Source organism: Megascapheus bottae, chromosome 7 (assembly GCF_031878675.1).
Source record: "Megascapheus bottae isolate mThoBot1 chromosome 7, mThoBot2.hap1, whole genome shotgun sequence".
NCBI lineage: Eukaryota > Metazoa > Chordata > Mammalia > Rodentia > Geomyidae > Megascapheus > Megascapheus bottae.
The window spans coordinates 33,561,381-34,138,096 of NC_143515.1; the positions used below are offsets into that span (position 1 = coordinate 33,561,381).

Below are 576,716 nucleotides of genomic sequence, written 5' to 3' on the forward strand. Positions count from 1 at the left end.
ATTAACTAGGATTACAGACATGAGCCACCTGCTCCTAGCTCAAATATTTACTCTTTTAAATTTATTTTATTATTATATTAAAATTATCTTTAAGGGGCCAGAGTTTGTCCTAGTAGTAGAGTGCTTATCTAGCATGCACGAAGACCCAGGTTCAATTCCTCAGTACCACATACACAGAAAAAGCTGAAAGTGGTGCTATGGCTCAAGTGGTAGAGTGTTAACCTTGAGAAAGCCCAAGGAAAATGCTCAGGCTCTGAGTTCAAGCCCCAGGAGTAGAAGAAAAATTATCTTTAAGTAGTTCTACCAAGGAGTTTCCACTCAACAGTTTATGAATACACTGTCACTCCTTTTGTCATTTTCCACCATCCCTCCCAACTTCCCCTCTTCTCTCAATTTTTATAATTTTGTAGGATATACATTGAAATTTATGATTGCTTTCCACCTTCTTCCTCTCTTTGGATATTTATTCTTAAGAAATGGAAACACAAGCTATATATTGTTTCATACTTTTTCCCTACTCACCAGTGTAATTTAAAGACAGTTTTATATATGATCTTTTCTTTCTTTTAAAGATTGCATAATAATACATATTATGGCTGCAACATAAGTTATTTAGTCTTGTTCTCACAGATCTGTTTTAGTTGATGACAACACTATTCTTTCAGTCACTTTTATTCCGAACCTTAAAGTAATGCCAATTTCCTCCTTCCTGGTATCCAGTAAAATCCTGACAATTCCTCTTTTATTCTTACCTGTCCATTCTTGTTCATTCTCAAGTCTACTTCACTGGTTCAGGCTTGACTATCTCCTACAATGTCTATCTCCAAATTCTCTCCGCACATCTTGTGTGCTTAAAATTTCCTTAATCTCTGAAGTGCTGATCGAGTTACTCTCCACTTCTTAAAAAAATCTCTAATGGCTTTCCATTTATGGCGTTAGTAAAAATGTAATCCACTTACCAACAATTTTTATTTTTAAATTGTATTCTGGTGGATATTATGATATACAGATAACTGGACCAGAACCTCCAGATGTCAGACTTTTGTAGTAAAAAAATGTAAATTTCTAGGAACTTCTGATCTTGTTGGTAGTTGGATCAGTAGAATCATGAGGATAAAGTATAAACTTATTTGCCTATAGCTCACGTTTTCTCCAGTCTCATTTTTTAATCATTACTTGTTTACATGGTAGTGCAAATTAAATTCTTGCTTGCTGTCTGGGTGTAACTCGTAGTCACATCTTTTAACCTTCCAAACAAGCCCTGTATCAATGAACCATTCACAACTAGCCCTGATCTCTGGACTCAAACCTGTAAGCTGTGTTTCAGCCACATTCTACCTTATACATACTTCGGAATTCTTGAGCTTTCCCGCCTGCTTCAATACACTGTAAGATCTCTGTCATCTAGTTAATCCTTTTTTTTTTTTTTAATTGCGTGTCCATTCCTTCTCAATAAAGGCGGTCATCAAGGATTTGCAGGTCTAATGCTATTGACTGACTTGATCATCTCTGTATACAACGGTGTCATTAAGCGCTCCTGATTTATTGTGCGCTTTCAACAGGTATTTATGGATTCAATGAATAAATGAACGGAACCTAACTAGCAGCGTGCAGGGAACTACAAATCCCAGCGAACCTTGCTCAGGGCGTCGCGAGCGTGATGACGCAAGGGGGCGTGCCAAGCTCGAGGGAGGGGTCATCCTGCGGGTTGCTGGAGGCTTGGGCGGCTGTGGAGCCCTGAGTGAGAGGAGTGTGAGGGTGCGAAAGGTGATCCTGACTGAGGGAGGGGACGCGCTGCCGGGCGCCCCCATCCTATGGAGCGGAGTAAGATGGCGGAGGCGGAGAGCCTGGAGACCGCGGCAGAGCACGAACGAATCCTGCGAGAGATCGAGAGCACCGACACGGCCTGCATCGGGCCCACGCTCAGGTACCCGGGGTACCCGGGCCCTGGACGGGCGGGCACGGAGGGGACCGGGCGGACTGCTTTGGACCTCAGTGTGTGGCGGCCCCCGCCCGGCCGGCGCCGGCCACTCCCTGAGGAGAGAGACCCGCTGGCGACCCGCATCCTGCCCGGGGCGGGTCTCTGCGCAGCCTGACGTTGGGGTCCTCGCCTCACCGCCCGCGCTTCACCCCCCTGGTCACTTAGGAGACTCCCGCTGCCTCCTTCGGGGAGGCTGCCTCGTTCTCCCGCCGAGGCTAGCCCAGAGCCTGGGAGGCAGATGGTGGCAGATCTTGCCCCTGGGGACATCCGCCTTCTCTGTCCGATTCAAAACCCGTTCTGCTGTGGCCCCAAGTCCTGCTGTTCTGACAGAACAGAATTTCACTCCCCGGTCTGGGGCTCGAAATTCAACTCTTGCCTCCAGACACTTAACTACTTCTCGAGAACGAGTCCTTGAAAATCTTAGGGCCTGAAAGGAAGTTTCCTTCCGCCAGTGCCTCGTTCCTATGAACTGGTGCTCCAGAACCCCGTCAGGAGATCGACCCCTCCTCAAGGTGCAACCCCATTGTATTCTCGTCGCCGAGTACAGCTTTCCCTCCTCACACTCCCTAGTTACTATTGCTTTCAATGTACACCTATTTTATATGGAGATGTACAAATGAACTCCGTCCTCCCTCAATTTGCTTACATAGCATTTCTTATGTATATGTCACACACATACATATTCAGCACGACACTGTGTTACAGGATTTACAAATACAGCAGATCTATTAGGTTGGAACTATCATTGCAGTCCTCTTATTTTACAGATGAGTTATAGAGAAGTGAAGTGACTTGTCCATGGTCAGAGTAAAGGGGGCTTCAAGATTCCTACGCAGGCATTCTAGATCCAATCATCTCTGTTCCCACCCCCTTTTTTCTCTTTCTTTTCTTTCCTTCCCCCCCAGTGCTGCAGATTCAACCTGATGTCTTGCAGTATATTAGCCAGCACCCTACCGCTTAGCTGCATCTCCATCCTACACATCGACAGCTGTTATTCTGCCTCAGTTGAAGGTTTCATGTACTGTACTTCCTGTTATACTTACTCAGCAGGCCTAGTTTTGAGCCACTTTTCTTTTTCTTTTTTTTTTTTTTGAGCCACTTTTCTTTTCTTTTGGTTTTCCTGGTGCCTATTCCACCCTCTTCTTTAGTACATTCTGATTTCCATGTAGTCAGTACATGGAAAATTATCTTACTTTCCTTGTATAGTTTTGGGCCATTGCTCTGGTTTCACAAAGACTAAACTACTTACTGCAAACTTTTTTAGAGGGAGAGTTAGCTGAGTCAAAAAAGAGTGAGGGAAGGAACAGGCTGGAGGATATTCCACAGCTTCTGCACAGCTTCCTTCTTTTGGGGCAAGTGGTTAGTTGTTTTCTTAGTGCCACCCCTGGGAATAACTATCCTTAGTAGTCGAACTTTTCCTGTGCCTCCCATCTGCAGGATGGGAACTGGGGGGCATGCTAAGCGAGGGCTGTACCACTGAACTATATACCCATACTCTGTTTAAAGTGACTTTTAGCCCCCCTTTTTGGATTAGTCCTTCTATACACTTGCTGCTTTTTTTCATTGTGTTATGACCATCATATTCCTCTCTTTTCCCATTATTGGGGTTTGAACTCAGGGTCTTGGCACTGCCTGTTGGCTTTTTTACTTTACAACTTGAGCTATTCCTCCACAGCACCACTTTGAGCTTTTTTCTATGTACGTGATACTGAGGAATCGAACCCGGGTCTTAGTGCATGCTAGGCAAGCACGCTACCACTAGGCCAAAGCCCTGCCCAAGGTCAGTGATTATTATATCATAGACTAGAGCTATAATAAGGGTTTGTTACTAATGTTCTCCCAAGTACATTATTAGTGGCTACTAATACTTGGTTTTCACAAAATCAACTGTTAGTAGAGTAACTGAGGTTGTAGTGTTCTGTTAAGAAGTTTGCTGAGCTGCCTTGGTAATCTACCTAAGCTCTCATTGGAGCAGTTGGCATTATTAGAGTTTTTAGGAAAGTTTCTCATATTCTTGTTTCATATGAGAAATGACTTTAATTTAATGTTATCTACTTACTTTACTGTAATTTATTTTATTTTTTGCCAGTCCTGGGCTTGAGCTCAGGGCCCGAGCCCTGAATTTTTTTCTCAAGGCTAGAGCCCTATCACTAGAGCTATAGCACCAATTCCAGCTTTTTCTATGTATGTGGTACCAAGGAATTGAACCCGGGTATTCCTGCATGCTAGGCAAGCACTCCCATTACTAGGCCAAACTCTCTGCTCTGTTATTTATTTATTTATTTATTGGTCACTAGGCTAAACTCCTGGCCCTTTATTTTGTTTTTTTTTTTGCCAAGCAGTCCTGGCTTGAACTCACAGGGCCTGAGCACTGTCTTTGGGCTTCTCAAGGCTAAAGACCTACCACTTGAGCCACAGTGCCACTTCCTGCTTTTTCTATATGTGTAGTACTGAGGAATCGAACCCTGCTCTTCTTGCATGCTAGGCAAGCACTCTATTACTAGGCCAAACTCCCGACCCTGTAATTAATTAATTAATTAATTAATTTGTGGGTCATGGGGCTTGAACTCAGCCTGGGCGCTCTCCCTGAACTCTTCAGTTCAAGGTCCCACTTCTGGGCCTGGGTGTTGTCCCAGAGCTCTTCATCTCAAGGCTGCCACCCTACCCTAGAGCCAAGCCCCACTTCCCATTTTCTAGAGGTTAATTGGAGATAAGAATCTCAGGTCCTTTTGTGCCTGGGCTGGATTTGAACCTTGATCCTCAGATCTCAGTCTCCTGAGTAGCTAGAATTACAGGTGTGAGCCACGGAACCAGGCTTCTTTTTAAATGTGTACCAACTGAATTTTGACCTTTAATTTTATTGTATCTTGCTGGTGTGTGTGTGTGTGTGTGTGTGTGTGTGAGACTAAGGTTTGAATTCAGGGCTGCGTATTTGCTATAGCTCTATCATGTAAATCACATAGGCAGTCCATGGTTTTTCTAGAGTTTTGACTGAAATCTTCTGGTATTTTCCCTCAAACCTTTATCATTATTATCACTAAGTTCTTTTCTGTTGGAACATAGGATTTAGTGTAGATGAATGACATAAGGTAGTGTTTTGTTTCATTTTTTAGTCTGTCCTAGCGTTTAGACTTGTTTGCTCTCTCACTTCAGCTACACCAACAAACTTGCTTAATAAAAAATTTTTTTTTTAAATGTTGGTTTTGGGGGACTTTAACTCGGGGCCTGGGTGTTGTTGCTGAGCTCTTTTGCTCAATGCTACTACCCTGCCACTCTGAACCCCATCACCATTTCTGATTTTAGTAGTTGATTGGAGATAAGAGTCTTGCAGGGACTTTTCTGCCTGGTTTGGCTTTGAACCATGATCTTCAGATCTAAGCCTCCAGAGCAACTAAGATTTTAGGTGTGAGCCACTGGTGCCTAGCCACACTTGCTTTTTTCCCTCCCCCCCTCCCCCAGGTTCTTGTTGGAGACAGTCTCAGGGACTTTACTGCCCTTGCTGGGTTTCAGCTTCAGTCCTCCAGATCTCAACCTTCCCAGTAGCTAGGATTACAGGCATGTGCCCAGTTTAAGGGATCTTTTGTCCTAAGAAGGCCATTCCCCAACCCCCTCACCCCCTCTCTGTTAGAAGAATCACTGCCAGCTTTAGTTTATTTTTCTCACTCCCTGTATCTTTACTAGAGGATTTTGATTTATGATATCTTTTCTTTGGGAGGTAACTGAATCTTAGCTCAGAATCAACAAGTTTGGTCACATAAATATCTCATGATACAAGTAGTACTTATTGTCTTTGTTTTTAGCTTCCCTGCCCATAGTCATGGGGAATGATCTCATTTTTTTTCCTTATCCTTTCCAGAGACAACAGCATGCAAAGACTTGATGTCTAGAGCCCAGGCTTACCTCTGCATGCCCCTCCATTGTCATTATCTCCTGTTTTTCCATGACCATCACTTAATTACTTTTCTTCCATAATCTCCCACAACTCTACCTTTTCACCTCTACCTCTCTTCAGAGTATGTCTTTCCTATTTATCTTTCCAGATAGTATTTTTATTGTACCAGATTTTTTTAATGGCACCAGATTATATACTGAGATAGATTTTTAAAAGAGAAACTAAAGAGCAGAGATTAATAGTAAGTTAAGATGTAAATATAAGATTAGGTATCTATCCCTCAAACTCCAACTCTTAAAAAAAAAATCTATTTGGCTGTTACCTAACCGAACTCTTCATTGTCAACTATTATTTTCGTATCATTGCTTGCTTTCTTTTCTTGCTATAATACCAAATTATTCTTCTAGTCTTACTCTTTTATTTTATGTGAGGAGTCATGGTAGCTTGACTTAAAAAAAATTAGTTATTACCAAGGTGGTATACAGAGGGTTTACAATTACATGAGTCAGGGAATGAGTATATTTCCTTTAATACAGTGCCTTCTGTTCTCTCACTGTCTCCCAACTTGCCTTTTTTTATTCAGGAACTATTCTTTTTTTTCTCTGGTACTAGAAGTTTGAATTCAGACCTGAAGCTTACTCACTTTTCATATACTACTCCTGTACTACTTGAGCCATGCCTACTTCGTGCTCTACTACTTGCTCCATACACCTAGCCTGGCTTAAATTTTAGATAGAGTCTCCTGAACTTCTTTGCCCAGGCTGGCCTCCAACCTTGATTCTCTGATCTTTGCCTTCTGAGTAGCTATGCTTATGGGCATGAGCCATTATTTCTATTGTAGTATTGAACCATACATAATGCAAATGGTAATAGATTCTCATATATCATAAAGGAATGCCTCTTTTTTCACTGTAATTCTGAAAGACTTATTTTCATACTTATAGAGATTGCTTAATAGATGCTTTTGAGAAAGCAGCTATCTTTTCCTTATCTTTATTAAAAATTATTTTGTTAGCTGCAAGTCCATCTTTTTCTCTTTTGTTTCCTTTATCTTTCTCTTTGACTTCCTTTTCCCTTTTCTTCTGGGTTTGAACTCAGGGTCTTGCCCATGGTACGCAAATGGTCTACTTTCTGAGCTTCTTGCTTGTCTTCCATTTTAGTAAGTTCTACTTGTGTAGAAAAATTCATGGTATGTTTGTGTTTGTCCTGTTTGTAAAGCAGTATAGATTACTGCTTTGTAGTAAAAATAAGTTTTGATTGCAAATAACTCATTAACAATAACTATATTTTCAATTTTTCCTTTCCCTCCCTCTCTCCTTCCTTCCTCCCTCCCTCACTCTTTCCCTCTTTCCCTCCTTCCCTTCTTTTTTTTCCATCCTTTCTTCCTCCTTCCTAGCATTGTATATTACTTGAACCATATCTCTACTTCAGAGTTTTGAGTTGTTAATTGTAGATAGAAGTGCTCAGATTTGTCTATCTGTGCTGGCTTCAAATCAGGATTTCACATCTCTGCCTCCTAAGTAGCTGGATTATAGGCATGAGCTACTTGCTTCTGGCTTTTTTTTTCTTTGAGACAAATTTTTACTTCCTATGTGGCTTCAGGCTGGCCTAGAAGTTCTGAGTGCTGTTTAAATATGTTTAAATATGTCAAATCCCATCTGTATTTTAATTTTGTAATATTTACTCAGAAGTTATTTTCTCACTTTTCTTTCTGTATAATAGCAATTAACATTCTGTCTAATTACCAATTAAGAATTTTTAAAACATTTTTTATTAACATTGATTTTTATATCATATTTCAAATGTCATGTTTAACAAGTATTCAAGAAGGGATTTTCCATATATAATCACTGGGACATAGATTTTAGAACATAATTAAAATTAACCTGAGGATTTGTATGTCATAGATACATATCAGTCTATATAATATAACAACTCTGTCTATAGCGTGTATATCCCATGATATATTTTTATGTCTGTGTAGTTATGTTTATGTCTCCAAGACCATGTCCATAACTTTGGGTACACAAATATTGAATCATCGCTCTTGTACTGTTTGAATCTAATAGCCGCATATTAAGGATACCATGTGCTTTTTGTTCCTTTGGTCTTGACTTATCTCACTCAACATGATTTGCTTTAATTTCTTCCACTTCCCATTGAATGCCATTATTTTATCTTGTCTGTTGGCTATGTAGAAGTCCATTGTGTGTGTGTGTGTGTGTGTGTGTGTGTGTGTGTGTGTGTGTGTATGTCTCACATTTTTTGCATCCATTCATCTGCAGTAGGGCATCTGGGTTATTTCCATTGCATGGCTATTGTAAATAGTGCAGAGATGAACATAGCTGGGCAGGTATCCTTATCATATCCTGGGTTATGATGTTCAGGATAGATGCCCAGGAGTGGTATGGCGGGATCATAGGGAGGGTCTATTTTCAGTTCTTTAAGAAATCTCCGAACTGCCTTCCAGAGTGTCTGAACTAGTTTACAATCCCACCAGCAATGCAGTAGGGTTCCTCTTTCTCCACAGCCCCACCAGCATTTGTTGTTGTCTGAGTTCAGAATGTTAGCCATTCTAATTAGGATAAGGTGGTATCTTAGGGTTGTTTTTATTTGCATTTCCATTTTTTATTTGCATGACCATTGATAATGAGCATTTTCTCCTGTTTTTTTTTTTTTTGTCATTTTAACCTGTTCGTTGGATGTCTCTCTTTAGTTCCCTTGCCCATTTAGTGAATGGTTTAGTTTCTTGAGGAGTGGATTAGTTTCTTGAGTTCCCTGTAGATACTGGATGTTAAGCATTTGTCTGATGTATTATTGGCAAATATATTTTCTCAGTTGGTTGGCTGTCTTTCTACTTTAGTAGCTGTGCTTTTATCTGTATTTTATTTTTAGGTAGTCCCACTTGTTGAGTCTCTCCCATTTGTTGTGACCCTGGGACGCTGCTCAGGAAGTTTTTGCCTGTGCCTATGAGTTCCAGTATCTCTCCTATTCTATCATGTAGCACTTTCAAGGTTTCAGGTCTGATATTGAGGTCTTAAATCCATTTTGAGTTAATGCTTGTGCATGGCGATAGGCTGGGATCAATTTTTAGTTTTCTGCATGTGGCTGCCCAGTTTTGCCAGCACCAATAATTGGATAGGCTGTGTTCGTTCCACTGTATATCTCTGGCTCCTTTGTCAAAAATAAATTGATTATAGGTATGTGGTTTTGTTTCTGGACCTTCTGTTCTCTTCCATTAAGCTGGTCTATTTTTGTGCCAATACCATGCTGTTTTTCTTGTGATGGCTCTATAGTAGAGTTTGAAGTCTGGTATTATAATACCACCTGCATTGCTCTTTTGCCCAGAATTGTTTTGGCTATTCTAGGTCTTTTCTTATTTCATATGAACCTTTGGATTACATCGTCTATTTCAGTAAAGAATGTCTTTGGGATTTTGATGGGGATTGCAATGAACTTGTATATTGATTTTGGCAGTATGGCCATTTTTACTATATTGGTTCTCACTACCTATGAGCATGGGATGTCTTTTTATTTCCTGGTATCCTCTTTAATTTCTTTCCTTAGGCTTTTATAGTTTTCATTGAATAATTCCTTTAGATCTTTGGTTAAGTTAATTCCTAAATACTTTGTTCTTTTGGGGGCTATTGCAAATGGGATCATTTTCTTGATTTCTCCTGTTTGTGTATTGTTGGTGTACAGAAAGGCTAATGACTTTTGCAGGTTGATTTTGTATGCTGCCACTTTGCTAAAGTGGTTTATTAGTTCCAGGAGTTTGGGAGTGGAGTTTATTGGTTCAGGTATAGGATCATGTCATCTGTGAATAGGGATAGTTTGATTTCTTCTTTCCCTATGTGGATCCCTTTGATGTTTTTCTCTTGCCTTATTGCTCTGGCTCAGGGTTCACTATATTGAAGAGAAGTGGCGAGAGTGGGCATCCTTGTCTAGTTCCTGATTTTAAGGTAAATGGTTCTAGTCTTTCTCCATTTAGGTTTTTTTTTTTTTTTTTTTTTTCCTTTTTGCCAGTCCTGGGCTTGAGCTCAGGGCTTGAGCACTGTTCTTGGGCTTTTTCAAGGCTAGAGCTCTACCACTTGAGCCTCAGCACCACTTTTTCTATGTATGTGGTACTGAGTAATCGAACCTGTGTCTTTGCGCATGCTAGGCAAGTACTCTACCACTAGGCCAAACTTGAGGCCCTCCATTTAGTATTATACTAGCTATAGGTTTGTCATATAAATTATTTTAAAGAATCTCCCTCCTACGCCCATTTTTTCTAGTGCTTTCAACATGAATTGATGTTGTATTTTGTCAAATGCCTTTTCAGCATCCAGAGAAATTATCATATGATTCTTAACCTTAGCTCTATTGATATGATGTATTACATTAATTGAATTGCCCATGTTAAACTAGCCTTGCATCTGTGGGATGAAACCTACTTGATGGTAGTGTATAATTTTTTTTTAACTTTTTTTTGTTTTTGTTTTTGCCAGTCCTGGGGCTTGAACTCAGAGCCTGAGCACTGTCCTGGGGCTTTTTCAAGGCTAGAGCTCTACCACTTGAGCCACAGCACCATTTCCAGCTCTTTTTTTTTCTATGTATGTGGTACTGAGTAATTGAACCCAGGTCTTTGTGCATGCTAGTCAAGCGCTCTACTTCTAGGCCAAACTCCTGGCCCTTTTTTAAACTTTAAAAGTGAAGTACTTTGCCATTTAAACAATAGGTTTATATTCATATATTTTGGAATCTACCCACTTAACATGTGAATATACTAAAACTTTTAGTATATTCAGAGAGTTGTGCAACAATTACCACAGTCTAATTTTAGGTAATTTTCATCATTCCTAAAAGAAACCCTTTAAAAATCACTGTACTGTTTTCTCATCTTTTCTTTATGAATTTGCCTAATCTAGACCTATGGACATTTGATGTAAATGGAATCATACCATATACTTTTGTAAGTTAGTATAATGTTTTCACTGTTCATCTAGTAATATATATCAGTACTTAAAAATTATTCTTTTTATCTTTTTCTTTACTGAATACTATTCCATTGTGTAGATATACATATGGCATAATTTCTTTATGTTTTAGCTGATGCATTTGTATAGTGTTTCTGTGTTAGGGTTGTTAAGAACAATGCTGAAACAAACTGAAATACTAAATAAAAAAATACTAAAAGAACAAACTAACATGCTAAAAACGTTAAAACAAACCTTTTTTGTTGTGGAATAGTTTCATTTTTCTTCAGTGTATACCTAGGAGTGCAATTTCTAGATTCATGTTTACTGTTCTTTGGACCTACCAGACTTTTTTCTAGAGTCTATACCACTTCACCTTCCCATAGGCAATATATGAAGAGTTTCAGTTTCTCCATATCTTTGGCTACAGTTCTTATAATCTTTGTTATTTTAGCTGTTCTACGGAGTATAAAGTTGAATCCTAGAGAGGATGAACTTAATTTTTTTGATGCTGGAAATCTAACCCATCATACTAGGCAAGCATTCTATTGCTAATCAATATCTCTAGCTTTTATCTCATATTTGAACATTTTTTAAAATTTTGAGAGACTGGTCTCAAACACAAGATCCTGCTTAGTTTAGCCCCTCTGCTGAGATTACAGGTGTTTGCCACCATATGAGGCCCTCATGTCATCTTTTTAATTGCTGTATCTTATATTTCATATTTCCTACTGACAAAGCACAATTTAACAATTCTAATGGTAGAATTGTTTTTTTTTTTTGTGGTAAGGTCTTATTCTTTAGCCTCAGCTGGCCTAAACTCATGTTCTGCCTGCCTCCAGGAGTGTTGAGATTACAAGCATCTGCCATTGGCCAAGATCTTGTAGTTTTGAGTTGTGTTTTCTTAATTACCATTCTTCTCTTGTGGTTATTGGTTGTTTATCTTCCTGAATGTTCAGATCCTTTGCCTATTTTTTTTTTTTTTTTTTTTTGGTCAGTTGTCCTTTTGTTTTTGAGTTGAAGGTGTTGTTTCCTTTTCTGAGTATCTTCTAGGTCTCTTCTCAGATATTATTTTGTAAATACTTTGTCCCATTCTTTGTCTTTTCACTGGCTTGATGCTTACTTGAACTTTACTTTAGGGTCTGATTTAGGCTATACTACTTGAGTCATGTTTCCAGTTGGAAGGACTGATTCTTGTCTCTTATCTTAAGGAACTACTTTGTGTCGTGCTGTTTACTCTTCAGATTAATGTAAAATATATTAATGGTAGAATCTTATCTATTCATCTTTGTTGAAACACTATGTCAATATTGCAAGAATTTTGGAAACTAGAGTAAAAAAATGCTTCCAATCCTTATACAAAGTGCTACTGTTTTGGTACATTTCCTTTTGGACTTTTGTCTTACATATTTTGTTATTACAAAGCTGCAGTTTCTGTGTAGGAACAGTTCCCTGATCCTTTGTTTTTACTTAAATTGTAAAAAAGGAAGCAAACTAGAGGATTAATTTTCCTGTTACCTGTTATATTTAATGTCATTTGATAATAAAGAACAAGGATTTGGCTCTGCTGTATTCTACATCTGTACCTTTTGCTGTATCAGTTTATTTTTTGGCCTCTGCCCCGCTATACTTTCCCTTCCTTGTTAACTCAGTTTTATAAAAATCTGTTTGCCACAGTCCTTGGTGCATGACACTCTCTCCTTACTGGTTTATGGCCCTCTTTAATCAATTATTTATTTATTTATTTATTTCTGTGGGTCTTGGAACTTGAACTTAGTCTGGCGCTATCCTTGAGCTCGTCACCTCAAGGCTATCACCCTACCTTGAGCCAAGCCTCACTTCCCGTTTTCTAGAGGTTAATTGGAGATAAGAGTCTCAGGTCCTTTTGTGCCCTGGCTGGCTTTGAACCTTGATCCTCAGATCTCAGCCTCCTGAGTAGCTAGGGTTACAGGTTTGAGCCACTGTGCCTGGCTTTTAATCAATTCTTTTATAAATAAACAATCATTCAAGAAAGTGGAAGCATTTTCTCATCTATAAAATGGGCCACTGCCTAAACTGTGGAAAGAGTAGTAAAAGACAAAAGAGGGAGATAAAACATCAATCTAGAAACCAGATTTACATAAGCATCATCTATCTTTTACTCTTGAATTTGCCATTTGGACATTTCAAATTTTGTTTCCGAGTTAGTTTAGCAGTTCTTATTCTATTTTTTTTTCTGTTTGCCCATATCTAAAGGCTATAGTAGTCATCAGTAGCTGTAGGAATACACAGTGGGTGAATGATAATGGAGGAGGAGATAGGAAACAGATTTATGATGTCTTTCAGGTCATGGTATTATGCCTTTGGCATTCACTGAGAGGAAAGCCATTATCTCTGCCTGTTGAGTTTTAAACAATAGATCACGTTAATTACCATATGATAATGCTTATTTGTGTATATTTCCTTATGTGTAAGTATTTTTTTTAGTTAGTATGCTATAAACATTTTTGCATAGCTTCCCATATTATATCGCTGTATCACTTTTAGTGGCTTTATTTATGAATAAATTTATTCCCTGGCATCCTATAGGGAAGTATATAGACAAGTCATCAGTATAAGATTTATGTTCTAGTGGGACACTCTCAGATTAAATAAATATATATCTGAGGTAATGCTGTTTCATAATTACAGATCATAATGTCAGAGTTGTTGCTTTCAATTAGACCGTTGCCATTCTGACAAAAGTTTTAATAAAGAGAAGCAAGAAACCATAAGGCTGTTTGTTTTTTGTTTTTTAATACCCTTTATAAAGACCATAGCAAGGTAGCCATGCACTGTTGGCTTACATCTGTAATCCTAGTCACTCAGATGGCTGAGTCTGAGGATCTGGTTTAAGTCCATGAGATTCTTTATGTCCAATAAACTGCTCAGAAAAAGCCAAAAGTGTAGCTGGCACAAGTAGATTGCTAGACTTGAGCACAAGGAGGCTAGGATAGTGTCCAGCCCCAAGTTCAAGCCCCAGGACTGGCTAAAATAAAAGAAACATAATTCCAGAAGAATAAGGGTTAGCTAAGATCTAGGTTATATATGTTAAGGAAGAGACTTTGACATACTGGTACTTAGGTTAAATAAGGACCATTCTGGCTGCTGTGTGGGGACAGAATGATAAAGGAAACAGGGTAGCAGTAATGAGAAGCAAGAAATGTATATGGTATATAGTAAGGTGGTACTAATAAAGTATGGGAAGAAGTTGGATTTAGATTTAGATTTAGATTTGTGTGTGTGTGTGTGTGTGTGTGTGTGTGTGTGTGTGTGTGTGTGTGTGCTTGTCTTGGGGCTTGATTTCTGTGCCTTGGAGCTGTCCCTTAGCTGTTTTGCTTAAGATTGGTGCTCTACCACTTAAGCCATAGCTTCACTTCTTGCTTTTTTTTTTTTTTTGCCAGTCCTGGGCTTGAGCTCGGGGCCTGAGCACTGTCCTTGGACTTTCTCAAGACTATCACTCTACCACTTGAGCCTCAGCACCATTTCTGGCTTTTTTCTATGTATGTGGTACCAAGGAATTGAACCCCGGTCTTCATGCATGCTAGGCAAGCATGCTACCACTAGGCCAAACTCCCGGCCCAACTTCTTGCTTTTTTGATGGGTAATTGGAGATAAGAGCCTCATGGTTTTTCCTGCTGGGGCTTGCTTCTCACTTCAGTCTTCAGATCTCAGCTTTTTGAATAGCTAGGATTACAGGTGTAAGCCATGATTGCCTGGCTAAAGTGACCTTTTTTTTTGGGTCAGTCATGGGGCTTGAACTCTGGGCCTAGGGGCTGTCTCTGAGCTCCTTAGCTCAAGGCCAGCACTCTATCACTTTGAGCCATAGAGCCACTTCTGTGATGCTATTAAAACAGAGCTACTTCATATGGAAACAGATTCTTAGTAAATAAGGGACGCCAGCATTACATTTAAAGTGTAATGATATTGATCAGCAACTGAATCTTATGCCTTCAAATTTTGAGGTTTGAAGCCAGCCAGGGCAGTACAAATTGGAGCAATTCTTTTTTTTTTTTTTTTTATTGTGGTAAAGTATAGAGGGGTTACAGTTACATTCGCCAGATCGTAGGTGCATTACTTCTCACACATTAAATCGGAGCAATTCTTAATCTTCCTGCAAAAAATTGGAAGTGGAGATATGGCTCAAATTGTAGAACACGCGAAAATGCTAAGCATGAATGTAAATCACTGGCTTCTACCCCAGTACTGGCAAGAAGAAGAAAGAGGAAGAGGAGGAGGCGGAGGAGGAGGGGATGGGAGCGGTGGAGTGGGGATGAGAAGGAGGGAGCAGTCAGAGGATTTTTATCTGGAACTTGTAAGTTTGGCTCTAGGCTGTCTAGCAGAGAGTGCAAACAACAAAAAAAGAGAGACATGCTCAATTACTTTTTGTTTTGGTTATTGTGATATTGGGAAATGAAACAGCAGTTACTTTAAGTTATTTTTGATTGTGAGTTTTTAAGACCAAAGCACTGTTTTTCCCATGTGTCTTGACAATGAAGGCCATAAGTGTCATTTCATTTCCATATACTAAATGCAACAATATGTGATGAATTGTTTCTTGTCTTCTGCTTTAGTTAAAGCGTATGGTATCACTGATGTTTAATTTAGTAAAAGTAATTCTCCAGTGAGCCAAAATAAAAGTGGTTCAGAAATATAGCTTTGTGCTGCTCTTGGCCTAATGAAAATAAAGATTTCATAATACTTAGAATGGAAGTCAGAAATCCATTATTCTTCTATCTCTCTTTTTAGGATCATTGATAACTCTGAGACTCTTAAAAAAGATCATTGCCTTAGAAGAAGGGCATATGTTATAAGTTCTTATCTGAAAGAACGTTTGTCTCATGTGTACATAATTAATTCTTCCTAAGGACAATTTTTAGTAGTTAAGCCTCTTGCTAAATATTATCAGTGAGTTCAAGGTTGTGTTTTTGTGGCCTCTCCTCCTGATTGCATCAGTTGCCTGTATTTGTTAAGTATAGAACAGTATATCCTTTAGGAGTAAACTGATTTTGGGCAGGACTAATATCTTTTTTTGGAAGTGGAAGAACCTGAATAAACTGCTTTATATCTTCTTAAAAAAGGAGAGGGAGTGCTTGTTTTGGCAGCACATATACTAATATTGGGACGATACAGAGGAGATTAACATGGCGCCTGTGTAAGGATGACACACAAATTCATGAAGCGTTCCGCATTTTTGGACATATACTCTATAGACATGTTTTATTATGTAGATTAATATGTATCTATGACATACAAACCCTCAGCTTAATTTAATTATGTTCTAAAATCTATGTGCCAGTGATTGTATATAGAGATTCCCTTCTTGAATACTTGCTTGTTAAACATGACATTTGGTTCCATAGCAAAGATATGGAACCAACCTAGATTCCCCTCAGTAGATGATTGGATCAGAAAGATGTGGTACTTATATACAATGGAATCCTATGCTCCCATCAAAAAGAATGACATCATCCCATTTGTAAGGAAATGGAAAGACTTGGAAAGAATCATATTAAGTGAAGTAAGCTAGACCCAAAGGAACATAGGCTCAATGGTTTCCCTCATTTGTAATAATTAGTACACATCTAGGACTCTCCTAGCAGAGGATTACAATATCATGAAACCTAGATACATAAGGTCAAATAAGATGAGACTAAATGAAAGGAACTCTAGGATATGGAAACAAGAGCTTTATCTTGTGTGATTGTTGTTTTTTATGTACTATGTTATTTCTCTTCTCTTTTGTTGCCCTTTGGTTAATCTCATATTGTTACATCTGACTTTGTTACCTGGTATATGTATGTAAGTTTGATTATTTGAAATAGGAAAGGGAAAACAAGATGATTGGGATGGGGTGGGGGGAGGAAAATTGGGAAAAAACTTGAGAAGGGGTATCAGTGTGTAAGAAGTAATGCACCTACTATGTGGCCAATGCAACTGTAACCCCTCTATACATCACAATAAAAAAAAGTCAGTGCTAATAAAATCTTAAAATAAAAAAAGGAGAGGGAGAGTACCAATGATAGAGCCAAGCAATAGCAATTTCAGATATATTCCACCATTGATATAAATGACATTCAAGCTACAATTATTTTGTTTGCAACATTTTAAAATTTGATTTTAAGCCAATCCATCGTTACCATTTAAAACATTGGCAATTAATGTATAAATCATAGCTGTTAAGCTATGTAACATAAAAATATGTAAGCTGGAAAAATGAATACCTTATTAAAAAATAAAAAAAATGAGTACCTTGTTAAATGTGTTTTTTACGTAAAGCAGCTAGAACATACCCTATTCCGGAGTTGTCATTTAAAAAAAAACTGCAATATGTTAACTCCCAAGAAAAAGTGATCAACAAATTAAACATATAATATATGTTTGCATAGCTCTAATTTAGAGCTTTAAAATATATATCACCCATGAAAAACCTAAGTAAGCAAGAAGCATCCCAGACCTGGGACCCATGTCTCATGCTTGCATGTGGTTTGAAGTCAGCTTGGAAAGAAAAGCTCTATGAGAATTTTCTGGTGTGGCTGAAGTGGTAGAGTGCTTAGCCTTGAGCGGAAAAAGCCAAGGGACAGTCCCTAAGTTTAACCTTCAGTATTGGACCACTCTCCTACTGCAAAAACAAACACCCCCCCCCCAAAAAAAAGGAAGAAAATAAACATCCCACTACTAAGTAGATTACCTTAGTGTAATCTACAATGTATACAAGGCTGTTGTTAAAACAACTGCCCTGACAGTCTTGAAGATTACCCCGTTTACATGTATCTTGCTCTGTATTGGAACATGTCTTCATTTACTATTATGGATTCTTAGCCATATTAATCATTCGAAACCACCAAAGCAAAAACAATGATAAATTTCTTTTTCAACAGTTTTAGCAGTTGAGTATTTAGATGCTTCTAGTGTGCAGAATTCTAGTTAATTTCTTTATATTGTTCATTAGATAAATAATGAAGGTGATTGCCCAAGGTGATGATTTGAATAAAAATATAAGCTCTCCTGCTTTTCATGGCTTTTGATTAAAAAACTACAGGAACACAGGCTTTCAGTGTTGACCTTATTTTCATTGGTTTGAAACATGACAAACTCTGTGACTCAATATTTCTGTGTTACTATGATATTAAATAGTAGCCCAGCAACTTCTTTGTTTCACATCCGAGCTAAGTCTTTTTCTTTCTATTGTTCTGCATGTCTCTATTTTTAAAACTTGAGCCTTTATGTTTTCTCCTTTATTAATTGTGTCTTTGCTTGTTTCCTTACATTTTTGCATGCCTTTGTATCTCCCTTCTACTTCCTGTAATTTGGAACTTAAAAATACACATTGTTCAGTGAAACATCCAAATATGGAAGTATTATCACAATGCAACCAATTTTTATTTCCTGGGGAAGCTGTGGTACTAGTACCTAATAAAATTCTAAAGGTATTAGCATGGAATGTAATCTTATTAAGCCATAGGAAGAAGTAAAAACAATACACACTGGACTTCAATGAACTGTCAGACATTTTTGGTATACAGTTGGATTTCTGGAAAGGCATATTTATGGAACACAATAAAATGAAGGAAAATAGTAATGGCCATCTTTTGTTTCTAATGAAATGAAGGAATCCTTGACATTTGTGGGGAAGAACTGTATGATAAAAATCTTCCACGTGACAGGAAGTAACATAAAAACACTTGAAATCCAAAGAAAAAAATAGGTTATTAAAGGTATTTTACGCCAGGTGCTGTTGGCTCTTGCCTGTAACCTTTGTTACTAAGGAATCTGGAATCCGGAAGATTGTAATTCAAAGCTAGCTTAGACAAGCAAGCTGAGCAAGTATGAGTTCCTGATTTCAAACTCCAGTACCAGCAAAGAAAAAAAAATTAAAGAAAGCATTTTTTTTCTCCCTGGGTCAGTCATGGGGCTTGAACTCTGGGCCTGGGCATTGTCTTTGAGCTCTTCAGCTCAAGGTTACCACCCAACTCCTGGGCTTTGTTCCTGAGCTCTTTAGCTCAAGGCTACTACCCTGTCCCTTGAGCCACAGCACCACTTCTGGTTTTCTAGTGGTTAATTGGAAATAAGAGTCTCATGGATGTAAGTGCTCAGGCCAGCTTTGAAATGGGGTCCTCAGACCTCAGCCTCCAGAATAGCTAGGATTTACAGGTATGAGCTGCGGTGTTTGGCTGAAGAAAGCATTTTTAAGGATAAATGTGGATCTGACATAATAAATTTGTTTTGACTTTGAAAATTAACCTTTTTGTTTTAAGGTAATAAATTCACTCTAAGAAATAATATAGAGATACCCTGTACCATTTATCCAATTTCTCCCCACAGTAACATTTTGCAGAACTGTAGTAACAATGTCAGCACCAACATACTGACATTGGGCTTCGACAGTTAAGATACTGAACTAGTTTTTTTTTCCTTTCTCCTTTCCTTTCCCTTTTCCTTCAAGATTTTTTTATTAGTGTACATTAGTTGTACATTTATTAAGGAAGGATATTGACATATTATTTCATTTTACTTTTATGTATTTTTGAAGTACTGTTGTTATGTAGCCTAGACTGGCCTTGAGATTATTATTTTTTAATGTGTGTGTATGTGTGTGTAAGTGGAGTTTGGATTTCTTTCCTGGTTGGTGCTCTACCACTTGACCACTACTCATGCTCTCTTTATTTACTATTTATTTTGGAGATAGTGTCTCTACTACTTGGCCAGCTCTTGTTTTGCATTGATCATTTTTGAGATAGGGTCTTGCAGGGTTGGATGGACTGTGATCCTCCTGTCTCTTTCACTATGTCTCAGGGAATCCAGCTTCTGGCATTTTGAGTAGTTTTTTGGAAATAAAAGTCTCCTAGATTTCTCTGCCCAGGCTGGCATTGTATTGCAATTCTCAGATCTTAGCCTCCTGAATACCAAGTAGTATAGGCATGAGTCACTGGTGCCTGGCTTTTTGCATTTTTAAAATGTTATTATATAATCTTGGTGAACAGTTTTATTTTTGCTGCCTGGTAACTTTTGACAAACTAGGTTCAGGGAGGTAAATTCTCATTTGTTTCAAGTTAGTTTTAAGTTCTAATAATTCGTTGATAGGAAGATAAAAGCAATTTCTCAAGTTATTCAAGGGAGAATCTTTGAAGGTTTTTATTTCTTTGTAGCAGATTCCTGGAAAGGCTTTGAAATTCTTTCGGTACTCCTTGTTTTTCTTAGCTTGAGGTCTAAGACCATGCACACACACACACACACACACACACACAATGATGTGAAGTGTAGCTTTTATGGCTTACACCTGTAATCCTAGCTACTCAGGAGGCTGAGATCTGAGGAGAGGAGTGAGGTTCAAAGTTAGCCTGGGCAAGAAAGTCTATGCAACTCTTAACTCCATTGATCATCAGAAAAGCCAGAAGTGTGGCTATAGTTCAAGTGGTAGAGTAGTTTTCAGCAAAAAAGCTCAGGAGGGGCCAGGAGTTTGGCCTAGTGGTAGAGTGCTTGCCTAGCATGCACGAAGGCCAGGGTTAGATTCCTCGGTACCACATACATAGAAAAAAAGCCAGAAGTGGTGCTGAGGCTCAAGTGGTAGAGCTCTAGCCTTGAGAAAGCTCAAGGACAATGCTCAGGCCCTGAATTCAAGCCCAGGACTGGCCAAAAAAAAAAAAGCCAACAAAAAAGCTCAGGAACAGTATCTAAGCCAGGAATTCCGGCCTGGACCACCATTAAAGGGGGCGGGGGAGAAGGAGAGGGAGTGGGAAAGGGAAAGGGAGAAAAAGAGGGAGACCAGATTGTTGAATACCCGATTCCAAATATGAGTACTTTTTGGTAACTGTATTTCTGGTGATTTTATACTTTTGCTTATCAAATCAAATTTTCAGAGATAATTTCATTCAAGACAGTATGTGTCAGTAAAGTCATGTAGTCATAAATAGACCACTTGCTTCTTTGCTTCTCTCTCTCTGGTTTAGTCCCTTTTTTTTTTTATTGTATTTTTGATCTCTGACATATAGCATAAAAATTGGCAGCCAGACCTATCCACTAAATGTTCAAGTAAATAAAGATTAAGTTCCCTTAGAAGTGTTTGAAGAGAATAAGTCTGCAGAAAAAATTCTTTGTAAAATTTTTTTATTTTATTGTTGGGGTAATGAAAGGAGTGGTTACAGTTACATTGGTCAGGTAATGGGTGCATTGTTTCTCGAACATGGATAGCCCTTCTCATGTTTTTGTTCCCCTTTCCCTGCCCCCACCCCCTCCCAATCATCTGCAGAGAAATTCTTTTAAAAATATTTATTTTTATTGTTGGGATAATGTATAGAGGGGTTGCAGTTACATTCTTCAGATAGTAGTTATATTACTTTCTCACACATTGATAACACTTCTCATGTTTTTGTCCCCATCTTCCTTCCCCCACCCCCCCAATCATCTTGTTTTCCTATTTTTCATTTCAAAATTGAATCAGAATAATGTCGTTTGTTTTGTTTATCTTGGTTAGCTTATTTTCAATGAGTAAATTTGTGTCTTCTTGACTGATTCTTGTTTAGTTTTCTTGGTTCTGTGCTTCTCTCTCTATTCTTCCTTCATTCTTACCTCTTGTCCTTCCTTCCTCTTTGCCTTCCATCTTTCCTTCCTCCCTTTCTCCCTCTCTTTTCCTCTCCTTCCCTGTGTGTGTGTGTGTGTGTGTGTGTGTGTGTGTGTGTGTGTGTCTGTCTGTCTGTCTGTCTGTCTTCTGTCTACCTCTGTCTCTCCATCTCTATCAGCAACTATGATCTATCTAAGCAAGAGAGAAGTAGGATAAAATCAAGTTGTATATCTTTGCAGTATTTATTTATTTACTTTTGCTCATCCTAGGGTTTGAACTCAGGCTTGCTTACTGTTCCTGAGCCTTTTTGCACAAGTCTAATGCTTTACCACTTAAACCACAGCTCCACTTCTGGCTTTTTGTTGAATAATTGGAGATAAGTATCCCATTGATTTTCCTGACCAGGTTAGATTTGAACTACATCAAATTTTAGTTTTCTGCATGAACCACCAGAATAATTTAGCAATTTTTACTTTATAGAATCTTCAAACAGATGAGGAGTATGTTTAAAATTGATTCTGTTATTCAGTATTATAAATTCATAATATTATATAATTGACCCAGCAAATAGTTGTTGAATGTCTACTTTATGACAGTTGTTATCTGATATTATTATTATTATTATTATTGTGTGTGTTAAGAATCTTTTTTTGGTTGGGATAATGTATAGAGGGGTTACAGTTACATTCATCAGGTAGTAGGTGCATTACTTCTCACACATATTTTTGTCCCTAATTCCCTCCTTCAAGCATCTGGTTTTCTCCCTTCCCTTTCCTATTTCAAATAAACAAATAAATGTATATACAATATACCAGATAACAAAGTCAGATACTGTAACAATATGAGATTAACCATAAGGGCAAAAAACAAAAGAGAAGAGAAATAGCATAGCATTAATTTTTGCTTTCCCATTTTCTCACATCCATAATCAAGCTGGGATCTGGCTGTTTATAGCTGTAATCCTAGCTATTAAGGAGGCTTACATCTGAGGATCCTGGTTCAATTCAAGCTTGGACAGAAAAGTATGTGGGCCTCTTATCTCCAGTTACCCAGCCAAAAGCCAAAAGTGGAGGGATGACACAAGTAGTAGAGTGCCAGCCCTGATCAAAAATGCTAAACAAGAATATCAGATCAAATTCAAGCCCTGCTATTGGCATATACACAAAAAAGTCCATGGTCAGATTAGCAGCATCTTGTTTGAGAATAAATAGCCTGCTGTTTTTTTTTTTTTTTTTATCAACATAAAGCTGGAATACCAGAGCTCTACCACTTTATCAGTAGTTCCTTAAAAAGTTGAGGTTATGGGATATGTGCATAATGGTAGGCTCCTGTCAGTCTAATCTCTATGATTCATGTAGTTAGATGTCCTAAAGATTTCTAATCCAATGTGGAGTTCAGATTTGTGCAAAATTAGGCTGATTCTTTTCTGTATCTTGGGCTAGAGGTTGAATTATGGGTCTTGAGCATGCTAGGGCAAGCACCCCACCAGTCTCAGGTTAACTCTTAAGTGTAACTGTTTTGTACAGTTGTTCAGGTTGCATATCTATACTGTATCTCAAATAATGCCACTAATAACACAATATGGATTTCTATATTTCTTAGGACAATTATCCAACAGATTGCAGTTCAAGATTACATTTTTCAGCAGGGGGAAAATGTACTATATGTTTTCCCTCTCTCTTGTGCTTTTTATTTCTCCTTCATTTTCCTTATTTTAATTCTGATGGTGTCTTTTTCCTCCCCTGGAGAAATGAGCTTTAAAGTGAATTTGCTGAAAAATGTTTTGGGCTATTATGTTTGATGTGTTTAGTTTCATTTGTTCACTATTAAGAAATTCTGAAACCTTAATAGGGATGGTCTTGCCATGTTTAACGGACAATGCTAGGCTCCAGTTAATAGCTCCATTGTGTGTTGAATAAACCTCACATTTTTGCCAAAGATTTGAGTGTTAGTTGTGTTTCTATCATTGTGTAGTCAGCTGGGATTCCAAGTGTGTTTATTATTGTTCAGAGTTTCCAGAAAGTTGCCCTAGGTAGTGCTAGGCTTTTGATTTCATTCACTATTTGGAGATACTTTCTATAAATGGGTTTGGAAATTCTGTTGCTTCTTTTCTGTGTCATCATATGGGTGGGATTATTTTTTTATTTCTGATATTTTGAGTATTTTCCAGGTCTTTCTCACAGTAGCATCTTTTTTGGCAGGGACATTACTTTCATTTGGTGGGGATATTACCTACATTTGTTTAACTTACATTTATACAGGGCTAGCAAAGTAGAGGAGTTTAAATTGGCCTTTAAATCACTAGATTACTTTTATTTGTTGCATTCTTTCCCGCATAAGCTGGGATCAAGCTGGAGTGTATGCTAGGCAATGCTCTAGCACTAGGCCACATCCCAAGACCAGTGTTTAAATTTATTTTGAAAGATGGTTTTCGGGGTTCGGCATGGGGGCTCATGCCTGTAATCCCAACTATTCTGGAAGTAAACATAGAAGGATTGAGGTTCCAGGATGCCTCCAAAAAGCAAACAATGGCCAACTTGGGGTGTGTGGCTCAAGTGTTGTAGTGGGAAAGACGTACTTTCAATGGACTGTTTTAGTGGAGGGCTTATTAATGCAGACTGCTGGCTCCCATTCTTAGAGTTCTGATTCAGTAAGTCTGGGAGGGAGCCTGAGAAATACACATTTTTTTAATGTAGTTTCAGGTGATACTTCTGCACTGCCTTGGGCACTACATTTTGAGAACCAGGGCTCCAGGATGAAATTAGTGTATTCTACTTCTGTACTGTATATGTAGCATCTAGCATGAAAGGAAAGTAGGCTTAGATTTTAAGAAAACTTCAGAATCTTAGAATTGTTTTCTTTTGATGAAAAGAAACTTCATTTATTACAGTAAATACTTTGGTAACACTGATTCTAGTCGGCAGACTGTGGAGTTTGATTATCTGGATTTGATTTCTGCTCTGATACTTATTTGATGTCTGACTTCGGGTAAGTTATTTGCCTTTCTGGTGTTCAGTTTTATGATCTGTGAAATGGTGTGAAAAGCACCGTTGTGAGAAAATGTCTATTCTGTAGTCAGTGCTTTCATTACAATACATTTCAAACAATACTGAACTTAGATCAAATGGCCATCTAATAATAATTCCAGAAAATAAATCCAATATTGTAAAATTATATTACTGTCAACTTTTTCTTGCTAGTTTATTCATGTATTTCATAACTATATGTTAAAAATGTATGTTTTTTTCTTTTGTTTGTGTGGGTCCTAGGGCTTGAACTCATTCATGTCCTAAGCTCTGTCTTTGAGCTTCTTTTATCAAGGCTAGCACTCTGCCACTTGAGACACAGCTATATTTCTTGCTTTTTTGGTGATGAATTGGAGCTATGAGTCTCATGGACTTTTCTGCCTGAGTTGGCTTTGAATCATGATCTTCAGATCTCAGCCTCCTTAGTAGCTAGAATTACAGACATGAATCACTAGCATTGCCTGGTACAAAATAAATGTTACAGAAGTGTTACATTGTCTTTAAGAGTAGTTACTGTATTGTTTTGTCTGTGTTCTTTATTTTTTATGGCTCTACTTTTAAGATTAGAAGTAAAATTTTATATTTTATAAAATACCTTAATTATGATTTGCTGAAATAATGGCTTTTTTGGATTTATTGGGACTCAAGGCACCAAATATTTGAATATGGCAAAGTAAAAAAAAATGCAGGTACTTTGTATATGCTTTTTTTTTTCTAAGCATGTTATAAGCTGGTTTAGTATCTTATAAATACATATTTGATCAGTAACTAAAATGCCTTTTGCTTTTCCAGCATGCTGTAGGTCAGAGCTTAATTTTTTCAAGAAAATTAAAAAAAAATTGTGTACTAAAGTTTGAGTTTGGATAAGATCACTAGGAGTTTGTAACAAATGAAGAATTGTAGATAAATGAATTGTAGAAATTAGGTATAATTATATTTCTTTGTTCTATACAATTAAAGAGAATTTGCATCATTTGTCTGTCCTTTCTGTATTGGTAAGTTTTGGGATTGTAAAATGGCTACATTAATGATCCTTATAGATGTCCTTTTCCATTACCTTTTTAGTTTATAAACATTTAAATATCTATTTGTGGCAATTACTAGGCTAGTCTCAACATATAAAGGCAAAAGTAATAGAACATAGTTTATTGGGAGTATCTTTGGGAGTACATTCAAATTCTTAAATCGAGAAGTCATTGTTAAGTAATTTTTCCCTTCTGTCAGATGTTTCCTAAAAAAATCTTACATGTTTAAGATACTAGATGTAGAGGAAGTGAAATTTGTTGTATCATCCTTTTTCATGAGTTTTTTTTTTTTTTTTGTGGGTCATGCAGTGGTGCTTGAACTCTGGGCCTGGTCGTTGTCCCTGAGCCCTTCAGCATAAGACTAGCATTCTACTACTGAAACCACAGGGCCACTTCCTTTTTTCTTGTGATTAATTGGAGATAAGAGTTTCACGGACTTTTCGAGTCCAAGCTGGCTTTGAACGGTGATCCTCGGATCTCAGCCTCCTGAGGAGTTAGGCATGAGCCACCAGGGCCTGGAGTTAGATTTTTTCTCTTGGGAGTGGGGGTAGGGGTGAAACAAAATTCCCCATCTGTGGATAATTATTGAAGCTGGCTGACTGGGGCATAGTAACAGATCCCATGAATCTTTACTTTAGTGAAATACTGTTTTGGCAAATAATTTTGTATGTTTATTATAAAAAGAGGGTTATTTTGCTCATAGTTCTGGCCTATGTCTGGTGATAGCCCTCTTGCTGACAGTCCAACAGGGCATCACACATCCAGAGACAGAGAGAGCACTGGTTCTCTGTCTTTATAAAACCAGCAGGGAGTTGGGAGTTTGGCCTAGTGGTAGAGTGCTTGCCTAGCATGCACAAGACCCAGGTTCGATTCCCCAGTACTACATACATACAGAAAGCTGAAGGTGGTGCTGTGGCTCAAGTGGTAGAGCCCTAGCCTTGAGAAAGCCCTGAGTTCAAGCCCTAGGACTGGAAAAAAAAAAATAAAACTATTGGCCAGGAGTTTGGCCTAGTGGTTAAAGTGCTTGCCTAGCATGCACAAAGACCCGGGTTCGATTCCTTGGTACCACATATATAGAAAAAGCCAGAAGTGGTGCTGAGGCTCAAGTGGTAGAGTTCTAGCCTTGAGAAAGTCCAAGGACAGTGCTCAGGCCCTGAGCTCAAGCCTAGGACTGGCAAAAAAAAAAAAAAATTAGTATAACACAGTACGTTAGCAGAGTGAAGTAGAAAAACCTACATGACCATCTCAGTTGATGCAGTAAAGATGTGGGGCAAAATCCATCACCTTTCATGATAAAAAATAAATAAATAAAACCACCAGTATCCAGGCATGAGGGTGTCGTCACCCTAATGACCTCATCTAATTGTAATTAGCTCCCAAATGTACCACCTGTAAATCCGACAGTTGGTTTACGCTTACAGTTATTTTTTGAGTAGTTATACAAAATGATTTCACTCCAACAATTTAGATTATGAGTACAATGTACCTTGATTAATGTCACCCTTACAAAATTCTCTTCCATCTTTCCCAATCCCATCCATACTTTTGAACCATGTGGTTCCATTTTCACTTTTCTGCTTTTATATGGGAATATAATGATTGTATTTGCTCACCCTTCCTCTCCATTTGTTTCCCTTTCCCCCAAGACATGTTTCAGGTTCTTGCTATTATTTTTCTTGGTTGTTCACAGGAGTTACAGGTTTTGACAGATACCTTCATCCACTTAAATATTTCTAGAGAATCAATTTTTTGTAACTATTCTTTTTGATTTGACATTAGATTCAATCTCATGGCTCAGAAAGAGTACTTTAAGTTGTGGATTGAATGAATATTGAGATGGGAGAGTAATATTACAAGCCAATGTAGAAATGTAGAATGTTTATTCTTAAGCATGCTTTCTTTTCCTTTTTAACACACAGAATATATTAAAATTTATTCTGTGGTTTTTAGGTAATAAAACCTAAAGGCAAAATACTTGGTATTATGAATCCCCCATCATATATATGGTTATCATCTGGAAACAAATAGATGATGAAGGGTGAATTGTAGAAACATGTTTAGTGAAGGAATGAGGGCTTTTTACTTGATGGTCTTATCTATAGATCATAGGTAAGTGGAACCAAGTCCCAGTAACCTGTAACCATACCAACTCAGTAGGCTGAGATCTGAGAATCTTGGCTCCAAGCCAGATGGGCAGACAAATCTGAAACACTTAAAGCAAAAAGCTGCAAGTGAAAGTGTGGCTGAAATGATTGGCACCAGTCTTGATGAGTAGGGGAAGCTTAAGGACAGCACCTAGGCCCCGAGTTCTAGCCTCAGTGTTGGCACAAAAAAAGGAAAAAAAAAAAAAGAAAGAAAAGAAAAGAAAAAAAAAGAATAAGAAAAGAGAAAAGGTAAGTGAATAGTTTTAAGAGACTGACAAGGCTAGGCATGTGGTTCAAGTTGTAGAGTGTCTACCTAGCAAGCACATGCTCTGAGGTTAAACTCTAGTACCAGTCACACAGTAGCAACAATATAGTCCAGAGAACAGATAATAAAGGCAAGGGAAGATGGTTGTATCCTTGAAGCTTATTTCATACTTTGCATTTCCTATAAAAGTAAATAGGTCTGAGAAGCATAATGAATCATTTGAAATGAAAATTGTAGTTATTTGTGGAGGTGTTTGGATTTAAGCTAGATTCTATAACCCAAATCTGGTGTTTTTTTTTTTCTCCTTAACTCTGGCTATTGTCAAAATATATTGTTTTGGATATGCCTTCTTTGGCTTCAATTTTGCAGGACTTTTTTTTTTTCCTCTCCTCCCCTCCCCTCCATCGCTTCTCTCTCTCTCTCTCTCTCTCTCTCTCTCTCTCTCTCTCTCTCTCTCTCTTCTCTCTCTCTCTCTCTCTTCTCTCTCTCTCTCTCTCTCTCTCTCTCTCTCTTTCTCCTCTCTCTCTCTCTCTCTCTCTTTCTCTCTCTCTCTTTCTCTCTTTCTCTCTCTTTCTTTCTTTCTTTCTTCTTTCTTTCTTTCTTTCTTTCTTTCTTTCTTTCTTTCTTTCTTTCTTTCTTTCTTTCTCTTTCTAAGTAGTTGTAGAAAGAAGTTCCAATTCCTTAAGTCAGATTTTGAGCTTGTCTAGCTTTTTCTTAGTTAATTGGAGATAATATCTTTTGGATTTACTTGTCTGTCAGAGCTGGATCAGAATCTTGGTTTTTAAATTTCAAGCCTCCTCTTACTAGTTAAAATAATAGGTGTGAGCTCTCTATTGGATTTAATTTATTATTATTATTTTTTTTGCCAGTCCTGGGGCTTGAATGGAGGGCATGAGCACTGTCCCCGAGTTTTCTCAAGACTAGCACTCTTACCACTTTATCCACAGCACCATTTCTGGCTTTTTCTGTGTATGTGGTGCCTAGGAATCAAATTCATGGCTTTGTGCATGGTAGGCAAGCACTCTACCACTAGGCCAAACTCCTGTCTCCTAATTTCTTTTTCATTTTTACATGTTGTTTTTACAAGACCCAAATTTTAGACCACTTCATCTTTTCTCTGCATTTATATTCTATATGGAGACCTCTTTACATGACCTCTTTTTCATATTGAACTAAAAAGAGTTCTGCTTGTCTGGAGTACCTTTTTTTTCTGAGAGCATCCTCTAGTGAAGAACAAGCAGAGGGCATGCTTTGTAAACAGCTCTTGTTTTGCCTCTTCAGATAACCTTTCCTGTCGAGACTCTAGGAGAAATCAGTTTCTCCTTTAATTTGGATTTCACTCCTCCCATTCTTTTTATATATAGTCAGTCTGCTTTGAGGTTGAGTGCCATGTCTGTGACTCATGCCTTTAATTTCAGTTACTTGAGAGATAGAAGTGGGAGTGTTGAGGCCTCAGTTTGTCCAGGGCAAAAGTGTTAGTCTTTATTAGAAAATTAAAATGCAGTAAAAAAAAAAAGCTGGGAACATGGCTCAAGTGTTAAAGCCACTGGCCCTGAGTTCAAAACCCTAGTATTGCCCCAAATGGAAGTCTCCTTCCTACTTAGACATCCTCTTAGAAGTCTAATTTACCTTAGGCCTTCCTGCCAGAGAAGTACTACAGCCTGATATATTTTTGTGTGGCATTAACGCTGGCCCTTTGGGAAATGCACTTTGTAGTATAACCTTGTTCCCTCTGGGTCAATTGTCTCCTCTTTTACCAGTGCTCCCCCGTGGCCTAAGTGCAATTGGTATGTTTGCAGATTGAGTTGGTTATTTTCTCTGTTGACAGGGATGAGTGGAGAGGCCCAAATCATGACTTCTTGTGCCTTGCAAGTGTAAGGCCTTGAGTTCATTCTCCATTATTGCCCTTTCCCAAAACCTTAGGTAAGGAAGTATACTAATTTTCTGAGGCTGCTGTAAGAAAGGACTAAAAAAAATGTAGTAGCTTAAAACAGTATACATTATTTAAAAAGTTATAATCCTGAAGTTTGGTCCCTGTGTCATTTGGCTAACATTAAGGTGTTAGCAAATCTGTAATCCTTTCTGGATAGCCTAGGAGATAATCCATTGCCTTGTTATTTCCACCTTTTTGGAACTCTTGGCCATCTCTCTCTGTGTTTTTAAGTGACTACACAGCATCTCTGATACTTCTTCTGTCCAGTTCTTTCACTGTTGCTTCTTTTGACTTGCTCTTCCACTTTAAAGAAACCTTTGTGACTATATTTGGTCTCATGTGGATAAACCAGGATAATTGCCCCAACTCACAGCTGATTAGCAATTTTAATTCCTGCATCATTAATTTCTTTGTGACCTAATGTATTTCATAGGTTTTTCTGATTAATATGAGCATTTTAGGGGAATCATTATGCTGTTTACAGCAGGAAAGGATAGTTATTATAATATTCCCCTTTTTAAAAATTTTATTTATTTATTTATTTATTTTGCCAGTCCTGGGCCTTGAACTCAGGGCCTGAGCACTGTCCTTGGGCTTTCTCAAGGCCACAGCTCTACCACTTGAGCCACAGCACACAGCATCATTTTTGGCTTTTTTTATGTATATGTTGTACTGAGGAATCGAACCTGGGTCTTCATGCATGCTAGGCAAGCACTGTACCACTAGGCCAAACTCCCAGCCCCAAATATTCCCCTTTTGAAAAACTTTTTTTGGTACTTTCCACTGGGGCTTCAACTCAGCATCTGTGTTGTAAGCTTTTGTGTTCTACTACTTGAGGTACTGCTACACTTTTGGCTTTTTGGTGGCTAAATGGAAATGAGTCTTATGGACTTTCCTTCCCTGGGATGGCTTTGAACCATGATCCTCAGATCTCAGCCTCTTGAGTAGATTATAGCCATGTTCCACAAATGCCCTGAAAACCTTTAATTTTTTTTTTTTTTTTGGCCATTCCTGAGGCTTGAACTCTGGGCTCTGTCTCTGAGCTTCTTTTGCTCAAGGCTAGCACTCTACCACTTTGAGCCACAACACCACTTCCATCAAATGTAATTTTTTTTTTTTTTTGGACAGTCCTGGGCTTAAGCTCAGGACCTGAGCACTATCCTTGGATTTTTCTCAAGGCTAGAACTCTACCACTTGAGTCTCAGCACCACTTTTGGCCTTTTTTTCCATGTATGTGGTACTGAGGAATCGAACCCGGGTCTTTGTGCATACTAGGCAAGCACTCTACCACTAGGCCAAACTCCTGGCTCCCTGTCAAATGTATTTTTAATTCAGAATATTTGGCTAGTGTTGTTCTCAATTTTGTCATATCTGCAGAGCTAAGTGGCTTATTAAAATCATTTAGAATATCTTGGCAAGATAATGTGTATCTATATTTATTTCATGCTTGGAGGCTGAGGCAGAAGGATTATAATTTTGAGGACAGCCTGGACTATAAAGTGAGACCCTGTTCCAACACACACACACACACACACACTTCAGCTATTCGATCTTGCTCATAGTAATAATCTAGCCTAATTTTCTAGCAGTTTTGGGTTAAAATGGACCACTTTTGTTCCTTTCTCTATTACTTAAAAATGAGATATCACCTGTTTGCTTACTTTCATTTGCTGTGGAAAATTAAGTCCAGAGGAAGCTGAAACTGTAGCCTTTATGGGACTGCTGTAGGTCTAGAAACTACTGAGAGATCTTTTAATAAGTCAGTTATTGAACTTTATTTTTTTTTTCTGGGCCTGGTTACTATCCCTGAGCTCTTCAGCTCAAGGCTACCGCCCTTCCCTTGAGCCACAGAGCCACTTCTGGTTTTCTAGTGGTTAATTAGAGTTAAGAGACTCATGGTCTTTAGTGCCCAGGCTGGCTTTGAACCTTGATCCTCAGATCTCAGTCTCCTGAGTAGCTGGGATTACAGGTGTGAGCCGCTGCGCCCAGTGAATTATTGGACTTTTAACACAAAGCCTTTCTTTGCTTTTTAAATTTATCTTCTATAAAAAACATAGATGCTAAATACACAAGTTTTTTTAAAAAATTTTTTTTCTGATTAACTCCCCTTTGCCACTTAAGGTATAGGAAATCTGCATTTGTAGTTTCTGTCTTAATTTTATTTTTCTTGGTGTGTGTGTATGTGTGTGTGTGTATTCAGTATTGTAAAGTTAAAAAATATTGCAATAAGAATTTGTACTGCTTCCTTAGGGTGGGTGCTTTTTGAGCTAGGGGCTGGGAATCCCTTTTTCAGAGAAATCTATCTACTGTTTGTCAGGTGAGAGCTTTCTGGTAGCCAGATGGGAATTCCTCTTCTCTACCTATACTTCCCTTCTCAACTTTTTCATGGTCGCCTGCATTTGGAAATGACACAGAAAGAAGAAAGATAGAAAGAAATCTAAAGCTGGGTGTGTTAGCTCACGCCTGTAATCCTAGCTACTCAGGAAACTGAAATCTGAAGATCCAGGTTCAAAGCCAGCCTGGACATTAAAGAACACGAGACTCTTAATGTCCAATTAATCACTAAAAAATGGGAAATGGGGTTATGGCTCAGGGGTGGAGTGGTAGCCTTGAGCTGAAGAGCTCAGGGACAGTGCCTAGTCCCAGAGTTCAAGCCCCATGACCTACCAAAAAAAAAATAATAAAAGAAAAAAAGAAAAAAAACACCAAATCTAGCATTTATTGCTTAGAGCTATATATATCATATCATGCATGTTCACTCATTTAATCATAGTGATTTTATGATACTAGTAACAATAAGTAGATGTGAAGATGAACGTGTGTATTTCCATTATTTATTTATTTTTTTTGTACTGAGGCTTGAACTCATGGCTTCACACTTTCTAGGCAGATGCTCTACTACTTGAGTCATACCTACAGCCTGAATATCTATTGAAATTTTAATCTTTTTTTAAAAGAAAAATCTTATTTTTAGCTTTTTTATTAGATAATTTATTAACACTGATTTTTACATTATATTTCAAATGACATGTTTAACAAACAAGTGAAAAATCTTATTTAAAATTTTTTTTATTGTTGGAATAATGTATAGAGGGTAGTAAGTGCATTACTTCTCACACATTGATACCCCTTCTTATGTTTTTGTCCTCATTTCCCTCCCCTTGCCCTCTTCCAATCATCTTGTTTTCCCCCTTCCCTTTTCTATTTCAAATAAACAAATAAATGTATATACAATGTACTAGGTAACAAAGTCAGATACTGTACCAATATGAGAATAACCAAAGGGCCCTCTCCCCCCCAAAAGAAGAGAAATAACATAGTACAATAAGAACCACAATCATACAAGATACAACTCTTGTTTCCATAGTCTCATCCTATATGACCTATGTACCTAGGTTTTGAGTTATTGTAATCCTCTGCTAGGAGAGTCCTAGATGTGTGCTAATTATTACAAATGAGGGAAACCATTGAGCCTATGTTCGAAAAGGAAAATCTTATTTTTCATGTCACTGTGATGATAATAAATTTGAATTAGAAATCTTAGGTGAAATATAATGTTTTCACTATTTTGTAGTTGGATAAGTACTTAGGTGATAGTTGAGGCTTATCAACACTGCTTCTTAGGTGTTGGACAAAGATTTAATTCCTAAAAGATTGAGAATACAGAACATATGCATACAGAACACATCTTTTTCACCCTTTTGATTACTTTAGTAAAGAAATAGTGGGAAAAGACAGGGTAAACAGCCAAAGTACAGCTGAATTCTACATCAGCATTCTCCTGGGAGATAGTGCCAAACATGGCACCACACCCGGAATCAGCCAGGCAGAAGCTATGAAAGAACATCAATTAAGAATGCAGCGGGGGAGGGGGTGGAAGTTCTGACTCACCCCCGGATCTGGAGAAAAAGGCCTACATTAGGTTCTAAAGAGAAAGTTAAGGCAATCAATATGGTCATAGAATGCTCAAGGATCTGTTAGAGGTAGCATTAGAAATGAGATGTCAATGCCTAGGTAATTTTCTAGTTTCACATTCAGGTTAAATGAGTACACTTCTAATTTATTTTTACCTGTATTTGTAGTAGGTCCTTTTCCTTTCCCTTTCCCATTTCCCTCCGTCTCTCAACAGAATCTTTGCTTTTGTAGGTCACAAGCTTGTGATCCTCCTGTATCAGCCTCCCAAGTACTGGGACAGCATTCAGCACAGGAGCTGAGGTTTGAACGCAGAGAGCTTTTATTCTTTGTCAAAATATGTCAAAATAATTGTGCTATGTCAGATAATAACAGATGATGTGAGCATTATTACTTTTTGTTGTTGTTGTTGTTGGTTGTGGGGCTTGAACGCTAGTCCTGGGTGCTGTCCTGAGCTATTCAGCTCAAGGCCCTACTCTTGAGCCACAACGCCACTTCCGGTTTTAGTGCTTAATTGGAGATAAGAGTCTCATGGACTTTAGTGTCCAGGCTGGCTTTGAACTGCGATCCTCAGATTTCAGCCTCCTGAGTAGTTGGGATTACAGGCTTGAGTTAATGCTTTTTTTTTTTTTTTTTTTTTTTTTTGCCGGTCCTGGGCTTGGGCTCAGGGTCTGAGCACTGTCGTTGGACTTTCTCAAGGCTAGAGCTCTACCACTTGAGCCTCAGCACCACTTCTGGCTTTTTTTTCTATGTATGTGGTACCAAGGAATTGAACCCAGGTCTTCATGCATGCTAGGCAGGCATTCTACCACTAGGCCAAACTCCTGGCCCTTTTTTTTTTTTTTTTTTTTTTTGGTCTTTTGAGATTGGGTCTTATATGGATCAGGATGACCTTGTATTCTTGATTCTCCGATCTCAGCCTTTCATGTGTTATAGCATAGCAGAGTGGAGGTAGCTTTTTAAAGACTCTGACTTTCTGATAATATATAATATATTTACTGTTGTTGAGGGATTATTTTGAATTACATAAGGTTTCTTGGTGACCAGATTGCATCATAGTCTGTCTGGCCATTTTTCCTAAATTCCTAACACGTGTAAGTATAGATTACTGTTTACTTACCTTGGTGGCATGATGTCATTTTCAGTTCCCTCATTCATGAACTAATTCAGGCTTTTATTTTTCTACTTGATCAACAGCCTTCTTACTGGTGTTTGCTTCATTCACTGCAGTTTTCATTAGCAAAGATTACTACATGGGAGATGCCTAACCTGATATACACTGCCTTAGCTGAATCCATTTTCCATACCGTTGCTGTGACTTTTTACAAAATTTCCTTGTTCTTTTTTTTTCCCCCCTCTTTTGTGCTGGCCCTGCATGTCAGAAGGTGATGGGGCTGACAAGTTTACCTCTCTTTTCCATGGAAACATTTTGATTTTTTTTTTTGTCTGAGACGGGGCAAGTTTGATATCTAATGCTTTCAAGCATTGGCTGGCACTCTACTACCTGAGTCACACCTCCAATCCCAACATCCTGTTTTCCTAATCCTGGCTTCCAGAGCTCTTCATAAAATCGTTACCAAAGTGTCAGTCACGCTATTATAGTTGTTCCCATTCATCACCTCTAGTAGTTTTTCAGTTTTTTTGGAAGCAGGGATAGTATTTTATTTATTACTGTAGTGTTTGGAATCTTAGTGCTAATAGATATTTGCATGATGGTGTATTCTTACTACTCATTTAATTTCATGTTATTCTTATTAATGGTTATTCTTTCACTATCTGCATACTGGCTTTGTTAATACATAAAGCATTTCTTGTTTTGCCAGATGTCTTACTTTATTAAAAAAAAAAAAGTTCAGGGCTGTGAGTTTGGCCTAGTGGTCGAGTGCTTACCTGGCATGCACGAAGACCCAGGTTCGATTCCTCAGTACCACATACATAGAAAAAAAGCCAGACGTGGTGCTGAAGCTCAAGTGGTAGAGCTCTAGCCTTGAGAAAGTCCAAGGACAGTGCTCAGGCCCTGAGCTCAAGCCCAGGACTGGCAAAAAAAAAAAAAAAAAATTTCCAACATGTGACAAAAGGGGTCTTATTTAATTTCATGCCTGAGATGACTGTGGTTCCTATTGGTTCTGTGACTGATAAGATGGATCTTTTTTCCTTTTTCTGTTATTAGATAGAATGCCTAAAAGCTAAATGTTGTACACTTTTGAAAATCGTGATTTCTTGTTTTGCATTTGTAGATTACCTTTAAAGCCTGACTTTATCTTAGGTTGGGGCTCTTTGTAGTGATTTTTCTATTATTTAAAATTTCATTTAATACAGTATTTGTTCTTATAAGCTACTTCAAAATCTTAAACAGATGGAACCAATAGGTATTGTCATTCATTGAGCTATGTGCTATTTTTTTTCTTTTCTTTTTTTTGTAATTGGTTGTGGGACTTGAACTCTGGGCCTGGGTGTTGTCCCTGAGCTCTTCAGCTCAAGGCTGCCACCCTACCCCTGGAACCACAGTACCACTTCCGATTTTCTAGTGGTTAATTGGAGATAAGAGTCTCATGGACTTTAGGGCCCAGGCTAGCTTTGAACGGTGATCCTCAGATCTCAGCCTCCTGAGTAGCTGGCATTACAGGCGTGAGCCACCTCTCCCAGCTATGATTACTTTTATGTTGGCTTTTTGAAAGTCTCTCTAGGCAGTCTCAGCTGGCTTGGAACTTTAAAATCCTCCTTTGTCAGCCTCCCAAATATTGGAATTACAGCAATGATTCTTAGCCCCAGTGACTATTTGTTGAATCCTTGCTTGAGGTTGTCCTATGGAATATGTTAAGATAAATAATATTGAATTTGTTCCGGGAGGTTGAATTTGTTACTGTAGGGAAGAAACACTGCTATAAGATGATGAGAGGCAAAGATACTATTCCAGAAGTAAGAAAATGTAAAAAAGATTGGAGGACTGAATTTTGTATATTTAAAGTAGAGATGATTACAATACTTTGTTGTATCTTCCATTGTGACCATATTCTTTTTTTAAAATATTTTTTGTTGTATTTAATAAAAGGGTTACATGATATTTGCCAGATAGAAGGTGCCTTAATTCACATACATTGATACCCTTCCACATGTCTTGGTCCCCATTACCCTCCCCCCCATCCCCCTCTTGGTGTTCCCTTTTCCCCCCTTCCCTGTCCAATTTCAAGTAACCAAATACAAACGTATCCAATATATCAGATAACAAAGTGAGATATTGTGACAATATGAGATAACAAAGGAACAGCAAAAGAGATGAGAGATAACATAGCACCTTAAGGACAGCAATCATTCATTGTATGGCTTTTGTTTCAATATCCTAGAGGTCCATTCAATTAGATTCATACTATATGGCCTTATGTATCAAGTTTTTGCTCTATTGCAAATCTTTGCTATTAGAGCCCAAGGTTTCTACTGGTTATGATGAATGAGGGAAACCATTGAGCCTAAGTTCCTTTGAGTCTGGTTTACTTCGCTTAATATGATTTTTTCTAAGTCTTTCCATTTCCTAACAAATGGGGCGATGTCCTTTTTTCTGACAGCAGCATAGAATTCCATTGTGTACAAATACCACATCTTGTGGATCCATTCATCAACTGAGGGACATCTAAGTTGGTTCCATATCTTTGCTATGATGAATAATGCTGCGATGAACATTGATGTGCTAGTGGATTTAGTATGTCCTTGTTTCTGGACCAGTGGGTAAATGCTAAGTAGTGGAATTGCTGGGTCATAGGGAAGCTCTATGTTTAGCCTTTTGAGGCACTGCCATACTGCTTTCCATAGTGGTTGAACGAGTTTGCACTCCCACCAACAGTGTAGTAGTGACCCCTCCTGGCCACATCCCCTCCAGCATCTTGTTGTTATTAGTTTTCCTGATCCTGGCCATTCTAACTGGAGTGAGGTAGAATCTTAGAGTTGTTTTGATTTGCATTTCTTTTATGACCAGAGATGTTGAGCATTTCTTCATGTGTCTATAGGCCATTTTTGTTTCTTCTTCAGAGGAGACTCTCTTTAAGTCTTTGGCCCATTTTTTAATGGGATGGTTGTTATTTTGGAGATTAGTTTTGGAGTGATTTAATTTTTTGAGCTGTTGATATGTTTTAGATATGAGGCCTTTGTCAGTTGTATGGTTGGTGAAGATCTTTTCCCACTCTGTAGGCTTCCTAACTAATTTACTAGCTATGTCCTTTGCCATACAAAAGCTCTGCAGTTTAATGCAGTCCCACTTATCCAGCCTTTCTCTGATTTGTTGTGATTCTTGGTCTTTATTACGAAAGTTTCGACTTGTGCCAAGGAGGCCTAGTGTATCTCCTACTCCTTCTAGTAAAGTTTTCAGTGTATCAGCTTTTACCTCCAGGTCTTTGATCCATTTGGAGTTAATTCTAGTGCAGGGTGACAAAGAAGGATCCAACTTTAGTTTTCTGCAGGTGCTTAACCAGTTCTGCCAGCACAACTTGTTGAAGAGGCTGTCTTTCTTCCATTCTATTTTTTTGGCTCCCTTGTCAATGTGACCATATTCTTTTTTTTATTTTTGCCAGTCCTGGGCTTGAGCTGAGGGCCTGAGCACTGTCCTTGGACTTTCTCAAGGCTAGAACTCTACCACTTGAGCCTCAGCACCACTTCTGGCTTTTTCTATATATGTGGTACCAAGGAATTGAACCTCGGTCTTCGTGCATGCTAGGCAAGCACTTTAACCACTAGGCCAAACTCCCGGCCCCACCATATTCTTTACAATTTTTTTTTTCTAGTCCTGGGGCTTGAACTCATGGCCTGGTCACTGTCCTTGGGCACATTTTGCTCAAGGCTAGCGTTCTGCCACTTGAGCATTCTACCACTAGGCTACACTCCCAGCCGGCCATATCTTCTTGATGGATTGCTCTTTTGACATTATGATATTTAATTTCTTGCATTTTTTTAGTTTTAAAAATTGCATTCTGGTAATCTTTGCAATTTAGTTGGAGACAGTTCATTTTTATTTGTTGTAATTACTAATAAAGAATGTCAATTTTTATTTTTCTTCATTTGGCATGAACTCAGGGTCTGGAGGGTGTCCTTGAATTCTTTTGCTTAAGGCTTGTACTCTACCACTTACTTGAGCCACAGCTCTACTTCTGTCTGGCTTTTTTTGTTTAATTGGAACTAACAGTCTCATAGGCTTTCCAACTTGGGGTGTCTTGGGATCTGATACTTATATCTCAGCTTCCGATTACAAGCGTGAGCCATGGGCATCTGGCTAGATTTTTTTTTTTTTTTGATCGGTCGTGGTACTTCAACTCAGGGCCTGGGTGCTGTGCCTGAGCTCTTCGAAACTAGTGTTCTACCACTGAGCCACAGAGCCACTTCTGGTTTTCTGGTGGTTAATTGGAGATAAGAGTCTCATGGACTTTTGTTCCTGGGCTGGCTTTGAACCATGATTTTCAGGCCTCAGCCTCCTGAGTAGCTAGGATTACAGACATGAGTGGCCAGCGCCCAACCTGGCTAGAATATTTATAAATTATTTGATGTTTTATTGTACTCATGAATGAGTGGAATACTTTGTGCAGTCAATATATTAGCCATAGAAGTACATTTTAAACACTTTCAGAGGCCATTTCTTGTGTTTTGCTGCCCCCTAGTGAATTTTGTGTTCACGAGCAAGTTGTCATGCAAATGCTGTAACGGGAATTTTGAGTATTAAATCTTCTTCTGTCAGTAGTGGTAGTTGGGAGGAGATACTACCATGAAGCTGCACTTCCCAGTCCCCTTTATTTTTCTTTAAGTGTCTCTGTTTTTCCCTACTTCTCTTTCTTGTTTTTGGAGGTTGTGCCAAAGGCACAATCACCACTTTTCAGCCTCTCTTTTGTTTATTTGTTTCTGGTAATGGGACTTGAACTCAAAGCTTGTGTGCTGTCCATTGAGGCTTCTTGCTCAAGTCTGACATTCTATCACTTGAGTCTCAGCTTCACTTCTAGCTTTTTAGTGATGAATTGGAAATAAGAGTTTCACAGATTTACCTGCGTGGACTGGTTTCACACCATGATGTTTAAGATCTAGCCTCCTCAGAGCTATTACAGAGCAACTGGCATCTAGGTGAAAAGAAACAATGTATCTTTTCTTCTTTTGCTATTCATTGTTACTATAGAGAAGTCTAATGTCTTCTGAAGACTTCCTTTTCTCTTAAGGGCCTATTTCTTTTTTTTGACTGTTGATTCTTCTTTTCCTTAACTCAGATAAATTAATTATTCTAAGGATGTCAGCATACATCTCTGACTCACTACAGCCTATATTATCCTGTTTATCACTTTTGTACCACCAGGGCCTTATACTGAAATACCTTTTTCATTTACCCTCTCCCATCTTTTAAGCTTTTGCTATTATAAATTTAAATTTTACATGTAATTTACTTCCTACAAAATTACTATTATTATTATTATTATTAATTAATTGGTCATGGAGCTTGAACTTCGGGCCTGAGTGCTATCCCTGAACTCTTAGACTTAAGGCTAGTGCTCTACCTCTTGAGCCACAGTGCTATTTCCTTTATTATTTTTTGAAGTCAGCATTCACTTGTGTTTTCCCTTTCACTTGGTTTACATTTCATCCTTCATGTTTGTATGTATTTCTGCTCTGTTTTTGCTTAAGAAACTCCCTTTATTTTTAATTTGTGTATAGTCTTGCTGGCCAAGTCTCTATTTTTCTAATATGAACAATGTTTTTATTTCACTTATTTTTAAATTATGGCAAAATAAGTACAACATTGATTTACCCTTAATTTAAAAAAAATGCCAATCCTGGGGTTTGAACTCAGTTCATTTCCTCCTCCCTCCGCCACCTCCCCAGCAGTTTGGTTTGTGTAGGTATCATTTTCTTTACATTTGTCTGTTTGGGGTTTGTAAGATTGGAATTGTGTGGAATGATAAGATTTGGGGGAATTCTTGGCTGTACTGTCATGTCCATAAATATTGCTTCTTGTCCTAGCATACAAAGTTTTCCTCTTTGAGAGGAGGCACAAATTCAATACCTTTATTAAAAAAATAATACATTATTTGCTCTTTTTACTTTCATTTTCACAGGGAAATACAGGGAAGAGTTTCCCTGTGTGGGGAGATATTGTTTTAGTGGTGAATGTCATTTATGCTTTGTATTCTTTGTGTGTATGCGCGTGTGCCTCTCTGTCTTACTGCATTTTGAACTCAGGATTTCACACTTTCCCTTTGGCTTGACTTGATTTCGCTGGCTCTCTATCACTTGAACCTTACCTCCCTTAGGTTTTTTTTTTTTTCCTTACCAGTTTTGAACTGGGATTCTTTTGATCTCAAACTCCTGAGTAGGTAGGAGCCACAGGCATGAGCTTTGTATATTCTCTCTCGCTCTCTCCCTCTCTTCCTCTCTCCCTCTCCCCCTTCTCCTATTTTCTAATGTGTCATTATCAACAAATATAGCCAGATGTGTTAATTTTCCCTTACTTGGAGAAAATACCCTTGAAAACAACTTAAAAGAGGGTCCGTTTAGGTTCTTGGTTTCAGACATTTCAGTTTGTAATGACAGGGATGCTGTGGTGATGTGGAAGAGGAGCTGACATCACAGTGGTTAGGAAAGGGTTGGTGAGGGGGAGAGAGAGGAAGAAGAGGAGGAGAATGTCTATATTAAGGACTTTTTCCTTTTTTCTTGTATTCCATCTGGGGGTAGCCTGTTCAAAGCTGCCTATATTCAGATCAGGTCTTCCTCTGTCAGTTAATCCTGTCTGGAAATGCCTTCAGAGATCATTCAGAGGTGTGTTTTCAATAATGTAGGTACTTCTTAATGCAACCAAGTTGACAAGATTATCATACCACCTTAGGAAATCTAACATTTTTTTAAGAGTTTAAAAATATTGTGGGGTGGAGTTGTAGCTCAGTGAAAGAATGCTTGCCTAGACCAAAACCTACATATCCACATCTTATCTATACATCCATATCTGTGTGTATATTTATATAAAAAAGTTTAGAGAAGTGCTTGGTTAGGTCTCTTGACTTTGTCTCATAATACTTTTAATTTCTCTGTACTTTACATCCTTTCATCCTCTTTATGCTTTAATTGATGTATTTTCTGTTGATTTGTTCTCATTAATTCTCTCATCCAACAATTTAATGGAGTTCTTAAATTAGTTTTCCAAATTTGTATTGTTTAGCTCTAGTTTTTCTTCTGAGTTTTTACACAGCATGAATTTTAAGCCTCTCATGGAATTCTCTATTGTTGTATCCTATTTTTCTCATCTCTTATTTTTCTATTCTGTCAACAATAACTATTTAAAAATAATTTTCTCTGCAGTTTAATGATTATATAATATATATATCTTGGTTTTTAAATTACGTATTTCTTTGTTTTGGTATGCCTGGTAGTTGGACATAAGAATGATATTAGAGTTGCAAGATGGCATTTTACTTTTTATTTATTTTATTGGTGCTACTGGGATTTGAACTCAGGGGTCCTTTTCTTGGTAGGTTCTGTGCTCTGCCACTGAGCCATACTTCGAGCATTGATTTTTTTTTCTGGGGGGTGTGTTTGTTTTTAAGATAGGGTCTCACTTCCTGCATAGGTGTGTGCACTCAACTGTGATCTGCCTATTTTAGGCAGCCTGGAATGACATGCTCCTGACACCAAGCATCCCTAACTCCTTTCTGTGGAAATGTTAAAGGCTGGCCTGTGATCCTCCTAAGCCTCAGCCTCCACATAGTTTGAGATGACTGGTATGTTCTAGCTATGTGTTAAGAAAGGGTCTTAAGAATTTTTCTGCTTGGACTGGCAGATCCAGATCAAACCTTCATCCTCCTATTCTCTGTTTCCCAAGTAGCTAGGATTACAGGTGCGAACTACTGTTGCATAATGGCATTTTCTTTCTTAAGTGATGGTTTACCTTTTTGTAGTTTATTTGTAAGGTAGGTAGTATGGCTGTGATCTCTTTAATCTAGTCAGAGATGAGCAGGCTAAGATTAGGATTTGGCTTTGGCAAAGCTTTGGCAGGCTCTTCGCTGCTTTGTGGTATGGTTTTCCAGGCATTCCAAAGAGCATGAAAGAATGTTTAGGACACCTTCTATTTAATTCTAAATTTTGTTATTTATTTTCCCTTAAGAGTCCCCAAAATGGTTCTGCTTTTTGGGACTATTTGTTTATCTTCTTAGTTTGTAGTTTAAGAATTAAGCAAATGTGGGGCCGGGAGTTTGGCCTAGTGGTTAAAGTGCTTGCCTAGCATGCACGAAGACCCGGGTTTGATTCCTTGGTACCACATACATAGAAAAAAGCCAGAAGTGGTGCTGAGGCTTAAGTGGTAGAGCTCTAACCTTGAGAAAGTCCAAGGACAGTGCTCAGGCCCTGAGCTCAAGCCCAGGACTGGCCAAAAAAAAAAAAAAAAAAGAATTAAGCAAATGTGTTGAGGGAAAATTACAAATATTTTCTTCTGCAGGATTTTAATCTCTTATGTCTCTAATTTAAATGACTTACGTTCCATGAAACTGTCAAAAGCAGATTTCTCTCCCTTTTACTCATTGCCTTCTGTGTCCCTTTACTGAGGACTTAAGCCTTTTTTTTTCTGCACAAATTTGGCAAATTCTTTGAGATGGAAAAAGTGACAGAAGAAGCTTGGCTCACCCATTTTTGTTGTTTCCTTCTTCTCTAGTGCTTTGTTCCCTTCATTTTTGGTTGCCCATGTAGCTCTTTAAATTAACTGAGAAAGAACATCACTAATAGGTATGCAATCAGTTTAAATTGGAGTACAAGAAAAGGAGGAAGACTTGGAGAAGTTTCCAAAGATTTCAAGAAGAAAAGAATGGAAACCTTAATATACAGTCTGGTCTATGAATGAATAATATATATATATATATCTATGCAAGCTAAAATAATTTAAATGCTATTTATAGTTGTCACAGTCAACGTATGAACAATCCATAAAAAAGAATTAGGATTATGGTACAGTATAGATACTCTAGAACCCTGTCAGTATACAATTTATTTATGCAGTTAGGGAAGGCAGGAAAAGAAATAAAGAGAAAGGGATAGCTAGTGCCTAATTTTATGTATTTGGGAATCAAGGTATCCTGTTAATATACATGAAATAAAGGAATTTCAAAAGTGGTCTTTAGAAAAATTATAAGTGTTATAAATGTATTAGAAGGAGAGTAGGCAAAAGGATAAGAATGATTTGGTATGATGAGGTATAATAAAATTAAACTTGATTGATTTTGTAGTAGGAAGTAGGCAATACCTAAAATTGATACAACAGAAAATAACCATAGCCATATTTATTAACGACATGGGCTTACCTCCAGAAAATTAAAAATAGAAGTAATAAAGTGATTTTCCCTGGACTCCAGGTATCAGTGGGTTGGGGCAGCTGATGCATACAGATGGAACTTTCTAGTGTTACAGCTCTCATATGGGTGCCTTAGGTACTGGAGCTCTCAATGTATGCTAATAAGTGTTAGAACTCTCCGCCAAGGGAAACTCTGGACCTAAAGTCTTGGGAGTGTTCTGGAACTTTACTTGTGACCAGAGCCCATAGATTTCCTTCTTTGTCTTATTTGAGCTTTAGCCCACTACCCTTTCTTTATAATAGTTTAAATTTATAATCTTACTACTTGTCTTTTACTCGTTCTCTTCTTTATCCATTAATTTCTCTTTTGGTACTCTTCTTAACTGAGTTAGGATAACTGATTTTTTTTTTTTTAAAGATTCAGTTGTACTCTTAGTTTTGGATTATTAGGTATACTTGTATTACTTGTATCTGGATTCATTGTTTCTTTTTTAGTGGTTGTTGTAGGTTTTATAGTATTTATTTTTAATTTATCAAATGGCATCATACCTTTTTCATGATCCTTACAACAATATAGTTTTGTTTTCCCCATTGATCTTTGATTCATTATTGACATGCATTTTGCTTCTAAACATTATGAACAGTTCTTTTTTTTGGTTATCTTTTAAAGAAATTAAAAACTGATAAAATATTGTATTAACTCATATTTTTACTCCTTTTTATGTGCTTATTATTATTATTTTTTGAGTGCAGATCTAGGTTTTGAACGGATACCATATTCTTTTGATAATAGAATTTCCTTTGACATTTTTTATAGTACAGATTTGCTGGAATCAATTCTCTTAAAATTTCATCTTTAAAAATTCTCTATTGCCCTTTGATGTTGAGGGATATGTTTTCTGGATATAGATTCTAGGCTTATAGTTTTTCTTTAGCATTTTTTTCCCCCAATCTGGGCCTGGAATCTGTCACTGAACTTCTTTGGCTCAAAGCCAGCTCAAGGCCACTTGATCCACAGCATCAACTCCTGGCTTTTTGTGATTATATAGTACTGTACTGAGGAATAAAATACAGGAATAGTGCCAGTCAAGCACTCTATCAGTAAGCCACATTCCCAGCCTTCTTCAGCATTTTCAAGTCATATTTCCATTGTCTTCTTACTTGCATAGTTTGAATAAGAAGTCTTTACTCATTCTTGTTTCTTATGTTTACTTTTGCTCTTAAGATTTAATTTTTTGGGGGGGAGGGTAAAGGGTACCAAGACATGTGAAAGGGTATCAATGTATGTGAATTAATGCACCTTCTATATGGCAAATATCATGTAACCCTTTTATTAACTACAATAAAAAAATAAAGATAAAAAAAAGATTTAATTTTTTGTCTTTTGCTGACTTTTGGTAACTCCAATCAGACATTTCTGACAAATCTTTCTTCCACATTGAACATTTTTTATGTCACTTATATTTAGATTTAAGCACTAATTTTTATGACTAAAACATTTACTTTTAATTGTGACTTATTGCAAATTTTCTTATTAATTACAACATGGGCTCCATTAAAAGAAATTTTTGTCTTTTTTTTGTAAGTTTACAGTATGTACTTCTCAAATTAACCATGACAGGAAATATCCTACGTAGCATTCTATCTAATTAGATTAGGCCACTTATTTTATTTCATTATTTAGCAGTCAAGTTGTACTTGCCTTTAATTTTCTACCTTGATTATAACATTAAAAAGTGTTTTCCTTATTTTTCTCTGATTAAATAAGTGATCAAGTTTCTTTATACAGTGGAGAACTAAAGGATGGTAGTAATATATCATAACTTTAGGAAATGGTTTTCAATATGACTGCTGAGGATAGTGATTTATTGCAGTCTTTGTTTCTTCACTGAAGAGTGGGATTACTATATTATATATTAGATCATCAGGATGTTGAGGTTAGAGTTGACGTCTGTAGGGTATCATATTCTCTGAAGAGAATTGTATGACCTAAACAATATTGATCTGGTTGTAATGAGTAGTGAAAATATGCACTAGGCAAAATGTATATGGCTAACTACTATTTTTTGAAAGTTTTAGCAAAGTTTGAATGTAACAAAATTAAAAATAGGGAGAAACAGAAAAAAAGAAACATTTCTTACCTCACATGCAGGAAATGGGAGTTAAAGACTCCACAAATTTTAATTATGCAATCAAAAGGAGTTCAATTTATTTTCTAGTAGTTATGCATTATGTTTTCTTATATTGAACCAATTGAGTTCAATTTTATTGAACTAATGTTAGTGACTTCAATTTCCCGCCCTAGAAATTTATCTCTTAAAATGTTAAGCTTTTTCATGTTTATATTTATATTATATTGTTGAATTATTTATGGAAGTAGGTAGTACATATATTATTGAGTTATAGTTCCTTAACCTTAAAAATTTGTTTTCTTCTCAGTTATAGTATCTAATAAACTGAGCATTTTATTTTCTTATAGTTAACTCATTCTCCCATATAAAGTAAAAACCTAGTATGGTAAGAAAATAACAGATTGCTCTTTGATCAGATTTTAAGTCCCAAGTCATTCTTTTCTCAGTGTTTCTTTTGTTGCTTGAGTTTTGTTTATACTCATCCTATTAAATTTTTTTTCCAAATGTGTTAGGAATGGAGGAGACTGATGACAAAATCATTGTCCTGAAATATCTCAAAAGACCAGAGAAATGGACTACAGTAACATATAAAAATACAATTATTTTACAACTGTTTTCAAGTAGGTTCATACAGATAAGCTCTTCCTTCCAGGTTTTATTATGTCAGAATCTTCTAAAATGAATCAATTTAGTATCACTTGAATATATGTTTGAACAGAGAAGATATAAGGTGACACACAAGGTGAAAGTTAGCTCTTAAACTGAGATGTTGGCCTCTAAACAATCCTATCAATGAATGTTTAGGGTTGTATAGTAAAGTAGACCTTGTCATGCCAGGGCAGTTTGTTGGGTGTGTCATAGAGATCATGGGATGCTAACATTTGAAAGTGATTTCTTGATGGCGCATCTGTGACCTCTGATTTATGAATTGTCTTAAAATTTCTTTTCAAGGGAAAGAACATATGAGGAGGGTAAACAAAATATTTTGTTTATAATTTGCTGTAAAGATGATTTATTACAGTTTAATATTAACCAGCCCTGTAGGCATAAAATTTATCTCACTTGGTTCTGACTGGTGTTTCTTTCTGACACATGGAGTGAATCAACTGTCCTTCCAACTTGAAAGAGCAGAGTTCACTGACGCAATTCCTTTGTTCTGGGGAATTGTTTCCATTGTGCCTTCAAAAGAGAGGGACATTAAAAGCTTTGGCTCATGGCAAACTCTTTCCAAGTTGAGCTCAGTTGGGGGGCTGAAAATTGGCTTAAGAAAGTGAGATTGGTGACTTCTATTTCCTGGACTTTAAGGAAAAAGGCTGGACATTAACAACTTTTCAAGACTAATTTTGAGATTATGTGACTGACATATATCTTTTTCCCCTAAAAAAAATGGAACCCAGAAAAATCTGTTTTTGTATGTTCATGCTTTCCAGGATTCTCTTTTCTTAGATTGTAGAGTTGTTTCTTTGGTCTTCTACTCTTCTACATAATGAATTTTCTTCTGTAAAAATCATCCTGAATGGTCAAATGACCAAGTCATTGTTCCAAAAGGTCTCAAAAGACTGGAAAAATGAAGTATAATTAAAATATCTAGTAAATGGTAGATTCACAATATCAACTGGATGCACATAACAACATAAAGAAGAGAAGATGTTATGTGACTTAAAGTTCAATAATAGGGCTATTGAGAATAACTAAGAAGGCTGGACATGGTGACTAACACTTGGGAGATAGAGATCAGGAGGACTATGATTCAAGGCCACCTGGACAAAAAAGTTATTGAGACCTCATTGTAACAGAATAAGCCAGGTGTGATGGTATGGGCCAATAATCCTAGTTGTAAGGGAGTAGCAGGTAGAAGATTACTTCAGAGATTGATGTGGCCCAGAATTGGAGATTCTACCTGAAAGGTAGTATGAAAGCAAAAATGGTTGGAAGCATAGCTCAGTGGTAGATGCTTGCCTGGTGGTGAGCGTGAGGAGCATTAATGTTAGGTTGCATTTAATGGAAGGCAAACCAACAAGATTAAAGGAAATGGGCCTTGTAGTTTTACTTTGCTTGATTTAAAAATTGCTAGATTTTTTAAAAATGTCTTCAATGTGCCAGTCGTGAATACTTTCCTTCTATTGTTTCTTTAAATATTCACATGGTAACTACATGAAGTAGCTGCTGTTTTGATCTCCATTGTACTCATGTGGAATTTAAAGTATAGAAAAATAACTTGCCCAAAGCCATACAATTAATAAACTGCTGAAACAATACTCAAATCCAGGAAATACAAGAATCCAGAGACTTTGAAGCATTGGTCATGACTACTGTGCTACAGTGCCTGTTTTGTTACAATTAAGAATGGGTTACTGGAACATGTCCAAAGGGTAAAAACTTGAATTGAAAAGCTGTTTATATGTGAAATGGTTAAAACACTTGAAATTGTTTAGTCTGGAGAATGGAAAGAAGAATGGATCAAGGACTCCATCCTTGTGGTCCTTTGAGAGCAAAAGTAAGATAAACGATGAAAATTATAAGAAAGCAAATGTTGCCTTTAAGAAACTGCAAAACTGTTGTAATGGATTGGTTGCCTTGTGAACTTTTTACTACAGATGTTTAGGTAGAAGCCGGGCTGATATTTGATGGGAAAAGATGGGAAAAATGGTCACGTCTGTGAACTTGGACTGGATGGATCGATTGCAGGAGGTTCCTTGTTTTTTAAATATACATTTTCATATTAAAAAAGTTCCCTAAAATGGGTTGTTCCATATGCTCTCAAACATTATATCTGTGGAAGGATGAGATAGTATGATTTCTAATGGAAACATGGTACTTAGTTGTATGTGGGTTCCCCTCCCCCACCCCCATCATCTCAAAAAATGAAGGGCTGTAAATAGTTTTATAGTGCTGATAGGGAATTATTTGCATATAAGAAAGTGGTCTACTTTTCCAGTTTACAAAATGGATTTCATAGAATCAGACTGGAGGCCCATTACAGTAATCACCTGGACTCTTTTTTTCCCCAAGTGATAATCCACTATTAAATCCATTAAATACATCATGAGATCACATGAGGATTTTAGAATAATGAAAAGACACTGAATTTTTTTTTTTTTTTGGCAGTTATGGGGCTTGAACTCAGGGCCTGAACACTGTTCTTGGACTTTTCTCAAGGCTAGAGCTTCTAGCATTTGAGCCACAGCACCACTTCTAGCTTTTTTCTATATACATGGTACCGAGGAATCGAACGTGGGTCTTTGTGCATGCTAGGCAAGCATTCTACTGCTAGGCAAAACTTCTGGCCCAAAGACACTGAATTTTAAAAGATAAATTTTTGGGTCTATAGAAGATATAGTGTAAGAAGAAATGCTTCCACATATTTTACATTTATTTTATTAGGATTATTGTTAAAAAGTAGATTATAAGTTAATCAACCTTCCTGAGTATGTTTTATGAGCCAAAAACCATTTTACATGATTTTTAATGTATGAAGAGATTTTTTTTTTTTTGGCCAGTCTTGGGCCTTGAACTCAGGGCGTAGGCACTGTCCATGAACATTCTCAAGGCTAGAGCTCTACCACTTGAGCCACAGCACCATTTCTGGCTTTTTTTCTATGTATGTGGTACCAAGGAATCAAACCCAGGTCTTTGTGAATGCTAGGGAAGCACTCTACATTTAGGCTAAACTCCCTGCCCATGTGAAGAGATTTTTTAAGAAGATTTCATTTTCATATTCATGTTGAACTTTTTCTAAACTTCTATTCAATATTGTAGTACTATGTTTTTTAAAAATTGAGTAAAGCCTTTTGCATATAAAATTAAAAATAAATGTATTTCTTGGTTTATAGAAGTAATAGATATTTAAGTGGCATATGAAATAGCATAAATATGGAAAGAAAAAAGTCAATAATCTCACCATATAGGCATTGTCATTTGTATTATTTTGGAGTTTTTCTTGCTTTCCTTTTTTGTCCACATACAGCTGTGAATAAAAATATTTGGACATACTTACCTCCATATTGAATGTGCATTTTCTTTTATATCTTGTTTGCTTTACCTTGCTTTCCTTCCTGTTCTCTCTTTGTCTTGACTGCCTTTTCCTTCCTGTCATCTTTTTACTTTCATTTTATCATCCTTTCTAATAATTGTGGCAACCTAGGAAAGGAAATATGCATGTGTACAGGCAATATTGGAAAGGTTGCTCCATGTGAAAAGTGATAATAGTTCTCCAGTGGATTATGTTTGAGGAATAGTGAGTAATATCTTGTCTGCTGGTCGCCTGAGGGCTTGGCACTGATTTTAAAAGTACTTTCTTTTTTGTGTCATTTAAAAATGAGTTACTTTATCTGGTTTGGTCTCTAGCAAGATTGCCCAGATTAAATTTCTGGATGGACAACTGGTTAGTTTTGTTGTTTTTTGGGGATGGTTAGTAATCTAAGTTAACTTTGTTTATTCATGTTCTTGAGCTCTTATTACAAATTCAAACACTTCAGAACATTTTTCAGAGTCATAATCAGGTATAAATCTAGCTTTCCCACATGATCTGTAGTAGACTTTTCCTCCAAACTATAACTGTTTCATGGAGTATTTAATTCAGGTCAAAATAAACCAATGACAATTTACTAAGTAACAGAACATTGAGGTTTGTCCTTTGTTCACCTTCTTATGACTGTACAGTCTAGTGGTTCAGGGTTGGCAGGGGACTGTAATTGTATGAGCTCTTGGCTACTTTTACCTTCTACCAAATTTAAGTCTTTAACAAACTCCACCCTTCTTTCTCCCTTACAAGCAAACAAAACTTTGCCAACAATTTTTTTGTTTTCTTTAGAGTTAATTTGGTAATTTGGAGCATTTAACCATCATGTTTGGGAGATATCTGTTTCTATTGTTCTAGACTGATTGTCCCTGGTTTAGTCATCAGTAGTGATGAAGGAAAAGCAAAAAATAGCTCCAGGTTTCACTGGACCAGAAAAAATTTCCACCTGGAAGCAATTTTTTTTTGCAAAAGCCCTGAGGGGCTGCCTCGTTTCTCCTTCAAGTGGCAGTGAGGGCCAGAAACACCAGTTTTGTGTAGACCAGCTTTCTTCTTGTAGATTCCAGAGAAGGGTGGAGAGTAGCTAGGGAAGGAACAGATCCTTCTCTAACACTTACAACCTTTTCTATTTAGAATGTCAGCTGAAGTAGAAATTGAAAGGTAAATTTACTTTTCAGTGAAAATGTTTATTATTAACTTGAGTGCCTGTCTTGGGGGAAAGTTGACATGTTGAGATATTTTGGGGGCACTCTTCGCTTAGGCCCTTTGTTACATTATAATGTTGCCTATATGTATACAGGTATTATTACGTGTATAAAAAACCTCTCAAGGAACTCATAGTCCTATATGGCAGATTGATAAGGTATGTATTCATAGTAGTCAATGTTGTGCCCTTTCAATGATATGAGCAAATAAACATGTCAAGGCAAAAGGATTTCAGCCTTCCCCCAGTGAGTGTCCTCAATGGTATTTATTCATCCTTATTCCCATTATCACATTGTAACTGCAGGACAATACTAGGTCTTTCACAAGAACTTTAAGGCAACAGGATGATAGTACTTTTGGTAAAATTTACCTCATATTGCGCATAGTTTTGTAGGGTGAAAGCCAGCTCAAGTTTGTACAAGGTTAAAATGAGGGTCATGTTGTGAATGATGATACTATGGCTGTTAAGGAGTCACTTGTCCTATATCCTGATCCCATTATCACTCCTCAGTAAGAAGGCTGGATGTTTCAACACATTTTATTTTATTTTTTTGTAGTCGAGCTTGAACTAAGGGTCTTAAGAGTTTGTTTGATATTTTTGCTCATAGCTGGTACTCTGGAGACATACCTCCATTTTTGCCTCTCTCTCCCTCCCCCCCTCTTTTTAATTTTCCTGATTAATTGGAGATAAGAGTCTCTGGGATTTACTTCCCATCCATTTTCAAACTTCAGTCTTCACCTACTGAGTAACTAGGATTGTAGGTATAAGCCATACAGCTCTTGTTTAATTATTTCATAAATACTGATTTTAAAATATATTCCTTAAGTTGGACTACTGCATTCTTCATTAGATTTTTATTGCATACAATATCAGTCTCTTTTGAGGAATGAGGGCTAATATTGGCACACTAACAAATAGGAGCAAACTAGTAGTTTTCAATTTTAATCTTCAAGGAATGAATTTATTGTTTGGTTTAGTAGAAATGCTACTTTGGCTTATATAACTAGTTTCTCAGGTTCTGCCTCATAAGGAGAGGGACATTTCAAGTCGTAGTAGTTGTGTTTAGGAGGGAGATTTGACAGAATAGTTGAGTTCTGAGCTGAATCTTAAAGGGTAAGTAGGAATTTGCCAGATAAAGAGGCACTAGAGAAATTCCAGGCAGGGGGACTATATGCTACACTCAAAGAACTTCAAGTAGATTCATAGACTGAATGTGGGGAACAGAGGGAATAGAGGAGTCCACTGGAGATTTTGGACTTAATCCTGAGGCCAGACTTAATCTATAGCTGTATGTATGTATGTATGTATGTATGTATGTATGTATGTATGTATGTATGTATGTATGTATGTGTATGTTTTGTAATCAAGGTTTCATTAAAAATATTATTGTCCAAGAAGAATTGTTAGGGAAATAAGAGGTGGGGGATGAAAATAGTTTAGATGAGAGAGAGGGGCACTCATGTCTTACCCGTCCTGAGACAATAGTAACAGGGGAGGTTAGGGAAAGAGAAAAGTGTGGAGGACACATTATGACATTAGAATTAGTATGTCTTAGTGATTGAGTAGTTATGATAGGTGTGATGTGGAGCAAGGAGTCAATGTTTACTTACACATTTCTTATTGATACTGGGGAGAAAGTGACATATTTATTTCAGATTTATGAGGGAAGTGTGAGTTTTGAAGTTTGGGTTTAGAAATCCAGTTAATTCAGTTGACACCCATAGTGCTTCATTTGTGATGTCATCATTGTCTTGCTCCTCTTCTTCCTCCTTCTGTTCTTTCCTTCTGCTTTCTCTCTCCCTCTTCCCCCCTTCCTTCCTCTTCTTTTTTTATTTTTATTTTTTGGTCTTAGTACTAACACTTGAACTAAGGTCCAGGGTGCTTTCTTTTACCTTTTTCACCTGTCATTCTTCCACTTGAGCCTCAGCTTTCCTTCAGCTTTTTGGTAGTTAATTGGAGATAAGAGACTCATGAACTTCCCTGCCCAGGCTGGCTTTGAACTGTAGTCCTCACTCATACCTCTGCTTTTATAGTTATATTGTATTTCCCCTAAATTCAGGGGGGTATTAAGTATTGAATATTAAAAGCACGCATACATATTTATTTAAACTTTTTCACATTCTTTTTAAGTCCTAGTAAGCCTTATTTTGCTGTTTGTGTTTCTCTTTGTTGTTTGCTTTGTGTACTGGTTCCACATACACATAAAAATCTATAATGGGCTATATTCTCAGTAGACAAAATGTTTTATTACATACATTAATATGTACCTATGACATATAGACCCTCAGCTTAATTATGTTCTAAAATGTAAGTGCCAGGGCTGGGAGTTTGGCCTAGTGGTAGAGTGCTTGCCTAGCGTGCATGAAGACCCAGGTTCGATTCCTCGGTACCCCACATACATAGCAAAAAGCTGGAAGTGGTGCTGAAGCTCAATTGGTAGAGTGCTAGCCTTGAGAAAGTCCAAGGACAGTGCTCAGGCCCTGAGCTCAAGCCCAGGACTGCCAGTGATTGTATATAGAGATTCCTTCTTGAATATTTGTTTGTTAAACATGACATTTGAAATATGATGTAAAAATCAATGTTAATAAATTCTTTAATTAAAAAATGTTTTGGGTAAGTTCCAATGTAAAGAAATGTTATTTCTACGACATCTTAGAATTACGGGTTAAAAGATGATTGGCACTTGTTTGTTAAACTTGTCATTTGAAATATGATGTAAAAATCAATGTTAATAAATTCTTTAATAAAAAATGGAAAAAAATAAAAAAATAAAAAGATGATTGGGAGGGGGTGGGGGAGGAAATGGGGACAAAAACATGAGAGGGGGGTATCAATGTGTGAGAAGTAATGCACCTACTACCTGATGAATGTAACTGTAACCCTTGTATACATTATCCCAGCAATTAAAAGATTTACATGTTAAAGTGATTTCTTTAGAGACCTGCCTTCATTCACTCAGTTATATGTTAGCACTGGGGTTGGTACCACTTTCAAAATCAATTCTTATTTTGAGTTTTTTTTAATTGGACCATATAGATAATGTTAATAGCACAAATACTGGCTAATGTTCTTGTGTTTTAAGTAATTGTGAGGATTTCCATCTTCCCTTAACCAGAATCTATACTAGAAGCAAGTTTCTTTGCATACTTTCAGAGAGCTGTCTTTTTTTTTTTTTTAGTTAACTTTATTTTTGTTTTCTCTAGATATTTGGGTTTATTTATGTGTAGGCCTCAAATTTAGCTTTGGGCTGTAGGTTGTCTTTCTGTCTCTGTATGACTATAAAATAGAAGCAATAAAGTTTCAGGCACAATCTCTTTATTACTGTCTGAAGATTTAAAGAGTTTTTTTTCTACTTAACCATGTGATAAAGTTCTATGAACTACATTTACATTTTTTAAGGAATTTGATAGTGGAAAGGTTTTTATAGTATCTGGTCATCTGCATTCATGGAACTTTATGCTACTTTGTTCTCTGCCACTTTCTGTGTGTGTGTGTGTGTGTGTGTGTGTGTGTGTGTGTGTGTGTGTGTGTGTGCGCGCGCGCGCGCGCGCGCTCCAGTCCTGGAGCTTGAACTCAGGGACTGGACACTTTTTCATTTGTAGGTCATATCTGAGAGCATTACCCTCAGCTCTGCTTCTGATGTTTTGTTGGTTAAGCCTCATGGATGAAAGTCCATGCCTTAGCTGGCTTTGAATCATATTCCTCACCCTTTCCTGAGTAGCCAGGATTACAGGCATGAGCCATTGGTGCCTGGCTTTCAATCGCTTGTTAGGGAAGAAATAATTCAGATACCCTCATTTTGGGTTGTGGGGCTTGAACTCAGAACCTAGCTATTTTTGCTTGAGGCTACTTACTACTTGGAACTACCGCACCACTTCTGGTTTTCTACTGGCTAATTGGAGAGAAAAGTCTTATGGACTTACCTGCCCAGGCCAGCTTTCAACTGCAATCCTTAGATCTTGCCTCCTGAGAAGCTAGGATTGCAGTAATGAGCCATTAGCACCCAGTTTTAAAGAGTTTTATATTGTAGTTTTTTTTTTTTTTTTGCCAGTCCTGGGCTTGAGCTCAGGACTGAGCACTGTCCTTGGACTTTCTCAAGGCTAGAGCTCTACCACTTGAACCTCAGCACCAGTTCCAGCTTTTTTCTATATATGTGGTACCAAGGAATCGAACCCAGGTCTTCGTGCATGCTAGGCAAGCACTCTACCACTAGGCCAAACTCTGGCCCCATATTGTAGTTTTTTTTAGCTCTGAGATGTCAGTGAACAATTCTATTAAGAATTTAATATGATTTTGGTAGGACTGTTTCCTTTTCAGAAAATTTAAAAAATGTATGTACATGTGTATATATGTTATAGGTGTCCATACTATGTAATAAAATAGATACTTCTATGTATGTATACATGTATACATAGATATAGTGTACCCAACATGCAACATATCTTTTAAATCTTTTTAGAGTTTTATGTCGTATTTTTGGGGAGTTGGGCTGGACTGTTTTGTTGAGTCTACATTAAACTTACATATATAAACAGATCAGAATAATTTGATATTTCTACCATACTGATGTTACAGTTGATTTTCTCCATTAACAGCTTTATGATTTATGTTATTGGAACCATAATAGTAATTTTAAATGTGGAGGTTCTACGGTATTTCAGCCATTAATATGCAGTCTCTTAATATTTACTTATTTTTTAGAGTGATTGCTTAAATAAATGCTTAGCAAATTTTGTAAAATGTCTTGAGTAATTTTGCCAGCATATTTAGAATCAGACTCATTATGGTGATGATAGACATTAAATACACTAGCATTTTCAGTTAGCTCCAATATTGCATGCTGTTAAACTAGACACATTGAATTCTATACAGTGAAGCTGTGCTATATATATATATATATAATATATATATATATATATATATATAGGCACATTATAACTCTGTCTACCCCAACTACAACCCTATTTGGACTCAGACTCTTTGAGCCTCAACCTCCCAAATGCTATAGCTTCATCTCAGTTTCCATCTCTTCTATGTTTTCTATTCTTAGGTTCTTCTCCTTGTGCTGGTGGAGATCTCCCTCATAGCATTCTTTTGGTTGCATATGCTTTCTTAATGAAGTCATTTGGACATGTTGGGATTTGAATGTGTTACAATACAAAGAGATTTAGGTATAATTTTCAGCTTAGAATTCATTACCTAACATGTTTCTTCTGTTACTGATGATATTCAATGATCTATTCTACTACTACCACTACTATTAATTTTGGTTTGGTACTGGGTGTTGAATTCAAGGTCTAAGTTTCTTGCTTAGTTTAATTATTATTTTTTTATTAAAGAATTTATTAACATTGATTTTATATCATATTTCAAATGACATGTTTAACAAACAAGTGTTCAAGAAGGGAATCTCTATATACAATCATTGGCACTTAGTTTTTAGAACATAATCAAAAAGCTTAATTATTTTTTATTAAAATTTTTTTTTCTGGATCATGGGACTTGAACTCCAGGCCTGGGTGCTGTCCCTGAGCTCTTTAGCATAAGACTACCGCCCTACCTCTAGGCCTGGGCGTTGTCCCTGAGCTCTGAAGTTCTAGGCTACTGCTCTACTCCTGAACCACAGCCACACTTCCCATTTTTTACTGATTAATTGGAGATAGGAGTTTCACTGTCTTTAGTGCCTGGGCTGTCTTTGAACTGTGATCCTCAGATCACAGCCTCTTGAGTAGCTAGGATTACAGGCGTGAGCTACTGGCTTATTTTTTATTTTTGCCACTCCTTCCTTTCCTCTTTCCCAGTTTCCCCCTTTTGTCCCCACCCGCATGCTTCCTTAGCATTTTTTGGTCAAGGTCTTTCACTTGATACATACTTCCACTTACATCAATCAATTTGCTGGAGATAAACTCTGATTTGGTTCTCCCAGACTGGCTTTGAACGGAGACCCTCAGATTACAGCTTTTGAATAGCTGAAGCTAGTTATTATAGGTGTAAGCCACTAGTATCTGTTTTTTTTTTTAAATTTTTATTTTTTTTTTAATGCTGGTTCTGGAGCTTGAACTCAAGGCTGAGTAATCATAGTCCCTGAGCTTCTTTGGCTTAAGGTTAACACGTTCCCACTTGAACCACAGTTCCACTAATGGCTTTTTGGGGGACGGGGCGGGAAGGGAGGTAGTTTAATGGAGATCAGAGTCTCACCAGGCTAGCTTCGAACCTCAATCTTCAATGAATAGCTAGGATCTCAGACTCTTAAGTAGTTAGGAGTACAGGCATGAGTCACTGGTGCCCAGCATCTACATGTATATGTACCCTAAACATCCACATTAGAATACACTAAGATCTAAATGAAAATGATAGTCTTACTGAGGTAAACTCGTTTTGACCTCTTGTAGTTTCTCTTTCAACATCATTTGCAAATCTGTTTTTCTACTTTATTTTTAACTTTTGGAAAAACAGAAATTCTAATGATGCTTTCATGAAGTTTAATGAGAAGAAAATGTTTGAGGACTAAAACCATGACAAGTTAAAAAGACATATATATAAAAGACCAGAATAAATGCTGGAATTTTTTTCTTAGAATAATCAAAACCAAAACCAAAGTGTTCTTTTTGTCTTGAAGTTCTCCTTGGATTTAAGAACAAATATGTTTTATATCATGCATTACTTCTTTGTATTCACCTTTGAAACACTGGGCAGTTGACATCAATTTGTTATCCTGCTTTCTGTGTCTCTCTGGGTCTCTCCCTTGTACATGGCCTCCTTTCCATTGAGGCTCTGTGATAGCAACTATAAATTAAATAAGCAAGGCATAGTATTTGCCCCAAAGGAGACTAATGTTATACTATAGAGGGACTGACAAATAAATGGGCTACCAGGACATAGCTTAATTCTGTGAAGACGATAATCACAAAGTACAAGTGTATTCTTGTGATTACAGAAGGTTCCCAGAAGACTCAGGCTTAGACTTTAAGGGTGAATGGGAGTTACCATTAATTGAGCTACAAGGAAAAAGGGAAGAAAAATCTAGACCTGAGGTCCAGATTCCTTGCCAATGTGTTAAGATTAACTTACTGTTGGTAGTTTCTTTTTGATTTGCCTGCTACCTCTGAAAACTGAAGTGTCCTGTCATGAGAAATACTTACTTTTGCAAATAGCAGACTATTGGAGGAAAGTGGCTTACTCTATAGGAAAATAACTATTGTGTAGTATGACACCTGGAGAGAGGTTTGCTTCACCAAAGTGTTCTTCATCTTTATTTTATTTTTGCTGTCCTCAGATTATTGACATTATCTCTTTCTTTCCTTCCTCCCTCCCTCCCTCCCTCCCTCCCTCCCTCCCTCCCTTCTCTCTCTCTCTCTCTCTCTCTCTCTCTCTCTCTCTCTCTCTCTCTCTCTCTCTCTCTCTCTCTCTCTTTCTTTCTTTCCCAGTTTGGGGCTTGAACTCAAGGCCTGGGCACTGTCTGGACATTTTTTTGCTCAAGGCTAGTTCAAGGCCACTTGAACCACAGCACCACTTCCAGCTTTTTCTGAGTATGTGGTACTGAGAATTTGAACCCAGAGCTTTGTGCATGCTAGGTGAGCACTCTCCCACTAGTCTACACTCCCAGGCCCTAGACCCATTATTTAGTATCATATTTTAATTGATAAAAATTGAAAATCAGTCCCTCGCTCTTCCCCCACCCCGACCCCCTGCTAATCTTTAGGAATAAAGGACATTTTCCTTGACATTTACTAACAGTTTCTCCTTTCCCTTTCATTGGTGAGAATTGTATCAGATGCCTTTGCATTAATTGGACACTGACAAGGAAACTGGAATTACCATGATTGGTTTGCACACTGATTAGTGTTAACTTAAGCAGTAGTATGGTGCAGAATTAGAGTGCAGAATCAAGAACAAGAGGTAATAGCTGTTGTACAGGCACAAGTCATTGGCGTCCAATTTATCTTGAAGTAGAAGTTTGTGTCTAGTACTCTTTTAAACCGCTTAGTTTTGTTTCTGGCTTCACATTGCATTACCTTTTTAAAATTATGTTTTCTTTGGGAGTGAAGCCTAGCTGTATCAGTAACAAGCAATGTAATTTTGATTAAGGCATTTAACCTTTCTTGGCCTCAGTTTACTTGAGTGTACAATGAGTGCTTTGTATTCCATCTCTAAGACCTCTTTCAACTCTTAACATGTTGGGGGTCTATGTGATTTGCTTTTCCTGCTCTAATAGGAGACAGATTGATGTTCTCTAGAGGACACTTTCGAGCTGTGTGAACTTGGCAAGTTATTTCATCTTCTTGGATTTCAGGTTTCTTATTCATAAAATGAGTGATGTCTAATTTATAAGATGGATACAAGTTAAGATGATGCTATTATTCCCCTACTCCCTGTTTGTTTTTTGTAGCCAAGGCTGGCATGGAACTCTCAGTCCTCCTATATTAGCCTCCCAAGTGTTGGGATTACAGATGTATGTCACTGGGCTTGGCTCCTCTCTCCTTGTCTAAGAAGATTTGAGTTGATGTAACTGCTAAGTAAATTATATCTATTGAAATATAAGGGTTCTGCATAGAATGGTATTTATTGAATCAATTCCCTCAGTATTTTACCCCCATTTTCATACATTTATATATTGTTCTTTATCCATATTTGTTCCCTCATGTACCCTACCCTCTTTTTGCCCTCTTCACTCCTGCTTTGTACCTTAGGTTTAAATTCCTTTACTCATGCCTAAGCACTAGATATGTCAAGCAAAAATGGTATTTGTGAAAGAACAATTGGTATTTGACTTTCTCATTCTGACTTATTTTGCCTAACTTGATGATCTCTACTTCCATTTATTTTCCACAAATGAAATTTTTTGAAGCTGAACAATACTCTTTGTGAATAATACTCCTTCCTTTCCCCTTCCCTATTTTGCCAGTATTGGGGTTTGAACTCAAGGCCTGGACTATGCCACTTAGCTTATTTCACTCAAGCCTTGTGCTCTCCCACTTGAGCCACAGCTTTACTACTTCTGGTATTTTGGTGGTTAATTGGTGATAAATGTCTCACAGACTCTTCTGCCTGGACTAGCTTCAACTCTGAATCTCAGATCTCAGCTTTCTGAGTAGCTAGGATTACAAGCCCAAGTTACTGGCACCTAGCTATGTCACATTTTCTTTATTCATTCATGAGTTGATTGGTACATAGGTTGATTCTCTGTATTGGTTATTGTGAATAGTTCTAGAAACACAGGTGTGTAGGTATTTCTAATGTATGTTAATTGCTTTCCTTCTGCTATATGCCCAGGAGTGGTATTGTAAACTTGTATGATAGTTCTGTTTAGTTTTTGAAGGAACCAAATACTGCTTTCCTAGTTAGATATTAATTTATCCACATGTTCACCAGAATTTGCTTGTTTTCTTGATGTTTGCCTTCTAATTGGACTAAGATGGAATCTCAGCAGGTTTTTTGGGGGGGAGGGGTGGCATGGGGTGGGATGTGTTTAGTCATAAGGCTTAGGGCCTGACTCGTCTGTGAGCTTTTATGCTCAAGGCTAGCCTTCTACCACTTGAACTCCACCTCCATTTTCAGCTTTTGGTGGTAAATTGGAGATAAAGCCTCATGGACTTTCTTGTCCTGGCTGGTTTCCAACTGCAATCCTCATATCTAGCTTCCTGAGTAGCTTGGATTACAAATAGCCCACCAGTGCCCAGCCTTAATGTGTTTAATTTGTATTTTTTAATAGCTAAGGATGATGAACATCTTTCATGTATTTCTTAGCTATTCTTTTTTTTGCAACTTGAAAAATTTGGTTTTATTTAAAAGTATTCAATAATTTCAAAAAGTCTTTTTCCTCCTTAATTTTTTCATATATTTTTTTATTGTAATTAATAGAAGGGTTACATGATATTCGCCAGATAGTTGGTGCATTAATTCCCATACATTGATACCCTTTGACATGTCTTGGTCCCCATTTCCCTCCCCCCCACCCCCCCCATCTTGTTTTCCCCCGTTCCCTGTCCAATTTCAAATAACCAAATACAAATATATCCGATATATCAGGTAACAAAGTGAGGTAGTGTAACAATATGAGATAACCAAGGGGCAGCAAAAGTGATGAGAGATAACATAGTACCTTAAGAACAACAATCATTCATTATGTGGCTTATGTTTACATCATATTTTAAATGACAAGTTTAACAAACAAGTGTTCAAGGAGGGAATCTCTATTTACAATCACTGGGACTTAGTATTTAGAACTTAGTCAAAATTAGGCTAAGGGTTTGTATGTCATAGAAACATATTGGTTTATGAAATAAAACATTATGTCTATAGAGTCATAGGTTTTTATGTCTATATAGTTATGTTTGTATTTCCATTACCATGTCCATAGCTTTGGGTATGCAGTTATTGAGTCCTCGCTCTTGTACACTTTGGATTTAATAGCCGCATATTAAGGATACCATGCACCTTTTGTTCCTTAGGTCTTGACTTGTCTCACTCAACATGATTCGCTTTAGATTCATCCACTTCCCTGTGAATGCCATTATTTTATCTTGTCTGTTGGCTATGGAGAATTCCATTGTGTATATATACCACATTTTCAGTATCCATTCATCTGCAGTAGGGCATCTGGATTGTTTCCATTGCCTGGCTATTGTGAATAGTGCAGAGATGAACATAGCTGAGCAGGTGTCTTTATAATATCCTGGGTCATGCTGTTCAGGATAGATGCCCAGAAGTGGTATGGCGGGATCATAGGGAAGGTCTATTTTCAGTTCTTTAAGGAACCTCCACACTGCTTTCCAGAGTGGCTGAACTAGTCTACATTCCCACCAGCAGTGTAGTAGGGTTCCCTTTTCTCTACAACCCCACCAACAACTGTCATTGTCTGAGTTCAAAATCTTGGCCATTCTTGTTGGGGTAAGGTGGTATCTTAGGGTTGTTTTTATTTGCATTTCCTTTATGACCATAGATGATGAACATTTTCTCATATGTTTTTCTGCCATTTTAATCTCTTCTTCTGATAGGTCTCTCTTTAGTTCTCTTAGCTATTCTTAATATTCAGCTTATTCACTCATTTATTGGATTGTTCTTTGAGTGTTAAATTTTTGAGGTTCTTTATGAATTCTGGATATTCCTTATGTAATGAAAATTTTCTCCCATTGAATCTGGAAATGGTTTCCTTTGCTATGCAGCAAATTTTTAATTTGATGCAGTCCCATTGTGCATTTATTTTCTATTTTTTTTTAGCCATTGGAGTTCTACTCAGAAAAATGTTACCTATGCTTCTATCTTCAAGAGTTTTCCCACCGTGGTTTCAAAGTTTTAGATGTATGATCCATTTGAAATTGAATTTTGATTTGAGAAATAGGAGGTCAAGTTGCAGTGTTCCACGTGTAGATACCCCTGGGCCTGGGTGCTGTTCCTGAGCTTTTAAGCTCAAGTGTAGCACTCTACCACTTCCAGTTTTCTGGTGGTTAATTGGAGAGTCTCTTATACCTTCCTGAACTGGCTTTGAATTGTGATTCTCAGAGCTCAGCCTCCAGTGTAGCTAGGATTACAGGACAGTCTCACTATATAGCTCTTGCTGCCTCAGCCTCCTGAATATTGAGATTACAGGTATTGGTCAGTATGCCCAACTAAAATCTCTGTATGAATACACACATGAGATGTAGAAGTGGATGAGAGATATAACACTATTATAATATATTGAAGCATGCATCCTATATGGACACTAGGATAAATATTTTGGTCTTTGAAGAAATCTCTTGTTGATTTGGATGTTTTTGGGTATAAGACCCCTTACACCAATGCCTAATTTTCAGCCAAAATGTAGATATTGAAAATTATTAATTTCTAAGCATTTTTCTTATTTGCTTCTTCCTTCTTGTGATGGTCATAAATATAGTTTGCTCCATATGTAGTCTTTTTTAGTTCTTATATATCTGGACATATCAGAACTTATTTTGAAGATCCTGGGTTTAGTGGGTTTGAGAATTAAAAAAACAAAATATTTTATGTATTAGCTATAGGTCTTTGAACCTATAGCGGGTATAACATTTTTTGGATTAAAAAAAGTTTTAGTAAGGATTTATTTTAGAACAACAGGGTTAAATTAGAAAGAAATAGCAAGAGAGAAACATTACTTGCTCCTCCATGCAGGAAATGGAGTTAAGGATTTCTAGTACTTAGATTTTTCAGCAGTTTTTGCTGTATCACATTTAACTTCTTTGCCATGTTAGAAGTTGACCATCACTAGGTGGCAGTCTTTCTCTATTTTAAACTTGTGCTCTGAAGGAAATCCCAGCAAGCTTCCTTTAAGACAAAGTTGACTGTAGTGTTAGGTTAGCTTCAGTTAGATCTTGGATTTTCCGCAAGTGTTTTGCCATTGAGCTACATCCCAGCCCACTTGTTTATTTATTTATTTTTGGGGTCATGGGGCTTGAACTCTGGGCGCCATCCCTGAGCTCTTCAACTCAAGGCTACCGCCCTACCCCTTGAGCCACAGCCCCACTCCCTTTTTCTAGTGATTAATTAGAGATAAGAGGCTCATATTCTTTAGTGCCTGGGTGGCTTTGAACCTCGATCTTCAGATCCCAGCCTCCTCAGTAGCTAGGATTACAGGCATGAGCCACCTTGCCCCACACACTTGTTTATTTTTATAAACCTTTTTTTTTTCTTTCTAAAATGGAAGAGCTGTTGGGTAGCCATGAATTAGGTTGAGCTGTACTTGCAATGCTGGTTCAAAGTGAACTGTTAGGTAGTGGTCAGTCTTCATTTGCCTGTTCCTGAGATAGGTAATGTGAAATAAATGTTAAATTAGTGTTTTTTTTTTTAATGTTCGATAACCATCTGGACATCATGGGCACTTCCTTATACATAAAATAATTCCACACAGAATCTAGGTATTATGGATTTCTTCAATCAGACCTATATACTACTAAATGTAGTTTTTATTTCCTATTTTAAATGAGTGTTTTAGATCTTATTCCTACTGTTCTCAGAATACTCGCAAGGATTACTGAAACATTTCATGTTACTGAATATTATAATTAAAGATGAAATTAAATTCATTCTAAACAGAAACAGGTGAGGATACTGTTATGGGGATTAAAATTTCATTAATGCATTTAAACTACCTCCTAGTTATACTATTTTGAAAAAAATGTATGATCTTTACATTATTGACTGAACTTGAAATTGTAGAAACTTAATGCTAAGCTAATACTTCAGAGACTTCATAATTGATTGCTTCCTATTTTGTAAATGAGAAAGCTCTGAGGGTCAGAGAGATTAACTGAATCGGCCAAAGACTCATAGGTAATTACACTGCTAAAACCAGGGCCACACAATCAGGCAGCTACAGTTCATGTTTCCTTTCTTTGATTTTTTGATTGCTGTTTTGTTTAAATTAGGAAGCTCATTGTTTATGGAGGCATTATTAAAGTAAAGTTAGAAATTTTTGGTAGTTTTTTCTTTCTAACTTACTATTTGTGATTTTAATATAGAGGGAAACAAAATGAAGAAACTGGACTTGCTAGCATTCTTGGAAGTATTTTTGAGACCCGGTGGGCACAGTGAATATCTGGACTCAGGAGGATAGAGGTTTGAGGCTAGGTCAGGCAAAACATTTGAAAGATAGCTCAACCAATAACACTCTCAGTTACATAGCAGCAGACAGAGATATAGTGTTGTCCAGGTCTATCTTGAGCATACATGCAGAAGTAAAAAGGAACTGACGCATATGGCCCAAGTAGTAGAGTGCCTGCCTAGTAAACACAAGGCCTTGAGTTCAAGCCCAGTGTGCCTCCCCCACAAAAGACAAGAGAACCCTCAAACAAACAAATAAGAAGGTATTGTTGAGTCAGAATGTATTGAAATTCAGAGGTTGTTTAGTATTTTAGAGCAACAACTTCTATCATAGTTTTCAGCTTTCCTCTGTTCTTCAATGGACATGGAGTTTGAATGGCTTTGTATAGAAAACTTTCTTTTCCTTTCCACTTAAATGAGGCAAGTTACAGTTTGTTTGAGATTTGTTGAAATGTCAACTGTAGATTTTACTTTGTTATTCCAAATGATTCCTTCAGGCCAGAATAGTCATTTGGGGAATGTTTTCATAATTTCCAGAAAAAGAAATGAATTTAGATTGCTAGGCATCCAGAATTCTTACTGGAAGCCAATCTTGTAGGTGTTCGGTGTGAGTTGAGTTTGGGCAGTGACACTGACTTGGTGAAGAGAGTATGCTTTCTGATATACAGGATTCAGAGGAATAATCTGGTGCCCACAAATGATGATAGCAATGAAAAACATTAGCAATGGAAAAATGTGTATTTGTTGAGTACACAGAGACTGAAGATGTTTCGAGATAATGTTTAATCTTTGGTTGGTGGATGTTTACTTGTCTGCCCACTACCTGACTGGTACTATTCTAGACATGGCAGAGTTCTTGCACTTGACCTTATATTCTACTTGGGGTAGGTTGTATAGAGGGATACATAATAAACTATGGAGGGCGATGATAATAGCTGATTCACAAATAGAGGAGATAAGTATTACTAGCATAAGAACAGAAAAACAAATGATTGAGGCAGTAAATAACTTTTTTTTTTTTTTTTTTTTTTGCCGGTCCTGGGCTTGAGCTCAGGGCCTGAGCACTGTCCTTGGACTTTCTCAAGGCTAGAGCTCTACCACTTTAGCTTCAGCACCACTTCCAGCTTTTTTCTATGTATGTGGTACCGAGGAATTGAACTGGGTCTTCGTGCATGCTAGGCAAGCACTCTGCCACTAGGCCAAACTCCCGGCCCAGTAGATAACTTTCACAAAGCTAGTGTGGTTATATCATAAAGGATGTTGAGCATTAAAGATAAGACTAGATGATCTAGGTCATTACAAGCTTTGGTAAATATTTAAGATTTTATTCTTTTTTGCAATGGGAAGCCAATAGGTGGAGGAGAGAGCATGGAAGGTATGTGAATCATTGCTTTCAAAAGCTCATTTTAAATTCTTTGCCTGTGTCATTTGGGGCAGAGGATGAGAGATATGCGGAAGTGCAGAATGGAGACTGTTGAGATGCTTTGCATTGGTCTTGTATGGTGATGTTATGGATTTGGAGTAGTATTTTTTTTAATAGCTGGATTCAATTCCCTGGAACCACATACACAGGAAAAAACTGGAAATAACACTGTGGCTCAAGTGACAGAGTGCTAGCCTTGAGCAAAAAGTGCCCAGGCCTGAGTTCAAGCCCCAGGATTGGCAAACAAACAATCCAAAAACTCCAAACAAAACAAAAACAAATTACCATCAGCTATGTGTATAAGTTACAATAATGGATTTTGTGTTTCAGTACAGGTTCTATCTTCAAGAAACCTCATTATGTGTACATTTTAATCTCTGAAAAAAACAACAACCCTGAAATCAGCAATACTTCTAGTCTCAAGTATTTTGGATAAGCGATATTCAAGCTGCAGTAGGTTTGTCTAGTATCTAATTTTGATTTGTAGCTATATCTCTACAAATCCTGCCCGGTTTTGTATCCTGCCAGCTTGACTGTATAGTTTTTCTACAACTGTGTTTAATTTCTTGGCTATAGTAATGGAGTGATTGGACAGTTGCGTTTAACAAACTTGGATTTTTTCTATATTAGCAAAATTGATTAAGAAAGGGATAAGGAAAGTATAAATTTAAGCCTTTACTTTTATAATGAGAATTTTTGTAATAAATGTTGTCGAATATTTTAAAGTGAATGACAGAGCAAAAATCTGGATTTAAAAATACTCTTATTGGGGCTGAGGCTATAGCTCACGTACTTTGAATGTTCAAGACCCTAGTTCATTCCTCTGACCGCAAGAAAAAAAACAAGTGGAAACTACTTCCACTAAAAATATTCATTTAGCATTGAGAAAAATGTTAATATTTTGAGGTTTATATCTAATTTCCTTAAAAGTTGGCTTCTTGGTTTCTAATTCTCTGTCTCTCTTGAAATACATGTGGTATAATCTTCATGCCATTTCTTTAAAGGTCCGTCTATGATGGTGAAGAACATGGACGATTCATGGAGAAGCTTGAAACTCGCATACGCAATCATGATCGTGAAATTGAGAAAATGTGCAACTTTCACTACCAGGGCTTTGTGGATTCTATTACTGAGCTGTTAAAAGTGAGAGGAGAAGCTCAGAAACTCAAAGTAAGGAGACCGACCAGTTACTTATTTCTCTTTGCTATTCTGGGGTTCTGAGTAGCATGAACAGATAGGAATTACATTGTAGATCACATTGGTAATAAACATTTTGTGTGTGTGTGTGTGTATGTGTGTGTGTAATAAGAAGACTTTATATGAACACTTAGATCATTGAGATTATAACATTTAGCTAAAAAGGGTACCTTTTTTCATGGGTGCAAGTGGCTCATGCTTATAATCCTAAGTACTCAGGAGACTGAGTTCTGAAGATTGAAATTCGAAGCTAACCCATCTGTGAGACTCTTATCTTCAAATAAGATTTAAAAAGCCCAAAGTAGAGCAGTGGTTAAAGTAACAGAGCACTATCCTTGAGCAACAAAGCTCAAGGAGGACAGTACTGGCCCAGGCCTGAGTTCAAGCCCTAGGACTGGCTTACATACAAGGAGAAAAAGGAAAAAAAAAAAAAAAAGAGTACCCTTTCAAGTTAGAGTTTAATTGAGATGCCTATTTATGGCTGTGGTCAGTGACTTTTCCTATCATCTATTAACTTGCTTGGTAAAGGCTGTCTCTGTAGGATGACAAAATTTCAGATATTATAGTAGACTTATTTGTAGCATGTCACCTAGCTTAAGGGAGAAAAAGATCTCTGGTAGTTGTGGAGTGTCTTCTATTGTGAAGATTCTTTCTTGACATGACAGATTCTGTTTTAGGAAGAAGGCTAGTTACAATGGATTGGTCCCCTGCCTAGTAATTCACTTATCTTGGATTACTGACTTTGTTTATTGATCTTAACTCTTAACTAAGCTCACTAAATTCAGCTGTGAAAAATAATTTCTGTTTAGACTTTTTTGAGTTTCTGTGTAAATAGTTCTCATATGATCTATCTATGTCTATATTTTGAGTTTTTTGATGAAATTATTTCTCATATGATCTATAAATAATAAGAGGTACTATTTTTTTCTAGTCCCTATACTTACATTTTTTGCTTGGAACTTGAATTAAAATGCAAACTTGATGTTTTTGAGAGATGGTATTTGATTTGATAGTAAATATAAAATTCATCTAAAATAATATATTGGTAAGAAAAATAAACAATTTTATCTTGGGTCCAAATAGGCTGAATTGTATTTTAAAGCTATAGTAGTTAAAAAGATTGATAGCTGGGTGCTCTTGGCTCATGCTTATAATCTTAGCTACTCAAGAGACTAAAATCTAGCCAGGTGTGGTAGCTCATGTCTGTAATCTTAACTATTCAGGAGGCTGAGATCTGAGGATCGTGGTTCAAAGCCAGACCGGCACTAAAGAACGTGAGACTCCTATCTCCAATTAACCAGAAAATCGGAAGTGGCACGGTGGCGCAAGGGGTAGGGCAGTAGCCTTGAGCTGAAGCCCAGAGTTCAGGCCCCACGACTGACAAAAGAGAGAGAAGAGAGAGAGAGAGAGAGAGAGGGGGGGGGGGGGGGAGGGAGAGAGAGGGACAGAGAGAGAGAGAGACAGAGAGAGAGAGACAGAGAGAGAGACAGAGAGAGAGAGATAGAGACAGACAGACAGACACACACACAAACACACACATCTGAGGATCATGATTCAAAGCCAGCTGTGGCAGGATGGTGAGAGTCTATTTAACCAACAAAAAGGTGCAAGTAGGGCTGTGGCTCAAGTGGTAGAATGCTAGTCTTGAGCCAGAACAGCTAAGAGCAGTATCCAAGTCTCTGGGTTCATGCTTGAGTAACATCGTGTTTGTGCATACACATGCACATGCACAGACACACAAATACACCAAAAAATAAGTCATCTGTCAAACATGACCTAAATGGATGGGAGACTACCACATTTCTTAATTTATTTTCTTTGGTGTGAATTTTTATGGGAATATTAGTATGTTGTGTTTGAGTTTTGGGGTGTTGTAGTAGTCCCCACTGGAAGCTGTTGTGTTAATAGATAATATGCCTTTATTATCTTATAAAGTCTCCTAAATGCTATAGTATAATGCTAAAACATTGAATCTTAAGAACTTTTTCAACAGTTTACAAACATCTCAAGAAATAGAATATTGCCAATGTTATTGTCTGTCTTTTGTATCTCTTAGTTATTACTTCTTCCTTGAGGTAACAACTCTTTTGAGTTTTTGCTGTTACATTATTTGTCCTTATCTATCCATCTCAACTTCCCTTATCTTCTGATGCCTTTTTTTGGTTGTGGTACTTGAACTTAGTCCTGGGCATTGTCACTAGGCCTCTTTGTGCTCAAATCTAGCGCTGTACCACTTAAGCCTATGTGCCACTTCCAGTTTTCTGGTGGTTAGTTGGAGTTAAAGAATCTCATGGACTTTTCTGCTTGGGCTAGCTTTGAACTGTGATTCTCGATCTCAGCCTCTTGAGTAGCTAGGATTACAAGTGTGAGCCACCTGTGCCCGGTGGGCTATTCTTTTTGATGTGCCTTGGACAACCTATGTCCCATACGTCTCCCACAGTTTCTTTAGTCCCTGGTCCATAGTGGGCTACATGATATTATAGTGTTCCTGGGGAGGAATATCTCCTTAGCCAGGTAGTTCTCAAAATTGACTATAATGTTTACTGATTGCTGGTATCACTTGCTGATATCAGTAACTGTGTACTCAGGTACTCTTTTTCCTTCCTCCCTCCCTCTCTCCATCCCTTCCTCCTTCCTTTCTTCCCTTCCTCCTTTCCTCTTTCCTTCCTTCCTTCTTTTCTGTCTTAAAGTTCAGATTGCTCAGGTTGCAAAAACAAAAAAACAAAAAACAAAAAAAACTTTAGACTGGTCAAGAAGGAATCCCTGAACTACCTGCTACTATTTAGAATGTTAGTTTCTTTAAGCACCAGGGGCTTAATGCCTTAATTTCACACCTATTAGGGCTCTGCTCTAGGGGGATCCATTTGAAAAAAATCTGTGAAATTTATTTTTTTGAATTCTAGAAAAGACATTCAAATATGGAAAAGGTTAAGTAGTAACCAGTTTCAATACTATTTTAACATAACAATGAAAAGAAACTGGATTCTCTAAGAAACTCATTATTTCTGTTTACGCACAGCATATGTATGTTTATATATATGAATATATGCATGTATATGTATATACATATGCATTAAGTTTTCTGAGTCAAAAGAAGTTCTTTGCTTGAAGTCGATGTAGTGTAATTTTCATTTTAATATACTGAAATAGCTATTGACTAGAATTGAAATAGGTATCTTTCTTTTTCTTTCATTTTATTTTTTTTATTATCGAGGTAATACAGAGGGGTTACAGTTACATTCATTAAGTCGTAGGTGCATTACTTCTTGTTAGCCTTTCTTACTAGAGTATGATTAGGTTTTGAGGGAATTCTGTTGTTGTTGTTTCCTGTTCCTAGGATTTGAATTTTGGGTTTGGGTACTGTTCCTAAGCTTTTGTTCTCATTGCTACCATTTAAGTCACAATTTTACATTTGAGTTTTTGTGGCTAATTGAAGAGATAAGAATTTCATGGCCTTGGAATTATGGCCTAGTGAGACAGTGCTTATCTAGCATGCACAAAGCACTGGGTTTGATTCCTTTGTACTACAAACACAGAAAAAGCTGGAAGTGGTGCTGTGGCTCAAATGGCAGAGCACTAGCCTTGAGCAAAAAAGTGTTCAGGAACAGTACCCAGGCCCTGAGTTCAACTCCAGGACTGGCAAAAAAAAAAAAAAATCATGGATTTTCCTGATCAGCCTGGCTTTGAACTGTGATCCTCAGATTTCAGCCTCCTGAGTAGCTAGGATTATGGGCATGAGCTACCAGCACCTGGCCAGGGATATATTTTAGACCATAGTTTGCATGCATTTCGTTTAGTGGGCTTTGATTTTTTTTGGGGGGGGGGGGTGGTTCGTGGGGCTTGAACTCTGGGCCTAGGCGCTGTCCCTGAGCTCATCAGCTCAAGGCTACTGCCCTATCCCTGGGGCTGGGCATTGTTCCTGAGCTGTTCAGCTTAAGGCGCCCTACCCCTTGAACCACAGCCCCACTTCTCATTTTCTAGTGCTTAATCGGAGATAAGAGTCTTACATTCTTTAATGCCCAGGCTGGCATTGAACCTTGATCCTCAGATCTCAGTCTTCGGAGTAGCTAGGATCACAGGCATGAGCCACTGCACCTGGCTAGATATTTATAATCAAAACAGGAATTAAATAGAATAGAAAATAAAATAAAAGTATCACATATAGTATGGCTAAAACACTGTATTAAAATGTTTGTGTGTGTGTGTGTGTGTGTGTGTGTGTGTGCATGCATGTGCACGCGTGTGTGCAATCCCTATACTTACATACTGGTTTGTAATGTAAAATGTATTGTACAATGAATTTGAGAATAGTGAGAAATGATACATCAATAAGGAAAACAAGGCCTCTTTAGTAGAAACACTGATGCTGAATTTAGTAGTATAAATTTATGTAGGATTTAATTTTAGATTTCTAGTATAATAAAGAAAAGTCTTATTTTACTATTAAATAACAATTTGATAGTTATTTTACTATTAAAATAACTATTTGATAGTGCTCTGACTCAAAAGTCCACATATTTTTTCTTATGTTGAGTGGTTTTCTGGTAGTAGCCATTTATTGATTTGAAACTAAGCTTCATTTTTAGAGATTCATCTTTCTTCCAGCTCCTTGAGATATTTAGGGCAGCCATTGTTCAGACAAATTAATTGTAGTATATAGAATCTCAAACTGAGTTTTTCTCCCTCACTGAACTAAAATTCCCCCTCCTCTCACTTTTCATATGGTTTACCTTTGGCTTTTTTCCTCAAATCTATTCACATCTAATCATGTTTCAGCTTGTCAATAGCTTTTGTAAAACATGACATCTGGTATAATTGTCATAGTTGGATCTTAACCTTCATACCATCTTCAGGTCAAATCCATCTTGCTTTCTTTCTGTTTTTGTAAATAAAGTTTTACCGGGACACAGCTTTACCTACTCTTACATATTGTTATTATTGCTATAGTGGCAGTGTTGAATAGTTATGGCAGAGACTGTGTGGCCTGTAAAATCTAAAATGTGTACTATCTAACCTTTTATGAGAACAGATTGCTGACCTCTTTTTAAAGAAAATGCTTCTATTAATGCCTTAGATCTCGTTTTGGGCAGCTATATCACACTCTTAATTCTTATTGAGTCTGCAGTCTAATAAAACAACAAAGTGTTTCACATATGGTGTTATTAAGTAAATAATAAAAAAGGTAATATGAGTGTTTCTTTCTTTTCTTTCTGATACTTTATAAAGGCATTCTGGAGGAGGTCAGATTTCATTTTTTTCTTTGAAAGTAGTAGTGCCTGTGGTAGTTTCTGAAAATGTAGTCTAGGTAGTTAGAGCAACATTTTAAGAAAGTATGTTTTTTGAAAAACTAATTCCTTGAAATGAGTTTTGAATGAAAAGGTGTTAAGTTAAATAACTTTGGAAAACACCCCATATGATAGCTCTTCTTGGATGTTATACTTTCGTGCATGTTATACTGTGTGTGTGCACACATATGTTAATAACATCAGCGAACATTTCTTGATACTCTAAAGGACATCATAGGAAATACTGGGCTGAGTTTGGGAATGCAGTAAAAATATGAAGAATAGCTGTTATTAGTTGCAGATTAGACTGCCTCTATTACATAAGTTTGGTAGCTTAATATTGCTTACATTTTGATTGTGTCTCAGATGATGGATGAAAAAACTACTGTTCTATGTACTTATTTTTTTTTGCTTCAGTGGACACATCAAAAGTAGATGCTTGCCTAGCATGCATGAAGACCTGGGTTCGATTCCTTGGTACCACATACATAGAAAAAGCTGGGAGTGGTTCTGTGGCTCAAGTGGTAGAGTTCTAGTCTTGAAAAAGCCCAAGGACAGTGCTCAGGCCCTGAGTTCAAGACCTGGGACTAGAAAAAAAAGTTGATGCTGTTAACTTTGTGTGCTTGTACCTTTGAACTATGAACTATAGATCATTTAAAGGCTTATTCATAGATTTTTTAACTTCAGTGGCAAAATTAATGGAAATATGAAAATGTTGGGAGCTGTTAAAGATTAATGATCAGCAAGAATTAAGATCAAACAGTTTCTAAAATTAGTGTAGAACACAGAGTGAACACTGGACTTGAATTAAAAAGTTGAATTCCCATCTAGTCATTTCAGGAATACACTGATGAAATGAAGAAATGTCCAGATAAAATATGTTCTTTCTAGACAGCTCTGTATGGATTTTTCCCTCCCTCCCTCCTTCCCTCCCTTCTTCCTTCCTCACTCCCTTCCTTCTTTCTCCCTCCCTTCTTTCATTCTTTCCAAAGTTAAAGTGTGTTTGTTGGTCATTGTAGTATCTTAGGTTGTAACCTTCCAAACTAAACATAATCTTTCTGTGATTTTTTTCTTCTTCTTAGCAGTACTCAAAAGGTCAAATATCTAGTAGTAGGTAGAGTTAAAACTCAAGAGAATGCTATGGGACTAATGTGTGGTAGAATCTTGAAAGTATTAGCTACCTAATGATCTTGATATTTACCCAAATATTTTCTAAATGTTTGTTTTTTCATGAGTTTCAAATTGTTTTCTCTCCACAGAACCAAGTGACGGATACTAATAGAAAACTACAGCATGAGGGAAAGGAAGTAAGACCAGTTTACTTTTTGAAAAAAAAAATCTTTTCTGTTTTGTGCCATTCTTTTTTGATGACTGTTCTCCATTCATATGTTGGAAACTCCAGGATGCTACTATTGCTTCTTGGTGATGTTTATTTGAATTACACAGCCATTTCAAAGTGTAAAGAGAGAAGATGTAGCTTACTTTAGCTGAGTTGTAAACTTATCTAATGGTCATAATATTGCTAGTGCTGTTCTCTCGGCTTTGGATGTTTGTTCCCCAATAGTTATTCTACTTGAAATCTTTCTTCCCATATTATTTTCTAAATGAAACCTTCTCTAACCACCTTATTTGAAATGGTGGTCTCACCCTCATTTCCTATTTTTGTTTTACCTCTTCCCACTGTTTTTCTCCATTGTACTCATCATAGTCTTGAAACATGTTTTACTTTTTGTTGTTGTTGTTGTTGTTGTTGTTATTTGTGGGGCTTGAACTCTGGGCCTGGGCGCTGTCACTGAGCTCTTCAGCTCAAAGCTAGTGCTCTACCACTTGAACACCACTTCGGTTTTCTGGTGGTTAATTGGAGATAAGAATCTCATGGATTTTAGTACCTGGGCTGGCTTTGAACCGCAATCCTCAGTTCTTAGCCTCCTGGGAAGTGAGGATTACAGGCATGAGCCACCAGCACCCGGCTTTACATGGGAATTTTTCCCCCGTCCATTAGATGTTAAGCCCCATACAGTTAGAAAGTTCTGTTACTTTTATTCACTTGGGCATTTGTTTCATCTTCTTGAAGTGATTGACACATAATGCTGCTCAAAAACACTTGTTTGAAGAATGAATCATTGATTTTATTAATTGATGTGCTCATTCTTTAAACCTTCAGCAATGTGCAATATTGTTTTATGTCTATTTGCTTACTTAATCCTTAGGACTGAGTAATGACAAACTCAGGATAAAGTACTGTCACAACTTTATTGATGAGGAAGCAGGAATAGAGAGATGAGTTACTGAAGCCAACATAATAATTGATAAAGCTGTGACTAAACTCTACATTTTCTGGTTCATAGTCTGTTTCATAGTCTTTTTTGCATGATAGCTAACTAGATATTTTTAGAAGCAGTTTTGAGATAAATGGTGTAAGAGGATATGTAACTTTTTCTATTTTTGGCATCACACATTCTAAATTCAGAGAGTATATTTTCTACTAGTTATATTGTAACATGACTTTAGATAGAATCCTTTAAATTTGGAACTAGTGGAAGGAAAAATGCCATATTTTTCACTAAACTAATCTCTTAGAAAAACTACATCTTTGGGGCCGGGAGTTTGTCCTAGTGGTAGAGTGCTTGTCTAGCATGCACGAAAACCCAGGTTCAATTCCTCGGTACCATATACAAAGAAAAAGTTAGAAGTGGTACTGTGGCTCAAGAGGAAGACAGCTAGCCTTGAGAAGGCCAACGACAGTACTCAGGCTCTGAGTCCCAGCCCCAGAACTGTCAAAAAAAACCCCTCAAAAAACACACAAAAAAACCCCTACATCTTCTAGGTGTGTTACTTTTTTTTTTTGTTAAACAACAGCCTACTAGGTCATTTTCATGTGCTTTTGAAGCTCACTGCTGAAAGAAATATGAGATCTTCACAGAAGACTGGAGAAACCATAAATCATAAGGAGTCTGACTAGGATTTGGAGAAAACATGCAAAATATTTTCTCCTGGATGGCTTCTGTATTTTAGGATATCATTTTACCGACTTCTTTCTAGCAGAGTCTATATCTTGGGGAGAAGTGGGATATTGTGCAGGAATATTTTACTGGTTGGGAAAGGCAGTTCCTTAGTCTCCTTGGCAGGTCTTACTATGGGACTGTCTGGGATTTTCTGATGAATTGAACACAATGTGGAAAAATGTGACTGAAAGCTTTTTATTTACAGCTGTTGGCATAATTCAGTTTTTTTCCCTCTTGCCAAGCTGGTAATAGCGATGGAAGAGCTGAAGCAGTGTCGACTACAACAGAGAAATATTTCTGCCACTGTTGATAAATTAATGCTGTGTCTTCCAGGTGAGGAACTGGAAATGGAATAGAGCTTTTGTCACAATACCTTTAGCTTTAATTAGTCTTTCACCTTCTCTAATATAATGCCTGTATGTTCTTTTCTTTCTTTTTTTTCAAGTCCTAGAGATGTACAGCAAACTGAGAGAACAGATGAAAACAAAAAGGTAAGTTTTTTGTTGCATAGCTTTTATTTAAAATTCTTGTTAATTAGAATACTTTTCTTCCTTCCTTCCTTCCCTTCCCTTCCCTTCCCTTCCTTCCTTCCTTCCTTCCTTCCTTCCTTCCTTCCTTCCTTCCTTCCTTCCTTTCTTTCTTTCCTTCCTTCCTTCCTTCCTTCTTCCTTTCTTTGCCAGTCCTGGCCTTGAGCTCAGGGCCTGAGCAGCACTGTCCTTGGACTTTCTCAAGGTTAGAGCTTTACCACTTGAGTCTTAGCACCACTTCTGGCTTTTTTTTTCATATATATATATATATATATATATATATATATATATGTGGTACTGAGGAATCGAACCCAGGTCTTTGTGCATGCTAGGCAAGCACTCTACCACTAGGCCAAACTCCTGGTCCAATTAGAATATTTTAAAGAACATCTTCTCTAGGTCTTTAGTTGTCTGGACTTACATGCATTAATGGTATGTTACAGTCACCAAAAAATTATATTCATAGTTTGATTTTTAGAAAGCCCAATGTTTTAAGGAGAAACACTCTTTAATGATAAATGATTTGGGAGACATGATGTAGTTTCATGTGCTTACAGAAAAAATAATTCTGGCTTTGTTCAGGAGTGAATTAGACAGGATTCTGTAAAAACCATTCAAGTACTTCATATACATCTATGGAAAGAGATCAGTGAAACCTACTGACATAGTTCTAAGAAATAGGGGAGGCTGATTTAAGCCAATTAAAAAAAAAGGAGGAGAAAGATGAGGGAGAGTAATAGGTTCAGTTGTTCAGAATACATTGTGTGCATTGTGGAAATACCACAATGAAGGAGACTATCTTGTACAACTAATATATGCCAATACATTTTTTTAAACCAATCAAGAGGATACTATTTGTATATATGAGTATTTATTTGTCTTTTTGTGGAAGTGTTTATTTTAAGGAACCGACTTGCACAATTAGGGAGGCCTGCAAGTCTAAAACCTGTAAGTAGGCAGATAAACTGTTGTTAACATCATACCTTGAACCTACAAGCTGGCAGTTTTCTGGCAGAGTGCCCTCTTCCTACCCCATGCCTTGCTTAAGTGTTACTCTTGTCTACACTATTACTTCACAGAAACATCTAGAAAAGTGACTAAAAGTCTGAGTATAATATCCTACCCAACTTGACAAATAAGATTAACCATCATACAGGGCAAGGTTGGGGTTCAGTTCTGAGAAGTCTTCTATGTAGTATTTTCTTCCATAGGAATTTGTTGTGCCCTTTTCGATATTACTTCAAAAGAGAATCTATATTCCCACCCTCTGCACTGAGCACTGTGCAAGATGAAGTGATGCTTTATTTTGGTAAATGGTTGTTTGCAGTTCATTTGATAACTTGTGACCCCCTATTTTAAATTCTGTGAGGCCCACCTTCTTTCCAAGGGCAATTAGATTTAATGAATAAGACTTAATCCCTCTATAATCTGCTATAAATAACTCAGTAGTTCCTAAGAACTCTTCCCTTTGGCTAACAGTCATGATTCTCTGTCTGTCTGGTCTGAGCTCCTCTAAGTGTTCATCTTATCTCTGTCAGTGTTTCCCTCCCTCCCTCCCTCCCTCCCTCCCTCCCTCCCTCCCTCCCTCCCTCCCTCCCTCCCTCCCATCCCACCTTCTCTCCCTTTCTTCTATCCCTCCTTCCTTCCTACCTGTCCACTAGACAGTTTATTTCCTCCTCTGGTATAGTTCTCTGCAAATCTCAGGGAAACTATTTTTCAGATTTTTGTAGGTTATCCCTACCCCCATTGTTGCCACAACCAACCATCTTAAACTGCTATCATACTTTTTTGGGGTTCTGTTTTTTTCATATATTTAATATTGTAATTAATAGAAGGGTTACATGATATTTGCCAGATAGGTGGTGCATTAATTCCCATACATTGATACCCTTTCACATGTCTTGGTCCCCATTTGCCTCCCCCCACCCCCACCCCTCATCTTGTTTCCCCCCTTCCCTATCCAATTTCAAATAACCAAATACAAATATATCCGATATATCAGGTGACAAAGTGAGATAGTGTAACAATATGAGATAACCAAGGGACAGCAAAAGAGATGAGAGGTAATATAGTACATTAAGGACAACAATCACTCATTATATGGCTTATGTTTCTATATCCTAGAGATCCTTTCATTTAGCGACATACTATATGGCCTGTTGTTTCAAGGTTTTGCTCTATTGCAAATCTCTGCTAGGAGAGCCCAAGGTTTCTACTGATTATGACAAATGAGGGAAACCATTGAGCCTAAGTTCCTTTGAGTCTGGCTTACTTCACTTAATATGATTTTTTCTAAGTCTTTCCATTTCCTAACAAATGGGTACATGTCGTTTTTTCTGACAGCAGCATGGAATTCCATTGTGTACAAATACCACATCTTGTTGATCCACTCATCAACTGAGGGACATCTGGGTTGGTTCCATATCTTTGCTATGGTAAATAGTGCTGTGATGAACATCGTTGTGCTAGTGGATTTAGTATGTCCTTGTTTCTGGACGATTGCCAACTAGTGGAATTCCAGCAAAATTTTAAATAATCTCATTGATGTTATAGTTTGAACATAGCTATGCTAGGAGAGAAGAGATAGTGGGGTAATAAGGTGGTGCTCTTTGTTGCCAGGAATCACTGAGTTTTATACTAATTAGCCTTGAAAAATGTGGATCTCTTTGACAGACCAGATGTTTTCTACATGAGCCAAGTGTCTCATCAGAGCCTGTGCCTGTGTCTGCAGGCAATATCCTTAGATTTTTCTCATTCTATAAACAATATTTGAAAATTTGACTAAACCCTCAAATGTGTTTATCTTTTTGGCTTAACTTCTGGCTTTCTATCTGTTCTAAAGTTTCTCTCTAGAGGAATTGTATTTTATTATACATAACTCTTTATACCTAGTTTGAGTATAAACACCATTGTGTTTACACTGAACCATGTGAATTGTACTGTTTTTGAGCCTGTAAAATTTTAATAAAAATAGCTATTTCAGTTTTAAGTATATTTGTGTTTTCATTACTAAATTTAGGAGAAATAAACCTTTCTTCTCTGTATAAATTTGCAGTAAGATTTTGATTCTTGGTACACACGAGAGTAGACATAAAAATGAATGAAACCAGTCTTTAGTCTTTAATGTTTGTAGTACTAGGAGTATTGGAGCAAGAAGAACTTAAGTATCTGCTATGAAAATTATTCTAAGTATAAAATAGACATATAAATCTATTTAATTTATAGGGATAGAACTGAGTTTTTCCTTTATTAAGTATATCATGTGAAATGTGGAAATTAGTGAATTAAAAGCATGAAGAGGGAAACTAGTTGACTGTGACTCACACCGGTAATTTTAGCTACTTAGGAGCTTGAGACTTGGAGGATCTCAATTTGAACCAGGGAGAAAATCCTTTAGACTCTGTCTCCAAAAACCCCAGAAAAAGAACAGTGTTGGAGATGTGGCTAGAGTGTTATTTGAGAAAGGAAGCTGAACAAGTGCTGTGCTTTGAATTAAAACTCTGGTACAGAAAAAAAATGAAAAAGCATAAAGAAATAATTGTCACTCACAATGTTTCTATCTAAAGAAAAAAAGCTTAACATTAGTGTATTTTTCAGTGATTCTGTACTTTCTTTTAGTTATTCTGTACTTTTGCGTACATTCTATGTTACTCATATATGTATAATTTATGCATGTATACCTATTATTATTATTATTATTATTATTATTATTATTATTGCTGGTCCTCGGCTTTGAACTCAGGGCCTGAGTATTGTCCTTGGTCTTTCTCAAGGACAGAGCTCTATCACTTGAACCACAGCACCACTTCCACCTTTTGCTATGTATGTGGTACCAAGGAATCGAACCTGGGTCTTCGTGCATGCTAGGCAAGCACTCTACCAGTAGACCAAACTCCCAGCTGCCAGTATATCTATTTATAATTTCTAGAAATGTCAGATATTGTGGTTATATTTGTAAGATCTTTTTTATTTCTTCAATTAGTGTGCCATTATACTGCCCACCAGGCTTATGTGTGGAGTTGATGGAGCAAGTTCCCATTTCATTTCTAAAACCTATTTGATATCTTGTTCTTAGATAAGGTGTGAGATAGAAAACTAATAAGAAAAAATACCATTCTTGATCTTGGTCAAAAGGCTGAAAGTGATAAATTTATTTTTTCTTTCTTACTCTCTTTCTTCCCCTTCCTTTCCTTTTTTACTTGCCCTTCTTCCACTCTCTATCTTCTTTCTTCCTCCCTCTTCCTCCCCCTCTTTTTTCCTTTGTCTCCTTCCTTCTCCACTCTCCTGCCTCCCATCCTCTCCCCCCTTCTTTCCTCTCCATCCCCTTTTCTCTTTCCCTCTTCTCTTTTCCTTTCTTCTTCTTCCTCTCCATTTTCCTCCCACCTTCCTTCCCATCAAGTCTCTCCCTCCCCTCTGTGGCCCTCCCTTCTGTCCCCTTGTGTTTTCCTCTCTCCCTCCTTCCCCCCATTTCTCTTTGTCATTATGTAGTGTAGACTAACCTCAAACTTATTCTGTAGCCTGGATTGGCATTGAGCTCATATTCTCCTGATTTGGCCTGAATGCTGGGGTTATAGATGTGTACCACTGTGCCTGGACTTTCACTTTATGCCAGATTTTGTTAACCCTCCTCTATGTAGTTTCTTGCGAGTGAGGGGAAATTGGAGGTATCCTCACATATGTGCATAGTCTCTTAGCTACAAATGTCCAGAGAACTTAACATGTCTTTCAATAGGTGTCTTATTTTTATGAATTTCCCTACTACATTTCTGTTTGGTTCTTTAGACTCTCTTTTGTGCCAACATAGGCTGTCACATTTTTCATGTTTAGTTTTTAAAATGAGTTTTGCAACTTTTACTACCAGTGCCAGTGATATGTATCTTCCCCACCCCTGGTTCTCCCAGTCATCATCCCTGATACTGAGACTATTGTTTTTCTTGATTAGCTATTACCAATAACCAGGAGAAAGAATTCTTAGAGAGGTGTTGGTGGGAGAATGAAAACAGTACACCTAGAGTGGAATCGGTTTCTTGGAAATGGTAATTTGGGATACAGGTTTGCTTTAGGTTTTTTGTTTGTTTTTGTTTGTGGTGGTTTAAGGAAACTGGATCATGAAGTTATTGGGATAAAGAAAGGGTAGAAAGCAAATTCAACTGATCAACAGGCTTTCTTTGGGGATGAAGCCTGGGAAGGATGACCAAGTGTCCTTTCAGCATGGCTGAAGGAGAAATGGCACCCCCATTACAGCGAGGGTTCTTTAAATATTAGAAAGAAAGTGAAGTTAGGGAGTGGGCAGATGGAAGTCGGGTAAGATGGAGGCGAGGTTGCTGAGCAGTGTTATTATTTTGACTGAGAAGTTTCAAGATCTTCAGGGTGTTGGTCAGTTGTATCAAAATCAGATGTGACGTTGGTGTCAGACTCTCTTCTAAGACCAAGGAGAAAAGGGAAGAGACAATGGTTCTTCAGGGTCAGCAGCAAGGACAATTCTAAGATATGGCTGTCCAGTGGGCGGTAGGCATATTAGGTTAGTCTTTTTTCCATCAGATGGGGATTTAAAATATTTACCAATCTCTTCCCTCTGACGTATTTCATTTTATAATAAGAATTTTGACATTTAGATGATTTGTTTACATTCATTAGATATTAAAATTTGTTGTTACATATTCTGGATTTTTTTGCATTCTTGATATGCAGTCTTTTCTTTTTCGGTTAATCCTTGGTAGTCTTTTAAAGTGTATTTTTTAAAAAATAACTTATGGCTTTCCCATTGATGTTTTCATGAAAACTAGATTTATCTTAATGTATACTGACAATTCAGGCTGAAAGTTTTTCTGAGTCACATAGCTGTGACATTGAGAATCACTATGTTCAGCTAATGGTGATCCATTTCTTCTCTAGACATTATCCTGCACTGAAAACTCTGGAACACCTAGAGCATACCTATCTGCCTCAAGTAAGCCACTATCGATTCTGCAAGGTGATGCTGGACAATATCCCCAAGCTACGAGAAGAGATAAAGGATGTTTCTATGTCTGATCTCAAAGACTTCCTGGAGAGCATCCGCAAGCATTCAGACAAAATTGGAGAGACTGCAATGAAGCAAGTAGGTCTTGGGTTTATGATAAGTTGGCCAGTGGCTTTGCAAATATTTAGTTAAATACAGACATATCCTTGCCAAGTACCTTAATTATTTCTTCTTTTTTAATTTTTTTTTTGATTGATCATGGGGCTTGAACTTGGGGCCTGAGCGCTGTCCCTTGCTCAAGGCTACCTCCCTACCCCTGGGCCTGGGCCTTGTCTGTGATCTCTTCAGCTTAAGGCTACTGCCCTACCCCTTGAGCCACAGCCCCATTTCCCTCCCACCTACTTTTTCCCCCCTAGGGGTTAATTGGGTATAAGAGTTTCATGGACTTTAGTGCCCAGGGTGGTTTTGAACTGTGATCCTCAGATCTTAAGCCTCCAGAGTTGCTAGGATTATAGGCGTAAGGTGCCATGTTCAGCTTGGTGCCGTAATTATTTCTTATCATTTGTGGGATGTTCATCATCTTTATGGGAATACATGATTTAGTTTTTTTTTTTTTTATCTTACGAGAGCAATGGACTACTATTGACTAGTATATTGTTTTGCACTGTGTGTGTTCCATAAATTCTGACTAGTTATTATGATTTATATTGGAGGTTGAAGGAAATTTAACTTAAAGCATTCATATTTGCCTTGACTTGGAAATAGTTATCTATGATTTTGAAGCTTGGAGTATTGTAATTTTCTTATTCTAGTTACTGACAAATCATGTTACATGTGTTTTTGCGTGATTATTTACTATGTAAGTATAATGTTTTGTTTATAAATGAATATTCCTAATATTAACATATCAATGACAAAAGTCACTTGGGACATGTTGTGAATTATGATTACAGATAGAGACTTCTTTATAATTTATAGATTAACAAATACGTTAAAATACTAGTTTTTCTTTAAATATCCCATGTCTAAGTCACTAAAGCCATAAAGAGTGTTTGGCTTTCTTTTCATCATGAATAAAGGACAAATAATGATTTGGAATAGTACATTCTCTTTTAAAATTTAAGTCATATTGGTTTTATTAAAACTTTTCAAGGTATCTGATGATGTAGCCTACAATAATAAATAGGCAATTTAGTTTATGGAGAGGGGTTTTCGTTTTTATAAATACCAATGTTCTTGATTTGTAGTTCTTATCATTCTGTGAAGAATGATGCAATAAATTGTATTTGGAATCCTGTTTTAGTTTTCAACCACCCTAGATCATTGTAGTTCAGATATCTGATCCTTTGAAAGAGATTTGCCAAGGGGGAAAAACAAGATGAGGGGTGGGGGTGGAGGAGGGAAATGGGGACCAAGACATGAGAAAGGGTATCAATGTTTGTGAAGTAATGCACCTTCTATCTGGTGAATATAATGTAAACCTTCTATTAATTACAATTACAATAAATTATATGGAAAAAACTAAAGAGATTTGCCAAATACCTGCTTCTAATGCAATGGAGATATTTTTCTCTCTTTTAAAGTGTTAAGTTTAAAAGTAGTTGTTGAAAACCTGACAGAAATAATCATAGCATGTTATTTTTTATTATTTATCTATTTATTATTTTTTGTTGGTCGTGGGGCTTGAACTCTGGGTCTGGGGATTGTCCTTGAGCTCTTCAGCTCAGGGACAGGTAGACTAGCGCTTTATCATTTGAGCCAGAGTACCACTTCCATTTTTCTGGTGGTTAATTGGTGGTAAGAGTCTCACAGACTTTCATGCCCGGTCTGGCTTTGTACCATGATCCTTAGATCTCAGCCTCCTGAGTAGCTTGGATTACAGGTGTGAGCCACCGGTGCCTGGCTGCTCTCAGCCTTTTTAAAGTCTCCTGATAAATGTTTTTAAAGTCTCCTGATGATGTATGTTGTTTCACTTCACTTCTGATGTCTGCTTCATGTTTACTAGATTGAGGTGTGTACCAAGCTTTTCATCTTAGAGTATGCTGATACATTGTGGTATGAGGAATTCATTTTATTGGTAGGCTGTAATTTCTTTCAGCACCCCTAGATCTGTGCCACGTGTTTAGAGTATTATGAAGCTCAGCTTGAGGCTTGGATCCACAGTGTTCCTCAAAGCCTCATGGTGTGCTTCTGACCTAGGTGATAACTCTTAATGGCCCTACAGAAACCCAATTGAGAATTCCAAGGACTGTTCTGCTTTCAGCATGTGGTATAATCTTGTCATCTGCCAGATGTTTTCTTTGCTGAGCTTGAAAACACCATCCAAATAATGCTAAGACAACTGATATGTGAGGAAATAAAAATAAAAGAAAAAAAGGAAACATTCAGCATGTTCAGAAGAGCTTAGAGTAATGGACCTCAAGATCATATATTCAAGGGGAGTCTTGCTAAGTTATATTTTCTCTTTTAAATCTTTGTAAATTTTAGCAGTTATCCCTTATATATTAAAATTAATTACATCTAATTTTTTTTGTACATACATAATGTAAAAAAGATTCATGAACTTACTAACAACTACCACAGAGTATTGTATTTTCTTCCAAGCCTCCTTTATGCTACCCTTTGTGGTCAATCCTTCCCTCTGTCATAAAAATTCTCTCTCCCTACAACCACTGATTTTTGTATTCCATTCTTATTTTGCAACTTTTTAATCTTGCAGAATGTTTATTTATTTAATTTATTTTTTATTTTAATGTATAGAGGGGTTACAGTTATATTCACCAGATAGAAGGTACATTACTTCTCACACATTGAGACTCCTTCTCATGTTTTTTGTCTCCATTTCCCCCCCTCAATTTCCCCCTCCTATTTCAAATAAACAAATAAACATATATATATATATATAATATATCAGGTAACAAAGTCAGATACTGTAACAATATGAGATTAACCAAAGGGCAACACAAGAGAAGAGAAAAAATAAACCAGTACATTAAGAATAACAGTCACTCATAATTAAGCTCTTGTTTTTCATGTCCTGGAGGTCCATTAATTTAGCTTCATCTTATATGGCCTTTTTTTTTTTTTTGCCAGTCCTGGGCTTGAGCTCAGGGCCTGAGCACTGTCCTTGGACTTTCTCAAGGCTAGAGCTCTACCACTTGAGCCTCAGCACCACTTCCGGCTTTTTTCTGTGTATGTGGTACCGAGGAATTGAACCCGGGTCTTCATGCATGCTAGGCAAGCACTTTAACTACTAGGCCAAACTCCCGGCCCCTTATATGGCCTTTTGTGTCTAGGGTTTGAGCTATTGTAATCCTCTGCTAGGAGAGTCCTAGGTTTGTACTAATTATTACAAATGAGGGAAACCATTATTTTGCATTTTTGAGTTATCAAGTTAGTTGAATAATATGAGGTAATGGAATTATTTAATATTGTAATTATATTGGGGATTATACATCTCTATGCCCCTCTTGAAACTCATGGAAGTGTACACTAACATTAAGTTCTATGGCATGTAAATTAATGTTACTAAAGGGCTATGTTTGAATATGAAGATTTGTGAATATTTTATCTTTGTTGCTTGAAGTCTTCTCAAGGATTTATGCAGGAGTGGTACATTCATATCTGGAAGAAACACTTCACCATTAAAAAAATAATTAAAGAAGCATGTCCAGTTAGGTATCAACAGCTCATTCCTATAATCTTAGGATCACTGTTCAAAGCCAGGCAGGGAAGTCCATGAGACTTATCACCAATTATCCAGCAAAAAGATGGGAGTAGAAGTTTGGCTTAAGGTGTAGAATGCTAGCCTTCAGTTCAGAAGCTAAGGGACAGTGTCCAGGCCCTGAGTTCAAGCCCCAGTAAAGGTACATGCGTGTGTACATACACATGTACATGTACACATACACTCAAAATAATATTCAGATAATAACTATATAGTGTTTTCAAGATGACTTACTTAGATGTTATTCTTTTATACTAATGGATTTTGGTTTATTCTTTGATAATCATAAAGAGTAACAAATCCCAACTGAATCACATTAATCAGATAATAAGGAATACAAGAACTTTAATTCTTATTGTTTTGTTTTTGTTTTTAAACCCCTTTGTTTAGGATATCACCAGAGAAATGAATAACTTAAATAGAAAACTTTGAATTTTTGTAATTCAAACGTGACCGATAGCCACCAAAATTGTTCACTTTTTCTAGGTCTATGTGGTCTTTAGGATTGGAGTCTGAGTCAGACTGTTTGGATAGATTCTTTCTCTTTTTCCTTCCCTCCCTCTTTTTCCTTCCCTCCCTCCCTCCCACCCTCCCTCCCTCCCTCCCTCCCTCCCTTCCTCCCTCCCTGCCTCCCTTCCTTCCTTCCTTCCTTCCTTCCTTCCTTCCTTCCTTCCTTCCTTCCTTCCTTCCTTCCTTCCTTCTTTCCTTCCTTCCTTCCTTCCTTTTTTCTTTCTTTATGTTCTTTATTGGAAGAAGGTGAATGGATAAAGTAGGAGTGTATTTAGATGATTAAGACCTAGGAAGAATGGCAAATGTTCAGGTAATTAGATTGAAAATTTTTGCCCATAGATTATATTTTTTTGTGAGATGGCAACCAAACAAGGCATTCTCAAGTTTGTACTTTGGGCTGCAAATTTTCAAGTGGCCATATCTTATTTGTTTTGACTGCTCGCAAAAAAGTTGTTTTGTTGATATGTTTAGGTTCTTTTACCTTCCTGACATACTTTTCTAATTGCATATTTGTACTAAATTTAGAACAGCTCTTGTTATTACAATTGTGTGCATGTGTATATACAAGCAGAAGTGAAAATTCTCTTCAGATTTAGACCTTCAAAAACCCTTGTCAGATTGTGTATTTGAATTCAGTACTCAGCTAAACTTTTGAGGCTTTGATTTATTATTTTTATGTATTTGAAGATTTTTGAAAATCAGAAATCCAAGTGGCCAGTTATAGGAGATGGTCATTTTTCAGTACCAGTCAGAAGTTAAAGAGATTAGGAGGAAAGTAGAGAATTTGAGAGCCCTTCTATTTTATAATAGTCTTGGAATGCTGATGGTTAAGATATCTTGTGCGCTGTGGCCATAAAGAAAGTGAACTTTAACTTGCCTTCAGAATACTAGATGTCAAAGAGAATCTGGGGTTGGGGTTTGGAATAGGGAAGCTTGTAGCTAGAACAGATTCCAGGAATTATGGACCTAAAGGTAATAATCATTTACTGACAGTCTCTAGAAGACGTGTATCAAAATTGGTGTCATTTTGTATTCCTACAGTGTAGCACTTTGTCTTGTACAAAATAGGTGTCGAGGAAATTTTTAAATTAATGCTGTATGTATGTATGTATGTATGTATGTATGTATGTATGTATGTATGTATATATGTATTTTGTGCTGATACTGTGAGGCTTAAACTCAGAGCCTGGGCATTGCCCCTTAGATTTTTTCCAAGACTAGCAGTCTTAATATTAGGCATATTATTCTTGGTTGTCTAACAAATCATCCCTAAACTTAACGGTTTAGTAAATTATCACTATTTCTTGTGATTCTGTAGATCAGCACTACAAGGCTGGCTGTAGCTAGCGAGTTCATCTGTTGGCCTCAGCTGGAATCACTCCAAGTTAGTGGCTGGCACTAAGTTGCCAGATGTGTGATAGGCTGTCCTGGTTCCTTGCATGGCTTCTTGCCTTCGAATAGGCTAGCCTGTGCTTCGATTGTAGCAGCCCGATTGAGAGAACTTAACCTTCCAGACTCCTTTTAGCTTATGCTGTAGAAGTTGACAATTTATCCAGTTTTTTTTAAGCCCATGTAAGTTCCCGATTGAGAGAACTTAACCTTCCAGACTCCTTTTAGTTTATACTGTAGAAGTTGACAATTTATCCAGTTTTTTTTAAAGCCCATGTAAATTATAAAACCAATCTAGACTGAATAAGATGGAAAAATCAGTTTTCTTCCTTTTGTTCAGAGAAGTAACAATGTTTACTATGCAAACAGTCATGGCACAGGACTGTGATATCCATTGGTGACCAATGTTACAATACTTGGTCATATACTTTGAAAAGGATAAATTTACCCCTATTTTTTGGTTATTTCCATATAGTATCATTGCTAATATTATGTGCTAACCCAAGAAATATTTGAGGAATATTTAAAACCATTTGTTCATTTTATACAAGTTGACTATAATTGGACAATCTTACCTTTTTATATCTTTTAATGCTGGTATTGTGACTTAAACTCAGGGCTTTGTGCTGTTGCTTGGCTTGCTTGCTCATGGCCAGTGCTCTACCACATGGCCTTGGGTTTTTGCTGGCTAAATGGAGATTGAGTTTTGTAGACTTTTTTGACTAGGCTGGCTTTGAACTGAGATCCTCTGATCTCAGCTTTTTGAATAGGTAGGATTATAGGTGTGAGATACAAGTGCCCAGAAATTGTACCTGTTTTTTTTTTTTGTACTGAGTACATATAATTTAAAATACATTGGAGTAAGCTGAAAGAAATTACTGAATGTATTACTATCAAACATTCTGCACTAGTAGACAGTACATTGTGTCTTGAATTTCATATGTGATACATGAATATATATGGAGAATAAGGATATTTGTGTAATTCCTAAATCAAACCTTAGTAAAGTTCAGTTAAGTTGAACAATAAATATAAGTGCTGGTGGATTTTTTTGGAGGGGGGGTAACCTTGGAGGTTAGACATAACACTCCTTGCAAATATCAGTCTAACTAATATGGAATACTACTGGTATTGATAGGTCTGTGTCCACATTGACAGGTCTGATTTAGTATAATGCTCTAATATACTGGACTGAACCTTAGAATCCTTTTCAAAGCAAAGTTCTAGACTAGCTTTAACAGATCATAAGCAGCACATTAGATAAAATCCATTTTTTTTTTTGCTGGTTATGAGAGACTAATTTTACTTGTGGAAGAGGTAAGATGTTCATGCATTTTAGAGTAGATACTTTAGGAAAGTGTGTGTGTGTGTTTAGGTGCTGTGTATGAACAGTTTTTTTTTTTTTTTTGCCAGTCCTGGGCTTGAGCTCAGGGCCTGAGCACTGTCCTTGGACTTTCTCAAGGCTAGAGCTCTACCACTTGAGCCTCAGCACCACTTCCGGCTTTTTGCTATGTATGTGGTACCGAGGAATCGAACCCGGGTCTTCATGCATGCTAGGCAAGCACTTTAACCACTAGGCCAAACTCCCGGCCCATGTATGGACAGTTTATACAAAGGAATTAGGCAGATTCTGGATTACTATCTATATTTTAGTAAGCCTTCTTTTAAAAAGTTATCAGTGTCAAAGTTCCTTTGGTTTCTATGTCTAAGGAATAAGTTTATAGTTAGGCAAAATGGCTGATGCCTATAATCCTGGATACTCAAGAGGCTGAGATTGAGAATTGCAGTTCAAAGCAAGCCCAGCAGGAAAGTCTGTGACACTCTTATCTCTAACTAACCACCTAAAAGCTAGAAGTAGAGCTGTGGCTCAAGTGGTAAAGAGCTAGCCTTTAACTCAGAAGCAAAGGGATAGTGCTCAGGCCCTGATTTGAAGCCCCAGAACTAGCATGCTCACGTGTGTATGAACATGCTCATACACCACACATCCACACACACATCTACACAAATATTTTCATATAATGTCTACTTGTGCTTATGATGGGGAAGAAAAAGAAGTATTTATTCCCAGTGGTTTGTTTTAATCCTCTCTACAAAAACCACAGTTGCAGTGTTGTGTTATTTACGAATTTGCTAATCTGAGTTATTGGTTGTTTCCTACATGATGGACCTATTATATGACACATTTTAGCTTTTATTAAGTTTACTACTTGAAAAACCTTGCTAACTTTTAGTGTACTCATAGGTACTTCTTTTATGGATATGTCTTTTTTATTTTCATTGACCAAAAAGAATGCTTCTTCCATGCAGTTAGTAGGATTAACAGATGGTCCAGCTGAACCCCAGAGTATCTTGCCTTCTTTTCTGTTTGACCCCATAACTTCTCCCCTGGTTGGCAATGTGCTGGTGTTGACAGTTCTAGTTCAGCCAAAGGTGAAAGATAATTGCTTGTGGAGTAGTGGCTAGGATGGTATGTGTTTTTGCAGCAAGCATCTCCACCCCCGCCCCCAGGCAAAACTTTGGATCTGGTGCATATTTCAAAGCATGTGTTAAACTTTATGTGATACTGATTAAAATGGAGGGCTCCAGGGTGAATTGGCAGAGCCCCACAATTGCATCCGCCAAATGACATACAGAGAAATGTCTTGCTACAAGTGGAAGGCTTGAAATCTGTCTGTTTTAGCAATATGTAAACCTGCACAAGAAAAGGTAGCTGTGGCCATGACTAGGTAGCCTGTGGTGCATCCTGGATTTAGTAGTTCCTTGGTTTCTATGCTATTTTCCTTTTCCTTTATCCTTACAGAAAACCAATGGCAGTTTACATTACTGTTTCTTTCAGCTCCCCATTCCCACTGGACGTTTGTTTAAAAGCCTAAGTTGAACCAAAGGCACAGAGGCTTAGTTATATGGGTCATTGAAATGAGGTCTGTGAGATTCATTTCTTGAAGGATGAATTCTCTTTTCCAAACTGATATGTTTGTATCCAAGGCTTTAGACTCAGGATCTCCCCAGAATGTCCTTTTAGAAATAAGTTTGTATTTATATCGTAAGCATAGATCAGCACTGCTCCTGAAAGCAACATAGGCAATATTATTGTCTCAGATCACATTTCCTTAGGCCTTTTGCTCTTTTTTCTTGTATCACAGAGTTAAAACAGAAAAACCATCATTTCTTTTTGTCTTTTCAATTGTATTTTATTTTCGGGATGATGTATGGAGGGGTTATAGTTACATTTGTCAGGTAGTGGGTACATTATTTCTTGAACATTGATGCCCCTTCTCATCTTTTTCTCCCAGTTTCCCTCCTCCCACACCCTCCCAGTCATCTTGATTTTGCTTATCCTAATTCTATATGGCCTTATCCACATAGCTATTGAGCTATTGTGGTCCTCTGCTAGGAGACTCCTGGATGTGTACTATTTATTGCAAATCAGAACAGGTAATTTGGAGGGGTTAAAAAAGCAGAGATAGTAAGCTATTTAGAATAGCAAGAAAGGTAGATAGGTTAAGGTGGATTATCGGGACACTCCCAATAATCCTGGTACTTGGACCTTGTGGGAGAAGGTGGAGAATTCAAGGCCAACCTGGGCTACATATTGAAACTGTCTCAAAAACGTCAGCTGGGCACTAGTGGCCCAGATACTCAGGAGGCTGAGCCCTGAGATTCGTGGTTCAATGCCAGTCCTGGCAGAAAACCCGGAAAACTCTTTATCTTCAGTTAAACACCAAAAAGCCAAAAATGGAATTGTAGCTCAAGTGGTAGAGTGCAAGCCTTGAGCATAAATATAATAGTCTCTGAGTTCAAGCCTCAGGACCAGTACAAATAACAACAAAACGACAACAACAAATAAAACAAAAAATATTCTCTTGGGGGTGGTGTTGTGGCTCAGGAGCCCTGGTGTTTATCCTTGTAAGAAGAAAAAAAGAAAAAAAAGAAAAAGAAAGGCTGAAGAAATTGGTGGAAAGAAGAGTAAATAGACAGGTAAGCCAGACTTACAAGATGAGCCATGTATACAGATTAGGAATTTTGAAATATACTAGTAGAAACTAAATATCAACTTATAGTGATTTCTTTTTCTCTCCAGTCTTAGGTTGTGCATTTAAGGATTGGAGCTCTGGCTCAGCTTCCTTTCCATCACAAGGATGGTGTTCTACCACTTAAGCCATGTCTCAATTTTGTCATAACTATAGTATTTATGGATTTAAATTATGCTAGCAAATGTTAACATATTTCCCCAAATTCTCTGCTCCAAGATGTCTGTCTGCAGATACTAAAAAATGATTGGATTCTGTATATTGTCCTTTGTGTTTTGGAATCCTACAGTGGCTCACTGTAGGATTTGCTCATGGAGATTATAACTGATGTAAGGAGTTTTAACATGAATAACTTCAGAGGCAAGGAAAACCATAGTAAATATTTTTGGGAGAACAAATGCATTTTATTGTTCAGAACTTGCTATTATAATTTCTCTTTAAAAAATTGGAAGACTTAAACATATGGAAATGTTCTAGACTATCAGTATCTATTTTGCTTTTAAGTGTTTTCTATGACTTTTCTTTTAAAACTAAAATTGCTTCTTTTCTTCTATCTTCTTTTCCTTCTCTTCTTTTTATTCTTTTAGTTCTTTTGAAATGGGAACAAGGGACATGAAGGGAACTGAAAAAGAAATGCTAGCTCTTTGCATTCCATTTTAGAGCTTTTGTTTAATATTGTACAATTTCTTCTTCATTTCTCTCTGGTATTAAAGCTCAGTGTTTCAATCACAAAGGTACTTATTCCTAAAGCATGTTTTTGACTTAACTTTTTGAAGTGTGGTTTGAGGTTGAGAGTAGATAATCTGTTTTTCTCTCTTTTTGTATGTGGATTGGGTCAAACAGGACTTGTCCTGAGGATATTAGCATTGACTTCATGTGAAGAAGCTTGAAACCTAAGATTCCACTTGGTTTCCTCCCATGGGCTTCCGTAGAATGTTTTGTTCAGAGAGAAGCACATCTGGAATGTAGCCGGCCATTAATCCTAGTGAATGCTACTTCTTCTGAAGATCATTTTAGGATTTCAAGAGGGTCACTTAATAACTTGGAGCTTATTAATTGAAGCTTAATTAATTAATTAATGGTGCAGGGAAAGATTCTATATCTTTGTGGCAGTGAAAATTGTAAAAGAAATGAAAATAGATTTTGGCATTTGTCCTATATGTTAAGGGTTGCCCTTCTTTACTAATACTTTTAGTTTGGATGCAATTTTAGAGAAATATCAGTATGAATTACCTTTTTTTTTTAAATTTTGCCAGTCAGGGGCTTGGATTCAGGGCCTGAGCATCATCCTTAGGCTTTCTCAAGGCCAGAGCTCTACCACTTGAGCCACAGCACCACTTCTGGCTTTTTTCCACCATGTATGTGGTGTTATCAAGGAATCAAACATAGGTCTTAGTGCATGCTAAGCAAGCACTCTACCACTAAGACATGCTCCTGGCCCCATGGATGAATTATCTTAATGATTTATATTTCATTTATTCTTTCAACCTACAAAATGCCTACTAAACATACATTGCAAAAAGTTACTCTGTCAGAGGGTGGTATTTGCTTTGGAAAAATAAAGGAATGGTTAGTGTTTGATGTGCCTTAGGTAAGATATTCATTTAGTCCTTTAGTATTCTTTAGCAAGATATTTAAGAATTAAATTGATGACATTTCTGAGATGATCCTTTAGCAGGCACTGAAACGAATCATCCTATTACAGTTTAGGTTATCTTTGGGGGGAACATCTAATGCTTGTATCTCTCTCTTGGATAGACTATTATGGTTATAAGTAAGCTTATAGGCATTAAACTACATATTGATCTTTGGTGTTTTTCATCCTGTGTTGAACTATTGCAATGCAAAATATAGCAGTAGGTTACCAAATAATACTGTATTAAAAAAAGTATTTGAAGTTTTAAGGTTTAACTGGATTTCATGCATTATTGGTGTATTAAGTAAAAAACATTTGAGCTCCTATTTTTGTTTCAGTTGAGCTTTTTGATAGGGTAAGTCACTTTTTAGGTAGACTCATATAGCAGATATGTTTGTATATAGTTATATTTCAGGTATGTTACATCTTAGATCATTTAGTCTTTTGGTCAACACTTCAGTTTTGATTTCTTTACTCTGAAATAGTTCTTTTGTTTTAAATTAGTTTTTAACCCCATTAAATTTTATTTTTTTCAATACCAGAGTTTGAACTTAGAAGCTCATGCTTCTTGAATTGCTTACTCACAACTAGTGCTTTGTCATTTGAACTTCATCTCAAGCATGGCTTTTTGATGGTTAAAGATAAGAGTCCCATGGACTTTTCTTCCTAAGCTACCTTTGAACTGCAGTTCTCTGAGCTCAGTCTCCAGAGTAGGTAGGATTATAGGAGTGAGCTATTGTGCCTGGCTTCCCTCCATCTTTTAAAATTAGACTCAGTTAATATGTGGGATTTCATTTACATATACCCATATATGCATGCAACAGATCTTGATCAGATTCATCTTCTCTGTCATTCTCCCTTTCCCACTCCTTGAAACAGTTTTTGAGATGGATTTGATGGGCCTTGTGGAAGTGTTTTCAGATGTTGTCCTTATTTTGTTTATGTGTATTATCTTTGTAATTCTTAAATTCTGTCATAGATCTCTCGTTCAATGTTTAGTGAGAAGATTAGAATCCATAGAGTATTTAGTTCCTATATAGTTGCATAATATTGAATCCCTAACCAGGGCTATTGTCTTTGTATTTCATGAATTTGAAGTTTACAGGAGAGTGGCCAAGAAAAGAAATGAATAGAAAAGAGGGGAGAGCCATGCATAGATAAGCTAGAACTCACATTCATGAGCTGGAACCTAGGAGGATGGATTGAAATCATATCAGTTCTTGTTGTTTCTGACCTTGATGTAACTTTCTGTAGGAAATTGAGGTTTAGTCACTTTGATAAATAGAGTTTTTTTGATTATGCATTTTTATTGTAATTAATAGAAGGGTTACAGTTATATTCACCAGATGGAAGGTGTATCACTCCACAGACATTGATAACTTCTCATGTTTTTGTTCCCATTTCCCCCCCTCCATCCCTCCTCTCATCTTGTTTCCTCCCCTTCCCTTTCCTATTTCAAATAAACAAATAAACATATATACAATACACCAGATAACAAAGTAAAATACTGTAACAATATGATAATGCCAAGGGACAAACAAAGAGATGAGAAATAACATAGTACATTAAGAAGAACAATCATACATTATATGGCTCTTGTTTCCATATCTTAGAGATCCTTTCATTTAGCCTGATCCTATATGGCCTTATGTATCTAGATTTAGCCTGTGTAATCCTCTGCTAGGAGAGTCCTAGGTTTGTACTAATTATTACAAATGAGGGAAACCATTGCGCCTATGTTCCTTTGAGTCTGGCTTACTTCACTTAATATGATTTTTCCTAAGTCTTTCCATTTCCTTACAAATGGGGTGATATCATTCTTTCTGACAGCAGCATAGAATTCCATTCTGTATAAATACCACATCTTGTTGATCTAGTCATCTACTGAGAGGCATCTGGGTTGGTTCCATATCTTTGCTATGGTAAATAGTGCTACAATGAACATCGTTGTGCTAGTGGATTTAGTATGTCCTTGTTTCTGGATGATTGGGTAAATGCCAAGGAGTGGAATTGCTGGGTCATAGGGGAGTTCTACGTTTAGTCTTTTGAGGAACTGCCATATTGCTTTCTATAGTGGTTGAACGAGTTTGCACTCCCACCAACAGTGTAGTAGTGATCCCTCCTGGCCACATCCCCTCCAGCATCTGTTGTTATTAGATTTCTTGATCCTGGCCATTCTAACTGGAGTGAGGTGGAATCTTAAAGTTGTTTTGATTTGCATTTCTTTTATGGCCAGAGATGTTGAGCATTTCTTCATGTGTCTATAGGCCATTTTTGTTTCTTCTTCAGAGAAAACTATCTTTAAGTCTTTGGCCCATCTTTTAATGGGATGGTTGTTTCTTTGGGGATTAGTTTTGGAGTGATTCAATTTTTTGAGCTCTTGATATATTTTAGATATGAGGCCTTTGCCCATTGTATGGTTAGTGAAGATCTTCTCCCACTCTGTAGGCTTTCTAGTTATTTTGCTACCTGTGTCCTTTGCCATACAGAAGCTCTGCAGTTTAATGCAGTCCCACTTATCCAGCCTTTCTCTGATTTGTTGTGTTTCTTGGTCCATATTAAGAAAGTTTCCAACTGTGCCAAGGAGACCTAGTGTATTTCCTATTCCTTCTTGTAAAGTTTTCAGTGTATCTGCTTTTACCTCAAGTTCTTTGATCCATTTGGAGTTAATCCTGGTGCAGAGTGACATAGAAGGATCCAACTTTAGTTTTCTGCAGGTGCTTAACCAGTTCTGCCAGTACCACTTGTTGAAGAGGCTGTCTTTCTTCCATTCTATTTTTTTTTTTTTTTTGGCTCCCTTATCAAAGATTAGGTGACCATACGTCCGTGGGTTGATTTCTGGGTCTTCATTTCCATTCCATTGGTCCTCAGGCCTGTTCTTGTGCCAGTACCAAGCTGTTTTGGTTACTATAGCTCTGTAATAGAGTCTAAAGTTTGGTATTGAAATTCTTCCTGCATTGTTCTTTGTTCTAAGAATGGTTTTTGCTATATGAGGAAATACCTGAGACTCTTATCTCCACTTAACCTGTAGAAAAGGGGAAGTGAGGTTTAGCTTTAGGGTAGGGTGGTAGCTGTGAGGTGAAGAGCCCAGGGACAGTACCCAAGCAGCCCCATGACCTTCCCACCCCCCCAAAAAAAAGAGTCTCATGGACTTTCCTGTCTTGTCTGGCTTTGAACTGTGATCCTCAGATCTCAGCTGCCTGAATAGCTAGATGAACCATAGGTGCCTGGCTTGGACTGTGGACCTGGGAGCTGTTCCTGAGCTCTTCAGCTCAAGGCTACTGCCCTACCCCTTGAGCCTCAGCACCACTTCCGGTTTTCTAGTGATTAATTGAAAATAAGAGTCTCACGTTCTTTAGTGCTCTGGCTGGTTTTGAACCCCGATCCTCAGATCTCGGCCTCCTGAGTAGCTAGGATTACAGGTGTGAGCCACTGTGCCAGGCTTAAAATAGCATCTACCACCTGGGTTTGTATATTTTATTACCTTACCATTGCAATCAATTTTGTATATGCCATGTTTGTTAAGGCATAAAATTCTGTGGGTGGTTTTCTGTCATGAGTCTTCAGACTAAGGCTACCTAAGGATTTCCCCTCCACAAACTGCAGACTTCATGTATGATGGAACTTAAAAGGAAAATTCTTGGCTGAGCCTGGATATTGAGAACCAGCTAAGTGGTTTTCTCCGTCTGGAGAAAGTTGGAAAAAGGGAGTTAGTAAGCTCTACAAATGTAGTTGTTGATAGAAATGCTGACAGACTGGTCCTGCTTAGTGCCACTGCCATGAGAAAAGTCAGTCATTATTAAATGTATAATAAGAGCTGCTGCTTATGTACAAGTTATATGTTGTAGACCTTGTCACATATAAATAAACCTCTTCAAAAAATCTTAAGTGATTTCCATAAAAAACACTATTCTGTTCTCCTTCTTAAGCCAAATTCTTGTTGTTTATGGCTTCCTGTACCCAATGGTTTCTGATTGTCTCGAAAAGCAAAACATGTCCTGCGTAGATTAGCTGCTGAAATGCCTTTTAGGCATTGTTTATGAGTCTACACTCTTTTATTTTCAGAGAGAAAGGGAATGCTTTAATGTCTTCCATATTCTGCAAATCTGACCCATGCCACAATTCAAAGCTGTGTGTGTTTTTGTTCGAAGGTACTTCTGGTTGTACTTAGAGAAGAAAAACTGCCTAAGAATGTTGTAGTGAGCATTTGGGTGGTAGTGGCAAACTGCTGTAAAGGGAATTTTAGTGTTGGGTGGAAGTGCTGTTGTTTTTTTGATTGAAGAAAGGAGTTACCAAAGGTGTTGTTACAGTCTGTAGTAGAATACCCATTTTTTCATTGCTTTCTGCTAGTGAATTTCTTGTTTGGCTCATTCTTTGGGACCAGTATTCTCTTTGGGCAAGATGATACATTACCACGTCTGACTGGGCTGCTAAGTAGTACATGGAATGTGTCAGTCTCGGGGTTAGAATATAGGGAAACTGACTCTGCTTACCATAAAATGGGACTATTTCTGGAGACTGAGAAAAAGGAATTGGAGTTGCATGTCAAAGTTCATCATTTAAAAAATATTTTATTTAAAAAATATTCAGATGTATGGAAAAATTGGAAGAATTATGCAAACAACATCCACATTTACTCACCACTGAGAGTGTATAATTAAAATCTTATATTTGCTTTATTTTATATCTACTCATCGATTACTTATCAACCAATTACATCTTTTTTATGTGTTTCAAAGTAAATTTGAGGCATCTGTATACTTTACCTCTAAACACTCCAGCATGTATACATTTGAGCTTAGTATTTGTTTGATTGTCTTTTTTCTTTTAAGGTTGAATTTAAATAGTGAAATACTGAGTAGTGAATACTGAAGTGAGTTTTTGGCAAATATATGCCCCTGTTTAACCTAAATGTAAGACATAGAATATTGTCACAACCTGGAACACTGTTTCATGTTCCTTCTCACTTCTCTCTCCAGGAGCAATCAATGTTCTGATTGTTTTTCCCCTACCATAGATTAGTTTTAGTTTTGCCTATTATTGAATTTCAAACAAATGGAATCAAGTAACATATATATTTTTTCTATAAGACCTCTTTCATTAGCAAAATGGTTTTGAGGTATATGTTGTACCTCAAAATGTTTCAACAGTTTATTTTTCATCAATGAACAATACTTTCTTTTATGAACTTTGCAGTTTTAAAAATTACTTCTCTTATAGACAGATACCTAGAATGTTTCAGGTTTTGGGTTCTTAGAAATATTTCTACTTGACATCCTTATGCAAATCTTTTTGTGGACATATGTTTCTCTTCCCTCCTCCCTTTCCCATTCTCCTCCCTCCCTCCCCCTCCCCTTTATTCCCTCACTTCCTTTCTATTCCCTTCCCCTCCCCCTCCTTTCCCCCTTCATTTCTCCCCCCTTCTCTCCCTTTCCCTCACTTTTTATTTATAAATAAAAGTCCTCCACTACCACCACCTCCTCTTCCTCTTCCTCCTCCTCCTCCTCCTCCTCCTCCTCCTCCTCCTCCTCCTCCTCCTCCTCCTCCTTTTTCTTTTGTGAGTATACCTAGCTGTGAAATTCTGGATCAGAATCCCATGAAATATATTTTTACAAAGTAGGTCTACCATCTTATACTTCAACATTACATGAAAGTTGCAGTTGCTTTTCTTTCTTGCAAATATCTTTTGTTGACAGTCTTGTAGTCATTCTGGTGACTGCACAGTGCTACTTTGATTGTGGTTAATATTTTTTTTCTTTTGTGTGGAAAAGTGAATAAGAGATGGAGGGACATAAAAACAAATTGCAATGGCCAACTTAGTATCCTCCTGTGAGACATGGGAAAGGAAAATATAAAGGAAGCAAAAGAAAATCAAAATCAGAAGATGGAATGATAAAACAAGTGACAAAGGAGCAAGTGAGTTCCTGAGAGACAGCAGGACTGAAGTCACTCAGGGATTTCAAAATATTTGTGGTTTTCCTAGAAAGTAAAATGTAGTTGACTTGCCCATCGAAATCTGAAAGCATCATTATTGTTTTGAGGTCCATGAGACAGATGACTTTTCAGCATTTAAAATTTTCGTATATTCTATAAAGGTAGTATAGGAATGGTAGAATCACTCAGAACTTCACTGCCTACAGATAGACAGATTTTGGAGAAAATATTTCAGATTTTATTTATGTATCAACAAAAATGATAATTCATACATGCCTATCACTATCTGTATATTTTCAAAAATAGAATTGAACCATACAAATTATAACCTCTTTACATGGTAGGTATAATTAATGTCAGCCACTTTTGGAACATCTGTAACATGCCAAGCTCTGTAGCAAGGTATGGACAACAGAGAATCCAAAATGACAAAAATATTCTGGTGACTTCTAGGTACAGTAAGAGCTTCTTACAACTGAGTAAGATGCTAAAAGCTTTCTAAGTACATGTTCTTAATCGCATATATAGGAACTGTATGGTGGCTAGTTCTAAGTTTCTTACATCAGACATAGTATGACTGTAGTTGGCTTGCATTTTATCAGTATACCTGGCCAGCAAGATTATTCCGTTTTAGTGGAATTAGGTAATTTAAGAAGGGAAGCAAATTAGTTACAGTTGGGAATAGATGACTGTTTCTCTGGATTTCAAATGATGTTCCACAGAACTCTAGAATTGCAGAATTGCTTACAGGGTATGTTGGGAAAACAAGAGAAATAATTATGTAGAATATGTCTTTTCTACTTTGTTACCAGGTCTAGTGGATATATGTTTATTTGTTTATTTGAAATAGGGAAGGGATACGGGGACAAAAACATGTATCAATGTGAGAGGGGATATCAGTGTGTGAGAAGTAATGCACCTACTACCTGATGAATGTAACTGTAACCCTTCTGTACATTATCCTAACAATAAAAAAGAATGTTTTTGCTAGTGTTTACATGAAATCTCATAATACGATATGAGGCCTAGTATATAAAAGAATACCTTGGAAAAACAGCTTCATGACTCTGTATATGCATTTTCTTCTTATGGGTTTTTTTTCCAGTAAGATTTAAAAGACCATAATCAAGCTGGGTGCCCTAGCTATCAGGCTAACATCTGATATTCCTAGTTTGCAGCCAGCCTAGGTAGACACATCTTAGAGATTCTTATCATCAGTTAACCAGGGAAAAGCTGGAACAGAAGATGTGGTTCAAGTGCCAGCTTTGAGAGAAGGAGCTCAGGAAAAGCATGAACCCTTAAATTCAAACTCTGTCACATCTCCAAAAATGAAATAAATAAGTAAATAAAATTTAAAAGGCCATAACCAAATAAAGCCATATATTACTACTTAGTAACTATTATCAGACAACTTCATTGTTTTCCAATTATTTATGAATTCAGTTGTTCTGCTTTCACCTGTATTTTTCCTTCCTCTTTTATGGTCATTCTGATAATATCTAAGCCTGTCATATTTCTTTAAAAATTCATTTAAAATAATTCTTTAAATATTCATTTTCTTTAAGAATCTTCTTGGAGAGTTTGCTTACAGAAGGGATAGCAATTATAAAAGATGAAAAGAAAAAGTAAAGATTATATAAAAATTGGCTAGTAGTTTGTACATTTTTAGTGTACTACAGTGTTAATTGTATCTGCCTTAAATTGTGATTCTTAACTTCTAGGCTTTTGTTTCTTTTTTTTTTTTTTGATATTTATTTATTTATTTAACTTTGTTTTAAAGGGTTACATGATATTTGCCAGATAGAAGTTGCATTAATTCACATACATTGATACCCTTTCACAAGTCTTGGTACCCATCACCCTCCCCCCCCCACCCTCCATCCCCCTAGGCTTTTGTTTCTTAAATGGAATTAATAATATTCTTATATCCATTTGTAAAAAAAGGAATCTCAAGGAGATCTTAAGAGCAGATGGTTAGAGCCATTGTGTTTCTTACCCAGCTGGGAAGAATACTATTTTCAAATGTTATTTTCATTGTGTTTAATATGGTTCAAGGTCCTTTTTCTAGTACTTTTTTATTTGGCCATGTGTTTTACCCAGCTTGTGCTTGCAAAGGGAACCCTGGTCAAGACTTTGATTCTAGGAATTAACCAGCGATTGTGACTGGCAAAATTAAAAGCCTTCTCAGATAGATTGTATTAGTTGTTTTGTTTTTTTTTTGAGTGTGTGTGTGTGTGTGTGTGTGTGTGTGTGAATGGGTGTACACGTGTGTTTGAGTGGGTGTACACGTGTGTGTGCATGCATGGGTGCTTTATGCTCTGGGTAGAAGTAACTTCATTAATGGAAATTAGAGCTTCTTTGTATTCTGTGGCTAGTAGAAAGAACTTAGAAGAGTTGTCATTTTACATGATGTATTCTGGCAACAAATGCGTGTGTGTGTGTGTGTGTGTGTGTGTGTGTGTGTGTGTGTGCGCGCGCGCGTGCTGATCCTGAGGCTTGAACTTAGGGTCTGGGTGGTATCGTTGAGCTTTTTGTTCAAGACTAGTGTTCTACCACTTGAACCACAGCTCCATTTCTAGCTATTTTGATGCTTAACTGGAGATAAGGGACTCACAGATTTTCCTGTCAGAGCTGGCTTTAGAAGATCTCAGCCTCCTGAATAGTTTGGCTTATACGCATGCCCTCTCTCCCTCCTTCCCCCCACCACATATATTTAAACAAAATAAGTCTAGGACATCATTAAGAAATTCATGCGCATGTGTTTGGGAGACTTTTTACATCTGTGCTCATCTAGTTTTTCTGAATACTTGACGTGTAAGGCTATTTATTTTTTGTTGTTTAATGATTAAAATTTGCTTTAATAGCATTTTATATACTTGCTCAATAGTAACGAATTAGCTGAGGTGCTAACACTTTGCATTAGACAGATGCTTCCATTCCTTACTCAGCAATTATCCTATTATTTCTATTAGAATTTTAGGAGTAGATTATCACATGGATAAGAACTGGTATTTGATATTGCTTTCTTGTCAAGCAATTAATTTACTTAATATTAATTGAAAGGTTATATTGTATCAGATTCTGTGTTTGAGATTCTATAATGGATTTGTAAGCCACAAGCCCAAACTCTCTGAGGTTGCAAAATTCTGTTCCTAGAACAGTGAATACCTTTCTAGTAGTTAATTTGAAGCTCAAGTGAATGCTGTATTTGTGGAAGTATGTTGAGAAATGAAAGCAAAAAGGCATACAGTGACCAGATCATGATATGACTTACAATGTAAATTAAAGGAATTGGAATTTCATTCATAAATGTAACACAGATGGTTTTAAGGAAGGCATTGACTTATTACAATTGTGTGTGTTAAGAGCTTGTGCATTGAAGATGGAAGATGGAAGAATAAGTTTAAGGAGGCATAGCCCACAGTGAGAATCGTTAACCCCTAGGTAAAGATAGAGAACAATTTTTGCCATTAGTTTTTGCTTTGGTTCCTTCGGCCCCCCCTCCCCATGATTGTATTTTTCTTAATCTAAGATAGGAAGTGATGGGATAAAATGGGGAGGGAATGAGTTATATTTCAAGAGGATGATTAGCAACAATATTAACAAAGATTGGAGTATATTTGTCCTACACTTCCAAATATGTTTCTGAATTATTAATTATTTTATTTTGTACACAACTTAAAGTACAATAATTCCTACCTTCATTTATAAATGAGAACACTGACTAAAGGATAAAAGTGCTTATCCTTGGGACCAGGAGTTTGGCCTAGTGGTAGAGTGCTTGCCTAGCATGCATGATGACCAGGGTTCAAGTCCTTGGTACCACATACATAAAAAGAGCTGAAGTGGTGCTGTGGCTAAAGTGGTAGACTTCTAGCCTTGAGAAAGCCCAAGGACAGTGCTCAGGCCCTGAGTTCAAGCTCCAGGACTGGCAAAAAAAAATGCTTGTCCTTTATTAATAGCTAATAAATTGCGGGACCAGGATTTCTATGCTCAGAGCATTTATTGAAAGTAACAAGAACAACAACTACAACATTTCTTGACATAGTATTATAACAGAAAAGTTGCAGATACCCTGAAATGTTAATGTTTTTACCACATTTGTCCAGTCTTTTTAAAACTGTTATTATAAAGGTAATATACAGAGGAGTTACAGTTACATAGGACAGTTAATGAGTATATTTCTTTTTGGACAGTGTTACCCCTTCCCTTGCTCCAATCAATTTTTTCATTTGTAATTATTTTTATATATACATGTATGTATATATATAAATACACACATATTCCCCCCCAATATTCTTGGAGCTAGTTGTAGACATGCTATCCCTTTTTAAAAAATACATTATTTATTGAAACAAAAGCCATATAACGAATGATTGCTGTCCTTAAGGTGCTATGTTATCTCTCTCTCTTTTGCTGTTCCTTTGTTATCTCATATTGTCACAATATCTCACTTTGTTATCTGATATATTGGATACATTTGTATTTGGTTACTTGAAATTGGACAGGGAAGGGGGGAAAACCAAGAGGGGGTTGGGGGGTAGGTTAATGGGGACCAAGACATGTGGAAGGGTATCAATGTATGTGAATTAATGCACCTTCTATCTGGCAAATATCATGTAACCCTTTTATTAAATACAATAAAAATAGTAAAAAATACATTATTTTGTATAATCACATTGTTAGTGTCAGGAAATTATTCATATGGTACTCTTCCCCACTATATAAACATTATTAAAAGTTTTGTAAGAGAAATAAAAAAACACTTGTTTTGATCCAAGAGCCCATCCAGGATAGTTTGTTCAGAGTCATTACTCTTAGTTGTAATCCCGTGTAGCGTCCTTGCTAATACTACTGTAATTGTCTCTAGCCAGGCATTGACTATATCCTGTTTCTCTTTGCACTCTTCCATTGCTGTTTCTATCAGTCGCAAAGATTTAATAATTTTATTTTTTTCTGTCTTTTTTGAGTACTTGAGTTATAAATGCATACTTTACTTTCTTCCTGTTATGTCTTATCCATTAATTTACAACTTTATTGGGTCCCAGTCTCAAAACAAAAAAAGAAAAGAAATATAATGCTGTCATTTAAATGCCATGAAATTGCTAATTCAAAAATGGTTATTTCTGCCAAATTTTCTTTCTTCTCTCACTTCTAAAAAACACACTCTTGAAAAATTATAGCTGAGACACCATTTCCTTTGTTTAACATACAGACATGTACGTATACAAACACATGCATACACATTCATATAGACACGGACAGATGGAGACACACACACACACACACACACACACACACACACACACACACACTCTTGGTTTTCTTAATGTAGGACCCAGTAAGTGCAGATCTTTTCAACCTTTGAAGTCATACACGACATACTATACATTTACACGTATTTCTAGAAAGAGAGTCCATGTATTTTAGTGTGGTTTCAAAGTGGTTGATAACTCACAATAATTTCATTGTTAATATGTTGCATCCAGAGGTATTTTCTGTGACTCATGAAATTCTAAAAAAATAGCAGATCCCTGCAAATTTTAAGAGTACACTTGTTAAGAATTCATATTGTATTTCAGTTAACTTGTGTGCACTCTAGCTAGTGTATCTATGCTCTGTGGTTGTGTATATTTTAGCTATCAGTCTGTTCCAATTTTTTAATAAGCAGCCCTGTCTCCTCCTTTTGTGACCTCTTCCAGGGAATGAATACCAGTCCAGGCACATTGTTTCACTACAGGGAAGTGAAATCAGATTATATACTAGCAGCAGCAATATCTGTGCCTACAGATATTGAAACAGAAATTGGTAATTGTCACAGATGTTCAGCAAGCTACATTTCATGACCAGCTTTGAAAAAAAAATCGAGAAAGTGTGAACAGCTGTTGGTGCATTGCATTTGCATTTCTGAAGTTTTAAGTGAAGATAAAACATTAGCAGCTGGGCTAGATTCCTGCATTTGACCTAGTGCCTCAGGGTGTGCAATACATTGATGTCATCAGGCTGTCAGGGTCCTAGAGAGAACTGTGGGGAGAAGGAGAATCTGAGATGAAAACAAATTTGTTATTCTTTTAGGTTTTTCTTCTTTCTTTTTCTTTAAAAACATATCAGTAGTCCTTCTGGAATCTAGCAATTATCATGGTCATTAACAAAGCCTTTGATTAGGATTGTGATGGTTGATTGTCCTGTGACAAGGTATGTCTAAAAATATTAAAGCAGCTAAGCCTCTCATGTTTTGATTTTATTAAAATGTTTTGGTTATATATCTTTAACAGATTTCAATTCCACCTTTCATTGGGTTTCTAATTCCTACTCCATTGCCACTGTTGTGCTTTTTCAAGAGATCCAAATGCTTGATGATAGATCTAAGCTTTATTAGTGACAATAAAGTTCTAATCTGGTAATATTTATGAACAAATTATATTCTGCCCCTCCCCTATTCTGTAGGAAATAAGCAGACAAACAATACAGTATTCTTTGACTTTTAGGTTCTCTGAAGCTCAGTGTAGAGTATTTTAGAGAATGTTTAGTTGAAAGCACTAAATAGATCCACAAGTGTAAGGAGTAAACTTGATGGTGTGTGTGTGTGTGAAGCTGTAGAGCATAGAGAGAAGAACATGAGAAAGGAGCAGTCTTCAGGGTTTTGAACAGCTCTGTTGTATAAGCTTGTTGCTACTTATTCTTTATTGTCCTGCTCTTATTTTCCTCTTCTCTTTTGACTGAAGAAAAGGGAAATTGACAACAATTTAGGTCACATACTAAATATGGATTCTGACACACGGAGGTATAGTCCAAGAAGTAGCAAATTTTAGTTCACTAATATTATAAAGGTAAATTAGTCCAGGGATGTAACTCAGTGCTAGACTGCTTGCCTAACTTTTATGCTGCCCTGGTTTTTCTTCTCAGCGAATTAATATTTTATCTCCAATAGATTTTGGAAGCCCCTTGAAGACCTTTTGATCTAATAGTGTATATATTTTCACATTGTGGTACTAAGCTTTAACAGAATTTTTGATCAGACTGTTATAGTCACCTGAGTTTTTCCTGGGTGACTTACTTGGGTGCAAAACATCATTGTTATGCTGTCATGTGAGTTTACTACAACCTTTTTTTTTTTTAAAGGGATCCTTTCCTTACTTGACACCAAACCAATTATGCATCATTAGTGTGGTGCTGTCTTTTGTAGCTGAGTATCTTGTGATATGAGTCGCTTCACAGGAATAGGGTTGACATCTGAATAGGAAGGGACGATTTCTCTTGCCTTCTTTAGTTAAAGCTATTGTCTCTGTGTAAGAAATGGTATTTTGTGGTTCCCTCTCCACTTTCAACCACTAGGTCCATTAATCTTACTGAAGAGTTCAGATTTTATATGCAGTCTGTGCAGGTAGCCAGATGCCATATGCTGTTAATTTCTGATGCTATGAAGGCCAAATCATACAGCTGGAAATGATTGAAAAGAAAAGCATGTTCTTTTGTTTAACAAGACAAAGCCTATTGTGTATTCTGCTTCTGATGCTTAAAAGATGTATTTTTTTTTTAAATCGTAGTAGGTAAGGCTAAAAGTTTTGAACTCTTCACTTTAGAAATTACTTTTCCAGACAAAAGAGCAAAACAATGTTTGTTAAAATTGTTCTTTGGAACATGACTGATAGTGTTTACAACATTTCTATGACATTTTGATCCAGTGGGGAGTACTTGCAGAGGCATTTAAAGTGCTTTTCACTAAATCAGATGCTTTATAGTATTTGAACCTTTTAAAAAATCATTTGAAAGGTTGAAATTCTGAGTTGAGAAGCAGCAAATGGCCAGACCATTCTTGAAAGACTAAGAATGAGTTATCATAAGCAAAACATTTTTTCCTCTCCAAATGGGAAAAGATGCTTCTTTTTTGAAGTAGAACAAGATACACAGATATTGGTTCAGCTATTCCTATTCACGACATGCTCCCTGAAAAGGACTGCTTCTCAGAGTTAACTAAAAAAAATACATTTTTTTCTTTTTGGCACAGGTCCTAGGTGCCGTTTGTGAGCTTCTTTTGCTCCAGGCTATCACTATACCTGTTGAGCCACAGCCCTACTTTTAGCTTTCTTTGAATTGTTAGTTGGAGATAAGTATCCCAGGGACTTTCCTGACCTAGTTGGTTTCAAATCCTGATCTTCAGATCTCAGCCTCTTGAGTAGCTAGCATTACATGCATGAACCACCAGTGCCTGGCTCCAAAAGTTAATTTGAAAAAAGTTCTGGTGGATGCTAGACCTAAAAGGTAAACATATGGGTAAACACGTATAGGATTATGGATACATACATACAAATAAATGTAAAAAAAAGTTCTGCAGAGAAATTTACAGCTTAATTCAGATTTTGGGAGGTATTAGTAGAACCTGGAGGAAAGCAACACATAAGTACATTGAGCCAACAATAGGATATACGTAGAACAATTTGTGTTTTGCATATATTTTTAATCCTGAAGTAAAGTTTATAGGTAATATAATCTGTACAACTCTAGAAATTACATGGTATCTTAATTTCAATTTTAGGAGAATCAAAGGAATGTAACTGATTATAACATAATAATAAATATGATTCTGTCAGATACTTAATAGTCACTTTGAATGTTGGAGCTAACATGGAGATTCATATCAGCCTGTTGCATGCATTGTACTTTAAATACCATAAATAGTATTATCATTGATACCTAATTTTCTGAGTCAATAAACTCTTTTTTTAGAGTTCTTAAACCAACCACAAAATACAGTTTTTTCCTCAACTCATATGGTTATCACATTTCTGAAAATTCAGTTACCAAGGCTTCAGTTACACATGATCAACTTTGTCAGGCCTTAATGATCCTCCTTGGTTATTGTGGAAAGGTCAGCTATATCCAACCTCTGTGCCCATTCACCTCAGTTCTCACACAGCAATGTATCATACATAGTATATCATCATACAGAGAAATTATTATTATTATTATTATTATTATTATTATTATTCTCTGGTCCTGGTGCTCTAACTCTGGGCTTGGGCGCTGTGCCTGAGCTCCATTTTACTCAAGGCTGGTACTCTAGCACCTGAGCAGCACCACCACTTCAGTTTTTTTTTGTGATTACTGGAGATAAGAGGTTCATGGACTTTCCTGCGCAGGCTGGCTTCAAACCACAATTCTCATATCTCAGCCTCCTGAGTAGCTAGGTGCCTGGCTGAGAAGATATTATTTTAAATGAGAGAGAAAGAGACTATGGTTACAGAATTTCTGCTAGACTATATTGCTATAACTATTCCATTTTGTTATTATTAGTTTTTATTGTTAACTAAGTATTGTTATGAATTTATCAGCTAAGCTTTATCATAGGTATGTATCAGCAGAAAGGTTATATGCAGTCAAGTGATACATGTCAAACAAATTACCTCCCTTTGTAAGTTCTTCTTCCTTTTTTGTGTTTGGTGAGAAATTATCTTTATTACTCAATTATCTATGAATAATAACATTTTTGTGAGGGATGCTGGACAGTGTATCTCCCACTTGTGGTTTGAACATTGAGAGCATTCCTTGGCTACTTTCATTGATTAGAACATTTGGCCTCCATATTCTTCTTGAGATGCAGGTAAATATATCCCCATGACTTACAACTATTTTTTCATATTTGATTAATGAAGCCTTCTTCCCTCCTTCCTGTCTCTTCTATAGCATATTGTTAGAATCAAAAGATTTATAATAGGCTTTTTTTAGTGCATTGTTACATTTACAGAATGTAGCTTCCATATAGTGCCTCATCTCTACTTCTAGACACTTTCTCCTGTTACTTACTAAGTAGCATTAGTTTGACACTTTTTTTCCTTTTACAGTTGATGAGCCAGTATTGATTTGTTATTACTAGTTGGAGTTTATACATTTGTTGTTACTTTTAGTGTGGTTTAAATTATAAAAATAGTGATGTGTTCTCCCATCATAGTATCTTGGCCTAAAAATCCTCTATGTTCCATTTATTCATGATTTCATCTCTCTCCTGAGTTCCTGATAATCACTTTATTTTAGAGCATTTTTCAGGTTGTCTTATGATTTCCTATTTTTTTTTTAAGGGGGAAAAGGAGAAAACAAAAATAACTTTACATAGTACATTAGAAACAACAACCACAAAGATAAACTTTTTGTTTCCATATCCTGGAGTTCATTTCCCTTAGCATCATCCTATACAGTCATGGGCACATGCTATTGTACTATTGTGATCCTCTGCTAGGAAAATCCTAGACATAAACTAATTATTACAAATTAGGGAAACCATGTAGCCTATGTGTTTTTAATCTGGCTTACTTCACTTAATATGATTTTCTTTTTGATCCACATGTTATTTAGAAATGTATTCTTTAACCCCCAAGTATTTTAAGAGTTTCCAAGCTGTCTTCTTCCCTCCCCCCTTTCTCTCTCTTTCCTTTCTTGCTCTCTTTTTCTTTCCCCTCCCTCCTTCCCTCCTTCTCTTCTTCCCTCCTTCCCTCCTTCTCTCCTCCCTCCCTCCCTTCCTTCCTGTCATGGGGCTTGAACTCTGGTCCTGGGCACTGTCCCTGAGCTCTTCAGCTCAAGGCCAGTACTCTATGACTTTGAATCAAAGCACCACTTCCTTACCAACTGTATTTCTGTTACTGGTTTCTAAACTACATTGTGCTGTTTCTTTTCTAGTCACATCTTTCCCCATCTCTAAGTTCGAGCAATCACTGATCTGTAATCACTGTAGTTTTTGTTTCTTTGAGAACACTGTATAAGTGGTTTAATATGTATGTATGCTTTTGAGGCTTTCATTCAGTGAAATGCTTTTGCTATTCATCCAAATTATTGTGTGTCAATAGTACCCTCCTCCTCCCTCCCAGTTACTATTGTCTTACACTTACACTTGCTAGTCTGGCAGTTTGCCACTGAGCCATGCCTTGAACCTAATAGTTTATTCATTTTTGTTGTTATTATCAAGCGTTTTTCCATGAATGGATATACCACAAGTTGTTTATTCAATCAGTTATTGAAGTACATTGGAATTTGGGCAGTTCTAACTTACAGAGTTGTTGGAAACAATTGTATATTACGTTTTTGCATGAAAAGAAATGTCAGTTTATCTTACATAAGTATCATGGAGTGGAGTCTTTATCTCTTTGTCATTAATAGAACACTGTTTACATTTTCAGTGTTCTCAAAGATGATTCTTGTCTAGATTTTATGTCTGTATTTAATGTGAGAGAAATTTGTAGTATAGTATGAAACATAGCTACTTCAAGTATAGTGTTTATTTCACTTTATCTGGAATTCGACTTCTTAATTGAAATATTAGAGAGATTGAGCTATTCTTTCTTGTATATAAGTTAAGTAACTAGTGTGTGAATAGAATGAATTTGTATGATGTTGCCATAGTTACAACTGAGGACTTTCTATGATAGGATAATTACTGAGCAAATAGATTCTTAGAGACAGTTTGTTTTTCTCATATATTTTTTATTGCAATTAATAGAAGGGTTACATTATATTCACCAGATAGAAGGTGTATTACTTCACAAACATTGATACCCTTTCTCATGTCTTGGTCCCAATTTCCCTCCCCTCACCCCCGCCCCTCATCTTGTTTCCCCCCTTCCCTATCCTATTTCAAATAACCAAATAAGCATATATACAATATATCAGATAACAAGGTGAAACACTGTAACAATATGAGATAACCAAGGGACAGCAAAAGAGATGAGAGATAATATAGTACATTAAGGACAACAATCACTCATTATATGGCTTTTGTTTCTATATCCTGGAGGTCCTTTCATTTAGCCTGATCCTATATGGCCTTATGTATCTAGGTTTTGTTCTATTGTAAATCTCTGCTAGGAGAGCCCAAGGTTTCTACTGATTATGACAAATGATGGAAACCATTGAGCCTATGTTCCTTTGAGTCTGGCTTACTTCACTTAATATGATTTTTTCCAAGTCTTTCCATTTCCTTACAAATGGGGTGATATCATTCTTTCTGACAGCAGCATAGAATTTCATTGTGTATAAATACCACATCTTGTTGATCCACTCATCAACTGGGGGCATTTGGGTTGGTTCCATATCTTTGCTATGGTAAATAGTGCTACAATGAACATCGTTGTGCTAGTGGATTTAGTATGTCCTTGTTTCTGGATGATTGGGTAAATGCCAAGGAGTGGAATTGCTGGGTCATAGGGGAGTTCTACGTTTAGTCTTTTGAGGAACTGCCATATTGCTTTCTATAGTGGTTGAACGAGTTTGCACTCCCACCAACAGTGTAGTAGTGATCCCTCCTGGCCACATCCCCTCCAGCATCTGTTGTTATTAGATTTCTTGATCCTGGCCATTCTAACTGGAGTGAGGTGGAATCTTAAAGTTGTTTTGATTTGCAATTTTTTTATGGCCAGAGATGTTGAGCATTTCTTCATGTGTCTATAGGCCATTTTTGTTTCTTCTTCAGAGAAGACTGTCTTTAAGTCTTTGGCCCATCTTTTAATGGGATGGCTGTTTCTTTGGGGATTAGTTTTGGAGTGATTCAATTTTTTGAGCTCTTGATATATTTTAGATATGAGGCCTTTGTCCATTGTATGGTTAGTGAAGATCTTCTCCTACTCTTAAGGCTTTCTAATTAATGTGCTAGCTATGTCCTTTGCCATACAGAAGCTCTGCAGTTTAATGCAGTCCCACTTATCCAGCCTTTCTCTGATTTGTTGTGTTTCTTGGTCCATATTAAGAAAGTTTCCAACTGTGCCAAGGAGACCTAGTGTATTTCCTATTCCTTCTTGTAAAGTTTTCAGTGTATCTGCTTTTACCTCAAGTTCTTTGATCCATTTGGAGTTAATCCTGGTGCAGAGTGACATAGAAGGATCCAACTTTAGTTTTCTGCAGGTGCTTAATCAGTTCTGCCAGCACCACTTGTTGAAGAAGCTGTCTTTCTTCCATTCTATTTTTTTTGGCTCCCTTATCAAAGATTAGGTGGCCATAGGTCTGTGGGTTAATATCTGGGTCCTCAGTTTAGAGACAAGTTTTATTAGGAGGCATGGAAGCTGTCTTTCTTCCATTCTATTTTTTTTGGCTCCCTTATCAAAGATTAGGTGGCCATAGGTCTGTGGGTTAATATCTGGGTCCTCTGTTTAGAGACAAGTTTTATTAGGAGGCATGGAATCAGATAGTATGTTTCACCTGCTAATTAATGAAATTCCAAAGACTTCTGAGTGCTTTTAAAATTAACTGCTGAAATAAAAAGGGCAAATTATCTTAGCAATGAAAAAGAAAGGGGTATCAATGTGTGAGAAGTATTGCGGGTATTGCACATGGTGAATGTAACTATAACCCTTCTATACATTACCCTGCAATAAAAAAAAGACTCCCTCCTCTCCCCTTCTCCCCCTCTTTTGTCCTCTTCCCTACCCTCCCCCCTCCATTTCTCTGTCCCTTCATCCCTCTGTCTCTCCTTCCCTCCCTACCTCTTTTTTTTGGGGGGGGGGGCTATACTGTGGTTTGAATGCAAGGACCTTGTGTTAGCACTCTGCCATTTAACTAGAGTGCTTTCTTAACACTGATCTATAAATTCTTCTAGAATAAAATATGTAGTATTTTCCCCTATACTCAAGATAATTAAGTTAATTCAGGCTTAATTTTACATTTTTGATTAAATTATGCTTTTAAAAATTAGGATAGTACTGGAAGTGTCTCATCTCCATTTGAATCAATAGAGTACCAGCCTTAAGCGAAGTTCAAGTGTGAGGCCCTGAGTTCAAGCACCAGTACTGGCAGAGAAAAATATACACTAAATGAGGATAGTACTGTTTATCTGTATATTGCATTTGAATACTCAATCCTTCGTTCTTACTATTAAAAATAACTGGCTTAATAAAGGAAGACAGTGGGATGATTAGAGACACTCCTGTGAGTTTACACTGATTTCTTTTTTAGTTTTTTGTTTTTGTCAGTTGTGGGGCTTGAACTCTGAGCCTGGGTCCTGTCCGTGAGCTCTTCAGCTCAAGGCCCACCCCTTGAACCACAGTGCCCTCTGGTTTTCTAATGGTTAATTGGAGTCTCAGTCTTTAGTGCCCGGGCTGGCTTTGAACCGTGTTCTTCAGATCTCAGCTTCCTGAGTAAGTAGGATTACAGGCACAAGATACCACACCCAGTGTCTTTATTTCTTTATTTTGGGTTTTATCAGGACTGCTAGATGTGGAATAGACCTGTTCTGTTTTTAGGTTGTTGTACACTAAGGCTTTTTAAGAGTTTAATAATAATTGAAAAAAAATGTCTGAAGACCAGGCACTGATGGCCCATGCCTATAGTCTTAGCTACCCAGGAACGTGATATCTGAAGACTGAGGATCAGAACCAGTCTGGGAAAACAAGTCCAAGAGATTTATTTCTAGTTAAAGAGTAAATGTCTGAACAAAAGTTATGGCTTAAGAGGTGGAACACCAGCAGTGAGTAACAAGGCCAATTCAAAGTAAAAGGCCCTGAGTTGAAGCTCCAATGCCAGCACAAAATAAAGTAAAAAAAAAATACTTTAGGTTCATTGGCATGTGCAGAACAAATGTGACTCAAACAAAAAAGTGATTCTTTTAAGAATTTTATTTATTGATGTGGTCATGAAATATTACACCATTTAAAAGAGACAGCTAAGTGAGATTTTTAGTATGTGGAGAAGTTGACAGCTTTTGAGCCCTGAACAAAATTTTGGCTTTTTGTAAGATAAAACAAGGTATCTTCTTGAAATGATTATTTATAAATTATTTGCAATCTTATTTCACTTCTAGTTCAGGAGCTGTTTGCCAGCATTGTGGTAAAAACAATAGTGAAATTTTGAAAGACGAAAGAAGAAGAAGAAGAAGAAAAGGAAGAGGAAGAGGAGGAGGAGGAGGCCTTGTTTGTAGTGTTTGTACTTGCATAACAGGATAAAGAACTCTTATTATTGTATAGGCTTGGGGAAAATAGCTGTGACTGCAGTTTTTTAACTTCCCTACGGTGAAATATTATAGATTGGAATAAAAATAGTAGGGATTCAGTGTGAATTGAGCTGTGGATAGACAGAAAGGAATTTGCCCATTCATGATATATAGTGAATATGCAATCAGTAGTCACTTGATTGAAATACAGAGATCCCATGAAGAGAGACTTCTTGCATGACTTCATTGCTTAGGGTATAATAAATTACTGCATTATTTTCACACTGTGTATATTTATTTGTTTACTAATTTATTAGAAATTTCTATCTGCTTCTAAAAACAACTTGAAATTCCCTCTGGGAAAAACATAAACCAACAGAAACTAGAGTTAAAAGGAACAATGATATAATAACTGAAAATGAGATTATGAGGCATACATAAAGAGAAAAAGAAATGAATAGTAGGAAAATGACAATATGGGTTGCAGGAGTTTCATGGCTGTTTGATAAAAGGAAATATGATTTATTATTCCATTAACGATTTATGAGAAAGCAAAGATGAGTCTTGAATTGCTGTTTATTTGTGCTGTTAAATGTGTGTTTTAATTAAGGAAAAGAGGTACACAATATTTAAGGTGCAGAATAATAAAATCAGTTCCTTTGGAAAATAATGACGCTTGTCAGATATGGTGATACACAGCTTCAATCGCTAGCTCTCAGGAGGCATAAGCAAGAAAATGTTGAATTTGAGGTAGTCTTCATTGTGAGGTCCTAGATCCCCCTCCCTTTAAAAAACTTGCAAAAAATAAAGTAAAAAAATGTCCATTTATGGTTAAGTATTTGATTTTCTTATTTTTCTTGTCAGCTGGCAGTATAACATTCAAATGACCAATTTTGTTATAAAAGCAAACAGAGGCCTGTGTTGACTGTGTTACAGTATTAGGACAGTAACAAGGCAATTAAATGCATGGTAAAGGCAATTCGAACATTGCATTTGTACCTAAGTCTTTGTTTTTTTTTTCTAGGTCCATTAAATATTTCCTAGAGTAAGGGCTTAGCCATGGAACTAATATAAGTATCAATTATTTTAACAACCAGAAATATTTCATGTACTTACTATCAAGAAACTTCCTTTGTATTTTGAGCTTTTATGATTTTACATTATTTAGGTGATTTTTCTCTTTTTAATTAATTATTCATTTGCTGATTTTGCTTTTACTATAATAGAGTTATCTTTAATACCTTCCTTTTCTTACGCTTTCCTTTTATTCCAATTAATTTAGAATAGTTTGGTCCTTTAAAGATCAAAGGCAGCTGGGCACTGGTGGCTCATACCTGTAAACCTAGCTACTCAAGAGACTGAGATCTGAGGATCATGGTTTGAAGCCATTTGGGGCAGGAAGGACCATAAGACTCTTATTTCCAGTTAATCACCAGAAAACCAGATGTGTCGCTGTAGCTAAAGTGGTAGAGCACTAAACTTGAGGGAAAGCATTCAGGAACAGTGCCCCAGGTCCCCAGTTAAAGCCCCACCACTGACCAAAAATAAAAAAGATTAAAGGCATGGCTATATTGTTGTTTTTTTTGTTTTTTTTGTTTTTTTTGTTTTTTTTGTTTTTTTTTTTTTTTTTTTGCCAGTCCTGGGCTTGAGCTCAGGGCCTGAGCACTGTCCTTGGACTTTCTCAAGTCTAGAGCTCTACCACTTGAGCCTCAGCACCACTTCTGGCTCTTTTCTATGTATGTGGTACTAAGGAATCAAACCTGGGTCTTCGTGCATGCTAGACAAGCACTCTACCACTAGGCCAAATTCATGGTCTATATTGTTCTTTTGAAGATGTTTTTCTTTTACCTTTATACTAGTTTTATGGAGAAAGACCTGGATGGATGTGTTCTTTTTAAATTTTCCAATAACTATTACTTTAGCTATATAGATATATTTCAATTAGAGTAATATTTATTGTACAGTATCTGAGGAAAAGTATATATAAATTATAGAGGTGATCACTGACACTGTTTTATTGAGTGCTATTGTGGTTCTTGTAACACACACACACACACACACTCAGTGGCCTCAAATTTGTGGACTGATGCACTCTGCCAACCTGATAGTTAATATTTACAAAGTGATTTATTTTTCTTAAACATGAAATTCTTGTGGCAGATTCTCCAAGCCTAGTCAATGACTTGACCACAAACTCATTAGAGACCTAGTCTTTAGTCAACTTCCTGCTCTGTTGTTTGTCAGTGCTACCACCAGGTCTAAGAAAACTTCACAAGTTCCATTTGTGCTAACTATAGTGTAGGTTAGTAGGAGAAGAGATTCCTTGTATCCTCCAAAGAGAATGGTCTCATGTTGAGTGGTTGTGTTAATATGGTTAGTAGTGGATAAAATAATATTGCTGATTTATTATTAATTAAAAAACAAAATCAAATGACAGACAATAAACTATTTACATAGTTGTGAGTTTGCACACACCATCTGATAATAGTTTTTTTCTGGGTGGCATTTATATGCATTTTTAGACAGCTCTGTTATCAATGAGAATTTCTGCCTTTCACACGCAGTAACTATGTTGTTAGCAGATTGGTGTTGTTCTTTTGTAAATAACCTCTTTCTTAGTGCTTTTGGTCGCAAGCTTGAACTTTGGGCCTGGGCCCTGTCCCTGAGCTCTTCAGCTAAAGGCTAGCACTCTACCGCTTTAGCCACAGCGCCACTTTCAGTTTTCTGGTGGTTAAATGGAGATAAGAGTCTTATTGGCTTTTGTGCCCCAACTGGCTTTGAACTGAAATCCTCAGATCTCAGCTTCTTGAGTAGCTACGGTTACAGGCATGAGCTAGTGGTCCCCTGCTTGGTTTATATTGTTTGACTAGTGTGTTTATTTATTTAGTTTTTGTGAACTGTCCTTTATTGTCTGTTGCATTGATATATGGTAGTTTTCTCTTCTTTGATTAGTTCCTTAAACAATAGCTTGATTAATCTTTGCAAAAATTGACTTTGAAACAGCAAAAGAAATGTTTCAAGTCACTTAATAAGTCCTTTCTCAGGATAAAATCCAGACTTGTGCCTCTCTTGCTTTTATCTCTCATAATTCTGAAGTTACCTTCTCCTTTCTATTTTTTTTTTTACTTTAGATTGTGTTAGATGCATTTTTGTTTCACAGCCATGTCTGAATTTTTTTCATTTTATGTGGGGTTTATCCTTTATGTCTCACCTGGCTAACTCTTGATGACTTCAGCATAAATATAATTTCTTTGGCTTGCCTTTTCTTTTTCTTTTCTTTTCTTTTTTTTCCTTCCTTCCTTCCCTTCCCTTGCCTTCCCTTCCCTTCCCTTCCTTCCCTCCCTCCCTCCCTCCCTGTCCTCCTCCTCCTCCTCCTCCTCCTCCACCTTCTTCTTCTGATTCTTCTTCTGATTCTTCTTCTTCTTCTTTTTTAGTGGGTCATGGGGTTTAAACTCTGGTCCAGGGCATTGTCCCTGAGCTCTTCAGGTTGAGACTCAAGGGTACTACCCTACTCCTTGAGCCACAGCCCCACTTCCCATTTTCTAGTGGTTAGTTGGAGATAAGAGTCTCATGTTCTTTAGTGCCTGTCTGTCTTTGGATCACTGATCCTTAGATCTCAGTCTCCTGAGTAGCTAGGATTACAGGTGTGAGCACCATGCCCAGCTTGACCTGCTTTTTCTAAGATATTTTCTGTATATCACTTCCTAATTCCAGGTTAAACACTTTCCTGTGTACCTATCTGGGTACTGTTTTAATTGCCTATATCATCCACTGGACTGTGATCTCTCAGAATGTAAGGATGAGTGCCTAGCTTATGGTGGGAGCTTCAGAAGTAATTGCTGATAAAAAATGAATAAATAAAGAATGAAAAATGAATGTAAATGATAGAGGCTCACTGATATGTGCCTTTAGGTATGATTCAAATAATCTCCTCTCACTAGACTAGAATTCTCTTTACTTCTTTATGTCTAGAATCTACCTGTCGCGCTTGGAAGGGATCTGGAAGAAATGCATACTGATTATTAAAGAGGTAGAAAGAAAAGCTAATGAGGTAAAGATAACAAAATTAAAAGGATATGAGCAACCTGAACGTTAGCAGGATAGTTTAATAATTAAGTATATTCATGCTCATTTAATTGTCAAACAATACTGATAACTGTTGGAAATCTTGGAATAAGTGCTAAGTCAGGCAATGGGAAGTGGAAGATGGTCTTCATGTTCTTGGGAAAATGTATTCCACTTTGTTAGTCAAAAAATATCATAAAGTAAATTGGATTTCTGCCGGGGCCAACCGGCAGCAAACCAGGGTTCGCAGATTGGGGTTCCTGAAATAGGGGACAAGGACTAGGAAGAAAAAGAAGAGAGACAGACACACCAGGTCCGGGATGTCCTCAGTCCAGGCAAAAACTGCCTGGACTGCGTTTATTTTCCACTCCCCCTTCTCCCCTCCTCCAGACCCCGGGAACCTCCAGGTGTTACATTCATATGGTAATTCTCAGGTCATTTACATAGAATAGGGCCAGAAAGCAATAAGACAATAAAGCCAAGGTACAGTTTGATTCCACTCTGGCTCCCAACAGATTTCTGATGTTTATTTTTTCAGACACGAAAATACAGTTTATGATAATGTCTCAGATACCCTGGAGATTTAAGACAAAAATTCTCTAAAAGAGCTAGTCGGCCGGGCATGGTGGCTCATGCCTGTAATCCCAGCTGCTCAGGAGGCTGAGGTCTGAGGATTGAGGTTCAAAGCCAGCCCAGGCACTAAAGACTGAGACTCTTATTCCAATTAATCACTAGAAAAGGGAAATTGGGGCTGTGGCTCAAGGGGTAGGGCGGGTAGCCTTGAGCTGAAGAGCTCAGGGACAGCATCCAAGCTTTGAGTTCAAGCCCTTGCCCCCCACCCCCCTAAAAAAAAGAGCTATTCAGAATTGAATATTGTTGGTAGTGAGTTATTTTCTAACTAATCTCTAGATATCCTCAGCAATTTCCTCTCAAGATTTAAGAAATGTTATTCTTAATCTATGAAGAAAATACTAATGTCAAAACCTGAGATGTTAATAATCAATATATGAGGGCTATTTTTGGTGTAACATGAGCCTAACAATTTTGACTTGAATGAGCAATGTATAACCCATATAATCAACAGAAAGTAAGGTTTTGCTTTCTGTGCAGCTGCAGGAGACATATTTAATTAATACTGAAGCAATTATCTTGACAAGAAAATCAAACTCAATTAGATCTCAATTAGAACACTAACATTTCCTCAAGTATTATATGGTTGCCAGATGGTTATATTTCTTTTGATAGCCCCCTACCTTTCTTTAAAGGGTTACTTTCCTGCTACTGTGTTTATTATTTGTAATCACTCATTTTTTTCTACTTTTGGAGAAAAATAAACATTTTATACATTGTATTTTGCTTAGCAGTATTTTTTTGTGGAATTTGGAAAAGTAAAACATTGACTCATTCATAAAATTAATAAGTTTCAAAGTAGAAAGCATATCTCCCTTACTAAAGGTAGGAAATATTATAATTATATCTATGTACCATTGCATTTTATGCATATGTGTGCTACATAGATACTTTTAGGCTTATTGAATGTATGCCTTCTAATCAGAAACTTACTTAATGTTAATTTGTTAACTAGGAAATGATTGTAGCAGCTATTAAATCAGTTGTGTTTTAAGAGGTTTTCCTCTCAAGCACTTTCAGGTTAATTAATGTTATTTCAATTTCGACCACTTCACCTCAGTCTTAATTTCCTGTATTTTGTTTTTTCACAAATAAAGATGGAAACAGTATTAAATTATAGATTAGGACTGCAGGCTTTGTGCTTGAATTTGAGTGTTTGGTCTGTTGCTTCTTATCAGTAAGGCTGCTACTTCTTATCAGTAAGACTTGGAGTATGGGATTTAGCTTCCATAATCTGTTGTTTGAAGGTAATAAACCTACCTCAAATGGTAGTTGATGGATTAAAACAGTTAAAAGCATAGATGGTACTTGATGTAATTCCTTGCACAAAAATGCTAAAAATTGGCTATTTTTCTTAGTTAATTGAGCTATCCATCCTTCCAATCAACACTTGGGTACGATTCATTTTAGGATTTTTTTTTTTTTTGCCAATCCTGGGCTTGGGCTAAGGGCCTGAGCACTGTCCTTGGACTTTCTCAAGGCTAGAGCTCTACCACTTGAGCCTCAGCCTCAGCACCACTTCTGGCTTTTTTTCTATGTATGTGGTACCAAGGAATCGAACCTGGGTTTGCGTGCATGCTAGGCAAGCACTGTACCACTAGGGCAAACTCCTGGTCCTAGTATTAGGATTTTATTGCTTGGCATTCGTATGTTATTTTTCAGGAGAGATGAAATAGCCTCCTAAATTATTTCTTTAGTTCTATTTTGTTTACCTTTTTCTCTACTCTCCAAATACTCAGTATCAGCTGTTGGCATTGTGTCTGTGTGTGTGTGTGTGTGTGTGTGTGTGTAAAAGGTCATAGGATTAATTCAGTTGTTAAATAATATAGGATTTGTTGGCTACATACTGTGTTACCTTTTTTTCCCCCCTGACTTTTTATTTAGGAGTAATTATAAGTTCACTGAAAAGATAATACCGAGAAGTCCTATATGACTTGCACATAGTTTCCCCAATGATTGTATATTCCATACTTACCAGATAATAGCAAAGCCAGAAAATTGATAGAGGAACATTGTATGTGCTTAGTTCTGATTAGGTATATTTATTACTACCTGAGTCTATTATAAACATACAAAACTACTGCATAACCATTGAGTACTTTTTAAAAAAATTATTTTATTGTTGGGGTGACATACAGAGGGATTTCAGTTGCATTCATCAAGTAGTGGGTATATTACTTTTTGAACATTGTTACCCTTTCTCGTGTTTTTCTCCCACTTTTCCCTCCCTCCATCACCTCCCATTCATCTTGTTTTTCCCTTACCTTCCCATTTTCAAATACACAAATAATCATATATATAATATATCAAGTACCAAAGTCAGATACAGGAACAACATGAAATAAACCTTAAGGGGAAAAGAAGAAAAAAGAAATAGCTTCACATAGTACCTTAAGAACAGCAATCACAAAGATAAACCTCATGTTTCCATATCTGGGAGTTCATTTCCCTTAGCCTCATCCTATATGGATATGTATGTACATGGCTTTTGAGCTGTTATGATCCTCTATTAGGAGGATCCTAAATGTATACTAATTGTTACAAATGAGAGAAACCATGGGTCCTATGTTTCTTTGGGTCTGGCGTACTTCACTCTTTGGAGTACTTTCACACCATTCTTTATAGTCACACTCACTTTTCTGTCTCCTGTCCTCTCAAATCCTGGGTACTCTTTAATTTTTGTGATGACATTTGGAGTCTTTTTTTTTTTTTTTTTTTGAGTTGATCATGGGGCTTGAACTCTGGGCCTGGGCACTGTCCTTGAGCTTCTCAGCTCAAGGCTATTGCCCTACCCCTGGAACCACAGCACCACTTCTGGTTTTCTGGTGGTTAGGGATAAGAATCTCATAGACTTATTAGTGCCTGGATTGGCTTTGAACCTCAGTCCTCAGATCTCAGCTTCCTGAGTTGCTAGGATTACAGGTATAATCCACTGTAGCCAGCTGGAGATTGGGTTTTTATAAAGGAATAATCCATATTTCTTTATTGCTGATTAGTATTTCAAAACTTAACAGTAAAAAAGCAATCAGTCCACTTAGAAAATAAGTAGTAGATGTGATCAGGCAGTTACAAAGAGAGTAGATAGGTATCATGGTGCTTATGTATTATCTATCAGAATGCCTACTAAAAAAAAGCAATGGCAAACCCAAATACTGTAGGGGATAAGTAGAAACAAGATCTTCCATAGAATGTTGATGTAAGTGTAAAGTGGTACATCTGCTTTGTAAAACAGTTTTGTAATTTCATAAGACATTAGACATACATTCAACATACAACCCAGCTTTGCATCTTGGGACAGAGGTTCTAGATAACTCAAAACATGTTCATACAAAAACCTGCATGTCTTTATTTCTAATAGTCAAAAACTACAACTAAAGCATTCCTTAATTGATGACAGGTAAATGAATTTGTGATAAATTTCTAACAGAAAACACTAAGAAGTAGAAAGAAAGCTTGGAAGAATGTAATAAATAGACTACTGTTACTGGATTTTGTGCTTAATTTTGCTGGAGTTTTTTTCTCCTATCGCTGTATATTTTAAAATGTATTTTTAACCATGTTGTATATATTTTTCTTATTTTACAGATTCACATATAAGTATTTTTCAAATTATATATCCTTTTAAGCATCACACTTGATGAAAAATTTTATTCATCTAGAGAATCGTGTTACTTTTATGTTATTTTAAAAATGTTGTTTATTAATTTTTATTTTATTTATTGATTCTGGTACTGTGGATGAACCCAGGTCACTGCACATGCTGGACAAGCACTCTACCACTGAGTAAACTTTATTTTTATTATCTTTAGGTAATTGTACAGAGGAGGTGCCATTTAACAAAGCAATTACAATAAATGTGCCAAACCATGAAACCTATATTTCTTTGGTTCTGGTTTACTTCACTTAATATAATTTTTTTCCAAGTACTTTCCATTTCCTTACAAAGGTGCAATATCATTTTTTTCTGATGGAAGCATAGAATTCCATCATGTACATATACCATATTTTCTTTATCCATTGATCCACTGTGGGGTAGTTGGGTTAATTCCATATCTTGGGTATAGTGAACAGTGCTGCAATGAATATGGTTGTGCTGGTAGTTTTCATATGTCATTATTTGTGGTCTACTGGATAAATGCCCAGGCGTGGAATTACTGGTTTATAGGGAAGGTCTAGAATGTGCCTATAAATTAACAAGAAACACACTGGATAGTAAAAGACAACAAATTACATTTGGTCATGATGAATTATACAGGACTCTAAACATTGACATAGTGAGACCAAAGGAGAATCTTCTCAGGAGGGGTCACAAAGGCTCAGTAGCTATGTATATATAAAAAGATACTTACTGAAATGAACTCCAGTAAATGGTAATGAAGTTTTTTGCTATTTTGCTTCCCCCCTCCTTTATTGTTGTTTTTGATTTCCTTACCTTTTGTCTTTTTTTATTAAAGAATTTATTACATGGATTTTTACGTCATATTTCAAATTTCTTGACAACCTGTATTAGTATTTTCTTCAGTTCCTTAAATTTTCATGGGTTGTTTTTTTCTGCATTTATCAAATCATTATTTAAGATTAAACAGTTTTACACATGTTTATCCACTAGATATATTTCTCTTTTGTGAATTGTGTGTTCATCTCCCTTGCTCATTATTTTATTCCATTGGGAGGTTTTCCTTATTAGTTTTTAAAATGTTGTCATTTGTTCTCACTGTCATGAATCTTACAGTCTCAAAATCTGTCTTAATTTTATTTTTTTGGCCAGTTGTGGGCTTGGGCTCAGGGCCTGAGCACTGTCCTTGGGTTTTCTCAAGGCTAGTGTTCCACCATTTGAGCCACAGCACCACTTCTGGCTTTTTGTTATGTATGTGATACCAAGGAATTGAACCTGGGTCTTCATGTATGCTAGGCAAGCACTCTACCACTAGGCAGATCTCCCAGCCCTGTCTTAATTTTTTTCATGTTCAAATATTTATACTAATTTTCATATACTGTCATTATATTGTAAAGCTAATATATTTTAATAGTTATGAAATAATTTAAGTATAATGCATCTGGAATTTTGTGTATGCTGTGACATAGCAGTCCAAATTGCTTTCCATATTAACATTACTATGTAGTGTATAACTGGTATATTTTGTTATGAATTTTTGAATCCTGAAGTACATGCGTGTTTGTGTATTTTCTTTGACAGGCTTGGTGCCAGAATTACATATCATATTTGAATAGGAAGTAGAGGGATGCCTGTATAGCAATGAATATAAAACTCTAGATAACTTTTTATTCATTCATTTAAATTTTACTTTGTTTTACCCATACAGTATACATACACACTTCTATAGAACTGTTAAAGATCACTTACTGTGGCATAATACATGTTTCTACACTGATAAAATCCTTTATAAACTGACTTTTGTAGGCTGTTCCGATTAGTAGAGGTAATGCAAAGTCATGATGAATGGTATTATGTAGATTGCTATTTTAGTGTATCACGTTGGGATTATTTAGTTCAGTGATTTGATAAGAAACCAGTATTTTTCCTTTAGGGTTGACTACTGTAGTGTTACATTATTATTCATGTTGCTCTTCCCTCTGGAGATTTGCCGTTGGGCATTCGAAAATTTTTTCCAGGGGAAAAATGTAGTTAGTGTGCTTTAGATTGGCCATTTCTCCAGCTGTAATTGTTTAATTAACCACCTCAGGAATTCTTCTCTTTTTTCTTTAGTTTGAAAAGATGATTCTATACTTCTTAACCTCACAGCACCATTATTTCAAAAATGTAAACTGCTTAATTTACTTACTTAGAAAAAAACATGCTGACTATACTATTGTAGTTTATATAGGATGGATAAGAAAAGAAGTCTCCAAGACATGTTTAGCATGAATAGGAATAAATTACACTGGGGTCTAATGTTGTATATTCTGTTTACTCTGGGAATTAAACAGCTATGTAAATGAGTGTGCTGAGGATTATGCAGTGCAAGGGAGTTTGCTACTCTTTAGCTGCAGCTGATTTTTCCCTCTGGTGCAGTGTATGCCTATTGTTACCAGATCCTACCCTGACCCCAAGAAGTTCTAGAAACTTGGCTTTTTATGTGAATTCCCTTAACTTCTAAGTGTTGGCTGATAGGTATTTGTGATCACACACTTCAGAAACCTAGTAGCCATGTAGGAATGACAGTCCTGGGGAGTGATGCATGATTAGATTAGACTTCAGTCTTGGATGTAGAATGGTGTGTGTCAAGATGGAATAAGTTCTGTCTATCCTAAGAAATGATGGGTAACTGGCTCTAGTCCTGAATGTTTCCTTCTATATTTGTTGGTTCCTTAAGGCTTGGCCAGATGTATTAATACTTATTACATTCCAAAGCTTGTAATCTGTTAAGTTAATAAAATGGAATGTATATTATAGTAGAAGAAATAGAGTAATTCTGAATCCCACAAGATGTATATCTAACTGAGATTTGGGTGATCAAAGAATGGTTCCATAAAAAGTGGTGTATTAGCTGAGACAAAGAAGTTTGATGTAGGTCAAATGTTGGTGTGGGTGTGGTTTGTAGGCAGATGACAAAGTTACAAAGCCTGAAGGCAAGAGAGGATGGTGTAAAACATTTTTGACACAGTTCTATTTATCATTGCCATCTTAGTTTTTATACGTTGTCAGCTTTTATACAATGTGAATTAATATGAATTGAATAAAAAGGCCAAAAATAAGACAACTGGTTGAATTATGCAGTACAATGATAGATGAATGTGTGAGAAGAGAAGATTGCTACAGTTGTATAATAGAGTCCTTTGTGCTTAATATTGACTTTCCCAATTGTCTTTGTAATGAAGATGTTACAGTGTTACCATGTTTTTATTTGTAGCAAATGAATTGATGAATAACAGAATCAAGAATTTGAAGGATCTTTACAGCTTTAAATCTGTGTCCATCTAATCAAATCAACTTTTTCTTGAGTTAATATGGAATTTTGCTCTTAAATTTCAAATAATTCTAAGTACAGAAAGAAGACAGTTTATTAGCAATGCATGTGGGAGGGAAGAGGCAGAGGCAATGTGTTCATTTTAAATGTCAAGACTGCAGAGAAATTTAGGTCTTAGTATCTGTGTGAGGATATTATAGTCCCATTTTGATCTATTTGAAATATACCTAGAATGTTACCTAGGGTGTTACAGTATTCGTAGTATTTCCCTTCATGAAAGAAAATAGTACTAGTAGATAGTTAACAAAACATTATTGCACATGACTAATGTTTTTAAGTTGGGAAAGAAAGCAGCATTAAGAGATAATGTAGGTTCATATTTTAAAAGGTTTGAACATGGAAAATTGGTTTGAATTATAATGCTTTGGCCCTAAGAGAATAACCTTATATTAGGTGATATATAGAGGCTTTCAGGATAAGGAGATACTAGGATTCAGGAAAAAAGTAGAGTGAACATTTTTGAGCATATATTATATATGCATACTTTTTTCTTGGCTTATTTTTTTTGTCAGGGTCTTGCTATATAATTCACACCATTCTTAATTTGCAAACACTGGGATTATAGGCTTGCTACTATGCTCTACTGACAATGTATACTTTAATTATAAGTTTTTCCATTTTAGTTTTTTGAGCTACTAGTTCATGTCAAAGAACCACTGATGTATAAAAACAAACATTGCTTGTAGGTTTGGGAGTTGAAAGTCTGGGATCAGGGACCCTACATAGTGAGGACTCTTTTTTAGTTCTAGATTATCATGTTCTCACTGTACTCTCACATGGCCAAAGGAGAGGAAAGATCAATCTGTGGTTCCTATAAGAGCACTGATTCTGTTCATGAGTTCATGCTCATGAATTTAATCACCTCCAGAGGCCTCTCTTGCTAATTCCATCATATTACTGGTGAGGATTTATAATTTCAGAGGAACTCAGATAGTTCATAATAACCTGTGTATTGTCTTATATGATCCCTATAATACCTGGCTCATTAATTTTTTAAAATTTGGTGATACTAGTGTCTTATGCTTGCTAATCAAGTACTTTGCCATTTGAGCCACCCTCAGCCTTTCTTCAGCTATAGTGTCATACTTCTGCCTGTGACAACTTTTAAATTGAGATCTTTTTAATCTATGTCGCATTAGTACTTCAGATTACAGGCATAAGCTACCATGCCTGTATTCTTTCTTGGGAAGGGATCTTGGTAACTTTTTGTCTGGGCTGGCCTCAAACTATGTTGCTCCTGTTCTCTGCCTCTGTGTAGCTGGAATTGCAGATGTGAGCCACTGTATGTAGACCCTAAAGATTATTTTTGAGGTAATTAAGTTGTCTATAAAATAATAACCTTTTATTATGTAATTCTTATTTACTTATTTTTTTTTTGTGTCATGGGGCTTGAACTCTGGGCCAGGGTGCTTTCCTTGAGTTCTTCAGCTCAAGGCTACCACCCTACCCCTTGAGCCACAGCCTCACTTCCCCTTTTCTAGAGATTAATTGAAGGTAAGAGTCTCACAGTCTTTAGTGCCCAGGCTGGCCTTGAACCTTGATCTTCAGATCTCAGCCTCCAGAGTAGCTAGGATTACAAGCATGAGCCACCATGTCCCGCCTTATAATGTAATTCTTAAAATTTGCTAATTCTTTAGTTTGCCTAAAACTACATTTAAAAAGTTAGTCTTTCACTTCAAATAATTTATATATTTTGCTTTTACAAAATTAGTTAACAACAACAAAGATACCTATGAAAATTTATAGACCATAAAAATAGCAGAGCCCCAAATGAGAAATAAAAGAACCTCAACTATTGGTATATTAAATTTTAGTGTTTCTTGACAGCAAGTTTTCATCTTTGGTATTTCCTGAATATAAGGATCTAATAATGTACTAGGGCACAGTAAATTATCTTCTCTTCAAAAGGAGAGTTTTCATGGAAAAGAGAGGCTTTTTTTTTAACACAAATTATGCATAATAGTTGACTCACTTTTGAAGAAACAGCTAATACTTTCCATCAACAACTCATGTAAGGGCTGCCATTTTCAACTTTATTATTTCTTTAAATATAGAAATGCAATAGTTTTTACTCAAGGTTAACTCCATGTAAAAAGCTTTGCCATCCCAGGAATGCTTTCTGTGGATGGAACATTGGTTGCATACAAGTCTGTGCAGCATAGCTTACTAAATTACAAAGGCCTTGCAATAGTGGCAAGTATTTCTCCAGCGGGGTAATAGTCACTGATGTGACAGCAGGAGAGGACAACTGCTGAAATGCAGAGTATTTTTAATTCATACATTTAAAGGGTCTTAGGCTCAATTAGAGAAGGAATTTGACTTGTATTTTGCTCTGATTCTTGGTAATCTGAGAAGCAGAGATGAAGAGAGGAACAATTTTGTATCATAAAATTGAATAGCAGTCAAAACAGCTAAAGAAAGACAAGTTACTGGTTCTCCATTTTTGCTTACCAGAGGTCTGTGCATAAATTCTGAATCCGTTGTTTGTCTTCATAATAACTCTGAAAGTTGTTTGCCTATCCTCATCTATAGATTCTTGTATCACATTTATCTGTTGCTGCTCTTCTGTACATCTTCATCTAGTCTACCTTCTGCAGTATACTATTCAACCAGCCTCATTAAATAAGAGACTTGCATCTGAGTACCAACATCAATCTAATGAGTCATAGACCCCAACCATCTTAAATTTTCTTTTACTTAAGTAGTGATTGGGTTACTTAATTGGGGGAAATTCTTCCTTCTTACACTTGGCAATATTTAATTATACTTGTAAAATATGAAGTTACATGCCCCAAATATTAGAAGATCATGATTTTTTTTTTATGCTGGTCGTGGGGCTTGAACTCTGGGCCTGGGCATTGTGCCTGAGCTCTTCAGCTCAAGGCTAGTGCTCTACCACTTGAGCCACAGTGCCACTTCTGATTTTCTGGTGGCTAATTGGAGATAAGAGTCTATGGATTTTCCTGCCCATGCTGGCTTCGAACATTGATCCTCAGATCTCAGCCTCCTCAGTAGCTAGGATTACAGGTGTGAACCACCAATGCGAGGCTAAAGGTCATTATTTTTGTTCTATTTAATTGATTGTATTGTAGAAGATAAACTGTTTTTTTTGTTTTGTTTTGTTTTTTTTTGTTTGTTTTTTGCCAGCTCTGGGGCATGAACTCAGAGCCTGAGTGCTATCATTGGGCTTTTTCAAGGCTAGAGCTCTACCACTTGAGCCACAGCACCACTTTTGGCTTTTTCTATGTATGTGGTACAGAGGAGTCGAACCTGGGTCTTCATGCATGTTAGGCAAGTACTCTACCACTAGGCCATACTCCCAGCCCCAAGATAAACTATTATATACAGAATAAAACTGCCATGGTAATATCTACATAGGAAATGAGCATCACAGGCAGTGTCTAGCCAAGGAGATCAGAAGGAAATCAGATTACTGTTGTTAGAGGTATCAGGCAGAAGCAGATGAATTCACAACATCTTATAGCTTGAAGGGGGTTGCAGAATTGTTTGAACTGATAACCCATCTAAAGGTTGACTAGTCTACAGAAGATAATTTTGAATTACAATCTTCCATCTTTGTGTGAAATGATGAATTCTAAATTCTATTCATGGTGGCCAGGTAGTATTCATTCTCTTCTTGTAAGTCTAGACAGTTGAACATTGCAAAAGTCATTCATTTCTATTGCTGAATTGTTCATTTATGGCCTTCAAGTGGTCTTATATTTCATTTCTTTATATTCTTTATGTAAAACTGTGGTTTGGAATTCTCAAGTTCTTTTTTATTAGATTTGGTAAATTTTTCTGGGAGGTGGAAGAAACCATTGCTTTATGTGTTTTGATTTATGTATTAGTCCTGACTTGGGATAGGAAGGGCTACTGTTAAGTTCTGAATGAGGGTGTATTCAGAAGGGAGGGGCCATTAGTAGAAAGAAACTTTGAAGGATAGTCAAATTACATAAGTTTAGTGTCTTTAAACCATGGAAAAGTAACAGTAAAACACACACACACACAGAAAATTAAATTGAAAATCATTGTTAGTGTAAATGATGACCAAATGTGAATTGGAGGTAAGTGTATTCCTGAAGATAGGTTTGTAATGGATCTGCTATGGTGGTCTTGTAACCATGGAAGGAGAATAGAAATATTCCTCTGATACTTATGCTGAAAAATTCTGTAAAATACTAACATTCTCAAGGGAATGCATGACATTTGGGATCTTGAACCAAGTGTGTAGGAATTTGGAGGTAATTGGTGTAGCCTGGAGCCTATCTTGGCATATGCTAGCAAATTTTGGAAACAAAGTTCTTTTTCCAGATGTGCTACATGGGAGAATTTCTTGTGAGCTCCTGGAATAAAGACAATGGGGAAAACAAGAAACTGATGTTTCCTTGTCATCTTCACCAACAGGAGAAGGGCCAGAGAGCTAGAGGCTGGTGGTAAATTTTGTGTGAAGGACAACTGAATGGTTGTCTTTAAGGATTTTGGACATGTATCTGAGTATGTAATTGTAGTCAAATAAAAAAAGACTGTTTCAGTTTCATTTGGAATTTCATAAGTGCTCAACTGTTAAATCGCATTTTAAAAGAAAATCTTTTTATGTTTCTTTTTATTTAAAGGAGAAAATTTCCTTATGTTCTTGAATAAGGGGAAAGGTATGGAAACAGACAGACCACCAGGCTTCTAACCACCCATTAGGATAAGGAGAATCTGGCAATTAACATTGTATGGACTCTGTAGCCAATGATCTGTTTCAAATCTCAACTTGGTCACATAGTTTGTGTAACAAGACACCTTACCTACTGGAGTCCATTATTTTTCTTCTTTTGTAGAGGTGATAGAAAATTAAATAAGGCAACATGTGTAAAGTACTTAGAACTTGTGATGCCTGGTGAATGGTAGATACTGAATAAAGGTTTTAACAGTAAAATACAGTAAAATGGTATTTAAAAAATTTTACCCCTAGGGAAATTAAAGTGGCTTTTCATATTTTGATTCTTTATTTCAGTTTCATTTTTAAAGACTAAGAACCAATATTAAATTCTCATATAGTATTTAGTTTATTGTATTTTGGGCTATAAAAGAAACCAAGACAGACATGATAAGCGTTAGCACATACTGTAAGGACAGTGTTGAGGTTGACTCGTAGATATCTGGCTGGAACTGACTAGGAGATTATTCATTCATCCATATGGAGATCATAGGAAAACTGTATATATAATTTTGTGTTGTCACTATTTGAGTTGGAGTTGGAATTCATGATATGTGTCTCTTTCTCTTCTAACCTGACGGGAAGAAAGTCTCTTTAGTAACTCTGGGAATGGAGTTTTGCCCAGTGTTTTTCAATTTTCCTTCTTTTTTTATGGCAGTACTATAGTTCGAAATCAGTATTTTACATTTGTTCATAATCTATAGCTGAATCACTCCTCGTGCCCCTCCCCTTTTTTGCTGGCTATTTTTAAGGCAGTCTCTTTCCTCCTTGTACCTGTACCACAAAATGCCTATTTGGGCTTCCTGGAATTACAGACTACTGCATCCATCTTTTCTTCTGGGGTTGAGTTGAAACCTCCATTTTCCCAGTACTTCCCTTCTACATCACTTAGATTGACAGGCTTATGCCATTGTTCTCAATTATGGGTTGAGAAAAGGAGTATTGTGAATTTTTTTGTTAGGCTTGGCCTTAAATTTGAATCTTCCCATTCTCTGCCTCCCAACCAGGTAGGATTACAGAAGTAAAATAAATTTCAAAAATGTTTAAGCAAAACTTTATTATTATTATTAAGGTATTATACAGCGAGATTGCCATGTCATAAGTCAGATAGTGAGTACATTTCCTTTTTGTCACCCCATCCTTCACTTTCCCCCATTTCCCCCTCCCTTTCCTGCTCATAAGTTACATAGTTCATGTTTCACATTGTATATACTGAATAACATGATTGTATTTGTTCATCCTTCCTTTCTCCTTTTTTTGTGCACCTACTCCCATTGCCCAACCTCCAAAAAAAAAAAAACCCACACAAAGTAAAACCAGACACTATCTCTACTACCATTACCACCACCACTGATAACAAAAAAGCTATGTTTCCATTTCCTAGAATTCCTTTTGATAAATAGTATTGAATTTTTTGATAGTTAAAAAAGTAAAAGTTGTAATCATGTAAGCAGTAACCATGTAAGCAATCTTTAAATTAATTAGTTAGTTAGTTTAAGCTAGTCTTGGGGGATGAACTTAGAACCTTGGGCACATTGTCATTGAGCTTTTTTTTTGTTTTGGCTCAAGACTAGTGCTCTACCATTTGAGCCATAGTTCCTCAGCCATTTCTTTGGTGGTTAATTGGACTTTCGTGCCCAGGCTGGCTTTGAAATTTGATCTTCAGATCTCAGCTTCCAGGCATAGCTTGGTGTGAACCATTGGCACCAGCTAATTTTATTTATTTTAAGTTTTTTTTTAAAGTTTATATTAGTGATTCAGAGGGAGTTTCATTGTTACATTTCAACACATATTTATAATATGTTCTAATCAATCTTACCTCCTCTAAGATAATTTCAATTTATTAACTTGACAGAAGTTCTTTTAGCTTTTATTATTTGACTTTTTAAAAATTAGTGTTTTTAAAGAAAAGATATGAGAAACAATCCTTTTGTGTTTGCTTTGATATTTTTCAGTGTAACAAAGTCCACTAACAAGTTTTTTATTTTTTATGAATGTCATAGCTGGGTAAAGATTGGTTGTATTTGTAAAATAAAATGCCATTCATTTTTTCCATCTGTCTACTGGGCAGACACTTTTGTTTTGAGTCTTAAATCCTTTCTGCTACCAGTGTCTACCAGTGTCATGTACTAGTAGACACTGAGTAAATAGTTGTTACGTGAATGCTTCTTTCTTTCTTTTTTTCTTCTTTCTTTTTTCTTTTTTTCAACATCTTTGATTCTTAGTACAGTCCTTAAATTCTTAGATTAGATTTTGCATTCTTTCCACATTATACATTATACATTTCTCAGTTTTTCTTCTCGAATTTTGTGGTGCTGAACTCAAGGTCTGGTCACTGCCTCTGAGCTTTTGTACTCAAGATTAGCACTCTTCCACTTGATCCACAGCTTCACTTTTGGCTCTTTGGTGACTAATTGGTGATCAGAGTCTCACAGACTTTCTTGTCTTAGCTGGCTTTGAATCAAGATTCTCAGGTTTGAGCAACCCATACATAGCCATCTTTCCATTCTTTAAGGACATTATAGGGATACATTTCATAGTCAGTTGGCTCTTGGATATTAATATAGATTGTTTGCATTTTCATTATAAAATGAATATATTATTTTAGAAAATTTAGGAAATGGTATATAATTTTATTACCCAAAGGTATCTCCTCACATTATTTTGTATTTTCTTTTTTTTTGGTTGGTCATTGGGCCTGAACTCTGGGCTGGGCACTGTTCCTAAGCTCTTCAGCTCAAGGCTACTGCCCTTGAGCCTCAATGCCACTTCTGGTTTTCTAGTGGTTAATTGGAGATAAGAATCTCAAGGTCTTTAGTGCTGGGGCTGGCTTTGAATCATGATCCTCAGATCTCAGCCTCCTTGAGTAGGTAGGATTATAGGCAGGAGCCCCCACTCCTGGCTTTATTTTGTATTTTCTTTAAATAACACTTTTTAAATAATGGATTACACAGTATCTGTATGGCTTTGTGTGCGCTTTAAAAAAATGTATTTTATTGTCAGGGTAATGCATAGAGGGGTTACAGTTAGATTCGTCCACTAGTGGATGCATTTCCTCCTCCTCCTCCTCCTCCTCCTCCTCCTCCTCCTCCTCCTCCTCCTCCTCCTCCTTCCTCCTTCCTCCTTCCTCCTTCCTCCCTCCTTCCTCCTTCCTCCTTTCTCCTTCCTCCATCTTTCTTCTTTCTTCTGGCTTAAACTCAGCCTGGGCACTGTCTCTGAGCTCTTCAGTGCAAGGCTACTGCCCTACCCTTGAGCCAAGCCCCACTTCCCATTTTCTAGGTTAATTGAAGATAAGAGTCTCCAGTCCTTTTGTTCCCCAGGCTGGCTTTGAATCTTGATCCTTAGATCTCAGCCTCCTGAGAAGCTGCCCACACCTGCCCCCACCTGTGCCCGGTGCATTACTTTGTGAACTTTGATACCCCTTCTCATGTTTTTGTCCCCTTTTCCCTCCCCCTCTCCCTCCCAGTCATCTTGCTTTTGCCCTTCCCCTCCCTATTTCAAATAAGCAAATAAACATATAAACAATATACAAGGTAAAAAATCAGATACAGTAACCACATGAGATTAACCATAAGGGGAAAAAAGAGAAAAGATACTTAACAGAGTACATTAAGAACAACAGTCACAAAGACACGCCTCTTGTTTCTATATCCTAGAGTTCATTTTGTTTAGTCTCATTGTGGTCCTCTTCTAGGAGAATCCTAAATGTGTATTAATCGTTACAAATGAGGGAAACTATGGAGCCTATGTTCCTTTGAGTCAGGCTTACTTCACATAATATGATTTTTTCCAGGTCTTTCCATTTCCTTACAAATGGGGCAATGTCATTCTTTCTGATGGCAGCATAGAATTCCTTTGTGTACAAGTAACACATCTTTTTGATCCAGTCATCTACTGAGGAGCATCTGAGTTGGTTCCATATCTTAGCTATGCAATGAACATTGTTGTGCTAGTAGCTTTAGTATGTCCTTGTTTCTGGACATTTGGGTAAATGCCAAGGAGTGGAATTGTTGGATCCATAGGGGAGCTCTGTGTTTAGTCTTTTGAGGAATTGCCATACTGCTTTCCATAGTGGTTGAATGAGTTTACCCTTCTACCAAAAGTGTAGTAGCTATCCCTTCTGGCCACATCCCTGTCAGAATCTATTGTTATTAGATTTCTTGATAATGGCCATTCTAACTGGAGAAAATTCATTTGCTCCCTGTCCCCCCTGTCCTGGGGCCCTGAGCACTGACCTTGGGCTTTTCTCAAGGCCAGCACTGTACCACTTGAGCCACAGCAGCACTTCCGGCTTTTGTATGTATGTGGTACTGAGGAATTGAACCCTGGTCTTCGTTTTGTGCATGTTAGGCAAGCACTCTACCACTAGGCTAAACTCCCAGCCTGTACAGTTTTTTTTTTCTATATTCTGTATTTCTTTTTATTACTAAATATTTATTTGAGACCATTTTGAGTTGATCATTTTATCATATGTATATGTCAGAGTTTATTTACTACTGGATACTTACATGATTTTTCAATCTAAATACCAAACCAAATGGGAACTCTTTTTAAAGGGCTAGTACATATTATGAAGTTTAAGGACAAAATATCTGTAATATCCATACTAGGTTATTTTTAACATAATTTTTAATTTAAGTTTTTGTGTTTATTTAAAATACCTTCTATTAATTAAATTTTTTTGATTCAAGCATTGCATGGTGTCTGTATGGTTTTAACAAACCTGTCAGCTCCCTGAGAATTGGACTTATGGGCATGCTCCACCTGGCTTATAATAAGATTTTTTAATTTTTAAATGATTGTTTAACTTCTTTTTCCATATTTAATCTTTGATCTGTTTAGCTGCATAATACAGTTAGTGTTTTTTTTATTAGCCTTAATTAGGAGGAGGAGGAAAAAAGGGGAAGAAAGAGGAGGGGAAGTTGCTATAGTGTAAAACCTAAGTTCATGGCATGAAATTTCAGCATATTATGCAGAATGGCATGTGATTTAAATTATATCATTTGTTAATTTCTCGAGTTTTCCAGTAAAATTTTTGGATTGTACTTGACCTTTAGTAAATGAAACCAGGGAAAATGAACCTGCAGATTAGGGGACTTTGCATTTTATTCTCTGATTTGTCTTAGGATTTATTGGAGTCATTTTAACCTTTTAGATTTTGTGTGTGTGTGTGTGTGTATGTGTGTGTGTGTGTGTGTGTGTGTGTGTGACTTATGAGTAATTGTACAAAGGATTGCATTTAACAAAGCAGTTTTTAGTTTTTCAACCACCATTTGTGGAGGTTACCTGGCAAGAATCGAGAGCTGCCAACAGAATCAGCTGTGCTGGAAATACTTATTAAATATTTTGAAAGTATGAGGAATTAGATGATTTTTTTAGATCTTTTAGCAGTAGTATAAACTTAGCTAGTCTTCAACCACAATTGAATTTGCATTGTATTTGCATTTTTTCCTTCTTTTTGCTTGACTTACTTTTTTCTCTGCTTTAAGCAGTATTTAAAATACCAGGCACCAAAATGCTTTCTTCTGTGATTTCATATCCTCCCATAATTGTGAGAGTATAAACCATTTCAGGGATAAATAGAAGGATGACAGGATTCCAACCTGTTTTTTATCTTTGGTCTTTTGAGAATGCTTTAATTGTCTAAGTTACTTACCTGTTTGCTTACTTCTTTTTTTTTTTTTTTTTTTTTGCCAGTCCTGGGCTTGAGTTCAAGGCCTGAGCACTGTCCTTGGACTTTCTCAAGGTAGAGTGCTAGGTAAGCACTCTACCACTAGGCCAAACTCCCGGCCCCTTTTTTGTCTTTTGTTAAAACGACCTGTTCTAGGGTAACATCTGTACACAGTTAATTATCAGTTCACACGATATGCTTTTGGGCCATATGTTTTTGCTTTACTCATCAACAGAAGTAAAAGTTAAGAACATATTTTTTCTACATGCAATTTTCACTTATGGATGTTTGGAATACTTTGCTACCCACATCTTTTGGGTTTTGATGTATTTGTTGGCATGAGAGCACTGTGACCATTACAGTATCCTACCAATTTCTTTTAACATGGCCCTAGAGGCTGCATTATTGGGACTATACTTATGTGAAACATTAAATTGTTGTTGTTTTTATTTTTCAGATTACAACCATATTTTTTAAAAATTAAAATCAGTTGTGACAATAGGCCAGAACATTTCTTAAACATTTGCGTGCAACTATTATTTCTATTTTTAATCTTATTGAGACTAGCTTCCAACCATGATGATAAGTTAATATATATCCATTTCTATCCATAAATGTTAAAAGATTCAGTGGAGAAAATATATATTAATCCTTTGTCACTCAGAAAGAGACATTAATTGGTTTCATTAATAAGTGTTCACACTGTTATCATAAAATAGTTAATGCATTCAGGCACATAATATCTAAGAAATTGCAACAAGTACCTTTGTACTACTGCATGACTTGAGAGACATCAATTGCTTTGAGACCCTCCAAGGACCTCCATTCTATTCCAACTTCATCATATCTCTGCTTTTCTCCCTTACCAGAAACATCTTTTTTATGTGCATATTGATCCATAATATATTATTTAATCTTTCTTGTTTTGATCTTGATAAAAATGGTAACATATTTATGGATGACATTTTACAGCTTGCATCCTACAAGTAACTGGCTTTGTATTGCATTTTCATTGTACTGAAGTTGTACTTATTCACTGAAGTGAAGATGGCTGTTTGGGGATGACCTAGAAAAAAGGAGAGAAGGTAATGTAAGTTTTATGGCCTGAAAGTATAGTATGGTTTGAGATGTACTGTCATACGTATAATAGCTATGCTTATATACATACATTATTTTTTTCATTATGTTCTTTTATTTTTGTTATTTTTTTCCTTTTTTTTTTTTTTTGCCACTCCTGGGCTTGAGCTCAGGGCCTGAGCACTGTCCTTGGACTTTCTCAAGGCTAGAGCTCTACCACTTGAGCCTCAGCACCACTTCCAGCTTTTTTTTTTATGCATGTGGTGCCAAGGAATCGAACCCAGGTCTTCGTGCATGCTAGGCAAGCACTTTAACCACTAGGCCAAACTCCCAGCCCCCATATATTTTTTATTGTAATTAATAGAAGGGTTATATTATATCTACCTGATAGAAGGTGTATTACTTCACAAACATTGATACCCTTTCTCATGTCTTGGTCCGCCCCTCATCTTGTTTTTCCCCCTTCCCTGTCCTATTTCAAATGACCAAATAAACATATATACAATATATCAGATAACAAGGTAAAATACTGTAATAATATGGGATAACTAAGGGACAGCAAAAGAGATGAGAGATAACGTAGTACATCAAGGACAACAATCACTTGTTATATGGCTTTTGTTTCTATATCCTGGAGGTCCTTTCATTTACCATCATACTGTATGGCCTTATGTATCTAGGTTTTGCTCTATTGTAAATCTCTGCTAGGAGAGCCCAAGGTTTCTACTCATTATGACAAATGATGGAAACCACTGAGTCTAGGTTCCTTTGAGTCTGGCTTACTTCACTTAATATGATTTTTTTCCAAGTCTTTCCATGTCCTTAAAATGGGGCGATGTCGTTCTTTCTGACAGCAGCATATCTTTGCTATGGTAACTAGTGCTGCAATGAACATCATTGTGCTAGTGGATTTAGATGTCCTTGTTTCTGGACGAGTGGGTAAATGCCAAGTAGTGGAATTGCTGGGTTATAGGGGAGCTCTGTTCAGTCTTTTGAGGGATTTGCCATACTGCTCTCCATAGTGATTGAATGAGTTTGCACTCCTACCAACAGTGTACTAATGATCCCTCCTGGCTACATTCCCGCCAGCATCTATTGTTGTTAGGTTTCTTGATCCTGGCCATTCTAACTGGAGTGAGGTGGAATCTTAGAGTTGTTTTGATTTGCATTTCTTTTATGACCAGAGATGTTGAGCATTTCTTCATATGTCTATAGGCCATTCTTATTTCTTCTTCAGAGAAGACTCTCTTTTAAGTCTTTGGCCCATCTTTTAATGGGATGGTTATTTCTTTGGGGATTAGTTTTGGAGTGATTCGATTTTTTGAGCTCTTGATATATTTTAGATATGAGGCCTTTGTCCATTGTATGGTTAGTGAAGATCTTCTCCTACTCTGTAGGCTTTGTAGTTAGTTTGGTAACTGTGTCCTTTGCCATACAGAAGCTCTGCAGTTTAATGCAGTCCTACTTATCCAGACTTTCTCTGATTTGTTGTGTTTCTGGGTCCTTATTAAGAAAGTTTCGACCTGTGTCAAGGAGACCTAGTGTATCTCCTATTCCTTCTTTACATACATAACTACCACCTACCTCTTTTATTTTTCTTCCTTCCCCCCCCTGCCCCCCCAGTCCTGGGGCTTGAGCTCAGGACCTGAGCACTGTTCTTGGTTTTTCTCAAGGCCAGAACTCTACCGCTTGAACCACAGCACCATTTCTGGCTTTTTCTATGTATGTGGTACTGAGGAATTGAACCCAGGTTTTTGTGCATGCTAGGCAAGCACTCTACCACTAGGCCAAACTGCTGGTCCCTTATTTTTGTTGCAGCTTTGTTATTAGGTTTTATATCTTGTAAGATGATTTTTAATCTCTAAATGATCTAATGATTTTGCTTGATAATTATATGAGTTTTTTGAACAGTTATATTAGAATTTTTTTTTGGTTAGGATTTTATGGTGTATTTTTGCTCATGTGTTTATTCTTAGCTTTTGAGCAAGCTTTATGATATATTTTTAACTAAAAAGGTAAGACTGGACTTAAAAATGACTATATTCACAAAGTATTTGTTCCATCGACACTTTGTGTCGCTGAAGTATTTGAATTACTATTACTCATCTTTAAGTATGCATTTTTTGATTCTTCTGATTCCTCATTTCGTTTTTATTTCTTATTTTTGGACTAATTTAAAAAGTGATTTCATCCCCTATCCACTTACCCCTTAATCATTTTGAGCGTTTTATATATTTTCTGTTGTTTTAGTGGTTATCCTAGAACTTAAAATGCTCTTTAACTGGTGAAATTCTAGTGTTAAATAAAACTATTAAGCTTCCTTGTTGATAAGGACCTTACAACACCTAAATTCAGTTATGTTTATCTGATTCATTAAGGGCAAAAAGCAAATGGGGAATGTAAACTGAGCTGAGTCCTATTTTAAGGACATTAGAGAAAGCTCACATAAAGACTTTTGCATACATGCATGCCTGCCTCCCCTCCCCTCCCTCCCTCCCTTTCCCTCCCCCCACTTTCTCTTTCTTAAACCAAGGCACACTCCTACCTCTAACAAGTTTGCTTTTCTGTTAGTGAATGGGGAAACACTGACTTCTGCCTCCTGTTGAATAGGGCGCATATATATATATATAATATATATGTGTGTGTATATATTAAAAGAATATAAAAGAATGAATTTCCCTTCTTTTCATCTGGAGTATTGTGATGATTATCATCATTTTAAAGCCATTATTTGAAAAATTTATATTAAAACTCTTGTTCTTTTTAAAGTTTAGTTTTGAGCACAGTTTAGAATCATCCTTTTTTTTAAGTTGGTCGTGGGGCTTGAACTCTGGGCCTTGGCATTGTCCTTGAGCTCAGCTCAAGGCTAGTTTTTAAGTTGGTCGAGGGGCTTGAACTCTGGGCCTCGGCATTGTCCTTGAGCTCTTCAGCTCAAGGCTAGTTGATTTTACCACTTGAGCTACAGCACCACTTCTGGTTTTCTGGTGGTTATTTGGAGATCAGAGTCCCACAGACTTTTGTGCCCTGGCGGGCTTTGAATGTTGATCCTCAGATCTCAGCCTCCTGAGTAGGATTACAAATGTGAGCCACCAGTGACCAGCAATCATACTATTTTTTTTTATCGTTTTTAGTACTTTTACTTTGAAAATATTCTCTAGTAATTTTTTAGCCAATCACTAAAATTCTTTTAAGCCCTTTCACTGAATCTTGGTGTATAGCAGCTGCTCAATAATTACATAGAGGCTTGGGCCCATTATGTGCTTGATGAAGAGGTAGTTTCATTGTAAAGAAAAATCATGGAGTAGAAATAAAAAATGTTTTTGAAGGATTTACACAGTATCACATGATAGCTGTATCACAGTTTATTTATCAACTCTCTTACTATTAAATGTTCACTTAGATTATTTATTTATGCAATGATAGTTTTAAAGGAGCAATTTTAGATTTACCAAAAGTTTTAGAAACAGTAAGGAGAGCTCTTGTATATACCTTATGCAGCCTTCTGGTGTTTACATCTTATATTTACATTTGCTGAAATTCAAAAACCACTATTGGCACAGTATTATTAACTAAACTTTAATCATGCTTTGAAGTTCACCTTTTTTTCCATCAATGTCCTTTTTCTGTTCCAGGATCCAATTCAGGTTATAAGTTACTTAGCTGTCATATCTCTTCATTCTTCTCTGGTCTGTGACAGTTTCTAATAGCTCCTTGCTTTTCATGATTTTGACAATCTTGAGAGGTGTTAGTGCATGCCCCAATCACATTGTAATAAGCAGATTGTGATAGTCACATAACACCACTGGTGGTGCCACTTGAAATCATAGTGTTTGCTAGGATCCTTCACTAAAGAGTTTCCCCATTTTTCTTCTCTTCTTTGAAATCAGGTGAATAAGTGTAGCTTGAACTTATGATAGTGGCCTGGGACAAAGTGAAGGTGCTAATAAGCATTACCTTTTGGGAATAGTATTTTATATAAATTATTTGTCATAATAATCTTCCACAAGAATGCCTTGTATCTCCTAACTTCACCCCATCTTCCAGTCATTCATTGATTTAATTTTTTGTTTATATTAATATAAACTCAGATTTATACTATACTTTGGTTTTTAATGTAATATTTCAGTATTTATTTTGTTGCTCAAATTGTTCTAGTTTAAGTCATTTAAAGTTCCATTAGTATATTCCTATCTTTTTATTTATTTATTTCTGCTACCACTGGAAGGTGAGAATCACTGCTTTTGTGGAGACTTTTCTACATTCCCGTCCTCACATTAGCATAAAAATATTGGTATTCAAGATTTCACTAGTTTCACTTTTCCCCCCCCTTTCTCCCAATGATGTTTCTGTTCTTCTTTTTCTTTTGTGTGCTGGTCTTGGGCTTGAACCCTGGCCTTGGGCATTGTCTCTGAGTTTTTTATGCTCAAGGCTAGAGTTCAGTTACTTGAGCCACAGTTCAACTTCTTGGGTTTTGTTAGTTCATTGAAGGTAAAAGTCTCACAGGCTTTTCTGCTACAAATGGCATTGAATGGCAATCCTCAGACTTCAGCCTCCTTTTCCTCTTCTTCTTTCTCCTCTTATTATTTTTCTCCCGTTCTCTTCTTTCTTCCTTCTCCTTCTTCCTCTTCTTCCTCCTTTTTTCTAAACTGCATTTTCTACCCACAAAGTTACACTATTATTAAGTATAATATTTGGCATATTTCATACATTAAATTTTGATATTATTAGACTGTAAGAATGGGAATGTATTATATTTGCATTTGTGGAAAGTGATTACTTTCTAATTTTTTTGCCCGATTCATCGCTTATCTAGAATATTTTGGACTAGAGATAGGTAAAAGTTTTTACTAATATTCAGGGAGCTTTTTATGTCTACAGCATAGACCTGTTCAAATCTCTGTATGTATATTTACTGCTTATAGTATGTATATATATGTAGATAGATAGTATGTATAATATATATTATGGTTGTATATATAAATCTTAAAAAATTCATACCTTAAAAGCTTGGTAAATGTCCTAAGTAGAACATATAAAAGACTTCATTTAAAGACTTAGCAGAATGTAAAATAGTTTGAAATTTGTGTAGGTTGAAAATGAGAGTAATTATTATGGACATCTGGAAAAGAAATTATATTAATACAAGTATATTTGAGAAATCTTTAGCTGTCTCTCTGATTCATCTCACTAGTGGCCTGTAGAGGGCATTACATGTATAAATATAGCCTTTTCATTTCATATTTTAGCTAGTCTTTTAGTTATTTTATTTTAAGTCATATAAGATAAAATAGGTTCTGAGCTGTTACTTAAATATTTGTTGATATGTCATAAATGTCAAAATTGTTATTTTTATGGATGTTAGGTTGAGAAAAAGACACTTCTAAAACTAAAACTAAAATTAATTGTAATGAAATTTTTTGTTTGAAAAATTTAAATCAGATTTTAAAAATTGTTTTATTGTCAGGGTGATGTATAGAGGAGTTACAGTTAAATTCAATCAAATGTCATTTTCTTCTAATGGAAGAGAATAGGTTGAGAAGAATTTCCAGAAAATTTAAATACACTTTCCTGAGAGTTGTTTTCTTGGAGTGGATTAGTTAATGAAGCTGTCCTTAATTTATTTGTGCTAGTCTTATCTTTCCTGGGGTGCTGCCATTGTACTGTACAAATGAAGATTAGAAATTTGTAATTACAACTTTTATAAGTTGAATTTTGCTTCCAAATTTTGTAGATTTACAGAAAAAAGAGATGCTTGTATTTTGTATGCATTTGACTGAGTAATTAAGTAAGGGAGCCATAATTGTTTATTTTTATTTTTATTTTCAAGTTCTAGGGCTTGAATTCAGAGCCTGGGCTTTTTTGTGCTCAATGCTAGCATTCTAGCACTTGAGCCACAGCTCCACTTCTGGCATTTTCTGAGTAATTTATTGGAGACAAGTGTCTCAGGGATTTTCCTGCCTGGGCTTGCTTTGACCCTCAATCTTCAGATCTTAGCCTCCTGAGTAGCTAGGATTACAGGCCTGAGCCACCTATACCTGGCTCATAGTTGTTTTTAATGGTGTTTGTCATTAAGGAGGAAGGGCTGAATAAGTGGGTAATTTATTCTGAAGAAACAGTGGACAGGTTGGCTTTTATAGAAAATGATTAAGAATCCTTCCTCAAGAATGATTTCTTTTTTTCTGTAATGACACATGATAAATTCCAAGTCAGATGTAGGGGAACTCCAGTTAACCTCTAGAAAGTGGGGCTTGGCTCAAGGGTAGGGCAGTAGCCTTGAGCTGAAAAGCTCAAGCACAACACCCAGGCCCAGGAGCAGAGCAACAGCCTTGAGCTGAAGAGTAAACGTGAAAATTCCAAAGTATTTTTGAGGGACCTGAAACCAGTGTTTATTCACAGGTTTCCATTTTTTTTATTTTTTTTCCTGGTGATTTAAGATTATGAATAACAGTACTCTCAGGGGGAAACCTCTAGGCATCTCTAAGATTTATTTCAATAACACTGATTCCGGATTTGGTATTATACTTCTTGTGGTAGTTAGAGCCACTAAATCATTTGGGGAATCTAGATCTGTGTGACAGAAACTTCCATCAACCTCAAGTGACTAGAGACTAATAAATATAAGATTTTTTTCCCCTGACACAGTTAATAATCATCTAGAAACAATTTTGATGCAGTATATAAATGGGAAAAAAACCCACCTCATACTAACTGACTGAGATTCCAGTCTTCATATTAAGGGTGGTGACATAAAGGAAAAATGTGGTGGGTGGGAGATGCTCTTGAAAAATTGTTAACTTGGATAAAGGAAATATCAATATCTCTGTGGTCTTGCAGGAAAAAAAAATAAAAAAATAAAAAAAAACAAACATTTTTTTGCAGAAGATAGGGTTTGAGCTAAGCTATAAAGTGACCTTCTTGGCTGGCTGGCTCAACCTCCAGGTTCCTAGGGAGAGTCCATTAGCATTTCTTCACTGCTTGTCAGTGGGCAGCAGAACACTTAGCAGTGGGAAGTAAGGAAATGATGGTTGAAGGGAGGAATGACTGTTATTTCTCACCAACAGATAGGTACACATCTCTTACTGAAATGATTCAGCACTTTAAAAGTTGAGAGCTGTGAGACCTAGTGGGTTGCACGTGGGGAGCAGAGGACCCAGGAGGGTCATCTCAGTTGGAATACTTTTGGGATTGTTCTATTCCCTCTTGCTCTCAATCACAAGTGAATGTATATTATTATTATTATTCCTTCCTCCTCCCCCTCCCCCTCCCTCCCCCCTTCTTCTTCTCCACTCCTAATCCTAACCCCCAAAGTTTCTTTACTATTTTTAAGAGTATTTTAGACTGTATCAGGTAAATATTCGTCCTTTGGGGGGCCAGAGGAAAGGAGGGGAGAAGATAGAAGGTGTTCCATCTGCCCCAGCAATGTCTAAGGTGATTTCATCTTTTAAAACCGAGGCTATTCTGTTCCACTTTCTCTCCCTGGAGGGGGCGGGACAGACAGGTCTCTTGTCTGGATCTTTTCCTTTTAATGATTTCCATGAAAAGGCTTTTACCCAGGCTCTGACATGACTGTCAGAACACACATTTAAATTCGAGACTGCTTAAAAGGCTCTTGATATTCCCAGGTGGAAAGAAAGTGCTTTAGAAAATCCATCTGTTCTTATACAAGTGGACTTGGACTTTTCGTTTTTCTCCTGCCACTACTCCTGCCCTTCTTCTTTCCCTTCCCTTCCCTCCCCCCCACATCTTTTTCTTGGAGAAAGTCTGACCCCAACATGATTTATATGGTCACCTCTTCTAAATCTGTCACTTTTCTACATTGATAGACCTCATTAGTTTAGTATACTGAATAGAGAAGAAATATTAATTTTAGTGGTGGGTGGGCAGATGGGGGGGTGATTACTGGAATTTGAACTCAGGGCTTTCCAGGTAGTCACTCTACATCTGAACCATGCCTCCAGTTTTCTTTTGCAGTGGTTATTTACTTTTGAGATAGTTTTCACATTTAGACTGAGTGTCTATCCTGGGCTGCGGTACACTTATTTTGTGCTTCCTATTGTGGATGGGATGATAGTGAGTGCTACCAGGCCACAATGCTTTCATTGAGATGGAGTCTTGTAAACTTTGGGCTATGCTAGCTTGCAACTGCAGTCTTCCTGATCTCAGCCTCCCTGGTACCATTGGACCCTAAGCTCCTAGTTGAGGAGTCTCTTATGTGTGTTCTGGCTGACCTTGAACTTGATACTCCTGATCATGGCCTTCCAAACTACCAGAATTATAAGGATGAGTCGTTGGTGCTGGCTAAATGATTAATTTTGATCTAAGGCTGCTGTTCATTGTCATCAAGCTGCTTCTTTTGAATCTGGGGCTGATTTCTCTGTATGTGTCTTGGATATGTTAACAGAAACAAGTAATTGGTATGATAAACTGGTGATATGTACAATAGAATTACATGTAGTATTTATGATTAAGTACAAAAAAGTACATTTTGGCCTAAGTTAATGAAGTATTAGTGGGAAATAAATTTCATGTGGGAATGCTGTATTTTTATAAGCAGTTGGTTATAGCAAATGGTTCTGAAGTAAATCAAATACTTGATACTTTTTTTTTTTTTTGCCAGTCCTGGGCTTGAGCTCAGGGCCTGAGCACTGTCCTTGTATATGGTACCAAGGAATCGAACCCGGATCTTCATGCATGGTAGGCAAGCACTAGGCCAAACTCCTGGCCCCTTGATACATTTTTAATTAATTGATAGGCATGTGAAATAGAATTGTGAACATGGCTGATCTGTTCTTGTGGTGAGAGAATATATCTATTAACCATTAACTACTGTGTTCACTATTGCTTTCACTTTTCTTATACAACAAAGAAGGGACATAGCAGTAAAACCCATAATAAGAAAATAGTTGTTGCTACTGAGAAACTCATTACTGGTAAGAGTACTACAGTCATCCTGATTTTATACACTGTAGTCATTCTGAACTCACCAAGACATTCATGGCTACTCAAAAATACTTATCATTACACAAATCCTAATTACCTTCTGAGGAGCAACTGTTACAATCTTTCCTCATGTTATTCAGTCTCTCATGTTTACCTTTTTTGTGCTTTTCAGTGGATAATCTTTTACCCCACTAAGAGAAGCAACTGAGGCCATTTAGAATTAAAAAAATTCAAATTTCTTTTTTTTAAAATATCATTTCCTAGGTTGTCACCCTTCCTTTCCTAAGGCCTCTTTATGAGATTAATAGCTACAAACATTTTTGATCATGATTTTCTAAAACTTTAATTCACTAGTAATGCCCTTTCTTTTTTAAAAAAATTGTATTTTATTGTTAGGATAATGTATAGAGGGGTTACAGCTTTCATTTGTCAGGTAATGGGTACATTACTTCTCGAATCTTGATGCCCCTCATGTTTTTGTCCCTCTTTCCCTCCCCAGCTCCTTCCCTTGTTTTTCCCCTCCCTTGTTTTTGCCCTTCCCTTCCTTATTTCAAGTAAACAAAAAGTGTATATACAATATACCAGGTAACAAAGTCAGATAGAGTAACTACATGAGAGTAACCATAAGTAGAAACAAAAGGGAAAAGAAATAACTTCACATAGTACATTTGGTCTTATACTTGAAAATAAGGAAACAATAGAAAAAATGTTCTCCTTGCTATACTTTCCTCTCAAATGAAACTCTCGCTTTAGAGCAATAGTTATTTTAGGTTGCTTTGTAATTCTTTATAGTTCTTTACCAGATCATTTCTTTGATGTTTTCCAGTTCAGTTCATTATTTATTGAGGACTGTATGTTCTAAACACAAAGGCAAACCAGGTAGAGTCTGTCTGTTTTAATAGTTCATATATATATGTATATATATTATTATTATTATTTTTTTTTTGCCAGTCCTGGGCTTCAGCTCAGGGTCTGAGTGCTGTCCTTGGACTTTCTCAAGGCTAGAGCTCTACCACTTGAGCCTCAGCACTTCTTCCAGCTCTTTCCTATGTATGTGGTACTGAGGAATCGAACCAATGTCTTTGTGTATGCTAGGCAAGCACTCTACCAGTAGGCCAAACTCCAGGCCAATATTTTAGTTTTTGAAGGTTAGGTCAAGTTATAACTGATATGATAGATACTGTTTTGTTGTTGGCAGTTTGTGTCCACTCAAATTCAATTTTGAAGTTCTAATACCCAAGCTGATGTCTTAGGAGGGTGGGGCTTTTGGGAGATGATTAGGTTTTGGGAGTAGACTTCTCATGAACAGGATTAATCATGTTAGAAGAGCCCTAAGAGAGAACCCTGTTCTCTCCAATCACGTGAAGTCACAGAGAAGTTGTCTGAAGCAGACAATATTCCATCATTAGAAGTGAATCTTCTAGCAATTCTCCAGAATTCTGAGACATAGACTATTGATAAGTTGCCTGCTCTATGAAATTTTGATACAGTCATCTAAACAGTCTTAACACACATGCCTTAGTAGGCATATGAACTTGGTGTTATGTGACTCTGTACTGCCATTCACAGTCTGCTCTTCATGTGTCCTTCTTGTCTTTTCACTCTTTTTTTTTTCTTTTTTTTTGGTGGGTCATGAGGCTTGGGCCTGGGCTCTGTCCCTGAGCTCTTTATGTCAAGGCTACCGCCCTACCCCTTGAGCCACAGTGCCATTTCCAGTTTTCTAATGGGTAATTGGAGGTAAGAGTCTCATGTTCTTTAGTGCTAGGACTGGTTTTGAACTGACATCATCAGATCTCAGACTCCTGAGTAGCTAGGATTATAGGTGTGAGCCACTGGCCTGGCTAATAATACCTGTTTCAAAAGATATTAAAACATTTTTTTGTGTGTGTGAATTCATACTTATTGTTTTTTTTCTTAAAAGGGAAACATTTTTGTTGTTTATAAAAGTAATTACAGCTGAGTGCTTGTAATCCTGGTTATTCAGGAGGCTGAGATCTGAAGGTCTCTGTTCAAATTTAGGCCTGGCAGAAAAAGTTCATGAAAGTTTATCTCCAGTTAACCACAAAAAGCAGTAAGTAGAGCTGTTACTCAACTGGTAGAGTGCTACTCTTGAGCAAAAATGCTCAAGGAAAGCACCCAGGTTCTGAGTTTAAACCCCAGTACCTGTCACGTACACAAAAAGTCATTATGGAACCCAAAGTCACCCAGACTTTCTTCAATGTTATAGAAATTGTGTTTTACTTATCGGTTTATGGTCCACTCAGAGTTATTTTATTTGTGAATTGTATTAAGGTCGGTGTCCCTATTTTATTGCATGTGACTAGTTGTTCTAGTACTATTTGTTGAAGTTCCTCTTCTTTCATATCTGAATTGTTTTTATTTTCTCGTCAAAGATGAATTGACTCTGTGTTCTTGGGTCTGATGCTGGACCCAAGACCCAAATTTGTCAATACCATATAGCTTTAAAGTAAGTCTTGAAGTTGTTATTGTCAGTCTTTTGAAATGGTTTTCTTTTCTCTTTAGTATTTACTTTAACTATTCTTTATGTTTTATGACTCCTTCTTTAGGTCTGATAATTTACTATAATATCTTACAGAACTCAGGGATACACTATTTCCAACAGCTTATTGCAAAGAATTCAACTTGAGAATAGGTGAATGGAAGATAGGCATAAATCAAGATCAGAAGGTGGAGTTGAATGAAAGTGTTTTCATGCCACCCTTCAACACCTTCCTGTATTCATCAATCTGAAAGCTTTCCAATCTTTTTTGTTTAGTTGAGTTTTTATGGAGGTTTCATTTCATAGGCATCACTGACCTTTCTCTGCCTCTCTGTCTTCCTCAGATGTCACAGAATGGTGCTGAAGATTGAAATCTTGTAACCATGTGGTTGATTTCTTTGATAACCATCCTCTGTCCTTTAAGAGTCACCCCACTGACAAACATTTCTTGTATAGCTGAAAGAAACTTATTACAAATAACAAAGAATACACTGTGCTGGGAACTGGGTACAAAACCACAATAACAAAATATATTCCTTTTACCTCTATTTTCAGGAAATTAGGAGGATTTTAAAACCCTGCACTAGGTATTGGAGATGAAGATCAAATAGCTATTCTTGTTATAACACAATGCACTGTTGTTACTAAACTGGTTCTAGAGTCTAGGATAATGATTTTTTTTTTCTCCCTTTGGTGATGAGCCAGGTTGGTTTTAAAGCAACCACCAATAAGCATTCTTGGACAGTGGTGTTTACTGAGTTCTTTTAGGGGCTAGTCTAATATCCTGGTGTATTCTTCCTTCCCCACCCCCTCTACCCCCCTAGTCCTGGGCTTGGGCTCAGGGCCTGAGCACTGTCAGTGGGTTTTCTTAAGGCTACAGTTGTACCACTTGAGCCATAGCTTCACTTCTGGCTTTTCTTCTATGTGTGTGGTTCCAAGGAATCAAACCTGGGCCTTCGTGCATGCCAGGCAAGCATTCTACCAGTGAGCCAAACTCCCGGCTCCATCCTGGTGTGCTCTTGTCACAAGTTCCAACCCATAATGCAGGGCCTATTAAGGACATGTATCCCTTATGGAACTGACTTTCATTCCTATTTTTTTAAAATCCTTTATCCCTGTCAAAAATGTTCATTAGCTGCTATACAAGAAAGAGTAACTATAAATGTTCTCTTTTCTCTCTGCATGCTACCTTCTTTTCTGGATGCTTCATTGTCTTGTTAGTTGTCTTGTGCCATTAAATAGATGACTTTCATGTTTAGATTATAGAGATAAGAAAAATTTTTCTAATCATTGTCAGAATTGACATACATATTGAATTGATTATATTCATATCTGTGTAATAAAATTTTACTGTATATGTCAGTTATATGTTGATTTTTAAGCTTATTAATATTTTCCATGTTGCTAAATATTATTTCAATATACCCTTTTAAAGTTAATTGATAAGTATTTCTTTATATTTATGTCATACCTTTGCTTATGCTTTTTCCTAATTTGTGAAATTGTGAGTTTCCCTTTTATGTTCTTTATATTTCTAGATTCAAAATTGTTTACAGATGGTATTTTACACATTTATGTAAGCCTGGTCATTCTTTCTGGGCTAGATATCTGCTATGATAACAAAATTAAAATTTTGCTAGAATAATGAATAGGAACCCTTAATATCACGTGAAACACCTGGATTTTAAGTTCAAACTGGAAACAGAAGCTTGCCTGAGTGTATAGTTTTACACCTAGTAATAAGAGAACATATGTCCATCTGATCTTAGGAAGATTTTATAAGTTTCAAATGGGTCTCTGGCCCTGAGCCATTCTTACTGTCATTTTTTATTAACTCTGTTCTCTCTTTTCTTCTTCTAGAAAGCTTGTATTTTGTAACATTATTTTTAAGGAATATGATGACATTCAAAATAATATTGTAAGCAGTGTCTTTAAATTATGTGTTCATTAAAACTCGTAAAACATCCTAACAAGAGACAGTAGGCAGACCAGAGGGTGCCATTCAGACCACAGAGTGCATCTGTCTTCTATCTCTGTTTCATAATTAGCTTACAGTGATTTTCCCAGTACAGCAAATTAATTTTTTTTCTTTACAGAGCAAGCTTTACTAACTTATTTGGTGAATAGGGCATGCATGCCACTTAAACTTCACATTTAGGCAACTAAATTGGAGGGCTCTTTTTTTTTTTTTTTTTTTTTTTTGGTGCTAGTTCTGTGGCTTGAACCTAGGGCTTGAACATTATCTATCCCTGAGCTCTTTTGCTCAAGGCTATACCACTTTGCGCCTTACCTCAAAGTGCTATTTTTGGCATTTTAGTGGCTAAAAGAGTCTCACAGACTTTCCTGTTTGGACTGTTTTTGAACTGTGATCTTCAGATTTCAGTCTCCTGGTAGCTTGGCCATCATTGCCCAACTCAAACTGGAAATTTTTAAAAAAATTTTTAAATAATTTTTTATTGTGATTAATAGAAGGGTTACATTATATTCACCAGATAGAAGGTGCATTACTTCACATTGATACCCTTTCTTATGTCTTGGTCCCCATTTCCTTCCCCCTGCTTATCTTGATTTCCCCCTTCCCTATTCAATTTCAAATAACAAATTAAATATATATAAAATATATCAGATAACAAGGTGAAATATTGTAACAATATGAGATAACCAAGGGATGGCAAAAGAGATGAGCGATAACATAGTACATTAATGACAACAGTCACTCATTATATGGCTTTTGTTTCCTTATCCCGGAGGTCCTTACATTTTGTGTCATACTATTTGGCCTAATGTCTCTAGATTTTGTTCTATTGTAAATCTCTGCTAGGAGAGCCCAGGGTTTCTACTGATTATGACAAATGAGGGAGACTATTGGGCCTATGTTCCTTTGAGTCTGGCTTACTTCACTTAATATGATTTTTTCTAAGTCTCATACTGGAAATTTTAAGAACCTTGTTTTTATGTAACCTTTTTGCTTATTCCTTTTATGAGATATTTTACCAGCCTTTTTTATACATTTTCAGAGATAAGATTTTAGTTGTATTGTTTAATCTTTTATAGATTGGCTACGTTGCAGCTTTTTAAAAAAATCTTTTATTTTTATTTTTTTACCAGTTTTGGGCTTGAGCTCAGGGCCTGAGCACTGTCCTTAGACTTTCTCAAGGCTAGAACTCTACCACTTGAGCCTTAGCACCACTTCTGGCTTTTTCTATGTATGTGGTACTGGGGAATTGAACTCGGGTCTTCATCCATGCTAGGCAAGCACTGTACCACTAGGCCAAAGTCCTGGCTCTATGTTCCAACTTTTGCCATACTTTTTTTTTTATAAGATACCTTTTTAGGAGTAGGTAGTTGAGTATTTTTTTTTTTCTGTTTAGGAGTAGGTAGTTGAGTATTTTTTTTTCTGTTTATCAACCATGGTTCTTCAAATTTGAGTTTTGTAGATAATTTTAGCCATTTTATTGACTAAATCTGATTTATTTATATTTTTGGAAGTGAGCCATTTTGTTTACTTTTATAAGTTATATAATAGTTGTTCTGTTACTTTTTTTCCATTGGTTGGGCTAAAGTTCAAATATACTATATCATTTCAGGTTTCAGAGTCCAGAGTGCTGACCATTATACTATGGAACCTCATTTCAGTGTTATTTTCATATACTCATAGAATGAACCTCATCAAACTTGTCCTTATCTTTCTCTTCTCTTTCCCATTCTTAAAACAGGTTATATATATTTCATTGTTCTATTTTCATTCATGCATATAGAATGCTTCCATCATATTGAGCCCTTCACCCTGTCACTTTTTAAAGGAATGAGTAGTACAGAGATGATCTCCCTCTTCCGATACTGTCTGGTGTCATCTGGGAAAAATACACCTTCCTTGTTAATAGAAGCTATTGATAAAATCAGGAAACATTATATTTTGGGAACAAGATGTCTACTTTATGCTAGTTAGAGAATTAGACAGTCACAAATAAAGTAGAAGTGAAAGATTATTTTTGGCCCTCTTTCTCCTCCTCTTCCCTCTTCCTTCCCCTTTCTATGTCTTTACTCCCTTTCACCTCTTCCCCTCTATTCCTTTCCCTACCTCTCATCCTTTCTCCTTTTTCCATTCTGTTCTGTCTTTCTTTCCTTTCAGGGAATCTTGCAATGGATTGCATCTTGTCTGGCACTTTCTACGTAGTCCAGGCTGGCTTCAGACTCACCATCTTCCTGTCAGCATTTTGCATAGTGCTGCAATTATAGGTGTGTACCATACCATGCCTGTCTTTGAACATTTGTTAAAAATTTTCTGTGTAGATAATCTAAGTTATGGAATCCATTTTTACAATGCTTTCTTTGTTATATATGAATTGAGATGGGATTTAAGCACAGTGTCATAACTTACATTATTTTCTTATTAATAGTTCTATTTTTTCCTAGTCTTGGAGATTAAACTCAGGGCCTGGATACTGAGTGTCCTTGGACACTTTTGCTCAAGGCTAGTGTTCTGCTACTTGAGGCAGAGCACCACTTCTGGCCTTTTCTGAGTATGCGGGAATGAGGAATTGAGCCTAGGGCTTCATGCATGCTTAGCAAGCACCCTACCACTAAGCTATGCTCCTGGCCCTAATATTTCCAATTCTACATAGATTGGTTCTCCATCTAGTTTTTTTTAAAGATATGCTTCATGTTAGAATGTAGACATAAGGTTTGAATTTCAGTAACTTTTCTACTTATATTTATAAAACTATGTGGCATCTGTAGTACTTTTCCTGGATTGACCATGTTACCAGTAGCTTATACAATGGATGAATGGGCCATTATCCAAGTCTTCTTTGTATGGAATCTTCTTTCTCTATCAGAAGTTGTCTTATACACATCTTTGGTCTCATTTGTAACTTACACGACCAATGACATATACAACTTTACTGGAAGTTGAAGATCATATCCCATTTACTGGGAGAAGTGCTTTTCTAACAAACTGCATTAAAGGTATTTATTTCCTCTGCCAAAAATTGGTTTCTATCATCAGTCTCCCCTCTTCAGTGGGCAGTTTGGAGTATTGCCGTTCACTTTGATGTGGCTTTTGAATTTCTTCACTCCATTGGACTTCTTACAGGAGCCTTTATTTGAAACAGAATGTTTAAATCCAAAGAGCATTCTGGTACATCATTTTTTTTTTCAGTCAATGTCATGTGAAGTAAGTTATGTCAGATCTGCCATACCTTTTTTTTTTTTTTTGGTGTACCCACATTAAAAAATGAGAAAAGGTAGATTCAGTGTACATGCTTGTAACAACATTTTTGTTTTACAATTTTCCTTAATTTTGTTAGGGGAATACTAATTTTCAGGTACATAAAGATCACAGTAGATCATTTGGAGCCAGAGAAGTTAACATACAGAAATGAATATCTTGGTCCTTGATAAAACACAAAAGGATTTTTTTCTATTTAAAATAAGATTAAACAAATAGAATATGTGCCTGTTTTGAATGTTTTAGTATATGCTACTGGATATTTTGCCTTCTACAAAGAAACATAGAGTGCTTTGTAACCACTGTTGAAAATGATGGAAGAGAGAGAAAAAAGTTGCTTTTCAACTTGAACTACTTGTACTGGAAATGTGGAAATTAATTATTATAGGAACTGTCAAGTGTGTATTTGCATTCTTATCAGAATGTGTTATGGCACTTAAAAATTCCTCATGTCTTCCTTTTCCACTGTTCTTTTTAGTGCTACTTTCTTATTTTGTTATAGCAATTTCATTGTTAACTTCTCTATGAAGATATTAGTCATAATAGAAAGTTCTGAATTTGAGGCCAATTTCTAATCATTGTGATTATTTCAGGAAGAAAACCCTACTTCTTTCAAAGGGAAGTATTATATAAGATTGTGATCTTCAGTAACACTGTTAGGATTAAAAACATCTCTTTGGGGCTATTCATAGTGGTTTTGGGTGTTTTTTTTTTTCCATTAGGATTTACCTTTAGGCTTGGGGTTAATGAAGGGAGAGGGCTGAAAGGAGATGTGGGCACAGAGGATGAAGATGTGAGGATGTAGTGTTTAAATTAGGCCAGCCAACTAAAAAGAGAACATGAGGTATTCAGGCAGGAGAGAGAACTTTATTCTGAACAGCAGGGCCCCAGCCTATACTGAGGATTTGCTTGTGGCCAAAGGGGCACTTGGCCCCTACTTATAGGGAAGGGGTGACCAGGTAATGGAAGGTGGGGCCATACTGGATGTTTTGTAACCTCACCAGATGTGGATGTGACCTCAGATTCTGGGAACCATTCCATGGACCAAAGACGCCATCCAGGATGTGACTTAAGAGAAAAGGGAGGTAACTGCCTCCAGGTGTGCCAGTTACCTGGTTTACTAGTGGCTGGGTATATGTGGGAGGCTTCCAGGAAAAGGCAGCTATGTGTGCATCCAGGAGGAACAATGGGGAAGGGGCTATTTTCCCCTGGCACACCTACCACTTTCATCTTCACTCTCACAAATAAGAGTGGTATGTTTGGAAGTGATGAGAAGGTTTGAACAGCCCTTGACTTGGATAAGTGACTGTTCTTAGGATACTTGAGAGTGTTGGAGAGTCTGAGCATTTGGGATTCTTTTGTAGAAAATGCATTCTAGAAAATTATGTTTCCAATATGCAGTGGCACAGACCAAACATTGCCATTCCCAAAGGGAGTAATGGGAGAGGAGCAATGAAGGACCCAGGTCTTGCATTATGCACATGTGTGAAACCATTATTACCTGGATAATGACAATGTCTGCTGCCAAGCTGAACAGTCGCCAGCCACCCTTAGACTACAGTGGCCTTTCACTGCTTGGACAGCTAAACTCAGGAAACATTTCCTTAGGTAACCCTGTGTAAATAGGATGATCTCACAGTTCTTTCTCTTTTAGGGTAAGTCATTTAAATGAGTTTATAATTTTATACCTGTTATAACTGGGGTCAGGCATAGTCTTAAGACATAGTCTTAAGGCATCTTTTCTATTGTTTCAATGCACAGTGCTTGGCTTCTTTAATGGCCCTAATTAGTTTAATAGCGACATCTTCTTTTGCGACAACTTGTGTTCTAAGGTGAGAAAACAGAGAAACTATATTTTGAGAGGTCAAATCTTGGAGTCTTTATTAAAAAGCTGGTGGCTGCATGGTGGACTCTTGTCTCAAAGTCCAGCAGCCAGAAACTACACTTACACTATTAGGAAACTGAACCATGAAGGCCAGAGAGGAAAGAAAGAACAAAAACAATACAAGCAAATCAATTCATCTCCAAGGGAGATCTGAATTGGGATGCCATGGTGAGTGGTGAAGATCTCAGGAGTCAGGAGACAGGATAGGAACACAGAGAGGAGACAGGTGGCCTGGCATAATGGTGTGTGAGCTGGTCTGGGCCTAAATAGGGTCAGTTCAGGCAGTAGGGTCACAGGAAACTCCCAGACCCAGGCATTGGACTGACATGCTTAGTAACCTATCAGCCAAGTGCTCACTCCTGACTTTAGAGATTCAGGGGGTGATCCCATCACCTGGGAGGTAGGGGCTTCACCTTTCCCCATTATGAAGTCAAGATGCTAGACCCTATCATCCACTTTGTGGCCAAGATGGTTGAACCCAAAGTGCCTAGCCTATTTCATTTGTTCCCATCTGAAATCCCATAGCTTGTCTTTGGGTGTTTATATTTCTTTTCATGTTCTGCAGAGCTCCCACCAGAATTTTCTCATTATAGCCCACTTAAAGCATTTAAAGTTTTTTCAAGACTTTCTTTTCTAAACATTTCCAAATCTTCCCCACAAATAAGTTCCAAAGGCTTAAGGATCACCTGATCAGATTTAGTAAGAGCAAGAATCTACTCTGGGCACCAATTTACTGTATTAGTTACTTTTCCCATTGCCATGTCAGAATGCCTCACACAGTGTAAAGGAGGAATTTGGCTCATGGTTTAACAGGTGCCAGATATCATGATGGGATGGCATCCTAGAACAAAGTTGCTCACTCTGGCTAGGAAGCAATAAAAGAAAATTCAGGAAGGGGCTTTGTTATGATCATCCAAGGACTTGCACCTAGTGACCATTTTTCTTTAACTAGGTTTTGCTTCCTGTTTTTTAACCACCTCCTAAGAATGATATGGTATTGTGAATTCATCAAAGAATCCATTCATTAGATTAGAGTTCTATAATCTGTTCATCTCTGGGTACTTCAAGAAGTGTGATGTACTAATCTCTTTGCTTTAGTCCAGTCAAGTTAACAATCAAGATTAATCATCACAGTAAATGATACCATGCATCTTTTTATATGCTTGTTGGCCACTAGTATATGTATTCTTTGCAGAAGTTTTGTTCAGATACTTTGTTATTTTTATCCACCTATATTTTTTGCACTGAGGTGTTTCATTGTGATATCTCCATACAACATATAATGTACTTTGATCATATATTTATCCCCTTCTCTAATTCTATTTTTGTTATTGGTCAGTCGTGGGGCCTGGACTCTGAGCCTCGGCCCTGGCCCTCAGCTCTTCAGCTCAAGGCTACCACCTTACCCCTTGAACCTCACTTCCTGTTTTCTAGAGGTTAATTGGAGATAAGAGTCTCATGTTCTTTAGTACCAGGCTGGCTTTGAACTGCGATCCTCAAATCTCAGCCTCCTGAGTAGCTAGGATTACAGATGTGAGGCTACCGCACCAACTCTCCTTCTCTAATCTTAACCGCTTTCTTACAAGCCCTGCCCTTTAAAATTTCTCTTGCTTTCTTTGATTTCTTATTTATTCGATAGGATATAGGATCTCACTCTATCCAGGTTGGCCTGGACCATGTTCCTCTTACACATCCTACAAAGCTGAAATGACAGACACATGATATCACATTCAACATTTTATTGGCTGAAATGAGTTCTCCAAAGCATTTCCCAGATTGCCTTCCCTCCCGCCCTCCTTCCTTTTCTCCTCCTCCTCCTCCTCCTCTTCCTCCTCCTCCTCCTCCTTCTAATTCTTCTTCTTCTAATTCTTCCTTTTTCTCTTCTTCCTCTTCTTCTTCCTCTTGCTGAGGCTTAAGTGGTAGAGCAGTGGCCTTGAGAAAGTCCAAGAACAGTGCTCAGGCCCTGAGCTGAAGCCCAGGACAGGCAAAAAAAAAAAAAAAAAACCATAAACGTGCACATACATATGCAAAGTAATATGCTTCTATATGCTTCTGTGGACAATAATATGCAACTCTTGTTTAGTATGTTCCTTTATCTTCATTTTTAGTTACTATATTTGGAGTCACTATCAGATTGGTTCGAATCTAATGCTTGAGTTAGTTGCCAGGACAAGTTTTCAGAACAAGCTCTTAGTTCTGAAAAATTTCTGCATATGCAGTTCCTTTACTTTACAAATTATATCTTCAAGATACAGTTTGAAGTCTTCATATCTTGATTTTTTCCACTTAATTTTGTAATTATCCACTAGGATTCACAAAATAATATGCCACAATTCTTTCATTGTATTATGCAGGGTATTATTTTAGCTATGGGTTCTCTGAAGGGACTGTACTGGTGATATGAGTTAGTTTATTCAGCAGTGAGAGCTTGTCAAACAGGAACAAAGATCAGAAGAGGTGAAAAGAAAAGAGTATATGAATCAATACAAAGACACAAGCTATGGTAGTCTGGATCCTAATTCTGTGGAAGTTCTCCAAAGCCCTTTGCAATGACAATGGGAGGATGAAGAGGGTATTCAGTCATCTCTAAGATCTAATTTAATGGTTGTTTCACTTCTGGGTTATGCTTCTTGAGTTATTTCTTGTGAGAGTCAGTATTGTGGTATTAGAAAACTTCTGGGCCAGGAAGCTTGCCTAGCATGCACGAAGACCTGGATTCGATTCCTCACTACCACATAAATAGAAAAAAGCCAGAAGTGTTGCTGAGGTTGAAGTCATAGAGCTCTAGCCTTGAGAATGTCCAAGGAGAGTGTTCATGCCCTGAGCTCAAGCCCAGGACTGGCAAAAACAAGAAAAAAAGGGATTGCTAATGATAGCCAAAATAGATGAGGATAAGAGGCTCCTCATGCAATGTTCTATAGATCCATACTAGGCAAAATGTATATAAGTTAAATTTGAATGACAATGTATAGTACTATTGGATGACCTTAATAATTATGTATCTAAGTATTTCTAGGTCTCAGATACTTTCAATGTATATTGTTTAACAAAATTTCTACCTAATTTTCAGATGGAATGTTCTTTTTTCTTGGATTGTTTTTCTTTCATTTTTGCTAGTCCTGGGGCTTGAACTTGGTGCCTGGGCACTGTGCTTTGCTTTCTCAAGGCTAGTGCTCTGCCACTTGAGCCATAGCATCACTTTCGGCTTTTTCTGTATGGTACCAAGGAATTGAACCCAGGCTTTGTGCTTGCTAGGCGAGCACTCTACCATTAGGCCACACTCCTAGTCAGGAAAGTTTCTTTCTTTGATGTTGTTGTTGAAGTTAAAATACTTCATATGCACACTATCTTATTTAATCCTTATGGCACTTCTGGATTTGATTTAATTAATGTTTTGTAATGGATATGAATATTGCAGAGAGAAGAAAGTAACTTGATCCATGTTATGGTATCACTGAGCTAAAGAATTTAGATTTTAAGGGCTATCTTATTTCAGAAAACTCCCACGCATTACAGCATTTTATGTTATAGTAGTTATTATATTAGGTCTGCAGCCTATAAATCTAAAGCTTCAATTTATTTTAGATTCTAAAGGTCATTTGTATCTAACTCTTTCAGTCCACTAGAGGTCAGTGTTGGGTTTATAAACAGAGGACACTTGGTTTGGGATTCTCATTTGAACTGAGTTGAATCCTTGGGAATTATATTCTATAACAAACATTTGTTCAATGATAGGTGTAGAATGCCTAATAGACTATCTTTTGACAGTTTTAATAGTGCCAACTGTGACTTTTAGATTAGTAATTCAAAATAACTAGTGTTTACGGCCATGCTTACAGTGAGACCTTTAGTCCCCTACTGCAACTTTTTTTTTTTGGTTTGTCTTGGGGCTTGAACTCAGAGCCTGGGTGCTGTCCCTGAGCCTCTCTTCTCAAGGCAGACTTTTCTTCCTGGGCTCGCATCAAACCACAATCCTGAGTTATCAGCCTCTTGAATAGTTAGGTAGCCTGAGACCCTGGTGCCTCACCTACTGCTTATTTTAATAGGTATCACCAAAGTAATATCTCTTGCCAGGTACCCCTTTCTTTTCTAGGTGTCCGATGTAATTTTTACATGGATTACTTTAGTCATCAGTTGGCTTTGTATAATATGTATCTAAATTAACTATGTATGGGTCACTGTGTCTAGGGGGAATATCCAGAATGGTAAAAAGATTTCCTATTCTCAAAGAGAGAACTATTTAATCCTTCACTGTCATTTTATTTATTTTTTTGACCTTTTATTTTTAAATTTTTAATTAATTAATTTTTTAATGTAATATATAGAGGGGTCATAGTTACATTCGCCAGATAGTAGGTGCATTACTTCTCACACATTGATGCCCCTTCTTCATTGTCATTTTAGCCTGAATATCCAACAGATTTACTCAGTTGTCTATACATCTCTATTAGAAAAAAATCATTCATTTTGTGAGAGCACCTTTTGGTATGTGCTCTTTATGAACCTTCCCTGCTGTCTCTCAAAACAGATCTTATCTGTTTATCCTTGTGCAATCAGAAACACTATTGTTTTTCTTAACATACCCAGTGTATGGCACATTGTCTGCTACCAAGAAGATATTTGATACATGTTTGACTAAAAGTAGTAGCATAATGTACATATGAGGTAGGCAGTAAGGAAAGTAATAAACTTTAAGTTGATTTTTGGATGAAAGAGTTTCAGGGAGGAAGAAACTGATGTATGTAGGAATGAGGTAAGTAAGGATACGAAAGTGGAAATATACTTAGTATCTTAGGAGGTAGTGTCTGGTTTCAGTGTACCAGTCAGTACATTCGGATGCAATTAAAAACACTAGATTTTTAGCAAAGGATTCACTGCATCACTCTTCTGACATTGTCCAATTTACTTTTCCTCCTCTGAATTAATGGGGAAATGAGATGCTAAGTAAAAATTAAGAAAATGGGGCCAGGAGCATGGCCTAGTGGTAGAGTGTTTGCCTAGCTTGCATGAAGCTCTGAGTTCAATTTCTCAGTACCACATGTACAGAAAAAGCTGGAAGTGGTACTGTGGCTCAAGTGGTCGAATACTAGCCTTGAGGAAAGCCCAAGGACAGTGCTCAGGTCCTGAGTCCAAGCTCCAGGACTGGCAAAAAAAGAAAAAAATTAAGAAAATGTAGATCAAAAATTATTTTCATGGTATATGCTTCAGATTTGTATCACTTGAAATTTAAGTGGAAATACCAGTGTCTCCTTTTCCTTTTTTTTTTAACTTTTGATACATTGGTAGTATTTTAGTGATTGTGAATGAGAAATAATTAAATGGATTTTAATGAAACTGGATTCTACTTATGAAATGTTTTGGTTTTGGTGTACCAAGAGAAAATAAATAGGAGAGAATAAGTAATCTTGCCCTAGTTGAGGGTTTACATTTTGAAATAAGAAAGCTTGAGATGTTCTCCCTTCCTTTTTGCCTTTCCAGAGACCTCAACCCTTGTTTGTGTTGTTTAGATCAAATATAAGTGTGGAAGAACAGCTTACTTTTGAGAGGAATAGAAAGAATTTTCTATTGAGCTTGGGATCATAAAATCTTGAAGGTTACAGTCATTTTCTGGACAAACTTAAAGTAACTGGCTTTGGATGCCTGTTCTATCTCAGTTTGTTACTGAAGCTGTGTATATAATGTAAGTCAAACCAAAATATCAATAGATAATATGCAGAGAAACAAGTTTGTCCATTGATTCAAATCTCTGGAATGTAGATTCTTTTCATTTTCTTGGCAGAAACTAGCTCACATAGTTCAAGTTTTTCTCTGTCTTGTTCTAATTTGTTCATTTGACCAGAGCCTGAACTAACTTCTTATACTTAAGATTAATCTGGAATGTTTTAATCTCATTCAGAAGATTTGAAAGCACTGTTTTTTCTCCTCCCGTACTAATTTTTACTTGTCACCAAAGAGGCAATATATTGATTAAGAAATTCTGAGAGGCTACATGGTCAGGTTTTATGTTTTGGCATTAAAGTGAGGGTGGACGGGCATTGGGTATGTTTTTGGAACTTGGTAAGTTGAACCAAATTTAGCAAATTCATTTAAAATAGTATGACTCCAGCTTTGATTCTGTTAATGTACATTTCTAAAGTATGACTACATGATATGCAGTGCTTCCCATTGATTTGAACAAGATTCCTTATTTTGGGAAACATTTTTGTCATGCTTTTAGGGACTGTTGGTGTAGTAGAAGGATCAGTGATCTGGAATTCAGATCAAACTTTGAGCTTCTGACTTACCAATCACTGGCCTTGTGACCTCAAACAAATCTTTTGTCTTTTAGCCTCAGTTTCCTGAGTGGTGACTAAGGTCACTCCCGCTGTGACACTGTGTAGTTTAATGCGTCTATTGTTATCTGTATATGGCCATGTTTTCTTCCTTTTTATATTTACTAAAAGTATGGTATAACTTCAGTTAGTTTTATAAAGCAGGAAGGATGATTACACTTCCCTTTCTGTGTAAATTCTGAAGAAGAAACCCTTTAAAAGTTCTTTAGATCATGGTAAGTTGTAAGATCCTACTGAAAAAGTACTGAAAGTACTGAAAAAAATACTGTCAAGATAGTTCATCCTCATGATTACATTTTTACTGGACTCTTACAACCATGTAACTTTTTAAAAGAAACATCTGTGCTTAAATGTTACAAAAATTAATTTCAAGCTTCATTCCTGTGCCCTTGGTCCTTTGACCATATGGTTTCAGAGTGGTGTTTTCTTGTAAGAGATATCTATTAGACATTTGTACTAATCTTTTGAGTACTCAGAGTAAAATGAACAGATTTCTTTTTGTGGTGATACATTAGAAAGGTTTTATGATAAGATCAACTGATTATCTTTTTTCTGTGTTAACTTGGATGAGTTAAGATAGGATAACTTCACAACTAAAATGTATATATTAGTATGTTTTCTGTTTAAAATTTTATATATTAATGAATTTTGTTGTATTTAAGATAATTTCTTCAAAGTAGAAGTTTATTGAAAACTTAATTCTCTCCCTCTCTCCCTCCCATCCTCCCTCCCTCATCTTCTCCCTCCTTTTTCTATATCCTAGGCTCAACAACAAAGGAACTTGGATAACATTGTCTTGCAGCAACCCAGGATAGGTAGTAAGAGAAAATCTAAGAAAGATGCATACACAATCTTTGATGTAGAAATGGAAAGCACTAGCCCCAAATCTGAACAGGATTCAGGAATTCTTGATGTAGAAGATGAGGAAGATGATGAAGAGGTAATTAACATTTGATCTGGGGAAATGAGGCTTTTGGAGTTTATAGTATGTTTGATATGTCAGTTCATATAATAATTATCTTCTGGATATAAAATACAATGTGAATTCAGTTCAAATTCAAGAATTGTTTCTTGTCAATTGAAAGTCACCTAAAGTACATGAAGGTAAGTTAGATTCTAATTCTGTTCAGAATTTTAATTTTAAACATATATTAAGCCTAATCTTATTTGTAGATTTACTACATACAGTTTTGACCAAATATAGTCAATCCTGACTTACTGTCTGTTGTGTTTAAATCCTTGTGGCACCTATGTTTCCTTGCCTTCAATTTGTGAAAATGTCTTTCCATAAGCAAATGGAAATGATATTCACAAAACAAGGTAAGAACAATTGGGCTTAATTTCACTGATAAAGTGAAAATTTTAGAACTGTTGAAAGGTGGCATGTCTTTAGTGAAGTACTAAGTACTTCACTACAGTGCAGTACTAAGTTCTATGAATCTTGAAAATTCAGTCTTAGTATAATAGAACCATATAACCCTGATACCAAGGGTTCTATTGTTTTAAGAAGATTGTTTTAAAAAGATTTAAAGTTTTAAAAAGATTAAGGTTCTTGTTTGATTCTTTCCCCTTCCTTCCTTCCTTCCTTCCTTCCTTCCTTCCTTCCTTCCTTCCTTCCTTCCTTCCTTCCTTCCTTCCTTCCTTCCTTTTCTTTGTTTGTTTCTTTCTTTCTTTCTCTCTCTTTCTCCTCTCCTCTTCCTCTTCCTCTTCCTCTTCCTCTTCCTCTTTCTCTTTCTCTTTCTCTTCTCTTCTCTTTCGTTTCCAGGGCTGGAGCTTGAATTCAAGGCCTGGGCAGTGTCCTTGAGCTTTCTCAAAGCTAATGCTACCACTTGAGCCACTGCACCACTTTGGGCTTTTTCTATGTGGTACCAAGGATCGAACCCAGGGCTTTGTGCATGCTAGGCAAGCACTCTTCCATTTGGCCACACTCCTGTCCCAGTATTTGTTATTGGCAGTATATATTTTTTTAAAAAATTTTAAAGATTGTCTTTTTATTATATTTAAGTAGTTGTACAAAGGGGTTGTCATTCAACATGTCCATTTATGAGTACAATACAGCTTGAGCAATATCACTACTTACATTGTTCTTCATATAATGTTTTGAAAAATGAATTTATTGTGACATATTGTTAAAATATTGTTTTGTTTAAATATTCAAGTTATTGTTGAAATATATTTCTTTGTGAGTATGAGTGTTTGGAAGCAGGAGCCAAATTTTATTTTCTTTTAAAAAATTGTCAAAAAGTTTTCATTTACTTTACAAATGATGTTGACATGTATAAGAAACCTTTGCTTTTATACTCAGTAACTTGTTCTGATTTGTGCTTGTCTTTTCATTGTGTATTATATCTCTGGATAAAATTAAACTCATAACTTTTTTCCCATCTTTGTCTTTTTTTTTTCTGGTGCTAGTCCTTGGTCTTGAACTCAGGGCCTGGTCTCTGTCCCTGAGCTTTTGTGCTCAAGGCCTGAGTTCTACCACTTAAGTTATAGCTCTACTTCCAGCCTTTTTATGGTTAGCTGGTAATAAGCCTCATGGGTTTTCGTGCCTTGGCTGACTGCGAACCATGATTCTCATATCTTAGCTTCTCATATCTCAGGCATATGCGACTGGCACCTGGTTCCTTGTCCCTTTTTATACCCCTTCTATCATTTTTCCACACTTTAGAACAAAACCTTTCCCCGAAGAGCAGAAAGATCTTGATTTTCCTGATTATTTTGTAGTGATTATTCGCTTCGTCATTAATGATTAATATGTTTTGGATATAGATCTACCTTGGAGACCTGACTGTCTAGTATTAGACTCATCACTGATGACCAGTCACAGCCATAGTCTCAAGAAAGACATTTTTACATACCTACTAAGCACATTAAATTTGTGCTATGACTTGGAGAACCAGAAGTTAAACATAGCCTGAGTCCCATGATAATACATATACGAAAAGATGACTAGACGATAATGTTAATAGGCCAGGCACTGGTGGATTATGCCTATAATTCTAGTTATTCAGGAAGCTAGGATGGGAGGATTGTGTTTAGAAGCCAGCCTGAGGAGAAAGGAAAGTCTGGGAGACTCTTATCTTCAATTAAATATCTCCAAATAAGCCACTGTGGCTCAAGTCGTAGAGCACTAGCTCTACAACAGGCCCTGAGTTTAAGCTCCAGGATCAGCACCAAAAGCAAATAAATGAAAAGAATGAAATATACACAATTTTCACATGATATATAGGATATTCTTCTTTGCTTTATTCTATGAAGTCCAGAGAGGAGGATGAAGAAAAGCTGGAAAAAATGTCAGGGTTCTTCATAATGAAGTATTTTAAGAATGTACTTGGAAGTTAATAATTTTAAATGGTCTTATATCCAAAATCAGACAATTCATATCAGAGATTTGCTGATTGAGCTCTTACAATAGGAATTCAGCACTTTACTGTCATCTAATGGCATCCCATCTAAAAAAAAATCCTACCTTATATTTATTTACTTCACAGTTTGAATCTTCTTCAAGTGCACATTCTTAATCTCAAACCTCACGTAGAGAATTATTTATTTAGATGTCTCCAAACTGGTTTCTTGGCATAATTCTTGCATGGTGTGAATAAATTCTTCAGATAAGGTCTTTCGTGACCCACTGTGACGTTCTGACCTTCATTCTTGTCATTCTTCAACAGACCTTGTTGAGAACAGCTCGTTTGGGGAGTATTAGGAGTTTAAAGTTCTCAGTAGGCTAACTGTAGCATAAAAGCCCGTACAGCAGTGGTTTTTAACTATATGCATTATATGTTTTTTTGAGAATTTCATAAAACATATAGACTCCTTTCCCCGTAAAATATGTGAATGTAAAATTCATTTGTGAAGCATTGTTCATGAATGTTCAATAGTAACTCATGCAATTTGTTTAAGAGACAGCTTCAGAATGCATGTTGTAGAACAATGCTTTTTGAAATGAAATGTGTATAGGAATAACCTGGAAATCATATTAGTGTTTAGATTTTGCTTCTGTACGTTAGGAATGAGTCTGAAAATCTATATTTTTAACAGGTTCCATGTATGGGTAGCATACTTGTTCTCTGAAGCACACTTTGAATTGGTAGACTACATAGGACTGTTAGGAAACTTTCATAACACATAAATAAAACCAGCTTATGATATGTTTTGTTTGTTTGTTTTGCCAATTGTGGGGATTGAACTCAGGGCCTATATGCTGTCCTTGAGCTCTTTTGCTCAAGACTAGAGCTCTACCACTTTGAGCCGTAGCACTACTTCCTCATGATATATTTGATATAAAATGATCCTAATGATTGCTGAGCAGTATTGCAAATTATTTATTAGTAAAAAAATTCATTTGGGTTAAGCTAATTAAAGGGTCACATTTAAGATTTGTATTTGTTCAAGTAATTATATTTAATATTTAACCATTTTTAAAGAATAGTGCACCAAAATTCAGTATATTTTACTGAAAATGTGTGTGCTTTAGGGAATTAGTTTTAATTTCTTTAAGACATTATGGTATATGTAGCCATGAATAATGTCTTCTAAAGATCCTGATTGGACTTAATTTTTTTTCTATTAAGAATGTATGTATACCTCCAAATTTAATAGCAATATCAATTTTGAGATACAAACACTTAAGTCCTCAGGCTGACATTATTTGTGAATAGGTGGACCCTCATATTTCTACTGAGGGTAGGGTTGTTGTGAGGATTGTGGAAAATAATGTATATAATACTTTTATTACTTCTGATACCTATGGTACTGAGTATATAATTACTATTATGACATTATAATTTATTTTATTAAAAAGACAAATTATATTTTGACAGTTTTGATAAAGTATGTATATGTAACATTGATGAGTACTAACTAATATAAAAAACCAAAAAGTCCACTGAAATAAAGTAATACTATGTAAGAAATAGGTTGAAAAAGCAAGGACTTTGAATTTTTTGATTTTTAGGTTACTTTAAGACTTCTGTGTTCTTACAGTATTTTTCTAGTACCATATTATTAATTTACCTCATATTCTTATTTTTTTGTTCTTTTTTTGTACTGCTGAGACAATTCTTTATTGTTTATTTATTTGTCTATTGTTGTGCTCTCCAGTGGTTCTTGGAGAGCATATGTATAACACTACAAGTTGCTTTGTGATATTGGACAAGGACTAAAAAAAAAAATGCATCTTCCAGCTCACATTGAGATGTTTTTCTACTCAAAGTAGAGTTCAATTTCAGAAAGAAGAAAATAGATCTCTCTGACTTCAAGCTCCTTGCCCTCCCTCCAGCAGAAGATAACAGTAGTTTTTCATTTCTTTCTTTTTCTTTTTAAATTTCAAATCCACCTCTGTAGCTGCCACTCAGAGTTAGGTGGAGTAAACAGGCTGTTGGAGTATCATTCATTCATCCCCTTCTGTTGTCCTAGTACCTGACACATAATCTCAGAATTGCATTTCCATTCTCTTCCAGCTCTGATTCCTTGGCTTTCCAGCACCCACCTTGCTGTACCCCCTCTTCAGAGATCTGTACCTCAGTAACATGATGTTGTCTCTTCCTAGTATAGCATCCCCCTGTTCGTTCGTTCTTTCTTTCTTTCTTTCTTTCTTTCTTTCTTTCTTTCTTTCTTTCTTTCTTTCTTTCTTTCTTTCTTTCCCTTCCTTCCTTCCTTCCTTCCTTCCTTCCTTCCTTCCTTCCTTCCTTCCTTCCTTCCTTCCTTCCTTTCTTTCTTTCTTTCTTTCTTTCTTTCTCTTTCTTTTGTCAGTCCTGGGCTTGAGCGCAGGGCCTGAGCCCTGTCCTCGGACTTTCTCAAGGTTCGAGCTCTACCACTTGAGCCTTAGCTCCACTTCTGGCTTTTTTCTCTGTATATGGTACTGAGGAATCGAACCTGGGTCTTCATGTGTGCTAGGCAAGCAGTTTACCACTAGGCCAAACTCCCGTCCCCTTCCCCCCCATACTTTTTAGTTCTGGCAATATCATCTCTTCCTATTTGTTTTTTCATCCCTAGCAGTAGTAGCTTTACTTGGCATTTCCAATGTCCATCTTAATTCAGTATCCTACTTTATATCTTCTAATACCGATGTGACAATTTTCTGAATTAAAAATTCTATTTGAAATACTCTGCATTGTTTCTATCATCCTGAATGGACCCTGATTAATAACATGCTACCTGTAGCCAGAAGTGAATTCATGTTCTAAACCAGTGTCTAAATTTTTTTTTAATTGTAGTTCTCTTTTTTCCCCCTCTCCTTTTTCTTTTGGCAATACTAGGGATTGACTTAGAGCCCTGCTCATGCTAGGCAAGTGCTCTGCCACTGAACTATACCCTCAGCTCCCTATTTGCTTCTTAATTTTTTAATTTTGTTAAAGGATAGAGTTTAAAGTATCAAATAATACAATGTGCCCTTTGTAGTGATATGCTGTCCAATGTTTAACAACCACCTCTCCAGATGGAGGAAGATGGCCTTCACTGAATGTTTGTGGATTTGAAAGTTGTAAAAACTTCATCACTTAGTAGTGATGTCACTAAAGAAAGGGCTGGGGAGACGTGCTCCACTAATTTCTGTGAGTCAATGCCAGATCATCATCCCTCCTCACTTTCAGGTCAAACACTATTGTCTCCAGTATTTCTGACATTGGCTTCCATGTTTCATATTCTTATTTTTATCTCATAAATTGCTTATAAATAATTGAGAATCAGTGGCTCTCATGCCATGTACATGTTAGGGTAGAATGTGTGTTAAATGAATGTTGTTGAATGAATAAATGGTTCATATCAGTATAGCCCTTCGAATTTTGATTCCTCTTTTGAAATGCACAATTAACAGAAAAGAATTGCTAACTTAAATACCAATAACATGTAACAGAAAACTTTTAGTGGTGTTTTGATTATGATACTGTTCTAATTTTGAGATAATTGTATTAATGTGCTAGTGTTCTAATAATAACATACTTGCAGACCCAGAGGATTAAACAACAGAAATTAAAATTTCACAGGAAGGACCAGAAGTCAAAGATCAAGATTCTGACATGGTTGAGTTTTCCTGAGATGTAGCTAAATTTTACAGGTGACTGCCTTCTAGCCATCTCCTTACACAGCTTTTATCTTTGTGTATACAAAGATACTGTCTTTTATAAGGACATTAGTCTTTTGGATTACAGTTCTACCGTCATGATCTCATTTAATCCTAACTACCTCCTTAAAAGCCCTGTTTCCAACTATGGTCACAATGAGGGATGAAAATTTTGGGAAGAACACCATTTAGCTCACATAAAGTATTAAAATTTGTAGTTAGAAGTACAAGTTCTGTATGCTTTGTGCTTTTGCACAAAATCATATGAATTTGCTTTTTTCTTCTCACATATAAAATAATGATACTAATTTAAAAACAGTAAAACTGTGGCTGTTTGATTTGAATTTTGAGGTGTTTATTGTAAAACTTTCTATTGTCAGGTAGGTAATAGGAAGTAAGCAATAGTGAAACAAGTTAGCAAGTTAAAGTGAAATAAAGGATACCATTAGAAAATCTGAGATGAATGGATTATGAGGATGAACTGTTTATTTTGTCTCACAGTTTTAGAGGTTTTATTCCATGTCAAACTGGCTCCATTAGTTTTGGTCCTGTGGGAGGCAGGATATAATGGTGGGGAGTGAATGGTAGAGCATACTGTATTTACCTCCTGAGAGAATGTGGTAGAAGAAGGGAGAAAAAGGGAAGGAGGGATGGGAAAAGGAAGAGGAAGAGACAGAGCAAGAGGAAGTAGAGGAGGAGGAAAGAGGAAGAGGAAAAAGAAAAAGATAGGGAAGAAGAGAGGGGCAAAAGTCCTAATGTTCCTTTTAAGAACATATCTCTATGACTGAATTTCCTCTTTCTTGGCCTCAACTTCTCCTAAATGTTCTACCATGAAATAGTGTCATTGATGAGGTTTCTAGGAGATAGAGCAATTATCAACATTTAAAAGACAATAAAATGTACATAAAAGTCTAGGTTTCCAGTTTAGTCTATTTCTTTGCATGTAAGTATTAGACTGACCCTTAGTATCAAGATGGCCACCGAAAGTGTGTTTTCTCAATAAGCTGCATCACTGTTGCATCCACATACTGGTAATTTGCCATTTAGCTTTACCTTTATGTCGTTTTTGAGGGAAATATATTGTTTATATTGGGTCCTAATCCAAAAATGGCACAAAAGGAAGGTAAACTGACAGTCCTTCAGAATGTATAGTAGCTCTAGATACATCATTTACAAATATGTTGAGAGTTCAACTTAAAAGTGTGTCCATGTCTTTCTTTCTTGCCTGCCCACCCGCCTGCCCTCCTTTCCCTCCCTCCCTCCCTCCCTCCCTCCCTCCCTCCCTCCCTCCCTCCCTCCCTTCCTTCCCTCCCTCCCTCCCTCCCTCCCTCCCTCCCTCCCTCCCTCCCTCCCTCCCTCCCTCTCTCCCTCCTTCCTTCCTTCCTTTTTTTTTTTTTTTTTGCCAGTCCTGCGGCTTGAACTCAGGCCTGAGCACTGTCCTTGGGCTTTCCCCAGGCTAGCTTACATTGATTTATGGTCTTCTAAATTAATTTTATTGTGGTGGTATTATAAAAATAGTGTTATTTTGAAATTATTTGCCTCAATTATAAGCTTCTAAACATTTTTCATTTTTTTCTTTATGTTTTCATTGTTTACTAAAACTCTTTCTCCCTGTGCTAAATGATTAATAAGTTCAATCTTGGAATGTACTCCTTTGCCCTCTTCTTCTTGTCTAAAATATCCTATACTACTTTTCTCAGAAAAATCAACTTCATTTTACCTTAAAAAATTTTTGGCTGGGAATGTAGCTCAGTGGAAGAGCAATGGTCTAGCACACAGAAATACCTGGATTGGATCCCTGGCACTGCAGAAAATTATATTTCTTTCTTTTGAAAAATTTGAGGTCTTTAGAAAAGTTACTTATATGGTACCCAAATGCCTATTATTTAAATGTTTTTGTTTCTTTTAAAATTTATATGGAAAGAATCAGGAATACACACAGCTTCTGGTTATGAATGATTGCAGCTATTTCCTCTCCTCAAACGGAGCCATTTCAAAGGAAATGTCATCAAATTTGAACTTTATTATACTCTTGAGAATTGTGCCTTTTTAGTGGCACCATAATAAAAATGGGTGGCACTGAGGGAATTTGACATTGACAAAACTATCAGTATAGAAGGAAAATGTAAATTTTCCTGTTGTCTCTGCATTTATAGATTTTTTTCCATTAATTTTTTTCTTGCAAATGACTACGGACAGGTATCATAAGTTGCTTTTACTTTTTAGTGTATATTTAGTCTGCTTAGGATTATTTTTAGGGTTCTTATATCCTTAATGGTTTCATTTTTTGAAAATATAAGATGTGAACAAAGCAACACAGCAACACTATGTAAGAATATGTAGTGTGAAATCCTATTCTCATCCTTATCCTTCCTTGCTGTTGCTACTGTCTTTCTAAGTAATCATTTTTATTATTATTATTTTCATTTTTATTATTTTGTGTCTGTCTGTCTGTCTGTCTGTCTGTCTGTTTCTCCCTCCCTCCCTCCCTTCCTCCCTTCCTCACTTCCTCCCTCCCTCCCTCCCTCAGTTCCTGACTCATGATTCTTTTAAAAAATATGATTAATAGAATAATGCATGTATCATTTTTTTACTTGTTTTCTAACCTGAGAATTCATTCCCATTCATCTCATAGAAATCCTTATTATATTTTTACTACCAAATAGGACTTCATTATTTAGAGTATCATAGTTTATTCAGCAAATCTGTATATGGGTATATAGTGATTGCCACATCACCTACCAATTCTACTCATATATACCAGTTCTAAGTATATATTGTCAAAACTAGAAGCAACCCAAATATCTTCAGTGGGTAAAGGGATAAATGAACTTCAGTCTATCTGTAATTGATATGTCACTCAGAAATAAAAAGGAGTGAATACAGTTACATGAAATAAATAGTGTAGACAAACCTGAAATGAATTATGTATAATGAAAGAAGCCAGAATTAAAGGGTACATATTGCATGGGTACATAATTCTCCTAAAAAGACAAAAGTCCAGAGACAGAAAATGAACCAGTGTTTGCCAAAGGCCAGGCATCTGGTAACAATTTAACTACAAAGAGGCATGAGGGAATTTTGGAGGGGTGGTAGAGCTATTTCTTTTTATCTCATGATGATGAGTATAGTACTATATGCATTTATAAGAGTTTAAAATATTGTTCATAAGCTGCGCGCAGTGGCTCAGGCCTGTAATCCTAGCCACTCAGGAGGCTGAGATCTGAGATCTTGGTTCAAAGCCAGCCTGGGCACTAAAGTCTGTGGGACTCTTACCTCTAGTTAACTACTAGAAAACCAGAAGTGGTGCTGTGGATCCAGGGTAGGGTGGTAGCCTTGAGCTGAAGAGCTCAGGAACAGCGCCCATGCCCAGAGTTCAAGTCCAGTGACCAACCAATATATATGTATATTATATAATATATATAATTTCTCAAGAAAAGGTTGAATTTTACCATAAGTAAACCTTTATTAAATAAAAAATTCAGCCAGAGCTGGAGGATTGATTTCCTATATAGTTAGAGATGTATCCTGAGGGTAGGTTTCCAGAACAGGGATTGTTAAGGGATACATGTGTGAATAGTTTTACTATGTTAGTGTCAAATTTCTCTCCCCAAATGTTGTATCATTCTGTTTTGCCCATCACTAACCCAACAATGTATGAGGTGCATAATTTCTTTTTATTTCTGACAGCATTTTAAAGCTTTTAACACCCTCCTAAGCCCAAATAGTTTTCATTTCTATTACTATAAGTAAATTTGGATTTCTATTACTATAAGTAAATTTGGATTTCTATTACTATAAGTAAATTTGGATTGTAAGCTTTTATATTTACTATCATATTCAGTACATTTTCTTTTTGCCTCACAGTTTAGAGTGTTTTAGACTTAAGCCATGTTAAAGACTAATTAGACAATGATTCTGCCAGTGTCAACTTTTGTTTGTTTATTTTTTTATTTTGTCATTTGTGGGGTTTGAACTCAGTCTGGGTGCTGTCCTTGAGCTCTTCAGCTCATGGCCAGTGCTCTACCACTTTGAGCCACAGCAACATTTCCAGTTTTCTGGTGGTTGTTTGTAGATAAGAGTCTAAGGGACTTTCTTGGGCTGGCTTTGAACTGTGATCCTCGGATCCTAGCCTCCTAAATAGTTAGGTGTGAACCATCAGCACCTGGCTCTGTGTTAAGTTTTAAGGGTATAACTTTGGAGGAACTATCCTTTTATTTTGGCCATACATTTATTTATTTTTTTAGAGCAGTGCCCTAGGAAGAAGTAATGATTTCTACCACCCTGTATACCCCCTCCGATCTTTTTCTGCATAGTGGTAAAACTGAAGTAAAATAAATAGTAATCTCTTAAAAGAAGTTCTAATAATTTATGGCAAATTTTCTAGTGTTTAAGATAGCTCAGTGCATTCTTATGTTGTTACAGGCTTTGAATATCTTCATAGTTTTGCTATAGAATCAAAGACCTTCAGTTTGTTGGTATGTGTGTGATATTTAGTCTACCTGTATGAAAGCTTATGTGTGAATGAATTTTATTCTTCTTTTCTCTGAATTTTTGGAAGCAAAGTATTCAGAAAAGAACCTTGGTGAAAAATGTTTGCCAGGTATTTCCTGTCTTCCAGACATAATTTGAGCAGTCTCAATTGTTCCTCTGAATGCAAAGGCCATCCCTCTTCAGGTAATCATTTCTTGTTTTCTCTCTGCTGAAAAATACCTGGTATTTTTCAAATCCAACTAATGCTCAGAAATGAGCACTATATCCCTACATTTATTTATTAATACCAAGAAACTGTTTTCTGTAAAATTCTAATCAGAAGTATTTCCATGGTGGAGAATGGCTGAAATAATTAGTGAGAAACATATCTAAATTCCTTTCAAGCCTCTTGTATTCATTTTGAATGATCCCTCTACTTTGAAAGATTTCTTAAGGGAATAATTAATGTGTTATATCTATTAGAGAGAGATAAAATATATTTGTGCATGTATGTAGCTTTAGGATAGATTTGTAAACAACTGGGCTAGATTGTTCTAATGTATTTGTGTTTTCATATAATGTGTGTATCAGAACACATGGCAATTTGTCATAGTACATTTGGTATTCTTGAGTGTTGGGAAGCAAGCAAATTTTTCTTGTATTTTCTTCCCCTTTTGTAACATTATGCTTACCCATCAGTAAAAGCAAGTACATGTATCAGGTCACTACCCAAGTTTTTTTCAGTCTTCCTTCCTTTTTTTTTTTTTGCCAGTCCTGGGCTTAAGCTCAGGGCCTGAGCACTGTCCTTGGATTTTTCTCAAGGCTAGAGCTCTACCACTTGAGCCTCAGCACCACTTCCGGCTTTTTCTAAATATGTGGTACCAAGGAATCGAACCCGGGTCTTCGTGCATGCTAGGCAAGCACTCTACCACTAGGCCAAACTCCCGGCCCCTCAGTCTTCCTTCTTTAGTGAATCTTTTAAGATAAATAGTAGAAATAGCTACTAAATTTTGACTCTGTTTGGACAAAGAATATGGTAATATTAAACATACAGGCTAAAACATGAATGGTGTCATTTATTTTAAAACCAAAATATCCCTAGTATTGTAATTTATAATAATATTTTTATCCTTAACAGAGAGGAACTTTTTGTCTTCTGTTTCAAGCTTTATTTAAAAAGTAAAAGGTACTGTAAAAATTAGGTTCTGAAGTCTTAGGAATTTTTATAATCAGAAATGTTTGTGTTTCTGACTACCTAAGATTCTTAGGTCTACTTGGAATCTTTAAATCCTTTTTTTTTTAAAGTGGTGTGTCTAAGCTTATTGAGAAGCTATATTTATGAATACCTAATCTAGCCAATATTCAAAAGTCAATTTCTGGGGGCTGGGAGTTTAGCCTAGTAGTAGAGTGCTTGAATGCATAAAGACCCAGGTTCAATTCCTTGGTACCACATACACAGAAAAAAAGCCAGAAGTGGTGCTGTGGCTCAAGTGATAGAGATCTAGCCTCAAGAAAGTCCAAGGACAGTGCTCATGCCCTGAGCTTAGGCCCAGGACTGGCAGAAAAAAAAAAAAAAGCTAATTTCTGAACACCAAGCCCACATTAATTATTTACCCCATGACTACCACGAATCTTTAAATCTTTAGTAAATAGTGTAGTGGTTGTAGTGGTGCTTACAACCACTTCTCAGGTGTCTTTTATTAATCCTAATTATACATTTGTGTTTTTTTTTCTTACTTTATAGTCTCTTCTGTCTCCAGTCTCATTTTGGTCACATATATAGAAGCTTCATGTGGTACTTACATAATTTCTGTTTAACAATACCCCATGAACAAAATTAAGAAGTATTGCTTTGAGGAGTTGTTTATATTTGTCATACAGCTATAACCAAGATATTGAAAAGGACAGATTACCATATTATTGGGATCTTGTGGCTGCACAGTCCTTAATGTGTTCATCAGTGTAGTAGTGGAAGAATATAATTCTTATGCCTCTTCTCCACCCTCTCCCTTCCCGCTAGTGTTGGAGTTTGACTTCAGGGTCTGGGCCCAAGGCTGGCACTTTATCACTTGAGTCATAGCTTTACTTCTTGCCTTTTTGTAGTTAGCTGGAGTTAGAATCTCAGAGATTTTCCTGTACTGGTTGGCTTTGAAAGTGATCTTAAGCTCACAACTTCCTAAAGTAATTGGAAATATAGAAAGAGTCACCTGCCCCTAACCTCTTTATTTTTATTGTAATATATAGAGAGGTTACAGGTGTATTCACCAGATAGTATAGGTGCATTATTTCTTACACATTGATACCCCTTCTCATGTTTTTGTCTCCATTTCTCTCCCTCCACCCTCTCCTAATCATCTTGTTTACTTTAGTTCTTTTAATAGGTTATAAATTTATATATAAAATATTCATGTCATTTATAAGTATTTATGTTATAAATATATGTTATTTTATATTTATTATATATTTATAAAGTAATTTATATATTACTTTAATATATATTATATTGTGCATATAATATAAGTGTAACACACATAAACTCTCCTAACATATAAAATAGCATTCTGTGGCACAGATCTTAATTGTAGAATCTTGACTCTTACATCCTACTGAAAGTGCCAAGCTTTTGGGCAGGCAAAAGGCCCTAATGGTTTCCATTCAGAAACTATATAGGGAATTAGTTAGCTGCTGTCCTTGGTGATGAAATTATTTCATGTGTATTCTTAAGGAAAACAACTAGTTAAAAAACTAAGATAATCTTGCATGTACTGCTTATAGCCACTGTTGGTATCTTCACTCATCTATTTGAACTTCTAGAAAAATACAGACTCTAGTATCTTAATGTCTTGAGTTCCTGACTGCCAGGCAGAGGAAATGTTTAACTATTTTAATCATGTTGCTGTATCTGGGAAAGAAAGCCCTTATGAGAGGAAATGACAAGGTCCTACCACAAAGTTATCTCTTATCAGTTATAGCCTCAGTCGATAATGATTTGTCAAATTTGGACATGGGTAAAATGCAGAGAGCTGTGTTATTTACTTTGGAAAGGAAAAATTAGATGAAGCTGATAAAAGGAGTCATGGCCTTTGTTAGGAGACAGAAACCATTAGAGACAGTCATTGTTAGCTTAGGAAAGTGTCCTTGGACCCCTCCCTTGAGACCAAAGCCTGTTTGAATCATTCTTTGCCACTGGTGGGGAGGGAGTGACAAAGGGGGTGGAAATTGGAAGACAGCCTTGACAGCATTTAAAACAGAGGGCAAAATGAGAACCTTTAAAAACCTATTGCTGTGAGTCAGGGGAGGGGAGGGGAGGGGGACCGCCTTTTGTTCTGAACTCTTCCCCACCCCCCAGTATTTAGATTTTGGGAACTTGGTCTTCTTTCTTTGTGAAAACGTGCAGCATTCCTTCACGTACAGTGTGTGCTGCTCTTCTCTCTGCCTTCCTGTAGATGTAAGTGATTCTTTTTCATTAGTGGAAGCAGAGAAAACACATCTAGCTGGAAGCAACATGAGTCAGTGCATACTTTGCATACCTTTATCCTCACAGAACTTTTCTGGGTCCCTTGTGGGGTGTTCATTCCTAGTGCTTCTCACAGAGGGGAGCGGAGAGGAAGAATGATTTCTAAATATTAGGCTGTTAGGGACTAGAAGTTAAGATTGTGAGCTGAAGCCACATCTTACTCCTTTGTTTTTTTGCCTAAATTTCTTTGTAGTACTTTCAAAGCAGTGAACATGTCCTTGGGAGAACTTAATTAGATGATAGTTCCAGAAGCTAAGAAATAGCAGAGTCAATATTTACCAGAGTGTTGTACTCAGTTTGTAACTGATATGATGATGTCAAGGAGTTTCATAGAGAGAAATTTGTGTATAAATGTTTGTTGGTGATGACAGGAAAGACCTTTGTGGATGCTCTCTTTCCATATATACATACATACATATATATATATATATATAGAGAGAGAGAGAGAGAGAGAGAGAGATCGATATAGATGGATGTATATATGTACATATATACATATATATCTTTTTTGCAAAGTTTACATAAACTAATCATAATCCGATAGTAACCAAATATTTTTCTTTGGTAAGGGCCTATTAGTTTGTTACAGATTTCTAGAGAAATGTCCCTTAATGTGGTTGTTTGTTCTAAGGATGGGGGTGATGTGAAGCACCAAGACTCAGTTTAAAGAATGGCCAGTGGGGCTGGGAGTTTGGCTTAATGGTAGAGTGCTTGCCTAGTATGCATGAAGAGCCGGGTTTGATTCCTCAGTACCACATACATAGAAAAAAGCTGGAAGTGGTGGTGTGGCTTCAGTGGTAGAGCTCTAGTCCTGAGAAGCCCAAAGACAGTGCTCAGGCCTTGAGTTCAAGCCTCAGGACTGGCAAAAAAAAAAAAAAATAATAATGGCCAACAGTAGTTTCCCTTGTGAGAAACTCTTGACATTAACACAAAGTAAAAGAAGAATATATAAAAAAAAAATTAGGATTTCTTTTTATGATCAAAATTGGGAAGATTTCTAAAGCCAATTTGTAAATAAAAATTAGTGACTTAATCCTAAAGAACAGAATTTTCAGTTCCTATACAGAGCGAATCTTTTATAAAAATCGCATTTTCTTCTTATTTATGTTTATATGTATATTTAGTTTTAAGTAGCTTAAATATATTTTATGTAGCTTTTAAAATGTAACCTAAATGCTGTAGTTTTATGGGGTTGAAATATATTTAAAATGATACAGCATATGGAACTTAAATGCTACACACACATACACACACACACACACATACACGGTTATGGGCTTGAACTCTGTTCCTGGGCGCTGTCTCTGAGCTCTTCAGCTCAAGAGTAGCTCTTTACCACTTGAGCCACTCTGCACCACTTCTGGCTTTCTGGTGATTAATTGGAGATAAGATTCTCATGGACTTCTGTGCCCAGGCTAGCTTTGAACCTCGATCCTCAAATCTTAGCCTCCTGACTAACTAGGATTCCTGGTGTGAGCCACCAGCACCCTGTGATATATTTATGGAGCTTAAATACTATATTTAAAATAATTTAAAAATTGTTAGTATAATTTTGTATGTTTTTCTTTTGAATCATGCTTTGCTTAGCTGTAGGCTCAGGTTTTCTTACAAGGTAAAAAAATGCCCCGTTTGTTTAATAAGATAAAATAGACTGTGGTTTTCTGGTAAGATAAGTTTTCTTCAAATGTTCACTTTGCTATAACAAAGGGATAGTCATGAAGATGCTTTAATGTGGTAAGTTTAAATAAGAGTGCCTAAAATGATCAGAAGTCGACTCTTTTAAGTATAATTATTTTTCAGTCATAATGTAAGATCTTGAGCTATTTACTATGTCTTTACATAAAAGTTTATGTTGCGGGCTGGGAGTTTAGCCTAGTGGTAGAGTGCTTGCCTAGCATGCACAAAGACCCAGGTTCGATTCCTTGGTAGCACATATATAGAAAAAAACTGAAAGTAGTGCTGAGGCTCACATGGTAGAGCTCTGGCCTTGAAATAATCCAAGGACAGTGTTCAGACCCTGAGCTCAAGCCCAGGATTGGCAAAAAAAAAAGAAAAAAAAAGTTTATGTTGCTTTGCTTACCTACAGAGTATCTGATTCTGAGATGTTTAAATATAGAAATGTAGTGTGTGTCCTCATGAGTATGAAGCGTATAAGTAGAACAATAAATAAATTGGAACTTTTGAACAGTACTGTAATAATATTGAAGGGAAAAATGAGTAAATATAGTGCTATTGAATTGTAAAATTGGAAAATCATCTTGGTTAGAGAAGCTATGACCTAAAAGAAATGATGATGACCTTATGAAATAAGGCAAACCAACCTTGGAATTAGGAATAAGTGTAACACCATTTAAATGTGCCTCCTGGTTATGTTCTGATGAATCATGCTAGTGTTACCATAAAAAATTGAGCTCTTTCTCTTGATTATTTCTTTGTGTATTTTTCTGTTTATTTATTTAGTTTTATTTGTTCTGTGCAATGTGTTTTTTCAGTATCTCTTTTTATTCTTGTTGAAACTTTATTTACGTAGTTAACAGATAATTTTTTTTGTGAATGTGAGCCAGTCATTTTTTAGTTGAGGAAATCCAGAAGTAGAATGTGACATATTTATTAGTAGGTTGCATAACAGATTAGTTTAAGCTTCAAGACTTGACTCCAGGTCTTCCCTGATTTTTTTCCCTTTTTCTATTTAGTTTAACCAACATATATTATTTACTTTATAATCATCTGGAATTATTTTTAGGTATGACTTTTTTTTAACTCTTTTCTAAAAAGTATCTGCCTTCTAGTATTATTCTGTATGTTGATTGTATAGTGACTTAATTGTTTACTAATTTTTGTGACTTTCAGAACTTGGCTGTTAAGCCATCTAATTCATCTTGTTTGCAAGTTTTGGTGTTCAGAATCAAACTTACTGATCATTGAAACTTACTTTTATGTGTACATACATAAATTTCCCATTTCTGTATTTCCATTTAGAACTGACACTCATGTAAAAAAATACTTCAGTAGGAAGAATGAATACATTTGTTCTTAATAGTTGAAATTAAACTTTTTTTTTTTATAATTTTGTGTTTGCAGGTACCTGGGGCCCAAGATTTGGTAGACTTCTCTCCTGTTTATCGATGTCTACATATATATTCTGTCTTGGTAAGTCTTTACTTGGTTTTGCTTATAAAATATGTGTATTGAATTTGGTTTCATGTATTTGGTAGTGGTTCTGTTTATTATACTAAGTACAAGGAATGAAAACTGGTAATGTTTAAGAAATATAATTTAAGAAAATAATATATTTTGCTATTGCTTACTGAAGCTCTAAACATTTTAAAAATACTTATTTACTTATTTATTGTTATATGAAGTGATAAATAGAGCAGTTACAGCTACATAAGTCAGGTAATGAGTACATTTCTTTTTGGACACTGTCATCCCTTCCCTTCTCTCTTCCAGTGAATATTGTTTTTATACTTACCCTGTAATATGCTGTAGCTAGTGACATTTCTATCACTCATCAAGTGATTAGTAAGTTATCACTAAGCATAGTAACATTCAGATTCATGTTTTAAATCTAATAATGTAGTTACTTAAATTGTTACTCCTATTATACATTAAAATAATATTTGTGAACATTATTTACCTTCTCATTCCTGATTTAATTATTCCTTTTTCATATAAAGCACATGGTAAAAAATGTGAAGTATTTTCTCACTTATTTCAAAGGAGAAAATTCTGCTTTGGGAAATGATCCCTTTCTCCATCTTGATAGCACATCTTCATTTAGATACATAAGTATAAACAGTGAATAAAACAGTTGAACTGCTGTATTAACACACAGTAGAGAACTGAAGTCCATTCAATTTCAATAAAGCTTATATGTTTTTAAACGTGTTCAAGTTTAATGAACATCCATATTTTATTTCTGCATATATTTAAGGTGTTACTTAGTCATTATAGAACACAGGTCTGGGACTTAAGTGGTCTGAATTATTTTGTGATAGAATTTGATTAGTTCTTCCACCTTCTGATGTTTCCCTATCCCCACCTCAAGTTTTTCATTCTATTCCTACCTTTTTTTTTTTTTTTTGCTTTCCCTTCTTCTCTGCCCCTCTGCTCTCATTATAATTCCCCTCAGTTTGATTTTATAAGAAGATGAAGTCAGATATCAATTGAATTTAATAAAGGCTTTTAAAATAATATCTCATGTACAGAGAATTAGGTCATATTTATCTTAGATTTTGATACCTTTATTATTTTTATATGATTCCCTTTCATATTTTATTTTGTTATGTTTTGCTCATTAGTTGTCTATATATAGCTGGTATAATTCTGCTTCAGGTATAGTATTTAATATGGTTATTATATGGTTATGGATAAGGCTTGTGTTCTTGAGAAAAGTGTAACGAATTTTATACATGTATACATTCTTAATTTACTCAAGTAGTGTTGTGCTGTGGGTGTACTTCTATTTTATATTATTTATTTATTATCGTTTATTTTTTCTGTCTGTCCTGGGGCTTGAACTCATGTCTTGAACACTGTTCTTGGGCTTTTCTCAAGGCTAGCGCTCTATCACTTGAGCCACACTACCACTTTAGGCTTTTCTATGGATGTGGTACTGAGAAATCAAACCTAGGTCTTCATGCATGCTAGGCAAGCACTCTACCACTAGGCCAAACTCCTGGCCCATATATTAATTTTTGTTCAGCATTATTTAAAATATTTATTCCTATAGTATGTATATCTAGTTCATTTTCTTTTACTAATGCATGACAGTATCATATTTGCGTTTTAATTGTATATTGGCACATAAATTGCCTTTGTTATCCTGCTAGCATTAGTATTTCCTTATTGATGTGTGTATTTTTGTGGTATATACTCCTATGACTAGAATTGTTGGATTATAAGATTTTTAATGCTTCTTTGATTTTTAATATTTGGTAACGATGGATATTGAATGGAATCTCTGTTTTAAGTTTTATTTCTTAGATTACAGGTAAAATTTGAATCTTATTTGCTAATCATTTAATGTCTACTTTTACTTTTTAATCTTAATTTTTTCATTTTGAAGAATATATACGATTATACTACTGTCTACTTTTAAATCTTAGTGTTTGTATTGGTTATCTTTTTGTTTTTACTTATTCCTTTGGCTGGAAAGAGAAATTTTAGAAATTTCCTATGCCTTGTAGATATTGACAGTTTATAGAGTATTGTAAGTGTCTGTTTCTACCTTGTCACAAAGTTCTAAATTACATTTAGATTTATTTGATTCTAGTGTCATTAAGTCCATTAAATTTATCGTTCATACATTTTGAATTGTATTTAAAAATCCTTTCTATTCCAAGGCCACAGAATATTGTCCTTACTATTTTTCACATTTTACTGAGCTAAATCTTACCATTCATTTGCATTTTCAATATATACTTTTTTGTGCACAAAATAGATTGGAGAGGCAAGGATGCTTAATTCAGTCAAGGATTTATACTTTAAAATGATTACAGTACAATGGGAGAGACATTATATTCTTTGAATGATTGTAACATCCAAGCACTGTATCTTATCCCCAGGTGTATGCTCATTTTTATAAGCTTTGTATAAGTTTTATGATGTAAAAATACACTTGTTTCAAGTGAGAAGTCTATAATAGTGATTCATAAGAGTATTATGTTTGATAATCTAAATAATTTAAGTGCATATTTAGTGGTTTTATGATGTTAGACTAACCTAGGTTCTCATACATGAAATGGGGTAGTTACCTACTTGTGTAGTTATGATGTTTTTCAGGTAGCACCTAACTTAGTCTTTGGCAAGTAAGTGTCCTTTAGGTCAGAGTTACATTATCTCTTGTTAGTGTTTTGACATGGTAATAGTATGACATTTACTAGTCTAGTTTCCTAGTAACATATAAACAAATACATTTTAATTTGTGTAATAGATATGTAGTGCTAAGCTATTTGTAATTCTTTGGCAAAGTAATGGTCCAGAAAAGAGGAACCTTAAGTTGTCATTTGAAAATAAATTTTATATACTAGCATTATATAATATTGAAATATTTTATATTTATAAATTTTCTATAACAATTTGTAATATAATAATTTGTAATTTCTATAATTTGCTATATTATTTGTGTGACAAAACAAGTCTTTCTTCACATTCATGGTGTTCTCTAGTTTTGAAAAAATGTGCACTTCATGGCAGAACTTTGACTCTTTTTTCTGGAATATAAGTTCCTATTTTAGACACTACTATTGGAGATTTACAGGGACTTTGCCAACTATGCTAAAGAATAGACCAGAATTTGTATAACATCTAGTGTTGACTTCGTGGTAAGGAGCTGTAATTTTTCACTTGTGTATTTGTTTCCCTGTTCTCAAATCACTAATTTTTATTACCATATGATAAAGGGTTTCTTCTTATGATACTATAATAGTATCTTTGAATGACTTAGTATAAAATTTTATTTTCTAATATAGTTAGTATCAATGTTCAACCTTAAGCAAAAAGGTTTAGGAACAGAACAATGGAGAGAGAAAAGAAAATAAAAAGTCTTTCTCATTTATTTCCATCCAAATCCTTATCTCTGCTTTTTCTCTCTCAGCTTCTTATAATTTTTTCATCAATCCAGTATATTTATCTACTTTTATATTAGTACTATGAATCTGTATCTCATTGGACCCTCTGACTTGTCTTTGTTGTTCCTTTTTTCCCTTTAATTCTTAATCTTATTATATTCCTTTACAGTATATTGTCTGTTCTGGTCTTACTCTAGGTTCTCCTTGGTGTCTTTTACTATTTTCAGGGTTTTACCCATGTCCCCCTTTTCTTTGTTTCTTGTCTTACTCTGGTCTCTGTGGGCTCAGCATCTTGGTGTCTTTTACTATTTTCAGAGTTTTACCCATTTCCCCCTTCTCTTTGTTTCTTATCTTACTTAAAAGGTAGAAGTGAAAAGAACTATATTTTCATTCCTTAGCTTTCCAGTTTCATCCTAGCCCACTGGGGTTGGGCTATCGCTCAGTGGTAGAGCATGTACTTAGCATTCATGAGACTCTTTAGGCTCAATCTGTTTTTTGCTTCCCTACTCCTGCTCAGTTTGCTTCTAAATTTCCAATGGTCTCAAGCTGTAATAGCATCATCTATCTAGTGAACAGCCAGAAACCCCAACTGTTGTTTTTTTTCTTGCTATCATATTTTTTTAAAGCTTGAAAATGATTTCTCATGAATTAGTTGGGTTCATCTTATCTTCCCGTATCCTAAAACTGAACTTCAGATTTTCGTCAGAATTATAAGAAGTGTCTTAAGTGTTTCCTTAATTTTTACCTGAAACACTTAACTGTTTTCACTAATAGTGTGTCTAATATCCAAATCAGATCGCTTAAAATTAACATGCAAATCAGATCCCTTAAAATTCTCTATAAATAGGTCATTTGTAAAGTAAAACATATAAGTCTAAAAGACCTTCCATGTTTACTGCTTTTTCTACTTTGCTTTTTTGGGGGTGGGGCATCATGGGGCTTGAACTCAGCCTGATTTCTGTCCTTGGGCTTTTTCAAGGCTAGCACTCTACCTCTTGAGCTACAACACCACTTCTGGATTTTCCTATGTACGTGGTACCAAGGAATCAAACCCTGGTCTTCATGCATGCTAGGCGAGCACTCTACCACTAGGCCAAACTGTTGGCCCCTGTACTTTGCTTTTATATAGAGAAATATGACTGGTTCTTTAAATATACAGTGCTCATTTGTACCTCTTTTTCTTTCTTCATGCTAACCATACTTTTTCTATCTTTTAATTTAGTGGTATCTCTCTCTCTCTCTCTCTCTCTCTCTCTCTCTCTCTCTCTCTCTCTCTCTCTCTCTCTGTCTCTCTCTGTCTCTCGCGCGCTCTCTCTCTCTTGCTCTTTCTCGCTCTCTCTCTTGCTCTCTCTATGCTGTGTCCTCCAGAAAATTTTCCTGCATTCAAGGTTGAGCTCAGTGATTTCCTTCTCCTTCATGCTAGCTTAGAACACAGTGTATATCTGTATTAGTGTATACTGTCATATCACCATACTCTTAAATACGTTCTTTTCTGTCATAGATTGTAAGCTCTTTTAGGGCAGGCATATTTATTTTCCTTCATTTTTTTTTACCTTGACACTTATCACTTAGTATTAATAGCATGTAATACTGAATAAATATTTGTTTTTGATTTTGAGAGATAACTACCCTTCTTTGACCTGCAGTGAATTGTAATCTCAGGCTCTGTTATACAATATCAGGGCAGGGACTTATACAAGGGAAAACAGATCTATTGGTGTCCAACGGAAGGATCATAACATAAGTAACAAAAAGTTCTAATATTTGTCATTTACAATAGTGTTTATCTGAACTTTTGGCCTGGAGCATAACAAGGCACACTTTGAATAAACATGGCAATATTTATTATTTTTAGTGAAACCGACCTTCCATTCACCCCCCTTTTATGGCTGTGCTGCTTATAAATTCCCAAAGGATTATTTGAAAAATCCTACTTATATCTGCCAGCCTTATCAGTAGGGCAGGAGTTCACGTATTGTAACAGGAGGTCAGATTTCGGTCATGGTCTTATAGATGGGGCCAAGCACCTGTAAATTCTTCCTTTGGTGACTAAAGTGAAGTACAATATCAAACAGTCAGTGAGACTTTTCTAGGAAGTGCTGAACTTTGACAGGAAGGGCAAACTTTGGAGGGTGGGGTGGGGGGAAGAAAGTGAACAGGGTCAGATAGTGGTTAATTGACTTGGTCCTTGATATTAATAATGCAATGGAAGTATGCAGGGCAAAGGTAGATGCATTTTATAGAATTGTTTTAAACAATTTTGTGATTTAAGTCATCATGTACAATAATAGGAAGGTAAGAAGGAGCAGAAAGTAAAATGCCATCCTTAAAGAAAAAGCTCATCCTTTAAGGAAAAACAGTATGAACTAAATATTTTACTATTAGTGATAGCTCTGACTAACAGTAACTGTGATAGCTCTGACTAACAGTAACTGAAGTTCTTCTGCAATATCTAGTTATTGTATAAGTATTACAGACAACTTTCTAGTGAATACAAAAATGAATCTGTCTTGCATATTTTTAAAACTTAGTGATGTCTACCATTTTTATAGTCTCCAATCCTAGAACCCAGCTCGCTTTGGTAAAGCCTTTGCATGTACTTAATTTCTTCATGCACTGGAATATCCTTCTCAATGTGCTTTTACGTTCATGGCTTATTTATTTTTGAGTATACATCCCATAATAAGCAATGTAGGTAGACTACACTAGAAGACTACACTGGAAGCTTCTAGGTTTTTGATTCTGTTCTTGTAGTACCTTGGTAATGAACTATCTATATCATCTTCATATCATCTCATTAACAGTTTAAATTCCTACATTATAAATGTTGGCAAAATGTATGTGTTTGTGGGTTTTTTAACATGTTTTTATTTTTTTACATGTATTTTAACTAGAAAAAAGTGTTCTAAAAAGTATTCTGACATTTTGGGTCTAGGGTTAGCAATTATGCTGGTGTGTGTGTGTGTGTGTGTGTATTTAAAGTAAGGCACAAATGACCATTACTACATGACTCACAAAGGCCTAGTTTTATTGACTGTTTCTCTGATTACTAAAAGCAACTATAAAAATAGTCCATGATATAAGCATTGTTGTACAGGGACTTACTCTAACAATCACTTACTCTAACAATCACTATTATTTCTTTAAAAAAAAATGTCTTAGGCAAGGAGCTTCTGAGAATTGTGTGAAAAGTTGCTATGGACTTCTTACCCAGACAAAATAGGCATATGTGCAAATAATTTTTTTCTTCTTTAAGCTCAGGGCCTGAGCACTGTCCTTGGATTGTCTCAAGGCTAGAATTCTACCACTTGAGCCTCAGCACCACTTCTGGCTTTTTTCTATGTATATGGTACCGAGGAATCGAACTTGGTTTTCGTGCATGCTAGGCAAGCACTCTACCACTAGGCCAAACTCCTGGCCCTGCAAGTAATTTTTGTACAAGTAAATTTTTTGTTTGTTTGCTGTCAGGGAATCATTATGTACCCCCCTGTGGCCTGGAACCTGTGATCTTCCTTAGTGCTGGATTACAGATTTATGCCACTACACAACATTTCTACATTCAATATTTGATTAGAATTTCAGAGGCTTTCTCCTGTGCCTGAATCTTATCTACAGATGGAGAATGAACTTCCTCTAACGGGAAGGGCAGGCTGAGTTACATTTCAAGTGTCTCTTTGAGTACTCCCTGCAATCAGTGTCCTAACAATTTTCTTCCTACCACTTTGCCTATTTCTTAGATTTGGAAACCTTAGTAAAATCTAAATGCAAAAGCATATTTCAAAGTGACCGTATTTCTGTGTCATCAATCTTTATTCTCATTTCCATTATTATTCCAGTGTGTGTGTGTGTGTGTGTGTGTGTGTGTGTGTGTGTGTGTGATAAGCTGATGACCTCTTTTTCTATTAGGACTAAGTTAATCTTCAAGCCAAGCTAAACAAGTTTTATCCCTTGAATTCTTTACTTAGAAAGGTTCAGAACAGATATTTAGAAATATTTAGGGGAACTGCTAGTAATCAATTAAATTTAGATCTTTGTAATCAATTAAATTTAGAATACTGTACTTACTTGCTTTTTAGGAACTTCACTGTAACTAGAAGTGGACCAGCTGCAGAGCTAATATCTAACCAGTATCTATTCATAATCCTTAATGGCCACTGCAGCAGCCTATGATGGAGTAAGCTGGGTAGAAGTCTTTCTGGACCATGTTTTTCCCACTCTTAATCTGAGGATTTCTACTAGTATGGGCTGTAGTGGCAGCTGGGAGAAACTACAAAAACCATGGTCATGTAATTATAGATAGCAAGGAAAGGATTTTGCAGAGAGGAAAAAGAAACAAAAGTAAATCATTCTAAGTAGCGTATTTTTTAAAGTGTTAAAGGGCAGTTATTAGATCATTTACTATACCTCTGGTGGAAATTCAGGCCAGTAAGAAATATTTACTTGGAAAATTCTAGGTGTTTAGAAATGATGAACAATCATTTTATTTTTTATTTCCAAAAATAGGGGAGGGGAAGAGACAGACAGACAGATGACAGACAGACAGACAGATGGACAGAGACAATATTGTGCCAGTGGTTGTGGAATTTGAAATTGTGAATTCAGGGTCTAGAACTCTAGCATTGCCAGAGGCATCTAACTCAGTGACCCAAATGTTCTGGAAAAGTTTTCTGGAGATGTATTTCTTAGGACTGCTAGACTTAACATTAATCTGTAAAATGTAAATACATAAAATAGAATTCTAGCTGAAACACTACTATCTTACAACATTTGGGTTTTACAGTAGTGATTAATGTATTCTGAGATTTATTTATTTATTTCATTATTTATTTGCCAGTCCTGGGGCTTGAACTCAGGGTCTGGGCACTTTCCTTGGGCTTTCCAAAGCTAGTGCTCTACCACTTGAGCCACTTCTGGCTTCTTCTATGTATGTGGTAGTAAGGAATTGAACCCAGGTCTTCGTGCATGCCAGGCAAGCATTCTACCACTAGGCCAAACTCCCGGCCCCCTGAGATTTTTTTAAAGGTTAAAATTTACTCCAGCAGCCAACATGACATGTCTTACTGATACATTGATAAATGCAAAGATGATCAGATCACCCTCTGTTCTCAAAAAGTTTATACTTTAGTGAAACTTTTTTTTTTTAAGAACTGCTTTGTAAGAGAGCTGGAGAAATAGTATTATAAAAAAATTCATCAAATTTGGTTGAAATACATGGATTTTATTTAGGAAATAAGAGAACATTAAATTTTTAATGGAAAAGCTTTCCTGGGAATAGTAATTTGAATTCATTAGGTACTGTTTTCAAATCTCTTGGGATAGCATTGGTTTTCAGGTATTAATATACTTACAATTTACTTTTAAGAACGTCAGGTGAATGATATTTAAAAGCTGGCATTTATATACTCCCTTTTGTTTCTTTTAATTTTTAATATTTTAAATAGGATATGATTATATATATAATTGGAAACTTTTTAGAAAAAAGTTACTGTTGCTAAATTAGGCATGCCAACTTAAGTCTGTATGGATTTTTTTGGTTATTTTTATAATTACCATAATATTTTAATTTGAGAATGAATTTTATTTCCTTCTTCAGAATATTAATGTACTTTTCCATGGTAGCTAAGACAAATAAAAATTATACCTTTAAGGAGTCAGCATGACTGTTAGAAACAAAGCTTTCTGGTTTGTTTCTTCGGTGATCTTGATTACTGAGCAACAACAATATATTCGAACTATTTTCTTTAGAGATATACTTTTTAATGTGGAAAGTTTTTGTTTTGAAAAATTTAGTGACTTTAGTCTATTTCTGACACTTACCAGGTTGTCTCATCACTCTCCTGCTATATCTCACTGTCTCCTAGCGTCACTGACCCACTAGTGCCTGGTGGGGTTAGATAGGCATAAACACTGCATAGATCATAGAGAAAAAGCTGAGGGTGAGGTACTTTGTGCACTGCATTGATAAGGACACAGGAAAAGCCATTTATAGTGATAACTTTCCTGCAGTATAGGCTAATGGGCCCTGGTTTGTGGTGGCTGTAATCTAACTTCTTATAATTGTCGTATTGCTCTTTTAACCTGGTGACCTTCTTATCCATGGGCATATGTATCATTTGGCTTTGAAAAAAAAAGAAGCAAAAAGCAGGCAAGCAGTGAGTTATTTTAAAAAATTCAAAGTTGACATGTTTACATATATTTTTAAAAATTCTTTATTTGAGATTATTGAACTTTTCAATAATTTTAAACACAGATCTCACCTAATCAGCTTTAGTACCACAATAGCAGCATAATGACTTCTTTTCAAGCTGTGACAAAGTAAACAAGAAATTTGTTTTACATATAACAGAGTAATTTGGAAATTGTAGAGAAAGTACTTAAAATCTATAGTGTCTCATTGTTTTAGAAAACATGAAGTTTGTCTTTAAAAAAATTTATTGTAATGTATAGAGGGATTACAGTTACATTTGTCAGATAGTAGGTACATTAATTCTCATACATTGATACCCCTTCTCATGTTTTTTCCCCATTTCCCTCCCCCACCCCCTCCCAATCATCTTGTTTCCCCCTCTTCCCTTTCTTATTTCAAATAATCAAACATATATACAATATACCATAGTAACAATATGAGATTAACCAAAGGGCAACAAAAGAGAAGAGAGGGGTCAGGAGTTTGGCCTTGGGGCTGTGAGTTTGGCCTAGTGCTAGAGTGCTTGCCTAGCATGCACAAAGACCCACATTGGATTCCTTGGTACCACATACATAGAAAAAAGCCGGAAATGGTGCTGAGGCTCAAGTGGTAGAGCTCTAGCCTTGAGAAAGTCCAAGGACAGTGCTCAGGCCCTGAGCTCAAGCCCAGGACTGGCAAAAAAAAAAAAAAAAGAAGAGAAATAACATAGTACATTGAGAACAATAATCACACAAGGTAAAGCTCTTGTTTCCGTATCCTAGAGATCCTTTCGTTTAGTTTCATCCAGTATGACCTTATGAATCTAGGTTTTGCAATATTGTAATCCTCTGCTAGGAGAGTCCTAGATGTGTACTGATTATTACAAGTGCGGGAAGACATTGAGCCTATGTTCCTTTGAGTCTGGCTTACTTCACTTAATATGATTTTTTCCAAGTCTTTCCATTTCCTTACAAATGGGGTGATGTCATGTTCTGTCTGATGGCTGCATAGACTTTCATTGTGTATAAGTACCACATCTTCTTGATTCAATCATGTACTGAGAGGCATCTGGGTTGGTTCCATATCTTTGCTAGTAAATAGTACTGCAATGAACATCATTGTGCTAGTGGCTTTAGTATGTCCTTGTTTCTGGACGAGTGGGTAAATGCCAAGGAGTGGAATTGCTGGGTTATAGGAGAGCTCTATGTTCAGTCTTTTGAGGAATTGCCATACTGCTCTCCAGAGTGGTTGAACGAGTTTACATTCCCACCAACAGTGTAGTAGTGATTCCTCTTGACTGCATCCCCTCCAGCATCTGTTGTTATTAGAATTCTTAATCATGGCCATTCTAACTGGAGTGAGGTGGAATTGCAAAGTTGTTTTGATTTGCATTTCTTTTATGGCCAGAGATGTTGAGTATTTCTTCATGTGTCTATAGGCCATTCTTTTTTTTTTGTCTTTTATTGACACTGATTTTTACATCATATTTCAAATGACGTATTGAATAAACAAGTATTCAAGAAGGGAATCTCTATATACAATCACTGGCACTGAGATTTTAGAACTATAGGCCATTCTTATTTCCTTTTCAGAGAAGTCTCTCTTTAAGTCTTTGGCCCATCTTTTAGTGGGATGGTTGTTTCTTTGAAGATTTGTTTTGGAGCGATTCAGTTTTTTTTTAGCTATTGATATATTTTAGGTATGAAGCCTTTATCTGTTGTATGATTAGTGAAGATCTTCTCCTACTCTGTGGGATTTCCATTTAACTTGCTAGCTATGTCCTTTGCCATACAGAAGCTCTGCAGTTTGTCCCATTTGTCCAAACTTTCTTTAATTTGTTGCATTTCTGGGTCTTTATTAAGAAAGTTTCGACCTGTGCCAAGGAGGCCTAGTGTATCTCCTATTCCTTGTAAAGTTTTCAGGGTATCTGCTTTTACCTTGAGGTCTTTGATCCATTTGGAATTAATCCTGGTGCAGGGTGACATTGAAGGATCCAACTTTAGTTTTCTGTAGGTGATTAACGAGTTCTGCCAGCATCACTTGTTGAAGAGATTGTCTTTCTTCCATTCTATTTTTTGCCTCCCTTATCCTAGATTAGGTGGCTATAGGTCTGTGGGTTGATTTATGGGTCTTCACTTCTATTTCATTGGTCCTCAGGCCTGTTCTTGTGCCAGTAGCAAGCTGTTTTGGTTACTATAGCTCTGTAATAGAGTCTAAAGGTTGCTATTGATATTCCTCTTGCACTGTTCTTTCTGCTAAGAATTGTTTTTGCTATATGGGGTCTTTTATTATTCCATATGAAGTTTTGGATTGCTTCTTCTATTTCCTTAAATAATGACATTGGGATATTTATGGGCATTTCATTGAATTTGTAGATAGCCCTTCGCAAAATTGCCATTTTCATGATATTAATTCTTCCAATCCAGGAGCATGGGAGTTTTTCAACTTCCTCAGTTCTGCTTCAGTTTCCCTTTTCAGGTTTTTAGTTTTCATCATAAAGGTCCTTTACATTCTTAGTTAAGTTAATGCCTAAGTACTGTGTTTTCTTTTAGGTTATTGCAAAAGGAGTTGCTTTCCTTATTTCTGCCTCACTCCTTTCGTTGTTGCCATACAAGAAAGCAGCTGATTTTTGAGGGTTAATTTTATACCCTGCTTTAAATACAGAATCATGTCATCTGCAAGGAAGGAAAGTATCACTTCCTCTTTCCCTATTTGGATCCCCTTATGCTTGCTTCTTGCCTTACTAATCTGACTAGGAATTCTAATACTATATTAAAGAATAGTGGAGAGAGTGGGTATCCTTATATCCTTGAGATCTCTTCCTAATATCTTTCTCTTTTTATATTACACATTTTTCTTCTTCTCACCTACTTTGGTTATAAATTTCAAATCCTCCTTCCAAAACTAGGATCTAAACTCAGAGCCACGGTGCTCTCATTTCTTTGCTTAAAGCTGATATCCTACCACTTGAACCATATCACCCCTTTCTCCAGATTTGTTTATCTTAAAAATTTTTTTTAGTTTTATGTTGCATAGATAAGATGCCTAGTGTGCAGTGTATTGTCCTAATAATTTTTAGTATCATAGGTGGGACATAAGTGACTGAGGCCAAAGCCTTGTGATTTAAACAACAAAAAATCTTGTAGGGAGCAAAATATCCTTTTATTTTATGAGAGAATTTGTTCATTTAGATAGTTACATGAGTAACATGTACAAGAAGCATTTATGATTGCTTGTAGCAGGTGTAATAAAGAGGTTCTCCCTCTTCTTCTAAACTTAATAATTAAATTTTGGGTGGGGGTCTTGAGTACAGGCTTTGAGGTCAAAGCCTAGTACCACAAAAATAAAACAGCCTCTAAAACTTATGAATAGAATGTTTTTATTTTAAATTCTGGAACTTGAAAATGTGACTTTGAGACTGTGGTAGATTTGCTACTTTTTCAGATATTATTAATACATATTTTTGATGCATGATTGGTTAAATGCATAGAAGAGAACCCACAATCAGATTGTCTTATAAATCCTTTGTGAGGAATTTCCTGAGAATAAAGATGTCTTAGCTATCTACAGAATAGGTTTCATCTTCAGAAAACTTAATATTTTCTTAAGAAATTATTTGTCTTCTTCCCAGATCATGTTCATGGGTTTTTGTGCAGCCAAAGACTTGAAAGTAGAAATATTTCCCATATCAGAAATAAAAAAGAAATTTAGCTACTATCTTTGGACAATAGCAAGCTGATTGATACTTTTAGGGCCACATTCAGAAGTAGTATTGCAGGATTGTATGATCCTATTTAAAAAAAATTTTTTTTGTCAGTCCTGGGCTTGAGCTCAGGGCCTGAACACTGTCCTTGGACTTTCTCAAGGCTAGAGCTCTACCACTTGAGCCTCAGCACCACTTCCGGCTTTTTTCTGTGTATGTGGTACCGAGGAATCGAACCCCGGTCTTCATGCATGTTAGGCAAGCACTCTACCACTAGGCCAAACTCCTGGCCCCCTATTTTAAATTTTTAAAGAAATCTCCATACTGATTTCCATAGGTGTTTCACTAAGACATTGCAACCAGCAATGTATTCTTCCCTATCCTTACAGCATGTTACTTGTTTTCTTGATGGTAGCCATCGTAACTAGGGTGATATGGAATCTCAGTGTAACTTTAGTTTGGGATTTTCTGATAGCTAAAGATAAATAACCACTTTTTCATATGTTTATTGGCCATTTGTACTTTTTTAATTTCAAAAGAGTCTATTCTATTCCTATTAAATTTATTTATTCGGTTATTTATACTTTTGGTACTTAATTTTTAAATTTGTTAATATAGTCTAGATAATAATCCTGTCATGTCAATATCTAGCAAAGATCATATGGTTCATCTTTTTTTAAATCTTCCTTTCAAATTTGCTGTGAATCTAATAAAGTTTTAAGCCAGCATAGTAGCATGCATTTATGATTTGAGCTCCTAGAGACTGAGGTAGGAATGTATATATAATGTCTCTCTGGGCAATAGATGGAGACTCCTATCTGTAAGTAAATCATAAAGAGAATGAGGGGGGATATCACAATTGAGGATCCAGATGAACATCCTATGCTTCAGAGAGAGTACCATCCAATGTACACTATTAGAGAAAATTCCAAATGGTATTGTATTATAAAAACGTAGTTTTTTTTGTTAATGCTAGTTAGATGAGGCAAAGAAAATTTAAGGAGCTATTTTATAGTAAAGGAAGCTAAAGAGTCATGACAACTAAATGTAGTTTATTTTCTTAGAACATCAATTTACAAGTATTTTCTGTGAAGACCCTGGCAGTACTATTTTTGGCTTTTCCCATTGTTGGTTCTCTTTTTTATTTTTATTTCTTTATTGTAAAGGTGATGAACAGGTGTGTTACAGTTACATGAGTAAGATAATGAGTATATTTCTTTGTGAACACTGTTACTCCCTCCCTCATTTTCTCCCGCTTTCTCCTACCAACCTCCCTTTACCTTCAAGTTGTAAAGTTCATTTCCAGCATAGTGTCTAGTATCATTGTTGAATTGGTTAATCCTTTGTCCTGCTGTTTCTCTTCCCCTTCCGCAGATCAGATAAACAAGATAAAAGGTATAGAAAACTCAAAACAAAAAGAAAAACGTAAATAGCACATAATAAAAGCTCATTTCCAATTTTTGGAGTTCATTTTGGTACACTTTCTTATATATTGGCATATGCATCTAGTGATTGTGCTATTGTGATCTTCTGCTAAGACCGTTTTAGACATATTCTAGTTATTACAAATGAAGGAAATGATGCAACCTGTTTCTTGGGGCCTGGCTTGCTTCACTGAATATTATTTTTTCCAGGTCTTTTCATTTCCTTACGATTGGGGTAATGCCATTCTTTCTGATGAAAGCATGGAATTCCATTATGTATATATGCCACATCTTCTCTACCCATTCATTTACCGAGGGACATCTGAGTTGGTTCCATATCTTAGCTATGGTAAAGAAGTGCTGGTAGCTTTACTGTGGTATTGCTTGTCATCATTTTAGTAAATGCCTAGCAATGGGGTTGCTGGCTGATAGAGGAGCTCTTTTGAGAAACTTCCATACTGCTTTCCAGAGTGTTGAACAAGTTTACACTTCCACCAACAGTGTAATACTATTCCCTTTTGACCGCATCCCTGCCAGCATCTCTTATTAGATTTCTTGATAATAGCCATTCTAACTGGAATGAGGTAGAATCTTAGTGTGGTTTTGATTTGCATTTCTTCTATGGCCAGAGACGTTGAACCTTTCTTCATGTGCCTGTTGGCCATTTTTATTTCCTCCTCAAAGAAGTCTCTCTTTAAGTCTTTAGCACACTTGTTAATAGGGTGGTCATTTCTTTGAGGATTTGTTTTTGGGGGATTTAATTTTTTGAACACTAAGTATATTTTAGATATGAGGCCATTTTTGTTTAGCTAGTGAGGAACTCCTCCCAATCTGTGGGCTTTCTACTTACCTTGCTCATTATGTCCTTCGCCATACAGAAGCAATGTAATGCAGTCCTATTTATCCAATCTTTCTTTGATATTTTGTGTTTCTGGGTCTTTATTAAGAAAGCTTCAACTGATGCCAAGGAACTATAGTGTTTCTCCTATTCCTTCCTGTGGTATTTTCAGAGTATCTGCTTTTACCTTGAGGCCTTTGATCCATTTGGAGCTGATTCTGGTGATATGTACAAATCCAGCTTCAATGTTCTACATGTGTGTAGTCAATTCTACTAGTACCATTTTTTTTTTTTGCCACTACCATTTTTTGAAGGGGGTATCTTTTTTCCATGTAGTGCCTTTACCCTTGTCATCCCCTAAGTAATATAGAATAGCAACTCTTTGTTATATTGTGTATCATAATTAGTGATACTTAAAGTATGTGGCAGTATATGTACAGGTCATTTGCAAATACTGTGTAAATGTAAGGAAGGAGAGCATCATGAAGCTTGATGCTTATGTGAATACTAAGGCACATCTCTGCAGGAGATGATATATGTGTGGTACATCAAAATCAACAATAGTTGACTCTAGGTAAAGGGTACGTGGGTCTTTCGGCATTATTATTACTACTTCTAGTTTTAATTATAGGTTTCTGTAAACTGAAATTTTCAAACAGAAGATTAAGAGTACATATTTAACCCAGTCTGGTGGCTCATGCCTATAATCTTAGCTGCTTAGGAGGCTGAGATCTGAGGATCATGGTTTAAAGCCAAACCAGGCAGGAAACTGTGAGTCTCTTATCTCTAATTATCTCTGTCTAGAAAACCAGAAGTAGAGCTGTGACTCAAGTGGTTAGAGAACTAGTCTTGAATAAGTCAGGTCCAGAGTTCAAGTCCCAGGACCTGTGTGTGCACACACAAACACTCAAGTATTTAAAATTAATTAGTATATACATGGTAATGAAGACAAAAAAATCTTAAAAATTGTATTCCCTTTAGATATTCTTGATAGATACCTACAAACAAGAGAAATTAAGCAAAATATGTTGAAAGTGAGTATCTGTGATTGATGTAACAAGGGAAGCCAAGCAGACATCATCATCTTTGCCCTAATCTGAATGCATTTAGTTACCAAGAAGCTGTAGTCTAGGGGCCAGAGGTTTTAGTGAAGTCTAAAAATGATTTTGAGAGCCACATTTTCCAGACTGTGAAACACAGGGTACCTTGTTTAGTCAGCACAAGTTTAGGTCAAATGTGGTTATGAAAAACAGATGAATTCTGGTGATCAAGTTGTACTTTGACAAATATCCCATTGTTTGAACATGCAGTAATTTCTGAAAAATGTGAAGCAGCTTGGACTGCAGAGATTGAGTTCTTTCTTCTTAACTCCCTTGCCTACTCACAAAGGTCTTGTCATTGTGGGGAGTAGAAATAACAGGGCAAAGTATGTTAGACATTCCCCTCCCCCTTCTTTTTGTTCCTTTTCTTACTGGCAAATCAAGTTCTGGGCAGGCTGCTTTGTCAGCTGGATGTCTTGTACTATTCCTGGCTTTGGAGACGACTCTAATGCTGCAGTTTTTGGATAGTGGTATGTTCTAGTGAATTACTTTGAGTTTATCTCATTGATTGAAAATGGTACTTAAAGTTAGGAAGGCATTGTTGTATTTCCCTGACTCCTCTGGCCATGGCTCTTTTAGTCAATGCCTATTCTTACCACTAGAGGCTCATTCATAGACTTCCTGTTCTGGTAACCTAAGTTATGCAGTAATAAGACACTTAACACAGAGGATTGTATCATATAGACTCAACACCTACTTGTTTGATTGATGACTGTTTTCATTATCTGCTTGTATTGTATTAATTTTGTTGCTCCGGAATTTTATGCCCTTTTATTCATTTCTCTTGTTAATATTTATTATATACATAAGATTATATAGAGCATATGGAACCTTCTTGATCCACTGGGCAGAATTTCTGTTACGATAAAGGCATTTTGAATTGACATATACTGTAAGATAACAGATTTCAAATACACATAGTAAAAATGAGTAACATATTTCATTAATTTTTATATGTTAATATTTTTCTGTATTAGATTAAATAAAATACTATTAAATTTAATATCACCATTTATAAAATTTTTGTTGCAATTATGAGAAATCTTAACATTGTACATGTATTGCTGATTATCAGATAAGAATTGGTATATGTGAGTCTTGGATATTTACTTATCATTTTCATGGCGAAGGAATTTCCCAGTCACTCACTGCTAAAATGTTAACCTTTTTAAAATTAATTAATTAATTAATTAATTTAGGTTGTGGTGCTTGAATTCAAGACTTGGGTGCTGTCCCTGCGTCGCTTTGGGCTCAGGCTAGCACTCTACCACTTGAGCTCTAGTCCCACTTCAATATTTTGAGATGAGTCTCACAGGGACTTTTGTTTCTGGCTGGCTTTGAACCACAGTCATTAGTTCTCAGCCTCCTGCTTAGCTAGGATTAGTGGTGCTTAGCTTGTTTAACATTTTTTATGAAAGAATATTGGTTATCATTATTGATCTATCTTTTGTTTTTCTTTTTAATTTTGACAGAAAAACTGTCATTTTTAGGAACTTGATAAAACACATACATTTCTGAAACTTTGTGAATATTTCTGAGCATTGGATTTATTAATAACAAAATGATATTTGTAAAAGTGATGAATATTATTCAGAAATCTTGATGGTGGTTTTTTTTTTTTTTTTTGCCAGTCCTGGGCTTGAGCTCAGGGCCTGATCACTGTCCTTGGACTTTCTCAAGGCTAGAGCTCTACCACTTGAGCCTCAGCACCACTTCTGGCTTTTTTTCTATATGTGGTACCGAGGAATCGAACGCGGGTCTTCGTGCATGCTAGGCAAGCACTTTAACCACTAGGCCAAACTCCCGGCCCCGGTGGTATTTTTTTTATCAGTTTTGTTACCATGTAAGTTATTAAAGTCTTAAGGAAATTCTGCATGGATTTTGTTGTATATTTTAACTGTTAGGGCTACTGAGAAATTAAGCCATGTAAATTGTATTATACAATGAATTGTGGAATACGAAAGAAGTAACTCATGTTCAGTTTTGATCACTTAATCATTTGGTGAACAAAATAAATAGAAAAAATTTTAATATATGCTTGCAATATACCCCTATGTGTGTTGCATGCCTGTGGGCTAAGGGTTGGACTCAGCACCTAGATGTTGTCCCTTACCGTTTTTTTCCCTCAGTGCTGATGCTCTTCCATTTGGGTGACAGACTCACGTCTAGCATTTTGGTGGTTAATTGCAGATAAGAATATCATGGACTTTTCTTGCCTAGGCTGGCTTTGAACCACAGTACTCAGATCTCAGCTTCCTGAGTAGCTAGTATTAAGGCATGATCCACCTGTCCTCTGCACAAAGACTTCCTTTTCTGAGGAGACTATATGGAGGATAAAAATTACCTTCATCTAGAGATGATGATTTTTTAATGCCATGAGAAAGTAGTCATGATGTATTTCAGTGCCTTTCAAATCGTTTTGTTTTCTAGATATCTGAAGCTAAGTCTTCATTGTGTATGTTACAACATTTGCACACTAATGTTAGCTTTTAGAAATAGTGGTGATAATCTTAATATGTTTTGAAATTATAGTCCCATAATTTAGATTAATTTATTATTTTTTTAATGTGGCTAATATACAATTCTGCTGGCATATGTGAATTTGGGAATGTTCACTAATTGCTTTAACTTTCTGCTGTGGAGTACTTTCAGAATCAGAAAGTTTCAGTAACTTGAAGACCTAAGAGGGAACTTTTTCCCTCAGTGAACGTTAGAAGGATAGAGGATTGAAACCGACTTGCAATAGAGATGCTTACACAAGAGGTGGAAGCATGATTTTTAGCTAAGAACAGACATTCCTGGTCAACGCTGGTTCTTTTTTTGTTGTTGTTGTTGTTGTGAGACGGATTCAAATTTAGTACCTGATGCTTTGTTTAGGTCCCTGGTGCTTTACTAATTGATAAATGCCTCCAACCCCGAGGCAAGTTCTATCTTAGGAAACCAAAGTGGTATTTTTTTCTTCTTCCTCCCTCTCCTCTTCTCCCTTTTAGCTTTTAGATAAAAGATGTCACACCATGGAAGCAGGTTGAACTTCTACTTTGATCTTCCTGTCTTAGTGCCAGGGACCACAAGTGTGCACCACCATGCTCAGGTTTTTTTTTTTTTAATTTTTTTATTGTTGGTATAATGTATAGAGTTACATTTGTCAGGAAGTACATGCATTACTTCTTGCACATTGATACCCCTTCTCATGTTTTTGTCCCAATTCCCCCCCCCATTGTCTTGTTTTCCCTGTTTTTCTTTCGTATTTCAAATAAACAAATAAGCATATATACAATATACCAGGTAACAAAGTCAAATATAGTAACAACATGAGATTAACTATAAGGGCAAAAAAAAGAGAAGAAAAATAATATAGTATATTAAGAACGTGGGGCTTGGACCCTGGGCATTGTCCCTGAGCTATTCAGCTCCAGGCTACCTTCCTACCCCTTGAGCCACAGTGCCACTTTCAATTTTCTAGTGGTTAATGGAGATAAGAGTCTCACATTCTTAAGTCCCCGGACTGGCTTTGAACCTCGAGCCTTAGATCTGAGCCTCCCTGAGTAGCTAGGATTACAGGCATGAGCCACCATGCCTGGTATTTTTGAAAAATTATCTAGCTTTCACATGTTTTACAGCTTAAAGATCAGCCAAGTTTTTTTTTTTAAATCATACACTGAGGAGAAAAAGAAGTATGAGGCATATTTTTAAGAACAGTTGAATATGCCTAGGAGATGGGATGACTATCAAATATAAACAAATTTTCTTCATAATTGATATGGGCATCTATAAAAATTCCACAGCAAAAATCATGCTAAATGTTCTACTTAAAGAAAGATTCTGAATGAAATCAGGAAAAATACAAAGAAAAATGCTAGAACAAAGATGTGTATTACCATCTGCCTTGATCACTTTTCCTAAGTCTTAGGTAGAAAGAATAAAAAAGAAAAAAGAAAAAGAGTAAGCAAATTAAAAATATAGTACAACATACACGTATAATACATATAATTTCTGTAAATCAGTTTATACTAATTGAGAAAGTATGATTGAAAATAACCCTTTTAATTGGTTATAAATACATTAGCCTAAAAGTGTATGATGAAAAATTTTGAATTCTGTTAAAGGACATAAAAGTGAGACAATTGTTTTTAGAAATCTGATAAGAGAGAGTACTAGAGTAGGTGAGGCCAGTGGGATGCATTGTATACTTGTGGAAACATCACGTGTGTATATTCCCTTCTTGTATGCTACTAAAAGGATGATTCAAAAACCTTAAGAAAAAATAGATTATCTGGATGTTGTGCTTTTCTCAATTTTTTTTTATAAATTGACCTTGTAAGATCACAAAATTTAAATAGCAATTCCTGTAAGAAGATTATGGTAATTTTTTATTTATTCTGATTCATCTAACGTTGCTTACTGTTGAACAGGAGGTTTGACTGTGATGGTCCAATCCCCAAAGAAGCTTTCTGATATTTTATAAGGAAACATTTGTGAGGCTGTTTCTTTGGGCATTGATTTTTGCTTGGGCTAGCCTTTGATCATGCTCCTCCTTCTTTTGCCTCCTGTATAGCTGATATCACAGTTAAGAACCACCACATCTATTTTTTCTTTTCTTTTGGCCATTCCTGGGGCATGATCTCAGGGCCTGAGCACTGTCCTTGGGCTTTTGCAAGGCTAGAGCTCTACCAGTTGAGCCATAACACCATTTCCAGCTTTTTCTTTGTATATGTGGTACCAAGGAATAGAACCTGGGTCTTTGTGCATGCGAGGCAAGCACTCTACCACTAGGCCAAACTCCTGGCCCTGCCACCACATCTATTTTATACTTTGCCATAGCATCTTAATTTTTGCTTCCCTATGTCTGCTTCTCTAGTAGCTGCAAGTGTGTGCATGTACATCTATACCTGGCCACTGTCTGCTTTTTAAAGCTGAAGATAAAATGTTTCCAATTTCCATCCTATTATTTCAAATAATAAAGCACAATTATTTGTTTCACATGAAAAAAATATAAATGTATGTTTGTATGTATATTTTGGTAGTCCTGGGGCTTGAACCTGGGGCCTGGGCACTGTCCTTGAACACTTTTTGTTCGAGGATAATGTTCTGCTATGTGAGCCATAGCACCACTTCTGGCTTATTCTGTGTATTTAGTACTGAGGAATTGAACCCAGGGCTTTGTGCGTGCTAGGTGAACATTCTAACACTAGACTAGGCTCCCACCCCCAGTATAATTTTTTACTTCAATATCTAGCCCTTTCTTTAAAAAATCTTTGACAGGAACAAAATGAAAAAAAAATAATCAAAGTGACAATCCTTTTGAAGAAAGATAGTTTTATCTTTCTTACCCATTTGACAGTTTAGGTATTTTTTATTCAAATATTGCAAAATGTGGAGTGCTTTCTACTTTTCTATGACACTTTTACACATATTTTATCTCATTTAAACCTTATAATCTTTACTTGCAATAGACAGGTTTTAGAGGGATTTATATTACTTTAATGGTTGAGAGGATGAACACTCACTAAGATTAATTGATCTGTCCAGTGAATTATAAAGCTAATGGTTGACAAAAGTTGGATCCAAGCCTGAACATTAGAATCATATTTGAAACCTACTTTTACTTTACTCTGTTACTGATGTTGCTTTTAAAGCACAAATGTTTTACAGTAATTAAATGAACTTTTCCCATACTGGTATATTCTAATTCTATTTCTAAAAACTACATAATCTTGTTTTGCATTGATTGTGAAGAAAGTTGCTTATTAAAATTTTAATTCAAGTAATGTTCTCACAGTTTCTGGAAAAACTATGTTAAAAATAGCCGTAGTGGCCTACCTTCTCATATTGGCAAAGACTTGGAAATCAGACGTAAGGACCTGGAGAAAGACATTCCAATAAACCACATTGGTTTTGGCTTAGAAAAATGACTGGGTAGAGAGAGATGCTGACCAAAATCTATTTAATAGTTTGCTCTGAAAGTTGAGAGTTTTGCCTCATGAGAAACTCTAATAATGTGTTAGTGTCGTAATGTAAAGCCCTTTTGGGTTTGTCAAGGTTATTTTTAATGAGAAATTACCCTTTTCTCTTTGCTCTTCAACTCTAGACCTGGCTTGGGAAAATCAGGAGGGGAGGGGCAGGTGCTAATACTGCTATTTTAAAAGGATCACTGCCAGCCCCAAGTTAGACAGTGCCATACTCATTTTGGACTAGTCTTGGATCATCCATTTTTGAGTTGCCCAATAGCCCTTTATAATGCCAGGTTAATGGTGCAGTTTGTTCCAGGATAAGACTTCATTTGGTCCTCCCATTGAGAAAAGAGCAAAAATTTCCCTTCCTTTTAGGCATAGCTTTATTACCTTTTAAGGGAGACCTTCGGATATTTGGCTATTAGAAAAGACCTTTTGTGGAAAGTTTCCATGAGTATGTCTTTTGATGCCTGAAGTCATCCCATATACAACAGCATTGCATATTTGGTATTTTCTAAGTGAAGGATGCCATGAGCCAGTACCATGTCTGTAGTAGTGGTAGATAATCTCAGGGTTAACAAAGCATTGGTTTATAGTCAGTCATCTGTTGCTACCAGGACAGTGAGTTCTTTACCAGGTGCCAGCACTGTTAACTCCGTCCATGCCAATTTTAAGGCATTGCACAGGAAGCCTTTTTTTTGGGGGGGGGGGGTCACAGAGCTTGAACTTGGCCTGGATGCTATCCCTTAGCTCTTCAGCTCAAGGTTACCACCCTACCCTTGGGCCAAGCCCCATTTCCCATTTTCTAGAGGGTAATTGGAGAGTCTCAGGTCCTTTTATACCAGGGCTGGCTTTGAACCTTGATCCTCCTATCTCAGCCTCCGGAGTAACTAGGATTATAGGCATGAGCTACTGTGCCCAGTTAGGAGATACTTTTATACCTCCCACTTACCATCTTCAGGTAAACACTTTCCTCTCCCTGTTTTCTTTTTTGTTTGTCTGTTTGTTTTAGGCTAGAGCTCTACCACTTGAGCTGCAGCATATCCCTTCCGGCATTTTCTGTATATGTAGTAGCAAGGAATCAAACCTGGGTCTTTGTGCATGCTAGGCAAGCATTCTACCACTAGGTCAAATTCCCAGCAACCCCCCCCCCTTTTTTTTAATCTTGGTGACTGGTTGTTTCTATACAAACCATTTTGCTGCAGGTACCTTCCATTGTTCAAATCTCTTTGTATCCTGAAGTAATGAGATTGGACAGTGGACTTGGTGATAAAGATGCTTCTATTATTTTTTTGTTTCTTTAAGAAAAGGTAACTAATGCTGAGTGTGATGGCTCACATCTGTAATCCTAGCTACTCAGGAGGCTGAAATCTGAGGATTAAGGTTCAAAGCCAGCCCTGGCACTAAAGAACTCAAGACTCTTAATCTCTAGAAAATGGGAAGTGGGAATGTGGCTCAGGGGTAAGGCAGTAGCCTTGAGCTGAAGAGCTCAGAGACAGCTCTCATGCCCAGAGTTCAAGCCCCATGACCAGAGAGAGAGAGAGAGAGAGAGAGAGGGAGAGGGAGAGGGAGAGGGAGAGGGAGAGGGAGAGGGAGAGGGAGAGGGAGAGGGAGAGGGAGAGGGAGAGGGAGAGGGAGAGGGAGAGGGAGAGGGAGAGGGGGAGGGAGGGAGGGAGGGGGAGAGAGAGAGGGGGGGGGGAGGGGGGAAGCTAAGGCACTACCTTAATGTATGTTCTAAATATCACTGTTCACTATTTTATGCTAGTTGTTGAAAGTGATGATGATAGTACTGTTACCATTTTTTAAACTTTATTGTCAGAGTGATATGCAGAGGGGTTAGAGTTACATACTTAAGGTATTGAGTACATTTCTTGTTGGACATGGTTACCCACTCCCATGATCCTTTCCCTCTTTCCCTCTCCCTACCCCCAACCCAAGGTGAAGAGTTCATTTCCAACATAAAGTCTTGTGTATATCAATGTTGCATGTTACCCTTTCTTGAATGTGCAACTATGTGTAACCACAAGCTAGCTACCAAACTATGTGACTTATATAAGTTATCTTATTTAATTCTCAGAACTACTTGACAGGCATATATAAACATGCCTTTTTATTATTATTGTTTTATTTTTATTATTATTATTTTGCCAGTCCTGGGCTTGAGCTCAGGGCCTGAACACTGTCCCTGGGCTTTCTCAAGGCAAGAGCTGTACCACTTGAGCCACAGTACCACTTCTGGCTTTTTTCTATGTATGTGGTACCAAGGAATTGAACCAGGGTTTTTGTGCATGCTAGGCAATCACTCTACTACTAGGCCAATCTCCCAGGCCCAACATGCCTACTTTGACAGTCTGTAGTTGTGGAGACTTAGGTTGCTTAAGGTCACATAGGGTAAGCTAGGATTGTAACCCACAGTATAAATGCAGATGAAAATAATAAACCACTTGAGAGACAGAAGAAAGAGAATCTTGAATTCAAGGCTAGTCTGGGTAGTGGTGAGACCCTATTAAAAAAATGAAACAAAAGAGAAAAGCCAGAGAACTGTAAGAACTCTAATGATATTTGCTTAGCATGTGTAAGGCCCTGGGTTTTATCCCTAGTAACTACCCCCTTCTCACCGCCTATCCCCCCAAGAGTATGAATTTCACATGCAATTTTATTTTTCTTGCTTACAAGCCAGCTATTTCCTTTTTGTGTACATGTACATGTTTCATTTTTTAAAATAAAGATTTTTGTGTGTGATGTGTTTTAAATATGTTGTTGCATGCATTGTTATTTTGCTCCTTTGTATGGGAATAACATTTTATTTTTGTTGGTTGTCAATAGTATAAGCTCTTACTTTAAGAACCTATACTTCAAATGTGAAGTAACTTCAAAGCAAGCAGAATAAAAGGAAGAACAATAGTACAATTTATAGCTGAAAGCCCTAGAGAAAATCAGTTAAAGAAATATATTTTTCTTGGGCTGGGAGTTTGGCCTAGTGGTAGACTGCATGCCAAACATGCATGAAGGCCCAGGTTTTATTCCTCGGTACCACATACATAGTAAAAAGCCAAAGTGGTGCTGAGGCTCAAGTGGTAGAGCACTAGCCTTGAGAAAGTCCAAGGACAGTGCTCAGGCCCTGAGCTCAAGCCCAGAACTGGCAAAAAAAAAAAAGAAAGAAATATATTTTTCTTTTGGAAGATTTATAAAATGGACAAGCAGAATGATTGGCAAAGAAAAGAAAAAATGCTAGGAATAAAACTAGATATTATTACAGACTATACCGATATCAGAAGTATAAGAATTTTTTTAATTCTATAAAATATTCATCAAGTTTTTGAAAAACCAACTATAACAATTCATCTAAATATGAAGCTGATAATTTAAATAGCCTGATGACCAAAAGAGAAATGAAAATAATTTTCTAAGTTATTATTTAGAAAATATAATTAGGAAATATGTTTAGAAAATATAATTATTATGATTTTTCTAACTATCTTACTCTCCAGGCTCTGATAGTTTTACTGAATATTTTAGCAAATATCAGTTCTATATAATCTCTTACATAAAATAGAAGTAATGAGAATATTACCTAATTTCTTTTATGAAGCTAGTAGAACCCTGACCACAAAATGTCAGTGTAAAGAGTGAAGCACAGACTAATATTTCTCATAAATGATATAAAATTTTCTAGCAAAATATTAAGTGTTCAGTAATATTTAAGGAGAACATGTGGCCAAATAGTTATTTTATTTTACTTTTTAATTTTTTTATTGTAATTAGTAAAAGGGTTACATGATATTTGCCAGATAGAAGGTGCATTAATTCACATACATTGATACCCTTTCACATGTCTTGGTATCCATTTCCCTCCCCCCCCGACACCCCCCACCCATCTTGGTTTTCTCCCCCTTCCCTATCAAATTTCAAATATCCAAATACAAATAAATTCAATATATCAGATAACAAAGTGAGATACTATACCAATATGAGATAACCAAGGGACAGCAAAGGAGATGAGAGACAACATAGTACATTAAGGACAACAATCATTCATTATATGGCTTTTGTTTCACTATCCTGGAGGTCCTTTCAATTAGCTTCACATTATATGGCCTTATGTATCAAGATTTTGCTCTATTGCAAATCTCTGCTAGTAGAGCCCAAGGTTTCTACTGATTATGACGAATGAGGGAAACCATTGAGCCTAAGTTCCTTTGAGTCTGGCTTACTTCACTTAATATGATTTTTTCTAAGTCTTTCCATTTCCTAACAAATGGGGCGATGTCATTCTTTCTGACAGCAGCATAGAATTCCATTGTGTACAAATACCACAACTTGTTGATCCACTCATCAACTGAGGGACATCTAGGTTGGTTCCATATCTTTTCTATGGTGAATAGTGCTGCAATGAACATTGTTGTGCTAGTGGGTTTAGTATGTCCTTGTTTCTGGATGGTTGGGTAAATGCCAAGTAGTGGAATTGCTGGGTCATAGGGGAGTTCTATGTTTAGCCTTTTGAGGCACTGCCACACTGCTTTCCATAGTGGTTGAACGAGTTTGCACTCCCACCAACAGTGTAGTAGTGATCCTTCCTGGCCACATCCCCTCCAGCATCTGTTGTCATCAAATAGTTATTTTAAAGATGTGTAATTTGTGAAAAATTAAGTGATCATATTTATTTGTAGAGTAAAATATTTGACACAGTCTTTTTTTTTTTTTTTTTTTTTTGTGGGTCATGAGGCTTGAACTCAGCCTGGGCACTGTCCCTGAGCTCTTCAGCTCAAGGCCACCCTACCCTTGAGCCAAGCCCCACTTCCTATTTTCTAGAATTTATTTGGAGATAAGAGTCTCAGGTCCTTTTGTGCCCAGGCTAGCTTTGAACCTTGATCCTCAGATCTCAGCCTCCTGAGTAGCTAGGATTACAGGCGTGAGCCACCACACCTGGCAAGCATGTTCTTAATTTTAAAACAATAATACCGGTCGGCTCTGGCCCCTGTCTACAATTCCAGCACTGCCTATAATCCTAGCGCTTGGAGGCTGTGGGAGGAAGATCACAAGCTTGAGGCCACCAACTTCAAAACAAGTTTAGTGCTATTCTTAGCTACTTACCATAACTTTGTCTAAAAATACAAGAGGCTGAGGATGATGTTCTGTAGTAGAATGCTTGCCTGGTGTGTACAGGGCCCCATGTTTGAAACTTGTTATTTATAATAATCCAAAACCAACAATTACAAAATTGCCTGAACTGTAAAAAGCATATGCAGAAACTTTTATCTAACTATACATAGCAATGAAAAATCTCCCCTAAGATCAGGGACAAAGCAAATATCTGCTATTAACAGCACTCTTTTTGTTTCTTGTTTTTAAACAATGTGAATTTATTTCTCATTGTTCTACAGGCTTATAGTCCATAGAAAAAAGTTTCTAGCAATGTTCTTCATAGAGGAAAGGGAAAACTCTACTCTTCTCAACTTGTGTGACACTAATAACATTCATGTAGGTGCTACTGTCATGACTTAATCACATTCCCATAGCCTTCTCTTCTATCACCAACACAATGGAGAATGTTTTGTTGTGAAATTTGAAGGGAATGGAAGTATTTATGCCATAGAAATCATATGTCATTTAGTCCTATAGTTGAATAAGTTTAGAAGTGGCTGGTTGAGACCTTGTGTCTATTTTTTTAAAGATATATATATATATGTGTGTGTGTATATATATATATACATACATACATACACACACACATGTATGTACTTGTATAAAGGTGTTGCCATTAAATGAAGCAGTTACCACTCTTAATAAACCCATTGCAAGAAATCCTATCCAGAGTAACAAGACAAAGGACAGATGACATGAGAAGGAAGAAAAACATGTAACTGTTTGTGTTTTCAAATAACTTTGTTTTATCTTGAAAGCAAACTAAAGAACCAAAGGAAAAGTAGCTAATATTCATAATTATATCAAGGTGGAAGATTAAACTTATAGATACCAAAATTAGGAGAATTCAGCAAGGTAGGTACAGTCAAGAATTTTCTAAAATATTTGTAAGGGAAGGCAAAAATAGAGTAAAATAATGATATCTCTCCTTGAAGAGAAATGTTAGTTAATGACCATAATAGTAAATATCTAGTCCTAGAAGCCTGCAATCATCAAGACTAACTGATATTAGTAGAGGGATAGGTATGTTAATTAATGGAGACTGCAGAAATAGACTTGCAGAAATATTTGACAAAATAACAAAAATGATTTGCACAGTTGGATTTAGTAAAAGTAAATATCCATAGACTGCCCTCCACAAAAAGAAAAAGGAGACTGAATTGTCACATTTGTCATGAAAATTGTCATATTCTATATAAAGTACATCATGTACTTAAATATCAATCTATAAAATTTAGAAAAAGTAGGGAAACATTTTTACAGTCTAAGGGTAGATATAGAATTCTGAGATGGTAGCCATAGAAGGAAAAAGATTATTAATTGGCTTTCATCAAAATTTTATACTGTGCTATGATAAAGATCTTTATGAAAACACCAAAAACATAGGGTAGAATGAAAGAAAACCTTTCAAACCACGTATCCAACATAAAAGTATAATGAAATATATACCTTTTTGTGACAGTGTTAAAAAAATCCCCAAACAGTACTATGAGGAATTTAGCAAAACAAGTGTGGGGAAACAATTAGGAGGCATATATATATACCTGACAAAGAAATAGATGAAAAGATATTCAATATAATTTATAACAATTAGAGGAAATCACAGTATAGTTTTAATGAGCTACATGGATACACATTTCATAATAGTGACATTGTTAAAGGCTATCACATATTCATGTGGCATGTGAAATGTAGAATGCTATTGCCACATATTTGCACACATTGTGCTGTAAGTCAGAATTAGTTATTCTCAAATTCTAATTTTCTTTGTTCCTATACAGCTTCTGCTATGGAGGCTGGAAATAGAGCAGTTGATTTAAAATTTCCCCAATCCTTATTTAAATATACAAAAGCTACTGTGTGTGTGTATGTGTGTGTGTGTATGCACATGTTCATTTGTGTGAGTTCATTTGTGTATGTGTGCATTTGTATTGGCTTATAGTCATTTGTGCTCTGTGTGTGCATTTATGTGTACAGACACATGTATATGGTAAATGTGACTTTGAACTGCAGAGAGGAACCATGTGTTCTTCATAAAATATCCACTATATACATCCATGTGTCATAAAAAATAACTTGTATAACTTTTTCGGTTTATAAAGTATTTCAGCTGAATCTCCTGATTTTGTGTTTTTATAGCATTAACTTCCTTGTATACATGGACAGTTACTTAAAGTCTGTATGCCTAGTATGTATACCTTCCTGTAAGTCCCTGTCTTTCATTCCGAGGACAATTGTTCACTGTAATTAGTAAGATGATGGCATTGTTTTATTTAAAATTTTCAACGCCACATTTCCCTATTACCTCTTTAGTAATTTTTCAGAGACCCTATTAATATTGGCAGAATGAAACAGACTAGAGATTTATTTGGGAAAGTTTGAACTTTCAAATAGTGAAGCACCTTAGCAGTTTAGAAGATTATCAGGTCTGAGTTAGATTCTAAGAAACATTCTTTAAAAATAGCAGTATGAAATTTGGCATTTGAATATAACTTTGTAAAACTAGCAACAGGGAATAGTTCCTTGTAGAAAATGCAAGAAATCCCGATTTTCTTGACTCAAAGGAATGATGTCCTTGTTTATCATGTGTAGGCAACTCTCTCAATAATTTTTGGTGTCCTTCATTGTTGGGCAAGTATTTTGACTTACTGCCTAGTCACAATCCCTTAGTAGTCCCTGGTACGTTAGACATCACTGTATGGAGCGATGGGACTTGGAAGGTATATATTTTTAATTATAGTGTTTTTAGTACCATCATTTGTCTTTTAATTATGTTGAGTTAGGCTAAATAAAATTCTCTTGTTAATGACTACAGATTAATTGAATCATATTTTTAAATAATCAATATAAGTTCAGAGTTACATATAGATTATTTGGGGGTATTATTTCCCTAACAAAAGGACACTTTTCTTAAAAGTGAAATTCAAATCTTTCTCTGATCAGTTAGCCTAATCATAGAGGAAGTCTGCATTTTTGTCCAAGCCAAGTAAGTAAGTTGTAATTTTAAACAGTTTGGTTTACTAAGCATGATTAAGACACCATTCCCTTTGAGGTTTACCCTTTCACTTTAAGGTACAACTGTTTATCATCTTGGGTCAAAGGTTATAAAAAGTAGTCATCAATTAAAGCTTTATTGCTTGTAATTGCTTATGCTATGAAAGGAGCCAGCTGAATGGGATTTGATAATAAAAGACTCTTTGTTAAAATATTTAATAAATTAACACTCTGTCTTGGAAGCGGGAAGCTAATTACAAAGGCTAAGATTGTTAATCATAATGTTTACTTTCTTCAAAAGCACAGACTCAACTGCTCCATAATCATTAGACATCAGATTTCTTTCTTGTTCTGTTTTTCAATCCTGCACACTGTGTCAGTCCCTGGAGGGAATGCTCTTCTGTAGTTCATGCTTGGGTATGGCAGGGGGAGGAAATGCCAAGACAAACACAGGTTATAGGGCCATCTTCAAAATAAACAGGACTCTTGTAGAACATCAGATTGCCTCTGCTCTTGTCAAAAAAGGTCAGAAGTTTATGTAGATTCACTGTAGTAAACTAATTGAATGAAACCAAGAATTGGGGGCATTGGGAAGTAATGATATTTTTAAATGTCAGATTTTGAGTTCAGTTGTTCTTTCCATAAATAACAGTTCATTCTTCGAAGTGTTTTAACAATGTTGTGGCCCTTTAAATTCAGATACTTTGCAAAGCTCTAATGCGATATGTACCTCCATGACTCCTGAATGACCTTACAATGGGAACTCTGAATGGGTGTTTGTTTGTACCTGGGAATCGAATGTTTCTAGATTTAAGCAATAGGGGGCATCCTGGGATTGTTTTTTATACATATTTCTGCAGTCTGATCTTTAGGGCAGCTCTAATGAAAGAAGTCCTGCTTTGGGCCTGCTGTGCAAATTAGCCATATGGTGAAGTGTAATATCCCGCTGAACATCATTATGGGGCCCTGTGAAAAGTACTACCCTTTACACATGGAAGCAAATTAAAATAGCCCTTTCAGTTTTTTCTTTTTCTTTTTTTTTCTTTTCTTTTAAACTCTGAATAAACCTGTCTTCACTTGGATGCTATGATAGTTAAAAGGTAGTTCCAGCTGCAGTCAGGGTAGTGAAATTACAGACTATCCAAGACCAAGTGGAAATATTGCTTCCTGTAGGCAAAGCCAGAAGAACAGTGGTATGTGCTTCCCTTTTTCCATTGCCCTCCCTAGTTCTTTGTCTACATGTATTCTGCTTCACAATCTAATATTGTTTTCTATCCTGTGGTCAGTGAGAAGGACTTAGCACACTCTTCTATAGATTGCATACCAATCAATATCTGCCAGGAAAGACATACTATGAATATCTGTTGAGCAAGATAATAACATTATAAATACTACGTGGAAAGGATGTGAGGTTTATCCTTTTGTCTGCTGTGTAGATGAATGGCCCTTATGAGGATGTATCCCATATAAATTTTGTTTTTCTCTGTGTAACAAGGCATGAAGATACCACTAATGTTTAGAGGTAGAAGACTTAGTAATTGTATGATGTACTCAGAGTGTCTGTACTATCCCTTCGGATCTTTGGGGGTTGGTTCCAGGACAGGTTGAAACTGAAGTCTGAATGCTTCAGTTTCTTACATAACATGGCATATAACCTCGCACATCTCCCATATTACATCATTAGTGATATGCCTGATATAAAATCTGAGTAGTTACTGTACTGTATTGTTTAGGGAATGATGACAAGAAAAGTTGTCTGTGCAAGTTCAGTACAGCGAGAGCTTGAGTGTTTTGGGATATATTTAAAGTCCACAGATGATTGAACCCAGAGATGCAGAACCTACAGATATGAAGGGCTAACTGTATATAAAGGGCATTTTCACCTTTTATGAGAAAGCGAAACCCACAGAAAGGTCATTTTGGCTAGCCTTCTGTCTCCCCCCCCTAACAGTTGGGTCATGTGATCCTGACTTATTTGAATAATGGTATACATTTGAAATCTATGGCTACAGAATTTGGCTTTAAGGTTTGTTAGCAGCAAATTTTACCTTTACAGGTAAAGATGCAAAGTCTCACTCATTGGTCCGCATTCAGTGACAACCAGTGCTACTATGCGTACATCTAGATACATGTCTGGATACATGAAGAATTCAAGGTTTCCCTTGTTGAATTTTTAGTTTTAAATGCTTATTCAGTGCACTCTATTGCTTTCCTTTGTATGTCAATTCAGTTATCATATTGTCAAGATACCTTTATGATAAAACAGACTAAAGTTAAATAGAATATTTAGATTCAATTTCAGTTGGGATGTACATGTTCAAGTCATTCTTACTTTTACCAGGATATATTAGATGCATAAAAATATGAAAGCTTATACTTATATTGATAAATAAGACTGATCATTAACATTTTATTTCTATTTGGTTAGTTGAATAGATTTAAAAGATCTGGTTTTTGAGTGATATATCTTTGCTGCTGTATTATGAAAAACTTCATAAGACTAACTTTCCTTTTTTGTAAAAATGCAGTTTCACATAGAAAAACAAAATTTTGACTTGAACATATAAATCTGAATTGATGAATATCTGACTAAGTATCACAGTCCATTTGTGTTGCCATAACAATAGTAGTCACAGTCCCAATAGGAATTTATTTCTCATAGGTCTGCAATCTGGAAAGTATAAGGTCTAGGCCATGACAGATTCAGTTTATAGTGACCAAGATGGTCTTTTTTTAAACTGCTGTATTCTCATGGGCCAACAGAGTTGGAAGGAGGCAAACCCACACCATCAAGCACTTTTAAAAGGATTTAATTCCATCTCTGAGGGCTCTTCTCTCATTATATAATCACTTTTATGCTTAAGTCTCAGTATATGTATTTTGAGGGACTCATTCTGACTGCAATATTTGGGGATCTCTGTGGCTCAGTGATTTTCCTTTTCAAATCTGCTGGAGTGTGGGGCAAGAGGAAAAGGTTACTGCACTTTACTAAAGTCTGCAGCTCATCTAACCCAGAACTTTTCTGTAAGGCACATTGCAAACCTTCCAGAGCTCAGCATTTTAGTGCAATAGTTGGGGTCTATTTTAAGTAGCAAAATCAACAAAAAGCACAAAAATGTAAAAAACGTGGTATTGGGTAGACTGAAAATGATACTTGTTTGCAGTATGAAAACAAGAAGGGGAGGATTGCCTTGCTTGACCTTAATTGGGAATGAGTGCAATGGATAATTTAAAAATTTCAAAATTCTGCACATCTGTGAATGACTGTGAAAGAATTCTCAGTATTGATTTTGGAGTTAGAAATAGTGTTAAGAAGTAGGCAAATTTGCCAATACAGAGTCTGTGAATAATGCAGGTCAACTGTATATCTTTCTCATGTGTTTTCTTTCTTATTAAATGGTACCAAAAAATCTTTTACTCACATTAAGGCCAGTGCACTTGCTTCTTTCCTTCCTATACCTTATATCCATATTCCATCAGTTGTCAATGAGTAACTGCCTCAATCTCACTGATATGTTTGAACCTATTTTTTTCTTTCTGTATTCTATCGACTATGTTATAATATTTAAAATGTCTAAAACTCTTACTGCCATTAGAACAGATGACTAAATAACTCACAAAGTCTTTCAGACTCTTCCTCCTCCCCCTGCCCCTCCCCCTCCCCCTCTTTTCCTCCTCCTCCTCTTCCTCCACCTCCTCCTCAGCCCTGTACTCACACCCTGATGTTTCAGGAGTGGGAAATTCTTCCAAATTCTAGAATGTGTGATAGCTTTCTTCGAAATCTCTTTGTCCATTCTAGGAACATGCTTCCTTTTTCTGTTTAGTTGACACTTCTGACTTATTTTTCACTTGAGAAGCTTTTCCAATATCTGTTCAGTCTGTCCCCTTCTCCCAGAGCCCACTTCAATCCATAGGATTCTGTAGTTCATTTTATTATGGTTATTTAATAGTATATATTGATGGTTTATTTACTAGTCTTTGACTCTTAAATAAAATTTACATTGAATTTGTTGAATTCAGTCTTGAATTCAGTTAAGCCAGAGACAATTCTGTATATCCATATCTTAAGATGTTGCAGACTTGTTTTTGTGATACTGTATGTATTACTGCAGAACCTTTGGAACATTGTGATATGACATAAAGGGAATATAAAACAAACTTTCATTTGCCTATTGTTTTTATTTATTTATTATTATTTTTTGCCAGTCCTGGGCCTTGAACTCAGGGCCTGGGCACTGTCCTTGGGCTTTGTCAAAGCTAGAGCTCTACCACTTGAGTGACAGCACCATTTCTGGCTTTTTTTCTATGCATGTAGTACTGAGGAATTGAACCTGGGTCTTCATGATGCTAGGCAAGCACTCTACCACTAAGCTAAACTCCTGGCCCACATTTGCCTATTGTTTTATATTTATTTATATCTTCAACATGATCTTTTTATTCTAATATTAAGGTTTGAGAGTGTAACCACTCTGGTTGATCTGTTGACCTGTTTTTGTGTTTTGTTTTTTTAATGTGTTGGTCCTGGGGTTTGAACTAGAGGCCTGAGTCCTGTTCTTGAGCTTTGTTACTCAAAGCTAGTAGTCTACTACTTAAGACACTTCTGGATTTTTATTGTAATTGAATGTAGATAGGAGTCTTATGACTTTCTTGCCTAGGCTGGATTTGAACTACTACTGTCAGATCTGAGCCTCCTGTGTGGCTAGGATTATAGGCATGGCCCATCCGTGTTTGGCAGTGACCCTGACCAAAATGTCTAGTTCTCAAATTCTACCTTTATGCCTCCAGCCCACAAAACTGGCTGAGGGAATAGAGTCATTAAAGGTGAATTTATTTAGCACTCACAAGGGAAAATCCAACTTGGTTTTGTAAATGAGGAAGCCAGACTTAGTAGATAATTTTGTCCTTTGCTTTTGTTTTTTATTCTATTGAAGGAATAGTTGAATAGCAAAACTATTTCCAGGTTAGAATTAAGATTCATGACTTGGTTTTCATGTAGAATATTGTCCTACATATTTTTTATCATTTACAACAACAACAACAAAATAGTATCTAATGGTCTAATTAGAAAGAAGACCTTCCCTAATCGCTGGTAAGTATATCTTGGTTCTAAACCATGTTGAACTTGTAATATCAAACTGTAATAATAAAGGTCCTTTAGGACTGTTAACCTTAAAATGAAAACTCCTTGAATGTGTAGAGAATGTACTTGACATTTAATAATACCACTATGTTTTGAAATTGTGACAAGTGGGGAATAACTTTAACAAACTGAATAAAAGTTTCCATGTATAGCTTAAATAGAACCATTTACTTCCTCAACTTATACATGAAGAAAGACCTGAAAGAGCTGTCCTATTATTTTGATTTCATTTTATAGGAAGAAAAATGTATATACAGTTATAATCACTTTTGCATTTTAAGAACTTTGTTTTTAAGTTGTACTAGGTCATAACAAACCAGGAACCATGGGTAAAAGTCCAACAGCAACATAGTAAACTAGCCACTCACCAACCTAAAGTTTACTACTCTTTACTCGTTCTTGAGATACATTAGTGTGTTTGCATGATTTACTGCCTTAAGTCAATTTTCTCATTTGAGAGCCAATTTAGTAATGCAACAAAGCAGTTACTTGAATAAAGTTCCATATACTTTTAGGAAATGGAGGAAATTGAAGTAGATCACTACAAGAGCCACTTCTGCCAGTGGTGGACAGGGCTTTCATTTTTGTCATTGATTTTATCTTATAAAATAAACACTTGTGTAATGCTTATCATTTACCAGATAGATATTTCTCTGATAGCTTAAAAAATTGTCTAAATCCTTATAACAACCATATGAGGTTAGCAGCTCAACAGATGACAAAACCACAGCACCAGTGTAAGTGAAAGTTAAATAGTGGGAGAGGAGTTATACAGCCATTTATATAAGTTATAAGGGGCAGAATCACTATTTGAATGTATTTGCTTGGTTCCAAAACTCCAGTGCTTTTTACGTCTGTGTTATGCTGTTTCCCTTTTGATTATGAAGATTATTTAATCATAACTAGAGCATGGTATTTAAAATTTTAGAGCTAGTATTAGAGTTGTATATCTGCTATAACAAAGTATTACAAACAACAACAGGGCTATAAAGAACTGAAATTAATTTTTCCCAGTTCTGGAGTTTTAGGGCTAACGCCTAGCCTCAGGGCCTAGATTTGATACCTTTAGGCATTTTTCACCTCAAGACTATCATTCTACCATTTGAACCACAATTTCACATTCAGTTTTTGGTGGTTAATTGGAGGTAAGAATTTCACCAACTTGCCTTCCCAGGCTGGCTTTGAACCAGGATTCTATGATTGTTGCTTCCTGAGTATCTGTGATTGTAAGTATGAGCTACTGGTGCTCAACTCTAGTTTTGGAGTCTTGAAATTGTAATTCAAGATTGCAGAAAAATAATGCTCCCCTTGAAACAGAGCAGACTCCTCATCTCTTGTCTAGTTTCTCATAGTGATCCTTGGTTTTCTTTGTCTTACAGTTAGATCTTTCCATTCTCTACTTCCTTCATCCTGTGGTCTTCTCCCTGTGTGTTTGTCTTTGAGTCTTTTTTTTTGTTTGTTTTGGCCAGTCCTGGGGCTTGAACTCAGGCCTGAGCATTGTCTTTGGGCTTTCTCAAAGCTAGTGCTCTACCACTTGAGCCACAGCACCGCTTCCAGTTTTTCCTATGTATGTGGTACCAGGAATCGAACCCAGGTTTTCGTGAATGCTAGGCAAGCACTCTACTACTAGGACAAATTCCCAGCCTCTCTTCCAGTCTTTTCTTCTTTTCTACTAATGATACTGTGTTATGATACACCTGGCACTAGCTAATTACCCTGTAGTTGTGCTATTTCCAGTTTTGGTTACTTTGGAAAGGACATGAATTTTGGTGAGACACTTTGTCTATAGAGCTCTTGAGTTTTGAGCTTATAAACTTGCTATTGTTATCTGAACATCTTTTATATTGATCTCAGAAACCTTATTCTGTAGCCAGACTATGAAGGAATTTGTTTCTTGTTTTTGGAGTTCAGTTCCGTCCCAGATATCTGGAAATATGGATCTTCCCTAGTTCTTCCCTCACCCGATTTTCTATTGGCCCTTTCCTTATGATTCATGTGAAGCCTGAATCCTGGCAGTTTTCTTCTGGAAAATTCCACACTATTTTAAGGAAGCTTCCTATTTCTTACAATAACCTATAGGATGGTTGTATCACTATCTGAATTTGTGATAATTGACTTAGAACATAGCTTTGATGTGCTAGTGATTAAGGTTTGATAATTTCATTACAAAGAATTTATGTATTTATCCTTATGATATTTGTAATGTTCAATAAGTGGCAGCAGTATTTTTATTTTCTACTATTATTTATTTTCTACTATTATACTGTTGTTATTATTATTATTAAAACAATGGGTTTTGGTTTTTACCAGTCCTGGAGCTTGAATTCAGGGCCTGGGTGCTGTTGCTCAGCATCTTTTACTCAAGGGTAGCCTTCTCGAGCCACAGTATCATTTCCAGCTTTTTCCGAGTGATTTGTTGGAGATAAGTCTCATCATCTTTCCTGCTGAATCTGTCTTTAAACCATGATCCTCAGATTTCTGCTTCCTGAGTAACCTATCATTACAGGTGTGAGCTTCCAGTGTCTGGCTATAACAGTGGATTTTAAGGAACCTAATAGATCCTTGAATTCTAGAGTCAGAACTTTCTCTTTCCCTTTAATTATAAAAGGAATTGGTCTAATTATGTCAACTTACTTCTTTTTGCTTATAGGGTGCCAGAGAAACATTTGAGAACTATTACCGAAAACAGAGGCGAAAACAAGCTCGTTTGGTACTCCAGCCTCCATCTAACATGGTAGGATTGTCATCTACATTTGCTCCATATTTTATTTTTCTCTCCTTTCCTTCTGTTTGTTTTTATAGTGATTGAATTAAAGACCTTTGCACGCTAGGATTGCTTCATAGCTGGTGCTTGAGCAATGCCTCTCGCCCAGTCTGGAATTGTTAGATTTGAGTATGGTGTATGTTTACTGACCTTCTGGGACAGATTTTGGTGGATGCGCATTGCAGTAATAATACCAACTAGTATTATTAGCCATTTGTCAGCCATTGATGTAACAACTAATTAAATTTTTCATTGCATTCTCACTGCAATCTTATAAGTACTATTATTGCTACATTATAATGTAGGGAATTAAGTTTAGGTTAAATAATCAACTTGAATTTTGCTTTAATGTAATAAACAATAACTTTCTGTGCTTCATTGTAGCATGAAACTTTAGATGGCTACAGGAAATATTTTAATCAAATTGTAGGGTGAGTATATATACACATTTTTTACATTTATAGACTTTCAATACGTGGCCTTGTAAACTTGGAAAAATCGTATTTTGCTGAGACATTTTTTATTCTTGAGATTTATTCATTTTTATTATTTTATCCTATTTTATGATTTAAAGGAAATAACCTCTTGGTTTAAACATTATAGTTAGGGACGATATTTGTGGTAAGTGTGTGTGTATATGTGTATGTGGCTTAAGAGAGGAGAACATTGCAATTTTATGCTTAATGTTTTGCTTCTCCATTCTAGGTTACAGTATGGATCCAAAATCAAACATTGGCAAACTTTTTCTAAAAGTGTCAGAATACTAAAGTATTTTAGACTTATGAGTTTATATAAACTCTCAATTCTTCAGCTGTTGTAGTCTAAAACTATCTATATATAATACATAAGTGAGTAAGCCTGGTTGAGTGCCAAGTGAACAATATTCCTAAAACAGGCAATGGGCCAGATTTGTCCCATGGGTTCTTGTTTGCCACCCCCTCATAGATTGATGTATATGTATACATATACAAGCATATATGTATATTCACACATATATCTATACATGCTATTATATACATGCATATATGTACTTATACATGCACACATATATTCTATACATACTATATACACACATATGCACATTTATTCTATACATATTACTATATATTCTGTACATATGTACATACATACTACTAATACTATAACACATAGTTTGTATAGAATTAGAATTCTCATATAGGCATCCAATATGCAGGCAACTTGTTTTAATTATAAAACGATAGCTGTAGCTAAAAACAGGAAATTATTTCTTTCTCTTTTGACAATTAGGTTTAAATTTTTTAGTGTAATTTATCATTTTGATTTAAATATTACATAAGAATTCCCTTATATAGACTTAATTAAAATGAACATGTAGGCAACATAAAAATAGGCTTATTTTAAATGCGTAGTGTGAAAAGCCACAAGAAGGATATTGAAAAGTAACTTTGTATGCTTTTCTTAAAAAAACTTCCATAAGGTTCATTTTTCTTACTTTGTTGTAGAAATCTATGTGAGGTAAATTACTTTGTCATATTGTATGTCAAGATGCTAAAATTATATATGACAGCTTTGATTATCTGTTTAAAATCAATTACTTTTTAAAAGTGTTGATCATTTGCTTCTAACAATATTTTGAAATTAACCTTCATCTGCTATATACATTATTTGCCTTTCAGTTTTCTGGGTAACATAGTTAAAATTTTATAGAAACATAACTTAATTATTTGTAGAAATGTGTAAGAAAATATGATCATGAATCTAATTCTTTGTCTAAGTAATAGTTTTGTTTATGATACTGAATAGCTTTTTATTTATTTATTTTGAATAGCTTTTTATAAGAAATGGGACAACTAACTTCAAATTTAATGGCAGCTCTTAAGTAAATCTCAGTGATAGTAATTAACAGTAATCTGACAGCTATACTTTCTTTTCTCCTCAATCTTAGCTTTTTTGTGGTTGAAGATCACATTTTACACACAACACAGGGCTTAGTAAATAGAGCCTACATTGATGAACTGTGGGAAATGGCACTTTCAAAAACCATCGCAGCGCTCCGTACCCACTCGGTATGTAAGAAGCCCAGAGAAGTTCTCCCTTAACATTGATTATATATATTGTCCCATATTTCACTGATTTAAAATCAACAGATTTCTGCCTTTGGTAGATCCACTTGGAAGTATTATATGTCCTTCAAAGGCATATGGAAGAAGCTTGTTCAAATTACTCTATCCTCCCACACTGAACTCACTTTTGTGTATGTTCTTAGTAATAAGAATTTCTATTATTGTTCTCTCTGTTATCAATATAAACAGAAACATTAAACACAATTTGGCATTTGCAATATTATTATTTTTTGAGAGTTTTTAATCGAGTGTCCTCATTAGCAATTTCCATATTTTATTGGCATATTTTTATATTTTAATGTGGCATGAATTTTAGTCCACTTGTACTAGAGAATGCCATCTCTAAATTACTTATTCAATTAGAATTATTTAATAAATTAGAATGCTAAATTGTCTCATTATTGACTCATTATTAACTGATAACTATGTACACAAGCCCATGTATGGCTATTTCTTAAGACTAAAATGATCTTTCATATCTTTGCATAAATGGCAAATTCCTTAATCTATCAATTTAATTTATTGCCAATCAAAACCTCAGTAGTTTTTATTATTGCATGGATGGGCATCTTTCCCCCTGATTTATAATATTATTAGCCAAAATAAAATCCAAAGTACCCACGCATTTAAAAATTGTCTCCCCCAATAAATTCTATTAATTAAAAATGTAAATAATTAAACCTATAAAAGAACTGGGCCCTGGTGGCTTACAATTATAGTCTTTTCCTCTGAGGAATCTGAGACTTGGAATATAGTAGTCTGAAGCCAGCCCAAATTGAAAAGTTTGTAAGATTCTGTTTCCAATTAACTAAGAAAAAGTCAGACTGGAGGTGTGTCTCAAGTTGGAGAGTACTAGCCATAAGCAACAAAGACAAAAACAAAGGAAGGAAAGAAGCAAAAAAGGAAGAAAGAAAGGAAGCAAGGGAGAAAGGAAGGAAGGGTTCACACTTGGTTATTATTGAAGTCAGTATGTTGTTTTCTCATTAAAGAAGGATGGCACTGTACTTGGAGCTTCTGATGCATGCAGTTTGAATTAGTAAAATTGTAGATGTACGTTTTATTAATTTTTGTTGATATATACTATATAATTTAAAGAGCCTAGCAAGGAGGGCATTGATATTAGCAACCCCCCCCCCAAAGTTGCAGTGTAAAAAGTCGTTTTCTTGGAAATGTATGACTTATCATATAGACAAGGATATAAATAGGATTTCATATCATTTCATGATCATGAAACTCAATTGTATAGGTCTAAATATAGAGTAAGGCCACAAACAGATGGAAAATATTCAAAGATAGGTAGAAAGTGTGGGTACTATTATATTCTTTTGTATATATTGAGTGGAGAAGGAAAAGGCCATGTGATGTTAGAGCATTGTAATAATTTCCCTGCAATGAAAACAAGATCAAACCATTTTTTTTTTTTTGCCAGTCCTGGGCTTGGACTCAGGGCCTGAGCACTGTCCTTGGACTTTCCCAAGGCTTAGCACTCTACCACTTGAGCTTCAGCACCACTTCCAGCTTTTTTCTATGTATGTGGTACCGAGGAATCGAACCCAGGTTTTCGTGTATGCTAGGCAAGCACTCTAACCACTATGCCAAACTCCCGGCCCAATCAAACCATTTTTAAAGTTAAAAGGGTGTATTCACTCCCACCAACAGTGTAGTAGTGATCCCTCCTGGCCACATCCCCTCCAGCATCTGTTGTTATTAGTTTTCCTGATCCTGGCCATTCTAACTGGAGTGAGGTGGAATCTTAGCGTTGTTTTGATTTGCATTTCGTTTATGACCAGAGATGTTGAGCATTTCTTCATGTGTCTATAGGCCATTTTTGTTTCTTCTTCAGAGAAGACTCTCTTTAAGTCTTTGGCCCATTTTTTAATGGGATGGTTGTTACTTTGGAGATTAGTTTTGGAGTGATTTAATTTTTTGAGCTGTTGATATATTTTAGATATGAGGCCTTTGTCCGTTATGGCAGTGCCTCAAAAGGCTAAACATAGAGCTTCCCTATGACCCAGCAATTCCACTACTTGGCATTTACCCAACCATCTAGAAACTAGGGCATACTAAATCCACTAGCACATCAATGTTCATTGCAGCATTATTCACCATAGCAAAGATATGTAACCAACCTAGATGTCCCTCAGTTGATGAATGGATCCACAAGATGTGGTATTTGTGCACAATGGACATCGCCCCATTTGTTAGGAAATGGAAAAACTTAGAAAAAATCATATTAAGCGAAGTAAGCCAGACTCAAAGGAACTTAGGCTCAATGGTTTCCCTCATTCATCATAACCAGTAGAAACCTTGGACTCTAATAGCAAAGATTTCCAATAGAGCAAAAACTTGATACATAAGGCCATATAGTATGAAGCTAATTGAATGGACCTCTAGGATATTGAAACAAAAGCCATATAACGAATGATTGCTGTCCTTTAGGTGCTATATTTCTCATCTCTTTTGCTGTTCCTTTGTTATCTCATATTATCACAATATCTCACTTTGTTATTTGATATATTGGATACGTTTGTATTTGGTTACTTGAAATTGGACAGGGAAGGGGGAAAAACAAGAGGTGGGGTTGGGGGAGGGTAATGGGGACCAAGACATGTGGAAGGGTATCAATGTATGTGAATTAATGCACCTTCCATCTGGCAAATATCATGTAACCCTTTTATTAATTACAATAAAATTTTTTTTTTAAAAAAGGGTGTATTCATTATCAGGCAGGGTAAATGACAGAAAACAAAATTTTTGTATTTAAACCTTTATATTTTAGTTTGAGATCAAACAAAAGGTATTTTCAAATGTGTGAAGATTCAAAATTTACTCTTTCTGAAATTATTATTATTTTGGGGAGGGGGCATGGGAAGAGCAATCTTTGGGCTTGAACTTGGCACTGTCCTTGAACTTTCTCAGGACTAGGGTTCTACCATTTGTACCACAGTAGCACTTTTGGCCTTTTCTGTATATATAGAACCAGGAACCAAACCCAGGACTTTATGCATACTAGGTGAATACTCTACCGCTAGGCCACACTTCTGGTCCCTGAAATTATTGTTTTTTTTTTTTTTTAAAGTAGTTGTATAGAGGGTTACCATTCAACAAATCAGTCACCCCTTCCATCATTCTCCAAAGTGTATTCTTTACCCATTCTATGTTTGAAAGATTTTTACTGATCTTTTCTAAAAAATCAGAAAGAAATGTAAGATAGAATCAGGTGAAATAAAATACAATACTGCAAAAACTGACTACTAATAGTGGATGAGAAAATTTTTCCTTTTTTTTTTTCTTTAGTCTTACTGCTCTGATCCAAATCTTGTGTTAGACTTGAAGAACCTCATTGTGCTTTTTGCTGATACACTTCAGGTATGTGAGTCCTGTTTGTATTTCTTCATCCAGAATAATATTTCACTGGCTCTAAATCTTTATGTTGTCTACTTAAGCTTGTAGTTTTTATTGTTTGCCTTGAGATCTTTCCTATTGCTTTATCTAGAATTTCCAGGAATTTACCCTGTTCATGAATTAGTCTTACTTAGTTTCCTCTCTCTTTGTTTCTTTTATATCAAATCAATTAATTGAAGCGCTGGCTATAGTAGATATGATATTTAAGTAATTTAAGCCTTATTTTGGCTGTTTAAGAGATGATTGCTTGCTTTCAACTGTGTGTTATGTTCAATTACCTAGTATTATAAGATACTACTAACAACTACTACTAACAGTGACAGTAAGTTACTGGAATAGCTGAAGGGAGAACTTAACTGACAGTATCTATTGATTTTTATCATTTTTTTTCTCTTACAGATTTGACGTTCTGATCTGTATTTTTTAATTTTTGAGAGGTGAATTCTAGGTATTAGATGGGAATTGGTAATTCTACCATTGTGTTTTAATTTATTGTCCAAAGAAACAAAATGGCTTTTTGTTGTGGTTGTTGTTGGTCATGGAGCTTGAACTCTGGGCCTGGGCACTGTCCATGAGCACTACAGCTCAAAGCAACTACCCTATCCCTGGGCCTGGGTGTTGTCCCTGAGCTCTTCAACTCAAGACTACTGCCCTACCCCTTGAGACACAGCCCCACTTCCCATTTCCTAGTGATTAATAGGAGCTAACAGTCTCATGTTCTTTAGTGCTTCAGTTGGCTGTGAACCTTGATCCTCAGATCTCAGCATCCAGAATAGCTAGGATTATGGGGGTGAGCCATCGCACCTGGTTCAAAATGACTTTCAATGCCTAATCTCTCTCTGGTTGTAAAAAGTTACTTTAGAAAATGAAACTATTTCTGGTTGCTGGTGGCTCATGCCTGTAATTGTAGCTACTCAGTAGGCTGAGATCTGAGGATCGAAGTTTAAAGTCAGCCCAGGCACTGAAGTCTGTGAGACTCTTATCTCTAGTTAACCACCAGAAAACAAAGAGCTCAGGGAGAGTGCCCAGGACCAGACCCTCCCCCCGCAAAAAAGAAAAGAAAATGAAAATATTTTCTTATTTGTTATAGGTATATGGTTTTCCTGTGAACCAACTTTTTGACATGCTGTTAGAAATCAGAGACCAGTATAGTGAAACACTGCTGAAGAAGTGGGCAGGTATTTTCAGGTAAGAACCTGGACTTTGGTGTATATATGCCTGTGTGGACACATGCTTTCTTTTGCAGTTGTAAGAAGAAGCAGTAAGACTATGTGGCACACACGCATGTGCACACACACCCCACACATATACGTATATATTGTTCTAGCTGCTCTATATTATGATCTAGAATCTGACTGAATTACAATGACTTTCAAAAAGATATTTCAAAAATACCCAAACTCACTTTGCTAATGTTTGTACTTGTAAAATTTCCACACTCTTATTTTACATTTTTATTTCCTTGGATAGTGTCAGATTCATGAATTCATATTATCCAGATCGTCTTGTGACTTATTTATTTTTTTTCTCTGAGGATCATATCTACTTCATGATCAACTTATTTGGCAGTATTCTTTGAGCTGTGATGAATAATTTAGGCTTTGACAAATCTGTTTTGAGGACTTATTTGTCTTTCTTTTTCATGCCCAGAAAATAAAGTCCAGTATTTGAGGTATATTATTTCAATAGGTATAGCAATAGGAATGAAATAATAAAAGAAATACTTTCTTGCAGTTCCTTCTTTGGATTATATTCTTCACATATAACCCATGTCAGCTCATTTGAGAGTTTTTTTTTTTGTTTGTTTGTTTTTTGTCTCTGTCTTTGTCTTTCTGTCTGTCTCTTTCAGCTTGAGCCACACTTTCAATTCAGCTCCTTTTTTTGTTGGTTGTTTTTGAGATAGAATCACTTGAACTTTTCTGTCTAGGTTAGCCTTGAGGCTTTTTATTACTTTATTCTCAGCCTTTTGAGTAGCTAGGATTACAGACATGAACCATTGGTGACTGACTGCGTTACTTCTTTTTAAACTTTTACTCTTGTACCTTAAGTAATCTTCCTACCTGCAACATGATGCCTTCCTCCATGAATATATAGGACCTGTAGATGCAAAGTAATTTGTGGTTAGTTCCAAGAAGTAGATGAAGTAAATGAAAGGAGTTTGTATTTATTAAAGATGTTCCTTTTCTTAGCTGCTTTTCTAAAAAGCAAGAATGATTACCTTGTATGGGGTTATAAAAAATAATTATAATCAAATGTATGCTACTGAAACAAACAGAAACAGCCTAGAGGACATATTCTTTGTCCACTTCTCACTTCCCTAAAAATTTCTTGTCCCATTTATGAATCTCAACTATTAGGTGATCATGTTATGGTTGTGTCTTCTTTGTTTCTGAGCATACTTTGCTGTAAAAGATGGCCTTTCCTATTTAAACCCTGATGTCTGTATTGTAGAGGAATGAAGTAGGAAGAGGGAAATGGTCATTTGACTTGAGTTACATGTGTAACTATTAGAGTTAATCAGAAATTCTGGGATTTAACATATTATCCCTTCTCTCCCGCTCCTTCCCTGCTTCCCATTATTTTTTTTTTCAATAGGAACATACTTGATTCAGACAACTATAGTCCCATACCAGTGACATCTGAAGATATGTATAAAAAGGTGGTAGGACAATTCCCATTCCAAGATACAGAACTGGAAAAGGTAAGGAATTTTTTAATATTCTTTTTTATTATAATTAATAGAAGGGTTACATTATATTCACCATAGAGAAGGTATATTACTTCACAAACATTGATACCCCTTCTCATGTTTTTGTCCCCAATTCCCTCCCTTTACCCCCTTCCCTCATCTTGTTTCTCCCCCTTCCCTATCCTGTTTCAAATAAACAAATATACCAGACAATAAGTAAGATACTGTAACAATATGAGAAAACCAAGGATCAACAAAAGAGATGAGAAATAATATAGTATTAAGAAAAACAATCACACATTATATGGCTCTTGTTTCCATATCCTGGAGGTCCTTTTATTTAGCCTCATCCTATAGGGCCTTATGTATCTAGGTTTTACACTATTGTAAACCTCTGCTAGGAGAGTCCAAGGTTTATACTAATTTTGACAAATGAGGAAAACCATTGAGCCTATGTTCAAGGTAAGGAATTTTTAAAAAATAAACTTCTAGCAGTTTTAACATCATTTAAAATTATTTTCATTAGCTTCATTGAAACTTAACAACCTTCTACTCAGTAGATTAGACTTGTAAAATGTTTTCAAGGACTCTTTTTGGGACTCAGAAAAATGGAATATTCTAATTTTGGGAATTGCAGATAGATTGGGGGATTTGTTACCTCTGAAAGAATTGGTAGGAGTATTACAGATTGGTTTATATGTTTACATATTTGCTTTTATTTAACTCTTAAGGAAGTTCCCTCCACCCCCCCCCAAAAAAGTGCATTTTAACTCTTGCAATATGCCTTCCTATAAGTTTGACAATATATTTAGTCATGTATCCACTACTATAATTATATTAGAGAACAGTTGCACCTTCTCCCGAATTTCATGCTGCTTCTTCAATAAATTCTTTCTCTATTTTCAGGCTCTAGAACTAATCTAGTTTCTATCATCTACTTTCACTGTTCCACAGTAGTAAATACGTAGATTCTTACACTATGTAGCCTTTTGATCATGTTATTTGTTTAGCTCCTACTGTTTCATTTATGTTTATTCTCTATAACATCAAAAATTTTTGGAGACATTTTTTAAAAATGTTGAGTTTGTCATGTATATGAAAAGAAAGCTTCTTTTGCAATATTTTCTTTTGATATGTATGTATATATATATTCACGTATGAACTTTAAGTAATGGTACATAGGAGTGATCATTTAACAAAGCTGCTTATGAATACAGTGCATCTTAGTCAGTGTCACCCCTTTCAACATTTCTTTTGTATTTCTGTGCAAATATATTTTATACCTTTCTTCAATGTATGTTTGTGACTTGCTTTTAATTCTTTTACTTGCAGCAACCATTCCCCAAAAAGTTTCCTTTCTCTGAATTTGTGCCAAAAGTTTACAACCAGATTAAAGAATTTATCTATGCCTGTCTGAAGTTTTCAGAAGATCTTCATCTAAGGTATTATATAAAATAGCATCAGTGAAACAAATGCTAAGACTTGATTCAATAAATAAATATTAGAAAACTTCTTTTTCCATAGTCCTGGGTTTGATTCCAGTGCCTTATGCCTGCCAGGCATGTTCTCTGCTTCTTGTACCATAAACCAAGCACTTGTGTTTATACTTTGTTTCTAAGATAAGATGTTGCTAACTTTTTTCAGCCTGGCTTTGAACTCATGGTCTTCCTGTCTCTACTTTTTGGGAATACTACTATACCTATCTCTTTCAAATTTGTGTGTGTGTGTGTGTGTGTGTGTGTGTGTGTGTGTGTGTGCGCGCGTGCATGTGTGTTCTCGTACTGGGCTCCATCCATTAGCTTTTCACTGATGGCTGGTGTTTTATCATTTGTGCCACAGTTCTACTTCTGGCGTTTTTGATATTTAATCGGAGACAAAGAATCTTACAGACTTTCCTGTCCAGACTATCTTCAAATTGTGATCTTTAGTTCTCAGCCTCCTACGAGGCCAGGAATACAGGTGTAAGCCAGTTACATACCTCGTTCTGGTTAACTTTTAGTATTCCGTGAGGACTAATTTAAAAAGTCTCAGCATAAGCCATTCACTTCATGATATTGGTTTATTGTTATATTTAGAATGAAAGGGGAAATATTCACTTTTGAAAAGAATTTATTTGCATCTAATGCTGTAGTATTTTGTTCACATTTTTGTACTTTCACTCATGTCTATTAAAAACTTACTGGGAAATAGGAATTTCATAGATTAATTTTAACATTTTGTTCAATGATATTTTTAGGCTTCTAGGGGTTAGTCGACAAACTCCTTGGGAAATTTTGTTCTACTTGTGTACATATGTTTTTGTAGATGCTATTTCCTTGTACAGGTACTGCTTTATTTACCATACATCAAGGATAATTTCTTATTTTTTAGATATTACTTGGTAATCAAGACATTATATACTAATAAATACTATATGTCTTCAAGGAGTATCTAATTAAAGGAATTTAGTAATTAATGGTAAATGTGGAATTGTATAGGACCTGTATCATATCCAATCCTAACACAAAATGAGGACATTTGAAAAGCTTTCTCATTGATAGAAACATTTATCCTTTAGCTCAGTATCTTCCACACTCAACTCAATATATTTACAGACCATGAATTAATGAATATATGAATGGAAATATTACATTCTAGGCTACCCTGAATAATGAACTAGTTGGAATCACATCTTTGAATACTCTTACTGTGAAAAATATCAAATATGGTGTTTGAATAATGAATTTTATTGTTTTTCTTTGAAAATGAGACTGATTTTATAGAAAAGTTCTCTTGAAAATGAGATTGCCTTCAAAGGTTCCCCCAACTTATTTTTATCCCAGTTTTTTTTTTTAATCACCACTAGTTTCCCTATCCTTTGCCCTGTTGGCAAGATGACCTCAGCACTGAGTGGGCTAGAGGATATTGCTAGGTAACTTAACGTAGTTAAATTGCCTCCTATAACTCATTTCTTGAGGTTAATATGCTAAAGAGATAGGAACCAATTGCTAAAATACCCTTTTCTTGCTTGAATATATTGCATTTGTGCTGAAAATTCCCATTTGATGTGTTTCAAATTGACAGTATAAATTAAACATTCAGTTTAGGAGAATTTTACAACTGCGTTTTACTCTTTGGTTGACATTTATCCTTATCCTAAAGTGTGTGTACCTTGTCATTGGGATGAACAGAGATTATTTTGTCAATCATAGTTGTTTTAGGTTGAGATTAACATGGCAAATGAGACAATAGGTATAAAAACAATTAGCTTTCCTAATCTTAGGCCCTCTCAAACAAGATAAACACTGGCTTGAGGTTTCTATGTAGACTCATGGGTAATATTCTTAGATGAAACTTAAAAGTTTCTTTTCATATAATGCTCTCCTTTTCTTTGGATAAAAGCCACTTTAAATTGTAGACAATAATTATCTAATTGTGTGAATTTTAAGGATATAAAATTTTTGAATATTTTTTGCATTTTAAATAAATGGTAGTCTGATGATAAGATAATGTTTAACATTTGCATTTGACTTTAAAAAGTAGAGTATACACATAGTTTTTAAAGTAACATTATGAAAGCATGCCTTTTTAATGATTTTGGTGTTATAAACTAACACAAAAAGTGATAATGTGAAAGTCTCCCAAGTGTATTACCAAACAATTGCACTTTTTATAAAGTATTTTCTGTCTGTCTTCTGTGTCCAATCATGCGTATGGAGAACACTTAAAAATACATTTCTGTGAGAAAGCTGGAAAGAGTATTGTTTACTCTCTAGCAATGAGAAAAAAGAAGCTGACAAATTAAAACATTTCTAGGACCAATCAGTGCACTGAAATGACAAGACATTGAAGTACTCTAGCACACATTGGGACTGTCCCTCTTAAAAAGAGACAGAATGAAGTCTCCCTGACCTGTGGCAGATTAAAGAATAGGATAATCACCTTATAAGTGAGGAGGAGAAAATTTACTGAAATCTTAATGGATTGTTAATATTCTATAGTTCTATAGTATATGACTCCTAGTTAGAAGTCCCAGACCCAGGGGTCATTTATACTCACTCATGTTCCTTCCCATGAACCTCCATTGATGTTCATAAAAATGATTGTGAGTTGTGTGATAGATCAGCAAAAACCACTGATGATGTTGCAGGCATGGAGAAGGGGCTGTAGTACTGCTGAGAAGAGGTTGGAAGCTCTATGTCCTCCCTGTTCAAATCCTTATTCATACAGACAAATGGCCAAAACCCCCCTGTTTCCACAGATTAAAAACAAAACAAAACAAAAAAACAGATAATGCATGTTGGAAGAAGGAAATATATATATATATTTTTGCCATTCCTGGGGCTTAAATGTAGGACTTGGGCACTGTACTTTGGCTTTCTCAAGGCTAGTTTTCTATCCTTGAGCTACAGTAACATATCTGGCCTTTTCTGTATATGTGGTTCCAAGGAATTGAACCCATGGCTTTGTACATGCAAGGTGAGCACTCTACCACTAGGCCCTATTCCTGGTCTGAAAAAGAGAATTAGTATTCCTTGGGAGGAGTAGAAAATAGCCTTATCCTCAAGATCTTATACCATTGCAGATCTACAAACAGAAAGCCAGACATACTCCTGAGCATCTGACAGAGAGGATATACCTAAGACTGAAGCTGTCTTTGTCAAGAGAAGTTCTTTTACTCTTGCAGCTTAATAAGAATGGAGTATCAAGTGGAAGTAGTATATATTATTGGTAATAGTCAAGAACACACACATACATATAGCGAGAGAGAGAGGGAGGGAGGGAGGGAGAGAGAGGAGAGAGGAGAGAGAGAGATCTTTCATATAGCTGCAAGCTATGGTTGGCACAAAAGTGTTGTGGGTTAACAACTCTGTGGGACTATAGCACCATTTTAGTCCTATTCCACCAATAAAGGTATTTGAAATTTTGGAGGCTGTGAAGGTAAACAACAATCTCAAGCTCAAGTCCTCGATTTCTATCTGTACTAATTTAATTTCCAACTAATACCCTAGAAAAGGGAGAGAGATGGCAATTTCCAAGTGGTGATAGTTTATTTCAACTTGTTCTGTTTTCCATATGATTTCTAACCTCCATTAAAAAAATATATGAGATGGGGCTGGGAGTGTGGTCTAGTGGTAGAGTGTTCGCCTAGCATGCACAAAGCCCTGGGTTCCATTCCTCACTACCATGTATACAGAAAAAGCAAAAGTGGCATTGTGGCTCAAGTGGCAGAGTGCTAGCTTTGAGCAAAAAGTGTCCAAGGACAATGTTCAGGCCCTGAGTTTAAGTCCCAGTACAGGCAAAACAAACAAACAAAATATATATTATAAAAACAATGAAAAGAATTCATGTTGAGATAATGTAAAATTAGTAGAATCAGGCTAATTGATAATCAGGTGGCTAGAATTATGAGTTTGAAATACTACTACTATGATCAGATAGAGACTTCTAGAAGAAAGATGGAAATTATAGAATCAAATAGCAACAATTTTAGATGTAATTCCTTTGAGGGGCTCATCAATAGATTTGACAAGACTCAAGAAATAATCAGTGAACTTTAAGACAGGTCAATAGAAGTTACCTAAACTTTAATTCAAAGTGTCCTCACAAGTTCTTAACTTTTATTAAGTCTGGAGTGTAACTCAGTGGAGAAGCACTTCTGTGGAACAGTCAAGAATAGTATATCCAGGAGGGAGAAAACTGGGAGAAAAGGAAAGAAGAAATAGTTACAGATAATGACTTTTTCTTAAAGGTCACATAGTAGTAGAGCTCTAGTAGACTTCATTAACAGGACAACTTTCCTTCTTAAATGACGTTAATGTTCACTATAAGCCTAGACTATACTAAACAATAATAAAGGACATTAAATCAGAGACTGAAGGTTTGAAAGCCCCATTCAATATTAGTAATAGTAAAAAAACAAAAAATACTTAAATATATCATAGTTGAAATGATGAAAATGTATGGAGAAGAGAATTTCAAAACAATACATATCATATACATGTATAATTATAGGAAATATAATAAACTTCTCCGAAACTGTGCAATATTGAGACAGTGAAATAAAATCCTGGAAATATCCAGTGACCCAAGATAATATCTACTTTGAATTGTAACCATTTTGTACAAATAATTATAATATAAGGGAAAAATAAAGAAATAAAATCTAGACAGCAGTGTCTAGCCAGCAAAAGAACTTCTGAAATTGAAACAAAATATAAATGAGGTTGTACTCAGGACCTATGGTACTCTGACCTATAGTAAATATTATCTACTACTTCTTTGTTACTACTACTGAGTTCTGTTCTTTAGAACCACTGATATTCTGTTTTCTAGACTAGGACTGACTCTTTAACACTTCCTTTTCAGCTCCACTGAAGTTGATGACATGATTCGTAAATCTACAAACCTGCTGCTGACTAGAACTCTGAGCAACTGTCTGCAAAATGTCATTAAAAGGAAGAATATTGGGCTGACTGAGGTAAAGTTGCTTTTAATGAAGGCAGACAAGCTTATGTGACTGCAGATATTCAAAGTTCTGGACTTTATATGTGAATTAATTATAGCTTTTTACATGATCTGTCCTAGTCTTTCTCATAGCCTCTTCATGGTAAAAGTGCAAAGTACAATCTCTTCCTTTCTGATGACTTTTAAGAAATCTGTTATTTTTTCTTGCCTTGTTACTCTGGCTAGGAAGTCCAGTATTATATTGAATAAGAGTGAAGTAAGGGGACACTCCTGTATTTTTCCTGACTTAAAAAGGAAATGAATTTATGTTTTCCCTAGCTAGTCTGTTGTTGGATATAGGTTTCATAATATTTATCATTTTAAAAATCTTTATTACCCTCATTCATAGTTTCTTTAGAGCTTTTGTTATAAGAGAATATTAAATTTTGTGAAAGGCCTTTTCTACATCAATTAAGATGATTATATAATACTTGTCTTTGATTCTATTTATATGGTGTATTATATTTACTGGTCTGCATATTTTCTACCAACTTTGTATACATGGAATGAAACCAACTTGATCATGAATTCAGGTCTTTGTACTTCCTGGGGCTATAACCAACAATTGAGCCCCACATCCTGAACTTTCTCATCAGTTACTTTTGAGATAGGGTCTTATTCTCTGCATGAGTATAGTCTACTGCATTTAACTGTGGATTAAGAAGTGTTCTTAAGAATTTTTGCTAGGGCTGGCTTGAATTGCAGTCCTCCCTTTTCAGTCTCCCAAGTAGCTATGCTTACAGGTGTAAGCTACTGAAACCTGGCTGTTGTGTAAAATATTTTTCTTCCTCTTTCATTGTTTTTAGTAGTTGAATTGGTTGTTCTTTCTGATGTTCTTGAGATAAATTTGATTTAGTTAAATAACTTGCTACTGGTCATATAAAAAGAGGTTTGTTGGGTTGTGTAATGTAGTTCTCATTAAAAATACCGATCCAAAAGAATGACAGTCTCTTTATAACATAGAACACTACATCGCATTTTGCCTAAATCAGTTATTGAGGTCCTTGGTATTGGTATTCACTTCTTACTATTAGACTAATCTCATATATACGTAAGTAATAATATACTATTGAATCATATATTCCATTTTGCAAAAGAAGGGGATTTGGAATTGAGAAAACTTGAGAGAAAGGTAATAGTTTATATAATCTCATAAAGGGAGAAAGGATCTTGCATTTACTTTGGAAATAGTGAAAAATGAAAATTTGACCCATGTGCGTGTAGTCCTAACATTTAGGAAAATATGAAATTTTCTTTCTCTTAGAAACCCAGGATTGTATGGTAGTTTCAACCTGTAATTCACTTAAGTTACAGTGCTATAAGTAAGAACCTAGAGAATTTCTTTTTCCATAGGAAAAGAGAAAAGCTGTAGCCATCTACGTTGCCTGTAAGTGATCTAGTTTCAGTGTCAGTTGGTATAGGAAAATTTGTCATTTAAAAATATATACTGTCAATGATTATGTGGAAATTTTGCAAACGGTTAATGAGACAAACCTATTGGTAAAGACAGCTGGAAACCAGGTGAACATCTAATTTTCATTTCAAAGTGACCTTTCTTTTTGTATTAAGATTTTAAAATATTATGAGGTGAGGCATTTTTAATGATTGAGTTCTACTTAAACTTAAAAAATTGAACATAGGGCCGGGAGTTTGGCCTAGTGGTAGAGTGCTTGCCTAGCATGTGCGAAGACCTGGGTTTGATTCCTCGTTACCACATACATAGAAAAAAAGCCGGAAGTGGTGCCGAGGCTCAAGTGGTAGAGCGCTAGCCTTGAGAAAGTCCAAGGACAGTGCTCAGGCCCTGAGCTCAAGCCCAGGACTGGAAAAAAAAAATTAAAAAAAAAAATTGAACATAGATATCATTGGATATACTGTTGGTTTCCCCCCTCAGTTTTAGATTCTTTTGTATTGCATGGGATAGAAATAGTATCAGTTTTATGTCATTTTCATTTTCTGAATTCCCCAGTTCCTCACCACAGTGGTACTGTGGAACCAACTCAAGTTCTTCCTCCTATTCAGAAAGTTTTCTGCCACTGAGCTAAAGCTTTAGCACATAATTCTTGATATATACATATGTATATTTATATATAGTATGTCATTCAATTTAAGACTCTCTTAAAAACTATTTGAAACAAGCAAGATAGCAAGGATATATAGTATGATAGAAATTGCTTTAACCTTAGAAGACATGTTAGTTGTGGCTATGCTGTTGTTTTACCATGACCTTGTAAGAGAAAAACCTAATTCCTTTGGTTTTCTCAAATCTGTTGTTCTTTGTAAAGGTCCTTTTGAAATTGCTATGAAGAATCACCTGGACATGATGAAAGAAAAACCCCATCATAATATTATAATTCTTAATATTTTTTTTTTGCCACTCTTGGGTTTGAGTTCAGGGCCTGAGCACTGTCCTTGGACTTTCTCAAGGCTAGAGCTCTACCTCTTGAGCCTCAGCACCACTTCCGGCTTTTTTCTATGTATGTGGTACCAAAGAATCGAATCCAGGTATTCGTGCATGCTAGGCAAGCACTCTACCACTAGGCTAACCTCCTGGTCCTAATTCTTAATATTCTTTTATGGAATGCTGTTATACTGAAGTCATTGGGTGTTTAGGCAAAGGTACTCTCAGCATCAGTGGCTTTGTATAGGAATGAAGATTCATACATATTTATTTCTTTGGGCTATTATGATAATATGTCCACGTATAAACACAAAGAATAGTACTTTGTTTTCCTCACCAATCAGAAATTCTGCTTATGTCTGGAAAGAGTGGACATTGTATTTTTTATAAATAACTTAAATCAGTTCAGATCTGGAATCATCTTCATAATAGGTAACACTTGGTAGGCAGTACATATTCTTCAAAGCCTACTCAAAAATACAATTTCATTTAGGGTAGTACATTTGAAACAGACTTAGCATATGTTACTTTCCCATTATAAGGCATAAAGTTCAGGGAGACTGCCAAGCTCATACGGCTAACACAATAGTAAAAATCAGTAATAAATTTCCCCTCCAAATCTATTCACATTACTATACCACATTTCCTGTTTATTTATTTCATCTAACAAAGTTAGTATTTTTATGGTAAGTCCACAGTAAAAATTATTTTTGTTACAAATGGAAGAAAAAAATCTACTCCAATAGTTAAATTATTAATGCCATGCAAAACTCAATATTGTCTTTCGGATGACATATAATTGTTTTTCTTTCTTTCTTTCTTCCTTTCTTTCTTCCTTTCTTTCTTTCTTCCTTTCTTTCTTTCTTTCTTTCTTTCTTTCTTTCTTTCTTTCTTTCTTTCTTTTCTTTCTTTCTTTCTTTCTTTCTTTCTTTCTCTTTCTTTTCCCACTAGTCCTAGGCTTGAGCTCAGGGCCTGAGCACTGTTCTTGGACTTTCTCAAGGCTAGAGCTCTACCACTTGAGCCACAGAACCTCTTCTGGCTTTTTTTTTTCTATATATGTGGTACTGAGGAATTGAACCCAGGTCTTTGTGCATGCTAGGCAAACACTCTACCACTTGGACAAACTCCTACCCGACATATAATTATTGTTGGGCTTAAAAGTTTGTATATGTTGATGTTTGCTTATCTCCTATCCTGCCTGATATTAGGTAATATTGTTCCTTTTTCTGTTTGTATGTTCTGTGTATTGACTTTCTTGTTGGTAGTGGTGCTGTTTTTGTAAAAGCCCTATGTGACATTCAGTAGACATAGCTATTTTTCTAGGGCTGCGTCTTCCCTGTCTGTAGAAAGAGCAGTTGAGTTAATGTCTGAGAGTGCATGTCCCATTCCAGACTGTCTAGCTTTCAGTTCTGGCTCCTGAATAGCTTTGTCCTTGGGTGAATTACTTGGCTTTTTCTTTTTTGTGAAGTGGAGATAATAGCATTCATTTGATAGGATTGTTTTGAAGTACTTAGAACAGTATGTGGGGGAATATTGAATAATCAATAATTATTGGTTATTATTAAGAGGTCTGGGAAGGTAAAGAGTGGTTGTCAGGTCTAGTACAAAACAAATGGAGTTCTTTAATTAAGAGAATTCAAAAGAACAGAATGTCTTATTAAGATGTAACAATGTAACATATCAATGATTACTCAGGAATTGATATTTCTTATACTGGATACTACTAAACATGTTTAATTATATAGAATGTATTTACTGTTTAGTTGCTATAGCATTAATATCTCAGTTTTAAGATGATGAAAGATAGCAAATTGGATAACTTTATTTAAGACCATTAATTAGTAAGTAGTTTGAATGAAATAAGCTTTATTTAAGATTCACCTGTTTTTTTCTTTTCTCTCTTCATTTATTTAAAAATATCAATATCATAGAGGGACAGACAAATTAGGTAGAGCAGAAGAATGCAGTTAAGAATCAAATGTGTATCCTATAGAATTTATAAAAATGAGGGAAAAGGTAAGTTTGGGAAGGATGGGTGAGAATGTTAAGAAGTCATGGTGATATTACTCAAGATGAATTATATTCATAACCTGCATTATTAAATAGCATCTCATTTCTACAACTACTTAAAAGATAATAAAATAAATACCAATATCATGAAAAGAAAGGAAACAAAAGGGTTTTAATTTCAAATATTAAAACAATAGTTATATTTGAAGGTTTTGACAAGAATCCAAGGAAATCCTACTTTGTGAAGTGATTAAGATGTAATTAGATTAAAATAATTTATGCAATGCATATCATAAATAATGCATTTTGGTCACAAATGAAATGTCAGATCCTTTTAGTATCCTTACTTGACCATCCTATTTCAAAATAGCTTAGAAATATCATTACCATGTAGTTCTTTATCTCTACATCTATAGAGAGCTTGTTTTAGTATAAATATTATATTACATGTTCTGATGCATGTAAATTTACTGTAATCTTCATAAAGATTGAATGTTGTGTACCAAGGAGGTTTCCTTGGCACATAGGAGGTGGTTCTTATTTGATGAACTGATAAGCAGAGATAAGATAGAAAAGTAAAATGTAGTTGAATTCTAAAAGTTAAAGAAATTCATCTTTTATTAGTGACACCATATTGAATGTTTATATTTTATTATTATAATAATTCCCTGCAAAGTTGACTAATATTTTGTGCTTAGCTTTTGTTTCATTGTGGTTATATTGATGACCAGATAACTCTATCCTCTTGTTTATGTCTCATAACCATATACCTCCAGCGTTCAAGGCTAATAGCAGTTATATTTCTCACATAGTGTTAAAAACATATTAAATGCAAATCTTGTTAAATTAAAAGTTACATTAAAGCTTAGAATTTGGAGGCAGTGGTTACTGATGTCAGAGAAAGTGTGAATAGTTGACATAGCTTTTAGTTTTGTGGGATGAAAAGAAAGTCTTAGCCCAGTAGGATGATTGCATTGTAGGATGATTTGGAATAAAGTTAAAACTTACTTTGAGTGCTTCAGAATGCTTTGTTTTGTTTTGTTTTGGCCAGTCCTGGTGCTTGAACTTAGGGCCTGAGCACTGTTCTCAGGCTTTCTCAAGGCTGGCTTTCTACCACTTGAGCCACAGCACCATTTCCAGCTTTTTTCTATGTATGTGGTACCAAGAAATTGAACTAGGATCTTCATGCATGCTAGGCAAGCCCTCTACCACTAGGCCAAACTCCCAGTCCTGAGAATGTTTCCTTTCTCTGGACAATTTGCATAGGACTTTATGTGAAAAATAAGTGACATCTAATCTGTTCATAATTCTGAGTCCTCAAAACAGTGTCACATTATCATTTGGATTGGAATTGGGGATAATAATTATTAAAGCTTAAGCTGTAATGAAAGTTGATATGGTGTAGTTGCTTTATGTAACCTGTAAGTTCAAAATTACCCACCAAAGCATCTGCTTTAACATTTGTAAATGCCCTTGTAAGGATTTTGGTAGCTGTAATTCAGTAGTAGAGATCTGTTAGACCTTAACAGACAATAGTCCCTCTGAAAATGGCATGGTATCTACTGTCATCCTAGAGTGTTTTATTAGTCTAGTCTATGCTCAGCACTGAAACATTTCAAAAGTGACTGGCAGCCAATTGATGTAATTCATGATGATCTTTTGTGTTGACAGATTTTTAGAAGCATGGGAAATTACTACTGTATGCAGTGAAGCCACTCCCCCCTTATTTATAAACTGCCAGTATCCTACAAAACAGGACAATTTTATTTTTAACTGGCACTATTTTTAAAAAATTTCTATAACATAACACAATTTCTCCTTATTATTAAAATTTCTTTTGATAGATGGAATGAGTTCCCTATAAGTAATATTGCTTTTAAAATAGAAATTCTCCAGTTCTCTAAATTAACACTCTTTTGTGAATTCCATATCAAGACAGCATTGCTGATAGCCAGCTTTCTGCACAGGAAGAACAGTGATTTTATGCAGATGGTTTAAATATTTTTTTTTTTTTTTGGCCAGTCCTGGGCTTGAGCTCAGGGCCTGAGCACTGTCCTTGGTCTTTCTCAAGGCTAGAGCTCTACCACTTGAGCCTCAGCACCACTTCCGGCTTTTTTCTATGTATGTGGTACCGAGGAATCGAACCTGGGTCTTCATGCATGCTAGGCAAGCACTTTAACCACTAGGCCAAACTCCCGGCCGGTTTAAATATTTTAAAATGATTTTTAATACTTCTGTGAAGGAGGAACACCATGCAAAGAAGAGGGTGATGGAGTTGCTTATTTTCTTGGGTGCTTTTTCCTAGAGCACTAGGAGCTTAAACAATTGATATTTTGGGTTACTTTATAGGAAATAGTAGTCTTATATCCACAATTTAATATCTCTAAAAGTATACTTTGGATGAATGGCAGGGGCTTGTGTTGAATATAAACTTGTCTAAAGAGTTCCAGGGAACAATGTAGAGTTCTAGATCTAATCCCAGTGTTGTTCAAAATTTCATCTAAAATGTTTTTAGAACTCCATCTCAGGCTATTTGCCCTTTCATGTTTTCCTTCAAGTCAATTCTTAGTTGAAAAAAAGAGGTACATTTTTTTTCTTACTTAACTAATTACCTAAGTAATTTCTATGACCAATCTTTTATATTTGAGTATGTATGGACAATGAACTGCATTTTTTTTTTTGCCAGTCTTGGGCTTGAACTCAGGGCCTGAGCACTGTCCTTGGACTTTCTCAAGGCTAGAGGTCTACCACTTGAGCCACAGCACCACTTCTGGCTTTTTTCTATGTATGTGGTGCCGAGGAATCGAACTCGGGTCTTTGTGCATGCTAGGGAAGCATTCTACCACTAGGCCAAACTCGCCGCCCCTGAACTGCATGTTTTAACCCTGTGCTATGTGTAGTAGAGGAGGTAAGAACGTGCTCTTGATTATAGACCTCCTCATTTTGCTTAGCATTCTACACACATGGCACAGTGATTCTTTTTTTATATAAAATAATGAAGCCAACATTCATTTATTTGCATTTATTTTATGCTAAATTTATTCTCATGCCATAAGTTTTTGTTTCTTCAGTTTCTTTTGGGATACCTTTTTCTTCTATGCAACTTCCTCTTCTGGTTTAGGAACAATTTGCTCCTTTTCAGTAAGGATTATCTCAATGTGGTGTGGGGCACTCATGTATGGGTTAATCCTACCATGGGCTCTGTAAGTTCAGTGGTGCATCTTGGGTGCTTTGTTCACCTGGATGTGTTCAATGACCAGGGAGTCTACATCTAAGCCCTTCAGTTCAGCATTACTCTCTGCATTATTAAGCACGTACAGTAGAAACTCAGCACTCTTTTTGGGCTATGGACCCTGTGTTCAACTCTACTGTTTGGCCTGGGCACATCTGCCAACTCCACCACTGTAACAAGGAAATGGCACACATTGCTTCTTTAATGTTATGTCTTTCAGATACTTTGTAGCTTTTCAGGTATGCATACCCTTAATGGCCTGGGCTGTTTCTCTAGTGTCCTTAAAGTGAACATGAAGATTTGAGCCTCTTGACTTGCATGATTTTGTGGGGTTTTCTGGTCTAGAGAATAGCGAACCATTTTCACAGGTCACCTCAGGCCGCTTACAGGAAGAGGGCCAGTGATTCTTACTGAAGTATAATTTAACTTTTTAAGCACAATTTTGAAATAACTTTCTGTCTAGGCTGGACCACAAACTTCATCTTCCCATCTCCACTAATAAAATGCCAGCATAGTAATTTATACCTGTCCTCTCAACTATGTGGGAACGTGAACAGGAGGATGTTGGTCCAGGCTGGCCCATGCATCACATAATACCTGTCTCAAAAATTACCAAAGCAAAAAGAGCTGTGAGGCCCTTTTGCAGGGTATGGATGGCCTCAAAGATCATGCTGTTCATGTGTGCTTTATTGAGAAATTCATGCTGGTAACCAGTGCCTAATACATGTTCTCGTTATATTCTAGCTTGTCCAGATTATTATCAATACAACACACCTGGAAAAATCCTGTAAATACTTGGAAGAATTCATCACCAATATCACTAATGTGCTTCCAGAAACAGTCCACACCACTAAACTTTATGGTACAACTACTTTTAAGGTAAGGTAGTGGAGAAGCTATGCTATGTGAATGATTTATTGCTACAAAATAACTTCTACCATGATTTTAGGACTAAGTAGTTAGAAATAATTTTCTTTTTTCATGGGAAACATGCAAGTACTAGTTTTGTGTGTTTAAGCTCCCCAAAATAAATCTAAAAGCTCATTTTCTGTATAATTTCTTATATTTTTTTACATGTGTATGTGACCATCCGTTTCTTTTTTGTGGGGGAGTGGGGGTTGTGGTCCTGGGTCTTGGACTCTGGGCCTTGATGCAATCTGTGAGCTCTTCAGCTCAAAGCTACTGTCCTCCCCTTGAGTCACAGAACCACTTTCGGTTTTCTGGTGCTTAATTGGAGATAAGGGTCTCATGGTCTTGATCCTCAGATCTCAGCCTCCTGAGAAACAAGTTTCTCAACAAAGAATATGTGTAAGGAACTATTAGTTGAGTGTTAAGTAGAGAATAGAGAATTATGGGATTAGAGTGTAAGGTTCATTAATTCTTCTTTATCATATAGGGAAGTGTCATGTCCACTGATAGTATTTCCCTAACCTGCCTCAACTGTTTTTTAAATTGCAGTGGCTTTTCATATAATGGTCAGAAATCCTCTCAACAGATACTGGAGTATTTTGTTGTTGCTGTAGCATTTCAAATGCTGGGGGAAATCTCAGGAAAATATAGGAGTTGTACAGCCCATTAAATACTTAGTAAAGGAGTAATTCTGGAGACCACTAAAAGTCATGTTGATGGTCCTCATTGGAAACACAGATTGCTTAAAACATATTGAAATGTTTATTTTTACCAGGGTTCTTTCAGATGAGCTAACCATGAACTCAATATAAATATAGCAATTATAACTGCTACATATTGTGTATTTTATTAAGCTACTGTTTCCAGAAAACTTTCCCTTTCAGATGGAAACCTTTATGATGGAGAGGAAAATAAAGAATTAGAAGGTCTTCAGGATATTGTTTTTCAGCTATATCTTCCATAATCATGCTGGTGTTATTAGCTTTCCTTTTTCAAGGAAATACTTTACTCAAACAAAAGAGAATGAACATTTTTATTAACTTACTTGATTGTAAATATCACCAATGTGACAGTCTGGTAGACTTTTGAAGAAGAGAGAAAACTACTTTCTACTTGGCCTTTAGAATTTATGATCTACAGAGAACACACAAACACACTTTAACTTCCATAAAGAATTATGTAAGTTAGAGTCTACTGGTTCAGGTCTAAGCAGGCTGAGATCTGAGAATCTTGATTATAAACCAGTCCTGGCAGGAGAGTCTGTGAAACACTTATTTTCACTTAATCACTCAAAAGCCAGAAGTAGATCTGTAGCTTATTTAACTTGTAGAGTACAACACTGAACAACACTAAGATACAGTATCCTGGCCTTGTGCTCAAGAATTGGTACAAAGAAAAGGAATTGGTACAAAGAAAAGGAACTATGTGAAAGTACTGTAATCATACATTAAATACAAACCTTCTTAGTCAATTCAACATGGTTTTATTAAATATCTGCTATGTATCAAGCAGTATTATAAAATGGAGAAAATAAATTAGTTTATTGACTGTACCATGCTCCTATTTAATTGAATTGATAGATAATAAATGAATATAATGTCAGATAGTGGTAAAAACTAGAGAGAAAATAAATCAAATAATATGAACGATTGAACCATTTGGAATTCTGGTAGATGTACATTCCAGTCAAAGGGACTTATTCAGTGATGGATATTAGCATAATCAAAGATTTCTGTCAATGACTTACCGTTCATTTGTGGAAGTGTTATGAGATGAATAAGAAGTCAGCTCATTTGTCAACTTCTGGAGTATATTCTTTTTAAAATTTTTTAAAAATTTTTTTTATTATAGAGGTAATGTATAGAGAGGTTTCAGTTACATTCGCCAGATAGTAGATACATTACTTCTCATATATTGATACCCCTTCTTATGTTTTTGTCCCTATTTTCTTCCCCCACCCCCTCCAACCATCTTGATTCCCCCCTTCCCTTTCCTATTTCAAATAAACAAATAAACCTATTATTCTTGAAATAGTATTGAAGTCATTAGAAGATTAGAAGGTTGTCATATAATTTATCTTTTCATGGGAAACACTGGTTGTCACGTAGAAAATAAATATACCTTAAATGAGTAAAGTGGAAGAAGAGAATTGAATTTGGACATCGTTGTAGTACTTCAGTTAAAAGAAAGTGCTCATTTGGATTAGAGTAGTAGAATTACAAGTTGTATGAAATATTTTTGAAGTTGATGTTCTGGAGTGAGTGGGTATCTTAAGAGAAAGAAGTCAAATGTAATTCTAATATATATAATTTTAACTGAGAAATCGGGTGAATGGTCATACTATTTGCTGAAATGAGGAACGGCTGTTCTTTAAGAGAACAGTAGATTTGAGGAATGGAGGTAGAATCAGGACTCATTTTGACTTACTAAGCCTGAGTTTGAAAGAAAAAAATTACCATTTATATTTACACTCAGAAGTAAAATTAAAATATTATTAATATGAATCGCACAAAATTCCTTCAGGAATTATCTGAGGAAAATCACAAAACTTGGGTGAATAAAATTAGAGAAGAAAATAAATGGAGATATAGTTTATGAATAGGAGTGAATATAAGCAAATCTCAGTTTTTCCCAACTTGATGTCTGAATTTCCTTCATTTTCATTGAATATCTCTGCAAATTAATTTTTATATGTAATAGCAAATGACTCAAACATAGTCAAAAACTGACAACATGTTGGAGGACTCACTATCTGAGGTCAAAATACATTAACGAAGCTACAAAAATAAGATACTTCGGTGTGGGCAATAGGCTCAGTGGATCAGTGGCACAGATTATTGAGATTAGACATAATCCTTAAGAAGTATATTCAACAGATATTTGTAAGAATCAAAGGAAATATGGAGAATGTAGTTCTTTCTTTCAACAAATTGGGCTGAAACATTTGCACAGACCCTATGTCTTTCACCAACATTTTTTGAAAATGTAAACTAAATGGAAAATGCAAAACTTGAACTTAGATGTTATAAGAGATCTATGTGGCTTTAGGTTTGACAGTGACTAAGATACAAAACAGAAGCATACTCTGTGAAGAGAAACCTTGATAAGTTGGATTTTGTTAAAAATAAAAATTTGTCTGTGGTAGATGCTTTTTAAAAAATTTTTTTATTGGGCCGGGAGTTTGGCCTAGTGGTTAAAGTGCTTGCCTAGCATGCATGAAGACCCAGGTTCAATTCCTCGGTACCCCACATACATAGAAAAAAAGCCAGAAGTGGTGCTGAGGCTCAAGTGGTAGAGCCCTAGCCTTGAGAAAGTCCAAGGACAGTGCTCAGGCCCTGAGCTCAAGCCCAGGACTGGCAAAAAAAAAATTATTAAATAATTTCTTTATTGTGATTAATAGAATGGTTACATTATATTCACCATATAGAAGGTGCATAACTTCACAAACATAGATACCTTTTCTCAGGACATGGTCCCCATTTCTCTCCCACTGTGGTAGATGCTTTTAAGAGAAAGATGATGTATACATTTACAAAAAACTTTGAAATTTCCCTTGAATATCTGTTAAATACATCATTTGAAATATGATGTAATAATTAATGTTAATAAATTCTTTAAGTAAAAAAAAGAAATTTCTGGTATAAAAACTTCTATCCAAAGTATACAAGGAACTAAGGAAAGTCAGCCATTAGATAATAAACCAATTAAAGATAAACTGAATTTCTAACAAATCCCTCACCATAAAGATATACAGATGGCATATTTCATTAGAAAACTGCAAATTATGTCATAATCAGTAGAAACCTTGGGCTCTCTTAGCAGAGATTTACAATAGAGCAAAACCTAGATACATAAGGCCATATAGGATGAAGCTAAATGAAAGGACCTCCAGGATATAGAAACAAAAGCTATGTAATGAGTGATTGTTGTCCTTAATGTACTATGCTATCTCTCACCTCTTTTGCTGTCCCTTGGTTATCTCATATTGTTATAGTATTTTACCATGTTATCTGATATATCATATGTATGCTTATTTGGTTATTTGAAATCAGATAGGAAAGGCGGGGGAAACAAGATGAGGGGCGGGGATGGGGGGAGAGAAAAGGGGACCAAGACATGAGAAAGGGTATCAATGTTTATGAAGTAATGAACCTTCTCTCTGGTGAATATAATGTAACTCTTCTATTAATTAGAATAAAAATATATGAAAAAAAGAAAGAAAATTGCAAATTAAAAACCATGAAATGAAACTAGGTACCAGTATCTCACACCTGTAATCCTAGCTCCTTACGGGGCTGAAATTTGAAGATCATGGTTTTAAACCAGCTTAAACCTGAAAGTTCTCGAGAGTCTTATCTCTAATTAACCAGCAAAAAGCCTTGATGGAGCCGTGGCTCCACTGGTAGAGTGTTAGCTGGGAGCAAAAAAATACTTTGGGTCAACACCTAGACCATGAGCTAAACCCAGGATTGGCACATGTGCACACATGCATGCATACATGTGCGTGCACACACACACACACACACACACACACACACACACACAATGAAATACCATTACATACTCATTAGTATGGCTGTGATCCACAATGCTGATAGTACCAAATGCTGTCTAGTATAAAATGGCACAACCACTCAAGGTTTGTGCTCATTCAACATACTTATCATCTGGTACCTTGTCATTTGAGCCATACCTCTAGCCAGGCTTTGTAGTGGTTAGTGTTGAGAAGAAGACTTATGAACATGGACTTTTCTGCTTTGGCTAGTTAGCTTTGAGCTTTGATCTTCCACATCTCAGCCTCCTGTGTAGCTAGAATTACAGGTATAAGCAGTCAACTCCTGTAGTTTTCATTTTTATATGATGATAAATATAGTCTTAGCATGGTATATGTGAATGGGTTGAATACTCATATCCATACAAAATTCAATGTATAAATGCTTATAGCCATTTTCTTTTTGATTGCCAAAACATGGAAGGAATCAGGGTATGCCTTACTATATGAATAAACTTCAATAGAGTTTTTGATAAAGTTATATTCAGTGCTAAAAACAAAATCAATTCTCCAGTCTTGAAAGCATAATCTGATAAAAGCTACATATAATGTTTTTAACTGTGGTGTCCTGAAATGACAAAAGAATAGAGACAAAAGATGAGTAGCTAGAAGGATTTGAGGGAGGGATGGAGGATTTGTGGTTCAGAGGCAGTACTATGCAAACTTCTGTATGAAATTGTAGTGGTAAATATATAACATGCATTTGTCCTATATTTATATATATATATATATAGATATGTATAAATAGATAAACTCTAGTGTAAATTACTGACTCTCATTAGCAGTAAAATTCTAATATTGAGTCATTACTAACAAAAGTGTACGTACTAATGCAAGAGGTAATAGCCTGTGTTGATGGGGAAGGCTATATATACAAATATTCAACATTTTTTGCTAGCTTTTTCTTAAACTCAAAATGTTTAAATATTGCCTTCATATGACAAAAATCCTAGTAAAATAGTAATTCAAGGTTAATTTAAGATGATTGTAAAAGCAGTGTAAAGATATAAGCATAAGTGATACATTTTCTAGGTGAAAGACCTGTTGAACATTATAAAACATTGATGAAAGAAATTGTGTAAGACACAAATAAATAAATACAGTTTCATTGATTAGAAGAATTAATATTAAAATGATATCTGAGCATAGTTGTATACTTCTGTAATCCTAGCCAATAAATGGAGGCAGGAAGAACACTTGAGCCCAGGAATTTGAGGGTAGTTTGGGCAACTTACAAAATTAAAGAAAAAAGTCCCTACTACCCACAATGATCTAAACATTTAAATACATTCTTTAGAAAAATTTCAATTACACAGGGTTAGAAAAAGGTAAGGAAACAACCCAAAACAAAGGTAGAAATGACTGCATCACTCTTTTGGTAAAATGGAAGGAAACATGATTTGGTATTCCCACTATTTTACTAAATGGATATAAATGTGAACTCATGCCAAGTTATTCCGACTTTTGTCCTTGTATACTAGAAGTGTGTGCCACTTTTCAAATTTCCTGTTATTTCACAGGATGCTAGGCATGCCGCTGAAGAAGAGATTTATACCAATTTGAATCAGAAGATTGATCAGTTTCTACAGCTAGCAGACTATGATTGGATGACAGGAGACTTGCACAGCAAAGCGAGTGATTACCTAGTGGACCTCATTGCCTTTCTGCGCAGCACCTTCGCTGTATTCACACACCTTCCTGTAAGTGACAGCTTTACTAGAAAGGAAAAAAAAATGCCTGGAGCTCGAGCGTGGTGTAAAAGGTTACTTTCTGGCTGAACTAGCCAAAGGACTTGTTGGTTTATAAAATCTCATGCTACATTTATCAATATCTGTTGACAATCTAGGGTTGTTCATTTTGTATCATTTTTATTGACTTTTACATTTTATTTCTTTTGATTGTAGTCCCTACCATTGTCTCTATTAGCTTCAAGGAAATTAGTACAAAGATGTAATGAATGTCTTGGTAGGAAAATAAAAGGCTGTTCCCTTAGTTGTTGTTATTCCTCCTCCTCCTCTTCTCTTTCACCTCCTCTTTTTCCTTCTGTGTTTAAAACATCATTTTGATTTTTAATTTTTAAGTGTTACTATTTATATATTCCTGGGAATCCAGTGGCTCTTTATATATTCAGTAGTATGTCATTACTATGCTTTATTCTTCTTATTTTAACCTCCAGGTCATATAAAGGCATTTAATATGAATCTGACTTGTTTAACTCAGAGTTTATGCTTTCATCACCAGTGCATTGAGGTTTTCATTTCTTGTTTATTCTACACTGTCACTAACACCTAAATATTGTATAATCTTGTAATGTACATTGAATTGATATTACTCTTCAGATTACAGAAATTCTTTAGCATGAATCATTCAGAATCAAGGTAAGGGATAACTGAAAGCCCTAAGTCTTCGATAAAATTTCCATAAGTGCCATGCTCTCTCTTTTTTAAGAGAGATCTTTCATTCTTTATGCCACATTCCCAATACTGTGACTGCTAAACCATTGTAGTTCATAGAATGAGATGTATGACTTCCAAAACGGCCTCTTCTGGTTTTCTGCAGGTAATTATTACCTTATCTAGCACTGTGCCCGTGTGCTCTAAGGTTACTAGAGCATATCGCTGTGCTACACAGTGATGAGACAGAGCTGTGGCTAACATTTGCTCTGTGCTTACTAGATAAAGAATAGTAGGGATTTTTTCTTCCTGAGACTAAGCCCAGATCATCTTTTCCTCACTTACAATGAACATTTTCTATTCGTATTTGAAATTCCCAAACAGGAGTGGTTATCAAATGGGTTTGAATGATAGGAACTATGTATATGAAGAGAACTAAAAAAAGAAAAAAAGAGGCAAAGACTTCTCTTATATTTTGAAATCCCTCTTGCTTTGCTTTGTGTTTTTTTCTTTCCTTCATTATTTTTAAAATTTTTAAATATATTTTTATTGTAATTAATAGAAGGGTTACATTATATTCACCAGATGGAAGGTGCATTACTTCACAAACATTGATACCCTTTCTCATGTCTTGGTCCCAATTTCCCTCCCCAAGCCCGCCTCTCACCTAGTTTTCCTCCCTTCTCTATCCAACTTCAAATAACCAAATACCCATATATACAATATATCAGATAACCAGGTGAGATACTGTAATAATATGAGATACCAAGGGACAGCAAAAAAGATGAGAGATAACATAGTACATTAAAGACAACAATCACTCATTATATGGCTTTTGTTTCTATATCCTGGAGGTCCTTTCATTTAGCTTCATATTATATGGACTTTAGTATCTAGGTTTTGCTCTATTGTAAATCTCTGCTAAGATAGCCCAAGGCTTCTACTGATTATGACACATGAGGGAAACCATGGAGCCAGTGTGCCTTTGAGTCTGGCTAATTTCACTTACGATGTTTTCTAAATCTTTCCATTTCCTTACAAATGGGGTGATGTCATTCTTTCTGACAGTAGCATAGAATTCCATTGTGTATACGTACCACAAATTGTTGATCCACTCATCAACTGAGGGACATCTGGGTTGGTTCTATATCTTTGCTATGGTAAATAGTGCTGCAACGAACATTGTTGTGCTAGTGGATTTAGGATGTCCTTGTTTCTGGACGAGTGGGTAAATGCCAAGTAGTGGAATTGCTGGGTTATAGGGGAGCTCTTTGTTCAGTCTTTTGAGGAATTGCCATACTGCTCTCCATAGTGATTGAACAAATTTGCACTCCCACCAACAGTGTGCTAATGATCCCTCCTGGCCACATTCCCGCCAGCATCTATTGTTATTAGATTTCTTGATCCTGGCCATTCTAACTGGAGTGAGGTGGAATCTTAGAGTTGTTTTGATTTGCATTTCTTTTGTGGCCAAAGATATTGAGCATTTCTTCATGTGTCTATAGGCCATTTTTGTTTCTTTTCAGAGAAGACTCTCTTTAAGTCTTTGGCCCATCTTTTAATGGGATGGTTGTTTCTTTGGGGATTAGTTTTGGAGTGATTCAATTTTTTGAGCTCTTGATATATTTTAGATATGAGGCCTTTGTCCATTGTATGGTTAGTGAAGATCTTTTCCCACTCTGTAGGCTTTCTAGTTAATTTACTAGCTATGTCCTTTGCCATACAGAAGCTCTGCAGTTTAATGCAGTCCCACCTATCCAGACTTTCTCTGATTTGTTGTGTTTCTTGGTCCTTATTAAGAAAGTTTCGACCTGTGCCAAGGATATCTAGTATATCTCCTATTCCTTCTTGTAAAGTTTTCAGTGTCGGCTTTTACCTCGAGGTCTTTGATCCATTTGGAGTTAATCCTAGTGCGGAGTGACAAAAAAGGATCCACCTTTAGTTTTCTGCAAGTGCTTAACCAGTTCTGCTAACACCACTTGTTGAAGATGCTGTCTTTCTTTCTTTCTATTGTTTTTTTTTGGTCCCTTATCAAGGATTAGGTGGCCATAGGTCTATGGATTAATATCTGGGTCTTCAGTTCTATTCCATTCGTCTTCAGGCCTGTTCTTGTGCCAGTACCAAGCTATCTTGGTCACTGTAGTTCTGTAACAAAGTCTAAAGTTTTGTATTGAAATTCCTCCTGTGTTATTCTTTCTGCTAAGAAGTGTTTTTGCTATATGGGGTCTTTTTTTATTCCATATGAAATTTTGGATTACTTCTATTTCTTTAAAGAATGACATTGGGATATTGATGGGTATTGAGTTGAATTTGTAGATAGCCTTGGCAAGATTGCCATTTTCAAGATGTTAATTCTTCCAATCCAGGAGCATGAGAGTTTTTTTCCATTTCCTCAGTTCTGCTTTAATTTCCCTTTTCAGGGTTTTAAAGTTTTCATCAAAAAGTTCCTTTACATTCTTAGTTCAGTTAATTCCTAGGTACTTTATTTTGTTGAGGCTATTGCAAAAGGAGTTGCTTTCCTGCTTGTTGCCTCATTCCTCTCATTTTTGGCATAGAGGAAGGCAGTTGATTTTTGAGGGTTAATTTTATACCCTGCTACCTTGCCAAAGTTTTGAATCAGCTCGAGGAGCTTGGGAGTGGAATCTATAGGGTTCTTTAAATACGGAATTATGTCATCTGCAAAGAGGCAAAGTTTCATTTCTTCTTTTCCTATTTGGATCCCCTTTTTGCTTGTTTCTTGCTTTATTGCTCTGGTTAGGAATTCTAATACTATGTTAAAGAGGAGTGGAAAGAGTGGGCATCCTTGTCTCATTCCTTATTTTAGAGGAAATGGCTATAGGTTTTGACAATTAAATACAGTGCTAGCTGTGGGTTTGTTATACACAGCCTTTATTACACTGAGGAATTTTCCATGGATTCCTAGACTTCAGAGCTTTTAGCATAAAGGGGTGTTGCATCTTGTCAAATGCCTTTTCTGCATCTGTTGAGACAATCATGTGATTCTTGTCCTTGCTCCTGTTGATGTGTTGAATTATATTAATTGACTTGCTTATGCTCAACCAGCTTTGCCTCCCTGTGATGAATCCTGTTTGATCATAGTGTATCATTTTTTTGATGAGTTGCTGAAGACAGTTGGCCAGTATTTTGTTGAGAAGTTTTGCATCAATATTCATCAAGGAAATGGGTCTATAGTTCTCTTTCTTTGATGAATCTTTATCTGGTTTTGGGATGAGGGTTATAGTGTCTTCGTAGAATGAATCTGGAAGAGATCCTTCATTTTCAATTTCATTGAAGAGCTTGAGGAGTATTGGTGTGAGCTCTGCTTTGAAGACCTTATGGAATTCAGCTGTGTATCCATCTGGCCCTGGGCTTTTCTTAGATTGAAGGTCTCTTACTGCCATTTCTATTTCAGTGCTTGAAATAGGTCTGTTTAGTTGGATTAGGTCTTCTTGGTTCAATGTGGGTATGTTAATATTGGCCAGCAATTCATCCATTTCTTTTAGATTCTCAAATTTGTTGGTGTAAAGGTTTGAAAAGTATTCCCTCATGATGCTGTGGATCTTGGTAATTTCTGTCATGATATTACCGTTCTCATCAGTGCTTTTGTTTGAGTGTGCTCCCTTCTTTTTTTTGGTAAGATTTGCAAAGGTTTTGTCTATTTTGTTATTTGTTTCAAAAATCCAACTCCTTGCTCTGTTGATTCTTTCTATAGTTTTTTTTTTACTCCAATTCATTTAATTCTGCTTTCAATTTAATAATTTGCTTCCTTCTACTGGGGTTTTGGTTGGTTTATTGCTGTTTTTCCTGGAGCTTAAGGTGCGACATTCAAATTGTTGGTTTGCGATTTTTCCAATTTGTTAATGTAGGCGTTCAGCGCTATAAATTTTCCTCTGAGTACTGCCTTTGCTGTGTCCCAAAGGAGTTGATATTTTGTTTGCTCCTTTTCGTTAAATTTCATAAACTGTTGAACTTCTGTTCTGATCTCGATGACCCACTGATGATTCAACAGTGTGTTGTTTAATCTCCATGAGTTACAGGGTTTTTGTTTGAAGGGATTGGTGTTTAGTACCAATTTGATGTCCTTGTGGTCTGAGAGAATGCAGGGAATAATTTTAGTGTTTCTCAATCTGCACAGGTTTGCTTTATGCCCTAAAAATGTGGTCTAATTTGGAAAGTGTTCCATGTGCTGCTGAAAAAAACTTATATTGTGGTGTTGCTGGGTGATATAATCTGCAGATGTCTGTTAGATCTAGTTGGTCTATACAGATGTTCAATTTTGAGGTTTCTCTGTTGAGTTTTTGCCTGGTTGATCTGTCTATAGGTGAGAGTGGTGTGTTAAAGTCACCAACAATTACTGTGTTTCGAGCTATGTGTGGTTTTAGTGAAAGTAAGGTTTGCTTGATGAAGTTTGGTGCCCTGGGATTAGGTGTGTAGATATTTAGGATGGTTATGTCCTCCTGGATGAGCTATCCCTTTATTAGTATGTAATAACCTTCTTCGTCTTTTGTCACTAATTTTAGTTTGTAGTCTATTTTATCTGATACGAGCCTGGCAACTCCTGCTTGATTATGGGGGCCATTAGTTTGATAAATTTTATTCCAACCTCTCACTTTCAAAAAATGATTGTTTTCTTGGGAGAGATGTGTCTCTTGAAGACAGCAGAATGATAGATCTTGCTTTTTGATCCAACTAGACACTCTATGCCGTTTAATTGGAGAGTTAAGTCCATTGAGAGTTAGGTTTAAAAATTATTTACTAGTTCCTGCCATTTTTTAAAAGCTTCTGTTAGGGCCTGTGGCTTGAAAGTTCTTGTAGTAATTAGCTGGTATGATTTTGGGGTGCCATTTCTTTGTCAGTACCATGTTTGTGTTGGTTTTTAATGTGTAGAACATATTTGAGAATTTTCTGTAATGCTGATTTGGTTGTTGCATAATGTTGCAACTTTTCCTTGGCGTGGAAGGTTTTTTTTGTTCCCTCAGTTATGAATGAGAGCTTAGCTGGGTACAGTATTCTTGGTTGGTATTCATTTTTCTTAAAGGCATGACATATATCCTTCTTGCTTGCATGGTCTTTGCTGAGAAATGTTTTTTTTTCTGATTGTTTTTGTTTTGTTTTTTTTTTGATAGGTGATTGTTCTCGCTTCCCTGGCTGCTTTTAGTAACCTTTCTATGGTCTCCATTGATCCTGTATGGATTATAATATGGCCGTGGGATGTCCTTTTCTGGTCAGGTCTGTTTGGGGTTCTAAAAGCTTCTTGTATCTGGATGGGCCTGCTCTTTTGGATATTTGGGAAGTTCTCTGAGGTGATCCCTGAAGTTTATTTCCAATACCATTGACTTATTTCACCAGGACCTCCTCAATACCAATTATTCTTAAATTAGGCTTCCTAATTGTATCTTGGACCTCCTGAAGCGTTCTCTCATATTTCTTAGATTTGTTCTGACTCATTTTCTGTTTTTTTCTCTATAACAACTAGCTTATCTTCAACCCCGGAAATTCTCTCTTCTGCATTGTCTAACCTGCTATCAAAACTTACTACTTCATTCTTCATCTCCCTTCCTTCTAATTGCTCATTATTGATGCCTTCCTTGACTTCCATTTCAGTAGTTAGTTCAGCAGCTTTACTCTCATTGTACCTTTGTTAGAGTTCAGTCAGCTTTTTGTTTGTGGATTCTATGAATTCGTCCATTTTTGTCTGTAAATCCTTGATTATGGCCTCCTTTATGGCTTCCTCTCATTCACATATCGTTTCATCTTGTTTAGATAAAGCTTCCTCCTGTATCTCTTTCTGTATGTTTTCAACTTTTCATTAATCATGTTTATCAATTGCGTTTGTATAACATTTAGAGGATTCTCCCCTAGTTTTGCCATTGAATGCTCCATTGCCTGTTTATATTAGGTGGGAGATGCTATTCCTTGATTTGCCATTTTTCTTGAGTTTCTTTTTCTGCCCATTTGAAAATGGGAGCAAGATAAATACTGCACAAGATTACAATTTTTAAGATATAACCAACCTAGACATCTTTAGCTGGTCACACAGTAGATGTTCACAATTTTAGATTGGTATTATCACTCTCTCTGTCTTTTTGTGCACTTACAGACAAATCTAATACCACCACTGATTACTTTTTTATGACGAAAAACAAAATAAACCCCTCAATGCAATCTCTATTGTATTTAAGTCCCTCTGGACCTGCAGTATAATTGAACACCTAGATATACAGTATTTTCAACAACCATCAACTGCAGATCCATGCATTATAAAAGTTGAAGGATGAACAGAGGAACAGAGATAGAAAAATAGTATGAAAGACAAGAGGGGAGGTAAGAAAAGAGTAATGTAGGAGTGTAAGATTAATATAGTAATGAAGAAGAGAGATAGTGTAAGGATAACTGACGTAAGGTGATAGAAAGGTAAAATAATTGAGTACAAAATTTAGAAAAAATAAGATAGAGGTTATGAAAATAAGAAGAGTAATAAGAATATATAGAGAGAAAAGAGGAAGGTATATATAGGAGAGCTCAATGATAAAAATTCTAAAAAGTAAAAATAAACTAAAAAAAAAGAAAAAAGGTGGGGGGAGATCCCACACAATTGTGAGTTCTTTGACAAGAAGTACTAAGGTTAAGAACCAACAGAGTAAAAAGCCGGTGACTATATCAATATAAATATCATTTGTATCCAGTCTGTATCCAATGATGTCACTGTGTTTCTAGGAATGACCACAATGACAGAAAGAAAGTGAGGGGGGAAAAAAGGAAAGTATCATAGCAGTGAATAAAACAAAGGTGAAGGTAAAATGGGAAAAAAAAATAAGAACACATAAAAATGCAAATGAATAAGGGTAGAAAGAGAAAAAAAAGGAAAAAACAAAAAGAAAAAAGGGTATTCTTTAGTTGTTTTGTTTTTTGTGTTTTTTTTTTTTGTGTGTGTGGGGGGGAACAGAATAGGATACTTGTGTCTCCACTAAATTCGGGATCCAAACCCTTCAAAAAGTCTTTTTCTCTTGTGATTAGGCTTTGCGTTTTTTTCTGATCAGTTTGCTTGATTGGGCAGAAAACAAAACAAAACAAAACAGTGGAGTCATGAGTGGCTTTGTTTACCAGCACTGCAGCCCTGCCCAGGGGGCGGAATTTCCACTAGCACTGGGGGCGGACCGGCAAAGCTGCCTCTGGGAAATCCTTTGCCCTTTTGAATGATGGCACTGCCAGTACCACTTCTCAGGCTCCAGGTGGTTTGGCTGGTCTTTGCCAGCAGTCAAAATGGTGCTGTTCTCCGCTGGTGGGGGCGGAGATTCCTTCCCAGTATCTTTCAGCGAGCAGAAGCGGAACTATCCACGGAGGTACTCACAAATTGCTGGGTTTTCTGGTTCCATGAAGCTGGCAGGTCCGCACCATGACCAGGTGATGGCTCTGAGCTCGCGCAAGCTCTGACTGCTGTCTGCTCAGGTTTGGGAGAAGTATTGTTTCCATGGCTGCTCATGCTGTCATCTTACACCGGTTTTCTGCCTTTCTCCTCTCTGACTGAGATCTCTGTGGTGCTGAAGCTTACTTAGGATCGATCCTTGGGTATGAACTTTCCCCTATGATGCCAGAATTGGTATCTTGGCAAGAGCTCACAAAGACTCACACTGAACCGCTGCCATCTTCTGCTGATCTACCTGCTTTGCTTTTTTTTACTGCCTCCTAGGCTTTGAACTCAGGATCTTAGCCCTGTCCCTGAGCTTCTTTTGCTCAAGGCTAGCAGTCTATCACTTGAGCCACAATGCCACTTCTGGCCTTTCTGAGTAGTTTACTTGTGGTAAGAGTCTTGTGGACTTTTCCTCCCCTGGTTACCATTGAACTGTGATCCATAGGTCTCATCCTCCTGAGTAGCTAGTATTTATTATAGGTGTGAGCTACCTGGTGAAATTCCTATCTCTTTCTTTCTTTTTTCTTTGTTGGTCGTGGGGCTGTGTGCTGCCCCTAAGCCCCTTTGCTCAAAGCTAGCCCTTTACCACTTTGAGCCACAGTGCCACTTGTTTTCTGGTGGTTAACTGGAGATCAAGTCTCACTGGAATTTTTCTGCCTGGGCTGGCTTCAAACCAAGATCCTCAGATCTCAGCCTCCTGAGTAGCAAGGATTACAGTTATGAGCCACTGGTGCCCAGGTTGAAATTCCCGTTTCTTAGTGATATTTTGTTCGTACATTACAACTGCAATATGGCCAACGGGATAGTTCAACATACAATGTGTGTGTTGGGATGGGGGAAGGGGTAGAAACTCTCCTAGTTTATACTCATTATTAGACAGTGATAGTTCGGGGGAAAATTGTTGAAATGTATAACTATTTCTGTTAAATTTTGATGACCAAGGTAGGTTACTTTTTTAGAGTCTCATGAATTACCCCAAGACCCTAAGAAATAACTATCATAAAGTTTAGCACAGTTCAAAGAATTTTTAAATGTTATCATATTCTCTGAGTTAACAAATGAGGTAAGTCCACAAGCATTTATCTTGGGCTCCCATTGTATAATTTTACAGTTGCATGCATACTTACCCATTTTGCATGCTCAGCATAAGAGCATATTTTTGAGAAGTTATCTTTGCTATCCTGATAGTTATCTTTCAGAAATACTTGAGTGAGGAAATAACTATCTCAAGTAACAGACCTAGAGGAGAGAATTGTGTATTTGTTTTCTCTGTCTGCTGTTAATATTAATTTGTATGACCCAGGGCAAGATCTCTCATAAGCGCACCTTGGTTTGTGGATTAAATGTGGGAATTTTCTTAGTTTCTTTGGCTAAGAATACAATGATACCTATCTCTGGCTATACTTCCTGGGTGCAGGCCTAGTTTAAAGGAAAATTGTTTTCTATATACAAATGTCCAGAATTTTCTCATCTAAAAAATTTCTAAAACGGATATTTTTCTCATGATTCCATTTAATTATGTGACCTGTTTCCATATCACACTTACAAATGAGTTTGCTGCTGAGCAATTGTCCGTATTTTCCATTAAGCATAAAGACTTCTTTAAAACTGTAATGACATTCCAAAATTGGACCTCAGATGACTTTTTTTTTCTACATTGTTGTCCTTTTTTTTCTCTTGAACATACATAGCACCCTCAACCTTTTGCTATGCTGTGTCTTTCTATAGTGTTTTAATTGTCCACTTGTACTCTTCTACCCAGTAACTGTCTGTATTCAAAATTTCCATATGTTTTGAGGCTCATTTTAAATAACACATTTTCTATAAAGCATCCTGTAGTTCTAACCAGATGAGACATTTTATTCTTATTTTGGAGTCTGAGGAGGATACTGGTTATGTGGCATTAGTTTATTTACATTGGGTAGATATGTAATTCACTTGCACCTGTGTTTCAGGAATATAAAAGTGTTAATCAGGAAGCATCTACCATATTTCAGATGCTTTGTGTGTGATATGGCATCCCATTGAATGAAGACTCAAAATATCACAGCTAGATAAGTAATATTGTTATGTTTTGCTAATGGGAACATTGACTCAAGAAAAGTATGTGTTTTCTGAAGGATTCAGAAACTTAAAGAATTTAGATTTCCAAATACCAGTATTTGGAAAGTTTTATTTGACTTCAACATTTTTTCCATTGTACTATCATAATTTATTGTTTACTATGAACTTTATATTGTTCATTCCTATTTCTGTATGGTGTAGAACCTTGCCTGAAAGGGTACAAGGATGCACAGTATGTTTTTTTGTAAATTTTATTTGTTTTGAACACTAAGTGAATTTTAGCTTAAGAAGTGAAGATTCCTTTCTCAGTCAAATATACCCTTAAAAGGAGCCTAGTGTGTATGCCAGTATTGTAACTTGAGCACAGGTCCTAGGTACAGTACTTAGCTTTTTTGCTCAAGGCTAGAGCTTTACCTCTAGAACCACAGATTGGAAATAAGAGTCTCAGGGACTTTCCTGACTGACTTGACTTTGAACTAGGATACTCAAATTTCAAGTTCCCATGTAGCTAAGATTATAGATGTTACCCACTAGCACCCCCACACTATCTAATTATTAAAAATGAGAAATCACAGACTATTCTGAAATGTTTGAGTTAAAATTTGAACTGTTCTTTCTCATTCTGTATTTGTTTATATTTCTCTGAATATATAAAGTATCATTTTTCTAAGTAATTGAATTTCATATCTCTATTAGTTTGTAGTACTCAGGCTTTTAAATTGTCATCATTTTTGATTTTTCTAAAAAGCCTCTGAGGTCTATGGGCTATTAATATTTTCCCCCATTTGATAAATGTGGAAACTGGGGTCTATAGTGGTCGTATGGGAAAACTGGGCAGAAAACTAAAAGTTGATCCCAGCCTATCGCCATGCACAAGCATTGACTCAAAATGGATCAAAAACCTCAATATCTGACCTGAAACCCTGAAACTGCTACATGACAGAGTAGGAGAGACACTGGTACTCAGGCATAGGCAAAAACTTCTTGAACAGAGTCCCAGGGTCATGACAGATTGGAAAGAGATTTGGCAAATGGGACTACTGAAAAATAAAAATTTCTGCACAGACAAAGGCATGGCTACTAAAGTACAAAGTCAGCCAACCAACCGGGAAAAGATACTTACCAATAATACATCACATGCTTAATATCCATTATCTACAGGGAACTCAAGAAACTAATCCCCCTCAATCCCAACAAACCAATCACTAAATGGACAAGAAAACTAAAGAGAGACTTAATCAAAAGAAGAGGCTAAAATGGCAGAGAAACATATGAGAAAATACTCATCCATGGTCATAAAGTAAATGTAAATAAAAACAACTCTAAGATACTACCTTACACCAATCAGAATGGCCAATATTTTGAACTCAGACAATGACAAATGCTGGCGAGAATGTGGAAAAAGAAGAACCCTACTGCACTGCTGGTGGGAACGTAAAGTAGTACAACCACTCTGGAAGACAGTTTGGAGGTTTCTCAAAAAACTAAAAATAGACTTTCCCTATGACCCAGCCATAACACTCCTAGGCATCTATCCTAAACATCATAACCCAGGTTATGATAAAGACACCTGCACAGCCGTGTTCATCTCTCCACTATTCACAATAGCCAAGCAATGAAAACAACCTAGATGCCTCACTACAGATGAATTGATACAAAAAAATGTGGTACATATATACAATGGAATTCTACATAACCACCAGACAAGATAAAATAATGGCATTCACTGGGAAGTGGATGAAACTAGAGCAAATCATGTTGAGTAAAATAAATCTAGACCAAAGGAACAAAAGGCACATGGTCTCTTTGATATGTAGATCTTAGATCCAAACAGCACAAGAGCGATGACTCAATATCTCATTATTTGGGTACTCAAGATCATTGACACAGTCTTGGAGATATAAATATAATTACATAGACATAAAATCTATGATGGGATATATACTCTATAGACATAATGTTTTATATATGTATATATATTTAATTAATTAATTAATTTTTTTTTTGCTAGTCCTGGGCTTGAGCACAGGGCCTAAGCATTGTGCTTGGACTTTCTCAAGGCTAGAGCTCTGCCACTTGAGCCTCAGCACCATTTCCAGCTTTTTTTCTATGTATGTGGTATGAAGGAATCAAACCTGGCTCTTCATGCATTCTAGGCAAGCACTCTACCACTAGACCAAACTCCTGGCCCAGACATAATATTATATTACATAGACTAATAAGTATCTATGACATACAAACTCAGATTAATTTTAATTTTGTTCTTAAATTTATGTGCCAGTGTTTGCATATAGAGATCCTAGTCTTGAATACTTGTTAAATGTGAAATATGATATAAAAAACAATGTTAATAAAATCTGAAAAGAAAGAATAGTCATTTTGCCTTTGGTATTACCTTTTTTTATTTTGTGTCAGATTCTAGGTAATATGTGACATGTCCTCTTGTTCTGCTTTATTTTTTGTTTTGTTCAGTCTTCATACATACATATGTTATTTGGTCCTTGTAACAAATTTTCAAATGAGTGAAAATGTATTATCATCTCATGTTACAGATGAATGATAAAGTAGACAATTTACTAATGTGTTAAAAGTTACTCACATACTTTACATACATGTAGTGGATCTTGGGTGTAAGATGATTTCAAAGCCCATGTGTCTTACCAATGTCGATACTACCTCAATGCTATTCATGAGGAAATTTAGGCTATATTTTAGGATATCATCATTAAATGCCATTTGTCCTGTGGGATTCTTCCTTTTCTTTCCTATTTTAAATTTCCATCAGCTTATAAAATTTTATTAGTGACCAGAACATCTCCTACTAGGGAAATAAATTATCATAAAGTAGCCACTCTGTATCTGGTAATGGAAAGGACACTATTAAGTGGCTTGCCTGTTTGTAACTTATCTTAATTCCCTTATTTGACATCTTCTGGTATTAATCACCTTCTAAGTCAGCCTATTCCTTATGGCTCTCTCTGCAAGAAAGTTAGGGAGGATTCAGTTGTACTCAAGGAACTCACAGGTACTTCAGGATACAACCAAATTTAACAGATTTTCTGATACTATCTGTGTTTGCCAGGAAATCATTTTGTGTTTCCTGTGTTCTATTTCTATATGCTAAATGCTTTTATCATTTAGTATATTTGCATTGTCTAATGTATGTTTAACAACAAATTAGCTTCTTATTGGAATGGTACTATGGTTTTTGAGTTCACTTAATCACTTAAATCCTTTAGCAGTTTTGTATTTCTTCACAGAGACCTTTGTCCATTGAGCTGCTAGTACTTTCCTTCCAATGAAACTTACTTTTATGAGTAGCCACAAGTTTTTTTCTTCTCCTGGATCTATGTAGGTGATAAACATTTGCCTTTTTACTGGTACTGACTTTTGAATTATCTCCTGTCCTTTGAATTAGTAAGTAAAGAATATTTGATTACAAACATTAAGTGCCATTCATCTCTAATCATGGTTTTGGTGGTGAAATATTATAGAAAATAAGCATAACCTAGAGTTTAAAGGACTGTATAATCTCATAACTATAAATCATATCTATTGTCCTGCTTAAGATGTACAGATTCTAGTGTGAGTACATCTTAGATGTTGTACTTGTTCACTTTAATGTTTGATATTTTCATAAGATGGAGACAGATTATCTGATTCTTTCTCACTTGTGATGAGATATTGGCATGTTGTATATCTAAGAGCAAAATAGTTATTGTCATGTTTCTTTTGAGAAAATATTGTATAGCCTTGTTACAGTATATAAATACATAGATAATATTGTTCAATTGAAATATTACTTATTTGTTAATATTCATATAAATTTTACTAATAAGTTGTCCAAAGAAGTTATGATTCCCTGAAATGAGTAGTACAATGCATCATAATCAGTGTTACTCTTAAGATTATGTTCTTGCAAAATGCTTATGCAATGGCAATGAAAGAAGCAGAATGGAAATGTTATAAAGTGATCTCAACAATGTAATAACTGTAAACACATGTCTGGTTAGTTTTATAACATTCATGAAAAGCAGTAATAGAATAGCGTTCATTTTATGATTCCTTGTTTTTCATAAATTGTATAATTTTTGTTGTTATTCTTGGCTATCATTTAAAGTTTGCTTATCCTAGAAAATTACATTAGAGAAGCCAGGTACCAGCGGCTCACACATGTAATCCTAGTTACTGAGGAGGCTGAGAGTTGAGAATGGAAGTTTGATACTAGCTCAGACAGAGAAGTGTGGGTGACTGTTATCTTTAGTTAAATACCAAAAAGCCAGAAGTGGAATTATGGCTCAAATGGTAGAAGACTAGCTTTGAGCTAAAAACCTAAGTGACAACACAGATAGACTCTGAGTTCAAGCTGCAGGGATAGCATACAGAATCAAATTATGCTAGTGAAAATATATCCAGTTTTACAGATTTATCATGCCAGTCTTCTTCATTTCCACCTGTAGAATTATTCTTCTTGTTTTGGAACTTGTGTCTAAAATGTTGCTTAAAATCATGCCAACAATATATTGTGGAAAGAAGATTCGAATCAAGGTCTCTGGTTCCAAAGTCCATGCTCATTTTTGCAGTTGGTAAATGAATTGCTTTTTCCTAAAATTTCAAAGTATAATAAGAAGCTGTCTGTAGGGTGTATGGATGTCTTAGAGTAGAGCTTTCCCAGGGAAGTTCAAAGCAGAGGAACTGAGAAGCATGGTTAAGATTAGATTAGAGAAAATAAATCACCACTGAGGAAAAGTCAGGGAGTATGGTCATCATGAAGAAGAGTTCTAAGGGGGAACACAGATTTCTCTGCATAGCACTTCTCTCTGTATGTGCTTTTTAAGAACACTCTTTTTTTATGTCGTTCCCTCTGTTCTGGAAGTTTGATTCCCACCCTTTCAAGTGTAAGTCCTATCCACATGAAATACATTTCTTGTCATTTTCTCACATAAATTTGTGACTTCAGCCAAGTATATCTGTTCATTGTTCCCTGAAGTACTTATGCTTATTTTTGGCTGTGGACACTTGTTAATAATTTTCCTTATTAGAATAACTTATCATTTCATTTTCATATCTTTCTTTTAAAAATACAGTTCAGAATGTATTGTATGAAACCTTTCTCTCTCTCTTTCTCTCTCTCTTTTTTTTTTTTGCTAGTTCTGGGCCTTGAATTCAGGGCCTGAGCACTGTCCTTGGCCTTTCTCAAGCCTAGCACTCTAACACTGGAGCCACAGCACCTAATTCTATTTTCTCAGCAAATTTAAATATTTCTTTTGCACCTGTTTTTCTTAAATATGATATGGATCCCACCTGGAACTGCATGAATCCTCAGAATTTAATTTTAGAATTATATCACTTTTTTCATGCCACATTGACAATGTATTTTTTCTGCTGTTGTTCAGCATGCTGTAATGCTCTTCCTATAACTTGTTTCAATTGTTATTACTTTTAAAATGTAATAAAAGTCATTTTTTAATGATACTGGGGATTGAACTCAGGTCCCTGAACTTGCTCATATGTTGTTCTGCCACTTGATCATGCATCTAGCCTTACTTTTTGCTACTTTGGATGTAAAGTCTAGCAGTTTTCTACCTGGGCTTGCCTAGGTTCTGGGCTCGCCTGTCATTCTCTATATCTTAACCTCCCAAGTAATAAGGAATTATAGGCATGAGCCCATAGTACTCAGATAAAGAAAAAAAAAGATTTGTTAAACAGTCTACTCTTTAAAAGGGATTCACTTAATATGCTTGAAGCATAGCAAACATACAAAAAAGAAAAACTTAGATATATAGTCTAATGAATTTTTATAATATAAGCATACCTGTGTTGCCAGTACAAAGCTAAAAGAACTGAACATTGCTAATTTTTTAGAAGACTGTTTTCTTTCTTCCCCTTCCCTACCTCAAAGCATTACCTTTTTCCTTAGGGAGTCATTTTCTACACTAATTCTGTAGCTTGCTTTTGGCTGGGTGGAATGACAATTCACTGTGTTGTTAGGTACATTATGTATCATAAGACTCATCCATTACATGTAGAAGTTGTTTCTTGATTCTAATTTCTGTGTATTATTCCATTATATAAGCATATCACAGTCTGTTATCAGTTCTAGAGTTGTCTTAAATTTTGGCTATTAAGAATAGCCAAACATTTGTATTGAATATATATGTTGGAGTGGAATTGTGTGTTGTTGGCTATGAACAATCCCATCATATTATATATTCCATATTCTTTCCAGCAGCATATGGAAGTTTCAGTTTGTCCATATCCTTGGCACTTACTTTTTGTTTGTTTGTTTGTTTTATTGTCAGAGTGATGCACAGAGGGATTACAATTAAATATGTAAGGTAGTGAGTATTTTTGTTGATCATGGGGCTTGAACTCTGAGCCTGGGCGCTGTCCCTGAGCTCTTCAGCTCAAGGCTACCACCCTATCCCTTGAGCCACAGCAGTATTTTGGGTTTTCTGGTGGTTAATTGGAGATAAGAGTCTCAAGGACTTTAGAGCCCAGGCTGGCTTTGAACTGCAATCCTCAGATCTCAGTCTCCTGTGTAGCTAGGATTATAGGCATGAGCACCATGCTTTGCTGTGAGTATATTTCTTATTGTACATTGTTACCCCTTCCCATATTTTTCTCCCCTTTTTTCCCATCCCCTCCCACTTTCTATTTATATATTTTTTCCTTTTTAACCCTTCTACTGAACACACAAATGTTGTCACATTGGCATTTCAATTAGCATTTTTTCCTACAGACTAATGAAATGATGCAACATTTTATATACATATTGGTTATTTGGTTATACTCCTTTGTGAAATATCTTTTCAAATGTGTTTTTTCTTAAAAACAGATCAATATAATGAGTTCAGTAATGCCATAGAATAGTGTCCTAGTAGTTACATAATAATGGTTTCCCATATACTTTGACATCCTAACTCATAAATCCTATTAAAATATTACAAAACAAAAAAGACTTTACAGATTTAGTAAAGTTAAGGGTCTTGAGATATGGAGATTATCCTGTATTACCTTTTAAGAGGAAGATAGGAGTGTCAGAAAAGGAGAAGTAATTACTGAGATAGATGTCTCAGTGATGTAGCCAGGATCCAAGGAATGTTGGCAGCCTCTACAAACTGAAAAATAGTAAGGAAGAGATTTTTCTCAAGCTGGCTTGAGAAAAGGGACTCACACCTGTAATCCTAGCTACACAGGAGGCTGAGAGCTGAGGATCACTGTTCGAAGCCATTCTATTCAGGAAAATCTATGAGATAAACTACCATACTCAGAAAAAGTCAGATGTGTCACAGTGGCTCAAGTGATAGAACACTATTAGTAAACAAAGCAGCTTAGGAACAGAGTCCATACTGAGTTCAAGCCCAGGACCCGCAAAATGAATAAATGAATTAATGAATGTATTGCATTGATTTTAGCTACATGACACTCATTTTGAAGTTCTGATTCATAGAATTGCATGAAAGTCATTCTCTGTATTATTTGTCACTTAATTTCTTTTCTATGTTCTTTGAAGAGGTTGTTGAGGAGCCTAGAGGCCTTATTTATTCTGGTTATATTTGTCAATATTTGCTCTATTCGTCATTAATAATGTAATAGTCTTAAAATGCTTTTATATATATTTAATAATATTAATGCACACATTAATGAATAAAAGAATTAAATTAATTGTACAGATTATATATAAGATATACAATGTTATATTACATGAAAACATGCTGTATAATCTATTTTTAATATTTGTTTCAATAGAAGATAATTATCTCAAATTTGCTCCTGTATTAAGGATTATGATCTAGATGTTCCTGGACAGTAATGTAAGATCATGTCCAAAAAGACACTGAGGCCATGACTCAAATGACTCAAATGGTATAGTGCCTGCCTCAGGGTATGTAAAAATTACTGAGTTCAAACCACAGTGCTACAAAAACAAAACAAAACAAATAATGAAAGGATTATTTATATTTTTGTAACATCTTGCATAGATCATTTAGAAAATAGTAGCTTTTCAAAATCCTGAATGTTGATTGAAAGATTGAGGTGGAACTGCAACCACACCTATCAGTTGTGGTTTTTTTTTTTTTGCCAGTCCTGGGCTTGAGCTCAGGGCCTGAGCACTGTCCTTGGACTTTCTCAGGGCTAGAGCTCTACCACTTGAGCCTCAGCACCACTTCCGGCTTTTTTTTTCTATATGTGGTACCGAGGAATCGAACCCGGGTCTTCATGCATGCTAGGCAAGCACTTTAACCACTAGGCCAAACTCCTGGCCCTCAGTTGTTTTTTTTAAAGTTATAGTCTTTTCTTTAGTCTTCAAGGTAATACTAGTCAAATACTTGAGTATTTACATAATTTCCATAATTGATACTATTTCAAATAAAGTTTATACTCTGTGAAAATAGTAGCTATGTCACTTTACAAGTCAGTCACACAAATACTTTTGAGAAAATCTTTTTATTTCAGTTGTATCTTGAGTATTTTCTGTGAACTTCCTGGTTTTTTCATACAGACTAAAAAAGACATGTGCTAAAAGATTAAGAGTTAATAAAATTAATAGTTCTTGTTGCTTTATCAAGGACATTTGTGTAGGCCTGTCTTCCTATGAATGCCCAACTGTGAAGAAAAGAGTGATTACCAGGACATTTGGGTGCTATGACGTTAATTAAATATGAGGTATCAGTAGTTTTGCCCGGTATTGCTTTGGCACTATCACTGCAAATATTAACACAGTAAAACATATAAATAACGTATTAGTATTTTACAAATATTGTTTTGATCTTGTAGGTCTCTTGAAGCAATCAAAAGGAACCTTAGGTATCTGGGAACACTTTGGAAACTGCTCTGTAAGTTAGGATATCTTTCTGGAGCATTGAAAATACTTCCTTCTCTGTAAATTGTCTTTTCATTCTTATGGTGTCAGTTAAGGGATTAATCTTTAAGATGTACAAATTTCACTTGAGAGCTTCAGCAAGAAAATTATGAGTTTGAGTTTCATTCTTGTCTGGCCTACATAGCAAGACCTTATTTCAAAAAAGATTTAAATTTAGGCCAGGAATGTGGCCTAGTGGTAGCTCTTGGTTTGAGTCTGCAGTACCAAATACACAGCAAAAGTTGCAAATGGTGCTGTGGATCAAGTGGTAGAGCACTAGCCTTGAGACTGCTCAAGGACAGTGCCTTGGGCTGGAAGTTCAAGCCTCAGGGCTGGTGAAAAGAAAAACAAACCAACCAACCAAAAAATATATAAATTTATTTGAACTTTTGAAATTAAAACTTGCGTTTTTTTCTTTAAGGAATTATATTAGTCATATATATTTGTTGGTGGTGGTGGTGTTGGTTGTGGGGCTTGAACTCTGGCATTGGCCCTGTCCCTGAGCTCTTTAGCACAAGCCTACCGCCCTGCCTCTTGAGCCATAGCACCCCTTCCTGTTTTATAGTGGTTAATTGGAGATAAGAGTCTCATGGATTTAAGTGCTTGGGTTGGCTTAGAACTGCAATCCTCAGATCTCAGCCTCCTGAGTAGCTAGGATTACAGGTGTGAGCCACTGTGCCTGGCGATACGTGGTTATATAAGCATTATCCCATTCTACTTCTCAGTGTTGCACTGTGTTCCCCAGTCTGTTTTGTTCCCTAGCTACAGAGATATAAGAGATATACCTTCTATATGTTGGTGCATGTGGACTCTACTTTCACTGTTTTGACCTTTAAATATACATATTAAGTGTTTTTACTTTGTTTTCCAAACATTGAAGCATATTAATTGAAGCATATTAATAGACAGACTGGAGAGCTAAAGGCAAAGATTAAAAAAGTAAATCTCAAATACTTTTATGAAGGTAAAGGTTTTTCTACACGCAGATACATTCCTATTAATGGTTGTATGCTTGTAAGTTTTTATTTCAGGAAATAAGTGTTTAAGAGAATATAAATAATAAAACTTTATATGTGCTAAATGATAATTTGGCTAACACATGCAAGCATTTAATTTAAGCTGTACTCTGAAATATATAATACTACAACTTATTTAATAGATACAATGTATATTAAAACTTAAAACTTAGGGTAGAATGTAGGTCAGCAGTACAGTACTTGTATAACATACATGAACCCTAGGTTTGATACCCAGCACCACCATTCAAAAAAAAAGACAAACAAATCTTAAAGATTCTTGTTAAATATATGTAAGACATCAATCAATTTGACTTGGTTAAAGGAACTGTGTGAAATGGTACAGTGCCTGTGGTAAAGGAAACAGGAGATATGCGTTCCTGAGGGGACATTTAATTGCAATCTTTCTTTAGGGTTTCCCTTTCCTTTAGCAGAAGTCCATGGGGATCCTTGGAGTGTTTTTTGTTTATCTCCTCATCTTCTTGATGGAACCTGGCTCCCAAGTGTAGAGCAGGGAGTGAGTCTAATGAGCGTAAGCTTTATGGCTTGAGAAGTGGTACTTAAAAAGCAGTTCTTGTCCAACTCTTCTTCTGTTAGCTCAAAACTCTAGTCTGTTACAAATGATATGGTGGCAGGTAATCATAATGCCTAGTCTGTTATCCTGAGGGAAGATTACTGGAACTGATGTAGTTGTATTACCCAAGTTAATTGTAGAAATTCACGAGGAATTTCTAGTGATCTTACATTTGATTCATGCATTCCTCTAATTATTGTATAGAGCACTTGACCTGCTTTTTATTATAAATCATTACTACCCCCAAAAGTTCTAAATTACAATATCTTTATGAGTAATTTTTAATATTTACTTGTTTTAGGACTTGCTTTGATCCTTGAATTAACAAGTGCCCTTTCTTTAATTCTTTTACTTGAAAAATATGAAAAGTGGGCTAGGAGTGTGGCCTAGTGGTAGAGGGCTTGCCTATCACGCGTGAAATCCTGGGTTTGATTCCTTGGTACCATACACAGAAAAAAAGCCGGAAGTGGTGATGTGGCTCAAGAGTAGAGTGCTAGCCTTGAGAAAGCCCAAGCACAATTCCCAGGCCCTGAGGTCAAGCCCAAGATGGGAAAAAAAAAATGTGACAAGTCATGTGTTAACATTTTTGTGAGCTATCATTTATTTTTTTAATTGTTTGTTAATTTATTTTTGTGCCAGTCTTGGGCTTTGAACTTGGAGCCTGGGCACTGTCCCTGATGTCTTTGCTCAGAGTTAGCACTCTATCACTTGAGCCACATCCTCACTTCTGGCTATTTCAGGTGCTTAATTGAAGATAAAGAGTCTCATGAACCTTCCTGTCTAGGCTTGCTTTGAATAGCAGTCCTCATAGCTCAGCTTCTTGATTACCTAGGACTACAGGCATGAGCCATTGGCACCAGGTTAAAAAGCTATTTATTTTTGAGTTTGAGATTATGGCTTCATATTTGTTAAGCTTGAATCATACCTTCAGCTAAAGTATCAATTTAATTGATAGAAAAATCTTAGAGTTGTATTATTTTCATCTGTTGAAGATTTGATATAGTCTCATGTGTACTTTGTTGATTGTTTAAATCAGTTGAAATATCTGTCTCCTCAAAAATTCATTATTTTCATATGATTAAGTAATTTGGAATCCTTTTTTGAATAGTTAATATTTTTATTGTGTTTTATTGGGTTACAGTTACATTTGTCAAATGGTAGGTACATTATTTCTCAAAACTTGATACCTCTACTCATGTTTTTGTCCCCCTTTCCCTCCCTTCTCCCCCCTCAGTCATCTTGTTTTCCCCTTTTTTTTTCCTATTTCAAATAAATCAGTAAGTGTATATGCAGCATACCAGCATATAAATTCAGATACAGTAACCTCATGAGGTTAACCATAAGTGGAAAAAAGAAAAAAGAGAGAGAGAAAAGAATAACTTTCCATAGTACATTAAGAACAGCAATCACAAAAATAAATCTCTTGTTTCATTAACCTAGAGTTCATTTTGTTTAGTCTCATCCTATATAACCTTATGTACACAATTTTTGATCTGTTGTGGTCCTCTGTTAGGAGAATCCTAAATGTGCACTAATTATTACAAATGAAGGAAACCATGGAGCTCAGCTTCTTGATTAGCTAGGACTACAGGCATGAACCATTGGCACCAGGTTAAAAAGCTATTTATTTTTGAGTTTGAGATTATGTACCTGGACATTGAGCTATTGTAATCCTTTGCTAGGAGAGTCCTAGATGTGTACTAATTATTACAAATGAGGGAAACCATTGAGCCTATGTTCCTTTGGGACTGGCTTACTTCACTTAATCTGATTTTTTCCCAAGTCTTTCCATTTCCTTACAAATGGAGCGATGTCATTCTGATGGCAGCATAGAATTCCATTGTGTATAAAACCATATCTTCTCGATCCATTTCTTTACTGAGGGGCATCTGGACTGATTTCATGTCTTAGATATGGTAAATATTGCTGCAATGAACATCATTGTTCTAGTAGCTTTAGTATGGCCTTGCTTCTGGACATTTGGGTAAATGTCAAGGAGTGGAATTGCTGGGTCATAGGGGAGCTCTTTGTTTAATCTTTTGAAGAATCGCCATAGTGCTTTCCAGAGTGGTTGAGTTTACACTCCTACCAATAGTGTAGTAGGGATTCCTCCTGGCCCCATCCTTGCCAGCATCTGTTATTACTAGCTTTCTTGATATGGCCCTTCTAATTGTAGTAAGGTAGAATCTCGAAGTTGTTTTGATTTGCATTTCTTGTATGGCCAGAGATGTTGAGTAAAATCCTTTTTATTCTAGCTTTTAGAATTGATACATTCTATATGTAAACTCACTCTACATTGCACTAGTATATTAGAACTTCTCCTTTTTTTTTTTTTTTGCCAGTCCTGGTCTTTGAACTTAGGGACCTAAGCACTGTCCTTGGGCTTTCCTCAAGGCTAGCACTCTACCACCTGTGCCATAGCCCCACTTTCAGCTTTTTTCTATGAATGTGGTACCGAGGAATTGAACCCAGGTCTTCGTGCATGCTAGGTAAGCACTCTATCACCAGGCCCAACTCCCGGCCCTAGCAAACTAGAACTTCTAACCATATCTTAGCACCTAGTGATCAATATTTCCCATTTCCAGCCTCCCAATCCCCCCATTAATGTGTCTTTTTTTTACCTTGTACAGTATGAAACCTCTCTCTTTTGGCCTACTCTAATAAACTTGCCAGTCAGTTTCTGATTCATAGAACCTTAGCAGTTTATTTAGCTTCAGTGCTTGAAGTCCCAAAATCCAAGAGACAATCTGAGAAATTGATCTTGTCCAAATGGAAGAGCTTAGCATCCCCTTCTCCCCACCCCAGATATCGTTGCAGGTCATTTTTATCATCATTACATTAATGGAATTTTATCTGTTTATTATTTTCTCTAAATATTATGCTATAATATTATAGAAGGAAAAGACTTTGCAACTAGTTGCTATGACTATTGCTCCTGATAGTTAAATTAATTTACTGTCATTTGTTTTTTAGAGAAAGATTTGAGTATGCAACGAGTCTTGGGATTTTTTCTGGAAATAATGAGAAAGCCAATGCTGGAAAATATGGTTGCTTGAAAGATGGATTAGACCTAGTATGAATGGATAAAGGAGTAGAAGATAGAGATAATTTGAATAGAGCAGGAACTCCTTTTTTAATATATAATTTTACTTTTATTATTAAGATAGTATATAGAGGTGATACCATTTCATAAGCCAGGTAATTAATGAATACATTTCCTTTTTTGGACAGTATCCCTTTTTCCTTTGCTTTCTCTCAGTTTTTCCCTGCTATTCCTGCCTACCACTTACACTGATCATTTCCCACATAATATATACTGAATAGAATGATTCCATTTCTTCCCTCTTCTTCCCTCCCTTTCTGTGCTCACCAACTTTGGCCACCACCTCCTCCCCCCAAAAAAAGAGAAAAAAATAACAAGGCACAAACATCATCACTACCACCAATAGCAACAACAAAAAATATGTTTCCAGTTTCTGGAATTTGTTTTGATAGTATTGTATGTGTTCTGAGAAGTTACACCTTTGAGTTCCTCACATAAGAGTATCCTCCCTTAGTCTGTCTTAGTCTGTTCATGTACAAATGCCTAGACCTCTGTTTAGGTTATTATTTCTGTTTAGGTTACTATTTGAGTTCTAAAGAGACTTTTCAAAACCGTGCTCAAAAAGGCAATCACTTCATGCACAGGACAGGGTAGACAAGAGCTCTTGGGGCCTCTTTCTCCAGATTCCTGTACTCCAGCCTATATGTGCTAGAACTACGTGTGAAGAGTAGTTGTTAAGTCATGAGAAATCATTAGTATACTATGTAATGTTCAAAGGTCACCAACACAGTAATTGTTAAAGCATATTAGGACAGATGAATCTTAAGGAATCTTAGCCTTGTATTCCTTAGATTATTATTTAATCATTAAAATTCATATGTTGATTATGTATAGTTATGGAACTTTACTGAGAGGGATTACTTCTAAAATTTCATTATAATTTTATACTTCCCTTAGTGGGAAAACAATAATGTTGTAAGACGAATTGAAAGATAAAATGAGGCACATAAACTTCAAAGGTAAGTTACTTGAAATAAATTTATAATTTACTGCTCTGGTTACAATTTCCAAAAGCTTTAAATGTAAGCTGATGTATATTTTCCTTTTAAACTTAAGTGAACTAATAGACTTGTAATTATGTGCTTTTCTCTTATTTCCCAATATGACACTATTGAATCTCCTGATTCTTTTAAACTTGAGAGTGTATTAAAATAGGCTGATGGCACTGTGCTCCCGAAAGGCCTTGCACATCTTTTCAGAGGCAATCTTGGTAATAGCATTGTCTTATCTAAAACTGATTCTTGGTTAGTTTCCTGTCTAGTTGTTGTAACAGGGCCACAGTCAGTATTTATAGAGAGCTTGGACCATTTAGATTTGAACATTTTGATTCCACCAGATCCTCTAAACCATTATTTTTATAATGGTTTATGCAACTTTTTTCTATTTCTGTATTCTACTTTCATCTAATATAAAGCCTGTTTTATTCATTGTCAAGTGTTGTATTTACTAATGAGTTCATTTATTCTGTGTATCTAAAGTAATAAGTTTTGTTATTTTACAGCCAATAGTAGTATGAGAGATTCTCTATTCTCAATTCTAAGTATTTTAGTCTTCCCTTTTGTATAAATTTACTTTGTATAGTTTGACTCATATCAAGGTCCACTATGGTTTGAAACATTAAATGAAAAATGAAAAATTCCAAAAATTAAACAATTTATAAGTCTTGACTTGTGCATCATTTTGAGTTGTGTCACAGAATCTCATACTGTTTCACTCTTTCCAAGACAGGATATGAGTCATTCCTTTGTCCAGTATATATGTGGTATATATGCATGTCTCACCCAGTAGTCAGTCACTCAGTAATCATCAAGTGCTTTTGTTCAAGTATCCTTTGTCTTATGTGACATCACAATGCCTAGATCATTCACCCCATTTCTTGTTCATAAACTTTGGGGCATATATCATGATAAGATGGATGATTATAGAAGAAGTTCTTTTGATAGAGAAAGGGAGAAAGGTTTCATGTTTATGTAACCTTCAAAATGGTATCTTGTTACAATTTTGCTACTTTTATCACTAATTATTGTTAAACTCAGAGTAATTGATCATAAGGATGTATTATATGGAAAATGTATGTATAGAGACAGTCAGTCCTGTCTAGTTTCAGGCATCTACTTACATCTTAAAATATACTCCTCTTTGATAAGAGGAGATTACTCTATAGTTTGTTTCTGTGTTATCTTTTACCTGTATGTTCATAGGTTGACTGCAAATAGTTCCTTAATCATGTAACTTGAGTACCATTTATTTGAATGGACAGAGAATAAGTTGTGCTTCTCTGGGTAGAGAAAAACAATTTATTTTTAAAAAAGACAAAGAAAATTCAAATAAATTATTTAATTGTTTGATAGCCTTCTGTATGATAGAAAAGACAGGCAGAAGTACAGTGAATATAATAAAATAGAGAAAATTAATGTTGGAACTTAAATGTTGACATTTTATAGAACAGGAGTTTAGGAATTTAGGGCCTGAACTTGAAGAACTTCAAATATTACACTTAGGAAATAAGTCTCTGTACAAAAGATGGTGTGAACTGTAAATGAATGCAGGAAATTACTAATTTGTGTCTGAGGACAATAGCTTTGCATTTTGATGAGTGAAATGAAGTATGAAATAATAGTGGCAAAGAAATTATTTAGCAAATATTCTAATATTTCTGGTGGTCATTTGATTTTAGTAGAGAGCAGAACACATTAAATATAAACTTGGTATATCCTTAAAAATCTACAAGTACACATAAAGGAGGATATAGCACTGTATTTTGTAATTGAAATTTGAGGAGAGTTCAAGAGTCAATACAGGTCAGTAGTGAAAAACAGATTCTAAAATGGTAATATTAACTTATGTTACATTAATAGAAGTATAATTTCAGCCATAGCCATATAGCCATAATATAGCCATAGCAGTTCAGTTTCTGTTCTATGTCATTGAAGCCTCATCAGACATATAGGACCAATCTCTGGGATCTACAGTCAGAAAAAAAATCAGCATACTAGAATTCATATGAAGAGCTAATGATCAGGGTGATTGGAAATTTTGAACATAGAAATACAAAGACTCTAGGAAGCATACTGTCTGCACATTTGTCCAGTGCAAGAGAGGTCATATTTGTTTCATTTCATTATAAGGTAATTAATTTTTTTTCAGAGAGGTTTCTATTTCATGGAGATTTCTTAAATAGCTACCATATACAAAGCACTATATTAACTTTTATTGATACTAAAGTGAAATAGACGTGGTTTTTTAAGAGGAAAATATTTCTAAAGGTAGTCATATTTATGTAAAAGTTGTAAAAACAAATTTAATGAGTTTAATAATAGATTGATTGCTTAATCAGTTTCTTATGACCTTAAATTCTGTCTATGGAATGACAGTAAGTTTATTTATGCATCAGCTTTATCATAAATAATTAACTACTCCTAAACTTTGATGGCTTGTATAATTCCCTATGCAACAACACTAACCTTGGGTGTATGACTTCCTTTTGCCATTGAAATGTGGACAGAAAGGATGGATGTCATTTCCAAAGAGAACCATAAATGATATCATATTGCTCTTCCATGTCTGTCTTCCCTCTGGCCTGCAGATAGCACATCCCAGAAAACTACTTGTTTTTCAGCCTTCCTAAAAGCTAACATGTAATATAAGTAAGAAATATGTCATTGTAAATCTACTGTCAAAAAAATTAGGATTGAACTACTTTAGGTATGAACTACTTTAATTTCTGAGAAGTTAGAATTCAATCACTGTGTTTATTTGTTAAATATTGAAAATGGTAAATCTCTCTAATTTTTACAAATCACTTTGCACCTATACTTTACTAAAGGACCATGTTTAATAAAACTGTTATTATTCCCGCTGGGAGTTTAGCCTAGTGGTAGAGTGCTTGCCTAGCATGCACGAAGACCTGGGTTCGATTCCTCAGTACCACATACATAGAAAAAAAAACCAGAAAGGTGCTGTGGCCCAAATGGTAGAGCTCTAGCCTTGAAAAAGCCCTAGGACAGTGCCCAGGACCTGAGTTCAAGGCTAAGGACTGACAAAAAAAAATTTATTATACAGAACTCTTCTGAGTGGGCCCTGTGTACAATGAATACTAAAATCTTAATTGTTTTATTGCCAACTCCAGTCTTTCACTTTTTGCTCCATATTCCTTGAGTCCAAAATCTTGTGCCTTACTTTAGTTGATAACACATAGACAGTGAATTATAGCATATATTTATGATTGATTATACTGCCAAAAAGTCATTCAATGTCTTACTTGTTATAGTATTAACATAGTTTTAAGAGTTTCCAGGATGCTTTTCAAATGTAGATTTCTGGTTTTTGTTTGTTTAAAATAAAAAGACTGTGCTTTTCTGCACCTTTATTTAGTATTTTTTAAACACTCCCCCCAAATTCGCCATTTCTTCCTCTGTAAAAAATTTTGATTTCAAAACTCCATAGCTATATAGGAGAAAATCAGCTTCTTTAATCTAGCTGAACATAGAACCTATTGTCTTTCTTGAGTTGAAAATTCCAATGAGTACTTAGGTCTTCAGGTTTGTTATAGCAACTATAATACTTAAAGAGAAATAAAAGTGCACTATGTTCATAACATTTAGCATAAATATTTTTATCCAATCCGTGAGAGATGATTTCATTTTTTTCCCCGTTGGTCATGGGACTTGAACTCTGGGCCTGGGCATTATACCTGACCTCTTCAGGTCAAGGCTACTGCCCTACCCCTTGAGCCACAGTGCCACTTTCGTGAGAGATGATTTCTTATTAACACCTAAGTTATAGCAGTAGGCATATTGGGGGAGGGGGGAAAGAGGAAGTGATGTATGAGTTATTGTAATCCAGTAATTATCTGGTCCTTGAACCTCTGCTACCCAGATTATCTTGAATTGGATAAGTATGAGCAGAGTGAATAAGCTGGTAAATTTATGTAGAGTTGAAGATTGTATTTTTGGAATGTATCTTAAGTCTGTCAAACTGTCTTGAAGTTTGATGCCCAAGAAGTTGGCAGTAAAAAAATGACTAAGCAAAGCTAGTGAAGGTCATTAATTTCTAAAGTCCATTGATTGACATTAAGTGCATCTGTTCTTTCAAAAGCTGTTCTCTTAGCATATTAATATCCTTGCACAAAGGTCCTCTGTCCATGTTTTGTGGAAATGGCAGAATTCTTTGTCTTCTTGTCACATTAGCTAACTGAAGTCAACCACTGAAACTTGAAACTTTTGTTTTTCATTTCTGGATAAGTGTTTATAAAACTGGGGTTTTGGACATCAAGTAATTGGACAATTAGATAAGCCATTGATATAACTGAGAAGGAATCAATGGTTATTTTCAAGGGCTTTTTGAAAGCGTCAAGAGGCTGATTCAACATTTTGTTGTTTTTGTTTTGTTTTCTTTTGCAATTGTGCTGTTATGGAACCTTAGAAAATAATTTGTAGAATACTCAGTGTGAAGCCTCAGAGATTTCTTAATGGCAAGGAAAGGATACCAAGAGATCGAAAAAAAACCTGGCTCACTTGTAAATTAAGAGATGACATATCCGGAACTCTTTCTGGCTTTGAATTAAAGCTAAAACATAAAAAATAATATTCTCTTTTATATATGAATATGTGGCTAGTGATGTAACACATAATATACTTTTAGTTTTTTTAATGTGGTAGAAAATGATAAATGGAAATGTTAAGTAGATTATTTAAATTAATTATGGTTGTAATAAAAGCCTGTCCATTCAGTTTTAGTCAGCAGAGTAAGAAGTATGTAAAAAACCTGAATAGATCTCTTATTATTTTTATGAAAGAATGTTATCTAATATTTTTGTAGCCTCTGGAACAATAGTGTTAGTATCATTAGAGAAACTTGCTAGAAGTGCAAAACCTTAGGCCCTATATACCTTCTGAATAAAAATTTGGGACTTTGGCCCAGGTGTCTGTGTTTTAATGAATCCCCCATGTAATCTTGATGTATGCCTAAGTTTAAGGTTGAATGAACTAGAATAAAACTCTCTTTTATTATAGTAAGAGCATATTTAGACTAGTTATTTTGTTTTTATTCTGGAATCTAAGAATGATGAGTACAAACTAGACTGCTTCAAAAAGAAATTTCTGGATTATAAACTGACCTAAAAATAAATTTAGTGGGAGGTATTTGAAAAAAATTGACTGGACTCGGGTGCCAGCCATTGCAGCTCATGGGTATGGCCTTTCAACGCCTCTCCCCTCTTCTGCTCTGGGATTGGGGAAGGAATCAGTAATACTGGAAATGGCTAGTTGGCTGTGTTAATGGGTTTGATTGCATTATTTGGAAAAGAATGTGGGAATTGGGCGTATGGGATGAAACCTCTGTCCACAGAAATCAAGATACCATTGTATTATGGTCCCATCTGTTTTGTAGGATTTCTGCTCAGTACCTATCAAAAGGAGGCTTATTTTGTACCGTCTCAACATTGTTTAGCTAACTGTTGCAGATTTCTGCAAATAAAAGTCTGCAACCCCCCCAAAAAAAAAATTGACTGGAAACTGTATGGGTGGTTAGAAGGAATTTGCTTTATAAAGTGTAGGTTAAAAGATAAAGCAGTAAGGCCTGTAATGATTTCCGTTGCATACCTAAAGTGCTACATTAGCTCTAAAATATAGAACTAAGAACTTTCTTTTTGTATTAGCCTGTATTAGTTTACAAAGGGATTTCATTGTGATATGTCTGTGAATATAATTTAAACTTTGATTATATTTATCCCTTCTATTAGTTGTTTTCATTCTTCTTTCCTATCCCCTTTCTTATAGTTTGGAATAGGTTTTAGATTCAAAACAGTCTCCATTTTTATTCATGTCATTTTGTAAAGTCTTCATTCCATATATTAGAGAAAACATATATTACTCTTCCAGTTATATTTTGCTTAAAATTATGTTCTCCAGTTCCATACATTTTCTGTAAATGACATGATTTTATGTTTGTGGGTAATACTCTGTTGTGCTATACCATACTTTGAAAAAATGTAATCCCTGGTTGAAGTACACTAAAACATTTTCGATAGCTTGGCTATTGTAAATACAGCTGTAGTAATTATTAGTGTGCAATTTATTGTATATAGACATATATTTTTTAGTGTTTTGAAAGGCTTACATACTGATTTCCTTAGTGAAACCATACTAATTTTCATTCCTATCAACTCTTTCTTTAAAAAAAATATTTTTAGTTATGGTGCTTGAACTCTGCCTGTAGATACTGTCCCTGTGCTCTTCACCTCAAAGCTAGTGCTCTACCATGATGAGGTATAGCGCCACTTCTGGTTTTCTGGGGTTTATTAGAAATAAGAGTCTCACAGACTTTCATGCCTGTGCTGGTTTTGAACCATGTTCCTCAGATCTCAGTTTCCTGAGTATTTAGGATTATAGGCTTAAGCCACTGGCAGGAAGCCACCAGCTTCCCACCAATTCTTATACAGATTCTTTTTCTACTACATTCTTACCAGCAATCATCATTGTTTTCTTGATGATAGCCATTCTGATTGAGGTGAGAAGGAATCTTGCTCAGTGTTGTGATTTGTATTTCCTTATTGAATAAGAGTGGAGTAGTGTTTAATCTTGTCTCAATTCTGGAAATGCTGTCCAATTTTCTTCCATTTAGTATGATGTTGGTTACAGGTTTGTCTTGTAAGCCTTCATGGTGCTCAGTATGTTCACTTTATTCATACTTTCTTTCCATCTTCTGTCAAGAAGGGTTTTGAATTTTCAGAGAATTTTTTATCATCTATTAAGATGATGATGTGATTTTTCATTTTTGTCCTATTTATGTGATACATTTATTGATTGGCACCATCTTTCCTTGTACCCCTGGAATCAAACCCACTTCCTCAATGTATACGATCTTTTAAAAATGTGTTTGCTTGGGCTGGGAGTGTGACTTAGTGGTAGAGTGCTTGCCTAGCATGCACAAAGCCCTGGGTTTGATTTCTGGGTACCACATACACAGAAAAAGCCAGAAGTGGTGCTGTGGCACAAGAGGCAGAGAGCTAGCCTTGAGCAAAAAGTGTCCAAAGACAGTGCCCATGCCCTAAATTTATGGCAAAAATATTGTGTTAGCTTAAAAATATTATGGTTTCTGTTTATGTTATATGCTGTTTTCAAGTATTTTATCCAAAATTTGTATGTCCATATTCTTCAAGGAAATTTTAATTTTGTGTGTGTGCACTTGTATTTGACTTGGTCCAGGTCTTATAGAAAGAAATTTAGTGTCATTCTTTATAGTTCTATTTTACAGAATAATTTTAAGAATCTTTGTTATGTTTTCTGTAAAGATCTGGTAGCATTCAGAACCTGTCTAGTCATGGGCACTTCATTTTTGAATGACTTTTTAATTATTTCTTTCAATCTCATAGTTCATTATAGATTGAAGTCTTTATATTCTCTTGGCTCTGTGTTAGCAGTTTATATACATCTAAATATTTGTCCATTTCTTTTAGACTTTACAGTTTATTTGGAATATAGGTTTCAAGGCTTCCCAAATGATCCTCTGAATTTTAAGGAAATACCTTTGTCATCATTAACTTTATAAATTGAGTTGTTTGTCAAAACTGCAAAAAGTGAAGCTTTTGAGCAGCCAAATGAACATTCATTTAAGATAAAGGCATTTTGAAGATGGTGTAGAATTTATTGGCCTTTCCCAAACCCATGCTCAATATGGAGGCACTTTTGAATGAGTGGAAATCCACATGCCCTGTGTACATGCCTGTTCATTAATTCTAGCAGGAAGCAGAGCATATCTTATAAAAAGCATTGATCATATCTGTCTGTTCTAAACTTGAGATGACTGATGCAGGATACTTTGTTTTTGTTGAACTTAGAACTCAGGTTAAAACTTAAAAAATGTTATAAAGTGAACCTACAACTTAGACGTGCCTGGTTATTATAGACTGCCTAAAACTTATGAGGTAAAGCTCTGGGTGATTATCTGGTTAATTCAGCCTTTCATAAAAGTACCTTTATACCACTATTTTAGAACTCTGTATGAATACCTAGGGCAATATGCAGAGAAAACACCTGGAAAGACTCTTTAAGCTTTTATCTCAGACTGATTTCTGGGCTTAATATCAGACTGAACATTAGTTAAGTATTCCAATAGATAACTAGTTTCCAATGAGCCAGATATTTGGTTATTTTCTTATGTTTTATTTTTGTATTGCTCCATTGCTTTGTTTTTGTTTGTTTGTTCTTAATTTTAGGTTTATGTATTTCGTTTTCTGTAGTTTTACTCCTAGCTTTTTAATAATACCTATGTCAGAAGTTTAGCTGTATATAAGAGGAGTTTGTTCAATATACCATAAAGAATTACCTTTTAGAAGTTTTGAGTAGCTGGGGGCCAGTGGCTTATGTCTATAATCTTATCTAGTCAGGAATTTGAGGATTGTGATCCCTAGCCAACCTGGGGAGGAAAATCTCTTATGTCCAAGAGATTACCAAAATGCCAAACGAGGAATTGTGGCTCTAATTGTGGAGCACTAGCCTTGCCCAATAGAAGCTCAAGAACTATGCCCAGACCCTGATTTCAAGCCCCAGGACAGTACCCCAAACAGAAAAGGCTTGGAAAAGTCTAACACTACCTTCAATAATCAGAGTACAAGAAACTCTGTGATGGAGAATTTGAGTTATAGTGTTACTGCTTCATAATATGCAAACATTTTGTTTTCCTCAAAAGGTCATATGTATACAACAAAACAGGAAATTATATTGTATTCAAAAAGCAGATTAGTATAGACAAATACCATCCAGGAGAAAACTCATAGTTTTTAAAACAAAAAAAAAATAGTGTGCTTAAAGAGATAATGAGAAATCCAAGGGAAGAAGTAAAGGAAACAAATAAAAGGCTATATAAAAATGAAAATTAGTAAGATTTTGAAATTACATTTGAACAGTAACCAAATCAATTACAGAACCAAAAAGTATCATAAGTGAAATGAAAAATTTAACAGAGGGTTTTATCAGCAGAACTTATTAATCAAACTAAGGATTGATTATCTCAAAGATTGAAATTATCCAATATTAGGAGTCGAAAGATAAAAAGGAAAAGCTCATGTACCTGGAGAAAGCGGTCAAGCAGGAAAAGTTCTGTCTTACTCATAAGAAGGTATTTTTTTTGCCTTTTGTTCAGCTTAATCTTTTAAATGTTTGAATAATGCCCTAATTAGGAAAGGCAATCTATTCAACTTTGCCAATTCAGATGTTAATCTCACATCATAGTCACCATCATAGATGTTGATGTCTTTCTTTTGTTTTAGGAGTGTTTCCTTTGCCTTGTGCTAGTATTTTACTCCCTGTGTTAGTCATTTTTTGTTATGACAAAAATGCCTCAGTAAAATAACTTAGGGTAGCTATGTTTTATCTGTCTATCTGTCTGTTTGTCTGCCTGTTTGTTGCCAGTCCTAGGGCTTGAAGTCAGGGCCTGGGCACTGACCCTGAGCTTTCTCAAGGCTAGCGCTCTACCACTTGAGCCACAGCACCACTTCTGACTTTTTCTGAGTATGTGGTACTGAGGAATTGAACCTTGAACATTGTGCATGCCAGGTAAGCACTCTACCACTAGGTCGTGCTCCTGGCTCTGAGAAATGATTTATTTTGAATCACAATTTCAGTTCCTTTTAGTAAGTATGCCTCAGAGCAGAACTACTCACCTCATGGTGGCCAGAAAGCTCAGACATCATTCTGGCCACCTTTTTGTCCTTCTAGTCCACTAAGACTCTGGGTGACACCATCCACATTCAGGGCAATCTCATCTTATTTAATCCTTGATTCTTTCTAGAAACACCCTCTGAGATACACCAAAGGTGTGCATTGTTAATGTAGTTACTTTTCTATTCAGTTGTCAATTTTGATTAATCATCACATCTCCTTCCTGAACTTCAGACAAGACAAAATCTTTACTGACTATATACTTTTCATCATACAAATTGAGCAGCCAGCTCTTGACATTATTACTATAATTACTACCATCACCACTACCACCACCACTACTACTACTACTATTACTGCTACTCTTTTGTTCTCTGATTGTCCCTTTTTTGTGCTTAAAGAATGTGATTGCTCCTGAATTTCTTGTAGACATCCATTATTACTAGTAATAGATAACCAAGTTCAAATGGTATGAACACAGATGATTGTATGTTCTCAAACATTAAGAACTCCAGAGGCCATTTTTATTTCTTCTTCAGAGAAGACTCTCTTTAAGTCTTTGGCCCATTTTTTAATGGGATGGTTGTTACTTTGGAGATTAGTTTTGGAGTGATTCAGTTTTTTGAGCTGTTGGCCTATGGACACATGAAGAAATGCTCAACATATCTGGTCATAAAAGAAATGCAAATCAAAACAACTCTAAGATTCCACCTCACTCCAGTTAGAATGGCCAGGATCAAGAAAACTAATAACAACAGATGCTGGAGGGGATGTGGCCAGGAGGGATCACTACTACACTGTTGGTGGGAGTGCAAACTCGTTCAACCACTATGGAAAGCAGTGTGGCAGTGCCTCAAAAGGCTAAACATAGAGCTCCCCTATGACCCAGCAATTCCACTACTTGGCAGTTACCCATCCATCCAGAAACTAGGGCATACTAAATCCACTACCACAACAATGTTCATTGCAGCACTATTCACCATAGCAAAAATATGGAACCAACCTAGATGTCCCTCCCAGTTGATGAGTGGATCAACAAGTTGTGGTATTTGTACACAATGGAATTCTATGCTGCTGTCAGAAAAAACAACATCACCCCATTTGTTAGGAAATGGAAAGACTTAGAAAAAAATCATATTAAGTGAAGTAAGCCAGACTCAAAGGAACATAGGCTCAATGGTTTCCCTCATTTGTCATGATCAGTAGAAACCTTGGGCTCTACTAGCAGAGATCTGCAATAGAGCAAAACTTTGATACATAAGGCCATATAGTATGAAGCTAATTGAAAGGACCTCCAGGATATTGAAACAAAAGCCATATAATGAATGATTGTTGTCCTTAATGTACTATGTTATCTCTTATCTCTTTTGCTGTCCCTTGGTTATCTCATATTGTTACAGTATCTCACTTTGTTATCTGATATATTGGATTTATTTGTATTTGGTTATTTGAAAATGGATAGGTAAGGGGGGAAAACCAAGACGGGGTGGGGGTGGAGGGGAGGGGAATGGGGACCAAGACATATGAAAGGGTATCAATATATGTAAATTAATGCACCTTCTATCTGGCAAATATCATGTAACCCGTTTATTAATTACAATAAAAATATAAAAATAAATAAATAAATATATATGTTAAAAAAAAGAACTCCAGAGGGGTGGACCTTGTCCTAAGTGATAAAGTGCCTGCCTAGCACACTCACAGCCCTGATTCCAAACCTTTGAAGTGATATCAACTGAGAGAATGAAGCGTGTTAGCAATTGGATGTTTGTTATTCAAAGCAGAAAAAAAAGGTAATAGGGAGAGACAAAACTGAAAAGATATCTTCAGATGTTGCCTTTGGTACCTGAGAATTTTAAGCTCTGTAGCTTCATATTGCTGTGGATTGTTCTTGCTGAGGTGAAAGAGAGCATGGATGATGAGTAAGTATCTAATATATTCTGAACATTCTTTCAGTTGCGGTCGCTTCTTCCTCCTCACCACTTGGACTCTGAAAATGTTTTTGTTTGTTTATTTGTTTATTTGTTTGTTTGTTTATTGCCAGTCCTGGGCTTGAGCTTGGGGTCTGAGCACTGTCCTTGGGCTTTTCAAGGCTAGAACCCTACTACTTGAGCCACAGCATCACTTCCAGCTCTTTCTGTGTGTGTGATATTGAGTAATCGAACCTGAGTTTTTGTATGCTAGGCAAGCAGTCCACCTCTAGGCTAAACTCCCAGCCCCCAAATATTTTTACACTAGTGATGCAAATAGAACATTTTTGTTCTAAAGATCTTAAGTTTTTGTTCTTAGAGCACTGTGTTCTTCAGCAAAGCCCAAATGGTGCTCACCTTTTGCTTCTGCATATTTAAGTAAGAAAGGTTGGTGGCAGGGAACAGATTAGAGACTAAGATAGAAATAACTATTCTAATTTAATCATGCTGACTACCAGATTATACAACTACTTTATGAATAGTGGACAGACAGTAGAGGGCTTTGAAAACGGGTTTGCTGTCTCATATTCTCAATTCCTGGTAGCTTTTCCTCAAATTGGTTCCTGCTTTCCAGTTAAGAACATTCATCTATGGTTTTGTTAATATTTGGTTTTCACATTTCATGGCTTTTCCTCTTTTTCTTGGTCTTTATTATTGTCATTATTGGGAAGAAGCTATATTAGGGGGCTGTTAGCCAGACAAATTTTTTTTCCTGTATTTATTTTAATAGCCATTTGGTTTCATTACCTTGTAATGAGTTCTTTGATAGTCAGCTCCTTAATTAACAAGGCAGTCTTTCAGGTTTCCTTTTCTCTAATTGTTAACATATTTTGGCGCTTTTGCCTAAATACACTGTGATGAAGTTTCCCCTTTTACAGATCCTTTTAAGGACATTCAGAAGGGATGAAGAAAGGAATAGAGGAAAATATACTGACATAAATGATTTAAAATTACACCACTTTCATAATAACAATAAAGTAAATGTTTTTAAAAAGAATATTTTTCTTCCTAAACTTTGAAAATTTCATTTTTCTAGTTTTGTTTCCTACAACAAAATTAAGTCAATGGATTAATAGCTCTAAGAGAGTTGAATATCAATGAGTTTGGCTCATGATAATGTTATGTTGAATTTTCCTATAACAACTTTTCAGGAGAGGTGGAATATTTGATTCTGCTTGGGAAACTCATAAAACTTTATTTTAAATTTCCCTAAAGGTATGGACAGAAATTGTTCAAAAGAAAGGAGTATTTTATAATAAAGTAACCACTATTCATGAAGTGCTGACAAGACTTTATGTAACATTAATTATGTATTGCAAATAGTCTCCTAAGACTGGTGTTTATATCTACATTTTATTTTTCAGGATGTGCATACTAACCAATATCAGATTAGATGATGTCTCTTCTTGTTTGTCAGGGTGTAGAGGGGTTACATTTACATTGTCAGTTAGTGGGTACATTACTTCTCGAACATTGATACCCCTTCTCATGTTTTTGTTCCCCTTTCCCCCGCCCCCTCTCAATCACCTTGTTTTCCCTCCTTCCTTTCCCTATTTTAAATAAACAAATAAACCATACACCATGTAACAAAAACAGATACAGTAACCACATGGAATTAACCATAAGGGGAAAAAAAGAGAAAAGAAATAACTGTACACAGTATATTGAGAACAACAATGACAAAGATAAACCTCTTGTTTCCATATCCTAGAGTTCATTTTGTTTAGTCTCAGCCTGTATGACCATATGTACATAGCTTTTGAGCTATTGTGATTCAGATTAGATGATATCTTTGAAGTCATATCAGTGAAAGGGCCAACATTTGCACCTAAGTTAATATGAACCAAAGTCCTTGCTCTTTTTTTCTTTTTGTCTGTCAGTTCTATCTTGTTTTTATCACCATTTCCTATAAAATAGACATGACAATTAATGAACTGTTCTCCCACAGTGAGATTTATCAGAGATCAAATTAAATTCTTATAAATAAGTTCTGAAGTATTTTTTCTTAGAGAAACCTAACATTTTAAATACTGTGAAATGAAGCATTTGTTATTGGCAGAGAATAATGAACCAAAGCACCTACAGGATGCATTAGCTCCAAAAGGCAAAAAAGAGACCCAAGCTAATGAGGTGTTTGGGAGGAGAAATGCTCTTATTTAGGGTATTGACCAGTTAGGAGTGAGTAATAAGTTGTACATGGAAGTTCAGAGGGACTGGCTGGCAGACAGTCAGGCGTCTGTACCATTGTGTTTTGTAAACTTTCTCCTATGGCTGTGGTGTGTTTTTTCCAAGCCCACTTAATTTTTTATGAGGTTTGTAAAGGTCTTGAATAAACAATTGAGATTATACAGGTTTTCCTGGAAGCTTCGGTTAATATTTTAATATGCTCTGCTTTGTCACATTATTAAATTGCTTATTGGAAAGTTTGAAAGAGAGGGGTTTCTTCTCCCTTTTTTTTCTGTTCTACTAGTTAAATACCAAACTTGGATCCATTTTTTAAATTTCCTTTTCCCCTTTTAATTTTAACTGAAGATCTCTACAGATCACCTGTACCTTGGGGATCTTGCATCCTGGTGTCTTCCACTTCAAATGCATTTCAAGAGAAATTACAGATTAGAAGGTGTATCCTGAAATTTAGCCAGTGATTGTAAATGTAGGTAGTAAGAAAGGGCAGGGGGGAATTGGAAGGGTCAGGAAACAGGAACTAATAGACCCTTGAAGATTACCTCATCGTGACCTTTTGCTCATTAATATTTGAATCTGATTTGTTGGCATGTTGGTAGTGGTCTGGTGAAATGTCAGGCATGGCAAAGACTGAATACCTTCAAAGGCATTTCTGTGTTAATGGGATGACTTGATGAAGTTGACCTGTAACCTAAACAAGAGTTGAGGAAGGAGAGAGGAAGTGTTTTTTATTTTTCCTTGAGAAGACCTCTCCTTTCGTAGAGGTTTGCTTGTGCAGCAATAAATGTTACTATTTATAGAGTACTTTATTTTATGTCTATTTTGAATTGTAAGCCAGTTGAAGGAATTTCCATGTTGCTGTTGTGATTGGGGTATAATGAGGATCACCCAGCAAGACTCACTACTTTTGTGAAGCATTGTACAATGGTTTTGGTCTCATAACATTTTCTTCTAAGATCACATCAGACTGCAAGTTTATCCTGTTCGGTTTAGTGTTTAATTGCATATTTTCTTTAATTTTCCTTTAGATAGGAGGTACACTTCCACTTTCTTACACAGACAAAATTATTTGATCAAATGGAAAAAAAATCACATGACCATGAAACACATAAATACATTGCATTCATAAAATTCACTTTAAATCTATATACCCAATGTTTTCAACAATTCTCCCATATTTAGGATCATAGGACCAGAAATTGTAAATGTACATTTATAGCACTGTGCTCCATAACATTTATCTTTAACTACTAAAACATTCCTATTTTGCACTTACTGAAACTGAGGCAGCAGTTAAAGACAGTATTCAGAGTGTCACCTTTAAAGTAAATGTTGGTTTTCATTAATTTATGTATCTGTAATTTATTTTCCTATTTATATAATTTTTTGCTTTTGCTCTGACACTGTTATTGATACATGGAAGTGACCTTTTACACTTTTGCCAATAGTGTTTTTGCTGTTTGAAATGAGCATTTGTCCATTTAATGAAAATATATGTAGGGCTGGGAGCATGACCTAGTGGTAGAGTGCTTGCTATCATGCATGAAGTCTTATGTTCAATTCCTCCGTACACAGAAAAAGCCTGAAGTGGCACTGTAGCTCAAGTGGCAGAGTGCTAGCCTTGAGCAAAAAAGTGTCCAAGAACAGTGCCCAGGCCCCGAGTTCAAGTCCCAGGACTGATCAAAACAAAACAGAACAAAACAAAAACAAAAACAAAAAAAATATGTGCTACTCCTTAAGATTTGAGTGTCATCCCTTTGTCCTATGCATTTCCTAACAAAAGTCACAGAGCAATCAAAAACTAAAGCAGCAATCTGTGACAAGGTCCTTCTCTATCCAAGGCAGAATCAAAAGATCAGCAATCTGTGCAGTCTGGCAGGACTGGATTGGAATCCCAACTCCACTGCTTAAAGTGCATAAACAAAACACTTTTCTCTTACCTTTATCTGTTAACGATTAAATATTTCATAGGGTTCATGTTAGTATTAGATGAGATAATATTTTATAAAGATGTGACCCATGGACAACATTAGTAAGTAGAAGTAGCCTCTGTGGGGCGGGTGGTAGTGGTGCTGAGGAGGGCATTGTCATTTACCTTGTAGTAATTCCTCTACTCACTTGCACTTAATACTGTGACATAGTACTTAATTCTGTATGATAGAACTATGGAGTAATTTTAAATAATGAGTGTTTGGCCTTCTGTATGCCTTTAAAAGAATTATTTAGATTTCTACACATTCCTTTTAATCTTGTTTATTTGTGTCTTTGACTAAGAAACATTGGTTGCTATCTTTCTTTATTGAGAAGAGAACTGTATCCCTAAAATACAAAATTGATATCAGCTTGTGCTTTCTTTTGCACAATCTTGAATTCTGAATGAATATTTAGGTTAACAAAAGAGGAAAAAAAAAAAGGCGAGTTTCTTTTCTCACAAACCGTAAGCTTTTTTTCAGTACTGGTGTTTGAACTCAAGACTTTTTTGTGCTTAGTAGACTACTGTCACTTGAGCCATGCTTCTAGCCTATCAAAACTTTTTTCTGCCAGTCCTGGGGCTTGAACTTAGGGCCTGAGTACTGTCCTTGGGCTTTCAAGGCCAGTGCTCTAACACTTGAGCCACAGCACCACTTTCTGGCTTTTTTCAGTGTATGTGGTACTGATAAATTGAACCCAGAGCATCGTGCATACTAGGCAAGCACCCTACCACTAGGCCAAACTCCCAGACATAATGTTTTATTACATAGATTAATATGTATCTATGACATACAACCCTCAGCCTAATTTTAATTATGTTCTAAAATTTAAGTGCCAGGGATTGTATATAGATTCTCTTCTTGAATACTTGTTTGTTAAACACGTCATTTGAAATATGATGTAAAAATCAATGTTTATAAATCCTTTAATTGACAAAAAAATGTTTAGAAGAAGTATCTCATATGCACAAAAGTGAGCAAATCCCATACATAAAGCTGTTTATATTTTCACAAATGGCAGCATTCAAGTAAGTACTGTGTAGAGAGTGTAGAAAAAGTCCCAAGGCCTCTTTGAGTAGTCTTTTTCATGGAATGGAAGAGATTTTAAGCAGAGGCCTAATGTATCTTCAGGATAGTTACTTTGCTTGTATTAAGTGGGGTACAAATAGAATTATGCAATACCTCTGATTTTGTATCTAGCTTCTTATCTCAAAATGATTGTAAGAATCATTTCCTGATGGCGTGGCTCATACCTGTAATCCTAGCTATTCAGGAGGTTGAGATATGAGAATTTCAGTTTAAAGTCCTCATGGGTAAAATAGTACATAAGACACTTTCAATTAATCAGTCAGTTATAAAACTTTCAATTAATTAAATGAAAGTATGGCTCAAGTGAAAAAGGGCCAGCCTTAAGTAAAAAAGCTGAGAGATAGCACCAAGGCCCCGAGATCAAGCCTCAGTATCAACCCCTATCTTAAAAGAATTCTCCGTATTATTCATTATATTACTAGTTTGTTCATTCCTTTTTTTCTACTTGACAGATAAGTGTTGTATATTTGTGGCATGTAAAATAATATCTTAATATTTATACATGGCTAAATCCATCTATTGCTTTCATTACCTTATATTGTAATCATTTTAATGGCAAGAACACTTTAAATTTTAGCAGTTTTTCAAATACAAGCCTCAATTATATTCTGTTGTACATAAATGCCATATTTTGTTTGTGCATTTATCCCTTGGTGATCGTGTAGATTGATTCTACACTTTAGCTATTTTCAATAAAACTTTGATAAACAGATACTTTAATGTTATACTGATTTCATTTTCTCTGTGCTGAGATTAAGAGACATATGATAGATCTATTTCTATATATTTCAATGTTTTTCATAGTAGATATACTAATTTTTTTTTTTTTTATTGCCAGTCCTGGGCTTGAGCTCAGGGGCTGAGCACTGTCCTTGGACTTTCTCAAGGCTAGAGCTCTACCACTTGAGCCTCAGCACCACTTCTGGCTTTTTTTTCTATGTATGTGGTACCAAGGAATCGAACCCGGGTCTTCATGCATGCCAGGCAAGCACTTTAACCACTAGGCCAAACTTCCGGCCCAAGATATACTAATTTTTATTCACACTTACAGTTACAAATATTTCACATTCTTGACAGTATTTGGTGTCTTTTATCTTTTTGACAATAGGCATTCTAACAGGTGTGTGTTGGTATCTCATTGTGGTTTCAATTTGCATTTCTATGATTTTTTTTTTTTTTTGCCAGTCCTGGGCTTGAGCTCAGGGCCTGAGCACTGTCCTTGGACTTTATCAAGGCTAGAGCTCTACGACTTGAGCCTCAGCACCACTTCCAGCTTTTTTCTATGTATGTGGTACTGAGGAATCGAACCCGGGTCTTCATGCATGCTAGGCAAGCACTCTACCACAAGGCCAAACTCCCAGCCCCCATTTCTATGATTTTTGAGCATTTTTCCCAAATAACCAGTTGTTTTGTAATATCTGTTCAAGTCCTTTGCTAAATTCTTAATTGTTTTTTTCATATGTAGAATTCAAAAGGAAATACATTCTTCCCATTTTGTTGATTTTTTTCTTCTCTATAGAGGAGCTGCTTCATTTGAAATAGATTTTATTTGTCTGGCATTTTTTATTACCTATATATTTGTGATCATTTACAAAATATCACTGTTGAGAAAAGAGACATGAATTTGACTTGCTTATACTTGGCTAAATAGGTTTGAAACAGTATTTATTAGAGATATGTCCTGCCTTATAATTTTCTGCATTTTAAGTGTGCTTGTTTGAACTCAGTTATTCTGAGTTCAGAAAAAAGCATTTGGAAGTATTAATCTCTTCAATTTTTTTGGAAAAATTTCATGATTGTTTTCCATTCTTTGAATGTAGGGTAGAAATCACCAGATCCTTGGCCTTAAGATCCTTGGCTTTTCTTTTGCAGGTTTTTAATTCTTGATATAATCTCTTGACTTATTATTCGTCAATTTATTTTTTCTTTTTATTTATAAATCAGTCTTTGTGGATAGTATGTTTAGGAATTTTTACACTTCTTTTAGGTTTTCAAATCAGTTGATGATTAATTGGTCATAGCAGTCTCTTAAGAGCCTTTGTGTTTGTGTTACATTAGTTATAATGTTTTCATTTTAACTTCTGATTTTACTTATCTAAATATTCTCTATTTTAGTCGAGGTGAAGGTTCATTCATTTTGTTTTTTCAAAAAACAACAAACCTCAGTTAAAATTTTTAAGTTTTTTTCTAGTCTCCTTCTACTCTGATCTTTGTTTCCTTCCTTTTACTCATTTGAACTTACTGTGTTCTCATTCTTATACACACACACACACACACACACACACACACACACACACACACACACACACACACTGCCAGTCTTGGGGCTTGAACTCAGGGCCTGAGCACTGTGCTTGGGCTTTCTCAAGGCTAGCACTCTACCACTTGAGCCACAGCACCATTTATGGCTTTTTCTGTGTATGTGGTATCCAGGAATTGAACCTAGGTCTTTGGTCTTCATGCATACTAGGCAAGCACTCTACCACTAGGCCAAACTCCAGCCCCTCCTTAATATAGTTTGTTAAGTTGTTGCTTTGTGATTTTCTTTGCTATAAGTTTGCCTCCTAGATGAGCTTTTTAGGTACCCTCCATATTTTGAGTTATTTCCATTTTTATTAATATCTGGGTAAGTAAATTAAGGTAATTCCTATGCATTAATGGCAGTCCATTGCAGCATATCTTCTAGTGCAGCATATTATGTGGTACAGGTAGCATGCTAAATAAGGAATGCCTAAGAAGTAAAGGAAAACAGAATTAAGGTATATGAATATTTGTATATTTTTGATGGAAATGACCTACATAGCAAAAAGCAAAATAAGAATTTTCATTTCTCTCTCTGTGAAAATAATTCCTGGCTTTGAATGAATGTAATAAACTTTCATCAGTTACTTCCAAAACTTACAAAAAAGTATCTAGGTTGAGAAATGGTATGAGTCATTCAATTGCTTGGTAGTTGACTTCCAGTTTATATAGTTGGTATATATTATATGTCTTGTAGTATAAATATTACAAATGCATGTAGAGGCAGCATGAAAGATGGTTGTAATACCTTGTGTCCCAAATATTCCTAATCTGTATTCTCATATTTTTCAATTATGGTGATACTTAACCTACTTTCCTGTTGTTCTGTGCTCAGTTTTTATGCAGTGTTTGTGCCTTAGTAATATCATAACTTCATAATGACAGCATGATTATAGCTGATTTGCAATATCTAAAGGAATTTTTATGGAACACTTGGTCAGTTTATGTTTATAAGTTACAGATTCTTGGCTCATCCTATAACTTTTTTTGCTAAATTCCTAGAAAAATTGCCCGGGTAAAATTGCCCATTTTTATAGCCTGATGATTAGTTGTTATCTGAGGTTTTGTTTGTCCTTTGCTAGAAAGCCTGTGCATAAAAAGGGAATCAGAAGTAGAAAGAGACAGTGAAGTGTGAATTAATATTTCACAGTTTGTATATGTATATCTAAAATTAAAGCTGTGTTTTGCTGTATTATTTGAGGGACAGTATGATAGAAAGAGTTTAAAGGGCAGTTAAATAACCCAGTATTTCAGTTATCAAATATATAATCAGGTAAAAACACCTTACATTTTTTATAAGTACTTGGACAAGGTAAGATTATGAATACAATGCATCTTGGTGTAAATATATTTAATTGATGCTTGATATATTAAGATAGTATTGAGAAATCAAGTTTGTTTCAGATTAGATAAGCTTCATACTCAATTTAATTCTTAAATATGGGACTTTCTGAATCTGAGCTATTTCATTTTCATTTTACCAAATCATGTTTTAAAAATCATCTTTGGCCAGGGTACAAAAGACTCCTATTTTCAATTAACCTCTAGAAAAATAGGAAGTTGGGCTTGGCTCAAGGATAGGGCAGTAGCCTTGAACTGAAGAGCTCAGAGACAGTTCCCAGGACTAGTTCAAGCCCCATGACCCACAAAAACAACAACAAAAATCATCTTTGGTCATTGAAATAAGTCTTTCTCAACCCATTACATTGTAATACTCTTAAGTGCAGTGTAATACATCACTTCTTTTTTGGCATAGGTGTAGTAAAAAGTAGAAAGGTTTAACAGCTGTGAGTTTTTAAAATTTCTTAAGTATATTGTCAGTTAATTTTATGAGGAAAGAATATAATTAATGTTTGTGCTAATTATATTAAGTGAATTGAATTAGGAGTCAAGTGCCAATGTCCAGCATATCTGGAATATAATAGTCGTGTCACTTTGCTTGCACTTCCAAGATACTGTGTGGTCACTGTGCATCTGCTTTAGTCTCAACTTCTGTGTTCTTTTTGGGAAGTCATAGACTTACCAATATTTGACCTGCCCCTCTTTGAGAGTTCATACTAGGCTCTTATCCTGACAACTGTGCAGAATCTTATTACTTCTTGGATGTGACTCTGTCAGGTCCTTAATTGGTTTAATGGAAAGCAAGACATGAAATGTGAATGTCCATTATAATGTACCTTTTTTTATATGTTACTCTGTTTTATTCTACTGCCAATTTCTTAATCTCTAATTTATTCCCTGGAATATTTCCATTTGTAGATCACCAGAAAATATAAACATGATCATACAGCTGAGAAACACATAATATTTGTTCCTAAATAGGGCATTTTTATGATATTTCATGCTATAGGTTCAGATATTAATCAAATAAAAACAAAAAAATGATAAAATAATAGTATCAAGTAGCCAGGGGCCTAATAGCCATAAGATATCTTTGTTTAATTAATAGAAAAATTCCTACTAGTACTCAGTGCTGGTGATTATTTAATGAAGTGAAACCTCCAGGAATATCTGGAATGGTGTGAATCAGAACAGAATTTATGTAGCACCATTTATTTAGTCAGGTTTCTATTATTGTTCTTCAAAAAATAGACATGGCTTATGAGCCATAGATGTGATGCATCTCATTTTCAACCCTAATAGTTTCAAAAAGCAATCCTTAAGGAATTTTCAACTTGCTCTGATTGCCTATTTGTCATAATGGTACTTGTTTTTCTGGTGTTAATGAATTGAATCCAGGGCCTTGCATGTGCTAGGCAAGCATTATACCATGGAGCAACATTCTACCCATGGAGCAACATCCTACCCCTTATAGTAGTACTTTTATTAAACAAGAAAGTTACGTAATGACAATAATGATCCGTTCTGAGGAGAGGTAGAGAAATGAGCAGTGAAGTCATGAAGGAGTGTACTTGTATGTATAATGTTTACTGAATACATGTTGGTTATGTGTATATGTTTCTCTTTCTTGAAATAGTTCATAATTTTCAAACAGAATTCACTGACTAATTTGAAAGTCAAAACTTTAAAACATATGTGTACTTTTTTCAAAGTAGTTGAAAAATAAATACGTGGAAAAACTTCTTTATTTTCTATAGTGTGTAACATTATAGAACTGGACTAAGATTTAATTCATGAACTAACTGTAAAGTACTTTTAATTCTTCAGTAAAGACACACACACACATATACACACGTGTGTGTATATGTGTGTGTGTGTGTGTGTGTGTATATATATATATATATATATATAATTTTGTTTTTTTGGTGGATCATGGGGCTTGAACTAAATTAGGCCTGAGTGCTGTCCTTGTGCTCTTCAGTTCAAGGTTACCGTCCTTCCCCCTGGGCCTGGGCGCTGTCCCTGAGCTCTTCAGGTCAAGGCTACCATCCTACCCTTGAGCCAAGCCCCATTTTGAACCTTGATCCTCAGATCTCAGCCTCCTGAGTAGCTAAGAGTGAGCCACCGCACCCTGCTGTGAAGACATATATTTTTAAAATCCATATTTTAAAAATGAAGAGTTTGGCTGATAACCATTGGCTTACACCTGTAACCCCTTGTTAATCAAGTAGGTTGAGATCTCAGGACCATGGTTCAAAGCTAGCCTAGGCAGGGAAATGTATAAGACTCTCATCTCTATTAAACCAGCAAAGAGTTGGTGGAGTGTCAGCCTTGAGCAAGACTAAGGGACAATATCCAGTACAGATATGATAGATAGATAGATAGATAGATAGATAGATAGATAGATAGATAGATAGATATTTTGTAATTATACTTTTCAATATTTTCTAATAAAATTAATTATTTTAATTACTTTATAATATTTTGCTTTTTAGTTGTTATTGATTTTTTTGGTTGGTCGTGGGACTTGAACTCTGAACATGAGTATTGTCTCTGAGCTTTTAAGCTCAAGGCTACCTCCCTAACCCTTGAGTCATAGTGCCACTTCTGGGTTTTCTGATGATTAATTGGAGATAAGAGTCTCACAGATTTTTTTAGTGCCCTGGCTGCCTTTAAACCACGATTCTCAGATCTCAACCTGCTGAGTATCTTGGATTATAGGTGTGAACAACTGTACCTGCTTAGTTATTTTTTCTTTGTGATAAAGTATAAAATAGAAAATACTTTTATAGATAAGATACTATTGTTTATATTTTATGAATTTTTCTTGAAAGAGACTTTTTCCCTGGAATCTTTTTTTTTTGCATTTTACTTAAGATTTTGAATTATCATTTCTCTGTTGTCAAATATTTAAAAAGTGTTTCATAACTACATATTTCCTGTGACCAAATGTAATGGACTAGTGAATTAGATTAATCTTAGGTCTTTTAATTCCAACATTGTTTGGATACATAATGATTAATCCAGATGGTACCTATATTGTGTCCCAGTACTGGCACAAGAAAATGCTTTGAAATTTATTCAGATTTTATTTTAATCCACTGTCCTTGTTGTTTTCATTCTTGTATTTCAGGGAAAGGTGGCACAGACTGCATGTATGTCAGCTTGTAAGCATTTAGCCACATCCTTGATGCAACTTTTGCTGGAAGCTGAAGTAAGGCAGCTCACTTTGGGAGCATTACAGCAGTTCAACCTGGATGTCAGTGAATGTGAACGTAAGACAATGAACCATCTCTTTGCTCTTCTAGCTTAAATACCCTCCAGTGTGAAAAAGATGTTTAGGTCTATGGTGACCTTGCTCCTAACGATGACAAGAAATTTCTGGATGAGAGATCATTTATAGGCTATTTATTTATAGGGCCTATTAGTGAGCTAATTTGTGTGCCCGAAATGGCCTAGACCCATATTTAGAACCAAGAAGATCCCTGACTATAGAAAAACTGACAAGCTCTACAGGGATATAAGGCAGGTATTCATTTAACGCACACCATCAAATACTTGTTTGATCTGGAGAAACCAGAAAAATGTAATTCTAAACTACTTTCTTTTATTTTAAGGCTTGCTATAGCTTATCTGCAAATTCTTATTCTAAAGAACAGAATAGTGTCCACATTTATTAGTCTTCAGGAATCTTTTTCTGTTATGGTGAACAAAACTTTAGACAAAATGGCTTAAAATGTAGGCTTTGTTAGTTGTTTTGTGACATCATTTTGACATTGGGCTCCTTTGTTTCTTCCCTGCTATATTTAGAGCATTGTTTTTCATTCTTATATGTATTACATTCAGAAAATAGCTATATTCAAAACACTAAAACCTGAGTATCTTTACTTCCATCATAAATAAAATGCTACTAGGGCATAGACAAAATATTAACGAGAACACTTGTCGTTGTGTATACCTGTGGTGGGACACATCTGTAATGCTAGCTACATAGAAAGCATAGTTAGGAAGATTGAAGGCCAGCCTCAGTCATAAACACTAGACACTATTTGACAAATAACTAAAAGGAAAAAGAAATACTGTTCCCTGGCAAGCTTGAAGTCCTGAGTTCAAACCCTACCACTGACAGACTGAAAGAGTTTATTCTTTAATATCACAGCTATCGCCCACACATTTTTGATATGTTGTTTTTAATTTTTAGTTAGTATTTTTAGATTAGTGTTATATTTTCTTCTTTAATCTTTTTGGTTATTTGAGATTGTGTTGTTTACTTCCCAGACATTTAGAAATTTTTTAATACATACTCTCTTTTTCTATTTTTCTGACTTACTTTTTGTGGTCAGAGACCATATTTTGTATAACTTTAATTATGATAAATTTGCTTTATGGCCTAGACTTGTTTTTATGACCCATAAATTTCTTTTTTTGTATGTATTTTTATTGTTGTTATAAAGGAAAGGTGATGTATGGAAAAGTTACAGTTACATAAGTCAGGTAAAGAGTACATTTCTTTTTGGACAATCATCCTTCCTTTGTCTCTCTCAGTTTTTCCTCTCGTGTCTCTGCCTATAAGTTGAATAGTTCATTTTCAACTCACTAAACATAATGAGTACCAGTGTTGCATTTGTTTACCCTTGTTCCATTATTTCTGTGTCCCCGCCCCTTACTTGTTTATATGACCATAAATTTTTTTTTTACCATTTTAGCAAATGTTTCATTTGCATATATCTTCTGTTGTGGCTATGTGGTCAAGTGGGCAAAGCTGACCAATAGCACTATTCAGACCTTCTATATTGTTACTGATTTCCTCTGTTCACTCTACTACTTTTGAGAATAATTGAAATCTCCATTTATGTTCATTGATTTGAATTGTTTAGCTTCATTTCTATTAGGCTTATTTATTTTAAAGCCCTATAAATATATACATGCACACATAGGCACACATAGAACTTTAAATCATCATGATATCTTGACAACATTATTGTTATGTAATAGTCCTCTTCATCCCTAAAAATTAACTTCCCTTGTGTTATTTCTATATAGTCCTGCCTCAATTTCATATTTTGTTTTTCACATAATATCTTTTCTATTTTAACAGAAATCTTTTAAAAGCATAATTAGGGCTATATTTTCAGATCTCGAAAGATTCAGGAGGATTATAAGTTTGAGGCCACCTTGGACTACAGTGAGACTGTCTCAAAAACAACAACAAATATATACACAGCACATAATTTTCTAGTCTTGCTTTTCAGTTCAATATGACAATCTGATTTTTTAGATGGGTTGTTCTGAGCCTTTGTATTTGATGTAATTTCTAGTATGATTGAGGTTTCATTGTACCCTTGTTTTCTACCTTGTTTGTTCCATGTTTCCTTTTTCATGGTTTTCTTTTAGATTAATCAAGGATTTTTTTATTGTATGTGATTTATGTAGCTTTAACTTTGCAATTTGATTACTACTGGATCTGTAATGTACATCTTTTATTTCACCAGAAATATCTTAAATAATATTATACCATTTTGCATTAATGAAGTATACTTCTTATGGAAGTATAACTTTTTTCCCTCTTCCTTGTTCTTTGGGCTGTTATAATATATATTATACTAGTCACGTTTCTTGTAAATATGTCCAGAAGTGACTTAAAGCCTATTTTGTAATTACTCATTATTGACTATATCCCCATTCATCTGACATTCATGTAGATGTACATTCTCATCTGATATCATCTTTGTTTTGTTAGGAACCTCCTTCAATGTATATCATAATGCAATTCTACTTGTTAAATGTCAAAATTATTTTTCTGACTGTATTCTTATTTTTCCTTTCTTTTGGAAAGGTACTTTCATTGGACAAAGAATTTTAAGATAATTGTTTTTTTTTCCTTTGAGTATTTTGAGGGTTTCTCTTTTAAATTATGTTTTTATTATCTTTAAGTAGTTGTACAGAGGTAGTTTTATAAATGAGCTTATAAACACAATGCATCTTGATGGATTTCTTTATAATGGTTCATCACTGTTTTTCAGCAATTTCTTTTTGGTCTGCTCTGTGTGTGTGTGTGTGTGTGTGTGTGTGTGTGTTTTCAGGTTAAATATAGAATTTATTGAGTGGGGATACTTTTCATAAGATTTTAATCAGTGTTTTAATCCTTATATCTTAAGTAAATTTTTCTCTTTTTTTTCCCTGGAAGTCCCTTTACAGCTATATTTTTAGACCCTGTCATATCATCTCCTAGTTACTGTTGGTTTTTTCTATGTACTTTGTTTTGAGTAGCAGAAGAAACCACATCTTCAAGTTCTTTGAACTCAGAGACTATAAAAGGTTTCTTGTTTGAAAAAGAAAAATCAAGCTCTTACTATATATATTGCCAAACTTCCAATGCTTTCTCGCTGTATGCACTAAGAAGTCAATAGGTTTTTTGTTAATATATAAGCAGAGAGTAATAGGTTCTATGGTTAGATATAATCTATTGCTAATTTATTTAAATTAATTTTTTAAAGTATCATGCAGTTATCTTCTCATGGTGCTCATTTTCTTTACCTTGTGACATATGGAACTTTACTATAGTAGCTATTTATTTTTTCTTTTTTTGGCATTCATGGGACTTGAACTCTGGGTTTGGAAGCTGTCCTTGAGCTCTTCAGTTCAAGGCTACCACCCTACCCATGGAACTACAGCACCACCTCCAGTTTTCTAGTGGTTAATTGGAGGTAGGAGTCTCACGGACTTTAATGTGTGGGCTGGCTTTGAACCACTATCCTCAGAGCTCAGCCTCCAGAGTAGCTAGGATTACAGGCCTGAGCCACCAATTCCCGGTAGCAGCTGTTTTTTTTAATATTTAATTGTATTGTCAAGGTGATGTACAGAGGGGTTACAGTTACATACATAACGTAACGAGTGCATTTCTTGTTAAACATTGTTACCCTCACCCCTGTTTAGCTCACACTTCCCTCTCTCCAGTCCTCCCTCACCCCATAGTTGCAGATATTTTAAGAGTTGTGTTCTATCATTGTTGGGTCTAATGTATTTTTCAGGTTTATTTCCACGATTTAGTTTTGCTTCTGGTTGTGGGTCATATTTTCCTATGTATTTGCATTTTTTGCCTTTGTTTTTCCATTTTGGACACTTAAAATGTTGACTATTCAATGTTGCATTTTACTGTGTCCTTTTCATATTGTTAGATTTTTGTATGCATTTAACTTACTTGGAATTAATTGGATACATTTGAAGGTGTTGTTTACCTTATAACAGATCTTTAGCAGCCTTTTATCTAGGACTCATAAAACCTCAGTGCCAAAGTAAAGCCCTTTGGAGTATTCTGCCCAATGTACTAGATATCTAGGTATCTTTCAACTCTCACTAGTGGAAACACCATGTGCCCGAACCTGTAAGAGCTGAGAGTACTCTATTTGTTTTCATGGTTCTAAACTTAGCCTTATGAAATTTCTTCCCATACAGGCACATACATATTAATAAGCCATCAAATATCCCATGGCATCCCTTCTGTATTTTTCTTTGTGTTTAGTTTTACAGAATCATCTTCTTTGGTACTCAGTCCTACAAATGCTCTTTGTCTCCTAAATCAGTAACACAGCTACATTCTAGATTTTGTCTCTTTTTCTGCTTCATATTATAACCTAGAAAAATCTCTGCAAAATATTTCCTGTTTTGTTGTCTGTCTCACAGGACCACAGTCTTCGGATTGCCTCTGTCCAAAGTCTAAAATCTATCTTTTCAATGTCATGTTGGAGTTCCTAGATATTTACCATTGAAAAGAATACTCTAGGGCCAGGAGTTTGGCCTAGCGGTAGAGTGCTTGCCTAGCATGCACGAAGAGCCGGATTCAATTCCTTGGCACCACCTACATAGAAAAAATAAGCCAGAAGTGGTGCTGAAGCTCAAGTGGTAGAGCTCTAGCCTTGAGAAAGTCCAAGGACAGTGCTCAGGCCCTGAGCTCAAGCCCAGGACTGGCAAAAAAAAAAAAAGAAAAAGAAAAAAGAATACTCTAGGATGGTTAATAGCAGAATCGAGTATCTTTTCAATGCTTTTTAAAGATTTTTTTCTCATTACAGAGAATAATAAGGGAAAGTTAAAAGTGTAAAAATGACCACACAATACTGTCACCACTTAGAAATAGGCAAAATTTCAGAGGTTTTTCTTTAGGCAGGGTAAAACACCTTAATAATAAAACAGCTTCTAAAAGCAGTCTACCAGATTCCTTGCATCTAATTAGCTGCCATAGTCTCACATTCCCATGTTTTAACCAGTCATTTACTAGGAGAAAGAAAACAGTGATTGTCTTGATGAATTTTAAAAGTAGACTGCTATTACTGAATATAGCGGTATCCTTTTCTGAGGTGAGGAAGTAGTACTTTCTGTTACAAAGAAACAGAACAAGGCTATCTAATGGGTATAGACAGGTATTAAATGGTAATGGTAAAGCAATAAGATCTGCTGAATAACTGAAAATGACTGTGATTACATGACTGCATTTTTTTTATAAAGCTAAGATGAAGTGGGATGAAATTATGCCCCTTGAACAAGAATGATTATCTGAGAACAGTAAAGAGAGACAAAAATGCCCATCTTACCGCCTAATTCTGAAGCGTATTTTATTTAAAAGAACAAACTTCTTGCCAGGTGCCAGTGGCTCACACCTGTAATCCTAGCTATGCAGGAGGTTAAAATCTGAGGATCAGTGTTTGAAGTCAGCCTAGGCAAGAAAGTCCCTGAGACTTCTATCTCCAGTTAACCACAAAACAAATACACAAACAAACAGACAACAACAAAAACAATGAATAAGAAAGCTGGGAGTAAAACTCTGGCTCAAGTGGCAGAATGGTAGCCTTGAGCAAAAAGGCCCAGGCACAATGTCTGGACCCTGAACTGAAGCTCCAGAACTGGCATTCCCGCCTCCACTCCCACCCCACTTACAAAGAACAAGATAAGCATCTGTAGGGAAAAGCTTTCAGTTAAGACTAAGAGACAGAGAGATCATTTAATGAATAAAAAGAAGCATACATGTGGACACATGTAACCATTTTAAAGGGGCCATTTAGAGAGAGCCATTTATTTTATGTTTATCTGAAAGGCCATTTGGTATTTGCAATAGCATTCAGACTTAACTTGAAGCTAACAGTTGAAGTGCTTGACAGTACTCCCAATAACAATTATATCTGCACTAAACATTATCTTTCCTATATATTGTAGAGCCACTTAGGTTCATTGATTTAGAATTTAATGTTTCACTTCTGATTGGCAGTAATTTGTCTGTCAAGAAACTTTCTATGGACATTTCTTTTACATCAAAAGAAAGAACTCTATTCTGTCTTTTCCCTATACCACCCACCTCTTTTTTTTTTCTTTAAATGCTCAGTGGTCTATTAAAAAAAATGTTAAAGAAATGATACATAAAATTCAAGTAGCTATACAGAGGCGTACAAAAGCAGCCTCAAATGACAAGATAATTAATACTTGCATCTTTCTACCCAGTGGTATATATGAGGCATTTTTTTTCCCTTTTTGCCTGTGAGTCCTCAGAAGAACTGCATGAGTCCTGAAATAAATCAAATTCTGGACAAGATAGAATGTGAATGTACCTTGAACATGTGCTTGGGAAGCTGGGGTTGCCACTTGTGCAGAGGGTTCTATGTAATCTACCTTAAGCTTGCTACATTTACATGGGGTCATTGAGAACATTGCTTTTTTACACTCAGCTTCACAGAATGGATTCCAGCCATCACTTACTTTTGGAGGGACTGCTTGCAAATTATTTAGCCCTTTACAGTCCCATTGATACAATAGGATGATAGTAGTTACTAATATTATAGATAAAATCTGAATTAAGTAAAATGATTCACAAGAGCCGGACACAGTGGCTCTCACCTGTAATACTAGTTACTCAGGAGGCTGAAATATGGGAATAAGGTTCAAAGCCATCTGGGGCACAAAAGGTCTTGAGATTCTTATCTCCAATTAACCTCTAGAAAACGGGAAGTGGGGCTTGGCTCAAGGGTAGGGCAGTAGCCATAAGTTGAAGAGCTCAGGGACAATGCCCAGGCCCAGAGTCCAAGCCCCAGGATGGCCAACAACAAAAAAATTCACAAAAGCATTTATTTCGTTGACTGTTAGTGCCTTGTTCTGTTATCATTCCATAGTCAAAGCAGTAGTAGCAGGTACCAACTATCCAGCAACTTTCAGCAAGCCTGTTGCAGGCTATTAGAACTTTTATCTATCGTTTAAGAATGTTAAGTTTGAAACTATTCTTTAATTTGATATAAGAAATTTTTTACTTTGTAGTAGTTTTCTTTCTTGGTAAAACTTCTGTGTTTACTCTGAAATATATAATCCTAAACTGATAATTTTTTAACTTTCAGATTGATGCTTTTGTAAGAAATTAAACAGTTAGCTTAACTGTTCTATAAAGATGTAACTACTACAGGGCCGGGAGTTTAGCCTAGTGGTAGAGTGCTTGCCTACCATGCACAAAGACCCGGGTTCGATTCCTTGGTACAACGTACAGAGAAAAAAGCCAGAAGTGGTGCTGATGCTCAAGTGGTAGAGCTCTAGCTTTGAGATAGTCCAAGGAAAGTGCTCAGGCCCTGAGCCCAAGCCCAAGACTGGCCAAAAAAGAGAGAGAGAGAGAGAGAGAGAGAGAGAGAGAGAGAGAGAGAGAGAGAGAGAGAGAGAGAGAGAGAGAGAGAGAGAGAGAAGATGTAACTACTACAAAAGATATTATCTAACAAGAATGTTGTTGTTAGATAATTCTCACTGACAGGCTACCAATCCAAGTACCTTTAATGTAAAAAGTCACTTAAGAAGTGTGAAGAAATTATCCTTTTAAAAATTGATGGTGAACTGTAGGTTCTTTTACTTTGTGAGAAATTAATTTTATATCTTGATTTGTCTATATCATATACTTGATTTTGATTACTTAAAAATTAGGAAAACTGGGTTTTAATCACCTGCAGATCTTGATTGTTCAATATATATCATCTTGATTCAATCTTTAATGCAGTATGATATTCATTTTATTTTCAAAATTCCCTGAGTTTTCTTTTTACTATATTTGAAGAAATCTAGATTTATATTCCTACTCAATTTGTTATTATCATCAATTTAGTAATGTGTTCATTTATTTAACAAATACATGTGGTGATCCTACATTGCAGCATACTTTCCTGGACACTGGTAATTAAGTGGTTTATCATGAGGTGGGCACTGGTGGCTCATGCTGGTAAGCCTAGTAGTTTGGGAGAATAAGAACAGAAGGATTGCAATTTAAGGTTAGCCTGAGCAGAATTGTTTATAAGACTTCTCAAAAAAGTATAAAATAAGGGTGAAGGAATGACACAAGCACCAGCCAAGTAAGCACAGGGCTCTGAGTTCAAGCCCTAGTACCACAAAAAGGGGGGTTGTCATTCTTAAATTTGAAATGAGAAAGTAACTTTATTTGTACTTTCAAAGGAACTCTTGCATTTTTGTGAACCTTAGAGAATAGTATTTACAATAGTTAACAGCATGCTGTTGTACATAATAGAGATGCCTTGGGAATTTTAGATATATCTACATGAATCCATGGGAGTAAAAGAATCAACAATTCATTTAATTCCCTCTAAGTGATAAACTAGAAGTACTAACCCTTTTAATTTTTTGTAGTGTTGTTATAAAATCTAATGATGTAAAACAAGCAAAAGAAATGGAATTCATTTTTATTGTGATCATTTCTTTATCTATTTCCATCATTTGTTTTTTTTAATTTCTTTCTATATTCACTTTAGTGATGGGCTATCAAACCAAGTATGGCTTATAGTACTTTCAGTTTCAGTTATTTCCTCAGCTCCCTAAATTATTCAGAAGCTTATTACTTTAGAAATATAACAAAGCAAAAGCAAAGCATATGTTCTTTTAAGGAAACAGATAACTTTATCATTGCTCAGGACCCATGTATCTTGTTTGGTTTTTTGTTGTTGTTTTTGTTTTGTTTTGTTTTTCCAGTCCTGGGCTTGACCTTGGGTCAGTCCTTGGATTTTCTCATGGCTAGAACCCTACCACTTGAGCCACAGCACCACTTCTGGCTTTTTCTGTGTATGTGGTACTGAGGAATCGAACTGGATCTTCGTGCATGTAAGGCATGCACTCTACCTCTAGGCCTCACCATGTATCATTTGCATAGAAGTAGCTGAGTTTCTGCACAGAATGGAATTACTCAATTTTCTTAGTCTAGTTCTTTGGTGATTGGTTAAACTGTGCCTTGTTTACTTGGTAAAGGGCAAGGATCTCTGTAAAGTTCCATATTCCAATTCTTGTCATGATAACTTTCTCTCTACAAATCAGTAAACAAATACGGAGAGGCTTCCTAGGATTTTTGGCAAGCACATTCAAAGTAAATTCATGTTTGGTCTAGGCCTGCTTGTTATAAAATCATGACAGAATGTAATTTGTCACTTAGCCATCCTGATTGAAAGACTAGGTTTTTCTTTTTTCTTTCTTCCTGAAGAATTTCAGCTTAATGTCAGTACTGAAGCTCTCCTGAGAATTTTGAACATTTCTAGCTCTTTGTATATATTCACAAAAATTATTGACTGGCTGTGAGTCTCTTTGTGGTATAGTTGGCTCTTAGAGTACATCAATCAGGAAAACCTTAATAGGTTGCTTGTGGTCTTTCCATTGGGACTTGTAAACTAGGATTCTTCATTGAGAGATCCCATTGAATCTTTGGTTTCAGGTCCAAATAATTACTGCTTGAACTGTCCCTTCTTTGTACTTTCTTCAATACCTGAGCCCTGCTATCTTTGCTTTTGTAATTGTATGTAATACTTTTCCACATTCAGTCACTCCACAAGTCTCTTGGGGCTTTGGGCTCCAGGCATTCCCAATGTTAGGGAGAAAGAAGAAAGTAGAATTTTAAGGACTCTGAAAAGAGGTAGGAAAGCATATGTAACAGATTTACATTTCCAATCTTATTTTAAATACAACCAACCCACTGCTAAACCTAAGTCTGCTTCTCAACCAAGCAAACTATGACAGTGACTACTAGCTAGTGCATTCAATCAAGTGAGATGGCCCATAATAATTAAATTGTCAGTCAAAATTATCTTTAATCATCCTTGAGCAAGTAGTACAAAATGCTATCCACCCAGATTTCTCTGATTTTGCTGAAGTTCTGTAGAGATTGACTACATTTATTCTGTACATAATTCCTTCTTCCTTCTTATTTTGCTTTCACCTACAAGGCTTTTTTGTGTTTATATCACTGGCATAAAGCAATTTAGTAAGAGATGGAGCAAAGCATGACAGAATTTCTCTTCTCTGACCAGAGACCACAATGAAAGGCCTTCTAAAGAACATTACATGGATAGAAATTCCAAAGTTTCTCTCAGCACCTCTATTTTATCAAGGAAATATGGTGAGATTAAGAAGATGATTGAACTTTGAAATATCAGTTTATGCACTTGATTTTTAATCCACTCAACCTGCTGCAGGCAGAAAGGGAATCACTTCCAGGTTAATTATATGTAATTCTGTGTTTACTTCGATTCTCAAGCTGAGCATCATGGGAAGAATCAGAATTTGTTTTTATTTATAAGTTATTGCTAAAAAATGATCAAACTGCTTATATCTCTTAACCTCTTTAAATCATAAAATGACAACCTCATAGTCCTGCAAAGCTTCAATCTGAGTAGAGACCTATTGCCATGCTACTTACAGTGGTTGCTTAATTATGAGCTTAGCTGCCATGTTCAACATGCTGTTAAGATTTCCATCCTGGAATGAAGAAAAGTCTGTGTCTGCCTGTCTGCCTGTCTTCCTGTTTGCCTGTTTGTCCATCAGTCTCAAGCTTGAACTGAAGGCCTGGATAGTATCTCTGAGCTTTTTTGATCAAGAATAAATGTTCTGCCACTTGAACCATAGCTCCACTTCTGCCTCGTTATGGCTAATTAGAGAGAAAGAGTCTCATAGATTTTACTGTCTAGGCTAGCTTTGAACTCTAATCTTCAGAATTCCTGAATAGCTAGCCTTACAGGTTGGAGCCAGTGGCATCCAGTAAGGCTATATACTGTAATACTCTTTCGGTGAGGATTTGATTTTAACATAAATTTGAAGGGACACAAATGTTTAAACCATAAATACAAGAAACAAATATTAAAATTCATTCAAGAATAAAAGGATGCTCATTTTACTTACATATATTTCATAGTGTCTAATGAAAAGGTAATGCTAATTATTTAATTATTATACCTGCTGTGCTTAGTCTATGCCCTTTAGTAACTAGCATAATGTTTAACATGTAGTACTTGCTTGGTAAATATATGGAGATACACACACACACACACACACACACACACACACACACACACACACACACACACACACACACACACCCACGCACATGCACCAGTTCTAGAGCCTGAACTCAGGGTTAAGGCTCTGTCTCTGAGCCTCTCTGTGCTCAAGGCTAGCATTCTACTACTTGAGTGACCACTTCCTGCTGAAATATTTTAAATGATACATTTAGCAACCATTTAGTTTCAGGATCTCTTCATTTAGCTCTCAGATTGGGAGTTACTACAGGCAGGAAATATCTTAGATGGGTGTTATGCTACATGAATAGAAGGACAAATGGGTGAGAATGGAATCCAGGTAATATTCTTATCAAAGGAAGAAACTAGAAACAGTGGCACATTCTTTTGGTTTACAAAGGTTCTTGTTTCTTTTGGTCAGTACCAGTGAATTCTCACTATGTTATATATGTAATCCGGAGTTAAAATTCTAGATGGTAAAAACAGAATGTCCTTTAACATAAACATACTCAGTTCCTTTTTTTTTTTTTTTTGGCCAGTCCTGGGCTTGAGCTCAGGGTCTGAGCACTGTCCTTGAGCTTTCTCAAGGCTAGAGCTCTACCACTTGAGCCTCAGCACCACTTCCGGCTTTTTTCTCTGTATGTGGTACTGAGGAATCAAACCCAGGTCTTTGTGCATGCTAAGTAGGCCCAAACATAACTCAGTTCTTCTCAACCTCAGTTTACTCTTTTGTAAGAAATGAACTTATAATTGTGCCCATCTCATAGATTGATGATAACTAAATACTATTGTGAAAGGTAGATAGCTATCAACAGCCATCACAATGTTACTATTATTATCACTACAGTAAGAACTTGTCTGGGAGTTGTAAGTTCAGTTTTGCCAACAAATAGGTTTATAATCTTGGGTGTTCACTAAGGTACTGGGGCTTGGAGCTCTTCTTTTATAAAATGAGAAAATCAATCCAGATTATTTCTAAATTTCTATTTAATTCCAAAATACCAATATTTATTTAAAGAAGGCAGATTATATGGTTCTTTTCCCCTTATAGACACTCATTATAAGGATTAAAAGACATAATGTGGGGGAAATGTTTTATGCATTCAAATAAATAAATGTTTGAAAGGTCTAAATAAATACCCTTATTGAAGTTTTCAGTATAATTCTATATGAAGCCGTGTTCTCTAGGCAATTTATATTCAGAGTATGATGGATTTAGAACACAACTGTGGGACTGAGGGTGAACCAAGTCAGCAGTAAAACCCACTAGACACTATGTTAAAAATGAACTGTACAACTTGGGGGGAGTGAAGTTAGTACAGCAAAAACTGGGAGAGTCCGGGTTCGATTCCTCAGTACCACATATATAGAAAAAAAAAGCTGGAAGTGGTGCTGAGGCTCAAGTGGTAGAGCTCTAGCCTTGAGAAAGTCCAAGGACAGTGCTCAGGCCCTGAGCTCAAGCCCAGGACTGGCAAAAAAAAACAAAAAAAAAAAACCAAAAAAACAAAAATAAAAACAAAAAAAACTGGGAGAGAATGAAGCAGGGAGTGACACTGTTGAAAAGGAATTGTACATTATCTGAGGTATGTAACTTAACCCCTCTGTACATTACCTTTACAATAAAATTTTACAAATTACAGAAAGAAATTATATATCATCTAAGTACATTAAAGTATTAGGTTTGATGTCCATGGCTCATACCTGTAAATGTAATCCTACTTAGGAAGATGAGATCTAAAGATCATGGTTCGAAGTAGGCCTGTGCAGGAAAGTCTGAGACCCTTATCTCCAATTAGCCAGTAAAAATCTAAATGTAGATGTGTCTCAAGTGGTAGAATGACAGCCTTGAGCGAAAAAATCTCAAGGACAGTAATGCCCAAGCCCTGAGTAAGGAAAATACACTGCTTGAAGATGCAGATTTCTTAGGGATAGTTTAGGGAAGAACATTGTGTCTTTCAGTATCATTAATTTCAAATCCCTTAACAGCTATCCTTCACGTCATCCTTCTCAATGATAGTTTTAAAACAAGCTTTCCCTTTCTTCCCTCTTCCATCTGAAAAACATTAAGATTAGGTGATTGATGATATACTTATGTTTGTATGCAGAAAAATAAAGTTGTTTCCTATAATTTGCAATGTTCTGCACATGTGAAAATCTAAGGATAATTAGTTGTTATTGCTTTAATATGATGAAGACAATAACTTGCTGCATGAGAAAAGCTCCATGGCTAATAAATTTTGTCTTTTGGTTGATTGACTGTTTAATGGAATCAGAAAAATATTTTATGCCACTCTTTACAATAATGTTTTCATTCCCTAATGGAAATAAATGTAAGGCATTGAGTAGCTAGTCTTTATTAGTTTTCATTTATTTTAGTGTTTTTCCCTTTCTTTTCTCAATTTTTTTCTATGTTCTTATTTTTTAATTTTCATTTTAACTTAATATTTGCAGTGAAACAGTTTTTTAGTTGGCAGTTGTATAGGTGTCTAGTATTCAGCAGTTGATTCTTTGTAGGAGCTAGCATGTTGAATATTTTGTTCAAACACAACTGTAGTGGGTATTTGTAGGGTGCAAATAGGAATATAGTAATCCAGTATCATTTTCTTAGACACAGAACTTTCACTCAACTATGCAAAAACTTCTTGAGAAATGATAAGATTGTTTGAGCTTATTTGTCCCCCTCTCCCAGTTCTCTACTAGTTTTTTTTTTCTTTGTGCCACCCCTGGGGCTTTATTTAACACCTGGCTTGGACTCTGTCCCTGGGCTTTTTTGCTCAAGGCTTTCTTGCCCTGCCTGGCTTCACACTGTAATCCTTACATCTCAGCCACCTGAGTAGCCAGGATTACCTCTCTTACCCTGTGAACATGGAATGAGAAAGTGCTGCCTATGAACTAGAAAACAAGCCCTTGCTAGATACTGAACCTGTTAGCGCTTTACTGTTGGCCTACATTAGTGAGATCCTTTCTTGTCATTTAAAAATATTGTTATTTTGCACATACCTCAATTTTATTTGCATTGATTTCAGGCAGCAGCACCTAGAGCTGTGTTATATATTTCTCAGCCAGCCACAAATGGCTATTGAACACTTAAAATGTGGCTAGTCAGAAATGACATGTACAATAAGTGTAGAATACATACTAAATTTTGGAAAATATATAAAATGTTTCAAAAGTCTTAAAAATACTTACTTTGAAATTATATTTTGGATATATTGAGTTGGACAAAAACATTATTGATTTTAAAATGAATTTTGCCTTGTTTCAGCTTTTAATGTGTCAATTTGAAGTTGCAAAAATTACTAGAGATTTACAATTCTGTATAAGCAGTACTTTTCTATAGAATTACTTTTACTATAGCATTACATATTCTACAGAATTCTTCTCAGGGTAAAACCTTAGAGAGCTATAGGTTTGAAAATGTATTTGTGCAGCAGAATAGTCAGTACTGAACAAACACATGGATAAAATTAAGTCCCTAAAAGCATAGTAAAAATATCAAGGATATACAGTTACTACTTTAGAACTCAGCTTTTCTCATCTCTCTGGAAGCTCATCCCTTTCATGGCAGATCTTCAACTTTCCTAAGATTATACATTGAAGCACTGCTGATTACTGAGTTAGGCTGCTTTCACTGTGATTTTAAAAGGTCTATTGTAAAATTGGTTTACCTTCTTTTCCTCTCTAAATTATAAGCATTCAGAAACTTTAGAGGCAAGTTATGTTTTGACACAGATCTATCTATATATTTTTCGATTTTGTTGTTTTCTCACTAAGTGGAAAAGAATATGTAACATGCATAAAAAAAGAAAAAGTGAAGTATATAATTGTTTTTAGATTGTCTAGGGTATAAGATACATCTTGAAATAATAGACAGACTTAGAGGGATTAGATTTTAACTGTTACATTGATTTAACCTTTTTGGCCTTATTTTTCCATCTGTTGAAGTTCTCAGTAATTACAAGTACTCCTTTCATCTTTAGGATACTAGGGTTTTAGGTTTGAGACCTAGACATCTTTGGTAACCCTGGCTATTATTTGTCTGTGGAATATTAAGGGTATTAAGGGGAAATCCAATGCCTTGTGGCATGACATACTTCTGTCACTTGGTATAGTCTTTAACTTTCCTTACTCTTTACATGGAATCATGCAAAGCAGTAACTCACCCTGACAATTAGTTAGTGTAACTGGAAATTTTCTTATTCATAAATTAGAATAATACCTGTCGTTGACATCAATCACTATGTGTCTGACCTTCTATTTTCTCTCACTGTGCTGTATATATGTCTCAGTCTAATGAAGATAGTTTTATTTACTTAGCAGCAGCATGAAGAACTCTTCATGTATGTAACATCTACCTAGATCATAGAGCATTAAGTCTTTATTAATTAAAAAGCTATTTGTATATGTATTAGTATTTTCTTAGCAAAATAAGCTACATGAATTGAACTTTAGATTTCACAAATCTGTTTAGCATTTGGTCATAATGCCTGAAAAGAAACCTTAGAATAATTTTTAGTTAGCCATCACTTTTCTGTTATTATATTCCTTGACTTTTAGTTTATTTATATAATTAAAGCAACTATAAGTCTTGTACATGTAACATCTTTTTTGTGGGGGGGGAAGATTCATTTGTTTGGAGCATTTGATATGTGTATACCTAAAGCAGTTCTTGGTATGTAAATACTTATGTTTGCTATTTTATTCAGTATTTACTGACTTTGTAACTCATCTGTTTGTTTCTTCTAATTTCATTGGCTTCCTTGGGGAGCCATTGAAACTTTATGGTGGTACGTTTTGAACACTTTACCTTCTTCTATATCTTTTTAAGAAGATTAACATTAACTAGTTGTAAAAGGTGTTTAATGTTAATAAATCCATTAATATATACAGTGCTCCTTGATTATAATCACCTTTCTGTCTCCTACTTTCTAAACCAGTTCCCAAACCTATCTTATCAAATTTATGTGTAGACAGATATAGATAACTTCAATCTCATATAAAAATATAATTTTACATCCTTTTGTATAATTGTCTCAGCTTTCATTTTTTGATATACTCTATATCTATTAACAAATTATTGGAGGAATGTTGCCACTTTAAGGATTAGAAGCAGCAACTGTTTGGACTGAATGGAAAAGAGGAGTCAGGTAACACAGAGACACTGTATATATTCACATATATACACTCTATTCTGAAGAGAGAAAAACCATTGAGATTCACAAAAGAAATAATACAGCACACTGAAAAGCATGGAGAAACAGTTAATAATAGATAAAAGCAGCAAAGAGTTCCAAAGCTAAACATGGAATCACATGTGAAACTCGGCAGGCCTAATAAAGGGCTAGAAATTTTAGCCACAGGATAATTTCAAATTTCCCTGCAAGCTTTAAAGTCAATGCAGAAATTTGGCGAAACAGTATAGAAAGCAAGCTCTCCTCATCTTGGATAGCCATAGTAAAATATCTTGAGGATATACCTATTTTTGTTTAAAATTAAGTTACTCTGGAGGCTTGAAAAGAAGGAACAGTCAGCTATGGAGTCTTGGGCTACCTTGACATAATGATTATATGAGAAGTAGCTACAAAGAAGTGCTTGTAGAAAAGATCCTATAGTCTTCACAGCTTCAGGAGCAAAGGGTGTGGCTGTTACAGTCCCTGTTATCCCTGGTATAGAGGAAATCCCATTATCTGATGCCATTAAGTCTATTTCTTGATGTAGTATTCAGCCTCCAAGGTCTTCTACCTGGCTGTGTGTATGTAAGTTGGCTTCTAGATGGGTTTAATCTAGGTCAGATCTCCAATGTGAAGTGCTATACAGAGTCTGATAATATTTATGCCCACCTCTGAGAACCACATCCTGACTTTTGTTTATTGTCAAGCAATTCTGAAGTACTGGGGTCCAGATCCTTTGAATCGTGATTTTTCACAGCTTTTGCTCACATGCAAGATGGTGAGCTTTAAGCTTTGTATGTGCAAATTACAGCACAGAAACAAAGAAAATGAAAAAACAGAATGGACTTCTTAAAAACTGAACTTAACAGTAATAAACACTAATGATAATGATGTGGATGAAATCTCAAATAATTCAATAAAATTATTATAAAAATGGTTGATGAAATTAAAGAGGACATGAATGAATGACAAGAAACTCAAAGGGCTAAATGAAATAAACAAGACAAGGTGTAGGACATGAGAGAAGGAAATAAGAAAGCTGTAGAAATTCAGAAAAAAAATAAAGATCAAATTGGCATTCAACTTGAAACAGAATATGAGGACTGGAACACATAGATAATAACATGCAGATGAAACTAGACGGAATAAAACTAAAGAACTTGGGGAAGGGAAATTAGTGAGGACAGAAAGTGAGAGAAAAATGAAGGGTAACAATGTTCAACAAGAAATGTCCTCATTACCTTAGTTATGTAACTGTAACCCCTCTGCATATCATCTTTGTAATATATATATTTTTTTTCTTTAGGAACAATTGGAACATCCAATCTCTGATAAAAAGTCAAAGCCTATGAATCATAGGCACAAGAGAAGGAGAAATGTTACCACCTAATTTCATATAAAGTGAATACAGTAATAGCAGAAAGCTTCCCAAATTTTGAAAAGGAGATATTCATTCAGGTTCAGGAGATTGTTTTTTGTTTTTTAATTTTATTGTAAAGGTGATATACAGTGGGGTTACAGTTACATATAACAGGTAATGAGCAATGTCACCCCCTCCCTCGTTCTCTCCCAGTTTTTTTCCCTCCCAACTTCTCTACCACCCCAAGTTGTATAGTTCATTTCCAGCAGTGTCTAGTGGGTTTCATTGCTGAAATGGTTCGCCCTTTGTCCTACAGATTCTGTGCTTCCCCTTTCGCTTCCCAAATCAGATAAACGTATATAGAAGACAAAAGGTACAGCAACAGAAGGAAATAAAACAAAGAAAAAGGGAAAGAAAGAGAGAAAGAAAGAACCCAAACAAACAAGAAAAACAACAAACCCCTTCCATGTCTTGGAGTTCATTTCAATAAGCATCATTTTATATGATCATATACATACAGATTTTGAGATCTTGCAATAAGTTCGAGACTTGAAGGATTCTAACCAGCAGGACCAAAACATAACTCCCATGCTATTGATTGTTAAAACATTAAATATACAGAACACGGAAAGGATATTGAATGAAGCAAGGCAAAAGCACCAAGTCACAAATAAGGCTAAAGCCCTCAGAATAACAGCAAGTTTCTCCATAGAAACTCTGTACTTGTCAAAGCTGTGCTTCATAATTGAAGGGAAATTAAAACCTTCCATAATAAACAACAAAAAAATGGCTCAATTTGGGGCTGGGAATGTGGCCTAGTGTGCTCAGCTAGCGTGCACAAAGCCCTGTGCCGGAACTACATACACAGAAAAGCCTGGAAGTGGAGCTGTGACTTGATTTGGAAAGTGCTAGACTTGAGCAAAAAGTGTTCAAGGACCCAGGCTCTGAGTTCAAGCACCGGGACTGGAAAAAGAAAACAAAACAAAACAAAAACAAAAATGACTCAATTCATGACCACCAAAATAGCACTATAGATGCCTAAAGGATGCCTACACATAGGTGATAAATACAGCCATGGAAATATAGGAAAGAATATTTTACACTAGATGAATATAAGAGCAAATGAAGAGTCTGGAAGAATCAAAAGCAATAATCATTAGAATGGCAGAAATTACTGTGTACCTTTCAATAATCCCTCTGAATATCCATTTTGTAACACACAAACTGGCAGACTAAAATTTAAAAATAAAATTTGTTACCTATAAAAAATGCATATCATGTCGGGCACGGTGGCTTATATCTATAATCCTAGCTACTCAAGAGGCTGAGATCTGGGGATCTAGATTCAAAGTCAGCCCTAGCATTACAAAGCCATGAGACTCTTATCTCCAATTAATCTCTAGAAAACAGGAAGTGGGGCTGTGGCTCAAGGAAGGGTGGTAACCTTGCGCTGAAAAGCTCAGGGACAGCGCCCAGGTCCAGAGTTCAAGCCCTAGGCCCCACCCCCCCAAAAATGCATATCACTAGCAAAACCACAATAACAACAACAAAAAGCAAAGCAGTTTAATGCAGTCCCACTTATCCAGCCATTCTCTGATTTGTTGTGATTCTTGGTCCTTATTAGGAAAGTTTCGACCTGTGCCAAGGAGGTCTAGTGTATCTCTGAAGAAGAAACAAAAATGGCCTATAGATACATGAAGAAATGCTCCACATCTCTGGTCATAAAAGAAATGCAAATCAAAACAACTCTAAGATTCTACCTCACTCCAGTTAGAATGGCCAGGATCAAGAAAACTAGTAACAACAGATGTTGGAGGGGATGTGACCAGGAGGGATCACTACTACACTGTTGGTGGGAGTGCAAACTCGTTCAACCACTATGGAAAGCAGTATGGCAGTTCCTCAAAAGGCTAAACATAGAGCTCCCCTATGACCCAGCAATTCCACTCCTTGGCATTTACCCAATCATCCAGAAACAAGGACATACTAAATCCACTAGCACAACAATGTTCATTGCAGCACTATTTACCATAGCAAAGATATGGAACCAACATAGATGTCCCTCAGTTGATGAGTGGATCAACAAGTTGTGGTATTTGTACACAATGGAATTCTATGCTGCTGTCAGAAAGAATGACATTGCCCCATTTGTTAGGAAATGGAAAGACTTAGAAAAAAATCATATTAAGTGAAGTAAGCCAGACTCAAAGGAACTTAGGCTCAATGGTTTCCCTCATTTGTCATAATCAGTAGAAACCTTGGGCTCTCCTAGCAGAGATTTGCAATAGAGCAAAACCTTGATACCTAAGGCCATATAGTAGGATGCTAAATGGAAGGACCTCTAGGATATAGAAACAAAAGCCATATAATGAGTGATTGTTGTCCTTAATGTACTATGTTATCTCTCATCTCTTTTGCTGTCCCTTGGTTATCTCATATTGTTACAGTATCTTACTTTGTTATCTGATATATTGGAGATATTTGTATTTGGTTATTTGAAATAGGATAGGGAAGGGGGGAAAACAAGATGAGGAGTAGGGGTAGGGGGGAGGGTAATGAGGACTAAGACATGAGAAAAGGTATCAATGTATGTGAATTAATGTACCTTCTATCTGGCAAATATAATGTAACCCTTCTATTAATTACAATAAAAAAAGAAAAAAATTAAAAAAAAAAGCAAAACAGCAACTTAGCTTATCCAAACTAAAATCTCAAGGAGATTTCAATATTAAATGTCAGTATATATATCAAAAGGACTTAATAAAAAGCTACAGAATATTCTAGCCAATAACAGAAGAGTACATAGTTTCTTAGCATTCCTTGGCACTTTCTCCAAAATAGATCATATCTTAGTACATAAAGCAAGTTGTAACAAATACAAGAAAAATAAAGTTGTTTCTTGTGTTTATTAGACTATAGTGGAAGTAAAAGTAGAAATCAATATCAAGAGAAACTACAGAAAATACCAAAATATATGACAACAGAACAATTTACTTGTGTGATCAGTGGGTCATCAGAGAAATATGTGAGGAAATTTTTTAAAAATTCCTAGAATCAAAGGAAAATGTAAATACAGCTTAGCATTTTGACATGCAATGTAATAATTAAGAGGGAAATTTATACTAATGAGTGACTTAAAAAATAAGAAAGAAATCAGACAGTCCATAAATATGATCTATTTAAGCTCTTGGACAAAAGCCAAATGCAATAGCAGTAGGTGGACACAAATGTAAAGATCATGGAAGAAATTAATGAAATGGAAATTAAAAGAACTGAACAAAGAATCCATGAAACAAAAAGTTGAATCTTTTTTTTGTTGTTGTTGTTCCTCATGGGGCTTAAACTTGGCCTGGGTGCTGTCCCTGAGCTCTTTAGCTCAAGGCTACCGCCCTATCCTTGAGCCAAGTCCCACTTTCCATTTTCTAAAGGTTAATTGGAGATAAGAGTCTCAGGTCCTTTTGTGCCAGGGCTGGCTTTGAACCTTAACCTCCTATCTCAGCCTCCTGAGTAGCTAGGATTACAGCCATGAGCCACCGTGCCTGGCTAAAAAGTTGAATCTTTTAAAAAGACAAAATGATTTGAAACTTTCAGCAAAACCAGACAAATGAGTATGAAGACTCAAGTTTATAATATTAGATATGAGAAAGGGATTAGCACCATCAAACTATGAAATTTAGAGCTTCATTAGAGAATATTTCAAAAACTTACAGTCTAATAAACAGGAAATTATAGAAGAAATGGATAAATTTCTAGGTATACATTACCTACTGAAAATGAATATAAATAACCTAAATAATTATCTGTAGTAAGAATGAATTTGAAGCCGTAATGGTGTCTCATTTAGAATTGCCCAGGATTGGATGGATTTGTTCCTGCTGCCAGAAATTTAAATAACAAACACCAATACTTCTCAAACTAGTCAATAAAATATAAAGAGAAGAAATATTACCAAACTAATTCTATGAAGCCAGTATTTGCTTCCAAGATGGTATCTTCATACTATGTCTTTTGGAGGGGAGCTACTTTAGTTTCCTATTGGAAACTGTAGAAAGGCCAACTTTCCAGGCCTCTCATAGGGCATTCAATCTCCTAGATTTATTAGCAGAACCCTTATGACTCAATAATCACTTTAAATTTATTTATCTCCTAATTCATTCATGCTAGAGATTAATTTATTGCATCATGCATATCACCACTATTACATTCTAAGTTTGCACCTATCAATACTGTTGTATTAGGAATTAAGTCTCAACATTGATGTGGGGGTAATGGGAGCAAGAGCCATAGACACCTTGTTGAGGGAATTTCCTTCAAGTAATGTTTGAGTAGAGCTGTCGCTGATTACATGACTACTTCTGAGTGCACTGCAGGAATGCACGTACCAGGTCTGGACACTGTCTCGTGCCATGGTGAATAGACTGGCTTAAGTATCTTGTGTCTATAATATGCACTTTTGTGGGGATATGTTTCGAAGTCTAGAGATGGCAGGCCTATTCCTGTGTGTGCTGATGGATGTGATTTTCTCTCACTCACTGAGTGGGCTCCTATGGCTTACTGACTGAGTCTCTGATGTTCTGGCTTCATACAGTAACTGAGAAGGCTTAGAACTCAGTCACAGTACTGCTCCAGAGTCTGCATTATTCTAAGACCTTGGTCTGCAGGCATGCATCTATGGGCAGAGCTGGATATGCCTTCCTTTTTGTTGTTTCAATTAGTTTTGTTCTCACACAGTACCTGTGCCTACTTGGATTCAATGTTTGGGTCTTTTTTTTTTTTTTTTTTTTTTGCCAGTACTGGGCTTGAGCTCAGGGCCTGAGCACTGTCCTTGGACTTTCTCAAGGCAAGAGCTCTACCACTTGAGACTCAGCACCACTTCCAGCTTTTTTTGTTTCTTCTATGTATGTGTTACCAAGGAATTGAATCTGGCTCTTCGTGCATGCTAGGAAAGCACTCTACCACTAGGCCAAACTCCTAGCCTCAATGTCTGGGTCTTTTTATGATATGCTGTGATATTGTAGTAAACAGATCTTCCCTCCTCCCTCAGACTAGCATGTATGTCCCCTGTGTGTCTCTGAGGATGTGACTGTTTCAGACATTAGCTGAAGGGTTTGAAGTTAAGTCTTACATCAGTTTCTCTACATCTCCACATCTAAGGCCAGCAGTGACATGACTGCCCACGGTCCTTTGGTGGATAGTAGGTTTTCACAGCATGATCAACCAATGTCAGATGGGTTAATGTCTAAAGCACCAAAGGTTTGGGATCATTTCTGGGTCTGGAGCCAGAAACATAGTTGGCAAGTATGCCACCTGGGCATAACTCTGCCCTCTCAAAGGGCACTGTTTGTTCTTGGGTTCTCCTGGGATTTTATAGCCTCCTGCCCCATCTCAGTACACCTGCAAAATTACTTTTTTCCATGAATTAAGAAAATTGGTTATTGTGTTTAGATACAAATGAATAATCCTCTATTTTTTCCCATATTATTGATGTATTTTCCTTTATAATGTGTCTACTGTGTCTGATTTCAGTGGTATTGTTATCACAGGATTGAGTTACTGCATCAATCTATATTCTAGATATATAAGTGGTATATCAGACATGATCTTCGGACATTTTATATCTGTTGCTTTCTCTTATTGTTTTCTGTCTTTCTTTTCTTTTTGACAGTTTAAACTCAGTGGTTTTTACTTGTTTTCTGACACTTATGACATGTACCCTCATCCCTTTTTTTTAGTTATTTTTTGGGGGGATAGGGTCTTGGGATTTTGTTCAAGAAAGCCTTGGACCTGTAATCCTCCTACCTGTTTCTTCTATATAACTGGGATTATATGTGCTATCACATTTTTTCTATTCATTCATTGTTATGGTGATAGGAATACAAACATGCAATCTACTCTTACAATCAATTTATATGTATATTACAGTATTGTTAACTGTAGGCCCAATGTTCTATAGACTTCTCTCCTCTTCTAAATGAGTTCAATCTCCAAGAAGCTATCACCTATTCAACTCCTTCTTCTCTATCTCTTTTACATAATTTTCCTTGGTTTTCTCTAAGATCTGGCTGGTTTTAACCTTCTTCTGGCCAGCAGGACCTAAAGTGGATTCCCTGTGGAGTCCATCAACTCCTCTTTGTAATTAGCTTAGTGGAGCCAGTGCAAAGTGATGCAAGAAGGCTTTAGCTTCCCTAGAGCCACACTTCGTAGTCTAGCACACCCCTTATCCATTGCTCCAGGGAGCCAGAAACCAGGAAACCATTATGTTAATACAAGGACAACAGCTCTTATTTTTTCAATCCCACAAAAAACACATGTGACCTGACATGATCTTAAGATACAAACAAGCACTACTTTGAATTGGAGACATTTGAGTACCTAGCATTCGGGACACAGCCATATCCTTAACACATCTGTGAAGAGCTATCTTGTCCATTGCAAACAAACTGAAAGTGTACTGAAAACAGCAGTACACTGTAATCTAGTGACTTCTTGTTCACATTTTATAAATTTGTCTTTTCACCTATTTGACAGTCATTCTCCTAATTTTGCTTTCTAAAATGTTTTTTAAATGCATGAAATACTTTATTTTTTAATATTTTTATTGTAATTAATAAAAAGGTTACATGATATTTGCCATATAGAAGGTGCATTAATTCACATACATTGATACCCTTTCACATGTCTTGGTACCCTTTACCCTCCCCTCCACAACCCCCCCATCTTGGTTTTCCCCCCTTCCCTATCAAATTTCAAATAACCAAATACAAATAAATTCAATATATCAGCTAACAAAGTGAGGTACTGTAACAATATGAGATACCCAAGGGACAGCAAAAGAGATGAGAGATAACATAGTACATTAAGGACAACAATCATTCATTATATGGCTTTTATTTCAATATCCTGGAGGTCCTTTCAATTAGCTTCATACTATATGGCCTTATGTATCAAGGTTTTGCTCTATTGCAGATCTCTGCTAGTAGAGCCCAAGGTTTCTACTGATTATGACAAATGAGGGAAACCATTGAGCCTAAGTTCCTTTGAGTCTGGCTTACTTCACTTAATATGATTTTTTTCTAAGTCTTTCCATTTCCTAACAAATGGGTCGATGTCGTTTTTTTCTGACAGCAGCATAGAATTCCATTGTGTACAAATACCACAACTTGTTGATCCACTCATCAACTGAGGGACATCTAGGTTGGTTCTATATCTTTGCTATGGTGAATAATGCTGCAATGAACATTGTTGTGCTAGTGGATTTAGTATGTCCTTGTTTCTGGATGGTTGGGTAAATGTCAAGAAGTGGAATTGCTGGGTCATAGGGGAGTTCTATGTTTAGCCTTTTGAGGCACTGCCATACTAAATGCATGAAATACTTTAATGAAGATCTATTTTCCATGTTAAACCATGCAGCAGCTCTGTGCTATGTTAATTTTACTATTGTTACCTGTGATCAAGACTACATAGTAGATTGGAAAGAATATGGGCTTTGGAATAAATGCCCATTACTAATTGTAAAATGTTTTTTACCTTGGATAGTGGCCTCACTTAAATATTTTTTCATATTTGCAAATTGGGTCGTGGAATGAGGCCCTGATACCGTATTAAACTATTGAGTACCTAATATGATTAAACGGGGAAGAATAGAGAGAGCCAAGTTCTCTGTAGAGTTAGTTGTTACTGATCAAGGTTAGTATAAACCTTAACTTTCCTTCAAAGATGAAGCTATTTTCCACCCATAATGGAACTTCGACCCTGACCCCAAGGGATAAAAGTTGGTCAAAGGTAGGGTTTGGGTTTGTGTTAAGTGGAGCAAGGTTATCAATTTCCTCACTGATGCTTAGGTTACACTGTAGAAATCCAAGTTTTCAAAACTTTCAGGCCGGCTTAAGTCAGGAACTAAATCCCTGGCACACCTAGAAAGTGATTGATTTGTTGTATTCATGCATCACATTTAGCTGTGATTATATGTATGTACTCCTTTTTATGATGCCAAAGAAGGAAGATTTCTATTGTTAACTATAAAGGACTGTCATGTCATCAATTTGTACATGTATCAGCATGTTACAGTGGGCTTAGGCTCTTATCCCACCCCATCTGCAATTTCCCTTCTTCTTTCTGTCAAGCAACCTCTCTGAATTTGGATGTACAGCCCAATCCCAGGTGCCTATAATGATAATTCTTTTTTTTTTTTTTTTGCCAGTCCTGGGCTTGAGCTCAGGGCCTGAGCACTGTCCTTGGACTTTCTCAAGGCTAGAGCTCTACCACTTGAGCCTCAGCATCACTTCTGGCATTTTTCTATGTATGTGGTACCGAGGAATCGAACCCGGGTCTTCATGCATGCTAGGCAAGCACTTTAACCACTAGGCCAAACTCCCGGCCCTATAATGATAATTCTTAAATAAACTATATATCTTGTCACTAGAGAAACCATTACTAAATTAGTACTGTTCCCTAGATTGTGCATGTCTGTATGTCTTTCATTTCCTTATCTTTGGATATGAAAGTGGTCATTAATTTTAAATGGTTATAAACTATGAAAAAAGTACTCAGATGCTTGCCTAGCATGCACAAAGGCCAGGATTTGATTCCTCGGTACCACATACATAGAAAAAAGCTGGAAATGGTGCTGTGGCTCAAGTGGTAGAGCTCTGGCCTTGAGAAAAAGTCCAAGGAAAATGCTCAGGCTCTGAGTTCAAGGCCCACAATTGGCCCAAAAAAGAAAGGAAGGAAGGAAGGAAGGAAGGAAGGAAGGAAGGAAGGAAGGAAGGAAGGAAGGAAGGAAGGAAGGAAGGAAAGAAAAAAGAAAGAAAGAAAGAAAGAAATGTATTCAGAATTGGAGGTATGGCTTAGTTGGCTCTAGCCATTGAGCAAAAGTATCAGATACTGAGTTTGAGTCCTCATCTCAGACAAAAACAACAACAAAAAAGCCCCCCAAAACTCCATTGCAGCTTTGGCAAACATTATGGAATGTTTACTGTCATATATAATTGGAATCCAGTTATCTGTGAATTTGCATTCCCTTGAGACTATTCATGCTTTTCTTGTTATTAATATTTTTCAGGTATTAAAAATGACTGGGAAAATAGTCATGTCTCCAAGAGAAGATTGAATAAAAAAGTCATAGATTTCTTTTATACATTTATTGAAATTCATAATATTATGAGTAATTTATCATTTGAATTCTATTTCAAAGGAACAATGAAATATGTCTATAAGTATATTTGCAATGCCAACTCACTAATCTCATCACTGAATGCTAGCTGATTTTCTTCTGATATTTTATTCTTGGTTTTGAACAGTATTTTGCGTTTTTTGTTTTCCAGTCCGGGGGCTTGAACTCAGGGCCAGAGCATTGTCCTTGGGCTTTGCCCCCAAGGCTAATGGTCAACCATTTGAGCCTCGGAACCACTTCCTGCTTTTCTATGTATGTGGTACCAAGGAATGGAACCTGGTTCTTTGTGCATGCTAGGCAAGACTCTACCACTAGGCCAAACTCCCAGCCCCTTAATAGCATTTCTTAAACTAATCTTCTGAGAATTCAGTAGAACCTATAAACTTTCTTTGCACATAAGTACATAGTCACAAAAAACTAATTGTAATGATAATCATTTATGATATGCCAGACATTCTGCCAGCGGCTTTACATGTGTCATTTCACTTAGTCCTCATCACTGCTCTATACTGAAGACTCTGCTATTGTCTTAACTTGTACAAGATTATGAAATGTAAACATGCTAAGTAATCACTACAAGGTTCAAATTCTGATTTTTATGTCCCTAGAGTATTTGTGATTTTAGAGAGCTCATAAATTCCTATGACCTATTTATTGATACTGAAGTTAAGGATAGTTCGCCTATGGTCAAACTTGTTTATTGGCAATGATGAATATATATATATATAGTTAATTAAACTTACTATTTGTATAACTTAAAATTGTATTGTGATATTTGTTGAGCATCTACTATTTTGAATATTTGGTTATAGATTGTGATATGGCTTTTTTCCCTAAAGAATTTACTGGAAGTGAAGGTAGAGTGCTTGTCTAGCATGCACAAAGTCTTGGATTCAGTCTCTAGCACAGTAAGAAGAAAAGGTATATTAAATATTACATACATGAAGCTATGAGAAAAATATGAAAATGAATATAAAGAAGTTAGACATTTCCATATGCTACATGTGAAAATTAAACCCTTCACTTTGCCCTGCTTGGTACAATTATCATTCTATGGTTCTCTGATTTATTAAAGGGTAAGTTCAAAAGCCTGTCCCTTAGAAACCTGAAGATTCATAAAAATTAAGCCCATAAAATGACTCTGAGAACTAAATATGCATCACCTCCAGATTCCTGAGAGGTTTCATCAGCTTCATAGGTTAGCCCCAGGGAACATCCTCAATAAAGAGATTCAAGAATGTGAAACCAGTTCCTAAACATTCAAACTATGTGTCACATAGTAATTCTGTTGAAGTCTGTGTGTGTATATGTATATGTGTATGTATGTATATATATATGACAGCAAAACATCTTAACAGTTGCTATGTTTGACTTAGGTAAGATTCCTACTGGCATAGAGGATTTCATGTTTCAAATGCAACATAAACTTTAATGATACAAGATAAGTAGTAATTATCTGCCGGTCCTGGAATAAACCCTCAAGCATGGGAAGCTTATCTAAGTGACCACTTGAAACTGATACTGTCAAAAGAGTAATAGTAGCTATACTGTAATTTCTGCTGCTTTCAACAGGCACAGAATATAAGGCAGCTGTACATTTGAACAGTTACTGTATAAACAGTTGTCACAGATTATGGTCACTGTTGATTTAAAGAATAGATGATATCAAGCTTTCTGATAACCTGGTTTTCATCAAGTATCTGTGTAACTTTAGAATTTTATGTTATTAAAACTATTACTTAAGCTACATATAAAATGGAATTCTTTCTGAATGACATGTGAATTTTCTCAAAGCAAATAGGAACTGCTACTAATAGTTTATGCCCTTCCACTTATTCATTCTGCTCATTTGAAATGTCAGTATTTTTTATAATACAAATGTTATATATTTGTGATATACTTTAGATTAATACGTTGCTTTACATTTCACTTCACATCATATTCCCATATACTTATACTGTAAGTCATTGAAATTATTCTTAAAAATATAGCAAGAATTGTATGAAAACCTATTAGGCTTAAGAAATTAGAAAGTACTTTTAAAGAACAGAAATTCCGGTAATTGCTCACAAATCATTTGAATGTATCAGCTTTTACAGTAATTTTCCCATTGCATATGCAAATGTCTTGATAAGTTTTATTTAATTTCAAAAGAAGAATGTAGTAGCAACTGTAGTTTTTTAAATTCTGTCTTAGGAAGTACATTTGAAAAGAAAACACTTTTCACATTTGTTTTTAAACAGATGTTTGTGTTTTTTGAGGTACATAGTCAATTAATATTAGATGCTAATCATACTGTCTTCACCAAAAGAATTGAAAACATAGTGACTGTCCAGTTTTGAATTTGCTGCGTGTGTGTGTGTGTGTGTGTGTGTGTGTGTGTTGGAAACTTAAGACCTTTGATTTACTAATAGGCAGGCCTCAGGGACAATAAAACTTGACATTCTTAACTGTTACTAGTATTTCCCCTATAGCTAGTGAAGTTCTCTTCGTAACAACTTGGAAGCCAGAGTCATAAACTGAGCATGCACCCAAGGCGCTACTGGAAATTGCAAATAACACTTACGTGCTCTCTGCCACCTAAGAGGAAATTTTGGTGGAGGGAAGATATAGAAGAGTTTTGAGAACAGAATAGTTTTGATAATAGAATGAACAGAGAAGGATAATGGATATGTAGAAAGAGACATATGCAAGTGTTTCCTGTATTTTGCAGTGAGGTTTATTCCGATGGACATTTTCATATCTAGAAATACTCTTTTTCTCAAAAGCCCAACTCTGTTTTTTGGGGGGAGGGGTATTGGCACTCATGAGATAATACAGATAATCAGTGAGGGAATAATTAATGATGTGGCAGAGAATATTTTTTGATAAATGCTTAGAGAATGAAGTGACAAGCGTGAAATTAGAAAATTCCTTCAGCAATCTAAAATATAAATAGCTTTTGGAACTGAAAAGAGTTTCACAGCTGAAGATTTTATTGTGTTGAGAGGAAAAACTTTTTTCTCTCCCCCACTCCCTCCTCCTTTGCAAGTTGTTTGTCCATTCACAAAACAAATACTCTGAAGCCCAGCGCAGCTCATGGGAATAAATTTCAGGTCGAATTAGTACAGTTTCCTTGCTGTCAGGATGCTGGAATTAATGGTGTTTTGATGACACGAATTTTGAAGGGCAAACAAAGAAGCTGAAGGGAGAGAGACATGACTCCTTAGAAGCTTGGTCCTCCTCTCCCCCAGCCTCTCTTGTCTTCCCTGTCATCTGTCTGCCAATCTCCCTGTCCATGGTTAGTTAAAGGCGCTTTTTATCCTCTTTTCTTTCCCACAGAGTTTGCCAGATCCGGCCCGGTGCCTGGGTTCCAGGAGGACACGCTGCAGTTGGCCTTCATCGACTTGAGACAAGTAAGTCTTTGTGTTTTTGTTTTTTGTTTTTCTTTTAAGATGTGTGACTGAAGACCATCAGGTCTTAAGGAAAAGGGGAGGAGTGGGGGATTGGCATTGGTGATTCATACTGGAGACCTAAGGGGTTTTCCCTGTATTTGAGGCCACCTCTTTTATTTAGCTATCTGGGATCCTTAGCTCTGGTGGAGTTAAAGGTTTTGTGGGTAGAAGGGAAGGCAGGGGGTGGGAGGAGGGATCCGGAGAGTAGAGGGACTCAAGTGACCCTCAAGTGATGCGACCCATTGTGTTGTAGTTGACTTCTGCAGACACAGCAAAACGATAACTCAACAGACCAATGCTAAGCAGGTGCACTGATGCAGAGACTGTCTGCCTGGACAACTTTTATCTACAGATAATGTGGCCTGCAGCATTTAAGGAAAATGAAATATTTGATATTCTGGATTGTCAATTTGGTTTATTGACTTTTCCCTACTAGCTTTAGACTTCCCAGTGCCTCCTTGATAGACTGTGACATCCCATAAGTAAATGGTCATTTTTGGAGATGATTAGCCAAGACTCTTAACTGGTCATGCTAACCTGACAAGCAGCTCTGTGAAAGTAAAATGATGAAGCTCAGTTCTTAGACATACCTGAGCTTTGGTAAGCGCATGAGAGTTGCTCCATAAGCTATTTCTTGCAAATCAGAGTGGATGGGTTGGTAGGCCTTGGTGGTTTGGATATAGTGGAACAGGATGGGCGGGGACCCAAAGAGGGAGAGAGTTAACTGGGCTCTGTCATCTCTTCACCCTGAAGATGGATGGGGTTGGATAGAAAGTGTGAATGAAGTAAGAATCAATGACTGATGCTTCTTTCCTATTAAAACAATCTTTTTTTTTGTCTGTTTTTAAAAGGGGGCTGGCTTTGTTTCTCCTGCCATAATGATGCAGTGCCTCTTGTTTTCAGAGCTGACATAGTTTGCATTCTGAAAACTTTTAGATGCCCAGGGTATTTCTTAAAGCTGTAGGACCCCTTGTATTGGTAGTCTCCTTACCACTGTGACTTGATTCATGCTGGAATAGCTTTTAACCCATAATGGATAGCCTGAACTACCCCTGAATCCTGTGGATGGGCAGTGTAATCTGTCATCTGATGACAATTCTGGAAAGCTCTGTTGAGCAGAAAACAAAATTGTGTGTCTACAGACCCACCAAAGTTGAGGATTCAGGCTGTGTCCCAGAAACGTGTATCAACTTAATATGGGGAGGAGGGCTGGGTGGAGGTTCTCTTACACATAAGGCTTTCCCAGCATAGTTATAAATGGAACTATCTCTTCACGTACTTAAGAACTGACTCTACCTGTACATGCTGTAAGTCAAACAAGACAGTCAAGTCTTAACCCTTGGACTGATACATGATGGGAAGATTGAGATTTTTGCTTTTGAATTTTGAGAGGTGGTATCTGGAGACTAAACCCACCTCTTTTTATTTCAAAAACTTCTAAACCAATTGTCTTTTCTTGGAAAGCAGAAATTGAATTTTTTGGAGGAACATATCTAAGAAAAGTTTTTCCTTTCTGACTATTCATGAGATGGAAATGTGGTCGTTTTCTCTAGTTTGTGGTTTAGGTCCCTATGGGAAGCAACTGGTGTTCACAGAAAATGTTAACTAAGCCAATAAGTTACAAAACAGAGCCAAAATAAGGTGGATCCCAGTCAGAGATGAATGCTTAAGTATGTGAACTTTCAGTGAGCTGTGACGTTGTTTCTGTTTAAGTTGTTATTTGCTATCACATTTCTTAACCAGAGTTTCTTTTATGAAATTTTAATGACAAAACAAAATTATGAAATCTTACTGGTAATGAAAGATTACTTTTCCTGTTGAATCTATTATCTAAATTTTTATTTATGCCTGTATCTGTTAAAGCATCTTGAAAGCGGTCAATTTCTATCCTAGATGATTTGAACAGCTTCTTTAGCTCTTTAACTCAGGTAAATTGGCTACTTGTGAAGGGGAAAAGTGGTCCTTTTGTCTTCTTTGTAAGAACATTCTTACTCTTTGCAATTCATCTTCATCATTTTCAAGATTTACTTAAAGTGAGCATCGTTTTTAAGGGAGGCTTCTGAATGGTAGAAGTGTTTAAACCACAAATAGAAACTGGCATATACTCTGAGAAAAAATGCTTTAACATGAAATGAGGCATAATTAATATCCTGTTCAGGTACTTTTCAAAATCCTCCTACTGAAGTTAACAATGGAGCCTTATCTTAAGATCAGATCAGATAGCTTTTGTTTTGCTGTCCAGACCTCTACACAGCACCGCTCACTGTCTCAGTATTCTCCTTGAGAACTCTGTCCCAAAAAGCACTTGTAGACTGTTAGAACACTTTTTTCAGGTGGCTAAAATCTTTCTCACATTGATCCTTCACATTTCTTTTTTATAGTTACTGCATCTTTAATTGGCAGAGATAAGCTTTCTATTTCTGATTTACTGAGCTTCATATTTGTCAGGAATCAGGATTTTTTTTTTACATGTTGTATTGTTGACTTGTTCTTCAGCTAGTCTTTAATGTGGTTCGTTTTATGGAGCAAAATTGGAGATTTTCCCCTCATTGACCCATATTTTTTCTTTTAAGCATGTTATTAGCAACACAGATTTTACTACTGTTGAATGTCCTGTCTGAAATTTCATTCCCTAGTCTATTAACTGATTAATTACTATGCCTTTTATAAGTCAAGATTCCACACCCAAATATACACATAAATTACATGGGAGCAGCAGAAGCTAAAGGAAGAAGTTGAAGTTGAGGCAAGACATAGAGTACATACAAATGTAAGACCTGTCCCAGCACTGTGATTCAGCAAGGACTTCTGGCACTGTTACTGACAGCATTTGCCTCACTTCTTTTTGAGTGTATTCATTTTACTCATTCTTTTGTATTTTCTTACATTAGAGTCCAATGCTATCAAGTGAGTGATAAATTTTAAAATATCAAAAACATGGGATTTTTGATAAGACCATCTCTATATACTATAATAGTCATTTCAAAACTGTACCATTTCATAGGAAAGCAAAATGGATGTAAGCTAGAAATACTATTTATCATTTTTCACTTGTTCTAATACCACTTTCCTACCTTTTAGAGAAAAAAGTGAAATGGCTTTTGGGGTTTATAAGGTTTTAAAACATTTTACATTTGATAGCCATTCATAGTTAAAATACATTAACATACATTTGCCATTTATCAGATTTCTAGCTTTAACCAACCTGTTATTGATAATAATATGAATTAAACAGCACAAATTAAAAGTTATACTCTTTTTCAGTCTGAGGCTTGAACTCAGGGCTTGGGCACAGTCCCTGAGCTTCTTTTTACTCAAGGCTTGATCCACAGCACCACTTTTGACCTTTTCTATTTATGTGGTACTGAGGAATTGAACCCAAGGCCTCATGCATGCTAGGAACACACTCTACCACTTAGCCACATTCTGAGCCCAAAAGTTGTCCACTTTAACATTTTATATTTTCTTTATTTGTACATTCATAAAAGTAGGATTACAGTACAATTTTATGTATAAAATATATATGTATATTTGTCAAAATTCAAATTGGTATGCATGTTAAAAGTTAAAAATGAATTAAGACCTTTAATTCGCTTTTTTAAAAGTGACATATAAAGTGGTATATGTACTCTCCAATAATTGATGGCCTGTACTGGTATTTTATACAAGGGAGGCTGGGAGTTTGGCCTAATGTTAGAGTGCTTGCCTAGCATGCATGAAGACCAAGGGTCGATTGGGTCCTCAATACCACATACACAGAAAAAGCTGGAAGTGGTGTTGTGGCTCAAGTGGTAGAGTTCTAGCCTTGAGAAAGCCCAAGGCCAGTGCTCAGGCCCTGAATTCAAGCCCCTATGACTGGCAAAGAAAGAAAGAAAGAAAGAAAGAAAGAAAGAAAGAAAGAAAGAAAGAAAGAAAGAAAGAAAGAAAGAAAAGAAAGGAAAGAAAGAAAGAAAGAGCGAGCAAGATGGGGTGGAGTGGGGTGAGGGAAAGTATCAATGTTTATGAAATAATGCACCTTCTATCTGGTGAATATAATGTAACCCTTCTATTAATTACAATAAAATATATGAAAAAAGGAAGAAAGAGAAAGAAAGAGAAAGAAAGAAAGCAAGAAAGAAAGAAAGAAAGAAAGAAAGAATACAAGACCAATAGTGGGATATAAGTAGATTTTTTCACTCTTTAAGCCTAGTTTCAAGCCACGTCTCAGTGGCTGACATGTAATCCTAGATATTCAGGAAGCTGAGATCTGAGGATTTTGCTTCAAAGCCAGCTCAGGCAGAAGTCTGTGAGACTCATCTCCAATTAGCGCCACTGAAAAGCCAAAAGTTGAGCTGTGGCTCAAGTGGTGGAGTACCAGTCTTGAGTGAAAAAACTAAGATAGTGCCTAGGCCCTGAGTTCAAGCCCCAGTGCTACTACTCCTTCCCATAATTAAAAGGAAAGAGTACTTTATCTAAACATTAAATAAACAGTATTGATGGACACTAGAGTTGAATTTTATTTCATCAAATTTTTAAAATATTTTTTCTCATATATTTTTATTGTAATTAATAGAAGGGTTACATTGTATTTGCCAGATAGAAGGTACATTAATTCACATACATTGATACCCTTTCTCATGTCTTGGTCCCCATTTCCCCCCCCCCCCACCCCTAATCTTGTTTTCTCCTCTTTCCTATCCAATTTCAAATAACCAAATACAAATATATCCAAAATATCAGATAACAAAGTGAGATACTGTAACAATATGAGATAACCAAGGGACAGCAAAAGAGATGAGAGATCATCAAATTTTGAATGCCTGTAATGTAATGTATGAAGCACAGGATAAATGGTATAAAATACATAATTCATATAATTTTTTGCCTTCTAGGTGCAAATGGAAGATCAGAAAATCCTTGCTTGATTTTTTTAGCAATTTTTGTTGCATAGTAAGCCATATCCACACAAACTGACTTAAAATAATAGCCTTTTATTATTATTTAGCAATTTAGCTTAGGTTCAATAGGGATTGCTAATATTTAGAAATCAGCTGGTAGGTTGGTGAAGGACTGACTACTGCATTGAATCTCAAATTTACCAGCAGCCTAATCCAGACTTACAGGCAGCTGACATTTCCAAGAAAGTAAGAGAGGAAGTATGCAGATGCTTGCAACCTAACTTGAAACTCCTAACTCTCACTGTCTTCTAGCCTAGAGCTAGTTACATAGTCAGCCCACAATCAAGAAATGAGAAGTAAACTCCAGTATATATTCTACCTGGGACCTAGCTTACAGTGCAAATCAGGGATAAGAAAGACAAGAGGGTTTTGTTTTTGTGTTGGCAGTGTTTGTAGTATTTTTTTCTTTTCCCTTTTTCTTTGGTTTATTCTCTTCTGTTGCAGTATTTGATTTCCATACCCTTTGTCTTGTATATAAATCTGTCTGATTTTGGGGGAGGAGTGGGAGAGGGAAGGGAAGCACAGCAACAGTGGGACCAGAGTAAACGAAGGCAGCAGTGATAGTCATTGGATAGATACTGTGTTGGAAACGAACTGTACAACTTGAAGGAACAAGAGGCTGGAGGAGAAACATTGAGAGAGAATAAGGGAATGGGTGATACTGCTCAAAAGGGAATGTATTCATTACCTGACATATGTAATTATAGCCCCTTTGTCTATCACCTTTACAATGAATTTTTAAAAAAAATCAATCTGTAAATGTAAAAAGAGATGGTGAGGTGAAGAGATTTTTGTGAGCATGAATGGTTAGGTAATATTTCAAAGGAAAAGTAGAGAATTAAATGGAAAAGAAATATTAAGAAAGAAAAAAGAAATGGAAAATATAATTTGTGTTGATAACTAGGATCTAAACTTCTCCTTCAGATACTGTAATCTTTCCAGTTTCTTGTTTTTTATTGTTCAGTTTCATTGTGTACTTTTTTCTTTAATATGCTGTTTATCCTCTTCTTCACCAAATGCTGCTTAATGTGGATCTGATATTCATAGTCATTGTTAAGATAAATGACTCTTCAAATAATTTTTATTATTTATTGCAAGAAAAGCTTTTAGCATGTTCTATTCCTTAGTTAACAACATATTCTCTATCATTCCTTGGCCCCGACAATTATTTACTTCCAACATATATAAGTTTTAATAAAGCTGAATGAGCGAGATGTGGCATTGCATCAGACCTCCTGAATGGAGCTTGTGGGCAAAAACTCTGCTACAGTAAACCATCCCAAGATATCTAGGGCTTTTTTTAGACTGTGCTGTTGATATTCCCTCTAGGCCAGTTATTCCCTAATTTCTAATGTGCAGTCTAAGGTAAACACAGTTCATTTCCATTGCAGACACTTCACCTGCCTTAAAAACAACTGAAAGACCTAAGAGAAATAATTGTATATTTCTTTGGGGATGTTGAACAAATTCTCATGCTATTGCTGCCAGAAGTATAGAGGTTAAACTGTAAGTTCAGTTAGTCTACACCAATTAGAGAAACCATAGACCAACTCAGCAACCTATGTCAAACTTTAACTCCTTTTGTCATTTTTATCTTGATCCTATTCAATGAATTGTCTATTTAATAAACTCTGCTATTCCTAGGAGAAAAATTCCCCTTTGCTTGCCTCCTGTTGTTGCCACCATGACTCAGATGGCACAATCTTAGCTTTGCTTAATATTTATATAACAACCTCTGTAGGAAACATGTTGCTATCAAAAGATTGTTTTTGTCTGATGTCACACATATCAAAATTTTATATGATCCATAGGATCTTTCCTTAATATTTTAATTAACCATTCTAAACTATCCCCCTAATTTGGGTTTTCAAGAGATTTTTGAAGTCTTCTGAAGTATTTACTGAGCAGCATCCAAGTAATCTTGATGGATTTTTAAAAAATGGTGGGAGATTGGGCTGGGAGTTTGACCTAGTGTTACTGTGCTTGCCTAGCATGCACAAAGACTCAGGTTCAATTCCTCGGTACCACATACATAGAAAAAAGCTGGAAGTGGTGCTGAGGCTCAAATGGTAGAACTCTGGCCTTGAGAAAGTCCTAGGATAGTGCTCAGGCCCTGAGCTAAAGCCCAGGTCGGGCAAAATAATAATAATAATAATAATAATAATAATAATAATAATAATAGGAGGTAGACAGTAGTAGAAAGTTTTTTAAAAAGTGATGTTCTTGTTGCAGAAAATTTTGGAGAGAATTGTGGACCTTTTATTAGTGAATTGTATGGACTAGTAATGTTCCAGTAGGTACACTCTCCTACCAATGCTTAATCAAATTATTCTGTTAACCTTCAGATATTGTGTTAAACTGAATTTGTGGCCTGTAAACCTAGGGATTATCCACCAGAGTCAGAAATTAAATAACTTGATACCTTATGGAAATGAATGATGCCTTTACCATGACAGGTCATTAGTGGGACTGGAAGAAGTTATTTTGACTATCAAGCTTTTATCTTAGTAAAAATTATCTTGTATTACCTATATACATACATGTGTATGTTGGAACAGTAGATCAGAAACGAAATCCAGATCTATTATATCTTAAAGGCATTTGATAATTAGAAGATTATATACATATATATGCATATAGAGCTTTGAACTCTGCTGCTGTGAGCCATTAAAAGTTTCAGTAGGTAATTTTGCATATTTTGCATTATGTACAGCAGCATGCATTTGTGTATTTCTTTGTTACTTCCCAGTAATAAAGAATTTATTCATCACTATGCCAAGTAAATAAAGTATGGTCCTACCTTTGTGGAGCTCACATTCTTCTATAATTGCTCATACTTGTGAACTAAGTCTTATTAACCCTCTGTGCTTTTTATACTTGCTCTTCAGCTCTTCAGGAAGTCCCTTACTTCAAAGGGATGCCACTTTATCTAGAATTTGGTTTTTTTTAAAATATATTGCCACTTCATTTTTCAGTTTTAAGGACTGCAGAGTCTTCTGGCAAGATACTTGAGCAAGGTAAAGTCTGCTGTTCTTTGGTAGGCAGACTTCCAGAAAAAGACTTTAGTTATGGTTTGACAGCCTGGCATAAATAAGACCTTTAACTTCAAAACATAGACCTTTCGTTTTTGGAAGCAGAGTTTTCTGGTTGTTTTGATAAGATAATTTTGCCAATGCTGTTCTGCCAGGCACCTGTAATCTTCAGGGTAATACCTCTAACATCAAAGGAAGCTCTGACAGGAAATAACTCCTGTTCCTAACCAGGGGAGAGTTAACATCATCTGTGCCTAGTATCTGTATAGATAAAAACATTCTGGGAGTAGACCTCACCAGGCTTCACATTTGGCTTTATACATGCCATTACTTGATCAGTACATAAAAAGACAGGACACAGATGAACACAGCCGTCAGTTCCTAGGATGCTGCAGTAGCCCCTTGCAAACCAGAGATATCCCTTTACCTTACTTAGGCCTTCAGTAACTAGAACCATCAGGAGAAATGACTTGGGAGTAACATTTAACCAATAGGGATTTTTTTTTCAATATTTTACATGATGAGAGGAGAGTTTCCTCTGGAACTTCTGAGAATATAGTGTCTTACTGAGAAGGAGGTAAGGTCAGAAATTCTACCTCAGGACCTTTATTATTATTTTGTTGTTATTGTTCTTTAACCCAGATTTCATTTTGATGCACGGATTCTTTTTTTTTTTAGTTTGTATCTTTTTTAAATGTAATGTATAAAGTGGTTAACATTGATACCCCTTCTCATGTTTTTGTTCCCATTTCCCTCCCCGACCCCTTCCCAATCATCTTGCTTTCCCCCTTCCCTTTCCTATTTCAAATAAACAAATACACGTATATACAATATGATGCATGAGTTCTTTATGAAACAAATCCAAATAAGGATAGTGTTTTGGTATATAAAATTATACAAGATGCCGTCTGAGCATCAGGAAAAGACCAGACATTTAGGAGTCCATATGTAAGTCTAGCATATCTGGAAGGATGTTTCCCAGTCATATCCTCTTATTATGGAAGAAATCATTTTAGTACCTTACATGTCAGATTTCCTAAAGTCTTCATGGAATTAGTTGGTTCAAGATATGGGAAAACAGAGGAAGAGTATGTTAGTAAATAACCACATGGAAACCGTGATAGTCTTATAAAAGGAGACACATTCATTTATCTATTTATTTTTCATTTTGAATATCTATTTATGTATGTCCTAATAAGAAATAAAACACAAGTGATGTCCAGAATTCTATAAACCACATTCTTTACAGCTCTTTTAAATTATGATTTTATTTGTTTCATGGGTTCTAAACAGGAAAGTCAAAGACCTCATGAACAATAATGTATATTTTCCAGGGTCTCTGTGGAGATGCATACCCACTTAGTAGCAATGTGGGCCTGAAACACTTTGGTTTTACATAATTGTGTTTGATAGAGGAGGAGCTTCTGGGCCTTTTCCAAGGATAGTTTGTGTATCTGGAAACACCGATTCATGAGTACCAGCCACTGTGGGTCCTGTTATAGTATTAAAATTATATAAAGCAGATATATGAAAGGCAATGAGTCTTTCATTCAAGTAGCTGACAACCTTCTGGGCTGCTGGAGTCAAAATAGTGGGCTTTTGACATATTTCCTCATTAAAAAAATAAAATTGGGTTTGGCTGAGCACCAGTGGCTCATACCTATAATCCTAACTACTTGGGAAAATGAGATCTGAAGATCTCTCTTTGAAGCCAGCTTAGGCAGGAAAGTTCATGAGACTTTTGTCTACAATTAAGCACCAAAAGAACTGCAAGTGGAGCTGTGGCTAAAGTGACAAAGTGTTAATGTTGAGCATAACTGTTCAAAGACATCACACAGACCCAGGACTAGAACACATGCATATATACATGCGCACACACACATTTATATGTGTATATGTATATATATTTATTTATAATTTGATCTTCTGACTAATGGGCCGTTTGGGATACCATTGTCCAGTGTTGTTGTCAGCCCATCTTGTCACAATCTTGGATTAGGTTGAGAACCTAACCAAAAGCTTGATTGCTCAGTGTTTCTACTTCAGCCTGGAAGCCAAGTCTTACCACTTTGAGCTTCACCAGAGTAGAGGAAATCCTTTCCGGGAGATGGTAGAAGGACCTTTTCCCATGGTGTGAGTCTAATCTGTAACCATCTACTCACTTTGCTCCAGCAAAAGGAGGATGATAGCTTTTAATGTAGTTATTCCAGCATCACTAGCTATCTTGGTAATAAAGTCAGGCAGTTCAGGGCTAGAGTTCTATTCTGTTTCAGCTTTTGGTTGAAGAACTAATGAATGTAGCATACTACCATCTAGTCATTTCTTCATTTACAGACTGCATCACTGATCCCATTCTGCTTTAGTACAAGACACCTGGGGAATCTATGAGAAAACCTACTTCCTTACCTGCCCTGGTGGTCTTTCTCTTATTCGGCTCAAAACAAATGAATACCCACAAAGCTAATGAGTGGTTTCTGACATAATTATATGTGTAGCAGCAAGGACAGGGTAAATAGCTCTTGCATCAGGGGTTGTGTTAGTAAGAGTTGAATGAAAGCTGCTATGTTCTGAGCAATGGCCTCAGCTCCATTAACTCCACTACTCAGTGTCCTACTTAAGTATACTCTTTGTAGAAAAGGGCAAGCAGAGCCAAGGCTTGGACCTGATATGGCACTACTACATCCTAATGATAGCCACTGGAGGGCAGCAGAGAGTGCTACCACAGGTCCAGATTTAGGAATAGGGGCCTATTTCACTTTGCCCCTTAGCTATAAGGGGATTAGCTATATGGTAACTACAGTTATAAGCATTGACCCTTGGGAAACAAGGACAAAAAGAGAATTCCAAACCCTAATCTAAAGGTTAAACTACTTCTTTATAGGAAGTTCAAAAACCAGTAGTGGGTATAGGGATGAAGTAGAACTGACTAGGAAAAGACAAAAAAAAAAAAAAATACTCATAAGGGTAAACTGAAAGGACAGTCAAAAGTGTCAGGTCCTAAGGGACAAGCAGAAATAAAACAAGAGCCCAAATGTGGAACACACACAGGAACACACACGCGCACACACACACACACAGGCTTGAATGAAGGAACAGAGAAGGGAAAGGAACAGTGAGAAAAGGTTGGTTCACTAAGACCCAGGAAGAAGCATTTTGGGGGATAAATGTCAACAAGTGAAGAATTTGCAGAGAGAACAGTTTCAGCGACAACAAATACCTTATCTAAGGGCGTCCCATCTCTTAAAGTAGCTCCTTTCTGATTCACCAGGATCATTTTTTTTTTGTCTGCTGATTTCAAGAGTAAAATAATGTGTTGAGGATGTAGATAGAGAGGAAGTGATGACAGGACATTCTATGATGCAATTAAGCAATTCTTAAGGTTTCTGGATAACATTTACTTGAAAGGACAATTCACTTTCTTCAGATAACTTCTGGTGTTCCCTTTGTATATTTTAGAGTAGAACAATCACAAAGAATATCCTGTAGCAGATTAAAAATTGAGTAAAAACTGAGTCTTGGTAACTATGGAAAACAAGATCTCAGTCCATTCAGAGACTTGGGGTCTGTTCTTTAGAGTTCAGTAGAAAGCTAGAAACATTTTTTAAGATGCTTAGTATTCAGTGGTTTTTCAAACCATTCTCCCCCGGGTATGTATGTTTATTCTGTTAACCTGTAGTGGCTCCCTCTTTTGCTTAACCTCTCATACACCAACACAGCTCTTATAACTATAAATCAAACCCCTATAGTGGCTAGCAGGTAGCATAGTGATTAAGATGTTTGGGACCACGCAGACTTGTGTTACTGACTGTGATACTTAGAAAAGTATTTGCTGTTAGATTTAGTTTCCTAACTGATAAAATAAAGATTTAGAGGACTAGGAAAGTGGCTTACTGGCAGTGTGCATGCATGAAGCCCTGGATTCGATTCCTCAGTGCCATATACACAAAAAAGGCTGGAAGTGATGCTGTGGCTCTAAGTGGTAGACTGCTAGCCTTGAGCAAAACAAGCTCATGGACAGTGTTCAGGCCCTGAGTTCAAGCCCTTGAGTTCAAGGACTGACAAAAAAAATTAGAATAACTTAATAGTTTAGAGTAAGCACTAAATAAGGCAATATAATCATGCTCCTTAATACTTACTATGTTTACAATCAACAATAGTACTAGTAGTGTTATTTCAACTATTGCTAAGTCAGGAGACCTAGAGTGATCTCTTAACTCTAATCGAACTTACAGTTCTTTGGCTGATGTCTTATGATGGGATTTCTGCTGTTTCCCAAAGAGTAAGGAATCAAGAATAGCAGCAAATATGGCACTCCAGCTCAGTGGGTAGGGAGATAGCCTTGAGCTGAAGCCCAGGTCCAGGGTTCAAACCCCATAACCAACAGAAAAAAAGGGGGTAGCAACACATGTTCTCAGCTCTTCAGAGACTATAGTCAGTATATTTTATCTAGAACAAACTGTCAAACTACTCTCCAGAGGAGCTTGGCCCTTTTTGCATCCCATCAGAATTTGAGCTGCTTTGTCCCTTGTTCTAGTATTTAACATTATTACGATTTTTAGCATACATTATAAAAATAATGGCTTGCAGGCCAGGAGTTTGGCCTAGTGGTAGAGTGTTTGCCTAGTATGCGTGAAGACCCGGGTTCCATTCCTTGATACCACATACATAGGAAATAAAGCCGGAAGTGGTGCTGTGGCTCAAGTAGTAGAGCTCTAGCCTTGAGAAAGCCCAAGAACAGTGCTCAGGCCCTTAGCCCAAGCCCAGGACTGCCTAAATAAATAAATAAATAAATGCTTGCATTATGACATTTTCATAATTTGTTTAACATATATTAGTCATAGTTACCTGTCAGTATATTTTTACATTGTGCTATTTTGGTGTATATAGCAGTATCTTCTGGAGGTTTGAATTCATATTCTCTAATATCTAGTATCCTTTTTTTTGTCATTCGTGGGGTTTGAACTCTGGGCCTGGTGCTGTCTCTGAGCTCTTCAGCTCAAGGTTACTGCCCTAGCCCTGGGCCTGGGCATTGTCCCTGAGCTCTTCAGTTCAAGGCTACCACCCTATACCTTGCGCCACAGCGCTGCTTCTGGTTTTTCTAGTGGTTAATTGGAAATAAGAGCCTCATAGACTTTAGTTTGGGGGCTTGCTTTGCACCACGATCCTCAGATCTCAGCCTCCTCAGTAACTAGGATTGCAGGCATGAGCTACCATGCCCAGCCTAGGTGTCCTTTTGTTATATATTTGTCCAAATATTTTGAACACTTTTGCAAATAATTCTTACTGGGTTATGAAAATGTTATATATTCTAGTTAAGTTCTTTATTGGATATATGCTTACACATTTTTTTAATCCCATTCAATAGCTTTTTTTCCATTTCTTCTTCCTCTTCTTCCTCCTCCTTCTCCTCTTTTTCTGTCTGGAATTTGAACTCAGGACCCTACAACTTGGACTGCGCCCTTATCCTTTTTTGCTTTATACTTTTCAAATGGGATCTCACGCCTTAATTTGCTTTACATATAGGGCATTGTGCTTTAATTTGCTTTTCATATATAAGGTCTTATGCTTTTTGCCTGGTGCCAATCTTAGACCACAATCTTCCTGCTTCTCCCTCCTGAATAGCTGGGATCATAGACATGCAGCACCATGCCTACTGTCTTTCATTTTCTTTTTTTTCTTTATTTTTTCATTATCTTTATTCACAAATTATGTGATGGTAAATCTATTACATGTATGATAAAATAGGTTATGCAAAGTAACACAATGACAATTATTACATAAGTACTCTCAGATATATAACCTCTTGTTATATGGACCCAATTCTGCCCTCTGAATGGGCCAATTTTATAACACTCCTAGAAATTTTGAGTTGGGTAGCTATTTTGGTTCTCTTTTGTAAGATCCAAGGCTTAGTTGCAAATCCCTGGACATCAGCCACTGGAAGCAGCCCTCCCTGGGCTGAAGGGAGGTCCAGTGTCTGGTGCTTGACATTCTAGCATTCTGTCACTCTGGGGTGGGGGCAGGGCCAGTCTGGAGCAGCACATCTTCCTGTGACTTTTGCCAGTCCTTCTCTCACACACACACTGTTTGAGTTTGCAGGAAAGGGGCCACATGAAGCAGAGGAAAACATCTATCCCAACACTGACAGTTTGGAATCCCTAGCATGCAGATTTACAGACAAGCTCTCCAGCTAGCCATTGACTGGAATGTGTGTGCAACTTGGTCAAGGAGCACTAAGCTCATCAAACCACAAGGATCTTACCTGTCTCTAATTTTAAAACAATTCTTTCTCCTTATGGGTATGCAAGTGAGTAATGGGGAAAGCGGTGCATCTGCTATACTGGCTGGTGCTGAGGATTTCAGTACTTCTAAAGGATGTAGACTAGAGAACTTGACTAGACACCGAAAGGTCTCTTTCCACTCAGCCAGGATGCCCCTGTTGATGTCACTGTTGAACCTGGTTTCAAGCTTATATTGTGCAAATTAAGTTGTAGTTGAGGATAGTCTCCAAGTTTCTTCAGTGATTCTTTGGACTCTATTTTTCTACTGTGTTTTCATGAATGAGCCTGGGGTCCACATTTCTGTCCAGTCTAGGGTTTCCATCTTGTAGAGGTGTTGTAGAGTTGTGATTTTTCAAACACTTGGCCTTGAATGAGTCTAGGTGTCGGCTTCTTAGGTCCATTTTCATAATCTGGTGGTGGTTGCTAGCCAGTTTTCAGGGCCTAACTCAGAAGGGGCATAGTGCTCTTCAGGATGGAGAGAGACTCGAAGGCATACGGAATCTGGGGATAATACACCATGTAGATCGGCTTGTACTGGTTAGGCCTTGGATTCTGTGTTCCCCAGGCAACTCGAGTCCAGACTGCACTCTCCTCTGCTAGAGTTAGCAGCTAACCATCACATTTCTTAATGCTCTCTGAAGAGTTTTCTTAAACTTTTGAATTGTTCCATATTGAAAAGGTCAACATCTTTATCTGGTCCTTCACTCATCTGAAAAACATCCCAAACTTTCTAGTGCAAATGAACTTGAGTATAAATGATATTTAAAAGGGCTGCGTCATTGAGACTTGCAGACTTCTCTTCACAGAGCAGGACCAAGTCCAGACCAGAGCTAGCTGTTCCTTTTTCTGCTGAAAGTGTATAGTCTGCAGTTGGTTTTCAGATCAAAAATCCCAGGCTTTTAGGGCTATCATCATTTCATACATGGGGATTTTCAAGATGATCCTCCTGAGAAACTCAGCAACAGACTCATCCATCTCTCCTGTGATTTGGGATGTGCGCTGCCACAAAAAAAAAAAAAACTGGTGCTGAGGCTTAGGCCCTGACTTCCCCAAGGGTTCCCAGCACCTTCTGGGCCCAGAAACGAGTCAACAGGGGTTCTCTTACCGACCCACATCCTCCAGCTTCTCTCTTGCAGCTGCTCCCCTCATTTTCTTTAGAGTAACTTTCAAAACATGTTTTTTAAAGAAAATATTTTATTGATATCTAATTCACAATACAGTTTTGGGTGATCCCGGGGTCTGAACTCAGAGCCTTAGGCATGCTAACAGATATTCTACCACTGAGCCAGGCTTCTGGCCCTAAATCAGTTTTTTTTCCTAACAATGAATTTATCATATATTTTAACAGTATCATTCAAAAACTTGAGCTGAAAGTGGTTCAAGTGGCTAGTCCTGAGTAAAAGCTGGCCTGAGTTCAAGCCTTGGTCAGGCACGAACACCCAAATAAAACCCTTGAGCCTTTTATTTTAGTGAAAATCTTATTTATAATGGCATCTGTTTATTCTTTCACTGTTTGTGCTTTATGTAAGGGAGGGGATAGAGATTGATTGTAATACATTGTATAAATGTATTGAGAGCATGTAAAAATTAAATCCTCCTTCGTACAACTAATGTATGCTAATAAAATATTTGTGGGAAATGACTGCTTTAGTTAACCTATGTTCACAAAGATCTTTACCCATATTTTTGGAATACTATGTTAGATTTATATTTAGGTCTGTAATAGAACAATTCTGAGTTAATTTTTCAGTATGCTGAAAGACATGATCAAAGGTCATATTTGTCTATGGAGTGTACAGTTGTTCTGCCACAATTACTTTAAAGGGCTTTTTCCATTGTTATATCTTGATATTTTTCTCAAAAATAAAGCCTGCATTTTTTGGTCTGTTTCTGTACAATATATTTAGTTTAACTGACCTATATATTTATCCTTTTGCTATTTTTTGAGCTCTTGCTAAGTATAGAATCTTATACCAGGAGGTTTTTTTTTGGTTGTTTTTTTTGGGTTTTTTTTTGCCAGGCCTGGGCTTGAGCTCAGGGCATGAGCACTGTCCTTGGGCTTTCTCAAGGCTAGAGCTCTACCACTTGAGCCTCAGCACCACTTCCGGCTTTTTTCTATGTATGGGTACCGAGGAATCGAACCTGGGTCTTCATGCATGCTAGGCAAGCACTTTAACCACTAGGCCAAACTCCCGGTCCTACCAGGAGTTTTTTCCAACATTGTTTTGTTTATTCTAAATCCTTTTCATTGTCAATTTGTACCTAAGCTTTTTTAGATTTTCTTAGTATTGTACTGAATTCTTTGATCAATTTCAGGAAAATGGATATTCTGACAATATTAAATATTCAAATTCTTTTTTAATTTTATTTTTTATCAGAGTGATGTATAGAAGGGTTACAGTTACATTCATAAGGTAGTGAGTATATTGCTTCTTGAACATTGTCACCCCTTCCCCCCCCTCCCAAGTTTCAAAGCTCATTTCCAACATATTATTCTGTGAATATCGCTGTTACTCTGGTTCACCCTTTGTCCTTTGTCTTATCATCTTGTTTTTCCCCTTCGCTTCCCTGATTCAAATAAATAATTGTATATACAGCACCCCAGTCAGATACAACAACAGGTGATAAACCTGTTGGGGAAAACAACAACAGAAAACATTCTTGAACATTGTCTGTAGAGTTAGTTATATCTCAGAGTTCCATCATGAGGGTCCTTTTGCTTCTAGCAAGTCTAGCATATTTTGTTAGGTTTATTTCAACATATTCCATGTCCAGTGTAAATTATATTAGTATCAGTGGATAATTGTTCATTATTAGCATACAGAAATATAAATGACTTTGGTATATTGTTCTTGAATCTTAAACTTGCCAAATTTGCTTATTAATCCTAGTCATTTTCTGTACATTTTTGGGGATTTTTTCCAGTGGATAATTACGGCATCTGCAAATAAAGACAAATTCCATTTTCTTCTCTGGAGTTGTTTTTATTTTCAAATTTCTTGCTTGATTGCATTAGGATTTTGATAACAGTTTTAAAATACTAAAAGAAGATAATCTTGTTTCTTAGTGGGAAAGTATTTAGTCTTTCACCATTAAATATAATAGTAGTTTAAGTTTGTATGCCCCTCATCAGATGAGAAAGTTTCTTTAATTCTTAATGTATAGCATTTTAATGAATGGCCCATCAGTTGTATATACTATTTAAATTTGTAAGCTGTTTCTAATATTTGTAATAGTTAAATCTTACATTTTTATAGCTAAAGGCTCTTTGCTGAATATGTTCTTGAAGTAACTCCTTATGAAAGAGTTATACACTTATTTATGACATTTGAATAACCTCAGTAAAGGTTACATCAACTCCAAGTATTTGTAGGAGTATATTCATGCTTGTGTTTTCCAGGAGTTCCACCTGCATAAGATCTTATTTTTTTTTCTGTGTTTAATTTTTTTTTTGGTATAAGAAGCTTCCCTTCCTTTTTATTCTACTTTTATTTTTCTGCACTGGAAAAATACTGAGTGACTTGTGAACATCATTATTGGGGAGTTAATTTCCTAGTGTATATATTTTAGGACAATAGGACTTTTAATGTCATTTTTCTGTGATGGAAGGTATGTTATAATCTGAGTTGACCCATCTCTAACTAACCATAGCTTATTACAAACAAGTAAGAAAGACCTACTGCCTCTAAAAGTTAACTGCTAGTAAAGATCTGAGTAAGTATCAAATAAATAGGGTTTAATTATTAGAGAATATTAGAGAAGAGTGATACTGCTGTGCCAATTGAGGTGATGGGTCAGTTAAGGCCGGTTTTGTTTCCTTGTTTTATTTTGATTGTTTAATTTTTATAAGCATGTTCTATGACCAAAACATTTGAGAGTCACTGTTTGAGGAAATTTGATCTCATGCTGATAATAAACCATAGCCTAGCTCTAGTATTACTATGTAAGAGAAAAAAATTTATCTGTTATTGGCAAGCAATATTTTCTGTACTCTTCTGTAAGCTTCTAGAGATTAAATCAATGACTAAGCAATTTATCTAATCCAAATATTAATAAGGGGGTAGAGAATGGAAAGATTACCCATAATTTTCCCAGGGCTTTTATCTTATACTTTGTCCTGATCAAGCCAGCATTAGGGATCCCTGAAGCAAAATTATGGCCATCTCACTATACTTCACAGACAGCGGAGAGTGTATATATAATCCTTTTAACCATGAGAGACTGGAAGTGACAATGAGGAAAGGGACTGGTTCTCAGAATCTACTGGAATACAAAGGACACAATAGCAATGAAGGGAGCCATCTCAAATAACAATGAATTCATGGGACTGAAGGTGAATGTATATTATAAGGTAGGTGTTAGGTGCTGGGGTTTGGATCAGGAAAAACCCTAAAGGATCATGAGTTTAAAGATGGTTCCCACCTTGACTGGGAAATGGTAGAACCTTTAAGAAGTCAGAGGTCTTCAAGATTCAAGGTTGGCCTTGGGACAGTAAGGACTGCAACTTCTTCCTCTTCTTTTCTTTTCTTTTCTTTTTTTTTTAACTTCTTAGCTGTGGTCTAAACTGATGTGCTCCACCATGTACTCCTGCCATGCTATGTTGCTTCACCCAAAGCAACCAACTTGGCTTATCATGGACCAATAAAACTATGAGCCACAGCAATTAGTCATAGTAATGGAAAGTTGACCAACACAGAAAGATGTCATTATTCATCAGCCCTAGTTATGGGTATGTGTTCATTCATGTTTCCCTGGTTCTGAACCCATGTGTAGTAAGAGTTCCTAATGTGCTAATTTTTCCTTTTCTCACCCTCCCTAAGAGAAATAATTAAAAGAGATGGTTTTCTTTTACCTTCCTCTGTCTGTGAATATCTCTTCTTAAACTGTGTGATTGGATAATATAAGAGTAAAAGGAGACAGGTTGATGGGAGGTAAGGATAAGAAGCATGGAGTACTTACATTTTCTTTTATTTTTCTTTTCTTCATCTATAATATGTGACTACAGTCTACAGTTGAAACTTTAATTCTGCTGCCTTTCCTCTCTCCTGTCATTTGGGTTTGAACTCACAGCTTCATCCTTGCTTTGCTGGTTCTTCTACCTCTTGAGCACACACTTTTCGCTGGTTATTTTGGAGATAGATCTCTTGGATTTTTTTTTTGCCAGTCCTGGGCTTAAGCTCAGGGCCTGAGCACTGTCCTTGGATTTTTCTTAAGGCTAGAGCTCTACCACTTGAGTCTCAGCACCACTTCCAGCTTTTTTTCTAAGTATGTGGTACCAAGGAATCAAACCCGTGTCTTCATGCATGCGAGGCAAGCACTCTACCACTAGGCCAAACTCCTGGCCTCTCTTGGCTTTTTAAAATATATTTTTATTGTAATTAATAGAAGGGTTACATTATATTTGCCAGATAGAAGGTGCATTACTTCACAAAAATTACTACCTTTTCTCATGTTTTTGTCCCCATTTTTCTCCCCCTACTCTCTCCCCTCATCTTGTTTTCCCCCCTTCCCTATCCTATTTCAAATAACCAAATACAAATATATACACTATATCAGATTACAATGTAAGATACTGGAAGAATATGAGATAACCAAGGGACAACAAAAGAGATGAGAGATAACATAGTACATTAAGAACAACAATCACACATGATATAGCTCTTGTTTCCATATCCTGGAGGTTCTTTCATTTAGCCTCATACTATATGGCCTTATGTTTCTAGGTTTTGCTCTATTGTAAATCTCTGCTAGGAGACTTCTAGGTTTGTACTAATTATTACAAATGAGGGAAAACATTGAGCCTATGTTCCTTTGATTCTGGCTTACTTCACTTAATAGGATTTTTTTCTAAGTCTTTCCATTTCCTTACAAATGGGGCGATGTCATTCTTTCTGATGGCAGCATAGAATTCCATTGTGTATAAGTACCACATCTTGTTGATCCGCTCATCAACTGAGGGGCATCTGGGTTGGTTTCATATCTTTGCTATGGTAAATAGTGCTGCAATGAACATCATTGTACTAGTGTATTTAGTATGTCCTTGTTTCTGGACGACTGAGTAAATGCCAAGGAAAGGAATTGCTGTGTCAAAGGGGAGCTCTATGTTTAGTCAGTGAGTGACATAGTTTCCATTATATATTATGTTTTTCAGAATGCATTAAGTTAATATTATTTCGAGACACTGCAGAGATTAATGGAACTTGTTTAAATTTCTGAATAATATTGGTACTCAAAAGTTCTAAATAAATAGATTCATCATTTTCCTCCTACTCTGTGCTCTGCATTCTCACTTAACTTTAATCTGGTTAAATGAAATGCAGAGGTCACAGATGGGCAGGGCAGGACTGAATATGAGGAAAAGGGAGCACATGACGACTTTCTCTAATGACAACAATGGGGGAGGGCTACCAAGGAAGATTATTCATATGTAAAGGCAAATGCTCTTCCTTGCTTGGTAACAAGGTAACATTGTTAATGCTTACTTCCAAAAAGTATCTTTTCTGATGAAACCTTTAGTCATTCTCCAAGTCTTACTGAGCACTGTGGTCGAGGGTCATGTATTGCCTTTTGGAGGGGGGGGGTGGCAGTCCTGGGCTTGAACTCAGGGCCTGAGCACTGTCCTTGGACTTTCTCAAGGCTGGAGCTCTACCACTTGAGCCTCAGTACCACTTCTGGTTTTTTTCTATGTATGTGGTACCGAGGAATCGAATCCAGGTCTTCATGCATGCCAAGCAGACACTCTACCACTAGGCCAAACTCCCAGCTCCAGGTCTTGCCTTTTATTCATCTTCAACAGTGGAAAGCTATTTTTTTCGGTGCAAATATAACTTTAGAATTCATCTGCAATTTCATTCTTGTTACACCTCTCCTAAGATATATGTGGCCAGGTTAATTAACTCCAGAATTAAGCCAAAATGCCAAACCAGACTCCACATCCAATTCAAGATGTGGAAATAGTCCTAGGTATGACTCGTAAAGTACTTTACAAATAATTCCTGCTGAGTGGTGAAAAGTTATGAGTAAAAGTGATTAATGTGTCACAAATGTAATAGAGCCTTTATTCTGTCTGCTAGAAATATCATCCTGTACAATAGTAAAGCTCTATTAGTGCGTTACATTGTGAGGTAGCTTAAAATATTCTCAACTTAGCTCCTTGCTTTTCCCCTTTTGCTTCCGTAATAGTTTATTTCTTCTCCATGTTTTGCTTCTGGGAATGGAAACCTTGAAATCATTCCTGGCTCCTGTTTTCCTTCCATTCCTACATCTAGTTTGTCAGAATTTCATGTTTTATCTCTTTGAAAATATATCCAGGAGCCAGTAATTCTTAGCTGTCATCTCTCTTCTGGCTTGAGTAATCATTTCTCTTTTCTCTGTTTTCTTGCAGTGTAGCTCCATGAATCTACCATTACTGTTCCACAAAACACTCTGTGGCAACAATCATGAATAAGTTAAATGATCAGTTCACCCTCCACCCGAAGTTCTGTCAGTACTTTCTACTTTATTTAAAGTAAAAAACCAGAGTCCTTTTAGTGTTCAAGGTCCCGTAAAATACACACACACACGCACACACACACGCACACACACACGCACACGCACACACACACACACACACGCACACACGCACACATGCACCCATGAATGGACACACATTGCTCTTGTGCCGATAGTTTGCCTTTTTTCACTGTCATGCTAGGTACACCCCTATCTCGGAGCCTCCATACTTTATAGGACTCCACCTTAATAACTCTATTGATATTCCTCATCCTTTTGAGGTCTTTGTTCAAATCATATTCAGTTTACTTCATTGAGTCTTTTACTATGTAGCATTGTAACCTCCCTCTTCTACCACCTCTTTCCCAAACTAATATCAAAACAAAACTGTCTTTTATGCTTTGTTGTTCTACATCTTCTAGGATAATTTACATTCTACAGATTTTGTTTAAGTTAAGCTGAAAAGTTTTCATTAGGACAGAGATTTTACCCGTTTTGTGAACAACTTGATTCTTAATGCCAAGAACAATCCCCTAGGGCATGGCAAATTTTCAATATTTACTGAACGGGGAAAAAAGAAAGCAATTTCTACGTTTCTTACTTTTAAGAATCTAGTAGTTAGAGAAATTTTTTTCTACAGAGACAAATGGTACATCATTGAAAATATACTTCAGAAATGTATATTTCAGAAATGTAGTGGTTTACAAAAAGTATGTGGCATGTATTTTAAATAAACTATATACTTTTCAATGAAGTACCAAAAAGATATTTTCTAAAGCTTGTTTTTGATTATGAATTTCTTTGCTTTACAATATAGATGAACACATATCTACTAGTATATGTCCTTCCCTAATCACATTTCACCCAGGATGATGATGATGATATGGTGATATTTAGTATGGAGAGAAAAACTATAAACCAGATGCCAAAGCCTCTTATTCTAAGTTGGCAGTGACATTTAAGAAAACCATCTTAACCAAGAAATGCAGAAGTTACTTGAAAATGCTCAAAGTAACTTTACAGAACATGTTTGAAAGCACTGTGTTCAAAAATGAAAAATGAACTCCTGATTGGATGAGTTTTATTATTATGTAGGGACAGGACAGCCTCTTTTCTCATCTGTGTGTAATAGAATGTGAGGAGACCTGGAGAATGGGAAAAATCAAAAGATGCCAAATGATTATGACAGCCTGGAATAATAAATGTCAATATAAAAAGAAAGGAGAGGCAGAAGTCTTCCCTGCAATTGTAACAGTTTAAATATGGTATTTTAAATAATAATGATAATAATAAAGACATTTAAACTGTACAGTCTCCAGATTTCATAGTCTATTTGGAGAAGGGGTAGAAAAAGCTGGATAAAGCTGTCTAGGCCCTTCTTTTATTTTCCTCTTGGCCTTTCTCTTCATCTCCTTTCTTTCTCAGTGAGAGTTGTCAGTGTCCAGAGGGCTTCAGGTCCACAGAACTCCAGAGAATGAAGAATGATCAGTGGAGGGTGTAGCCCGCTGAAATTTCCCACTATTTTTATAGAGGGCACTTGGCAACTTCTCACTATTCTTGAGGAGCAAATTGTCTGGGCAGGTTTCATAGTATTTAATTGCTAACTCTATGACTGGCTAATTGTATCAGTTCTAAACTTGGGAGGCTCAGATAGGCTCACTGATTCCTTGAAATATTGATTTCCTTCTTATTTAAATTTCAGTCTGGAACAGAATAAAATATCTGTGGTTTATGTTAGTTGTGTCTCATCATACTCTGGGAAGCATAAGTTTCATAGATTTCTTTACTTTGGCTTCTGCTTTTTTATGAGGTAATACAATTTTAAAAGTCTTGGCAAAAAATCAGATGTGGTGGGAGTGAAACCATTAACCTTTTTTCCTATTTTCTTTTTCCTGTTTTTTAAGGAATCTAGTGGTAATTTTAAACATACACATGCATGCCACACATTTACACACACACACACACACACACACACACACACACACACACACACACACACTCATCCTAACCCCCAAAAGCCTCTTACGCAGAGCTGGCCAGTCTTGAGCTGTATAGTGTTTGTGGTCTTCTACATACATTGGCTCCTCAGAAAGAATCAGAGGGCTTTTTAAAGTCATCACCCATTACTTTTGAAAAGATGATGTTTGTTGACTTTCTAGTTGAGCTGAGGCTAGCACTGCATGTAGTGGGAGAAGAGGCATGAGTTTATCACGTTTTTTGTTCTCCTTATTGACGTTCCAGAGTAAAATAGCTGCGAGATTAAAATCCACTTGGCAACATTAGGAGAACTCTCTTCCCCTTATGGATCACTCAAGAACATAGATCATTGAAGATGAAGTCAGGATAGGATGCCCGTGACATTGCCAAGAGCTAGGTATTTTCTAGTTGCCTTGATTTCTCCAATGCAAAATGAAAAAATAAATCAAACAGGTCATATAATCTTCTTAATCTTTTACACTGATCACACAGACTCTAGACTCAACTTCTTTAAAGGACACTCTCTTAATTTTGTATTTGTGCTTTCCAAGAATTCCTTTATTCTATGTTTTTAAACATGGTATTTATTTAGTAGGTTTTTATTTTTAGTTTATGTTACCCAGAATTTACTTATATATTTTAGCTAGATCAGTGCTTTAATTCATAAGTGTGTATCTCAGAGAACTCTTGTCATCTCAGCTAGCAAAAACAACATTGACACCAGGAGATGGCCTGCTTGGTTTCTCTTTGAAAACCTAAGATAAGAATGTCATCTGCCTGCAGTGGGACATGCTGCTAGGTGTTACAAGTTCTCTCCAGCTACCTTGCTTTAAGAAGTTCTCATGATGATCTTATTCTTTTCCTTAGGGCAAGATGTTCCTGGAAGAGAACATCTGAATGTTCAGCCAAATTAGAAATTCATTGGCTGTATATTCTGAGACATTTCAGGATATTATGTGCAAAACTGAAAATTATGTGGTCACTTCTCAAGCATCAGTATTATTAAAGGTGATTGGACCATGAGTTTAAAGACTAGGAAAAAGAGCTGTGAGAAAGTTGTTTCTAATTTAAAAGAGTCATTAAGTCCCAACTAGGCAAAACACAAGAAGCTTCAAAATTAATGTACTTTTAAATCTAGTCCATCTGGGAGCAGTAATCCTGAGTACTCAGGAAGCTGAGATCTGAGGTTCAAAGCCAGTCTGGGCATGAAAGTCTGTGAGACTCATCTCCACTTGAAAACCAGAAAATGAAAATGGTGCTGTAGCTCAAAGTGGTAGAGTGCTAGCCGTGAGCTAAAGAGCTCAGGGACAGCACCTAGGCTCAGAGTTCAAGCCCCATAACACACACACACACACATATATATATATATATATTATATACATATATATGTATATAATATATCTGACTCTCTGCTTCTTTCCAGCATCTTTTAAAAATTCTTTTAAATTTATTTTTGTTGTAATGTATAGAGGAGTTACAGTTATATTCACCAGATACTAGGTGTATTACTTCTCATGTTTTTGTCCCCATTTCTCTCCCTCACCCCCTCCCAATCATCTTGTTTTTCCCCCTTCCCTTTGCTATTTCAAATAAACAAATAAAGGTATATACAATATGCCAGGTAACAAAGTCAGATACAGTAACAATATGAGATTAACCAAAGGGTAACAAAAGAGAAGAGAATAGCATACTACATGAATAACAATCTTTCCGGCATCTTTTTATGGTGCTTCTTTTCTCTTTTCTTTCCATACTAATTTATTTTGGAGTTCTATTTTTAGTCCTATCTTCACTTATTTTCTGTCTTCCACATGGCTGAAAAAACATAGATGTTTCTATGTATATTATTACCAAAATAATATAGTACTGTGCCCCCCCATACAATGTGTCAACTTCTTAATTCCTAAAATTTATAGCAGGCTTTTAAAGACAATGAACTGAGAAAAATGTTCTGGATTATCTGGAGGATCTGGATATTTTGGCCAAATCTAATCCTACAAGAAAGAGGTAGAAAAGGATATAGGTGGTTACTACAGGCTGGAAAATGATACTCAGTTGATATCGTGCCAGGAATTGTGGATCCGAGTCATATAACAAGTAGCTGAATTCTGTCAAAAACCCAAATAGGCAAGACTCTTCCCCTAGAGCCTGCAAAAAAGAATGCAATGATGCCAATACTCAATTTTAGCACTGTGACAATTATGTTGGCCTTCTAATCTATCGAATTATAAGCATATAAATTTGTGTTGTTTATATAGCCAATATTGTATTAATCTATTATGAAAATAATAGAAATCTAACACATCATAAATTCCCTGTTTCTAAGTTAATGTTATCAACTTTACATTATATTACTGAATAGTAAAAGTAGTATGGTAAAGGGAAAAAAAAAAGTGTAGTCTTGTTGTTTGACTTTCCTGCACTATATCCTAGCTCCGTGACAAGAAAACAGTCCTTTTGAGCATGTTTTATTTTTTCCTCTAGATAATGGCTATAATAATAAAATACTCTGTGTGCACACATACTCATTTATGTCTAGTAAGTGAAATAACATTTTTAAATATCTAGCCTAGTGTTTCATAGTGAATTTACCTAATAAAAATTAAAGCCAAAGATACCTGTCTTTTATATATCCAAGGAAACATCAGAGTTAAATGTAGTACCAGAAAAGCAAGCAACAAAAGAACAAATTTTAAACTTCATAAAAACGAAATACTTTTTCTTTCAAAAAGTGCTACCAATTGCTCTTTCCCAAACATTAGGAAAGAATGCTTAAAGCCATATTAATTATAAGGGATATTTTGAAAAATGTATAAAGAACTCACACAAACTAAACAATAAGAAATATGAAATTAAAAAGTCAATTTTTTCAAATAAGGTAAGCTAATAAGATACCACCATTAGTCATTGGGGAAGTACAAATTACAATCACAATGTGATACCAATTCATACTTTCTAGGATAACTGTCATAAAATGAAAAATAACAAGTGTTAACAAGGAAGTATAGAAAGTAGACCCTTTTTACCTTGCTAGTGGCATGTTAAATATATTCCCACTGTGGAAACTAGTTAGTTCAAGAAATTAAACAGATTTGCCGTACGATCCAGCAATTCCTTTCTTAAGCATATACCACAAATAAGTAAAACAAGGATTTAAGAGGAAACTTGTGTATGAATGGTCGTAGAACACTATGCATCATAGCCCAAAGGTAGAAACAATCTAAATATCCATTAACTCATGAACGGATCACCAAATATAGTACATCCTTATAATGTAATACTTTTCATCAGAAGGAATAGAACACTAACACATGGCCACATGTGTGAAGTAAAATAAGGCCAGATATTGTGTAATTTTTTTCAATCTGAAATAGCAAAAATAACCAAATACATAGAGACAGAATTAGTGGTTGTTAGGGCAATGAGGATTGGTTGCAGAAGAGGTATGGGGTTTCCTTTTGGGATGAAAGAGTTCCGTATACTATTCTTGGTTGTACCACACTAGGAATATACATAATGCCACTGAATTACACATTCGGGTCTTTGTGATAGAAACTAATTTGTCAGAAAGGATAGACATTGAATTAGAAAGTTTAAATAGATTGAGCTGGATAGTGAAAGCTTTAACCCAATAAGAGGTGCTAGTATCACTCAAGAATAGGTCAGTACAACGTAGCAGGAAGAAGAAGTAGAAGCCCTCTGGTGAGTGTCTTTGAAGACTCCAATGCAGCAAAATGTTGAGACAATGCAAGTTCTGATAGTGTTAAAAGCCATGGGAAGCCATAAAATCATTGTATATTTTATGGAAGGTATGTTTAAACATTATTCTGATTGTTACAGAGATTGGAGGATGGCTTTCATAGACGCTGACAAACTTGGAAGTTCCTTAATTTTTCCTACAAGCTATTTTAATTCTGGTTAAACTTTGGGTAGATATGTTTCACATCATCTCTTTAGATATATGCTAAAGTGAGCATCTAAAAAAGCTACAGGAAGTACTCTCACTTAAAATTACACATGCAAGTATCTTATGAAAATATAATTATTGAGAAATTCTTACCTCTTATGTAGGAGCTATTACCATGTTTTCCCAGAATTTTGGAAATTGAGAGCATATGTGAAGAACAGAGATTTTTGGAAATGAAGACACAGACATGGTTGAGTAAACTGACAGTCTTTTGGAAAGGAGTGTAGCTGTATATAGTTATAAAAATAAACCTTTATAAAATTATACTGAGAGAATAAAGGATAAATGCTACAAAAGATGTCTATAGCTCTCCCATCATTACTTTTAATAAAGAAATATGCGAAATAGCATAGATACATAACAATTGGCAAAAGCCAATTGCATATTAGTTATAATTGATTTTTACTACCAAAATGACAAATTTGTGGACCCACAAAAATGTATTTAAGGGGTATAATATATGTGTATGTATATATATATATACAAGCAAACACAAATGTGTTATTATAACACAGTAATGTTTTGAAAATTTAGCAAATAATGTATCTATTATGACAATAACAATGCATAATATATGTATTTTAATACGTGTATTGTGTCTAAATATTGTATCTATATGATAAAATTATATAAAAGTTTTTAATTGTTAAAGACAGAAAGCAGTTTGTTATTTGAGGAATTCTTTACGATAAAGTTACCATTGTCTCTTGGACTCAGTTTTGTCAGCTACAAATGAGTTTAATCTGATTTGATTTTTGTTTTAACTCCATAAAAAATTTAGCCCTCCTTTCCTAAACATGTTTAATGCCACATGTAAATGTGTGTTGGAAGATGTCTTAATATGAATCAGCCAGAGCTCTAGCGCCAAGCTGCTTCCTCCCACTTTTGGAGTAGGAGAAGAAGACAGAAGGCATTGTTATATGCTACTATAAAGAAAAGAGCCTCTAGAATTATAACTTTTATTTCACTGACTTTTTGGAATAACTAAGAATCTAATGAGTGTGTTCACAGTTTTGCTTTGTTTTTGCCAGTTTGAGACCTGAACTCAGGGCCTGGGCACTGTCCTTGGGCTTTCTCAAGGCTAACACTCTACCACTTGAGCCACAGCACCACTTCCCCACTTCTGGCTTTCCTCTGTGTATGTGGTACCCAGGAATTTAGTCCAGGGCTTCATGCATGCTAGGCAAGCACTACCACTAGGCTATGCTCCCGGCCCCTATTCACAGTTTTAACTGAAATAAAAGTCATCTGAGATCTATGTTTAGTCTTCTGAGGAATCGCCATACTGCTTTCCAGAGCAGTTGAACAAGTTTACCTTCCCACCAACAGTGTAGTAGTGATTCCTCCTGGCCAGATCCCTGCCAGCATCTGTTGTTATTGGATTTCTTGATCATGGCCATTCTAGCTGGAATGAGGTAGAATCTCAGAGTTGTTTTGATTTGCATGATGTCGAGCATCATGTCTCTATAGGCCATTCTTATTTCTTCTTCAGAGAAGACTCTGTCTTTTGCGCATCTTTTAATGGTATGGTTGTTTCTTTGAAGATTTGTTTGGGGGCGATTTAATTTTTTGAGCTGTAGATATATTTTGGATATGAGGCCTTTGTTATGTGGTTAGTGAAAATCTTCTCCCACTCTGTGGGCTTTCTATTTAACTTGCTATCCATGTCCTTTGCTGCACAGAAGCTCTGCAATTTAATGCAGTCCCATTTATCCAAACATTAATTTGTTGTGTTTCTGGGTCTTTATTAAGAAAGTTTTGACCTGTGCCAAGGAGTCCTAGTGTATCTCCTATTCCTTCTTGTAAAGTTTTCAGGTTGTCTGCTTTTACCTCAAGGTCTTTGATCCATTTGGAATTAATCCTGGTGCAGAGTGATATAGAAGGATCCAATTTCAGCTTACTGTAGATGCTTAACCAGTTCTGCCAGCACTACTTGTTGAAGAGGCTGTCTTTCTTCCAGCAATTCCACTGCTTGGCATTTACCCAATGGTCCAGAAACAAGGGCATACTAAAGCCACTCGCACAATGGTGTTCATTGCAGCACTATTTACCATAGCAAAGATATGGAACCAACCCAGATGCCCCTCAGTAGATGATTGGATCAACAAGATGTGATATTTATACACAATGGAATTCTATGCTGCTGTCAGAAAGAACGATATTGCCCCAATTGTAAGGAAATGGAAAGACTTGGAAAAAATCATATTAAGTGAAGTAACCCAGACCCAAAGGAACATAGGCTCAATGATTTCCCTCATTTGTCATAATTGGTACAAACCTTGGACTCTCTTAGCAGAGGACAATAGCTCAAACCCTAGATACATAAGGCCATGTAGGATGAAGACAAATTAATGGACCTCCAGGACATGGAAACAAGGGCTTAATTATGAGTGACTGTTGTTCTTAATGTACTATGTTTTTTTTTTCTCTTCTCTCGTGTTGCCCTTTGGTTAATCTGACATTGTTACAGTATCTGACTTTCTTGCCTGGTATATTATATATATATATATATATATATGTTTATTTGTTTATTTGAAATAGGAGGAGAAAAAAAGATGGGGGAGAGAGTGTGGGAGGGAAATGGGGACAAAAACATGAAAAGGAGTATCAATGTGTGAGAAGTAATGCACCTTCTATCTGGAGAATATAACTCTAACCCCTCTATACATTAAAATAAAAAAAGATAAAAAAGTCATCTGAGGTGCTAATGAAAGTTAATTTTCTTATGAATAATCAGCTAATATATACTATTTTGACAAATAGATATAATCTGAGTGATAGTAGAAATTAGTTTTCTAAAACTATGAAAATAATAATATACTGAACTTTTTTTTTGGAACAGACAAGGAATTTGGTACAGTACGTTCCAATGATAGTTTATATAGCTGTTTGCTGAAATGTCTTACATAGGCTTTATGTAGAATACAGTATGAATTTTATAATTCTAATCTACTTTGCAGACTGAGCTGGATCATGGGTTAATATAATTTTAGTATTTAGATCTACTAATGACTTTGGTGTAGAAACATTACCTCTAATCTTCCTTCACATAGTACAAGAGGAACAATGAGATAAGCATATGATTGATCTAACATTGGGGAGAAAAACACACACATAGGCATGCACACATACACACACACAGACACACACACAAACACAAACACAAACACACATGCAGACACACATACTTTAAGCTTAATATGCTTTGCATTCTCATAAAATAGTCTCCCTACTAGTCACAGAACTAATTTAACTCTTCAGTTACATAAGGTAATGAGCCTGAAAAAGCTCACAACCTTTCTCTACTTCAGTTTTTTCACTCACATACTGTAGAAGACAGTAACAATTTCATATATTTCTTGTCATAATTGATTATCTACTAATGCAAAATACTTAGCATATTACATATCATGTGGTAAACACTTAACAAATGCTTATAAATAGTGGTTTTGATTAAATAACTCTGAAACTTTCTTATCCTTTATCTATACATTCACTTGAGATATAATGAACAGAATATGTGATGCATCTGCTCCCAACTCCCATTTCTGAAGAAACTCTCGATCTCAAATTGCCTGCTACTAGACTAAATAACCTGGTCTTAATCTTCCTGAATTTACTCCAGATTGTCTAGGTAGTTTTGCAGCTTTGAGACTGTCAGGTTCCTAACAGCTCTTTGCCAATGTTGATGGAAGAATTATCAGTAATGTAACTGGTGTGACCATCATGGAGGCTGTAATGAGTGCAATTTGGCTACCCTTTTCATATTGCAGTCTGAATACAAACGATATCTATATTGATACAGTCACCTGCTTTTTAATCTCCTGTTCTCAACCCTAGTATTTCTTAGATAAGAGCTGACAATAGCGAGGAATCTCTCCCCACCTTTTTTTTTTCTTTTCTTTTCTTTTTTTTGTTGTTGTTGTTTTTGCTTTTTTTGTTTTTGTTCAGTGTGGGTATGTTAATATTGGCTAAAAATTTATCCATTTCTTCTAGATTCTCAAATTTGTTGGCATAAAGGTTTGAAAAGTATTCCCTCATGATGCTGTGGATCTTGGTAATTTCTGTCATGATATTACCATTCTCATCTGTGATTTTGTTTATTTTGGTATGCTCCCTTATTTTTTTGGTAAGATTTGCTAAGGGCCTGTCAATTTTGTTAATTTTTTCAAAGAACCAACTCCTTGTTTTGTTCTTTCTATACTTTTTTTGGACTCCAATTCATTTAATTCTGCTTTGATTTTAATAATTTGCTTCCTTCTACTGGGATTAGGGTTGGTTTGTTGCTCTTCCTCCAGGTGCTTAAGGTGACACGTTAAATTGTTGGTTTGCGATTTTTCCAATTTGTTATTGTAGGCTCTCAGAGCTATAAATTTTCCTCTGAATACTGCCTTTGCTGTGTCCCAAAGGAGGTGGTATTTTGTGTGCTCCTTTTTGTTGAATTTCATGAAGTGTTGGATTTCTGTTCTGATCTCCTTGATGACCCATTGTTGATTCAGCAGTGTGTTGTTCAATCTCCACGAGTTACAGGGTTTTTGTTGGTGGAGACTGGTGTTCAGTTCCAGTTTGATGCCCTTGTGGTCTGAGAGAGTGCAGCAAATGATTTCAGTGTTTCTGAATCTGCCCAGGTTTGTTTTATGCCCTAAAATGTGGTCTATTTTGGAAAACGTTCCATGTGCTGCTGAAAAAAACGTATATTGTGTTGTTGCTGGGTGACATAATCTGCAGATATCTGTTAGATCTAGTTGGTCTATAAAGTTGTTCAATTCTAGGATTTCTCTGTTGAGTTTTTGCCTTGTTGATCTGTCCATTGGTGAGAGTGGTGTATTGAACTCACCAACAATCACTGTGTTTTGATCTATGTATGGTTTCAAAGAATGTAAAGTTTGCTTGATGAAGTTCGGTGCTCCAGGATTAGGTGTGTATATATTTAGGTTGGTTATGTCCTCCTGGAGGAGAGATCCCTTTAGTAGTATGTAGTAAACTTCTTTGTCTTTTCTCACTAATTCTAGTTTGACGTCTATTTTTTCTGATATGAGGATGGCAACCCCAGCCTGTTTATGGGGGCAGTTAGCTTGATAAGTTTTATTCCAACTTCTCACTTCCAAAAGGTGATTGTGTTTTTGGGCAAGATGTGTCTCTTGAAGACAGCAGAACGATGGATCTTGCTTTTTGATCCAACTAGATAGTCTATGCTGTTTAATTGGAGAGTTAAGTCCATTGATATTGAGAGTTAGGATTGAGAAATATTTATTAGTTCCTACCATTTTTAAAAGCTTTCATTAGGGCCTATGTCTTGACAGTTCTTGTGGTACTTAGATGGTATGATGTTTAGGTGCCATTCTTTCTCTGTATTACATTTGTGTTGGTTTTCTATGTGTAGAACATCTTTGAGAATTTTCTGTATTGTTGGTTTTGTTGCTACATAATGTTGCAGCTTTTCCCTGGAATGGAATGTTTTTATTGTTCCCTCAGTTATGAATGAGAGCTTTGCTGGGTACAGTATTCTTGGTTGGTAGTTATTTGACTTAAGGGCATGATATATATGCTTCTAATCTCTTCTTGCTTGCATAGTCTCTGCTGAGAAATCTGGGGTTATTCTGATTGGTTTGCCCTTGTAGGTGATTGATCCCTTCTCCCTGGCTGCCTTTAGGATCCTTTCTTTGGTCTCTATTGATCCAGTTCGGATAATAATGTGGCAGTGGGATGTTCTTTTCTGGTCAGGTCTGTTTGGGTTTCTAAAAGCTTCTTGTATCTGGATGGGCCTGCCCTTCTGGATATTTGGGAAGTTCTCTGAGATGATTCCCTGAAGTATATTTCCAATACCATTGACCTCTTTCTCCAGACCCTCCTCAATACCCATTAGCCTTAAATTAGGCTTCCTAATTGTATCTTGGACCTCCTGCAGCGCTCTCTCATATTTCCTAGATTTGGATTGACTCATTTTCTGTTCTTTCTCTATAACAACTAAATTATCTTCAGCCCCGGAAATTCTCTTTTCTGCATTGTCTAACCTGCTATCAAAGCTGTCTACTTTATTCTTCATCTCCCTTGCTTCTAATTGCTCATTTTTGATGCCTTGCATCTCTTGTTTTAGATCATGTATGGATTTCTTTAACTCCTTAATTTCTATTTGAGTGGTTAGCTCAGTAGGTTTATTCTCTTTGGACATTTGCTGGAGTTCATTTACCTTTTTGTTTGTGGATTCTATGAATTCATCCAGTCTTTTTTTGAAAAACCTTTATTATGGCCTCCTTTATGGCTTCTCCTTTTTCCAATATCACCTTGTTTATGGTTTCCGCTTGTTTAGCTATGGCTTCCTCCCTTATCTCTTTCTTTATATTTTCACACTTTTCATTAATGATGTTTATCAATTGCATTTGTATAGCACTTGGAAGACTCTTCTCTAGGTTTGCCAGTGACTGTTCCATTGTCTGTTTATATTGGGTGGGGTATGCTATTCCTTGATTTGACATTTTTCTTGAGTTTCTTCTTCTGCCCATTTGAAAATGGGAGCAAGATTAACACCAAACAAGATTTTAATTTTTCAGATATAACCAACCTAGACCTCGTTAGCTGGTAGACACTAGATGTTCACAACTTTTGATTGGTATTATCACTCTCTTTTTCTTTTTGTGCACTTACAAACCAGTCTAATACAACCACTGATCACCGATTTATGACCAAAACAGTAAGCCTCTCAATCCAATCTCTATTGTATTTAAGTCCCTCTGGACCTAGAGTATAATTGAACACCTACATATACAGTATTACTCAACAACCATCAAATGTAGATATATTCATTATAAGAGTTGAAGGATGAACAGAGGACCACAGATAGAAAAATAGTATGAGAGACATCAGGGGAGGTACAAAAAGAATAATGTAGGAGTTTAAGATTATTATAGTAATGAAGAAAAGGTATAGCATAAGGATAACTGACCTAAGTTGATAAGCAGGTAACGTATTTGAGTACAAAGTTTGGAAAGGATTAGATAAAACTTATAAAAGTAAGAAGGGTAATAAGAATATATCAAGAAAAGAGGGAGGTAGATATAGGAGATTTCAATGATTAAAAATTTTAAAAAGAAAGAAGAAAAAAGAAGCAAAGTAAGACAAAAACAACAAAAAAACAAAAAATACAGAATGAAAAACAAAAAACAAAAACAAAAAAAGCAAAAACAACAACAAAAAAAAGAAAAGAAAAGAAAAAAAAAAAGGTGGGGAGAGATTCCTCGCTATTGTCAGCTCTTACCTAAGAAATACTAGGGTTGAGAACAGGAGATTAAAAAGCAGGTGACTACCACTATGGAAAGCAGTGTGGCAGTGCCTCAAAAGGCTAAACATAGAACTCCCCTATGACCCAGCAATTCCACTACTTGGCATTTACCCAACCACCCAGAAACAAGGACATACTAAACCCACTAGCACAACAATGTTCATTGCAGCACTATTCACCATAGCAAAGATATGGAACCAACATAGATGTCCCTCAGTTGATGAGTGGATCAACAAGTTGTGGTATTTGTACACAATGGAATTCTATGCTGCTGTCAGAAAGAATGACATTGCCCCATTTGTTAGGAAATGGAAAGACTTAGAAAAAATCATATTAAGTGAAGTAAGCCAGACTCAAAGGAACTTAGGCTCAATGGTTTCCCTCATTCGTCATAATCAGTAGAAACCTTGGGCTCTACTAGCAGAGATTTGCAATAGAGCAAAATCTTGATACATAAGGACATATAATGTGAAGCTAATTGAAAGGACCTCCAGGATAGTGAAACAAAAGCCATATAATGAATGATTGTTGTCCTTAATGTACTATGTTGTCTCTCATCTCCTTTGCTGTCCCTTGGTTATCTCATATTGGTATAGTATCTCACTTTGTTATCTGATATATTGAAGTTATTTGTATTTGGATATTGGAAATTTGATAGGTAAGTGGGGAAAACCAAGACGGGTGGGGGGTGTGGGGGGGAGGGAAACGGGTACCAAGACATGTGAAAGGGTATCAATGTATGTGAATTAATGCACCTTCTATCTGGCAAATATCATGTAACCCTTTTACTAATTACAATAAAAAATATCAATATAGATATCGTTTGTATTCAGACTGTACCCAGAGCTGTCACTATGTTTGCAGGAACAACCACAGTGACAGAGGGATGTGGGAAAGGAAAGAAAAAAAAAAGGTGTAGGTAAAATGGTAAAGAGAAAATAAGAACACCTAAAAATGCAAATAAAAAGGAGGTAGAAGAAAAAAAATACAAAGTAAAACAACAACAACAAAAATGGTATTCTTCAGGGTTTTTTGGGGGGGGGGTCAGGGCAGGATAGGAAACTTGTGTCTCCACTAAATTCGGGATCTGAACACGTCAGAAAGTCGTTTTCTCTTGTGATTTGGCTATGAGGTTTTTTGGACCCGATTGCTTGTTTGGGAAAAGGAAGCTGAAAGATTCGTGGGCAGATTTTGTTTACCAGGCTTGTGGCCTGGCGCAGGGGATGGACTTCAGCAGCGCTGGGGCCGGATTTCTAGCTAAGGGATCTCTGGGAAATCCTTTGCCCTATAGATTAATGGCGCTGTCAGCAACACCTCTCAGGCTCCAATTGTTTTGGCCAGGTCTTTGCCAGCAGTCAAGATGGCGCTACTTTCAGCTTGTCGGGGAGGGGGCTCCCTCCCAATGCCGTTCTGCGAGCAGAAGTGGAAACTTCTCCTCGGAGGTATTCACAAATTGCTGGATTGTCCATGAAGCTGGCAGGTCCATGCGTGGCCAGATGTTGGCTCTGGGCTCGTGCAGGCTCTGTCTGCAGCCGGTGGGTCTGTGGCACAGAGAAGCGCTGCTGTCAGATTCAGAAGAGCAGCTTTGTCTCTGTGGCCACTCCAAGCGGCTGGCACCGGTCCCCGCTGTCTTCTTTGTGCCGGATTTCTGCCTTTTTCCTCTGTGACTGAGATCTCTGTGTCGCTAAAGCTTACTTAGGATCAATTTGAGGTATGTACTGTCCCCTTTGCTGCCAAAACTGGTATCTCGGGGAGAGCTCAGAAAGACTCAAACTGAACCACCATCTTCCGCCACTTACTTCCCTTAATATGATTTTTTTTCCAAGTCTTTCCATTTCCTTATGAATGGGGTGATGTCATTCTTTCTGATGACAGCATAGAATTCTATTGTGTATAAGTATTCATCTTCTTGATCCATTCATGGAAAGCAATATGGCAATTCCTCAGAAGACTAAACATAGAGCTCCCCTGTGACCCAGCAATTCCACTCCTTGGCATATACCCACTCTTCCAGAAACAAGGACATACTAAAGCCACTAGCACAACGATGTTCATTGACATCTATTTCTAACACCTGATTTCCCTGGAAATAAGTCAGCATTGGGTTATATATGACCTTGAGAAATTTCCTTAGTGTTGATAGTTTTAGGAATTCACTATCAATTCCTAGTGTATGGCTATCAAAACTAATTGATTCTTTTTTTAATTTATTTTTATTTTTGCTTTTATTTTTAAGTAGGTGTACAAAAGAGTTGCCATTCAACTACAGTGAATCTTGATCCATGTCTCCCATTTTGCTATTATCCCCTCTTGATTTTCCCAAGTCAGGTCTAGAGTTGAAGAGCAGAGAGCCAAGGGTAATTTCTCTATCAAAATCAAAGTACATTATTATTTTTTTTTGCCAGTCCTGGGGCTTGAACTCAAGGCTAGGCACTATCCTTGAGCTTTCTCAAGGCTATTGCTCCCCCTGCACCCTGGAAATCCCCGCCCAGCACCTATAAACCTGATATCCACTTCTGCTGTGTCTACACCTCTCCCCCTATATAATCTCTCACTTCCCACCATAAGCTCTCTTGATCAGCCGACTCAATCTTGGGAGGCAAGAGTCTGCTCTTTCCTCTCACAATAAACCCTCTTCTCCTGAACTGCATGGAGTTTCCTTCGGCAGACCTTACATTAACAACTAGATCTTGAAGAAGAAATGGATTTTCAGAAAGGAAAAAAAGAAGTGTTTCTATTTTTGCTTTTACATTGGGTTAATGTTTAAGAATGTGTTCACATATCAATTGCTTACATTCTCAAAATATAGAAAATCACAGATAATAAAAGAGAAGTACTAGAAAATCAATTTTGGATAATTTTGTTCATTCTTTTTCTTCCTTAATTCCAAAATTTTAGCCACTGTATAAGAGTACAAAAACAGTGTTTGGTTCATGAGTAGAAATTGAGGTGGGGGAGAGCAATACCAGAAAAGCCTTCTATTTATCCTATATTTTCCTCTGCTTAGTTTCATCCCAGTACACCTACTTAGTGTTAGTCTCCAGAGATGTTTCCCTCTTCTCCTTGATAATAATGTTCTTTAGCTACTTAGAGAATAGTCATACCCGTGTCTTTTCTATTTCCATTCTAAAAGTATTATTTTATGCCAGTTTCATAATGAAACATCTAAAACACTTTTACCCTGTTTGAGAAAATAATCCTAATAAATCAGGATATCTAACTAATCTATTCTGCCTGCCACTTAAACTGATCCTTAGTAAATACTAAATTAATTAATTACTTTCTCTAAATATTTAGAGGATTGTGGTCTAGGATTATAGCTCAGTTACAAAGTTGTTGCCTAGTATGTACAAGGCTGGCAGACTGGGTCCTAGGTTTGGTTCCAGTAACTAACTAACTCTCTCTCTCTCACTCTCTCTCTCTCTCTCTCTCTCTCTCTCTCTCTCTCTCTCTCTCTCTCTCTCTCTCTCTCTCTCACACACACACACACACACACACACACACACATACACACACACACAATCTTCCTTATCTATGCCTTTATGATGAGAACAATGGAATTGCCATTATAAAGGCCAAGAAGAGCAGAAAATGTGAAACTGCACCTCTCATTTCATATAGTATTGTTTATATCAGAAGGGATTAATCTCAGTTAGGCTGGCCCCAGCTCTTGCCTACAAGAAGCCTGAGAAAACAGAAGTAAGTCTGCTGCTGTTTTATAAATGAAGTTTTGTGATTACACTTGCCTATTATCTGTAACTGCGTTTGCAGTTGTAACTATAAGTGCTAAGTTAAATGCTTCAAGGGAGAATGAACTATAGTTTTCAAAAGCTAAAACATTTACTGTCTAGCTCTTTTAAAAGAAAGAAAGAAATTTGCCAACCCATATGATGCAGCATGAAATTCAGAACATGAACATACATTGTGCTTACAAACTGATACATTGAATTGAAACCTGTTTGTACACCTAGTGAGGAAAAATTTTTTAAAAATTAAAATCTCATATTGTTACTGTATCTGACTTTGTTACCTGGTATATTATATATACATTTATTTGTTTATTTGAAATAGGAAAGGTAAGAGTGGAAAACAAGATGATTGGGAGGGGCATGGAGAGGGAAATGTGGACAAAAACATGACAAGGGTTATCAGTGTTTGAGAAGTAAAAGCACCTACTACCTGATGAATGTAACTGTAACTCTTCTATACATTATCCTAACAATAAAAAAATTATGAAAAAATGAAAATGCTTATGAAGTTTTAATAGAAAAATTTATAGCACAGTTATTTATATATTTAGGCAATAGAACCATATATTTATTTTAAAATAAAGGCATATATGATTGAAAATATAAAACAACTACAAGAACTTGAAAGCATATTGAAATCTAAGTGATCCTTGAGACATTTTAATGTTCTAAAATATTTAACACCTTTTATATGTGAACTTTTTAAATGCTTGGAACAAGTAATTAGGTTTGAAGTATCTAATTATATCAATCAAATGCTAGTGTAGGATATATAGATCTTCATTTATTCCTCACATTGATAATTGTATACTCATATTTTAAAATTTCAATCAAACCAGCTGCTGGTGGGTCACACCTGTAATCTTAACTACTTAGAAAAAGTGAGATCTCAAATATTGAGATTCAGTTAGCTCATGCAGAAAAGTTACTGAGATTCTAATTAATGAACAAAAAAAAAACAGAATAGAGGCTTGTCTCAACTGGTAGAGTGCCAGTTAAGCAAGCATGAGGCTCTGAATTCAAAACCTGGAACTGGAAAAAATAAATTCAATTAACCCTATTTATATACAGTCTAAATTATTAGCAAAAAAAAGTCAAAGAAAACATATTTGTGTATCTAAACAAGTGAAAACAACCAACAAAGATAAACAGAAAGCAAAAGTATAAAGCCAAATAACAGATACAAACATACTCATATGATAATAAATGCAAATAGACTGCATCCTACTAAAAGATACAGATTTACTTTTTTTAAAAATCCAAACAGGATTTGGTTTTAAAAATTCATTGCGCACTTGTAATCCCCAGTAATAGAGAGGCAGACAGAATTACCACGTTTAATGTCAGTGACAGACAGTCACACTGTCAATACACACGCGCACACACACACACACACACACACACACACAAACACACACACACATACACACACACTCACACGGTGATTCTGAAGCTAAGTATGCTAGTTCATACCTATAATCATAGCTCTTCAGAGATTAAAACAGAAGGAATGCAAGTTTGACGCCAATTTAGGATACGTAGCAAATGTTAATCTGAAAAACACAAAAGGTCTTTCTAAAATGTTGAGGGAAAAAAAGGCAAAACTTTAAAAGCTATGCAATTTAAAGGGAAGTGAGGTCTGTAGCTTTACAACTGGTGATCATGTTAGGAGTTAGTGTATTGATTTTTTACTTGACATTGAACTGCACCTGCATTTAATTTCATTGGACATTATGTTTTTCAGTTATTGATCAAGTAAGCTCATTCATGCTTGTCATTATGGAAAACATACATATTCTCTGGAAGATATGTATATATTCTCTGTAATATTACACACACATGTGAATGAATGAAAGGAGATGAAAATCTGCTTTGGAGCACAGAACTTATTCATGTTTCTGAGGAAAAAGAGGCAGATGGAATGATGGTTGCCTGTCCTCATGTGTGTTTTACTAATTCTGAGTTTTTGAAATTAGAGCCCCATTGATCAAAATTTTGGAGCTAATCAGTTCTATCATTTTCTTGATAGTATGCTTTAGTTGCAAAAAGTCAAATTGAGAATGAGAGAGTAGAATGGTATAATAAATGTTTATTGTAAATGTTTAAGTCTTTTTTCTCCACACAAACCATCTTTTCTATTTATCCTTTTTAAATTTTTTTTAAATTGAAGAACGCTTCTGGAAGTTATCCAGGATATACGTTGTACTTGCTAAGCTTAAAGTCATGGTCATTACCGGTTTTTAATGTTTATTAAATTCTAGTACTGCTTGTTTTTTTTCATTGTTTCCACTATCTCCCTTATCATGACAACTTTCATTGTAGACTTTGCTTCCTTGCATTCTATTGAGATTTTTAAGAAAAAATTTCCTTCTGGTTTCTATATTAAGTCATTTTCAGAAATAAATTTTTCTTCTGAAACTTTTAAGAATAATAGTGCCCTTAACCCTAGATTATTTTTCTGAAATAATTTTTGCCCTGGTTGTTTATTTTAAAAAGGAACATTCAAATGCATTGTGAATTCAAGTAACAGATGTGGAGTTCACCCTGGATTTTGTTTACATGAATTTGTTTGCAACATCACTGCAGAAAAGAAAATTCATTCTCTTCTATGAACCAAGTGAAGAGTAAGCAACACTCGTGTGTTTTTTGTTGTTGTTGTTGTTTTGGGTTTTTTTTTTTCCAGTCCTGGGCTTGGGCTCAGGGCCTGGGCACTGTCCTTGGACTTTCTCAAGGCTAGAGCTCTACCACTTGAGCCTCAGCACGACTTCTGGCTTTTTTCTATGTATGTGGTACCAAGGAATCAAACCTGGGTCTTCGTGCATACTAGGCAAGCACTCTACCACTAGGCCAAACTCCTAGCCCCACTCGTGTGTTTTTAAGGTCTAGAGAATGAGCAAGAATGTTGGTCAATAAGTTCCATCAAATCATGTATTTATTTTGAATCCCAAAGCTCCAATATCAGAATTTCTGCTTTAAAAGCTAAATACATACCTGTAAAGCTTGTTTTTTGAGTGTGTATGGTACATCTCACATCCACAGTTGGAGAACACATAGTGCCATCCAGTTGTCCCATCTTTAATGCAACAGTACAGGCTATCCCTTTCTCTGATATTAACCAGTGTGCTAAATGCAAAATTTTTACCTCACCATAATCTTTTCCTGGAATTTTCTAATCTCTCACCACTCTGTGTTTCTGTAATGCTTTGAATCTCCAGTCCCCTTGTCTTCTAGATAAGTACTAGGTAAAGATGGGAATGGCTAAAGTCAGCTTTGTGTACCTCAGATAAGAAGCATCTGATCAGCTACTGCTGGTGAGGTAAATCAACATTCCACACCACCCTTTTAAATCAGGTCTCCAGAAATGGCATTAAGGAATATGGATTGTCAGAAATTGCCTAACATTGGAAAATACAGATGAAAACCTTGTGTCTTAGCTAGGGGTGGAAGCAGAGGAAAACTAATAGGGTCTGCTCTGTGTGGACCATTAACTATGATTCCCAATTGCATTCCAGTCTTGTTAGTGTGACCCCGCTTCTGAATTTTTTTTTACCACATTGTAGATTTCCACATTTGTTATTACTTTTTCCCTTTTCTTTAGTTTTCATAGCTATTGTGGCAGGAAGTTTCTGGAGCTCCTACTAGTCAGCTTCTAGTTCAACAAAGAAATAGGGTGACAGTTCTCTAGATAGACCTGTTGTTACCCCAGTCCTACATGAGTGATATCTTGATTCCAGGTTTGCTAGTATGGCTACAGAGTTTACTTACTCAGGTTTTCACATTGATGAGGAATCAACATAAATCACATCTCTCCCGAAACAGACTAGCGAGGGGAAGACTGCCAAGATAGCAGTTAGGAAAATTACATGCTAACCTGAAAGCACTGTTGCTAAAGTTTTTGTTTGTGAAACTTGGAAAAGTTGTCCCCTCTCAGTCACTGACATTTCTGATTGATTGTTTCTCTGCTGAAAATTATCTAAAGATGTTTTCAGACATTAGCTAGAGAAAGCTATTGAGGGTGGGGGATGTAAAGAGCCTTCATATTTATGAATTAATCCACCAGACACTGAATCCCTTTCATAGCTTCAGTTGACCAAGTTTTATGCATATGAAAAACCAGTGTGGCAGACTGGACACTAATAGCCTTGAGACTCTTATCTCCAACTGTACACTAGAAAACCAGCAGTGGCTCTGTGACACAAGGGGTAGAGTGGTAGCCTTGAGCTGAAGAGCTCTGGGACAGCGCCCAGACCCAGAGTCCAAGCCCAATGACTGACAAGAAAAAAAAAAGTGGACCTAAGAATATGACTCTGGATGCTAGACAGAACAGACATGCTGTGGTGCTGCGGTGCAAAGAACATTGGACCAACAGTCAAAAATTGACTGTTGGCTGGGAGTTTGGCCTAGTGATAGAGTGCTTGCCTAGCATGCACAAAGACCTGGGTTCGATTCCTCAGTACCACATACATAGAAAAAAGCCGGAAGTGGTGCTGAGGCTCAAATTGTAGAGCTCTAGCCTTGAGAAAGTCTAAGGACAGTGCTTAGGCCTTGAGCTCAAGCCCAGGACTGGCAAAAAAGAAAAAGAAAGACTGTGACTGTTTACCCCGATTCTGCCAGTAGTTACAAAAGGGCCCTTTGTTCAATTGCCACACTGCTGTGGTCCTCAGTTTCCTTGTCTGTAAAAGCTGGGGATAAAGTTTTAACTAGTGAGCATTTTCAAACAGTTGAATGACTTGGTGTAAACAAATTCTCATGATACCTTCCTCCAGAACTTAACTTAAAAATATTTTCACCTGACATACAATAAAAAAAGAAAAATCGTGATTTTGCATATTTTAGTGATTTGGAAACAATTCCAATACAATTTTCATAGTGTCCATTAAAAGTACTTCACAATTCCTCATATAAAAGATATACACAGCATTTGTCTTAAATTGTACGAGAATTATGACTATAAGAGAATTATTGACTATCATGCAACTAAAATGTGTTATGAAATTGTTTTGAGATTAAATGTATATATTAAAATATAGACCCAAAGAATCAAATTAACTTATGACCTAACTTATGAACTTACTGTATTAAGAACTAAGATTTATAATTTTTAAGTTTTGTTTCTATATAAAAGAAGAAAGGAGCCTGGAGTCAATGGCTCACATCTCTAATCCTGGCTATTCAGGAAGCTGAGATTTAAGGATCAGAGTTCAAAGTTAGTCTAGGCAGAAAAGTCTATGAGACCTTTATCTCAAATTAACTACCAAAAATTCAGAAGTGGAGCTGTGGCTCATGTGGTAGAATTCTAGCTTTGAGCAAAAAAATGCTTAGGGATAGAGCACAGAACCTTAGTTCAAGCCCTAATACTGGCATGTACAAGTGTGCGTGTGCATGCACACACACCCACACACACATACGCACACACGCGCACACACACACCCCCAAAACAAAAAGAGGCAATATGTCAAATGTGTGATGTAAGAAAAGTGTTCACTCAATTACAACTAGGAGATGGAGAAGAAGAAGAAAGGGCCCAGGCTGTACAATATGAACCCAGTGACCTACTTTCTCCAACCTAACAGTTCCATCCTGTTCCAGTAATGCCTTCAAGTTAAAAATCCACCAACGAACTAATCCATTTGCTAAGTCCCCCAAGTTATTTGGTAACCCAGCCCCCAGCGCATGAGCCTGTAGATGACATTAATTGTTTAAACCATAACAGTGGAAAACCACCCAAGTAACTGAACCATAAGCATGGGCTTCTGAATTCTGTTGGTTAGCACTCATTTCTTAGTCTAAATAAGAGGACTCAAACAGTACAGATTCGGAAGGATAAAGTGTATATTTCTAGTTATTGTAGTTCAGTTTTTAGATTCCCCTAATACTGATAATAAGCAATCCTTTCTCCTTTAAACTGGCAATTTTGCTGTTTTTTGTCACATGCCACTTGAAGCCTTTTTCTCATTTTCAACTTTCAGATTGAAGCATTTTTCAATTTGCCTTTGTTCCAATTTTTGAAAAGGCACCCAAGGTACCCAAGTTATTCTAGTCTAATAAAAATAAGTTGCAAAGGATTATCTGAATTTATTTCTAAGGACATTTATGTAAATTTTGTGTTACTTCTCTCTTCAATGTTGAGAAGACTTTGCAAGTGAAGTCATATGGAACAGAAAGTTTCTTTGAAGGAAACCTTTTAATTACAAGCTTGATCTGCTTCCTGCATCATCAACTGGTCAGATGTTCTACTTTTCTATCCATTTTTAAAAAATGTATTTGACTTGAAGTTCATCTATTTCATCTAAATGTTCTGATCCATATCTATAAACTCATTGTACTTTCAGTATCTGTTGATCTGTAGTTATGTGCCCCTTTTCTAATTTTGGTATGGGTGATTTGTGCTTTTGTTTCCATTAAGAAAAGAATCAGTTTTCCCTTGACCTTTCAGAGTTATTTTTTGACTCTGTTGATTTCACTTGACGTTTGCATTCTGTTTCTCTGACATAGCTATTAGTGGGAGCAGCAACAAAATGCTGTCCTTTATCTTTATAAGATGAATACTTAGAGACACCATGTTTCTTCCTAATGTATACATTTAGAGAGGCAGTTAGGACAATACATTTCCTGAGACACAGTAATAACTTCATCCCACAGATGTGTGTGTGTTATTTGTGTGTGCATGTACATGTGCATGTGCATATGTGTGAGAGTCATAGGACTTGCAGTTCCCCTGAGCTTTTTTGCTCAAGGCTAGTGCTCTACCATTTGAACCATAACTCCACTTCTGGCCTTTTGGTGGTTAATTGGAGATAAGAGTCTTAAGGAATTTCCTACTCAGGCTGGCTTCAAACTGCAGTCCTCTGATCTCAGCCTCCAGAGTAGCTAGGATTACAGATATTCACCGCTGGTGCCTGGCCAACCCACATATTTTAATGTGTCATACTTTTTTCTTGGTATTCAGCTCAAAATATTTCCTAATTTCCATCTTTCTTTCTATTCTTTTCCCATGTTAGATTTTCTTGTATCATCTTTTAAAAAGACATTTTTAGAGTAATTTTAGGATTATAGCAAAGCAGGAAGGAAGATAGATAACCTATATCCCCTGCCCCCCAACCTGCATATCAAAGACCCATGTTCAAAGTTACACACCAGAATGATACCTTTGCTACAAGTGATAAACTTACATTGGCACCACTATCACATGGTTTACATTAGAGTTCCCTCTTGGTGTTGCATATTGTGTAGATTTTGACAAACATCTAGTAATCAATATCTACCACTATGATGTCATATATGCTATTTTCACTAAAAACTCACTATATCTATCTCTTCACCATGACCCTCCTTAAAAGCCACTGACCTTTTCATTCCCTCTATAGTTTACCTTTTCCAGAATTTATCTTTTTAGATTGGTTTTATTCCCATAGTGACCAGCATGTAAGCCTCCTCTCAGTTTTTTCATGGTTTAATGGCTCATTTCTTTTTAATCATCTGAATAGTATTTTGTTTGGATATACCAAATTATACCAACTATATAGGGATATATTCATTGCATGCAAGTTTTAACAGTTGTAAATATAGCTGTATATAAATCCATGTGCAGGTTTTTGAGTAGATATTTTCTCTGGGAAAATAGCAAGGAGCAAGAATATAATTAGTAAATAATATAGTAAAAATATTTTTAGTTTTGTAAGAAACCACAAAATTATTTGTTTTCCAAAGTGACTATATTATTTCACATTCATGCCTAGAATAAATGAGAATTCTTATTACTCCACATTCTTAGTAGCATTTGGTGTTCTGTCACTATTGTGGATTGTGGCCATCCTAAGATTATCATCCTAGGAGTATCATTTTTAATGTTCTTAATAACATCATGTGGAGTATCATTTAATATGCTTATTTGAGATCTGCATATTTTTCTTAATGAGATTTCTGTTAAAATATTTGACCTATTTTTTTCAGTCAGATTGTTTATAATGTTGTTTTACGAGCACATAGTGTGATTTGGGTGAAAGTCCATTGTTAGATGTGTCTTTTACAGATACATTCTCCCATTCTATAGCTTATCTTTTCATTCTTTTGAGTGCCTATCACAAAGCAGAATTTTATTTTTAATAAGGTCTAACTTAGAAACTCCTTCTTCCATGGGACATGCCTTTGGTGTTAAACCTAAAAAGTTATTGTCAAATCTTAGCTCATCTACATTTCCACCCGTGTTATCTTCTGCAAGTTTTACTGTTTTCCATTTTATGTTTCGATCTGTGATTATTTTCAAACTATACCCAGCAAACTATAAGTGTATCATTTTAATGTAGATGTACAGTTATTCTGGCAGTTTTTCAAAAGATAAATATTTACATCATTGTTTTTCCTTTGCTCTTTGTCAGTGGTCTGTGGGCCTGTTTCTACATTTTCTACCATGTTTTAGTAATATATTTGCCTTTTCTTTTGGCAGTATTATACTGTCTTGATACTGTAACTTTATAGTAAATCTTGAATTGAGGTAGTATTAGTCATTTGATTTTATTTATCTCCTTTGATACTGTGCTTTTATTCGGGTTGTTATGCCTCTGTAAACATTGGAATCAGTTTGTCAGCAGTCATACAACTTGTTAGTATTTTGACTGGGATTTCACTGAATTTAATATATCAAGTTGGAATATATGGAGTCTTACTGTCAATGAATATGAATAGATCCTCATTTACTTACTTCTTTAGTTTCTCTCATCAGAGTTTTACATTCCTTGGTCAATCTTGTGTGTGTGAGTGTGTGCGCGCGTGAGAGAGGAGAGAGAGAGAGAGAGAGAGAGAGAGAGAGAGAGAGAGAGAGAGAGAGAGAGAGAGAGAGAGAGAGAGAGAGAGAGAGAGAGAGAGGGAGAGAGAGAGATTGGATTATATAATAAACTTTTGATACCTGTTGCTATGTGGCTCCAGAGAGACCACTCGAGAGAAAAATCACAAATACCCAGGATGCAGAGGATACTTGACTTACTTTTCCCACAACACTGCCCAGCTTCTGGTAAAAACATGTACCTTTCAACAAATCTAAAACTTTCTTTTTATCACTTAAACACATTCACTTTTACTTTGCCCTTTGGGAACCATTTGCTTTTGGAGGAGGCACATTAAGGACAAGGAAATATGATTTAAGCATCACTGGCAATAATGCCTGACTAATAGAGCTTCTCCATATAAACTATATGCTGGGTATTAAAAGTTTTTGCTCTTTTCTGGAAGTGGTGTGGTGGCTCAAGTGGAAGGAAGAGTGGTACCTTTGATAAAGCTCAAGGACAGTGCCCTGGCCCTGAGTTCAAGCCCCAGGGGGAAAAAATTATCCTGTACGTGTATATGCCCATCCCTCGGTGTCCACCCAGGAAAGACAGCCCCTTTCCTAGAAGTCGCTGCCCAGAACCTGTTTAACACCAAGTAATGGTGCACCAGGGGGCAGTGAGAGGTCCCGCAGGCTTTGAGGTCATTTCTGTTGCCACGCCCTCTATATAGTCAATCCCCATCATTAGTTTCGCCCCTTCCTCCTCCTTTTCTTTCCCTTGCGCTGCATCCTTGCACTCACTGCATCCTCCATCCGGCAGGTTACTCTCCCCTAATAAACCCTTTTCTGCCTGGAAAAAAAAAGTTTTTGCTTTTGAAACTTCTGTTTTACTGTTTTTTAACTGTACTTTATCAAAACTGTAATAAATCCATGATTTAATTTAAATGGGCTTGTTGTATAAGTATTTCAAGTCATATCAACACAAATGGTATTGTAACTTTGACTTTCTATTCCATCTGATCATTTCTTATAATAGGAAAAATGCATTTAGAGTGCAATGTATCCTGCAATATCCATTTAATTACCTATTAATTTCATTTTAATCAATGCTTTTAGATTTTCTACCTAATTAATTAATCTATAAAAAACAATGGTTATCACATCAGGTGATTTTGGTTATTATATCCTTAATTTTGGTGATTTATGTCCTTGTCCTATTCAGTTAGCCGAGATTTCTAGTAAAATGTTGAAAAGTAGTGGAGGAGATAGCCTTGCATTGTTTTTGATCTTAGAGGGAAAGCTTTTGATTCTTGCTGTTAAGGATAGTATTAGCCTTTTGTAAATGATCTTTATCAAGTTGAGTAAATACACTTTACTTCCCTGGTTTTCTGAGAGATTTTTTGTCTTTTAACGTAAGTTGATGTTAGAGGGGGGCATGGTTGTCACATGCTTGTAATTGAGCACTTGAGAGGCCGAAGCAGGATGATCATGGATTTGTATCTAGGCTACCTAATAAAATTCTGTCTTAAAAAAAACCCCAAACCCAGTCAATCAATCAATTAATTAATGAGTGTTGAATTTTGTCTAGTGACATGAAAAAATATTTTAGCCTGTTTATATTATATTGCTTTGCAAAGATTATGAAGTATTAATTTATTGATTTCTGCCTGTAGAATTAAAATAGTCAAAAGTGTCACCACTGCATAACTGGAATCTCCTGGAACATTTTACTCTTAATAGGCTTTCCAATTCCTAATTTACATTCATGTTTTCCTTCCCCTATATAAATTCTAGTGGAAGTTTCTGCTGTGATTTTGTCTGTGTCTCAGGTGGGGCAGCTATTTACCCTATGATCTCCCTTCTCTTATAGATTTAAGAATGATTAAGAAGTATTAATGGAAGTGGTACTATGACTCAAAGTGGTAGAGTGCTCACCTTAAGCAAAAGAACTCGGGGACAATGGCCAGGCCCTGAGTTCTTGCCCCTCCAAAAAAGTGGCCAAAAACAAAAAAGGAAAAGGAAAAAGAAGAAAAGATAAAAAAAGAAAAAGCATTACTAGTGTGTTTTTCAGCTCTTTAGCCTTTGTGATTAGATTGAATGGCAATTTCCAGACTTGTTACATTCATAACTTGGATTCATAGCTGTCTTTCAATTATTAATTGCCAGCTTGATTCAGCTGTTGTCAGAGAATATAGAAGAATGATTTATACTGCTTTGCCTCTTGCTGGCACTTGGTTTTTGGCTTAGCTCATGGTCAGTTTCAATGAATTTTCTAAGTGATCTTTGAAAGATTTGTTCTGCAGTTATTAAGTGCAGTGTTCTAGCAATGTCAATTAATTCATTTGCTAATCACAATGGACAAATCTTCTATATGTCCACTGATTTTTGTAAATTGTTTTTCCAGTTCTCTCAATTGCTTAGAGGTCTATGTAGTTCTTCAGTTATGATTTTTATTTTTTTTTGCTAGTCCTGGCTTGAACTCAGGGCCTGAGCACTGTCCTTGGGCTTCTCAAGGCTAGAGCTCTACCATTTGAGCCACAGAACTGCTTCTGGCTTTTTTTCTATGTATTTGGTACCAAGGAATCGAACCTAGGACTTTGTGCATGCTAGGCAAGCACTCTACCACTAGGCCAAACTCCTGGCCCTCAGTTATGATTTTTTTAATCCAAAATTTCTCCTGTTAGTCCTACTAACTTTGCTTTGTAATTATATTTTATTTTCTTTAATTGTACACAGGCATTATCATTTGACATGTCAGGTGATTTTGGTTAATAGTTTGATATTGATCTTTATCAATATTACCCCTTTCAGCCTTTTCCCTCATAACTTGTTTCATTTTCTTTTGTTAATTGTTTTTGTGCCTGTACTTGTACTCTCACTTAGCTTTTTCTGCCCAAGGCTAGTGTCCTACCACTTGAGCCATACTTCTACCTCCCATTAACTTGTCAGTTATACAGTTAGCCATTGTTATATGTACCATAAACTTTGTGGCAAGTCAAACCAAGAGTCCTAGGTTCTTTCTACACCTATCCCACAACTTTATTACTTTATTTTATTTAATTTTTACAGGATATGTAGGAGAAGGAAGCCACAGACAGCTGCATATTATATGAGTCTATTTATGCTAAATGTCTAGAATAGACAACTACATAGAAAATGGAAGTAAATTAGTTTTTGCCAGGGTGGAACCAAAAGAACAGCTGAGAAATGGAAAATGACTGCCAATGAGAATGCCATTACATGACTTTAATCCCCCTTCAGTTTAGATTGCACCTCTTGAGTCCTGTGAGTATTAAAACACAAATTGCCTGACTTGGTTATTACCTGGTCATACAAATTATGACCATGGATTGGCAAATCCATCAATACATTTCTTTAGTATTTGTCTTCTTTTCCTCTCTCTGAACTGTAGAACCTATATCAAGACCAAATACCATCTCACATTAAAAGGTAATTTTGTTCTTGATCAAGAATAAGAGAAGTGGGAGATAAATTCACAAATCAGCCCATAGACCAATTGGGAATAAAGAGGTGTATTCATTTCCTTTGAGGGGACAAAATACCTGATATAAACAATTTTCAGATATTTCCATTCATGATCACCTAGTTCTGTTGCCTCTGCCCTAACATAAGGCATAACATCATAGCAGGAGAAGCATGTGGCAGAGAAGGCTGTTCACTGGTTGGGGTCAAAGCAAGAGGAAAGAACTAGAGGCCAAGTATATTCTTCAAAGGCCTGTCCCCAGCAATTCACTTTAACGAAGCCCTAACTACTAGTAGTCCATTTATCTATGGATTTGTCATTGGAATAATCCATTTATAAAGTTAGGAGCCCTCATGATCTAATAACCTTTGAACAGGGGCCATTTGATATCCAAACCATAATAAGAAGGTATAGATACCAAGATAAAAAAAAGTGAGGGGTATACATAGAGTAATAAAAAGGGAAAATACTCTAGTTTTTTTTTCTTGGAATTGATGGAAATTTTATGGGAATTCACTTGTTTCATCATTATCTGTAGATTCAGACATGGCAATTGTCAACTGCCTTAGCACTGATGGCGTATGTCATTTATCATATAGATAGGATCATAGTGAACTTAGAGGTTGTCTGATGGTACTCTGGCAGCTATGTTGGATCTAACCAGATTCAGCTAACATATCCGCAGGGGGATTTCTAGCCTTCCAACATTCTGTCCTCAAAGATAAGCAAGATTTGGATATGGTAGATTTTTAGCCAGGACACATAGAAAACGCAAAATTTCAGCCAGGGACATTTGCCCCTTAAAATACTTGGATTCTTACATGGGGCTCTGAATTAAATATCCATGAGGATTAATACTAGACATTTCCCTAAATTTTACCTTTGTTAATCTCAAAGATAATCTTGTGAGTTGACAATTATTACTCTACAGAGAAAACAGATACTCAAGATCTCTGAGATATAACCTCACATGAAATATAATCATAGCCATGAGTCCTAAATTTAGGCTCAAGTATTCTGACTTCAAGTGGAGAATTTAAGATTCATTATTTGAACTCCAAATGCTGAATACTTAGCTGGCTGTTGACTGAGAAGGAACACATCTTCTAAAATGAAACTCAAACTTTAAATTATTTTCTTGACTTGGTTTGACACTCAGCATCTCCTTTTAAATGTCACACAAAGGAAACTATCAATTTAATTGATGCCACTTGTAAGTGGGAAAGTAGAGATCAAAAGCTTTATTGAAGCATATTTCAATTATTCTTCATTTTCTCACTAGGGAAAGTTGAGAAGCATGGAAGATGTCACCTTGTTGAGTCAGATGGAGTGTTTCTGTGATGAACAGAGTCTGATGTGATGACTAGGGATTTCCAGGTGACTAAGGAGTGAGGAAAAGGAGATTTTATTCATTCTCCCCTTAAAAGGACAAATTCTGTATTGAAAGTAATCTGAGGAAGATAGTGTATTTGTTGAGTTTAAAGTAGTAAAATACTTATGAGTAGATATTATGGAAAGCTCCTGCCTTCAAAAGATGATTTTGTTATTGTTTGGGTTTGATTTTTTCCCCTGCCCCCATGGCATTCCACATACTGTAAGCAAGTGCTATGCCATTAAACTGAAGAAATGATAATTTAGTGAAAAAAATGAACTCACATGATCAATCATATAGTTTGGATTTTGAGGAATTAATTTGCCACTTAACAGAAACTTTGATTAATACTGACATCAATTTCTCACTAGGTTTATGGCCATGCTGCATGAAAACTAGTGGCTCCATTGGGTGTCTTTGGATGTGATTTATGCAGTAGTGTATACATTGATAGAATGTAAGATAGAAAGACTTGGTAGATCTCCAAGGGTCTTTTTTTAACTTTGCAAGTTTGATAGTCTGTGCTTATTGAACTTCTTCACAAAATTCTCTTGGAAGAAGAAAATGGGCTCTGCAACTAAAAACTTCCTATCACTGGATTATGTAACACTAACAAAGCATTCAGGCTTTATGTGGGGGGCACACAAATGCTTTGTGGTCCTACAGCAACCAGAAATTACCTCCCTGATTTGAAAAGCACTATTAAGATAATGTGTGGTTAAGTTTTGAGACTAAAAAGAGTTGTTATAACACCCACATGTTCACCAAGAAAAGGATCCTCTGAAGAAGGAACAAGTGAATATTATAGAAATTGTCATTTTGTCAAAAGGATTGACAGGTGAGTTTCAGTGATAAAAAAGCGGTTGCAGCCAGCAAAAATTATTCTAAAAGCTAGCAAACACTTCTTCACTAAAATCTGTTTCAAGGTTAATTGATGGACAATTCACCTCACAATGGGGTCTATAGTTATTTTCAGCTCCTCAAGCTAACATTGAAAATTGAACAATTTAATTCTTTGAGCTGATAAGTAATTTATATTATGTAGAAAAAATTAAAATGAAATTTAACTGTGTTCTATGTAGTTGAGAATGAGACTTTACCATAGGGAGTAGTGAATTATGCAGAAAGCATTACTAAGCACTCATTTGGGGCCACTTGTTTAGGGTTTGGGGTTTAAAGTGAGCAAAATATGTCAGTTGGTCCTAGAAAACGTTCCCATAGCACTTATCACTCTGTCACGTGACATAATCCAGACAGCAGAAAATCGTGTCTGAAATAACTCTTCACATTGACATTACCTGTGCTCTTTTAGAATGATAGGCAAGAGAAAGTGCCCTTGACAAAAAAATATATTCGTATATAAAAAAGCCAACCCGTTTGAAAACTTCCTTTTCTGTTCCTTCTTGCTGAGAAAGTAGACGAAAATCAACTTTTTTTTCTAGGCATCTGTCATGCAACATCAAGTTACTTCAGATTATAGCAGGAGGCTACTTGGAGTCAGGTTTGTTTCAGGAAAGGATTAGACTATCTGGACTCTCTATAAGACTCTACCTCATAGCTCAACACATGAGTCAGCTCAGTAATGTAGCTATTGGTAATGAACACCTCAAAACTTCAAAAGTCAGGAGTTGTGTCTCTCTTTTCTTTTGCCATCTTTCTATCCCCAATCCTTCTTCTTCTCTGTCTTCTACTCTCTACCTCCTTCATAGCTACTAAGGACTTTCTCTGGAATGTTTGAAGGTGTGGATTTAGGTCTGGGTAACCTGTTAAAAATATGAATTGTTACCATGAACTCTGAGTGGCCTTTCAGCTTTACTGACAGAAATTTACTCCATGAAGACCCCAAAAAAATTAAACAGGTGAGGTCATTTGGAGTTGAAACAAGCATGTAGTCGGTATGTTTGAAAATGAAATTATAATTAACCTGCTGATGGCTGTGAGGTGTTACCTTGAACTCTGTGTGGCCTCTTGGCACAGCGGCTGAACTTGCTTTATTGAATACCCAGAGACCTGAACAGGTGAAATCAGGATATGTCCAGAGCCAATTGTACTTTCAGAAAGATTATGTCCCTTTTAGTGTCGATTGTAAGAGAGTTGAGGATTCATTGAGCAGCACTAATCAGAAAATAAAAATGAGTTTTGACCATCCGTGTCTATGTGAAGCGTAACATTTGTTAAAATGACTATGGAAAATGACTTTACTTGCCCATTTTGTGAATTGATTCCTGAAGCGAAAAGAGGTTTCCAGATTTGATAGTGGCCTAAGATCATTGCAATTTGGAAATCAACTAGCACTAACATGTTTAGGAAAATATTGTAATTACCAGCAGATAGCTATGAAATGTTGCTTGAACTCGTAGGTGGTCCATTTACACATGGGTTAGACAACTTTATGGAACTATTCAAAATAAGTTAGGTATAACCATACAGCAGTTAAAGTAACATTGCTAGACAATAAGAGGTGGGAAGGTCATTTATGGTGTAGAATGAATGGATCCCAGCTAAACTTTAACTCTCTCTTGTTCATAAAATACTATTTTAAAGTGAATGTATAGCTTACTGCCTTATGCAAGGAACAAATGTGAATAATGGTGCAGGAGTTCTTAAGTGAGTAGCAGACAATATATTACCAGAGTCACTCGATATGACATCTTGTCACTGTTGAAGACTGGCTTTGTCACCCTGAATCTATCTCATGCTTCATCACATTGAATTTTAAGAACTCTTTATTATTCTGTTGCCTCTATCAAGACATTTCTCTAATTATGTAATATCATTCCATGGCAAATCATATTTTATAAAAGCAAAAATTTTGGGCCCTTCCTTATTTTGGCTGAGAACATCTATTGTTAGACTAAACAAACTGTTTCATTTCACTTTGTGCTTTTGACAGTCTGGCTACGGTGAATACTCCTTTTGGTCTAGTAAACAAAGAATAATAGGGCAAAATGGGGTTTATTGCCAGGTAAAATTACTCTATTCATTGGATTGGAATGATCTAATTGTTCACGTCTCTGTCTAGTTTAAGCATTATGTGTTATAAGTAGCATTGAGGTTTTCCTGTTTCAAAGGAAGTTTCGGTTAGGACATACATGCACCAACTTTTTTGCCTTTCCTACTCCTCCTTTTCTAGTGCAGCAGTCTGGTTACACACTCTTATTTCTTTTTTATTTGTATTTTGACACATAAGACAGAGGTCTATTCCTTCCTCACATAGCAATTCTTATTTCTTGTAGAACGCTTACATGAAGGGGAAACTGCACGAGGTTAGAACCACCTCGAACAACTAACCAGTAACCCAGGCTTTTGCTAAGTCAGTGTCATTTCACTTAACTGAGGACTTAGGTTCAACATTATTAATAGGTCAGAAGAACAGAGGGCTTTTTGGAAGGACTTTTTGTCTTTGCCCAGTATATTTCATCTCAGTCAGTTAGAAATGGACCAGACACTACAGTAGTAAGTATATTGCTGTGATCAGGTCAGTTCACAGAAACTGTGCATTCTGCTTAAGATTTTGGTGGATTTCCGTAAAACTTGCAGTAACTACTCAACTATAAAGGGCCTCAAGTAATTTTATTTCCCTTTTTTATTCTATCAGTCTGATATTCTCTAGTAACTGACACATCCATACAATTAGAAACATCCCTTAATTTATACTGTCTCTAAACCCTTGGATGCTTTATCTGTCCTAGCCCAAATTGTTTCTCAGTTCCTGCCTGCCTTCTTTTTTCATCTTATACTTTCTCTGAAATCCAGTGTGACTTTCAGAAATCGAACACTTTTCCTTTCCTTAGTGTTCTGTACAGTTGTCTAGGATCTTAGTAAGAAATTAGTCAATACTTTTAGCTTGTACTTTTAGTTACTATCCAGTAAGATACATGGCCAGTCCTATGAAAAATAGCATAGAACATTGACATTAACATCCTATTCCAGGCCAACCATCAGGCTGGCTCCCTCTGACAGCCAGCCTTCATCTCCTAGATCCAGAAGCACAATTCTTGAAATTTAATCTTGTGTTTCTCTTCCTGTCACTGAGACTTAGTTGTCCTACTCTCCAGGGCTCTCTAAACAGGTAACAGAAGCAATTTAGAAATAAATAGTGAGGACTGCCATTTTATAGGTCTCTGCCAAGGTTAAGTGCTGTATGAGATGATGTTAGGTAGGTTCAGGGACAGGTCAGTGCAGTGGTGAGGAAAGCACCAGGTATTGTTGCCAGACAGTTTCTTTGCTAAACACCCAGCCCTTTCACCCTGAGTACTTGTACCAGTGATCCCAAGGATTTTCTCAATGAATTACCATAATAGGATTTCACTCAGAAAAGGGATGTTTCCTGTGCACTCCAAACAAGCTACATACTGGATTCTTTTGCCTAAACGACAAGGAGGAAAAACCCAACAGAAAATACATCTTAGCAAATTAGAAGAGGTGATGAGCTGAATCCTGCCAACATTCGGCACTTATCCAATATGACCTCCCAGTGACCTGCTGGCACTTTGGCTCACCTCACTGTACTCACAGCCAGAAGCTTACCAGGTGAATTCACTTTTACCTCACTGATAAGGCAACTGGACCTTGCCACACCCAGACTCACATCCAGTCTCCTTTCCTGCTTCCTCTGCTTGTATGTCTGATAAAATCCAGGGTGATAATGCTATTGAGGTAACATGGGCTGTAAACCATATCAGTATGTACATAGGTAGAGGGAGGAGTAAGGGTGAGGAAAAGCAAAAAGGCCAAATGGAGAGTTCCGCTTTACCTCGATGTGACCTTGGCAGCATGTGAACTAGGAGAGAAATTGCCAGGAACTTTCAGCTGTTTCTTTTTATAAACGTATTGTTTGGACTTGGCTTTTCTTCTGCAGAGCAACTTTTGGGGACTAGGGCAAAATCTAGTTCATTGTGAGCTGCAGGTGCACTCTCAGTGTTATATATGTGCAAATCTAAAAGTACTCTTCAAGATGAAAATGTGGCTTTCCTGTATAGGTACCCAAGCTACTTTCCAATGCCATCTTTGTCTCCCACTCCTTTTCTTGTCCTTGTTTTGTTTTGTTTTGTCAGTTCTAGGCCGTTCTTAGGACGTGAGCACTGACCTTGGTCTTTCTCAGTGCTAGAGCTCTACAACTTGAGCCACAGCACCACTTCTGGCTGTTTTCTATGTATATGATACCAAGGAATCAAACTCGAGTCTTCATGCATTCTAGGCAAGCACTCTACCACTAGGCCAAACTCCCATCCCTCTTCCTTGTGTTTTTCTTTTTTTCTTGCTTCTTTCCCTTCATTGGTGACTCTGGTTCTCCCTCTTTCACTTGCTCTTTTCTGTGCGGCTACCTTTCATAGACACGCTTCACAATCATGATCCACTTCTCCTGACACACCACCCCTGACCCTCAAAGCACTCTCCTCGGGAGTCATGGTGCAATGTGCTCAGCCTCACCTAAGCACCCAGTGACAGGCAAAGATGTTGAAGAGGCAGGGGTTTTAACTACTACTCCCAAATAGTCAGAGTATTTCCTCTGATCTTCCTCTACTTGATTTAAACTTTTGAGAGAACACAGACCAGTATACAGAAAGGACATATCCCAACAAATCAAAGGGGAAGCATTTTAAAACCTTTACTCCTGGCCTCAGACATGTCACTTAATCCCTCCCACCATCTGTTCCTTCATTTTGTGAATGTAATAGGAAACATATCGAAGCACCTAGCTGCTAAACTGATAGGCAGTGTCTCTGGACTGACAGGCACATCTGGAGAGAGTATTGGTCGAGTAGTTTCGTATTTGAGGACTGCTAACCATCACAGCTTGAGTTGTTCTTCTTCCCAAATGATTCTGTATACATCTAGAAAATTTAGAGAGCCGAGGGTTACATTTCAACAAGAAACATTTCAATTGCACTTAGAACTCTACCAACTTACCATCAATGAAAAAAATCATGTACTTCAACTTAATACAAAGGAATATCAGTTTTATTCTTTTTTGTGGGGAGGGGAAATGGGGGGAGCACTCAGGACCTGAGCACTGTCCCTGAGCCTCTGTGCTCAAGGCTAGCACTCTACCACTTGAGCCCCAGTGACATTTTTTGCTTTTGAGTGGTTAATTGCAGGTAAGAGTCTCACAGAGATTTTACTGCCAGGGCTAGCTTTGAGCCACAATTCTCAGATCTCAGCCTCCTGAGTGGCTAGGTTTATAGGAGTGAATCACCAGTGCCTGGCTAGTTGTATTCATTTATTTGACCACCCTGAAAATGAAGATTTGTAACTTGGGGAAATAGATACCTGTACTGAACATTTTTTAAATCAAGTTTTAGTAGTTGAAAGCAAACACTTATGAGGAACAAAACAGCTGAGATAAGCAACATTATTACATTGTCAACAGAGACTTATAATGAGCTCTGATTAGCATGTGGAGGAAGGTGAAGGAGGTAATTAGGTAGTGGACAGACTCCATTAAAGGGATCTTCAAGTCTGTGGTTTAGTATGAGTGAAGAGTTCACAGTTTTATAGTCCTTCATTCTGAACACTTATTGATATTTGGAAGAAAGGGCTTTGTATCAGTGTTGTTCTGTGCAGAACAAAAATGAGACTTGGAATGGACAAATAGTGTAGGACAACCTGTTTGCCTTCTTGTAAGATTTCGCTCCCTGATTCAGAGTGGAGTCCTCTGACACAACACTGTTTCCAGGCTGCTTAGAATTGAAAAGTTATTGTAATTACCTTCTGATGCTTCAGAAATTTGTCTCCCCAAGGCTTTAGCTACTGCAACAAGAGGTTTAACTGCTTCAATCCCTGAGACTTAGGCTTCTAGAGGGAGCCAAAGCCAGACTTGCGTTAGCAGATGCAGTTCTGAGAGTCTAAAACATTCAGCCCTTACTTCTTCTCACTAGAACAGTGAAAAAGGGATGGCAAGGAAGGTGGAGCACCCAGGAGGCTTCCTGGTCCTGGCGCCACCTCATACCCTGTGCTCGTTTGCCACTTCAGAACCCCACACTGCTATGGGAAGGGGCCATATTTCTCATGCATAGTGAACTAACCAATGATTGGTTAACTTAAAAAATACCTTGTGAGTCCTTTATCCATTTTGTTTGCTTCCTCTATTCTTTTAAGATTTACTATGTGTTAGACAAAAACCTAAGTAGCATATTTGTACATTATCACAGGTAGTTCTCTTAAAAAATTGATTTTATAGATGGTAAACTGAAACTCGAAGAATTTAAGAAATTGAACTCAGACTTCTGATGTCTAACCTCAGACATCAGACTGGGACATCAGACTGGTTATGCCCTTTCTCTCCAATGACCTCACTTAAAGCCAGCCTAGCTGAATGGGTAGCTTATGTCTGGAATAGTACATATTTATTCAGATAGCCAAGAACTCTCTTGGTAGCAGTGCTATCTTTAGTTATATTTAGAATTATACTCAATAGACACATTTCTTCATATTTTAAAACAAATACTGTCGAGTGTGTAGTGCCGTGCCCGTTTAGACCTATTTATTTGGTCAGTTCTAACACACACAGAATGTGTCCTGCTCTTGATTGGCTTTCTTACTTATGAATGGTGCTCGACCACTTGAGCCATGACTCTGGTCCTCCAGATTTTTGTTAGTTAGTTGGAGATATATTATTATAGGCTGTTCTACCTGTGTTGGTTTTGAACTGAGATCCTCTAGGTCTCACCCTCCTTAGTGGCTAGGGTTGTGCAAAATCACTGGTACCAGACTAGACCTATTTAAATAAAAAAATACTACATTGTCATTATCCATACTTGAAAATTAACATTTTTATATGTTTCACCTCTCAAAGTCAGAAATGAGAGGAAATATAAAATGAAAAGAAATAGCCAACACATTTAGCATATTTAGTATCCTACTCATCCCCAGCCTTTGGTAAGTTCATCCTTACCATGAATTTGTTGTTATCCTTTCAAGCCTTTTAAATACTGTCAGACCATCTATGAATAATATTTATTGTTGTTTTATTTGGTTTCTCAATTTGTTTATGTGTATCATACCATATATTATTCTGCACATTTTTCTTTAAATATGATTAATTGTAAGATTTGTCCGTGTCAATAATGTGATCAAATATGTTCCTTTTATTATTGTACACTTTTTCATTGCATCAATGTACCACACTTTGCTATTCTTTGTCCTACTGATGAAATGTTGGAATTATTTACATCTTTATTGTTGTTACAAGTACCACTTCATGGAACATTTTCATGCTTATCTCTTTGAGCACAGAGGAATGTTTCTTAGAAGTCTTTAAGCTAAGAGTATACTTAGGAATGGGATCATTTGCTTATTAAATTGTTTTTTGATATGCATAAGATTTTTATTTGGTAGAATTAAAAAGTAGGACTGTAAGAATATGGGTACAGTAGAGGAGAAGGGTGAGGATAGTAAAAATATAGAAATAGATACTGGGTCCCATGACTCTTAACAGTATTCCATTCAACAAATAGAAAAGCAGTCTTTCACTGTATAGGCACAAGAAAGTGGAATATAAATGGCACTTGTTCTTTATTTGGTACATTATCCTTTTCCTCATACATTCAGGGATAGGCCTATTCTTTAATTCAGAAAAAGAAAATAAAATAGCTCATGCCTAGAATTCAAGCTTCAGCCAACTCTGGTTTTCTAAGCAAACTGCTTTCAGGATCTTCATAGCATTCTGACTGTCAGAATGCTTTACTGTGATGCCTGCAGCAGAATCTGAAAGAGAGAATTTTCTTTTGCAGGAGTGGCTGAGAACAGGGAGACTGTGCATTGTCTGGGCATTCTGCTGTATGTATAAAGTATTTATTTACTTTATTTAGTGGCGGTGGCTGTGACTTTATCTTCGTCTAGCTCATTTTCCAGTGTAACAGGATAAGACCACTCCTGCCATTATGATTTACCATGCAGTAAACAATGAAGGCTTTTGGATTGCATTTTATAGAATTGCTTTATTCAGCTTCTCCTTCCAGCCCTTTTGGGAAAGAATTGACAATTGATATTTCTCAGTGAATTCAGCATTCCTAGATTTGGTTTCTGTTTGTTATTTGGCTTGTAAAAACCATTGCTTTCGGGATAAGACTGGCTGCTGTCCAGTGTAATAGTTTTCCATTTACTAGTCTACCCAGTGGCAGGAGGGGAGAGACAATGTGGCTTGCTCCAGCTCTCAGTTGCTTTTTCCATATTCTATTCCAAACAAAGCAGTGTCCCTGTCCCAAATTATTAAAGGTTAGGTATCATACAGCCTTTATCCAGCAACCCCTCTTCAGTCATGGTAAGTTTAAGTACATTGAAGTCAGGGTGCTGTCTAGGTTTGCCACTGGCTGCTGTCCAGTTATTAACCTGACAGATGGTTATCCAGTTAATTCTCATTCTAGAAGTCAATTGATTTCATAGGGAAAGTTTAGTTCACCAGCAAATGAGGACGCAATTTCTGGAGACTGTGTTATGAGGCTGTGTTATGGAATTTTTAGTCCACTATCAAATGTAACTTTGTTCAATTCTAAATTGTATCTAAAGTGCATGTCACTTAAATCTAGGTATGTTTATATTCTGTGTATCCATTTACTTTTTATGTCCGTGTGCCTTGTTTACTGGCTACATGTTTGTCTTATTAACTTTAGTTACTCCGTTCCTCTAAGGCAGGCCTTGTTCTCGTTTTTTGCCCTGTTGGTGGATTTCAATTCTCAATGCCTTTGTCTTGCTGATTTTCAGTAAGCATATATTGAATTAATTCCATATGTCTTTGGAGAGATGAATTCAGAACTTTTTAGGAAGCAAGAAAGATACACATTGAAAGCATCTAAACCAAATTTCAACCAGTATGCTATTTTGCCAGTGGCCTCAAATTTACTAAGTCAATGCAAACAGCAGAAGTAAGGCATGTCACTTCATGCTGCACCCTTGCTGCATACATTTTATATTCAACATCCTGATTAACCAGAAGATTGTTTATAAGCCAGAGCTTCTCACACCCTGTCCCACTCCCAGACCAATGTTTAATTGTTTTGCTTTTATTATTTGTACATTGCCTTTAGCCTCAGAGGATTCTGTTGCCTGAGTAAGTGTTGGAATTTCAAGTGGGAGCTTTAGGGAACCTCACCTTCTAAACAAACACTACCAGCTACCTATAAGCTTTGTTCTGCTTCCGACATTCTATACAACTTCAGCTCAAGAGACTATCCAACAATGCTTTCACTTTCCTTCAAAGTAGGAGTGAAAACCCAAAAAAGGAACTGAGTGTCAAAGTTCTTGATCCTAAAACTCGATGTTTTTCATTCATTCATTTTCCCCCCCAAAACACTGTTATGTTGAAAAAGCATACTTTGATTTTCCTAACCAGCAGGTACTTCCTGAATGACATAGGGAATGAACAGAGCTGCAGACAACAGATCTGTATCTTGTTTCTATATCTGTTACTGCCTGCATGTGTGAGGATGAGCAACTAATTTAATCTTTCTAGGCATCTCTTGCATCTATAGTAATTAAAAGCAGTTATAATATTTGTTGCATAGCCTATGAAATTAAGAAAATTGAGATGAGAGATTGGGTTGGAAGTGATAGGGGAGAATAATGAAATTGGGTGACATTAATCAAGATGCATTATATTCATAAACTGATTTGTTAAATGGTAACTTCTTTGTACAACCAATTAAAGATAATAAAATGTACTTTAAAAAATAAGCCAATAATAGTACATTTCATTTTGAGTGCCACATATTAAAAAGAATACTGATAGAGAACATTTAGAAGATTAACTTAACTAGGCTTTCAATAGGTCTGGAAACTTTATTTAAAGGACTGTGGATATTTCTTGATAAGGACAACTGAGCGATTCATAATATTCAGCTTCAAATAGATGAAAGTCAAATTTATAGAGAAAATTACTTCTGTGTTGATAAGTAGGATCTAGGATTCGAAGTTTAGAGAAAGCAGATTGCCTCAAGGTAAGAGAAAAGATGGTCTATAGCTAGAGGTCTCAAAGATTCAAGCAGCCTACCTTTCCTATAACTAGAAGCATGTGAGCAGAAAACAGAGCTACATTTATTAAAGGAATTTTAGATTGGATAGCAAATTATACTAAATGACTCCCAAGGTCTTTTTCAAAGCTAAAATTGTGTTATTTTGTGACTAGACAAATTCATCTCCTTGCAGCTCTCACTTCTACCGTCCTAAAAGATCTATAAGTTTTAGCAAATTTATCTTAAACTTCTAAGTACAAGAAGAGTGGATAAGGCATATAGCTCTATTTTCATTCTGGGAGAAGGTTAGTCTCTGATATGAACTCATGTTCCCCAAGAGGGGGTGCTCCAAGCATGTTCTTACTTTGCTTATTCTCCCTCTCTCAAACACATCTGCCACTTTTCCCCCCTTCTTTTTCTTCTTCTTGGTGAGTTTTTTTTTATTTCTTTGAATCTTTACAGGTGGTAGCAATTTTGGTTCATCTGACTTGATGGTATGAAATTCTAAATAGTTGGGGGTCATTTGGAATGATTACTTTTTTTCTTTGTATTCTAGGAGCCTGAGGGAGTGTGTTTGGAGCTGCTTAGTTTATAGTCCTTGTCAACATAAACTCTTTATTCATCTTCTCATCTCTAAAGAACAGACAGCAAAGGGTTCATATCACAGATGTCATGCCGCAGACACACATGGAGTCACATAGGACTAGAGTAGTCTGTAAACTGGATAAATTTAGTAATTTTTTTGTTTCTAAGTCAGTGGGTTAGGGAAAAATAATTCTATAGATTGTCACCAGCTAGAAAAATAAGGCCTCCATTTTGTTGCACAGCCTGTAATAGGACAGCTCTTGGAATATTTTCTTGCATGTGGGACTATCCTCACCTCACCATCCCCCCAAGGATTAAGTTACGGAGAATTGCAGCTATTACAAGGAAATTGCCAAGATCTTCTCTGTTCTCTTATCAAATGATCTGGATGGCTCTTTTTTACTTCCCCCATTCCTCTTGCTGAAATCTGCTGGAGCCTATGTTGTATATGAGATTCTTTTCCATTACACTTTCAGGGTGTTTGAAATCCTGTCTAGATTATTGGCCATGGGACAGAGAAAAAGAATCTTTGAATTTGATATGGGTGGTGACATTTTTAAAACAATCTTCTCCAACTTCACAGAGCTTGTGTTAGTGACCCTCTGTTCATAATTGCTGCTTTGCACAATCAAAACTGGATGTGACTTGTTTCCCTGTAGACTCACTCCAAAGTATGAATTTTTTAAAGTATATTGCCATTCTTTCTTAATGCCCTAATCAGCTCTACCTAACCCTGTGATACCAAAAGTACAGTAGTGGGCCGGGAGTTTGGCCTAGTGGTGGAGTGCTTGCCTACCATGCACGAAGACCCGGGTTCAATTCCTCAGTATCACATACATAGAAAAAAGCCAGAAGTGGTGCTGAGGCTCAGGTGGTAGAGCTCTAGCCTTGAGAAAGTCCAAGGACAGTGCTCAGGCCCTGAGCTCAAGCCTAGGATTGGCAAAAAAAAAAAAAAAAGTACAATAGCTTCTTAGCATCTTAGCATTCCTCTTAGATATATGCACACACATCTATATTCCTTTGTATATCCATATATCTCTAATGTGTGATTGAAGTGATTGCTTCACTCTTAGATATCAATTTTATTATATATAAACTAGAAGAGGGTGCTTAATTTGTTTGTACTACTGCCTTTTGCAGCAAAGAATCCAGAATGAAATTGCGAGCTGAACTGTTTTAGAGTAGGGTGTGGGGGGAGCTAAGCAACCAGAGCTCTCCTATACTTTGACAAGATGGTTTAGCAATTTCCTATAAAAGTGAGCGTATTCTTGCCTAATAACTCAACCATTTTGGTTGTTAGTAATCCTAGCTACTCAGGAGGCTGAGATCTGAGGATCATGGTTCAAAGCCAGCCTGGGCACTAAAATCCATGAGACTCTATCTCTAGTTAACCACTAGAAAACAAGAAGTGGTGCTGTAGCTTAAGTGATAAGAGTGCTAGCCTTGAGCTGAACTGCTCAGGTACAGTGCCCTGACCAGAGTTCAAGCCCCATGACCAAACAACAACAACAACAACAAAAGAAGAATGTTCATTACTACAGTATTTATAATTGTTGAAGATGGAAACATTGCAAGAGTCCACTAATAGGAGAATGTATTGACAAAACTATAGTATATGGACAAAATACAATACCAGTATAGTTGTATCTCTAAAGCACAGTGGAGGATATCGTATGCTCTTGTTTATGCTAAATATTGCAACAGGTGACTAGCTCCAATATTTGTGGATTAAGAAAAAAAATATGGGACCGGGAGTTTGGCCTAGTGGTTAAAGTGCTTGCCTAGCATGCATGAAGACCCGGGTTCGATTCCTCGGTACCACATATAGAAAAAAGCCGGAAGTGGTGCTGAGGCTCAAGTGGTAGAGCTCTAGCCTTGAGAAAGTCCAAGGACAGTGCTCAGGGCCCTGAGCTCAAGCCCAGGACTGGCAAAGAAAGAAAGAAAAAAAATATGTAGGTAAAGAAAACTAAAAACAACAACAGCCTCTGAGGACTGGCCAGTTGGTGTTAGGAGTTTTTCCCTATTTTAATGGAATTTTGAGTTATACTAGTACATGCATCTGTCAGAACTTATCTAATTGTACACTTAAAATCTATGCATTTCATTATATGGAAATGTTGACCCTAAATAAAAGAACTGTGAGCACATAATATGCATAATGAAATGTTCTATAATTTACTTTGCAATAAACTTAAGAAGTAATACTTGACGAATATATGCATTTACATATATAATTAGACAAACATAGTAAAATGTGAATTATAGAAGTTGGGTGCCAATGAATAGATATTTTCTGTTAAGTTGCTTTATCTTTTCTGAATGTTTGAAAATTATATAAAATGTTAATGATGAATGGTTAGGAAGCAATAACTACTGCAATGACAAGTAAAGCAAAATTTAAAATGCTAAGTGGAGCAATTACTTTCTCTTCCTGTATACATTGAGGACTTCTGATACCTTCTAATATTAGTATTATTTAATTATTCACTTATTTATTAAAATATTCTTTTTTAACTCACATTATCAGTTGTACAAAAGGGTTTTCATTGTGACAGTCCAATTCATGCATGCAATGTACACCAATCAAACCCAACCCCCATCATTCTCCCTTACCACTTTGCTTCTTGCTTGCTTGCTTGCTTGTGTTTTTGTGGGTCATGAAGCTTGAACTCTGGCCTGGGCACTGTCCCTGAGCTCTTCAGCTCAAGGCTACCACCCTACCCTTGAGCCAAGCCCCACTTCCCATTTTCTGGAGGTTAATTGGAGATAAGAACCTCAGGTCCTTTTGTGCCCAGGCTGGCTTTGAACTGTGTTCCTCAGATCTCAGCCTCCTGAGTAGCTAGGATTACAGGTGTGAGCCACCATACCCTGCTCCACTTTGCTACTTTCTTAAAACAATTTCAATAAGTTTCATTATGAAAACACTACTCTTCTTTATTATCTTTCTCCCTTTTCCATTGATGCCCACCCAATGAAGCCTATTTTACTTTTCCTGTTGCCCTTTTTTAAGTGTGTATTAATTGTACTAAAGGACATTAAGCATTCTTATTGCCCCACCTCTGTGTCAGCCCTGGTCTCTAAGCCATGACCCTATAGATCTCATAATCGAATGGTGGAGATATGTCCAAGCTCTTGTTGCTTGAGTTTCCATAAAGAATGAAAGCACTATTTTCTTGCTGCCTTTGTTTAAAAAGTGCTTGAGAAAATTCTGGACTGTGTAGGTTTAATGAACATGTAAGAATCCAATCATTAGTAGCCAGTCTGAAAGTTACAGAAAGACTCTGAAATCAAAGACTGAACCAGCTTCCTCCTGAAAACTAAAAGTTGGAAGTTTCCAGATAATGTCCTATGGGAAGTGATTAAAATATTTCCACGTCTGTTTAACTGCAGCTCTTCAAAGGCCTGATAGTGTAGGAACCAGAAAACTGTGTCGGACCACAGGACCCCCTCCTCATTCGCCTTGTACTACCCTGTGGTGACTAGCCCAGCCCTGGGAATTTGGAGAGAACAGAAGAATTAACCACTACTTTGATCTTTTTCAAGATAAGAAGGCATCAATGTTTCATTGCTCTTTCTAAATCTTCCTAATTCTGCAGACTTCACAAATCCTGCCTCAATCAGAATCTTCTAGTAGATGACAGACATGTAATTCAAGCTTTATGTGTTAACAGGCCTTGTTAACACTCTATTCAGCTAGCAGTAAACATCAGAATAATATGTTGCCTTTAGTTTCGATTTAATGACCAGAGATTGATAGTAGTTTTTTTTATTATTATTCTGCTAAGATTAGGTTTACCAAGGATTGACTAATTTTAGTGATGAAATTTGGGCTCTAAAACAAATGTGATTTATCCAATTCTAACATTGTCAAAGACTGAATTTGGAGAAAATTTTAATCAGAGAGCCAAGAACATAATTCAGTCCTAGATTTAAAAATGAAAACAACTTGTTTAGTCAAACTGAGCCTTTCCTATGAAAGATGTGTTTTATTAATTTATTCTTTAAAGCTGTGTGACTTCTGAAAGATGGAAAAGATTTTGCGAATATTATTCTCAGATGTGGCAAATCCATGTTGGCAAGGCTAGCTTATATGCAGACATTTTGAATAATACCTATTTCACCTGGCCTGCCTTCTGTTACATGTGTGCTTTCCTTTGTGGAGAGAAAATATTTTGCACTGTCATTTTTATTCTAGTACATGATGAGATGGGGCAGGAGTCAGCCTAGGGACAATGACTACTTACACAGAACAAAGGATGGTAAGGATTGTTTTAGGCCCAAATTCCATGCCCTGGAACCTGGAATAAATAGGTTCCAGATACTTACTTTTAAATGCAGCCTCCTGTGTTCATAGATACGTGCAAAGTACCATGCGCTAAAAAGTATGGAATAAGTCCAAATAGAAATTTTAACACTGGAAGAGATTTGGTAATCATCTAACCCTGTGATTTATACGTTTGGTTCATCCTGAAGTACCTAGAAGATTCTTAAAATTTGATGGATTTCAGGGCCATAATGATTCTACTTTAAAGGTTGGTCCAGGGCTCTATGTTGAGGGCTGGGAATCTATAATTTAAGCAACTCATATGTTCAGATGTTCAATTAATATTGAATGACACAATGTTGTACTCATCATCCTTATTCTTAGTTTTACAGATATAGTAGTTAATGCCCAGAGAATTGTGTTTTGCCTATAGTCACATAACTAAATCCAGAGTTGAACGCCTGCTTTTATTTCCTATTCCAGAGTCTTCTCATTCTACCTTGAAGGAACGGTTGCAGAGATCAACTATGCCATGCCTTTTCTGTGAACTAAAATCACTTAAATTCCCTAAACTTTACTTTATCTGCAAAATGGTTTGATAACATCTCTGTTGCTATGTTCATGGCGCCATAACAAATTGCCGTCAATGTTGTGTCTTAAAACAACAAATTATTTTCTAACAGTTCTGGATCAAAATCAAGATGTCAGAAGGGCTATGCTCCCTCCAAAGTCTCTGAGGGAGGATACATCCTGTTCTCTGCCAGCATCTGGTGGCTCCAGAGGTTCCTTGGCTTATACCTTGCCTAATTCCGGTCTCTGCTTTGGTCTTTATATGACCTTCTCTTTCCCTATGTCTTCTCTCTCTCATAAGGACGCATGTTATTCAACATAGGGACAACTTGGTTGAATGGTATTCTTGGTTGAATAGATCCTTAACTAAATTACCTGTGTCAAGATCATATTTTAAAATGGATTGGGTAGACTCACAGTCACAGACTGTGAGTTATTTGGCATAAGCTTTTTAGGTTCAACATTGAACCCACTGTAGTTCATCCTCTAGCCCTCAAAAGTTCACATACATCTCATGCCCAAAACACATTCATCCCTTTTCGATATCTACAACATCTTCAACCTTTTTCAGTCATTAACTGTAAGGTCTCATCTCTGTATCACCAGCCCAAATCTTAGCAATTAGATAAATATGGGTAACACTCTAAGTATGGTCCATTCTGAAACAGGATTTTTCTCTGTGAAACAGTAAAGCCTAGAAAACAAATTTGTCTTCTTCCAAAATACAATCATGAGTCACAAGTATTTTCATTTCAAAAGGGAGAAATTGAAGATACAGAGGGGTTACCAGTTCTAAATGAGTTCTAAGTGCCATTAAGTTTCAAGGTGTAGAACCAATCCTTTGTGGCTGCTGCTTCACCTTCTGAACTTATGAGCCTTCCATCCCTGTGGTTGCTCCAGTAGCAGAGCTTCTGTCTTTGCCCTAGAACTCATTTTTTTCATTCCCTTGAATAGTAATATACATATATTACCATTACTAAGTGACTCCATTAGCCTATTTTCAGCATGTAGAACACATACACACATTGCACTGGTCCTGTGCTCAAACTCGGTGTCAGGATGTTGTCCTTTTTTTTTTTTTTCTCAAGGCTAGCACTCTATCACTTGAGCCACATCTCCATTCTTTGGGCTTTGTGATAGTTAATTGGAGATATATGATTCTCATCATCTTCCCTGCCTGGGACTGATTTCAAAGACTAACCCTCAAATTTTAGCCTCCTGAGTAGCTAGGATTACAAGTATGAGCCAACAACCCCCAACTTGATTGTTCAATTTTTTAATTTTTTTTTATTTTTTTGCCAGTCCGGGACTTGAGCTCAGGGCCCGAGCACTGTCCTTGGACTTTCTCAAGACTAGAGCTCTACCACTTGAGCCTCAGCACCACTTCTGTTTTTGTTTTTTTTTCCTATGTATGTTGTACTGAGGAATCTTTGTGCATGCTAGGCAAGCACTCTACCACTAGGCCATACTCCCAGCCCAATTGTTCACTTTTTAATCCAACATCTTTTCAACCCACCTGTCCCCTTCTCTTTCCAAGTTAGTAGTGTTTCTACTGATATACACTATTTAAAGGCTTATAGGTATTATCCTGTATGTATCAGAGGGCTCTATAATGTGACAAAAGTGTCCTCTATAGATCTTTCCTAGATTGCCACTTCACTGATATTGATCCTTATGTAACTTTAACTGTTCTGTACATCACCTTGACAATTACAATAAAAATAAAATAAAATAAAATAAAAAAGAAATTATAAGCAAAATAACTTACATAAACAAAACAAAACAAAAACAGTTTAAAAAAAGCGACCAAGGAGAAAAGCAAAGCAAAAGTAAGAAGTAAAATAACCAAAAAAAAAAAAATCTTCTTGTTTCTATTTCTTGGAGCATTTCAATAAACACATTTTTTTTTGCCAGTCCTGGGCTTGAGCTGAGGGCCTGAGCACTTTCCTTAGACTTTCTCAAGGCTAGAACTGTACCACTTGAGCCTCAGCACCACTTTTGGCTTTTTTCTATGTATGTGGTACTGAGGAATTGAACCCAGGTCTTCGTGCATGCTAGGCAAGCACGCAACCACTAGGCCAAACTCTTGACCCCTCAATAAACGTATTTTTGCCAGTCCTGGGGCTTGAACTTGGGGCCTGGGCACTGTCCTTGGGTTTTCTCAAGACTAGAGCTCTACCACTTGAGCCACAGCACCACTTCCAGCTTTTTTGTCCTATGTATGTGGTACCGAGGAATCAAACCCTGGTCTTTGTGCGTGCTAGACAAGCTGAACCTTGTATTCTTTACATTATATTGTCTCCCAAGATTTTTTAAGAATAGAATTAATAGGATGCAGTATATCACTCTTAAGATAATACCAGACAGTAAAGATGCATAATCCATCAGCCTCCTTTCCAGTACATACACAGAGAGTAAGAGACAGAGAGAGATAGAAAGAATGTTTATATAGGCAGTACTAATAGAAATTTCACCCCTATTGATGAAAAATTACAATTAAATAAAATTGTATAATATCCCAAAATAACCACAGTCCTCTATGTTTCCAATACCTACTTTCCCTTTCCAATGTCCTAATATTAGTCAGAATTATCAAATGAGATAAAATAATGCATATTTGATGATAGGAATGATCTGGATGAGATTGATGATTCTGGTGAGAGAGGAGATAATTTCAAGAAAAAAGTTCTTCAGCTGTCAGAAAGGAGTCGGATTATGTACATAGTGATCAAGGATATATATAGTCATTCATATTCATTCTAACAGAAAAGAAGGTACAGGTATAGGCAAGAGGACTAATTAGATTTCATGTTGATAAAATACTGTAAACAGAAACAATTATTCATTGTTAATGTTGATGGAATAGAATTATTTAAGCTTTACATTTGCTAAATCTTAAATGAAATGTCTCTTACATTTGTTTTTATTATAGCTATGCTATTCATTAATTTACCTAATGAACAAAATGACCAAAAGATAGAACTAAGGAAATGCTAAGTCAACTGTTATCAACACATTTATGCCTTTTCTCTGTAGGAAGACATTGTATGGGCAAATGTGTCTCTGTTTCCTGGGTGCCTGAAGTGCTATTGAAGTTATGACTTCAGACTTCTTGTCATTTCCTACTTAGAAAATTAAAATTAAAAGCTATTCTAAATCCACATGCAAATCCCACTAATCTCTTAGCACGTCTATTTTGTTAAATGTGTGCCTTCAGTTTCAATGGGAGTCACAATGAGGATGAATTTGATTTATTATCTTTTCTTACCACTAGAGCAATACCCCAGTCATCATGCATGAGGCATCAATGTGTCATATTCATACCCACTGCTTCCGATAAGGCATTTAAAATTATACCTCCCTTGAAATTATTAGTGTCTGATGGAAAACAAGTTGTCTTACCTAAAACGTAAATCCCTGTGTACACTTTGAACACTGAGATGCCTAGAAAATCTATTCCACAAGATGATTTGCAATGAGTGGCATGGATACTAAACAGGAGGATCCATAAAAGAATTAATGCACCTTCTATCTGGCAAATGTCATGTAACCCTTTTATTAATTACAATAAAAAATATTAAAAAAAAGAAAATCTGAGACAAGCTTGTTAAATAATTAAAGTACATCTTAAAAAAATAGAAAACTTAAGAAACATTACCACTATCAAATAGAAAATAACTAAATGAAATTATAAAGACCTTTGCTGCTTTCATTTTCAGGAAACAAATTGAAATTGAGTTTTCAGCAAGTGGTGAAAGGAAAAGGAACTATAAATTTTCCAAAAAATAATTCATAATAGATTTCAAGCCAAGCAAATTTATTAGCTTACAGAAATCTAAATTTTGCCAAGTATGTGCATGTCTAGACATTGTTGTGAGGATCAAAAAGACACTGACCAGTTTGATCCAATATAATGGAGGTTTTTAACTGGGCAACAGTATGACTTTAGTGCCATGGTGTAAAAAATATTGTCTTCATCTCCAGAATTATGGGAGCAATTAAAATTTGATCTTGTGTCCCTCTGTGGTTAGTTTCTGAAAGAAAGAAATACTTAAAGTAATTCAGGGGATAAAATATGTATTTTTTCAACAAATTGCCATGTGGTAGATACTACAGAGTCATCAGTAAACAATACAACCTAAGTCACTACTTTTTTTTAGTTTATATTTGAATAAGTAGTTCTAAATAATAGAAGTCAAATTGAGTTTATTTAACCTTACTAGTTAATAAGGTTATCTATTACATTATGTTGAATCATATGAAACTATCAATTTTTTAATAGGAATAACAATTTCATGCAATTAGATGGATAGCTCATGAGATGATAGTGATTTTTTTTCTTCTATCATTGACATCACTTTAATATAATAAACCAGAAATCATCATAAGAAATAAGCAAAGTTATTTGTTAATGGGTTTTACTTCATACTTGCCCCACTAGCTTATTAGCAAACATTTACTGGCTGCAGTCTCTTTGCCAAGTGTTTGTCCCCAGTCATTTTACATATGATGAGAACAGACAAGAAGTAAATATTCATACAGGAAGGTACACAATAAATTATGTGTAGTGATAGACCTTATGAAGAAAATAAGATGTGTATATTTCACTTTTGTAAATGGTATACTAAAAGTATTTACTTAAAAGAAACTTATGTATCTTTTGCAAAAGTAAAGATAAAATCTCTGGCTAGATGTGCTGGTTCACTCCTATAATCCTAGCACTTAGGAAACTTGAGGCAGGCAGAGATAAGTTCAAGGCTAGACTGGGCTTTATAGCAAGACTTTGTGTCCAAAAATATGTTTAAAAGGATACAAATCTGTGTGTGTGTGTGTGTGTGTGTGTGTGTGTGTGTGTGTGTGTGTGTGTATCCACCATCTACTTGAGTGTTGACTGTGTTGGGCATAAACTAATAAGGCAAACAACAAGACAGACTGGTCTGTGGAAGGTAATTGTATCTGAAAATAAACTTTCAGAGTTCTCTGAGAAATAATCAACTGTCATTCAGCTCATTGTCTTGATAGAAAACTGGTATTCATAAAACTGACTCAACTTCTGGTAATAGTCTTTGAGTTAACCTACAGTACATATAGCATGTGACAAAAATCGGGATAAATTCAAGCCAGAATAAAGTTCTATAAATTCATGAAATACTATGATTTTTAAGGTTCTCTATTAAGTGCTGCTTTTTTTGCCAGTCCTGGGGCTTGAACTCAGGGCCTGGGATCTATCCTTGGACACCTTTTTGCTCAAGGCTAGCACTCTACCACTTGAGCCACAGCACCACTTCTGGCTTTTTCTGTATATGTGGTACCAAGGAATCGAACCCAGGACTTCATGCATGCTAGGCAAGCACTCCACCACTAGGCTATGGTCCCAGCCCTAAGTACTACTTAAAATAAACCCATACCTATCATTCAAGACCTTCAATCAGCTGGTAAATAAGAACACTAGTAGAAGACTCCAACACTTAAAGTGCAATTGCAAGTCCTAAACATGAAATTAAAATAATTTTAAAAATTGAACGCACTTAGTTTTTGTCATTATCTATTTTTTCTGTTCTTTGTGTAGTTCATATTCTGGCAGCAGAAGACAGGTTATATCGAGAGCAATATCTAAGAGACTGTAGAACAGACAAGAATCTCAGGACCACTGACCAGTTTAACCATTACCAGAATCACTCTGAGATTTGCTTGTGTATTATAGAACATTTGGTGAAAGGCCTCTTAGAGACAACTAGCATATCTTCTGTTTTCCAGTTGTTTTCTCCCTATACTATTAAAAATGGCAGTCTTTCTAATTCTTTACAATTCATACAAACAAAAGCCAAGTTCAAGTTCAAATCATCATAATGTATCTTCTAAACTTCTTCATAAGATGAATCATAGCAAATTGTTAAAGTGGTTAAAGTGTTCACTTTGAAAAAAAATACTATCAACTGCCCTCAATCCTCTTACAAAAAAAATAATAATACTGGTTGTGGACCAATCATCATACTTCAAATTTGCCATTTGCACATTTCTTATTCTTGCCTTCCAAGACAGATAACGACAAGGAACTGGGAGTTTATATAAGTAGTTGCACTTAAAAACTTTAGCCTGTCAAAAAGTTTCTCAATTTCATAGCAGATCTAAAAGGGAGAACTTTTGATATCTGGATCAACCTAGAAAGGGCAGGGATACACCATCAGGTCATCATAGTGTGTTATCCTTGGGAAACCCTGAAAAAGCCAGAGGAAAATTCATCCAGTTTTCGAAAGCACGGGCAGACAACTACATCTGTATGACAATGGCAGCAACTCCACTATCATTTTTCTCTAGAATAGTAGTCTCTGCTGAGTTGTTGCCAGACTATTTTAGGTATTCTATTGCTACGTTTCAGTCCTCACCAAAGAGGATCCAAAAAGAAGAGAACTCAGAAGTACCTATCTTGGACACATGGCGATATCATCAGTACAAGTCCTGGTGTCTGCCTATGCTTGCCTTTCTCCTTCTTCATTCCTTGTATAGAGTAAGATTAACCAAATGGCTTCCACATACAATAGAATCTATGTCTATTAAATAAATTATGAATGTTAATTAGAGACACTCTTCACACTCTTGATGAGAAAACAGTGTTCACTTTTTAGCACAAATTCCTACTTTATACCTTTTAAGTAGTTGGTTTGGTTACCATCTTCTAGAAATAAGTTTTGGTACCATGTGGGCCACTTTCTCTACAGGCAATAGTTGGTAAATTGCTAAATATGGATCATAACAAAAGGAAGTGTATTGTTAAAAATTTTAAATCTTAGATAATCTTAGAAGATTATCTCTTTCAGTTTCCTGCCTTCATTGAGTTTACATGGAAAATGAACTTAATGAAATATGCCCAGTATTCAACATGTGTATAGACTTGATAACAACCACTTTTTTCCCATATATTTTTATTGTAAATAATAGAAGGGTTACATTATATTCACCAGATAGAAGGTGCATTACTTCACAAACATTGATACCCTTTCTCATGTCTTGGTCCCAATTCCCCTCCCCCCACTCCCACCCCTCATCTTGTTTTCCCCCCTTCCCTATCCTATTTCAAATAACCAAATAAACATATATACAATATATCAGACAACAAGGTAAAATACTGTAACCATATGAGATAACCAAGGGACAGCAAAAGAGATGGGAGATAACATAGTACATTAAGGACAACAATTACTCCTTATATGGCTTTTGTTTCTATATCCTGGAAGTCCTTTCATTTAGCATCATACTATATGGCCTTATGTATCTAGGTTTTGCTCTATTGTAAATCTCTGCTAGGAGAGCCCAAGGTTTCTACTGATTATGACAAATGAGGGAAACCATTGAGCCTATGTTCCTTTGAGTCTGGCTTCACTTAATATGATTTTTTCCAAGTCTTTCCATTTTCTTACAAATGGGGCGATGTCATTCTTTCTGACAGCAGCATAGAATTCCATTGTGTATAAATACCACATCTTGTTGATCCACTCATCAACTGAGGAGCCTCTGGGTTGGTTCCATATCTTTGCTATGGTAAATAGTGCTGCAATGAACATCGTTGTGCTAGTGGATTTAGTATGCCCTTGTTTCTGGACGGTTGGGTAAATGCCAAGTAGTAGAATTGCTGGGTCATAGGGGAGCTCTGTGTTTAGTCTTTTAAGGAACTGCCATACTGCTTTCCATCGTGGTTGAACAAGTTTACACTACCACCAACAGTGTAGTAGTGATCCCTCCTGGCCCCATCCCCTCTAGCATCTGTTGTTATTAGATTTCTTGATCATGGCCATTCTAACTGGAATGAGGTGGAATCTTAGAGTTGTGTTGAGTTGCATTTCTTTTATGGCCAGAGATGTTGAGCATTTCTTCATGTGTCTATAAGCCATTCTTATTTCTTCTTCAGAGAAGTCTCTCTTTAAGTCTTTGGCCCATCTTTTAATGGGATGGTTGATAGCAACCACTTTTTAAATTAATTTATCCCAAGGTTTCAGTCAGAAAATCAGTCTGTCAGTGAATTTTAGGAACTTCCACATACCAGGAAGTGCAGATAAACAATGAAATTTGCAGGCCCTGCCTCATGAAATTTGTACTCTAAATAGCCAGGGAGCACAATATAAGATTGAGTGATTCTATGAAAAAGGTAATACAAAGTGTTATTAAGCATAATTTATAGAGAACCAACCTTTTTTTACCTTCAGTTAACCAACAAAAAGGCAGAAGTAGAGCTATAGTTCAAATGCTAGAGCACTAGCCTGAGCTAAAAAGCTCAGGGATAACAACCAGATCCTGAATGTAAGCCTGGAGATTAGCACAAAATTAAAAGAAAAAAAAATAGTGACTAGAACTAGTACAGATGAAGAATTGAAAAAGTCCAGAATCTTTAGCTTTTTGGGAAATGAACAAATAGTCATTGTGACTTAGAAACATTAACAAAAACAGATTTTGGGTCCAAAGCCATGTTAATTTTTTTAATAAAAAAAATTCAGAGAGATTTTAGAGAGATAAAACTCCATCTCCTAAATAACTAGCAAAAAACCAGTCTAGAAACATGGCTCAAGAAACTCTCATATCTATCAAGCTAAATGCTAGAAATAGGACATGACTCAAAGTTGTAGAGCACTACGTCTGAGCAGAAGTGCTCAGGGACAGTGCCCAGACCATGAGTTCAAGTCCTCACCCAACTGGGACATGCTATCCTAGAAACATGCACCTAAAAACTCCAGTCTCCAAGCCCTGGACCTCCTAAGGGGGAAACTGTGGGACCTGCCTATTCTTATGAGAGCAATGTTGCTATTAGATCAATGAATCAGGCTTGGTAAAACACAACCTCCAGGCCTTGAATAAGCTAAAAGAACTTTCAGCACCAGGGGTCCAGGGCCCTGTTCTGGATTGGTTTCATACTCCTCTGCCTGGGTGGCTGCTACCCTTAGTAGGCCCACTGATTTTAATGTCCTTTCTTTTTATTTGCCCCATGCCTTCTAAGATTTATTCAGAGCCACATCCAAATGACCAGGGGAATAGTCTTCTCCACCTGTACATTCGACTGCCAACTGCCCCTCCAGTGTCCACTACGCCCCTGTGCAGCAGAAAATAGCCAGCTGACTATCCCCGCCCTATTACCAAAGCAAAAATGCCCAGATGTCAGTCTTCTGGGGGCAGGAGAAGCAGCCTAAACCACTCCCTTGTACAGGAATACCACCTTTCTAGCCTCAGGCACACTGATTAAGAACTGCCCCGAGGAAGAATGTCTACAGATTAACAGTTCTGCTTTTGCATCATCTGTAAAAGTCCTGCTACACCCAGACCCAGCACAACCTCTCTGAGTTCGTTCAGGGGGTTGCCCAGGAACGTACCCCAATAAACTTTCCTCTTCTTGCCTTAAAAAAAATTCAAAAATAATTAGCCCTCAGTAGTGTTTAAGCAAGACTTAAACTTACATAATCAGTTTTTTTTCAAGTCACAGCGATTATAAATTGAATGCAAAGAGGCATTGTAAGAGACCAATCTAGTCTTTCTGGAAAAGATTTAAGGGTCTATGAGCACAGTTCCTTGATTACTCAGGCCTAGTTATTTAAAAGATCTATGGTAAATATTATATTCTTAAAATATTAGATACTTTTTATAGTAGTTTTAAGTTCATAGGATTGTCGATCAAAGAGTAAAGTTCCTATATGCCTGCACTTTTCATTACTTAGCTTCTTGTATTGTGTACATGTAGTTTTAGAACAGTACCTTTTTTAAACTTGGTGAATGGATATTAACTAAATAACAAAATTAACATGAGGCTCTGCTCCATAGTATATGTTCTATGGTTTTATCAAATGTTCAATAGCATGGTTTTGCCTTATGTATTATACATGTGCCCAGTCTCTTCTTCCTGGCTTTGCATGCCCAGATCCCAGACAACTACTGATCTTTTTATTGCTTTCAAAAATTATATCTTTCCAGAATATCATATGGTTGAAATCATATAACATACAACCTTTGGTTAGCATTTTTCCTTTTGAGAGGCTTTTTTAATTGCTCCATATTTTTTCATAGCTTGATAGCTCATTTCTTTTTCTAATCATTGAATAATACGTTTATTCAATTACTGAAAAACATCTTGGTTACTTCCAATCTTAAACAAAGCTACCTAATATGTATACATGTATGTAGGCTTTTATTCGTACAGCTTCTTGAAGTAACACCAATTTTACTCAATTGATTGAATATGCTAATAATATGTTTGGTTTTATAAGAGCCCGACAAAATTTGAATTTCCATCAGCAGTGAATGAGAGTTGCTGTTGCTTCACATCCTCAATAGCATTTAATATTGTCAGTGTTTTGGATTTTAGCCACTGTAGTAAGTGTATAATGCTGTCTCATTTTTGGTTAATTTGCAAATCCCCATAGGATGTTGTAGACTCCTATGCATAGCTCCTATTTTTCCAATAATCAATATAGAAACCACCTCTTTATGTAATATATTTTTAGTATATGTTAAATTAGGATTCCTTTCTGTTTTAATTATTTAATGGTCTATAGAGGATGGATATTCAAATTCATTTTTCCTTTGGATATATTATTTTTTCTCTTCTTAAAGCATCAGACTTGTAAAAATAAAAACTCTCTTTCTATGATCAAGAACAGTATGATGCCAACTCTCATCATTTCTAGTGAACAGTACATTGGAGATGCTAGCCAGGGCAATTAGACAAGAAAAGGAAATAAATGGCCTTTAGATTGGAAAGATAGAAGTTACAGTTTGGGTTATTTTGGTACTGGAATTGTATTGCATGTGTGTACCTGCAGATAGGCAGGTGCTCTATCTTTGAGCCATGTCTATAGATCTTTTGCTTTTAGTTTGTTTTCAGACAAGCAGGGGTCTCTCACACTATTGCCCCAAACCTTAATCTTTCCACTGCTGCCTCTCAAATAGCTCCAATACAAGTATTACACACTTGTGCCATGAAGCCTAGCCCAGAAGTAACACTACCTTTAAGTGAAGATGACATAATTTTTCATATAGAAAATCCTAAATTCGCTAAATTCAGCAGAGTTGCAGCATACAGCCTTGTACTCCTCCTATCATATGCATTATACATGAAAATATTATATTTGTACCAATAAGCAAACAAAAATTAAATTAAGGAGAACCACTTCATTTATAATAACTTCAAAAAGTGAAATACACAGTGGTAAATTTAACAAATAAAGTAAAACTCATATCTATAAAAGCTGCAACACCTGTTCGAAAGAAATTAAAGAACTGTCATGGCTACAGTAATCAAGACTGGTATTGTGTGCAGGGTAGACATGACAGTCAACAGAACAGAATTTAAAGTTGGAGAGGAGAGGGACTCTTGCATTGTGAAAAAACACATGACACAAATAACTGTGTGAGGAAATAATTATTTTAGCTTATAGTTTACAAGATTTGAGTCTATCATCATGGGAAGGGCATGAGAAGGAAGGCAGCTCACTTGGTGGTGTCAGTGAGCAGAATCCATGCGTAGGGATTTCTCCTTTTCCCCCCTGTATTCTATCTGGGCACACAGAGCAGAGAGTATAATGTAGTCAACTTTCAGATCAGTGGATCCTCCTTTCCTCTGGAAAGCACTTATCAGGTTGACAGTCAGAATTAACCATCATATACATCATGCACAAAATGAACTAGAAATAGCAACACCACCTTAGGTGAAACAATACAACAAGAAGTGTGGGGAAAAGAAAATTTGAATTAATCAAAATTTTCAATACCACCAAGAAAGTGAAAAAGCAAATCAGAGAATGCGAGAAAGATGAACAAATCATATAACTGAGAAGAAGCTGATGGTCAAAATATATAAAGTATTTAATACTTAATATAATTTAATAATAAAAGATAAATATCAAATTTTAAAAATGCAAAGAATTTGAATTAGAGAATTCTACAAAGAAACATACAAAGGGCCAATAAGAACCTAAAAATGGTAACATCTTTTTAATAAGGGAATTTTGAAACTACTAGCAATAACATTATACCCACTAGAAGGACTATAGTCAAACAGCCAGCTACAACAGTAGCTGATATGAAGGAATTGAACTTTTCCTATATTGCTGGGATGAATGTAAAAATGATGCAGCCACTTGGAAAAAAAGTGGATAATTCCTCAAGAAGTTAAATATGGTGTCACTGCACAACCCAGCAATTCCAATTCTGAGTATATGCTTAAAAGTAATAGAAACATTTTCCTGTGGTGGAGGATGGTGGGGAGAGTGGGGGAGAATAAGAGACAGACAGAAAGAAGCAAAAAAGTGAAGAGGATAGAAATAAAGAAGAGAGGAGGGAATATGAGACAGAAGGGGAAAAGCAAATGCTTCCCCAGCCCCAAAATGAAAGATAAGTTTCTTTCCCTCTTTCTTCCCAGTCTTGGATCTCTTTTGCCTCTTCTCCACCCACACTTCAAGTCAATGGTCTCCCAGGTGCACTCAGTTTATGGCCCCTGCTACCACAATGTCAGACTCCTTAGAAATATACAGTGCAGAAATCCAAAAGTCATAGTATGTGAAGCTGGACCCAAACTGGCAATTACACAGAGATTCAGAGGTCAGGCAGGGGGCGAGGTTAAGGATAGACTCTGGAATACATTAAATTCTTTTTGCTATGGAACTTGCTTCTATTCTTGCTTCAAGAGGATTTATTTTCATTTATACCAGTGTTTTTTTTAATGTCGATGTGTTGATTTCCTTGCATATTTCTTCTGTAAGTGTGTTGGTTCTTTGTTCCCTAAAGGACTTGCCTTCTTCATAAAAAAAAAAAAGTTTAATTTGAAATTTGTTCATTTTCTACTTCCAGATTCAATTCTTTAAAAAGTATATTAAGCCAATGATAAAAAAAAACATTGATCAGAAGTAGAGATAGGTATCTATCACACAACACACATACCTTCTAGCTTGGATATAGTTGCATTTTAATGGTATACGGAACTTCAAAAATGTAATATTTTGCATTTCCCACTGCCTTAAATAATACCTTTCACTTCATATATGCTCCATGCATATTGATGAGTTGCATGGATGAATGAATGGGCTACCTGGCTGAGCTCTTCCTGATACTGGAGCTTTCACTCTTTTCTATTCTTTTAAAAAATTATTTTTATTATTTTAAGTAGTTGTACAAGGAAGTTTCAATTCAACATATTACTTTATGAATAAATAGACCACTTTATTTTTTTTGTTTTCCAAGCCTATCATTCCTCCTGATGTTTCAGCAAGTATTAACCGTTGTAACATTTAAGGCCTTGCCACCTTTTTCCTAGAAAGTAGAAAATCATTCCAGAAGAGAGAAGAACATGACTACTACTCTTCTGTTTCATAGGGGATAATCTGAGACGGTAGAGGAAAAACTGAGCCTGCTCCACATCTCCAGAATTTTGATTTCTCATTGATTGTTTGAAGTAGATCTGTGAACTAGAAGATAGTTAAGTCAGACATTTCCACGTTAAAAAACCAAATCCAAGGAGTTTGGCCTAGTGGTAGAGTGCTTGCCTAGCATGCATGAAGACCCGGGTTCAATTCCTCAGGACCACATACATAGAAAAAAGCTGGAAGTGGTGCTGAGGCTCAAGTGGTAGAGCACTAACCATGAGAAAGTCCAAGGATAGCACTCAGGTCCTGAGCTCAAGCCCAGGACTGGCAAAAAAAAAAAAAAAAAAAAAAAAAAAAAAAAAAAAAAAAAAAAAAACCCATACCTTTCAAAATCCTTCTGTTAAGCCACAGAAATCCCAGCCATTTAGCAGCATTACTAATATGTCAGATCATCATGGTACAAACATTTCAAAATAATTCACAGATAGCGACAGTGGGGGCTGGTATGAGTTTTACGAGTAATTTTTGAGAGAGTATTGAACATTACACTGTATTTGAAACCCAGACATTTGGTAATCTATAATCTCAATTGAAGATAGTACTAAAAATCACCTCTGCTAGGATGTAATTTTCCTTCTCATTGCCCAAATAGAAACATATCTGCCGAGTTTGGAGAAAAATCAAGGTTCATGTATTTTAAACCATTTGTTCTCCTATAGTATATTAGTGGCCTAAAGTTGCAGTCTTGTTCTTCAGCTACCATGCACCTGCAAGCTTGCATCAATATCAACTATACTGATGAAGAATCCAGTGTTACTGAAGGGATTTTGTACTTGTGTTTGCCAAGAGTGTGTCTGTTCTACCTTTTTGTTTGTTACTCCCTTTGCAAAGTACTTTGGTTGCACTCAAGTAAAGGAAATTAACCCTTCCTGATATCAGATTTTGCTTTCATAAAGTGTGAGTTAGGGATTCGAAGCATGTTACCAGGAAAATACAAAGCCCTAAGTTCAAACTCTAGTATCACCAAAAGAAAAAGTGATTAAGAATCTTTTCTTCTCAGAAGTTACTCAAATGATTAGTACAGCATTAACTTAAGCTCCATTCTCAATGGACATCTAGTAAGCAGTTTGGCATAGCTGAGTAGCCTTGCAGGGTTCAGAGTTTGCTTGAATAATGATGAGGGAAGCACACCTATAAGAAAGTAAGTCCCCGTTCTAAATGGTATACGATACATGCCAAATAATGGTACAGCAGTGGAGAGAAGAGGTGGGACTGAGGATTTGATTGTCTGGAAGTCTTTTGGAGAAGCCAGTCATGTAGCAGAGGGGAAGATAGACAACACCATGTGGAAGGAATACAGCAGCTTCTGAGGACCATGGCTGAGAAAGAGGCCTAGAGGAAGGAAGCCATAAATGGGAACCCCTGGGCACCTGTGAAATGAGATTCTTGGGTTTCAGACAGTTTGTACACAGCATCTCTATGATCTGTAGTTGTCAGTTCTGACTGTCTAAATTTCCTCATCCCTTGTGTTTAATTAGGCATGATTTCAGTTATGTGATCTTTTGAAATTCTTGGTTCCCTCGGTAGCTTTTTGATGGGTAACATGTTTAGAGGGGTTTCTTTCCCTATAATAAAAGTGAAACATCTATATTATGGAAAATTTGAGACATATGGAAAATAATAAATTTGAAATAGTCATTTAATTTATTATATACTTAGATTTGTATCTTGTTTTTGCACTTAATATTATCTTATGAGCATATTATTGCAACCCTAGAAACATCGTTTTTATAGGCCACCTTGTGGAGTGTAATTACTATTTTTCTGTGTTTAAGCATTTAGATTGGTTTTTACTTTTCTTAGTATAAATCATTATGAATTCCTGTATGTTGTTAATTAAGGTAAGCCATGTCATATGAACACATTGCTTTTGATAAGCAACTATTTTCTTGAAAAATCTTAAGTATATATTCCCATATGTAATAGATGAAAGAACTCATATATTAATCCCACCATGACCAGTATTAAATATTTTATTTTTAATTGTTTTTATTTGATAGGTAAATGATACTTCATTACTTTTAATTTATACTTCTTTGATTATTTTGAGGCTAAATATTCTTTAATGTTTATTATCCATTTATATTTCTCTATGAGGCATGCTAATTAATATTAATGTCCATGTTTCATAGGTGTATTAAATTCTTAGCAATAGTAACTCTTCATATAGTAAAGTTATTATTATTTAACTTGTGTTTCTGGATTTAAAATAACCATGTTTTGTTTGCTTGTTTTTTGTGCTATCCTCTGGGCATGAACTCAGGGCTAGGGCATTGTCCCTGAGCTCTACTGCTTGAGCCATAGTCCCACTTCCTGCTTTTTTGGTGATTAATAGCAGATAAGAGTTTCACAAACTTTTCAGGCTGGCACCGAACCATGATCCTCAGATCATGAGAAGCTAGGATATAGCTGTTAGCTCCCAACAACAAACTGCATTGTCAAGTTTTGAATTTCTGTGCAATCAAGTCTGTAATTTTCCTTTGTGATTTCGTCATGCTTCCACATTCAAAAATAAATGCCTCTACTATCTTCCTCATTAATAGTTCCATATTAAGTTATTTAAATTACAAATGCACCTAGAATTTATTTTGGACTAATTGAAAATGAGAACTTGTTTTTCTCAGTTCTGTAGCTAGTAAGAAAGATGGGGAAGAGAAATAATGTATTTTAAGAAATTGAGAAAAACATTTTATCAGTCAGTTTTCAGTTGCTGTGACAAATATCTGAGCAAAAGCAATTTTGAAGGCGGAAGGATTGTTGGGGCTCACAGGCCAGAGATTGTAGCCCTTGCTCCACTGGGATTAGTGAGGGAACATCATCACAGGTGGCACAAAGTTGTGGCCAGAAATCAGAGAACAAAATAGGAAGAGACTAAGGAAAAGGTATATCTTTCCAAGGTATACTACTCTCTGACCTATTTTCCCCAGTGAGGCCCCATCTCCTACTTCCTACCACCTTCCAATAATTCTGCCATATTATTTATCCATCAGAGAGTTAATTCATCTATTAGGTCAGAGCTCTAGGGATCCAGTCAGCTCTCAATGATTGTATCCACTATCTGGGGACCAAGTCCCCCAGTAAATGTACCTACTTCATATACAAACCGTAACAATCTTCTACTCTGTTTAACTGTACTTAGATTGGACCTTTGAAGTGTAATATTCAGTGTTAATTTTTCAAATCAGTGTTAATTGCCTTATTCATTCCTTGTTTTTATTGATAGAAAAACCATTTTAACTGTTGTTGTTGTTGTTTGATTTTGTTTTATTGACTCCCTCTTTTGGAAAGGGAGCAGTTTGAATTCAGGGCTTCACACTTGGTAGGTCCATACTCTGTCGCTGGGAGCTTGTACTCAACATTTTCCAACACATATCTGTACACATATCTGTACTGACTCTTTCTTCACTTTTAGGAATGTATCATTTTCATTCCTGCTTTTATTTGTGCTATTTCTTGTCTAAAATATCCTCTATCTGATCATCTCCTGAATCTTTTAATATCTAGACCAATTCCTAATTCCTCCAAATAGCTTTCATATTTCTGTTCTCTGATTTCTAACTCTAGTAGTTTCTGTATAACAATTGAGCACTTAAATTTATTTTGTCCTATGTGGAAAACTTACTTTGCCAGTAGCTGTTTCTCTTGCTGAGAAAGATATGGATGAGATCATTAGTCAAAATGTTACAGTGTGGGGAGCCATTGTTATATATTCGAAATCCTCATTGCTAGCAGCTCATATAGCTAGTGTAAGAGGATATAAAACAGATGAAATAAATTATTAGCCCTATTAGACATAAGAGTTGCAGAGCTGTAAAATAAAGTGATCTGGCTTATGCAAAAATCAGATCTCACAAATTTATACTAGTTTTTCCATTTCTAGAAATACTCTGTCTCAATTTTTTTTTGTAGCAAGAACCAATGGCTCCCACCTATAATCTTAACTATTTGGAAAGCTGAGGATGAAAAGATGGGGTTTGAGGACAGTCTGGACAGAAGAATCCTCCAGACCATTTTCACCTTATAGCTGAGTACAGTGGCATGTGCCTGGCAGCCTGCCTAGGTGGCAGGTTGATATTACTCAGATTGACAGCCTAGGCCACCGAAGACGGAGAAGTCAAAAGACTCACCTCAGTAAAGGTAGCTGAGTGTGATGGTACAAACTTGCCATTCCAGCTATGAAGGGAAAGCCTGTGTAATGGATCTAGGCAGGAACTTACACACTATTTAACCAGCACAAAAAAAGAGCTAGAGCTGAGAGCAGTGGCTCACACCTATAATCCTAGCTACTCAGGAGGCTGAGATCTGAGGATCGCGGTTCAGAGCCAGCCAGGGCACTAAAGACTGTGAGACTCTTATCTCCAGTTAACCACTAGAAAACTGTAAGTGGTGCTGTGGCTCAAGGGATAGGGCAGTAGCCTTGAGCTGAAGAGCTCAGGGACAACGCCCAGGCCCACTCAGAGTTCAAGCCCCATGATCAACAACCACAACAAAAAAAAAGAAGCTGGACATGTGGCTTAGTGATAGAGCACCTACCTTGGAAGTACAATTTCCTGAATTTAAACCTCAGCAAAAGAAAGTATGCTTTTAAATTTAATTCAAATTTCTCAAAATATGTCCCACAGAATCATAGTTTCATACCATGCTAATAAGTAACCTGCCATGCAAGAATTCTATCCCTAGTAAGTTTGGACATACTGTGTTAAATGGTCTGTTAAATGTAACTAACCAAACTGATTGCCTGATATGTATAATAAGATATAAAAATAAATATAATAAGATATAATTACACCCAGTACTACCAAGGAAAGAAAAGGCCAAGGCATTTTCAACAATGTAAATTTTAAAGAAACTTGTAAAGTAGCATGTGGTACCTATTTCTCACACATAGGCATGGCTTTTGAAAGAATTATTTAGGGTTATTCATGTGTTATAATTTACCAATTTGAATCTTGGTTAGTATATAGATTACTTCCATTTTTTCATTTGTAATTCACATGTTCATGCTATGTGGACTATAAAGGAATGAAAGTGGGACATTTGTGAATATTCTCCTTTTCTATTGTGGGATGGTCCAAGGCATTGCTTGTCTTTTTCTGACACTCTCTGGGCTCTGCAGCTCTGAAGCTCTGAAAAACGATGTCTTTCTTATTGTAACAATAAATTATTTGACTAAAAATGTTCTTACTTTAAAGCAAGAATTCAAATTGGTTTCAGCTAATTTGAATCTTTCTAGCCTCTGATCTCCTCCTGCTTCTAGCTTCCTCATGCTTCCTCTGAATGCTACCGGTGCTGTGCGATTAGTTAGATCCTCTCATCCCACTTGCTTTAGTTTTTCTCCTCTTTTTCCAGTTTTTCTTGTCTCTATTTCCTTTCACTATTGTGAAAACATCCCTATACAATAAGTCACCCAAACGAAGAAGCATTGTGTGTCTCACTGATTCCTTTTTCTACCACTTACCTCTTTCCGGGGACATATGATCAAGTCACATCAGCTCCAGGCCCATACCATTCTTCAGCATCGCCACACTAAAATACTGCTGATACTCTCTTTGCCTAAATGATATAAACGAAACTTTTTTTCTCCTGATAAAATTCAGGCTTCTTGATTCCAGTCAACTTTTGCAGTCCCTTTTTCTACTTTTCCCTCCTCACCTCATATTCAACTATGTTGTGTCCTCCTATCCCAGGTGCTCACTCTTTTATACCTTTAACCTCCACACTCATTCTTGCTCCACAGTTGCTCTTCCTAGCCTGGCTCATTAAGGAGCCACATAAGTTGTGTAAGAGTAAAACAAAGGCATCCCTCCTTAGCTTTTTTTGTCCCTACAGAGTTGTTTTTTTTAAGTAGAATAAAGTTAAACGCTTCTTCTGGAAAGACTCTTGTTTAATAAACACACAGATTTAAGTTATTTATAGTTTTTATTACAATGATTCAACAAATATGGTATTTGTTGGAGGTTTGCTTTGCAGCACCTTTGTAGCTAATTTTTGTAAATATTCCTCAGTGCTTGAAAGAATATGTATTGTCTATTAAATGAACGTAAGGTAAATACATCAGTGGATCAAATTTAATGATTGTGTTATTCCCTCTCCTTTGCCTCCCTTCATCCTCCACCCTACCTCTCTTATTCTTTTTCCCAGGATATCTCCATTGCTGGACTTTAAACTTTCTGTGTCTGCCTGGTTGTATTTTAGATTCATCTGTTACAAACAGCAGATAGTTGGATTTTGTTACTAATTCGAATTGAGAACCTGTTTTAACTGATGAAGTTAGATCAACCGTTGCTATCATCTCTTTGTTTCTAACATCTCGTTTGTTCAACTTACTATGTTTTTTCTTTGTTTTTATCTTTAACTTTTCCTACCTCTTATTTTTTACATTTAGTTTATTTTTTACTTTTGGCTTTAAAGGTTACTATCCAAACATGAATGCAGAGAATACAGATGTATTTTTATAGTATTTCATACCTTAAATTACTTTTAGTCTTTGACATACATATAAAAGATTAATTCTTTTGATTCAATGGAGTGGTTGTCAGTTCCATTGCTTCCCATTTATTTGATAAATGTTCAATTTGCTTCTGGTTAAAAAGGCAGAAATATATTGTCAAATTTTTCAAAACATTTTTTATTTGCTTTTAAGTTAATTTGTCATTGAACTGCTTAACAGAGATGTCACACTTTACTATATAATCACCACTTCTTGGCTATTCACATACCTTAGAAACCAATTAACTGACATGATAAATCGAATGACTTACTGAGAAAAATGAAGTTAGTCCTTTCATGGGTGCTACCAGAATGACAGCACTTCAGCAATGGTATTATGACCATGCCAAAGTGAACATAAAACCTAATTTTACATGTTGTCTTTAAAACATCACAACCCAAGTAAATTTAGGTCAAGAATTTTTTTCAAAGAAATGGCAGAAATGAATAATTAAACAACTCATGCATTCAGAAGCATAGCTTTTCCTCTTCCTTGACACTAAACTGTGTTGAATGGATAGTACACACACACACACACACACACACACACACACACACACACACACACACACACACACTTCCTCTGCTGTGAAGAGTTTTCCTATTCCCTTCTTTCTTTTCTAAGTATACTTTTAGGAATAATAATTTTAGATTTATTTTTTTAACTTGCACAATATAGTGACTGTATTATCACCTCATTTCTTCTGAAGTAAACATCACTTTTAATGCAGTGACTTAGAAATTAATATTGGTCCATTACTGGTAACTAAGTATAGCCTTTAATCTAATATCACCCATCTTCTGACTGGTGTCATTTTTCTGTACTAAAATCTCATCTAAGATATCTGACTGCATTTTGTCGTCCTGTCTTCTTAGTTTCTCTTCCTTCCATTTTATCATTTTGTATTGGTGTTTGGCTGCCTTTTCTATTTTACCCATTAGTGTGGTGGTTGGTTTGAGGGGTTTTGTTCTTCTGTTCTTTTTTTTTTTTTTTTTTTTTTGCCAGTCCTGGGCTTGGGCTCAGGGCCTGAGCACTGTCCCTGGATTTTCTCAAGGCTAGGGTTCTACCACTTGAGCCACAGCACCACTTCTGGATTTTTGCTACATATGTGGTACCGAGGAATCGAACCCGGGTCTTTGTGCATGCTAGGCAAGCACTCTACCACTAGGCCAAACTCCCAGCCCCTGTTCTTCTGTTCTTTTGCCTACACACATACTATGGTTCCTAAGATGGAAAGAGATACTCATATACAACACTGTTTTATTGATATTCTCAATTGACACAGCTTATAGGGAGAGAATAAAATTACGCATATCTTGATATAACTGCTCCCTTCTAGGGACTCAGTCCTACAGATTTATGTTCTACCACACAAAACAACAGGCTATTCATGACATTCTGTATAGTTACCTAATAAGATACTAAAAAACAAGTATTTTACATATGGATATGAAATAATCCCTAGTGTATTGTTAAATAGTGGGATGATCAGGAGAGCAAAATGTAGAACTATAATAAATACATTTTCTTATTGCCTTCCTATGTCATGCTTGTATTTGCTTTCTGTGTACCCTTTTACAAAAGTTTATCTCTTGAAAAGTCTTGTTTTTATCAGGAATTTTGATCCTAATTGCTCCATAGACAAGTCTAAATTATCATCTCCCTCCCCAGGGAGGCTTAAAACCTATGTCTTGAATACTGCCCTGCGCTCTAAAACAAAAGCTTTAGTTATTTTCTGTTCTTATGGTTTTTTGGGGGGGGTTGTTTGTTTGTTTGTTTTTGTAGATAATGGGGCTTGAACTCAGCCTTGTCCCTGAGCTCTTCAGCTCAAGGCTACTGCTGCCCTACCCTTGAGCCAAGCCTCACTTCCCATTTTCTTTTTTCTGGTATTTTTTTTATTAAGGGACTTATTAACATTGATTTTTACGTCATATTTCAAATGACAAGTTTAACAAACAAGTGTTCAAGAAGGGAATCCCTATATACAATCACTGGGCCTTAGTTTTTAGAACTTAATCCAAATTAGGCTAAGGGTTTGTATGTCATAGAAACATATTAATTTATGAAATAAAACATTATGTCTATAGAGTCATAGGTTTTTATGTCTATATAGTTATGTTTATATTTCCATTACCATGTCCATAGCATTGGGTATGCAAATATTGAGGCCTTGCTCTTGTACTGTTTGGATTTAATAGCCACATATTAAGGATACCATGTGCCTTTTGTTCCTTAGGTCTTGACTTGTCTCACTCAATATGATTCGCTCTAGATTCATCCACTTCCCTTCGAATGCCATTATTTTATCTTGTCTGTTGGCTATGTAGAATTCCATTGTGTATGTATGTATATATGTACATATATATGTATATATATATATATACCAAATTTTCTGTATCCATTCATCTGCAGTAGGGCATCTGGATTGTTTCCATCGCCTAGCTATTGTGAATAGTGCAGAGATGAACAAAGCTGAGCAGGTGTCCTTATCATATCTTGGGTTATGATGTTCAGGGTAGATGCCTAGAAGTGGTATGGCGGGATCATAGGGAAGGTCTGTTTTCAGTTCTTTAAGAAACCTCCATACTGCTTTCCAGAGTGGCTGAACTAGTTTACATTCCCACCAGCAGTGTAGTAGGGTTCCTTTTTCTCCACAACCCCGCCACCAACTGTCATTGTCTGAGTTCAAAATCTTGGCCATTCTTTTTGGGGTAAGGTGGTATCTTAGGGTTGTTTTTATTTGCATTTCCTTTATGACCATAGATGATGAACATTTTCTCATGTGCTTTTCTGCCACTTTCTGTCTCTCTTTAGTTCCCTTGCCCATTTAGTGAATAGTTTGTTGAGTTTGGAGGGGGATTAGTTTCTTGAGTTCTCTGTAGATACTGGATATTAAGCATTTGTCAGATATATTATTGGTTAATATCTTTTCCCAGTTGGTTGGCTGTCTCTGTACTTTTGCGGCTATGTTTTTATCTGTACAGAAACTTTTTATTTTTAGGTAGTCCCATTTATCGAGTCTCTCTCCAATCTGTTGTGACCCTGGGATTCTGTTCAGGAATCTTTTGCCCGTACCTATGAGTTCCAGTGTCTCTCCTACTTTATCATGTAGCAGTTTCACGGTTTCCGGTCTGACATTGAGGTCTTTGATCCACTTTGAGTTAATGCTTGGCATGGAGAAAGGCTAGGGTCAATTTTTAGTTTTCTGCATGTGGCTGCCCAGTTTTGCCAGCACCAATAATTGAATAAACTGTGTTTGTTCCACTGTATATTTTTGGCTCCTTTGTCAAATACAAGTTGACTATAGGTATGTGGTTCTATTTCTGGGTCTTCTATTCTATTCCACTGATCTTCTGGTCTATTTTTGTGCCAATACCAAGCGGTTTTTGTTATTATGGCTCTATAGTAGAGTTTGAAGTCTGGTATTGTAATACCTCCAGCATTGCTCTTTTTGCCTAGAATTGTTTTGGCTATTCTAGGTCTTTTCTTGTTCCATATGAATCTTTGGATTATATCTTCTATTTCAGTAAAGAATGTCTTTGGGATTTTGATGGGGATTGCATTGAATTTGTATATCAATTTTGGCAGTATAGCCATTTTCACTATGTTGGTTCTCCCTAGCCAGGAGCATGGGATGTCTTTCCATTTCCTAGTGTCTTCTTTAATTTCCTTCGTTAGGCTTTTATAGTTTTCATTGAATAATTCCTTTTCATCTTTGGTTTAGCTTATTCCTAGGTATTTTATTCTTTTGGGGGCTATTGAGAATGGGATCATTTTCTTGATTTGGCCTTCTGTTTGTGTACTGTTGGTGTACAAGAAGGCTACTGACTTCTGAAAGTTAGTTTTGTATCCTGCCACTTTGCTAAAGTAGTTTATTAATTCTAGGAGTTTGGGAGTGGAGTTTGTTGGGTCACTCAAGTAGAGGATCATGTCATCTGCGAATAAGGATAGTTTAATTTCTTCTTTCCCTATGTGGATCCCTTTGATGTCCTTTTCTTGCCTTATTGCTCTGGCTAAGGGTTCCAGCACTTTATTGAAAAGAAGTGGAGAGAATGGGCATCCCTGTCTAATTCCTGATTTTAAGGTAAATGGTTCCAGTCTTTCACCATTTAGTATAATACTGGCTGTAGGTTTTTCACATATGGCTTTAACTATTTTGAGGAATGTACCTCTTATTCCTATTTTTTCTAGTGCTTTCAACATGAATGGATGTTGTATTTTGTCACATGCCTTCTCTGCATCAAGAGAACTTATCATATGATTCTTATCCTTAGCTCTATTGGTGTGATGTATTACATTGATTGATTTGCGAATGTTAAACCAGCCTTGCATCTGTGGGATGAAGCCTACTTGATCATAGTGAATGATTTTTTTAATTTGTTTCTGGATTCTGTTGGCTAATATTTTATTGAGGAGTTTTGTGTCTGTGTTCATTAGAGAGATAGGGCTATAGTTTTCTTTTTTTTGTTGGGTCTTTCCCTGGTTTGGTGATGAGAGTAATATTAGCTTCATAAAATGAGTTTGGTATTGCTCCTTCTGTTTCTATTTCTCAGAAGAGTTTCAAGAGTATAGGTGTTCATCTTTAAACGTCTTGTAGAATTCCACAGTGAATCCATCTGGAACTGGGCTCTTTTTGGTTGGCATTTCCCTGATTACTTCCACAATTTCGTTGTAAGAGATTGGTTTGTTCAATTTGTTTACCTCATCATTGTTCAGTGTGGGTAGCCTATATTTATTTAAGAAATCATCCATTTCGGGCCAGGAGTTTGGCCTAGTGGTTGAGTGCTTGCCTAGCATGCACGAAGACCTGGGTTTGATTCCTCAGTACCACATACATAGAAAAAAGCCAGAAGTGGTGCTGAGGCTCAAATGGTAGAGCTCTAGCCTTGAGAAAGTCCAAGGACAGTGCTCAGGCCCTGAGCTCAAGCCCGGGACTGGCAAAAAAAAAAAAAAAAAAGAAAGAAATCATCCATTTCTTCTAGATTTTCTTGTTTCTTTCAATATACGCCTTGGTAGTACTTATTCATTATGGACTGAATTTCTTGGATATCAGTTGTGATTGTTCCCGTGGGGTCTCTAATCTTGTTTATTTGAGTCTCCCCTCCCCTTTTTTTGATTAATCTTGTCAGGGGTCTATTTTGTTGACTCTTTCAAAGAACCAACTTTTTGATTTATCAGTTTTGTGTATACTAGATCTTATTTCAATCTCTAATATTTCTGATTTTATTTTTGTTTTTTTCTGTCCTTCTAGTTGTTTTAGAATTAACTTTTTCTTGCTCCTCTAGGTATTTCAGGTTTTTTTAGGTTACTTACATGCTCTTCTTCTGTCTTTTTAATATGCGCTCCTAGTGCGATAAATTTGCCTCTTAGAACTGTCTTTGCTGTGTCCTATAAGTTCCTTTGTGATGTTTCTTGATTGTCATTACATTCAATGAAGTTTTTAATTTTATTTCCGATCTGTTCTGTTACCCAGGAGTTATTCAGAAGTGTGTTGTTCAGCTTCCAAGTGATTGAATGTTTTTTGACTTTGACTTCATTATTCAGAATTAGTCTGACTCCACTGTGGTCTGATAGAATGCATGGGATTATATCAGTCCTCTTGTATCTGCTTAAGTTTTCTGTATGAACTATTATATGATCTATTTTGGAGTGTGTTCCATGTGCTGCTGAGAAAAATGTAAAAAGTTTTGCCATTGGGTGGAAGACTCTGTGTATATCTGTTAAGCCCCGCCGGGCTGTGATGTCATTCAAGTCGATGGTGTCTTTGCTTAACTTTTGTTGAGTTGACCTGTCATTTGTTGAGAGTGGTGTATTGAGGTCTCCCACTATGATTGTGTTTGAGTCTATCTTGTTCTGTAATTCTAAGAGAGTTGACAAATTTGGGTTCTCCCATGTTGGGGGAGTAAATGTGTATAATTGTAATATTATGGGTATAGATTGTACCCTTAACTAATATGTAATGGCTGTCTTTATCTTTATGTACTGATTTTACTGAGAAGTTGATTTTGTCGGAGATTAAGATGGCTACTTCTCCTTTTTTGCATGGTGCATTGGAGTGGAAAATTCGTTTCCATCCTTTCACTTGTAATTTGTTTCTGTCTTTGGCAGTGAGGTGTGTCTCTTGGAGGCAACATATGGATGGGTGGTGTTTCTTAATCCAGTATGCTGCTCTGTGTCTTTTGATTGGATTGTTCAGCCCATTCACATGTAGGGAAATTATGGAGAAGTGGTCAGTGTCCATTGTCATTATTTATTTTTACTTCTAAGCTTCTTTCTCTCTTCTTTTTTACCTTTTTGTGTTTAGTGAATTATAGATATTTGCTTCTTGATGAGGGTTCTTGATGTTCTACAGTTTGTTCTCGATTAATATTTTTTTGTAATGCTGGTTTAGTGTGCACATATTCATAAAGCTTCTCTTTGGAGTGAAATATTCTTGTTTCTTCCTCAAATGTAAATGCTAGTTTTCACTTTCTATTTTCTAAAGGTTAATTAGACCTGAGTCTCAGGTCCTTTTGTGCCTGGGCTGGCTTTGAACCTTGATCCTCAGATCTCAGCCTCCTGAGTAGCTAGGATTACAGGCATGAGCCACTGCATCTGGCCATGTTCTTATGATTTTTAATCAATGAAAAATATTACATTTGTATCACCTAAGGATATGAAAGTTAAATACAGAATAATGTATGCAAAGAGCTTATCCCAATACTTAACAAAGGGCTCAGTATGCATGTAACTATTGTCATTATTGAGTTGTTTTGTGGTAATTTTCTAATATTTAGATGGTTCCTTCTTAAACTTTTGCTACTCACACCTATATTTATTTTATGAATGTGTGTGTGTGTGTGTGTGTGTGTGTGTGTGTGTGTGTGTGTGTGTGTGTCTGTTTCAATAGGGTTTTGCTGTGGCCAAGTTAGTCTTAAGCTTGTAATCTTTTTTCCTCAACCTCTTGAGTGTTGGATTTACAGGTATGCACTACCATGCCTGGTTCCTCTTTTTAGTGAAGGTTTAAAAAAGTCTATCTTGGGGCCGGGAGTTTGGCCTAGTGGTAGAGTGCTTGCCTAGCATGCATGAATACCTGGGTTTGATTCCCCGGTACCACATACGTAGAAAAAAAGCTGGAAGTGGTGCTGATGCTCAAGTGGTAGAGTGCTAGCCTTGAGAAAGTCCAAGGACAGTGCTCAGGCCCTGAGCCCAAGCCCAAGACTGGCAAAAAAAAAGTCTATCTTCTTATAAATATTATTTTAAATTATTGAATAAAGCTTTTTGGGGAAAAGGAGTGGTCCTGAAGCTTGAACTCAAGAGTCTAGGAACTGTCCCTGAGCTTTTGTGCTTCAGGCTAGTGCTCTACCACTTTGAGCCACAGATCCATTTCCTGCTTGGGCTAACTTTGAACCATGATCTTCACATCTCAGCCTCCTGGGTATCTAGGATTACAGGTATGAACCACTGGCTCCTAGCCTGAATAAAACCTTTTAATTTCATTTTTTTAAGATAACCATTGTTGTATTTCCACAAGTAGAATCAGTATTCCAGGAGACAAAAAAACATTTTTGCGATCTCACATCTTATTATTTCACAAATGATTTTCACCTTATATTTCTGTTTTCAGTGCAAGAATACAATGATTTTACCAAATCATTACAGATATATTCTTTTTGGTTTTTCTTCTTTTTCTGATACTAGAAACTCAGAGACTCATGCTTTCCCTCAATGCCATTCAAGACTGGCACTTTACCACTCGACCCATAGCTCCACTTCTAGCTTTTTGCTTATTGATTAAGATAGAAGTCTCTTAGATTTGTCTCCCCTTACCCAGGCTGACTTTGAAGTCTAATCCTCAGATCTCAGCTTCCTGAATACCTGGTATTACAGGTGTGAACCACTGGCATCTGGCTATGACATAGTATATTTAGCCTACTTGATAATACTTAAGTGTAAAATAACTTCTCATTGCTCTGATCCAAGTCATTGACTACTAGTGAATGTAACCTAGATGTTTGTGCATACATTTCTGATCTCTTTTGTATGTAAAGGCATATAGCCAGGCATTCATTTAAAAAAAAAAATCCTGGCTTGTACTCTGTGAAAGTATTTGGAGCTTACACTAAATGAAGGAGAAAAATTAAACTAGAAAGTGGTTGTGTTTATAAACAAGCAGCTTGAAACATACAACCATTGTGGTAATTGAAATGATATATATTTGTAAATGTCCTGCTTAACAGATACCAAGTTCACAGTCTAGCTGGAGAAAGACAGAGTGGTGTGTTTACCCCCAAGGTAGTCAGACAAGGCAAATGTGAATTCCTAAGCTCTACAATTACTCTACCCCAAAACAGATCATGCCTATCCATCTGACTGTTTGCTTAAGGATCTAACTGTTTGCAGGATTCTGTCCTTCTGAAGTTTGCTCAAAGCAAGCAAACAAACAAACAAATCAAAACAGACTTCTGCTAGTTCTAAGAACTTTCTCTTGCTATAAATGTATTTGATAATAAAACTGAAACATATGTCTTTTTCCCCCAAATACTATACTAATTCAAAAAAGACCTTTCATTATACACAAACACACATATATATACATATATATGCACAGGCTATATATTACAAAGGCAAATAATTAAGTAGTAAACTATACAAGGATGCCTAGAAAAAAATCTTAACTGTGGTTGTAATCAAAGATGCTAGCTCTCCTGGCTTTCTCTGTTTGTAATCTAACATTCCTAAGGAGTACTGTGGAAGGAGAGCCCAAATTGCTTTCATAATGTGGAACCACAAAGAGATGACTCAGATTTTTATCTTTTATAAACTGCACTCATAACTCAGTACTTTACTCACTTTCTCAAAGTACAAGTGTTTTTAGTCTAGTGATTTGAAACAAGCTGAAGTTTTTGTGGTTTTGTTTTCTTTTTTTTTTTCCACTGCATGTTCGAAATAGTGGTCTCCCAATTGCTATTAACTATTCAAATCAGTGTGCCTCATAACTTTATCTCCCTTTGGAGCACATTTTACCTTTTACTAAATTAGAATAGAGCCTAACCCAGACATATAACAGTGATTTCTGGGTGGGGCACAGGGAGCAGAGCAGAAACAATGAGCCTTAAAGATACACCAAGGTAAGATGCAGTTGCAGTGCTAGCCACTCACAAACAAAGCTGCTAATCTCTGAAGACAGAGTGTATTGTGAGCCTTCCATGAAAGTTTGAATCTCCTCTCCTGCTGTTAGTGTCTGAGCCATCAACCTCACCTTACAGCTTCCATTGCTAAAGAATTACAAAGACATGAGGAGATCCCTGGTATGAGCACTCCCTCTGCCCAGTTAGGATTCAAAGTAGCTTATGGTGACTTATTTGAAGTGTGAGGGATATGTCAGTGATATACATAGCTTATTGTGCAATAATAGCATTTTCTAGGAAAATTCCCTGTATAACCCAGCCAGCCCCATGACCTGTTTTGGACACACAACAGTATCAGGTATTTCCTAAGAATGGTACCAGTGCCTCCATAAGGTCCTAATTATGAAACACTTATCTGCATCATAAGAACAAAAGGCTATGGAGCTCTCTCCCGCTGATAATCAGCTTAGGTTCTAGCCCTAGGCCTCACCTACAGAGGCCTTGTTAATTGTTAATCTACTTGTTGTAAAATTTGCCCCTTTAAGGATATGATTCTGTTTATCCTTTGCAGCCATAGTATTACTATGTCTTACTGGACTCACTATCCAAGTAACTCTAACTAGAGCACAAGTCAATAATGAAATCCAGACAACATAAAGAAAAACAAAAAAGACTTAGTACAATGATTAAGAGGCTCCATCTTCTCTGGCTGTTTTATTAGTAAATCTCCTAAGTTCCACAAGGCTCTCACTGACTCATCTTAGCTTAGTAAGCACTTTGGCTATTTCTCAATTATCCTGAATCTGTGGTCAATCCATCTTCTAGCTTTTTTTCTTAGTATACCTTGCTTTTAGCCTGCTTACATTTCCCAACTTGACTAATCCACAAGGGTTTTACTCAAGTAAAAGAAGACATATAAAAGATCTCAGCCATGTCAATCAAATTATCTCCTGAGTCTAAATCTAGACTTAAATATAGTTACCATTCATAAGAAATTAGCTTCTGCCCTTACGTTATCTAAAAGTTACTCATTCCTAGAAGGTCATTCAATCATTCATTTGTTGGTTCATTCAACAGCCTCTGCTATGTTTCAGGCAGTATGATATATCAATGAACAAAACAGGACACAATTCTTGGCTTCATGTAGAATATGATTTAGATCAAATAAATGAGGAAATAGAAAAATAATAAGCATAATCAATAAATGTCTGTGATTGTAAGTAGGTGATAGGAAAAGTTGAAAGGGAAAGAAAATAAAACAAAGAAAGGACTTCAAGAGTGGGAATTGAGAAGAAAGGCTAAAGTATAATAATTAGATCCAGTATTGCTTTTTGAGGTGAGATGTGATCACCCTTTGAGGTAAATAACACAAGTGATCAAGCAAAGATGTTGAAGAGAAGAGCAGCATTCCAGGTAATGAAAAAGCTGTGGTTTACCATTTGACATTTATAGGCATCCTAATTTTAGAAAGTTCATGGGGATTGTTGGATTCTTACTTTTCAAATGAAGAAGACTGATATACCAAGCTTGACATGACTTTCAATTGAAGCAGATTTTAGTCAGAAGCAGTTTGTTTTCATTTTTCCTTAACAAAAAGGAAAGGAATATCTTTAGGGTCATACAACTGAGAAATATCATCCTAGCCACAGTAATTTAAATTATAATTACAGTTTTCTGGTTTTCTCAGTGTGGCATCCTTGCCTTCAAGATTTTTCTTATAAAGGAGATGGATTTCAGATACTGTCTTTGGCATAATAACAAATTGCCACCAATTTCCCTATGCCATATAATGTGTTGAAAGTTGGTAATAAAACAAATTAGGTAGATTTCAATGAAGAGAGGGAAATTATAGCTGAGAGACTTTAGATATAAATCCTTCCTTCCTTCTTTCCCTTCTTCCTTCCTTCCTTCCTTTTTTTCCTTTCTCTCCTACTTCATTCCTTTTCCTAGGGTTTTCTAGGCTTGTTCTCTACCACTTTAGCTATGCCATCAGTCCTGCTTTATGCTGGTTATTTTGGAGATAATATCTAGCAAATGATCATCCAGATCTCAGCCCCCCGAGTAGCTAGGATTTCAAGCACAGACAGAACTCAAGTAGCAGTGCCAGCACCTAGAAGCACTTTAAAGAGATTCAGGCATATGCCTTAAACCAGCTTAATCTAGTTTATGTACTCTCCAGGCCCTGGAAAACTTAAGAGCTGACAGATGAACTTACCCAATTTCCACCTATGGATACCTAATAGAGCCTTAACATTAAAAGCTTATTAAAACATTTATGTAACAGTTGATATTTCCAAATCCCTTTATGCTTATTAATTGGTTCAGTAATCCCTTCATCTTCACTGGATAACAAGTTGGTACTTTTATCCCCATTTTGGAGATCAGACACAAATAGGTTAAGTGACTTACCTGAGGCTGTTCTGTGACTCAGGAGCTCCAGAGTCCATGACCCAGTATTCCACTATGCCTGTACCAGCACAAATCAGTTAATCTATGTAATCCTTCATTTTTTCTCTCTCTCTCTCTCTCTCTCTCTCTCTCTCTCTCTCTCTCTCTCTCTCTCTCTCTTTCCCTCTCTCTCTCTCTATATATATATATACACACACATGAGATTCTAGTCATCTTAAAATAAGGCAAGCAAGTGTATAATGCTGATATAATTAGGTATTGGCTTAAAGCAGAAGGTATGAAGGACTCATTATTTGATTTTTAGGAAATGCTAGTTGTTTGGGGACAGAGCAGATAGATAAATAAATACCAGAGAAAGAAAGAAATAGAGACTACCTGGGACTGGCTCCCTAACAAAACTAAGTTCTTCTCTTCAATGACTTAGTATAAGTTAGAACAGGGAAAACAAAGAACGTTTCCCCAAGAAAAGTAGGATTGCAATTTTTCCCCCAAATTGATTGAGTTGCTGTACTTTATTCTTGGTTACCAAAATATTCATGTTACTTTAAGATTCTGAATTAGTAAGTTCATGACATTTAGAAAAGCATGACACGTACCATGCAGTCTCAGTTACCTAAAAGGGATTGTTATGTGTACAACGGGTGTGGGATCCAGACAGTCATGTTCAACTGAACTGCTTGTGGTTGTGATGACTTTGTTTCTTATGTATGTTTCTTCTTACATATGTTTCCTGTAATGCATATGTTAAATAAAGGTTATTAAAACAACAGTAAACTAAAGAATAAAGAACAGGAATGTTAAGAAGAGAAAAATCAAAATGGCTGAAAAAATGTTAGTCAGGTGCTGGTGGCTCATACCTATAATCCTAGCTACTTAGGAGACTGAGATCTGAGGCTCATGATACGAAGGAGGAAAGACTGGGAAGCTCCTATGTCCAAGATACTGCCGACATTTTTGACCAGAAATGGAGCTATGGTAAATAAGCTAAGGGACAGTTCACAGGCCTTGTCCAAGCCTCAGTACTGGCATTCACACACATACAAAATAATGACTCTTCACTACTAATACCTTATTATAAATGATACCTTGGCATAAGGATTATATGAACTCAAAATGATATTGTAACATAGACAGGCTTAAAGGTCAAGAGTGGAGCTTGTTCTTAATAGTCTAGAGTGGTTAGACACAACTGTCCCAACCACTGGTCTGTGTCATTCCAGATCATGTTATTGAAGACCTGCATTCTTCCCCTCCCCCAGCCACTCTTCCTGTCACTGTCTGAGTGAAGCTTTAGAAAATGAGGCTAGTAACTGGTTTGTCAGTGGCCACTTGATGATTTCATCTGGTGTTTCCTTCAGCCTTCCCTGGCCTTCAGAATTCCAGACCAGTTTATATCTGCTAATTGCAGTGTCTCTTTTGTTCTTATTGCCTGGAAACTAAGGCCTCTTAAACAGACAGTCTCAATGGTAATCATGTAACTAAGACATTCACCCCTTTCATTTTCTTTAGCTTTTTGTTTTTTACTTTAAAAATATAGGGGTAGAATTGAAAGATTAAAGAAATAAGAAAAGTAAACAGTGAGGGCTAGATGCAAAAACAAAAAAAAGAACTGGTAAAGACAGCAAGGTAAGAAACACCATTAGAAGACAATGGAAAAGTGAATCGTTATTTATTAGGTTAAGGTGATTGATGTGACTAATAACACATACATGCACATATTTTATATAAGTATATACTTACATCCATACTATTCTGGGGCCCTTATGGGGAATCTTTCATATTTTAGGGTGAATCCTTAGAAATTGAAGTATAATGAGAGAACTCATGAATATTAGATGGTAAAAATTACTTTATGCTTAGGATTAAAGTCTTCCAGCTGCTAGATTCAGAAACAACCTGAAAAATCCACCTAGCTTATAAATTGAAAAATAGGTAACTACTTTTTAAAAGTGGTCCTGTGCATATTCATAAATAATATTTGAGAGTTTTCCAGCAATTTGGAACAAGTTGTTTATTTAACTGCTCTAATCTCATTCTCTTTCTTTGTTCAATGGTGTTATTGATAAACGTTACTTCATAAGATATTTAAAATTATATATCACCACATAGTAACCACATCACATATTAAATGTTTAATTGTTTTCTTTTCAAGTTGAGGTACAAAGAAAATAAATCACAACCAAGAAGCCTACAATGGTGATCATCAGCTCTCCAATTTCAAGGGGTTCCTGACTAAAATTCCTAGATATTGTCCCTTGAAGCAGACCTTGTTCTGTTGAAGCACTCAGTCTTTACATGGTGATCGTCTTTTCCTTCCCCCCGATGTCTAGTGTTTCCATGGCCCTTTGAAGGCAGGTTCCTCTTTCCTGTGCTGAACAAAGAATGACCCTCTGGAGAAAGACTGTGTCTTTCCAGTCCATTACGTGCAGTGTGCACATAGTAAATTTTGTAAATGTGTCCTCTATGGTTACAGAAACTCCTTTTGGTAGCTGAGGACTGCAGATAGCAGAGGCAATCGACAGCCTCATTCTGTGACACTGAAGTTAACATTGCATAGATATCTATGCGATGCCAATTCAGAAAATTCTGCCCTCTTTGGTATTTTTCTTTAACCTGATTTCAGCAAAAGGGAGAGAAAGTAGCTAAGAGGGAGGGATTGTGAGGTTTAAGCACCAACATTGCATAATTTTTTTTAATCCCTAACTTCTCATGACCTGCAAATATTATTATCAAGGGTGGATCTGCTGTGGGAAAAAAATAAGGCATATGATGGGATTCTAGGGGAAGCATATGATATAATCCACATTTTTAATCCACAGAGCTAGAAGAAGAAAAAAATTATTTGATGTAGACCAGATTCTTCTCTTAACTACTACTATTACAGCTTTTCTTGGTGATATCCCAGCTGCCACTCTTAGCATCTGCTGAATCATTCTCCAGGTTGTGGCACATAAAAGTCATCTCACTTCTCTTAAAGATCCTACAACCATTACTGTTTTTATGACATGTAATGCTTTCTATCTTGCATATAGAACTGGATGCACTTATCCCATCTTTGCTATGTTGAAATGATGTGAGATTATTTGCTGTCTCTTGGTCACTTAAGGGTGTAAGACAGGTTTGGAAAATAATGGAAGCAGAAGATACATCTGCTTTGGCCTTTTTGGTTACTGGGCAATGTTAGGATTGTAATTCAATGGGATGTGTTGGAACTTATGCCCAGCCCAGGGCGATTCAGAGTGGAACATGATTTCTCCTCCCTAAGATCCAAGAGCTATGAAACAACAAGACTCCCAAATGTGAATGTCAGCCTTTTCTTCATATGTTTAGCCAGCCTATGTTCTTAAATAGACAAGTAAGAAAGATGACGTTATTTGGCTGCCCCCCCCACCTCACTATTTAGCAGGAGGAAAAATATGATGGCCTCATGAATCGTTTTTGCTCCCCATTTCCAATGTATGCCAGACTCGTGATTAATGAAAAAGGGCATTCACTTGCACTTTTGAAAGATGGATCATTGTGAAAAGGCCCAACCCTGTTTGTTTCCTCCCTAAAAGCAATCTTGACAGAAGCTATGCAAGCCATCCTGTCTCCTATTAACAATGATCTCAACTGTTTGTTTTAAAGAGTTCACAACCCCAAAGCAACATTTTCACATACAAAAAGATAGCACTGACCAAAATTTTTTTTTGGCAAATCATCTTCTGAGCTCTTAGTTTGTACTTCTGTTCATAAAAATCAAATTAATCTGTTTGTGATAAGTGGAGATCTCCCAACCACTTGCAAGCAAGTGGCAGCCTCTTTATAGGCTTGATGCGTTCAAAGTGAACTGATGAGTAGGTAGTATAGATAATGGGAGGGAAATAGAAGAGATGGTCCCACAGAAGCCTGATGGGTTGGCTAGAGAACTCTAGCCATATGAGACCTGAAAAGGGAATTAGGTTACCTCAGTTATAAGTGGTAACAAATAGTAATGGGAAAGACACTCAAGAGCATGATCCAGGCCCCAATAACAGTAACAATTCCAATAAAATCAAATAGGAATATGGGCAGAAATGAAACCTTCTTGACTGGGTTTTCCACAGAACAAAGGTGCTTTAGTGGACAAAAGTGTTTTATTGAAACCCCTACTTAAGCAGGAATACTTACTATTCTAAGAGCTACAAACCTGTAGAGAAAAACCAATTTCTCCTGGCCTTGGTCCATTCAAGTTGCTATATCAAAATAGCATAACCTGATAATTTACAAACAACAGAAATTTATTCCTCAAAGCAGTGGAGGCTGGTAAATTGAAAGTCAAGGCAGATTCAGTCTCTGGTGGAGATTCACATCTGGCTTATAACATTTTTCACACTGTGTTTTTGCTATGTCCTCACAAGAAAAAAAAGAGGAAGAACCTCTCTGATTTTTTCAGTAAGAACACTTATCCTGTTCATGAGAGTTCTGTCTCCGTGACCTGAATACCTCCCAAAGACTCTATACCTTTAAATCTCAGCCTCCTGAGTAGCTAGGATTATAGGCTTGAGCCATAGGCACCAGGATCTGCCAGTACATCTTGAATGACTCTGGTGAAAGCTGGAGCATTACATGCCACATTTAGCATTCATGTCTTTTTATTCACATTTTGGTGGAGTTGGTGAGCAAGGGAATTTAAGATAGTGTATCCCTTAGGCCTGAGCTCTACTTCTCTCAAGATAAGAAATGATAAGGAAAAACCGGAGGGAGATAAGATGCAAATCCTTGATCTGGTTCCCTTATTATTATATTAGTCAAATGCATTTTATTATTATTAAATAGTTATCTCACATTGTTACAGTATCTTACCTTATTATCTGATATATTGTACATATGTTTATTTATTTGAAATAGGATAGGGAAGGCGGAGGGAAAACAAGGTGAGGGGAGGGAGTAGAAAGGGAAATGTGGACAAAAACATGAGAAGGAGTAGAATTGATTGTTAAGTAATGCACTTTCTATCTGGCAAATATAATGTAACCCTTCTATTAATTACAATAAAAGAAGAAGAAAAAAATAAATAGAAGGTGCTTTATTATCCATGAAGGAATTTTCAATTCAGTTAATATGCTTGATACTGACATTTAAATTTTTTTTAATTGCTGCTCTTTATCCCTTCTCAGCACTAGCAACTCCAAGTCTTCTTTTATAGGGTTGTTATTTTCTAGCATTATTCTGTTCCTGTGTGTGTTGGAAACTCAGTTTTATCTCTGTGATAGTAATTAAAGCAAGTCATAAAAGAGGTTGCCCTGCTCCCAAGTAACTAGAACTGTGAGAAAAAAAAAAACACTAAAAACTGAGCTAGGCAAAGATACAATCTGCTTTGGTAGCTTCCTTGAAAACATAGTTGTTACTCCCAAATCTAGACATGTTTCGGGTCCCATGAGGGCAAAGATGTCATTTTCCTACAGAAAGAGGCACCAGCTTGACTTCTGAGGCAGCCCCTTGCCAGCCATCTTGAAACTGTCACTTTAACACATGATTCTCCATCGAAGGAAGACATGCGCTCAGCATATTCCACAGCTGTGGAGCATTTTTTTTTCCACTTCAACATACCTGAGGGATTCCACACACTCCTCTCAGTGTCAGGGCTCATGGCTCGTTAGGGCATTGAGTCTTGGGGAGCACTATGTGGTTTGGAAAGAGTTCACATTGAGAATCCCTGGGATAAAACTTTAAAGACATAAGGTAACACTGGGTAACAGAAAAAGCCCAAGCAAAGCATTAGGAAAACCAAACTGATATGCAGCCTTCTAAATCCTTCACACTGCCTCGAAGATTGACCAAACAAAACATACTCTAATCCAAATCTCTCGTGGATTTCAGAGTAAACCAAGATTATACCTGACCACATACCAGATTTACAGTGGGAAGTGGGGAGATGAATGATTAAAATCCACTCATAATTCTGCATATCATCAAACCCAGCCTGTGGCAGGTATGGTATAATATTCCATCTTAAGTAGGGACAATGTCTTTGTTACTTTTACGGCTTCACACTGTCGGGGGTGCATTGTAGACATTCCTTCAGTGGTGAATGAGTAAATAAATGCATGTGCAGAAATAACAGGGCCCAACCTCAGCCCAGAGCATTTGCCAGACTCCTCTGAAGGCATTCCTTTCCTGACAATGCAGATCTGGCAGAAGAGGGGGGAGGGGTTCCTTTTCCTGCCTCTGTCTCATTGGAGAATATGACACGCAGAGAGATTAAGTTTCAGAGCTAGAAAAAAGGCCCTTGGAAATCAATTAGCTCCCAAACTTCATTTTATTAGAGAAATTGATTCCAGAAATATTATGGCTTTTTCCAAAATCACCTGTCTACATCTGTAACTGACTCCAGGAAGGGGACATATAAACTGATCCACCGAGGAATGGGCCATAGAAGTTACAGGTGCCCAGGCAGTTTGTGTGGAAAGGACACATTTCAGGTGGAGAGAGGGGGTAGTACATCTACTAATACTTTCCTGTGTCAACTGTGACTAAAGGAGCATGTGGCAGCCTGGAGAGAACAGGAGGTGGTATTTCCATCTGATATGGGTCCATTGGGCTCAGCCTAATCAGATCTTCAAATAAGTACTAAGTGAAAGCATTTTGAGGAAATGCCTTTGAAAACAAGTGCTCTCTTACAACCAGCCATAGTCTAGGAATCCCCAGCTGGGTTTTCTTCCAGAAATATATGCCTACTTTGCTGAGGAAAAAAAAAAAAGTAGTATTCCAAGGTTTCTGACATAACACTGAAGACCTGTATTCCCACCTTCCTGCTTCCCACTACCCACTAAAAGAAAAGATCTCATTACAAGTGCAAATGCAGCTCCCATGGGCCCTATCCCCACAGAAGCAGCACACAATGACTTGTTACTTGAGGCTTAGCCCCCTCTGGGATGGCTGCCAGAAAACTGCACAACCTTGTGGAAACTGTAATGATTCAGTGGCCCTTTGGGGAAAGTAGGTGTCCTGGAAAACACCTGGTGTCTAAGCTTTGAAATAGATGGCTGATGAGGAGAGAGGGGAATTTGTTCTATAAATATTTATTGAGTGCCTATTATGTCAGGCACTGTGCTAGGAACTAAGCAAAACACTATTAGTGAAATCTTATTGTTGTCTACTGCTCTTCCTTCCAAACTTTCTATAGTGATCCCTACCTGACTTCACCTTGACTTATTCATTTTATTTAGCATGCTTGGAGCTTAATAATATTCTGCCCATAAAACTTGTGTTTTGGTTGACTTAGATAAGTGTATCTGATTCCTCAGTTAAATCGTAGACTCCCTGAGGGGAGAGGGCAAGTTATGTCCATGTCACTTCACATCACTTTGCCTAACAATATCTGAAAACATACTAGGAAGACGAGGAAAGAAATGGTAGGAAGCAAAGATACATTACTCAAAATGACAGTACACCCTACAGATGGCAGCTATAGATACTCACAACAGAAAGTTACTACTTACTGTCATCTTTGTAAAATCACTGCCTGTATGATCCATGTATTAGCAACATTATTACATACATTATTGTTGAATATGAGAAACTACAACAAAAATGGTATTGCGGAAGACTAAAATTAAATGCCATGTATATTTAAATAAATGGAACTGTCTGAAATATGATCTTTAGTAAGTAAACAGTACTCCACTGCCCATAAATGGATTTCCAATGCCCAGCCTTGATCTTAAGACTTCCGACACAAGTTATACCACTAAATATCTAATATAGACTTAAACCTTTACTTCACAGAATGTTCTGATGGATCAGAAAACTAAGTTAAGGCCAGTGCTTATTTGTGCAGGTACTGGAATTTTAGCTCAGAACTTTCCACTCTTACTTGGGTTCTTCCACTCAAGGCTGAGGTCTACCAGTTTCACTTCTGGCTTTTTGCCCATTAACTGGCAATAAGAGTCTCACAGCCTTTTTTTTTTTGTTGTTGTTGTTGTTTTGTCAAGTCTGCCTTCAAACTACAATCCCCAGATCTCTGCCTCCTGAGTAACTGGTATGAACCACCAGTAACCACCGACATCCCAGTTTTTAAATGAGACTCGTGTTTTTCTTCAATGAGCACATGAAGTCATTGGCTGGCACATATCTGCTTCCTATAGAGTGGAATCCTCATGCTTCCTACTAGCAGCAAAAGTTGCTGAGAAGAGAATTTTTGGGAGGTCACATAAGCACCAGACTTTCTTCTTTAGAAATTTGAATAGCATGATAGATACAATTGAAATTTTTTATCTGGTTAATGCTCATAGTTGATGAAAGGGGCAACAATGAAGCAGATAACTTATTTCATCTACATTAGGGAACAAGACTATAATGCCTGTCTGTGTGTTTATTTAATACATGAGAGTTCCTAGAGTAGAAAAACAAAGCTGTAGTTGTAAAGTTAAAATCCAAGTAAATGATGCTTAATAATGTAAAAATAATGATAATAGAAAATTACTAATAAGAGAACCACTGAGAGCTTCTGATGGGGGTAGGTGGTGAAATGAAGGATGCATACAAGGCATCAATGACATATTTTATTCTGAAGCACAAGGCTGAATTTTAGGGACTAGAAAAGAATTGGAATGAAACCAGATGTGGTGATATGTGTCTGTAATCTCAATAGTTATGTGATAAGGCAAGAGGATGGAGAATTTGAAGCCATCTTAATCTATGTAGCAGAAAATAAAGAGGCCTGACTTCTCTTTCCTTATTTTGAAACCTAATTATCCCCTACTTGTTCTTTTGGAAAGTATGAATTTTCATAATCAGTAAGTTAGGTGATCTTTGCGCCCCCAATTGAAAATGCATAATAAATGCAATAAAAAAACTCCACTGTTTGTTTAATCTCAAGTTTGTCATTATATTTATATGATTTACAAATAAGACAAGGAAGTGCATGATTTTATGGTAGAAAGGGATCCTTGAGCTCATAAATCTATAACTTCCTTTTTAGTGAATTACCTTCTCTAGTATTTCTGACAGAGGTTCATCTAGGTCTTGTTTAGGTATTTCTACTCAAAAACACTTGATCCCTACTAATGGGAATGTAAATTGATACACCATTCTAGAAGGAGGTTTATCAATGGATACTGCATGCTTTGATATAGACTCCTGCTTCTAGGAATTTATCATTGTCATCATTGGTAACATTTGCCCAGCATGCATTGTGTGGGAGGCACCGTTCTAAAGGATTTGCATGAATTAACTTGTACAGTCCTGCACAGAAACCTTATGATGTTTGTACGATTATCCCTAACATATAGAAGGTGCGACTGGATTATAGAAAAGTTAGATAATTTTCTGGGTGTGGTGTCACAGCACTTGTGAGACTGAACTAGGAGTAGTGAAAATTCAAGGTCAGATTAGGGTACATAGTAAGTTCAAGGCCATCCCAGGCTACATAGTCTCATACAAAGGAAAGAGAGAAAGTTAGATAACTTACCCAAGGCCATAAAGTTGATAAGTGGAAAAGCTATGAATTTTAACTCCCGTAGTAGAGAAAGCACTTAACCAGTGTGCTATATTGTAAATACAATGATTACAAGGAAACACTTGAAGAAATGTACAACGATGTATTTTCAAATGTTTTCATTAAGGCATTAGGTAAAAAGAAGAACACTGGGGAAGAAAACAAAAATATCCATTAATAAGGGGTTTATTTGGGAAAACAAGATAAGAGGAAAGGGTCAGGGGAGGGATATGGGGACAAAAACATGAGAAGGGGTATTAATGTTTGTGAAGTAATGCACTTTCTATCTGGTGAATATAGTGTAATCCTTCTGTTAATTGTAATAAAAATAAAAAATAAGGATTTTATTCAACTTAGTATGATATATAGGCATCAAACATAAGTATAAATGAGGACTGGTAGCTCATGCTTATAATCCTTGCTCCTTAGAAAAGTGAGACTAGGATCATGGTTTGGGGGTAGCCTAGACAGAATAATCTCTAAGACCCCTTCTTAACCCAAAGTTGGATACAGTGATTACCCCTGTCATCCTAAACCAGGTGGGTAGATGAAATTAGAAGGCTTATAATTCCAGGATAATTTAGACAAAAAACAGTCTGTTAGATTTCATCTCAGTGGAGGGAAGCTAACATGTACCTCTTCATCCCGCCAATGACAGGAATCCTAAAATAGGCCTAAAAATAACCTATTCAGGCAAAAGCCTAGGCAGAATTTGAGATCCTGTCTCAAAATAGTGAAAAAAAAATAGGTTGGAGATGTTGTTCAGTAGAAGAATGCCCACCTAGAAAGCCTTGAGTTCAAACCTTAGAACTGAGAGTAAAAAAAAAAAAAAGATACTGTGAAGTCTTGAAAAATTGTGTGATATATACTAGAAGGAATCGACTTTTGACTGTATGGATAATTTGCTCTACTGTTAGTAAGTTTTTAAAAAAGGCTTGAAGGCTAAATACCACATTATTGACATTTATTATCCCTGGATAAGATTGTATATGATAGTTTCCCATCAAGTCTTGTTGAGAAGATATTTTTTCTGAAAACTTTTTTTTGCAATATAGCATACATTCCTTTATAGCTATATACAGTAAAGCTACATAATTTAGGTTAAAATATGCAAAGGTTGAATAACTTGTTCTACTTTTCTACTAACGAACAGCTCTCAAGTATTCCTTACTTTTTACATCAAGAGCTTTTTGGTAATTTCTGGGAGACTTAGTCATAATATATTGAGGACCCACTATGTGCCTCTCAGATCTCAAATAATTGATGTTCTATTCTGAGAAATAGAAGTGTAAAACATTTGGTTTTCTTTCTTTGTCAAGATCTGGTTTACTGATATAACAGACTGTTCACTTGTGAAGGATAAACAGTTGGAAAAATAGAAAAATATAGGATACAGTACTTCCTGTGCACCATAAACAGAAAATACAGAGTTCAGACAAAGGATAAATCTCAGAAGCTGATAGTAGTATTCAAGAAGGTTTCCTAGAGGAAACTGTGACTTATGCAGTATTTGAAGGATAATGGGAAATTTTAGTCAGTCTGACTTGTATGAACTTCTATATTTCCTTAATTCTTTTTCCAACATTCTACTCTCATATTTAAAGATGCATTGAATCAAAGAGACTTGCATCTTAACCATTGCTTAAATTGTTCTGTGCCTCATTATCTTATACATAAAACAAGTATGATAATAATATCTTTCTTTTAGCATTACATTGAGACTGTATCAATAAAGCATTGAAGAATTAAGAATTCTTACTTCTCAACCATTTGTTTGCAGTATTTATTTTGCTATATTGGGGATTGAGCCCAAAACCTCACCCATGCTAGGCAAGTGCTATACTGCTGAACTACATTGTCAACTACAAATGAAAATCTAAATAAATAAATAAATAAAAAACATCACTGTGCCAGCATCCAGGCTTGAACTCAGGGCTTCATATTCTCCAACACCTAGTACTCTGCCATTCGAGCCATGCTGTCAGTCTGACATTTTGGAAGTGGAGTCTAGATGACGTTTCTGCCCAGGCTGGCTTCTAACAATGATCCTATAGATCTCAACCTCCGTAGTAGCTGGGTTTACAGATGTGAACAGTGCCCATCAGCAAATGTGTATTTATTATACTTTTATCTCATGTTTCTACTTTCCATTTCTTGGTACCAACTTGCCTTTCTTCATCCTGCTTCCTAGTTGTGGTGCTAAGTCTGTCTCCTTGCCCTGAGTTGGCATCTATGCGTTGCATGATTATCTGCCTAACTTTGGACTGATGACTTTAGTGTAGAGTCTTGCTTACTGTCTCTGGCTCCTCATGATTCTCTCCCTATGTTTATTCTTGGGTTCACCATCCAACACAGAACTCACATTGCAGAACAAGAACCCATTCTCTTTTTCCTCCTTAAATCCAGACCAGAGGTTTATATATAGGTAACTACTAGGACTGATGTTGACCTCAGAACTTCTATGCCAAACTTATATATCCCCATATTTCCCTGGTGCCATGGCATTTTCACTTCATGTTGCAGCTCTGTGTGCCACAGATAGTGCCTTGAGTGTTTCCAAGGCCTATTTCTGACTCTTGGCTGATTCCTACAAGCAGCAAGAGATCTTGCTGAGAGTCAGCGCTGAGCTAAGCCATCAGCTGCCTTCCTCATGGGGACAAACCCTGGTCTTTCCTACTTTAATGGGCAAGGCTTTGCCAACTGTAGAAACAATGAGTCTCTTTAGCACCCTGTCACTGCCATAGAGTAACCAGAGACAGAAGGACTTTTTTCCAAAAGTGACTTTGCTGGCCAGCACCTATCACCTCCATCTGGGCTTCCCAACCACTTTTTACAATTCTTTTGGATCAAACAGAGCACTGCCTGGCCTTTTCTGATTATAGAGGTCTCCTTGTTTCATGGTCAGTCCAGGCCTTGTGCAGGCAATCCTTGGCTTTGTAATCCTAGAGAGGTTAGTAAACTTTACTTTAGTGTAATATCCATTTTTTTCTACTATGTATAAAACAGTGAATCATAGAAATAAATATTCTTAGGTCATCTGGTCAGTCTCCTGGGTACAGCTTCAGGGTGTTTCCTTTAGAACATGGTCAAATTTTTGTCCAGTCTCTGTTTAAATGTCCCAGATGTTGGGGCTTCCTCATCTTTCACAGCAGCTCAAAGAACAAACAAGCTGTGTGTTCTTGCAGCTGCCCTGTCACTTGCTCCAGACCTTGTAAAGCTTTAAAGGAAAGTGTCACTCACTCTTAGGGATCCCTTTAAGACAAACAGGAGCAAGGACAGAATAGATTAGTGCTTCACCTGTGACCTTCCTGATCAATTGTCTGGAAACAGAACCGTGGGCACACAGATCTTCTGCTGAGTTGGCTTTTTGCAGTCATCTAGAGTTCTGATTTCTCTCACATGACCCAGTTTCTTTCCCCTTCTTTCTGAGAACATATGCAACCTTTTCTCTTTTGCTCAGAACTGTGAAAAGGAACTGTTTGTTTGATTATGAGTTTCCCTTTTCTTTTTTTTAACTTCCCCCTACTCCAAACCCATTGCTGTCTTCCTTTCCCAAAGAAGAAAGAGGAAAGCAAGCCACAATAATACTTCTGTAAATTTATGGCCACTCTGTAATGTTTAATCACGGGCTACGTGACTGGGGGCTTCAGAGCAGGCATACAAGTTCAGCGCAAGGTGAATCTTGTCTGAGATAATCTGAAAGTTCATTCAGAGGTGAGGGCAGCAGCCTCTTGCAGACAGGGGAGGTTAACAGGAGGTCACCTGCTTTTTTTTTTTTCTTCTGGTCTTCTCCCCTGTAATGTGTAAACAAAGGGAAAATGTAACTTCCAATGAACTTGGCATATGTTGTGCTCATGCTAATCTTGGCTTGGCCAACTGTAAACAGTCCAATATCCTGTGGCTGAGCCTTTCCACCCATTCTTTGCCTTTTGGAAAGCATGAAGAAATACCAACAGAAAGCAGAGATTAGCACCGTGTGTAGCCAGACCCTAAAACTAAAGATGTAGTGGTAGGGCAAGGAGAGAGATACATTTGCCTCAATATGCTCTGGGCCTTGCCAAGACACTGTCTCCAGTCATTAACAGGCCTTTATTGTGCCCCTTCTCACACTAAGAAGATAAAAATGGCCAAGTCCAAAGTTGCTCAGGCAGAAAGGCAAGAACACCTGTGATCTAGCTTAGAGGTGGGAGGATTAGGAATGACTTTGATGGCTTTCAGAGAAAGCAGAAGACTATACTATAGTTCTGTTGGAAATTCCTTCCATTGTAGGACTGGGCTGTAGTGTCCAGCCCATCTTCAGAGACACGTCTTGGCCAGAGAGTTCCAGAAACATACAGACACATATATATAATCACATGGAGGTCAGTAAGCTGAAACTCTCAATAACTTACAGAATATCAGTGGCCACTTGATGAATTCTGACCAATTCTTATTTGAATAAACACAGTGCTAGGCAACCCAGAGCTGCTATCTAGAACAAAGTATGTGGGGACTATGCCTGGATTTACCTGAGCCACCTTCTTGGGAGTGGAAGTATGATTGGTACTCTAATTCCTAGAGCAGATAACCGTTTAGGGAGTTCACTGGGAAGTATTAAAGCCAGCTACATTGTGGTCAAACTGTGGGTGGTCACTTCAAAAATAGGGAAAAATACCTCTGCTTAATAATCTGACCCTTGTAAGGTTCTGTTTGCAAGGGATATACCACATGAATAAATGCTAATTTGGAAAATATCCATCTGGTCATATTCACAGAGAATATGGACATGGTGGCTCTGGGGCTGGGAGAAAGATGTGGTAGTTTGAATGAGAGTCGGGGGCTCAGGTCTACATTACATTGAAGCAAAAGTCATAACAATTCCTGTTACTATAAAGTTCACAAAGGATAGCACATCACTGCATTAAAAAATCATTGAGTAATTGTGGTAATAGTGTTTTTAACTGTAACAACAATGTGAAGTTTTAAGGTACTTTCACTTACTATTCCTCTTTTCATATCCTCATTCAATAAATGGGAACTGGTTTAATGAATTATCCCACTGGATAAGAAACTAATTCAGAAACATAACAATATGCTTAAAACCCCAACACAAACCATACTAAAGCACAGAGGTAATGAACTCAAGGATACGATGTTGAATAAAGACTCTCATGTCATCTAAGACTAAAGACCTGACTGCTGTAGCCACACATAAAGTTCAAAGATGAAGCCTGTACATGCAGACTATAGGACGAGAGCATCCCATAGAAATCCCTGAGAAGGAATGATTACAAACTCTTCCACAAGATCTTTATTTCACCTATTCACCCAACTCAAACATTGACTAATGGCATTAAGATGCTTCTTGGAGAATTTCAGAGACAATTTAATTTAATACAATGAATGCAGAATTATACCTCTCTCCCATTCCAGATCAGCCTTACATATATTTGAAAAATCCCATGGAGATGTAGCAATCCATTCAAAGAGCTCAGAAACAGGAATGTATGTCCAGATATGACAATTAGGCAGAGCAAAAATCTTTCATGTTTTTCTTGATTCTAGTCAATGTGAGTTCATTTTCATTGTTCTTTTTTTCTTTTCTTTTTTAAATTTCAATCTATATTCTCTTCTAAGGTCTAGAATCGTCATCTATATTTTCTCTTTGCTATGAGATCAAATTCTAGGAGTATTTATGTTAGTTCAGTAAAGGGCCTGGCCTTTGGTAAGTATCGCAGATATATAGTGGTAGAGGTGGCTGTTAATCCCTATGCACCATACTCACCTAACATGATCTTTTGTGCCCTCATGTGTACAAACACCTCATACCCCCACTGGCTTGAAATGCAAATGTACCACCCTCCATTATAAATAAATCAATAAATACACTGTAGTATCTTTTTTTTTTTTTTTGCCAGTCCTGGGCTTGAGCTCAAGGCCTGAGCACTGTCCTTGGATTTTCTCAAGGCTAGAGCTCTACCATTTGAGCCTCAACACCACTTCCAGCTTTTTTTTCTATATATGTGGTACTGTGGAATCGAACCCGGGTCTTTGTGCATGCTAGGCAAGCACTCTACCACTAGGCCAAACTCCTGGCCCACACTGTAGTATCTTTAAACATTTTTACATACTGAAGATCACTATTTGACAGTTCAAATGAATGAACTATCACTTTGTGGGGATAGATAATTAGAAACATATGCTTGAAGAAAAAAACAAGTTGTTACAATATATACAATGTTTTGTATATATGTACATAGACACTTATATACAAACGGCATAAAGCATGTAGCACATATAAAACTGAATTATCCTAAGTATTCTCAGGAAAGAAAGAGATTATACCTTTACTAAAAAAAAAAACATGTTTTATTCATTTTGAACAAAGGGAAGATTTGAAGTAAAGTAGACATACATTTTTATAGGTTTATTTATATAAATTTTCTTCTTGAGACAGGGTCTTACAATCCTTCCACCTCAGTCTCTCCAGTGCTGGGATTCCAAGTATATGCCACCAATCCAAGCATCCTTTTTATTTCTTAATTTACAAAAACAAAGTAAAATTGAGTTTACTCTTCTATTATACTGTTCAAAGATTTTGTCTCACCATCAGCTCATTGAATTGTGGTACGCTGTAGAAATAAAAATAAGCTGGAAGTCAGAGTTGGGTGGCAGCTTCATTAATAGCTTTGCCATGATGAATATCCGTGGACCTCAGCTTTCCCCCTCCTCTCTGTGGATAGAAGGTTAAGAAAAGATGTAGTTTTCGGCAGTTCCTTAGAGTTTCATTCCTACTAAATACCAAGAGCCTACTCTCTGTCCATAGCCCTTTACTTCTTATAAGGAAAAATCTTAGATTTAGACTATTAGAACTGGAAGGGACATTAAATAATCTGGTTGTGTGAAAAAGTGAGTTTTTACACAAGTCTTAAATCTCTAAACTACTCATGGCAGATGCAATGCTATAATGCTCGTTTGGGTTTTTTGTTGTTGTTGTTCTATTGGAAGATCTAGATATGTTTCCAAAGCTAAAGGAATCATCTAAGGCTGGCAAAGGAAGACAATATGACTAAAAATATGTTCACTAATAGACAGGTAATCCAGAACTGAGATAATTTGGAGTCCAGGATGTTTAAGAATGCCTGGCAGATTCGAGCACAGAATGTTCCACAGAGGACTCATAAGCTCTCAGAGGAGAATTCTGAGAAGTAATATTGTGATTGTTTCTGACATGGGTACAGATTTAGAAGGTGATTCTGATAGGAAAGGAAAGATACTCATGATGATGAGGATGGAGTGAGTGGAGAGGGGGCTGTTTGCCCTTGGGTTTAGATCATTTCTAAAACTTTATTGTTTCTTTGTACTATGACTGCCTTTGGGCCTTGAAACCTGCCACAGAACCCCTGGCCAGCCTCACAGTCTCTGCAATGTGAAAATAATCAAGATTTTTCTTCACAGTCTCCAGCATGTATTTCTAAATAGTCTACTCCAAAATTTGTCACATAGACTTGGACAAGAGCGTTTAGACACCTGTCTTCTGGGCCTACTTGTGGACATGCCTTAGAGGTCTTGGAACTTTATGTGATGTTGAGCAAAGGTATATAGAAATGTTAAATTAATTGTCTAATAATATCAGCTGGAAATTTTAAATTGAAATTTCTATCTCCCCTGGGGACAGCTCAGTATTGCTGCCAAGTGATTGTCATAAGTCGCTGAGTCACTGAGCCTTACTAGCTAGCTGATGGTGGGACATCCTTTACTTCTTCATTTTAGTTCCCGCACTTGTAGCACCATGCTTCTTTCATGTGGTTCTTCTAGTGGACTTTATTGCTTCCTGAATGTCTCCAAGTTTCTGGTTTGCCCATCTTGGCAGCTTAAGGTAAGGTTCTATCTCATGAGTAGAGGCTGGGCAAGTCAGGTGTCTATCCAGCCTTATCACACCTTTCTGTGACCTCATATTAGGATATAAACATAGTTCAAAGTGTGTGCTTCCCTAGCTCATATAGCTCATATAGTTTTGTTAGATTATAATTTCAGTGTAATTGTTGATATTGCTTAAGCAAAAGACAGATATAAAAAAAAACTTGAAGATATTAGATCCAAACAGTACAAGAGCAATGACTCAATATTTGAGTGCCAAAGGTTATGGATGTGGTCTTGGAGATTTAAACATAACTACATAGACATAAAAATCTATGATGGGGACCAGGAGTTTGGCCTAGTGGTTAAAGTGCTTGCCTAGCATGCGCCAAGACCCATGTTCGATTCCTTGGTACCACATACATAGAAAAAAGCTGGAAGTGGTGCTGAGGCTCAAGTGGTAGAGCTCTAGCCTTGAGAAAGTCCAAGGACAGTGCTCAGGCCCTGAGCTCAAGCCCAGGACTGGCAAAAAAAAAATCTATGATGGGATATATACTCTATAGATACAATGTTTTATTATATAGATTAATATGTATCTATGACATGCAAACCCTCGGCTTTAATTTTAATTATATTCTAAAATCTATGTGTCAGTGACTGCTTATAGAGATTCCCTTCTTGAATGCTTGTTTGTTAAACATGACATGTGAAATATGATGTAAAATTCAGTGTTAAATAAAATCTTTAAAAAAAAAAAAAAGAAAGAAAGAAAGAAAGAGGGGCCAGGAGTTTGGCCTAGTGGTAGAGTGCTTGCTTACCATGCACAAAGACCTGGGTTGGTTCCTCGGTACCACATACATAGAAAAAAAGCCAGAAGTGGTGCTGTGGCTCAAGTGGTAGATCTCTAGCCTTGAGAAACCCCAAGAGCCCAAGGACAGTGCCCAAGCCCTGAGTTCAAGGCCCAGGACTGGCAAAAAGAAAAAAAAGAAATGTCTTTTTTCTTTTTCATTTGGGCACACTTAGCTGCTCCGATTTCTGCTTCTTGGCTTCCACTGGTCTATTTGCTTAAAATTCTCCATCCTCTTCTTTGTTAGTCTAAATTATGCTTATATTTTTTAGAAGAGTGGAACAGCAAATTTTTTTAAATTTTATTGTCAGGGTGATGTACAGAGGGGTTATAGTTACATTCATCAGGTAGTGGGTATATTACTTCTAAAACATTGTTACCCCTTCCCATGTTTTTCAACCACTTTCTTTCCTCAGACCCCTCCCACTCATCTTGTTTTCCCATACCTTCCCTTTTTCAGACAGAGCAACAACATGAGATAAACCATAAAGGGAGAAGAAGAGAAAAGAAAGAGCTTCACATAGTATATTAAGAATAACAATCACAAAGATAAACCTCTTGTTTCCATATCCTGGAGTTCATTTCTCTTAGCCTCATCCTATATAGCCATATGTACATAGCTTTTGAGCTATTATGATCTTCTGCTAGGAGACATGTACTAACTGTTACAAATGAGGGAAACCATGGAGCCTATGTTTCTTTGGGTCTGGTTTACCTCAATGAATAAGATTTTTTTTTCATTTCCTTACAAGTGGGGCAATGTCGTTCTTTCTGATGGCAACATAGAATTCCATGGTGTGTGTGTGTGTGTGTGTGTGTGTGTGTGTGTGTGTGTGCACGTACGCACGTGTGTGTGTGTGTATGTGTGTATCACATCTTCATGATCCATTCATCTAACAATAAATTTTTTGAGTTTCTGATTTTTTCCTTGCTTTGAACTTGTGAAAGACTCGAGGACTGATGTCGTGCCCATTAACCCTTCCTGTCAGATTTATTTAAATTGCTTCCAAAATGAACATTAAACATTTTGTATCATTAAAATTATGCATAAAATATAATTAGTAAATAAAGTTAAAAGAAAAAAAGACATTTAAAGTAATTGAGATGGCTGCGTGAACTGAAATGATAGCCTTCTGGGGAATTAGCACAGTCTTTGAGAGGAAAAGCGCTTTGAAAATGTGGAGTTTGTGAAGGGAAGACAACCAAACAGAAAGGATCTTCTGGTTCCGAACCACTTATCATCTAATGCCTCTATTAATCATTGGTTAGTTCCAAAATTGGAAAATGAAATTCAGAGTTGCAGTTTTCTTTAAATATTGGTCTTAGAATTCATATCAACTTGTACTAAGGGTCTAAAGAAGTCATCTGGCATTGAGTCTTTCTTAGGCTGCTGTGTTTGTAGCTCACTCTACACGTATCCAGGATATAAGGATATTTCTTGATTTATTAACTTTTTTCCTATGCCTGTCATAAAATAATTGTGTTATAATTTGTAATCATGATCTACATAGGACAGAGGTAATTTTCTACAAATTTCTTGATTTATCTATTCATTTAAGAAAATTACTCAGCAATTTTATTATGGCAATAGAATGTGTGCCTAGTAAATGCATGATTCAGAATTTAAACTCCAGTACCACCACAAAAAGCCACATTTATATAAATAAATTGAGAATATGATCACTAATGAATAACCTTCTAGATGGAGAATTATAAGATATGCTATTATGTGGGAAAAGTGCAAAAGCGTAGCTATAGGATGCCCTTCAAGTGAGAAAGGGAAAGTATGAGGGGAAAAAAGTCATGTGTGTCCACTGATTTGTGCAAAAGGAATGAAAGGCAGATAGGTTGAAACTAGATTGTCTGCAAGGGGGTGAGAAAGAACCATATTTTGCCTAGAATCTATAAAGGTAATGAAAGAATAGTTAATAGTTAATAATTTCATATCTTGAAGTGATTAGAGTTAGCAACTCAGAAACTACTTTACTCTAGGAGTCAACAAATAAGTCAACTAGATCATAATATTTGGAGGACCTGAATGCAGTAAATAACCAGTACAAACGAGCATGCTAAGGGCCAAGATCCTATTTTCTTATGTGTGTGCATACATGAGTTCATGCTTGTTCTGGTACTTACTACCTCACATTCTTACTTAGCTTTTTCACTGAAGGCTGGCATTCTCATACTTGAGCCACACTCCCATTCCAGCTTTTTGCTGATTAATTGGTAATAAAAACTCTTGGATCTGTCTGTTCCAGACTAGGATTCTCAGATCTTAGGTTCCTGAGTACCTAGGGTTACAGATGTGAACCCCTGGCACCCTTGTTTTCCAAATATTGTTGTCTAATAAAAAGAACCAAGACACCTTGATAAATTATTGATTCCAAATCTTGGACAAAGGAAGATGAAAGATGAAATCAGAGCATCTTCTTGTACCATAAAGGAAGAATATACTTTAAAAATAAGAAGAATAGAAGCGGGTCAGAAATACAAAAGAGATTCTATCTTAAGGAATTCATAATGACCAAGTTGGAGTAACTTGAAAACAAAGCAAATAATGATTGTATTGGACTAGAACCAGGAAATAAAATAAATATCCAGAAGATGATACTGATATAAATAATTAGATAAATGGAGAAGGAACAGTGGTTTTCCTCGCAGAAGAATTTGAATTAATGACTACAGAATGAGGGAAATAGAAAATACTGTGGTCAGACACCACAGTAAATATTGTTGCAGACAAGGTCCATTCATAGATACTAAAATTGGCTTGCAGAAGTTTAAGGAGAAACAGGATGTTTGTGTAATCTGAAACAATACCTCCACTAAGAAATATATTAATTACAAAGAGGAAAATAATGACTTTGCCATGAAGAAATCCCATCAACTATTATCTGAACCAAATGGCTGAAGGTAAGATCACTAGCAACTGGAGACATAGCCTTTTCTTTGTGGTGTGATGCATTGGGATGGCATAATAACCCTTCTGTGATATTTGTATGAAGATTAAATAAACTCAGTCTAGGGTCATTTAACCTTTGAACCTCAGTACCTTTGAGCCAGAAAATTCTTTGTTGTAGGAACTGCCTTTGCACCATAAGATGGTTTACAGGATTGTCCCTAGCTGCTAGAAAACCAGCACAATCACTACCACTGCCAATATTCACAAAGTGGAGGACTGATCCAAGTAATTTGCAAACACTGTTTAGTACATATATGATCTTCCCCTTCAGAGGGAGAATTGTGAATGGATCTTGAATTGATTTTTTTGCCAGTCCTAGGGCTTGAACTTGGGGCCTGGGCACTGTCCTTGAGCTTTTTCAAGCCTAACACTCTGCTTTTTCTGTGTATATAATATCGAGTAATTGAACTCACAGTTTTGTGCATTGTAGGCAAACACTCTATTACTAGGCCACATTCATCTCCCTTGAACTGATTTTTTGTAGCATTGTGTTATTAGGGAGTGGGGGCTTTTATAGTGGTATGTGCAAACAATTCTGAAACCATGACTGAGATAACTGGCTCATGCCAGCATACCGAGTTTCTTCCATTGAGATGAAGACTCATGGATTTATTTTTTTAGGCCAAGGCTGGCCTCAAACTGATGTCCTTCTGGTCTCAGCCTTCAACAGTAGCTAGGATTAGAGGCATGAGCCACTGGCACCTGGATGGACTCATGACTTTTAAGATATATGTATTTGAATGTGTATTCATATGTATATTTTTCCAAGCTCTGTCTGCTAAAAGGACTATGCTCCCTGCAAACTATCACCCAATAGTAGTGAACAAAGACACTCCAATAACATACTGCTAGAAGAATCTACTCAGAGAAATAGCTAGCTGCAGAGCTGGGCAGAATAAATGCATGATGAGTTCTTTATTATGCCAGGAAGCTATCCTAATAAAAGGATTCCTACCTGCCAAATATGGGTCAATTTGAGTACCAGAACAGTAGGCATAGTAATGAGTATAAACCATAAAAAGATTGGGAATACAAAAGTGCTGCTGTGGCCCAAAGTGATAGAGCAGTAGCCTTAAGCTAAAAAACTCAGAGAGAGAGCCCAGACCCAGAGTTCAAGTCCCATAACGGAGAAAAAAAGTAGTGGGCATCTATGAGTCCAAACCAGTAATGCATGTATAAATACATTTGTAGGGGAGAAGAGCACTTTCTTTTCTTTGTATTTTTACTATTATTATTTTTTATTGTAATTAGTAAAAGGGTTACATGATATTTGCCAGATAGAAGGTGCATTAATTCACATACATTGATACCCTTTCACATGTCTTACAGTAGAATGAATGATAACAGATGAATGTGAACAGACTATAGAATATCATAAGTTAGTAACTATTACTGAAAAGTTGGTATCCAGCAAAAATCCTTATATGCCTAATATAAGGAGAGATTTTAATCGCAAATACTGTATTTCTATGTAGCCAAAAAGATCACGTACATATACTATCGAACTGACTAGGGTATCTGCAGGGATGGGTTTCCATGGTATAAGTCCTTTAAACAGTTAACAGACTGTTTAACAAAATGAATACCAGGAAGCTGATTTGCAACTAGTAAGTTTCCCCGAGTTCTTACTACTATACAGACAACATCTTGATGATGAAGTAATCAAAATCAACATCATCTATGATAGATAGATGGATATTATACACTTCCAGATGTGACACTGAAAAGATTATCAGACCAGAATGTATAACATGAACATTTGGAAAAAGCTTCAGATAAAACTAAACTAAAGGTATGTGAATTAATGCACCTTCTATCTGGCAAATATCATGTAACCCTTTTACTAATTACAATTAAAAAAAAGACAAAAAAAAAACTAAACTAAAGGTGTCCTTAATGTACTATGTTATCTCTCATCTCTTTTGCTGTCCCTTGGTTATCTCATATTGTTACAACATTTCACCTTGTTATCTGATATATTTTATAAATGCTTAATTGGTTATTTGAAATTGGATAGGGAAGGGGAGAAACCAAGATGAGCGGGGGTGGGGGGGAGGAAAGAGGGAATTGGGGACCATGACATGAGAAAGGGTATCAATGTTTGTAAAGTAATGCACCTTCTATCTGGTGAATATAATGTAACCCTTCTATTAATTACAATAAAAATATATGGAAAAAACTAAACTAAAGGAAAAAGTGAAGGCAGAGGATACAATAATGAGTCACAATTCTCAATGTATTTAAAAAATGATTATCAAATGGACAAGGAAGCTTAACAGACATTTCTCAGAAGTATAGATGACCAATAAATATGTGAAGAAATGCTTGGCCTGCTTAGCTATAAAGGAAATTCAAATTAAAATAGCACAGAGATTTCTTCTCACTTCATTAAGAATATCAACCACAACAAATGCTGGTGAGAATGCAAGGAAAAAGGAGTCCTAATACATTTTTGGTGGGAAGCTGAATTAGAACAACCACTGTGAAAGTCAGTGTAGAAATTCCTCAAAAAGAAGGGGTATCAATGTGTGAGAAGTAACGTACCTACCACTTGGCAAATGTAACTGTAACCCATCTATACATTACCCTGACAATAAAACATTAAAAAATAAATTCCTCAAAAAAAAATAAAAATAGCCTATAATTCAGGAATACTATTCTTATGCATTTTATCCAAAAGAACGTAAATCAGGGTACAATAAAGCCACCTGCATACCCATATTCACTGTAGCATTAGTCACATAGTGAAGTTATGGAAACAACCTATGTGTTTACAACCAACAAATAGACCAAGTGAATGTGATAATACATATGTGTGTATATACATGTATGGATATGTGATTATGTTTATATGTGATTAACTTTGCTCATCCATCAGGAATATTAATATTACATCATTTATGGTGAAATAGATGACCTGGAAAATCATATTTTATAAAATAAGCCAAGTTTAGAGAGACACTGGGCACATATCTTCTCTCATATCTGGGAGATAGACCTAAAATGTAAACATATATAAAAACACATACAAGGACATATGCATATGTATACAGTCAAACTGACTAACTATCGAGGGTCTGTGACTCATCTCTGACATGGAGATTTGACTGTTTTACAGCTCTTGGATCTCTTCATTCAATGGGACTGGTCAACCTACCTTGCTGACTATGGGCAGCCCAACTGCAAATACCTCCGGGTAAATCCAGTAACGGCTCTGACCCTACTTGAGAAGTGAGTACCTCTCCCAGTGGTTGGTGTTGGGGGCTGGGGAGTTGGAGGTGGAGTAGAAAGTATAAAAAGAAAATGTTCCCACTGCTGATACCTTGAAATACATCCTTGTTCTTAAAGTTACCGTGGGTCCTATCAGCCATTTCAGTTCTTGCTCTTAACAGGCAATTCTTCCTTTTCTTGTTTCTTGTGTCAGCATAATGGGTTAGCCTAACTGGGTAGCTAAAGAAGACAAAAGAAAAAAGGGATGGTTTAGTTGAGATCAAGCCATCTCCATAAGCTGACTAAGGCTGCTCTGCTGTTTGTGATATGATAGGCAGGGCAACACCACAGAGTAGTCTCAGAGCAGAGAATTCCTGAGAGTGATTGATACTTCCATCTGCCCAAAGTCCTTACTGCCAGAGTGAATTTCGTCATACTGATTGCCCCAACAATGCTATGTTGGAGGTGTCTGATTCTTGCCTAAAAATGGTCACTGGACAGCAAAGGTTGCTTTGCATAGTCTCTCCAGACTTGGGTCACTCCACTCTAGAACATCTCAGAGCCAACCAATGTATCACCTAGAAGCTGGAATCTGCTATATATTACATCCTGGCTCTAGCTTTTGCTAACCTAGGTGAGAGCTGGAAGGCCAGAAACCAACACCTATGTAAAAGGATTGCTTTCTCTTGCATTTGGAATGACTAGGCAATGTAGAAAGTCCACAAGTATGGCTAGTCAAGCTTCCTCAAATCCTAGGAAGGCAAGACCTAGAATCTATGGGATCTGAAGGAAGTCTTTCTCCTTCAGGAGGGTCAGAAGGAGTCCTTCTTACTATGCACTATGACAGAGGGAAAGAAAATAGAGATGGAGCATAGGCTATGGAGGGTAAACCAGACACAGGGAAATGTGATTGGAGCTAAGAGGTAGACTCATATCAAAGACTGTTGCTTCTATTTTAACGTTCTTTCCCGTGATTCTCTCTCCCAATAACTTTCCTTTCTAGGATCTCTAGAGAGTAAGTATATGATTTACTTGGGCCTTTTCTACCACTTCGAGGCAAGTCCTTCTAGTTTCCTCACTGACACTAATGACTACATTAAAATCCCTATCCTGTAAGTTGCCTTCATCCTGACAAACTAATCTACTAAACCAGCCTGGTGCCAACTGGCTGGATGCCTCCTCCTGAGAGTGACCCTTGACTCACCAATTCCTGTGGGGCTGGGAGTGGTGGTGGCAGGGATTTTTCCCTATCAACACCAGGTAAAGGAGTATTCCAACTCAGCTTTCTGGCATACTGGTTTGGAGCCCGAAATTCAGCCCTGACAGAAGAGAAACTGCTCATCCATGTGCTTCCTTCTTGGAAGTGGTGAGGCCAGTGGCTCTGGGATCTACAGTCAACAACTCCATGAAGATTACTCACTAGAGCCAATTCCTAATCCCAGTGTTCTCATGTTAACCTTTGAGTTGGTGCCCAAATGTTCTAAATGGCCTCTGAGATTACTTCAATTACTTCTCTTGGGAGTGCTTTACCTCTTTTTTCCTGAGAGTCTATAGGTCCAGAAAGTTCTGGCTCACTAGGCTAAAATAATTGACCTGACCAGCCTATAACAAAGTGATGTGTTTAGCCCTAGCAATCACAGGGTTTAACAGCTTCATTCTCAACACATTAGGGAAAAGGCTAATACACATCACTAAAATCCATATCTTCCAGCCTCGTAGGGATTTACCTGACCCATTCCTGCTTCCTCACCTAAGCTGTATCACTTAAGCTTGACAGTCTCTTCTTTTCAAGTTGAACCATCTTAACAAGGTAGTCATAAGAAGACACAAATACTTGCTGAAAACATTTCAGCACAAAAAGGAGGGCCCTGTGCCATCGAGAGGTGCCATAGCTAGAATAGAACAGAATCCTGAACTTGCACAAAGGGATAGGAGGTAGGAGGTTCACTTTTGGTTTGAGAACATTCCTGGGTATGAACCAGCTTTCCACCAACAGCCTCGGGGCATTTTAGTTTATTTTCATAGTGTTGAATTCAAATTCTAGGCCTTAATGGCCAAGAACTCCTAGGCTCTGGGACTTAAAAACTGCCTTCTTACTTTCTCCTACATAGTACAGAGCCTCCCTATGAGAGCTAACAGCCAGCTCTAGATGTCTGTCCCTGCACTGCTTCAGGGAGTCATAAAGTTAACAACTGAAGCGGGCATTAAACTGCATGTCCTGTGAATACAGAAAGTGTTTTTCTTCATTTCCTCTTTCTGTTTGTTTTGTGTTATTAAGATGAGTAGCATACCCAACAAAGGAAAAGGAATCCTTCTCTGGGATAATCTAAAATAGAGCCAGTTCTACAAACAACTCTACAAAACAAAATGTCATGAGGACCCTTATGCTTCTTTTCAACCAAGCCTGGTCAACTCTCTTCCTTCTTCCCAGCCAAGTACAAGCCTGCACATGTGGGTGGTGGCTCTGTGTTTGATGAGTAATTCCAGCCTGAAGAAATTACTTTGAGCTTAGACCAGGGAGAACAATGTCAGTTAGTTTTGGCTGTTACAGTCAACCACAGCCATATAGCTGTGGTTCCCATCATCAGAACCACCTTGTCATTTGAATACCTTTATGGAATGTATACATATATATATTCTAATATTTGTGTATATATATATGTTGATGGTGTGTGTGCACACACATGTGCTCACAGACATGTATATATGCCATACATACCATATAAATGCCTGCATGGGATCTCTGTTCTTGTGCTTAGCTGGTAAGCTGTCACTGTGCAAAAGCCAGCCCATAGAGGGGAATGAGGGAGACCTAAGTTTGGCCATAGACCTCTGGAAATATATCTTAGAGTCCTTTATACCCAACACCAGGTTCCTCCCCTTCCTTTTTCTAGCTTGTTGATATAGCCCAGAAAGCAGAGAAGTCAGAGAGCTAGCCCAGCTCTGAGGGCGGATAGTAAAGATTGGTGTATCCTAGTCTAGAAACAAACTGGTCTACATACTCTTCCTAATTCTCCTAACACTAGAGATAGCTGTAGATCTGGCTTGCAGTTAGCCATTGCCAATAGATGAAAGAGTTATGAGCCTTCTTTTTTAAAATGCTTTTATTATTATAAAGACGATATACATGGGGGGTTACACTTACATAACTCAGGTAAAAAGTACACTTCTTTTTAGGCAGTGTCACCTCTATGGGAATATGTTATAGGAATAAGTTTATTGGATTCTGTCACAGTGGCTTAGTTAGACTTGCAAGTTCAATGACTACCTCAGTCTAATCTTGACTTTCTTAATCCATGCTCCTGGTTAGGACTTTCTATTTTTGGCCAGTCCTGGGCTTGGGCTCAGGGCCTGAGCACTATCCCTGGATTTTCTCAAGGCTAGAGCTCTACCACTTGAAATACAGCACTACTTCTGGCTTTTTGCTACGTATGTGGTACCAAGGAATCGAACCTGGGTCTTCGTGCATGCTATACAAGCACTGTACCACTAGGCCAAACTCCCGGCCCCTGGTTAGGACTTTCTATCTGACAACACTATTGGCCAGAATTGCCCATTATTTTTGCTCTAGGAATATATCATCTGTGAAGTTTAGCATGATTGAAAAGTCAAAGATTTGAGAATACAAAGAACTCAAAGACTTCCTGTTTAAAACCCCGATTTGTCAAATAAAGAGGATGGCCTTGCCAAAGGAAAGGCTGCTGTCTTTCCTGCCTATTAGTTTTTACCCTGAGACAAAAAAAAAATAGTTATCCAAACTCTTAGAGTAATCAGCTAGGCTGGTCAGAAAGACACAGTGGCAAGAGAGTGATAGTGGGGGTGAGAATGATTGGAACATATTATAAACATGTGGAAAGGTAAGATGACATCTCCTTTTGTATAATGTAAGCTAATAAAGTTAAATAAAAAGACTGGCTGCCAGGTATTCATGTTCTCTTGGAACTGCATGTTTTAAGAGCATTTTTTTCTACTTCACCTTCCAAATACCATTTTTAAGGTCCCAAAAGGCTCCTGTAATTTTGAGTGGACCATAGCCATTCTGTAAGTCTCTTGGCTTCATAGAACAGCAGCATGTCTGCGTTCTGTAAGAGGCACACACCTGGAACCAAAAGGGGTTAAAGGGACGTAGGTGTGAAAAATAAAGGAGGTTAGCCCCTGTGTAAAACTGGTCTTCACTGTTTTTCAAATGATACCTGAAATGAGAAGGGATGTAGATGCCAGAGGAACAATTCCCTAATCAGTAGGTAAGTGCAGGCCTGACAGTAGAAATATTCTCAACTGTTCCATTCTGGGTAATGAGTAAGACACACCATGCCATCTTACCTTCTACAAGTTCTCCTTCCAATACCTCCTCAAATATCTTGCCTTCTTCCCCCCCCCCCTTTTCTGTTTAGGATGAAGGATACTAGCCGCAAGAACAATGTGTTTGCCCAGTTTCGGAAAAATGAACGAGACAAGCAGAAATTGATTGACACTGTGGCCAGGCAGCTCCGAGGACTCATCAGCAGCCACCATTCATGAAGGCTGCCACAAGCTCGCAGAGGTTGCTTGCTGCAGTTCCACGGCCTAGGACCAGCCAGGGCCGGTCCTACATCTGTGCATTCTTCCTCAAAAGAGAGCATATGTATTTTTTTATTAACCCGTGTACAGTATTCACATAGCCTTTCCCTACAGTACAAGAGGCATAAGAATAAGCAAATATACAAAATGTTGCTAGGCAGGGACTCAGGAGAAGTGATTACAACACTGTCTGTATTATCCTAGGAGGGTGGCATCATCAGTCTCAATGTGGTGAACCACTTTTCATCCATCTGTGGCCCTAGAGTTTAAATCTGGGACCCAGGAATTATATAAACCGAAAAGGTTGTTGGGCTGGGAAGGTGAGGTGAGTAAGCAAAAAGATAACAAAATATATCCTGCCGGCTCTTGGGTGCCCCATTCACCACATAGATAAGGAAATTGATCTTTCCTGTCACCAAAGGACCTGGGAAACATTACTGCTTAATGACACTAATTACAGCACACAATTCTACATGTCCATCTCCTCTGCCTGCTGACTCTCGGTGATGAACAGGCAGGGCATGTGTCAAGAGGACAGGTTCAATCCAGCCCCTAAGGGTGGCAGTTTTTTAACACAAGACCTCTACTGCTTATTTTTCTGGGTTAACATAGCTGAATGGGAAGCAATCAAACTTGGACTCCATGGTGAACTGCAGGTTGCTTTCGTACTGGGAGTGTTGAGTCTCACTCTGCCTAGGGCATTTGTGTAGATCTCAAAAGCCAATTTGAATCAGAGCTCTGGCTCCTCATTCATCTCATTCCCTTCTGTCATGGCGAGAGCACTTGATTCAACCGGTCAGCAGTTATAAGTTTTCACAGAGAGTATTAGACTTGTTTCCTCCAGCAACATCACTGAAATCAGTTGGATCTCCTATGCCTGAAAATAGCCCCTTACACTTTGAGAAATCTACTTAATGTTGTTTTCAAAACAGCATTCTTTCCACCATCTTTAAAGGAAATAGCACTAGCTCTGCACCATAGGCTCAGCTGTGGCTATACTAGCTACCTGGAGTAATAAAGCCACTGCCACCATGAAGTTTGATGGCCAACTATGGCTCAAACAAATGTTTACTGAATTACATGCTGGATACATAGCGCTTCCTGCTCAAGCTCAAAGCTTCCATCTTTTTCTGAGAGCCCCAAGGCCATCTTTTGGGCTCTTCTGAGAACAATTGCCTGTAATCCTCTCCCCCACACTCAGGAACCTGGACTTAAGTTGGAGGCTATAATCACTGTCACAGATGGACTCCTGAAACTTCATGCAAGGACTTTCCTGTGAGGTCAGCCTGAGAAACCCACATACTAAGACACTGCAGGAAGATGTTACCAAGGCAACTGGGAAGAATATAGCTAAATGAGCTTCAGCAAGCAGTGAAAGCTACCATTATTTCCACCTTGGATTACTGGGAGTAAAGATTCATCCAACAGAAGTCTCATACCTTTCTTGGCTACTGAGTTGCTTTGGGGGAAAGTAGGACTTCCTTTTTTGTTCCTACTCCTATCCACATCATATCCTACCATATCTTGACAACTACTGGGGAAGAGAACATGTACACAATTGTACAACCTCCTCAACACTGGAGAAACAAGACAACAAAAGTGTTCCTGTAGAATCTTACCATGACTCATTCTGTCCCAGAGTTTTAGGATGAGAGTCCCAGAACAACAATACCACTTAAAACTTGTCAAGGGTTTGGCAGCAAGACCAGATGGCATCTCCAAACCATGAATTTTGTTGAAAAGGATGAGAAATAATTACACTAACTTGAATTCCTATTGCTTGAGAACTAATGTCCCTTCCTTCACTAGTATTCATTTTTCAGTAAATCTCTTCACTTTCAGTGCTCGAGCTCTGGAGAGAATGGAAAAAAAGTCTCAAGCTTGTTCCAGGCTTTCTTGAGGTATTATTACTACACTGCGCAATTTCTACCCTGAAAGAACCATACTGTGGAGGAAAAGGGAATGGGGTGGAGGAATAGAGGCTGCTCTGTACTGTCTTCACAAAAGACAAATGCTTATTCAAGTGCAAGACTTATATGGCTGTGCTTTAGGGTGGGTGGGGGGAGGTTATCTGCTCTTCTCTCTCATTCTGTCTATATTCTAACAAAACAAACAACAAAACATGCTGCTTATGAGTGGTATTAGAGATAGAACTATTGGGGAAGCAGGGAAGATTTAAAAATAAATAGAAAGGCCAGGAGTTTGGCCTAGTGGTAGAGTGCTTGCCTCGCATGCACAAAAACCCGGGTTTGATTCCTTGGTACCACATACATAGAAAAAAATCTGGAATTGGTGCTGAGGCTCAAGTGGTAGAGTTCTAGCCTTGAGAAAGTCCAAGGACAGTGCTTAGGCCCTGAGCTCAAGCCCAGGACTGGCAAAAAAAAAAAAAAATAGGGTCCAGGAATCTCAATGTTTTTTGACTCAGTAAAGTAGGACATTTTTAGTTTTATCTGTATACCCATAGCTGAGTTAACACCTAAGGAGACTGGTGCCTATACCCCTCAAACTCCACAGATCTGGCTTCAAATGCCTATATACCTAGAAATTCCCTGGAGGGCCTCAATAGAGCAATAAAGGGATGTGAACATGGATGTCTTCTGATCACCATGAAACTTTGGTCAGGTTCTTGGGAAAATAAGATCTATGTACCTGAAGAATCTGAGACCCCACTAGATACCAGTGATCATAGAAGCAGTTTGCTTAGTTTTAGCATCATAAGAAAATCTCTTTAGGCAGACTAGGTGAAGCTGTTGGAATTAGGACAAACAGGACCTGAACATTAGAATGAGCAGAGTGCCTTTTGGCAAAGGGAATGCACAGCTTCCAATGTTCCCTAGGGATTTCGTTGCATATAGGCCTTACAGTCTCCCAATTCTCAAAGTTGTTCTAGATTCTCTATACTTGCTCAACAAGTCCTACACATGGGAGAGTATTGGCACATGCCTCTGAGTGCATGCTCTGGAACAGACTTCAGAACCCCTCTCCCTGAGCTTCCTTTGTGTGATTGTCTGTTTCTATTGATTCTTCTCTCTTCTTTCTTCCTTCTCCCTCCCTCCTTTTCCTGCTTTCTTCCTTGTCTTCATTTTTCTTTGCCTAAATTTGTAATTACTTTCCACTATTGTGTTGGGAATGGCCTTTGATTTTGCACAAAGTTACATTTATGGGGATGATTTAGTAAAGTCCATTTTTAGCTGTAAAGGGAGCTTTTTCCTCTAAAACTCACTAGTAAAGCTACTGCAACAAATGGGCCGCACGGCGAAGGATAGCTCCTCTGTGGAAAGAGCATGTTTGTTCTTCTTGTACATTTTCCTCTTTTAACTGCTATTAAACAAGAGAGCCTACATACTTGTTTCAAAAGCCAGTGTTGTCTCCTGGGTGTTTTATTTTCATCCCTTTACACAGTATAGCCTTGGTTGATAACAGACAGCGGATGGCAGATATTGTGTTCTCACTCAGCCAGACTGAGGACTAGAGCAGGCAAGGGTCTGGTATGGAGAAGAATCCTTGCTACCACATATAACAAGGAGCCATGCTTGTGGCCTTAGAAATATCTCTAGCCACAGGATTATGTTTCCTTGTCTGTGTCACTGACACTGGCACCATCATCATCACAAGGAATTACTTGTGAAATTTCTGATCTGCATAGCATATTGGGCTGGGCGATAAGGAATCCAACATGTTTTGAACTCCAGCCCAGCGTGGAAAGATTCCCAGCCAAGATGCAATGATATAATATTATCTAGAGAAAAGCCAGCCTGCAGCAGGCAGAGAGATTAGATTGTTTAAACCTCAGTAGAAGAGCAACAGACATCCCAGATTAAGGAGGGCAGCACAGAGAAAGCATGTTTCATTAGCTGGGCCTTGAAGAAATGTACTAAATTACGGGAGTATTTGAGATGCAGATGATCTTGCCTTAGAAGGCAAGGTTGGCTCAAGCCTAGGATATGCTGGGAGAAAGACTGTATATCTGGAATCATGGTTAGATGAGAAATATCTGAGCGGCCAGCCCTGCTTGGTTCCTCAGGCTGCCATGGAAACCATGGGATGGGCTGGAAAGAATGTCTTCAGTAACAAGGCTGATTCCTGAAGCTATGTCTGCTGCCAGAGTAACCTCAGGTTTCATCTCTGCAGTGCCACTGCAGTGCTGGATAACTTGGAACAATTAGCTAACTCTTTAAATCTTGGGATCCTCATCAGTGACCGTAAGCTGTCAGTCTCTAATTTACAGGCATGTTGTGAAATGTCAGGAAGAGTTGAATGCTTAGCGAGTCCCAAACCACAGCATATGCACTGTTAGAGGGCTCCTCCTTCCAGTTCTAAAACACCCCACCACTGAACATTGGGCAGATGTGTCCAAACCTGCCCCGCCTTCAGGCTTCCTTACCCCAAAGCTAGTACAGGATTGTCAGGACCTCAGGCTCCTCAAACCTCTATATAAGAAAACTGGGACAAGCCAGCCTCCTCTCTCTGAGTAAAGCCAGTCCTCTGAGGAAAACTTACCCCTCAGCATCCCCGGAGCATTCTCAGTTCTCACTTGAGTGCTTCCTTATACTTTTACTTCCCAGCACTCAGAAATTCCTAACCAGGGTCCCGAAACCTTTAAAATGTGGGTATGTATATTATACACCTGTACATACAGGTTTTCATTCACCCATTCTTTTTTCTGGGAAGGAGATTTATGGTTTTCATCAATGCCTAAAATAATTGTGACTAAAATACTGTAAATAATAACCAAATCTCCTTTGAAATGTCAATCTCCTTATGAGGAAGATTCGGAAGCTCTGATACCTCCTTTTCCTGCCTCCTGAAGTTCAAGTCAACTTTCAAAACCCATTACTGGATCACCCACCTTTTCTAGGATACCCAAATGGAAACCCAGGTCACACCAAAAGATGAGTTCAGCCGCTGCTCCTTGCAGGTATTCTGCACACCTGAAATTCACAGGAGTTTATCTCAACTGTTTGGGAGATGTCAAATGAGAGTCCGTACAGACCAGTTGCCAACCTCTGGACACAGCCTGCCACAACTTCTACTCCAAGGTCTTATAAACAGAGAGGGATGTGCAGCTCCTGTGGTGTGCTCAGAAGGGCAAAACAACCCCAGGGAAGGATGAGAAGCAGTCATCAGCTGGTCCCTTTTCTCACAGCAGAGTTTCTTATCTGCTTTCCTGGCAGGTGAGGGTGGGGAATAGTGCCTGGGAGATAAGAGGAGACAGAGAGAGAAAATGCCAGACCCTTTCCCTAGAGTCCTCATTTTGGGTTTAATGGACAGCATTCTGTGGGGAATGAGAGCGCCTCTAAGCCCAAGGGACCAGAAGACAAAGGCTCTTGAGGAAGTGCTAGGAGGAGGAGGAGAGAAGTGAGGGCCAGGGCATTGTGTGGGAGAGTTCCCCCTCTATCTCTTTCAATCACTGCTAGGGTTAGGGTTACCCTGCATTTGGGGCCCCAGCTGCTTTGTGGGGTCTGACATCAGCCTTTGTGATGGTAATAGGGGGGCCCCTGAGGGGGCACCCCTTCGATTGCCAGCCCTCAGCAGCTTCCAGACAGGAGTGAAGTGCCTGTTCCCTCAGGGAGGGGCAAGCTTGTGGGCCCAGAATTGGATCCAAGACAATTGCCCCCTCCCAGTTTGAATCTACTGCTAAGTGTACTTCCAGGCCCAAGCCATGACCTTCCTCTCTCCAGAGCTCCAGAAAAGGAATGGAATCTTAACATTGAGAAGCTTTTCTGGCCCGAAACAATCCTCCCATTCTCTAGGCTCAATGATGGGTCTATTCCCTCCTATAAATGGGTCTCGCAATCTTCAACTTTTACCTTTGCTTCTAAGGGTAATTAATTGGCTCTCCCTCTTGTTCTCCCCACACTCTCTCCTCTCTATTACAAGGCTCAGGTTAAGCTGGGTAGATGGCTTTTTTTTTCTTTCTATTCCATGGGGTGCTTATTTTTAAAGCTGGTGGAGTAAGGCCCTGCCCTCCTCAGTGAACCTCTTCCCCAGGGAAGCCTGCTAAGGAAACCTTTTCCGGAAAGGGTCCCATGGCTACACCAGCTAAAAGGCTTCTTAGGTCTCCAGTCCTGATTGGCCAGTTCACATGTTTTTCTTAGATGTGTTTCTAAGGTTTTAGGAAAGAAAAGGTAAGAGTCTCAGGGGCAAAATGGATGTTAAATGTGAACTAGACTTCAGAGGAATATGCAAGAGACATGAGACAGATTAAAAGATCAAAGAGCCTTTTTTTCTTCTGTTTTAGGGAGGCAAGGTGAAGAAAAGTTATAAGCCTTCAGGTTCAGGACAACTAGAGGACAACAGAAAAACAAAAATGAAGCTAAGGGCATGAATCACACAAGCAGGAAGTTGAGCCTGAGACCCTAGGAATTTCTGGTTGTCTGTGAACTTGTCTGGTGCTTAGATAATGAGTTCTTCAATGGTAGGAGCAATACACTCCTGTCGGAATCCTCTGCAGCATCTGGCCAAACAAGTGTCCTGGCCACTCATGACTAAATGAATCTCCATTATGGTAGAGACAGTTTTAAGCAAAGTAAGGGATACTGACAGCAGTAATGCCTGTGGGATGAATATTCTGTCACTGATATTATTATTACCATTTTATTTGTTGATCATCAGGCTTGAACTCAGGGCCTGGTCGATATCCAAACTACTCCCTACTACTTTGAGCCACAGCTCCACTCTTGGATATATTTTTAAATTATGCATTAATTGGAGATAAGAGTCTCACAGTCTCTCCTGCCTGGGCTGGCTTCAAATCAAGATCCTCAGATGCCAACCGCCTGATCAGCTAGGATTACAGGTGTGAGCTCCCAGTGCCTCGTTTCACTAGTGTGGTTAAGATTAGAACATTTGGTATGGAATGGACAAACCAGCTTTTAGTCACTTTGGCTATAGTTTTGGAATTCTCTACAAACTCATGCCATTCTGGTTTTATTATTTCATGAATAGACGATGAATTTACTTGATCAATTCTTAATTGATATTTTAGAATGTTCTAAGTTTTTTACTATTAGAAATAATATTCTAAGATATTTGTCTGTACCTTTGCTTACTGGCTTATATATTTCTGATAAGATATTTGAGAAGAATTTATTGGATAACTGGTTAACAACTGTAAATATAAATGTTAATGGAGTTTTTAAAGTAATTTGTTTTCACTCTCTTGAATAAGACATGAATCTGTTTCTCTATATATCCTCAGCTTTAAATTAACAGCAGTATTTTTTAATCTTGCTAATATAATGTTTATGTAAAAATGAATGATTTCCCTTTATTTACATTTATGTTTCTTTGTAATGAGTTTAAGCATTTATTTGCAGTGTTGGTCATTTGTATTTCTTCTGGTATGAACTGGCTACACAGATATCATATCTTTTTAGAAAACATTAGAGTATGTCCAATATTGATTTGCAGCACTTCATGTGAGGGATTTTAACTTTTTGTCACTTGCATTGTAAATATTTTTCCTACTCAATCTGAGTTTCTTCCTGGTCTGTGTCAGTTAGAACAAAAAACCCAACTCATCAAAGGAGATTTATTGACTGAAGGTGCGGAAGTAATTCAGGGTTACTTTGATTCAGTGACTGAAACATGTCAAAATCCTGTTTTCTTTCTTTCTCTCAGCTCTGCCTGTTCTAGTAACAAGGCCACCCAAGTCTAAATAGTTGTTCCTTGGCTGGATCTCGCACCCCCACATTACACTATGCAGAACCTGACTTTAGTGGCTCTCTTGGGAAACAAACATTGGATTCCATAAGCCTTCAGCGCTTGCACCTCTAAATTGGAGTATATGCCATGTGCTTTGATCAGGATCATGATGTGGTTGTATTGCTGTGGCCAGGGTTACCGAACCAACCACTGAGGCGAGGGCAGCAAGGATCCGAACCTGAGGAAGGAAGTGTACATGTGGGGGAGGCAGAAAGAAGAGAGAGGCAGCCACCAACATTCATGGCATGATGTTTGTTTCTTGTTTTGTCATGTAGGTTTTTGTTTATAAAATAGCAATTCATCAGACTTTTTTCTTTATGATAATTAGATTTCGTGACATCTTTATGCACTTCAGAATTACAGAAGCATTGGTTTGTATCTTTTCTGGTACTTCTTTTTAATCTATTGCTTATCTATTTAGGAAGCATAGCATCATTGAATCACAGATTGAATTCCCATTTATTCTTGGATCTACTTCTGGACTTTCTGGTTCCATTGTCATTCTGTTTCTAAGCCATTGTCACATTTTAATTGCAATATCCTGCAACCTGCTTTGATAGCAAGTTGTATTCTGGGTTACTTTTTTTTTTAATTGTCATACATTTAGCATACACTATATTTGTTTCTTTTAGGATAATCTCATTTTTTTAAGTTTTCAAAGTTCTATTATGAAGTCAGGCACCAGCAGCTCACTCCTATAATCATAGCCACTCAGCAGGCTGAGATCTGAGGATCAAGGTTAAAAGCCAGTGCAGATAGAGCTGAGAGGCTCATCACCAATAAACTACCAAAAGAGCCACAAGTGGAGCTGTGACTCAAGTGGTAAAGCACTAGACTGGGCAAAAAGAAGCTCAGGGATGATATTCAGGTTTAACCCCTGAACTAGAAAAAAAATCTGTTGTGATTTTGAATAAATGTTATACTGATTTTGTAAAATAATTTAAAGATAGATGGCATGTTGAAGCTGGTAAAGGACAGTGATAGAGGGAATGAGACTGATTGGAATATATTGTCTACAAGTGTGACAATGTCACGACGACTACCCCTTTCTGTTCCTAATGTATGCTAATAAATATTTTTAAAAGATAAATGACATCTTTGTAACACAAAGCCTGTCCATGTAATAATGGAGAACTTCAGATTTCTTAGACAGATTCAACATTTTCTGCAATGGGATTTTTTCTTATGTCCTATTTAGTACAATTGTAGATACTTCTTTTTTGTTGTTGCTACTATGATGTACATTCCCTCTTTGTTTTCATTGCACAAGTAAAATGTACACATGAATCAGATTGACAAAATCTGCAAGTTTAATGTTAGTGAGTCTGAATAAGGATGTGGAGGAACACAATCTCAAAGGAAAGGATAAATTAATTCAGCCACTTTAGACAGCAATTTGGTGGTGAATATCCAGATGCTTGTCTATAATTCAGAAATCCAGGAGGCTCTGGAAACTCAAAGTACTTTCTTAATTCCAAGGTGCACATACATAAACACATATAAATGTATATGTGTATCCTTATGTACATATATACACAGATAAGATACATACATTTATAAATACACATAAAATATATTATATACTGTAAATGTATCTATGTAGTTCATGTTTTATAGATATTGCTACTTTCTAGTACTTTCTGTACTAGTTTATACTCAAACAACACAGGAGAGTGACTATATCTGCCCACACCTACTAAGCTGGAATGGAGAGAACCAGCAACCTCATTTGCAATTGCCAATTTGAGTTAAGTGGAATCACTATTCCTCATCTTCCATTTGTATTTACTTTATGAAATTTCATTATTTTCACCAGTTAGACATGTATTCAGCTACAAGTAGTTAAAAGGAGACCTATTACTGTAGTTAGTAATAAAGAAGAACTTTATCGTTGAGTTTCAGGGATGGTATTTTGGTTTTTGACATAAGAAAAAAATCTGAAGGCTTAAGCGTAAGCAATAGAAAACAAGAGCAACTGAGCAAGGGGAAGTCACAGGCATTTGTTTTATTTTATATTTATTTTGTTAGTTTTCTGTCCTGTTGTCCATGATTGTCCTTTTCTAAGGAAAGGAAAGCTTCTTCCTCTCCAGACACCAGATGGAAGGAAGAAGAAAAGGAAAAGGACAGAGGAATGCAGGAACTGAATATCCTACTTTTTTTGTTACATTATATTACTTCACACGCATTGAATATCCTACTTTTAGAAGTCATGATATCCATCTTTCTTTAAGTTTACATATTCATTTCTCTAAAGTTATACTTTCAATATTGTTTAAATTTAATCTAGAATTATCTTTTACCTCCTCTTCCATCTTATTGGTCAGAACTGGATCACAAGACCACCTGCAGCCCAATCACTGCTTGGTAAGGTGCAAAGGTGCCTGCTTGCTCTGTAAGCCCCACAAGAGTGGGAAGTTGTATTCTCAAATTTATCCCCAATGACAAGAGAAGTTTTGATGCATAGTTCAGTAATTGCCAAGTAAGGTGCAAGAATGAAAGGCTACTTGGAGTGAGAGTGGAACAGAGAAAAGAAGGACCTCAGAGAAGTTGGGGCCATGATTATTGTCAAGAGATGTGGTATGTCTCAGTGTTCTTGACCCCCTGATTCTAATAATGCAAATTATCTGTTTAGCATATATGGACAAATATTTTTCCAGTCTTTCACTTACCCTCGTAATTAATTAATTAATTAATTAATATTTATTTCTGTTGTGGGTCATGGGGCTTGAACTCAGCCTGGGCCCTGTCCCTGAGCAATTTAGCTCAAGGCTACCACCCTACCCTTGAGCCAAGCCCCACTTCCCATTTTCTAGAGGTTAATTGGAGATAAGGGTCTCAGGTTCTTTTGTGCCTGGGCTGGCTTTGAACCTTGTTCCTCAGATCTCAGCCTCCTGAGTAGCTAGGATTACAGGGGTAAGCCACCAGCACTTGGCTGTTTAATTTTGTTTGTTTTGTTTTGTTTTGTTTTGAGGCAGGTCTCACTCTGAAGCCCAGTCTCACCTTAAACTGGCAGTCTTCTTTCCTCTACCTGCTGACTGCTGGCATTATAGGAAACCTGGCTGTGATTGGTGTTCCGAAGGGCTGATTGGTGTTTTAAGACTGCAGTAGGCCCTTGGGATCCATGGGTGTGAGGTTCCAAAGATATCACTGTTGAAGAAAAACCACAGGTGCTCAGGATGCATAGCTTGGTACTACAAACACTTTGTTTATTTTTCCCATAACATTTCCCAGTGTTCACAAAGCTAACATTTTTTTTCTTTATCACTTAAATCCATCAACATTTACCTTATTGGCATGATGTGGGGGGAGAAAGAAGATGCTCACAAAGTTAATGGCAGAAAAATACTCAGCAGATTACACAACTTAAATATAATTGTGTGCTATATAGGACCCTCTGAGATTTTTTTCTGCCTCAACTGAGCTGCGTGATACATGTACAGTGCCTGAAATTCTTATCTTTGAAATTTCTTCTGTTTAGTTATCATTGGGTTTTACTACCCTGGGCTAATCCCAGGTGTGATGAATCTGCAATTGAGGTAGCATGCTGTACTACAAGAGGGAAGTACATTCATCATGAAGCATCAGAGGTGACACAACACCTGGTGACACACTTACCTTCACTTGTTAAAACCATATTGCCAAGTCTCCATGTCACAAAGTGACTACTTTCTCCTTTCTAGTCTCTATTAGCAATTCACTCTTGCAGTGTACACTCAAGCAATTAAAGGTAGGAGGGTTATGATTTCCCACCTACCAAAGCTCTGCCCATAAGTAATTATTCTGTCAAGAAGACATGTCTCTGACCTCATTATTTGTTCATTTACTTAACCATTCACTTAAATCATAACACCCCAGTTGTGAACTGAGCCTTTAGCGTTTGAGCCTTTAGGAGAGGATATTTCCTATTCAATACATAGTATCTCCATCCTCTTATCTTTAGAATGTCTTCTTTCACGGGGCTTACTCTATGCTCTTCTTATCCTGGCTCTGGAATCAATCAGTTCTTCATGAATCCCCAGTTCCTTACGTTAGAGAATATTTTAAAACCAAGACCTGAATCCTGGGTACACTTATCGCTTCTGTCATTGTCTTTGGGCTCTTAGCAGACAGACATTATTTTCTGTAGTGTGCATGATGACCCGTGCACATACAGATAATCTTTAAATGTCCCTGTATCTTGCCGTCTCCCTCTCTCTGTGCATGTATGTACACATATGTGTGTTAACATGACTTCAGACTGAAGTCTTCAACCCTAAACTCTATTGGCATCATTCTAGTCTCTATTACTTGTATCTCTCTAAGGGGAAGTTCATCTCGAACTAGCCATCAGTTACGTACTAAGTCAATCCTGGTAGACAACTTCAGAAGGTGTGTGTGTGTGTGTGTGTGTGTGTGTATGCGCACGCACACACACACACACACACACACACATACATGCACATGCTTGCTCGCCCATGCTAGTTACAGTTCATGAACTCAGGACCTGAACAATGTCCTGAACTTTTTTACTCAAGTTGAGCTATAGTTCCACTTCTAGCTTTTGGGTGATTAATTGGAAATGAGTCGCAAAGACTTTTCCTGCCTCAGTTGGCTTTGAACTGATACTCAGATCTTAGTCACCTGAGTAGCTCGGATTACAGTCATGAGCCACATCGGTACCTGGCCAGTTTTATCATTCGTAATCCATATTCTAAATCTTCATTTATGGTAGCTTTCATTATATGAATTATGGAATTTTATATTGTTTAATTATCAGTCTTTTCCTTTAGCCTCAAGTTTTATATCTTATCTAGGAAGGTTTTCTTCATGTTTCTCCCTCCACCCCCAACTACTACCTCTGTTAATTATATATTTACCTATTCAGTATGTCTGGATTTGATTCTGAGTTTTATAAGATGTAGATATAACCCTTCTCTGTGTGTGTGTGTGTGTGTGTGTGTGTGTTTGTGTGTGTGTATGTGTGTGTGTGTGTGTGTGTGTCTAGAGGATCAGGAGGGCAGGGGACCTGGAGATTGAACTCAGGGCATGGGGTACTGTTCCTGAGCTTCTTTTGTTCATGGCTAGTACTGTATCACTTGAGTCAGAGTTCCATGTCTGGATTTTGGGGGGTTGGGTCGTTTTATGGAAGTAAGAGTTTCATGGACTCTCTTGCCTGGACTGGCTTCAAACTGCAAATCTCAGATCTCATACTCCTGTGAATTTCAATACCTGGATTTGTTTCTTAAGTCTTCTAGTAGTCTGTTTGTCAACATTGATACAATACAGACATTGACAATTTTGTAACAATATCTAGTTGGGAGAGTTATTGACTTGTCTGCTTTTTTCAAACATTTCTTAAATCTCCTTGTATGTTTAGTTCCATAGATGAACTTTAGGATTAATTTGTGAAGGTGAGTTTTTAAAATGCCTTAGGGATTTGAATGAGGATTACATTAAATTTATGCAATTTGGGGGAAATTCACATCACAACATGGTAAGTCTCTAGGTTTTCTTTTATGTCTTTCATAAAGTTTTATGTCTTCATTCCATAATAAGTCTTGCATTATTCATGAGTTCACTTACTCATCTGAATTCACATAAATATTCACATTATCTGTTGCATCTTTTAAATTGCATTTTTAAATTTTTATTGCTAACATATAAGAAAATTATTGATTATATTTGTCATGTTATCTGACCAAGTTGCCTAGTGCATTTTATTAGAGCTGGGCGGTTTTCAGTTCATGCCCTAGAAAATTCCATTTTAGATATCCCTGTTATCTCTAGAAAATGACAATCCTATATTCTTTTCTGAGTCAAAGAGTTAGCTATTAGTAGAATGATAGACAAAGGCAAGCCACTAAGCAAATCTAGTCAAGGAAAAAAATTGGGAAAAATGCAAATATTTTTCAGATTCCGAAACAAAACTAGGAATAAGAAAATGCAGGAAATGGTGCTGTGGCTCAGACTGATAGAGCACTAACCTTTGAGCTGAGGAGCTCAGGGACAGTGCCCAAGCCCAGAGTTCAAGCCCCACAACTGACAAAAAAGCAAAGAAAGAAAGAAAAGAACATGGATGTAGCTACAGCTGTGGGAAACCTAAAATGATAGTTTAAATATAAGTAGTGTTGAGGGTATTTTATGCAACTGTGTGGAAATTAACCTATAATCTAAAATAAAGATGATGCTGCTTCTACAAAATTATATGCTCAATAAAAATTGAACCAGAAACACAAAGCCTTCAAAACCTTCATGAAAGATGTTGAGAAAGTGTCTATAGATTTTTTCTCTTGTATTTCTGACATGTTTAAGGATTTTTTTCCTTGACCGAGACAGATTGTGTTATATAGTAGCAAACCTGGTCAGATTTGGTCTTCCCTCGCTTTAAAGTGTCTAATAATGTTCATTGTGAATTGTAAGATTTTTCATACATTTATCAAGCTTAGGCAGTCTTCTACTCGTGGTGAATTGTACATTTTTATTAAAAAATAATATTGACTTTTGTGAGATACTTTTTAAAGTATCAATTGAAATGATCCAATTGTGTAATTGTTTTTGAGACTGAGTGCCATAGCCCAGACTGGCCTGAAATTCTGTAGTTCAGGCTGACCTGGAATTCACACCTCTTTACCTTTCTCCCTTGAGATAACTGGATTACAGGCATGCACCATTACACCTAAGTGGAAAGATAAAAATTCTAAAACCTGTTAAGATAGTAAAGTTTTAATACTGAAACATCTTTTGGTAAGTTCATTTGTGGGTTTAACCCAACTTGATTAAGATGCATCTTAATCCAAAGTCCAAAGGTGAACTTTTGGACTTTACATGGTACCATTTAATTTAGGGTTTTTGTGTCAATATTTTTAAGTAAGATGTGCTTATATTTTGTGCCATCTTGTTTTGACACGCAAGAAGAAATTTCAAGCAATCTTGCTCTTCAGTATGTCAAATGTTCTTTGTTCCTTGACATGGCCTTTAAAACTTATTTCCTAGGGAGCAGGGGAGGTAAACTTCTGATCATTGATGGTTTGGGATTCCTATAAACCATCAGATGACAAGCACTATGGAGGAACCAGTGAGGGAAGGATTTAACCTAAGAAAGCCCATTAGCAGCAGACTCAATGTGTCTTCTGATCTCAAGATTCCTCTACTTTAAGGTCAGTGGTGATGGAGATGAAGATGAATATGAAGCTTGCATTCAAGAATCAACACAAAAGGTAGATTAATAAAATGTGGATAGACTTTAAAACAGGGTGTATAAAAGTTTCAGGGCTAGGGCCAGTAGTTTGGCCTAGTGGTAGAGTGCTTTCTTACTATGCACAAAGACTCAGGTTCCATTCCTTGATACCACATACATAAAAAAGCTAGGAGTGGTGCTGTGGCTCTGGTGACAGAACACTAGCCTTGAGGAAAAAGACCAAGGACAGTGCTCAGGCCCTGAGTTCAAGCCCCAGAACAGGCAAAAAAAAATGTTTCAGGGCTAATAGAAACAAAAAGTTCCAGAGATGCGTTGGTTTGAAAGAAGGTGATAGGTTCTACTTGTGAAAGAAGAGGAATTCAATTTTGGACATGTTTTAGATATGATTAAGAGGCTTGACGAAGGAAAGAGTGTGGATATAGAGTGCAGCCATGTGGCTAATATCCTCACGATAAGTCCTACCTCCACTGTGCAGCTAGCAAACTCAGAGGCCTAGAACTATTCCCCCAATTTCCCACAGTGGCTCTGTTTTGCTTACTGTGCTCTTTCCATTGTGTCTTTCCTTCCTTGAGACATCAATTCCAGAATTTACATTAAGTGGGAATCCTTTCACACTAAGAGATCTTGCCTTGGTTCTAGGCAGAAGGACTGAGAAGAGATAGCATAGGTGTACTAAAGATCATGCAATTTCTATACTTGAAGTCCTTTTAAAGCATCAATAGAGAGGAATGTATGATTAACTTTAGTTTCCACCTATACAACTCACTCCATTCCATTCCTCCCTCTCCTTCTCCCCTTCCACTGCCCTGGGTTCCATGTGGGAGGAAACACACCTTCCTTAGATCCCAAGGTGTGTGCATGAATGGGAAGGAATCACAGTAGTAGAAGCAGTAGGCTGGTCTGTACAGAGGTTCTGGAGTACCAGGGAAAGGGTAATAAACTAGAGTGTGTGTGTGTGTGTGTGTGTGTGTGTGTGTGTGTGTGTGTATGTGCATCCTTGCATGCATGCCAACACTGAGGCTTGCAAAGCAGGACTTTGCAGTCTTGCTTAGTGTTCAAATCTGGAATTCTACCACTTGAACCGTATTTTTACTCCTTTTTTTTCTGATTAGTTGGAGATAAGAATCTCTTCAATTCTGGGCTAGTTTTGAACTTTGATCCTCAGATCTTAGCCTCTAAAGTAGCTAGGATTTATAGATGTGAGCCATCAGTGTCTCAGCTTGTGATATTGCTTTGAAACACGGGGAAAAGAGGATATTTAAACCTGAATATTAAAGGAAATATTAAAAGGAAAACTTTCAAAGCAGTAATGGTTAGTATATATAAAGGCTTAGGTCACATTATTCCTGTCCAACTGGAGAAATGAAGTAAAATGATGCAAGTTGGGGATTCAGAGAACCAGTACCAATGCACTTTGTTGACCAGTGTGGTCTAGTGCTGTCCCACTGGAGAGTCACCCAGCAGAACTTACTTGGAATCTGCACATCCCCTAGGGCCCTGTAAACTCACTCTTGGTCAAATACTCAGAAAAAAATGTCACTTATTGCACACTTGAGTGACAGAGTGTTAGAGGCAATCTATCACTAGAGTAAAAGTAGTGAATACATACTTTGCAATAATTCTCCTTAGAAGTAATGAACTAGAAATACATAGAAGAACATGAAAAAAAATCTCAAAAACTATTTTAAAAGAACTATAAAAATGAATTCTAGAGTGCCATATTATTTATGTAAGTTCAGCATGCATAAGACATATTTTTCAAAGGCACATATCCATTGGTGTTTGCCAACCCAGTGTAGTATGTGTTGAGGGGCAAAGGAAAAGATCAAGCACAGGGCTGGCAAATGAACAAGACAGAGAACTAAGAGCAAACCCTGACTGATTGAAATGCCCATGAACCGAGGAGTATGATGACTGATTTCTTGCCCAAGGTCCAATTAAAGAACCCAGAAGCATTGATCTGTCCCCATGGAAAAGGTTGGGTGGGCTACAGGATGCCCAGAATTGAGGCTGGGGAAAGGCTGAAATTGACTGCCAGTCTGGAGTAGTGACCTTCATCCTAAGAGCCACAGAGAGTTGTTGACAGCTGTTAAGCAGAAAAGAGATCTTTGCAAGATCCTCTCTGGTGACCCAGAGGATAGGGAAAGACGTAGACAATGTAGTGTTTGGGAGTCTGCTTTAGAATGACAATGATCAGAATTAGTGTAGGGATTTAGGACAACACGGTGGGTGGCCTAGAGTGGGTTCCGTCTAAGGCTAGGGCAGGAAACCATGAAAGGCCACCTCCTTTTGGATGACAGTCACTAGCTTTAGCCATCTAAGAAGACTCTTGAATACTATGAAGGCATTCAGCAGCATAGAGGGAAGCGTGACAGTTCTTTCCTCCTAATGTTCTTCTCTTCTCTGCCTGGCACAGAAAGCTGGAGACTTGGGTTCTAATTCCAGCTCTTTCTTCTGCTTCCAAGGTGACAGTGGCCATTCTTCAGTCATTTTTCTCTCTGAGCCCCAACTTCCTTTCTCTTCTCTTCCTAGTATGCATTCTCTTTGACACTATATTATTGTATTTCCCTAATAATAGTCTCTCCCCATGGGGAAATGTTTCCCCCTCTCCAAATCCCCCCAGGTGACTCCAAAGTCTTGACATCCTCCTTAATCTTCTAGCTCCACTGCCCCACCTTGGTAAGGAAGAGCAACAAATTGGTAATGTAATGGCCCTGCTGATTGCATTATGGGTGTCTAATGCAATATGCCCTCATGAGGACCATCCATCAGCGGAGAGCCCCTCCCTAAGACCCTGCCACCCCAACTCACATTAGTCAGGCAGCCCATTCATCACTACCACACACCTCCATGGAGACTGCCCTAGACAGATGAGGGGCCAAATCAGATTTATGAGGAGGAATCCTGGAAAAAAAATTCAGGCCCATCCATCTCCCAGACACTGAGGAGGGGAACCTGTGTCCTCCTCCCTTCTAAGGCTCCTTAGGGAGACGTGTACTAATGGGGAGGCCAGCCAAGTTGCCTTTGTTTTCCTGAGGCCCACCCCCTGAGCCCGGTGTTGCCTAGCACAGCCCTAGAACTAGCTTCTTAAAGGTTGGTGATTTGAGGAGCAAATATATCCTGTTAGGACTAGCATATAGTGTCCAGACTTATTCCCAATTTCCAAGGATCCCAGAGGGTGGATCTAAATGAGTTTCTGGATTGGCTGAACTACTATAAGCAGAGGATAGGGAGGAAGAAGCAGCAAGCCCAGCTCAGGAATGAGACCAGTGCTGGGGCCAGTTTCACAGGGGAAGGTTTCACGCAGGCCTACTATATGGGGCCCTCCCTGGCAGCCTGGCAACTGTCCCTCTGTGCGTGGAGGAGACAGAGGGGATTGAGAATGTGGTAGGGTGGTAGGACCAACAACTGTCTTTTAGGTGCAAGGACTCATGGGGCCTGAAGTGCAAATGATTCAAAGGGCCTTGTATAAGGAAAAACCATATAACATCGGACTTGCTAGGGCGCTTTTTTGTCACAGACACATATGAATAGCGTGCTATATATTATAATAGTATATTAAATAGTATTTGTGGTATTAGTTGAGAAAGTAGGAATAAACTACTGAACTAAAGCACTCCCTAAATAACCCACATTGGAGATCAACCCTGTGACTCCAACTTTTTCAGAAAGCAAGGTCCTGTAAGAGTCTCTGGACCCTTTCCTTATCTGCAAGGTTCAAGCGTCATTGCTGCAGGCAGAAAGGGATACACGTTCAACCTTGGCAATGAGTCCTTTTCCAGCTAGGAAGAACTGGACAGGATTCTCCTTTTTGTACTCCAGTTTTATGACCGCAACTAGCCATGGTGGTATATGGCTGTTATTCCAGGCCTCAGGAGAATGACACAAGAAGATTGAGAGTTCCAAGACAGTTAGGGCCACATTACTATATCCTGTCTTAAGAACAAAAAACAACAAAAGCAGTTCAGTGACAATAGAAGTAGATTTGGTATTTGGGTAAAAATCAACAGTCCTTCATCATTCTCACCTTTTGCTAGATCCCTTGCTTTTATTGAAGCTAGAGCCTTAGCTTTCTCCACCTCACGGTGAATCTGTTTCTGTGGTGTGCCTGACACTGTGCCAAGTGTGTTACATGCATTATCTAAAAAAAAAAAATAAAACAAAATAACTCCATACTGCCAGTTGCCAAGTAAGGCAAAACTTAGACTCTCAATTTTAATAAGAATGTAGAGCTTCAGAGAGATCATGTGACTTGGCCAAGACTATGTAGCTGGTGACAGAATGATAACTGGGACCAACTTTATTCACTCCCCAGCTTGTCCTCATTCCACCAACCCTTTGCTTGAGCTGAGTTGCCTGGTTATGTGGAGGACTATGAGGGGGTCTCTGACCAAATGTTTCCACTTCCCCTAAGGACAATGCCTTGACTCTCCCTAAATGTCTTACCAGCATAGGGCTGGCACTCTACATTATCTATAGAGGCCTTGCCAAACCATAGCCACCCCATCTCTCTTCCTTACTGGTTTCTTGGCCTCCTCTCCATCTCTACCCCAAGCCTGTGTCTCCCTGTCTTTAAATGACAAGACTCCCCTTATTCCTGACTTCTCCAGCACAGGTGTGCTCACACAGTGAGCCAAGGGAAGGATTTCCATTCCACTTCCCCTCATTGCCTGGTTTTCTTCTCACAAGATTTTGAACTCACTGGGTCTTCATACTCCTTGTTCCCATGGGTCCCTTTGCTGGCCATATGTCCGGGTATGTTCCTTAGGTGTACACAGCTGGAAGTCACAGTGCAGTGCAGAGGGTACGCCGATGAAAAAGACATGGCTGGATGCAGTCTCAATCTCAGAGCAGATGAGATCCAAACCTATGTAAGAAGTGCCATAAAGTTATGTGTGCCATCACATGATATAGAGAAAAACCCAGGTAAGACACAGCTTTATATACAAACACAAGGTGCCAAAGTTAAACACTAGACAAGAGAGACATCTGGCTGAAGAATGTTACAAGTGGGAGTTTGTAGGCCAAGAAGGTTGGTGCGTCCAGATGCATCTTTCTGTGTTTCTGTCTGTCTATGTGTCTCTCATTCTCTTATGTGTGCATGTGTGTGAGTGTGTGTGAGAGAGAAAGAAAGTGTGAGAGAGTGTGTGTGTGTGTGTGTGTGTGTGTGTGTGTCTGTGTCTGTGTGTTGGGGTTCCTAGTCCAGGAAGAGCTGAGACTTGCTAACCAATGAGTTCCTTGACAAGTTGAGATTCTAAGTGCTAAGGGGATACAAACAAAAGGGGTGACCATTTGAAGTGAAACAAATTAGGACAAGTGTTTGGGGCAAGGGCAGAGGTCCCTAGGTTTCTCCTAGCCCACATCTGCACAGACTTCTCCTCTCTCAGGTCTTCCCTCAGCAGTCAAACACAGATGATGACTACTTTCTCCAACCTTGATCTGCCTTCCAGGCTATAGACCTTCTTCACTCGACAGTCACCAGAGGGCTCACCTGAACAGCCTGCAACTGAACATGGCCGGGTCCAAACCACACCCATCATTTTGTCAAGCTTCATCCTCCTGAGATCCCTAGATCAGGCTGTCTCCTTACCCTATACCCAGTTCCCCATCCTCGCCTCCCATTACGGTCACCAAGTGTGCTCACTTTGGACTCAAACTTTAAATCCTACTGGAATATACTCTTTGCTCCATCTTCCCTGCTACTAGTTGGCCTTGGCCTGTAGTGAGCTGGGCTGCAGGCTCAGCTGCTACAGAAGAGGAGACATTTCACTTCAAAGTACAGCTCCAGCCACTTGGGCAAGTCGTTGAACCACATGCAGATTCTCCCTCTGCAAAGTGCAGATAGCAGTGCCTGTAAATGGCTCTCCTCATGCCCAGCACACAGTCCAGTGTTATGGTTACCACTATTACTATCAGCATTATCTGAGTTGTTACCATAGTGTCCCACCAGGCAAGTTACCTCCGTTCTCAACTTCATCCTAGCTACTTGCCATATAATCCAGTTACAAGACATCTGCTGCTCACACTAGTTAGCAGAAAAGCAGATTTTGAGCCTAGGTCTATTCTAAATGACACCAGAGTCCTTGTTGTTATCTGCTAATCCTCTTGCCTGTTTGCCAGCATGAAGATGAATGGATTTGGAACAGTAAAGTGAGGAAGGAATGAAAGAAATGGAGGGAAATTTTTCAAGAGCATTCAAGGTGCTCCAGATTTTAGAGAGGCAATCTCATGGAAGGGCAGATGGAGAGAGCACAAAGAACAAGTTCTAAAGCTGAGTCAAAGAGGAAGCATAAAGTTTGAAAGGGGTGGGGGTGGTGTTGGTGGGGAGAATGAGAGAAGGACTGGGGTTCAAAGAACTGCAGAATGGAGACCACATACACAGGTGTGTATGTGAGGTTTCCCTGGGTTATCAGAACAATCAAGATAGGGTGGTAGGGGATAATTCTTATCTTTGCCCTCCACATCAGTGTCTGGAGATAGAACTAGCTACAACTATAGTATCTGGGTCCCAGTTTGGAGCTGTGGTGTGGGTCCGTGTGACAGGAAAATACTGAGTACTTGCATGGCCAATTGCATGGCCTCTGGGCTCTGCCCTCTCCAACTTCTGCAAAGGAGTCTTCAGGCAAGAGAAAGTGGGTTGGTAGCATTTTTCTTTTTGTCAGTCCTGGGGCTTGAACTCAGGGCCTGGGTATTGTCCTTTTTGTTCAAGACTAGCACTCTACTACTGCCATAGCTCTACTTCCAATTTTGGGGTGGTTAATGAAGATAAGAGTCTCAGAGATGGGCTGGGAGTTTGGCCTAGTGGTTAAAGTGCTTGCCTAGCATGCACGAAGACCCGGGTTCGATTCCATGGTACCACATACATAGAAAAAAGCTGGAAGTGGTGCTGAGGCTCAAGTGGTAGAGCTCTAGCCTTGAGAAAGTCCAAGGACAGTGCTCAGGCCCTGAGCTCAAGCCCAAGACTGGCAAAAAAAAAAAAAAAAAAAAAAAGAGTCTCAGAGACTTTCCTGTCCGGGCTGGCTTCAAACTTTGATCCTCAGATCTCTGCCTCATGAGAAGCTAGGATTACAGGAATACGCTACCAGTGCCTGGTGCTGATACCATTTTTGACTCAGGGTAGGGTCCTGCCAACTTGATTCTTCAGTCAGCTCTTGATTCTCCAGCCGGCTGCTGTCAGCCAGCCGGCTTGCCTGCTGGGGCCTTCACAACAAAAGCCAGAAGGCAGAGTGGACTTGTTTCTGACATTGCCTGCAAACTCTAGATGAGGGGTTATTTTTCCTTTCAAACTTTCTTATTTTTCTGCATCTGAAGCTGATCACTTAGCTAGCTACTTCGCTGTCTGTCTCCAAAGATTGGAAGCTTTTAAAACAAGCAGTCTAGTGCACCCTGAGTAGAATCCTTCAAGCACAAACCTGCTTGGCCAGTCCATCCTTCTCCATCTATCCATCCTCTGAGCTCAAGTGAAGGACTGAACTTTGACTGGCAGGGAGAAGCCCAACCATTCCTGAGCCACCTTTACCTGGCTGGACAGGCTACAATAAGGGCCGGGAGATGGGGAGGTCAGAGAGATCTGTAGCTCCGTAAACTACCTCTCTGAGCAGCCTTCCCGGTGAGAAGGGCCTCTAGGAAAAGGGAGTGAGGGCCCTTGAAAGCACTGGAGAAAGTAGGCTATGCTCCAGTTTGTCTGATTTTGCTCAGGCAAAAATGAACAGTGTTCCTTTTCAAAAATCAACAATCTTGCAATTTCATGGGAATTTTGCGCTTGAGTGGAGGGTGAGGGCAGCAAGTTTTTAACATCAAGCAACATTAAGGCAAATTCACTTCAAGCCACACGGCCACATCCCCAGGTTTTCACAATGGTGGGTGTTTTACCTTCCACAAAAGCTCTGGGTTCTCTGTCATGCCTTTCTTTTCTCTTCCTGGATCCCGATTGTCAAGCCTTCAAGAAAATGCACTTTAGTCCTTTGTCGTGGAGTGTAATCTGATAAACTGAGCAGAAACACACTGCTCTCCCCACCCTTTCAAAAACTGTTACTGCCAGAGAAAAAGGATGAGGGAAAGAGATCTGAGGTCTTTGAATGAATGTTTAAGCACGAGCACACGCTCTCTCTCTCTCTCTCTCTCTCTCTCTCTCTCTCTCTCTCTCTCTCTTTTTTCTCTCTCTCTCTCTCTCTCTCTCACACACACACACACACACACATGCACGCATGCACGCACACAGCACCTTACATACATACGATGACATAGAGTTTCCTGGGGTGGGAGGAGGCTGCATGGGGGCCTGGCCCTGTGGTCCTCAGGCAGATACTCTCCAAGCTCCTAGAGACCCCCCTACTTGCAGGCCCTTATTGCAACGGCCCAGTGGGCGGTGCCAGGGCAGGTTTCAGGCTATAAAGGGCTCTTGGCTCCCTGGGCCTGAGAGAGCGCCATCTCTGCGGCAGTGTCCCTGCCAGCCACAGCCAGCCTGGGGCACTGCCTGTGCCCCAATGCCACCGAGCTCACTACCCTTTCGCAGGCATTGCTGATTTGGACACAGCTGCCTTCCTCCTACCTTCCATTGGCAAGTTCCTTTTTGGATTGCTTTGGGCTGAGTTGGGTATGGGGTGGGAGAAGAACTGGGTATAGAGGTTTTGACTGGGAAGATGAGAATATTGTCATGTCTTTTCAAAAATCTCTTCTGAGGCAAGTATCTGGAGTGGAGATTCCCAGATGCGGCATGGGATAAAACTTACTCCATAGTCAGGCAATGGAGAAAGAAGCAAAAATTGTTCCCTCCCCAAGAGCCACCCCCTCCCCCAAAGGAAACTGTAGAGGGTGGGCAAGGGGCTTTCTCCAAGCCAGTATTGTCTGAGGGGCTGGGTGATGATTCAGTTCATACCTTTTGGAAAGGAGACATTATCAAAAACAAAGCTTAAAAAAAAAAAGAACAGAAAAGAAAGAAAAAGTGCCTGGGGTGGGGTATGGGGATAGTAGTGAGTCTTGCTAAGGGGGGTAAAAAAGCCTTCCGGAGTGAAACATGGAATTAGAAGTCCAGCTTTGGATCTGATCGCATTGTCAATACAGGATGGCTTAGCTAGAGAAGTGGGTGGGCTGAGTGGGTTTCTGGCAGGCTGTAGTTTTGAGGGAGGTCAGTAAATTCAGCCCCAGAATACTTGATGCAGGGGTGAGGATGGGAAGGGGAGTTGGAGAATTTACCCCTGCAGGAAGAAAGGCTCTATCTGGGGCATGTGGAGATTTCCACAATGAGCCTGGACAGCAGGGATCCAGCTCCTCAAAACAGCCAGAGTGTCCTCTAAACTGCCCTTGAGGACTGCATACTACGGCCGGTCTTGTAGCATGTATTCTGGAAGGAAGGCAGGGAAAGGAGAATGGCAGGCAAACATGCTGAAACCTGGGGCCAAACGGCCCTCCTGTCTGACTGAGGGAGCAGTTTGTGCTTCAGCTCTGGAAAAGGGTCTGGACAGGATCTGCTGTCCCAGGAGTTTTGCAGGAAAGGAGCTCCGCCAAGGCACACACAGGGTACAGAGGGGCCCTAGGGAGGATAAGGAAGAGTTGAGAGCTGAGTTTTCCATGGGCTCCATGGTACCAGGGAGTTAGAACAAGGCTGAGAGCAGAAAAAATGCTCTACGTGGGATCCTTGGATGTTTTGTCCACCAGAGCTCACTGTCCATAGGGGAGGCCCTGTGCAATTCCAAACTGAAAAAAAGAAAAAGAAAAAAGCCCAAACCATGCAAAATCAAATGTAAAATTAAATGTCCCTTTTGCTGTCAGTTTCAGTGGTCAGAAGTACAAACATTAAACAAAGACTCTCTCGGTTCTCGGGGACTGGCTGAAGTTGGTAGGAGACAGAATAAAACAATGAAGTTGTGCAGGTTGGACTGGACCCCGGTTTTCACATCAGTACCAGAAGTGATAGGTAAATGTGATTATCTAAGAAGAGTGTTGTCTCAGTGTTGTGTGGAGATGAGATCAGAGCATAGCTCTACAGGACTGCACACAGAGGAGGGGCTCTGTATTTACTGCTTTGAGTGGAGAAAGCCCAGGACAGACAGCACTCCAGGCAGCTTCATGTCTGGGCGAGGAGAGTGAGCCAGACGGGCTGCTGCACAGGGGAGCTTTCCAGGCATGGGGTGGAGGGTGTGTGTGTGTGTGTGTGTGTGTGTGTGTGTGTGTGTGTGTGTGTGTGTGGAGATGTGCTTTGCTTTCCATATTCTGCCAGCCTCTTCCCCAAGCTCTGAATTTCCTCCAGGTAGAACTCATTTGAGCCAGCAGCACCCCTCCCCACTTGACTGGCCTGGCAGTGTTTGGGCACTGGTTTCAAGATGGGTGCAGGACTATAGGTACGCCCTGAGATGTGCCTAGGACCACACAGAGTGCTGCATGGGAGATGCCAGTGGCTAAGAGTTCCTGTGCTTGGCTATAGGGAGGCTGGGTAGAAAGACGGTTCTTATGGGGAACCGACACATCGTTTGAAGGCCAGAAATAAGAGAAATATTCTGACCTAGAGACCATTTCTGCTCACAGAATCTTTGGAGGTGAATTAAGCTCTAGTTTGGGGACCGTTCATGGGGGAGTAGCCATAGCCTTAGGGTTCAAAGCCCCCTCCCCACATTGATCAAGATGTACTGTATTCATAAGCTGTTAATTTGGAATGATAAGAAATAAGTGAAACTTTACCTGGAAGAAAAAGAAAAAACATTCCCCTTTCGACTGAAATAATGTTCTCTGATGGGATCTGGCTGGCAAAGATGGCTGTTCCTTTGCCCCACTCTTTGTTTTTTCTTTCTGCTTTTTATTTTTGGACACAGGCTGGCCTCATAATCCACACCATCCTGTCCCAGTCCCTTGAGTGCCAGAGTTAAAGGCATGCACCCGGCTCTAGTCACTCTCCTAACAAGCTTACTCTTACATTTGGAGCATTCTTACTCCATTCAACTTATAGGATTAAAATAGTGTGGCTTCCCTCACCCCCCCCCCCAGTACTCTTTTGAAGCTGACAAAGATAAGGCTCCAATTAGGAAATACAGCAGCTCTTTCTGTGGGACTGTGTCTCCATAGACATTGCCTGGGACACCCACTTGGTAGCTGGACAATGTCAAAGGATTTAGAATTGTTCACCATGCTTCCTCCCCACTCCTACTCTGCACCTGAACTGGACTGGGAGGGAGAAATGGGTCAAAGCTACCCTCAAGGAGTAGGGGACAAGGGGAAAGGCTTGGAGAGTCCTGATTAACAGTGTGGACAGTTCTGTGGACTCAGCTCCGCGACTGGGAGGCCGGCTTTGTTATTCTGTAGACAAAGCTTGCTGGTCTGCTATGTGCCTCCATGGGAACTCAGTGTGAGCTAGTGCATGTATTTAAATCTTTTGCTCAGCTGTGCTCTAAGGGTGGATTCCCCGAGATCACCACAGGGATTTCACCACCAGTAGGTGAGCACTGGGATTGTTATCATTCTTCCAGATAACTGACCTCAACAACTGGCCCTTTTACCCCAGCCTCAATCCTCTTTACAGGGAATGGGCTAGTGGTGACCTAACTGCTCTTGAGTTATCAGAGCAGTTCAGAGTTAACAATCCTGCAAAATAAAAATCTTCCCATAGAGGGCACTTCCCAGTTGGGAACCACTTACCACGCTGGGGAATTCTTCCTAACATCTCTCAGGAGAGATCAGTGGGAATTATTTCCCCAGGATCTGTAGTACTGTAATTGTCCACCAGGTGGGGTTCCAGGGCAGAGAGAGAAAGAGAAGGAGCATGAGATGACCCAGAGCTAGCAGCAAGGTCCAGCGTCTCCTAGCTGGCCACAACCACCCTGGAAGCGCTCACACAGCCAGAGACAAGACTTAGGCGCGCATCGTAGACGCTTCCTGGCATTCTCTTCCAGTGAGTTCTAAAGCAGACTCTGTGCTGGGAGCATCGGAGGTGTTAGAAGAGGAAATCTGGTTTCATTTATGCGCCTATCACTCTTCAAGTAGAGGCGGAATGTCGAGTTCTTCGCTCCTGGAGTGCGAGGCTAGAGGGCTGGGGAAAATGAGGATGCAGGACCGAAGGGAGAGCCGCACACTAGCCAGGCAGATGTCGCGGCTAGGGTACCCAGCGTCCTCTCAGCCTCTCAGGGAGACCAGATGACAGACACATACGTGGGCGCGCACACACGCACGCGCGCCGGAGAGCGCACACAAACCTGTACACAGCCACCTCTGTCCACAGACGTCGGGCCAGCGCCGGGCCGCACACAGGCGCGCGCGCACACAGGTGCGGCCCGGGGCCACCGGCACAGCGCCGGCAGGCACGCGCCCCAAGCCCTCGGCGGCCGCACTGGGAAGGTGGCCGCGCTCACCCGGCGTGTTTAATTACTCATTTCCATCAATGAACATTTGTACCCCACTCCTCTCGCCTCTAAGAGCTGGGGCTGCAGCTTTTGTCCCCAATGCGGAGTGCTTGGCCGGCCCCGGGCTTCTTCCGACCCTGAGGGCGGACGTCGGACACGGGCTGTGAAGTCTGCGTGTGACAGAGGGGTGTCTAGAAGGTGTCGGGACAGTGAGGGGGGGGGGGGAGCTGCGGCGTCTGCAGCCCAGGACGCGTGCGGGGACAGGGAGACCTACAGGTCTGTGGGGCAGGAGCCAGATGAGGAAAGGGGGACCTTGGCACACCTGAGGTTTGGGGATGGAGGGATCGAGGATGGAGACTGGGGCTAGAGGGGTTAGGAGGTAAGAGCCCGCACGCCCCCACTGTGCGGGGCTCCCGGACCCTAGACACAGTCGTAGGGGCGGCTGGCGCCCTCCGCCCACTTAAAGGACATCCGTCCCCGCACGGGAGTGCGGTGCTCCCGGGGCTGCCCGGGGCTGGAGAAGGGGGCAGGGGACCCCAGTGGGAGGGATGTAGCCTAGCAGCCAAGCGGGCACCAAGCGAGTGCGCATGGTGTGTGTGTGTGTGTGTGTGTGTGTGTGTGTGTGTGTGTGTGCGTGCGCGCGCGCGCGTGTCTTCTGTCGTCCGTCTGTAGGTGCCGGGCTCCGAGAGACGCTGGCGAGAAGGAAGAGGAGACGAGAGGTGATCAGAGTTTGATCCTGCGGCGGCTACAAGTGGGTCGGGGCGGCGGGCGCGGCGGCGGGGCGGCGGGGCGGCGGGGCGGGGCGGGAGGCCGGCGGGCGCTCACACGCTCCGGCCGCGGGCCGGGCCTCTCACCACGCCTCCCGCTTTGTGGGCGCGCGGAGGGGGGCGCTGGCTGGCGGGGCGCCCACGGCGCAGCCTCCCGCCTCTGTATAAATACACGCACCGCCTCGCTTTGGACGCAAATCACATTGAGAGACGCTTTTCAAACCATCAGCCCTGAAACCCTGCCTCCGGCCTTACCCCTCTTTCATTCCTTTTACCTCCCTTCATTTCTCTCTCTCTCTCTCTCCCCTTCTCCTTCCCCAACAGCAACTCCAGACCCAGCCGAGAGACCGCGTCCCGGGACTGCCTTTTCTTAATTGATACAATAGCCCAGCTCCCCGTTTCCACCTCCTTCCCCCAACCCCACCCCACCTCACCCCACCCGCCCGCCCGCCCGCCGCAGCCGCCGCCGCCCCGGGCTCTGTCGCCGGCTTCGTCCCGTCCCGGCCGCGGCCCGCCAGCTTCGCACCCGCGCTCGGTGCCCGCAGCGTCCGCCTCGTCACCTCACCCTCCACGCCCGCCTCGGGGTGCCGCGGCGACCCAGGGGGCTCCGCCGGGGGCCGCCCGGAGACGGTGGGCTCGGGCCTCTCCACTCGCCTCAACTAGGGCGTCTTCTCTCACGCCCCCCTCCCCAATTTCTGGGTTCGTTGGATTTTTTGAATTCAGAATTTTTTCCCCTTTTTCTTTTTCCACGTAGGAATTTGGGGGAGATTCTTTTGATTCCGTTCCCCTTCTCCTCTCCCGAGCAGGGGAAGGGGCTTTACGAGAGACGGGCTCCTGCGGGACAAAGTTTTCCAAAGTTTTCCGAGTGTGATGGTTGCGGGGACAGCAACCCCCCCAGCTTGATTCAAGGCTTCACCTCACCGACCCCCGAGCAGCCCCTCAGCCCGCTGTAAAGGAACAAACAAACAAACAAACAAACAAAGTTACACCTCGAGTCTCCTCCCGCCCTCCCTCCTCTCTCTCTCTCTCTCTCTCTCTCTCTCTCTCTCTCTCTCTCTCTCTCTCTCTCTCTCTCTCTCTCTCTCTCTCTCTCTCTTTCTCCCTCCCTCCCTCCCTCTAGGCAACCTTCCCCCCCACCCCTCCGAGCCCTTTCCCTCGGCCCCAGCCCCCGGACCCCCGGCCGCAGCCTCCCCTCCCCCGCCGTCCCGGCCGGCCCTCCCCTCCCCCGCCGCGGCCGGCACAGCCAATCCCCCGAGCGGCCGCCAACATGCTCTTTGAGGGCTTGGAGCTGGTGTCGGCGCTGGCCACCCTCGCCGCGTGCCTGGTGTCCGTGACGCTGTTGCTGGCCGTCTCGCAGCAGCTGTGGCAGCTGCGCTGGGCTGCTACCCGCGACAAGAGCTGCAAGCTGCCCATCCCCAAGGGCTCCATGGGCTTCCCGCTCATCGGAGAGACCGGCCACTGGCTGCTCCAGGTAAGGGCGCGCTCGCTCCGCGGCTCTCCGGGGTCCGCTAACTGCGAGCGCCCGCGAGCGAGCGAGCCGGCAGAGCGGCGGGCCGGCCAGGGGGCGCCGGGAGCCTGAAAGCACCGGTCCCGCCCCGCCCCTTCCCTCCTCGCAGCTTGGGCTGCCCGGGGTTCCCCTGCCCGCCTGCGGCCGGGCTCAGAAACCGCAGGCGCCGGGTGCGCGGGCTCACCCGGCGGAGAGGGATTCCCGGGCCGGAGGGAACTCCCGAGACCCAGGGGCCGGGACCCCGGGCTGCCTGCGAGAAAGAGCCCGGGGGGTTCCTTGCGCAGAGCGAGTCCGAAGGGGCGTCCTGCCCAGAGAGCCTCTTATTTTATTTTATTTTAATTCCTCCTCTTTGCTCTGAAGGCCCCCAAGTCACCTTCCCCGTCCCGAGCTGTCACAGGGGCGCCGGGAACCTCAAACAGTCAGCAGAGCAGGACCCCGGAGGGCGGCTGGTGGCGGCTTGAATCACTCTCTTTAAGACCAGGGCTGCACCAGGTCCAGATGCCCTGGTCCGCGGTCCTCGCAAGTGTGTGTTTTGTGGTGGGAGAGGAGGAAGTTAACCCAAGGAAAATGAGAAGCGAGAGACCCGAGGGCTCTCAGGTTTGGGGAGGGGGGAGGCTCTATTTACTTATTGGGTGGGGATAGTTTAGAAGAAGAGAGAACCTTGGGAGATGTGTGTGAGAGATGCAGTGCGTGCGTGCGTGCGTGTGTGTGTGTGTGTGTGTGTGTGTGTGTGTGTGTGTATGTGTGTGTGTGCGCGCGCGCGCGCTCGTGTTGTTAGATGCTACACAACCCCACCGTGCTGGAGATAATGGAGTCCGGCACGTTTAGGGCCAGACCCAGGTAACCGCGAATTAACCTGGAGTTAACCTCACCCAAGGCTAGACAATCGCGTTTGCAATTTGATACACACTGGATTTCTCCTTGAGGGGGGCACCGCCGGGGGTGATCACGGGAAGTGTGTTTGGGTATCATACGTGTGCACACATCTTTGTCCAGTGGGTGACAGTTAGCAAAACCCTGGAAACCAGACAACCGGCCGTGGGGAAGGTGATGTGAAAGGTGAGCGAGGGGACCGGCGGGTTCAGAGGTATGGAAGCTTGGCTTGGAATTCACAGACGCGTGCAATCCGTGCGCGCGCTCACACACCACCCGCCAGCCCCGCCCCGCCCCGCCCCGCAGGAGGCCAAATGACAGCCCGCGGGGGCGAGAAGGGGGGCTCGACGCTCCTCCACCCAGTGGTCTTCCCAGGTCACGGAGTTGATCCATCTCTTTGGGGGGTTGTTTGTCCAGTGGGGTGGGGTTCTCTTCAACCAATCGGACCGTGCCCTCGCAAATGAATCTCTAGAATCTCTCCCTGGCCACCACATTTAAAGGGTTAACTGCGGGGTGGTCTAGGCTTTTGGCCGAGAATTTAGAAAATAAAATAACTCACCCTGGCAAGGGCTCCCGCTTGGTTAGAGCTGAACTACGGAATCTGCGGTCGGCTAATGCCCCCACCCCATCCCGTTTCCTGACCTTTCTCCGATCCCCCCCCACCCCGCCCCAAGTCTCCTTGACCTTGCCCCCCTACCCCAGTGTCACCAGGGCGTCTGGAGCGTCAGCGTCCAGCCGGCGCTGAAGTTGTGGACGCGACCCGCGCCTCCCGGCCCGTGCGCCCTGGGTCCCGCGGCGGGAGTCGGGGCGCCGGCGAGGGTACTGGCTGCACGTTGAGGGGTGCTGAGGGGGTTAACGCCAGCCCTCTGAATCCCAGCGTTATTTTTTCGGAGTCATTTATCAGATTTTACGGGGGGACCTCCAAGGGCTCTCCGTTTCCACTGAGCGCCATCTAAACAGAGCCCAGGGCTAAAAATACAACATTTTTGTATAAATTGGACTCTCGGCCCGAGCGGCCGCCCCTATGAAAGTCCTCTTTGTGAAGACTGTGGAAACGGCGGACAAATAACTCTTTATTAATGCCACAAAAAACGCACTTTAATTATAGTTAGGCAGATCAGAGGCGGGGGGTTGGGGGGGCGAGGCGGTGGCGACCTCGGAAAATTCACAACCCAACTTTTGTGTCGAAAGAAAAGAAAAACAGAGGAAAAGGAGAGGAGAGACGGAGAATCAGACGGAGCGAGGGATGTGGCGTAGCTGACGGAAGAAGGGAACCCCGTTCCCCAATCCGTTCCCCCCCCAGCCCCGCTCCGTCGCACCCCACCTCTGCCTTGCTTTTTCTTAAAGGAATAGGCGCCGCGGCCCCGGGCGTCGCGGCGGGGCCGGCGGGGGAGAGGGGCAAGTCCCCGCGGCCCGGCCCCCTCCAGTGGGCGCGGGAGTTCCCGGCTCGCTCTCTGTCGCTCGCTGGGGCCGGAGGCGCACGTGGAAAAGCGATTATAGGAATCCGGGTTCTGCAGAGTCACTTTTCGCTGTGCTGGGTGGGGTGTGTACATATCTAGCCGGAGAATAGTTCTCCGTGGAATGCGAGGAAGGGGACCAATCCGGGAAAGGGGGAGCAGGGGTGTTTACTTGGGGAACCAGACTCCGTCTTTAGGTCTGGGTCTTAAGGCTGGGCAGGTGGCGCCCCTCCCCTTCTCACCGCTCCGGCCTGGGTAGGAGAAGGGTTAACATAGGCTGGGGTGGCCAACGCCGACGTAAAAGGGGAGCGAGACACCCCCGCCCCTCCGAGGTCCCCTCGGTTTCCGGTACCCCCGCGCGGCCGGCGCGTTCGGTCGCCCGGCTCCATCCTGGGCCGCGCGAGCCTTGGCGCGCGCGCAGGCCGCCGCGGACGTCGGGGATCCGGTTACCTGTGCGGGGTGCCCCGCCCGGTCCCATCCGCCCCGCGCGCGGGAAGCGCTTTCCGCTCCCCTTCCAAACTTCCAGGCGGTGACGGAAGTCCGGCTCAGTGATTTCCAGGGCAAAATGCATTAGGAAAGTGGCGACTCTGGGTCCTCGGCCCCTCCCGGCAGAGCCCTTGGAGGGCCGCCGGGGTCCCCTCGCGGGCCACACCGGAGAACAGAGGAAACTCCACTCCCTCGTCTCTAGTGGCCGTCTCTGGGCAAGGACCACTCACAGCTATAAATAATCCTTGGCCTGCGGCCACCCCGCGGGGTCTCGCCAGCCCATGCATGGCCTGGAGCCTGGAAATATTTATTCCGAGAGGCGGCAGGGCGCGTGGGGGCGGGGAGAGGTGGGGGACGGCGGCTGCAGCTTCAGGTCCAGCGGTCAAGACACCTTTTCCTTCCCCAAAGTAATTACTTAAAAACAGCCTTCCCCGGCTGTGTCCTCGGGCCTCTCGCCTGCTCGCATTGTTTATTGTCCTCAAGGCCCTAACTTCCCAGTTCTGTGCACACTATGAAAAATAAAACCTCCGTGTGTGTGTGTGTGTGTGTGTGTGTGTGTGTGTGTGTGTGTGTGTGTGTGTGTGTTGGGGGAGGGGAGGGGAGGGGACTTGTGTTCCAGGTACGGCCCCCGACTCCCGGGCCTCGCCGGCCTTGGGGGAGCCCTAAGAGAGGTTTTCCCGTGTGGCTCCCGCAGGGTTCTGGCTTCCAGTCCTCAAGGCGGGAGAAGTATGGCAACGTGTTCAAGACCCACTTGCTGGGCCGGCCGCTGATCCGAGTGACGGGCGCGGAGAACGTGCGAAAGATCCTCATGGGCGAGCACCACCTCGTGAGCACCGAGTGGCCGCGCAGCGCGCGCATGCTGCTGGGCCCCAACACGGTGGCCAACTCCATCGGCGACATCCACCGCAACAAGCGCAAGGTAAGGGCTAGGGCGCTTTTGTGCCGTGCAGCGCCCCTCTGGGTAAGCTGTTCACCGAGGAATGTCCCCACCCGAATCTGTGCTCCCCTTTGCGCCCCAAGCCTAGAGACTCCCCTCCTCTCGCCTAGACGGCTTTCAGCCTAACCGCCAGCCTGCACAGGCCTCGAGCTACTCTCTCGCAGGCCAACTGCACGGCGGGCGTCCCCAAGGCCCCAGGGTGTCCCGACTGGGGCTGGTTAGGACAAAGCGTTGACGCGCGGGGTCTGGAGTGGCCCCCGCCGGTCGCAACGCGGCACCGAACTGGGTCGAGAAGGGGGCGAAGCGGGACGGCTGTCCAGCGCTCCCCTTCCGCCACGTTCCTCCCCGGGAATGGCAAGGGATGATCTAAAATAAAGCCCGGACCTCCTCCTGCCACAGGTGGCTTTGAAGGCGACGCGGGCGCGTGTGAGGGGGAGCTCCTCGGGCAGCGGTTGGTGGGCCTTGTTGGTGGGAGAGGATCTGGTGAGCTTTGGGGGTCGGGCGCTCACCGGCGGGGCCACGGCGGGTGGTGCGCACGGAGATCACGGCGCACCTACCTCTCCTTAAAGAGCCAGCGAAAGTGGGTGTTTATCCCGTGGATTTCCCAGCGGCTGAGAGAACCTCGGAGGAGGAGCGAGCCAGAGCGCTCGGAGCGGCGCTCCCCGCCCCCTCCCTGCGCGGCGCGGCGACCGCGGCGGCGCGGAGCGCGGGCGGCACGTGCTGTTTGAACTGCAGTAACCCGAAAGCTGAGCCGGCGGGCGGGGCGCCGGCCTGCGGGCTTGTAGCCGCCAGAAGGGAGGCTGTACAGCTTCTCCACTCAATTTTTTCCACTGGGTCAGAGCACTCACTCTTCCTTTCCTAAGAAAAACTGGGGCCTCCCATCTCCCAGAGGAATGATGGAAGGGCAGGAGAGGGGAGGGGCAAGGGGGGCGGGGAACACCTTGGAGGAGAGGTCTGTGTGCGAGGTGGCCCTGGTGAAAGTGGGGATCGTGCTGTTCTCTAGTTACAAAAGCATCTCCTACTATCCTACACCCACCCTTGAAGGGCAATAATTCTCTGTGGTAGACAAAATCAAACAGGAATCTGGTATGCATGTCACCCCCTAGACATCGCCTGATAAAGCAGGTATTCAGAAACCAGAAGGTTGCCCCCAGAGGCCCCTGTCCCATCAGTCTTACTCAGAGCTGGAAGCAGTAAAACCAGTACCCTCAAGTTGTATTAACTGGGGGAGATGGGAGACTGTAGGGAGCTTGGACACAGACATCCCCCACCCCCATCTCTGGGACTCTACCATGTGGTACGATCCAAAGAGTGAGCACAGAATAGAACCCACCAAGTGATTTTGTTCCTACAGAGGCTTTCATGCTGAGTGAGACTTGAACCAGGTCCGGGACCTAAGAAAAGATCCTGGGTTGGGAGTGGGGCGCTTGGAGGGAAAGATAAAGTTTAGCCAGGACCACAATGTGAGACCCTCCCTGGGCAGGGGGCAGCGTGCAGCAGGCTTTGGAGTGAGGCTACTGCTTTGGAGTCTCACCCTGCCTCCAGGCGACCTATATGGAAAGTCCCAGGGATTTGTTTTAGAACAGATGAACAATGCCAGAGAAATACATAGGGCAAGAAGAGATGGGGCTGGGGTGGGGACAAACTGAGAACATGAACTCCCAGTCCTCCAGTTCCTTTGAGTTGGAGAATCACCAGGAGCCAGTTCATCCCACCTGAGGAGCAAGAAAAAAAGTGCAGAGCCCTTTCTGTGTTGTACTGTTGCTAGGTGCATGGCTGATCTGAGTAGTCAACTGGACAGAGGACCTTCCCTCACCATCTACTCCCTAAGTGGTGACTCATAATCCTAAATTTACTGATGTCCACAGAGGACCTTGCATTATAGGCAAGCAGGGAAGCTGGTCTTCGCCGTCAGGAAGTCGAACCAGACAGGAAGATAGGTAAAGGATACACAGGGGCCTTGTTTCTGAATATCCCTATCGACCATAGAGGATGGCCATTCTTTGGGTCCAAGGGCAGCACTGTGTAGCCGGGGGACGGGGGGACTGCTGGGTACCATGCACATTCTAGTTCACTCTGCAATCAAGGATCTAGCTAAAGAATGTGCTGCTAGGCCAGACCCTAGCCCAGTTTGGATGTACGTGCAGGAAATGGGCCCAGGTGTGCAGGGGCCTTGGCTGGCCAGCAACTAGAAACGTCAGTGTTTCCATTGGGGCTGGTGACCCACCCCGTTCTCTGGGAGGTCTAACCAGATGTGCAGGGAGGGGGCTCTACACTACCATCGCTGCACTCCAGGTGTTTGCCCTGGCTGCCCTGGTGGTCTAGAGCCAGGAGGGGTGGGGTTGCCAGGCAAAAATCCAGAAAGGCTTGCCCAGTCTCATAGCATCACTTATGGAAAACCAGGCCTGTGTCCCTACAGCTGGGGCCTCCCGCTTCCTCTCTTCTCCCTCACTTGCAGTGGAGAGTCCTGTCTGATGGAGCCTATAGAAACATTGGAGGGTTGCCCTACAAGGGTGGATGGAATCTGCTTGGGAAGAGGATTGGCAGAGACTTTGGGAAGGGGGAGAGGATAGTTCTGGAAGCCTCAGATGGCAGTTCCAGAGCAGAATTGGGGGTTTCCTCTTTCTTTAAAGATAGGCCTCTATTAAGATGAGCAGCTTCAATGCACCCTGGACCCAAAGACAGTCTCAAGAAGCCTGGGGGAACACCTCAGGTGAATGTATTTAGCCTTGGAGAAGCTGGGGAGATGGAAGCCAGAAGGTGAAGTGGACCCCAGGCTTTGGCAGTAGCAATCAAGAAGCCAGCCTACTCACCTGTGATCCCTTACTAACCTGGCCTTGGGCCTTGGGGCCACCGCACTCCTTTAAGAAACCCAGCACATGCTAGGCTTTATATAGAGTTATAGATACCAGGAGGTGCCCCAGCAGAAACTCAAAGCCAGGAAGGACTCTAAAGGTCCTTCACACCCATTCATGTAGCCTCTGTACACACAGTCATATCCAACAGGCTCAGTTCAGGGCAGAAGCTCCAAGCTGATTAGATGGGAAGGCTTGTGGCATGAATGGGCAGCCCTTGTCAGCATGAGCTCTGCTCCAGCACAGTCTGCTCTATCAGCTCAAGTCCTTCAATCAAAAGTTACTGTAGCACCAGTAAGTGAATAGTGGACTCTAGGGTGGGGGTGTGCAGGAGCGGATCTCTCTGAAGGTCAGCAGGGGGAGGAAGCTCAGTCAATTGCCAGGGTGTCTGAGAGTGAGCTCCTTGCTCAGCTTGCCTTTGTGCCAGCCAGCAGGCTAGTGGGAGGGCTAGGCGTGTGGGGGGGACCCTCTTCCTGTTTTCCTTCCTTTCTGTGTTCTTCTCCCACGGTGGGGTGGGGTCCAAGGCTGAAGTGATGACGCGTCTGCTCACTTTCCCAGCCTTGGGAAGCACATATGGCGTTGGCTGATATTGGGGAGGCTTGCTAGGGTCTGCTCGTGTCCTGAGCCCCCTGTGCCAGTCATTGCTTCTATCTGGACTTTCCTAAAGGAAGGAACTCCAGGGGCCAAAGAAATGCTAACAGACCAGAATAGTCAGAAGAGATGGCCTTACCCTTAAAATCAACTGGATCATAGAGAAGCAACCTTGGAGTTTTAGATATTTTCAGAGCCTACGAGGGCTGGTAGATGGCAGCGCCATGAAGTGGTGGGAGTTTCAAAGATGCTACTGAGTGTGGCCAATCATGACTGGTCACTAGAACCTTGGCAGGGAGGGCCTTTTCTCTTCTGGTTTTAGCTTTCCAAGGGGATTTCATTGTGGCCGAAAGAGGCTGAGAACAGCTAGGCAATCTTTTTCTAAATTGACAGTGGGGGACTCAGCAAATACAAATGTGGCCTCTCCCTTTCCACCACAAGTTTTGACAATAGACTTAGGGAAGGGGCAAGCGCAGGGTAAAGGGCCTGTCTGGGTCCTCCCCTCCCAAGCAGAGGGGAAGTCAAGGCCCAGTGGAAATGCAAGCAGCTGGGAGGATGACGTCCTTGCTTGTCTCCCTCTTTACTTGAGTCTAAAGTACACACACCTTGGCGTCACCCCTGTGTGGACGGATGGCTGCCTGCCTTCTGTTATTTTTTCCACTCCACAGGCCGAGGCTCCAAGGCTCCGGTGGCCTGCCCAGGTTCCCACCCCTCCTGGGCAGCTTCTTCCATTCCTCCCAGTCTGAGTCACTGGCCAAGCAGTGGGCTCCCTCTCAGCTTCTGCCCACTCTGTGGCTGCCCATCCATGTGTCCATCCATCTACAGCTGCCAGCAGACAGTGGGAGGTTATCTGACCACACCGGGCTGTGGTGGTTCACAGAGAGATTCCCAACTCCTAGAGGCAGCGGATGAGAAATGGGAGGCTGGGAAAACCTGGTTTGGGGGGAGAAAATATCTTTAGGGAAAAAAATGAGAGGGTATTGAATTTTTAGCAAGCTTAGGGGGTACCCCGGGACCATGGCTAGGGACTCAGCTCTCATTCTAGAGTGTGGGAACAGGGATGTGGGCTCTGGGAGAAAACTGTGGGGGTTGAAGAGTTACCCAAGGATGTCCTGCAGGACAGGAGCCCATCCTCCCTCTTTGCCCTTTCCCCTGCAACTGCCACAAAGTCCGCAGGGGGACCCTCTGCTCTCCCCCTCCCCCAGCACCAACCCTGCTACAAAGTCCATACCTTCATTTCCCTCTGCAGTACTCTGCCTGGACTGGTTCCCACTGACCTTTGTCTGGCATTCTTGGCTCACTTTTGGGAATTCCAGGGAAGCCCCAGAGGGAAACAAAGCAACCCCGGCTCTTGTGATGACTGTGGTCAAGGCAGCAGCTCTGGGGGCTGGAGCTCTTCCTCTCTTCACACTGAGCCACTCCCAGGCACCTTCCCAGTGTGCCCTAGTCCTGACCCCAGCGGGCAGGCTGTGGCATCAGACGCAGCACACCCTGACACAGCTCCGGGCCTCCCTCTGCCCTGGCCAGCACCTCCGCCTCCGCCTGTCCTTTGTGGTGGGCGGTGGTTTCTGGGCTGCCCAACTTTGGGAAGTGCCCTTGTTGTTAACCCTGGGCACAGACCCAAAGATGAAGTCCTGGAGAGTTCCCAGTGCCTGGAAGGCCCTGATGCCTGCAGAACAGCTGGGCTGGAAGCAGAAGCATGGACTTGGTGGCTTCAGCAAGGTGGACACCCGGTCACCTGCCTTTCTTTGGGTTCTCATTTGGGCATTTTTTCCACTTTAAGAGGCTTCAGTGGAGAAACAGGGGACAGGCAAATAGAGACCTCAGAACCCCTCATGGGACCAGTTGGGAAACTAAGTCCCTGGGAGGCTGGCTGTCACTTGGCAAGTCACTTGTCTGGCTAAGATCCCAAGTCTTGGCTTTGGTTTTCTTTTGAAGAGCCACAGCCCAAAGCGCTGCAGGTTCAGTGTGGCAATGGGTGCCTAGTCTTGCTTAGATCCCTTCCTGCCTGAGGGCAAGTATAGGCTCTCTGCCTTGGAGTCCTTTCTCTGTTCCTGATCCTCCTGGATCCTTTGCCTTCCCAGGTTGTCCCTGTCCTCCTTGGCTCCTAAGCCAGGGCTGTGATTCAGCCAGCCATCGCTAGAGGGCGCAGGGAGTGCAACCTGTGGGGCCGGCAGGGCTTGTCAGTGTCCTGCGTGGCCACTCCTCCTCAGAGTTTGGAGAAGGCCCTGGTACTCCAATTCATGACCCCCTGTAGCCAGGGCCGGGTGTGAGTGTGGGGCATCGGCAGTCACTCTCCAGAGTTTCATGAGTTTTGTTAGGTTCTGAGGCAGTATCTTTTTGGAAAAAGTGTTCAGGTGCTCTGTGGGTTGACAGGAATCCCAGAGGTTATCTGGTCCAGGCTCATCACTTTTTACAGAATAAACTCAGAGGTAGGTGACTCGGCCATAGCCACACAATTCATTATTGGATGATCCCCAGTTAAAACTCAGGTCTCTGAGTGCCCAGTCTACCCTTTCCCAGTGGGCTTTGACTCTGGTTGGTCTTTGAGAGTATGACCACTGGATATTAACCCCTCTCTGCATGCATCTTTGGGCCCAGGTCTCCTGTGCACTGGTGACATTGTCTCTTCCATGAGAATAACAGTGGTGCTCTGTACTGGGCCGGCCAGTTCTGGGCCAGTGTAGTCTCCTTGTAGCCCCTTGCTCCACCATCAGCTTCCCTGCTGAGGCCTGGTCCCACCTCTGGCCTTTGCCTGCTCAGCCCCTGTGGAGCACTTTGCACCAGCCTCCTGCCCTTTTTGCTGTTTTGTAAAGGCCCCTAATGGGCTAGGTTTGCACTCTGAGGACTGGGCTCCACTCCCTCTCCTTACAACCCACTGATCAGAGGCGTGATTCTAGAATCCTGAAGGCACCATAGTAAGGGGCCGAGGCACCTAGCACTGCCTGTACAATAACCCACTGATAGGGAAGGGCAGCTAAAGTCCCCCCAGAAATACTCTGTGACTTGCCTACTCCCCGCCCACCCCCAAAAATAACCAGGCAAAATGTGATGGATCCTTCCAGGCCTGAGTTGACCTAGGGACCCTTCTGTCATCACCCTTCTACTTTTCAACCGTCCCTTTGTGGCAAAAGTGGCCCCAACAGAACAGTGTGGGAGTCTCTGCCCCTCACTGGCCTCCCTCCCCCTCTCTGCCCACCGGGAATTTCAGAATGAAAGTGCTATTGTGTGAGCCTGGCTGGGCCACTGAAGGGCCAGCACTGTTATTCCTTCAAACCAGCCCTCCCATTAGCCATGCAGGGCCCAGGCCAGGAAAATGTTACCTTTTCCTCCTCAAGCTGACTGCAGGGGAAATTCTCACATTTACAGTTTGTGCGCAGGTTGTTTTTGGGGGGCAGGCGAGGAGGGTGAGCGCGTGTATGTGGTTTGTGCAAGGCTCTCCCCTCTGCCTGGCCCCTCCTCTCTTTACCTTCTCCTGTGACCTTTTTCCTTGGCTACAGTGGTGGGGGTTGGACACCTCTGATTTCCCTGGATCCTGTGGGGAATGGAGGCAGTTGGTTATTCTAAGTGAGACCCCAAAGCTGTCAGTAAATAAACTAACAGTCTCCCTCCCTTCTGCATGGAAGGTAGCAGTGTGAAAACATGTGCAGGGAATAAACAGGGGGAAGGGGATGTGGAACCAGTCAGGAGGGCTTGAGGCAGGGAGGTGGAAGCCGGGATTCTTGGCTATCAAGATGGCCCTGGAACGTTAAAACAGCTTCTGTTTGTTTTTGCAATCTTTGGGTGTGGAAAGCCACTGCCTTTATCCCCATGCCTCCAGCCCTAGCTGCGCTGTGGATGTTTGAACCCACAGCTGTTGAACTCCCTAGAATCTCCACCTCATAGCTGGTTCACAAGGAGTGAGGGCAATCTTGGTTTCCAGAAAGTGGCGTTCCAGGAGTGGAACAGAAGGCAAGCCACTGACGGCTTTCTCACCTCTTCACTGCCCACTCAGTCTACACTGTACTTCTTCTATCTTGGGTGCTGGAACTGATTCCTTTCTCAGAAGGGACTCTAGTCCCAAATCTGATCCCTGTAGGACATCCCTGTAGGGTGGGAAAGCCACCCTGTGACTCAATGGCAGATGGACTGTAAAGTTCCCCAAATTTTGCCATTATGTGGGGACACACCCTTTCCTTGGTGGGGGGAGGGGTGAGAAAGAAGAGGACAGCTCCGCCATTCTGTGATTTACAAGAAGAGGCCTGACCTTGAGTAAAAATGCTTGAATCATGCTCTAGCCTTGTCCTTCCCTGCACACAGGGAACAGGACAGGGTTTCAGCACAGCGGACCCTGCCTGGAAACCTCTGGAAGCTCAGTGAGAGGGAATTGAAGATGGGAGCGTTCTCTGGATGCAGCCATGGGATCCATACGTCACCGCCACTATCTCTGCTTTCCAGGTCTTCTCCAAGATCTTTAGCCATGAGGCTCTGGAGAGCTACCTGCCCAAGATCCAGCTGGTGATCCAGGACACCCTCCGTGCCTGGAGTAGCCAGCCCGAGGCCATCAATGTGTACCAGGAGGCCCAGAAGCTTACATTCCGCATGGCCATCCGGGTGCTGCTGGGTTTCAGCATCCCCGAGGAGGAACTGGGACACCTCTTCGAGGTCTACCAGCAATTTGTGGATAATGTCTTCTCCTTGCCTGTGGATTTGCCCTTCAGCGGCTACCGGCGGGTGAGCAGTCAAGACCTGGGAGGAGAGAGAATGGGAAGGGGTGCTGACCACAGGCACGCAGAACAGCAGCACATCAGCAGAGGGGACAGGTGTTAGCAGTAGAGAAGTCTAGAGCTTTCCCCAGGCAGTCTGGTGCTCAGCTGTGAGCCCACCCACAGGTGGAGGGCTGACATCCCCATCTTTCCCCAGGGCATTCAGGCTCGGCAGATCCTACAGAAGAGCCTGGAAAAGGCCATCCGGGAGAAGCTGCAGTGCACCCAGGGCAAGGACTACTCAGATGCCCTGGACATCCTCATTGAGAGCAGCAAGGAGCACGGGAAGGAGATGACCATGCAGGAACTGAAGGTTGGTGGGGGCCACTCACTCCTGTCATGCCCATGGCTCCATTCTGGAGCTTTTTTTGGGGTGGAAGGGTGTCTGGCCACTTCCACCTGCTGTGGTTTACTTGGAAGATGCATGGAGACACCCTCCTCTGCCTGCAGCAGGAGACAGCTCCGGCCATAGTACAGTCGTTCCCACAACTATGTCCATTGTTTTTAATAAGATGCTGGAAATTGGCCCTTGGCTCTCTGAGCAGCTTCCCCTTGATGCTTCTCCCCTCAATTCACCTCTCAGCTGGTTTCACAGTTCTTATAGCTCTGGAAGATTAACCAAGGCAAAGCAGGCCCACAAGGAAGCCACCTGCTCGAAGTCAGTCCCAGCACTGGGAAGATTTAGCCCTAGCTCAAGCCCCTCCCCTAGCTCCCCAGCCCTTCAAGTGCCCAGCCTAGCTGGGCTGCAGTCACCTGGACCACTCAGACTGGGCCCAAGAGTTCTCTTCCACCTGTCTTCCTTTCTAGCTGGCTTTCCAGGTGCTCACAGGGTCTCCATTTATAAAGGTGTCTTACTAGAGGTTTCACATCCCCCACACCATAGTTCTAGCTCTGTTTTTTTTTCCCCCCACTGGGTGGCCAAAAAGCCTGGGATGACTTCCATTTTTTAAGACATTGCAGTGCCATGACAAGTAAGGGACCCAGGACCTTTTATCCTCTCTCTGGACTCAGCACATAAATTTGAAAAAATGCAGGGATTGCGATGAGGTAACCCACTGGCCTTTCCATGGAGCTCTAGGGCCCAGTATACTGTTTCCTAGCTAACGCTGAAGGCTTCTCCAGGTTCTCTGGGGCCATCTCCCCGAGCCTCCTCACTGTAATCTTCTCCCAGACACGCATCACAGTGGTCCTTGGCTGCTCTCTACTCTGCCTACCCCCGCTCACTACCTAATGGTGTATCTTCTGGGGATAGAAGAGGAAGCTGAGGCTAAGCTGGGGTTTAGAGTCCATTAGCCACCACAGATGTCCACCGAGCTCTCCTGTGATTGGTCTATTTTCTCCCATGAGCTCACCATATTCATCAGGACTGGCCAGGAATTAAGCAGTGAGTGGAAAAGAGCTCTACATAAGGAACTAACAGGCTAATGATTCTGCCCAGGCTCATAGCAGTGTGTTTCCTGCCCAGTCAGAGTCTGGCAGTGCCCTCTGTGTCCATGGTGATGCCAGAGCTTCAGCATGTGAGACTCAGAGGAGCAGAACTGGTGGTAGGAAGCAGGAAGGCTCTCTCTCACTTGGCCATGGCCCTGAGGACACTGGAAGAATGGGCCATCCTATTTGGCTGTCTCAAGAGGGCAATTGTATCTCTCCTCTCTGCCACTGTAGGATGGGACACTGGAGCTGATCTTCGCGGCCTATGCCACCACCGCCAGTGCCAGTACCTCCCTTATCATGCAGTTGCTGAAGCACCCAGCAGTGCTGGAGAAGCTGCGTGAAGAGCTTCGGGCCCAGGGCATCCTTCACAGTGGTGGCTGTGCTTGCGAGGGCACCTTGCGCCTGGACACACTCAGTGGGCTGCGCTACCTGGACTGTGTCATCAAGGAGGTCATGCGCCTGTTCACTCCGGTCTCTGGTGGTTACCGCACCGTGCTGCAGACCTTCGAGCTTGATGTGAGGCCGGGCCCCATGGGGCTGGGGTTGAGAGGATCTGATCTATAAGAAAAGATGGCCCTTGGGTACCAAGCTGTGAGAGGGAGACAGTGCTTGATTTGCAGGGAGCTTTCAGCCCAATGGGAAAGATGTAACCCCCACGAGGAGCGGGATGAAGCCAGCTTCTATGTCACATGTGAAGTTACACGTGACATGCATAAGCAGGTGACTGGACTAGCAGGCAGAGAGGCTGACCATATCTAGGGGCCACTATGTGGTGTCTCTAGGGAGAGTAGTCCTGACAAACAGGCAGATGGGTCTGGGCTCATCTGGGTCTCCTTTGGTTCTCACCACTCCACTCCCTGGCCCTTATCATCCTCTTCCAGGGCTTCCAGATCCCCAAAGGTTGGAGTGTCATGTACAGCATCCGAGACACCCATGACACGGCACCTGTGTTCAAAGACGTGAACGTGTTTGACCCTGACCGCTTCAGCCAGGCGCGGAGTGAAGATAAAGATGGCCGCTTCCACTATCTCCCATTTGGTGGTGGGGTCCGAACCTGCCTAGGCAAGCATCTGGCCAAGCTGTTCCTGAAGGTTCTGGCAGTGGAACTGGCCAGCACTAGCCGCTTTGAGCTGGCCACCCGGACCTTCCCCCGCATTACCTTGGTCCCTGTCCTCCACCCTGTGGATGGCCTCAGTGTCAAGTTCTTTGGCCTGGACTCCAACCAGAATAAGATTCTGCCAGAGACGGAGGCCATGTTGAGTGCCACAGTGTAGCTGTGCTCAGGGCGTCGCCCTGCCTCAGCCCAGCCTAGCAGAGGTGGGGTGACAGAGGTAGAAACCTGTGTGTGGGGAGGGGCTGGAATGGGAGGGTAATACCCCCATATTTGCCCTCCTCTGCCCCCCTCCCTGGCAAATCTTCCCCAAGCCAAAAGGGCCCCAGTGTTCCCAGAGGTGGGCCCTCCTCTTGACGTCTGCTCTCCCCAGAGTCTCCCCACTTCCTCCCCTTCTTCCCCAGCTTAGCTCTTGGAATAGGGCCTGGCTGGGGCTCTGCATGCCCGTAACAGTGTTAGTGCCAGTTGGCTGTGCTGCAGTGTGTGCTTGTGATGTTCAGAACAGTTGTGTCCCTTGTGTTTTCCTCGGTGGTCAGGTGATTGTACTGGGGAGGGAGAGAGGCCCCCAGAACTTGCATTAGAACCCCTGCCACTCCCTTTCACCATAGCTCAGTCAGTGCCCACCTGCTGTGGCTGCCTGAGAACAGCATCCTGGGAAGTCCAACAGCAGAGGCCAACCTGGGTGGGGAAGGGGTGGCCACTTGTGTGGAGGGCACCCCCTACCCAGATCTGCCAGTTTGAACATTCAAAATTATCTATTGCTGCTATTGTTCTCTCCTTTGACCTTGGGGTTCACAAGCCCCAGATACATTCCCCAGCATCTTCCCCACAGTGGCCCAGGGCAAGCACGCTGACACCCCCATCTCAACAACCCTTCCCCCGGCCCCCCCATGCGCTGAGCGACCCTCTGAACCAGGCCACTCCCTATAGGAACCCAATGGAATGCCTGGCGTCTGCTTCCCCAGCCCACATTTATTCACTGATCTTCAGACCTCAGTCTGAAGCAAACATATTCTCCATCCCAGCAGTCAGCAGCAGGACCTCTGGGAATGAGGAGGGGATCTCTGGTCAAATTCACCCTACCTCCCTGGCCCAGACCTCCTGGACTCTAGAGAAATGATTTCATTGAAACCTAAAAGCTGAAATGCAGCATCGCTGCCTGGTGTCCCCTGGTGGAGGCAGGGTGAATGTCCATTGCCTCCTCCCAGTCCTGTTAATGCCCTGCTCACGGACTTGGAGGCTGCCATCCTTTCTGGCTGGGCCACTGTTTACCCAGTGCTGTTCACACCACTGGTGAGGATGGGGAAGGATACGGGTTCATTCTGATGGGGCTTGAAGAGCTCCATGGTCCTTTCCTTAGTCTTACCCTTTGCCCTTAGACCTTGGAAAGGTGTCCTTGAAGCCCCTCCACCTCTATGCCACTGTCTGCCAAAGCCCAGCTCAGGGGAGTGGGGAGGAGATGAAAGCAGGGGGAGGTAGTGTAGAGACAGTTTCCCTCAGATCTGCCCCAGGCCCTGTGTGGCCAGCAGACACTGTGGGAGGGAGGCTGCAGGAGGAGCTTGGAGGAGTACGTGGGATTTTTGTCAGAAGTGATTTGGTTGCAGATGGGCCAGTCAGGATGACGGGGTGGTGGAGGAGTAGCTCCTGCCCCTGGCAGTTTGAATGTTGGCAATTTGGGAGACCTTCAGGTAATGATTTGGGAGGGGGTCCTTTGGTGAGTCTTTAAGCAATTTTGTCTGTTTATAGATTTTTTTTTCTTTGCTTTCTGGGTTTCTCCATTCATGTTTTGATGTTACTAATACAATGGATTGTGTTCACAAGAAAGATTAATCACAGAAGGAGAAGTTCAACACATGAGGATCCCCTCAACGGCCAGTATAGAGCAGCTCCCTGGACTCTCATTGTGTCCTCTCCCCCACCAAGGGGGGTGTTACAGGAATGAGGGCTCACTTTCACAATGTCCTATCACTCTAACTCCTAAAGGGTTTTCCTCCTCCTCCTTTCCTTGCTAAGCACTGTCCCTTAGCTTTTCCATTAAAAGATGGTGCTCTACTACTTGAACTACTCCTCTAGTATTGGTTCTGTTGTTGGTTAATAGGAGATAAGGTTCTCACAAGCTTTCCTGCTCAGGCTGGCTTCAAAGAGTGATCCTCAGATCTCAGCCTCTTGAGTCGTTAAGATGGCTGGCACAAGCCTTTAGCTGCCTCCTCCTTCTCGTTCTCCTTGTTCTCCTCCTTTTTTCTTTCATTACTAAAACAGTATAGGACAAATATTACTGGCAAAATTAGCTTGGAATTTTAAACAAGTTAGTGAAGCCCCTCAGTCCCCCTTCCCAATTCTGAAAAACAGACTAAATTATGCAAAGACTCAACAAAGTGCACAGAGATAGCTGTAGGGCTGTCTTGAATTTGGTACCCACAATCAAAGGTTCCTTTCTCCTTAAACTGATCCCACTTACCCTGAACCAGCTGTCACAGACGGAGTGTGCAGTGAGGCTGGCCTTGCTGAGGGGCAGGGCGCTTTAGGGGTGGGAAGCCGCCATGGTCTTCTCTTGGGGGCAGGCAGCGTGAGAGTGGGCAGAGAAGGAAGAGCCAAGGGAGATCCCTGTGAGGAGGAAGAAAGATTTGTGTGCCTAGCTGGGTCTCAAAGGCAACAGAAGGAAGGAGCAAAGCTCTTGCCTGGCTGATAGGACTCCATTGTTTCAGTGTCTCCATAGATCTGCCTTGAGTTCTAGTCTTGCTGTTCCTGTGTTTTTCTCTCTCTCTCTCTCCCTCCATCTCTCCCTCCCTCCCCCTCTCTCTCTGTCTCTCTCTCTCTCTCTGTTTCTTAGTGGTAGTATTAGTAGATGGGTGATGTTTTCTCACTTGCCTTTCCTAACTATTGTAACTTGTTATTAGGAAAAAAAAAAGATGAAACCCCCCACAAAACTCCTCCTGATGGGCTTGCAGAATGAAGCACTTTCAATGTTGGGCGCTGGCGTTTATGTTCTGGGCACCATTCTGACCCTGCCCAGATTGCTCTAATATTATTTTATACACAAAACTTTTTTCCATAAATGTTATAATTTTTGTGTCTGTCTTTATAAACTATTATAAGTACTATTTTTGTTATAATTTCAAAATAGATATTTAGTATAAAGTTTTTGCTGTTAAATATTTGTTATTTAGTAAAATATGAAGTTTTCTCTATTGTAAACATGGTTCAAAATATTAATATGTTTTTATCACAGTTGTTTTAATATTGAAAAAGCACTTGTATGTTTTGTTTTGATATGAACTGGTGCCGTGTGAGTGTTTTGGCTGTCATGTGGTTTTAATCTGTATATAATATTCCATGTTGCATATTAAAAATAAGAATGTTGTGCATTTTGTGATTTTGGAAATACTCACTGTGGCTCTTTTATAGACATCCATAATAAACCGTGGGGACTCACCCTTGTTTCCTTTGCCTCTGTGGTCTCTGCCTTTTAGCCTCACTAAAAGGGCCTTTCCAGGCCACCCAAATGTAAGTCCCATACAGCCTTGGGGAAGTTCTTCCATAAATCCTGTGCTGTGAGGAGCCAGCCCACTCTTTTGGTATTGAAGGCACAGAAAAGGCTGTGGCAGGGTCTTGGCAAGAGTCACTTTCCTTGGGAGGGAAAGGTATGAGGGACTGACTTGTTGGAGAGATGGGAACAGATGGAAGGATGACTCCCCAGTTACCTCCAATAGAGGATAGCCATGACTCACTAGTGACGCTAGATATCTCTGGGCTAAACTTGGAGCACGAAGGATACTTAAAGCCCATCTTATTTAAGCATATGTCCTTGACAACTAGAGGACATATGATACATGACCACTAGAGGCCCAAGAGCTTGTAGTAACCAGCCCCAACTTCCATGTCGTTACTTCTCAAAGTCTGCTTCATGGCTCTTGTGGGATCAAGCAGGTATCATGGTCATTTGCATTTGGGAAATAAACCATGGCTCACACCTACAATTCTAGCTTCTCGGGAGACTGAGATCTGAGCATACTGGTTCAAACTTAGTTGGGTCTGGAAAAATCCATGAGATTTCAAATTAACAATCAAAAGAAATAAAATAAAGCAGAAGTTGAACTGGGGTTCAAGTGGCAATGTGTTAGCCTTGGGGAAAAAAGTAGCTTAGGGACAGTGCTCAGGCTGTGGCCTAAACACAGCCTTGCTAGCCCAGCTCACAGAGCCTGACCATTCAGACCTCTGACTATGCATTGACTGACTGTTTTGTCCACTCTGTGCCCTTTCTGCTCCCCAGATCCACATCCCAACCTTAACCATGTCCTCTGCAGAGCATGGAGGAACATTTTCCATAAAAGCAGAGTTTGAGAGTGGCTGCCATGAAGCCTAAGAGAGTCTTGTGTCCTGCCCACTGCCCCTGGCCCATGCAGGAGCTTCTCTGGCAGTGAGAAACCCAGAATATAAGGGAACCTGGCCAGAGAAGGTAGTAGTTTCCCTGAGTGGAATGTCCTGTGTGGTCTAGGAAGCACGGCCCTGTACTGCCTATGGCCTGACCACCCTGCCACGGGGCTGGCGGGCTTGTGGCTGTCTGGCCCCGTCATCACCCGTCTGTCCCTGTCTTTCCCCCAGAGGCTCAATGGGTCAGTGACGTCTGCCTGCCTGCCTGCCTGCCTGCTGTCCTCCAGCCAGATGCCTGCCCCGGGATCTCCTGGCCTGGTTAGGAGAACACGGCCCCAGTGGACAGGCAAACACTGACTCTGTTTGTACAGGGATTGAGGCGCCAGCTTGGAGGGAACTTGAAGACCGCAATATTCGTACATTGTGCCACCTCCCAGCATTTTTCCAAAACAGCTTGGCCTTAGCTGGGTCTAGCAGTCCAGAATTATAGGGCCTGGGAGCCAGGGACAGGGCAGGAGAAGTGGGGCTTTGAGGTCATCAAAGGGAAGTGACCAGGCAGGTAGGGGGAATGTCAAAGACAGGTCTCTGCCAGTTCTGTTCAGCTTGTCTTGGGGAGGGGGGTAAGAAGGGAGGGAAAGAGAGACAGAGACAGGGATAGACAGATACCACGCAAATAATAGAGAAAGAGGAGGACAAACAGGAGGGTAGGAAGCTAGAAAGAAGGCTAGAGAGAGGGTGGAGAGACAGAGGGATGGTATATTGCATTGGAGGCAAAAAGAATAAATTTTGTATTGCCTTAGTGTTTTAGGCAGACCTGACCAAGCTCCATTTCTGGTAAGATTCTAGGACCTGAGCGTGGTATAGAGGACAGTGATGCACAGTGGGCTGGGGCTTTGTTCTATTCCCCCATCTCTCACCCAATCACCATTTCTCTGGAAGAGGTTGTTCTGGCTCAGGGTTTGACTTCCATCGGTCTTAACCATTCTCAGGGTCTGGCTCCCTGGGACCTCTTCCCCAGAGGGCTGCAGCATTGGCCTGCTGCTGCAAAGGGACGCTCTCCTGCTTCCTGACCCCTGGTGCTCTAAGTCTCTGGCCCCTTCTGATGGATTTCACATTTTGTGTAGCCAGGCAGTGACAGGGAGCCCAGAGAGGCAGATGTGGTAACACACTGATATGGAGCTGTCTCTGCTCCAGGTGCTGATTGAAGCTGAGTGGGGGCTCCTGGGGAGAGTATGTGGTGCTCTGTGGAGCAAGATACTCCTTGAAGTGCAGCTCAGTATGCTTCTTCCATCCTCGCTGGTCTGTGGCCACAGAAGCCCTTCTTGCTTCGCCTGGGGTAGACTTGACATGATGCTCTTTCTCGCAGCTTCTATTTCCCTCTGGTTGAAGCTGCTTTTTCTCGCAGCTTCTATTCCCTCTGGTTGGAACATTAAACAGGCCTCCTGAGGTGTGCCCCTAGGCAGTGTGCCTTGGAGGTCTCTCACTCTGAGTCCAGAAATGCAGAGACCCCAGAGTCACCCCCAACAAAGACTCAGGTTATCCTTATTTGTGCCACATGCTTGTTTCTGACCAGGAAGAGGATTCCCTCTGGTCACTTGGTGTGGTATGTGATGTCTCAGCAATCCAAGATAGAACTGGGAAGATACTGTTGGAGGCAGCAAGGGGAATTGAAGTATATCTCAACTAAGGTGGGTGGAGAAAGAGCTCGAACTGTGGAGAATAGCAGTACTGCTCCCTCAAGTCGAATAGAAGGAGTACAAAGGAAGCTTATTGGCAGTGTCATTTGACAGTGGAGAAGCCATAAATGAAGGCTCCCTTGTTTCCTGTGGGAAGGGTGTAGCATTATGTAAGCTCCTCTATCAAAATATAGCCTGCTATGCTCTCAAAGGCTCTACCTTTCCTCTCTCTTCTTTTTATCTTGAAATAATTGTAGATCCACAAATTTAAAAAGATAGTGCTAGACTGGTCTCACACTATATAGAGACCCAATGTACCTTCATCCAGCTTCACCCAACACCCTGACCTCTTTCATCATCATGATACTACAGTATCAAAATAAGGGACTGGATATTGGTACAAGGGGTATTTCTTTTATCATACTTGTATATTCATGGAACGCTGTTCCATTACCATAACCTCCAGCATCTACTCTCCTTATATTCACTATTCTCTACATCTATTATCTTGTCATTTCAAGAATACCATGCAATGTGTTGTGATTTGACAATGATTTCCCCTCCATAGCATAATGTCATAATGCTTTTAAGAACCATCCAAATGGCTGCAGACACCAATAGTTTGTTCAGCAGCAATTTGATGCTGAATGGATGTACCACAGTTCATTTAACCAGTCACTCACTGATGAACATTTGGATAGTTGACAGAATTGGCTGTTGCAAATAGGTTGCTGTGAACAAGTCTTTGTGGGGCCATTTTTACTTCTTTGGGATAAAGTCAAAGAGCACAATGACTGTACTTATGCAGGTGCATGTCTTATTTTGTTAAAAAAAATCTACTAGACTGTCTCCTGTATTCCCATCAGAAATGTTTGAGAAGTCCAGTTTCTATATATCTTTAATCAATATTGTCACTAGTTTTAGTTTTAGCAATTTGCACAGTTTCATGTTGTGGTTTTAATTTTCTTTCTTCTAATGGCTAGTAGAATCAAGAGTCTTTTCATGTGCTTATATGATATCTATAAATCATGATGGGAAATGTCAGACAGTTTATCATTACTATGTTTAAAAGCCAGGAAGAATCAACTTAGAAGGTAGAAAGGTTAACTTTGACTCAGTTTCAGAGCCATGTGATTTGGTCCTATTGCTTTGTGTTTGGGTTATGGTGATATCTTGGTGGCAGTGTGTGTGATGGAGCTGACCTACTTATCTCATGGCTCCTAGGAAGCAAAGCCAGGGAAAGAGGAGGAGTCAGGGTCTCAACACTGGATCTGTTTTCAGGATGCCTTTGCACTCCCACCGGTGCTTTCTTAAAGGTGAGAGTCATAGCTTTCCTAGTTTGAGAACTTAGGGTTGGAAGCATGGCTCAGTTGGAAGTTGGCTTACTTTCACTGAGGGAAAATGGCAGGTATTGAGATTCAGTCCCCATCTAGATCTGGAAAAAAGAAAGAAAAAGAAAAAGTAAAACCAACTTGTATCTTGAGAACTTAGTGATACCACCTCTGCCCATTAAAGAATTGAAAGGCAAGCTAAGTTAAATGCTGTAAATTTATTTGAAAGTGAAATAGAAGCAGTGAAACAAAGTAGTGAGATTTTTCATCTATAAAGGGATCTAATGAGGAGTCCAAAGGAGTCCTCTCTGATGGTGTTTTTTTTTTTTAATAGTACGAGGCCCCTCCTATAGCAGCCCATTTATGAGCTTTGTATTAGTTGGCTGGTTGATGGCTTGTGCATTTGCTGCTGTGGCTCTTTTCACTGGTTGAGTGGGATTCTAGGGCATTATGACAAGGAAAGAGGTTTGAGTGGGAACCCACAGCATTATGGGAAGAAGCATGTAAGCAGAAGCCTAGAGCATTTAGGGGAACAATATGTATGTCCACCACTTTTAATCTGAATCTACCTAATAGTTACCCTTCTCTTTCTCTCATTAAGAAGTACTGCTCAACACCGAGGTCAGGAATGGTAAAATTGTAAGAGATCATTTTTGTTCATCATTCCCCTGTGTTCTTTACCATACTGCCTTTTGGTACAGATGAAGAAACCAAGGCTCCGAGTGCTAAATAACTTGCAGAAGGTCCCACAGCTGGAAAGTGAGCCCTCCACTCACAGCCAGGCTACTCTTGGCAGGCAGGAATCAGAGAGGACCAGGTATGCATACAGGAAGGCAGATCTGGGCCCAGATAGCTGAGAGATGGAATGGGGTGGCTTTCCCCTTAAGGTGGGAGTGCATTTACTTCCAGGTTGGGTAGGAAGCTGTTAAATATGGAAGCTTATCCTTACCCTTCAGAAGGACAGGCAGAAGCTAAATAAAGGGCATAATGAGACCACAACCCCCACCAATAATCTCACTGAAGGAAGAGGTGCTCTAAGTAGTCCCATGAATGGTTCTTCTGGTTTTAGGTGGCCCTAGGGTAGGGGTTATCCTGAGCCTCCCTGGGCAGGGCCAGCCTGGGAGCTGTGCCTTAGAGGTTGGGAGGTATGATGAGAGAAGAGAGGAGTCGGGGCATGTGTGGGCTCACACTGGAGGAATGGGTGTTAGGTGTGTCCTGAGGGGCCACGCTGGCAGTACTAATACAGGGTGGGGGAAGCTGATGAGGCACCCAGGCTTAAGAAAATGACCTGGGGGTCAGAGCTGGCCTCAAGCCACCGAGAACAGCACTGACAGAGAACTGGTTGTGGGGTGGGGCCATGACTGGGTGAGGAAGGCTTGAGGGCCAGGAAATGATTTTTCCTCAGTCCTCTAGGTCCACCCCACCCTCACGGAGGGCCTGACCTCTGTAGGGCAGGATGTGTCTGTCCTGGAGAAAGGGGAGGCTGGCTGCTCCTAGACTGATGACCAGGAAGTACCTCTCTTTGCCTAAAGGCTCTCACATTCTGGCCTGTTCAGTTCTTAGGTGGAAAGTTTGTGAGTTATTTGTTTTAAAGGTGCTGTACAGAGGAGTTACAGTTACGTAAGTCAGGTAAGGAGTACATACCTGCTTTTCCCTACCAAGCCCTTTCCCCCACATTTAATTTTCAGTATAGTGCTTAGTATCACTGCTGCATTTGCTCACTCTTTGTCCCGACATTTCTGTGTTCCCCCTTGCTCTCCCTTCAAACAGATGAACTTGCGTACAAGGCAAAAGGTTGTAAATGGTATAAGGAAAAACACCTCTGTAAGCCATGCCCCCCAAAGTAGTGTGTTTTTCAATATTTGTATGGGATTTAGAAGGGAGGGGCCTATGAAATGAAGTGCTATGTTGCTTGGGTTTATTATTATTATTATTAATAATAATAATAATTTGGTTCTGGATCAGGCGCTTGAACTCAGGACTTGGGCTGGGTGCAGTTTGTTAAGTTTTTCTGCTCAAGGCTAGAATTCTACCACTTGAAGCACAGCTCCACTTTCAGCTTTTTGGTCATAGACTTTCCTACCTGGGCTGGCTTTGAGCTATAATTCTCAGATCTCAGCCTCTCGAGTAGCTAGGATTACAGGAGTGAGCTATCAGCAGCTGGCTTGGGGTATAATTCTGAGCAGGCAGTGAAGGGATTTGATCTTTCAATCATGCTGTGCCCAGCACTTCACTGTGCTTTCTGCTGGCCTGTGGACAAGAAGCAAACTGAAGCAGAAGGTCTCCAGGTGGTTACAGCCACGTGCTGGACAACAGCCTGCCACGGGAAACACACAATGGTTCTGTAGAGGAGCCCTCCATGAGAGAGGTGCCCACATGCTTCCCCAGCTCTCAGCCCCTTAATCGTGTTGTGACAGGGAGGACCAGGGGCTGGAGAAACCAGTCAGCCACTGTGAGTCAGGCCTCTGGCAGGCAGCCCCCAGCCCTAAGGGTATCTCTGACTCAGCTGATGACAGACAGACTGAGGACACACAGACAGTGAAAGTGCTGGGAAAGGGTGGCACCAAGGACAACCAAGATTCCTGCTTCCCAGGAGGTCCAGTGTGAGACTTAACCTCAGGCTGGCTGTTGGGAGGCCTCTGCGTCTGGCACATCTGTCCTCTTCCTCCTCTTCTTCCCCTTCCCCCATTCCTCTCATGCTGCTGTGAGCTTTGGAAACTTCCCTGAGCCCTGAGGGTAGAGCTGGCAGAGAATTAGCTTTGTTGTTAGGTCAGAACTTCCCTGTCACAGCTAAACACAGCCAAAGCTACAACCAAAGCTGCAGGCCACACGTACTAGAGGAGCTGGCACAGCTCCCTGGCTTCTTTATTCTCTTCCTGGTCTTTGAGGAACTCGTGGTTCACTCCAGGTACTTACGGTGGAGGCTTTTCCTTTCCCATTCCCCCACAGGGCAGGAAGTTGGCTACTCTAGCCAAGGAGGCTCCATCTTTTTTTTTTTTTTTGCCAGTCCTGGGCTTGAGCTCAGGGTCTGAGCACTGTCCTTGGATTTTCCTCAAGGCTAGTGTTCTACCCTGAGCCACTGCACCACTTCTGGCTTTTTCTATGTATGTGGTACCGAGGAATCGAACCTGGGTCTTTTGTGCATTCGAGACAGGCACTCTACCACTAGGCCAAACTCCCAGCCCTGCTCCATCTTTTTGTATAGTCAACCATCCTTGGGATTTTTGGTAAAAGATTAGAAGGAGAAACTCTCTCTTGTATGGGATGGTGGTGGAGAGGCTATGGACATAAGACAGCACTCTGGGACTTAAAGGAAAATAGACATCCAGAGGGGACAGAGGTGGGAGATGGGAAGAAATCATATCTGGATAAGAAAGATTTCATCAGAATTCAGGAACCTCTCTCAGGGAAGTATTTTTCCCTTGGTGTTGGACAAAACAATATGATAAGACCCAGCTGCACACTTACTCTGTGTGTGTGTGTGTGTGTGTGTGTGTGTACCAGTACTAGGCTTGAACCCAGGGCTTCATGCTCCTATTTAACTTTTGCACTTGAACCATGTCCCCATTTTCAGATTTTTTTTTTGCTGATTACTTAGAGATAAAAGTTGTATAGATTTTTCTGCCATGCTGGCTTTGAATCATGATGTTTAGATCTTAGCCTCCTAAGTAGCTAGGATTTAAGATGTGACCTATCAGTGCCAGGCTCACTGAGCCTTTTGGAATGTTTCGTCATTACAGGGACCTTCTATAGATGGGGTAACAGGTCTGTGTGTGGGTCCTTATTATCAATTTCATTAGCAGAAGGGAGATACACAGAGACCCATTAGGACCAGGTACCAGAGTGGGGGAAGGTTCAAACGTGTTAGGTTTCCTAATCAGGCCTTTAGGTTGTCTAGGAATCACCCATCCATACCCACAGGATGATGCCACTGCTGCTTCATTGTGACAGGTCTACTCCATCCCTTCTCTCTTCTGCCAGTACTAGTTGTTCTGAGCGTTGGACTAATTTCAGGGGAGTTGTGAAGAAGGCCAGGCAAGTTAGCTTAGCCTCCCATTTCCTTCTCTTGACAGTCATAAATCATCCATTTTGTACCAACCATCATTGGTCTGAAATTGATCAGCCAGTGATCCTTGCATTGGGCTCTGTCAATTCACTAGCTGGAGGAGGGGATGGAGGCTTGACATTGGGACATTCTAGAGTTTTGTCCACAGCCTTTGGGGAGAGTCTGATGGTGACCTTCACTCTTTACCAGGAGAGGACCGAGTACCCCTCCAGAAAGCAGTGTGCCTTACCAACTCCACAGCAGAGCTCTGCATGTGTCCCTTTTCCCCACAGGCCTGATTTGGAAGGCAGCCTGCCTGTGGGTTTTCCTGCCAGGTTGATCAAGTCTCACTTATTCCACAATCTGCCTATGGAACCAGCTAGGCCTTCCAAGCCTGAGCTAAAACCTGGCACAGTGAAACATCTGTAAATCCACAGCAAGCATTTCATGGGGGTGCTGGGGATATATCTTCTGCTCCTCTAATCCTTGAGTATGCCCAGGCCCAGCCTCTCCAGGTAATGTCTCTCAGTGCCTGTCTAAGGCACTGAGAGTTCTCAAGCTGCCCTCTTCCTTCATTTGCCCTCTGATTTTTGCTGCGTGCGACTGCACTTTCCCAGAGGGACACCATCTTGCGGTTCTCCTCAATGCCCCTCACAATAAAGCTCTACAACTTGGGACAGCAAAGTTGAAATGGATATGAGCTTTGTTTGATTCAAACTTTTCATTTAACAGATGATGTGACTTTAGTCCCAGGAAGGAAAAACAACCTTCCTATAACCAGTTGGCTTGTGGGGCCAGCATTGGTGGTAGAACCTGGCTCTCTTGGCCACAGGTATGTGCCCATTTCCCCATGTTGCTCTGAGTTGTGAGTCAGTAAGTCCAGTCTCCTGCTTGGGAGCCAGCCACCTTTGGGGAACGCAGGTAAGATTCTCAGATTTGCTTAACGCCAGCCCTGTGTCCTTGGAGAGATGCTTACTAAACATACCCTTTAGGAGTCTTCTAGTTGCACAAAAATCTCCACTCAAAGGAGCCCAGGCACAAGAATGCTTCATGTCCAAGGTGGTCCGGGAAGATTTGGCTTCAGGCCTGAGAGATATCAGTCTGATGCTAACCTGGCTAGACCTGGGGCTTTCTGAGATCAGATAGCATGGGGTCCTGGGAAAGAAGTAGGGTTTTCCAACAGGAGGAGAGATTACTGCCTTGAGACTTAAAAAGGAGGGGTAGCTCAAGTCTAGTCTAGCATATTAGCTATAAAGACTTAAGTAAAAAGCTGGTTAAAATCTTCATTCTGTTATAAGATGAAGCACTTCTTATACTTTGAAAGTTCTGTATAGAGTATATTACAAAGCTGGGTGCTAGTGGCTCATGCTTGTAGTCCTAATGACTCAGAGGCTGAAATATAGAGGACTGTGGCTCAGGACCAGTCTAGATGGGCAGAAAAATCTGTGAGACCAGCAAATTGCTAGCAAAATGTAGAGCCAAGTGTGGCTTAAGTATAGAGTGACAATCTAGCAAGCAAGTTGAGCAAATAAGAGACCCTGAATTCAAATCTTGGTACTACAAAACGAAAAGTATGTGTACAAGTTAAAAAGTGACAGTAAAAAGAAGACCATGGAACTCCACTCAGGATGAGAAAAGAACTCTGTCAGGCCTTACCTCAGCCTCAGAGAAAGTTACCTCAGACACGCTCTTCTCCATATTGATATCATCACCCCATTTTCCATGCTGGAATGCAACCCTAAAGAGAAACCTCGTTGATACCTCCCATTCTATAAAGGGACCCATTCTTTTTTTTTTCTTATGTTTTTATTGTAATTAATAGAAGGGTTACATTATATTCACCAGATAGAAGGTGCATTAATTGGCATACATTGATACCCTTTCTCATGTCTTGGTCCCCATTTCCCTCCCCCTACCTCTGCCCCTCATCTTGCTTTTCCCCTTTCCCTGTCCTATTTCAAATAATCAAATAAGCATATATAAAATATATCAGATAACAAGGTAAAATACTGTAACAATATGAGATAACCAAGGGATAGCAAAAGAGATGAGAGATAACATAGTACATTAAGGACAACAATAACTCATTATATGGCTTTTGTTTCTATATCCTGGAGGTCCTTTCATTTAGCATACTATATGGCTTTATGTATCTAGGTTTTGCTCTATTGTAAATCTCTGCTAGGAGAGCCCAAGGTTTCTACTGATTATGACAAATGAAGGAAACCATTGAGCCTATGTTCCTTTGAGTCTGGCTTACTTCACTTAACATGATTTTTTCCAAGTCTGTCCATGTCCTTACAATGGGGCAATGTAGTTCTTTCTGACAGCAGCATAGAATTCCATTGTGTATAAATACCACATCTTGTTGATCCACTCATCAATTGAGGGGCATCTGGGTTGGTTCCATATCTTTGCTATGGTAAATAGTGCTGCAATGAACATCATTGTGCTAGTGGATTTAGTATGTCCTTGTTTCTGGATGAGTGGGTCAAAGCCAAGTAGTGGAATTGCTGGGTCGTAGGGGAGCTCTATGTTTAGTCTTTTGAGGAATAACCATACTGCTTTCCTTAGTGGTTGAACGAGTTTGCACTCCCACCAACAGGGTAGTAGTGATCCCTCCTGGCCACATCCCCTCCAGCGTCTGTTGTTATTAGATTTTTTGATCCTGGCCATTCTAACTGGAGTGAGGTGGAATCTTAGAGTTGTTTTGATTTGCATTTCTTTTATGGCCAGAGATATTGAGCATTTCTTCATGTGTCTATAAGCCATTCTTATTTCTTCTTCAGAGACAACTTTCTTTTAGTCTTTGGCCCATCTTTTAATGGGATGGTTGTTTCTTTGGCGATTAGTTTTGGAGTGATTCAATTTTTTGAGCTGTTGATATATTTTAGATATGAGGCCTTTGTCTGTTGTATGGTTAGTGAAGATCTTCTCCCACTCTGTAGGCTTTCTATGTAGTTTGCTAGCTATGAGGGACCCATTCTTTCCCTCCTATTACAAGTTTTACAATTCCTTTGATGTGTGGACTTGTAGTTTATTTTTTACTACTGTACAACAGTTTATTACAAGTAATAAATATACTTTGGTTTATCTATTCAGCTGATGAAATTTGGTTACTTCCATTTTTTTCCTACCATAAACAGCATAGCCATAAACATTCTTATCTTTTAATGGGCACATTCCTGAGTTTCTTCAAAAGTAAATTGTTGGACCTATTTTGTGTGACTGATTGACTGACATTAAAGGATACCAAACCATTTTCCAGAGTTCGTTATTCCTTTGTGGTAATTGTTCCTGATACTGCCTAATCTCCAGTCAAGAAAATATCTCATGGGTGACTCATGCCTATAATCCTAACTATGCAGGAATCTGAGATCTAAGGATTGCGGTTCAAATCAGGCCTGGGCAGGAAAGCCTGTGAGACTCTTATCACCAATTAAACAGCGAAAAATGGAAGTAGAAATGTGGCTCAAGTGCTGGAGTACTAGCCTTGAGGACAAAAGCTCAGAGACAGCTCCCACGCCTTGCAGTCAAGACTCAGGACCAGCAACACACACACACACACACACACACACACACACACACACACACACACACACACACGCGCACGCGCGCGCACGCGAGTATATCTCAAACTCTATGGTCTGGAGAGTTCATTGGATAAAATGGACAGGTTTCAGTGAAGGAAAAGAGACATCTATCTCTCCAATGTTCTAGAATAGGAAACCACTGCCATCTGAGTCAGTACAGGCTCTGAAAGGACTGATACAAGCAAGCAAGATCAATGTTGTGGCCTCAATGCCAGTAGACAAAGGTCAGAGATGGAGTCATAGAGCCCACTGCAGGTGATAAGATTTACCTGTGCTCTGTAGCTGGTGGAGCCTGCTACTGCTGGCATTGTTTTCCCATCAGGAAAGCCTTCCCCTGGCACCAGGGCCGCCAGAGATTTCTGCTCACTGCATGCACAGATCTCAGACTGGTAAATAAAGCCACGGCACAGCCCAATCTTTCTCCTTTCTCTCTTCAGAATGAGTTGATATCACCTGATGGAACCCATGAAAATTCCCAATAGTGGATAACCAGAGAAACAGTGACATTTATTGAAAGAGTCAATTAAAAAGGAGATGGTATGTCATCTGTTGCTGCCTACTAGATTACCTCAAAACTTAGAGGCCTGGAATAATTTTTAAATTATTTTTTATACTCCATTAGTTTTTTCATGAATTTTTGTTATTATAAAGGTGATCTACTGAGGGATTACAGTTACCTAAGTAGATAAAGTATGCATTTCTTTCGAACAATGTCATCTCTTCCCTCACTGTCTCCAAGTTTTACCTTCCTATCTCCACCCACAAGTTGTATAGTTTACTTTCAGCATAGTATCTAGTATATACCACTGCTACATTTGTTTACCCTTTGCCCTTCCATTTCTGTGCCCTGCTTCCTCCCAAAGACAGATAAACAAACAAATAAACCACAGGGAAAAGAAAACAGAAGCAGCAACAAAGAAAAAACTCTATCCATTTCCTGGAGTTATTTCATAAATATTATTTTATATGATCAGATGTACATTATACTCTATTTCTATAACCAAAGAAATAATAGAAAAAGTTCTCAAATATGAAAAAGTATGAGGAGAAAATTGGTAGAAAAGAGCTCAGATCTCAGAGCTTTATAAAATCTTATACTACTTAGATGAAGGCAAAACATTTTTTTTGTATCTCGGCAGGAAAGAAACAGGTTACCCACAGAGGAAAAAAAAAGTGGCTTCTCTTGGACCTCACTTATGCAACTTCAAATGTCAGAAGACAATGAAACACTGTCAGCTGAATTTTGAGGGTCACCAAAATTCTAAAGAATTTTGCACATAGTTATGATGTCAGTCATATGTAGGTCAAGGGAGAGACATTCCCAGACATGTAAGGACTTACGTAAACTGCTTGAAAAACAATGCCCTGAAAGATCCACCAGTGAACCAACAAGTGAGTCAAATCAAGAACCCAAGAAAGGAAGATGTGGTAGAGAACAAATGAGCATGAGTAATGAAGCCAGTAAAGAATGGTTAATGTCTAAATCATGGTTTGGAACATGGTTATGAAACCCAATGCAAACATCAAAAATAATACCTGAAAAAGAAAAGCGAATGCCAAACATACAATTATTCTGGCAAATATCTAAGATGTGGCCAAGATTTAAACAAATGAACGAACAAACAAACAAAAGGTAAAATTGTTTTGGTGGGAAGGGAGACCCTACTCTAAAAATAAGGAGAAATACAAACAGGACTGGAGGTATGGCTTTGCATGACAGCATCAACCTAACAAGTATGAGGCCTGAAGCTTAAACCCCAGTACCATATAGAAAGAAACAAGGAAGGAAGAAAGAAAGAAAAAAAGAAGAAAGAAAAGGAAAGCAGATGGGCAGTATTAGTAATACATGAGAGATTGTTTTCCTTTAGTGCAGAGATTTGAGTTCAGGTTTTCACACTTGCTTGGCAATTGCTTTATCACTTGAGCCATTCAGCATGTTTTTTAAATAGCTTTGCTAACTTTATGCCTCTCCTGGCAAAGAAAGATTTTTCTGTCTTCATTTGTGAGGTAGCTGGAAGCCTGAATTACAGACATGAGCCATCACTCACAGCCTAAAAACAGTGTTATTATATTAATCAAAGTGAAAACCCACAAAAAATTCATGTATCAGTAACTCTGTGATCCAAACACCACTTCATTTAAAAATATCAAAAAACTATTATAAATAAAATAAGAAATCCACAAATCCATAATTTTAGTGAATGCTTTAAACATATGGATACTTGAATTTGACAAAACTCCCACAAGTCCCTATAAAGAATAACCAGCGGTGGGGATGCATGCCTGAAATCTGAGCTACCTGGGAGGCAGAGTTCTGGAGGATTATGGGTCAAGGCCAGTCCAGGCAAAAAGTTGAGACCCAGTCTCAATAAACAAGGCAGTCATGACAGTATATGTCTACCATGTCAGCTACTCAAGAGGAATAAATATGAGGACTGTGATCCAAGGCCAGTGCCTGGGTAAAATGCTTAAAGCGCTATTTAAAAAACCCACAACATGGCTGGAGGTATGACTCAAGTGATAGAGCACCTGTGAAGCAAGCCTGTAGCCCTGAGTTCAAACCAAGTACCACAAAAAAAGAAGCCTACTAAGAGAAATTGACATGTCTATAACAATAGAGGTGGAGACCTCAAAGACCCACGTGTACTGGGCAGAATCACCTTCTTAGCCTTCAGTCTTTGGTGAAGAAGGGACCAACTGTTTACCATCCTCAGTCTACCCTAGGATTTTGCTATAAGATTAATGCATACTTTCACCACAGGGCCTTTGTATAAGTGCCTTTAGCCTGTAATCTGGCTTCACTACATAGTCACCGACTTTTCTACATTTTATCTTCCTGCCCAAGAGTCTTCTCAAAGAGACCTTTCCTGATGGCTCATTCCCACTCAGGCCACCACTATTCTATTGATTTACTTCACTTTTTGCACATAATAATCACTACTTGATGTTATATTATTCTACAAATGTTTGACTTGCTCACCTTTATATCCCCAGTGCTGGAACTCTGCTTAGCACACCAAAGGCTTTGACAGTTACTCATAAACAAGCAGTAAATATGAGCAATTTCAGATTTCCCAAAATTCTTCGTGTGATTCTAGATCAGTGAGGGTGATGCCAGTAATTGGGGTGTGTGTGGGGGGGAGTGGGTGTATTTAAGGATGCCTGGGTGAGGGATGTTGGGGGGGTTGTATTTGACAATGCCTGGAGACATTTTTGGTTGTCACAAACATTGCTACAGGAGCAGGGTACCAGTGGCTCATGCCCGTCATTCTAGCTCCTCAGGAGGCTGAGATTAGAGGCTCATAGTTCAAAGCTAGCCTGGGCAGACAAATCTGAGGGACACTTATCTCTCGTTAGCCAGCAAAAAGTCAGAAGTGCAACTGTGGCTCAAGTGGCTGAGTGCTAGCCTTGAGTGAAAAAGCCAAGTGAAAATGTGAGATTTTCTTCAAGCCCCAGTAAGGGCACAAATAGAAAAATAAAAGCACTGCTACAGGAGATTGCTATGGGCATCCAGGGGGCAAAAACTGGGGACCCTGCAGATTACCCTACAACTTACAGAGGAGTCCACAACAAAGAATTATGTGGCCCAAATGTTCACAGCGGTGGGAGGGGGGGTGGGTGGGGGGAACTTTGCCTGTTCTTCTCTTGGGATTTTAGAAGTCACGAGTGAAAAATACAATTTTAAGAAGAAATGTTTTCAGACTCTGGGAGTTCAATGGATTGGCCAACCAGCAAAGCACAGAGGGATTGTGGGCAGTCACTACCGTCCTGGAGATCACAGCCTCACCTGGGTGGAAAGCCACAGGGTAATGTGTAACACCAAGTGTGAGCCCAAACAGAATTTATGGACTTGGGGTGGTCATGTACATGCATTGTACATTCATTGGCTATCACAAATCCACCATGGAGACAGGGGCTATATGGGGGCTTTCTGTACTTTCTACACAGTTTTGTAGAAACTAAAAACGAATCACTAAAAAATTAATGACTGAATGCCATTAATGAGGCTTGAACTCCAGATGCTGTCTTTGCTGTTTTTTGCGGGCATGCTTACCACTTGAGCTGCAGCTCCTCTCCCTGCTTTTAGATGGTTCATTGGAAATAAGAGTCGTGGACTATTTTTCCCTGGGCTAGCTTTCGATCACAGTCCTCAGATCTCAGCCTCCTGAGTAGTTAAGATTACAGATGTAATTCATTGTCACCTGGCTATCCTTCCTTCCCTTTTCTTTTTTATTGCTATTATAAAAGCAGTGTAGAGAGGAGTTATGGTTATATAAATCAGGTAATGAATACACATTTCTTTTTGGACAGTGTCACCCCTTCCCTTGTTCTCTTTAATTTTTTTCTTCTGTCCCTACCCACAAGTTGTACAGTTCATTTTCAACAGTGTCTAGTGACAACAAATACCACTATATTTGTTTATTAACCCTTTGTATTTCCATTTCTGTGGCTTCTTTAGACAAAGAAACAGGACAAAAAAAGAAAAAACAAAAACATCAACAAAGAAAAGAAACCTCACTTCAATTTCCTGCAGTCCATTTCCGTAAGTATTATTTTGTATGATCTGGGCCACATAGGTGTTGCATCTTTGTGTCTATTTTCCATTTTTTTTAGATTTTTTTTGCCAGCCCTGGGGCTTGAACTCAGGGCCTGAGCACTGTTCTTCTGCTTTCTATCACTTGAGCCTCAGCACCACTTCCCAGTTTTTCTATGTATATGGTACTGAGGAATCGAACCCAGGTCTTCGTGCATGCTAGGCAAGCACTCTACCACTAGGCCAAACTCCTGGCCTCTATTTTCCTTTTTTAAAGTCTGAATTTTGCAAGGCATGTAGATATCCAGTGGCTGGTACAAAGGAACAAAGGGCAGTCTTTCCATGCAGGTCATTGAAGAAGAACCTTGAGTTTAATAGCATTATGGGAACTTCATCAACACATGTGAAGTCTGAGGACACAGATCTCATTCTCAGCTGCTCTTCTGAATCCTCTGGTGTGGGGCCTCACATTCCAGGGCCCAGGCTGCATTTGGACCAATGTAGCAAAGGGTGATGTCCAGAACTGGAACATTTCTATGTTTGATGCACTGAAACTGGGAAGCACGGTTTGACACTATTTGTGGAAGTAACAGCAGAGTTGGTAAAGAGACTGGACTGCTTGCTCTTGGGCTCTCTACCACAGTGAAGGTATAAGCTCTGGCCAGATTGTTGATGTTAGAGAGAATCTGAGGAGAGTCTTGGACTGTGAGAGTCATCCCCAGCCTCCTACTAACTTGAGGTCTCCTGGAAGTTCCTGAAAGAGGGAGGGATACTGTGGGCTCCTGACCTGGGGAGAGGCTGTGCCAGGCTGGGGGAGCCTGGCTTCTGAGTGATGGAACTGAGGATCTATATATCTGCTTCACGTGGCCAGAAAAGGCCATGAAGAATGAGAATTCAGCAATGAATCCAGAGCTGCTAAGAATCCTGCCGAGAGCACCTCCTGAGAGGGTTCAGGAAGCTGGTGTCAGTATAGAAACAGATAAGCCTCTGTACTTGTTTGGCCTCTGAAAATTCCGTGAATGAGCATCGTGAGAGGTGGTGGATCTGTCCTCAGCAGGCAGAGCAAAGCCGTGTCAGACATGATCTGCCAGGTGAGAACCTGCCTCTTTACTCTCTCCTCCCTCCAGAGGCCCTAGTCCTGGAGGGGTCAGATGCCAGCAGGGGGAGGTAGAGAAATGCCAGGCAAGGAAAGAGGGAAAAAGACTTACACCAATGTCACTTTGCCTGAAGGCCCCCAATCCATCACCCCTCTTTAAGTGAGAAAAGCAAAAATCAAGTTTGAAAAGTTGCTTATCAAGTAGGCCAGGATATTTTTAATTTTTATTATCTAAAAATGAGTGAACAAAACAAAAGCAGCGCTCTTATTTTCCATTCAAGGGAGGGGAAGTGGTACCTTGAAAGAAAATTTTAAGAAGGAATGATAGTGGGTGCTATCACTTGAGTGCTGGTGCCCCTCAAAAATCTCTTGTTGAAACCTGATCCCCAGTGCAGTAACCTTCTTGGTAGGGACCAAGTCCTCCCTGAACAGGCTCTTGTAAAAGGGCTGGAGGGAGTCTGGTGGTCCCTATTGTCCTGTCATGTGCGGACAGAACAACCAGAGCCATCTATGAAGCAAAGGAGGATCCCTTACCAGAATCCTGATTCTTGTGGCATTTTGATCTTTTATAGTCTCCTGAGCTATGAGCAATACATTTGCATTATTTCTAAATTACCCAGTCTAATGATTTTCCTGATAGCAGCAGTTGAGGACTGAGACAGTAGGAAAGGATACCCTACCTGTCCTTATTCAATATCAGACTGTCCAGAAAAAGCCTAGGGCTTCGTCTGCAAGGTAGGAGAGTTGGAAAAGAGAGCTAAGTTCCTTTCCATGATCAAGTCCTTTCTGTCACCGAAGGGGTCAAAGATGGAAGATACAGAAGGAACAAGAAATGGGGCAATGGCCAAAAACCTAGTCCCAGAGAGCAGAGGCCTAGGGGCTTCTGTGGGGGGTACATGGCCATGTTTAGAAGAGGTTAGGATGTGAGAGGAATTCTCCCTCTTAGACTTCACCAGAGACCACCCTGCCTTGTCCTTCCCTCACCCCAACTCACACAAAAGCACATTTTGATTTCCTGTACTGTGTTTTTCTAAGTGAGACTCAGCAGTTAGGCTGAGTCTTACAGCAGTTAGGCTGTTTTTATCTCTGACATAGTGTCAGGACTCAATCCCTTCCTCCCCACAGCTCAATTCTGACATCAACAACCCGAGAAAGAAGCTTACTTCAGTGAGGGGAAGGCCTGTCCTCAGCATGGGTGAGGGAGGGAGGAGGCTGTGCAAGGTCAGGTGTTTAGGATGGTAGCATCCATTCAAACATGAAATCAGGAAACTAAGCACTCAGATGATGCTCCGGAAAGTTGCACCCTCCCAAGCGCTTGCTATAACATGCCATGAAGAGCTGCCTGGCCACCGTCAGATCCTGTCACTACCGGGCAGGACGGCATGGGCCAGTGTTCCCATAAAACTGTGTGTCTTTGCTGTCCACAGAGGCCTATCCATTAGCCCTGTTCCCTATTCTGTCTTTTCTCTCTCTGTTGTTGACAGGGCCAGTCCTGGCTGATCCGTGGTTTAGCGAGGCCACAGGGTCTTCTGTCCCTCTTCTGGCTTGCCCATGGGTCCCACAAGAGCTCTAGACACAGCAAAAGTGAATTCTTTACAGTGACTGCTGAGATTATTTTTCAAAAGCTGTGATGATACGAGGTCACCAACAAGTTCTCAATAGCCTGTGTGATGTAAAAAGTGTTAGAGGCACCTTCTCTGTCCAGACCTCAGGGAACGGACACAGGGAAACACAAAGGGTAAGCATAGAACAAAAGCATGGAACCATCTTCCCTCTAAGTAACGTCTGAGTCTAGTGAGGGAGGGCTCATGGACACCAATAACCTCATTATGCTAATGAGGACAAGACAGAAAAATAAATGAGCCAAACACTTATTTCCAGATGTCAGAAAAAGAGAAAAGCCAGTCACCACCATGAGCACAACCCAAGGAAACAAAGAGAAGCTAATCATGAAACCCCCTAGAAATTAATGGATTAGAAAATGGGAACCATAATTTGATAAATAAAACTAGGGTATTATGCTTGCAAAAGTCCAAGAAATGACAGAAAGCATTGGTAGGCCTAATCAAGAGAAAGAGAAAACTAGAGTATGTAGAAATGAGAAATGATAGCAGTCACATGAAAAATACAATGAAATAGGCTTCGTAAGTACTTTATGCTAATAAACTTTGCACAAGTACTTTATGCTAATAAACTTAAAATCTCAGTGAAGTGGAGAGTTTACTAGGAAAACAGAAATCACTAAATTTGAAGAAGTGCTAGGAAATGTGGGTACACATGTTCCAGACAAGGCTAAAAAAGATGTCAAAAAATATTAAACCCAGACTGTTTTGGAAAGAAGTTTCTTTTTCTCTCTCAAAACTCTTAACGTTATTGAAATATTGTTAGTGTTAGGCAAGATGGGTAGCTGCCCCTGGCATTTTACTGAGCTAGTATTGCTGGACACTGAAGCCAACCAGCCAGATGGGCAGAAGAAACTGTAGCTCATCCTCATAAATACAGATTCAAAATATTAGAAAACTGAGCATGGGCATATGTTTTAAACAATGCACGATGGATGAACAGGGCTGATGCTAACAAAGCAGATGTTCCATATTAGATCATTTATGTGATATGATTAATAAATTAAGGTAAAAAGGTCCATTATCACTGTCATAGAGAGTTAAGAGCTCAGATTCTGAGCTGGGTGCTGGGTTTACAGCTGTAATCCAAGCTACTCGGGAGGCCGAGGATCTGAGGAAAGTCTCTGAGACTCTTATCTCCAATTAACTAGCAAAAAGCTGAAAGTTGAACTGTGGTTCAAGTTGTAGAGAGGCAGTCCCGAGTGAACAGTAGAACTGTTTGCACTAAGAAACGGTACCCAGGCCCTGAGTTCAAGCTCTTGTACCACCCTGTCACCCTTCTGACTGCTCCCCCCACTGCCACCTCTGTCCCCTTCTTCCACCTCCCAAGAGCTTAGGTTCTGAGATCAGAGAATCTGAGTTTAAATCCTATCTTATCTTCACCTTTCAAGCAATCTGCTTTCCTCTATTACAATTTGGAAAATGAGATCTAACAGCCCAGGACATATGAAAAATCAGTTTAATAATGAAGACAAAACTCTTGGCACAGAACTGGGTACAGAATCAGAGCTTAGTAAAGCAGAGTTGCAGAAAAATCCTAAGATGTTGCCATCCATCCCAGGCAATGCTTTTGTAAATAAGGAATTGAAGAACATTCCTTTAACATTGCGAAGACAATCTCTCTCAACCCAAGTAACATCAGCATTAACTGTGAAAACAATAGTGACATCCCAGTGAAGTTCAGGAACGGGATAGGATATCTCTATGTACACAATTGCTTACTGGTCTTCTGAAATTTCTAGCTATGTAATCAAGATGAGGGTATAAGGACCATACATATTTCTAAAGACAAATTAGTATCACTGTTGTTTTCAAGATATATAGTTTTCTATTTTGACCTAAAAAAACCCCCAACAACTGAAAATGTCATGTAATTGACAAATGAGTTCTGTAAACTATAGATACATATAGTTATAACAATCAGTATATTTCCCATGGTAATGAGGAATATGGGAAGGCATAGCATGAAGATATATTGCATTTATTTGCTCCAGCAACAAAACTCATGGGTATAAGTTTAACAAGATATATACAAGATTCATGTAAAGGAAAGGGAAAGATTTAATAGAGGAACCCAAAAAGGAGTAGAAAACAAGCAAACAAACCAACACCCAGTAATTCAAGATTCCAATTGTTTCAATTAATCTGTAGCTGACACAACCTAGTTAGCAACTCGAACAATCTTGGCAAAATTTTTGTTTCTTGAAAGACTAATGTATGGAGAAGAAAGCACTGAATAACAGCAGGACCAACACAGGCTTGGCCTACCATGTAATTAGCATATTAAAAGGCTCCAAAGGTGAAAAGAGATTCAGCAGGGAGAGAAAAAGTCTAGGAAGACTAAGAAGGACCTAAGGATATGTGAGAATTTATGGATTATAAGGTAGTCTACGTCGGTGGAAGATAACTCGTCAATAAACCAGATTGAAGTTCAAATCCTTTTTCAAAAGATGCATAAAATGAATCTTAGCTTCTTTTCCTTTTTTTTTTTTGTGCTACTGGAATTGGAACTCCTGGCTTCCTATTTGTTGGGCAGAGGATCTATCACTTGAGCCATGCTCCTAAGATGTCTCCTTTCCTCTCCTCTGCGCCCCCCCACTTCCTTTTAGATAATATCTTATCCCATATCTTAGGCTGCCCTAGAACTTGTGATCTCTCTGCTTCAGGCCTCTGAATACTAACATTAGAGCATGCATTAACACATCTGGCTCATACCTTAGCTTTTAATTATGTATAATTTTAATCTTAACTGTTTGCTTTAAAAATCTTCAAATTTATAGGAAAGTGCAGGAATAGTAAAATGATTCCCCTCAGTTCTTCAACAAAGATTCACTAATTAATATTTTTACAGCGCTTTCTCATACCAACACATACATGCAAGTATATAATGCACAATGCTCATATATACATATATATGTATATATATGCTCATACATGTTTACACACAATATACATATAGAGTTCTGTAACATTTGAGAGTAAGTTGCAGAGAATATATATTCTTTATTCCCAAACACTTCAGTGAGATTTTCCAAAGAGCAAGGGCATTATCTTCTGTAACCACAATACAGTGAGCATATTTAAGTACTTGTAACATTGGCATAATAATATCATATAATGCTTAGTCTATATGTAAATTGTATAAACTTTTCTAATATCCTTTGTAGGCATTTTCCTTATCCAATCTAGGATCATTCCCTGCATGTAGTTGTCAAACCTTTCATTTCTTTTAATCCAGAATGATTCCTCAGCATTCTCTTTTTTGCATCAGTGATATTGAACTAAGAAAAAAGTAATTTTGCAGACTGTCCAGAAGTTTGTGTGTGTCTGGGGTCTCTTTTAATTAGAACCAGGTTGTGCATGCCTGCAGGAACTCGGACATGATAGTCCTTTGTGGTGTATCAGCCTGGGAGGAATATACAGCGGTTCCTTCCATTATGAGTGGTTAATTCTGGTTTCTTTGTAAGTAGTATTTGATGGATTACTCTGCTGTGAAGTTGCTCTGTTTCCTTTTGTAATTAATACAAAATCTTTGGGGAGTGCTGTGTCTACATTCTGTTTGCTATTGTTGCCTATCGTAACTGTTAACAGGATTGGTGTTGGATGATAGTTTTCAAACTCTACTATCCCTTCAATGCTTTCTAGTTGGCATTTTATTAAACTAAACACAGCTTTCCCTCCTTCGCTCTTTCTCTCCTTTCTATTCTTTCATTGTTACTATGGACTCACCAATACTTATGTTACTCAGTGGCTTTCACTCAGTCCTGTATTCTTTTTTTTTTTTTTTTTTTTTTTTTTGCCAGTCCTGGGCTTAAGCTCAGGGCCTAAGGATTATCCTTAGATTTTTTCTCAAGGCTAGAGCTCTACCACTTGAGCCTCAGAACCACTTCTGGCTTTTTCTAAGTACGTGGTACCAAGGAATCGAACCCGGGTCTTCGTGCATGCTAGGCAAGCTCTCTACCACTAGGCCAAACTCCCGGGCCCCTGTATTCATTTTAATGCACACATTCTCCCAGATTTGTTAAATGAGGTCTATGCCCTTTTGACCTGTCATTTTTGGATCATTTCTTGGTTTTCTGGCACAAGAAGATATCCAGATTTATTTTGTACTCTCCTTGTCCCAGATTTGGAATCTGCCATTGCTCTAAGGAACTTTGGTTCCTTTGATTTGGAAATGGCATTGAGAAATGAAGATCTGAACACAATTAAATATAACAATTGCATCATAAAAGAACCATAGATGAATAGTTATATATCATTGCATGGGATGTATTTCTTAATAAGTCATTCAAGATGGAAATCCATAGATTGAATTATTTCCACTTCTTTAGGAAGTCATAGCAAGCACAATATTGAGAGATTCCAGGGCTTGTTCCCTTGATTTCTTCTTTCATCTGTCCATACCTTCTCTTCTGGTGATGTCATCTGATAGTTTGGCTTTAAGGGACTGTCTCTGTTCTGGGGATTAACAAATTCACATTTCCAGCTGAGACCTTTGTTTTGGACTCCTGGCATGTGCATTCAACAGCTCATTTAATGTCTCCATTAGCTTGTCTCATATGATCTTCACAATGCACCTTTCCAAGTTGAATCTCTATATAATTTGTAGTAAACCCAGCTAGTAAACTAAGTTGAGAGTATAACTCGGTGATAGAGTTCTTGAAGTCTACCACTGAGCACCAAAATATAAACAGAGAAAGGGTAGAAGATAGGAAGGAAATAAGAAAGACAAAGTAAGAAAGGGAAACCAAAAGAGCATCCTTATAAAGTATTAAATAAATCTACAGGTAAAAAGAGTCAACTGGCCTCAGGTATATCCCCAGTGGCCGTCATTTGCAGTAAGTTGTGGGGTATTGTCGGTAAACTTCCAGAGAAGAATCACTCAACAAATTTCTGCTCTGTCAAGTTGTCAATCAAGTCTAAGGCACTTGTTATTCACAAATGTGAAAATATGCTGATACCTATAAATAGTTTTGAAAAACTACTCACTGATGGTGAAAGCAAATAAAGAGATGGGCTAAGCAATCAGACAAAGGCCTCCCCCATAGAACTTCTGCATCTTTCACCATAGCCTTGAGCAATCCTCTGTAAAGTCTGTAGATATCACATCACCATGTCCTTGAGAAGTCACACATACAGGCTCCTGGGCATCACATCATGGCCCATTGCTTCTGGAAGACTTACTCAAGAACACTGGTGTTCACCAGAACTAGCATTATGTCAAAGAGGCTAAACAACACCTAGAAAGATCATGTTGGCTTTAGCCGAAAGTGACAAGGCTACAAATAACAAAGCAGTGTAGTGAGTTTTAAGGCAATGTGATCTAGAAAAATCTCTATTTTGTTCCCATGGTATTAGCATCTTCCTATAGCTGGCATCCCTTGTCTTTACAAGATGACTGCTTCCAGTTCCTAGGATGATACACTCAGCAGGTGAGAAAGAGAGAGACTACAAAATAATAGCACACGTCCCAAACTAGCTAAGATCAGTGCTAGGGAATGTTATTACAGAAATGACTTAGACCATTGGTACTTAACTGGAGGAAATTGCGTGCTCCAGTAAACATTTGCCAGTGTCTGGAATAGTGTGTCATAAGGGATGTGTGTGTATGTACCTGGCATCTCACAAGGATGAGAGACATTATTGCTGCTAAATATCCAACAAAGTACAGGGCAGTCCTACCCCCACCTCCACCTGGCCCAAAATGTCAATAGTATTGAGATTGAGAAATCCTGAATTAAGCCAATCAGAATGCTCCCTCAGAGTTGAAGTAGGGACAGGACCCTACAATACTTTGGCTGCCATACAGCAAGCAAGGCAGAAATGGATGCTGGGAAGACAACATTGGGCACTTGCCAAGTGCCCAGCAGACCACTAGGTGGCAACTGGACTTGTATGTGGACAGAAGTGACACACTATTGAGGTCTGCTCAAAATCCTGGGAGCAGAGATTGTAAGATGCCAAATTCTTGGATGACATGAAGCAAAGAAATCTAGGTTGTCATCCAGAGAGTGTCCTCAATGTTCCCAGAGGCTGAAGAGTCCTTGACTAACCTGAGTTACACATGGTAGCATTCTAGGATAAGACCTGGAGGCTTGGAGTATCATCACTTGCTTGAAGAGTTAAAACAGACTTGGATGGATTGGCTAAGGGTGAGCCCTGACGTAAGACAGGCCCTGTGAGGGAGTAGCCTAGAATGTAAGGGCTATGGGCCAGGCCTGTGGTGGGGCTTGCCTTTACAAAGGTGATAGGCTATCACCTGGAGATACTTATAAAGCAGGAATAATATCAGTTTTGCTTTTTATGAAAATTACTCCAGTATGGAGGATAAATTGGAGTAAGGTTAGATGGGGGAGTGCTTAGAGAGGGTGAAGATCAATGTGATCAGGTAGAAGACTATACAGTGTCCTGGTGAGGTGAGAAGGCTGTGTCTAAGGAGGTGCTGGAGGGGTTGATAAGCTCCGGAGGAGGAGGCAGTTACAGGACTGGAGATAGGTTGAATGAGGTAAAGGAAAGAAAGGGGTCCAGAATATCACCATTTTCTGGGCCCAGGGGCTGATTGGAGTGGGGAATCACTAGCAGAAAATGAGCAGCCTGCTTGGAGGGGCAGGGGTAATGGCATGTGGGGAGGATATACTGAGTTGGATGTCACACCTATTGGGCTTAAGGTCCTTGCTGAAGCTCAAGTCTATTATGAGCTAATCAATGGAACTGAACCTGTGAGAGGAGCTAAAATAAAGAATGCCAGTAGGTGACACGCTCTTTAAAAATTATTGGTCCACACCTGTAATTTTAGCTACTCAGGAACCTGAGATTTGAGGACCATGGTTCCAAGCCAGTCCAGCAGAAAAGTCCAATTAACCACCCAAAAGCCAGAAGTGGAGCTGTGGCTCAAGTGATAGAGCACTAGCCTATCCTTAGCAAAGAAGCTCAGGAACAGTACCCAAGCCCCAGGACTGGCACACACACACACACACACACACACACACACACACACACACACACACACACACACACTTCTATAAACAAAAACAAAACAAAAAAGGGTACTTAGGAGACAGCAGAAGTCTAACCACTTAGGAAGGCTGGGAAGGAGGGAGGCTGAAGGAGGTCTACGGGGGAAATCTAATAGATAACATGAGAATTGAAAGGAGAGAACCTTGGGAGAAAGTTGCTGAATATGAAACACTGAAGAAATCACATACAGAAGGCCTGACTTGATCTCCTGATGACCTTGGCCTGTAGTCTTCATGGGGTGAGAGAAGCAGAGTCTTAACTGCCAAGCACTGGGGAGAAATGGGAAGAGAATAGGTGGAGGTGGTAAGCCAGCTAGACATCTGTATGGAGAAGGTGTTTGGGAATGGGAATAAAAAGAGATGGTGGGCCGGGAGTTTGGCCTAGTGGTAGAGTGCTTGTCTAGCATGCACAGAGACCTGGGTTCAATTCCTTAGTACCACATATATAGAAACAAGCTGGAAGTGGTGCTGAGGCTCAAGTGGTAGAGCTCTAGCCTTGTGAAAGTCCAAGGACAGAGCTCAGTCCTGAGCTCAAGCCCAGGACTGGCAGAAAGAGAGAGAGAGAGAGAGAGAGAGAGAGAGAGAGAGAGAGAGAGAGAGAGAGAGAGAGAGAGAGAGAGAGAGAGAGAGAGAGGGAGGGAGGGAGGGAGGGAGGGAGGGAGGGAGGGAGGGAGGGAGGGAGGGAGGGAGGGAGGGAGGGAGGGAGGGAGGGAGGAGAGAGAGAGAGAGAGAGAGAGAGAGAGAGAGAGAGAGAGAGAGAGAGAGAGAGAGAGACGTGGTAACTTGAGTGAGAGGAATTAAAAGCAAGTAATAGAGGAGATGAGTTTGATCAAAGTCCATTGCCTATACTTAGGACAATGTCACTTCTTTCTATAATTAATATATACAAACATGAGGAGAGAAAAAGAATGAGAAAGAAATGGAGAGAGAGAATGTGTGAGGAGAGGGGGAGGAAGGGAGGAGAAAGGAGCAAGGGAAAAATAGACTGAGCAGAGATTCTGAGAGTTTGGAAATATTTATGATATTTTTTAAATTATAGGAAAAGCTAATAGCTACTTATCTAGACAATTCATAAAGGACTTCTGAATGAAAATATAAAGGAGGATTAATATAAACTCAAAATTTGGATGCTTTTATTTTAAAAATTTTGACTTCGTTTTAGTAATGTTGATATTTTCTTTTTACAAAAGTATGTGCTACTTAAAATTTGAATATTAATAACAGGATACAAGTATATTATCTCATAGTGAATATTTATTGACATAGTAAATAATCTGAATCAAATCATCTTATAATTTACTTAACCCTTTTTTTTGGTGAAGTTATTTTTATTTATTTTTATTTTTTGCCAGTCCTGGGCTTGAGCCCAGGTCTGTGCACTGTCCTTGGACTTTCTCAAGGCTAGAGCTCTACTACTTGAGCCTCAGCACCACTCTGGCTTTTTTTTTTTCTATGTATGTGGTACTGAGGAATCAAACCCGGGTCTTCATGCATGCTAGGCAAGCACTCTACCACTAGGCTAAACTCCCGGCCCTGGTGAAGTTATTTTTGTTTTAGTTACTGGAGCTTTCACATTTGTAGAAGGAGAAGCTGAAGGACCAGGGAGAAGGAGATGCCTACTCTTAAATTCATAGTCTTTCTAAAGCCTTCATATTACCTACTTCCATCTTGGGGGCCACTTAACTTCCAGCATATGTGGAGGGATGAGATGAATGATTCTAGTTGACTCACCAGACTTCTCCAACATTCAGGGCCTCCCTCTGGCCTAAATTTCAAATGAAATATTTTCCCAGTATTTTCTCACTACTGGCTTATGTGCATGTTTCAAAATACACATTAGTGATATACTGAAGACTGCTATTTACTGTAGAGTCATTTCCTATATGAAGCTAAGAAGTTTGTACTTGACCTTGCAAAATGAATGAGGAATTGGCTCATATGCTAACTACCCCCTAGAGCCTTCCTTTATTGCAGTGGAGGGCTGTATCTGTTGCCCTTGGGCTGACTGTAACCTTCCCATAGGTGAACCATTCAGAACCAGTGCAGTTCAGTTTCCAAGACTGCCCTCCTTATGATTCAGATGGTAAGGAACCGTGGTCCCAGGACACTCCGCCAATCTTCTGATATTCTGCTGGTGGGCTGTAGGTCTGGATTAGCAGCCCTGGAGAGAGCTGTGCAATTGTAGAGTGCCAAGCCTTCATGGAACTTGGGAGAGGGTCAGGAATGCCTGCAAGTGGAGGAGGCATCGGAAATTACAAACTGGACAAGAAGTTGATCACGATACAATGTACCAAGCAGGATCTTTGATGGGTGAATAAAAATAAAGGTAAAGAAACATGGCCAGGGCACCAGTTGCTCACACCTGTAACCCTAGCTACTCAGGAGGCTGAGCTCTGAGAATTATGGGGACTCTTTTCTCCAATTAACCAGAAGGAAGCATGTCTCAAGTGGTAGAGCATCAGCCCCTTTGTAAAATTTCAATTTAATTTTTATTTTTTATATTGTAAAGGTGATGTATAGAGGAGTTACAGTTATGTAAGTAATGAGTACTTTATTTTTTGCAAAGCGTTCCCTTCCCTTGTTTTCTCCCACTTTCCCTCCTCCAACCTGCCTCCCCTCCAAGTTGTAAAGTTCATTTCCAACATAGTGTCTTGTAAGTATTGCTGTTGCACCAGTTCACCCGTTTTCCTTTGTCCTACCATTTCTGTGATTCCCCTTCCTTTCCTCAGATCAGATAAACTTATATATATATATATATATATGAGACAAAAGATACCAAAATCCAAAACAGGGACAACAGGAATAAACCAAGGGAAAAATGAAAGCAAAAAGAAATAACTGCATACAGTACACACACACACACACACACACACACACACACACACACACACACGCACACACGCACACAACCCAGGGAGCTTATGTTTCTTTAGGTCAGGCTTACTTCATTTAATATGATCTTTTTCCAATTCTTTCCATTTTCTTAGGAGTGGGGTGATGGTCATTCTTTCTGATGAAAGCATAGCATTCCATTGTGTATATATACCACATTTTCTTGATCTGTTCATCTGCTGAGGGGCATCTCAGTTGATTCCATATCTTAGCTATGGTAAATAATGCTACAGTGAAAATTGTTAGGGCACCAGCCTTGAGTGAAAAAAGCCTAGCTAGTGCACAAGTCACTGAGTTCAAGTACTAGTACCTGCACACAAACAAAAAAAGCCAAAAAGAAAAACAAGAACCAAACTAGCTCTGCTTGACAGACCTGTGACATTCCTTCATGTCTGTCATTCCTAAGGATTTACAAATTAGGAGGTAGGAATGGAGGCCAGATAGGGGGCAACAGTATCTGCTTTGTCCCAATTGTTTGGAGTCATCCTGGGAGGACCTAATCGACACTCCTGGCTGGGATGACTTCAGAGTTCTCTGACCCTCCTTCCTCCCCTACAGCCATCGCCAGTTGTTGTCCAGAAATCTAGTGAGTTGATTCAGGAATAAATCCCAGTAAGAGCTGCGGGGGATGTAAGAAGGTAGGTCTGTGATTGGACAAGCTGTAGTGGTCTTTTCTGTGACCCTTTTCCAGGGAGCCCAGGCTGCTGCTGGGTTGCACCTGGTTGCCTGGCCGGCCAGGATGCCTGCAGACACCCCTCGCTGCACCCTTTTTGCTCTCTGTTGCCAAGTCTCTCCTGGCTGGCTCTGCTTGGGCAATATCCAAAATGCAGTCTTCTTTCTTCTAGTCCATTCACACGTCCTGATCATGAGAATAGCTGGCTGTGCATGTCTCCAGTAAACAGATGCTCCAAAGTCATGTTTATTACCGTATCTTAGCTCCCCCACAGCCTACCAGCCCTGTGTGTCTAAGGAGTACTGAAATACTGGTCCTTGTGACCCTATTACTTCCAGAACTGTGTGGCATTGTGAGCTGCAGCTCTGCTCCTTTGATCACACTGACTGGCCAGGAAGCAAGACCGTCCAGAGCTGTCCATTGACGAGAGGTGAACTGTTCATGAGCCGCTCTAGTGATAGGATTTTGTTAGCAGGAGTATTTCACATTGAGTGGTGACTAGCTGGCCCCAACTTTTCTTCTGTGTAGGAATTTTGAAAGTAAGATAACTCATAGAAATCAGGTAGGAGAAAGGAGAAACAGGTAGAGGAAGGGGGCAGAGGCAGGCCTGCTACTGCAAAGGGTGAGGGACACAGCTTCACAACCACGTTGAGTTATCCTGGGAGCTTGATATTAGTCTGTTCCTCAGTTCATTTCCAAACGTGCTTTACTGAACCACTGCTGAGGTGGTTTTCTCCTGTCCTATCTCCTGCAATTGCCTGCAAGAAGACTGTTCCTACTCAGCTCTAGGGGGGCGAATGAGTGCACACAAAGGGAGTTGGAAGAATGACTGAGGTCAGATGGAGGAACATTTCTGTAGATGTCTGGGCTCACCTAATGACTCTAGTAGCTTTGGAAATGAAGACTTACATGATACACCTATCAAACCAGTGCATGATCTGAGACTGAGAAGGCTGAAGGATTGAGGATCAAGGTCAAAGGTCAAAGAGCTCTTGTTAGGCTGGAAAGATGGGCCAAATTAAATGTGATGACACCCAAAATAGACAAATGGCAAATAATATTCTCTCCACCCTGATTGCAGCATCCTGCTACACTACAGTTCTTTTGAAAAAAAAAACTTGGCTTGTCTCATTGGCTACAGGAAAAATTGTTCATATGGTGAGGGCGTTGCCCTACAGGAAAGAAGCCAAACTACTTAAATCCTGTAATATTTATAGTGTGGTCTCTAATCATTTTTACCAGTGGTCTGGGACAGTTTTCCTGGGATATCCCATAAGATCACTCTAGGCACTTCCCATGGGAGGAGTAAAGCATTATTCTAGTCCTTCTGTTCCTTTTCCCTTCCTCTCTTTCCTCCTTTCTTCATTAAACACTCATTGAACACCTCTCATCTAGCATCATGGTAGGTATCTGTCTGAACAGAAAGAAAGTCCACAGAGATTGGGTATGAACAAGAGGAGATTCATTTTATCATCTGTCTTTTGGGTACAGGGTGGGCATTCTGGTTTTTCCTGGCTGGAGTTGGGAAGTGTCTGAAGAGAGGTTGTGATAGCACAGTGGAAGGTATTGAGTGTCATGCCAAGGTCCTTGGCCTGTTTTCCAAGGTTGATTGTTAAAATTTTTGAGCAGGGACTAACACGTGAACTCTGAGATTAGATATTGCTTTGCCATCAGGATAGTGGATAGACTGGAAAGGAAAAAGGCAAGGCTAGTCAATCCAGTTAGTCAGAATAACAACCTCCCTTCTCCTTCTAAATAAGGGCTGGAAATGGTCAACTTTCCAGCCTCCCTGAAGCTAGGTTATGACATGAGATCTGAATTAGCTGATCGAATCTGCAGGTATTCCACTTTGGAGGGATTTAAAAGAAAATAAAACAAAATAAAACTTCCTGTTAAAAAGAGAAAAATAGAAGAGGAAAATATCTTCTCTTTTTTTCATTTGCAGATAATATTCTTTATTCAAGTACTCTCTTGTTTCTTCTACCCTTTGATAAAAAAGATTTCTTAGAGTAGAAAACAGAGCATCTTTTTTGTTTTTGCCGGACTTGGGGCTTGAGCTCAGGGCCTGGGCACTGTTCTTGAGCTTTCTCAAGGGCAGTACTTTACCACTTGAGTCACAGCATCACTTATGACTTTTTCTGTGTGTGGTACTGAGAAATCAAACCCAGGGCTTCATGCATGCTAGGCAAGCACTCTACCACTAGGCCATGCTCCTGGGCCTACACCTTCCTTTGGCTGATGGAAAAGGAAAGCAGATGGGCAGTATTAGTAATACATGAGAGATTTCTGGGTGTCTCAAGGCAATTCCTTTATGCAGCAAGCAGCAGCTGATTATAGAGTGGCCAAAAAGAATCAGTAATTTTGATACAGGGATCATAAGATGTATCAAGCATCCAGCTTATAAGAATCTCTAATATTTCATGTGGTGTTGTAAGCTATGCAGTTGATTGTTGAAAATATTTATCCTTTCTAACATTTCCATCAAGCAGAGAAAAAAATGTAGGCACTCAAGAATTTGTCCTTAAATTCTTTTCTATTATTTTAGTTTCTAGCTCATTTAAGATTTTGATTCAGAAAATGTTACAATCTGACTTTTCAATTCACTGTGGAATGCATTAAATGATTCCATTATTTGTTGCTGTTCATCTAACCACCTTTGCTCCCTTTCTAAGTCTTTTCATTCTTTGTGGTACCATTTCAAGATCATATGTCCTTAATGCTACCAGAATGTCCTCATTGGGGGGAGTTTACCAGGTGTTTCTTTATATATTAATTGAATTTAGTGATCAAACATTTTACCTGAATAGTGTATGTGTGCGTGCACATGCCTCTGTGTGTGTGTGTGTGTGTGTGTGTGTGTGTGTGTTTTCTGTGGCTTTGATTCAGAGCCCCATGCTCTTGCTTGATTTTTCTTGAGCGCTGCTGCCTCCAACCCAGCTTTTCACAGATGATTTTAGAGATGGATCCTCACAGAGTTTTCTGCCTGAGCTGAGCATTTGAATGAGTGAGTGTCTCAGTTCCAACAAGCGACCATTTCTTCTGACATTCTTCTATATCTTTCCATATTTCGCTACTGTTGCAACTCCTGTAGCTATGACAGGAGCTTGCTAAACCACTGAGGTGCCCTTGTGATTTTCCAAGCCTTATAGGAAAAATGCACAAATGTTGTAGTATTTTGGACAGTTCTTAAACTCTCTGTGCGCAGTTTCCTTACCCTCAAATAGCCTTAGACAGAACATTTCTAGATTTCCATCTTGGGGTCTCTGTAGTGTTGTATATGCCAAATACGTCTCCCTTTCTGTGCTTAGGCTTTGCCTGTGAAGATTATGATGGCAGTTGTCTGAACACTTAGGGGAAATCCAAGTGAATCAAACTGGGACAGAACTAGGTGACCAAGTTAACCAGACCCAGGGCATTGCCTACTACCGACCTACTCTGTAGTAGTGGCTAGCACACAAATCCTGTTCCAACCCTGTGAGGTTGTTATAAGGCACAAAGACTCAACACATGTTTTAACTATCTATATGATATGTGTATACATTACCAATGTCTATTATATATAATATATACCTTAAATAGATAGTCTTTTCAAGTTTTGTTTTTAATAGTGCCAGAGGGTTAAACTCAGGGCAGGTGCTCGACCACTAATATCTTGTTTTATTAGATATCTGTTTTCTGAATATCTGGGGTGACAGACAGGAGCCACTGCACAAGACTGTTTTGGTCTTTTGGAACAAAGTCTCGCACTGTAGTCCAAGATAGCGTAATTTGCTTCATAGTCCAGGATGGCAGAAAGCTTTCTGTCTTTCTGTCTCAGACTTCTGGCCAGGAGAAGCATAAAAGAGGCGGGAGAAAAGAGTGACTTCAAAGTGTGGTGAGGTTGTGGGGGTGGCAGGGAAGGAGACAATTGAGAGGATAATGAGTTTGGTTCAGATGTGTTATTTGTAATTGTTGCATGGCTTGGCAGGCTGGTGGCCCTTGGTAGCTCTTAAGTGGGAGAGAGATGGTGTCCAAGGATTGGAAACTTTTTAAGTAGACAAAGATCCAGAGTAGGGCAGTTAGACGAGGTGACACAGGCCTGGTGAGGAGGAAATGGAGAAAGGTCACACAGCGAGGGGCTTGGTATGTCTAGACCAGGGGCCAGAGGGGAGGCCCACAGGGGAAGTAGCTTTGGTGGAGGGGAAGAAGTAAGGGCAGACAACCATACACAGCTTTGAGGTCTCGGTGGCTTTAGAGCAGGCCCTAGGAGGAGCTGGTCAAGGATCTGGAAGGTGAGAGACCCCTGGGAAGTGACACCAAACAGGCATAGTGTGGACCCTTCATTTGTACTGTTTGAAAGGACATAGAGGGGTTAAGGTAGGAAGAAGGGCCTGGAGAGGAGGGAAACATTTTCTGGAAGAAGGACTCTGAGTATGTTTTCAGTCTGCGGGAAGGAGCCAGGAGCAGACGTGGGGAGGAAAGAGGGAGTCATTGGCTGGCCAAGTTGAGAGAAGTAGCTTGAAGCACAGGCAGACATAAAGGAGACAGGAAACTGTGGTGTCTAGACCCACTGTCTCTTTGACTTGGTCACCTGCTGAATAAGGAGCAGGATGGGGTTGAGGCTATGGTCACAGCAAGGAAGGGATGGCAGAACTGAGGGTTTGCAGTGGCATAGTTGCTGGTGAAATCCTCTCACCTCCTCCCTAGCTAAGCTTGGGCTCCAAGGACTGTAAGTGCAGCCAGCGCATGGTATTCTTAGGAGGCAGACGCCTCAGGGAACAGAGGCTGGAGCTGTTGGAGACACCCTGCAATGCTCAGAAGGTTGCCTCTGTGAGCTTCCTTCCCAGGTGGGTGGAGAGCTGTGGGTTATCTTGAGGAGTGGCCACACTTACAGGAACTCACTTCCACTTTCCCATACTTGGCCTTCCTACCAGCCCTTGCTGTTTACTCATGGCTGCTCATTCTAGTCTTGGCATTTATGGACCAGGATTCTGGCATGCTTGGCATTTTCACCCAACAAGGCTAAGGCCCTCCATATGAGGCTCACTGCACAGAGGAAGGGTTGGAAATTGTGACGTTTTTTCAGCTTCCAGGAGTTTGGTGGAATTCAAGGGTAGAGTCTTGAAGATGAGATGTCCAGAAGAGAGACTAAGGGCAAGTGATATATCCTTCCTGGTTCTGGCTTCTGCTTCTGCGGCCTGAGGCTGAGCTGGGTCCTATGCCTTGGAAACAGTAAGAAAATGGATTCCCAGAGTCCTGGCTACTCCATGGGACTGGCGACATGACTCCGTTGGTAGAGTGCTGGCAATGAATGAAAGTAGTATATGTACTGAGTTTGAGTCCCAGTCTCTGACCATAAAAAAAAAGAAAAGGAAAGGAGAGAAGAGAAAAGAAAAAGAAAAGAAAAGAAAAAAATAGCCAGAGTTCTTGCTACTCCAATCTATTACCTGCCTAGGGGGCCCTCACGAGAAGGGCAGGACAGATCACCCAGCTCTAGAGCTGCCTGCATCTTACATCTTCTTTTAAGGAAAGATAAGTCCCTTGGAGTCACATCTTTCTGTGAGCAGAAACACCTCAAGCAGGCAGGCAATTTATTACCTAATGGCTGAGGTAAAGGTTTTTGAGCCAGACCATTTGATTCTTGGGTTCAAACACTTGTGGGTATGTTCTAAATCTCTAAATTTCCACTTCCATTTGTAAAATGGGGCTCATAATTGGACAAATGACATGGGATTGTCTGGAGGATTTAAATGACTTGATTCAGGAGCTAGCACAGGAATGTCTTCAGAATGGTCCCCAATAGTCCTTTCTGCTCTTGGCAGATAGCCCTGGCTCCTGTCTGCATGGGACACCCTCCATCCTGGGGCTGCCTAAGGAGCAGACAGACAGGAGACAGCACTTCTCTGGACTTCCCCCAGACTGAGGGAGGAACGTGCGTGTGTTCAAGTGGAGCTGATCCGTGAAGCAGCCCTTGGAATGCACGCGTTCATCTGCTGAATCCCAAATGGAAACAAATACAAATACTCTTTATAAACAAAGACAGTGCCTTAAAAGAGAACACACCAATGAGCCAGTCTGAACTAGAACCAAAGCTCTGGGTTTTTGATGATTTTCTTTCAATCTAAACAGAGCTCTTCTCCCCCCTAACACACCCCATCACCACCCCCAGAAACCCGACTCTCCTCCAGGCCTGGATGCCGGTGGTTGCTGCACCTCCATTTAGCACAGCTCTGCCACGTGCCAGGCCCTCTCCAGCTGTGGAGATTTCTTCCAGCTGCCAGCAGGCTTTTCTGGAGAGGCCAGTCGACTGTGACTGAGGGGAGTCTGCTGTTTCTTGCCCTTTGTAGTGTATGGAGGTTAGCAGACAGACCTATTCCCCCCAGATCCAGGACATGTGAGCCTGTGAGGACTGAGTATTGGGGCACAACAGGGTGGAGGGGACCCCTGATGACCCCAGTGAAGGGAGCCATTAGACATACCTGCAGCTTCACAGAGAGGCTAGGGTTCCCACACTCCACCCTTCCTGTGGTCCCGGGATCGGGAACAGAGGTCATCTGGGGTGGAAAAAGCAAAGTCTCATTTCCTTCTGATCCACTTTAGGCTCCATTTCTAGTTTGATGTTTCCTTGCCCCCCAGGCTGGGTCTGTATGTGGGTAACCCCAGCCTTTGACTTCAGCACACACCCTCCGGCCGCCATCTAGTTTCTCCAGCACACATGCAATCATAGTTCTGAAATCTCACTGCTTATACACCATCTTCAGCCTGGCATTTCCAAGCAAAGCTTTTCCCTTCCCCTGCCTATCAACCCAGGACTGTTGTCTCAGAATCTCTGAGAATGAGGAGTCAGATTGAAAATCAGCTGTTTGAATGGTAGTTGTGTTTGCTAACTTTTGGAAAGCCCTGGGGTGTACAGGGGAGAACCGAATGGTGCCTAAGGGTGTCTATCTGTCTCTTCTGCTTTTACTCTTCTTGCAGGGAAGGCGTTGACCACGTTCCACCTACTTGTTTTACTGTAGGGTGGTCCTGACTACAGATGAATGTGCTCAACTCCACAGTGATGATACTGGGTAGAAAGCAGAAGGGGTTTCAAAACTTTGATTTCCTTCCTTGAAGGAAGTCTTTGGGGGTGGTGAGAAGTGGACAAAAGGTGTCTAGGGCAGGATTCCTTGCTGAGATCCTTGTTCTGATGGGAAAAACAGATAGTCTTTTACCTAGATGTGCAGATCTGAAAACACACCTACAGACTGGTATTTTTTTTCTTCCTGAGAAGGTAGCATGGGTATGCCTCAGGAGGAAGGACCACAGTGATTTGTCCTCCTAGTCAAGCACCATTTCCTGTAAGCAGATAGCATTGCACCTCCATGCCACACACTGCAACATGTGGGGAGGCTGCTGGTCTCAGGCAGGGCGAATAGGCAGGAAGAGTTGCCTGGTGTGGCCTTCTACATCCATACCCTCCAAAGCCAATGGCAAGCGGTACTGATCTCCTGTCCTCCCATTTGTCTCTGCGGTCCAGGGCTCCAGGCTCCATGGGCTGCCACTCCAAAACCCCTCTGCTCGGAGGCCCGGCTGGCTCTCACCCTGTTGGCAGTAGTCAGGGCCACAACCAGCATGGTTACTGGCAGCATGGGCGCAACAAAAAAAGAACAATACATGACTCAGTTCCCCATGCTTCTGATTTTAAGCCATTGTCCCAGCTGGCCAAAATGGAACCCAAGACAGGGTGTGGTGGAGCTGGGGAGAGATGGGCAGGGCTCAGGTGCTATTCAGGGGGCTAGTCTTGAACTTGTCAAGAAAACTGACCCTTAAGGATCTCTGCTGCTCTCCAGAGTGGCCAGAGCGGGGGAAACGGGTGCTTTGATCCTTGTAACTCCTCTGGTTACTCAGCTACGGGGAAGAAAATCTAGAAGCACCACAACTGAGTCACTTGGATCCATGGGAGAGCAATACGTCGAGGAGAGATAGGGGCTGGAGAGCTGGTATGTGGGGGCGAGTGTGTGTGTGTGTCCGGGCTTGTGGTTAGTGGTTAGAGTGAGGGTGGGGAGCTTCCTCAGGACTTCAAGAGGCATCCTGCATCATCCTTCCGGCAACCTGCAACTACCACATTTCAGGTGCCATCTGCACATGAGTGTAGACACTTGGTGAGTGGTGTCTTCAGGCCAGAAATCTTTCCAAGTATTTCTTTCTTGCGCTTTGTCATCCTCATTGTTTAAGAATGATGTGAAGAGGGTTATTTGTGAAATCCTGTGGCCTGGGTCTTGGTGATAATATGTATCTAGAAGGTTCCTCAGCACCCACATTCTCTCAAAGCAGAGAATGGCTTTGTGAGTCATATCTCTTTTCAAGCTGACACTTGTGTGTGTGTGTATGTGTGTATGTATGTGCGTGCGTGCGTGCATGTGTGAACACTATAATAGATGAAGTAAGCTCCCTCCCTCCATTATGAATAACAGTTCCAGGGCCATGGTTCTGCCTGAAACCAGTTTTGAGCGGGGTTGTGAAGCACCTGCCCTCCCCGCCTTTTCTCCTCTTCCTTCCTCTCCTCCACTTCCTGAAGGTGGTTACTCGGGTGCACACCTTCTGGAAAGAACAAGAGCGGGAATTAAAGAGCTCTAGCACTCTGGTTCTAGCTGCAGACTGGTTGTGTACTCCTGGCTGGTTTCTAGTTTTCGCTGAGCTTCCTTTTCCAGGGTGTTGGACTTAGAACCCTCAGAGGGTAGAAGAGCTCTGAAGGGAGCAGGGGCTCTCTGGCATGGTACTTGGCTCTTGAGAGATTTCCTTGAAGATGAAGGGAGCAGCTCTTTTTGTCTGACTCAAGCAGAAGAACATAACACAGAAGTCTGGGCGCCCCAGAACTCTACAAGGTCTCACCGCTCCCCCTTGCCTCCTTCCTGGCTTCCTTTCCCGAGCCCTTTGCCCCTTCACTACCCTCTTTCAGAGATGCTCTGTTGGTTATCAGTGCCTCTCTCATCCTCTTTTCCCACCCATAATGCTCTTTTCCCCCCAAGTTTAGCTCCTTCTGGTCCTTTTCCTATCTTTTCCCCACACAAATCAGATACTTAACTCTGTGTTTCCTTTCATGAAAATTCCCTGTCATATACTAGTGTCAACACAAACTGTATCTCTTTTCCTGCCCATGAAGTCTTTTGTTTTTTAATTTGTATTCGCTCATATTATACAGGGGCTTTGTTGTTATGGTCCCCACATTCCAATCCATCTCACCCTCTCTATCATACTTCTTGACTCACTCCACTTCCACAAAAGCCCATGAAGTTTGGCATGTGTCCTGGTGCAAGTGTCCTCTGCCAGAGTTTTATTTCATTGTAGCAAACATACTTCAGATGCTTTAACATGCTCACCATTTTATTGTTATCTCGGAACTACAGGGGCTAGGAACTTGACAAGGCTTAGCCAGACTTTTCTGTGCTTTATTGTGTACTTCAGCTGGCAAAAGGACGGTCTGGAAGGTTTAGAGTGGCTTAATTTGTATATTGGATGCTCTTGCCCGACTTATCCCAGAGGATAAGGCGAGGCCTGGATGGAAGCTGCCGTGCTGGTCTTAGCTTGGCTTTTCAATGGGAGTGTTTATAGTGGTCACTCATGATGGTTTCAGGGTAGACTTCTGAGCCATAGCTTCACGTGAGCCAGCCTACATTCAAGAGGAGAGAATTATCTTTGACAGGAATCTAGCAAAGATTTTTCAGATGTTTTGTTCATTTATTTCATCCTTGTTCAAAGTCTTGAGCTGAAGCCTTATACTTTGCCCTTTAGGATGTGCTATTGCCTTAGGACTCTTTCTAGTCCTTGCTGGCTTTGGTTTTCCCAGTTAGCTGAGCATTATCCTATGGAGTAAGGAGATGGAGGTGTTGGCCAAGTGGTACAGACTAAAAGTTATATTCAGCAGAAGTAGATTCTTGACAAAAACCACAAGAGCAGCTCCCAAGAACTGGAATGGATGACACGTGTCACCTATGAACTTTTCTTTAATCCCAGGTATAATCCCGAGTCTGTGAAATCCAAGCTCAGGGACTATGGCAAGAAGTAGCCATGTGGGTGAGGTAGCAGTCACTTAGTCAAAGTGGGCAGGGTATGGATGTCTTGATGACTGTGATTTTTCACTCCTGGTTCTAGGCTGCTGAGGGGTTGAGGACAGAAGATGGTCAGCTTGAATTTTTAATTTCCCACCTGCTCAGTAACAAGGTCACTGCACAGACTCTGGGGGTCCAAGTCCCTGAGTTCCAACACTGACCAAACCCTTGCTATGATGCAGCCTTGATGAAGTTACAGAATTTTCCTGAAATTGACCTTCTTTTTATTTAAGAACAGGAAGCACCATCTATCTTGTGCTATTGAAAGTATTAAACAAGATAATGATGATTGACAACTGTCATTCCTGTCAAGATTGTCCTCAATCAAGAGAACTGGGAACAAGAAGAAGAAAGAGGAAATTCAGGAAGATTAATAATTGCAGAGAGATAGAGATATACCCTCAATTTAAAATTCAAGAATTCATGACAATTTATGTGGCTGCAGAACAAATTACTTTTTTTTTTAAAAAAAAAACGCCTTTACAACCTTCACCTTATTTTAACAAGTGTTTTATTTTGACACAGTTTTACATGTACGTAGTTTTAGAAGTCTAATAATTCTACCCTTTACCTCCCCTGAGTCACACTTCCTAAAGGTAGCCTCTTTCAACTCTTTCTGTGACATTGGTTTCCATATTTTTAGCTACCATGCTTGTACTACCTTTTTTGGTAGACAAGCATTTCTATTATATTCCATCTATGGTAAGGAAGGTTTTGTTTTCTATTATCCCTCCCCAGCACACATACGTCCTTGCCATCCTTCTAGCCTTTCAATAGAATCATATCTTTTTGATTGGACTAATACTCAATCATGACTTTATAAACATATAATACATTCTCTACACTTAAGCCATCCAGTGAACTACGATCACATTTCATTTCTTGTAAAACTTCTATTTCCTCTGGGATTAATAATTATCCATTTTTTTGGTTGCTCAATTTCTATGCCTCTCATGAATTAATCCCTTAACTCTCCAGGGAAGTTAAAACTCCTCTGAACATGTTTGGACTTACTATGGTTAATACCAGTGATCAATAAACTCCATTTTATTTCTGTCAACACCCTTCATCATATGTTGGCATCTTTGGCTGTCTGCTCATCTTTTTAAGAGTGGAGCAGTTGAAATCGGCTGGGAAACTCTATGAATAGATGAAGGATTTCAACTATGGGTGGCATTCTAGGGAAATCTAGCTCAGATGATTTTGGGGTATCACTGAAAGTCAGTACCTGTAGGTCTTTTCTCCTGCATAGTTGGTTTAATCAGCAAGGGAGCCATTAACTCCTGGTGAGTTAATGACTCGCTGGTGCTGGTGCATGTTATGTTGTTGAGGTCTAGGCTCTGGGTGCTGGGAGGAGCCTTCTCTTTTCACTTAATTCTCCCTTTACAGTGTGGAATCCCCACCCTGTACCTCCATCCTCAGAACTACTGAAGTCAGAGCTACTCGATTCCAATGTCTTTAGTGAGGGGAACTCTCATCTTCTGCCAGGGTGGAGGAGAACATAAAGGGTCTAACTACTTACTTCTCAGAAAGATGTTCAACTGAACATTCCCTTTTCAGTTCTACCTATATCTCGTCTTTCAGCAGATGCCTGGTTTTTCCAATTCTTAGATTTTCAGGGGGCTCGAAGAATGATTTACATTCCATTTAAGAAGATTTTTCCATTTGGGTCTAGTAATATACTGACACTTGTAGCAGAAAGTGTTTATTTACCAAATACCCTCTCTCTTTTCATATTGAGAATTATCTCAGAAGCAGAGTTACACCTAACCGTCATTTTCTGCCAAGGCTGAGCCACATGTCCTCAGGATAGAATGTAAAAATCAGTGATGTATACTCCTGCCTAACATAACCTCTGACCCTGTTCATCCCCCTCCCTCTACTTTCCTCTGCTGACTGAGGGCTGTACTGGGGCATCCTTGGCACAAGTTGGCAAAGTTGCCATCAGCCTGGTTCCATGAATAATTGGGTTGGTAGGGACAGCTTCATCAACCCCCCTCCTGTGACATGAATAGATTATTTTCAATAATATTATTTGGATATTTCCTATAAATTTAACTTTTCACCATAACTACAGTTGGACTTCCAATAAGTCAAAAATCAATTCCTTCCTCCTTACCATCATCGTCTTGCCACTTCCATGGTATGAAAAAAATACAGAATAAAGAACTCAGTTGTTCTCCAGAAAATTACAAAACTTTTCATTTCCATAGGAAGCTTTGGAGATGGAGAACGAGGACACTTGGAATGTGGAGTGAAATATAAAAAGAGGGATGGGGATCCAACTAATGAATTCCTGATGGTAGAAGTGAGGGTTAGAGAACTGAGGAGGTACGTGGCATTGGGAGAGATGGAGGAGAATGCTGAAAGGGTGACATTGTTCAAGTTGCCTTGTATATATAAACTGATGTTGAACTGAAGCTCCTTTTTACAGCTATTTCAAGATAAAGAATGAGAAAAATGAATCTGCTATTCAATGTGATGTCACTCTAATTTCATTAGCCCCCAAACCTTCATTAAATGGTGCTGCACTGTGAAATGTCTGCAGTGTGGGTCAAGCAAATATGGTAATATAGAAATATGTAATATAGAAATGACATAATCTTTAGATCCTGGTCTGATTTTGAGTGTCTTCATTGATGTGTCTGCACAACTCACATCCTGTAAATTTCAGTTTCCTCACTAGGAATTGACAAAACCATTCCCCCTTAAATAATTTAAATATGGCCTAGTCAATTTAAGTGGGAGTCCCCCTAAAGCTAATATAAAAGGACCAATAGCATATAAATAGTCCCAAAATACTGTAAGTGGTAAGTAGGTAGCCAGGTGGTATCTTACCTGACTTACATAACTGTAACCCCTCCATAATCATCTTTAAAGTAAAAATTAAAAAGTAAGAAGTGAACAATTAAGAACTCCAGTCTGGTTGATGTGCTATATATAATACAAGTATTTATATGTAAGGTATTTATCTCTTAGATTGTTATTAAAATTATTTTAAACTTGGTTTAAAGTCAGGTTCTAGTATTTGCTAGGCAGGTGCTCTGCCACTTGACTCACACCACTAGCCCCTCCTCATGCTGGTTTTTGATATAGAATCTTTTATGGCTGGGTCAACTATGACTGAGATGCTATTTGCACTTCCCCTAGTTGCTCAGGATGACAGGCACATGCCACTGCACTCAGACATTGTGAACTACTCTTGCCTGCCATAGTCTTGGACACCCAGCCCATCATTTCTATTTCCCATATACCTAGGATTACAGGCTTGAGCCACCATGCTCAGTCTGCCTAGACGTTTTCAATTATAGAAAAAACTTGACATAAATAGTGACAAAAGATAAAATCATAAAATATAGATTTTATGTATAAATTATTGTTAGTCATGTAGCTAGAAATGCAATAAAATAATGAACTCTTTAGATAACCAATCAAGGCAAAAATGAATGTGATAAAAACATAGACTAAACCTTTTACTTATTCAGTGAAAAGCCTCCGATTCAGTTATGTCAGGAAAGGAGAGCTCGTTTGGAACAAGCTGAAGTTTGTGAGGACAATTGGAAACTCCAATTGTCTATTGCTCAGACTTCTGGTGAGTTGGCATAAGATGCACAGATAACAGGAACAGAATTCTGAGAAGCAAGAGACACAATGGAAATGAAGAGCCTGGCTGCTGCCCACAACAAGGTCAGCCAGAGGTCCTGGACAGTTTGTGAACTGTAGTAGTACCTCTCCCTGCACTGACCTCTGGTTTAAACAAATGACAAGTCCTCCACTCTTGTCTTCCAAACCCCATGCCAATTTCCCTTGGGGTAAAGTCTAACTTACAACTATATAGGGAAGGAAATTCTATGTAATGTAGTTCTTTCAGCTTAGTTAAGTGGTTACAGTACAAAGCCATCACAATAATTAAATAAGAGAATAAAAGGAAACCATCTTCAATGGTTAAATAAAAAATGTAGAGGAGAGCAAAATAAATTTAATGAAAGTAAAGGGGAAAAATCAGTAAGGACAAAAGCAAAACTTAACAATAAGGAAATGAAGACTCAATAGACTTATTAAATAAATCAAAGTATTTATTTGTGTAATGGCTAATAAAATAAGAAAGCCTTTAGCAGTGTTCATAAAACAGAAAAGTTCTCACAAAGTATTATAAATAAAAAGAAACATAAAAATCCTAGAAAGAGCAATTTCAGCAGTAAAAGAGAGCAATAATTGGAAACTACAATGTAAAATACCAGTTTCAAGAGCATTATAACTTTAATAAACAAAGATAAAAGCAAGAACTTATGCCCAAGTCATGTACACTGAAAATTACGAAATATTTCTGAAAGAAATTAAATACAATTAAAATAAATACAAAGATATACTATGTTCATGAATTAGGGGAAGGAACATGGGTAAAAACTGACAAGTTGCTTTCAGAATTTATATGGAAATGCCGAAGTCCTTCAATAGCCCAAAATAATTCTGTAAAACAGAATAAAGTTAAAGGACCTAAACTATTTAGTTTCAAGACTACAAAAGTATAACAATCAGAACAGTGTGAGATTGGTGTAGGAATTAATGGAACTTTTGTGGCCAGTGGACCTCCCAGAAAAGTTTCAAAGTGATTCAATGGAGATTCTTTTTTTCAACTTATCAAATGTAAACAAACTGGATATCCATCTGTTAAAAAGTGAACTTTTAAAATTTTACTTTTTATTTTTGAGGTAATGTATAGAGGTGTTACAGTTACATTAGCCAGATAGTAGGTGCGTTATTTCTCACACATTGATGCCTCTTCTCATGCTTTTGTCTCCGTTTCTCTCCTCTCACCCCTCCCAATCATCTTGTTTCCCCCCTTCCCTTTCCTAGTTCAAATAAATAAAGGTAAGTACAATATACCAGGTAACAAAATCAGATACAGTAACAATATGAGATTGACCAAAGGGCAACAAAGGAGAAGAGAAATAACACAGTATATTAAAAACAACAATCATACAAGATAAAGCTCTTGTTTCCATATCCTGGAAGTCCTTTCATTTAGTCTCATCCTAATGACTTTATGTATCTAGATTTTGCACTATTGTAATCCTCTGCTTGGAGAGTCCTAGATGTGTATAAAAAGTGAACTTTTATCCTTAATTCATACCACAACGAGTTACTATGATTTTGGTTCATAGATGTAAATGCAGGAGCTAAAATTATAAACCTTGTACAAGAGAAAATAAAACCCTTGTAACATGGGGTTCAGCAAATTTTTTTCTTTTCTTTTAAAATTAATATAGCTTATTTGTACAGTGGGGTTTCATTACGACAATTCCATATATCTATGCACTATACTCTTAACAAGTTCACCCCCTCTTATATATCTCATTACTCCTCTCCTTTTCAAACAGTATTTGGTAGGTTTCATTAACCTATCTCCATATACATATAAATATCTTTGGTCCTCTTCACTCCCTCCCAACCCAGCACCCTCTCCTTTTCACACCTGATATTGGTGCCCCCCAGAAACCCTCTTTCAATATCATGGCTAATCATCACCACCATTATCATTATTATCATTTTAGGTCTAGATTCTGCAAAAGACCAAAGAAATAAAATATTAAACTTTTTGAGCTTGGCTTATCTCACTTATCACGACAATGTCTAGTTCCATCTGGCTTCCTTAGGTTTCTTAGAATACAAAAAATATACAGCACAAGGGCTGGGAGTTTGGCCTAGTGGTAGAGTGCTTGCCTAGTATGCATGAAGACCTGGGTTCGATTCCTTGGTACCACAAACATAGAAAAAAGCCGGAAGTGGTGTTGAGGCTCAAGTGGTAGGGCTCTAACCTTGAGAAAGTCCAAGGACAGTGCTCAGACCCTGAGCTCAAGCCCAAGATTGGCAAAAAAAAAAATACAGCACAAAAGGAAAAAAAACCAAATTGGAGTTTATCAAAATGAATTATCTTCCTATTTGACATGAAATTACATGCAAAGACAGAAAAACATGCTCAAAGCTACTCAATATCATTAGTTGCCAGTAATATAAAAACTAAAATGACAATAAGCTATTACTGTATACATACTAGAATAAATAAAACAACGGATGAATAATCATAATAAATATTGGAAAGAATGAGTAAAACTACAACCTCACACATTGATCAAAGGCATGCAAATTTTCTAGCTATGTAGGAAAAGTCAATGTTTTATAAGTTTGAACAGCATCTTTTCTACTAAGACAATTGAATACTATGACCCCACATAATCTTGTATAAAAGCTTTATGGCACCATTATTAGCAATAGCCTCTGGATTAATTTTCTGAGGCTGCTACAACAAACCCTTATATACTTGGTGGTTCAACACAGAATAATTTAATCACTCAGAGTTCTGGAGGCCAGAAGACAAAATTTAGTTCATGTCCAAAATTAGAATCTAAACTTAAAGTTCTGGTATGACCATAGCCCTTGCCAAAGCTCTAGTTCCTTACTTCTTTTATCTTCTAGAAATGAGCCATTAGCACTTGACTGAGAATCATTTTGGAAGAATAAGAAAATAACAGTGATGCTACCAGTTCTTCCCAAATTAATTCATAGATCTCATGGAATTCGAAACAAAATTATAATAGACTTTTTAAAGTTAAGGTCTTCTTTTGTAACCCAGACTAACCACAAACTCTGCTTGATGTAGGCTTGGTTAGTCTAAAATTTGTGATCTTTGTGTCATTACTTTCCAGGTACTGGGATCACAAGCATGTGTTACCATGCTCACTTTCTTTTCTTCTCAGGAATAATCATTAAAAAGTTATGCTTTAAAGGGTTGAGAATACTGAGTGGTTCTGTAAAAGAAGGGTAAAAAGAAGGACATTTAAAACAACACATGTCATGCATTTTGCAGCTGAAACAATTAGAGTAGTATGATCTTGGGGAGTAATTAACTAACAGACTAGACTAGGAACTTGTGGCTCACACCTTTAATCCTACCCTATTCAAGAGTTTCCAGTCTGGAAGTTCACAGTTTGAAGCCAGCTTAGGTAGAAAACAGTCTCCAGGACTCAAAACATCAGACTACAGGCATGGTTCAAATCTTAGAGCACTAGACAGTAAGCATAAGGTCCTGAATTCAAACTCCAGCATTTGGAAAAACTAAACTAAGAGAACAGGAAGCCCAGTTTCAATCCTTGACTTATGAGGATTTTAGTACAAATAGGTCATGACAGATCAGATCAGCAAAGGAGTTAATGCAACTAGAAAATAATGTCTACCTATCTAGAAAAAGTATGTTTAGATGCAGGTTGCTGTAAAAGTTCAGACTTTTGTTTTGGGTAATGGCTTCATGAATGGTCAAGTAATTATTAATATTAACTGAAACTATTTCAATTATTTGTGACAAGCTACCCAAGCTTAATGGCTTAAATAATTCCTGTTATTTCATTTCAAAATTGTCTGGTTATAGAGATGCTCCTCTTTGTTCCACAATGTCGAGAGTCGCAGCTGGAAGAGTCCAACATCTGGAGGCTATAACAATTGTTCCTCTGCTTTTAGCTTCCCTACAACATGGCAGCCTTCCGGTAGGTAGGCCTCTTACCAAGTATTTAAGACTATGGCTGATAGACAGGCCTGGGTGAAGCTACAAGACCCCAAAAATGAAGACAGGGGAAAAATAGTATTTCCCAAAGGTTGAAAGAGATGCAATAGAAATAAGGGAGGGTTAATGGTAAATGTCTCAGAGGCAAGCTACCACAAGATCTCCCTAACTAAATAAATGAATACATAAATACAGATCATGCATAGACCTATGAGGATGAGTCATAGGCCAATGGTTATGATTAGTCAATTTCTCCCCACCCGAGTTACACTGAAGAATAGAACAAACCTAAAAAACAATGTCTTGAGTACTAATATGGTAAAGCATATGAGAGTATAGCTCCAGGTGGGTTAAGAAAATGGTTAAATATAACCACTTTTTACAATTCGGTCTAGTAGAAATAATGATAAAAATGAATATCACAATTAATTTCTCTAAGGGAAGACTATGTAATCTCTTTCAATAAATCCATTAACTGAATATAATTGCTGCCCCAATGCTATGAGCTTTTAATCTGTACAAGAAAGAGATTGATGCAAAGATTTAATATGAAAAACAGTTAATAAATTTTTGAAAAAGACAAGATACTTGCTCTCCCAGATAATAAAATTGGTTTTAAAACTATAATTATCAAGAGAGCATAGCACCAACATCAGCATACAAAAGCATAAAACCAGTGAATAGAAGGTCCAAATTATGACAACTCTTTTATAAGGATTGTGTGTAAGGGTAAAGATAAGATTCCTATGTAAGTGACATTTGCATAATTGGCTCCTTTAAAAATCATGGTTGATTCTCTATGGTTACAACTTACAAAAATAAATTTCAGATTGATTACATATTTAAATGAAAAAATCATGTCATTAATATGTTAAAAGAATATTAGATGTTATTTTTACATCCAGTATTGGATGGGGAATCCTTTTAACTAGACATCAAAGTCAAAGCAATAAATTAGGGCTACTGATAAATTTGATCATATAAAAAGTACAAAAACATTATACTGAGAGAATTATTATTATATTTTGTGGGTCATGGGGCTTGAACTCAGCCTGGGTGCTGTCTTTGAGCTCTTCAGTTCAAGGGTACTGCCCTACCCCCTGGGCCTGGGCATTGTCCCGGAGCTCTTCAGCTCAAGGCTACCACTCTACCCTTGAGCCAAGCCCCACTTTCAGTTTTCTAGAGGTTAATTAGAGATAAGAGTCTCAGGTCATTTAATGCCAGAGCTGGCTTTGAACCTGGATCGTCAGATCTCAACCTCCTGAGTAGCTAGGATTACAGGAGTGAGCCACCGTTCCCAGCCTGAGGGAAAAAAAGTAAGAGATAAAAATACTAAAGATGGATATTTGAGCTCAGTGTTGGTATTCATACCTGTAATTCTAGTAACTCTGGAGGCTGAGATCTGGAGAATTATTATTTGAAGCAGCCCGGGCAGAAAAGGACAGAAGACTCCATCTTTAACTAACTAGCAAAATTCAAAACTGGAGGTGTGTCTCAAGTGGTAGAGCACCAGCTAAGGAAATATGAGGTCCTAAGTTCAAACTCAAGTACTTGCCAAAAGCAAAGAAAAATAGAAATTAGTATCTTCTCTATAAAGTGCTCTTGAAAAACAGTAAGGAAATGAGTAGATTAATTATGAAAATTGGAAATTACAGAAGGACTTTGTGACAGAAAAGTACAGTAAATGTATAAAGACCACAGACAACTGAGCAGTAAAAATAAATGTAAGATGAAATATCTTTTCCCTCTTACTAGACTCACCAATATTTACATGAAGAATTCTGCACAGTGCTTGTTGGTGAGGATACAGAGAACCTGACACTTGAATAACTCATTAATACAGTCTTCCTGAGAACTACTTGACTGTCTCTATTGAAAGTCTAAAAGTTGTGCAAGCTCTTTGATACACTAATTCTACTTCTGGGAAGGAAATTGATACTAAGGAAATAATTGAAGAGCTTTGAGTTAAACATGATATATTGAATACATGTCTTTTGCTCTGTTCCTTCTAAAACCCACTAGACTGACATGGAGTTAAAAGAGAAGTATAAACTAACAAGGAGTTGACAACGGAATAGACTTGTCAACACAGCTTTGGAAGTTGAAAAGCAGATGCGTGAGCAGAAAATGTCAAATTGAACACATGCATCTAATTTTGCTTCCCCTACTCCCCAATTCGTACTAACACTACAGTGAAGGAATTGTTTAAAAAAGCCTGAAGCCACTGGACTCAGGACATATCTGTAATCCCATTTGGGAAGATCATGAGCTCAAGGGCAGTCTGCCCTCTATAACAAGATCTTGTTTGTAAATCAAATGAAATAAAAAGCATGCTACCTAAAACACTGGAGAGAATAGGGGATGAAAAAGAAACAACATAAAGCGTGCAAACTGGAAAGTCAAGAGATGAGATGCAATCTGCTTGGCAAAGCTGTGAAATCTGGGAACTCATCTGGATGGTTCCTAGAATCTTCAAAAGATTCCCAAGAGTGTGGACCTCTGGAAACAGATGAGGGGTGGAATGTTTGAGGATAACACAGGAAGCACCGTTTGAAAGATGTTGAAGAGTAGGCTCTTTCTCCAAATCTGTGCTTCCTCCTGGTTGCCTCTCCAGTGTGCTGGCAGGTGACTGGAGGTCTCCATGCTGTGCAGATAGCTATTGACACTCCCTGATCTGCGGTCATTCCATACATGCCCCAGCCTCTGCTGTGACATCTCCTGGTGCCCTCCATGCAAAAGACTTTGTGATGGCAGTTGGGATCCTTCTTTGTTGTCTAGGACAATCCTTTCACCTCAGAACTCTTCATTTAATGTCATCTGCGAAGATCCTTTTCCAAACACATGGAAATGTATAGGTTCCAGGAATTAGGACTTGAGCATCTTGAAGTGGAATATGGTTTTTCAGCCTTCCACACATATTTACACACTCAGCCTATCAAATTCCACTTATTGATTTCAGAGTTTTAAGCCAACCTTACATTCCTCAGATGAACCCTATTTGATTATGCCCTGTAGTTCTAAGTTCTTAGAGGTAGATTGCTGGATTCAATTTGCTCAAAAATTTAAAGGATTTTTGGTCTAACATGAATAACATGAGAGACCTTAATCTGAAATTTACCATAGTTACTGTGTTTAGATGTCCTGGCTTTTGGTAGTCACCTCAAGTATTCTGAAAAACTAATTTTTGGTGTTATTGGTTTTTCTTTCCTTTTTTTTTTTATCATTTCTCCTATTGCCCCTTTAAAGACTGTTTTCTGTTATTATTATTTTCTTCTCTTTTTTCATATTGGGATAACTTTCTACTTTTCAGTTTCATAAGGTGAAAGCTTAAAGCCATTTGTATACAAATTTCATTGACCATTAAGCTTATTTTTTATTATGGTTTCCTTTTTGAGATATTAATTATAAATATATTTCTATAACAATCATATTTGCTATTGAATTCTAATAAGTAGCATGATAAATCAGAGACTGTCATTTGAAATTATAGCAATTTTGAGTTGCAATAGGCTTACTTGATGTTTAGGTGTGTGGTCAGTTTTTGTAAATCTATGAAGTATGTGCATTTATTGGTTATGAGTGCTGAGTTTTCTAGAAATATCCATTAAATCAAGCTTCCTCATTGTTTTTCTCAAATGCTGTGCATCTTTATTTTGTGTGTGTGTGTGTGTGTGTGTGTGTGTGTGTGTGTGTGTGTGTGTGTGTGTGTGTGTGTTATGGGGCTTGAACTCTGGGCCTGGGCTGTTCCTGAGCTCTTCAGCTCAAGGCTACTGCCATACCTCTTGAGGCACAGCACCACTTCCCATTTTGTAGTGATTATTTAGAGATAAGAATCTCAATGTCTTTAGTGCCCAGGCTGGCTTTAAATTGTGATCCTCAGATCTCAGCTTCCTGAGCAGCTAGGATTACAGGTGTGAGCCACCACACTGGGCTATCTTTATTGTTTTTATTTTCCTTCAGCCATGATTGAAATGTGTTCAAATTGCTCTCAGTGGTGGGTGTTTGTGCCCTTCTCCTGAGGTGTTCACCAATTCTAATAGATCTAAACAAGTTTTCAATTAGAATATCTTCCCAATACCTTAAACTCTTCATTACAAAAGGACCTTTCACTTTTAATGTTCCTTATCTTACAGGTTTTTTGTTGTTGGTATAGCTCTCTGGCAATATTTCTTTTGTACTTACCTATAGTATTTTTTGTCTTCTTTTTGCTTCTTGTCTTGCTGTCTTCCTGCTTTATGTCTGACATTTTACAACAGTACATAGATAAAACTCTTAAAGGTCTACTGTAATCTGAGCCTATTTATTGCTTAACAAATTAGTTCAGCCTATTTCTTGCTGGCATGATTATTGATGTAATTTACCCTATGCTTTATGTTTTTTTCTCTGCTTCTTTTTTCCCCTCCCTCCATTAAAAACATCAAGTTTGATTGTTGATTTATTTGCTTTTCTGTCCTAGTGATTATATTGGTGTTTGACTCCAGGGCATTTTTCTAAAAGTCATTTTTGTTTATGTTTCAACTCTTCTATTTTTCTTTTCTGGTTTTCTCATCCCCAGATTGTTTCTGTTTGCTTTTGGATTTTTTTTAAACCTAGAGATAGATTTTGTTTTATTTTAAAATCCCTAAGAATTATGACTCAGTATAGCTGAGGGAAGCAGTGAGTAGTTTGTGTTAATACAAGACAAAACAAAAGCTGTCAACTAATGCTGACACACAGCCATAATTAAAGCCATTGGATTAAGAAAAAATGTATATTCCTTTTACTTTTTATTTTTTTCCCTTAGTCAGTGATGGAGAATTAAAAATATCTCTACCTAGACTGAAAGATGTCAGTGCAATCTATAGAGTTAATGTGATCTTCAAAATCCTAATGGCATTTGTGCAAAACCTTTTCATCACAAATTGTATGTGGAATCTCAAGGAAGCAATTAAATCATCTCGAAAAAGAAGGTATCAAGTTTTTTTAACAATATTTCTAACTTTACTTCTAAGTAAAACTATAAATTCCTTAGCTCTATGACATTTAATTTGCCAGTGCATTTTTGAACAATACCCCAAATGGAGGGAATAAAATAAAGAATAAACTGGATTTCATTAAAACAAAAACCAGTTATACATCAAAGGAGACCATCAATGGAACAAAAAGAAAAATTAAGGGACAAGAGAAAATAAAGTCTAAGCATATCTTGGTGGGAGATTATTCTGCAGAATATAAACGCATAGTAACAGGATTCAACTATATATATATGTACATATATATATCCACAGAATTCAACAAAAATCAGACAATTTTATTTAGAAACAAGTACTGGATTGAAACGGACACTTTCTACAAAGAAGATATATACATGACGAATAAGCACATAAAATGATGCTCAGTGTTATTAAATTTTTAGTTGTTGTTGCTAGTACTGGCAAAAAAGTTTCAGGGCTCTGAGTTCTTACTTGGCATTTTGTTCATAATCATTGCTTTATATCTTGAACCACACATTCAGTCTAGCTTTTTATTGGTTATTTTTTTACAGTTTCACAGATTTCTCTGCCTGAGCTGGCTTTAAATGATGGCCTGCCAGGTCTCAGCTCTTCTGAGTATAGGTGAACAATTCAAGGGTCAAGTAAATGGACAAAGTACTACATATATATATATATATATAGTATATATCACTACAATATTGTTTTGCCTTGAAAAGAAATTGTGATATGTGCTACTACATGTACAAGTGAGCCCGGAAGACATTTTGTTCAATGTAATATTTCAGCTATAAAAGGACCAATGCTTCCTAATTCCACTTATATGCTAAATGTCTACAGGAGTCAAATATAGGGAGACAGAAACGACAGTAGTGGCTAGGACCTGCGGATAAGAAATGGACAGTGTTTAATAAGATTGGATGAACTCAGAGCCTCACTCTCTTGCTTAGCATTTTCACCCCAGGCCTTATCATTTCAGCCACACCTTCACTTCTGGTTTTATGCTGCATAATTGGATATAAGAACCTCTCCAATTTGTCTGCCTAGGTTGGACTCTCTGATTTCAGCCTTCTGAGTAACTGGGATTATAGTATGAGTGACATGCAAATGGGTTAGAGTATCAAATTTGGAAGATGAAAATGAAATATTGCTGCAGACTGACGGCAGTGATGAATATACAATAGCCTCTGAGCTAAAATGGTTATGTTATGCATATAACAATATTATATGTACTCTCTACTTGATCACATGTAATATAACTTTACATTGTATGTATATTCATAACCATATGCACCATTTCAAAAAGCATATTCTACATGATGAGAAGTTTCTGTGCCACATACACATGGAGACTCTACTCCTTCCTTCCTTTCAACCCAATGAAATCATATTAGAGAGTAAAAACATTTTTAAAGCACAGGTAATTCTAAGGGAAAGCCATGTTGGGAATACCTAAGCTGAGTTATAGAACTGCATGATCTAAAACTTTTTTTTCCCCTTTATGTTTTAGGCATAGGGTACAAAATAGAAATCATGCTTAAGGTAATTTTTCTATGATCTGATTCTATTTTAGTGGTCTAATCTTAGAAGAGTAGAATAAACAAAAGTATCTTCAAACATCTAATCCCCTCCCCATTATATCTTCTATTCTTTCTTCTATTCTATGATTGGGAAGTTGTTTTTCAACAAAATGGAAGAATAAAATAAGAATCTGAAAACAGAGGAACTAAGAAGTGATGCAAAATAGAAGACAGGTGAATTTACAAGATGCTCAAGGAAGGAAGGAAGGAAAGGCTGTGGTTTGGTGGGTGTTGCCAAAACACCAGACCAGATGGGAGCCTTAGCTCTGCAGCTACTGACATACTACCATAAGGAAATTCTCAAGAAAAAGGAAAGCAAGATGACTTGAGATGCTGGTCTTATTTAGAGAAGTTTCATGGTTCTGTCAGAGCATTTGTGAATTGACAAGGCTAGGTAAATAAAACAGGAGTCTGCTATTGACTTCAGGAAGAAATTAAAATTGTACAGAAAAGGAAATGTAATCCTAGCATACTAACCAGCTCAGACTGGGAAATGTAATTCAACTGTAGAAGAAGAATAGGGAGAGGGAAAGGCTGGTTTGTAGAAGTGTAGTAGCCACCCCTCTTTCCATCTTCCACAGTAGAAAGCTGAGAGGTGATACTTAAATTTGATCAGTCTAGAAAGCAGAACACAAGCAAATCATTTAGATGAATGCAGCTAAACATCAGAAAAATTGCTAAGGAAATGGCAACTGTGTCAGGAAGCAAAGAGACAGGAACTGCTAGTTTACAAAAAAAAACAGTTAGCTTTTTGAAAGTTTGAAAAGTATAGAATTGCATAAAGATATATTGCAAAGATGTTCACTTACAGTGTTGTTTTTTATTGTAAAATTACTATCTGTATGCGTCTTACAGCATAATCATTTTATAAATAAACATAATAACAGTCTAAGATGTTGGGTGTGATATTAGTTCACACTTGTAATTCTAGGTATTCAGCCAAATGAGATCCATGGTTCAAAGCCATCCTTGGCAGATGAATTGGAGAGAGAGTTAGCTAGCAAAAAGCCAGGAGTAGAGCTGTGGCTCAAGTGGAAGAATACTGGCCTTGAGTGAAAAGCAAAAGCACACAAGTACGCTGAGTTCAAGCCCTAGTAGTGGCAGACATATACAAAATAAGCTTCTGTGTGTGTGTGCGTGTGTGTGTGTGTGTGTGTGTGTGTGTGTGTGTGTGTGTGTGTATGCGCGCATGTGCCATTTCTAGGGCTTCAATTCAGGGTCTAGATGTTTTCTGCTATCCCTGAGCTTTTTTCTTTTGCTCAAGGCTAGCACTCTACCACTTGAACCACAGCTCCACTTCTGCCCTTTTTGGTGGCTAATTGGAGTCTCATAGACTTTCCTGCCTGGTTTGGCTTTGAATACCAATCCTCAGTTGTCAGCATCCTGAAGAGCTAGAATTATAGATGTGAACCACTGGCTACAAAATATTAATTTAAGGAGAGAATAGAATGAATGTTCATGGTTAATGGCTAAGGAGGGAGAAGATATTAACTGGAGTTGACAGAGGAATTCTGGGAAAAGGTAGGACATTTTGTAACTGAGATTAGCTAAGGAGAGACAATGAAGATTGAACTTGGCTTGTAAAATTTGGCTCAGAGGGATTAGAAGCTGGGACAGGCTGTTTTAGTTTTGTGTTGTGACAACAGCACTGATATTGGCCAAATATATAAAGCAAAAAAGGTTACTGGGTTTTTAGTTTTGGTGTCTGAAAAGGGCAAGCAGCCCTTTTGTTGTATTATGTAAGAGAAGAGTGATCAAACTTGCCCAGCAGGCTGGAGATAGGATAGGCAACCCAAGTATGGAAGACTAACAGTAAGCTGTGTTAGAGAAAAGCAAAGGCCTTACATGGTCTTGCAGCCAAATCCCATCTCACCAAGCCTTTCTTCTGCAGGCTTCATGTTGCTGGTAGAGCTCTTCAGAATATCTGCATGCTCTTTTCACTTGTCTTTTGGAATAGAGACAGTTTTTAGGTGGCCAGTGGCCATGGTTAGACTGAGGGTAGCTGGAGTAGTTGGGATCAGCGATGAGGCTGATAAGTTTAGTGATGGGTCTGTGCCTAGGGTTAAAGTTTTGTCTTGGCCCAGGCTTAGGGTTCAGTTTATTAAAAATTCAGATTTGCTAGCACAGGCTGTTGTTGGATTGAATTCCATTTTATTTCTGTGTCAATAAGTGCTGCTTAAATGCTCAAATGAATAACAAAGTTTGGTTAGCTAGTTATCTCTCTATCTTGCTTAGCCCTTGTTTCCTTGGTCCTTTCTTCCTCAACTTCCTGTCTCCATGTCTCCTCATCACACAAATGGGATTTTTTTCCTAGACCTCTCTTAAGTCTGAATTTGAATTTGCCTCTACTTCCTTCTCCTTCTCTTCTCTTCCCTTCCCTTCCTTCCTTCCTTCCTTCCTTCTTTCCTTCCTTCCTTCTCTCCCTCCCTCCTTTTCTCATTTTCTCTTCCCTCTCCTCCTTTCCCTCCTCCATTTTCTTTGAAGTAGGATCTACCTCTGTAGCTCAGGCTAACCTTGAATTTACAATCATCCTGCCTCTACCTCCTGAATGTTCTCACTCCATTCTTATTAGCTTGGGATCTGAGCCCTAGGTGATGTATGCTTCACCTGGGCTATGAGAAAGGGCCTGCACAGTGAGAGGGGGTATTGGTGCTTTCTGGCAAGGGGTGACTGGGCACTCTCACCTCTTCCTACTCCATGCTAATGAGTGGCCAGTGCTTTCTGCCCTCATCCATGCAGGGATAGCCACCTTACTCAGCACCCAGGAATCCTGGCCCACACAATGCCTTGGTACTTTCAAGGCAGGTTATTGAAACTTTAATCCAGCTTTCCTTTGGTTCCTGATCCCCTGCAGCCACCATGGTCTCAGCAGGGCCACTCCCTTTCCTGGTCCCCAGCAGGCACCTGAGTCAAGCCCTGGAGACAGATGGGTCATACAGCCAGGCTCAGCCAACCAGGTTTGGAAAGTTGTGCCTCAGCTCAGAAGGGGAGGGTGGTGATGGTGGTGGCTATAAAATAGGCAATGTGTCCTTATCCTTGCCACCTTCCTAAGTGCACACCTCCCTGGCAACTGATCCTTGGCTGCCTTCCAACTGGGCTGCCTTTATTCTAGCCTTCATGCCCCAACATGCAAGAGTTTCAGAAGTTGCTCTGAGGATGCAGAGCCCAGCCTGACTGGGAAGCAAGTGGAGAGGGAGGGTTCTCCTGCCAGAGGCCCTTTGTGTTGGTCTCTCTGTTTTTCTCTATCAGTCTCTGTCTCTCCATGTCTGGTTGTTCATCTCGGTTCTCTAACTGTCTTTGCCTACCCTTTCCAGTCTTTTTTCTCTTTCTTTGGCTCTGTTTTTGTGTGACCCTATTTCTATCCTGTGATATTGTCACATCTCTTTCTTCATCCTTGTCTGTCTTGTATCCATTCCATGTCCTTTTTTTTTCGAGGTAAGTTTCACTATATAGTTCAGGCTGTTCTAGAACTTTCGATCTGCTTGCCTCTGCTTCCTGAGTTACACACATACCACCACGAGTGTCTCCACGTTCATGTATCTTGTTGTTTATCTATTACTGTTTGCATCTCTTGCTTGCTTCTTTCATTCCATTATTTCAGATGAGAAGAGCAAATCTTTTGCAGAAAAGACATACAACAAATATCTACTGAAATAATATTTGATAATAATTTGAGAGGACTCTTCCCTCAACTTCCCCCAGTCCTATTTCCTCTGTATAGGACATTTCACCAGTGAGTCATATCTTGGAGCTAAGACAATTCAAAAAAACACACAAAGTTCTTTGAAGTCCAACCAGGCAGATGCCAGCACCATACTAGATGCTGGGAATGTGTGAGTAAGACAGGTCTCTGTCCTCTAGTTTACAATAGGGTGGAGGTGGGCGGCAAGAACACAGTGCTGGAAAGGTGAGTAACAATGCAGAGGAAAATTATCATTTAAGGTAATCACTGGAGATGGATTGAATAGCCACTCTAGTCTCTTCTACCAATTTCGGTGGGGATGGCATAATCCTGAGTGAGGGCGTGTGTGCAGATCTTTATGGAGCTTGTGAGAGGAGCAGCTATTCAGGGCGAATTTGTAGGTGAAGTGAGGTCCTTTAAGGAGTGGGAGTCACCAATGCAGGCTGGAGACACAGTGTGTCAATATCAAGAGTCCTGTGAAATTAGCTCGCCAGGACCTTGGTGTTGGTATGTGCAAGCAAAGGGGAAAAGGTCAAGGAGCTACCAGACCCCAGATAATAGATTTGGGCTGGGTGGGAGGAAGCTATGGTAGCTTCCGGAGCAATACATCAAGAAGAAATTGCAGGCTGTGTTGTACTTCTTGTTTTATTCTCCGATGTCCAAGCAGTGGAGGACTTAAAGTTAGTGTTCATGGTGTCCATCTTTATAAAAGGTAGCTGTGCAGATTCTGTCTCCACTGAAGACAAAAATTGAAGGCTACCATGATGGGAATGAGGATTATTGGGCCTAGATGTCGAGGGGGTTAGGGAGAGGAGGACTGGAGGTGGCTGTGTTTGAATCCTTTCATGGCTCCTCCTGTGCCCTCACGTACTAGGATAAAGCTTAGCATCTACTCAGGGTGTGTAGCTGGGTGGTTGCTTTGGCCATATCCATACACGCCTTCCCAGCCTCTTCCTTCCCACCCTGGGGGGCTGAGTGGGGACTTCCCCATCCAAGCCTGGGGCAGGTGAGGCATGGTCCTGTCCCTGTCACACTTAGTAGCCCTGGCTGTGCTGCTGCATGGCAGGCACCTGGGGTGGGGCATTTGGCAGCTAATTGGTGCCTGTAAAGCACTTAGCAGCATAAAGAATGACAGCAGTGAGGAATTCAACTGTTAATCCCATCTCTTGACTCAGAGGAGAAGGCTGGGGAGTGGACAGCCTGGGGAGCTCCTGGACCTGAGCTCCCTTCCTTACCTGAGGAGATCTGCCCCTTCAAGTCAGTCGACTCCCTCCTTCCCTCAGACATTCCCAGAAACCCCCTTTTAGGAAGCTCTCCCCAGCAGTGACCTGCCTGGTACTTCTGTTTTTCCAGATTGGGTGAACCAAGGACCCAGAGAAATTTGGAGACCTGGGCTCTGATTTTTGGAGTAGCTGTCTGGAAGAATCATCTGCATGGGCACCCTTGGCAACCAGTAACTGAGGATCTAGCTCAGAGCAGCCCCAATGCGATGGGTTTATCTTCTCATCATATGCTCGCTCACACTGTAGAGTTCCCTGGTCCAGGTTGATCCTCAGGCTGAAAGATCTAGCTGGGACCTTCTAGTGTTCCTTGGTCTGAGATAGTGCCCTCCTAAAACTGGAAGAAGTTAGAATGCCAGTCTTGCCAGAGGGAGGTTCCCTCTCCTCTCAAGTATGAGAAAATAGTTCCTAAACTTCCCCCTCCCTGCCTCCAGGCCCACTGACCCCTGAATGACACACATGGACGATTCTGTTCCCAGCTCATACCGCTGGGTCATTGGGAAGTATTGTTGGCACATTTCAGTGGCCATGATGAAGGGGGGGGTGCCCTGGTATTTGGAGGTAGCGAGGGGAATGGCGTGTGATAGCATGAAAAGTATGGGATGGTTTGTCCCTTCCATGACCTCTAAGATCTTACCTGTCAATTATGGAAGTGAAAAACCTGCTTTTTATCATCCAAGCCCAAGCTTTAACTCTACTTTATAGAAATGTCCTTGCCTGAGACTTGCCATGTAAATGGAGGGAATATACTGCAGTGGTTTTGTCTTTGAGACTTGACTGAGAACCACCCACAGCACACCTCAGTAGAAACCACTTCTATATCTACCCCATCTTCCCCTTCATAAGGTGATTTATTTTTTGACTGTACATTAGCCATGGATTTCATTTCAGATGGTAAAGAAGATGTCTTAGAATATTAACCAAGAAAGCCTAGATCAAGAGCTCAAGCCTTCGTTGATAAAGTTAGGCCAGGGGCAGAGGGCAGAGTATATAGAATGATGATCATCAGGACAAAAAGAGCAATTGAGAAGAAGCTGAGTCACATCCCCTAGGAAGATGACAATGAATCTGCCCCAGTTATCCTCTGGGCTCAACTTGCTCATTGGGGAAAAAGTTGGGTTCAGTTCTGGCTACCTCAGTCCATGACACTGATTACGGTGCATAGCAGAGAAAGCACCTAGAATGGGTAAATTTCTGATCCAAGGCAAGGTCCCTGTGTCCTTCGAGTGTTTGTACTCCCCTGGGATCCCATGTCTGAATGTTGGCTCCACTGTTCTCACACCAAAGTGAAGTGCAGCAGCCACGGCTACCCCACTCTTTCTCCAAGTGTGGCATTTCTCACTTCTACCTTCCAGGAGGCCAGCACATCCAATCAGGCCAACTATCCACTCAAAGGCCTGGACTCAACAGAATTGAAGCAATGGAGATGGTGGGATTTTAGGGACTGAAAAAAGCATAAATTATATTAATGCTGCCTAGAGGCCACCCAGCTCTAGTGACTGACTTCTGCCATTTGGAACTCTTATCTACAGACTCAGCCTTGGTTCAGACATCCTTCAGGAGGAAGTGGGGGTGAGCAGTGGTGCAGGATACCCTGGATACTGTCTCAGTCTCCTTGAGTGGGCTGGGACTAGTAGGTTAGTTTTGGTCTTCCATCACAAAGAACAAAGCCAGGGGTTGGTGGTTAATGCCTGTTATCCTAGCTACTCTAGAGGCTGAGAGAAAAGGATTGAGGTGTCATGCCAGACCAGGCAGGAAAGTCTGGGAGACGCTTAACCAGGAAAAAACCAGAAGAGTGGCTCAAGTGGTAGAGTACCAGCCTTGAGAAAGTAAGGTAAGGGATAGTGCCCAAGCCCTGAGTTCAGGCCCCAATACCAGCACACACACACACACACACACACACACACACACACACACAGAAAGAAAGAGAGAGGGAGAGAGAGAGAGAGAGAGAGAGAGAGAGAGAGAGAGAGAGAGAGAGAGAGGAGAGAGAGAGAGAGAGAGAGAGAGAGAGAGAGAGAGAGAGAGAGAGAGAGAGAGAGAGAGAGAGGGAGAGAGCGCAAGGGGGCTAGCTACTTAGGCTTAAAACTGCCTAGATTTAAGTGCCAGAACTCCGTATTTAATAGTGCAGTACCTCACTGTCCTCATCTCACACACTATCAGTTATTGGACTAAAAGAAACAGTGCACAGAACCTACTTAATGTAAGGCTCCATTTGTCTCCATCATTTACCTGAATCTTCACTGTTGACACACAAGGTTATGGAGCTGACAGCAGCGTGCTGGGGTACGCCAATCCTCTACTGGGCCCAGTAGCCACACTCCTAAGGCTCGTGACTCACAAGTACTCTGGGGGAGCCGCCTTGGATCCTCTGCCTCCCCTCCCAGGCCCGCGGTGGCTGGGCCCATAGAATGACCTCAGCTGGGAAGAATGAGGGGCGCGGAGTCTGTAGAGCAGGGAGCAGGCCCCTGCCTATCCCTAGGGCCTTCCCAGCCCCACCTTGCACCTGATCCCTAGCAGGTGACCCATAGGCACCAGGGCTCCAGGGGTCACTCCAAGGGTCATTCCAGTGACTCACTGGGGCCTCTTCATTCAGACTTAGCGCATGGGGCCTCCCAGCTGCTCCTAAGCGCAGCCCGTTGCTTCAAGGCTGATTTCTAGCCCCAGCCTCAGGTACACTATGAGTCATCAGTCCAACCTTTAGCTGAGATCTCAGGCCACCCTCTGATCCATTCATGCCACTGACCTTCGGCTGACCTCTGATTTAGCCATGATCTGACTGGTCCTGGCCCCAGTCTTAGCTGAACCCAACTCAAAGATGTGGAAGGTACTCAAAGGAGTTTCAGATTAGCATCTCTCTCTGCACATGTCCTGCTTTTTTCTGCCTCCACCTGCCTGGCAGTCCAGGTCCCTGAAAGAAGAGGGTAACTGTCTGTTCTCCCTTGCCAGGAGCGGTCTGCCTAGAGACAGGAGAGGACCTCAATCTTAGAAGAAATGCTAGATCACTTTATTATATTTATTTCTTTGGCCCACTTCTTTTAAAATATTTCTTATTGTTACTATTATTACTATCTTTAAGTTGCTGTACAAAGGAGTTGCCATTCAACAAAGAAGTTATGACTACATCTTGATTAATGCAAGCCCTTGCGTGTGTGTATGTGTACATGTGTTGGTATTGGTATTGGAGCTTGAACTCAGAGTCAGGTATTGTTCCTCCTTAGCAGTTTTCTCAAGGCTGGTATTCTACCACATGAGCCACACCTCAATTTTTTGGCTTTTTGTTGATTTGCTGGAGGTAAGTGTCCCTCAGATTTTCTGCCTGGGCTGGCTTTGAATTGGGATCCTTAGATTTCAGCCTCTTGAGTCGTTAGGATTGCAGGTAAAGCCGCCAGTGCCTGCCTTTTGTCCACTTCTTGATGACTTCTGTGGATGCATCCTTTTTTTTTGAAGCTCTCAAATGTTAGAGGCCACTCAACCTTTGTCATTAATGCAGGGGTCTGAGTGACTGAGGTCTTCAGTTGGCCACATTTCTTAAGGACAGACATATCTCTTTTTATTTGGACTTGAGGGATTCTAGGAATAGGGGCTGTTTCTCAAATTACCAGAATGTAGTTTCTGAGGAGTGGATAATAACAGCATGGGTACTGGAGCTAAGCAAGTATGGATTCAAATCTCGTCTCTATTGTTTACTAGCAGTGTGCCTTTGGAACAGTCTCTTAACCTCTCTGAGTTTAGTTTCCTCACCTGCAAAATAGGACCAGTAACATAACTCATAGAGCTGGGTGGATTAGATAGGACACACTATAGGAAGTACCAAACAAAGTGGTACTTGCCAGTACTCAGTAGACATCAATGGGCAAGGGAGAAACCACGCCTTCCCTATCAGGGTTTCCCCCAGAGGAGACAACTCAGTGAGGCTGAGCCTTCACCCTGGAGGAGCCAGGAATTTCTCAGTGGAAGGGGGACATTTTTGCTTCTGTGTTTTGCAGGGCCTCTAGTCTGTGCTCTAGCTATCCATAGGATTCCTCTCTACCCTTCACAGCAAGAAAGTCTTTCTTCCTGGCCTCAACTCCCTATACCCACCCATCCTTCCTGGATTGCCTGACCTGGCCCACCCTTGTTGAGGAAGCCTTCTGGGTTGGCATCTGCCAGCGCCTGGCTTTCTGCAGCTAAATCACAAAGCCAGGACAGATCCTCCACAGTGGATGGCCTTGCTGTGATCCTTGGCTGCTGGCTCTTTTGAGACAATGAAGTTCCAGGGCAGCATGTCCCTCGCCTCAGAGGCCTGGGTGTGGGTGGATGGGATGAGTTCACGGTGCTGGAGACCTCACTGGAGCACTGGTGACCCAAACAGGCATTCCAACTGCCTTCAGAAGGGCAGGCCCTGTTTTCCTTTTTTTTTTCTTTCTTTTCAGTGAATTAAATCAATTAAGTCATTTTGAATCACTCTAGTTGGTCACTTGTGGCTTTCTTCTTGGTGAGGCCTGACATTAGGCAAGATGGTGATCTAGGGCATTTCTCATGGGTGGGCTGGGGTCCTGCCCACACACCTTTACTTGGAAGCAGAGAGAAGAGCAAGTGCAAGCCAGTGTTCCCCAGGCAGGCCTCTGGGGACAGATGATGAGAATAAGGATGTGCCTCTTCATGGGGTTACTTGACCAAAGCCAAGTATGGACTGGTGAGGAGAGGGGACACTGTTGCTCCCAATCAGCCTTGAACCTTCATAAAGATCTAGATGCCAGGTGCCGGGGACAACGAGAAGTTGTTCTGGTGCCTCCGGACAATCCCTTTCTGCATCAGCAATGAGCGCTCAGGTATTTCTCTAACCTTGTGTTCAATGACTGGGGTCAGTCCCTGTGTTTGGCATATTTGAGTCTTTCTCCTCTTGAGTTTGTACTTATTCTTTCAGCAGTAGCTACACATCCATGCTTGTTGCTGTTAGGTGCTTTGTGTCATCTTTGTAAGTAGGCAGCCTCAAAATCAAGTCTAATACTAGGGGCCAGTGGCTCTCTCTGACCTAAGCAGCTTTCTGCTTGGTTTGAGGGCATGCCAGCCTTCCAGGGCTGAAGAACAACAGACAAGTTCCAGCTGCAGTCTCTGGTTGGGAGAAAGGGTCAGGTCACCTTTGGCCCATACTATGGCTCACTGTGAAGGGAAATAGGTCTGGACTTGGGATGCAAGCTCTGACTGCTGATTCCAGATTCACCTCTCTCTGGCACTGGGGGGACCCTGTTACGTCTCGGGGACATTGAGAACCTGATATTGGCCCTCTTTGGGGCTCAGACTTGCCTGAGCAAAGGGTGAATGTCAATGGTTTCTCTGATCAGTGCTGTTCTTACTGCTGGGAAGAACTGGGAGGGTTCACTCAGACTCCAGGTTGGAAAGGCTATCTACTCTTGACTCTTAGAAGAGGAATTTACATATTGTATTTGATTTTTATTTTAATTTTTTGTGCCATTACTGGGGGCTTGAACTCAGGGTGGTATTTTTTGCTCAAGGCTGGATCTCTGCCACTTGAGTTATAGTGCCATTTCTGACTTTTTGCTGATTAATTTGAGATAACAGTTCTCATGAACTTTTCTGCCCAAGCCCAATTTCAAATTGTCAGGCTCAGATCTCAGCCTCTCGAGTAGGTAGGATTTCAGACATAAACCACTAGCACTGGGCAAAATTCATTCATTAATTCATTAATTAATTAATTTTTTTAACGACAGTACCAGGAATTGATGTCAGGGCTTTCACACTTAATAGGCAAGTGCTTTCTTCTTTCTCTCTCTCTCTCTCTCTCTCTCTCTCTCTCTCTCTCTCTCTCTCTCTCTTCTCTCTCTCTCTCTCTCTCTCTCTCTTTCTTTCTTTCTTTCTTTCTTTCTTTCTTTGCCAGTCCTGTGCCTTGAACTCAGGGCCTGAGCACTGACCTTGGGCTTTTTCAAGGATAGAAGCTCTACCATTGAGCCACAGAGCCACTTCCAGCTTTTTCTATGTATGTGGTACTGAGGAATTGAACCTGGGTCTTCGTGCATGCTAGGCAAGCACTCTACCACTAGGCTAAACTCCTGGTCCTGCAAGTGCTCTATCTCTTGATCCATACTTTTCATCCCTATGTATTTTGTAAAGGACTTTGAATCCTACTTCTGATCTAAGATCTCTAGCTTCTCCATTATATCTCCATGTGACCTTCTCAGCATCGTCAGAACTGGTTCTGGAAGTAGGAACCTATTCTGCATATGATGGTTTCTTCCCTATGCTCTGAGTAAGAGGGGACTGGGGCTTCCCAAGGTTGGGACCTGACCGGAAACGTGTTTAGTGGGTCTTGACCTACCTGCTTCCTAGTGACGCTTATATATGGTGTCACGGTCACAACCAGCATTTATGGACTGCATCTCAACCCACACAACAGCCTTATGAGTCAGTTCCCATTATTGGCTTAATTTCACAAATAAAGAGGCTGAGGCAGGAAGATATGACATCACACAGCTAGGAAATGGAAGACAACCGGAATTCCCTTTAATTACTGTCATTTACAGACTCTCACTCATTTAGTCATTCATTTGTTCGTTTCACAAGTTTTTACTGGGTATATACTACAGGTTTGGTGTCACGGATCCATGTAGAGTGAACACAACAAAGAACCCTAAAAAAAAACACTGAAAGATGGTATTCCAGAGGGAGAAGAAAGGCTATAAACAGAGCAGACAAGCAAACAGTTGAATGAGTTAGACAGTACTAAATAGCATGGGTAAAAATAAGGGAGAATAAAGTAGATTGGAGAGTATTACAACTTCAGTAGGATAGCTCACATGGCTGCCAGGGAGGTAGGCATGTAAAAGGCCTGGGATAGAGGCTTGGCATGTCTAAAGACAAGAGGGAAACGAGGGAACAAGAGAAAGTCTTGAAGGAATGATTACTGAAAGGTAAAGGAGATCAAAGTATATAATACTCTGTAAGGACTTCCAAAGCCAAAGTAGTTGTAGCATAAGATCAGGAGAAAAAATGAGTCACCAGAGTTTGACTTTTATGCCTAGGTAGATTCTGGGCATGGAAGGATGTGGTCTGACTTTATATGTGTGATGAATGCACTGGCTGCAGCAGAAATGCTGATAGGAGCTAGAGGTGTGGCTGAGACCCATGAGTAGCTCCCAATGTGGTCTGGGAGACCACATTCAGTGAGGGAGAAGGGGTGGGTGGCAGGGGATTCTGGATCTATTGTGAAGTTAGTGCCAGATGATTTGCGGTGGGATTGCATATAGGGTGGGAATAAAAGGTGTCTCCACATTTATGGCCTAAACAGATGAGAAGGATGGAATTGCCTTTCAATGAAATCCAAGATGGAAAAGGTTGTGGTTATCTGCAGGATGGTCAGACATCAAAGATCAAGTGTTTGGTTTGAACATTGGGACCAGCTGGACAGATGAGTCTGGAGTATGGAGAGAAGTCTCCATGGAGGGCTTGACTGTGGGCTCTGCTGGCTAGCAGAGCAGGGACTTCAGAGTACAGAGAGGTGGGGCCATACAGCTTGGGAATAATGGGGCCTGGGCTTCAAGCCTGCTGTTTCCAGATTCTCTGGTGCCCACTGTCTCCCCATAGACCAAGGGCAGAGGAGTCCCTCACTCCCTTAGAAAATGGAGAAGGAAACTGAGGGCCATGGGTAACTTGGTGCTCACTGAGGACAGGCTGCAGAGCTGGAACTCAGGCCTCCTTGACTGTGGCTTCAGAGACTTCACACAGCAAGATAGCATGGGGGAAGGTGCCCCAACAGGCCTGGAATGTGGGAGTGAATGTGAGGGTGATTACTAGTGTGTCCCATTGGCTGGCCAGAATTGCCTTCTCCCCTACTGAGCATTGGGAAAAAGGCTCATGCTTTTCCTGCTGGGAGAGGCCCAGGCCCCGGGGTGGGGGCCCCATACCCAGTCCTGCCTCCCTGATTCATTTCAGCTCTCTTGGAAGTCTGAGTCACTTTCTTTCCAGGCTAGAGTTGCCTGTTTTGCAAATCCTTGGATTCTGAAGGGGGGGGGAGGAATAGGAGATCCTGCCCAGTGTTGGTCTTGTGCATAGGTGAGGCAGGCAGCCACCCACATCTGCCCCAAATCCCTACCCTGGCCTGGAATTCATTGTCTTGTCTATCTATCTATTCATCCATCCAGCAATTTTTAACCATTACCTCTATTCAAATGTCTGTATTTTGTAGATCACAAGCTCCTTCAAATAGTTTAATCTTGCAGATGAATGGACTGGGGCTCAGAAAAGGGAACAGGCTGGTTCAAGAATGCCATTGAGGAAACAGAGTTGCCTTGTCTGTGACCAGGGGCTCTTTCATTTGTCCCAATACCTGGCTACCATTTTCTAGCCATTTGTTTCAATTCTTTGCTCTAGGTAGCTGAAGTCTTGGGCAAATTTGTTGATTCCCTTGAAAGTGAGAAGACATGGAAGGACCGCCTTGAGGGTAGGGGGTAATAGTGTGTCTAGTAATACAAATAGCTGTGGTGTGGTCTTGGGGAGGCTGGGTGCTGAGAAGTAGCTCTGTGAAAGCAGTCAGATTACCTTGTTGGTCAGAAAAATAGGCAGAGGAATAAATAGAATGAGCTCATATTCAGGGGCCAGGGACATAGGGTAGGGAGGAAAGTTGGATTGCAGAGGTTTCTGAATGGGTATGGAATGTTCTAGGCTGCTCTGATGAGGGCCCCAGGGCTGCTATCTCTTCTTCAGGAACCTTCCCATACTAACTCCTCTGGTTCCTCAGCCCTGGCTGGCTTTTCTTCCCCAACAGAATCTGTACATCAGAAGGAAAACTCTAGGACATCCTGGTTCATGCCTATTCCATCAGAGAACAAGACATGGGTGGCTCACAGGTTATCTATCTTACTGATAGACCACAGGAGCTCAGGAAGCCCAGAACCTTTCCCACAGAGAATCAGGAATCCAAAGGAGGCTCAATCCACAGATGGGGGAGTGTATATTACTCAACATACATGTGGACATCTGTTCTTCAAAGAGGCCCTGGCTATGTATCTTGTGGAGTGTGGAACTGAGCAGAGGTAATTCATCCTTTTGGACTTAGATGCATCCCCTCAGTGCAGGCAGAGTTCCTTAGAAGGACTATGGATGCATTCATGGCTCTGAATGCCAGGAAACCAAATACTTTCTCTGTGGGGGCAGGGCAGAGAAGAGAAGGGTGATCTGAATACCTCAAGGAAAGGTTGGGGAGCAGAGCTTCCTTGGGCTACCTTATATATCTATACTAGAGAACACTTGACCAATGTTCCAATAGCTAGGTCATCTTTACCTACATGGGTATTCTCAATGAGGTGGAGGGGCTGGTTTAAGGGGCCCATGAGTGGGGAAACTATGACTTAGGAAAAATGAATCTGCTACCTACCAGGCAGTCAGTCTTTCAAGGGTCTAAAAACATAAATCTGGTGCCGCCTAACTCAGATTTCTACCTGCACCTCATTCATAACTGACAAGATGCAAATCAGCTCCAGTCCCTTTGAAATAGATAGTGCCCTTCAGTAAAATTTAAAAAGCGTTGTGTTAATCTACGTTGTACATTTCTACAAAAATTATGTACTTGTTGCACAATATGATTGCATGGCTGCATGGCACATCTCCCAGGTGAAGCTCAGTGTCAAACTTATAATCAAGTGAAGCTCTGCCACCAAACGATGCACAGTACATCCAGCACTATGTACCAGGAAGGAGTTAGTCTCATAGCCAAGTTATGTAAACAGTGCTTATGACCTATAACTAATGAATGGGTGAAGAAATTGTGGTACACACACACATACACACACACACACACACACACACACACACACACACACACAAACTATATTCATCCATCCGGAAGAATAAGATATGTCATTTACAGGGAAATGGATAGACCTCAGAAAAGTATGTTGAGTAAAGTAAGTCAGGCCTGGTGAGATAAAGGGTGCACGTTTTCTCTTATATTCAGGAGTTAGACAAAAAGTGTAATCACATATGAAAACATATATAAGGCCATTTACATATAGACATAAGCAAACTGCCTAAACTATGGTCTGCGCAGGGGTGAGTAGCTCACGGTATATAATCCCTTTTAACAATGAACAGAAAACCTAACTACATGAATATTATGAAGCTGATGCATGTTTTGTAGGATGGGCTTTGGAAAAGAAGAATGAAGAGTGGGTGGCAAATGCAGTCATAATATTCAGTGGACATATGTGAAAATGGAACCAGGAAATTTGTGAGGCTGGGTGGGGATACGTTTGATGGTGAGGTGGGGAACAATGGAGGGGGTGACACTGCTCAAGATGCCTGGACGCATAAACAGACATGTTGAACTGAAATCTCTTTGTGCAGCTATCTAACAACAGTAAAATAAAAACAGAAAAAAATGAGAGTGACTTGCCTATGCATATAAAAAGTGTTGGGTGTGATTCTCTGTTATCAGCCCAGTTTAGAAAAAGCCCAAGAAAGTGGACAGCAGTGAGCATGAGCCAAAACAAAGTCACTTAAAAATCATTATAATTAATCCTTAGTAATAATTTTGTTTATGATTAACAGTGACTAGCTATAAAAAGCAGAATGATTATGAAATAAAGGTAATTTCAAGTGTATTAAAAGATATGTTCACTGCAAGTAGATGATTCATTCTTTTGAACAGAAAAAGAACAATAATAGGTTGTTAATTGGTTGGGGACTTATTTCTCTCCATTTCTACTAAATAAAAGAGAAATAAAACCAACTTTAGTGGTTTATTGGGGACTACTAAACTCTTAGCTGAGCAGCTGTGTGCCTCTTCCCTGGTGCCATTGGCTAGTGGGGTGGAGGCAGCTGAGGGAGCAGAGGAGAGCCACCAAGAGAGAACGATGTAGCTCCAGATTTCAGAAGTCACAATATTTGTGCTTTTCATGAATTTGTTAAATAATACAATCCAGTAGCAGCACTAGAGCTCCTTTGGGACACAACAACAGCAGTACTCAGAGGAAAATTTATAGCTACGTGCCTATACCACCAAGTGGGAGAAATCTCAAACCATCAATTTAATGATGCACCTTAAGTTCCTGGAAAAAGAGCAACAAACCAAACCCTGATCCAGTAGAAGGAAACAAATTATTAAAATTTAATCAGGAGCTGGGAGCGTGGCCTAGTGGTGGAGTGCTCACCCAGCATGCGCAAAGCATTGGGTTTGACATACATAGAAAAAATTGGAAGTGGTGCTGTGGCTCAAGTGGCAGACTGCTGCTAGCCTTGAACGAAAAATGTCCAAGGACTGTGTCCCTGAGTTCAAGCTCCCCCCTCCCCAATTAAATCAGAACTAAATGAATTAGACTCCAAAAAAATAAATAGAATCAACAAAGCAAGGAGTTGGTTCTTTGAAAAATGGACAGACCCTTAACAAAGCTTATGGAAAAAAGAAGAGAACACACCCAAATAAACAAAATCAGAGACAAGATTAGAAATACGACAGAAACTATCAATATTCAGAACATCATAAGGAAATACTTCTCAAAATTTTATGTCAACAAATTTGAGAATCTGAAGAAATGAAAGAATTTCTAGCAAATATTGATATACCCAAACTAAACCAAGAAGATCTAAACCAACTAAACAGACCCATTTCAAGTAATGAAATAGAAATGGCTCTAAAAATCTTCCATCTGGGCCAGAAGCATTCTTCCAACCAAGAAATGCCCAAACCTGATAGATTCAAAGCCGAATTCTATAAGGTCTTCAAAACAGGTCTCATGCCAATATTCCTTAAACTCTTCAATGACATGGAAATTGAAAGCTCTTTACCTAACTCATTGGAGGAAACCAGAATAAGTCTTACACCAATCTAGTAGCAGGTCTAAGAATTCTTGTAATTTTAGTGTAGGGATAAGCATTTTCTAATACTGCAAAGTATCTTCCCAATCCGAGAATGTTTCTTCAGGAGGTGGAAGCGGGAGGATCTAAACCAAGTGTAGGTAAAGGTAGGAAGACAATCTCAAAAACAAAACACAAAGATGTCATTAAGATGCATTGTATTTGTCAATTAATTTGTTGAAATGATAACTCCTTTGCACAACTACTTAAAGATAATAAAATATAATTTAAAAAACACAAACAAAGTGGGCTGGGGCCATGTCTTAAAGGACAGGCCCAGAGTTCAAGCCCCATGACTGATTAAAAAAAAAAAAGGATTTGTCTCTATTCAGTGCCCAAATGTCCTACATTCTACTGGTAGACTTGCAAGTTGTTGAGGGAGCACACGAGGTTTGGCTGTCAGGCTGATGCTGGGTAGGGGGTTCTAGAGCATCTTCTAGAGGTGGCTCTGGCCTGGCCTCTCCACAAGGCAGATGTCCCATGGACTCTTCCATAGTAATCATGGACTTACCTGCCCTCCCCCTGTCCCCGTGCAGCCCTCAGCTGTTCTCTCCATTCTGTTCACCTTTGCCTGCTCTCCTACCTCTCCTCCTCTCTGCTGACCTCCTCTTGGTTCTCTCTCCCAAAGGACTTTAAGATATAAGGTTCATTGTACCCAACCTCTGCTTTAAATGCCTCTATGGATCCTCAGTACCCATAGGGCAGGACTAACTGGCTGTCTTCTGCCCTCAAGGACCAGGCCTGCTTGCATCCTTATCTTCCTCCAGGCCCTTCTATAGCTTACCATCATGTGCTTCCTGCTTGTGCCCGTGCCTGGTTTTGCCATCATGGTTTCCTCTTCCTGGAGCTCTCCTTGCTCCAGTCCAACTCCATGAACCCTCACTCTCTCGAGGTACCCTCTTGCTCTCTGTGGAGCATTCTTTCCAGGCTTACTAGTCTGCTCTGTTGGGATAACTGTGGACAGAGAGATGTTGCTGATACCCGGCATGGATGGACTTCTGGCTTAAAGCCACTAATTCCCTGGCATGTGACTGGACAGAAGCAAGAATGTGGTTGTTCCTATCATGTGATGGACAAATTGTCCTTTCCTCACTCACAGGATCCTTGTGTCTCTTTTCCTCCTCTTCCTTTGATCTCTTGCAGTCTGTACACCAGTGGCTGGGTTTAGGGGCTGTTTCCCCACTGCCTGGCTAAGTCATCATCACTGGTTTTGCAGGAGGATTGATGGTGACTCAGACACCACGTGGCTGAACCAGGCTCTCAGGGAGCTCCTGGTGACTGAGTAGGTACTCAATAAACATGTATGGATTAAGCACAAGCCAAGCTTGGAGGCAAAGGGATGGACAGGATGACCTGGTTGGGTCATCCCAACCAGGGTGGGTCCCTGGAGGAGAAAACAGACAGGCCAGGTGGCTGGGATCAGGGTTCAATTCCTGGTCAGGTAGCTCTGGAAAGGCCCTGGGGTGTGTGGGGGAGTTCCAGTCCTGTAATGTGGGCTGGGTGCTCCAGATAGGATGCTGGCACATCCTCGAGGCCTGCCCCCACCCTCTTCTTGGGGCGGGGGCAGCAGGTGGGGCCAACTTTATCACCAACCAGGCCAGCAGGCTGAACTCTGGGGAGCTGGCAATCGGGCAGCACTCCTCAGTGGAAAATCACTGGATGGAGATGGCTCCATCCTGGGATAGGAACAGAGGAGCCTAGGAGACAAGGACCAGAAGGCTGCCACCGAGAGTGTGGGCCTGGGGAGGGCATTCAGCTTCCCCTTCCAGGCGGGCTGGCAGGTGGGTATCATCTCAGTGGCCTGCAGGTTACCATTCATGTCAGTTTATGAGTACACGGTATCTTGATCAACATCACCCTTTCATTATTTTCCCTCATTCCTCTCTACCCCACCCATCCCCTCAAGTTTTGTAGTTTCATAGGCTCTGCATTAAGTATTATGACTGCATTCTCCCCTGCCCATACTCTCTTTATTCATCTCTCCCTACCCACCCCAACCTCACCTGCTTTGGTTCTAGGATTTATAAGAACTCTGTGTATTAAGGATATTAACTCTCCATATACTGGCCATGTTTTTGTCAAATATTGTTATCATGTATCTTGCTTGATTTGTTATTTGGCTTTTTATGTTGTTGGTTTTTAAGCAATCAATTGGATTTTTTTTTCTTCTTCACAACTACCAGATTCATTTTTAGTTTGAGAAAAACTCTTCCCTGTTCTGGGTTTTGAAGATTACTCCGGTTTTGCTTCTTTCCTTGTATTTCTGTCTCTGTGTCTCTTTCTATCCATCTGTGTCTGGTCTATTCCTCAGCCTGTCTGTCTGTCTGTCTGTCTGTCTGTCTGTCTGTCTCTCTTTCTGTCTGTGTTCATTTTATATTCAGCTTTGCAGTCATCTTGGGAACAATAAAGAGAATTAGGCTTGCCCTCA

The 576,716-nt window shown here is 38.2% G+C and overlaps 3 protein-coding genes, 1 non-coding gene and 1 pseudogene across 4 annotated transcripts; 4 read left to right on the forward strand and 1 right to left on the reverse strand.

Moving 5' to 3' along the window:
• Window positions 1-1,700: 1,700 nt before the first annotated feature.
• Window positions 1,701-459,016, forward strand: Exoc6b (exocyst complex component 6B). The gene is made up of 22 exons (XM_090336705.1): window positions 1,701-1,927; window positions 67,351-67,516; window positions 74,088-74,135; window positions 76,076-76,166; window positions 76,279-76,324; window positions 82,256-82,460; window positions 163,242-163,418; window positions 180,613-180,681; window positions 219,215-219,298; window positions 219,713-219,759; window positions 221,256-221,376; window positions 224,731-224,802; window positions 225,929-226,026; window positions 227,434-227,539; window positions 228,860-228,969; window positions 233,876-233,987; window positions 242,398-242,532; window positions 248,635-248,814; window positions 297,191-297,332; window positions 327,382-327,455; window positions 451,828-451,940; window positions 456,314-459,016. The coding sequence occupies exons 1-22, from the start codon at window positions 1,815-1,817 to the stop codon at window positions 456,438-456,440; spliced, it is 2,436 nt and encodes an 811-aa protein (XP_090192831.1). The 5' UTR covers window positions 1,701-1,814; the 3' UTR covers window positions 456,441-459,016.
• On the forward strand, window positions 15,939-16,045 carry LOC150060590 (U6 spliceosomal RNA). Its single transcript, XR_016536351.1, has one exon. It is a non-coding gene; the product is annotated as a U6 spliceosomal RNA (small nuclear RNA).
• LOC150060591 (centromere protein N pseudogene) lies at window positions 341,722-342,719 on the reverse strand (annotated as a pseudogene).
• A 26,483-nt stretch (window positions 459,017-485,499) lies between the features above and the next one.
• Window positions 485,500-503,220, forward strand: Cyp26b1 (cytochrome P450 family 26 subfamily B member 1). Its single transcript, XM_090336707.1, has 6 exons — window positions 485,500-485,930; window positions 489,477-489,701; window positions 497,603-497,878; window positions 498,068-498,223; window positions 499,573-499,857; window positions 500,223-503,220. Exons 1-6 carry the CDS (start codon window positions 485,727-485,729, stop codon window positions 500,613-500,615), a joined length of 1,539 nt encoding a protein of 512 aa, XP_090192833.1. The 5' UTR covers window positions 485,500-485,726; the 3' UTR covers window positions 500,616-503,220.
• Window positions 503,221-516,754: 13,534 nt separating this feature from the next.
• Window positions 516,755-552,756, forward strand: LOC150060593 (uncharacterized). The gene is made up of 5 exons (XM_090337572.1): window positions 516,755-516,860; window positions 519,928-520,011; window positions 545,582-545,699; window positions 550,795-550,909; window positions 552,682-552,756. The coding sequence occupies exons 1-5, from the start codon at window positions 516,755-516,757 to the stop codon at window positions 552,754-552,756; spliced, it is 498 nt and encodes a 165-aa protein (XP_090193698.1).
• Window positions 552,757-576,716: the final 23,960 nt, after the last annotated feature.

Bases quoted from the DNA above. Each gene is read 5' to 3' on its own strand.
- Exoc6b (XM_090336705.1), top strand. From the start codon at position 1,815: ATGGAGCGGAGTAAGATGGCGGAGGCGGAGAGCCTGGAGACCGCGGCA. The intron at 74,136-76,075 runs GTAAGACCAGTT...CCTCTTGCCAAG, and splicing joins TACAGCATGAGGGAAAGGAA to CTGGTAATAGCGATGGAAGA. The intron at 242,533-248,634 runs GTAAGGTAGTGG...GTTATTTCACAG, and splicing joins ATGGTACAACTACTTTTAAG to GATGCTAGGCATGCCGCTGA.
- Cyp26b1 (XM_090336707.1), top strand. From the start codon at position 485,727: ATGCTCTTTGAGGGCTTGGAGCTGGTGTCGGCGCTGGCCACCCTCGCC. The intron at 485,931-489,476 runs GTAAGGGCGCGC...TGGCTCCCGCAG, and splicing joins CCGGCCACTGGCTGCTCCAG to GGTTCTGGCTTCCAGTCCTC. The intron at 499,858-500,222 runs GTGAGGCCGGGC...ATCCTCTTCCAG, and splicing joins TGCAGACCTTCGAGCTTGAT to GGCTTCCAGATCCCCAAAGG.
- LOC150060593 (XM_090337572.1), top strand. From the start codon at position 516,755: ATGTCAGTCATATGTAGGTCAAGGGAGAGACATTCCCAGACATGTAAG. The intron at 520,012-545,581 runs GTAAGTATTATT...TCATTTCCATAG, and splicing joins ATTTCCTGCAGTCCATTTCC to GAAGCTTTGGAGATGGAGAA. The intron at 545,700-550,794 runs GTACGTGGCATT...GTCTGGTTATAG, and splicing joins AGGGTTAGAGAACTGAGGAG to AGATGCTCCTCTTTGTTCCA.